This window comes from Mastigoproctus giganteus, chromosome 6, assembly GCF_048544385.1.
Source record: "Mastigoproctus giganteus isolate SK-2022 chromosome 6, ASM4854438v1, whole genome shotgun sequence".
NCBI lineage: Eukaryota > Metazoa > Arthropoda > Arachnida > Uropygi > Thelyphonidae > Mastigoproctus > Mastigoproctus giganteus.
Window position 1 is genome coordinate 66,433,067 of NC_143580.1, and position 498,270 is coordinate 66,931,336.

The following is a 498,270-nucleotide window of genomic DNA, read 5'->3' on the forward strand; positions in this document are numbered from 1 at the left end:
ACCTCTGGCCTTTAGGCAATTTAAGCAATTAGAAAGCGCAAATTAAGGGTTAAAGGGATTACCGTTCCAAAATCTAAGCTGAACGTAAAATGTATGCAGCCACCGATAAAAATTTTATTAGAAGAAATACTGCATTATCTTTGTACGTGCTACTTATGATTCCAGAAATTTTTGTGACTTTGGGAGAGTGAAAAAAAATTATTAATTCGGGATTTATAATCAATTACGGAAAAAAAAATCAGGGAGGAACAGTGTTTTACAAATTTTCGAAAATAACAGAGAAACTCCAGTTTCCAAAAAAAAAAAAAAAATAAAAATAAAGTAACACAGCTCTGTGATTGGCTGATTACGATTGCATAATCATATTTTGGTCAGTTCTTGATTTGTGCGGGTGCATGTTGCTTGCTGCCGTGAAATCTTTGTCACAGGTAGATGACTTTCATCAACCGGTGAAATACCACCACTTTGCTTATTGGAGGCTTGAAGTGGTGAAACCCATGTTTAGTCTCTAGAGCAAAATTTCCGGCATTCCCCTCCCCCCCATACTTCTCCTTCAACCCATGCACGGTACTAAGTACTATAGGTTTTGATACCTTTCGTGTTTGGGGTTTTCATAAAAAAAAAAAAAAAAAAAACAGGGGCAAACACTAACGCGTAGACTAGAATGAAACAATTTTTTAAAATACTGTTTAAACAACAGCATTTTTAAAGATTGTTTCATTCTAGTCTTACATGTCTATAATAAACAATGTTATTTATTTGGCTGTGCAAATTTAATGAAAATAATATTTTTTTAAATTTTATAAGTAAGAATAAGATGACTAAGTGGAGCAAAATTTCGAAAGAAGTTGAGGGCGGAAGAAGCAAAGAAATTGTCAGATAATTTTCAAAATTGGTTTGCACCAGTGGAGATCACTGACCACAATAAAGAAAATCCTGTTAGCTGCAATTCAGTCATTCTTGAAGCTGATACTTCTCCTTTTTAATTGATTGCACACCGATTTATCACATCATGAACAAATGTCCCAAATAACTATATATGTGCAAATTACTGATGGAAAAATAATGCTTTTTTTGTGACGGTACGGCGTACCGGCACCTACATTAACAGTGACGTATGACATTTGGATGCAAGTGCACTTCGAAATTTGTAATATTCCATAAATTTTTTTAACCTGTTTATCTACTATTCAAATAAGCTTAAAATTTAACTAAATTTGCATTTTTCACTGTCTATTGTTAAGATAATTTCTATATAAAACTGTATATTTTTATAATTCTAAATTGCTCAGTCGGACCCGTTTAATTATTTTGAATTCCCCTTGGATTTAAAATAGTTTCCGTTGAGCGAGAAATTTTCATATAGCGAACGGATTAGGAGAGAATTAACTCGGTACGCACTGTTCGCATTTCTGGCCTTCAGGCAATTAGTGCTGTTGAGCGAATTAAAAGAGCTAAAGGGATTACCATTCTATAATTTAGTGGTACCTGGTAAAACCTGTCCGACGTACGCCGGACAGGTGGTCGGATAGCTACAAGTCGCGCTGGTCAACAGTGAGCAGAACAAAGTGTATTCCCAATGGGCTCTGGCCCACTTTCTACTGCAGTGGTGTCCCGTACAGGCGCCATATTCAAAAATATTCAAAGTTAGATTTCTTTAGTGTGTTACATTTTCCATATCTTGTTGCATGTAAAAGTAAAATCGAAAATTTTATTAAGTACAATACACAATTACATTTACTGAACAAAACATTTAATGAGAATTTTTTTCATAATTAACAAAATTTAAAATGCTGTTTTAGTTCACTTTCCTCGCGGACCGTAGGTTGGACACCTTCGTGAATCAACTGTAAGCGCCCCGTTCGAGAATTAGGAGGGAGTAATTTCTTTTACCCCGACAAATAGTTTCGTGGAAGTGCGTTATCCACATTTTTCCGTAAAATTTCCCTATCTCTGTTTACATGGTCACAGTACCTAAATATCCGAATGACACTGACATTTTCAAAAAAAAAAAAAAAGAACTAGTGACAATACCGATGACGAGAGAAGGAAAACGAGGGCAACGAAGGTATTAAACCTTCTAAGCATGAATTGTTGGCATTTGGTGAAAATGAAGTTAGAAAACTGTCAATTAGGTTACAGTTAAATGCAATTCGTGGATACCTAATTGAAAAGATGGTTTCGGAAGAATTTGATGAACGCTCCGAGTATGATACCAATTTCATCGAGTGAATGTGAACGAGGATTTTCACAAATGAATCTGACTGTCAGCCCAACCAGAGCTTCGTTGATGACAAAAACACTTTCTTCACTAAATAAAAATTTGGAATATTCTACAAAAACTTGATTATAAAATTTGTACTTATTTTTATGGGCTATAGTTTAACGAAGGACCATTAAAATTTCACTCGGTTGTTTGCCTGTCTGTCCGTCTGTCACAGCAATGTATCTATGGAACCACTCAACCTATTGCCTAGAAATTTTGCATGGGTTTGCACATCAAGTGGGCCAACATAACGCCATATTGATCATTGTTGACAAAAATTTGTCTGAGAAATTGAGGGGGGGTGAATATTGGGGGATACAAATGTTGTTGACAACCTATAGCTACACCGTTGGAAAGAGCTCAACGAGTATGTTTAAAATATAATTTTAAAATTAAAAATGGTGGCATCAGACAGGAAAATGTAATTTTCATGTCCCTCCCCTCTATTTCCGTAGCTAACGGAGCTAAAAATTTAAAAATCACATTAACTATGCGTTATTAGATGCTTATCAAGGGAAACTATTCTGATTGAAATCTATCATTTATTTTTGTGTTAAAATTAGTTCAAAATCTTTTTTGTTGCACTTCAATAGTGTGCTTCTTTTTACTAAGTAACTTTCCTTTTAGTGACAGAAAGGTTGCTAAATAGTTAGTTAATAATTGTATAAAGGTCATTTATAAATTTTGCGACAAGAATTTTTTAAAAATTTTCAAAGCTGGGGTTGTCCAGCCAAGGAGGTACTCAAAGAGCCAGTGTTGAGGAGGCGCCTGCATGGAGTCTTGCAGGGCCCTCACCTGCCAGTCGCTTCTCCCCCAAGACTTTAATTGCTTCTGCAGGATGAAGTCGGAGTCACTTCTCCCACCCTTGGTATTCACAACTGGAAAAATTCAAATAGACATTTTCGTTATTCCCCAATTTTAGGCCAAGCCTAAAATTTCCTAATTTTAGGAAATTAGGTACTAGAAACGTTTTTCGGTTACCATAAAGCTCTATTTGATATACAACAATAATGACAATTCGTGTCATCCTGAGTGCCCGGCACTCAGTAGTTAACCGATTTATTTACTTATTTTTCTATATATACTTGAATAATAAATTTATACTTAATAAACTGTGTTAATATACTAAATTTGTTGTTCTTATTCCAAAAACATTACTACGAATGTAACTATCAGGAAAAAAAAAAAAAAAAATTTTAGAGTACTTTTCATATACTTTTAATTTTCAATTTTTCCTGATGGCAAAGAATGAGTAACAGCACCTATTTTTTTACAAAAAAAAGCACTGGTTACCTGTTACCTTTTGAACCCCCTCTGTGAATTGGTGATACATTTTCACACCTCCAGCCCATGGTGAACAACCCGAGTCCAAGGCAGCTCTCATAATTATGACTGAGGGTTTGCTTACTTCCTTTGCTGTCTCCTTTAATATAACTGGATAGATTCCGTCCACCCCAGGTGCCTTTTGTAAACTTCAACAATTTCTCCTCCACTTTGCTGTTGTTACAAAATCACTTATATCCCTGTTAGAGTTTGATAAACTGCTGGCACTCCCCTCATTGAATAACTCATGTGTGAATGTTTATTCAAAATACTCTTTCAGTTTACCAGCTACCTGAGCATGATCATCAATAGTAAACCCATCTATATTAAGTGGTCCAATCTGATTCATCCCTCCCCTTCTAGAGTTTACACAAGTAAAGAATTCTTTGTTCTTCTTTGCATCCTTTACAGCAACATCCTTTGCATCCGTTAGGCAGGTCACAACAAGGATTTGTTGTAATCTGCCTAACCTCCTTTGTGACTTGATTACAGACTAGTTTATATCTGCCATAGGCTTCTGTCACCTGATACTTTATATGCAACCGATACGTTTTTCTTCTCTGCCACGAGCCTGCTTAGTTCATCTGACATCCATTTAGGCCTAAACTTTGAACAAAGTATTCAAAGTATTTTATTATTTTCTGCGGGCTCCAGGGTTTCCCCTATCCGCCGCTGAAGAGTAACTGTACATTAATTACAATTTGTGGTTTTACAAAACATCTTGATCCAGCATCTTCACAGGAATGATTACAAACATACTGTATAACCATAACACTTGCAACTAAGTTATTACAATTTGTTGAAGGCACCAATTTCTGTATTAACCTTCACAACTTATACAACTATACAGATAGTTAGGACCTACCAGTTGGGTTACATTGAGGTCTGATATATATCTTACAATTTATACAATTTATGTTTTACAATTTATACAATGTAAGATTTACAATTTATGTACCTTTTTACAAGCCGAAGTCCCAGGACACCATCCACCCAACAGTGATCCTGGCACATCGACTGATATATTCTGAACGCTAATATTGCCTTCCGGCAATAAATACAAATACATTTCCTCATCAGAGGTCTTGTATCAATACGATTAATACCAAGGAGGCAACTATATACAGTGGTAGTACACTTATTACATAATTATTCTCAGCCGGAAAGTCCTTTCCTTCTGCGGAAAGCCTTGTCTGCAAAGTTAGCCAGTGCCTCATAATTTTCTTTACATTCTAAAAACTTGAAGTTATTTACATCGTAAACTTCGGTCAATGCCTGAAGTTCAAATCGAATGTCTACATAATATCGACATTCTAAGATTATATGTTGGACTGTCTCCTCTGAGCCACATTTACAAAGAGGAGACGCAGCCAAACCCAGAGTAAATAACTTTGAGTTTAGGCTGCCATGCCCGGATAGAAGGAATGTTAGGTGAAGACCTGGGTTAAACCAGGGCCAATGTTTTTTGTCAAATTCGGAAACTTGAGGTATAAAAAGGGTTGTAATTCTTCCAGTGTTGGCATTAGTCCATTCGTTTTGCCATTCCTGGAGGAACTGGTTTCTTAATCTAGTGTTGTCTTCTTTCACTGGCACGTCTAGGTTAACAGAAAACTGGTTGAACTGTGCCGCAATACCCTTCCTTCTACAATACTGAAAGTAATTGTACAGCACTTCGTATTTAATTGGTAGTTTGCCGTTGATTACCTGTAATGCCGACGGTGAAATTGTGCGACAAGCTCTTGAAGTTGCAATCAGGAAGAAGCGCTGGGCTTGAGTCAAGATTTTTTCCACCATGACTCTGCGTATACTGGGGCCCCAAGCGCCCGCAGCATAACAGACAATAGGAATAAATATACATTTGTAGTACAGCTTGAGAGTAGAGGGTTTCAGACCCCAAGAACCTTTGGTAATTCTGATTATTTTGCCTGTCAAAGTCTTGATTTTGCTTAGTACGTATTTAGCATGGGTAATGAATTGAAGTTTGTTATCTAACATAATTCCTAGGTATTTGTACAAGTTAACTAATTTTATTGATTGTTCTTTAATCTTAATACATGGAGGTCTATTTTGGTCTAATTTTCCTTTGAGAAGAATTTGTTTTGTTTTGGGAACAGAAATAGTTAATTTATGTGTACTACACCACTCATCTAGGTCTGATAGGACTTCATTAGCACGGATTTCAAGTTGTAGTCTGGAGTTTCCAGAAACAAGGATAATTAAATCGTCTGCGTAAGCCATCTTAGTAGTGCAATTATGTTCGGTAGCCAGCCACCCATCAAGGACCACGTTCCAGCATACTGGTCCAAGAACTGATCCCTGAGGGCAACCGCGAGTCACAGGTCTCGCAACAGAGCAGGATCCACTGGAGACCACAAGTGAGCGATTCTGGAAATAATCCGTGATGAGACGATAAATAGGCACGGAGACCTCGGCTTCTCGGAACCTCTCCAGGACACTTTGCCACCAAACAGTGTCAAAGGCCCCTTTGAAGTCCACAAGGAGGCCGAGGACATACTTTTCATTGGAGGCTGAGACGTTATTAATAACTAGGTTAATGGCATCCACTGCAGACATCCCAGCAGTGAAGCCAAACTGATATTTGTAGTTTAGGTTTCTTTCTCTGTAGTGCTTTTGGAATCTCGCTACAATCTTCTCTAGTATTTTTCGGAAGACCGGAAGTAGAGCAATTGGGCGGTATGAATTTGCCAGATTTGCTGTTTTGTTGGGATTCTTAATGAGTAATTTAAGATTTGCTTTTTTCCAAGGAGAGGGGAAGGATCCATATTGTAGGCAGGCATTAAAGAGGTTCATCATCAGTTGGGGACAGGTGCTCCAGATTCTTTTAATTATGGTAACTTCTAATAGGTCCAGTCCAGGGCATTTGCCATCACGCAAAGTTGCAACAGCAAGACCTACTTCGTGTCTGTCAAAATCATCTTCGTGGCTTTGGCCTACGTAGGAAAGATGTTCTAAACGAACGCCTGTTTGTACCGGACTTTCCGGTACAGTTTCATCCTGCATAACCAATTTATCCAAAATTGTTTCCATAGTCTCAGCCCATGTCAGAGTTTCGGAGTTATCAGGTCTAAGTACAGAGGAGAATATTTCCCCCGGATGAATTTTGTCTAGTCAGCTTGTAGATCAAGCCCCAGGGCTCCTGTTCCATAGTTTGTTTAACTAAGCGTTCCCAAGCGGAGCGTTTTTCTTTGTAAATATTGTTGAAATATGTCCTTCTCGCGTTTTTGTATATTTCATTCAAGCGATTTATCTCGTCTTCAGGTCTACCATCTCTCCTAGCTCTCTGAACATCTCGTCTTGCGCTCTTTATATGATTCCTTAGAGTAGAAAGGTTCTGGGACCACCAAGGAACCGAATTTTGCCTTCTCTGTTTCTTCTTAATCGTCTCGTCGCATATTTCGGTGATAATTGCCATCAATTCTTTTAGATGCTGGTCCAAAGTAAGGTCTGTCAGATTTGTCAGTTTTTCCTCCGTAAATTTTTCCTTAAGTAGTTTTTCAAAAGGATTCCAATTGATTTGTCGAGTTTTGTATCTGGGGAAGTCATGAGTTCCCCTCAAAGCTGCTGCGTTTTCATTAGATATTATGTCAAAGGTTATTACATTGTGGTCGCTTACCGACCAAGAGGAGTGAACAGTCCAGTTTTCTATGCATCTCCCGAATGTTGCATTCGACAGAGTGACATCTATGTAAGACTGACCAGAAGGGGATGAATAAGTGGGCAAATGCCCAGGGGTGTTCCAGACAATCAATCCGTTAGTTATTAATTCTTCCAGTAATTCACCTTTATTATTCGTTATGGGGCTGTTCCACATGGTGGAAGAAGAATTTGCGTCGGTCATTATAACTATCTTTTTGCCTGATAACCTAATTAAAGCTGCCTCAAGGAAGTTTAGATAAGGCTCAATTTGAGAATGCTGTGAGCACTGCATGTAGATTGAGATGAAGAATATTTGTCCAAAACTGCCTTCCAAGCATGCACATGCCGCGTGCTCGGAGCAGAGACCATTTACCCTCGTGATCGTGATCTCCTTGTCCGCTATAACGAGAGCTGCCCACACCCTTTACACAGCATTTGCACCGTCCTGTAACAGATACATTAGATTGAACCACCCTACAGCCGTTTGGTAATCCTTTAACTTTGCCTTTGTAGGAGAATAATTCCTGAAGTCCTGGAATTTCAATTTTGTGATCCGTAATTAGTTTGGAGATATCACTCATTGCAGATGCAGAACGTTGGCAGTTTAGCTGTAATATTTTTAATCTCTCACCATGCTGTACATTTTTTATCTTACTGAATGTAATTTGTGCGAGATTTGGTAACCTCCTGAGCTCGCAAGAACTCGGGACACTTCGAGTCATGATATGTGATCTGATTTCCTCTTTTTTATTTTGCAGTTTGGGCATGTAACGGGTGATTCAGGAGTGGGACACGATTGCGACTGGTGACCTTGCACTCCACAGTGCCCACACGTGTAGTCCTGCTGTCTGCAATATCTAGCCGAATGCCCATAGGCCAAACACTTAAAACACTAAACTTTGAACAGTATTTCTTAGAATGAAACGACTAGTAGCCTCCCAAATTAAGTCCCCGAAGGCTTGGCTTCCCATTTAGAATTCAACGTTGCTAACATCAGCCGTTGATCCCACTGTACAGAATTTAAAAACTGTCTGATACCTCTGTAGTCACCTTTACAAAAGCCCCTCCCTTTAGTCTTGATGGTAGTTACATCTTTAAGTAAATCCCACATCAGTACATTGTGATCACTGCCATCTAGTGGTTCCTTTATCTGCAGATTATTGACACGTGAACAATCACTGCTGATAATCAGATCAAGAATATTACTCCCTCTGGATGCCTCTCGAACATGTTGCTGTAGAAAACAGTCATCCAATAAATCCACAAAAGTCTTGATAGTGTGTGAGTGACCAAACCACAAGTTCCAGTCAATATGTGTAAAGTTAAAATTCCCCATTATGAGACATTCTGATTTACTGGCAGACTCTTATTTCTCTGTACAATTGCTCATTATACTCATCAGATTAATTAGGCCTATAAGACACACCTACTCTCATTTTTTCTTTCCCAGTGCTTATGTCACACCAAACAGACTCAACAGTGCATTGTTCACCATCAATTGGATGCACTTCCTTAGATCTTAGGTGTTTCTTATCATAACCTCTCCTACCTCCTTGTCCTATCTAACCTTGCTGTACACCTTGTACTCCCAGTAGCAGTCTACATGAAAGACTGCTGTAAAAACTGGACCGGTATGGCATCAAGGGTAAGTTACTGCAATGGATAAAGGGATGGTTGAGTGGGAGAGGGCAGAGAGTGGTAACAAATGGACACTGCTCTATGTGGACTAATTTTATTAGCGGAGTACCACAGGATTCGGTGCTGGGCCCATTGTTGTTTTGTGTAATTATCAATGATATCGATGAAGGTATATCAGGCTTAACGTCCAAATTTGCAGATGATACAAAAGTTGGAAGAGTTGTTAATGACACTAAAGACAGAATGCTACTGCAATAGTATCTAGACAAGTTAGGCAGATGGGCTGAGAAGTGGCAACTGAGGTTTAACATTGACAAATGCAAAGTAATGTATATGGGTAGCAGTAACCCAAGAGAAACGTACCAACTCTGTGGTAATACACTTAGGGAGGTAGCGGTTGAAAAAGACCTGGGGGTAATTGTGTAGTCAGATATGAAGTTCTATGAGCAGTCCAGACGGGCTGCCAGAGCAGGTCAAGGAGGTGATTATACATTTTTATAAGGCAATGGTCAGGCCACACATACTGTACTGTACTGTATACAGGTCTGGAGGAATCATTTTAGGAAGGATATAGTTACTTCAACGAGTACAGAGAAGGGCAACAAGTTTGGTAAGAGGAACAAAGAGGTGCGCTTACGAAGAAAGGCCTAAGTTCTGCAAGTTGCAGCATCTGGAGACTAGGCACCTGCAAGGTGATCTGACTGAGGTGTATAAAGCCTTGAATGGTTTGTGCAGGCTCAATGCTGACGGGATACTTCTGCTTGCTCAGACTAAGAACCTGAGGGGACATAGATTCAAATTGAGGAAAGACAGTTGTAGGATAGATGTGCAGAAGTTTGCCTTTAGCCAGCAGGTGGTTGATTGCTGGAACAAACTTCCATCTGTCGTAGAAGTTGATAGCTTAAACAGATTCAAGGCAGAACTGGACAAGCACTCGGAGCAAGTGAATGGGTGAAATCAGAAGGGGGGGGGGGTGTTTTTTTGACTGATGCTATATAAGCTTGCTTTCTTGCATCATGTGCCCTTGCTAATGCTAATATAAATCCATCAACGGATGAAATGGGTTAAATCAGGAGTTTTTAAACTTTGCAATACTGCAACCCACTAAAATGCTAAATGAATTTGTGTTACCCCCAGTGCTTCTTCCATGAGCAAAACTAATGATTACATTGAGGTAAAAAATTTAACAATAAGTAAATATTCCAACAATTTTGACAGCTAATATATTAATGAAAATAAACAAAAAATATCAAATTTGGAACCCTGTAGTAAGAAATATAAATGCGGTTAACTAATCAAATAAAATTTCATTACCCTTAGATTGCAATGAAATTTTATCTGATGTCTGGTCATTAGTGAGCATTAACAACATGAGATTTAATCCTCATTTTTACTATGAATGAAGATGATTTTTTACACATTACACATTTAGCTGAAACCTCAAGATGCTTGCAACCGGCAGGTGTATGTGTGTGTGTGTGTGGGGGGGGGGGGGATATCTGCACTGCACAGTTTGAGATGTGCTGGGTTAAATGTTATTTTTTTTAAAAAAATTATTCCATACTTTAAAATAAAAATATTAAAAAGCAATACTTAGTATATTAAAAAAAACAAAAAAAAAAAAAAAAAAAAAAAAATCAAAATTTAAATTTCTTATAATGATCCGAAGCTTCCAAGTAAGACATGTTTACAGGGAATCCAATTTATAGTATTGTGCATAAATAGAAAATAAAAAACAAATCAGCCACACAGTTACATAGCCCCTGTAACTGAGGATTTACAGCCATCTCTAACAGGAACTCCCATTAAAATAACAGCTCAAATGTTTTCACAACAGTTTCAGCTGTGGACTAATAGCACTATCACACAAAGTGCAACAGTGACATCAGCTTGACTATGAAATCTGTAAAGTTTCTACTGCATTAACACCCTTAATACTAGAATCGCTTAGTTTTTTTTATTTATTTTTTTGTTTATTTTATTCCCAGTTAGCTATATAAACAGTATGGGTATTGTTATTTTGAAATTTATGAACATTTGTGTCTGACAATGTATTTTGTCAGAGTGGATACCATTGGTCATTGCCTGTACATGACACTTGAATACTGAAATTGGAGCAATTTCATTTTTACACCATTGTGAATTATCAATGCTCTTGCAAGTTTCAGTACCCAGGCCATAACAGAAACGTAGCAGCAATGCAAAAATGCATTAAAACATTACAAAGATACTGGCGTCCACCATGGCAGTAAGCATCTTAAATATGAAGGTTTTCGATGAAGAATTATCATAATTTTTCATGAACTGTACTGCTTGTTATTTCTAACTGAGCTGCAGAATTTAAGACCAAACCAAGCTACATCACATAGCAACTGTGCAGTTGACTCATGCACATGGTGTGACCTTGGTGGTCTGTCAAGTTTATGCCTGTTCAGTTTTGCCTACATAACAATGGCCATGACATGTGAGGAACAATATGCTGCTCTCAAATTCTGTTTCAACCTTAAAAAAATATCAGCTGAAGCATATGAAATGATAAAAAAGAATCATGCTTCCAAAACTTCCACCTGCACACTTTGCAGATGGTTTAGAATGTTTGTCACCACATAAACTGCTTCTGTAATTGTGAGAGAAAATTGTGGCAAAACAGTAAGGCAACTGGCAGAGATGTTTAGAATATCAGTAGGAAGCATGCACGGTATTCTCCATGACCATTTGCATATAACATGTGTTTGTGCATGCTGGTTTCCAAAACTACTCACACCCAAGCAACAGCAAGTTCACACAGAGGCTTCTCGGGAGCTGCAACAAATGGTTTCTGAAGATGGTGAGATTCTGGCAAAAATTGTGGCAAAACAGTAAGGCAACTGGCAGAGATGTTGAGAATATCAGTAGGAAGCATGCACGGTATTCTCCATGACCATTTGCATATAACATGTGTTTGTGCATGCTGGTTTCCAAAACTACTCACACCCAAGCAACAGCAAGTTCACACAGAGGCTTCTCGGGAGCTGCAACAAATGGTTTCTGAAGATGGTGAGATTCTGCACAAGGTGATAATGGCAGATGAGAAACAGCCTCATCATTTCAGCCCAGAACATAAGCAACAAAGCTCTGTTTGGAAATCCACATCATTGCTAACACTGAAAAAATATTGCTTGTACTTAACCAACATTAAATCAAATTCATTCCTCATATGAAGGGGCTGAAAGGAAAATGTTTCCAGTCGTCGGAGGTAGAAAGACATTGGATGTGATTTGCAAACACGTCAAAAAATGGCTTCCACCATGTCTTAGAAGAATGGCAGAAATATTGGAGTAAGTGCATTTCATCAAATGGGGACTACTTTGAAAGGACCATCAAAATATGGATGATCAATAAAGGTGTGTTGCGGGGGGAAAAATTCTGATCATTCTTTACTAACAGCCATTGTAATTTTATCCATTCACTGACGAAAACTCAAAGACAGAGTGGCAACGTTTGGTCTACTCATTATCGGAAATATCTAAATTCTACATTAATTGCATTCTTTCTATAAACTGAAGTATACAGTTTATCCAAATTATAAATACAAAAATCACCTCATGAATATTATGGGCAATTTAATGAAGTTTACACAGGAAAATAATGCATTTTATTTCTGTACTTTGACATAACGTGTATTCATAATTATATTAATAAAATGAGGACCTCTTCTTTTTTTTTCTTTTTTTTCTATTTAAACTTTTATTGAGTTACTACTAACAGTAAATGATTAGACATGAAGACAACAAGCTATTATAATGCTTAAGGGCAGTACAGCCAGCTCCAATGGTGGCCTAACACTGGAGTTGCAAAGATAAATTCATTTGTTACAAAAAGTTACAACTTACAGGAATATGTAACAATAGTCTTTCAGCAAAATATCTTGATTCAACCTAAAATGAATTAAAACTTGCAACCTGACAATAAGTTACACATAAATGAAGTCTACAGGTTAACCGGCTTAGCTAGATAATCTATTTTTGTGATTAAAAAAAAAATAGTGATAAAATGGTATTATGTAAATGGCAATACAAAAACACAGCAAACTAAAATTAGGAATAAATATACCATTAGATTTAAACATTCATAATGATATATTTTTACAAACATAAAATAGCAGTTAAAATTTTTAAACAGCCTAAACAAATCTGCTTTTATATGCTAAAAAAAAAGTGATAATATTTCATTTCATGCAATGTCTGTAATTATTTATTTTCAGTGAATTTCAAATTTACTAGATAGACAGGCATGCAAATTAACTATAAACATCTAATTAATTCCTTTTTTTATTTGGTATTCCAGTGTCAATGGATTAAGAGATCCAGATTTCCCAGAATTTTTACATGTATTAAATAGAAAATTGATACACTTGAAAGTAACATTAAATTTCCATCCAAGTTCAGCATTATTACAATTACAAAATATAGCAGCCATTCTGGGGAAAATACCCATTTCTTGAATAATGGCTATATCCATCAAAATACTTTACACCTTTTAAGCAAGATAGATACTTAATCATTGAAAATGCAACCTCCAGTGTCTAGGTATGGTATTTCATTCTTTATGAGGAAGATATCCAAAGGTGCTTTGCAATTTATCAAGAAAACTTGGTTTCAACCTAAATGTAGGTGGATGAAGGTAGCTCAAAAGGGAGAAAATACAATAAGCAAACTGCACATACACATGCACACTCACTGGCATACATCTTAAGAACTAGTATTGACATTTATCAAAGTTGAATCAAGATGAAGTACTGACTGATGATATGAAAATGACTGCTGAAAATGTATTAACTCATGTTCCATATAACACTTCCTCAAATACTGGGATGTCATCTGATACTCAATGATTGCTCAAGGATGAACAGATTTCTGAACAAAATGATGCATGATTGATGGTAATGCTTTATATAATTGCACAACATTGTTCCACGTGGAAGCAATATGAGAAAAACTATTCTGAAATCTCTTCCAACTTTTGTCTGAAAATTGACTAAATGCTTATAAAGAAGAATATATTTGGTGTTCATATGTATATATAAACATCAAATACTACATATACAATGTACAAAATAAGAAAAAGAGCAACCTGGTAACAATGGCTGCATCATTCTTTAATGAAGAATCATACAAAAAGAAAAAAGGATACAAAAAATATATGTATATGTATATATATATAAATAATTCCTAACAAGAACTCCGTCTAAAACAGCTTAATATTAAACTATACTGTACCACCAAAATTACATTATTTATATATATATATAAAAAGGCATTACATATCCCTATATAATCCTTTAAAATGCTTAAAGAAAAAAAAAAAAACTAATTTTTTGCAAAAAGACGTGTGACTATTTAGAGGCAAAAATTAATGATCTGCAGTAACAGGCATTAAAGTTTTATGCATTATGTTTATGAAAAAAATATATGGGAAATGCAAGTTATTTGCAACAGAGAATCAACACTCTTCAAAAATCATCTTATCCTTTTCAATTACTAAAGTAGCTTAATTTCTGCTATTTTATACCCAGAAAGAGGAAAACAATACATATTAGATAAATAATTTTCTGCATAAGTCTGCAATATCAGTTATTCTTTGAAAGATTATTTTAAGAGCAGTAGAGCTTAAACTACACATTTTTGTGATAATCAAGTATAGCCTCAAGATGGCATTGTTGTCTTCATATGTGATCATAAAATTGGTTTGTAAAATTAAACCGAGCCCGGCAGTGGCGGCCATCTATCAGTCTAGCCGATCCACTCCTGAGCCAGGATATTCTTAAACCTCAGTGTGTGTCCTTGGCAGTAATGGGGACATTTGACCCAGGTTTTGGGTTACTGCCAAGGTCAGGACTTGGAGAGTTAGCGAGCTTGGGTGCAGTACTTTGTCCTGTCATATAAAGTCTGCAAAAAAAAAAAAAAAAAAACATAAAATAAAAATAAAGTAAGTGTAGTACAATAAGTGATATGTAGGGTATTTTCCCCCAAAATATAATCTAAATTATATGGAAGAGTCAATATACTACAGAAAAACAACTTGAAAACTTCTCACAAGAGGCTGACTTGGCGCATTATGGCCTTAGCTACCAATGCGCCATTAAAAATCAAATCAAATCAAAATCTCACATGAGGTTATATTCCTGAAGATGTTCGTGAAAGTGATGGGGCAGATTACTGGGTTGCAAGACATTTTTGTGTAAAATTTATTTTAGTATACAATGAAAACCTAAATAAAAATATAGGGCATCCAACTGTAGAGCATATCCAAATATTTAAAACAATTTATTTTTTAACAACATTATTAGTTGAAGCTTTGTAAGATTCCACCTTTTTAATGTATATTTTTAAATATTATATTTTATATATTATGACATGAAATTTTGATATGATTAAACTAATTAAGCTGATCAGCATTATTTTAAATTTTCATTTATTACTGAGCATGTGCATCCAATTAAAAGACTAGGAATTATCATTAAAAATCAATAAATAATACATTAAGACATTATGTTTACTGCTGTATAAATAAATTTCAGAATAAAATGCAATTCAAAATACACAGAAAATGCATTTTTTTTGCACTGATTTCTGGGTCCATTTAGAGTGCACATTCAGCATTTATGTGTATAGAACGGCTAACATATAAGTGCAAAAAGCATCATTTTAACGTAGCCATCTACCAAAGTAGTTAAATTAATTAATTAAATTGGCATCGTTTTAGTTATATCTCATATTGTGAATGCCTTCACAATGAGTTTGGCATTAGCAGAGGCATATGATGCAAGAAAGCAAACTTATGCAGCATCAGCCAAAAAAAAAAAAAAAAAAAAAAAAAAAAAAAGACACTCTCATTTCACCCCTCCGTTCATTCAAATACCTGTCCAGCTCAGCCTTAAATTTATTTAGGTTATCAACTTCCACAACAAAGGACGGAAGTCTGTTCCACCAACCAACTACCCGCTGGCTCAAGGCAAACTTCCACACATCTATCCTACATCTGTCTTTTCTTGAATTGAATTTATGCCCTCTCAGGTGATTATTCTGAGCAAGAGGAAGAACCCCATCAGCACTGAGCATGCTCAAACCATTCAAGGCTTTATACACCTCAATCAGATCACCTCGCAGGCGCCTAGTCTCCAGACACTGTAATTTGCAAAACTTAAGCCTTTCTTCGTAAGAGCAACCCTTTGTTCCATTCACTAATCTTGTTGCCCTTCTCTGTACTCGTTCCAACAGCTTTACATCGTTCTTAAAATGAGGCCTCCAAACCTGTATACAGTACTCAAGGTGTGGCCTGACCATTGCCTTATACAAGGGGATAATCACCTCCTTATCCCTGCTAGAAAAATTCCAGAGTTGCCATAGTATTGTACTACCTCGAATAAGTAACACTTCAATGGAGAAGACTGCTCTTACTTATTCTCAGCGGATACCACCACCCAGACGGCACCGTTTCAAAGCTTGCTGGCTTCTCCTTGGTGGGTGGGAATTATTAGTGTTGTAATTATAACGATGCCAATTTAATTAATTTAACTACTTTGGTAGACGGCTACGTTAAAATGATGCTTTTGCACTTACCTATATATTAGTCATTCTACCTCGTAGCATGAGACCTTTGCCCTTAAATATTTTATAGTCTATATCACTGCACACCATCAAGCATCTCTCATATTGTGAAGCTATACTTCATAACTGAGTTTTCACTATTGCAACACCAGGGTACCTGCCCACCCACCAAGGAGAAGCCAACAAGCTTTGAAACAGTGCTGTCTGGGTGGTGGTATCTGCTTAGAATAAGTAACAGAAGTCTTCTCCATTGGTGAAGACTGCTGTTACTCGAGATAGTACAATATCATGGAAACTCATTATGAAGGCATTCACAATATGAGATATAAATAAAACAATGCCAATTTAATTACTTTGGTAGATAGCTACGTTAAAATGATGCTTTTGCACTTACCTATATGTTATTCATTCTAGCTCATAGTATGAGGCCTTTGCCCTTAAATATTTTATAGTGTACAGAATGGTTAATCGTGTAGGAAAAGCAGGTTTACATATAGCGAACAAGAAAATTCTACCGAAGCATATCTCAATTTTTCTGAGAATGACTAAGCATAAATGCCAAAGATGTAAAAGGAGACGTTTTGGGTATGTATTTTATAAGATTTTCTTATAAATTCTGTTCATTTGGCGAATTTTTAGAAACCAACTGGTTTTGAATTTTGGCTAAGAATACTAAAAATTACTTGCTGGTAACCATTTGCATTTGCTGAACAGCAAATGCAAATCACAACATTGCTACTTGCAACATACCACGGAATGCATTTCTCATTGCACTTGCACCCATATTTTTCCCAATCAAAGTTTATTATTCCACCCCCCCCTCCAGGAACCTAACCCTGACGTAAATCAAGAGCTACCTGTACTGTTAATCAAATACAGCAGGCCCCCGTTATAACGCGGTTCGCTTTACGCTGATTCGCTATAACGCTGTTCTTATATTATAACCCGTATCTGACTATAACGCTGTCACAGATCACTATAACGCTCTTTTACAGATTGCATTTTTGGCATATTTAACGAAATCGTTTCATTTGATGGAGTCATAGCTTGAAAATGAATAGCAAAACAGCATTAAAACGTTTCCCACGCTGACTTGAGAAATTTTCCCACACTCAGTGAAATTTTCTCGCACGATAATTTAGTTTCAGTACAGTGACTTGTTACGTAGTTCCGAGATCAACATTTTAAAAAATGATCAAGTATATTGCTTGTAATATTTGCGTTATATGCATTTATCCAAAGTCTAGTCATCACTCAGTAGAGTATTAGACATCGTGCGTAACGGAAAGTTTACTTGAACATTGTATCGTAATTAATTCAACCAACGCAGTTACATTTTCGAAGAGCTAATAATGACTGATAGGAATGAAAATGCAACAACGTGTGGGTGCAGTACGAAGACTATAAATGTAAGAAAAAGACTGAATTTGAAAATTAAATTAGACGTTTTGAAGCGAATCGATTCCGGTCAACGACAAACGGATGTGTGCCATAATTTAGGACTTGCAACTTTAACTGTAAGAACAATTATAAAAAAATAAAGAATTAATTTTTGCAGCGGGAAAGATAGCTGTTCCACTGCAAGCAACTAGGACTAGGCCGGCTATTAGGATTGAAATGGAAAGACTTTAATTTTATTGAAGATAATATTCCAATTCAGAATTCAGTTAAGTTAAATATTAAAAAAAGAGAGAGAGAGAAAGAGATTAGCCAATATGATGATCTGAAGAAAACTCGCCTAAAAAAAAAAAAAAAAAAAAAAATGTGGAACCATTTAAAACTGGTAAGGGCTGGTTGAATAGATTTAAAATCCAGGGAGAAGCCACAAGTGCAGATCAAGGAGCCGAAACTTTCAAAAAAGAACTTGTTAAAATTGTTGAAGAGGGGTATTATGTGTTATACTTCTCAACAAGTTTTTAACATAGCTGAAGCAGGACTTTTGTGGAAACGAATGCCTAAAAGAAGTTTCATATTGAAAGAAGAAAAAAACATGCCAGGTTTCAAAGCGGCGAAGGATCGGTTGACTTTATTGTTGGTTGTAACGCTGCGGGGGATTTAAAATTAATACCCCTTCTACTTTATTTGGAAGAGGGCCAAAGTTCAACTCAAAATCCACACATTTGTCATGATTAAATTCATCAATTAAATTAAATTCATTATTTTAAATGGAATTTTAAATTTACTTTTGATACGCAAGTAGTTACCACATAATTATACGTATGCAATGCAGAATATTTTATATGTGCAAATATTTGAATATTAAATATTTTGACTGACATTTGTGCATCTTTTCATTACTGTTTATTATTTATTAGGAAATATCCTATGGCACCGACCGCAGCTCATAAATACATATGTTACCTTATGGGAAAGCGGCGCTCGCTTAGCGCGGATTCACTTAGCGCTCTGTTTTTCCGGAACAAATGATCAGCGTTAAGCGGGGGTCACCTGTACATTAAAAATCCAGATGTCAGTATGATAACTTTCTACCATTAATTAACCCAAGTCAAAATTAATCAAAATTAATTATGAAATAGTCAATCAAAAATTGCATTAACACTGCACTATTATATGTTCATCCAGTTTTGTGGTATTACTCTATATGTAAACATAGCAGCCAGCTCTTAACCTTCAAATCTAGAGATCAAGCTGTAACCATGATGGAAACATTTGGAAAAGCAGGAGGTTTTCATAAAGACAACACTGCACTAGAAATTAAATTTTACTAAAAACATACACATTTTATATTAAATACAAGTACAGTCGTCCTCGTATAGCACGATAGTTGTGTTCCTAGAAACTCTCATGCAATGCAAAATTGTGCAATATAAACAACAGGCCCTATGGGGAAAAACAGGGTTAGGTGCCGACCTCCAAAGATTGAACACACATTTGCAACCAAAACATTACCAAACACAATAAATAATCGTATTATGACTATTACGTAATAAAATATTGCTAATGCTTTTGCTTCTATCGTAAGCAAATTTGTTTTTTTGTTTGATTTTCTATCCAAATAGATGACGGCCCATTCCATCTCTTCCACTTCTTTGTGTCTTAATCTAATGGATTTTAATTACTTTGAGTTGTTCCTACTATGAAAGTTGTTTTTATTTTCTCTGCATTCTTTGTAATTCTCGGCGTTGCCTCATTTAGGCCTGTAGCATGTGCAATATCACATGGTCTTTCATTTCGCTCAAAGCGTTTCACAATTTCATATTTTTTTTCTCTATCGACAGAGGCGGACTGGCCATAAGCCTTACTGGGGAAACCCCAGTGGGCCGGAGGGCGGTGTGATTTTGGCCATAAACCATAGTATGAGGCCACTAGAAATTTTCCCGGGTAAGAATTTTTGACCCAGTCCGCTTCTGTTTATTGATATTGCTTTCCTTTTTCTCTCTGAATCTGTAGTGTCTTCACCAGGATGCTTCCTTTTCACACCTTTTAAGTATTTCACTCATTTTTAGGGAATAAAGCACAATTACAAAATGAGGAGGCATGCTTGATACACATAAACAAAGCTGCGCACTTATGTGCAAACCCCTCTGGGGTTTGCACATAAGCTTGCGTATAAAAAGGTAATTTAAACCTGACTCAATCACGTTGTTATTCTTTAAACTCGTTCTTCTTCCTTTGGTGGAAAAAACAGAATATTTTTCCCACACAACGAAACAGTTTCATCTTTTACCTCAAGATCACCTGTTCACAATACCTTTGAACTGCTCCATACCGACACCCTTTCCCAAAATGCACTAAGTGTCGCATCCTCAAGTAGTAGTGTAATAGAGGGATTAAACTATTGTTCAGAAGCTTTTAATTTTAACCTTTCCACACCTGCCATACCATTATTCACCATATTCCTTAATTGCACTACCAGGCCTACTGCCACTAATGGAAATATTTCCGTAATGATGTTTTTGTTATTCCTTAAGCGCTTTACTTCCACACACACTATACTTACTAAGAGAAATATATTTGTAAGATTTTATGTCTTACAGTTTCATGATGTTTTCAGGTTTCCGTTGCATTTGTACTGTGCATAACAATCCCTCATTTGCAAATTCAGCAGTATTAATGATTTATTGGTGTAGATTTTATAACCTTTATGTGAATAAATCATGGATAATTATTTTATAAATTAGTACCGAAAAACCAGAATTGTTGTATCGATACCAGAAAAAAAATGACCAGCATCCCAGAATCTCAGTATTGTAAGCCCTATTTTTGACAAATGGGATTTCCTAGAGTAGTTTGGGATTTACAGTAATTTTTATGATTATGTTAATGTAGACAATGTTAATGCATGTGAATTGCAGAGTCTTGAAGATATTTGCAATGAAGATCAAAATATGACTGATAGCGAGTCTAAACAAGAAGATGAGCCTGCTGAACGAACATTCGATGTTGTTGTTATTTGGTTTTTAGGAGCATTAGCAACTAAGGCCATATTGCTCCGGGAATATGCGGTGGTCATTCCCTGACCTTTGCGCATCCTCCGTATTTGGTGGTGACGGGCTCGAACCCCGGTGTAATCAAGAAGAGTGTGCTATGCACTGCTGCTCCTTCCCACATTGAAGATACATTTCTTGCACTCACACCTGGATTTCTTCCCGCCAAACTGCGGTTGTTGTTTGTTTGTTTTTTTTTTTTTTTTAGGAGCATTAGCAACCAAGGCCATATTGCTCCGGGGATATGCGGTGGTCATGGGCTCGAACCCCGGTCTAATCAAGAAGCGTGTGCTGCGCACTGCTGCTCCTGCCCACCTGGCTATGGAAGCGCCCCAAAATGCAATGCCATCGCAATGAATACAGTGAGCACTTCCATCAACATATTGCATTGATGGAACAAAGATACAAAAGCAAATGGAGAGCCGCTGTGTTACCCAATTATTATTGGATGGTGAAGAGGGATGCTCCTGATGCTGAATACAAGCGAAAGGCAAAAATGCCCCGTGTATGATACAGGTATGCTTGTAGCTACATCTTAATGACATATAAATAAAAAATACATGGTATAAATATAAAAAACTACTTTTTTCAAAAACAAGTGCCAATCTGCCATTTTAAGCACTATTTTTCTGTGTTTAGCACCCCAAAATCTGTAAAGATAACTTTTCATGCCCATAACAAGATATGCCCCAAAATTTGTTGTTCAGTGTTATTAGTCTTCACCTCTGAGTATGTGACTGTCTGCGCTTTATATTTCTGGATTCCCCCCCCCCTGCTTCCATAGTTCATCACATGCTTTGGAGAATGCTAGGTGGTTACTGTTACAATGAGGACAATGAGTGGTAATGGTGCAATCAGATTGATTGTGCTCCTTTGATCCACAATTAGGAGATACTGCCTCACTCCAATATTCAGTTTGAGTAGCCATATTTTTGACACTTGTAGCACCTGATATTGTTTGGGATGTAAGGCAATGGAGATAGCTCGCTTTGACAGATGTTAGTAAGCTGGGAGAGCTAAAAGTGAGGATAATGTTCCTTGCTAGAACAAGACTACCGTCTCCTTGAGTCATGATTCTCCTTGCTTGGATGACTCTTTGTTTACATACTTCTTGGACAATTTCCTCCTGTGATATAGATAATGAGTCCATCCTGTTATTAGTCCCTTTGAGGAGGTTAGGGTGGCATAGGGACTAACTTTTATTGGGTTGGGATTTAGTAGTTTCTACAAGATTGCCAGACTGGAGTCACCTTACTGATTTCGGTGAACCTGCAGCACTCTATGCTTTTCTGCATAAGGGAGATAATTTATACTCAGAGGCTGTTCTGATAAGAGTGCAAAATGAGAAAGAATGCTGCTATCTGCTTGAGGGGTTGTTTTCAACCTCTTGGATTGAGAAAAGTAATTTTTGGTATTACAGGTGACCCCCACTTAACGCTGATAATTCGTTCCGGAAAAACAGAGCACTAAATGAATCCGCGCTAAGCGAGTGCCGCATCCCCATAAGGTAACATATGTATTTGTGAGTTGTGGTCGGTTCCATAGGATCCGACCACATCAACAATCGGTCGGTTCCTAATCAATAATAAACAGTAGTGAAAAGATGCACAAATGTTGGTCAAAATATTTAATATTCAAATATTTTTAAATATAAAATATTCTGCATTATATACTTATATAATTATGTGGTAAATTCTTACCACATAATTATCAAAATTAAATATCAAATGTATTAAATATCATAAGTATCAAAATTAAACTTAAAATTCCAATTAAAATCAAGAATTTAATTGATCTAAATTGATTTTAATTTAATCATGAATTTCATCATGACAAATGTGAAGAATTTCACGAAGAATTTAATCATGAAAAATGTGACGATTTTGGGTTGTACTTTGGCCCTCTTCCTGGTAAACTGAAAGGGGTTTTAATTTTAAACTCCCCCTACAGCGTTACCATCAACAATAAAGCCAACCGATCCTTTGCTGCTTTGAAACCCGGCATGTTTTTTTCTTCTTTCAATATGAAACTTCTTTTACGCATTCATTTCCAAAAAAGTCCTGCTTCATCTATGTTAAAAACTTGTTGAGAAGTATAACACATAATACTCCTCTTCAATAATTTTAACAAGTTCTTTTTTGAAAGTTTCAGCTCCTTAATCTGCACTTGCAGCTTCTCCCTGGATTTTAAATCTATTCAACCAGCCCTTACTAGTTTTAAATGATTCCACATTTTTTTTTTAGGTGAGTTTTCTTCAGATCATCATACACTAATATCTCTCTCTCTCTATAATATTTAACTTAACTGAATTCTGCAATGGATATTATATTCAATAAAATTAGTTAAAGTCTCTCCATTTCAATCCTAATAGCCAGCCTAGCCCTAGTTGCTTGCAGTGGAACAGCTGTCTTTCCCACTGCTAAATTAATTCTTTACTTTTTATAATTGCTCTTCCAGTTAAACTTGCCAGCCATAAATTATGGCACACATCTGCTTATCGTTGACAGGAATTGGTTTGCTTCAAAACATCTAATTTAATTTTCAAATTCAGTCTTTTTCTTACATTTGTAGTTTTCATACTGCATCCAGACGTTGCTTTTTAATTCTCATCCGCCATTATTAACTCTTCGAAAATGTAACTGTGTTGGTTGCATTAATTATGATACAATCTTCGAGTAAGCTGTCTGTTAAACACAATGTCTAATACTGTACTGAGTGATGGCTAGACTTCAGATAAATGCATATAACGCAAATATTACAAGCAATATACTTGATCATTTTTTAAAATATTGATCTCAGAATACGTAACAAGTCACTGTACTGCAATTAAATTAGCGTGTGAGAAAACTTCACTGAGCATGGGAAAATTTCTCAAGTCGGCATGGGAAACGTTTTAATGCTGTTTTGCTATTCATTTTCAAGCTATCGACCATCAAATGAAACGATTTCATTAAATATGCCAAAAATGCAATCTGAAAAAGAGCATTATAGTGATTTGTGACAGCGTTATAGTCAGATACGGGTTATAATACAGAGTGTCTCAAAAGTATTGGTACAAACATTTAGGGGAGGTAGGTAACATCTAAAGGAATGTGAATTGCATAGTAACCCATAACTGGAAATGTCACCGTAAGTCGGTACACGGCGCTGTTCATCAGTTCAAGAGAGGGAAAATTTCTGGTTTACTCATTCAAGCATTAGTCGCTGCACAAAGAGCATGCATCGATATACGAACTGTGAGCTGGCAGACATGCACTTAGTGTATGGATTAGCAGAGGGCCCACACGGTGTGCGCCCCCATGCGGCACAACATTGCTTCGCAATAAATGTGTGGGCAGATATGGTTGGTGACCTTAGTCGGCCCATACCTGTTACCATCCCGCATGAACTCTGCTAAATATCGGATCTTTCTTGAACAAGTTCTACCAGGGTTACTTGACGATGTTCCAGCAAATGTGAGACGCAGCATTTGGTTTCAACATGACGGGACGCCTGCCCATTATAGAAGGTGTGTTTGTGACCATTCGAACAAGCGTTTTGGGCGTTGATGGATTGGCCCCGTTGTCTGGCCCCCCACACGCTCACCTGATTTATCCAGCCTTGATTTCTTTCTGTGGGGGTCCCTCAAATCTATCGTGTATGAATCGCCTGTGGAGACGGAAATGGATCTCGTGGCGAGACTCGTATGCGCTGCTGCTACTGTCAAAAAAACTCCAGGTGTGTTCGACCATGTCCGCCAATCCATGCTGCAGTGTCACGCATGCATCGCATCTCATGATGGAACCTTCGAGCATCTGTTGTAACATCAAGAAATGCGTCCATCTCATACTCCATTGTTAATATTATGTCAAATAAATGTTTGCCACTAATTACTGTCTTGTGTCATTTCTGCTTCTTGTGTTTCTGTTACTACTTTCCTGTGACATTTCCGGTTATGGGTTCCTATGCGATTTACATTCCTTTAGATGTTACCTACCTCCCCTAAATGTTTGTACCAATATTTTTGAGACACCCTGTATAAGAACAGCGTTATAGCGAATCAGCGTAAAGCGAACCGCATTATAACGAGGGCCTGCGGTATTTGTCTCAGATCTTGAGCTCGATGGCTCCAAAGGTGGTTTTCCTTTCTGAAACTTATAATTTTTAAGACTAAATTTTATATTAATTAATGAAAACATAAGAAAAACTTTTAAAAGAACAGGACCTGTAGATTTGAGAAAACACTATAAATTGCTCAGAGAATAGCTTGATCACTATAATGCCTGGCAGCCAGGGCCTTTTCAAAATGAAACATTTTTTGTGTTTGTGCGTTTCAGCCTTATCATTCATTTTAATTGTAATGTCTTTCCTCATTCTCTTGAGAATTATACTTCTGTTTATTTTCAAAACTTTTTGTTTTTAACTGTTTATTTTTTATATTGCAATTATCAATATAATAGGTCACTACCTTGCGTATTCAGAAGTCTGCAGATAACTGTTTCGAGACTCTGCCAAATAAAAGATGAGTAATAAAGAAGACTATGACAAACTATTTAAAATTCAATAACAGTAAAATTTATCATAAACAACATCCTAGAAGTATACAGACAACCCCTGTATAACACACACATGGTACTTCTACAACACCGTTTTGCTCTAACACGATTGATAAATTGCGACAATCCTCACACAGCACAGTACTTATATAACACGGAGAGAGAATTTCAGTAAACCTCACATAACGATATTTTTGTGCTTTTGTGAAGGGAAAACCATGCTATTACTTTGGACGTAATTTTTCAACATTTCCACTCTTTTTGAATCCCCACTGTTGACTTGCAGGTAAAAAAAAATTATTGAGAAATTCCTGTATTTATTTTGTTGGGAAATCCCTGTGTTACGTTATATGCTATTGAACTTGTGGAAAAATCTAGATTTCAAAGTTTTATTACTATTGGATAGCACACCAGGCCATCCAAAAGATTTAAGTCATCCAAACATTAAAGTTATGTTCCTACCACCACAGTTGTACTAGGTTAATACAACTTATTTCATTCAGCCATTAGATATTATATCCACCTTTAAAACTCATTACATCAGATTGTGGAAAAAATTGATTCTGAATCTACTGAAGTAATGGAGGCATGGGAACATTTTTCAATTGTAGACTGTATCAGAATCAGCTTTATCACTGAAAGAAGTAAAACCGTCAATGTTAAATGCATGTGGAAAAATGTTATTGTTATTTGGTTTTTAGGAGCATTAGCAACTAAGGCCATATTGCTCCGGGAATATGCGTTGGTCATTCCCTGACCTTTCCGCATCCTCTGTATTTGGTGGTGACAGGCTCGAACCCCGGTCTATATCAAGAAGCGTGTGCTATGCACTGCTGCTCCTTCCCACCTGGCTGCGGAGGCGCCTTGGAAAAATGTATGGTCAGAGTCAGTTCATTCAGGAAATACGGTCGAACTGGCAGAAAACGGAATCGGTGCAATTGTAAAACTTGCTGCTTCTGTAGGAGGTGAAGGTTTTGATGATATGGCTACTGAAGCCGTCGTGGGTAGCACAGTTGATAGAACTGCCCTCCTCCCCACACCGGGTGGAAAAGATCTGAGTTCAAATCCCATCAATGACGGGAGGAATTTTTATGGATCTTTTTCACAACGTGGCTGAGTTAGTCAGTCTCAGACGAGGGTAGCATGGTTTTTCTCCCGGAAACTCTGATTTTTTGTCCATCAAAACAGAAAACCTCAGGACACACGCAATTTATAGACAATATACACAGAGTAACGTGGCCTTAGTCACTTATGCTTCTAAAAAATAAAAAAAAGATATTATTACTGAAGACACTCAAGAATTACTGGTAGAAAAAGAGGCTGGAGAAGTAAATTTGGCGGAAATAACATCAGGGGTAAAACCAATTCAATTCAAAGGATGATAGTGAATATGAAAATTCTAAACTTCAAAATTTTAGACTAAAAAGCATAAAGTTAGCCGAGCAATTAGAATCTTATTTTTTAAACGCAGATTCTTGAATGAAAGGAGCCCAAAGTTCAAAAGTGAGCTTAAAAATTGCTTAGTTCCATACAATGAAATGCACAAAGATTTATCAAGCAAAAGCAAACAAACCCAGATTAGATTTTTTAAAGAGTAGAATATACACAAAATCTAGAACGGTGTATTTTTGTTAGCTTTTGGAATGTAACCCCCTTTTTGTACTTTTTCTTGGTCTCATATAACACGATTTTGCACAACACATTTTACAGGAACATAACTACTGTGATACACAAGGATTACCTGTATTTACATTTTTTTTGGTACTACTTCTGAAAAGTAGTAAAAACTGCTAGTGCCACAGTTTTTAAACACTTTTCACCACACCTGACATACTAGCAGCTGTAGTATGGTAAAAATAATGATTAAATTCTGTTTTACAAGCAATTTATACCTGTGGTGAGCCACCTTTCTTTGCAAGTGTTTTCATTCTTTCACTAATCACAAACTAGCAATACTTATGTGATATCCCATTATTAGAATTATCTGATCTATAATGAATTATCAGAGAAACTGTTTTCCAGTGGCAATATATATATATAAAAAGGTATGGTTTATGTAGTGCATACAATCGATAAATGAAAGTCAACTATCATATAATTATCGTGCAAATTTATTGATAATTTCAAGTCACGGATTTTTTTAAGTTTATGCTAAATAAACAACTTTTCTCTTGCAAATGAGATTTATTAGTAATAGAAAACGTTTTGTTTTGGACTCTACGGGCCCTCTAGCTGTCAGTTACTCACATTACTTATGCCCTATGAGGTGGTCGGTTTATTATCATTTATCTAATTGATTTCAATTCAATGATTTTGTTTAAATTTCTGCCATTTATCTAATCGATTTCAGTTCTGCACTATAAGTGCACGCCAGGAATGCTGCAGCCCTTCAATATTACTTAGAAATTCTTGTAGAGGCATGTTCTCAGTTTACTGATTCTGTAAAAATTAGTCTAATTAGTAATTAATCAAAGTGCAAAGGTGTAAGATTTGGCTGAAGTGCCAAGAATTTAATTATTCATAATGTGGAAACATGTGAAGTGTGGCTAGGGTGCATGTTATTTTTCACTCAAAATGTTTTCTTCACACAATATATAATTAAATTACTTTTTTTTTTTTTTTTGTATAGGCCTAATAATGCCAAGAAAATCAAAATGTTTGGAACTATTTTGCCAAATCTAGTAGTGTTGAAGCTAAGTGTAACATAGGCAATAAAACATTAAAATGTGCTGGAACTACAACACAGGATTAGCCTTTCACATAGAGAATGTTCACCATATTGATTTGAGTGATGATACAGAAATGGCAACAAAGACAGAAAACTGTTGACTTCTACAAAACTAAATTTTCAATGAAAGAAGTCTCCAAAATGGCTAGTGCTGATGGCTTCAGTTTTAAATGTATTGTAAAAAGTGACTTTATACAAAATAGTTTAAAAAAACGAAGGGATGAATAGGATAATCCTCCACAAACTTGTCTCAATACAGTCAAAAATATGGTTATTCCATTTAATGAGGAAAAGAAAAACAAAATAACTGACTTTTTCAAAGAGAAAGTTAAAAATAGTCAATGAGTTTCCCTCGCTCTAGATGAATATACGTCTCTTCAAAATAAAAGCTTTATGAAGATAAATGTCCATGACAAAAATGAGCATTGGTCTTTGGGAATGATATTAATCACAGGAACACTAAATAGCACTAAATGAAGGAGTTGGTCAATATCAGATTAAAAGAATTCGGACTCAACATGAATGAGCACATCACAGCTTCTACAACTGAGGGTGCATCTGTCATGGTCAAATTGGTCCAAGATTTTTTTTTTTTTTTTTTTTGATTTGGTAGTTGTTGGCGCATCGGCTTCTGTGGCCATATTGCACCTCCCAAGGTTTTTGCAGTACTTTGATCCAAGCCCGAGGCGGGAATCGAACCCGCGACCTTTGGGTTGCCGGGCAGGTACTTTACCCACTCGGCTAGCCCGGTCGGCTATTGGTCCAAGAAATACTCCCAGAACACCAAGAATGTTTGGTGCACAGCATTCATCTTGCCGTATTGGACGTTCTTTATAAGGAAGATGTCATTGATGAAGAAGATCAAGAGACTTACGAATGTGATGCTCATGAAGACAGCAAAGAAGACAATATTCAGTCGTTGGCACTTAAATACGATTATTTTGGTTTGATCAGGAAATTGCAGAAAGTCTGCAAAACGTTTAGAAATTACCCTTTAAAGAATGAAATTCTCCAAGGATTTGTGAAATCAGAACATGGAAATAAGCTACAATTAATCCTTGATGTCAGAACTCGCTGGAACAGTTTACTTGAAATGTGTGCGAAAGGTTTTATACACTAAAATCCTGCATCACACAAACTTCAGAAAATTGAAGAATTTTCTGAAAAAGTTTGGACCACAGTCAAGAGTCTATGTGACACTTTAAAGCCAGTTGAAACAGTATTAACTTCTTTGTGCTCTGAAGATGCAAACTTATTGAAAGTAGACAAATCTATGATGCTTCTTCTTCTTAAAAAGTTGGCAAAGAAAAATAGTGGAATAACTTGTCAAATGCATCTTTCTCTCAAGCAATGGTATGAATTAAGAAGAGTTCAAAATACGATTTCCCTTTTGCGATATCTTCATGATCCTAAAGCTATAAATGAACAAATTTCTGACACTAACAAGATGTCTTCTCCAGTTTCCTGAACCTCTTACGGATATAAGTGATGCAGAAGAAACTCCAGATGAGGGCAATGTAAATGAAAACGACAAAGAGGAGGATCACAAAAAATGCCTGTATCATGAGATGAGCAAATTGGAATCAAAAACTTCCGAGTCCTTAAGTAAGTCCTCTATGTTCAATGCAGGCAGTGAATTCACACAATGTAAGAAGTAAAGAAAAAGAGAAGCAAAAATCTAGATCAACTGTACGATACATTAAGGACCATCAAGCTGTGAAGCAGCAGAGCATACATTTTCTTCAGCGAGAATTTTCATAACGAAGATTCAATGCAGTCTCTCTCCAGCCACTATTAATGCCTTATGCTTTTTGAAATGTTACTTCCTTAATAAGGATAAAAAACTAAAATCTGTTTAAATAATGTTGAAATAACTATGGCTGTCACAATGTGGAATGAGCTCATTAAAATCTGTTCTTATAATTTTGTGTTTTTCTTCTATTAATGAGAAAGCTAATTTAATTAGAAAATTCATCGATTATCGATAATCCAAATTTTTTTCAATCATTTATCGATAAATGGACTTTCGTTAATTTTCATCCTATAGGTATATGTCACAGCTTGCAATTATAAAAACCTTCAAGGGTATATTAAATATTTTTACACTATAGCAGGTTAGGTACAAACAATAGTATAGTGGTGCTCAAAAAATTTGCATCACTTGGAAAATTCACTGAATTTCTGTGAAATTTGTCAACATTCTATATATTTTGTAACAGCATTAACCTATTTCATCATCCATCTCTGGCAAGCTCTCTTGGATGATGTCACGGGCCATACATCACTGCAGCACCCCAGCTGCAGTATAAATATAGTGCATAAGCCATGAGCCGAGTATTCTGTGCTATTGCAATGGCTAAGTTTTCACAATTAACAACATGTAGAAAAAGTGCTGCTGCTGCATTGAATGCAGAGCAACACCCTACACATGAAATCACTAAAAGGATTCACTGTAATCAGTGACAGTAGAATGTTTATTACAAAAATGATCGAAACTGGCAGTATAAACAGAAAGAAAAGAAGCGGACATCCACAAATATCTTCTGCAGCACAGGACAGATTTCTTATCCATTTGTGTATGAAACAGAAGATCCTCATTGACAGATCACGAAACAGCATGGTAAGAGGATACAGGAGTAAAGGCAAGTACTACTACAGTATGTAGATACCTTTTCTCATCAGAATTAGTAGCATATCACCCAAGGGAAAAAAAAAAAAAACTTTTGAGGGAAAATATTAAAATCCAACATCCAAAGTGAGCAAAAGAGCGTGCTAGTTGGCCGAGGATCATTAGAAATGTATTTTCTCTGATGAGTCAAAATTAGACTTGCACGGTTCAGACAGCCAGCAGACTGCTAGACAAAGAAGAGAAGAATTTCATCCTAACTGTATCATCTCCACAGTGAAACACTCTGCATCTCACATGATATGGGGCTGTATTTCACATAGAGAACTGGGCAGAACTGGAATTTGGGGAGTACAATGTCTACAGAAAGGATAGACAGGATAGGAAGGGAGGAGGGGTTATGCTATTAGTTAAAAAACACATAAAATCCAAGGAAGTGAAGCCAGTCGACATCGCTGGACAGTGCAGTGTCGAGTCAGTTTGGTGTGACATAAGCATTGGGAGATCAAAATTGAGAGTAGGAGTGTGCTATAGGCCTAATGACTCTGATGAGTATAATAAGAAACTGTTCGGAGAAATAGAGTGGGCCAGTAAATCAGAGAGTCTTATAATGGGGGATTTTAATTTCCCAGATATTGACTGGAATTTGGGGGCTGGTCACTCACACAGTAGCAAGGCTTTTGTGGATTTATTGGATGATTGTTTTCTACATCAGCATGTTCGGGAGGCAACTAGAGGGAGTAATACTCTTGATTTGATTATCAGTAGTGATTCTTCATGCATTAAGAATCTGCAGATAAATGAACCACTTGGTGGCAGTGATCACAGTGTGCTGAAGTGGGAGTTACTCAAAGAGGTAACTACCATTAGGGGTAAAGGGAAGGGGTATTGCTTTCGTAAAGGCGACTACAATGGACTGAGACAGTATTTAAATTCTATACAGTGGCATCAACTGATGATATTGCCAACAGCAAATTCAAAATGGGAAGCATTCAAAGAACTTATCGTGGAAGCTACTAGGCTTTACATACCAACTAAGAAATATTGTTCAAGGTTTAGGCCTAAATGGTTGTCAGATGAACTAATGAGGCATATGGCAGAGAAGAAAAATGCATGGGATACATACAAATTAACACGTGACACGGACGCCTATGATAGATACAAGTTGATCTGTAACCAAGTTACAAAGGAGGTTAGGCAGGCGAAGGCAGATTACGAGAGATCCTTGGCAAGGGATGCGAAGAAAAACAGCAAAGAGTTCTTTACTTATGTAAACTCTAGAAGGAAGGGGATGAATCAGATTGGTCCACTTGAGATCGATGGGTCAACTGTTGATGACCCTGCTCGGGTAGCTAACAAACTAAATGAATATTTTGCATCGACATTCACACATGAGGAGTTATTCAGCGAGGGGAATGCCAGAGGTGTATTCAACTCTAGCAGTAAGCTAGAGAATCTTGTAATAACTGAGAGCAAAGTGGAGGAGAAATTGTTGAAGATAAACACAAGAAAGGCACCTGGGGTGGATGGGATCTATCCAGTTATATTAAAGGAGGCAGCAAAGGAGGTAAGCAAACCCTTAGCCATAATTATGAGAGCTTCCTTGGACTCAGGGGAGGTACCCATTGACTGGAGATGTGCAAATGTGACCCCAATTCACAAAGGGGGATCAAAGGCTGACACAAGTAATTATAGACCTGTGAGTTTAACTTCTGTTCCCGGAAAATTAATGGAGGCACTGGTGAAAGAAGCACTGCAGGATCATCTAGACAAGACTTCAGTTATAGCTAGGACACAGCATGGTTTTGTTAAGGGGAAGTCTTGCCTGACCAATTTGATTGGATACTATGATGCAGTCACAAAAGAACTGGATGCAGGGAATAACTTTGATATTATATACTTGGATCTTAGAAAGGCTTTTGATACTGTTGCACATGGAAGACTGCTGCACAAATTGGAGCAGTGTGGCATTGGAGGCAAGTTGCTGCTATGGATAAAGGGGTGGTTGAGGGGGAGAAGACAGAGAGTGGTAATCAATGGACACTGCTCATCGTGGACTAATGTTATTAGTGGAGTCCCTCAGGGTTCAGTATTGGGGCCTTTATTGTTTTCTGTATTTATAAATGATATTGATGATGGTATATCAGGCTTAATGTCCAAGTTTGCAGACGATACGAAGGTTGGCAGGGTTGTCAAGGACACTACTGACACTATGCTGCTGCAACAGGATTTGGTGGCAAATGAAGTTTAACATTGACAAATGTAAAGTACTACATATGGGAAACAGCAACCCCAGAGCAACGTATCAACTCTGTGGTACTACACTGACAGTGGTAGAGAATGAAAGGGACCTGGGGGTGGTGGTGCAGGCAGATATGAAGTTCTCTGAGCAGTGCAGACGAGCTGCAAGAGTAGCTCATGGTGTATTGTCAATGATATATAGGAATTTTTCTAGCAGGGATAAGGAGGTGATTATTCCCTTGTATAAGGCAATGGTCAGGCCACACCTAGAGTACTGTATACAGGCCTGGAGGCCTCATTTCAGGAAGGATGTAGAGCTGCTGGAACGAGTACAGAGAAGGGCAAGTAGATTGGTGAATGGGACAAAGGGGTTCTCTTACGAAGAAAGGCTTAAGTTTTGCAAATTACAGTGTCTGGAAACTAGGCACCAGCGGGGTGATCTGATAGAGGTGTACAAAGCCTTGAATGGTTTGAGCATGCTCAATGCTGATGGGATTCTTCCTCTAGCTCAGAAAAATCACCTGAGAGGGCATAAATTCAAATTGAGGAAAGACAGATGTAGGATAGATGTGCGGAAATTTGCCTTTAGCCAGCGGGTGGTTGGTGGGTGGAACAGACTTCCATCCCTTGTCGTGGAAGTTGATAGCCTAAATAAGTTTAAGGCTCAGCTGGACAGGTATTTCGAACGAACAGAGGGGTGAAGTGGAAGTGGTTATTTTTATTTATTTATGTTACTTTTTTTTTTTTTTTTTTTTTTTTTTTTGGCTGATGCTGCATAAGCTTGCTTTCTTGCATCAAATGCCTCTACTAATGCTAATGCTAATGCTAGAGTTGGTAGTCTTCAATTTTTGAAAGGTACAGTGAATGCTGAGGTGTACAAGGCTATTCTTAAGACAAAATTACTTCACATAATTAGAGATCACTATGGGGATGTTGCTAATTACATTTTTCAAGACAACTCTGCTCCATGCCATAGAGAAAACCTGTAAGTACTACTTCATAAAATTAGTAAATGTTTTAAATTTATGAAATGTTGCACTCTTGCTTAAATAAATATAATTTATTTCATTGTATTTACTGTTCACAGATGAAAAAATGGTTGAAGGATAAATCAATTTGCACAATAACATGACCTGGGATTAGTCCAGACCTCAATCCAATTGAAAATTGTTGGAACAAAATAGTTGTTTAGTAATGCAAAAGAAACCAAAAGCACTTAGACAGCTGCAGGAGACAGTAATCCATGTTTGGTATTATGAGATTTCCCAGGAATACAGGCATACCTCGATTAACGAATAGGATGCGTTCCACGAAATTACTTCGTTAAGCGAAACTTCGTTTTCAGAGGTAAAAATACTATGGCCAGAATAGGGATACGTTCCTACGTAAAGAAAATGAAAAGCTTTTTTTCGAACAAAGAAAAGTTTTATTAAATAAACAGTCAACTTACATACAAAGTGAAATCACATTTTAAAATATGAGGTTAAAGTTGATTGTTTATGCTTTTTTTCTCTTTCATTTAACAATTGCCTATACGGAGTTATTGCATTTAACACTGATCGCTTAACTATAACACTTCTTCCTAAATCGGGATCATTTTCACTAAAAAAATTTAAAACGTTTTCAATGTCATTTAAGCACCTTTTTAAATCTTTGGTTGTTAACACTTTTTCGGCAGGAACTTCTTTAACTTCGCCTTCATTATCTTTGTCTTCGTTGCTAACAAGGTTTTCTAAATCTTCCGCTGAAAAACCATCATCTTCTGCATTCAATAAATTTCTAACATCCTCTTCATCGACATTTTCGAAACCTATTGATTGAGCCATCTGGATAACTTCATTTCTAATTTCTTGGATGTTATTTTCTTCTTCTAGTACAACTTCTGGCCATATTTTGCGCCAAACTCCATTTAAGCATTTCTTAGTGACTTCTTTCCAAGAACTATCAATGTTTTCAATTGCGTTTTTAATGGTGTAGTTTTTCCAAAAAGTTTTAACTGTCATTTCCACTTTATCCTCTAGTTCAGTTAAATTGCTTAAAGTTCGATGCAGATAATAAGCTTTAAATGATGCTATTACTCCCTGATCCAATGGTTGAATCAGGGAAGTTGTGTTTGCTGGAAGAAACACAACTTTGACAGGAATGCATGTGTCCAACGTGTTAAGATCAGTAGGATGTCCCGGAGCATTGTCTAACAACAAAAGAGCTTTTTCTTCAAAGTTGTTTTTTTGACAATACCGTTTTACTCCAGGACAAAAGTGGTTAACAAACCAATCAGTAAATAACTCCTTGGTAACCCACGCTTTTCTATTTGCTTTCCATATTACAGGTAAATTCATTTTTATGTTACCTTTTAACGCCCTCGGATTTTCTGAATGGTAAACTAATAGCAATTTTAATTTATAATCACCAGAGGCATTTGATCCAAAGAGTAACGTTAAACGGTCTTTGGCTGCTTTAAATCCAGCAGCTGAGTTTTCTTCAATAGAAATGAAGCTTTTTGTTGGTAGCCGTTTCCAGAACAAACCGCTTTCGTCAACATTGAACACCAAATTTGGTGGAAAATTTTCACGTTCAATTATTTCCTTTAGTTTTTCTGGAAACTTATTTGCAGCTTCAACATCTGCACTTGCAGCTTCTCCTGTTAATTTTACACTATGAATCCTGGCCCGTTTTTTAAATTTCTCGAACCAACCACGAGAAGCCCCAAAGGTTTCCGTAATTTCTTCAGTTTGTTTAGATTTCAGGTGATTAAACAAAAATAATGCTTTTTCTTGAATCACCATTTGACTTAAAGGCATATGACGTTGTGACATATCATCTATCCACAAACTTAACATTTTCTCCATTTTTTCTAAAATTGGATTCCTTAAGCGAGTTAATTTTGCCGCTGTAACATCTGTACAATTCTGAGCAGACTGTTTTATTTTTTCTGATTGACTTAGTATGGTTGTTAAAGTTGATTGCGCTAATCCTAAAGAATGTGCCACATCGGATTTTCTTTCGCCGCTTTTAACACGTCGTACGATATTTAGTTTAGTTTCCAAAGAAATTGCTTTTCTTTTCTTTGATTCTGACATTTTAATTAACTAAAACAAAAATATTTCTATTAAAATTTACAAAATCTACGTTATGTAATGCTATTAAGAACCTACGTCGATTATTGCAATGCGCCACACTGAAACAACGTCAATCATGTAAACAACAACTAAATTACGCGATTGACACGCAAAACTGTTATAACAGACATGCCCGCAGCTCGGGAGCACTCGGGAATACGTAACGAGTCGCCGTCAGTCACCAATCGGATGATTGTCGGGCGTTGGCCTTAAATTGGAATTTTTTTTATGTTAAATGGGGCTTGAAATTGCGGACTTCGTTATATCGAGGCTTCGTTATCAGAGGTAACGTTAACCGAGGTATGCCTGTATATTCAGAGCCTTATCCAGTGGTTGCCAATGAAATGTTAGTGTGCAATTTGTTGTGTTTTTTGGTTATATAGCAAAATAATGAAATCATCTTAGTATGAGTAAAGTAATGAAGGGAATAACGTACGATCACTCATCGGTGAAGACAGGATATTAGAGCTGGAAAAAGAATTAGAAAATGTGAATTGGAATATCATCAGTTTGGCTGAAACAAGAAGAAGAAATGAATCACTTATAAGTTTATCAAGTGGAAATTTGCTGTACACCAAGTGGAAATTTAGTTTATCAAGTGGAAATCTGTGTACAAACAGTGAAAGGAGTGAAGGTGGAGTTGGGTTTCTGGTCCATAAAGATTTTAAAAACAACATTTTGGAATTCAAAAGTACATCACCAAGGGTGTCAAGGCTAATACTCAAGATTTCTAAGAGGTACAAGCTAAAGGTTATAATGATTTATGCACCAACATCGAGCCATGATGATGAAGAGGTTGAAGAAATGTACACCGAAATTGAGAGTCTTCTAGATGAGTAGAAAACCCACTACACTATTATTATGGGGGACTTCAATGCTAAGGTCGGAAAAAGGCAAAACAGCTCAGAAAGAGGAACTACAGGAAATTTTGGAATTTGTGAAAGAAATAAAAGAGGTGAAAGACTTGTAGAATTTGCAGAATCTCAAGGACTGTCAGTAATGAACACTTTTTTCAAGAAAAGGGTGAACAGAAAGTGGACATGGAAGAGTCCAAATGGATTAACAACTAATGAAATCGACTTCATCCTCACTAACAGAAGATATATTGTGAATGATGTTACCGTCCTGAATAAGATAAATGTTGGAAGTGATCACAGAATGGTAAGATGTACACTTGATATAGATGTAGGACAGGAAAGGAAAAAACTGACTTGAGTAAATAATACAAAGGTCTTTGAGATAACAGAGGAGGAGAAAAAGCAGTATGTACTGGAACTTAAAAACAAGTTTGAGCTTCTGCAGACTGCTCAGGACCAAGATATCGACGAGGAATATTACAACTTTCTGAAAGTGATAAAGCCCAAGAAACCTATAGGGAAACAGAAATCCAAAGAAGAAAAAATTAGTCAAGAAACACTTGTCATGATGAACCGAAGACGACAAATGAAGAGCAAGAAAAACACTGACAGGGAGAAAATTGAGTATACTGAGTTATGCAAAGCCATTAGAAAGAGACTCAGAGAGGACATAAGAAGATTTAACACAAGAAAAGTAGAACAAGCATTAAGGGAAAACAAAGGATTTAAATCAGCAGCCATGAGCAGTAATACAGAAAGACAAATGATACTGAAACTGAAGAATAGCGATGGTGTACTTATAAACAGCAGAGAAGGCATAATTCAAATAGCAGAAGACTACTATAGAGAATTATACAAGGAGCAAGGGAATGATATCAGCAGTGGGGAAGATGGATTGCAAAGTAGTAACACATACGACATACCCGATATTCTTCCTGATGAGGTAGAACATGCATTGAAGAAAATGAAGAATCAGAAAGCCCCGGGGGAAGATGAAGTTACTGTAGAGTTGTTAAAATTGGGAGGAAGAGACATAACACAAAAACTGGCAAGGCTCTTCACAAAGTGCATTAGAAAAGGTGTGACGCCTACGCAGTGGAATAATGCAATCATAGTTTTGCTGCATAAGAAAGGAGATAAATCAGAAATTGGAAATTATAGACCAATTAGCTTGTTATCCCATGTCTACAAGTTGTTCACAAGGGTCATTACTAACAGATTAGAAAGAATACTTGATGAGAATCAACCGAAAGAGCAAGCTGGCTTTAGGACAGGATTCTCAACTATGGATCACCTTCACGTAATATCACAGCTAATGGAGAAAGCAAATGAATATAAAACACCATTATGCCTGGCATTTGTGGATTATGAAAAGGCATTTGACTCCATACAGCATAAGGCAATGTTTCGGGCACTGGAAAGACAAGGCATAGATACCCCATATATTAAGATTTTGAAGAAAATATATGAGAGTGCTACCTCCTTTATTAGACTAGACAAAGACAGTAGCAAATTTAAAATCGAGAAAGGAGTTCGACAAGGAGACACAATATCTCCGAAGCTGTTTACTGCTGCCCTTGAGGAAGCTTTCAGAAGATTAGACTGGTTGCAGAAAGAAGTCAATGTGAACGGAGAGTACCTAAACCATTTACGATTTGCAGATGACATTGTGGTTATAAGCCACGATCCCAAAGAATTAGAGGAAAATCTTAATCAGTTATGCACAGTTAGTAAGGATTTTGGACTAAAGATGAATATGGCTAAAACAAAAGTAATGATGAACATGTATACCACAGAAAGGGATATTAATGATTGAAGGAGCAGTAATGGGAAAGGTGGAGTCATATACTTATCTGGGACAAGTCATTAGCTATAATAATGATAAATGGCTGGAAGTCAAGAGAAGAATAAATTTTGGATGGATAGCATTCAGGAAATATAGTCACATACTGAGGAGCAATATCCCAATTTGTCTGAAATGTAAAATAATGAACCAATGTATACTCCCCATCATGACTTATGGAAGTAAAACGTGAAGAGAAGTTGAAAACTACACAGCGAAGAATGGAACGAATTATATTGGGAATCAGACTGTTAGATAAGAAGAGAAACACATGGATTAGGCAGCAAACTCAAGTAAAGGACATTCTTATCAAAACTAAAGAACTAAAATGGTCTTGGGCAGGACACATAGCTCGAAGACATGATGACAGATGGACTAAGAAAATAACAGAATGGTACCCAAGAGGAGCTAGAAGAAAACCTGGAAGACAAAGGCGGAGATGGATAGATGAAATTCATGAGTTTTTGGGTAGTAAATGGATGGCCAGTGCTCAAAACAGAAGGAACTGGAAAGTTGCTGGAGAGGCCTTCATCCTGCAGTGGATTGAAAATGGCTGATGATGATGAATGAAGGGGGGGGAAAAAAAAAATCACTGCTTTCACAGAATTTTTGTCATTATATGAAACCTAAGTAGCATGCAGTTATTTTAGAGAAAAGTAGTTATTTCATTGTATTAACATTAGTAGATACATATGATGCAAGAAAGCAAGCTTATATAACACCAGCAAAAAAAAAAAAAAAAAACCTTCCAATTTCACCTATCCATTAATTCCAAATGTTTGTCTACTTCTGCCTTGAATTTATTTAAGCTGTCAACTTCTACAACGACAGATGGAAGTTTGTTCCAGCAACCTAAAGGCAAATTTCTGCACATCTATTACAACTGTCTTTCCTCAATTTGAATTTATGTCCCCTCAGGTGACTAATCTGGGCAAGAGGAAGAGATTTCCCAGGCATATATTCAGAACCTTATCCAGTGGTTGCCACACCAACAGTCATCCATAAGTAATATTCAGCTATTTTAGAGAAAAGCACTTATTTCATTGTATATTTATATTAAGTAGATTTTTCTGCAATTAATTGTTTCATATGTGTACTGTTATTACTTATGTACTTTCAGTATTTCTTAAAAGATCAGTATAAGGACAAACAACCTAAAAAATGCAATTTTTGGTGATGCAATTTTTTTGGGCCACTGTATTTCCACATTTTTACAGGCAATGATAACGTGTCTCAAGTATAGTTAATTAGGTTTCAAAAAATGTTAGTTTTGTGCAATAACCTGGCAAAATGATTCACTAGTAAAGGATTTAGTCATCTCTCAATTTCTGATTCATGCTTTAAAATTCTATAGTAAAGAAAAAATCAACTTATAAAAGGTCAGAATCAGCTCTATGATAAAGACCTATGTGACTGATTATATCACTCATATTACTAAGCTGTACATAAAAATTCACTGTAAAAATTCAATACAAAATTCAGAGAAAAATCTTAAGCCTATAAATCACTATTTAATTTTAAACATAAAATGTAATAGCCAATAAAACTGTATGTATAAATATTTACAATTAATTACAGAGCACATGAGCTGCCTCAAAACGTATACCAAAAAAATTAAAATATCAGCATACCTTTTAAATTATCCTGATGTATAATCTGCCTTACCGTGTCAGAATTGGTGAACGAAACATGGCCATGAAAGAATTCAGATCTCTCTCTCTCCCCTTTGGCTGTATAAAATATAATGCACACCCACTCACATAAAATTTTTCATTTCTGCAGATTTATTATTAAAACAGTTTTTTAAAAATACTATTAAGTAAACTGTAACATTACCAAGTGCACAAATGCTTTCATTTCAAAGATATACTGAATAATACACCAAAGTAAGCCATATGCTTGTTTATGTAATTTTTTTTTTCCAGCTGTGATTTTTTTTTTTTTTTTTTTTTTTTTTTTTGTGACTGCTACAATTAAAAACATACATTATATATAGTTCTGCTGATTACAATGTTAAAACTAATGAATGTTACTGCAAAGAGCATACTTGTAAAGTATTTATTGATCGGAAAAATTGAGTGGCATACAAAATAAAGGATGTCATGCACCAATCACAAGTTTTTTGAAGCACCCACTGGAGGATTAGAAAGAGATAAAATATGATGAATAAAAGTGATAATAATATAAAAGTTTCACATTTATTTATTTTATTTGTTGTTAAATATGTTTACTTTTATTGGCCATTACATTTTATTTTGAAATTAAATAGTGATGTATGTTATCTTATGTTTTTCACTTAATTTCTGACTGAATACAGCCTAATGTTACAAAGTCCATCTTACTGAATTTCAGTGCTGATACTATTCACAGAATAAATATAATCAAAATATTCAGCGAAATGAAAACTTTCAACATTAACAAAGACTCTTTCTGATCAATGACATTCCTTGCTGAAAGCCACACATTAACCAGAAAATCATTTTACTATAATAGCAAATAAAAATTAATTCAACCCTAGTAGTATTATGCTACTAAGTGTTGATAATAGAACAGATGTTAAGAAAAGCAAACAAATATAGGAACAACAGTGAAACTCAACTACATACTGGCAATAACATACCCATCACCTGCAGCCATGGTTGAAGTGTCTTTCTTCGTTCCTTCAGTCACGGCTTCTAGACCACGTTCAGCTAGAGCTCGGAGAGCCATCAAAGCTGCCTGATCGTGAGAGGCATCAATTGTAGGGCCTGCTCCATGCTTTACCTGAGGCGGAGTTGTAGAGAGAGAAACCAGAGAGAGGTACTCTGGTTTATTTCCCTGAAAAATATAAACTTTCAAATTGCAAGTATATTTCTAATTAAACGGCTTTTTCTTTATCATAAAAATCTTGTAGTCAGTTTAAGTTATATCACGATAACCTGAAAGGCTAAAAAGTTTGTGTCCTAATATATATTTAACCCAATTTTAGATAAATATTTATGTATAACTAGATGGCAAAAACAGTCTTCAGCTATAACGAACCAGTGAATGATAAATAATGAAGTAAATGGAACCTGCATGCAGACTGCAGTAATGGCAACAATGGATGTCATGCAGTGTCCTGGGTACTACTCTTTTCAGTTTCTCATGCCACTTCCCCCCCCCCCCCCCAATCTCACAGCTGATTCAGGAGATTGGAATAATAATATATTCTGTTAATATATTCTTCAAAAGTTTGGTCCTTTTGAAGTATATCAACCAGCTACACCCCATCAGAATCCAAAGACCAATGCCAAGATATTCCAAACTGAAGGAACAGACCTGGCCCTTTTTGGTATTAGTATTAGTATTAGTATTAGTAACGGCCGCATGGTGCAAGAAAGCCTATGGCTTATGCTGCACCAGCCAAAAAAAATAAAAATGGTGAGTGGCTGGGAGGATGTTTTCACTGTTTAAACTGCTGCTTAGTCTCAGGCTGTAAGCAGAATACCCATGTTTTGTTCACTGTTATTAAACAACACAGCTGGTCACAATATTACATGTGACCAGCTTTTCAGTTCACACCTCAAAAGTATTGGAACCCAGTGTGCAGAAAAGTTTCACATTCCTGCATCATTTTGTGATATAATATGATCAACTGTTTTTCGGAGCTCAGGCTTAGCAATGTGTCATATTATCAATCAGTAGTCAGACCATAAAAATCACTTGAGGAAAGATAATCAAATTTTTTTCCAAAAGAGATAACTGATGAAGAAAAAATTTACTTATGTTTTTAAGAATTTTTCACTTTATGTTTTAAAGAATTTACTTAGAATTTTTCACTGAAATCAATAAACTGCTTTCATAAAATCAAATTAATGTATGTAATTAATTTGATAGTGTTGTTTACAGATATAAATATGAAATGATTTCTGGAAGAACTTATTCAAGTTTTTGTAGTGAATCAGTCAATGGTACAATCCATTCTTATTCCATACAGATTCACATATGCTTTGTTGAGGAAATTAGAAAAATTTATATTTGCATTCTGTCAACTGGAGACAAATTTGGTCTGAAAATTATCAAGGCAACCAAAAAGAATATGCCATCAAATGTCTTCCAGATGTAAGTTTCTCTGGTAAAAATCTCATGGCAAAAAGTGGACACATTTATTGTTTAGATTTGAATGAAAACACAATTCTCTGTTAGTTAATTCTTGGTCAGGTTAGAAAGATGAACATTTGACTAAAGAAGCATCACCAAGCAAAAATATTCATAAAAGTTTCACTTTGCCAAAACAAACAAACAAATACATTCAACTGTTGGATGTGAACTACTTCAGACAGGACAAAATTATAATTAGAAGAACAAAATGAGATAAGATTCAAAAGTATTAATGAAAAAGAAGCAGCAACTATATTAACTAATCAAGTCTTCATTGATGTTATATGAGATAATCATATAACATCAAAGAAGATGATTTGATAGAAGCCTGCGAAGATTTTTTTTTTAAAACTTAAACTGTTGTTGTTCCATTTCTAGAAAGAAATTACTCATCTCAATCAAATCACCACACAGAGTTGTGGTCAAACTATTTTTGTACAGAACATCTCAACAGTCAGTAACCAATTTTTAAATGTGTATAAATATGAGGACTAGTATGATGCCTCCTAATTTTTTTCTTTCAAATGTGCATAGATCATTTCGCATGTCACTAAGTGGTCACTAGTTTCACTATACTGAGTGGTGCTGTGAGTGCAGCACACAGAGTTCAAAATGGTGGATGTCACAGATATACGTTTTAAGCAAAGTTGGTGACTGAATTTCTTACCAAGGAAGAAGTGAAGCCTATCAAAATCCATATGCATCACAAAAATGTTTGTGGCAACAATACTGTAGATGTGAGTACAGTTAGAAGTTGGGCAAGACACTTTAAGAGTGGGGAAAGTGACATTGTAAAGTGTGTTTAGGGTCTCACGGCACCAGGGGTTTCCCCATCTCCACGTAGTTTTCATTGTTAGTGTGAGACAGTACTCTGTCAAGGCCAGAGGTTTAAAAGTGTGTGGGCTGTGTATATGTGTAGTGTTGTTTACAGTTGTTCTTCTGGCCATTTAACCATTCGGCCTCTATTGGGACCGACCGTTTCCACCCTCTGCCACGTGGAGGCAGGCCCTGCCACCTAGTTTCCTGAGATTTCAGTGGCCAGAGCCTACAGAAAGAAAAGAAAAGAAAAGAAAAAAAAAAAAAAAAGAGGAGGGGGGGGGGGTAAGTGCTGAGAATAAGAAAGGCTGAAAGAGGTTTATGCAAGCACGATTTAGATTTGAACGTTATTAGATTGACAGCTTGCACGGGCATACACTGGTGTGTTACGCAGGGTAGGGGGGAGACTGAAGGCTCGGAGGAAAGACAAGTAAGGGGATGTTAGAAAAGACAACCACAGATAGTCAGTGACGCAGGTCCATACCCCACCAGGAACTGTCTCCTCCTCCCCTCCCAGGGAAGAAAGGGATGATAGAGCCATGCAAGGGAGCATGCTTTGGAGGGTCAATATGGCCAATAGCAGGGCTGTGTTAAGTCTTTGTCGTTGTGATCTACTTAGATTCAGGTGTATTTCCATCATTTGGACTGGAGTCCATCCACATCTAGGTGGGTTTTCGTTCCTGGGACTGGGTCCCATCAAAGACTGATGATCTCTCGTCATCTCTTCTGGTGTTTCTCAATATGACGAAGTAGTGCCAGTCCAGTGTGTTGTCATTTTCCCTGGTCCACGTGTACTGTCACATGTGTGGTTGAGTCCTGTCCGGAAGTCGTGGTCACTTACGTGGGAAGTTAGTGATGATGTAGTGCCAGTCCAGTGTCAGGTGGTTTTCAGTTCCGATGACTCCCCGGGATAGAGCCAGTCCGGATGCGTTGTTGGTGGCTGTTAGGGCTAAACTGGTTTTTTGTTTTCCGAGCAGCGTTTATGATCTATTGTTCATAAACCCCAAAGCAACTGGACAGTAACATCGGTGGCAGCAAGAGCCAGATCAATGTGCTGATCAAAGAGGACAGCTGCATCACAACACACGAATTGTGCAATGCAGTATGTATAGGGAAACCTGCTGCTGTGATTAGCATCATTAGGAACTGGGCTGCAACAAGGTTTGCACTGGGTGGGTCCTGAAAATGCTGACATATGATCACAAAGAAGCCCGGAAAGTCATCTGTATGGAACTTTTCCAGCGCTACAAGAATGAACAGGAGGTTTTTCTTTCACTCATAGTCACAGGTGACGAAACCTAGGTCCACCATTATGACCCTGAAACAAAGAGACAGATGATGGAGTGGTGCCATCAAAATTCACCGTGCAAGAAGCTCAAAAGACAGCCTTCTGTTGGTAAAGTCATGGCAACAGTGTTTTGGGACAAAGATGGGGTCTTGCTTGTGGACTTCTTGGAGTGTGGCACCACAATCAACTCAGATCGATATGTCGAAAAAGTTGAAAGACTGCATCCGTAGAGTTCAACCAGAACTCTACCGTAATGAGGTTCTTCTTCTCTATGACAACTGGGCTCACTATTCTTCCTCACCCCTCTCATAGCCCAGATCTTACACCTTCCGACTATCATCTCTTCAACCTGCTGAAGGATGTACTCCATGGAAACCATTTTGCGGACGACAACCAGCTCAAGTACAGTGTTAATGAAGCCCTCCGGAAAAAGAGTAAGGACTTTTACAGGACTGAAATACAGCATCTGACTCAAGAGATGGCAGAAGTGCATAGAAAATGGTAACATTGTAGAAAAATAACAGTGTGTTTATCAATGACTGGGGATTAATTGATGTAAAAGGCTTAGTTGTAGGAATTAAATTTTCAGAGGAAAAAAAATAGGGGGCATTACTTTCGTACAGCTCCTTGTATTCTACTACTCAACTTGATTTAGAATTTGATGAATAGGGTTATGAAATATAAGTACCTTGAGAAATTAATTTTATTTAATAAGAGTGAACCAGACTACAATCAAATTCAACTGTTAAACAACCAGATCAATTATAGAAAACACATTTTATCTGTATTCCTTACAATGAACAGTGGTTTTCACGTTTTGTACAATTATTTAAAAATACAGAATACAAGATGGTGATGGAATTCATCTATAAATTATAATCCACATTCAAATCTCAGTATTTCCACAGTGAATTCCACTTCTCTTCAGAAACGTAACCTTATTTATATTTCTTGTGCTGTTTGCAATTCTTTGTATCAGGGTTCAAATAGTTGTACCTCGGAACGAAGATTCAGTCAGCATGTTGCTTCAGTTGCAGCATACCATTATTTCTAAACATAAGTCATGAAGTTATACTCAAATTCCATACATGTAAGATGATACTATGATTTTTAGTGTTTTTTTTTGTTTTTTAGTGTTTTTTTTAGATAGTAAATAGGGTCATGTAAGATGACCCTATTTACTATCTGACTACTGGTTGTACAAAAAGCCTTCTGATAGCACAAGGATTGTTCACTTAGTACAGTGTTTCTCAACAAGGGTTCTGGAAAACGTCATAAAGGGTTCCGCAAGAAATCAAGAAATAAATCAATAAAACAAAATACCACAAAAAATTCCACACACACACACAGAGACAGAGACAGAGAGAGAGAGAGAGAGAGAGAGAGAGAGAGAGAGAGAGAGAGCGAGAGAGCAGCTTTTCACAAATAAAACTTCTTGACAATTTAGCAGTAACTGAATTGCACTCTCATTATAAACTTTTACTGGCATGTAAATGTTTCCATAGAAAAAAGGTTTAGTATCAAAGCCTTGTATGGCTTAGGGGCTTAGCTATTTTATCTTTTTAACAGAGTTGTCTTTGGCAACTTGTTAACTGAGTGCTAAAATCCACAAGTGTAATTAATTTCACCACGTGTACTGTCTATAAGAAATACCTTGAAAAAGCTAAGTGCCTTCTCACAGCTGAGTATGAAAAATCACTGATAAAGAGAGTTGAGTGAAGAAAGAAGCAATATTCATACATGAATGCAAAAAAAAGTAGACAGTAAATTCATTAGGCCCTTTTCAAGATCATAATGGTGGTGCAATAAACAAGCCAACTGAAAGCTGAGCCAATTTCAATTTAAGCAGCTGAGCTGAAAAAGTATTTTGAAATTTTATTTTCTACTGAAATCACATTAGTGCTAATGAGGGATAGTGAAGTTGAGATGAACCATTGCAAAATAAGTGACAATGATATCAGAGAAGCACTTATCTGAAAAGCTACAGAGGCTTTTGTTTGTTTGGTTTTTTTTAGGAGCATTAGAAACTAAGGCCATATTGCTCCGGGAAATGCTGTGGTCATTCCCTGACCTTTCCGCATCTTCCGTATTTGGTGGTGACGGGCTCGAATCCCGGTCTAATCAAGAAGCGTGTGCTACGCACTGCTGCTCCTTCCCACCTGGCTATGGAGGCGCCAAACTACAGAGGCTAAGAAGAGTGCAGAGCTCCAGGGCTGGAGGGTGTACATACAATTAAACAGGAAAGAAGTGACAATTGAGTGCACCTAACCTGGTATTGTGAATGAGATAATCATTATAGTTAGGGATTATTCCCCTGGACTCGAGCAGTTTCTAATCTATAAAGGCAGGGCTAAAGAAGTGAAAAGTAATTAAAAACCAGTACGTTTGACCTGTATTTTTTAAGAACTGGAATGTATGGTTAAGATGCAATACAGGTTCATCTCGACAAGAATGCTATCTTAAATGGATTGGAGAATGGTTTTGTGAAGGGGGATATCTCATCTGACAAATCTGGCGAATCATTATGATGAGGTTATAAAGCAGATTGCAAGAAACAACTCTTAAATTATATAAGGCTTTTGATATAGTTCTTCATAAAGGATTATCATATAAATCAGAGCAAGTCAGGATAACAGGAAGAGACATCAATGGATTGCAGGATGACTGAAGGAAAGAAGACAGAGGTTGGTCATAAATGGGTATTCTTCAGAATGGACTGGAATAAGTAAGCAGGGTCCCCTCAGAGATCAGTGCTTGGATCTCCCATTTCTCATCTTCCTAAATAATACTGATGAAGGAATACAGAGGAAGCTGTTAAAGTTTGCTGAACAATCAGAGCCAGGCTATGCTACTTCAAAAGGGTCTGGACTAATTGCAAGTACGGTCTGAAAAATGGCAGCTGAAGTTAAATGCTGCTAATTACAAAGTAATGTAGAGGGAGAACAGAAACCCTGGAATAGTTTATAGATTAGATAGAGAGGAATTACAGGATGCTCAGGATGAGAAAGATTTGGAGATTACATATATTACACAGAAAGACATGAAGTTTGATATATATACCGTAAGCAAAGAAGTCAATAAGAAGATATATGGTGTTCAATTTATTACTAGGTCTCCTGTCTACTTTCAAAGTTCTGCAATTTGCAGAACTTTGAAAGTACACAGGAGACCATTATGCGACTCTATAAGAAATTATGTGCAACCACATTTGCAATACTGTATCCAGGTCTGGATGCAACATTTAAAGAAAGACTTCTGTTTGTTGTTATTTGGTTTTTAGGAGCATTAGCAACTAAAGCCATATTGCTCTGGGATATGCGGTGGTCATTCCCTGACCTTTCCGTATCCTCCGCATTTGGTGGTCACGGGCTCGAACCCCGGTCTAATCAAGAAGTGTGTGCTATGCACTGCTGCTCCTGCCCACCCGGCTACGGAGGCACCAAGACCAACTTCTAGAGAAGGTGCAAAGAAGAATGACCAGATAGGTGAAGAGCACCTATCTGGTTATCTTTATCTGACTAATCATTATCCTTATGAAGTGCAGTTTAGATGTGGTCTGCAGAGCTAAGCAACTAGATATCTTAGAAGAATTTGACTGAAGTGTATAAGGCCCTGAGAGGATTAATAAAATGAATGAAGGAGGAATATTCTCACTGGTGTGTGAAACAAATATTAAATCTTTTTGGAAGTAACAGTAGACTAGATCTTAGAAGTTTACCTTCAGGGAGCATGTTGTGGAACATCAGCATAAGTTGCTTATAAGGTAGGCAGTTTAGCACAATTCAAGGATGAAATGGACAGGCACTTTTTGAAGAAGTGAATAATAAGAGGTTTATTATTTTACATATACATATATATATATAATTTTATCTATTTTTTTTTTTTTTTTTTTGGCAGAAGCAGAATAAGTTTGCTTTCATGCATCATTATACCATTTTAATAGTGATAATACAACAGCTGTTTAAAAGGTAAAAATCTAAACTTGCTATTAATTATTATTGGCAAGTGATGGCAAGGAAATACAGCTTCAAGAAAAGAAAAAAAAAAAAAAAAAAAAACGCTACCACACATCATCATCTGTAAGAGAATTCTATAATTTTCTGGTAAAAAAGGGCCACAAGGAACACTCCACTCCCAAAAAGAGAAATGTGCATGATGTATTTAAGTGGATGACACAGATGAACATGCTTTGTTGGTTAAATGCTGAAGTGAATTCTAACTTGAAAATAAGTGAGTAGGTGTATTTGAAGGTTGTTCAAAGAGGACCTGAATCAGGTGGCTACACAAGATTCATGATAGGAACTGAGACAGTCTAAAACAGCCAGCTGTTAACACTTAGGGTGGGAGAAAATGAAAAAGACCTGGGGTAATTGCACAGTTGGATATGAAGTTATCTGAGCAATACAGACAGGATGTCAGGACAGCTCATGGGGTTTTGACAACGATATACAGGAATTTTGCTAGCAGGGAATGGGCAGGCCACATCTTGAGTACTGCATACAAGTCTGGAGACTTCATTTTATGAAGGATGTAGAGCTGCTGGAATAATGGAAAATGTCTTCTCTGCTTTTTAGTAGCAGAGAAAGGCAACAAGACTGGTGAGGGGAACAAAGGGATGCTTTTAACAAAAAAAGGCTTCAGTTCTGCAAATTGTAGCATCTGGAGACTAGGAAACTGCAAAGTGATCTGATTGAGCTGCTTAAGGCTTTGAATGGATTGAACAAGCTCAATGCTCATGGGATTCTTCCACTTACTAGGATTACATGAAGGGCACAAATTCAAATTGAGGAAAGATGGTTGCAGAATAGATGTGCAGAAGTTTGCCTTTGGCCAGTGGTTGGTTGACTGCTAGAACAAACTTCCTTCTGTTGTTGTGGAAGTTGATAGCTTAAATAAATTCAAGGAAGAACTAGACAAACTATTGGAGGGAATGAATAGGTGAAATAGGAAGTGCTGGTTTTTCTTTTCTTTTTTTGGCTGATACTGTATAAGCTTTCTTTCTTGCATCATTTGCTAATACTAATGCTAATGTTAAATTATACAGCAAAATAATAAACATAATGGCATGTCAGAGAAACATTTATAACAACATAATTTCACAACTATGGGAGGTAACTGAATTAATATAAATGTTCTTGTTTATATTCTAGCACAGTGATATTCAAATTGGGTTCCACAGAGACATTTTATAGGGTTCCAGGAGACATTTTATGAAGTTTTGCAAAAATTATAATTTGGTTTTTTTCCATAATTATATTATTTGAAGAATTTATTAAAACAGCACTTACACTTGAGAATAAAAATTGAACATATCATAACAACAAAAATTTTCGCAACATAATTTTAAAGAGTTATTTGTTTTCTATATAAATTACGTATTACCGGGACCCTTAATCAGAATTAACAAGGGTTTCGTAGATGTTGAAAGTTTGAAGACCACTGATCTAGCACAATCATTAGGTCAGAGGAGTTTACAATTAATTATTTTGACAACGAATACAATCACTAATTGCATTTGTCTTCACATGTTGAAAACGTGCAAAATTCAATATGTGAAGACAAATGCTTCATTATTACATTTTGGTTATTTGTCTTCAGGACGTAAACACTTTAACACCAAATGAGAAACATGGAAAATTTGCATAATGAAATATTACTGTATTAACATGTTCACTGCCTTTTATATTTGCAAGGGTCCTTCATGTGTGCCTTGGGGCACTGGAACATGTAGGCACTACTTTTTAGTAAATGAATTTCATCTGTGAAGAATCATCACTCCAAATAAGCTGGGATTTGTTGTTTGCAGAACTCTAAAATCAACAGATGCATTTGAATGAGATTCACAATCCGCATCACTTAAATGGAATTCTATTTCAGTATCAGGTGACTTATTATAAAGAGCTGATTCAATGCCAGCTTTCATATCCTTTTCGATCCTGATTTCCCGGGCTGTGGTTCCATTATAACAACACTTTAAGGTAAACTTTTATAGCAAAAAACACTTTTTACACAAAATTTTATCAGTAGACACACACAAAAATGTTTTGTTTATCGCAAACTAAAGCATTAAAGTTCAGCAAGCATAATCTTCAAAAATTTTACCTTTTCTTCTTGTAGAAAATACTAAACTAGATAAAATAATTTCACCATAGGCAAAGAACATATGAAACTGTGAACCAAGTACTCAGCTTTTATAGTGCTCTCTACACAGTGCAACTGATGCTAAGCAAAATCCAAGCCACAATGCAATAGCCCACGATTCAATCAGTTTGTCAATATTGCTCGGTTGTTCATTTCATGTGCTGTTCCTTGTACAACACCCAATTATTGACCACAATTGAATAGATGTATATGTACATTAAGCAAGCAAACATATTAAAGAGTGTTACAACACTATAGCATATTTTACAATTTCAATGATTTTTTCAGAATTACCGAAGGTTATGCAAAACAACTTTTCCATACCATTAGAAAACAATTGCAAGAAAAATTTCACAACCCACTGCTCACTGACAAAATGAGTTTCACAACGACACTAGAAGGGAAATTATTTTATGTGATGCAATCATTTCATCAATTTTGCCATCTCTCCCCCTGAAAACAACAATAAAGCATGGTATGTTACTTGAGGATGTATTGAAAGGCAAGGGCTGCTGAACATATACTTGCCTATTTCTTTCTGGGTAATCCATATACCTAATTTATTTCCTTTATTATGATATGCAGCAATATAATAGACACTTAGATACACAGTCTCAATGTCAATCGAAGAAATGTGAAGTGGGTAGATAATTATTCTGCAAAAAAGTTTCCCGGCAATTTATATGGCTAACAATCTTTTGGTCAAGACACAGATTCAAAAATACTGTCCAAGAATGATAAACTAAGTTTAAATATAACCAGAGTGAGGTTATAGGCAGAAAAGGAAGGAGAGGATGATGCTTCTGGCAACTCAAGGGTCCTATTGTAGGAAAATCATTACAAAATGTAAAAAAATTAGGAAGCTATTAAGGGAATTATTCATTATGGGAAAAATAGATTTACCAAGATCACTGGCAAAATGTTGTTGTTGTTGTTGTTGTTGTGCTTGGATTTTTCTGGTGCAAAGGCTACTTACGCCATATTGCACCTATCATAGTAGTTGTACTAATTTTATTGGCTTCTATGGAAGCAGTTAGAAACGGTTATATAAACCGATTCGTTTCAGAAAGAAAAAGAATTCTGTAATGTTTGAACTTTCGCCTATGATATGGCTAAGTGACAATTCCTGTAAGTTTGAGAGAGATGTGAATGAAATTAGACGGGAGTTGTTATACAAGATGCATTCCAGGAGTATGTGTTTTATTGTGAGTGGCTTGTGGCAATGTGAACGCTGTGGAGGGTCATTACCTGATAACAGGAATAGATGGGTCAAATGGGTGTGGCCTATTCAGGCTCTGGCCAGGACAACCTCTTCTTGTCTGTTTGTGCGAAAATTGGAGGCCCATAATTGCGGTATAGGTTTAATTTCAAGGAGTTTGTTGTGAATGTGCGTTTGCCACTGTAGTTTCCATCGTTCCTTACATATATTTCGTATATGTATTTTGTAATCACTGAACGGGACCAGAAAATTCATTGGGGATGTGCTGGATGGATGCTTGGCAGCATCATCTGCAATTTCGTTTCCCGGTATTCCAGTATGGCCTGGGATCCAGCAGAAGACAACATTTTGCCGATGATCTCGGAGACGAATCAATTCTGATCTGATTAGCTGTAGTAGCGGATGAGTAGATGGGGAAATCTTTTGCATTGCTAATAGGGCACTTTGCGAGTCTGTGTAGATTATACTCTTTTTGATTGAGAGATGGGAAATGTTTTCCAGAGCAAGTTTTATGGCATATAATTCAGTGGTGTAACTGCTGCATTCTGTCGGAAGTGACACAGAAGTGATAGTGTCATGGAATACCACTGCTGCACCTGATCCATTCTCAGACTTTGAGCCGTCAGTATATATTTTCGCAAAGTCGGGATAACTTTGTAAATGTGCAGTGTGGAGCTGCTGGATGTTAATACCCGTTAAAGAGTGTTTCCCCCATTGGTGGAAATAATAGTCACAACACGGCATGATGACAGACCATGGAGGAACGTGATCTGTAGGTTCTTGGTGGACTTTATTGAGTTGTATATTCCAGTTTTCTGCTAGTTCCATTAACCTAATACCTGCAGGCCTAGTTGCTTGTGGTTTGTTTTTATAAAACATCGTGAGTGGCGGATCATTAAATATTGACCAATTAGGATGGGTCGACTGACTTTGGATCTTGGTTGCGTAGTTCAATAATAACATCTTTCTTCTGATGTTTAGAGGAGCTTCGTAGGCTTCTACATAGAGACTTTGCACTGGAGATGTTCTGAACGCACCTAGAGCTATTCTTAGAGCTGAATGTTGAATAGGGTTGAGACGAGATAAGACACTTTCCCTAGCAGAATCAAAGACAGGTGTGCCATAGTCCAGACGAGATCTAATTATGGATCTATATAAGTGAAGCAAGGTGTAGCGATCTGCTCCCCAGGTTGTTGCTGATAAGGCTCTGAGTATGTTCATTTTTTACTGAGTATGTTCTGAGTATGTTTAATTTTTAACTTACAGTCAAAAATTAAGCCAAGTAGACGAATACTATTTGCTATTGGAATAAGATGGTTATCTAAATGGAGTTCAGGATCAGGATGCATTTTACGTATGGTACAGAAGTGAATGGCAGTAGATTTCTGGCTGGATAGTCTGTAACCGTTTTGTGTCATCCAAATCTGGATCTGATTTATTGATATCTGCAATTGTCTCTCAATGTAGTTCATGTTTTGAGAGTGGCAGGAGATTGTGAGATCATCGGCATAAAGATACGAGTCCACTGTTTTCGGAATAAGTTCAGTTAAGTGATTAATTCTAATTGCGAATAGAGTGGCGCTCAGAACGGACCCTTGAGGGACTCCTTCTTCCTGAACAAAGTTTTTAGAGAGAATTCCTTGGTAACAAACTTGAAAGGATCTTTGTTCTAAGAAATTTTTGATGAAATATGGCAAATTTCCTCTCAGGCCAAGAGAATGTAGATCCTTTAAAATGCCGAAACGGCATGTGGTGTCAAAGGCTTTCTCAATATCCAGACAGACCATAACGAGATGCTCCTTTTTGATGAATGCATTTCTGATGTTTGCTTCGGCTTTAATCATAAGGTCCAATGATGATCGATTTTTTCTGAAACCAAATTGATTGTTATTTATTAAGTTTTGGAACTCAAGATACCAAGTCAGACGGTGGTGAATCATTTTTTCGAGGGTTTTGCTCAGACAGCTGGTAAGTGAAATTGGTCTGTAGTTTTGAGGAACAGAATAGTCTTTACCAGGTTTTGGGATAGCCAGAACGTAGGAATGACGCCAGGAGCTTGGGTATGTATGTTCAGTGAATATTCGATTGAGGAAGAACAGCAGTGATGACTGTGACTTTGTATTTAAATTTTTGAGCATTATATAAAATATCCCATCAGGGCCAGCAGCGCTATTCCTTGTGTTGGTAAGAGCATGCTGAAGTTCAACCATGGTAAATGGTTGATTATATTTTAGTGCACATCTGTCAGTGAAATTCAGTTCGGATTTTTCAGTTACACCTTTAATTTTTTGAAACGATTGGTCATAAGAAGTTGAGGAGGACAACTGGGAAAATACAGATCCTAGTGCATTTGCGATTTCTGCAGGAGTAGAGAGTTCCTGTCCATTCCAGTTAATTAGTGGAGTAGATGTTGGAGGAATTTTGCCATTTAACAATTTTATCTTATTCCAGATCAGTCTGATGTCTGTATTTTTATTAACTGAGGAAGCGAATTTAATCCAAGATTCTTTTTTTGCTTTCCGTCTGATATAACGGGCTCTTGCTCTAAGTCGCTTATAATTAATAAGATTGGAAGTGGTTGGATGTTTGTGGAATTGATTCCAAGCTTTGTTTTTCTCTTTTTTTGCATTGTTGCACTCTTCGTTCCACCAATAATTTAATTTTCGCCTTTTCCTGACTTGGTATTGTGTAATTGCAGCGGTTGCAGCTGTTAGAATTTGGTTTGTTATATGTTCAGTAACATGGTTGATAGAAGAGCACTGTATGATATGGTTATTGAACGAGACAAGCGTGCTATATTTTATCCAGTCAGCCTTTGGAAATTTCCATTTTACTGGATTGTCTGTTGGTAATGAACAGGAAGTTTGAACTTTGCATATTATTGGGAAATGATCGCTGTTGTGAGGGTCGTTAAGAGTTACCCACTGGATACTTGGATAGAGCACTGGAGAGCAAATGGAAAGGTCTATTGCAGAGGTTGATCCGGTAGGAAAATGAACATAGGTAGGAGAGCCAGTATTTAACAACGTTAGATCCTGTCTATCTATTAACGTTTCAACAAGTTTTCCACGCCTGTCTAAGCTGGAAGAACCCCATAATGGGTGGTGAGCATTAAAGTCACCTAGTAGACAGAAGGGAACTGGTAGTTGCAACACAAGACCTTCGATTTCCTGAATAGAATATGGACGATTAGGTGGAAGATAAATTGAGACCAATGTAACGGTGATTCCAATTACTATGCGTGCGGCAACAGCTTCTAAAGAGGTTTGCAATGGAATGCATCTGGAAGGAACTCTGAGTCCAACAGGATGGCTACTCCTCCATGAGCACTATTAGTGTCAGATCTATCTTGTCTGTAGATAGTGTAATTTTTGACTGTAGTGGAAACTTGGGGTGTCAAGTTGGTTTCCTGTAGGCATATAGCTACAGGATTGAAGCACTGAATTAGTTCATTGATATCATCGATGTTGCTGCGAAAACCTCTACAATTCCACTGAATGATTTGTTCCATTATTTGGTTTTGTTCGTGGAAGATGTATCTGACTGCTTTTTGTAAGTTGATTGTTTATGACGGTCCGGTTTTGGTTTTTCTTTTCGGGGAAAGGTGGGACGTCCCGATTCATTGCTATCGTCTATATCATCTTCTGCGTGTATTTCAAGCAGTTCTTCTTGACCGATAGAATCATTTGTATCCATGCTTGTTAGACCTGTTACTTTCGACTCAGCAGAATAAGATCTTTGCAAATTTTCTGCTGCCTGACGATGCAGAAGTCTCTGGGTTGGAATTGTGAGTGGCGTGTTATTGCTTTGGTCTATTGAATTTGGTTTAGATGGATGCTGGATCAAGAGTACTGATCGTGCCCAGTCTGATATTGATATTTTTGGAGAGATGGATACTTCCGTCTGACATGCCACTGATTCTTGTCTGAGAGTCGTAGAAGCATAAGTGCGTTTTGGCATACTTAAGTTGATCTGTTTTTTCGCTTCTTGGTAAGAGACTTTATTTTCAATTTTATATTTTTGTATTTTTTTTCCTATTTTCCATAGTTCACATTCTTTGGAGTAGGCTGGATGTTTGCCACTACAATTAGGACACTGTGGTGTTGGAGCTTTGCATTCTGCTTGCGTGTGATTCTTGCAGCTGCAGTTTGGACATATAGCATCTCCACGGCATGCTGTCTGAGAATGGCCGAACTTTTGACATTTAAAGCATCTGAGCGGATTTGGGATATATGGCCTAATGCGGCAATTCAAGTAACCTGCTTTGACAGAACACGGTAGATTTGGAGTACTGAAAGTCAAGATTATGTTTCGCGTGGGAGTTAAGTTGCCGTCTTTTCTGATCATGATACGTTTTGCATGAGACACATTTTGATCTTTTAGCTCCTGGACAATTTCTTCCTCAGAAACATATAATAGATCCCATTCGGAGATCACTCCTTTGGAAGAATTTAGTGTGTTGTGTGGGGTAACCTGAATTGGTATTCCGCTTAAAGAAGTAAGTTGCAGTAGTAATTCAGAATGTCTTAAGTACGATGTCTCTACTAGTAGATCTCCTGATTGGAGACGTTTAACCATTTTTGGTGAACCTGCAGCGTTTTCTAGGCATCTCTGGATGATGAAAGGTGAAAGCTTGCTCACAGGTTGGGATGACAAAGAGTGTATTATGAGGAAAGCTGGAGATTCCTGTTTCCTAGTGTCCTTTTTTTGTCTCTTGAAAGAGTGAAGTCATTGTCGGTGTCATTGTCGTGTTCATGTTGAGAGCACTTTGGCTCTAAACGTGGAAATTCACTTATTTCCATCTTTGCTCCTTTTCGCCCCGAGGGTTGGTTTTTTCCCCAGGTTACCGGCCCCGCCACGTGGAGGCAGGAGCGGTGCCACCAGTGACCAAGCGGTTGTTTAAGTTAGTAGATTTGGTTAGTGATATATATAAAGAATAAGAAAAGAAAGGTGGATTGCCTTTCTGGGTTCTTACTTTTGACTTTTAAAGCACAGAACCACTTCAAGTAAATAAAATAACAGCCGCACTGGAAAATAAAGAAACTATATCACTTTGGAGATCACTCTATAATCACTGGAAGAAAATCGCTTGTCACTATCGCTTGGCACTCGGGGCCTCACTGGTAAGAGACATAAGAAAATAAGATTACAACATTTGCAACAAATCAATCTATATATTTCTTTTTGTCATTCAACTCAACTTCCATGGGCTGTAGAGACTACAGAAAAATAATACATAAACTTGAAACAGATATAAGGTAATTTACAAAACTCACAAAACTGTGCAGTTACATTCTGATATTAGGAGGTAACTATAAACAGTCTATTTTCCCCATTTTACTGAAGAATCTTCAATACGGGTATAGGACATATAATTTATTAATATTTTTCAATTAGATCATAAAAAATTATTGATATTATTACTTTAACTGCATCAGACACAGTCCGGTGCAGTTAAAATAATTGTACAGGTACAGCTGCCAAAGATATGAAGGCACTGGAGACCTCACAAAATTGTGAAGTCATTCATGTTAAAAAAGAAACCTGTTATAGATAACCTAACATTCAAACACAGGGTGGAAACTAACAAGCTATGTTCAGGAAAAATATTCAAGTAGCAGAGTGACTGAATTGCTTATGGATGGTTGCAGCCAATCCATAATGAGCAGTTTGATTATCATGATATAACACCTTAAGGTGAATTTAAGGTTTTAGGGACCATACACATAACTATGAAAAATAATGGGAGATGTCAGCAAAGGAGGAGTCAACTAGAAAAGCACGACTACAGGTTTTAAGAAGACTAATAAGGGCAAGTAGCATTAACAAATATGAATCTATATAGCTCCCTACAGTTACTTATTTACTCTGCTTTAGTCGCGGATTCTAAAACTTCCTGAAAAATGAAATTGGGGTGATTCGCGCATGACAATCAAATGCTTATTATGATCAACCGCATGTATTGGAATCTGTTTATTATCTACTCTGAATATTTGACTCAGAAAGTTAGTTTGTACCCTGTGCAATGGAAAGATCATTAGCTGTAGAATAATAAAAAATAATAAAACAAATACCTTTGGGAAATCTGTAAAATTCACCTGAAACCCCAATACATCTGCAAGATACATCAGTTGTTGTTTTGGTCGTACCGGTGCTTGAGAACCAATAAGCTTGTGGCCAGATTTGCGGATAGCTTCAGCTGTTGGAGATACTCCTATGAAATGTATATATATGTATATACACATAAATAATATGTGCTCTTAGATTTTCTATACGGACAGATCACCCACACACACATATATACGTGTCTACTAACAACTGAAAGATCAACAGTTACAGAATAAGAAACTCGAATTCCTTAATTTGTATTTTAAAGTACAATAATCCCTCAACAACCATGAGATTGATAACTGTAGATTTTGTATTATACCAAAATTTTACATTCTGTGCATTTTTTTTATTAGGTATACATAATTCAATACAGTCTTTTTAAACAAAACTGTTTAAATTATTGTTCATGCCTCCCGCAGATCATGGGGGAAGATCTAATCAGTAGTGCAGAGGAAGGGAATTTTTTTTTAAAAAAAATCTACCCAAGTGGTTTCCAAACTTTGTCACTCAAGTCACATTTGAATTAAAAGTTGCTATTTCATGGCATACCTAAGCAGGGGTTGCCACAGAACTTAATAGAATTTCTCCTAATTTCACAGAACAGCAAGGTGCAGGGATATACATACAGTTCATGAACCACTGCAGTATAACCTCTCAGTGATGCACTTATCAGCACCATGTATACAGTGGGTTGAGCACATGTTGCTGCCTCTATGTAGATTTTTTGTGTTTTTTAAAATTTGTGTTTTACTTGGATGTAAATGTTACACTTTGAAGTACCAGTGCTTCACCATATCAAATGAAGATGCAACCTAGAAGGATAGTTGCCACTTTGTGTATATAACTTGTTCCATCACCTTGTCCTTAAATTTATATTTTATAAATGAAAAATGAAGTTAGCTGTGATTGTTTATTATATATATTTTACTGGCATATTTATTGTTTTTCTGCGAACCCATATTTTCCTATGAAATCTTAGTATCTCCAACTACGGTAATTTTGAGGAATGCACCCCCCACACAGTTAGCAAGGGATTACTGTATACTTTGTTTTCTTTTTTTAAGTATGTTTCCTTTAAGCTTTAAATATCTGTTATACATTATCATTTTTGAATATATGTTTGTTTAAGATAATAGACTCAAGTTTTGCATCTACAAAGATAGTATGACTCAGAGCTGTAATACTCAATATGTTCTACGTTGATATTAATATTTGTAAATTAATAAGAGGAGTTTACCTCAATATAGTACATAGAACACTTCCGTATGATACTCTCCAGAAATTAAAACGGAAAAATCGACAACTTACCGGTACATTACAGTAAAATATAAATAATTAAAAACCAATTTAACACAATTTAAAACAATTAAACATCAATTTAACGCAATTAAAAAGAATCTAACGAAAGTATTCAAAATGATCTTCCTTCCTGAAGCTGACAACGCTTTTCGACCATATGTCGTGATCACAGGAATGAAAATTACCTTGTTAAATCATCATCAGTGTCTTCACCTTTTCACACCTTTTAAGTATTTTACTCATTTTTAGGGAATAAAGCACAATTACAAAACGAGAAGGCACGCTTTGATACACATAAACAAAGCTGCGCACGTATAGCAACTGAATAAACAACACTGTAAAGGCAGAGATACACTATTAACACCTCACATTTTACTAAAGCAAATTTCTAGGGGTTACTACCAAAAAACAATAAAAACAATTTCCAGTTGCGTTTCTGCTAGTGGAATCTGTTATAAACTGGTAGTAAACTCGATCTAATTGCATTTGCGATTATACCGATAGCTGGAATTGTGTTGGTTTTTACATTATAATGGTGAAATGTGTTTCCCCTTCACTGATATAAAAAACATAAATACATTTTCAGAATCTTCTCTTCATTCCTATCGTGTTGCATTCGGTTGGGGTGATTTTGCGTTCAACTGCCATTTCTTGTAAACACAAAGGCGAATCGTGCATAAGCGAATTCGGTTCGTGTTATATACAATATCGTTCCCCTATTTATAAATCGTGTACGATCGAATTCGTGTAGTGTGAACACGTGTTATACGAGGAGTGACTATTATGTTTCAAGGTTTTAAATATCGAACATGTGTTAAAAAAAAAAAAAAGTCTCCAAAATTATAAATTTTATTCGAGTAAGTGGATTTAACATCGACAATTTGTTTCATTTCTGGATATACAGAAAGTGAACAAAACAGATCTACCCTATTATACATAAGTTCGATGGATTTCGAGTCAAAGTCTTAAAATGATTCTTCGAGCTGCTAGATGAAATCGTAATGTTCTTGGAAACAAAGAATTATGAATGTACTGAATTAAAAGATGTACAATGGACAAAGGATCTGGCCTTCTCAGTTGAAATTACAAGTCATCTTAACCAACTTAATCTTAAACTTCAAGGAAAACATTACATTGTTGTTGTTATTTAGTTTTTAGGAGCATTAGCAACTAAGGCCATATTGCTCCGGGGATATGCGGTGGCCATTCCCTGACTTTTCCACATCCTCCGTATTTGGTGGTCACGCACACAACCCCGGTCTAATCAAGAAGCGTGTGCTACACACTGCTGCTCCTACCCACCTGGCTACGGAAGCACCACACCACATTGTTACAATGTTATTTGTTAATGTTAATGTTTTCAAAGAAAAATTATTTTTTCAAAGAAAAAATAATTGGAGCAAACAAATAGAAAAAAAAACTTATCTCATTTTAAAAGTTGCCAATCTCTGTTGTTAAAATCACCTAACTTAAAATTTACAGAATATACACACCAAATTAAGTTGTTAGAAATGGAGTTCGATACAAGATTTTCTGATTTCAAAAACTGTGAATTACAGTTTCGTCTTTTTACTTTGCCTGTATCTATTGATATTGAAATTGTTGATGAGAGCTTACAAATGGAATTAATTGAAATCCAATGTGACTCTTTGCTAAAGCAAAAACATACGGAAGTTGGAATTCCAGACTTTTAAACTTATTTACCCGCAGATCGATTTCCAAAAATGTTATCTTTCGCTACGAATATATTGGCTATGTTCGGGAGCACATATTTATGCAAGCAACTAAATAACAAAACTCCAGAAAGGTCAAAATTAACCAATCACCATCTATCATCAATCTTAAAGATTACATCAGCTCAAGACATTCAACCAAATTTTGATGATCTGCTTTGTGGAAAACAATGCCAAGTGTCTTCTAAAAAATGATATAATAATAAATTGTGGTTTTATTGTTTTATTATTTTTATTAAATACTGTAAAGTATTTTTAATTTAAAAATTAACGTAGGATACAAAACAGGTTATCTATATACTAAATACAGTAATTATAAAAATCGTATTTTGTTTATTTTTTGGGTATTGAAGGCACGTGGCCCTCAACCTAATGCAAAATAGCTTATATGGCTCGTGGTGCAAAACGAGTTTGACATGCCTGGGTTATACAAATGTCAACATTTTGTTGCAGCTCTGTATATCAGACATTAGTTGTATTCTTTTCCATAAAGGGGAACAAAAACAAGTGGCCACAATTCCTTAATATAATATAAATCAGTGGGTAAAACATCCCCCCCACCCCATTACAAAGTATTGTTTTCTAATTCCCTATTTTTTTTAGTTAAAAAAATATTTGCTATTAAACAAAGTTACAAGTAGTGCATCCATGAATTTCTATGTTTTTTCTGGCAAGACAAAATGAAACATAATTAAGTAAATCTAAGACTATTCGACGTGCTATTTAAAATATTTCGCTGAAACACTCACGAAATTCACTGATATTACCAATTTAAATCAATAAATTTAATCAATATGCTTATATCACAATTACGGAAGAATCATTGGTAAATAAGGAAATATAGTTTTTATTTATAACATAATAGGTATTTACAATATACACATATATAAGTGAAATATATTTTATATAATATAATCAGAGGAAACTGTAAAATCAAGCAGTTTACAATCCAGAAACTGCTAGATTTTACACCAGCTGTATCCAGCACCTCTGTCTACATTTGTCAAGGATCTATGCAAAAAAGGGTTTACAATTATCTCATTTATTGTTTAACTTATTCATTAAAAACTATAAAGTTTACTGTATACTGCTTCTGCAAATTACAGCTATGTGGCTGGTCATATAGTACTTCCATGAGCCAATGACCAGGTTAAAGTTATTTCCAAACAACTGAAATAGTTGAAAATACATGTGGCTTATTAAATTTACGGTTAATCTACTCCATGAACAGCAACTTACTGATGTGCATAAACAGACTTAATAAAGTTAAAAAAAAAAAAAAAAAAAAGAAGAAAAAGAGGAGGATTCATTAAAGCACTCAGCTGCCCAGCAGAATGCTTGAGCCCATTCATGAGCAACAGACAACAAAAGGACATTCTCAACGGCAGAGATCTGTAGTTCCACAAGACATAGCAATCATTGGTTCTCTACTGTCAGGGAAACAGGAACCATACTGCATAAAAAGGATAGGTGAAATAGCACCAGGGTATGTTTGCCAGTAGCTAAAATTGATGATGTTGTAGAGCAGCTATCATATATTAAGGGCTGTTGTTGTTGCTGCTTGGGTTTTATTGGCGCATTAGCGACTAAGGCTATAATGCGCCACAACCAGGTGATATATAAAAATTTTTGTTTCACTGACCTAATTACTTAGGTCACCATGTCAAAATATAAAGCGGAGATGGGAGAAATCCCAGGGGCCGTCCGACACGAACATACCTTATGTCAAAATATAAAATAACAAAGGTATAAAATGCAAAAAGATAAATCAATAAAGAAATAACAATAACAAGTAAATATTAAATACAAGTAAAAACCTTTATTGATTTATAAAAGCTAAAAATAGCAGACACATGGTCATTGTCAGATAAAATCTGACTGAGTGTATACGGCTCAGTCAGATGATTAAAAGCGGTAAAACGGATATTACTAAAATCTGGACAATCAATTAAAATGTGTCTGATAGTTAAAATTGTGCCACAGGACTCACACATAGGAGGGTCATCAGCCCTCAGCAAAAACGAATGAGTCAAATGACTATGTCCTATGCAGGTCAGGGCAAGAACAATTTCCTCCTTACGATTCCTGCGCAGACTAGACTGCCACGGTTCAATTACAGGCTTTATACGATATAATTTATTCGCAGTCTGTCTATTCCACGAATCCTGCCATTGGGAGTGTATCTTCATGTGTATTACTTTCCTGTAGTCTGTATATGGGACTGACAGGCAGCGATTATTACTGGGAATTGCTGATTTGGCTGCGGTGTCAGCCAAATCATTTCCCCTAATCCCAATGTGGCTGGGAATCCAGCAGAAGCGGATATCATATTCACGTTCATGGAGAAAGTGAATCTTCTGCTGAATACAAGACAGAACTGGATGAGGATTATATCTCACAGATATTAAACCCTGTAACACACTGAGGGAGTCGGAATATAAAATGAACCGTTTGTATTGGCATTTACTAATTTGATCAAAGGCTAACTCTATAGCGTGCAGCTCTGCAGTAAATATGCTGCATTCAGAGGGAATCTGCTCCGATGTAGTGGTGTCTGTAAAGACAGCAGCAGATCCCACATATGATTCCGACTTCGAACCGTCTGTGTAAACTGGCGCGAAGTCAGAATGTTGAGCACGGTGTGCTGAATAAAGCTGCAGGTAGATATATGATGGAGTGTCCGACTTTCCCCAATTTCTAAGGGACAAGTCACATGCCAGGGTGGAAGGGGTTGCTTCGGTGTTTGGGCAACCTTGTCTACCTTGATATTAAGTTCTATGAGTAGCTCTTGGAGACGAATACCAAAAGGATGATTGGCAGTCTTACGGGCGATGTACAAATTTTCCCATCGTGGCTCAAAAACGAATGGCCACGTAGGATGGTCTGGCAGGGATTTCAGTTTTAGAGCGTACTTTAGAGACAACTGCTTACGTCGAAGCGATAACGGTGGTTCGTTTGCTTCGACGTATAAACTCTGGACAGGAGATGTTCTATATGCTCCAGTAGCGATACGGAGAGCCTGATATATATTAAGGGCACAAAAGATGATACTATACATGTTGGTAATAATGATATTAAGATTAGGAGATCTGGGGAATTACTTAACACGTAGAGGGTAATGCTGAGAAAAAGCTGCAAGATATGAATAAATTTGAAAGTGTATACAATTCTGTCCATATATGATGAGAGCCTTGTCAATCAATCCAGCAATGGAGGGACTGCAAGGCTCACAGGATAGAATTTTTCTCTGCATGGTCTGTGCTTCTTTACACTGTTTTTACATGAACGAGATACACTTAAATAGAAGGGATGCAAGAATATTTGCTGATGCTACTGAAGCTGTGTTAGGTTGATTGGAAAACTGCTAACTTCGGAAGATACACAGACTAATAATAAATTAACAGCAGCTGCAGGCAGAGGTGAAAGCAATTCTTGCACTCCCTCCTTGGACACACAGCAACCTGAAAGGCAAGATGTTGGAGATAAGGCCTGCTGGTGGTCATTCTGAATAAGCAAATTAGATTTACTAGAAGCAAAAACAAGTGCATGTATACTTGCTTTTACACTAATGCTAGGAGCATAGTAAATAAATTTGATGAATTTGAAGTACTGGTTAAGTCAACAAATGCAGACATTATAAGAATATTGGAGACATGGTGCCACTCAAGATATAAGTGATGCAGAATTGGAATATACTGAGTACAATGCATATAAAAAGGACACACTGGACAGAAGAGAGGGAGGGTAGTGAGGAGGTGATGAATTATGCTCTTAGTTAAGAAGCACAAACTCTAATGCAGTGCATCCAGCTAACATGGGTGGCCAGTGCAATGTTGAGTTAGTGTGGTGTGACACTAGCACAGGGAAAACAAAAATCAATGCAACTATGTTATAGGCCAAATGACTGAGGAGCATGACAAAACTATATAGACAAAGTGGGCCAGTAAATCAGAATGTCTTATAATGAGGGGTTTTAACTTTCCAGATATTGACAGGAACTTGTAGATAGTTCACTCAAACTGCAGCAGAAATTTTCTGGATTTATTGGTTGACTGTTCCTACAAAAGAATTCCAGAGAGGCTACAAGAGAAAGCAACACTCTTAATCTGATTGTCAGCTGTGAGTCATCATGCATTAAGAATATCCAGATAAAGGTGCTACTAGGGTGGCAGTAATGATAATATATTGATGTGGATATACTTAAAGATATAACTAATGTTGGGGGGAATGGAAAGGGATTTTGTTTTCATAAAGGCATCTACAATGGTCTTAAACAGTTCTAATTTCTTTCAGTAAGACCAACTGATGATATTACCAACTGCAAATTCTAAATGCAAGACATTCGGGAAAGTAATTAATCATAAAACCTACCAAGCTTTTTGTGCCAACTAAGAGATATAGTTCAAGGTTTAGGCCTAAATGATTGCTAGATGAACTGCTCAGACTAGTGGCAGAAAATAAAAATGTAAGGGATAATTATAAAGTAGCAGGGAACATGGAATCCTAGAGCAAGTACAAACTAGTCTTCAATCAGGTACACTAAGGGAGTTAGGCAAGCTAAGCCATATTATGAGAAGTTCTTGGCTAAGAATGCAATGAAAAGCAGCACAGACTTCTTTATTTATGCTAACACTAGAATGAAAGGGATGAACAACATTGGCACACTAGATATGAATGGGATAACAATTGACAATCTGGTCAGGTTGCTGGCAGACTGAATAAATATTTCACATCTAAATTCACACCCACACACACACACATGTTTTTAGGGTTGAGAACACCAAAAGTAATCATTTTGTTCCCAGTTATACCTTGGGATACCTAGCACCCCAAGGTATAACTGGGAGCTAAATTATTTTGTTATAACTAAAAAAGAAAGTGGAAGAGGAATTGTTTAAGCTATATGTCAACAGGGCACCTGTATCCCTGTTGAAAACCACTGGTACAGAAGAAGGCTAGATTTCAAATCCATTTCTTTTAATGTGTATAAATCTCACTGGTGAATGAAAGACCATGTAGTGCCTTCCATTTCTATTCCACAGATGGGCACACACTGGTTATGTGAAAGGATGTGAAGAAACCAATGTATGATACGCAAGAAAATAAAAAGTTTAAAAGGTTCATATAGTAATGTCAGAAGTAATTACTGTTAATAAAATGGATGAATATGAACTGCTAATTAGATTTGCAGATGAACAATATAATAGGGCTAACTGAGATTTGGTGTCACTCTGATACATGATATGGTGAGCTTCATTTTGGAATATATAGCATGTATAAGAAAGATGGGCAGGAACAGAAAGGGGGAGTATGATTCTCATCAAATGCCACCTCAATGTAATGTGATTAAGAACAAATTCCAAAAACCTCTGACTCCGTGTGATGTGAGATGACTAGAGACAAAGAAAGCTGACAGCTGGGTGTGCTATACAGGCCACATGATAGCAATGAATGTGAAAAGAATCTCTATACAGTCAGTTCTGCTATAATGTGGTACATGTTCCTAAAAACAGAGAGAGAGAGAGAGAATCTTTATTGCAACTAAATTAATACAATGTACATATATAGATTTAAGTAAAGTTGCAATTGTCCCATCACGTGTTATGGTGTTTCAGGTATTAAAAACAACAATGTACATATATAGATTTAAGTAAAGTTGCAATTGTCCCATCACGTGTTATGGTGTTTCGGGTGTTAAAAACAACAGGGCTTATATCACCATAACGTGAAAACCCACAGAATTCCAGCTATTATTGCAAATGCAGTAAAATCGAATTTACTACCCGTTTACTCAAAAAAAAAAAAAGTTCAGTTTGGTAAGTAAAACACTAAAAAAAAGTTAGAAACCCAATAAAATTGCTAACACAGGTTTAAACATCTTAAATTTCTAATAAATAAAATATTACAGTAAATATAGCACTTTACCTTGACAAGATATGAAGTTTCCTTGTTTGAAGTGGGTGTGGTGAAGGGCTGTCGCTGGTGAGTTACAGCAAAGAGGTAGAAGGAGGGTTATCATTCTTAGGGCGAAATGTTGTTATACCCGATGTGGAAGGGTGTGATTTAATGTCCTGCTTTTCTTTCTTCTGCACTGGTTTAAAATAGCTATCTAGCTTTTGTTGTTTTTCCTGCCTCCTTATACAGGAGCTGCCCATATGGTTCCAAATGGGTCCGAATGCCACCAAGCACTATCCTACTACATTGAGCATTATAATCATTACCTTGAAATCCACTGCAAGTGCTTTTCAATTCCACTTAAAGCAGCTGATAACTCTGCTGTTTTAAGTTCTGGTGGGGCAGCCTGCTGGACTTCGTCGTCATCTTCATCTTGACTGGCTGCAACAAGTTGTTGCAGGTCTTCAGTAGATAGATCCTCATTGTGAGGCTCTAGAAGCTCTTCTACATCTTCATTTTCTACTTCCTCGAACGAAACTTCTTTTGCAAGAGCAACACAGCCTGCTTTGATTTGTTTTAGTTGCTCTGAAGTTTCAAAGCCTTCAAAATCGTGAATTAAATGAGGGATAAGTTTCTGCCACACATGATTCAAGCAGTCTTTTGTTACATCATTCCAAGCTTCTACAATCATATCAATGGCAACTTTGATGCTAAATCTCTTCAAAAATTCTATAACAGATTGTGCCTTGTCGCCTTCAGTAGCAGCATTTAACATCTTGAATGTTCGCCTTAAATAGTAAGCCTTAAATGCTGCTGTAACACCCTGGTCAAGGGGCTGTAGTAGAGAGGTTGTGTAATGAGAGGTAAAAAGATTTGTGGCTTTTCCAGACAGCTTAACATTGTGAAAAGAATAGCAGTGCTTGAAGCCACTAAACCAGCCACTACTAGCATTAAAAGGAGCCACTTTTGCAGGGTTTGGCGATTTCTTTTTAAGGCAAAAACATGCTATTATCACCTCATACATTGAGCCCACATGTAAACATGTCAAACTTCAAATGTGCGAAAGCTATATTTCCCATTTAGCTGTATTGGTCGGAGACTATGCATGCTTATGTATATAGCTTAATTATTACCATAATATATACATACTAATTGATATTTCTGTCCACAGACTTTTTTTTTTTTTGGATTGTAAAATTTAAAACAGTAAAAAAATAAGCAATCAATAACGACAAACACAGCATGCACAAAAGAGAAGATTCTGAAAATTTATTTGTTTTTTATATGATTGAAGAGGAAGGTGAAACACATCTCACCATAACATGAAAACCCACAGAATTCCAGCTATTATTGCAAATACAGTACGATCAAGTTTACTACCCGTTTATAATTAGACTGCGCTAACAGAAAAGCCCAATAAACCGGGAACTGCAAACTGTTTTTGTTTTATGGTAGTGTCCTCTACAAATGTGCTCCTCCACTCACGCTATCCCATCTCACGAAATTTCTGTTCGAACAAAAAAATCTTGTGAATACAGTAAATAACAGTTTTTCCCAACCAATACAACTACAGTAAATGGGAAATATAGCTCTCACACATTTGACGTTTGACATATTTTAAGCCTCGCAAACTTGTATGTATTGCTGTGCAGGTCACTACGTTCAGCTCGGTAGCAGGTTTTAGGGTCACCTGGTGTTACGTGTAGACGAAACCACGAATGAGCCAATGCAAAAATCACATTATAGTCGCATTGTTCCCTAATATATCAATAGCACTGGAGCAAATTCGTGTTAGAGCAGAACTGACTGTACACCACATAAATGGAAACAAGCAAGTCTGAATGCATTGTTATGAGAGATTAACTTTCTATATGCCCGAAAGTGTGAACCAGTAACTCAACCCTATTATATAGTTTTGAATCAACTTTTTAAATGGCTGTAATCAGTGGTGTCCAACCTACAGCCCAAGCGGAAAGTAAACTAAAACAGCATTTTAGACAGTCTTGCCACCGTGTGTGCATGCAACCATCAAACTGGACTGTATCAAACGTGTACATGTACAGTAGTCCACTGCAGTCATATATACACTAAATACAGTTATGCACGTATCATCAATCTTTTCATATTGTGAAATTCTACTATTTTGATATAACTTGTTCATTGTATTGAATTATTATTAATTTGCAACTCTAAGGGTTGGTGGGGTCATGCTTCTTATCAAAAGTAGCCCTAGTGTGATGAAAGCTTTCATGGATTCAGACGTTTCACATGCTATTATAGAATCTGTATGGTGTGAGATAGTTGGAAGCAAAGGTATAATGAGAGTGGGAGTAATCTACAGGCCAGGTGATTGTGAAGATTATGATGAGAGCCTCTACATGCAAATGGAATGCGCAAGTAAGCGTCAATGTCTTATTATGGGCGATTTTAATTTGCCCCTAATTGATTGGAGCAAATGGGAAGGAAACTCCACATGGGGGACAAAATTTTAAAATCAACTAGATGATTGCTATTTGTATCAACAAGTCAGGGAAAGTACTAGGGAAAAGAATACTCTAGACCTCATCAACACCCATGAACCAGATGACATAATAGGGCTCACAGTACAGGAACCAGTAGCAGGAAGTGATCACGGAATTCAATTGTGGATGATGGTTATAACTTCAAGAAAGGAAATTACGACGGCTTAAGGTTCTACATAGCCTCTATTAACTGGGTAGATATCTCACAGAGAGAAAATACAACTGAACTATGGTATACCTTTAAAACATTAATCACAGAAGCCTTGAATGCATATATACCATTAAAAAAATACTCCACGAGGAGGATTCCAAATTGGATGAATAATGAAGTTACCAGATTACTTAGCAGAAAAAGACAGCATGGAAAAGTTACAGAACAATAAAAAGTACAGAAGCCTATAACATCTTCATATTGATCAGTAATAGTGCCACAGAAAATGTTAGGTTGGCAAAAAGAGCAAAGAGGGGAGATAAGGAATTCTTCACATATATAAATGCAAAGAAGAGAAGAACAAACCAGATTTGACCCTTATGTAATGAACGTGGGATAGTATTAGATACCCAGCTGAAGTTGCAGATGAACTCAACAGTTACTTTGCATCGATATTTACAAAAGAATTTATGTTTATGATATTTACTTGTTTATTTAATGAAAAAACTTTCGAGCCTACAGTAAGGCTCCTGGGGTTGATGGCATATACCCTATAATCTTAAGGGAGGCAGCAAGCGAGTGCATTGAACCATTGAGGCTAATTATGCAAGCATCACTGAACTCAGGAGTGAATCAGTTAGATTGGAAAAGTGTCAATGTGTCTCCAATACATAAGGGCGGTTCTAAGAGGGAAGTGGGAAATCACTGGCCGGTTAGTCTAACTTCAGTAGTAAGGAAAATCATGAAGATAATGATGAAGGGTGGAACTCAAGATCACTTAGATAGAAATGGAATTCTGAAGGATACTCAGCATGATTTTGTAAAGGGAAAATCATGTTTAACTAATCTGGTTAGCTATTTTGACAGGGTCACTCAAGAGCTGGACTTAGGGAATAATTTCAACATTGTTTATTTGGATTTCAGCAAAGCATCTGACTCAGTCTCACATGAGCGGTTACTTTATAAGTTGGAACAGGTTGGAATCACGGGGAAAATCCTTAGATGGATAGCTGGATGGCTTCAAAGCAGGAGGCAGAGGGTTGTGATAAATGGTTATTCCTTTATTCCTCAGATTGGGTTGATGTAAGAAGTGGGATTCCCCAAGGATCCGGTATTAGGACCACTGTTGTTTTTGATTTTTATAAATGACATCGATGAAGGGATAAAGGGCGTGATATCTAATATTTACAGATGATGTAAAGATTGGTAGAATAGTTAATGATCGCCGCCAACCAGAGCTTCTTCAGAATGACCTAGACAGACTTCGGGGATGGTCAGAAAAATGACAGCTATGCTTTAATCCAGCAAAGTGTAAGGTATTACACCTGGGGAACAGTAACCCAGAATAAATTATACACTTGGTGGAGTTGAACTAAAGCAGGTAGTGGAGGAAAGGGACTTGGGTATTACGATACAGTCAGACATGAAGTTCTCCGAGCATTGTAGACTGGTTGCAAGGAAGGCACATGGAGCCCTGTCGATGATTTATCGAACAATTGCTAGTAGAGATAAGGATGTCATAATCCAATTATATAAGGCTACTGTTAGACCACACTTGGAATACTGTGTTCGGGTATGGAGACTACCTAAAGAAAGACATTGGGCTTCTTGAAAGGGTCCAAAGATGGTTAACTCGCCTGGTGAGATCGGCAAAAGGGGAAAGACTTCAAATATGTGGGTTGCAGAGCTTGGAAACTAGGCACCTTAGAGGAGACTTGATCAAGGTGTTTAAGGCTCTGAGAGGCACAAGCAAAATAAATGAGGACGAAATTTTCACAGTTATAAATTATTCTAGAACTAGGGGCCATAATTTCAAGTTACAGGGGAGAGATGTTTGGACTGGATTGCAGGAAGTTTTATTTTAGCCAGTGAGTATAAATTACTGGAATAAGTTGCCTACATGGGTGGTAGAGGCTGACAGTTTGGGGAAATTCAAAGGTCAGCCAGATAATTAACCATGGGAAGAGGGAAACGCTTAGGTTGTCCATTTCCTTTTCTCTTATTTATTAATTATTATTATTTTTTTAAAATTTTCTTCTTCTTCTTCTTCTTCTTATTATTATTATTATTTTATTGTTTTCATTTTATGTTATTTATTTTTCTGTTATTTTATTATTATTGTTATTTATTATTATTATTATTATTATTATTTTATTTTTATTTATTTATTATTATTATTTTTTTTTTTTGGCTGGTGCAGCATAAGCCATAGGCTTCCTTGCACCATGTGGTCTTTGCTAATACTAATTTGTACTGAATTAAAAAACCATTCTTAAAAATATAGGAGCATCGATTTGGAGTGCCGTGTTTTTAATAAAAGGTGAAATGAAGATTATTTCTTCATTGAGTACAAAGAAAAAGCAGTGTTTTCAGTGTGTAAGGAGACTGTGTCAGTTTTTAAAGAATATAATTTAAAACGACACTAAGATTCCAAACACAAATCTTATGATCAATATAAAGGAGTGCTAAAAAAGAAAAGAGTTCAAAGTTACAAAATCAAAATAAGAAAACAATAAAAAAACACTGAAAATGTATATGGCACAGCCCAATTTCTTACCTTCATACATGGTATTAATGATAATTTTGTACCAGTTGAAGATTTAACTGATCTACAGAGTATGCATGGAACAACTACGGGTGAAAATCTTTTTGAAAATTTTTTTCATCTATTGAAAAGTATGGATTAAATATTAAAAACCAGGTAGGAGTCATAACTAATGGTGAAAAAAATATTATCAGTAAAAACGTTGAGCTTATGGGTAGGGTAACCAAGAAAATATTGGAGCTGAACCTATGAGTGGAATTCACTGCTTTGTGCATCAAAAAGCTCTGTGTGGGAAAGTATCTGCAACACGTTATGTATGTGGATATTTTAACTGTAACTGTAAATTTTATAAGATCATATGGCCTTAATCACCCTATCTTTGAACAGTTTCTTTCAGAAATTGAAGCTGAATATGAAGATGTAATTTTACACAGTGCAGTGGCTTAGTCGTGGCAAAGTGCTATACTGTTTCTTTAAACTGCATCATGAAATTCATATTTTTATGACAGAAAAAGGGAAACAAATAAAACTGTAAAATATGGAGTGGCTGTTTGATCCTGAAATTCTTATTGACATTTCTAGTAATTTAAATGATCTTAATTTAAAACTACAAGGGAAAGGAAATTGGTCTCTGATTTGTATGGTGACAACAACTCATTCCAAAATAAGTTATTATTTAAGTCTCATATTGAGCAAGATAATTTAGTTCGCTTTGAATGTTGCTAATAGAGAAACATTTCCAAAGAATTGCTGCCTCTCATTATTACAATTAGTTTTTGAAGAGTTTCAAAGTCGACTTGCTGATATAAGATGCCACAAAAAAGACATAAGCCTGTTTGAGAATCCATTTACTTCTATGGCTGAAAACTATAATCCCAGCTTGCAACTTGAAATTATTGATCTTAAAACCAAAAAAATGGTTCAAAAATAAGTACATGGACTGAGAAAATAAAATACAGTCAGTCCTCGTATAACACGTGTTTACACTACACGAATTCGATCATACATGATTTATAAATAGGGGAACGATACCACATATAACACGAACCAAATTCACCTTTGTGTTGTCAAGAAATGGCAGTCGAACGCGGAATCACCCCAACTGAACGCAACACAATAGGAATGAAGAGAAGATTCTGAAAATGTATTTATGTTTTTTATATTAGTGAAGGGGAAACACATTTCACAATAATAAAGTAAAAACCCACACAATTCCAGCTATCGGTATTATAGCAAATGCCATTAGATCGAGTTTACTACCAGTTTATAACAGATTCCACTAGCAGAAACACAACTGGAAATTGTTTTTATTGTTTTATGGTAGTAACCCCCAGAAATGTGCTTTAGTAAAATGTGAGGTGTTAATAGTGTCTCTGCCTTTACGGTGTTGTTTATTCAGTTGCTACACGTGCGCAGCTTTGTTTATGTGTATCAAGCGTGCCTCCTCATTTTGTAATTGTGCTTTATTCCCTAAAAATTAGTGAAATACTTAAAAGGTGTGGAAAGGAAGCATTAAAGGTGAAGACACTACAGATTCAGAGAGAAAAAGAAAAGCAATATCGATAAACAGAGACAGACTGGGTCAAAAATTCTTGCCCGGGAAAATTTGTAGTGGCCTCATACTATGGTTTATGTCCCAAATCACACAAGCCTCCGGTGCACTGGGGTTTCCACAGTAAGGTTTATGGCCAGCCCACCACTGTCAATAGAGAAAAAATATGAAATTGTGAAACGCTTTGAGTGAAATGAAAGACCATGTGATATTGCACGTGCTACAGGCCTAAATGAGGCAACGCCGAGAATTAGAAAGAATGCAGAGAAAATAAAAACTTTCATAGTAGGAACAACTCAAAGTGTAATTAAAATCCATTAGATCAAGACACAAAGAGCTGGAAGGGATGGAATGGCTATCATCTGTTTGGATAGAAAATCAAACAAAAAACAAGTTTGTTTAAGAAAGAAGCAAAAGCATTAGCAATATTTTATTAAGTAATAGTCGTAATAATAAAATACTTGCGTATTTTATTACGATTATTTATTGTGTTTGGTAATGTTTTAGTTACAAATGTGTGTTCAATCTTGGGTGGTCGGCACCTAACCCTACTTTTCCCATAGGGCCTGTTGTTTATATTGCACAATTTTGCATTTCACGAGGGGTTTCTAGGAACACAACTATCGTGCTATACGAGAACTGACTGTACTTGAATTCTACTTAAAAGAAATTGCCATGAAAATGGCTACTTTGTTTGGATCAATGTATGTTTACATGCAAACTTTTTCATGCACAAAATCAAATAAATATTTAAAAAGAAACAATAACAGATAGGAATCTTCATTCCATATTGAAAATTGGCCACACAAATGTTCAACCAAATTTTGAACAATTATCTAAAAACACCCAGCCTCAATCATTATATTATATTTATTTATTCACCTTAATACTGAAAAGCAGTGATCCTTTTCAGGTTGTAAAATGTTCTAAAGTGAGCATTTAAAAGCAAAATTAAGGTTTTTTTTTTATTTAAAGGCAATTTTTTAAAAAAACAAAAGCAAATCACATTTTTATGATTTTAATAAAATCAAAAAAATAAATCAGCGACATAGATTCGTTGCACATAAAGGTGTTGGGAATTTCCATTTGTTATATATAGCCTGAAAATAAAAAATGGTAACATGAAAATAGAAATTTCCTTTTACAGGTAACAAAATACAGTCAGTCCTTGTATAGCACGATAGTTGTGTTCCTATAAACCCTCGTGCAATATAAATAACAGGCCCTATGGGAAAAATATGGTTAGGTGCCGACCACCCATGATTAAACACACATTTGTAACCAAAACGTTACCAAATACAATAAATAATCGCAAATTACATATTCTATTACGACTATTACGTAATAAAATATTGCTAATGCTTTTGCTTCTATCGTAAGCAAACTTGTTCTTTGTTTGATTTTCTATCCAAACAGATGACAGCCGTTCCATCTCTTCCAATCCTTTGTCTTGATCTAATGGATTTTATTTGTTGTTTTTATTTTCTCTGCATTCTCTCTAATTCTCGGCGTTGCCCCATTTAAGCCCGTAGCACATGCAACATCACATGTTCTTTCATTTTGCTCAAAGTGTTTCAGAATTTCATATTTTTTTTCTCTATGGACAGAGGCAGACTGGCCATACGCCTTACCGGGGAAACCCCAGTGGACCAGAGGCCAGAAGACAATGGAGGCCGGTGTGATTTTGGCCATAAACGCTAGTATGAGGCCGGTACAAATTTTCCTGATAAGAATTTTTGACCCAGTCCACCTCTGTCTATCCATATTGCTTTTCTTTTTCTCTCTGAATCTGTAGCATCTTCACCAGGACGCTTCCTTTTCACACCTTTTAAGCATTTTACTCATTTTTAGGGAATAAAGCACAATTACAAAATGAGGAACGCTTGATACACATAAACAAATCTGGTGCACGTAGCAACTGAATAAACAACACCGTAAAGGCAGAGACACGCTATTAACACCTCACTAGCTCACATTTTACTAAAGCACATTTCTGGAGGTCACTACCATAAAACAATAAAAACAATTTCCAGTTGTGTTTCTGCTAGTGGAATCTGTTATAAACGGATAGTAAACTCAATCTAATTGCATTTGCAATAATACTGATAGCTGGAATTGTGTGGGTTTTTATGTTATTATGGTGAAATGTGTTTCCCCTTCACTGATATAAAAAACAAAAATACATTTTCAGAATCTTCTCTTCATCCTATCGTGCTGCATTCAGTTGGGGTGATTCCGCGTTCGAATGCTATTTCTTGACAACACAAAGGCGAATCATGCATAAGCGAATTCGGTTTGTGTTATATACGATATCGTTCCCCTATTTATAAATCGTGTATGATCGAATTCGTGTAGTGCAAACACATGTTATACGAGGACTGACTGTATTTTATTTTCTCAGTCCATATACTTATTTTTGAACCATTTTTTGGTTTTAAGATCAATAATTTCAAGTTGCAAGCTGGGATTATAGTTTACAGCTATAGAGGTAAATGGATTCTCAAACAGGCTTATGTCTTTTTTGTGGAATCTTATATCAGCAAATCGACTTTCAAAATCTTCAAAAACTATTATACATGTTATACGAGGACTGACTGTATGGAAAATGTAACATACATTTTTCTCTAATCACTCAGTGTGGCCCGCGAAACAAATCTAACTTTGAATATGGTCTCAGTATAGGAAAAGGTTGGACATTACTGGCTGTTATCTGTATCAGTGTGCATGAGAGAGAGAGAGAGAGAGAGAGAGAGAGAGAGAGAGAGAGAGAGAGAGAGAGAGCACAAGGAACACCAACAATATTCCTGAATGGAACATCACCAGTGATCCAGGTAATATCAAAAATATGACAGTATGAGAACTGTTAGTGGCAAGTGACCAGTGTCCAAAAGTGGAAGATAACAAATAAGATTTCAATAATTAAGTGTAATTTTGAAAAATTACAATTAAAATTTCAAGAAAAGTGATTGTTGTGCACTAAAGAGCTTTTTGGACACTATGAACTGGAATGAAATAGAAAAGATACAAAGTACACTGAGTTATGGGAACTTTCAGTGCATTCATTCCATTTAGAAAGTACTACACTAGGTAGATAACAAGATGGATTAATAGAGATTTAGTGAGTTCCAGAGACAAGAAGGCAACGTGGGACAGTTACGGAGTGACAGGAGACTTGTATTCATATTATAATAATAAGCTGTTCTGTAGCCACAGATGGGGTTAAGCAAAAAAATCAGAGTATAGGAGACTTGTATTCATATTATAATAAAAAGCCGTTCTGTAGCCACAGATGGAGTTAAGCAAAAAAATCAGAGTATTAGAAATCACTGAACAAGAGGTCAAAAATGGAAGCAATGAGTTTATATGTACAGGCAGTTCTCACTTTACGAGTTCCTGGTTTTTTTTGGTTTTTTTTTCAAGTATCAAGTATCAACAAAATCGAAAATACGAACATTAATTGTAAAAATTGAATGTTAAACATTCATAAATACTGCATTTAAAACCACACAAACAGCTATGTGATACAGTTCACCCCACTTTACGATATTAATCCATTCCAGAGACCATCGTATTGTGAAAATATCGTAATGTGAACCCAATAACACATTGTTTTTTAGCTATTCATTTCAAGACCTCGGAAGTTAAAATTTTCACTGTATAACTAAGCTATTTATCTCTCTAAAAGGTCATTTTTATAATGTAAATTTTATTAGTTACTGATTCAAATCATTAAAACACACTACACTTTCATCACTATCAAATGTTCTGTTATAAGAATCAATTTTGAATGCCTTTGTGATATTTTTCTAAAGCACATTTCTGGAATTCACAACCATAAAACAATAAAAATAATTTGCAGTTTCTGGTTTATTGGGCTTTTCTGTTAGTGCAATGAATTATAAACGGGTAGTAAACTCGATGTTATTGCATTTGAGAAAATACTGATAGCTGGAATTGTGCGGGTGTTTACGTTATTATGGTCAAATGTGTTCCCTTCACTGCAACCTTCATCATATAAAAAACAAAAAAATTTTTGGCATCTTCTCTTCATTCCTTTTTTTCTAAGCTTCGTAAACTTGTTATGCCGCGCAAATTGTGTTAGTTGCAATTTGTGCGTGCCGTTAAAAAATGCTTACGCATACTATCGTGAAATTTATAAAGAAAAGAAAAGAGATTATCTTGGAAATAAACGCCTCTTGAAGCATTTCTGAAGAAGACCACTCCTTGTGCACCAAACTAACAACGAGTGCCGAGCCAACAATGAGTGATCAACAAGTGTGCATTTAGTCGATGATGAAGAATAACCATTCTTTAACATTTGTAAATCATAAATAATTTCTTTAAATTATAATTTGCTTGATTTTACAGGCTATGTTTTCATTTCTTTGGATAAATCAATCATCGTTTAAACAAACTAATTAGCTAACTAATTTCATTGTTGAGAACGTAACCCCTGTTTCTAACAGCGTGTCTATAGGAAATAAATTCTCACTTTATGAGTTTGCTTTACAGCCGCGCGCTAGGAACGAATTAACTCGTAAAGTCGGGAACTACCTGTAAATATGAAGAGGAAAAGAGTAAACCAGAAATGACCTTTATACAATGTAAATGGTACTGTCACAACTAACCTGGCTGATAACCTGAACATATATGATGGGCAAGCCAAAAGTTTTCAGACTGGCCACATGACGTGCTGACCTCATGTATTATACCAGTGCACTGTTAGATACCGCTGAACTAATTCATTCTGAGTTAATTTAACGAGTTTTGCACCACCAATATGACATTGTGCTTTTGAGCAGTTGGCGTTTAAGACTTTCTGTTCAGTGTCATGTGATTTTTGTAGCTGAGTATGGTGTTTGTCAAGGAACAGCAAATTTGCATCAAATTTCATCATAAACTTGGGTAAACAGCTTCAGATAATTATGAAATGCTTAAACAAGCATTTGGTGACAATATTGGTAGAACACGAACTTTTCAAATGGTATTTGCATTGCCAAGGTGGCCATTGAGGATTCTGGGTGCTCATGTCATCCATAGTTATGTTGTTTTTGTTTTAGTTAGTTGTTGCCGCATCGGCTTCTGTGGCCATAATGCACCCCCAAGGTTTTTGCAGTACTCTGATCCAAGACCGAGGCGGGATTCGAACCAGCGACCTTTGGGTTGCCAGGCAGGCACTTTACCCACCCAGCCATCCCAGTCGGCATAGTTATGTTGAACCGATGAAAATGTTCAAAGTGTATCAAGTCATCCACGAGGACACATTTTCAGCAATTTTTAGCCACAAACAAAGCCCCGAACAAGTATCCAAAATGAAAATCCACTTAAAAGGGCAAAGATTCAAAGACATTGGGGAGATTCAAGGTGAATCGCAGAAAGTCTTAGACAGCATCACGAAACAGGAATTTCAAAGATGGTTCACAACAGTGAGAGAACTGGGATTGATGTATAAACTCTGAAGGGGACAATGTCAATATGTAACATAAATCTAAATTAATTTTACTGCTCCAGTCCAGAAACTTTTGGATCACACTTCATACACTGTGTTATTTGCAGTAAAAAGTTCCTTTTTGGGCCAAGCAATAATTTGCTTTTGTACCTATGCATTTTAGGATAAATGATACTGTTACTACTGAGAAGAGATTAGGCTTGGGATACCAATGGTATTTACTGAGTCATACTGAAGAAGGCGAGGGTATAAAGGTGTGTATCAAACTATTAGTGTTAATCATTAGGTCATGACTGAACTCAATAGAAATCTAACCAGTCTACAAAGAAGAGAGTTATGGATGAGATGTGTAACTAGAGATCAGTCAAGTTTCATGTCAATAAGTCATAGACTGCATGGTCAAGGAGAACATTATAGGGTCATCCTAAAGATGTAATACCCCAAATGGATCACAAACACAGCTTTGGAAAGGTCAAATGTAAAATGTCATCCAGTCAAATGTAAAGTTCTAGAAAATCTGGAAAATAATAATCTAAGAATAATTTTTATAATACTGGGGGAGGGGATGTAAATAAAAAAGGAAACCCAAGTATTATGATACATTCGGACATGAAAGTTACCATGCAGTGTAAACAGGTGATGGGGAAAATGCAGCGTCTTATCACGATTTACTTTACCATTTATTTGTGAGTGTTCAAAACCATTTAAGTTTAACATATAACGTTACATACCAAAAATTTTAAAAAAGTTTAATGAATTTGCATTGCATCTAACAAAAAGTTATTAACAAGATGTCATGTGAAGTCAGTTTAAAAAGTATGCGTGATATTTAAGCAAGCACTGTTCATGAAGTATTTTCAACAAGATTAAATGACTTTTATCTAAAGAGGAAAGTCTTAACACATATTTTGAGAAATGAAAGAATCCTCTTGTGGGCCAAATATCAACTTGAGGGATGCATTACCATCCCTCAAGTTGGTGTTTAATGCACAAGAGTATGGTATGACTACATTTTGATACCGTGTTAACGTCTGGAGGCTGCACCTAAAGAACAATGAACTTCTTGAAAGAAAGCATCCAAATATGGGCAACTCATCTGTTGAAAACAGCAAAGAATATGTGGCGATACTACAAAGATATAGATTACAGAGTTTGGAAACTAGGCATCTCCGTGAAAATTTGACATGGGTGCATAAGCACTGAGGAGTGTAGAAAAATGAATTACAGTGGAATCTTCACAATGAAATGGGACCCAAAAAACAAAGACATAATACAAGCCATATGGGGAAACTAACAGACTGCAACTCAGGAAGTTTACTCAGTACCTTCTGGCATGGAAAGACCAAGCAAAGAGTGAATACAGGTTGTATAGACAATTTTGAACTGATTCAGTGCAAGCCTGCTCTCTCTTACATCTTTTGGCCTTTACTAATACTATTCACAAAAATGTATCCCACAAGAATATGAAGAGAGGAATGTTCTTATGAAAATATTCTCATTTCACTGCAGTATATTATGTAATGCAATTTAATTTGAAACATAATATAAATAAATTGCTACTATTATTGTGAATGTAATATTTTTTATTTTTTCCTTTTCTTATATAGTACTACATTTAAATTTAGAAAAAACCAAATTCCCGCATACTTTTCACATTGCATAAGGCATATATGGGTTAAGGTCTCCAATTCTAAAACCCCATCAAAAATCACAATGGAGTTTAGAATCACTACATATTTGTGCAAAACCACCAACACAGGGTGGCAATGATTTTGCACAAATATGTAGCAATCAGCACAAATTAAGCTAACAAGCACCACCATACTGATGGAAAAACAGTGAGAAAAGAAGTGAAAGTTGGCCAAGAAATAAAAAGTTTCACACCCCATTCCTCTTTTAAATTACTTTCACATAACAAATGAAATTAATTTTTTTATTTAACATGAAAGATTGAATATGGAATAGCAAATTTCTGATTTCATATCCAAGAAAAACAGATAACCACTTCAAAATACCATACCGTGAGCTACTAATAATAATAAAAATAAGAGAAATACTTCAGAACATATTATCAAATAATAACCACATACACCTACCTGTATCAAGTAATTCTTTGGCAATTGTCTGCAAAGTAATCTTGTTCATGTCTGGTTTCTGAATTGGACCACCAGGAGCTCTGTTTAAACCTGAAAGTTTTAAATTTTAATTTAAAAAATATCAAATAATTAGGACTGATGACAGTTAGTAACCTATAGTATAGAAAATTAATCAATTTAAAATTAAAGGTAAACCCTAGTTCTTCTACGATACTCACCTTCAATTCCATCAATGCTAATGCCAACAGCTACCATTACCAGTCAGCAGGAACAGATCAGCATTGAGAAGTTAGTTTTATTTTGGTCTGATGGTTGAGTCCCAAAGTAGATTCAGAAGGCAGCAATAGGGTTGAATTTCCCAAATCAAGAACTGTCCACTCTGCATCTACTTTTAAGAAAATGGACAAATCCAACAAACTTGCTGAAAATTGGCAAATTAATTCTTATATAGTTTGTTTTGCCCAAGCAGTAGATCAAAAATGATTATTGTGCAGGGTGGAGATTTAACCTCATAGTCAGAAAGAACTTCACTGAACCCCAACTCTCAGAAAATTTGTTAGAAGGTTATAGGATTAACTGTGTATACTGATATTTGTAAACAAGATTTTCAACTCACCTAATAATTACATATGAATTAACATGAGAATATCTTAGTGTCACAATTTGCATTAGGCATGTAATGCACTCACTAAACAACTTCTGGATTTTACTTTAATTTTGGAATTGTCATTTTATAAACAACACTGATTTAGCAAGTTTGAATTGCTAGAGAAATCTGACATTGGGACTATGATGAAACTATTGTTGAAACTTCTGGCACCAGTTCATCACCTATACATCGTGATGAACCAATGCTTTACTTTTCTCACAATTCAGGACACACTTGTACAATAAGCTGCAATACAGAAATAGGATATACTTAATTTTTTTTTTATATTTATAATATGACCCCAAAAATTCTGAAAAATTCCAATATCTGAAAAGATCACTTCCCAAAGTTACCAAGTGTGGGAGGTTCAACAGTATTCAGTTTAATAAACTGCTTAGTGCTGCAGTATAGAGTATTTCAATTATTCAATTCACAATAAACTTCAGTTATACCATTCATATACAGTGCAATGTCCATGCAGAGAATATCTTGCTGCCTTTTATTGGCTCTTAGCCAAAGACTTCCCACAATCTACTTAAGCCAGATTGATCCCCAGAGTAACTGGATTATACACTACACTGTAGGTATTACAAGACTGTGTCCCCTGACAATTTATAATCATTCCATGCATTTTTCTTCTCTTTCACTAAGCTAACCAATTCATCTGAAATCAATTTTGATCAATACTTTCAAAAGTGAATCCAGATAACGTGGGAGTGGCCGGTGCAATGTTGAGTCATTTGGTGTAACATAAACACCGGGAAAACAAAAAATGAGGTGTGTTATAGGCATAATGGCTGTGATTAGTATAACGAACAACTGTACATATAAACAGTGGCCAGTAAATCAGATTGTCTTATAATGAGGAATCGAAATTCCCAGATACTGACTGAACTTGTGGGTTAGTCACTCACACAGTAACAAGGATTTTAAGGATTCATTGGTTGACTGATAATTACATAGCATATTAGAGGGGCAAAATGAAGATTCAATACTCTTGATCTGATTATCATCACTGACTCTTCATTCTTTAAAAATCTGCAGATAAATGACCCACTAAATGGCAATGATCACAGTGTATTGATGCAGAATTTACTTAAAGATGTAACTACTGCCGAGGACTTTTGCTTTCATGAAGGTGGTTACAGTGGTTTAGGACAGTTTTTAAATTATGTGCAATGGGACCAAATGATGATGCTAACAACAGCAAATTCTAAATGGAAAGCATTAAGGGAAGCAATTGTAGAAACTATTAGGATTTTTATACCAACTAAGAGATAATGTTCAAGGCTACAGCCCAAATGGATGTCAGATACACTGACAAGATTTGTGGCAAAGAAAAATGCATGGGATACACATAAATTATCAGGTGATACTGAAGACTACAAGCCCTTACAAGGTCTCTGGAAAAGAATGCAAAAAAAAAAAAAAAAAAAAAAAAAAATTTTTTTCATTTATATATACAGTAATACCCCGAAGTTACGCGATAGGTGGGTCCGACGAAAATCGCGTAAGTCGAATTCGCGTAAGTCGGGGTACAACTTTGCATATAAATACATATAAATTTTGCTTAATTGGGACCAAGGACTAACAAAAACACTAGTTTAGAAGAAAAATATTAATAAAATTGCAGTTCTTTATACATATTAATACAAAATATGTATTAAAAAAACAAATGACTTACGTAAAAAAGTTATTTCGATGTCGATGGCTTCATAAAATCTAACAAATTCGTCTGACGACACAGCGCGTTCTTTTTTTCACGCAGAATTTCTTCGTAGCAAGCTAATAATTTTTTTTATTCCTTGCTTTGTAGCTATAACGCGTTCTTCGTTGGAGTCTATGTTTTCTAAAATTTTTAAGCCCTTTACAATTGAGCCCTTTTCAATTTTCAACCTGTCAAGTTTGCAATTGTCATGTGCTTTTCGCCGTTGCTTCATTTAGGCCTGTAGCACGTGCAATATTACATGGTCTTTCATTTCGCTCAAAGCGTTTCACAATTTCATATTTTTTCTCTATCGACAGAGGTGGACTGGCCATGAGCCTTACCGGGGAAACCCCGGTGGGCCAGTGTGATTTTGGCCATAAACCATAGTATGAGGCCACTATAAATTTTCCTGGGTAAGAATTTTTGACCCAGTCCGCCTCTGTTTATCGTTAATTGCTTTTCTTTTTCTCTCTGAATCTGCAGTGTCTTCACCAGGACGCTTCCTTTTCACACCTTTTAATTAAGTATTTTACTCATTTTTAGGGAATAAAGCACAATTACAAAACGAGGAGGCACGCTTGATACGCATAAACACAGCTGCGCGCATGTAGCAACTGAATAAACAACACCATAAAGGCAGAGATACACTATTAACACCTCACATTTCTAGGGGTTACTACCATAAAACAATAAAAATCCAGTTGCGTTTCTGCTAGTTAAATCTGTTATAAACTGGTAGTAAACTCGATCTAATTGCATTTGCGATTATACCGATAGCTGGAATTGTGTTGGTTTTTACGTTATTATGGTGAAATGTGTTTCCCCTTCACTGATATAAAAAACATAAAAGCAACAAAGTTGAATTTTGTTCATCTTTCGCTCTCATTCTCCGCCGTCGCACCGTATATCGATAACATATGAAAAACGACCTTGAAAATAGTGGGCGGCAGCGTTGCCAAACGAAAAAAATCAAGAACCGCGTAACTCCGAGTTCGCGTAAGTCGGGGTAGCGTAAGTCGGGGTATTACTGTATATACACTAGAAGGAAGGGAATAAATCACATTGGTCCACTAGATTTGAATAGTTTATTGATAAATTTACTCAGATTGCTGATAAACCAAAAAACAGATATTTTGCATCTACATTAACTTACAGATAAAGAATAATTTAGGGATGAGGGTGTCAGAGGTTTATCAAATTTTAACAGAGAGCTAAATGATTTTGTGATAACTGAGAAGAAAGTGGAAGAGAAATTGTTGAAGCTAAATGCAAAAAAAAAAAAAAAAACACCTGGGGTTGATGGATCTATCCGATTATATTAAGAGAGTCAAAAAAAGGAGGTAAGCAGACTTTAGCCATAATTAATTATGAATGCATCCTTGGATTCAAGGAAGAACCCCATGGACTGGAGATGTGCAAATACATACCAGTTAGCTTACTTCTATTCAAGGGAAAACAATGGAGTCACTGATTAAAGAAGTAACGCAGTACCATCGAGACAGGAAAGCATTTATACTGCAGTTGCAGCTGGATTTGTTAGCAATCTTGTCTGACCAACATAATTGGATACTATGACACAGTAAAAAATAAACTGGGTGCAAAAAATAATTTTTACATCATATACTTAAATTTCAGAAAAGTTTTGATACCATTCCACATAAAAGGCTACTATACAAATTGGAGCAGTATGGCATTAAGGGAAGTTGCTGCTCAGGATAAAGGGATGATTGAGTAGGAGAAGACTGAGTTATTATTAATAGGCACTGCTCTTCTTGGACAAATGTTATTAGTGGAGTTCTCTAGGGTTCAGTGCATGGCCCATTGGTGTTTTCTATATTTATTAATGATACTGATGAAAGAATATCAGACAATGTCTACATTTGCAGATGATACAAAGGCTATCAGGATGGTTAATGACAATAATCAGGGTGGTTACTGCAACAAGATCCAGAAAAATCACAGTTGGATAAGAGGTGAAAAATAAAGTTTAACACTGAAAAATGCAGGGTACTGCACATGGGTAGCAGTAATCCCAGATTAATGTACCAACTATGTGGTATCACACTCAGGAAAGTGGAGAAAGAGACCTGGAGGTAATTGTGTAGTCGTATACAAAGTTCTCTGAGAGTGCACACAGGCTGACTGGGCAGCTCATGGGGTTCTGTCAATGATATACAAGAATCTTGCCTGCAGGGACAAGGAGATGATTATCCAATTATATAATATATAATGCTACATTATATAATATATAATGCTACATTATATAATTATATAATGCTACATGTGAAGAACTGCACACAGGTCTGGAAGCCTCATCTTAGGAAACATGTGGATCTGTTGGAACAAGTGCAGGGAAGAGCAAAAGGATTAGTAAATGGAACAAAAGTGTGCTCTTACAAGAAAAAACTACAGTTCTACAAATTTCAGCATGTGCATTACAGCAAGAGATGTGGCTAAAGTGTTTAAGGATGTAAATGGAGTGAATAGGCTCAATGCTGATGGAATAGTTTCCTTTGGTCAGACCACAAATTACAATTGAGGAAGGATGGTTGCAGGATGAATGTATGGAGATTCGCCTTCAGCCAGTAGATAACTGCATGCTGGAACAAGTTCCATGTGGTGTCATGGAAGTCAATAGTCTGAATAAATCCAATGAAGAATTAGAAAAACTATTAGAAGAGGATGGACAAGATTAAATGAAAAGAGAGGGGTTTTTTTGGGATGATTTGGTATATGCTTGCTTTCTTGCTTCGTTTGGCACCTACTAATACCTCTAGTTGGTGTAAAACACTTAATGGCCCTCTGATTACCTCCCTGAACATTTCATTTGGTATTTATATTTTTTTAACATCAATTGGTACCACTGAAATAAGTTAAAAAATTGTTTGAGCCTGTTGTAATTAACCTCTGCAAAACCAAAATCTTTTTCCCCCTTTTTTTTAAAATTAAAACCCCCAAACATGAAAGGTATTAGAACCTATAGTATTTAGTACCCTGCATGGCTGAAGGCTGAACAGATGAAAGAAGACATTTGTTGACATTACACCTGAATTTCTGTAGGTTGCAATTTTCAGCAAATACATGTGAAGGCAGGTTGTTCCAGAAAGCTGAAGTTGAAGCAATAAATGAGGAAGAAGAAAAGTTGGTTCTGTGAGTTTGAACTTAGACAGTAAATGGATGCAACTAGTTGCAGAATGTGTTTGGAAGTATCTATAGAAAAAGACATCCAGCAGAAACAAAATGTCTAAGAGACAGTGAGTGGAGAGAAGTTTTGGGAACACCACCCCAGTTGGGGAGTGTGGGGAACATTACTTCCATGGAAGGGCAGATTAGAGATTTCTACAAAGTGAGTAGTTGTTTCAAAGAAAAATAATACCAAGAGTGAAAGAGAACATCCAGTTTTATAATGTAGAGGAAGCAATATCTGTGATATGTTTATGCCAGGATATTAGAAGTGAGAGTAATCCCTAATAAAGATTTGTGATTTTGTTTAGAAATCTGAGTCATCAAAAATAGTATAGGAGCATTAGACTATTTTTTTGCGATATATAAGACAGAACTGAGTTACAGAAGGATTGAAATTAGTTAAGTTATTTTTGCCCTATAATTTGAAGTGCTAGTCAAGACATCAAGGGCAGATATTGTTGGATATCAGAGATGTGGTGTTGCACAGATATAAGGCCGACAGGGCTAGCCGGGTGGGTATAGTGCCTGTCTGGCAACCCAAAGGTCGCGAGTTCGAATCCAGCCTCGGGCTTGGATATTACAATGGTGCCATACTCTCCGGTTGGACCTCGTGGCCACGATACACGAAGGAAGCAGGAAAAAACTGGTTCCTTTGTGTATTGCTCACATCATACAATAAAAAAAAAACACAGATATAAGAAATGTAGAATTGGAATTTTGGGAGTGCAATGTGTACAGAAAGGATAGACAGGATAAGAGACAAGATAATTATGCATAGACAAGGAGAAGGGAGGAGGAATTATGCTGTTAGTTAATAAACGCACAAAATCTAAGGAAGTGCATCCAGTTGACATAGATGGACAGTGCAATGTTGAGCCAGTTTGGTGTGACATAAGCACTGGGAAAGCAAAATTGAGGGTAGGAGTTTGTCATAGGCCTAATGACTCTGATGAGTACAATGAACAACTGTACAGAGAAATAGAGGGGCCAGTAAATCAAAATGTCTTATAATGGGGGATTTTAACCTCCCAGATATTGAGTGGAACTTCTGGATTGGTCTCTCACATACTAGCAAGACTCTTGTGGATTTATTGGATGATTGTTTTCTACAGCAGCATCTTTGAGAGGCAACCAGGGGAAGTAATACTCTTGATCTGATTATCGGCAGTGATTAATTATTCATGCATTAAGAATCTCCAGATAAAGGTGCAACTAAGTGGCAGTGATCAGGGTGCACTGATGTGGAATTTACTCAAAGGTATAACTGCCATCAAGGGTAAAGGGAAAGGTTTTTTAGAAAACAGGCCTTGAGCATCGGCCTACGTTGCTATATAATTTTTAGTAACCGACAAACTGGTTAAAGTTAAATTTATTAAAAAAAAAAAAAAAAACAGATATATATATATACATAAATAAAATAAAAGTGTTAAAAATATATATATATATATATATATATATATAAAAATCAATAAAATAGAAGCTTTCAGGGCGAAAGATCCCTTCATCAGCTGCTCTGTGTATGGTGTACTGAGTATATACACCGATGAGCCAAAACATTATGACCGCCTGCCTAATATGATGTTGATCCTCCACGTGTAGCCAAAACAGCTCGTACCCGGCAAGGCATGAACGCTACAAGATTTCTAAATGTGTCTTGTGGTATCTGGTACCAACACGTAACCCAGCAGATCCTTTAACTCGTGTAAGGTCCATGGTTGAGATGCTGCAGATTGGAGTTGCTGTTCCAACACAAACCACAGATGCTCGATGTGATTGATGTCTGGGGAATTTGAAGGCCGGGGAAATACCTGGAAGTCTTCCGCAAACCAGTCTCGAACAGTCCAGACGGTGTGGCATGGAGCATTATCCTGCTGAAAGATTGCACTGCCAGAGGAAATGACCATTGCCACAAAAGGGTGTACCTGGTCAGCAATGATGTTTAGGTAGGTGGTAGATGTCAGTGCCCGGCACATGGATGACTGGACCCAAGGTATCTCAGCAGAACATTGCTCAAAGCATGATACCACCACCACTGGCTTGTTTTCATCCCACGGTGCATTCAGGTGCCATCACTTCCCCAGGTAAATGATGCACACGTACCTAACAGTCCACATGGTGCAACAAGAAATGTGATTCATCAGACCAGGCAACCTTCTTCCAATCACTAAGGTCCAGTTTCGATGTTTGCGTGCCCATTGTAGGCACTGTCACCAGTGAACTGTGGTTAGCATGGGCACTCGGAGCAGCCCCATTTTCAGCAGGGTTCGATGTACTGTGTGTTGTGACACATTACTCCCGTCAGCAGCATTCCAATTACCTGCTAGTTGTGCCACAGTCGTCACATACCACCCGGGAGAGCCTTCGCTCACCTCGAGCATCGATGAGCCGTGGTCGTCCAACACCTCGCCGGCGCTTCGTGGGTTCCCCCTCCTCGGACTACTTTCGTTAGGTACTAACCACGGCTGACCGTGAGCATCCCACCAGCCGTTCCATTTCGGATATGCTCTGACCCAGTTGTCTATCCATTACAATTTGGCCTTTGTCAAACTTGCTTAAGTTCGCTGCCTTTCCCATCTGAAGAACAAGAGTAACACTGATTAACGAAGCTCAGTTATCAGGTATTTTTTATAGTGTCCTGACCCGAACACACACTGTAGTGCAACTGCAGTTGCTTTTATTTGCATAACAACTCGCTGGTCATAATGTTTTGGCTCATCGGTGTATACGCGTAGGGTAAAAGAAAACGATGACCTGGGCATGATTGCAAATCACTACTCAGGTGCCAGTAATGCAGTATTACACATGTGTAAGGAACACCAGTGCTCACTGCACTGTAATACTGCAGACTCCATAATGGTGTGCATATTCACTCCCCTATTATGATTCACAGTACTATTACAGCTGACTGTTTAGTGTCTCAAACCATGAGTGCTGGTGGTAATGACGTGAATAGTCAATGGTTCCAATGTAGCATTGGGGATTAAGTTTATGCTGCTTGATACAATAATGTTCAGCAACAGCAGAGCAGTCAAAGTTAGCAGTGCGGAGAGCCACCTCATGTTCTGAAACATGATCTTTTAACCTCCTGGCGGTCTCACCAACATAACACATCTTGCAATCCAGACATGCAATACAGTAAATGGAACCGCTCTGTAAAAAGAGGAATAGGTGTTTTCACTCTGAAGATAATGGAATGCAATTTCCTACCAGGAAATTGCACACACTATGTGGTAAGAGTGTAAAATTCTAGCAAGACGTTCCAATGTACCCAGATAATAAGGGATGTAAGCAGTAGAGATAAACTCATTATCGTGGGGAGGATTTGATTGAGCGACAAAATCGCGAGCTTGCAACTCACACCTATCCAGAACACTAGGGGGAAAGCTGCAATTAGAAAGCTCTCCAATGCTTTTTCATGTTGTCTCTCCAATATGTGGTGTTTCAAGATGGCAGTTTTACATCACTTCCCTCCAACTCAGAGTACACTAATATCCATTTGACTGACATATAAGAATTGGGCAAAGTGAATACAAACCTATAGTATGAACTTTCCATTGTCCCTCCCAACTGCATTTCATATGATCATAGTGGTTTCCATAACTCTTGGCCCTTTTGACCTTTGACTCTTTCCCACAATGGTCCAACAAGAAAAATTTCATTGTTGTTAATCAAAGCATCACACAGTACCAGAAAGGTACACAACATGTCAATGTGATTGGACTGTTTTTTTTTTTTTTTTCTTTTGCATTCCCACTTGGCATAAAGAAGTGGGCTCATCTGTAATTATGCTACTGCTTAAGTTAAAGTTACATTCTGTGAGAAAACATGTAAGGTATGCTTTAAAATACTGGAGGAGAAGAGAAACAGAAGCTTACTAGAAACAGAAAATAAACTGAAATGGGTGTTTAATATTTTGCAAAATTCTCATGCAAGATACCACACCATATTAAATTTATTTTATTATTCAGTTTTTTTTACTGAAACAAAGATTATTATATAATGGACAGAGATTACAATGAATAAATCAACAGATTTTCTCAACTTCCTGTTTTCTTCTACATTTATGTACCTTCTAACCTTGTAATATGATATAAATATTTGGCATATCTGATCTCCTCAATACTCATTATAGCAAACTTTAGCGCACGCACACACACACACACACACACACACACACACACACACACACACACACACACACACACACACACACACACACACCACCATATATGAGGGTGGACTGAAAAGTATTGCCTCTTACTGAATAATTTTTGAAGGAATAAAGATAAATCAAAATGAGAAAAAAATGTAGATAAAAGAAGTTGTTTTTAATTTGATGTATCATTTTTCTTTATGCATTATGCCTAACTTGACACATTCTGTCCAGTGCTTGAAATTTTTGCATATTGTTCAAATGAAATTCTTTTGGCTGAGAAAACTCAACCAGTTCTTTCACTTCATCTGAGTCATAGCTGCTGCCTCAGAGATGTTCTTTAAGCTTTGGGAACAAATAAACAAAACAAAAAAAAAAAAAAAAAAAACACTTGCATTTCCAAAAACCAAATCTGATTTTAGAAATCAAAAGTACAACTTCAAATTCTAGCAATTAAATTCTTGCCAATGTTGTAAAGCTGTAGTGATGTTGAAACCACACAGCTGTATCGCCAGTCAAACTCAATAACTGCATGTTGTTTGACCAACATGCTCAAAGATGCTTCCATTTAAAACAGTGTAACTTGAAAATGAATACACACACACGAGACTATTAACTACATAAGCAACTAGGATGGAACCACCACAGACCACTGAGGTCATAAACTAAGAGACATTATTTAGTTCATGTCCATCCTCATATAAGAATGTGTAAGCTCAATAAGTAACCATACCTGTACCTTGAATTGGAGGAAATGTTTGTAAGGAATTTTGTTCAGTTGTAAGCCCTGCTGCATCAGGCATCAGTAACAATCCAGGTACAAGTTGTCTACCCAGTTTACCTTCGTTATCCAATTTTTCACCTATGTGGATCAAAATATATAACTTATTAATTTATTTATTTATATATTATTAATAATATTTAAATAAATAAATAAAAACATACATAACAGGGCCAGCAAACCCGAAAAATGCATGCGTGCAGTATTTACATAAAGAGATGGGATATTAAAATTTAACAATGAAAATATCTCCCCCTGAAATCAATTAATCATCTATCCGAGAGAGAAACACGAAAGTCAAAAAATATTTTATTTCAAACATTAGTATTAGCCAGTGCTTTTTTGGGCCGGTATGCAACAGTACGCATACGGCACCTTTATTAACAGTGATGTGTGACATTTGGATGCAATGCACTTTGAAATTTGTAATATTTGTAATTGAAATTTGTTATACAGTTTTATATAGTAAATATCTTAACAATAGATAGTAAAAAATTCAAATTTAGTTAAATAATTTTAAGCTTATTTTAATAAGTGGACTTTTTTTAATAAGTTGTGTAGACTTTCCCAAGCAGCTGGTAGGGAATACTGATCTACAGTTGCATGGATTCGTTTGATCTTTTACAGGTTTAGGAAAAGATAGCACTGTTGAATGACACCATGAGCAGGGATAGTAACTTTGGGAGATTCAAAAACAGCAACAGGGAATTTAATGCCTTTTTGTCTAGGTTTTGCAAGAGGAGGTAATAAATCCGATCAGGACCAGATGCCCCATTTGTTGATTTGTTTAGATCCTGCAGCTACAAAATTGTAAAGGACTGATTATATGGGAGTGATAGTTCTGTGCTGAAATTTAATTTGCATTGCTCAGCCCTTGTTTTATGTTGCTGAAAAGATGGTTCGTATGCAGATATAGCTGAGATTTGTGCAAAATTTTCTGCCAGAGCACTTGCTAGCACCATCTCAGTATTGTAGAGAATGCTAGTAGAAATCTACCATTCAGTTTTTTTATTTTATTCCAGATTATTCTGCTATTGCTATTTTTCATTATAGCAGAGGCAAACTGGATCCAAGAATCTTTTTTAGCCTTTTTCCTTACAAATCGTGCTTTTGCTTTAAGTTTTTTGAAATTAATAAGGTTTGTTTGATTGTTTTATGTGGTTTGATTGAGTCTACTTTTCAGGTCCAGTCTGTTTTTGACTCTAATTTTATTCTTTCTTTTTTTTGAGAAGATAGGATGTCCTGTGTCCTGTGTCCATTCTGTCTTCTGTGCACAGATCTAAGATTGGCCCATCCAAGTTGACGTTTTCATTTATATCCATATTTGTTAAATTTGGCTGAGTTCTCTGCATTGGGACTACTGTTTTAGTTTTTATGGTTTTTGATGAAGGCTACGATGCAGTTGGTGGTAATGTAATTGACATGATCTATCGCATGCTGTTCCTTAGTAAATTGTTATGAGGGTAAGAGTATTTCTCGGGCCCAATCCGCAATACACATGGTTGGGGGAACTAACAAGTCAGTTCGAATGGCTACTAACTGGTATTGCTTTGCTGCTGCAACATAGGTATATTTTGGTGTAGCAACCATAATTTGCTTATTTACTTTCTGGTAAGTCACTTTCCGTTCTACTTTGTATTTTTGAATCTTTTTTTTATTGTTTTCCATAGTTCAAAGGATCTCGAATAAGCAGGGTGATGGCCTTGACTGTTCGGACAATGTGCTGTTTCAGCATCATATTCCATTTGTGTGTGGGATTTTGACCTACAGTTTGGGCACACTACATCTCCTCAACAGACAGTCTGAGAGTGCCCAAATTTTTGACACTTGTAACACCTGATGGAATTAGAAATGTAGGCTCTTACACAGCAACTGAGATAGCCAGCTTTAACTCTCGATAGTAAATTTGGTGTGCCAAACGTAAGGATGATGTTCCGTATGGGAACAAGCTGACCATCTTTTCTGATCATAATCCGCTTAGCTTGCATGAATTTTTGTTCTTTTAACTCTTGGACCAGCTCGTCGTCTGTGACACTGATCAAATCCCACTCAGCAATTACCGCTTTGGAGATATTTAGTGTTGCCTTTAGGGTAACTTGCATGGGAATACCACCAAAAATTAAGAGGTGCAGCATTCTTCGATTGCTTACAACTCGCACTTTCTATTAGTATCTCCAGATATAAGTCTGTTCACCATTTTAGGTGAACCTGCTGATCTTTCCAAGAATTTTTGTATCAGAAATTAGGAGAGCATAGTCATGTATTTGTTTGACAAGGATCAGAAGATAAGGAAAGATGGGAACTATTGTTACTCTCTGTCAGTTCGCAGTCTTTTCGATTGTGATGTGTCATCATCGGTGTCATTTACTTTTGAACATGAGCATCGGGGCTCAGTTGGAGGGAAATTATCAAATTCCATGTTTGTTCCTTTTAGCCCTGGGAGAGGGACTTTCTTTTAGCAGGTTACTGGCACGGCCACAACCAGGCAGGAGCGGTGCCACCAGTGACCAAACAGTTGTAGAAGTTAGTAATTAAGATATATAACACTGAATAAAGAAAGGTATTTTTCCTTCTGGGTTCTTACTTTACACTAAGCACAGAACCTCTTGAGGTAAACAAAAGAGAAAAAGATACTAGAAAGGAAATTAAACCTTGTCACTTAGAAAGAGCACTGTATATCTCAGAGAAAATCGCTTGTCACTATCGCTAAAATAACTTGGCACTCGGGGGCTCCAAAGTTTGTAAATAAAAGTATCATACATCTATTGTGATGCAAATCAAGTTACCTTACACTTAACTTTTAAATAGATAGCCCTTTCCTATAAAGAGAAGTATAGTATATTGTTATTTATCTCAGTGAGTGCCATTATCCATGTGGCCCATTTCGGGAATTACTGTCCCTTAATTGGTGGATATTAGGATTGCTGTCCTCATATCAGTGAGACATTAATTCCTGAAATGAATCCCTGATAACGGCATGCACTAAAAATAAATAGTAATATACGCTTCTTTATGGGGGAAGGGTTTCTTTATTCAGAGATTAAAGAATGAGATAACTCATGATTTGCTTCACAATTTTACACTATATCCACAATAGTTATATACTTTCTGTTGCTTGAAGCTTTACAACTTTAAACTTATACAGATAATGGAATTAACTGATCTAACATTTATATCCCAATAAGATTACATTACCTTCATGATCAAGAAAAGTGACTTTCCTGTTTTTGTCGGGATCCTGTCCCTGGAATATATGTGAATTCTATGGAAAAAAGAATATGTATCAAAAATTGGGAAATACTGGATCCAGAAAAAAATATCACAATAGATAAGCTATTTTCATAAAATAAAATATTCACCATAAAATATTTTTGTTTTCAACACAATTACTTCCTTAACTGAATGCATTTATTCCACTTTGTTTTAAAGGTGGATCAATCCTGTCGGTTTAAAATAAAATGCCAAATTAGTTGTATCATGATGTGCATCAGTATCACAACTCCATAGGTATTTCATCAAATTTTAAAATAACTTGAAACCACCATGAACTAAGACAATTCTACAGGGCAGATGATTCGACTCCTTGAGGCTGCCTTCTTCAACAGCCGAAACTTGTGAATTAGATCACCAGTACAGCAAATTCCTGTCTGTTAGTTTTCAGTGTTGACTGGTGATCTCAATTAAAGACCACACTGTCATAAGATTGTATAGTGATTTGATTTCACAAAGTAGACTGATTTCATGAGCCATGAAGTAGACTGTTGCTCATGAAATAAAATAAATAAATAAATAAATGACTAGCTGCAATATGTCCAGTGCACTGGTGATGTTGACTTCTCTGAAGAAGAATAAGCATTTTTTTTCCAATGGTGGACCTCTATTTTATCTGCTGCCATAACTCTTGAAAGCAATATTTCAAAGTTTTCTTCATACACATTTCAATTTTTCCAAGGAATTTTCAGGTTCCTTACTTGTGAGCTAGTGTCATTAATTAACACATCCATAAAAATTGTTTTGCCTATAAACTTGCGTGAACAACTTTTCAGGCAAAATAACAAAACATTAGTTCCATATCACATTCTCTAGATAGGATGAGCAATTTCAATTTTCTATATAAAAAAAAAACAATACAATTAACTGCCTGGTAGAATGTCCAGAATTGTTTGCATGCATAGATTGCTCATCTCAAAATATTAAAAGAACCAACTCTCCATAAACATTCTGATTCTACTTTTAAACAGTCTTAGGAGTATTCCTTTCTTCTGTTGAAACCATCTAACACAAGTATAATTTAATTCAACAGTTAAGTTGTTGTTGGGTTTTAGATATATCAGCAACTTAGGCCATACTGCACCATCATATATATGTCTGTACAAATGAACATTCCCTCCCTCCCCCCAACTAGGAAGGTTTTTTTTTTTTTTGGTAGTTGTTGGCGCATAGGCTTCTGTGGCCATAATGCACCTCCCAAGGTTTTTGTAGTACTTTGATCCAAGCCTGAGGCAGGAATCGAACCCGCGACCTTTGGGTTGCCAGGCAGGCACTTTACCCACCCAGCTAGCCTAGTCGGCTCCAACTAGGAAGTAGACTACGACCTAGATCAGTCATGGGCAACCTGTGGTCAATGGGATACATGCAGCATTCTGTGACTTCTTCTATGGCCCAAATTCTATCATGATCCTTATATGTATTTATGTCAAAAGAAATTTACAATAAGACCATATGTCCAGTGAAAATAATTCATAAGGTTTCAGCTATAAATTTTAATATTAGTTATCCTAGCCACAATTTCTTTAAAAATTAATAGACTTGGCAATATATGTGGTACTGCCAATTGTAAATGGCAAATTTAATTATTTCTTCAATGTTGAAATTGATTCTTCATTAATTAGGTCTATTCTAAACTAATATTTAGGAATATCTTGAAGTAAAAAATGATGCGGTTTCAGATTTCAAATTATATTACATAAAGCAATGCTAGAAATCAGAAAACAGTTCCTTCTTGAAATCCAACTTTTCTGTTTATATTCCATGAATGATTTTCTATATTTTTTTGTAAATTTTTAAAACTTAAGATTATTTCTAATGCATTCATTAAAGCATTAGAAATAATTATTAAATGAAATTCATTCATTTAATGAATGAATTTTGAAATTCATTCATTAAATGCAAATTGAATTTAAGAAAGACATCTATCTTTTATTACTGCAATGTTCAACTGTACCAGTCAGTTATCGGTTTTTCACCCAAGTACACTTGGGTGAAAAAAAGCAGTTGATTCATCTTAAGAGGTTTTTTTGCAAAATCCGTGTTAAAACTTTTACAACCTCGAAAGGCTACTTTGAAAGCCCATCATAGTATGTGCACTGAATATGTATATATTTATATTATTTGGTAATAAATTTTTAAAAATTTAGCATTTATATGCCAGTCACACTTGGCAAACCTGCATCAGGGCTGACAACAAGGAGAACTGCGACACTGTCAGCTGAGCAGTTGGTCATTTCCTTTCTCTTGTGGTGAGTGTTATTTCAGTGCTGCAAAATTTAAGTTAATTAATTGGTTTTCAATAATTCCCCATAATGTCTTCATTCAAAAAAAAAGAAAGCTAACAGATGAAATGAGAACATTTCAGAAATGGTGGACACATCAGTACTGTTGAGATGAAAAACAAATCACTGTGTCTTATATATTCAGAATCTATCTCCGCAAGTAAAGAATATAATGTTGAGTGCCATTATACTACCAAGCATTCGGCATAAATTTCAAGGAGAGATTTGAAATCTCAATGTAGAGAAACTAATGCAACAGATTGGAAAGCTAGATACACTTATTTTTAATAGACAAAAAGTTTCCAATAAAATTGTGCATGCTAACTATACTGCTAGTGGAAAGGTTGCCATGCATTGGAAAAACTACACAGATGGCGAATTTACAAAAGAATGCTTTCTAGCCATTGCTGAAATTTTATGCCTAGAAAAGGTGAAATATTTTGAGAACATCAGCTTGTCTTGCAGAACTATAATGAGATGCATTGAAGAAATTGTGACTGATTTAAAGGATAGCTTAGCAAAACAATCTTCAGAACTTCATTCATTTTGGCTAGTTGTTAACAAACGTATTGGTGTATCAGATTCAGATCAACTTGCAATTTTTATACATGGAGTTGATGAAGCTACAGAAGAAATGCTTTGCCTTCAAACACTAAGAGATACTGTTACAGGAAATGACATATTTGAAGTAAAGGCAGCAATGAAAAAGATTAACCTCTCTTTTGATAAGCATAAGTGTGACAACAGACAGAGCAACTGCAATGGCTGGGCAGAAGGTTGGCTTAGTTTCCAGAATAAAATCCAAATTAGTTTCCCTCACAACTTAACGTAGAAAGAATTTACCACATTTCACTGCATAATTTCACCAGGAGAATTTATGAGCAAGGTCAGTTACATTTGAAAATATTTTGTGTATAGTTGTTTCAATTATAAGTTTTATAAAATTACAAGCACTCAACCATCATCAATTTAAATGATTTCTTGAAGAGCTTGAGGCTGAATATGGAAGTCTTGTATACTACCGTGAGGTTCATTGGTTGAGTAAGTGGAAAATGCTACGATTTTATAGCCTTAGAGAAGAAATTTGTACCTTAATGGAAATGAAAGGCAGAATTGCCCAATAACTTAAAAGTAGTGACTGAACTCGTGACATTACATGCCATTTAAATAATCTGAATTTGAAACTGCAACAGGAAAATTAGTTAATTCATGAACTATACGTCCACATCAAAGCCTTTCAGATTAAAATTAAGATTTGGGAAAGACAGCTTAGGAGTGGTGACACTTAGCATTTTCCTACATTAGCCAATCACAAGATGTTTGAATATGTTTTCTATGCTGATGAGCTAATGGCCATTGATAAAGAATTTAGTTCAAGATTTAATGACTTCAGAATGAAAGAAGCAAATTTAAACCTTTTTTCAAAACCATTTATGTATTTGAAATGGCAAGAAAGGAACTTCTGATGAAATTAATCGAAGTTAAGAGCAATGAACTTCTAAGATAAAAATTTCATTCGTGTTCTTTATTAAAATTTATGCAAATTTTCCAGTAGAAGACTTTCCGAAAATTGTAGTATTTACTAAGAGGTATGCTTCAATGTTTGGGAGTATCTATAACCGCGAACAACTATTTTCTTGAGTATAGTAATTTTTAATGAAAGTTATTAAGTCAAAAACAAGATCAAGATTGATTGGCATACATGTTGAAAATAATTTGCGAGTTGCAACATCAAAGATTCCCCCAAATATTTAAAATCTGGTAAAAAAAAAAAAAAAATTGCCACCCAAAAATTCTCACTAAAATTTGGTCAGTACGAATATTTTTTCCTAAATTTTTCGTCTACAATTTTAAATGAATAAAAATTATATCATTTTATTGCTTACATTGCAATCTTATGTACTGGAGGACCTTTTTTTTCTGTTTTTCTTTAAGGTCTGCCAGGCTCCCAGAAGTTTACTGACAGGCAAAAGTGAAATAGGAAAATAATAATTTATTACCCTATACAAGTCTACAATTTAATAAAGAATGTATTGTATTTTATTTATTTACAGATATATTTGATCTTAAATTATGGAATTCAGTAGAAAATTAGTTCGGGCTACGGCCCACAAAAGGTTTCCCGTGCCTCACCTAGGTCATTCCCTATCAACCACCCTAGAATCAGAATATCTTTACTGGTAGAGTTTTCCAACAATATTATTTAACTTTTATCACATATCCTTAAATGAGTATCAACATTCCCCATTACGCATTAAGCCAACACTTGCAGTAATGATACCCTCAGAGCACAAACCCTGGGATCGAGATTATAAAGATAATCCCTTAGACTCCTGTCCACTAAACCACCTGGTAATGAGATAAGTAAACCACATTATATATATGCTTCACCCATAAAAAAACAAGTTCTTGTGACTGAAGTGATCTTTTGTGATGGTGATAGTGCAAAGACAGCTGGTAATTGTTTACTTATTATTGTTATTTACTATATAAAATTAACCTTAAAAGAAAATTCTTTGAATTAGATCTAAGTTTGTATTACTAAAACTTTTAATTCTACTATTTCTTTCTATTAGAAAAAATTTCAAAGAATTCCACAATAATAACCCTTAGTTACTGTCTTTGAAGTTACAGAAGTGGTAAGAAAATACCACAAAAAATTTGACTCCTTTACGAACATATTTCCAATTTGGAAATAATAATACCAATGTAGGCTTTGAGTGCTTTATTATCTTCAAACAACACAGTTTACCCATGCATACTAGTATGAATGAACTAGATATTAATTACTATATTTAATAACCACTCTTATACCATGTGAGTTATTTTTTTGGGTTTTTTTAAGAGCATTAACAACAAAGGCCATACTGCTCCGGGAATATGCGGTGGTCATTCCCTGACCTTTCCGCATCCTCCGTATTTATACCATGTGAAATCAATAATATAGTTTATTAAGAATTTTATTAAGTTTATAAGTTTATTAAGAATTTGTAAAGAAGAAAACTCCACCAAGAACTACAAACAATAACCAGGATTGCCTTGAAGAATGGATTTCCTCTAAATGTTATTAACAGAGCAATAGAAGACATCTCCAAGACCTTCACACAGCCCCCCCACCAACACAGCAGGGACAGCAGAACCACCATATGCATACCTTACATACCAACAATCAGTACAAAAATAGCAAAAGAATAGCAAATGTACAATATGGAACAATCCTAAAATCCGACACAGCCTTACGTGCATTCCAATGTGGTGACACATAGGATTTCAACAATACTAGAATCCTAGGATAAACATGGGACTTCAACAATACTAGAATCCTCTCTACAGACAACCAGTACAATAGAAAAAAATTTAAAGAAGCCTTCTTCATAAAAATCTTTAGAACCTCAACAATTAAAAGAAAACAAGGAATCGAATTCAACCCTCAATATTTCCAGCTATTCAACAAGAAATGGAAAAACAGGAAAAGGAAACAGTCCAAATATCCAGAAGAGCAGCCAAAATACAACACCCCTCCAGATCCCCAGAACCAGCCTGCACAACGACCACAGATGATCGGAGTATGAGAGCAAAGTCCACCCCAAGGCTTCCGCTCCAACAAGAACTACTGGATCCAAGATAGTAAAATTGGCATCTTTCTATTGTTTAATAGATTTACATATTCACATCATGTTCTGGTAGCAATGGCAAGCAGGAGGCTGACACCAAGCAAGAAATTAATTTTTATGTATGTTTATCCATATGTATTTACTTATTTTTAATCTGTTTCTATTGTAATCAAAATGGAAATTTAACCTAAAATACTTTAGACTTACAATTCACAATTAATAATTACTGGAATATAATTCAAATTGTAACCCTTTCTATTTTTCTACTCCTAATGGCATGGTCTGATGATGGGTATTGGTAAGGTGCCTGAAACGTCATCTTAAATGTATAGTGGTTTGGGCTATAAGCTTAATAAACTACATTATTAATTTCATGTGATATAAGACTGATTAATAAATACAGTAATTAATCTTCACGGAAAACAACCACATAACGTCCTTCCCTAACTATATTGAACTAGGTATTATTTACTAGATATGTGTCTGCTTATTCTTATTAGTTATTTATAACTTCTCTCTATATATAAAATCCATCTGAGACTACTGTGGGCAGTTAAATGCTTGTTTGTTATTTGGTTTTTAGGAGCATTAGCAACTAAGGCCATATTGCTCCAGGATATGCGGTGGTCATTCCCTGACCTTTCCGCATCCTCCATATTTGGTGGTGACAGGCTCGAACCCCGGTCTAATCAAGAAGCGCAGTTAAATGCAGTCACTGTTTAGTATATAGAGAGTGTGAGAGGGAAAACCAGTTCTGCAGTATTATGGGTACATGGGGAAGTCATGACTTTGTTGCAAGCATTATCAAACGGTTTCTAGCATCTTATTATCTCTTAAAATCAATTCCAAAGTCCAAGTACATTATATGGAGTTTGCATACACAACTTGGTCATGGGCTAATCTAACATAAATCAGTAGGTTCTTAATGCACGGTGTATAAATGCAGGCTAGTGGCAATAATTATTATCTTGTTTCATTAGAAATCCTGACACGTCTGAAATAACATATAAAAGGTTGCTGTGCATCGCTAAATATAGTGTCCAGCAATGTATATCCATTACTGCTTTTGCTCCTCAATGATGGCATTTTGTAGCAGAAGAGGGCACTCTTCTGCTACAAAATGCCTCTGCCGAGTCAGAAACAGATATTTTATTTTTATTTTTATTTATTGTACCAGACATTCCCTGCCAAAATATTGACATCCCACTCTATATTAACAATACCATACATATAATATTACAAATACAATTTACACTATCGTGCAGAAAATGAGGTATAATCATTTAAAAGTATGCAGCAATGTCTGAAGTTCATCCAGCTCACTCTCCCAAAAATAAAAATTGCAGTCCATCCACACATTTTGGCAGTCCAGAACTGAACAGCACAAGGAGCAGCCCACTCTGGCAAGAACTGCACCCAGCACCACAAGGAGATATTGAGATGAACAGCACAAGGCGCTGCCCAGTCCAGATGATAACAACACCTGGCACCACAAGGGGACGCTTAGATGAAAACTTTCCTTCATCTTCCAGATGTCAAGAATAATGTTATTTAAGACTCCCATTCTGATAGCTAGAGGGCAACTAATATGCATTCTGCCACCGATCTCCAATGTTGTTCTTAATATAATCAGACCTATATCAGTCATTCCTCTGTAGCCTAATCATCCTGGGTGCTCCAATTGCAAAAGTACCAGTCTTCTTTGAAAAACTTTTAAGGCAAAGGATTGAAATGCCAAAAAAATTGTCTGTCGTTACAAGAAGGCATGCCTCACATTCTGGCATCAACAACTGAAGAATAGGCACATAACCCACTAATCCTTCTTTCAGGTCTTGATACTCGTGGCAATTACATAAGGCATGTTCCCAGTCCTCTCGTATCCCATAAATGCACATTGAACACTCACTGGCTTCCAAGGCATTCAGTTTAGCAAAATACAAGCCATGTCTGGTAATGAAGAATGTGGATTGTAGATTTGGACTGAACCAAGCAGACATACTTCTGCCAGCCTTTTCAACATATGGAAGAAACTTTTTTTGTTAAAGTCCTTTGACACTGTTATCCCACCATCCCTGCCATAACTGATCAGGCAAACCAATGTCTGCTTCTTTTCCTACTTATAGCTACGGTCACACTGCACTGCAATCAACATTCTCCCATGCATTTGTCTTTTCAATGGTGAAAGCACACTGACCTAAAAAGTATACTCAAATCAAGAGGCATTATTCCTGTTAATACCTGCAGTGCATCATTACACACTGTCCGGCATGCCATACTACAGTATAATATTGGTCTCTGAATTGCGAATATTTTTCGCACATTTGCCCTTTGCAATGCATAGGCTATCCAAACTTGAGCACCATAACTGACAGCCGGTAAAAAGACAGTCATGGAATAGCCCTAGTGCTTTGCCTTTGACTCCCCACTCTGATCTGGTTATTTTTGCTATCATAGTGACAAAATGACGGATCTTCTGTGCAATATGATTGACGTGTGACACAAATTTTAGACCTTTCAAATTTCCAATACATAGTAAAATGAATGAAGGTGGAATTCTCCCTGTTCTAAAGAATTCCAGAACTAGGGGTCATAAATTCAAATTACAGGGCTTGAGATTTAGATTAGATTGTAGGAAGTTTTTTTCAGCTGGCAAGTCACTGACAGCTGGAACAAGTTGCCCTCGCAGGTAGTTGAGGTGACAGTTTGAATAAATTCAAAGCTCAAACTGGATACTTACCTGTGTGAGGAGGAAAGCGTATAATTTTTGTTTTCTTATCTACTTGGTTTTTTTTTTTTTCTTGCACTATGTGACAAATAATATTAGTATTTTTTCCAGCAGTTTTCAGTTGCTGCTGAGCTTACTTTCTCTCATGCTAATTGAATATTGTATGCAACTTCATTCAGTGTTAATGTTTACAGACATTCTAGAACTTGAATTTCTGTGTTTACAACACCAAAAAGTCATTCACCATGACAAAAAACTCTATGGACTAAATTAGTGAAGTCGCATTCCATGGCAGAAACGTGACTCTGTGGTCTTGCCATCTTTCAGTTTCAGGACATCTGCCGAAGGATGAGCTGGGCAGTGGGCCACAGTAACAGAGTCTTTACTACAGGTTTTTTTGGAAGGTAAGTGGCATCTCATCAATGGTATAAACTCACTTTCAAACCAAGAAGCAAAAATATCACTCATCATCCAAGCATTGGAGCTATTTTTGTAAATCACAGGCAGAGATTACATGTTGCTGTGCTTAAAACACTGGGGACTTTGACTTTTATCAATGCACAATTCTGCTTAAGATTTCCAATTTTGTTTGTGCATAGTAACACAGTAATTCTCTCTGTTAGTTTTTATGCCTGCTTTGTTGGGTGCCTTTTTAATATCCAGTGACCTGTTGGAGAGAAATTTACAGTACAGACTGTTTCGTAAGTTGTGCAACTGTTCATCTGTGGATTCAACACCTTGAATCACATGCAGAAATTCAAGAAACACTTCTGCTGTTGTATGTCACCAAATGCAGATTTACCTACAAGACCAATCTGGGATATCCCATGATAAGCCATCCATCAGAAGCTTTAAATGTTGCCTTCATCTCCATCAAGTAGTTTATGAAATTTAAGTGCCTCTGCTTCCAAAATTACCCCATTTATCAGTACTCATTCACTATACTTCTGTAGAAACCACTTGTATAAGCACTGGTCTGGTTTTCGTTCTACGCAAGCCCACTTCATCTTTTATGGAGTCTACAAATGAATGCAATTTTTCTTCCTCTTTAATCCAACCACAGATAATCAACTTTTCTTCAACTGTATAATTTTTTCATTTTTGTGGCCATTACTTTAATCCTACTGATTTACTAATTTTGCCATGTATTCATTTCTGATGCTCTAGAATTTACTGTGTTTTGAGAAAACTAAATCAAAACCAAACTGTCAAAGCCTATCATATTGCTGAAGTGAAGTCATGTGATGTAAATCACTTCTTACTTCATGTATACATTTGTCTAATTTAGCCATCTGCAGTTTTTGCTATCCTAAGCGTAACTTCTAGTCGAAGAAAGGATGCCATGTGCTGCTACTCACAAAAATTTACTTTGTAACTAATGTAACACACTTAATGAACAGAGCCATATTCCCCTCCAGGGTTAGCTGTTTGTAATTAGCATTTTGCTGATATACTCCTTTATTGCATCTCTAGCTGAGGGGGGGGGGGGAACTAGGTGTCTACAGTAATTAGTCTCTGATGAGTCCTGTTGCTTAAAAAAATGCTCTACAACTGAATATTGAATATATTGAAGAGAACATACAGCCAATTTAGCTAATTTTCCCTCTTGAAAATATAGTAAAGTACGTACAGTAGGTACGAATACATTTACCCCAGGGTCCTGAGCTGGATATCATCATTCTTCTCTTTCTTGGTGATTCCCTTCTACTTCTGATTCTCTCTCTCAGGGTAATTCAGATTTTTTTTTTTTTTGGCTGGTGCAGCACCATATGGCTAATAATAATAATAATAATAATAATAATAATTTATTATTATTATTATTCACTTTTTCCAGTTTCCAATATAAAACTACTAGTTCTTTTAACACGTTTTTTTCATAATTTTTTTCATAATTTTGAACACGTTTTTTTCATAATAATTTGTGGGGGGGGGGGACACACGATTATATCTGCGGTATGAAGAGGTGCTTTATATCGAGATTGCACTGTATGTACAGGGTGTAGACAAGGAACAGGCAATTATATAAAAACTAAGAGTTATTTAAATTTTTATTTAAGAAATTATAAAAATATTAATTTAAGGTAGAGAAAAAATTTATTTGTTTGAAAAATATCTATCAAGGTAATCATCTCAGCACATGAACTCTTCCCATCTGCAGAGCATATTTCTCATTACATGGCACAGAATTTCCACTGGGATTCTGACTCAGATTGGCATTAGTATGGAAGCAATCAGTGTAGATCTCTCTTTTCAAAAACTCACAAAAAAAAAAAAAAAACCATCAAATCAGGCAATCTTGCTGGCCAAGGAATATCCACATTCCTCCTCATAACATAATTGGGAAACAGCTTCCTTACAACGTTCATCAATACCACAGCAATATGAGAATAATGAAAATAATGAATCAATGTATACTCCCCACCATGACTTATGGAAGTGAAACTTGGGCACTCACCAAAAGAATGGAAGAGAAGCTAAGAACTACACAGCGAAGAATGGAACGAATTATATTGGGAATCAGACTGTTAGATAAGAAGAGAAACACATGGATTAGGCAGCAAACTCAAGTAAAGGACATTCTTATCAAAACTAAAGAACTAAAATGGTCTTGGGCAGGACACATAGCTCAAAGACATGATGACAGATGGACTAAGAAAATAACAGAATGGTACCCAAGAGGAGCTAGAAGAAAACCTGGAAGACAAAGGCGGAGATGGATAGATGAAATTCATGAGTTTTTGAGTAGTAAACGGATGGCCAGTGCTCAAAACAGAAGGAACTGGAAAGTTGCTGGAGAGGTCTTCATCCTGCAGTGGATTGAAAATGGCTGATGATGATGATGAGAAATCCAATTTTGCTGAAACCATGTCTTCATTAACTCAAGGAAATTGCATCAGAAACATCTTGGCCACATGGACATAGGGGACAGATGACAGAGTTGTCGCAACAACCTTCATTTACATCCAGATAAGTCAGGAGACAAGTTGACAATGAAAATTTGAGTGATTAATGTAATCATGATTTTTCAATGTATGCACTTTGTGGATTTCGTACAGGTGGAAATTTAAGTTTATGCAAAATACACCATCAACTCCTGAAATGTTAACAAAAGTGAATGAGAAAACATCACTACTCAGGACTGCTCTTGAACAGAGTTGAAGAGCAGTCCTGGGTAGTGATGTTTTCATGTATGTACACTTTCTCTTTAATGCAGAGGCATCTTCTTTAGTGCAAAAGATATATACTCTATGAGTACATCCAAGTCTTAATGACATGAACAGATGGTATTGGAATGTTACAACTGATGAGACAGTAGCAAAAATATATTGCGTGGCCACAATACCATTGTCATTTTTATAATACACTTTACTGATGAATAAAAATTGCATATCAGTTCTACCTCTACATAGTTACTAAATCCTATTATACTGACAACCAACACAACTATCCAAATATCCCTATCCCCAGTGGTGCACAACAAAACCAGCTATTAGAATCACCCATTTCTTTGCTGTGCCCTGCATACATTTTACACGAAGAACTGAATAATCAAGTGAACAAACCTCAAGTCCAGTAGTTTTCAATGGTGGTTTTCCTGACTGTGCTGTAGGTTTGGAGTAACCCATTAACTGCAACATTGCTTCAGCCGCATTTCTTTTTGCAGTCTTTTTATTAGGGCCAGTACCAGTGGTATTCAAGTCTCCTAAGGAACACTACAATTAAAAACAACCAAGGAATTGTAAAATCATGTTATTACTTACTATAAAGAAATAATTAATTTCTACCAAGACACTACTAAATTAGAGGAGTCAAACTGCCAGCCCAAGGGCTGCAACCAGCCCTAAAATATTTGCCTTGCAATCCAAACTCTGTCAATTTTTATAGGTTTGTAGTATGAAATGTAAAAATGATATACAACATTTATTAAGATGAACACCATCTGCACTTCTCTAAATTTTTAAAAATTCATAAAGTGTACAAATCTAGTGTAGTGTGTCAGATCATGTATAATGCCACACTAGTGTGAGTGGGCTGTTTACATACTAGTGCAGTCTTCAAACTCCTGAGAGCCACTATTACAGCCCGTGGGCAGCTTTGAGTTTGATACCCCTGGTCTAAATGGTTTTAATTATTCTAATTCAGCAAATACAATGTTCTCTGAAGTACTCTCTCAAGACTTTGTAAAAAGTTTATGAAATTGAGCAGTGAAAATTCAAGTTCCTAAAAAAATCAAAATTCACAACATTTCACTTAACCACCACTATATTTCAAATGAGAACATCACATGCATTTTCATGACCACCAACCAGGCTATGAAAGAGATACTGCACCACACAATTTTGTGATTGACGTACTATAAAAAATGATCTTACCTTCAGACAAAAGTCATTAATTATTTCATACAGTAAAAGCTACATTAAATGACATATACATAAGACCCCCATATATCCGCGGGGGATACGTTCCAAGACCTACTGTGGATGACTGAAACCGCGAATATAAGCGAACACCTGCGGACCCCCATACATAATGTGATTTTCTTGTACATACATACGTATAATAAAGTTTAACTGATAAATTAAACACACAGTAAGACATTACCAACATTAAATGCGGTAATAATAAAGTACAGCAGACTCGATTTACAGAGACACTTCAAGACTCCAAATTAAAAAAAAAAAAAAAAAAATCAACCAGAAATCATAAAATTCAAGTAATAACTAGCATAAGTATAAACAGATATGTTGCAAGTCGTAAATAAGTGACAAGAACCCGCGTTATAAGTCATCATTGGGAGATTGGTGTACCTATTATCTTGAAACCCCCGCTGTCTTCACACCTACCGCTCAAAACAAAAGAGAGAGAGACCAAATGTTTAGTTTGATTTAATGTGTTGCGTTGATTGTTGTGTTCTGTCGCACAACAAAAGGACAAATTTTGTTTCGTTATTTATTTCAAGGGTGTCGGAATTATTATTTTATTTATTTATTTTTTTGTTTACAAATCACGAAAATGATGGGCAAACGCAAGAGTTGTGCTTTCAAATTAAACAAAAACTTGAAATTATTCAAGTCTGAAAACAGTGCATCCCTTAAACCTCTAATGAATCATTATAATGTTGGTGACATTGTAAAAAATAAAGGAAAGCGATTCGATTTAAAATCGACATCGTAAAAAATAAAGGGAAGCATCGTATTGGACACGCGAGTAGTACGTGTTAAGTTTTTTCGTTCCCCCCCACCCCGTGGTTAACTGCGGGTAACTGTATCAGAGGATACCGAATCAGCAGATACGAGGGTACAACTGTACAATAAATTAGTACATTGAGAGCTATCTTGTCCTATGTTTTAGCAGCTAATATAATTTTAAGTAGCATAACATCATTATGCTCAAAACAGAATAAATTTCCTATCTGTGAGCTGCCATGATAAGCACTACTTTTAAACAAATAATTTCACCAAAAGCCACTGTTCAAATCAGAGGTGTCAAACTAGCAGGTCAGGGCTGTCTCTAGTCCTCAAATATTTGGGTGCTCTCGTGTAGACTTACATTGTTCTCACGTAGAACACAGGGACCAGCAGCCACAGGTAGCCTAAATGAACAATGTAAGTCAATGAGAGTACATACAATAAGAGCGTGTGGACAGCGGCATCACTTCTTGTGTTAATCCCCCAGCTTACCTCAACAAATTAAGTTTACTGATTCCCAGGAAAGTACAGATGTCACTCAACCGGGTACGTGTTGTTCGCACCTCTGGCCTTTAGGCAATTTTTAGAACTGCTGTTGCTGTAGAAAGCACGAATTCACAGAGATGTAGAGAAAACTCGTAATCCAAAAGTTTTACGCACTGATACTGAAATTTTGATTTCAGACTTTTATGGATTTATGTAAAACGCTCAATGTGGGTCAAAAGTGTCAAACTGAATTCAAACAGGAATACCATGGAGAAATGTTGGCAAAAAAAAATAAAAAAAAAAAAAATACCATTATATATTTTTTATTTTCTCAAAGTAACAACAGTTCTTTTTTTCTTATATTTATCTGTAAAATGCTAATAAATACTGTAAGTAGAAATAGTCGGTCAGTCAGTGTTTTCATTATTCGAATTTGAAACATAGCATTTCTCAATTTGTTCTGATATATTTAAAAATTTCCCCTTATAAACTTCCAATTTGTTACATAAATTATGATATTCAAAATTCTGCCTACTGTAATGTACAGGGATTGGGTATGCCCATCAGTTCCTTATTGTTTTCAAATCTTGAAAAAAAAAAATTAATCACTATGACAACAAAGAAATAAAGTTTTGGAATATCTAAAATTAACTTATCATTACTTGTTTTTAGATTTATACTTATTCTGTTTCTAAAAACATTACACTGAATTTTATTATCATTGATTTTTTGTAAATAAATTCCTTTTTTAAGAAGTTTTCTTATTGTTTTGCTTTGTACAAAAAATTGCAGCCTGCACGGTGTGTAAAATATGCATTATATTTTAAATCACGACCTTAAAAAAGACAGTAATTGCTAACACCCATCGGTTTCATATTTCCTACCTTCTAATTAATCTAGGTTTTCCATCTGCAGTTAACATTAAATGAAACTTAATTAATTTTAAAAATACATATTGTATTTAGCAATAGAAATCATACATTGTATGATTTCTATTACTATGCTATACCTAAAAATCAGTGACAATCACCCAAAATTAATCCATTAACGGAAAAAGTGATTCATTCCCCTCTCCACCAAGTCACACGTAGACAGTGATATCCACAAAAACGTGTCAGAATTGGTTAGTGCTGGTTGTGCTAATCCCCCTGCTTGTCAACGCCACACATTCATTGCAACACGGACATAGAAGCTTTGATTTCAAAGGTGTATATTTGACGACCAATATGGGACAAAACAACAAAATTACATTTGAACAGGAATGCTGTGGAGAAATGTTGGAAAGAAATAAGTCAAGAAATTAATGTAGAAGGTAAATATTTATTATTTTATTATCATAATTTACATAAGTTTTTGTTACACAAATAGATTAGTTATGGCAACCGTGTACTATTATTGTGTCACGGTAAAACATTGTTTAATGAATGCGTTTCGATTTAAATTTTGTTTTTAAAGTTAAATTGTGTAGAAATGTAACCCGGAAAATTTATAATTTAATAACTTCCATTTCAGTAATCAGTGGATGATGAATTTATGTATTATATGTACGTTATATCTTGATATATGTGATATATCTGCTTTGTATCGTATACTAATTTAAGTGTTATGGATAATGCATAAATTCATTGTCCACCGATAACTGAAGTACTGAATCGAAATGTATCATATTCTAGATGTTTTTGAGCTCACTTTCTACATTATTTAACTCTTACAATAAAATTTAAATCGAAACAATCATTAAAAAATGTTTTAAAGTGACACAATAAGAGAGTACACAATTTACCTTACAATTCATAAAAAACAAAAAAAAAAAAAAAATCAAATGCTATTATATTCAATGGGATTATTAACAATAAACGTAGTGAAAATATCTCTTATAGTTTTCGATGTGTTGGGGAATCTTCCCCAATCTCCTATTTTTTAATTTTTTTCATAAACTCCACTAGAAAGGCAGTTGCCTTTCTGGTCCCTCTTTATCAATTATAGTGTTATGCAAAATGCACACACACTTGATAATGTTGTCCACTATATTTATATCTGTTTCAATATTTTTGGTCAAAATTTGCCATTTTGAACACAATATGCCAAAAGCACATTCCACTGTTTTTCTCACTCGTTCAATAAACGGTTAAGTTTCTCCTGCTGTATGGTTTTAATAAGCAATATGTAAGAGATATGCCTCATCCCCTATAAACACATATGGATACATAACACATATTTATATATAGCTTCTGAACACTTTGCAACTTTAAAGTTTTTTTTTTTTTTTTCCCTTTGATAAATTTTAAATTCTTCGCCTGCAAAAATATTATTTCTTCCACTCACTTTCAATTATTTCAGTACTCATTCCAACGAAATTTTATGGAAATGTCCTGCGATGGGCATTAGTAAACCACCCGCTCCCTCTCTTTTCCCCATAATTATCTTCTGATAAGTTTTCACCTGAAAATTACGGGACACCCGCTGAATTGCAAGAGGGGTTGACTGGCAATTTTATTGTACCGGTTTACCCAAGAGCTAAAGGGATTAACATTCCGCAATACAGTGGCGCCCGCAAAACCTACCCCAGTGAGAAGTTGCACTGGCCACTGCTTTCTATGTGTTCATACCCAGTGAGAAGTTTCAGCTGCATGTCGCTGTTGGTTCCAAGTAAGCAGTCACCTGAGTTCTACATTAGCATTAGTAGAAACATACGATGTACGAAAGCAAGCTTTTCAGCATTAAAAAAAAAAAAAAAAAAACACTCCGATTTCACCCCTTCATTCGTTCCAAATACCTGTCCAGCTCAACGTTAAATTTATTTAGGCTATCAGCTTCCACAACAAAAGATGGAAGTCTGTTCCACCAATCAACTACCCGCTTGCTAAAGGCAAATTTCTGCACACACATCCTACAGCCATCTTTCCTCAATTTGAATTTATGCCCTCTCAGGTGATTATTCTGAGCAAGAGGAAGAATCCCATCAGCATTGAGCATGCTCAAACCATTCAAGGCTATATACACCTCAATCAGATCACCTCGCAGGTGCCTAGTCTCTAAAAAACATTGTAATCTGCAAAACTTAAGCCTTTCTTCGTAAGAGCAACCCCTTTGTTCCATTCACTAAACTTGTTGCCCTTCTCTGAACTCATTCCAACAGATCTATATCCTTCTTAAAATGAGGCCTCCAGACTTGTATACAGTACTCAAGGTGCGACCTGACCATTGAATTATACAAGGGGATAATCACCTCCTTATCCCTCAGGAAACTTCATATCTGCCTGCACAATTACCCCCAGGTCCTTTTCATTCTCTACCACTGTCAGTGTAGAAAGGATGACTAGCATGAGGGAAAGAGAGAGAGAGTGAATGGGAATGAGTGGAAGAGCAAATGTAATTGGCCGAAAGAATACAAAGTTAAAAATAACTTACATTACTTTATATATACTGTACTAACAAACATTTACGAACCACATAAACAATATCACTGCATTCTCCCCTGGCCTGCAAAAAAAAAAAAAAAAAACTTGCAGCTAGGCCTGCACCACAACTGAAGAATAACAGTAAGTTGAGGTGGCCAGAGAGTCAGTGCAGTGCAGAAAGAGTCGAATAAATGAGATGAGAGCTAGAAGAATGAATAAAAGTGTAAGCGTGTGAGAAAAAGAACACAAACCATAAATGCTACAGTTCAGTAGCATTTACTACTGAACTGTAGTAAATTTAGTAAATTTAAATACTAATACTAAATTAGTATTTAAATTTACACTACACATCATTGCATCCCCTCCTGGTGTGTGAGAAAAAGATGAATGAGTTGAGTGAAAAAAAAAAAAAAAATATATATATATATAAAACTTGGAAAAAAAATTATAAAATAACAAAAAAGTATTAAAAATAAAATAAATAAATAAATAATAAAAAAAGAATAAAAAAAAAAAGAATGCAAGTAGAGTGAGAATGCAGATTATGAATGAAGTAAATGTGTCTCTCTCCCACCCCCTCACCTGGTGGGTTCCCCACTGCCAGCTAACATATCCCACCCCCTGAGCAGAATGGGCAGCTTGACCTTCATACCGGATTCGACACTGCTTGGACATGACACCGACGAAGACATTCTGCGGCTTTGCTGCCAACACGCCATTGGTGATCTGAACTGAGTACTCTAACCTGGTTCCCTTTAAAACTCCATTCCCAGGCAGGGGAGGGAGGAGGCGGATCTCTGTCTCCTCTCCTCCTTGCCTGCCTACCCCTTATACTTCACCTGGTGGAGCTCGTCTCCACTGACCTCTTTGGGGATGCCTACTCTATCATCCGTATTCTTCTATCTGTTTTCCCCCAGTCTTCAGTCTCCCCCCCTCACTAAATCGACCAAGTACACCTTTAACAATGCCGCCAAATTCTAATCAACGTCTAAATTCTACCGGTTTCGTGTAAATCTCTAAGACAACTAACACTATTAGCTTTTATCTAGCGTATAGCCTCACATGTCTAAATTTAATAACATCAAAATTTTGCCCGACCTATTAGGCCTTTAACACATCTCTTTAGCATAAAACCCCAACGGGCGATTTCCTAACAGCAATCCCATTTTTTTTTTATTTAGGTCCTAGCCACTGAAATCCCAGGAAACTAGGTGGGGCAGGACCTGCCAGAGCAATTTGTTGTGATACTGGATACACCCGGCTAGCCTCCACGTGACAAGGTATGGGCAACGTTGGGCCCCACTAGGGGGCTGGCAGCCAATAAGCCGGACAAACAATGAGCACAACATATCACACTGCACAGACACGGCCCACACACTTTCAAGTCTCTGGCTTGACAGTGTACTCTCCTCGATACAGCGAAACACACGCGGAGATGGAAGAAATTCCAGGTGCCGTCTGACACAAACATACCTTATACATTGTCAGTGTAGTACCATACAGTTGATATATTACTCTATGGTTACTGCTTCCCATATGTAGTACTTTACATTTATCAATGTTAAACTTCATTTGCCACCTCTCAGCCTATCTGCTCAACTTTTCTAGTTGCAGCAGCGTACTGTCATTAGTGTCATTAACAACCCTGCCAACCTTCGTATCATCTGATATACCATCATCAATATCATTTATAAATACAGAAAACAACAATGGACCCAAAACTGAATCCCGGACTCCACTAATAACAGTATACATTGATTACCACTCTCTGTCTTCTCTCACTCAACCATCCCTTTATCCATAGCAGAAATTTGCCTCCAATGCCACACTGCTCCAATTTGTGCAGCAGTCTTCCATGTGCAACAGTATCAAAAGCCTTTCTAAGATCTAAATATATGATATCAAAGTTATTCCCTGCATTCCGTTGCTTTGTGACCACATCATAGTATCATGTCAGACAAGACTTCCCCTTAACAAAACCATGCTGTGTCTGAGCTATAACTGAAGTCTTGTCTAGATGATCCTGCAGTGCATCCTTAACCAGTGCCTCCATTAATTTCCCTGGAACAGAAGTAAGAAAGCACCCTTAGTTATGTGACCCAAATGTTAACTCTTATAGTGTTAAAGTTACATGAAAATAATGGTAAATGATGACACTCAAAGGAAGCACACCAAAATTTTAAAAATTCATGAATTATAAACTGAAAGACTATTCTATTAGTTAAACCATGGGACACCAGTATAATGGCCGGTTTCATGACTTACTGGTCTCTCATCAGGTACCTTGGCTTGCTTAAAAAATCTCTGATGATGCTAAAGTTTTTTATGAGCTGCCTTGCAGTATACAATTAACCATTGAGAGCACTAAAACAGCAAAACTTTCATAGCATTATGAAATAAATTAGTAATTTTAAAACCAGCCTGTCTTGTCATGTAATTAGTGGCATGCAGAGTTTCAACTGCTAAAAGATGCAACTTGTGGGTACCAAAGTGTTCTATCCCATGTACTAAGACTGCAGTGTTTTTCGTATAACTGCCAAACCATTAAATTCACAATAAGACATGGTGATTCAAAAATTACTAATTTATTTTATGTTATATAATTTTTATTAAGTACTCCAAATTTTAGCTCTTTAAACTGGATGGCAGCTCATAAACAACTGCTTCACCATTTAGTGACATCAGAAATTTTTTAAATCCCAGATAGCCCTAAATAATATATATTAAAAAAAAAAAAAAAAAAAAAAACAGGGGGTGGACAAAATATAACAATTCCGTGTCTCTGCTAATATGGTGTTGGGCCACACTTCGCTTTTAAAACAGCAAGTATTCTACATGAACTGTTTTAAGAGGAATACCAAACCATTCTCCATGGAAGAACGTTTTAAGCTCCTTAAGTGATGGAGGAAATCTGCTTCTCACTCTCCTATTCAAATATGCCGCCTAGTGGCTCAATAACATGCAAGTCTGGTGACTGTGCAGACTATGGGAGATGCTTAGCCTCAGTTTCACTCTCCTCAAACCAAGATTTGACACATCTGGCTGTGTGTATTGGATCATTATCACCTTAAACATGGCATCGTTTATGGAAAACAATGTTTGCACCATGGGATGAACCTGGTTACTCAGAATATCAAGGTAATTAGTGGCAGTAATCTGCCCATTCAGGATGAAGAAGGACCTAAAGAATACCAAAATATTGCACTCTTTAAGCCATTGTTGATCCTCCTTCATGTTTGACAGTTGGCACAAGACAGTCAGGATTCATGCTTCCTTCAGCATTTGCCAAATGTAAACTCTTCCTGAGTTAGAAAAGTGTGAATGATGATTTGTCTGAAAATATGACATTTCCAATCATCAAGTTTCCAGTTTTTGCTTGTTACACCACTGCATCCTCGTTCTATGATTACAATCAGTAATGAGTGGTTTGGCAATAGTGGTTTTGCCATAAATTTCAGCTTTATGAATTTCTCACCAAACTGTTTTTCTAGAAACCGGACTGCTGAGACTCACATTTAAGTTTTCCAGTTTATTTTTGAGGCGATAGTTTCGTGTTTCTGGGCTACAATCCTTTTTAGTGTTCGGCAGCTTCTTTCAGTGTAAGTTTCAATTTTCTGCCTGAATTCATCCTATGAAATTTTGTTTTACCATACTTGGTAAATGCAGACATCACTTTTAATACAGCTGCTCTGGATACATTAAACAAATCAGCAGTTTTAGTCACCAATGTCCCTGCTAAACATGAACCAACAATTTGGCCTCTGGAATTCAAGCATTTTGGTCATTTTCTTCATGTACCTTTTTAAATCACCTCTAAATAAACATCACCTTTTATCATCTTTCCTTCACAGTGCTACCTTCTAGGCGCCTCCGTAGCCAGGTGGGAAGGAGCAGCAGTGCATAGCATACGCTTCTTGATTAGACCGGGGTTCGAGACCGTCACCACCAAATACGGAAGATGTGGAAAGGTCAGGAATGACCACCGCATATCCCCGAGCAATATGGCCTTAGTTGCTAATGCTCCAAATAACAAACAGTGCTACCTTCAAGAAACAAAAAAAAAAAAAAAAAAATTATTACTACATATTTATAAATATGTCATTCAGCCATTACAAAAGCTATGCTTTCATATATCAGGTGTTTTCATTATTTTGTCCACATCTGTACATTTAGCTACTAAATACAGAGTTCTTCATTTGCTAATTCATTTTACCGGTCATATGGTTTTTCTGTAATAAGTACTTGATGATCTAGCATTTAAATTTATACTGCACTGCAAGTCACATAGATTCACTTATTTATACAGAGCTTTGATAACTGAAATCACTGCCAATCTGGGAGTTCAGCAAGTCACAAAACAAAGCTGTCATACTGATTTCATATTTTTTCAAATACAAAACAGCCTCTTTTTTTTTATGGTGTTATTTAAGGGCCCACAGCATTACTACAAGTTAAATTTTGCTGGCTGCTAAATACAGAACCAAAAAAAAAAAAAAAAAAACACTCTGCACTGAAAGTATGATGTATTCCATAAAAAAACCTTTTTCTCATCTGTTTTTGGCATCACAGTTGATCCCATATTCTCATAGTATGGATTTTATTACTATCCTTATTCACTACTACATGCATTATTGTTGTTCAGAATAAATCAAGGATCTTGCCTAGGTCTATAAGCTACTTAAAGAAAATAATTTAATATAACAATTAGTCAATAAAGTGACTAACTATAGCTAAAAAACTTCTGGTTCGCTGGCTCTGCAAAATTTGTAAAACATGTGGATTGGATACCCACAAAATGTCATCATTTCATACTCCTTTCCACAGTCTCATTAGGCAAGGGCAAGATACTTTTTTTTTTTCCTGAATGCAGTGTTTTTCTCCACTTGGTGGTCTCTCTTCCAACATAATACTCAGATATTGAATAATCAGAAACTCTCATAAACAGGAAACCCATATTTGCCTAGATTAAAAATAAATCATTCAATAATAATGAACCAAATTATAGTTGCAGCCTTGTGCAGGCGAAGTTTTTACGGCTGAGGAACATAGAGAAGTTTTTTCTGTTTTATTAACTTAAATTGGCTTGAACTGACATATTAACTTATTTTCTAGAGTAGCTCTATATTCCTAGTTACAATACTTAGTTTAGATAGAGATTTTGTAGGTTATTACTTAGTATCGGTAAGGGTATCCAATCCACGTTTTACAAATTTTGCAGAGCCAGCGAACCAGAAGTTTTTTAGCTATAGTTAGTCACTTTATTGACTAATTGTTATATTAAATTATTTTCTGTAAGTAGCTTATAGACCTAGGCAATATCCTTGATTTATTCTAAATTGAGACAGCGAGATTTTGGAAGTTAATTAATATTTAAGTGTCCGTAGATTTACAGTTCATAACTTGCCGCCGTTGTTATACGATACGTTATATCCCGAACTAGATAGCGTTAGCTTAGTATAGTATAGTATATGATATTATCAATTAATCAGTACTAAATACTATAGGTTTTGATACCTTTCGTGTTTGGGGTTTTCATAAAAAAAATAAATAAATAAAAAATTTATTAATCTTGTTGAACTTCATTGTCAATTAAATTGTACCTTTAATTAAATACATATAACGACTTGGATTTTACGAACGTAACATAATTAATTAATACATAACTTGATACAGAACTTATATAAAGAAACTCGAAGATAATACTTGACACTTTATATAGTGTTACAACTGCGTTGGGATACAAGTTTAGGGTTATAATTTTGTACTGAAATTGAAATTTTATTGAAATTGAATAGGAATCATGACTCAGACCAGAGCAGCAAAGCAAAAGGCTCAAGCTAAATGGAGTGCTGTGGCTCAGGGGAGAACTGAGGGGGCCAGTTGCCCTCTGAATCACAGCCTTTTAAAATGCGCTGCTTGCTTGATGTTTGTGGAGAGATCAGGTATGGGACATTACATTGCCAAGGGGGATGTCTTTGTGTGCGCGCAATGTAAGGAGTGTGAGGAAATGAGGCGACAACTCAGCGTTGTTATGGGCCTATATGAGAGCTTGAAGGACAGGGTGGATGCCTTCGAAGGATCTAAATTGAGGGGCCCATCAAGCTCTCAGCTGCCCACATCAACGCCAGAGCGTGCACTTGATCATCACGCAACACAGTGGCAACTCCCAAGGCAGAATGCACTAGTGCCACAGGAATTAGCAGTTGTTGGTGACTCTATTGTCAGGGGAAATGGGGAACATGCTATGTAAAAAGGATAGGTAGAACAGGACCAGGGTATGTCTGCCAGGGGCAAAGGTTGATGATGTTGTAGAGCAGATATCATTCTTTTAAGGGCACAAAGGGTGATATTGTTGTACAAGTTGGCACTAAAGATATTAAGAGTAGAAGACCAGCAGAATTACTTAACAAGTACAGGTCACTATTGAAAAAAAGCCGTGAATTAGGGTTGAATTTTAAAGTGTCTGCAATTCTGCCCAGACACAATAGGAGGGAGTATATGATGAGAGCCTTGTCAATCAATTCAGCCCTAGAAAGATTGTGCAAGGCTCAAGGGGTAGAATTTTTTTCAGCCTGGTCTGTACTTGTTAACAGGAGAGACTGCTTCTACAGGGATGGGATACACTTAAATAGAAAGGGTGCAAGAATATTTGCTGATGCTATCGAGGCAGTGTTGGGTGGGTTGGAAAACTGCTAGTTTGGGGAAATACAAGGACTAATAGATCAACAGTAGCCACTGGCAGAGGTGAAAGTAATTCTTGCACTGCTTCTATTGGAATGAGCAACAGCCTGGAAAACAAGATGCAGGGTATTTCAGAGCCTGCTGGGAGTCACTGCAATACAAGTAAACACGGTTGTGTTAGGGTAGCTAAGAATAGGAACATGTGCATGTATACTTGCATGTACACCAATGCTAGGAGTTTGGTAAATAAATTTGATTAATTGGAGGTATTGCTCAAAACATCAAAGGCAGATATTGTTGGAATATCAGAGACGTGGTGTCACACAGATATAAGGAATGCAGAACTGGAATTTCGGGAGTACAATGTGTACAAGGAAGGATAGACAACACAGGAAGGGAGGAGGGGTTATACTATTAGTTAAGAAACAAAATCCAAGGAAGTGAAGCCAGTCGACATCACCGGACAGTGCAGTGTCAAGTCAGTTTGGTGTGACATAAGCACTGGGAGATCAAAATTGAGAGTAGGAGTGTGTTATAGGCCTAATGACTCTGATGAGTAGAATAAGGAACTGTACAGGGAAATAGAGTGGGCCAGTAAATCAGAGTCTTATAATGGGGGATTTTAATTTCCCAGATATTGACAGGAATTTGTGGGTTGGTCACTCACACACTAGCAAGGCTTTTGTGGATTTATTGGATGATTGTTTTCTACATCAGCATGTTCAGGAGGCAACTAGAGGGAGTAATACTCTTGATGTGATTATCAGTAGTGATTCTTCATGCATTAAGAATCTGCAGATAAATGAACCACTAGGTGGCAATGACCACAGTGTGCTGAAGTGGGATTTACTCAAAGAGGTAATTACCATCATGGGTTAAGGGAAGGGTTTTTGCTTTCGTAAAGGTGACTACGGTGGTCTGAGACAGTATTTAAATTCTATACGGTGGGACAAACTGATGATGTTACCAACAGCAAATTCAAAATGGGAAGCATTCAAAGAATTTATCTTGGAAGCTACTAGGCTTCACATACCAACTAAGAAATATTGTTCAAGGTTTAGGCCTAAATGGATGTCAGATGAACTAAAGAGACATGTGGCAGAGAAGAAAAATGCATGGGATACATATAAATTAATGGGTGACATGGAAGCCTGTGATAGATATAAGCTGGTCTGTAACCAAGTCACAAAGGAGATTAGGCAGGCAAAGGCAGATTATGAGAAATCCTTGGCAAAAGATGCAAAGAAAAACAGAAAAGAGTTCTTTACCTATGTAAACTCTAGAAGGAAAGGGATGAATCAGATTGGTCCACTGGATATTGATGGTTCAACTGTTGATGATCCTGCTCAGGTGGCTAGCAAACTAAATGAGTATTTTGCATCTGCATTCACCCAAGAGCAGTTATTCAGGGAGGGGAATGCCAGAGGTGAGTTAAACTCTGGCAGTGAGCTGGATGATTTTATAATAACTGAGGTTTTGTAATAAATGGAGGAGAAATTGTTGAAGATAAACAAAAAAAAGGCACCGGGGTGGACGGGATCTATCCAGTTATATTAAAGGAGGCAGCAAAGGAAGTAAGCAAACCCTTAGTCATAATTATGAGAGCTGCTTTGAACTCATGGGAGATACCCATTGACTGGAGATGTGCAAATGTGACCCCAATTCACAAAGGAGGATGAAAGGGTAACACAAGTAACTATAGACCTGTTAGTTTAACTTCTGTTCCAGGAAAATTAATGGATGCACTGGTTAAAGAAGCACTGCAGGATCATCTAGACGAGACTTCAGTTATAGCTCAGACACAGCATGGTTTTGTTAAGGGAAAGTCTTGCCTGATCAATTTGATTGGATACTATGATGTGGTCACAAAGGAACTGGATGCAGGGAATAACTTTGATATTATATACTTGGATCTTAGAAAGGCCTTTAATACTGTTGCACATGGAAGATTGCTGCACAAATTGGAACAGTGTGGCATTGGAGGGAAATTGCTGCTATAGATAAAGGGATGGTTGAGTGGGAGAAGACAGAGAGTGGTAATCAATGGACACTGCTCATCCTGGACTAATGTTATTAGTGGAGTCCCTCAGGGTTCAGTATTGGGTCCATTTTTGTTTTCTGTATTTATAAATGATATTGATGATGGTATATTAAGCTTAATGTCCAAGTTTTCAGACGATATGAAGGTTGGTAGGGTTGTTACGGACACTAATGACAGTATGCTGCTGCAACAGGATCTAGAAAAGTTGAGCAGATGGGCTGAGAGTTGGCAAATGAAGCTTAACATTGACAAATGTAAAGTACTACGTATGGGAAGCAGCAACCCCAGAGTGACGTATGAACTCTGTGGTACTACACTGACAGTGGTAAAGAACGAAAAGGATCTGGGGGTAATTGTGCAGGCAGTTATGAAGTTTTCTGAGCAGTGCAGACGGTCTGCAAGATTAGCTCAGTGTTTTGTCAATGATATACAGGAATTTTTCTACCAGGGATAAGGTGATTATCCCCTTATATAAGGCAATGGTCAAGCCACACCTTGAGTACTGTATACAGGTCTGGAGGCCTCATTTTAAGAAGGATGTAGAGCTGTTGGAACGAGTACAGAGAAGGGCAACAAGATTAGTGAATGGAACAAAGGGTTGCTCTTACGAAGAAAGGCATAAGTTTTGCAGATTACAATGTTTGGAGACTAGGCACCTGCGAGGTAATCTGATTGAGGTGTATAAAGCCTTGAATGGTTTGAGCATGCTCAATGCTGATGGAATTCTTCCTCTTGCTCAGAATAATCATTTGAGAGGGCATAAATTCAAATTGAGAAAAGACAGATGTAGGATAGATGTGCGGAAGTTGCCTTTAGCCAGCAGGTGGTTGGTTGGTGGAACAGACTTCCATTCTTTGCTGTGGAAGTTGATAGCCTAAATAAATTTAAGGCAGAGCTGGACAGGTACTTGGAACGAACAGAGGGAAATGGGAGCGTGTTTTTTTTTTTTTTTTGACTGATTCTGCATAAGGTTGCTTTCTTGCATCATATGCCTCTACGAATTCTAATACTTATAGCCAGTACTTCAAGCAGTATGAAATGTCAACTTACTTCTTTTCAGGAGGCTTCAAAAAACTATCCCACTACTTTTTTGTGGTCAACCATCCCAGTGCTTTTCCAGTTGCCCAGAATTATATCAAAATATGGAATGCAAAGCCATAATAAAACTAATGAAATGCATTCTTCCCACTCCATATTTCTGTAACAAGTAGTCAATGTGCGCAGCACGTTATATTTTAGCCGAGTTCCCCCCTGAAATGAATTGATTTTACTGTGATTAACAGAATATAAAAGTAAATATAGTTATCTTCAAATACATCAAATAATTAAGAAGGCTAACTTTATAGAACATTTAAATCTTTATGTTCCCTGAATTTAGCTGTTCAGTTTAATTAGAACTGTAAAATATTTATTACTCACCCCACAGTATTTTTTAAGTGTCTTTTCTCTATAAATACATATAAGTCTTCATAAGTGACACCACATGTATGAGTCTTACATAGCAATACATGCAAATTGTGTACAAGCTGTCTAAAGTTAAGAATACTGCATTAAAACTACGCTTAATCTATGAATTTCTTTTTTACATACAAATTGTATGGAAAAAGAAATATTGCCAGATTTCTACTAGTCCAATTTTAATGAAATTTGGAATGGCTTCACAAATACTTGTAAAGGGCCCAAATATGAAATTTCATGAAAATCTGTCCACTGGAAGTCAAGTTGTTACTTGTAGATGGACATGGTGAACACAATAGGCACATATATGTCAATGTGCCTGAAAAAAGAACTCAATTCTGATGGGTGCTTTGAATTAAATTTTAGAATATCCCTTTACAGCACGAAATTGTGCTAGTCAACCTGAGAACTGTAAAATCAACAATATGGCAATTGTAGAAGGGGAGATGAGGAGTGGAGCTAATAGGGTTTGATGGGCCTGGGGTATAGTGAATACACTTATTTTAAAGAGCTTTGTTTGTTATTTAGGAGCATTAGCAACTAAGGCCATATTGCTCCGGGATATGCGGTGGTCATTCCCTGATCTTTCCGCATCCTCCGTATTTGGTGGTGATGGGCTCGAACCCCGGTCTAATCAAGAAGCGTGTGCTGCGCACTGCTGCTCCTTCCCACCTGGCTACGGAGGCGCCTCATTTTAAAGAGCAGCGAGGAATGTATCAAAGTCAGTTATAATGGCTTCGTCACACAGGAGCAATTCCCTTGGATCAGAGAATCACTAACATTCTGCCAATCCATAAAAGTGGTAAAACAGATAAAGTGAGCAACAACATACCAGTCAGTCTAATTTCAATAGTGGAGAAAATCATAATGCAGGGTCAACTAAACAGGTACGATTTCCATAATAAGAGCATAGTTTAGTACACAGAAAATCTTGTTTAACCAACCAGATAAATTATTGAGTGTCATTCAAATTGGACACAAGAAATAACTCTGACACTGTTTATTTGGACTTGAACAAAGCATTTGACTTGGTTCCACATGACAGACTGCTACAAAATTAGGACATAAGGGGATCACAGGTAAAACCCTTAGAAAGATTATGGGATGGCTATACAGCAGAGTTATAATTAATGGCTATGCTTCAGAATGGACAAGGGTCAGAAGTGGGGGCCCCTCAGGAATTGGTGCTTGAAATTTTATTGAGCATTATCTTTAATGATATGTTCATAATCAACACCTTTCTTGTTTTCTAACAAGATTTTGAAGCCAATCCATGCTTCTTTATTGACTGTAATCATCATCATTCTTTCACACTGCTCATCTTCTGAACTAAAATTTCTTATCTGCAGCCCAAAGAAAATACCTTCTGTAAGTTTCCGATTTATAAACTTAAAAATTGACTGTAAAGATATAGGAAAGCAATTATCATCCTTGTTGAAAGCCTTGACAAATTTCTCTTTTAGTCCTAATTTGATATGAAGTAGAGGGAATAGGACTTTATGTGCATCACACACTCAGATACAAAATGTATTTTTTATTTTTAGTGTTATAGCATTGCACTTTAGATAAACAAAAATAGCAATCATCTTGAAGGCTTAACACTGGACCACAAAAACAGTAAAAGACAGAGACTTTCTTAACTTGACTCTATTTACATCACATATTCAATGGAAGTGTGCCCAATTCTGTGTGGTCCAAAGTTTCTTGATTGTTAAGTTCCCAAAATTTACACAATACACCTTTTTACAAAACGCTACTACAGATGTAGCAAAATGTATCAGATTTATTTATGTAGATTCTTGTTGCCATACCGCACTAAAAAGAAATAACACAATTTTACTTGGATTTTTCTGTACAAACTAAAGCAGTACAGAGAATGACATTCCATAATCATTTGCTGTTCATTTATATATTAACATTACCTTACACTGTACACTCTCAACACCTCTGGAAGGTTCTAGTTCCACAAACTTGTAATAATAAAATAAGCAATATCATTTTTACCTATTTTTATTCAAAAACACAAGAAAAGCATAAAAATTTAACAAAAAAACTGTAAATGATGGAGGAAATTAGATATCACATTTGGATTCAGTGTACCAGAATTATTAAAGGCACATATAATTAGCCAGACTCCCAAAATCATTGTAGACCTGTATTATCAGCGAGTCACTAATCTTGTTCAAAAATATCAGCAGATAATCCCACGACCTTCTAACAAACTTACCCATGTCTTAATTCCAAACTGACTATTTTGTATGTAGTTGGATTGTGGTAAAAACGTAGGGCTCTAAGGTGAAATATCCATTGCACAATATGCAAAACATGATACTTGGGTGAATGGCCATCCTGAGAATTAAATTTGACAATTCCCTGATGGTTTTGCAAGATTCACTGAGTTTTCTTAAAAACAGATTACTAAAATCGAAGAGAGTCAATACTAGCTGAAAGAAAGGGTGATTAAAATAATAATAAAAGGTTTCATTTTACAAATGCATCTTGTTCAACTAACTTTTGCACTTTATTTTAAAGATACTAACAGACAGGGCAATCTAGCCACAACCACTATGAAGGTGTACATGTATGAGTATGGTATTGGGAGGTATTAAAGATATTGTAAAATAATTCCATTAGATATATTCATACTTGAATACACCCACATACAAATGCAATTTTTCCCCCTTCTCAAAAGGAAATGGTAAAGCAGCTAGAAACTTAAACCCAAGAAGCTTTATGGGAAGAAAGGTTCATGGCAACAGTGTTATAGCTAGGCAACATGTTAGGAATAGTGCCCAGAGTTCACCAATGAAACACTGAATATTTATCACAGTGGTAAGACCAAACACAACAAAAACACAGTTGAACAATGCATGTGCTAAGAAAATGATTGTGAAAAACCAAAGTCATTAAGGATTACTGCTTCTGCATTAAACACTTCATAAGGAACAATGCACAACATGTTTGATGAATTGGGAGACTGTAAAGTTTGTGCTCACTAGCTCCCAAGAAATGATAATCACTGATCTCAGTGCTTGTCTCTCAATCTTCAGTAGTACATATTGAAAGGAAACACTTGTGAAATGCACAGTGACAGGTGACAAAACATAGTTCACCACTTTATTCCTAATAAAACATGCAACAACAGAATCGAGATGCATGCTTAACAAAATCCAAAATATATTCAGTTCATGGACCAGCCACAATGGTCATTAGCATTACTAGAGGCATATGATGCAAGAAAGCAAGCTTATACAGTATAGGGGATCCTCGTTATCTGAGGATAATTGGTTCCAGAAAATTCCACTTAAAACAAAAACACTTAAAACGGGGACCAATTTTCGTAATGCTTATTATTTAAATAAAGCTAAATGCAACTAGGTATGATATTTTAAGAGTTTATGATTTTATATCTATATATCAAGTGTAGATACACCATAGACAACTCTTAAAGAAAAATTATGATAGTAGTGTGAAAAGCATCATTTCATCTGTGGAGCACAAGACTAAAAGGACATGTGGAGCACAAGACTAAAATACCTTAAAACTGAAATTGAGGATTTGTAGAGGCAAAAGGCTGCCCTTGCAATTCTACAAAAATGGACGGCGATAGATGAGCTGAAAAAAAAGCAAGACCAAACTGTGTTCGATGCACGGATGTGTAGCTTACCGGACACGTTTATACATTTGAAAATACTTGCATTTGGACTCCTCTCAGTTTTTGGTTCGACAAATTTCTGTGGGAAAATATTTTCGAACATTAACCATATTAAAAATAAATCAAGGAACCATCTGAACAATGCGAGTCTCCCAGAAAGTTTAAAGATGAAGATTACAGCATACTCGCCTGATGTTGAGGACTCTCTCAAGAAATTCAGCAGCAAAAGTCACATTAATTCGCACCTAATTGGATGTTTGTTATGTTTTTTCAGTATTAATAAATAATATTTCAAAAAATATATTTTTTAATAAAACACCTTCCCACTATTTCATTTCTTAAACCCCCCCTCCCAGGTTGAGCTGAAGTGCAGCCCTTCATATATACACATATATTTTTTAATTAGATCAAAAATGGCTCTTCACTCAAAAAAAAGTTGCTGACCCCTGCCTTAACACATTCCACACATTTACTTGTTCCATAATGACTCTGATATTCTTGAATTCCTCAGAACCTTGCTTTCCAGGCTGCTGCAGAAACAGTGCAAGAATTGCTTTCACCTCTACCTGCTACTGTTAATCTATTATTCTGTGAATACCCCCAAGCTAACAGTTTTCCAAGCTAACAGTTTTCCAACCTACCTAACACTGCCTTGATAGCATCAGCAAATATTCTTGCACCCTTTCTATTTAAGTGTATCCCATCCTTGTAGAAGCAATCTTTTTTGTTAACAAGCACAGACAATGCTGAGAAAAATTCTACCCCATGAGCCTTGAACAACCTCTCCAGGGCCAAATTGATTGACAAGGCTCTCATCACATACATCCTCCTATCGTGTTTGCACACAATTGCAGACACTTCCAAATTTAACCCTAACTTGCAACTTTTTTTCAAAATTGTCACATATTTCTGTCTTGGGAAGTGATTCTTAAGCACAACACTGCATGTCAAACTCAGATTGTTACAGTCATTTTGCTGAGAAGGTCTCAGCACAGTGCGCAGCACTGTAGAGTTACATGGGAGGTCAAAGATTTCAATCAAATACTGAGATGGAAAACGCAGTTTATTTATAGCCTGATCAATAATAAGAGCAAAATTTTTACAAACATGGAATATATAAACTATCACATTGGGGCAATTGCCTTAACTTCTTGTGTGGAATAGTACTCAAAATTAATATAGTTCCAAAAATGAATATAGTTATATATAGTTCCAAAATGTAAATACATGCTTGCAGAAAACTGTATGGCCTAGAGAACACTACTTTTTTGATTACTCCTTGTAGGAGTTGTTTGTTATTAACTAATTAGTAAATAACTTTTTGTTATTAACTAATTTTTAATAACCCATCTCTGAATTTTGCTATTTCCTGGTTCCTGAAACCAGTGAATATCAATCAGTTTTTTCTCTAAATCAATACAGGAACTTGGCAATTAACAGATTTGAAGAACATGTATTCACCACAAATGGAGCTTCGAAAGGGATAAACTATGACAGTGATTTCCAGCAAAAAATTGGTATTCTTGTAGTACATAAAACCTAGAACTTTTACAAATGATAAATTTCTTTTCGCAATTCCTTCATTTATCTTTTTCTTTACTTTGCTAATGAAACAAATACAAGCATCAAAAAATACAAAGGTCACTATACAAGAATATTTTACTTCTTAATTTGAAATAAGTGTAGCACTATACATTAAACCTCTCTCTTTTTCTCTCTACACACATATTTCAAACAGAAATCTCAGGTCTGAAACTGAGCTGGAAAGGGAAGAATCATATATTACAGTGACGATCATTCGATGTTTATATAAATAAATTTACACTTATTCTTCCAATGGCTGAGATCAGGAGTTGCATTTCTGTTTCTAAGAAATTAGCAAATGATGCCGGAGGCATGAAGTAATGAAAATGTTGGAAAACAGATACTCTAGTGATGTCATTGTATCAAAAAAGAACGTGATGAAATCTAAGATGATAGCAGCCAATTCATTGCTTAAGTTAGAATAATACTTATGTTAGGTTTTTTATAAAATAAAACATGAATTAGATAGTACGAATCAGAGCTGTAATGCTCAATACATTCTAAGTTGATTTTAATATTTGTAAAATAATTTACAGATAAAATAAAACAATGCCAATCAAAATTGACAAGAATGTCATGTCAACAGTGTGGCAAACCATGGCAAACTATCACATAGGACTCTTAACACATGCATACATACAGTCAACTGCAACAACATGACTGAAATGTACAGTGAATGGCTCTAATCATGCCTAACGGTTGCATTACTACATATGGCATTGCTATCATGGTAAATACCAATATTAGTACTATTGAGAACATCTCTTTCCACCTGAAATTTCATTCGTTCGAAATGAGGTAAGTGACCACATTCACAGGGTATCTTCAAAGGCAGGTGGAAAAGGTGTAGTTTTCTGAAGCAGACTGTAGCATGTAAGAAGACATGGGTATATCATTATGATCCAAAAGTGAAGTATGGTGTGGTATGTAGCAGCACTATTTGCAGTCTCCACCATAGAAGAAATTCAGAGTGCAATCATCTGTAGAAGGGAGATGGCAATAATCTTTTGCAGCTAGCAGAGTTCAATTTGTGTAGCAATCCTGGAAGTAGAACAGCCACAGTCAATGCCCAATAATATACTATAACCATATATGCTGGTGACTGAGAATGCTGTGAAAAAAGAAGAGATGTAGATCTATATGAATATGGATATGCATACTGCAAGATAAGGTGGTGACAAAAAAGGAAAGAAAAAAAAAAAAAAATGTACAGTCAGTGGTTAACTGTAACACTGGTAAATCAACTACGATAACACAATCGTGATTAAGTTGTAAACACCTCTGGATGCAGTGACTACATCAAGTATAAATGAAAACTTAAAAGATTCAAGATTCCTTACGGCACAACAAAATATCCTCATTTCACCAATGTGGACACCAGGACTCTCATAAATAGAAGTGGAGAGCTTAAATCCTCCTCACTCCCAGATTTTGTCTCCCTGTGTACAGGTGACCCCCGCTTAACGCTGATCATTCGTTCCCGAAAAACAGAGCGCTAAGTGAATCCGCGCTAAGCGAGCGCCGCTTTCCCATAAGGTAACATGTATTTATGAGCTGCGGTCAGTGCCATAGGATATTTCCTAATGAATAATAAACAGTAATGAAAAGATGCACAAATGTTGGTCAAAATATTTAATATTCAAATATTTGCACATATAAAATATTCTGCATTGCATACGTATAATTATGTGGTAACTACTTGCGTATCAAAAGTAAATTTAAAATTCCAATTAAAATAATGAATTTAATTTAATTGATGAATTTAATCATGAAAAATGTGTGCATTTTGAGTTGAACTTTGGCCCTTTTCCAAATAAACTAAAAGGGGTATTAATTTTAAATCCCCCGCAGCGTTAAAACCAACAATAAAGTTAACCGATCCTTCACCGCTTTGAAACCTGGCATGTTTTTTTCTTCTTTCAATATGAAACTTCTTTTAGGCATTCGTTTCCACAAAAGTCCTGCTTCATCTATGTTAAAAACTTGTTGAGAAGTATAACACATAATACCCCTCTTCAATAATTTTAACAAAAGTTCTTTTTTGAAAGTTTCGGCTCCTTGATCTGCACTTGCGGCTTCTCCCTGGATTTTAAATCTATTCAACCAGCCCTTACCAGTTTTAAATGGTTCCACTTTTTTTTTTTTTTTTTTTTAGGCGAGTTTTCTTCAGATCATCATATTGGCTAATCTCTTTCTTTTTAATATTTAACTTAACTGAATTCTGCATTGGAATATTATCTTCAATAAAATTAGTCTTTCCATTTCAATCCTAATAGCCGGCCTAGTCCTAGTTGCTTGCAGTGGAACAGCTATCTTTCCCGCTGCAAAAATTAATTCTTTATTTTTTTATAATTGTTCTTACAGTTAAAGTTGCAAGTCCTAAATTATGGCACACATCCGTTTGTCGTTGACCGGAATCGATTTGCTTCAAAACGTCTAATTTACTTTTCAAATTCAGACTTTTTCTGACATTTATAGTCTTCGTACTGCGCCCAGACGTTGTTGCTTTTTCATTCCTATCAGTCATTATTAGCTCTTCGAATATGTAACTGCGTTGGTTGAATTAATTACGATACAATGTTCAAGTAAACTTTCCGTTACGCACGATGTCTAATACTCTACTGAGTGATGACTAGACTTCGGATAAATGCATATAACGCAAATATTACAAGCAATATATTTGATCATTTTTTAAAATGTTGATCGCGGAACTACGTGACAAGTCACTGTACTGAAACTAAATTAGCGTGCGAGAAAATTTTACTGAGTGTGGGAAAATTTCTCAAGTCGGCGTGGGAAACGTTTTAATGCTGTTTTGCTATTCATTTTCAAGCTATCGACTCCATCAAATGAAACGATTTCGTTAATATGTCAAAAATGTAATCTGTAAAAGAGCGTTATAGTGATCTGTGACAGCGTTATAGTCAGATACGGGTTATAATATAAGAACAGCGTTATAGCGAATCAGCGTAAAGCGAACCGCGTTATAACGGGGGCCTGCTGTACTATCTGTTTGGACCAATTAAGGATCACATTGGAGGTGCAAGGTCCAAAGTGATGAAGTCAAGGCCAATGTCCTTGAGTGATTATATACCCATCCCAAAGAATTCCATGTAACATGGAATGAAGCACTTCTCCAATGGAACAAGTGTCTCCAAGCAATAGAAGTACATATCAAGTAACTGCAGTGGCAGACTGCGCCATCTGCTGTAATTTTTTAGAAATAAATGTGGACACAAACTTCGAACAACCCTTATATAAATAAACTGCATTATAATAATTATAATATACCTGAATAATGAATTCCCTTTGCCTTGGTTCTCCTCGTTCATCAATAACAGTATAGACAGGTTCTCTTTCTTTCTTTGCTTGCTGAATCTGAATTAGTCGACTAATTGGATTAATACCCTGTCCGTACTGAGGATCTGCTTTCTGTTCCTTGCAAAAAACAAAAAAAAAACAAAAAAAAAAAAAAAAAAAAAGAGAGAAACACATACACTAAATTTGTATCTATAGAAAGTTCAGTCATGAAATGTTAATATGCTTACAACACAGGGCTTGTAAGCATTATCTACAAGTCTCAAGAACCAAATCAGAATCAAATAATATACATTTCTATAACAGAGAAAACTTTTCAACAATTTTACTTTCTATTATCTCTGTAGTAACCCAGCAGTAGCATCCTGCCCCCAGACAGGGCCACAGGACCAGTGAAAAAATAATTAATCCTGGTGAATCACAGGTTGGGGATTAGTAGCTGATTCTTTTTGTACCTTCCTAATAGTGGCTAGTGTTTTTTGTTTTTTTTTATCCTTTTATAGTTTTTCACTTCATGAAAGCCGAGTGGTCCTAAGAGAGCAGACAATGTCATTTATGTTACTCCACTGCGTCTGACAAAGTACAGTTTACAGGGTACCAAATCACTGCTTTTAATCAAAATGCATGCTTTTCACTATCCAAAAGCTTCTCAAAGAATTATTGCACAAAATAAGAGAAATTCTTGTAGAGTTTGTGGCTAGAAATAAATCAGCTAACCCCAGTGCATGCATTTGCATTCTAAGGTGTTACAAAAGTATCTTACATTACCAAAAAAAAGGCCATATCATTATTCTGACCATGTAGTGCACATCACTGCAGTAAAACTGATGCTATAACAGGAGAAGGGGGGGGCACACAGTCACATTACAATTCTATGAAAGGGGAGGGGTCTAACAGTTGCACGAGTTGTGAGTTATTTATGTTATCAGCCAGAATACTATACGCTGGTCACAATGACTTTTATCTTCTCTAACAAATTTAGAAGGCACCAGTTTGCAAGTGACATTCAAAGAAGGCTGTGCATTCATGAGAAAAATAAAACTGACGGCAATAAAACATGGAAACATGACATTATATATTGCAATTATTTTTTATTTTTTTTTATTGAAATACATTAACTTTGAAGATTTTTTTTTTTTTTTTTTTGAAAATATTAGCTTAATTTGTTGTGTTGGGGTAATGTTGAAGTTTTCTGCAATTAATATTTTCACAAACTTAAATATGGCAGAAATTAAACAGTTCATGTTCCTATTTTACATTATCAACATTTTCTGAAAATTTAAGTAGAATTAACAAACTTTTTCTTACATTAAAACTAATGAATATTTTTAAGTATCAAATAATGTTTGCAAAATTTTAAATTATTATAAAAAATAAGGTAAAACTCAAATTAATAAGAAGTGCAAGCTACTGGTAAAAAGTCAAGCATTAGTACACTAAAAGCACAATTCCAAAAACCATATACTACCCCCCCCCCTAAATATTAAAAGTTAAACCCTGGGCCTATCAGGGGTTGGGGTATCACTTATGTTACAAAAAAGGGAGGCTACTACTACTGCTGCTGCTGGGTTAAATGAAACAGCTAAGAATTTAAATCATTGATCAAATACAGAAAAATCTTTTCAATATATTATACAGGGTATTAACTTTTAAAGTAAATCCAAATATGATCGGAGGGAAATACAATTCATTATCAGAATAATATACAAATTATAGTGTATAAACAATGCTGGAAGTGTGTCCTCTATTGTTAGCAATGCAAAAAGTCACCCACTGACTCATGCTGCGAGCAACATGACAAAGAGTTTGTTTTTATACACTCCTGACCGTACTTTCACTGCTCACTTTGTGGATTGCTGTTGTAAACTCTCTGCCTTAATAACCTGCATAAAAAGACATATGGAGATGTTAAACCAGACCTAGGTGGCCAAAGTCCTTGTGATATGATTCAATCCCCCAAAATAACTCAACATTTCAGTGGTAGAGCATGCAGTATGTCAGGTTCCCCATCCCAGCGGAGTCAGATTCTCTTTCATTTTCCTTAGAATTGCAATAAAATGCATTATAATGAATTGGCAAACAGAGGTGACAGTTTGTTCAAAAAATGTGCCCAACTATCCATCATAATATGCCACATCAAACATCGATTTATTTGGGCACGTAAGGGGGTTTCACAAAAAATGTGTGGATTTTCAGTACTCCACATTCTCCAATTTTGATTGCTGACATAGTCACATAGGCAAAGCCATGCTTCATCAGCTAATAAAAATTTTACCTAAAATTTCAATACCTTCACAGCAAAGTAAATTTTTAAGCCAGTGACAGCAACAAAATCATTTAACATTATTCCGAAATTGAAGCGCATGCATTCTGTGGATCCAATATGAAAAATTTAAGTATTTTCTTACAGCAAAATGAGCTGAACAAAGTGATATCCCTTTTTGAATGCTGTTTCCACAGAGATTTGTTCACAGATTGCTATATTGTCTGCCTAATGCCTAAGGTGTCACACATAAGAGCACTCCTCCTTTCAAGTTCCTTATTCCAAAATGATCTGCACCCGGCAAACTTCATTAACTTTAAAATTGCAGCTCTGCATGGATGGTTAGCGCCAGTGACTTTTTCAACAAATGTTTGTTGCCATTCACTGTAAGACTTCATTTCAGAATAAGATTTTACTATAAAAACACATTGTTCAAAAGTATATGGCATGACGTTTATTCATAGTAATGATGCACACGACTTCAAACTTGGACTGTGATAAACTGAACATTTTAAATGTAAAACTGTCACTGCAATAATGCCCTCACACAATTACACCAACAATCATTAATAGGTGCACTGAACTTAATACAAATAACATTAGTTTACTTTTAAAATGAACACCATGCATTTTAATAACTCACAAAATGGACTTGGAAAAGCTTATTGTCCAATCTGTAAAATCAGTTAAATCCAGTGTGTGCATCAATTTTTTTTTCACTTTGTATTTAAAAAAAAAAAAAACAACACAAAACCTATAGTTTTTAGTTTTATTTCAATTATTACTATTAATATAATAATAACAAAGATAACAATAAGTTTTTTCTATTATTATTATTATAAACATAATTATAATAGAGATTACAATAAAAGTTGAAGTGCCCTCCTTCATAAAAGTAAGTGCCCAAACCCTGCTGAATATGTTTGATGAGACTTGATGCAACATAGTGCTTGTTATCATTAAAATTTATGATTCAATACCAAACACTTCATTCTTCCAATAAAAGTGAAGGCTCTTAGTGTATACTAAGAGAGACTATCCTTGTGATCAGGCACAAGGGTACAAAATACATGCATGTTGAGTGACTGCAGTTGAAGCCTGTAGGGTTTTAATGGTGCAAAAGCTGCATTGGGGTTGAAGTCTGCATGACTATCAAATACAATACTCACATACCTCACAAGAAATTATGTAAAGTTGAAGGCAACTTTCAGCACTGCCTCAACCATTACACAAACACATACAAGGTGTGGCTATTAAATAACGAGATTGTTGCAATTAAATAAATATGATGAAATATTTCATACCTTACAAGTTATCTCTTCCAAAATAATTATCTCAGACTTGCACACACACTGTTCCATATGTGTGAGAGAGAGAGAGAGAGAGAGAGAGAGAGAGAGAGAGAGAGAGAGAGAGAGAGAGAGAGAGAGAGAGAGAGAGAGAGAGAGAGAGCATGTGGTGTGCCAGAGCATTGTCTTGGAGTATCCAACCATCCTACCACAATTCAGGTCTCTTCCTTTGATTTTTTCATGCAGCTTTCTCAGAACTTCAATGTAGTATGTTTGATTGACAGTCTGATTTGGTGAGACATATTCAGGAGATAATTCCTTTAATAATGAAGAAAATAAGATGTATGGTTTTCATTTTTGATTTTAACATTCTTGCTTTTTTTGATCAGGAAAATTGTTTTGTCTTCCTCTGCACTGACCCTTTCAGTTTCTGCATCGTACTGGAACAGCCAACTTGCATCACAAGTACTTAAAGTACTCAGAAAGTCTGAATTTTCTTCTCTTTTTTTTCCAAAAAATCTCCATAAATTTGGAGTCTTTACATTCTTTGATCTTTATTCAAAAATTCTGGCACCATCTTGGCACATACTTTTCTCATGCCTAAATTTTCAGTTAAAATTTGTCTAACTGTTTCTTTGTCCATACAGAATTCCAATGCAACCATTCTAAAGCTTAAACGACAATCACTTCTAATCAATGTCCTTACCCAGTCCACATTTTCATTAGTTTTCATGGATACTGGATGGCTTGGTCATTCATAGTTTTCCACATTCTCTCTTCCTCCTAAAAATTTTTTGTCATTCAAACATGCAAGCTCTTGACATAGCACTGTCCACATGAATTTGATATAACTCAACTTTCAGTTGATGTTTTCTTTAGTTTTGTTAAAAATTTGGGGTTGATTCATTGTTCAATTCTTTTGTCTGCAATTTTTTCCAGAAAAGTGCGCCTCCAAAGCCAGGTGAGCAGGAGCAGCAGTGCATAGCACACGCTTCTTGATTAGACCATGGTTCAAGCCAGTGACCACCAAATATGGAGAATGCGGAAAGGTCAGGGAATGACCACCGCATATCCCCGGAGCAATATGGCCTTAGTTGCTAATGCTCCTAAAAAAAAAAAAAAAAACCGAACATCCAGAAAACTGCAAAATCACAAAGTAATAAAAACTTGTCTCCCTGCAAAGCAAATGAACGTGACTTGTCAGACAACCAGGGAAAGGTTCAAAGCCAACTGCTGTGCCTTTGTTTTACAGGTAATATTTCATGTGTAGTGACTGTGCATGCAGTCTCGTTATTTAATAGTCACACTTCATATGCCTTAGGTACGTTTAGGTACGATGTGACATTCAGACGTGAATCTATGGGTATCAATAGACCCAACGTGTGCCAAGAAAACATTCCTCATACCATAAACTACCCCCACCACCTTTGCACAGTAGTCGTCAGACATGACGGGTCCAGGGATTCATGCTGTTTTCGCCAAATTCTGAGCCTTCCATCAACTCGTCAGACCAAGCAACTGTTTTCCAATCCTCGATAGTCCAGTGCTGGTGTTGCTGTGCCCACAGGAGATGTACTCTCTTGTTCTTCATTGATAACAAAGGTACGCGATGTAGCCGTTGGCTGTTGTAGCCCATTCACGACAAAGTGCGACTAGTGGTCTGTTGCAATATTTTGTTCTGCACACCAAGGTTGTATTCTGACGTGATGTGCAACATTGTGGCCCATCTGTTTGCTTGCACAATTCTAGCCATCCTCCTATGACCTCTCTCATCAACAAGCGATTTTCTTCCATAGGAGTGCCGTTGAGAGGATGTTTTCTGTTCGTTGCACTATTCTCGATACACCCTTGAAACTGTAGTGCGTGAAAAGTTCAGAACTGTCGTTTCAGAGATGCTTCATACAGCATATCTTACACCTACTACCATGCCACGTTCGAAGTCCATTAGATCACTCCTTTTTCCCATTCTTGCTACGGTTTGTACGCTTAAATGATACTAGAAAGGTTGTTCTGCTGCATTTATATCCACAACTGTGGTCGTGTGACTTGCAACGTTGTAGGACAAACCATTTGTGTGCACAGCAGGGGTGCACCTAATAAAGTGGCAGACAGTGTACTTAGTGTCGTGTATGAGTTGTTGGCAGAGAAGACAGAAGATACTTCTGTCTTCTCGGGTTGTTCCAAACAACAGAAATAAAAAATATAACTGAAGAGGAGTAAAAGTTCGTTCTGTAAAATAATTAGACAGACAATTTTAGAATAATTAGACAGTGAATGGATGTCTGCACAGGTTTGGAAGACAGTAGTGGTTACAAATGTCAATTCAGATGAACGGTATCCAAGGAAATAACTATAGAAAAAATACATTGGGCAGAATCTAAGTGACAGTCAGTGAAGATAGTTAGTAAGAGAAGGGTCATTAACTTCACCTCATGATCTTTGATGGTCTAGGAAGTTGTAAGAGGATTTAAGGTACCATCTCAAATGTGAGAATAATATTCTATGGCTGAGCAAATTGGAGATTTGTACAGTCAGTAACTGTTCAGATGAAAACAGCAACTAGCTGTTCAAATCAAGTGCAGAGACCTACATTAAAATGGCATATCCATGCATTATAAATATAGTTCGGTTTTAAATTTAAAAACAATACGTATAATAACAATTATAAGTAAAAAATTGAAACTAGAAAGTTTCGAAAATCAAAACAAAAGTTGCGACCACCACTTTCTTATACCATAAACCATCACTGTTTTCAAAATAATTCTTAGCAGTATTTGTTAGAATAAAATTTTACTATATAATAAATAAACCTCTTCTCTCTGTTAACAGAAGTTTACACACATTTGTTGTTTAAGTTATAGAAAGGGAACTAAAACAGCTAATCCCTTCACTGCACGTTAACAGAATATTAAACAATATCTAATGAATAAATTCAATATTTATTAAAAGTAAAGGCACTGATTTTGTGACAACTAAGTAATAGAAGCAGTGTAAGTCTGGTTAGACAAGTAGAGTAATGAGTTCTTGCAAGGAACAAATATGTTGCAATGTTCAAACAACCCACATATCAAAAAGAATAGGTTTACTTGGAAATTAATTTTTAGAAATACCGACCTTAATATGTAATGTATGGTTATGATCAGAAATTTGGGGATAAAATAATATTTAGGAAATAATGAATCTTACCAGCTATTTGGGTGGTTCATTTTCAAAGCAGACTCCTTGGCACTGTAGAGTGATTCCAACGCATCTACAAACTGGAAGTAGAACTGATAGGCTTCTTTAGGGACTGCTAATAATTCCTGTTTCACATTCTGAATAATTTCCTCAATCATTGTAAAATCCAACCTTAAAAAAAGGCTTTAGGCTTGGGGGAGGGGAGGAATTACAGAGAACTAAATCTGATGAGTATAAAGGATGGAGGACCACAGTGGCATGCTTTTCAAAAAAAATTCTCAAATGGAAAATGACGAGTGTCCAGAAGCACTGTCATGATGCAAGTGATCAAGATTGTCTTGCATTTTTTGGACACTGGAGAAGAGACCAAGAGACAGCCTTTGTTTTTAGTTCATAGCCATGAACCCACAACCTGTCACCAGTAATTATGGAAGAAACAAATAGTGAGTCGGTAGTGAGAACGTATTGCTATTTGTGATCATGAGCGAGGATGCAAGGCAGAAATGAATCGCATTGGCAAATCTTGTGTTAAAATTGATTAAGTCCCTTAAAAAACAAATTTTTCTAGCAACTTTGCAGGAAGTTAAACATTGATCACTGCATGAACACAAGTGACTGAATTGGTTTTTGAAAATGAAGTAGCTAGAGCGAAGGTCATCTTTGACAAACAAGAACACATTTTAAACTTTGCAAAACGCTGAAAAGTCATTGAATGGCACGTTAAATCTTCTCTGAAAGCATTTTTTAACATTTAACAAACTTGTGTTGCATTTTTCCCCAATTCAAAACAAAATTTGATGCAAATATGCTGCTCAATAAAATCACTCATTTTAACATGGAACAAAACACAAAAAACCTTCTATTCAATGCAAACAATTCAGACTGAGTGCAGATAAATGGATGATTCACATGTTACAAAGCATAGATGACAAATCAAAACTTGTTAAGAACATGCAATTTCAAGAAATAAAGTCAATCCCTGAACTTTTTGATCACATCTTGTTCATATTTTTTTTGAGTGAAAGTGCCATTACTTTTAAATTATCATCGTAAAACCAGTTAAAAAGGTAAAAATAACTAACAATTAAATAGATTTTCCCCACCAGTATGATGGTACACAAGTTTTGATTCCTTGCAAAACTGCTATATTACATAAAGAAAATTGATCCACATTTTTTTTATACACCTTAGTGCTAAGATCAATGCATTCAGGGAATTAGTCTAATACAATTAAAGTTCTGATAAAATCATAGCTTACTTTGATAAGATTTCGGTTCTTTTTTTTAATAATTGGCTTCTTTTTTACTTTTTGTTGAGCAGGGGGAAGTGGATCTAACTTCTTAAGTTCGTCTAACATTTTCTCTGCAGCTCTCTTCTTTGATACTTTTTTCCCATTACCTTCCCCCTCAGTCACCAAGTTACCTACTGTGCATCGCGTAACAAATGTTCGCATATGAGGTGGACCACTTTCTCGTATCACTTCAAAATTAACCGGGAGCTCACGTTTCAGTGCAATTTCATGAACCAAACTAATAGGAGATTTGAGATCATCATCAGAATCCAAGTCAATAATGTCCCCATTGGTTTTAACAGTATCGTTGCGCTTCTTCACATGATCTGGTAATGGTAAGTTTCGAAGAACCGTCAGTGCTTCCTCTGCGGCAGCATGTCTTGCTGCCTGTGCCGTGCGCCCCTCGCCAAAGAACTGGCGGTTCCCCACTTTCAAGGAGACACAGTATGTAGGAATTTTTGGGTAATGGTACCTTTGATGGTACATCCCTCGAAAGTTAAGATTGGGGATGTATGGGGGTCTCGATGGCTCAACTAACTGATAAATTGCAGGTTCCCCTCGTTTCATTGCCACAGCATTTAATTCTACAGTTGGGGTGATTGGATCTAATGCCTTTCTTTGGCTTTTTGGTGGGGGATGTTTAAGGTTTGTTTGCTCCAGGGCAAGTGCAGCAGCAGCATGTTGTGCCTTCTTAATGCTAGGACCTGGAGCTGTATATTCTTCATTGTCCAACTTCAGTACCACAGTGAAGGTCTTCTTGTGAGGAGGGCCTGATTCATCCACTAGACGGTACTGATGCTGGACCTGGAATTAGAAAAATTAGTTCAGTATGGATCAAGCAAAGTTTTTATTTTACCTAGTGCTACATAATTTGCTTTTCTAATAATTTAAAACACCAGTATATTACAGTAAAACCAAATGTGTGTGTATGCAAGGCCTGACGTAGCCCAGTGGTCAGGAGCGAGAGGGCATAGCACGCGTTCCTTGAGTGGACCGGGGTTCAACCCCGTGACAACTAAATACGATAAATATTTGTACTGACGATTTATTGTAAACTCTACTGACTTGGTTGTCGTGCCGGAGTATAAACAGAAAAAAATATAAATATAAACAAACACCTGTAACAACACATTACTTCAATGCTGAAGAATACACAAAAGGGCAAATGTAGGTTTAAAAGGAATAAGAAAGGACTTCTTTTATAAAGGATTACTGATTTAGTAGTGTGTTTCTTGTTTCGTATTCAATACTGATATGAAGAAATAAAAGTGAAGTGAGTGCTTAAATGAAAAAGTGAAAACAAATTACAAATTAAGCTGAAAATTTCATTATAATTTTTATTATACTACAGAATGAAAATTTTTATTATATTTTCAATCCATCAAAACATCATATGTTTTGATGGATTGAAATTAAAATTTGAGTACAATGTGAAGTGATACAGACATATATAGCTGCCAAACTAAACGAGTATTTTACATCTACATTCACACATGAGGAGTGTGCCAGATGTTTATCAAACTCTAACAGGGAGGTAAATGATTTTGTAAAAACTGAGAGCAAAGTGGAGGAGAAATTGTTCAAGTTAAACATAAGAAAGGCACTTGGGGTGGATGGGATCTATCCAGTTATATTAAAGAAGGCAGCAAAGGAAGTAAGCAAACCCTTAGCCATAATTATGAGAGCATCCTTGGACTCGGGGGAAGTCCCCAGGGACTGGAGATGTGCAAATGTATCTCCAATTCACAAAGGGGAATCAAAGGGTAACACGAGTAATTACAGACCTGTTAGTTTGACTTCTGTTCCAGGGAAAATAATGGAGTCACTGGTTAAAGAAGTAATGGGATCATCTAGACATGACAACAGTAATAATACAGACACAGGATGGGTTTGTCAAGGGAAAGTCTTGTCTGACTAATTTGATTGGATACTATGATGTGGTCACAAAGGAACTGGATGCAAAAAATAATTTTGATATTATATACTTGGATTTCAGGAAAACGTTTGATACTGTTGCACATGGAAGACTACTGTACAAATTGGAGCAGTATGGCATTAAGGGCAAGTTGCTACAATCGATAAAAGGATGGATGAGTGGGAAAAGACAGAGTGGTGATCAATGGGTACTGCTCTACATGGACTAATGTTATTAGTGGTGTCCCTCAGGGTTCGCTGTTAGGCCCATTGTTGTTTTGTAGTATATCCTTGATATACCTTCATCAATGATATTGATGAAGGTATATCAAGCTTAATGTCAAAGTTTGTAGATGATACAAAGGTCGGCAGGGTTGTTAATAACAGTAATGATAGTATGCTGCTGCAACAGGATCGGGAAAAGTTGGGTAGATGGGCTGAGAAGTGGCAACTGAAATTTAGCATTGACAAATGCAAAGTACTACAAATGGGTAGCAGTAACCCCAGAGAAATGTACCAACTGTGGTGTTACACTCAGGTATGTGTGTGTGTGTGTGTGTGGTATGGTTGTTTATTGGCACATTAGCTGCTATGGCTATAATGCGCCTATTCGTAGTTATATCAGAAAATAATTAAGAATGTAGCAGTTCAAATTCATTTCAGTTCTGAAACCTATTCATAAAAGATTATACACTCCAATTTGTTTCAAAAAGCAAAAAAGTTCCTTAATATTTTCCTCCTCTCCTATGATATGATGTAGTGTCAACGGTTCTTGAAGATTAGCCAGATTTTGAAGTACGATGTGGTTGATGGTGTGGACAGTCAATCAAAATATGTTTGAAGTTTTCTGAGCAGTGCAGACAGGCTTCTAGAGTGGGCCATGGGGTCTTGTCAATGATATACAGAAATTTTGCAGGCAGGGATAAGGAGGTGATTATCCCATTGCATAAGGCAATGGTCAGGCCATACCTTGAGTACTGTGTACAGGTCTGGAAGCATCATTTTAGTTACGATATAGAGTTACTAGAATGAGTACAGAGAAGGGCAACATGACTGGTGAAGGGAACAAAGGGGTGCTCTTATGAAGAAAGGCTAAGTTCTGCAGATTGCAGCTTCTGGAGACTAAGCACCTGCGAGGCAATCTGATTGAGTGTATAAGGCCTTGAATGGATCGAGCGGGCTCAATGCTGATGGGATTCTTCCTCTTGCTCAGATTACACACCCGAGGGGACATAGATTCAAGCTGAGGAAAGACAGTTGCAGAATAGATGTGCAGAAGTTTGTCTTTAGACAGCAGGTAGTTGATTGCTGGAACAAACTTCCATCTGTTGTTGTGGAAGTTGATAGCTTAAATAGATTCAAGGCAGAACTAGACAAACATTTGGAATGAATGAATTAGTGAAATGCGAATGTGTTTTTTTTTTTTTTTTTTTTTGGCTGATGCTGTATAAGCTTACTTTCTTGCATCATGTGCCTCTGCTAATGTTAATATACACATACAGAAGAGCCAATTCAAATTTTTTTAAGCAGGAAAACATGCTAAGAGAACTGAGCTAATTTTTCCAAGTTTAACTCGGAGACTCTAAAATAATTTTCATTACATTAATTAACTGTGTGTTTTATTGTAGGTTTTAACATCAACCATGCTGAAGAAGTATACTCTGTATAATTATACTACAGAAGTATCCAACTCAAATAAATGTGTGCACATCATTAATTACTGAAAAACAAACAAATTTACAAAATTCTAAGTCTACCTGTACTGACCATACAACAAACTTGAAAATAGCAATACCCCAATAGCCTCCCCCTACCTCAAAAGCATTGCAGTCTCTCAAGCCTTGAGTCAAGTCTTTCCAAGTTTCCCCGAGCATTTGTGTACTAGGTAGTGAATTTCCAACATGCCAACCACAGCCCATGCGGAAGGAAGTTTTTTTTTTTTTTTTTAAATTCTAATGTGTAAAAATGAAAACTGCATAGAAATGCTTTTAAATATTAATGTTTTATTATTTTGACTTGAATGAACATTAAAATGAGTCTTGTAAAAAATTGAATATTTTTTTAAATTATAAAAAAAAAAAAAAAATTACAAAAAATTTCACTACTGTTTTTTTGATGCATTTGTGATGCAGTAATTCCCTCTACAATTATTTATATATCAGCTGATTCTATTCTATCAGTTTCTAGATCTGAACTCTAGAGAATTTCTTCAATATCTGATGTGAGAACTGAAGACATAACAGAGCATACAAGTTCACTGAACAGAATAATACAGCCACATGGGGTTGTCTTTGAGTGTGCATTTGGTGCAGTGTGTGTGAGTGAAGAAATTAGGCACCAACTCAGCATCCTGATGGACGTTTATGAGAAATTCAAGAATAGGATGCCCTTGAAAGAAATTAAAATGGGAGCCCATCAAACTGTCAGCTGCCAAGCTCAATGGCAGAACTCACATTTGAGCATCAGGCAACACAGTGGCAACCCCAAAGGCAGAATGTGCTGGTCCCACAGGAAATATATAAGGCAAGGAGAGGTGGAATAGAACCAGGTTATGTCTGCAGAGACAAAAGTAGTTAACGTAGAGCAGGTAACATCTTTTAGGAGCACAAAAGGCAAAATTCTTGTACACATTGGTACTAATAACATTATGAGTAGCAGATCTACAGACTTACTTAACAAGAACAAGGAAATGTTACGAAAAAGTCACAAGTGAGGATTAAAATTGAAAGTGTCTGCAATTCTATTCAGATATGACATAAGTAAGCACACGATGACAGCTGCTTTGTTAATCAATTTGGCCCTGGAGAAATTGTGCAAGGCTCATGGGGTAGAATTTTTCTCAGCATGGTTGGTCTGTGGTTTTTAACAAGAGTGGCTGCTTCTACAGGAAGGAGATACACTTAAACAGAAAGAGTGCAATAATATTTGCTGATGCTATTGAGGCAGGGTTAGGTGGTTCGGAAAACTGCTAGATTGGGGAGATCATCATCATCATCAGCCATTTTCAATCCACTACAGGATGAAAGCTTCTCCAGCAACTTTCCGGTTCCTTCTGTTTTGTACAATGGCCATCTATTTACTAACCATGAACTCGTGAATTTCACCTGTCCATCTCCATTGTTGTCTTCCAGGTATTCTTTTCGCACCTCTTGGGTACCATTCTGCTATTTTCTTAGTCCATCTGTCATCAAGTCTCCGAACTATGTGTCCCGTCCAAATCCATTTCAACTCTTTAGTTTTGATAAGAATGTCCTTTATTTGTGTTTGCTGCCTAATCCATGTGCTTCTCCTCATATATCTAAGAGTCTCATTCCTAATATAATTTGCTCCATTCTTCGCTATATAGTAATCAGCTTCTCTTCCATTCTTTTGGTGAGCGCCCAGAGTGGGGACTATACGTTGGTTCATTATTTTACGTTTCAGACAAATTGGAATATTGCTCCTCAGTATGCGACTATATTTCCTGAATGCTATCCATCCAAAATTTATTCTTATCTTGAGTTCCAGCCATTTATTATTATTACAGCTAATGACTTGTGCCAGATAAGTATATGGATCCAAGTTTCTGAATCACTTTCTGCTGATTTTAAAAATGACTTCCATTTGTTTCCATCACATCAGATTTCTTCAAAAATCACAAAAGAAAATTTGATTAATTTGGCAAAATTTGTGCACTGAAATTATTAAAAAATTTTTACATTTACCAGACTTTTATATAAACACATACTAAAAACACTATTACAAAGGGCAGTGTGGTAAAAAGTTCACTAGAGAAATGTTCTTGTTTATACTCCAGCACAACTACCAAGTCAGTGGAGTTTACAATATATCATTGATACAAACGTTAAACATATTTAGCAGTCACGGGCTTGAACCCTGGTCCACTCAAATAGCTCGTGCTACTGCACTCTCCCTCCTGACTTGGCTACGTCAAGCCTTAACACGGCTACATCAAGCCTAACACTTACCGCTCATTTTAAAAACTGATCTATGGTCAAATTTTAATTTCTTCGATTTTCTTGCAGATTCTTCTACTTTACAGTCCCTCTTCAGTAACCAAAAATAGTCGTCCATCATGTTGACATTCCGCCTCCCCTGGTACCTAACTTCCATGCCTGTAATGTCATGGTGAAACCTCTCACCCTGTTCTTCACTAACACTTCCTAGAATTTCTGGGAAGTAGTTGATGTGGAAGTGTAAAAAATGTACCTTTATACTCATATTGCAGCCCAGCTCTTTGAAGTTTGCCAACATATTTTCAATTCTATTCTTGTAGTCTGGATCCTTGCTGTTCCCTAAAGGCACCTCCTTAGCCAGGTGGGCAGGAGCAGCAGTGTGTAGCACACGCTTCTTGATTAGACAGGGGTTCGAGCCCGTGACCACCAAATAGGGAGGATGCAGAAAGGTCAGGGAATGACCACCGCATATCCCCGGAGCAAATGTTCTGAACAAGAGACTGACCTGAAGCATATGTATGTCTGCTTTTCTCTTTTATTCATATTTCCTCAAAATCTTGGTCCCCCATCAGTTTGCAAATTTGAGGTCCAACAAAAATATCCTGTCTTAGCTTCTCTTGAGTGATCAATGGGAATTTAGTACAAAGGTAGTTGAAGCAAGGGATTTTCTAGAGATAACACTTTCACAGACTGTTTCATCAAACCCGGTTTGATGTGCACGGGCGAAAGGAGGACTTGAGGTCTACCAGTGGTTTATGAATTATGTTCTTTGACCCAACCAACAAACTGCCCCTCTTGGTGCCCGACCCTGACATCCCTGCCTAACTGTCCCATTCCCACAAAAAGCATGGTGTTTTTGTGTAGCCAGATTGCTGTCCAAATGACATGCCTATCAACTCTATAGTCAGCATAGACCAACCAACCATGTTTTTAATAATTAATATTTGTCAACAAGTTCTCATATGTTTCTTTCAAATGCACAGAGTGAAATTTCTTTCACTTTTTCACTTTTCTTTCAAATACACAAAACTGCTATATTACATAAAGAAAATTGATCCACATTTTTTTTATATACCTTAGTGCTAAGGTCAATGCATTCAAGGAATTAGTCTAATACAATTAAAGGTAACCTAAAGTTCTGCTAAAATCATAGCTCACTTTAATAAGATTTCGGGTTTTTTTTTAATAATTGGCTTCTTTTTTACTTTTTGTTGAGCAGGGGGAAGTGGATCTAACTTCTTAAGTTCGTCTAATATTTTCTCTGCAGCTCTCTTCTTTGATACTTTTTCTCCATTACCTTCCCCCTCAGTCACCAAGTTACCTACTGTGCATCGCGTAACAAATGTTCGCATATGAGGTGGACCACTTTCTCGTATCACTTCAAAATTAACCGGGATCTCATGTTTCAGTGCAATTTCATGAACCAAACTAATAGATTTGAGATCATCAGAATCCAAGTAAATAATGTCCTCATTATTTCCATTGTGGGGCAACACACCTTTGAGACTCCTCTTTCATGAGTCAAAAATTCTCCATTGTTTCCACTGTGTAGGATTGCAATTAATTCATAAATAGTTCATTTAAAAGTCATTTATATTACTGCAAAAAACCATAGAATCATCCTCAAAAAAGTAGGGGAATAGTTCTCATTCTCTATGTCTGTATCATGAGAAAAACATCCCATGCCCTAGGCATTTAGACTTAACTCTAGAACCAAGGAGTTCTGAGGATTCCTTTGGTATATTTAAATCTCTTACCAGATCATTGAGTTCTTGCTGTGAAAACAGGTGAGGGATGGACTCAATGTCTCCGTGTATTGACTTCAGTTTCATCCTCAGAAGCTTCACTTTCAGAATTCTGCTGCTACATTTCATGCCCTCCAATATAAGTGGAGGGCATGAAATTGGCAGGTTACCCCCACATGGGACTGGGCTAATGGCAGATGGAATATTAGGATATACAATGCCCTCTTTATATTATATCCTTCTACATTAACTACCGTTTTTTACACAATCTCAATGCTTCAACACAGGTTCAGCAAACTTTATGTGGAGCCCACTGTTTATCTTGGTCACTAAGTTTCACTCCAAAATAAGCACCAATACACTTGCATGACGACATTTTACTCTTCAGCACAAATCTAACACAATAACCACAAAAATAAACTGAGCTCACATTAATAAACACTGCTGCATGGAGCTCTCAAGGTCAAGAAACAAATGATTGAAGGCAGTGTGGCCAACACATGAAGATTTAGTTTACAAATTCCCAGCATTTACTCCTAACTTAATACATTCAATAATACAACTCTTGACAGCAAATTAAGTGATTTGTGAAAAAACAGTATGTGATAGAAAAAAAAACGAATAACATCCAAAATTAGCATAAAAGACTGATTTAAAAACAGCTGTTAATTTACAAACGTCGAAAACCATGCAGTGGTGCTATCCCATTGTATAAGGCAGTGGTTTTCAACCTTTTTTTTTTTTTTAATAATGGCACCCCTAAGTCATTTATTTTATTTTGGGGCACCCCTACTCAATTTACTGCCTGTTAGATCCGATTCTCTCTCTCTCTCTCTCTCTGTGTGTGTGTAAAATATTAAAAAATAAATGTTATATACGATAGTTATTACAATAATATAATTATAAAAATTACATTTAATAATACAAATTTATATATATAATAATTTTATTCTTTATATAGAGGTACTAAGTAAGCATTAATTATAGATTACCACAAAATCAAAAAGATACTGTACATCTTTTTATAACGAAATAAACATAAATTAAAAAAAAATAATAAGTTTAAGTAAATTAAACGCAAATAACATGCACCCCTGGAATGTTGTTGTTGCGGCACCCCGGTTGAAAACCACTGGCATAAGGTAATGGTTATGCGGCATCTTAAGTACTGCATACAGGTCTGAAGCCTCAATTTTTGGAAGGACATGATTCTGTTGCAACATGTGCATAGAAGAGCAACAAGATTGGCGAGAGGAGAAAAAGGGATTTTCTTTGAAAGGCTTCAGAACTGCAGCATGTCTGGATGCTGACCCTACAATTTGCACCTGCGAGGAGATCTGATTGAGATGTTTAAGTGCTTGAGTAAGCCCAGTGCTAATGGAATTCTTTCTCTTGCTCAGACTACTCACATTAGGGAACCATAAAATCAAACTGAGGAAGGATTGTTGCAGGTCAGATGTGTGGAAATTTGCATTCAGCCAGAGAATGATTGAAGGGTTCTGTTGATAAAGGAGGCGGTCACCTCTGAAAGCTACGGTTGCTTTGATCGTTGGAACAAAGTCCTATTTGGTGTTGTAGAGGTGGGCAGTTTAAATAAATTCAAGGAAGAACTAGATAAACCATTAAAGAGGATGGGCAGAAAAGTTTGGAAGTGTTGGCATTTTTCCTTTTTGGTTGAAGCTGTATAAGCTTGCCTTCTTGCATCATTTGCCAGTACTACTACTATTACTAACAATAATATACATATAACTGAGAGCAGGCTGTATTTCTAACAAAAATACTTAAAAAAACAAAACAGTAAGCAAAGAAATTAACCTTGTTATAGCGGGCCAGTTCATTAATTAAACACATTGGTGTCTTCTCTTTTATGTTTGCCAGAGTTACGGTGGGCTGAGTACTGCCACCACCAGCAGAGGGGGCGGGTGCTGTGCTGTTGGGGACAGTACCTCCTGAAGCTGTCATACGTGGCTGACCCTGAGGTGGAACAGGAGTTGCTGAGAGGGCAGAAGTTGTAACACCACTTAGAGGTGTACCCTGTAATGCTAATGGGTGGTCACCCATTGGTCCTAAGGAGTGACCAGGAGGGGGAATGGTGGGAGGAGTAGGCCCAGTGGCACCTCCTGCCTGGGTTAAGTTCACTCCAACCATCATGCTTCCACCTAAAAAAATATAAAATAAAATAATAATAATAAATTATATATATTATAAAATAAATATGAAAATATATAGTAATATAACAAATATATGTAACTGACAGGATGAACAAAAATTGATGGTATACAATTATACCTTCAAGCACAAAGCAACTTAAGAAGAATGTGATTAAAGATAAATAAGAGAGAACAGTAGGTGTGTGTGTGTGTGTGGAAAAGGAAGCACAAAAATGAGGTGAACAAAGATTTACAATAATTAAAATTCTAAATATATTATAATAAACATCCACTATAACTCCAGACAATTTTTGAAAAAGACCAAAAGATAAGTATACAACCCTCAGGTTGTATACTTATCTTTTGTATACTCATATACTAGCAAAACAGGAGATATAAATTTTGTATCAGCAGCAGCATGGAAAGTAGTTCCAATACCATATATGGATGATTATTAATTAAATAAATAAATTAAAGTATATATAGTATTTTTAATATATTTATAATATTGCAGTGTAGTATGTAACGTTGAGTGACATGGGAGAAATACAGAAGACCATGTTGTGGACAAGTTTTGCTCAATAAAATCACTTGTTTTTAAATGCAACGATACACATAATATGCCTTCTACTCAACACACATGCTAATTCGGACCGACAGCATATAAATGGGTCAGCCATGCATTACTGTACCTAAATGAGTAGCCTACATTTAAAAAGTCATAACTGTCTACATTGCCACAATTTCAAAATACAGAGTCAGTCCCCAAAATTTTTGATCACATCTTGTATATCCCAAGGACATAAAGCTTAATAAAGAAAACCATGGAATAAAAAATGCCATATTTCTGGACCTTAATATCAATTATCACAGATAATTCCCAACTCATTATTATTGATCTGCATGATAAAAAAAATTTACTGGTAACACAAACAGTCAGAATTTCCAAAATATGTAATGGTGAAATTTAATAAAGCACTTATTAAATTGCATGTTAATAAACTATATCAATTTATCCTCAATGTATTTTAATTCAAAGTTTTGGAAAAGTATCGCATGTTTGAGACGATTTTTGTCTTGTTTGTTACTATTCTATTTTGTTTTAATTTAATCTTCTAAGTTACAGTTAATACACTTTCTTTCTAAAATTCTATAACTAATATCTGTTTGGAAATTATTTTATTTTCTGTTATACTACTTCTATATTAAGGGATATTAATTGTTTTTATTTATATTTGTAAAATAAATCTCTCCATTTTGTCTAGCTTGTTTAAAATGTAGCCTGCTGCTGATATATAATGTTTTTTCATATTACTACAGTTATATAAGGAAAGAAAGTTGTGAACTACAGTGCATAGTTCACAACTTCATTTTCCTTCTTTATTTTTTGGGTTTTCACTCATTTTCTAGGTAAGGCTTTCATTCTCATTTTTCCTGGATAATTTAATAAACATTACACTGGTCTAAACGTAAAATTTTACAAAAACGAAAATACCCAATCTTGACTAATTTTATGCTGCTGAACATGAAAACTGCATTAAAATGTGTCGATTACCTCTTGTTTTCGAATTACAGTTGGGGTCTCATATGAGCGAGTTATCCAACATCATCAACTACGGCTCTCGGCAAAGCACATGGCAACACTGCAGTTTCAGTACCAACATGCTCTTATCACGTGATCGACAACTGTCCCTTTGCTCTGCATCAAGTGATAAGCTGTTGTCACCTCAAATGCGTCTTCAACTCTGTTGCAGTAATTCTCGAATACGGCTAGGTACTGGATGATTTGTTCTCAGTTAACAGTTGTTCTCTGTGAGATTCCTACTTTTTGTGCAGTATTTGTGTTGTGTAAGATTAATATGCCCCATAATTGTGTGAATAGTCTGGTTGACTTCTGTTACGTATGTGGAGAAGTCACATTAGCTTCAAGAAAGCGTCCCTTAACTCAAGCCACAAAAAAGGCATACTTCTTGTACTTTGGGTATAAAATAGGCGACCAGGACAATAACTAGGCTCCACACATATACTGCACTATCTGTTCATCAAATCTCAAAGCATGGGTGAATCGAATGGACGTTTTATGCCTTTTGCAGTACCCATGATATGGAGGGAGCCAACAAATCACGTCACAGACTGTTACTTCTGAATGGCGCCTCCTATTAAAAAAGGAAATACAACAAAGAAAAAGAGGACAGTGGCATACCCAAATATACCATCTGCAATTTGTCCTGCGCCTCATGGTGAAGTACTACCTATTCCTGAACCACTCGAACATTTTTCTGTACATTCTGATAAAGATGAAGACACGGATGAACATCAACTTGATATACATGAAGAAGTACAGCAAACCTTTATCCTTCTGAATCACATAAGATCACAGAAAGTGAGCTTAATGACTTCATCATGGATCTCAAAATGATGACAATATTTTGTACTCCAAATAAAGACTATGATAAATTATATCAAACAGATAGTGAACCACTGTTTGTAAGGATGCTGATGGTCTATGCCTTTCACAGTCAGCAGCAAAGAACATGAGGCATGTTTCCAAAGAATGGCAACTATTTATAGATGCTTCTAAGGTTAGCCTTAAGGATGTGTTATTACACAATGGAAATATGCTGCCTTCAATATCTCTTGCATATGCTGTACACAAAAAAGAAACAACCAAACATGGAGAACATCCTCTTAGGTGTACACTATCAGCAGTATAAGTGGCAGATATGTGGTGATTTAAAGGTAATTGCCATTTTATTAGGACTACAAAAGGGTTACACTAAGTATCGTTGCTTTCTCTGCGAGTGGGATATGCACTATGAGAAGAGGAATTGGCCTCAACAAAAATCATTAACACCTGGAATGAAGAACACAGCATTTTAACCGCTGGTAGATTCAAATAAAGTTTGGCTTCCACCACTCCTCATCAAACTGGAGCTCATGAAAAATTTTGTGAAGGTTTTGGAAGCGAATGGTCCTGCATTCACATACTTGCAAGAGAAATTCCAAGGCTTAAATATATATATATATGTATAATCTTGTCATCAGTGGGACCCAGGCACAAAAAAAAAAAAAAAAAAAAAAGAGAGAAAATCATCACATATATCGGCCTGTAAGTGTGTGTGTGTTAACAGGCCTCACTACTACCAGGGAAGTCATCAAATGGATAAACGTAACCAAGCACCCATCCCCGGTATGAGGAGTGGGCCTAGGTTCACTATCTCAGTCTGTGCAGTTAAATACAATCTTCCCACACCCATCAGTGAAGTGCAAGACTGGTGGGTGCCAGCAATCCCGCTCCCAGGGTGCCCAAACACAGGAGCCCTTTAAAAAAATAAATAAATAACCAATGCCAACCACCCCCCCAAAAAAACCCATAGACATACACTTACAAACGTAACATAAAATATATATATATATATTTTACCCTATCAACAAAACTACAGCGAGAAACAGTAACCTTTAGTAGTAACCTCCTTAATGTGTAATTGCAAGGCTAATCAAATCAACATGGCAACACAATATTGTTGCAATGCTTCAAATCTAAATTTACTAGACAAACTATTTTCATTACTATGGTTAAAATCCTCAATTTGAGACATCAAACTTTCTCTTTGCACAGTACATAGATTACAGTCAAAGAATATGTCTCCAAGTTTTAGGCAATCGACAATTACACAATGGAGAACTTACCAAATTAAAATAATACAACTTAAAGTTTAGTACCCGTGGCCAGTAACGATATATGATGTTTCCATTGCCAGAAAAAAAAAAAAAAAAAAAAAAAACATTTATTAATATTATTATAAAAAGTAAAAGTGACATGGAGACAAATAACCTAGTTACATCCCCAGTGTCACTAAAATCACATCTTTCTTGCCATTTACATATCAATTGCTGTAATATATCCTTCATGGCCCTGGCCAAATCACTAGTTAGATCACAAGTAATGTTCATGAATGAAACAGTTGCACCTTTCTTGATAAAATAACAATATGCCTAATAAACTATATAGAAATCAAATGGTAAATTGGCCGCATAGCATTGGTTGAAAGGTTCTACATACATTCATTATAGCATAACCCTCTGAACTGACAACAATTTCTGTTTAATCTTTACAATAATTACTCTATGATACCAAAAAGATGCTCCATATGCTACAATTGGTAAAAAAACAGCTTTGTAATATAAATTGAATACCCTTCTTTTCAAGCCCCATTCTGAGCTTGTTATTCTGATTATAGTAGAGGTAAACCTTTTAACTTTACCTTGTAAGTAGTTTAAGTGTGGTAAAAATGAAAGCCTGTCATCTATTCTTAAACCCAAGTATTTAACTTCTGCTACCAAGAGAATCTTTAACCCATTAATTAATGCCTTAGAGGGAATGCTGATAATTTAACTTCCCTTTAAGAAGTATTACTGCTTTAGTTCTGGAAATTACTAGTTTATGAAAATTAGCTCAATTGGCTAAACTATCTAACCCTTGAGATAACCTGTTCTCCAACATTAACCTAGAATTACCCTTAACACACAACACCAAATCATCAGCATATGCAATTTTATGTATGTTTGGAACCTGTAACTGTAACCATAGGTTAAGCACCAGCACCAGGTTCCAAAATAGTGGTCCTAATACAGATCCATGTGAGAAGCCTCTCCCAAGAGTTCTCTCATATTTTAAATGCTTTGCCTTAAGTATAATTTTCCTTCCAGTTAAATAACTCTGAACAGTCTGATTAGGCTGACCATACGTCCCGTTTCAATGGGACAGTGCAGTTTTTTTTTTTTTTTTTTTTTTTGCTATGTCCCAGCCGCCCAGTCGTTTTAGTAAAAATATCATTTTTGTCCTGTTTTTTTTTTTTTTTTTTTTAAAAACACTTAAATATTGAACGTTTGATGGTAAAAAGTTAGGTATACAGATATACAGAAGAATACTTAGCACAATCAAGTTTGCTGATAATTAGGTAATCCTTGCAGGTAGCCCAGGAATGTTATCCAATATGCTAAAGCAGTTAACTAAGAAAGTGAAGAAATATGGAATGAATATTAACACTAATAAAACAAAGATTATGATGATAAGTAAAAAGCCAAAACAATTTCACACTGAAACTGATGGAGAAAAAATAGAACAGGTAACAAAATTCAAATATCTAGGACAGATTATAACACAAGATTCATCTTGCCACAGTGAAATCGGTTCAAGGATTGCAATGGCAAAACAAGCATTTAGAGGTAAAATCTCTTTACTAAGCCAAAGAAATATGTCACTAGACCTAAGAAAAAGAATTATGAAAACATACATTTGGTCAATTGCTTTGTATTCAGCAGAGACATGGGCATTAAACAAAACCAACTTCAAAAAACTAGAGGCTTTTGAGATGTGGTGCTGGTGAAGAATGGAAAAGATTAGCTGTACAGAAAAAATGAGTAATAACATGGTTTTACAATGTGTAGGAGAGGAAAAAGAATTGCTAAGAAGAATCAGAAGACAACGGCTACAATGGATCGGACACACCACGAGGCATAGAGGAATGTTACTGGATGTGCTGGAAGGCAAAAAGGAAAAGAAAACAAGGAAGACCAAGAAACACCATCATAAATACAATTCTGAAGGAAACTGGGCTTCGAAGCTATGCAGAAGTGAAACACCTAGCACAAGACCAAGAGAAATAGAGACAACTCATCGAGGGGGCAAACCAGTCGACAGACTGATACAATGAAGAAGAAGAAAATATTGACACAACATAACCTATAATCGTGATTATATCATAGGATGGCTGCCATTGTAGGCAGTTGTCATTCGTGTAACCATCAAATGGTGAGAACTCCATCTGCCAGTTACCACCACGACTAAAAGAGACTGACAATTTTTGTCATAGGCCTTTGACATCAGTTCAACGATGTGTGCAATTCAGTAGTTTAATAGTCTGTAGTTGGCATTTGTTCTGTGTAAGAGAGACAATTTTTGTCATAGGCCTTTAACATCAGTTCAACAATGTGTGCATGTCAGTAGCAATATGGCCTTAGTTGCTAATGCTCCTAAAAACTAAATAACAAACAAACAGCATGTCAGTAGTTTAGCAGTCTGTAGTTGGCATTTGTTCTGTATGCTTGTCGGTTGCACATACACACACTTGAAAGTTTTTATTTTATAATTTTAAGTTTTAAGCCTCAAATTTCAATTGTCTAAAAAAAGTAATTGCACATTTAACGAAGGCTTTCAAAAAGAATTCAAATTTATTAAAAAAAACAAAATAAAACAAAAGTTGGTTTGTCAACATTATAATGTTCATTTTTCAGTTGCTCATGGAAGTAGGAGTGATATTAACCAACAGCTACATAGCCAGAAACAAGGATGCTGAGAAAACTTTGAATTAATTTCAAAGCATCAGCTCGTTCATCGTAAGATGTGATGATGGAGAAAGTGATAAAATCACAGCATGCAAAGCTCTTGTTGCCTATCATGCCATGCATCACAATCAGTTTTGTACAAATGATGCTTGTCAAAATTGATAAAAAAAGATTTATCAACAAATTTTCTTCCACACCCAAAATCAGAAGCAATAATTACTAAGGTTTTATCACCATATATACTGGATGAAACAATAATGGATCTGAATGAAACTGAAAGCATTACAATAAGTTTGGATGTGTAAAACAAAAGACATGAAACTGTTTCTGATTGTTGTGCAGTACTTTTTGCCAAACTGTGGTGTTCGAGTTAAAAAAAAGAGTTGGAAAAAATAATGTATGGAGAAATTGAAAAGGAGCTGGAGCGAGAGATGTTATTGGTTGTGGTGCACATATTATTCACAATTGAATAATTGTGAATATTTGCATAATTATCTCCTGCAAATTGTGCATTTGCAGGAGACAATCATGCAAAATTATTAGAACGGGAAATTCAAGATTTTTGTCCTTAGGCCCATCATTACAGAATTTTAAGCATACTCAATGGACTTTGTTCATATTTTCTTTCTCTAGAGAAATTCCCTGAAGATCCCTGTTTGAAATTATGGTTGTCATTCGCAAGAGATCAATGTTTCAACTTTCCAAACATATTAGTTTTATTGAAAAAGATAATACAGTGGATTATTTGGGCCACCGGTTAATCAGGGCAGCCAATCGAGAAAATAGCCAGGGTTTACTTCGCTTAATTGGGACAGCATGCCGTTTAATTGGGGCAGGAGACCGCAGCACTGGAGATTACCCTACGATTATCTCCGACAGTACCACGTGGTTCGGTCGAAATTCTGGAGGTCACAGCCATAAAACAATAAAAACAATTAGCAGTCACCTGTTTATTGGGCTTTTCTGTTAGTGCAATCTATCATAAACGGACAGTAAACTCGATCTTACTGAATTTGCGATAATACCGACAGCAGGAATTCTGTGGGTTATTATGATGAAATGTGTTTACACTTCCATGAAATCTTCAATCATATAAAAAAAATTAATTTTCAGATCTTCTCTTCATTCCTATTTTTAAAGCTTTGTAACTCGTTACTCCGTTCTCACTTGCGCATATTGTGTTACTTGCAATTTGTGTGCCGTGTTCTTTGTTATTGATTGCTTATCTTTTTACGGTTTTAAATTTTAACCCCTTCCCGGCCACAAATGTCAGTGAACAGAAATGTCAACTAGTTTGTATGTACATATTACAGTACGTATTAATTATTCCGATTATCACGTATATTCTTCCGATTTTCAGGTATCATTTAATTTTTTAATTGGTAAGGTAATAAAGGGTAAATTTGTGCTTAATATATCTTTGCTTTTATAGCCTGTGGATAATATTCCTCCTATTTTTGCTAATTAGAATTGCTGTTTAATAGAATTAAAATTCAATTCACAAACGTGATCACATCACAATGACCGGCGCTTACTGCACATCATATAGTGAACGGTACTTTACTATGTTGAGTTCGTCGTAACGTGATTTGATTGTACAATGAACCAATTGTAAAGGGGGGGTACATTGTATTTTTAACTATTTACGTGAAACTTCGGATAATTGAGGCAGCCGCTTAATTGGGCCAAAATGCACTAGTCCCGATGTGTCCCAAATAACCGGAATGGACTGTATTCCAGCTACAGAAGTAGCTATGAATATTGAAAATCTCACAAACTTATTAGAAGCCAGAAAAAACAAAACTTCTTATAACAACAGATGTTAAAAATAAACTAAAAATGTTAATAGACAGAGGCGTCCTGTAACTTAACCATAGGTTAAGTAAGAGCATGGTCAAGAGCATAGGTTAAGCTTGGTCAAGTTTTTTGAAGTAGTTAAGAACTTTTATATAACCAGCTTAGAATATGTAAACAAGTGGAAATACAGCTTGGGAAATACTGAAAAATTTAAATGGGTATTACTGAGAAAGGTACCTGAATGTGGCGCTGGTGGCACCAGCTGTATGCTAGCTAAATTAGTGCGCTATTAAAATTAATTAATAAAGAAGGTTTTTGGGAGTGTTGCTCAAAAAGAAGTTATATTTCAGATAAAATAAATGTGGGTGAGTGATAGGTTAAGATTTGGGACCTAAAGGTGGTTTTATTTTTCGGACTGTGAACTTTTTTAAAATGGATATCATTATTATGTTCGGACATAGGAAATTTCAAGGTCATTAAATTTTTAAGGAACTGTAATCAGTCACTGGGAATTCTTAGTAGAATAGTTGTGCTGCCTGATAGCTTTGATGTAGAAGTTTTCAGGATACCAAATTGTATTTAAAAATACTCACGTGTTGCTGAGTTATGCATTATTGGTATTTTCAAGGTCACAGTAATTCTACCGAGTCAGCCATTTGGATGTTTCCAGGAGATAAAAGAACTACAGCAGTGCCACCGTCTTGAGGCAGCCTTCAGTGGTGACTAGAAATTCGGCATAAATTGCGCAAAATTACTAAATTGTGTCATCACGAGGAAGCTTCATCACTGAATAAGAGCTACTCCATTTATATGGCTGCGGCAGGTTTAGTAGATCGGCAGCTTAAATCCCAAGCCCGGATAAATGGTGAGGGTTGACGTCAGAAAGGGCATCCAGTCATAAAAACTAAGCCAAAACCAATAGATGTGTTCTGGTTAAGAAGTTAATCCAACTAGAGGAGAAGAAGAGGATGAAAAGTGTGAATTGGGAACATTGAATGTCGACCCCATATAACGTGGGAAAAGGCAAAGACAAAGAAGAAGAAGACTGAGAAAGGTACCTGAATGGAAAGAAATACAGGACAGTTTCAATGAGGAGCTTATTACACGAACAGGAGCAGATGAAACTCACATATTTGATCAGTGGGCACTTATAAAAGCAATAGTTGTCAGCAGTTGAACACATGGAATAAATAAAACATTTCTGTATCTGATAAATGGGTTCAAATATTTTCTGAAATGAGTGAAAAATGTCTAGCTTTCCAGGATTTTAGTAATGTTGTGGAACTTGTTCTTTGCCTCCCGGGAAGCATAACTTCTGTGGAGAGAATATTTTGCATAATGAATAGCATGTGGTCGAAGAAGAAATCCAGATCAAGTGTTGAAACCTTGAAAGGTACGTTAATTATAAAGCATAATTGTAAAATGGAATGTGATAAGTTTTAAGAAATGCTCTTAAAAAACCAAAATTTGTTATCCAAAACACATTTATCTGAAAAATATTCTTAGTATGAACTTGATGATGTGCAGTCCCACTCCATGTTGACCTAAAACCATTTTGTTGAATATTTTTTCTGCTCCTTCTGAACGTTTCTTCTCCCTGTCCCATTTTGGTCTCAAGGAATTACGGTCAGCCTAAGTTTGATACAATAGTTTTGGACTTTGCATTTCCCTACATCCCATTAGAACACTGCATGCCAGAATGTCAAAGGCACCAGTAAAATCTATAAATACATATTTTTCCATAGCCTACCTAAAACGGTAAATTGCAGCCATTATCAATCCACTGCAGTATGGAAGCCTCCTCAACAAAGGAAATGGACCATAATCTGCCACCCTGGTCCGGTGTGGGTTGGCAGTTCGACCGATTTAGCAGTCAGGGACTTGAACCCCAGTCCACTCAAAGAGTGTGTGTGCTACTGCACTCCCACCCTTACTGCTCGGTTACGGAGGCTGTAGCCTCCCTAGTAAAAGAAATTAAATTATTAATAGCATCCTCAGCAGAGTGTGCTTTCTTAAAACCATACTGACAGAGTAAACTTAACTCCCTTGCATCCATTACCTGATTAATCCTTAAAAACAGAAATCTTTCAAATACCTTCACAAGATTAGGCAAAAGAGAAATAGGCCTATAGCCCCTTGGATCGTTCAGTGCCTTGCCTGGTTACTGCAAAAGCTTTACCAGTCCCACCTTCCAGATTCCAGGAAATATACCCTGGAGCAAGCATTTATTATAGAAGAAGAACTCTTTATTGCATACAAAAGGCACACACCGTACACAATACCCTTCAGGCTACAAGCCAGGGGTTTACAGTAATTAACTAAGACATCATAGTTAATTATATAAATTAACTAAGACATCAGGGTAAACCTTTGCCATTTTAAGAATAGCAACATGCTCCACTAGATCTACCACTGTGACTTGTGTTATGTTTACCTTTTTAAGCACATTTTGTAATTCATGTTGGGTAAACAAATCAATTTCTAACTCTCCACTATACGATGCATTATGTATTATGATATTATACTGCTCAACATTCCCTCCCTGTTTCCTCACTTGGATACAACTGAGAAGTAATAGCCTGAAGTTTCCCTCCCATTAACAATCACTGTTAAATATATCACCCAATTTAATTTATTTTGCATTAACTTATAAATCAATGCCCAGGGATCTATACTGCCCACTGTAGTAACCCAAATTCCTCCATGTCTGTATTTTTCTCTCCTTAAAATAAGCTTTCCTTTTACTTCGATATAATTCTAGTTAATGAATTGCCTCATCTGGCCCCCACTGCCTAAACCTGTGATACAACTTCCTACTTGCAAAAACTTGCTCCCTCAGCCTGGTCAGTTCTGGTGACCACCAATTTTCAACACACCTCTTAAATTGCTTCCTTTTTGTAGCACAACACAAAGCCCTAAGGATAGCATTTTGAACATAAAAAGCATATTCACTAGCATTTAGATCATTCAGAGACATCAGTCTCGTATGAAAAATCTAAATCAAGTGACCTTAGAAAACTTATCCATTTAACCTTCCTATATGGAAACCTAGTTAAATGTGTATTTTCACTGTTTATAAAATTAATCAAATCCTCTAAATTTATATTAAAGACTAATGATCTACAATCACTGTTTGTATAGTCAGTTTGTATACTCCAATGACAGATTCTTCTATATAACCCATGAGTCACCAATGTCAAGTCTATGTCTCTCCTGTTACTTGTTAACAGGAGAGATTGCTTCTACAGGGATGGGATACACTTAAATAGAAAGGGTGCAAGAATATTTGCTGATGCTATCGAGGCAGTGTTAGGTGGGTCGGAAAACTGCTAGCTTGGGGGGAGACAAAGACCAATAGATTGACAGTAGCCACTGGCAGAGGTGAAAGAGATTCTTGCACTGCTTCTATTAGAATGAGCAGAAGCTTGAAAAACAAGATGCATGATATTTCAGAGACTGCTGGGAGCCATTGCGGTACAAGTAAACACATGGGTTGTGTTAGGGTAGCTAAGAATAGAAACAGGTGCAGGTATACTTGCGTGTACACCAATGCTAGGAGTTTGGTAAATAAATTTGATGAATTTGAGGTATTGCTCAAAACATCAAAGGCAGATATTGTTGGGATATCAGAGACGTGGTGTCACACAGATATAAGGGATGCAGAACTGGAATTTGGGGAGTACAATGTCTACAGAAACGATAGACGGGATAGGAAGGGGGAGGGGTTATGCTATTAGTTAAGAAACACATAAAAACCAAGGAAGTGAAGCCAGTCAACATCGCTGGACAGTGCAGTGTTGAGTCAGTTTGGTGTGACATAAGCATTGGGAGATCAAAATTGAGAGTAGGAGTGTGCTATAGGCCTAATGACTCTGATGAGTATAATAAGAAACTGTACAGGGAAATAGAGTGGGCCAGTAAATCAGAGAGTCTTATAATGGGAGATTTTAATTTCCCAGATATTGACTGGAATTTGGGGGCTGGTCAATCACACACTAGCAGGGCTTTTGTGGATTTATTGGATGATTGCTTTCTACAAGAGCATGTTCGGGAGGCAACTAGAGGGAGTAATACTCTTGATTTGATTATCAGCAGTGATTCTTCATGCATTAAGAATCTGCAGATAAATGAACCACTAGGTGGCAGTGATCACAGTGTGCTGAAGTGGGATTTACTCAAAGAGGTAACTACCATTAGGGGTAAAGGGAAGGGTTATTGCTTCCGTAAAGGCGACTACGATGGACTGAGGCAGTATTTAAATTCTATACAGTGGGACCAACTGATGATGTTACCAACAGCAAATTCAAAATGGGAAGCATTCAAAGAATTAATCTTGGAAGCTACTAGGCTTTACATACCAACTAAGAAATATTGTTCAAGGTTTAGGCCAAAATGGATGTCAGATGAACTAATGAGGCATATGGCAGAGAAGAAAAATGCATGGGATACTTACAAATTAACACATGACACAGAAGCCTATGATAGATACAAGTTGATATGCAACCAAGTTACAAAGGAGGTTAGGCAGGCGAAGGCAGATTAAGAGAAATCCTTGGCAAGGGATGCAAAGAAAAACAGCAAAGAGTTCTTTACTTATGTAAACTCTAGAAGGAAGGGGATGAATCAGATTGGTCCACTTGATATTGATGGGTCAACTGTTGATGATCCTGCTCAGGTAGCTAACAAACTAAATGAATATTTTGCATCGACATTCACACATGAGGAGTTATTCAGCGAGGGGAATGCCAGAGGTGTATTGAACTCTAGCAGTAAGCTACAGAATCTTGAAATAACTGGGAGTAAAGTGGAGGAGAAACCGTTGAAGATAAACACAAGAAAGGCACCCAGGGTGGATGGGATCTATCCAGTTATATTAAAGGAGGCAGCAAAGGAAGTAAGCAAACCCTTAGCCATAATTATGAGAGCGTCCTTGGACTCAGGGGAGGTACCCATAGACTGGAAATGTGCAAATGTGACCCCAATTCACAAAGGAGGATCAAAGGCTGACACAAGTAATTATAGACCTGTGAGCTTAACTTCTGTTCCAGGAAAATTAATGGAGGCACTGGTTAAAGAAGCACTGCAGGATCATTTAGACAAGACTTCAGTTATAGCTCGGACACAGCATGGTTTTGTTAAGGGGAAGTCTTGCCTGACCAATTTGATTGGATATTATGATGCAGTCACAAAAGAACTGGATGCAGGGAATAGCTTTGATATTATATACTTGGATCTTAGAAAGGCTTTTGATACTGTTGCACATGGAAGACTGCTACACAAATTGGAGCAGTGTGACATTGGAGGCAAATTGCTGCTATGGATAAAGGGGTGGTTGAGGGGGAGAAGACAGAGAGTAGTAATCAATGGACACTGCTCATCGTGGACTAATGTTATTAGTGGAGTCCCTCAGGGCTCAGTGTTGGGCCCATTATTGTTTTCTGTATTTATAAATGATATTGATGATGGTATATCAAGCTTAATGTCCAAGTTTGCAGACGATACAAAGGTTGGCAGGGTTGTCAAGGACACTACTGACACTATGCTGCTGCAACAGGATCTGGAAAGGTTGAGCAGATGGGCTGAGAGGTGGCAAATGAAGTTTAACATTGACAAATGTAAAGTACTACACATGGGAAACAGCAACCCCAGAGCAACGTATCAACTCTGTGGTACTACACTGACAGTGGTAGAGAATGAAAGGGACTTGGGTGTGGTTGTGCAGGCAGATATGAAGTTCTCTGAGCAGTGCAGACGGGCTGCAAGAGTAGCTCATGGAGTATTGTCAATGATATACAGGAATTTTTCCAGCAGGGATAAGGAGGTGATTATTCCCTTGTATAAGGCAATGGGCAGGCCACACCTAGAGTACTGTATACAGGTCTGGAGGCCTCATTTCAAGAAGGATGTAGAGCTGCTGGAACGAGTACAGAGAAGGGCAACAAGATTAGTGAATGGAACAAAGGGGTGCTCTTACGAAGTAAGGCTTAAGTTTTGCAAATTACAGTGTCTGGAGACTAGGCACCAGCGAGGTGATCTGATAGAGGTGTATAAAGCCTTGAATGGTTTGAGCATGCTCAATGCTGATGGGATTCTTCCTCTAGCTCAGAATTATCACCTGAGAGGGCATAAATTCAAATTGAGGAAAGACAGATGTAGGATAGACGTGCGGAAATTTGCCTTTAGCCAGCGGGTGGTTGTTTGGTGGAACAGACTTCCATCCCTTGTAGTGGAGGTTGTTTGTTTGTTTGTTTGTTATTTGGTTTTTAGGAGCATTAGCAACTAAGGCCATATTGCTCCGGGATATGCGGTGGTCATTCCCTGACCTTTCCGCATCCTCCGTATTTGGTGGTGAGGGGCTCGAACCCCGATCTAATCAAGAAGCCTGTGCTACGCACTGCTGCTCCTTCCCACCTGGCTATGGAGGCGCCTAGTGGAGGTTGATAGCCTAAATAAGTTTAAGGCTCAGCTGGACAGGTATTTTGAACGAACAGAGGGGTGAAGTGGGTTTTTTTTTTTTTTTTTTTTTTTTTTTTGGCTGATGCTGCATAAGCTTGCTTTCTTGCATCAAATGCCTTTACTAATGCTAATGTTGGACTTACCACTGTAAATTTTAGAAAGTATACGGCTGATCTGGTATATTCGCTGCACATAAATTATTCTGTAATATGAAATCCTCTAATATACATCCTCTTTGATCATGAAATCCACTGTGCCATTTGAGTCCATAGCAATCACTACATTACTATTACCTATTACATTAAACAATGATTCTAAACATTGAATGGAAAAAGATATATCTTGATTAGGGGCCCAATAAAGAGAGACTAAATAAAAGGATGGAATTGGAGTACTCAAATTAGCACATGTTGAATACCGATTACAAAGACCCAAAATTACTGAGCCCTGCATAAACTTATTAAAAAGAACAATGGCTGTTTTTGGCTTCTCCTTCAAATCACAAATTACATGGGCCTCTACAGGAAAGCTCATAATCTTATTCTGTTTTGCAAAAGAGCTGACATAGGGCTCTTGCATGCACAAGATATCAATACCTTGATCCTCAACCACCTTTCTTATCTCATCAGTAACTGATCGACACCTTTGGGCATTGAGCTGCCCCACAAGGGGTACAAACCAACTGAATCTGATTTTCACTTCTATTGCATGTTACGCTCGAGACTCCTCAAAATGGTCTATGTTCTATTATGCTCGAGACTCCTCAAAATGGTTACTTTAACTCTGACCATGACCCAATCCTAATACAACTAGGACCACCAAGATGCATTAAAGCAGCATCTCTCATCCCATGGCATGTCCTTAAATCCTGTGATACCCAACTAGCAGTCGACCTGTCAACTCAATGAATTATTACGATAGCTCAATACACTGCCTCAAAGACAGTCGCTATCACTCCTCACTCTAGAGCATGGTGGTCCCCACATCTAAACTCAAGCTTTCAACTAAAGCAGCAACTCCATAAGCAATGGAAGCAGTCTGGGGAAATTAATGACAGAATAGCCTTTTCAAGAGCAAGAGCCATTTTCAACTGCTAAAAATCCCAGGCCATCAAGAGCTATTTTGATCGTTTGCTAGCAATAGGTAAGATACCATACACCGAACAAATCACCAATTTCCCAGAGCAACTCAATCCCCAGAGATGGATTGATTTCATAACCAGATTTTAAGACGTAGCGGGATCCAGCAGTAACCTTGACCACATATTCAATCATGACAAACAGAACTCTCTGGCAACTATCACCATATCAAAGCACCAATTCTTGACAGCCCTGAATTCAACCCTGTCCTCTACAACAGTGGGTGCTGATGGAACACCGCACAGTTCATGTTGAAATGACTGGGACCATATATCATCCAGCTCCTTGTTAGCATCTTCAACGCAGTGCTGACCAGATGCATCTTCCCCATCAATGGAATGTATATCTGATAAGGCCACACCCAAAAATAAGAACGCCATTGTTGGAAAAGCACTTCAGACCCATCTCCAAATCCTCATGTCTCCTGAAACTACTAGAAACAGCCCTCCTTCCAACTCATAACTCACATACTTCCAGATACTCCACCACAAATTCATTCTTCATTACCAAATAGGTCCACCATTACCAATCTCCTTGCCACTACCCACAGCATCCTTACAGCATTTGAGAGAAAAGAGGAACTCCTCATAACATACCTCGACATTGAAGTAGCTTTTGATGCCATTCAGGTACTTGCCCTCCTACAACTGCTTGAAGACCACTACTCTATAGGCAGGGATGCATTGCACTTCCTCACATCACTCCTTCTCAACAGTACTATCATACTACACCATTCAAAAAAAAAAAACCTATACCAAGCAAATAGCTACAAGAGTACCATAAGGGGTAGTCCTCTCTGGTCTCCTCTTTACTGCAATTATCTCCCCTTTCATAAGCCAGAGACCAGATGTACAGTCAATCCCCGTATAGCACGATAGTTGTGTTCCTAGAAACCCTAGTGCAATGAAAAATCGTGCAATATAAATAACAGGTTCTATGGGAAAAATAGGGTTAGGTGCCAATCACCCAAGATTGAATACACATTTGTAACCAAAACATTACCAAACACAATAAATAATCACAATAAAATTCTTACATATTTTAACACAATATTACAATATTTTATTAAATAATAGTCGTAATAAAATACGTATTTTGTTACGACTATTACGTAATAAAATATTGCTAATGCTTTTGCTTCTACCATAAGCAAACTTGTTCTTTGTTTGATCTTCTATCCAAACAGATGACAGCCGTTCCACCTCTTCCAATTCTTTGTGTCTTGATCTAATGGATTTTGTTACATTTGTTTGTTCCTGCTATGAAAGTTGTTTTTATTTTCTCTCCATTCTTTCTAATTCTCGGCATTGCCTCCTTTAGGCCTGTAGCACATGCAATATCACTTGGTCTTTCATTTCGCTCAAAGTGTTTCACAAGTTCACATTTTTTTCTATTGACAGAGGCAGACTGGCCATAAGTCTTACCGGGGAAACCTCGGGGGACTGGAGGCCGGTGTGAATTTGGCTATAAACCTAGTATGAGGCCGCTACAAATTTTCCCGGGTAAGAATTTTTGATCCAGTCCGCCTCTGTCTATCGATATTGCTTCTATTTTTCTTTCTAAATCTATAGCATCTTTACCAGGACACTTCCTTTACATACTTAAGTATTTTACTCATTTTTAGTGAATAAAGCACAATTACAAAATGAGGAGGCACACTTGATACACATAAACAAAGCTGAGTGCGTGTAGCAACTGAATAAACAACACCATAAAGGCAGAGATACACTAACACCTCACTAGCTCACATTTTACTAAAGTACATTTCTGGAGGTCACTACCATAAAACAATAAAAACAATTTCCTGTTGCGCTTCTGCTAGTGGAATCTGTTATAAACGGATAGTAAACTCAATCTAATTGTATTTGCGATAATACTGATAGCTGGAATTTTGTGGGTTTTTATGTTATTATGGTGAAATGCGTTTTCCTCTTCACTGATATAAAAAATAAAAATACATTTTCAGAATCTTCTCTTCATTCCTATCGCGTTGCATTCAGTTGGGGCAATTCTGCATTCGACTGACATTTCTTGTAAACACAAAGGCGATTCGTGCATAAGTGAATTCAGTTCGTGTTATATACGATATCGTTACCCTATTTATAAATCTTGTATGATCGAATTTATGTAGTGTAAACATGTGTTATACGAAGACTGACTGTATTGTATTATGCAGATGATTTAAAAATACTGACCACCATCCAAGCAAACACAGACCCTTCTAGGATCACAGAGGAAATTAACAGTGTCCTCCTCGCACTAGTGGGCTACCTTAAACAATTTGGCCTTAACATTAACCCAGCTTCAGAGGAGTGCATGCTCTACTCCCTGAAGAAAGAAACAACTATCATTTCTGCCAACATCAGTGGAATTTCCATATCATTTAGATTTAGGGGTTGTCTTTGACACAAAACTCAGATTCAACAAGCACATTGACAAACTTATCAGTCATGCGGCGCACCTGAAATGGAGAGCAAAACAACGTCCGCATTACGTCTCAGACAGGGTTACAGCAACAAAATATATCAGGACCATTATATACTCCCCACTACTTTATGCAGCTGAAATCTGGCCATCAGCAGCACCTATGATCAAAAAATCCATTTGGGCAGTGGAATATTGGTTCCTAAAATGGATAACCTACAAGAACAAGTTACCACCCCTTGTTCATACAACTGAGTCCCAGCCCCTGGGAATCCCCAGGCTGTCCTCTCTCATTGATGAAAAAAGACTGGTAATCAGAGTAAAGATGCTGACCGGTCTGATCACATCTCTTTCAGTCTGGGATCTCTGTGGCTGGAGGATTCCACCTGCCCAGCTCAGAGCCACTCCAACTATTTGCCCTCTTCATTCACAACTCCACCTATCAGATCGTTTCCTACCATACCAGATGCTCGGACGAATCCAGGACATCGACGCTGACCTTAACAAATTTACCTTCAACTTATGATATAGACATGGAATACTCGGTCCAACACACTCTGTAGACCGCAAACTGTCAGCTGCATCTGACAATTGCCAAACCCCTTAACTAATGCAGGGAATGGCAACCACAGGGGACGTAGCGCCACCATCTCTTGACAAAGCCTTGCAACCCATCGCAACCATTTAGACAGAAGTGAAACTGCACCAGTTGAAGACCCCTGTGAATTAATTAGTGAGCATAACAAGAAATGAGCCTGACAGTGCTCTTACTGTTTTCTCTCCCATGAACTGTGAGGACAATAGTCACTACTGTAAATCGTATATGTATTTGTCATTTCGTTTTATCCCTATATCATTTAATGTCATCTTGTTTTTGTTCTTTAATGTCTTATGGTATTTAACGTTTTTGTAACACCTCTTATCTGTAAACCCCTAGCCTTTTGGCCACGAAAGGAAAGTTGCAACACTCTCTCTCAATTTAATTAAATTATAACCCCCATTTTGGTTAACACTCGTGTTAGAATTAATCATTCTACAAAGATCTATCTTGTGTACTTGTACTGCTATTTCTGATGCCTTTTTATACTCAAGGCAGATAGAATTTCTCACTGAGTGATCACGTGGTCTACCCCTACGCTTACAGTTCACACAACTTAAGTTTAGCTTTGTTTGGACAATCTACGAATATATGACCACCCTGTGCACAGTAACCGCATGACACAGTATTGTGTGTGCAATACTGTGCAGAGTGGCCATACCCCAGACACCTGAAATATTTAGAGACTACCGTAAATCTTCTGTACTTGTGAGAGGCATACCCTATGCACAATTTGTCATTCCACATCAAATCCTTTAACAACTTTGGGGCAACCCCCATTACCCAGTTATTATATTTAGCCTTGGTGGCAGTACTGAATCTAAACATAATCCCTTCTCTAATTTCTTTCTCCTCATACCCATCATCTAACTTTTTCTTATAAAGGTTACTGATTATATCCTCATAGGTCAAGTCTTTAGCCACATCAAACACCAGGATGGTAGAATTCAGCATCTTGACGTTGTCCTGTTTTAAGCCCTTGTGAGAAAAGCCTCAGACTAAATCAACTTGTTCAATTCTTTGTCATTGCAGGTTTCCACTAATAGTAGTAGTAGTGGCATGTGATGCAAGAAAGCAAGTGTATAAGCTTATGCAGCATCAGCTAAAAAAAAAAAAAAAAAAAAATCACACCATTCCCTCCAAATGCCTGTCCAGTTCCTCCTTAAATTTATTTACCTGTCAACTTCCACAACGACAGATGGAAGTTTGTTCCAGCAATTCACCACCCGCTGGCTAAAGGCAAATTTCCGCACATCTATTCTACATCTGTCTTTTCTTAATTTGAATTTATGCCCCCTTAGGTTCGTAATCTGAACAAGTGGAAGGATCCCATCAGAATTCAGCATGCTCAACCCATTCAAGGCCTTATACACATCAATCAGATCACTGCGCAGGTGCCTAGTCTCCAGCCACTGCAATTTGCAGAACTTAAGCCTCTCTTGGTAACAGGATCCCTTCATTCCCCTCACCAATCTTGTTGCCCTTCTCTGTACACGCTCAAGTAAATCTACATCCTTCCTAAAATGAGGCCTCCAGACCTGTACGCAGTACTCAAGGCGTGGCCTGACCATTGCCTTATACAGAGGGATAATCACTTCCTTTTCCCTGCTAGCAAAATTCCTATATATCATTGACAAAACCCCATGACCTGCCCTGGCAGCCTGTCTGCATTGCTCAGAAAACTTCATATCTGACTGCACAATTACCCCCAGGTCTTTTTCATTTTCTACCACCTTAAGTGTAGTACCACACGGTACGTTTCTCTGGGGTTACTTCTACCCATATGCAGTACTTTGCATTTGTCAAGGTTAAACTTCAGTTGCCACTTCTTAGCCCATCTGCCCAAATTATCTAGATCCCGTTGCAGTAGCACACAACCATTACTGTCATTAACAACCCTGCCAACCTTTGTATCATCTGCAAACTTCGACATTAAGCCTGATATACCTTCATCAATATCATTGATAAATATACAAAACAACAGTGGACCTAACACCGAACCCTGTGGGACTCCACTAATAACATTAGTCCAAGAAGAGCAGCACCCATTGATTACCACCCTCTGTCTTCTCCCACTTAACCATCCTTTTATCCATTGTAGCAACTTACCCTTAATACCATTCCGCTCCAATTTGTACAATAGTCTTCCATGAGCAACAGTGTCAAAAGCTTTCCTAAATCCAAATATATGATATCAAAATAATTTTTTGCATCCAGTTCTTTGTAACCACATCATAATATCCTATCAAATTTGTCAGACAAGACTTTCCCTTAACAAACCCATGCTGTGTCTGAATTATTGCTGCAGTCTTGTCTAGATGATCCTGCAATGCATCTTTAACAAATGACTCCATTATTTTACCCGGAACAGAAGTTAAACTAACTGGTCTGTAATTACTTGTGTCACCCTTCGATCCCCCTTTGTGAATTGGGGATACATTTGCACATCTCCAGTCCGTGGGAACCTCCCCTGAGTCCAAGGATGCTCTCATAATTATGGCTAAGGGTTTGCTTAATTGGCGTTGCCGCTTCCTTTAATATAACTGGATAGATCTCATCCACCTGAGGTGCTTTTCTTATGTTTAACTTCAACAATTTCTCCTCCACTTTGCTTTCAGTTATTACAAAATCATTAAGTACCCTGCTACAATTTGATAACCTTCTGCCATTTTCAAACCTTAATAATTCCTCATGTGTGAATGTAGATGCAAAATACTCATTCAGTTTGTTTGCTATCTGAGCAGGATCATCAACAGTCGAACCATCGATGTCAAGTGGACCAATCAGATTCATCCCCTTCCTTTTAGAGTTTATATAAGTAAAGAAATCCTTGCTGTTTTTCTTAGCATATTTTGCCAAGGATTTCTCGTAACCAGATCAAGAGTATTACTTTCTCTGGTTGCCTCTCGAACATGCTGCTGCAGAAAACAATCATCCAATAAATCTAATACACCCTTGTTCTCAAATTTCTAATTTTAATTTCCTGAAAATCTTTTAATGTATTAACAAATCACATCCCTAAAATTCTGACTAGTTTTATACTGCTCACTAGTTTCCTCTGCTCTGAATAATACTTGTTGTTCTTCTTTTCAGCACCTTTCCTTTGCCTGTTACTCTCAACTCTTAAATTATCATTCATTACCTCTTGCTCATCATAATGATACTGACTTGCTCTACCCCCTGGCCTTATCTGCGTAAGTTCTCTGCTGCTCTGCCGTATTAGATATAACAGGTTTCCCTCTAACAATGTCATCAAAAAGTGTAAAGTGTACTTCCATTTCTTACTCCTTTGTTTTTAATCTTTCATTAGCAATAACCAGTGCAATTGATATTGTCTCTGCTCATGTATGCTTGCCACGATAATCTCGTTCTCTCGCACATTAGTGCCTGTGCTTCTTCTCTCTGATTCTAAGTAGAAACTGTCAATATCAGCTATGTTATCTTCTGACCGAATATCCAGAAAATCTGTAATCCTAACATTTGATAAGACACTTGACAGATCAGAAACCACGTCCACGCCCTCTTCATCAAACTGCACCCCTTGTTCAGTAGTGCAAATTACATTAACTACATTTTCAACACTACCACCACCTGCCTGTGTAAGAGAGCCAGTATTTTCAGTAACTGCTGAATGCGTATTATCACTAGAAGCACTTGTTCCACCTCCACTACTTGCTGTATTACTGGTCTTGATATTTTTACCCTTGACTGTTTTATCGATAACCTTCTTTACAGGCTCAGTGTTATACATCCTAGCAATTCTTGAAGGAGGGGAAAGCACCAATCTCCTCTTCCTTCCCCCACCTCTACTAACTTTCTTACTGTAAGATCTACCTTCCATGTCTTTTAACAAGCAGTACAAAAGAACACAGAAATAAATTACTCATTAATAAACTATAATTCAGAAAGAAACCAACCTTGCATTCAACAATCTTCGTTCCACTCAATAGACCTTAAACACTTCCAACAAATCACCATTACCATCAATAATCTGTAGAATAATCTGTTAAAAACCAAATTATCTACACAAAACAGCTATTTCTAGCTGTAAACCTCGCTATAACAATAACAAAACTTTTCATAAACTTTCAAAACACAGTTTGGCACTATTCCTCTCAAGATCGATAAACCAGTTCAACATAGCCGATAATATACTGTTTAGTGAACAAGAATACAATTAAAATATTAATAGCTTATTAAACACTGTTAGCAGAATTAGAACTCACAATAAAGAAAAGAAAAAACTTAAATTCTTCAGAAAACATTACCGGGAAAACTACACCCAATTAAATGATAATACAATCACTAATTCGAGGAGCATAAATACACACGTCTGCACTCTTCGAAGTCAACACAGTATGTAGTTGACCCCAAGACAGCACAGAGAAGATTAAGGCAGGCATTTTCATTGGTTCACAAATAAGGCAACTTTTCAAAGACAAACAGTTCAAATGTATCCTTGGTGATAGCGAGAAATCAGTGTAGAAAGACAGCAAATACAGGCAGCTTGTGGAAGATCTCATTACTTCTCATGAAAAACTGGAGTGCGAGATGTCATTGAAGATGCATTTCTTGCACTCACACCTGGATTTCTTCCCACTAAAGTGAGTGTTTCCATCAAGACATTGCAGTGATAGAACAAAGATACAAAAGCAAATGGAATGCTGTCTTGTTAGCCGATTATTGTTGAATGGTGAAAAGAGATGCTCCCGCAACTGAATAAAAGCGAAAGGTGAAAAGGTCCCATGTTTGATACAATGTTCGTAGCTACAGATCTTAATGCCATATAAATAAAACATATCTTATATAAATATAAAAACCTACTTTTTCCAAAAACAAAGCCAATTTGCCATTTTAAGCATTATTTCCATGTTTAGGACACAAAATCTATAAAATAACCTTACAGAGAACAAGATATGACCCAAAATTTGTTGCTCAGTGTTATATGCCTTGTTCACATTTCAAACCTACCTAAATACTTTCTTTTGTTCTATGTCAATATTAGTTCTCTCTAAACATTACCTATCAACAATATTATTCGATCTATTAACACTGGCTTACTATAGGTAAATTGAATTGGTTCAATCACTATACACTCTGCAAATCAATGTTCCTGCAATGATTTCATTATTTTTTTCATAATTAAACTTATTCTAAAATTGTTTCTCTAACACAAAACTGTTATTCCAAAACTGTTTTTTAAGCATGTAATGTCTTATTCTAAAACTGGCATTCTTAGTCACCTTATCTACCAACATTTTATAACCCAAATTATTTTCTTTGTTGTTAAATCATGAAAAAAAATCAGGCATATGGTATTAGCTTTCCCTTTCCCTAATTTCTAACTGTTCACTGTGCCTGGCCCCCCACCAAGAGGTTGGACAATTCTTCCCAGCTTTCCAGGGTATCTTTCAACTCTACTTTTTATTTCTGCTGTCTTATCTTCTCTTTCCACATACCAATTTATTAAAGTACTCTAGGAATTGCTATACTGTCCATCTCTTATTTTCATCTTATATTATCAATATTATTATTATTTATCAGTAGTGGTGCGAAGTGATGCAAGGAAGCAAGCTTATTACAAAAAAAAAAAAAAAAAAACCTCTCTCATATGTCCATTAGTTTGTTCCAACAATCAATTTCTGGTTGAAAGCAAATTTGCATAAATATGTCTTGAGGCCTTTCTTTTTCAATTTAAGTTTGTCTCCTTGTGCATACTATCTGAGAAAGGATCAGAATACGAACATCCAGCATCGTTAAGCTCACTCCATCAAAAGCCTTAAACACTTCAATCAGATCTCTCTACAAGTGACTAGTTCCCAAGTCCTGCAATTTGTAGAACCAAAGTCTTTTGTGTTAAGAATACCCCTTTGTGTCTTTGGCATAAAATCATTTTATGTCAGGGTATACCAAATTTTAGGCTAATAGGAGAAATTATTTCAATTGCAATACTTGTTTCTGGAGAAAACTTAGTGATGCATTTATGTGGCTGCCATTGTGCATGTAAAAAATGTAATGTTAGATAATTTTATTTCTAATTTTGATAGCATGCCATATTCACACACCCTCATTTCATTATAACCTCAGAAGAGGGGAGCAAACCAGTCCACAAAACATCAGGCAACCCCCCCCACCCATTCCTCACAATTCTTTGTAACATTCCCCAATAAAACTGTTCTAATGAATTCCAACACAGTCTTGTTTTGTTTTAGGATATTCCCTCTCTTACATAACAAATATCACAACCTTCATATATTATATTCAAATGGTTCCCTTTTACATTAATATGGATGGCAGCAATAAAATGAAACCATATATGATTAACAATTCTATACAAACAATGCAAACATCACTGTGTTAAAGGAATACATGACTGGACTTCCCATTATAAATTGCAATAACAAACAGTCATGGATAAAACAACACATATTTAGTGAATTTCCAGAAGAATTTCAATGCAAAATGAAAGTTGGACTAATTCTTGATAACCACATAGCACACTGTATTCTCTCCATGTTAATTGCATTTTCAATAGGGTTGTCTCTTGTTTCCAACTCCATCTATCTATACCCATCTCCCTTCTTATTCCTTAACTTGCTCCCTTTCCTTTTGAAAAAATTTTCATGGGCTAGCCTCCTGCACCTAGATACAAGCAGTCCACCCAGTGAAAGACTCAACCTATGCATCGTACTATACTTCAACCTATGTACCAAGTACTATAGGTTCTAATACCTTTCATATAAAAAAAAAAAAATTTAACTAGTAAATTTTCCATCTCCGTTGCAGCAGGGATGGGTGCCAAAAAGTTTTGCAGATCATTGCTCCTTCCTGGCAGCCAGGGGGCCAAATGACAACAAAACATTAAACATACATAAAAGCAACACTAATCACACGACAAGTTCAGCTAATGGGCACATCACAAGAAGCTACAGTGGATATGGGGGAACCTCATCAGTTGCAACCATATTAAAAACATTAACACTACCTTAACTGCAGTGAAATGTTTTCTCCCTTACCAAATACTACATCAGAGATTCAGCCACTAGCCCAAGGGTTAAAAAAAAGTTTAAATGTTATTACCAAAAACACATAATAGAGTGAATGTATGTGTGTACGTAATTCAAGGAGAATATGGGCTAACGGTGTGACATATGATTTTAGGCACAGTATATTTAGTACTAAACACGATGCCATACTTGGATTGCTCCTGCAGAATAGTGTCTGAAGCAGTGTTTCTCAAACTTTAGTAGCTGGCAAAGTACCACAAAGTATTACCTAATTTAGGCAGACCACCAGGACAAATACGTACGTGCGTGTGTGTGCATTCACACAAGCACACATTTGTAATATTCTGCATTACACAACTTTACTTGCCCTTCATATCTTGAACTAGTTAGGTTCAATTTTAATTTTATGATATACAGGGTCAAAAGTCACGTGCCATGGAGTAAATTATTTTTATTGTTATAAAATATTCAAAATGACCACCTCCAACTTGTGAACACTTGAATTCTTTGTGAATGATGCCTCGACATATATCAATGTCTCTTTTTTAATTTAAAAGCATTCCGATGATACTGCTCTCTTAAGTTTGTCATGTTTCTTGAGTGGTTCTGGTAAACAGCAGATTTCAAATGACCCCAAAAGAAAAAAGAAAAAAATCAAGGGGTGTGAGATCTGGTCCAGTTGAATGGCCACCAAGGTGGCATTTAACTGGGCCTCATTGTCCTGTCCACCTGTTGGAGAACTGTTCATTGGTGTAGTTTCACACAACCAACGAATAATGCAGTGGTGCTTCATCTTGTTGGAAGAACATGCTGATCCTTCATTGTAAAGGAACATATCCAGAAAATCCATAAAGTAATTCTGTACGTAAGTATGTTTCGCCAGAAACAGTGTAAAATACTGCCTCATCACTGAAGAAGATTGATACGTCTGTTTTGCAACATCCACTCATAAAACCCTCGTCATCAATCTGTGTTGTCCACCATGCAAATCTTGAATGTGTTGCACCTTTATACAGGTGGAAATGATCTTTTCGAAGAATGCGCACTACTGACTTTGGCTAATCCGTTTCTGACAACTCCCTCAGATTTTTTTGGGCTTTTTGCAAACTGCACCAACACCATCACTGATGTTTTTTCATCAGTTAAACTTTTTGGTCTCTCACTTCAAGTTTGATCAATAGCACTTTCGGTTTCATAAAATGGTTTATTTTTTGTCCAACAGTTGATTAATCAATTGGAGGCTGGTGTGGATTCTGTCTGTTAAATTCTTCAGCAACTGAATACTATGCAGCACCTGGTACCCCTTACATAAACACTAAGCTTACTCTGTCATCCTTAGATAATTTTCCAGCCAATTTTTAGCTTTGAAACAAAAAATAAATATTAATTTGGCATTTTACCATAAAAACTATCAAGAAAATGAAATATACAAGATCTCACTTAAGACAATACTTGACCTTAGGGATTCTTCCGGTCTTTCACAAGAACTGACCCCAGACCTCTCCAAACAAGTGGCAGATGATGTATCATGCTAACTAAGCTGCCTTGTGGCAGCTCAGTCAGCATGATCACTGGCTGCCTAACCTTTACAGACCCAACTTTAGGAGACACGGTGGACAGGGGAATATCAAGGTTGAACATTTTAGGAGTGAAAAAGGTTGACTGGAATCTTAGTTCCAGCCATTCCAAACCAATGAAAAGACCATGGTATGATCATAGCGAAATGAATCAACATGCCATGCGTCAACACTACAAAATGGTGTGAAATGTGTTTTCATGGCACATTAGGTCCCTGATGCCAGTGGATCAACGTTGAATGTGACAGCTTACTTGGACATTGTTGCCAACCAGCTCGTGAAGGCTGCAAGGCTAATTGTTGCCAATTAGCCTTGTAGCTCGTGAAGCCATTCTCAAAATGGCTTCGCGAGATACAAGGCAATTTCTTGATTCACTACCTGCTTGGTTGCTGAATCTCAAACTCGACTGAGCACTTGTGACATGAGGTAGAAAAATATCTATGTCATGGATCAGCTGTCACCCAATGTGAAGCAATTACAGGATGTAATTGAGTATTCAGGGACCAGCATCTCCATGGAATACTTTTAGTATCTCGCAGGATCCCAATGATCTGAAGCTGTTCTTAGGACCTAAGGCTGATCAGTGTAATTAATAAACTGGCCAATAAGTATATGTTATATTGAAACCATAAAAAATAAAAATTTCGATTTTCCCTTATACACGTTTGCCTTTCTATCCATTAAGATGGGTTAATCAAAAGTCAGTATTTCTAAAAATTGATGCAGTGCAGTTCAGAATATCCAATGTAACCACTAGACATTCTGTAAGTTAGTAATAAAATACAATTTATATACAGTATTTAATTGCATTTAACATCTATAATAATTAATTTACCAGAAAATCATGTAACATACCTGTAGGTTTACTGATGCCCTGAGGAGATAGAAGAGTAGCTGCCAAGTTATTTGGGTTCATTTTTTCTGTTTAAAAAATCAAATAACCTTATATATACCAAAAATATGTATACAGTACTTAAAAATATTAATTCAATGACCAAAATTAAAATTGTTTGATTTAATGATAAGACTCATTTTATTTCATTTATTTTTAGAAACTTTACACAGAACAGAAAAATTTTCCAGCATACGGAAAATTTCATCAGAAGTTTATTACATCATAATTACTAGGAATTTAAAAAAGAAATCAAAATGAACCTTTCTATTCTTCGAAATATAAAGAAAATAAACAAAACAAGACTAAAAAGAATACTAATAGTTTAAATGCAGATGGGATGCAATGGACCTCACACTACCAACATGAGCAAAGTAAACACTTCAACAATGCAAAGCACACTGACTGTTCAAGCTTCAGTACTAAAAGGAGTATCTATATACAACACCATCTGGTTAACAATTGCCAAAAGCACAAGCAAAGAAGGTCAAGTGTGAGAGAGTGCACTAGAATGGACCAAATGCATTTGAGTGGACCATGGTTCAAGCCCATGTGATTCCTAAACATGGTTAACAATTGTATTCACTCTAAATAATTAAATTCTCCTCTAACTTAGTAGTCATGACAGAGTGTAAACAGAAAATATAAAATGTATAATGTCACCCTTTGATCCAACTTTGTGAATTGGGATACATTTGCACATCTCCAGTCTGTGGAGACCTTCCCTGAGTCCAAGGATGCCCTCAATCATGGCTAAGGGCCTGCTTACTTCCTTTGCTGCCTCCTTTAATATAATAGATTCCATCCACCACAGGTGCCTTTCTTATGTTTAACTTCAACAATTTCTCCTACACTTTGCTGTTATAACAAAATCATTTAATTCCCTGTTAAGAGTTTGATAAGCTTCTTCTAAATAATTAAATTTTCCTCTAACTTAGTGGTCATGAAAGAGTGTACTGGCCTCTACTTCTCTACAGAATTCCTCATGTGTGAATGCAGATGCAAAATACTCAATCAGGTTGTCAGCTACCTGAGTAGAATCATCAACAATCAAACCATCGATCCAAGTAAACCAACCTGATTCATCCCTTTCTTTCTAGAATTTACATAAGTAATGACTTTACTGTTTTTCTCTGCATCCTTTGCCAAAGATTTCTCGTAATCTGCCTTTGTTTGCCTAACCTCCTTTGTGACTTTATTACAGACTTTCTTATATCTACCATAGGCATCTGCGTGTCCTGATAATTTATATGCATCCAATGCATTTTTTCTCTCTCCACAAGTCTCATTAGTTCATCTGGCATCCATTTAGGCCTAAACTTGAACAGTATCTCTTAGTTGGTATGGAAAGCCTAGTAGCTTCCAAGATTAATTCCTTGAATGCTTCCCATTTAGAATTTGCTGTTGGAAACATCATCAACAGTTGATCCCACTATATAGAATTTAAAAACAGTCTGAGACATGATTTCCCTTTAACAAATAACCATACTGTTATTGCCTTACGGCTCCACTCCTATCAAGATAACTTGCATTACTTCTTTAACTATTCATTCCATTATTTTCTCTGGTAGAGGTTAAATTTAGAAATTTGTTCTCTGAACAAACTTTGTAAATAGGGGATACATCTGCATACCTCCAATCTTTATTGAGGTTTAGGTAGAGTAATTTATCTTCCACTTTCCTTTGTTTTTATAAAATCATTTAACTCCTAATGGCTATTAGACAGACTTCTGCTAACCCACTCCTAAAGACTTCATGTACGAATGTAGATGAAAAAATGTTTTTTTCATTTTTTTTCTTTTTGTTTATTGGCAATCTATACAAAATCATCAACAGTTATATTCATATCCAGTGGTCCAAAATTTACTTTTGGTTGTTAGCATATGAAAAACACTCCTTTCTACATTTCTCTGTACTGTTAGCAAAGACTTCTCATAACCACTAGCAGGAAATTATCACGGAGTTCAACGGTGGACGATAAGAGAGAGGTAGCAGTAGTTAAAGGCAAAGGAATGGGTTATAATTTCAGGAAAGGAAATTACCATGGCTTAGATGCTACATGGCCTCTATTAACTAGGTAGATATCTCATAGAGAGCGAATACAATTGAACTATAGTATACCTTTAAAACATTAATCACAGAAGCTTTGAATGTTTATATACCATTACAAAAAAAATACTCCACGAGGAATATTCCAAGTTGGATTAATAATAAAGTTCCCATATTACTTGAGCAAAAAAAAAAAAGATGGCATGGAAAAGTTAGAGCAGTAAAAAGTACTGAAGCCTTATAATAGCTACAAATTGGTCAGTAATAGTGCCACAGAAAAGGTTAGCAAAGGCAGATCATGAGAAATAGATGGCAAAGAGGGGGGGGGGGGGATAAGGAATTCTTCACAATATATTAATGCAAAGAAAAGGCCAAACCACATCAGACCATGATGTAATGGACGTCGGATAGTATTAGATATCCCAGCTGAAGTTGCAGATGAACTCAACAGTTACTTTGCATCGATATTTACAGAAGAAAAACCCTTTGTGTTAATGAGATATTATGGGAGTGAAGTTGAAAAAAATGTAATTAATGATGTTGAAATTTCAACGTTTATTTAATGAAAAAACTTTGGATCCTACAGGCTGGTAAGGCTCCTGGGGTTGATGGCATATACCCTATAATCTTAAGGGAGGTGGCAAATAAGTACACTGAACCACTGAGGCTAATTATGAGAGCATCACTGGACTAGGGAGTGATTCCGTTGGATTGGAAACGTGCCAATGTATCTCCAATACTAAAGGTGGTTCTAAGAGTTAAAGTGGGAAATTACCAGTCAGTTCGCCTAACTTGAGTAGTAGGGAAAATCATGGAGACAATGATCAAGGGTGGAATTCAGGATCATTTAGATAGAAATGAAATTCTGAAAGATACTCAGCATGGTTTTGTAAAGGGAAAATCATGCTTAACTAATCTGGTCAGCTATTTTGACTGGGCCACTCAAGAGCTGGACTTAAGGAATAATTTCTACATTGTTTATTTGGATTTCAGCAAAGCATTTGACTCAGTCCCACATGAGTGGTTACTTTATAAGCTGGAACAGGTTGGAATCATGGGGAAAATCCTTAGATGGATAGCTGGATGGCTTCAGGGCAGGAGGCAGAGGGTTGTGATAAATGGTTATTCCTCAGATTGGGTTGATGTAAGAAGTGGGATTCCCCAAGGATCAGTATTAGGACCACTGTTGTTTTTGATTTTCATAAATGACATCGATGGACTTCTGGGGAACAGTAACCCAGAATAAATTATACACTTGGTGGAGTTGAACTAAAGCAGGTAGTGGAGGAAAGGGACTTGGGTATTACGATAGTCAGACATGAAGTTCTCCGAGCATTGTAGACTGGTTGCAAGGAAGGCACATGGAGCCCTGTCGATGATTTATCAAACAATTGCTAGTAGAGATCAGGACGTCATAATCCCATTATATAAGGCTATTGTTAGACCACACTTGGAATACTGTGTTCGGGTATGAAGACCACCTAAAGAAAGACAATGTACTTCTTGAAAGGGCATCCATATGAGGACAGACTTCGAATATGTGGGTTGCAGAGCTTGGAAACTAGGCACCTTAGAGGAGACTTGATTGAGGTGTTTAAGGCTCTGAGAGGCATAAGTAAAATGAACAAGGATGAAATTTTCACGGATATAAATGATTCTAAAACTAGGGTCCATAATTTTAAATTGTGGGGGGAGATATTTGGACTGGTTTGCAGCAAGTTTTATTTTAGCCAGCGAGTTATAAATTACTGGCATAAGTTACCTACATGGGTGGTAGAGGCTGACAGTTTTGGGGAAATTCAAAGGTCAGCTGGATAATTATTACCAATGGGAGGAGGGAAATGCATAGGTTTTCTATTTCCTTTTCTCTTATTAATTATTATTATTTTTAATTTTCTCCTTTTTATTATTTATTTATTTATTATTATTTTGTCTGGTGCAGCATAAGCCACAGGGGCTTCCTTGCACCATGTGGCCATTTCTAATACTAATACACCGTATACCCTCTGGATTTTTTTTAGGTGAATAGCGTATATCTTCTCGTGTTTGGAAACCTATATATATATATAAAAAAATAAATTAGAATGATTTAAAAAAAAAAATCAAAATAATGCCAGCAGCATGGCAAGACAGAAGAGTGAAAACGGTCAAAATTAAACATAATGATCAAACCAACAGGGAGGGAAGAGAAGGGTAACAAGAGTAAAAATAATGCTGGCATTATTTTTTTAATCATTCTAATTTATTTTTTATATTTCAAGCACGTAGAAGAATATGCTTTTTGCTGCCTGTGATGTTTGCTTTACCTTTTTATTTTTTATTATGAAAGATTCAGTTTTCAACTATCTCAAACATTATTCAAATATATGTATAAGTATACATATTAGGACTTACAATACCAGGATCCCGAATACTGGTCATTTTTCTCAAGTATTCAAATACCGGCATTGATACAAAAATACCGGTTTTTTGGTACTAATTTTTAAAAAAAATAGTTTATAATCTAATCACATAAGGGTTATAAAATCACCTTTGTGATAATGATGTCCTTATCTCTACTAGCAAATGTTCGATAAATCATCGATAGGACCCCATGCAACATTGCAACCTGCCCACAATTCTTGGACAACTTCATGTCTGACTGTATCGTAGCTCCCAAGTCCCGTTCCTCCACTACTGACTTTAGTTCAACTCCACCAAGTGTATAAGTTATTTTGGGGTTGCTGTTCCCCAGGTGTAAGACCTTGCATCTTGCTGCCACTTTTCTGACCATCCCGGAAATCTATCTAGGTCACTCTGAAGAAGCTCTGCTTGGCAGTGATCATTAACTACTCTACTGATCTTTACATCATCTACAAGTTTAGACATCACACCCTATATCCTTCATAGATGTCATTTAAGATAATCAAAAACAACAGTGGTCCCAATACTGATCGTTGCGGAACCCCGCTTCTTATATTAACCCAATCTGAGAAATAACCATTTATCACAACCCCCTGCCCGGTGCCCTCAAGCCATCGTGCTATCCATCTAAGGATTTTCCCTATGATTCCACCCTGCTCCAACTTACAAAGTAACCATTCATGTGGGACTGAGTCAAATGCTTTGCTGAAATCCAAATAAACAATGTCGAAATTATTCCCTAAATCCAGCTCACGAGTGACCTGTCAAAATGGCTAATCAGATTTGTTAAACATTATTTTCCTTTTACAAAACCATGCTGTGTATCCTGCAGAATTCCATTTCCATCTAAATGATCCTGAATTCCACCCTTGATCATTGCCTCCATGATTTTACCTACTACTGAAGTTAGACTGGCCAATTGGTAATTTCCTGTTACACTCCTAGAAACGCCTTTATATTCCAATTTACACCAATCCAACGAAATCTCTCCTGAGTCCGGTGATGCTCTCATAACTAGCCTTAATGGTTTAATGCACTCACTTGCCGCCTTCTTTAAGATTATATAGGGTATATACCATCAACCACAGGAACCTTACTCGCCTGTGGGCACGAAACTTTTCTCATTAAATCAACATGTGAAATTTCAACATCATTAATTACATTTTTTTCAACTTCACTCCGATAATTTTTAATTGACGTGAAGGGTTTTTCTTCTGTAAATATCGATATTTAAAATAAATAAATGCACAAGGCATAATACTTTAAGAGTTTGGTATCTATATAATATCGGTGTTTAGATACACCATAGATAACTCTTAATAAACTACAAAGTAGTTGTTGTAGGCATCATTTGCTGTTTCTCATATTGTGCTCTGCCTTCACGACGAGTTGCCATGATATTGCACTACTTCGAATAAGTAACTCTTCACTAATAGAGAAGACTATTGTTACTTATTCTCAGTTGAGTACCACCACCCAGACAGCACTGTTTCACGGCTATTGGCCGATCATCAGTGGGTGGGCAGGTACCCTGGTAATGCAGACATGACGACCCAGTTGTGAAGTTAATCACACAATATGAGATGCCAAGAGGTGTAGATGTCAATATTTAAAATAAATAAATGCACAAGGCATAATACTTTAAGAGTTTGGTATCTATATAATATCGGTGTTTAGATACACCATAGATAACTCTTAATAAACTACAAAGTAGTTGTTGTAGGCATCATTTGCTGTTTCTCATATTGTGCTCTGCCTTCACGACGAGTTGCCATGATATTGCACTACTTAAAGTACCAAACAATACCAAACTCTTAAAGTATTATGCCTTGTGCATTTATTTATTTTAAATATTGACATCTACACCTCTTGGCATCTCTCATATTGTGTGATTAACTTCACAACTGGGTCGTCATGTCTGCATTACCAGGGTACCTGCCCACCCACTGATGATCGGCCAATAGCCGTGAAACAGTGCTGTCTGGGTGGTGGTACTCAACTGAGAATAAGTAACAATAGTCTTCTCTATTAGTGAAGAGTTACTTATTCGAAGTAGTGCAATATCATGGCAACTCGTCGTGAAGGCAGAGCACAATATGAGAAACAGCAAATGATGCCTACAACAACTACTTTGTAGTTTATTAAGAGTTATCTATGGTGTATCTAAACACCGATATTATATAGATACCAAACTCTTAAAGTATTATGCCTTGTGCATTTATTTATTTTAAATATTGACATCTACACCTCTTGGCATCTCTCATATTGTGTGATTAACTTCTCAACTGGGTCGTCATGTCTGCATTACCAGGGTACCTGCCCACCCACTGATGATCGGCCAATAGCCGTGAAACAGTGCTGTCTGGGTGGTGGTACTCAACTGAGAATAAGTAACAATAGTCTTCTCTATTAGTGAAGAGTTACTTATTCGAAGTAGTGCAATATCATGGCAACTCGTCGTGAAGGCAGAGCACAATATGAGAAACAGCAAATGATGCCTACAACAACTACTTTGTAGTTTATTAAGAGTTATCTATGGTGTATCTAAACACCGATATTATATAGATACCAAACTCTTAAAGTATTATGCCTTGTGCATTTATTTATTTTAAATATTGACATCTACACCTCTTGGCATCTCTCATATTGTGGGATTAACTTCACAACTGGGTCGTCATGTCTGCATTACCAGGGTACCTGCCCACCCACTGATGATCGGCCAATAGCCGTGAAACAGTGCTGTCTGGGTGGTGGTACTCAACTGAGAATAAGTAACAATAGTCTTCTCTATTAGTGAAGAGTTACTTATTTGAAGTAGTGCAATATCATGGCAACTCGTCGTGAAGGCAGAGCACAATATGAGAAACAGCAAATGATGCCTACAACAACTACTTTGTAGTTTATTAAGAGTTATCTATGGTGTATCTAAACACCGATATTATGTAAATATCGATGCAAAGTAACTGTCAAGTTCATCTGCAACATCAGTTGGGGTATTTACTACTATCCCATGCAATTACATATGTATCCAATCTGATTTGTCCTTCTCTTCTTTGCATTTATATATGTGAAGAATTCCTCTTTGCTCTCTTTATTCCTTATCCCCACTCTTTGCTCTTTCCCAGACTTAGGAAAGATACTATAGTGAAAATTATACTTCACTTAATAAAACGTCTTTCTCCTTCAGAAAGTGATGAACATAATTCAACCATGGAACAGAACATCAGTGTTCTGCAAATTCTTTCCAAAATAAGAAACTGCCTGACTCCAATGAGATTTTAAAAGATGAACTTGAATCGGAAATTAAAAAAATACTTTTAACTATTTCTGCTAAAAAAGTTCAAAGCCTAGAAAATATGGACTGAGATCGTCTACAATTATCTCGGTACCAGAATAGAATCCCAAAGGGTGTTTTCTGCCACTAATAAAATATGTACCAAAATTAGGTCCATTTTAAACGATCATACTATTGATTGCTTGTGTTTCTTAAGAGCTCACCTTATTCAGACAGGTAGTGTGGTGCTTAAACATAATTAAACTTTGCAGTAACAATTTATTATTTTTTTTGTTTTTAGAATAACTGTATTTTTAATGTTTTTTTTTTTTTTTTCAGAATATTTATTTAAAACTTGAATTCAAGTAAATACAGTACAGTACTTGTTTTTTCCTTACTTTATTAACTGTCATCAAAATTTATTAAGAAAATAGTTTGTTTTTGGAATACCGGTATCATAAGATTTCGACCGGTATTGTAAGCCCTAATACATATACGTATATACAAACACACAAATATACCCTCTGGAATTCGATTAATAAGTCTGATATGCACAGTATACTCTGCTTTTCGTAACATTCATAGAGTATTGCTAAGAATGTTACGAAATGCTAATTTTACGACTACAGCACTGCTTTTACGTATTTATCACTTGCTAATATAATGAACCGGTCCACTGCCAAGCAACTGGCGATTAGGTCAAAAGTATTCTCACGAGGAGACAACACAGTCGATTCACCGTAAATTCTCTAACCCAGCAGTTCTACGCGAAACCCTGGGAGTCCCCGTGGTAAAAACTATTTTCATGTACTAGGACGTTAAACCAAGACTTCGTGGACCTCAATAATTTTTAATTGTGTAAAGGGGTCCTCAGACCAAAAAGTTTGAGAACCGCTGCTCTAACCACCTTATTTTTTTATGGAAGGGGTGAAATTTCTTTCATATACAGGCAGCCTGTCAGATGCCGATTAAATGCTCTATTCACTACACTATTTCATAAAATATATTATAATGTTTATAATATATTTTATGAAATATAATATATAATATATTACTGATTATAATTTGGCTACCGGTCGTGAAGGATACGTAGCCTGCTTGGCCTCTATTCACTACACTATTTCATAAAATATATTATAATGTTTATAATATATTTTATGAAATATAATATAATATAATATATTACTGATTATATTTAATTTGGCTACCGGTCGTGAAGGATACGTAGCCTGCTTGGCCTCTAAAGGCTGAGTATCAAGTACTGTATAAGTAATGTTGAGCAACTTGTACACACGATATCGAAACTTCCATTTCAGCACTACTTACCGAATATATAATGAAATGTAAGAACGACAGCCACCAGTGTTACCGATACACACATAAAAATAAATATAAAACGTTTCACTAATTTCCATCTTTTGATTTTCTTTGAGTTACTTCCAAACGTAACCAAAGAACAATTTTGACTTGAAGAATAAATTAAAGGGGAATACACTTGTATCGCCATGTTGTCTGAAACCCAAATCAAAACTACCGGAGATGCGCAGAAATACGCGCAGAAGTATTTTTTGCGCATCTCCCATAAAACCAATCACAGAGTACTACTCTGGGAAACCAACAAAAAATATGTGAACACAATGAGAGCAATGGCTGCGTGTGGTAACCTCTCGCTGTGCAAACTTTTATCTTTTCCCTAACATCGCATTATCTAGTGTATCTTGAACTGTCTTACGTGAATGAAATAAAATTCTGTGAACGTATGTTTCATTAGTATCCAGCAAAACATGTAGGTTAGTGCAAATGCATCATTTTATAGACTTTATCCAACAAAATTTAATACGGAAGGGCCATGACGTTACTAGGGATCTTCACTATTGGCAATCAAAGGCTTCTAGTGAAAGTACGAGCAGGTAAAAATATCACGCGAGTAGGTAACCTGTTCGCGTGAAAATTTTACATAAATAGATATTTAGGCATTAATGTATTATATAAATAAATTAATGGTAATCGACTTTGCCTGGTACAGGATGAGTATAATTATGTGTTACCTGACTGTCGAGCCTGGATATTCGTAAGCGTAATTCTTATTTTTTTAATTTGCTATTATTCTTTCCTTTAATATTGGTTCCTAAGCTGGCGTGTTTTTTTTTTTTTTTTATCTAACTTGAACCAGTGAAATCCATTTACAATCTAGTTCATGCCAAACTCTATAATGCAGGTATCTCTATTTTATTATTATTATTTTTTTTTATTAGGCAGTCCCCAAACAGCCTTTGGTTATCAAGAGTACCATACATAAAAAAAAAAAATGCTAGCCGGGTGGGTAGTGTGCTTGCCTGGCAACCCAAAGGTCGCGGGTTCGATTCCCGCCTCGGGCTTGGATCAAAGTACTGAAAAAGCCTATGCGCCAACAACTACCAAAAAAAAAAAAAAAAATTCGAGTATCATGCAGAGAATGAGGTACATAACAAGCAATAATGCACAACTAGACTGGCGAAGAGAACAAAAATTTACTACCAAGGAAGGCTTCAGTTCTGACACGCTAGCCGCATGTTCAAAATCCGCTATTTATTATTATTATTATTAGCTATATGGTGCAAGGAAGCCTGAGGCTTATGCTGCACTAGACAAAAAAATTCCCGAGTTACCCTGAGAGAGAGAGAAGTAAAAAGGAATCACCAAGAAAGAGAAGAATGATGATATCCAACTCAGGACCCTGGGTGTGCCAAGCCCATACTCACCAGATGTGAGCCCCTGGGGTTAATGTGCATCAAACACATACGAAAACTTCACCTTACTCTTAATCTACGATCTAAAATAGTGTTATTCAGCTTCAGGAAAAAATATATGCTTCAACAATTTTTCTAATTCTTTAAAGAATTAGAAGAAAAATAGTTTGAGAGTTGGTAATGGTGAGAATTACTAATGTAAAAAGTAATAAATTTAATAAGAGTATTGAGACATCATTTGTCTTCGTGTAATTTAACTTTTTCTTCACTTCGGCTACAGATGTTTCATCTTCTAGCCTCATTCTTACTCCACCCAAATTAACATATTCTCTTCGGAACTGTTGAGCAACATATTTTGACATTCTTTATCTTTGATTTAATCTAATATTTATGAACATCGCCTTTATTTAAGCTGTTTTCCTGCACGTACTGCCATATTCTGCTTTGCTTCATTCTAAATTGCATCTCAACTGTAAATAGCACAATTTATACCATAACTTCTAATATTGGTCACTATCTTTTTTTTTTCTCTTACCAGAATTGTCAATAATGATAATACTAATAATAACTCACCATTTGTTTCCTTCGATATAAATGTTTACAGCTCAGTTTGACAGCTTGATTAGTAGATTGTCTGAGGACTATAGTACTGAGAAAAGAAAAGGCACTAAATATCCTCTCTTGTATAAAATTTCATTGGAAGGATGTGTAGGAAAAGTGACTTTTGCAGGGACATTATCTAACAATAAAAATGTCTTCATGTTTTCATTTGCATGCATTTTATTTCCCCCATTGAATGATTTTACTTCGTTTACAAAGTGATTGTGAAACCATTTTGAAAAAAGGGTAGTAGTAGTAGTAGTAGTGCCATGTGATGCAAGAAAGCAAATGTATGAGCTTATGCAGCATCAGCCAAAAAAAAAAAAAAAAAAATCACACCATTCCCTCCAAATGCCTGTCTAGTTCCTCCTTAAATTTATTCAACCTATCAACTTCCACAACGACAGATGGAAGTTTGTTCCAGCAATTAACCACCCGCTGGCTAAAGGCAAATTTCCGCACATCCAATCTACATCTGTCTTTTCTTAATTTGAATTTATGCCCCCTTAGGTTCGTAATCTGAACAAGTGGAAGGATCCCATCAGAATTCAGCGTGCTGAACCCATTCAAGGCCTTATACACCTCAATCAGATCACCGCGCAGGTGCCTAGTCTCCAGCCACTGTAATTTGCAGAACTTAAGCCTCTCTTGGTAACAGGATCCCTTCATTCCCCTCACTAATCTTGTTGCCCTTCTCTGTACATGCTCAAGTAAATCTACATCCTTCCTAAAATGAGGCCTCCAGACCTGTACGCAGTACTCAAGGCGTGGCCTGACCATTGCCTTATACAGAGGGATAATCACCTCCTTTTCCCTGCTAGCAAAATTCCTATATATCATTGACAAAACCCCATGACCTGCCCTGGCAGCCTGTCTGCATTGCTCAGAAAACTTCATATCTGCCTGCACAATTACTCCCAGGTCTTTTTCATTTTCTACCACCTTAAGTGTAGTACCACACAGTTGGTACATTTCTCTGGGGTTACTTCTACCCATATGCAGTACTTTGCATTTGTCAAGGTTAAACTTCAGTTGCCACTTCTTAGCCCATCTGCCCAAATTATCTAGATCCTGTTGCAGTAGCACACTGCCACTGCAACAGGAATTTTTAACACTTAGTCTGCCAACTTTTTAAATTTTCATTTGGGTTAAATCCTATTAATGGGTGCCATAAAAATTTTTAAAACCCCTACATTATGTCCAAAGAAAAACTTCCAAATTGCATATTAAATGCAGTTTATTCTGAGGAAGAAGTCAAAAATAACAACTAGTTGATGAATTTATGCGGTGGCATTACTGATCATTTCATTTCAGGATTGGCGAAAAATCACATGTTGCAAAATACAGCTTTTTGTGAAGTTTGCAATCTTGAAATGCGGCTTACAAAAAGGAAATTTAAAACTAATATGTTTAGATGGGGTTGTAAGAAACCTTGTTTGTCGTAAAACAGAGTATTAGACATAAATCATTTTTTTTTTGATGAAAGTAGATTATTGTTATTTCAAAATTTATTATTTCTACACTTCTGGTCCCAAGATTGGTGTCAAGATCGCATTGCTCGTGATTTAAATATCAATAAAAACGCTGTTATTGAAAAATGCAAAGATCTGAGGGAAATTTACATGATATCAATAATTGATTCGGATAGTTAACTAAGGGGGGGGGGGTGTTCAGAAAATGGAATACCTATCGAAGTTTAAATTGATGAACCAGCATTTTTTTAAATATAATAGAGGACGATTATTATTATCAGCTATATGGTGAAAGGAAGCCTGAGGCTTATGCTGCACTAGCAAAAAAAAAAAAAATTCCCTCGGAGAGAGAGAGAGAGAGAGAGAGAAAAGTAGAAGGGAATCACCAAGAAAGAAGAATGATGATATCCAGCTCAGGACCCTATGTGTGCCAAGCCCATACTCACCAGATATGATTTGATTCAACAATTTAAAGCTATGACCCAATGGTCATGTCGTTTGACCGCGAGTGTAACTCCGTATTGAAATTGTGAATAATATAAAACCGATTCTTCGCTTTATATATATATAAAAAAACTATGAAATAAGATATTCCTACTATGTTACAATGTATATCAATAAAACATTTCAATTAGGAAATATTTATATTGTTAAATAAATATTTCTTCATTTAAATGTTACATTGCCAAAATAAATAAAACGCTAAACATATTTTAAATTTTTGCATTTATACTCTATTTATTTTATCACATATTTTAATCCACCAAACCTGAAGCAATTCCGCTAAAACTAGCGGGAAAACCGCTAAATTGGCAACACCGCCAATTTAGCAGTTAGGAGACTAGACACCTAAGGAGAGATCTGATTGAGGCCTTGAATGGATTCAGTAAACTAAATGTTGAAAGCATTCTTCCTCTTGTTGAGACTACACACGTGAGGCATGAATTTAAGTTGAGGAAAGATGTTGTAAGATAGATGTGCGGAAGTTTGCCTTCAGCCAGCAGGTAGTTGATTGTTGGAATAAATTCAAGGAAGAACTAGGACAAATTCTTGCTGGGTATGGATGGGTGAAATGTGTAGTCCCCCCCTCTTTGGCTGATGCTTTTTAAGCTTGCTTTCTTGTATCATTTCTAGTCCTCTTCAAAGAATGGAAACCCTGACAGGCATCGAACACTCACAACTAACCCACAATCTCTCCAAAAAAATTCATCCAAAACACTTTCACACAGTATCAAAAATATGTTATTTCTTTCTCTTCCAAGAAACTTTGAACTTGTGCTTATTGCTGTGAACCCTTATTGATGGAAACTGCCATGAAAGTCAATTAGGATTAAACCCTCCCTAATTCCTATAAAAACAGATTTCAAACAGCAGAATGCCACTTTCCTTTAAAAATTATCCGAGATGTAAGCACTCTCAACATTGATGTAGCCGGTCCATTTTTAATTAAAAAAAAAATCCTCCTGCCTGAGTGTAACAACAAAATTGCAGCATCTAAAAACTAAGCAGCTGCAAGATGATCTGATTGCAGTGGTTAAAGCTTTGAATGTGCTGAACAAGCTAAATGCTAATGACATCCTTCCTCCTACTCAAACAATGCACAAGTGAGCAGAAATTTAAATTGAGGAAAGTTGATTGTAGGATAGATATGCAGAAATTTGCATTCAGTTGGCATGTCATTGATTGTTGGAACTAACTTTTGTCTGGTGTTCTGAAAGTGGCTAATTTGAATACATTTAAGAAAGAACGAGACATTGTTTAGAGGGGTTAGGCAATGTGGGAAAGGATTTTTTTTTTTTTTGCTGATGCTGTATAAGCTTGCTTGCTTTCTTGCATCATTTGCCAATACTAATACTAAATCTTTTTAGAGGCATAAATAGCTATCAGATAGACTAGCATAACTTCCATTCCACTCTCTCTACATTTTATCATGTTATATGTTCCTAGTTAAATGCAGTATATATTTAGTAGTTAGTAAATTTTGTTTAATACTTATGATATTTGCCCCTCTTGTCATTTTCTGTGGCCTGTAACTGGATTTATTAGTCTTTTTGGGAGTTTTTGCTCATAGCTTTTGTAATATTTTCAGAGTTACTAATTATACACTTGAATAAGATTTTTCTTGCACAGCCTGAGTTTATGTAATCTTCACTGTAGTCTGTCAGCTTAAGTTTCCTGCATCAACCTCATGCAATAAATGGACATTAATTGATTGATTAGAGGAAGGATTTGTTTAATTCCCATATTTTAAATTGTGCAGGATATTGTTAGTATGGACATTAACTTGCTGTGCATTGTTTCGGAAAAGGTTTTAATGAACTAATAAACTCCACATAACATAAGTCATGTGAATTCCAACTTAAAAACAGTTAAATAATCAAAAACAATTACATTTTGTCTTCAGCTTCATCTGAGCCGAAAACTATAAATGGCTTGAAAACACACTAGTCAGATATATTTAGGGTTTCCATCTCTGGATTTATAGCTTATCCCATTCTATTGGTTTAAACAATAATTCTCTCAGTTTCAATCATAAAGAAAGAGAACTAATGAAAACTATGCTGGCACCAGCCGAAGGGCTTTAGGGCTCCCCCAGGGAGGGGGTTAGAGAACTGAATCTTCATGTTGAATTAAAGTTGTAGGTGGTACAATGTGCTCTTTTAATGTACATGGCAACACTAGGACAAAGAGTAATAACTAAGAATAGGGTTATCTGGACAGCCTCTTTCTTGCAGCTAGCCCCTGTCTCTATTATGTTTTCCTGTTTTTGACTGAAATGTTCTTTTCTTATTATTGAATTCTTCAAGATAGATATCAACTAAATTTGTTAACAATGACCATTTTGATATTGGCAGCATACTACACTATATGGTATTTAAGTGATATTTTTAGCACTGCTGTAATTGCAATGTTAAATGAAATGTTTTTTTTTTTTTTTTTTTTTACAAAGAGCTCAAAAACTAATACTTTTGCCTCTTCCTGAATCAGTGGAGTAGTCCACTAATTAAAAATACTGAACTCAAAGTATTAATACTTCTAAAAAAATTTCAAAATCAACAATATAACTTTCTCTAAAGACTTATTCTTTTCTTTTTTTTTTTAGGAAATAAAATCTAATTCATAGCAGTATTGATCAACACAGTCCCAAGATCTTGTGTGGCCCTTAGAGGCAAAGGTTAATAAAACCAAGTAGTTTAAAAGAAGGCATGTCAGAAGCAAAAATGGATGAAAAAGGAGGCCATAAGAAGACAGATTTATTAAAGTAAAGGTCAAAATAACTGAAAATAATACAAAGTTCACTGTGTATAAGTTTTTTTATGTCAAATAATATTTTTAATTAAATTTAACAAGAAAAAAGTTTAAAGATGACACTTATCAGTCTTCATATTTTTAATATTAATAATGGCAAATGATGAAGAAAGCATGGTTACGCAGCATCAGCACAAAAAAAAAAAAAAAACTTCCCATATCATCTGTTTATCCATTCCCTCTAATAGTTTGTCTAGTTTTTTTCTTGAATTTATTCAAACTACCCATTTCTACAACACCAGACAGAAGTTTGTTCCTGCAATCATTTTCCAACATACAGTCAGTTCTGCTATAACGTGGTATATGTATTCCTAAAAATCTCCGTGTTATGGTATTTTGCGCATTAAAAACAAGAGCTTATGGGAAAAATAGAGATGGGGCGGAGCACTCAAAAAACTTTTCAGTCTGGTAAGTAAAACACTAAAACAAATTACAACCCTAATAAAATTGCAAACACATGTTTAAACATCTTAAGTTTCTAATATATAAATAAATATTATAGTAAATATAGCACTTTACCATGACAGGATATGAAGTTTGCTTGATTGATATTTCTGTTCACTTTTTTTTTTTTTTTTTGATTGTAAATTTTAAAACAGTAAAAAAAGATGAGCAATCAATAATTACAAACACAGGACGCACAAATTGCACAACTGAGACATATTTACGAAGCTTAAAAAATAGGAATGAAGAGAAGATTCGAAAATTTATGTTTTTTGATTTCGTGGAAGGGGAAACACATTTCACCATAATAACATAAATACCCACAGAATTCCAGCTATCGGTATTATTGCAAATGCAGTAAGATTGAGTTTACTGCCCATTTATAATTAGATTGCACTAACTGAAAAGCCCAGTAAACCGGGAACTACTAATCGTTTTTATTGTTTTATGGTAGTGACCTCCAGAAATGTGCTCCTCTGCTCACACTGTCATGCCTCACAAAATTTCTGTTCGAACAGCAAAATGTGAGCTCCTGAAAACATGCATCAGCCTACAATATGACGTGTTATCTTGTGAATACAGAGAATGACAACAGTATGTCTCCAACTAATACAACTACAGTAAATGGGAAATATAGCTCTCACACATTTGACGTTTGACATTTTTTAAGCTTTGTAAACTTGTATGTGTTGCTGCACAGGTTGCTATGTTCAGCTTGGTGCCGGATTTTGCATTCACCTGGTGTTACTCGCAGATGAAATTGCGCACAAGCCAACATGAAAATCGTGTTATATTCACATTGTTCCCTAATATATCAGTCGCATTGCAAAAATGCACGTTATAGCAGAACTGACTGTACTTTTTAATAAACCTTCACTCTAAATATATGTGCAAAATACATCATGCCTTTCATGTTATTCTGAGTTAGGATCACAAGTGATCACAGACATTCTGCTACCTGAGGCAAGAAACATAAGGGAATGTCATATTTATATCTTGAACAATGTGATATAGTCTGAAAAATACGAAGCCCTTGTATACTGTAGAACCTTGCCATTACAGATGTTACTTTTCCAATCTTCACAAACTGCATATCTGAGAATTGCAAGGTAAAAAAGGCCTATAGAAAAGGAAGTTTGGTTCGCAAGATATTTTTATCTATAGAATTTGTGGTATAAATTAACTTTTGCACTCAAAAACCTAACAAAGAATGTTACACTGAGCTACCTTGGCAGAAAAAAAAGTTTGTCACCATGCTCCAAATTCTGACCACCAGCCCAAAATTCTTTGCATATAGAAACTTTTATTTTAATATTCTTGTTTGTCTGAAGGGTAGATTAAAATTAGTGCATGCATTTTTATGTTATCCAGGAATGAAGAATAACTTTTTTTTAACTATAGTTTGTTAATAAATAGGGATGTTAAAATAATATATATTTTCCTGCCTCCTATATAAATTTAAATTATCAAAAGTATACAGACATGTTTCAAAAAACCTTTTATTGACACGATATTTATTAATGTGTCAGCCCATCTTGGCCTTAATTATACACCGTATCCTTGTCCATAGACTCAGGAACCAATTTTTGATAATAGGAAGGCAACATTTTGGTCCATGCTTCCTTCAACAAAGCAGTCAATTTGCACAACATATCTGCAATTATCAATTGCAGATATGTTGTGGCCTAGCCCAAAACTGACATTCCAGTTTCCCTTAAAGGTATTCAGTGGGGTCAGGGCAAGCCAGTGGCTGTGCAGTATAACACTGTGCACTGCCATGCTTAAACAGAAAAGGGTCCTACCCATGCCAATACTATAGTGCAGGAAGAGCAAAATGAAAACATCCCAAAATGTCCACATGGCATTCAGTGTCCAGGAACAACGACCAATCATCCAAACCACAAGAAACAGCACCTTGGCAAAACTTCACAGTTGGGACTATGCACTGGTATATAACTTTCTCCAGGCATTGGCCAGATCCAAACGCAGGTATCAGATTGGAAAACTGTGTACTGTGATTCATCACTCCACAATGCAGCTTTCCAGTGTTCTACAGACAAATTGCAATGTGTTTTGTGACAAGTAAATCAAGGCTGTGTTCTGTTTGTTGTGATATTTGGCTTGCATACTACAGCTGTTCCTTATAATTTAATGCTGTGCAGCTCCCTACATCTACCTTGCTAATATCAGTTCCTGTGGTCTCCCCAAACTTCTGGTTGGCAGTATTCAAAGAGGGCTAACGGATTCTACATTATATATGGTTACCAGATATCCCAGAACTGAATACCTGTTCCCTAAATGTCTTCAATTTTACAAATGTATCCCTTGGGAAGGTGACTCACAAGAATGGTAAATCACCACATAGCTGAACTATTCTTTTTCCAAGTCAATATTCTGCACATTACACCCCAAGCTCTCTCTCTCTCTCTCTTGCAAAATCTTCAGCAATGACCTATTTGCTTATCGCTACTGTTTGACACATCACTGACAGAAGTAGGGAATGACTAGTGTGGCCTTGGCCATAAGCCAAATGTAGTTAAAGACTCAAGATAACTGAATTGATGATTTATTTAGTAATTATGACTACAATTTTAACAAAAACAACACACTGTATTTTTGCCAGCCATTCATGTTTAGCCAGTGAAACCAAAGCTTTACAAAAAGATTAGACACTTGTTGATGGCATCTCACAGAAAAGCCACAGAGGAATGGAAACTCCCCAGAAGAAAGACACATGATATGATTTTGCTCACCTGGCATCTGTTAAATACTAAACAAAAAAACTGTCTCATAATTATAGTAAAATCAATACAAATTATGATATTCGTAATATATACAGTATATATTAGATAGTATGAAACAGAGCTGTACTACTCAATATGTTCTACGTTGATAATAATATTAGTAAAATAATAAGAGGAGTTTACCTCAATATAGTGTGTAGAACACTTCTGTATGATACCCTCCAGAAATTAAAACGGAAAAAACGAAAAAATCGACAACTTACCGGTACATTAGAGTAAAATATAAATAATTAAATAAACAATTTAACACAATTCAAATCAATATAAGACAATTAAAATTAAAAATCAAATTAACACAATTAAAAGAATCAAACGAAAATATTCAAAACGATTTTCCTTCCTGAAGCTGACAATGCTTTTCGACCATATGACGTGATCACAGGAATGAAAATCAATATTCAATATTGATTTGAATTGTGTTAAATTGTTTATTTAATTATTTATATTTTACTCTAATGTACCGGTAAGTTGTTGATTTTTTCGTTTTTTCCGTTTTAATTTCTGGAGGGTATCATACGGAAGTGTTCTACGCACTATATTGAGGTAAACTCCTCTTATTATTTTACTAATACAGTATATATATATATAAAAAGATAAAGATGCGATGAAATTACGAAAGTCTTATAAAACCGGAAAGAGCTATAAGAGTTTGTGATAATAACTGTAAGAACCAAAAGCTGTGACTCCTAGGAGCCACAGCTTTTGGTTCTTACAATTATTAATTGCATTTTATTTTTATTTCAGGTAAATTGATATTTTGCTTACAGGTTCTTCCATGGTTACTACACCTTATAGCCCAACTCCCCTACCATATACACAAATATACTGATTTTTACTTTTTTGTCTATATATATATATATATATATATATAACTAATATTAAATTAAAATTAATGACAGTAGCATGGCAAAACTGTTGAGCGAAAAATAATAAATTAATCCCTCGATCGGTTTGCCTTTGTGGTGATTTGTCTAGCGATTGAAATGCAGCGATTCCCTGACCATTATTGGCCTTGTGGTCCTCCGTTGATATGGGGCATAATGGTCAGTCTATTTTTGTTATTTTGTTTTAATTTTATTGTAGTTAGTTTAGTCTTTATTTGTGATATTTCACGTAATTCGGAACTGGCACCTTACGAGGGGGGCGCCGCTAAATTCTTATGTATTTGGCTCTAAATTTTAAAATTGATTATTATTTTGAATTAGATTTTCTAAATTATTTGGAAATTTTCTGCTACAATTTTTAGTCTCACCTTTTCTTCTTCCTCTCTGTTGATTAATCATAATGTTTAATTTATTATTTTTCGCTCAACAGTTTTGCCATGCTACTGGTATTAATTTTGATTTAATATTTAATATCAGTTATACATTGGGCATCATGTGGAGGAATGTGTGTTTTGCTGCCTCTAATGATGGCTTTATATTTATTTTCTTAATTTTCATATTATATTTTGTACCATTTATTTATTTTTTTAACTACTCAGTTATGCTAATATATGTAAATAAAATGGTAGTAGTGGGTTTGATATGCTAATGCTGCACCCATACTGCCATCTATAGTATTTTATTTATTTGTCTATATACGCTGGTTAAGCTTATTGTTGTTATTTGGTTTTTAGGAGCATTAGCAACTAAGGCCATATTGCTCCAGGGATATGTGGTGGTCATTTCCTGACCTTTCCGCATCTGGTGGTCACGGGCTCGAACCCCGGTCTGATCAAGAAGCATGCTCCTGCCCACCTGGCTACGGAGGCACCAGTTAAGCTCATATTGTCAGTGGTGTGGCTCTGCGCTGGAGTGCTAGTCTCTCTGTTCTATATTTTTATATTTCGCTGCATAAGGACCACCGCTATTCAAATCCTCTGCATTGGCGGTTTGATCGGGTGGCGGACTGGTCCTTCGATCGGTTCGCCTTTGCAACGGTCTAGCGATTCCCTGACCATTATTGGCCTTGTGGTCCTCTGTTGATATGGGGCATAATGGTCAGTCAATTTTGGTTATTTTGGTTTTATTTTATTATAGTTAGTTTAGACTCTATTTGTGATATTTCACATAATTCAGAACTGCCACCTTACAAGGGGGGCACCACTAAATTCTTATTTATTTGGCTCTAAATTTTAAAATTGATTTATTATTTTGAATTAGATTTTCTAAATTATTTGGAGATTTTCTGCTACACCTTTTCTTCTCCTTCCCTGTTGATTAATCATTATGTTTAATTTATTATTTTTCGCTCAACAGTTTTGCCATGCTACTGGCATTAATTTTAATTTTGATTTAATATCAGTTATACATTGGGCATCATGTGGAGGAATGTACATTTTGCTGCCTCTAATGATAGCTTTATTTATTTTCTTAATTTTCGTATTATATTTTGTACTTTTTTAATCTTTAACTACTTCATTATGCTAATATATATATAACAGTTAAAAAGGAAAATAAAAGTTATAGTATGTCTAATGCCCCAAAACATGCAGTGTGGTTTGTAGAATAAATAAAGTGTCTGTGAAAATGGAAATGAAAAGTACACATGGTGCCTGAACTAAGAGAAGTTAAAGGTATAGTAGAAAGTGAAGTAGTGGTTTCTATTATCCCTGTAACTTCTCTTAGTTCAGGCACCATGTATACTTTTCATTTCCATTTTCACAGACACTTTATTTATTCTACAAACCACACATTTTATATATATATATATATATATATATATATATATATATATATATATATATATATAGCATGTATAATGTTAAACATGTTGGATATTTTCATAGTATTAATTATATTTAATGCTAATCTAGTTAGATTTTAACTTTTTTTTCTTTTAAAGAGATCATTAGTGCATCGTTAACACCATTGTATATAAGCCAATTAGACATAATACGAGCCTGTATTTATAATTATCTAATTGTACAATTAATTGTGGAATGTTTTAGGTAAATGGTGTTTGCCTATAGGTATTAGGGTGCTTACGGTTCAGGTGATCAGTCCATAATGGCTATCTTAATTCTGTAGGGCCTATAAACATATTATATTTTATTTTTGTAGCTTTTAACCTAATGGTAACGAAAATTTCATTTCAATTGGCTGATGATTTTTCATTACCTGCAGCTAACATCTAATCAAAATTAATGATTATGTTTATAACTATTCTTATTCTAAATTACAATACAATTTAAACACAATTTTAATATTATTATGCAATTTAATTTAATACATTCCATCATTAAACATTAATCAAAATTAATCATTAATTTTGATTAGATGTTAGCTACAGGTAATGAAAAATCATCAGCCAATTGAAATGAAATTTTCCTTACCATTAGGTTAAAAGCTACAAAAATAAAATATAATATGTTTATAGGCCTTACAGAATTAAGATAGCCATTATGGACTAACCTGATCACCTGAACTGTAAGCACCCTATAGGCAAACACCATTTACCTAAAAGCCATTTATCTAAAACATTCCACAATTAATTGTACAATTAGATAATTATATATATATATATATATATATATATATATATATATATACAGGGTGTCTCAAAAGTATTGGTACAAACATTTAGGGGAGGTAGGTAACATCTAAAGGAATGTGAATCGCATAGGAACCCATAACCGGAAATGTCACGGGAAAGTAGTAGCAGAGGCACAAATGACACAAGACAGTAATTAGTGGCAAACATTTATTTGACATAATATTAACAATGGAGTACGAGATGGATGCATTTCATGATGTTACAACAAGTGCTCGAAGGTTCCACTATAAGACGCGATGCATGCTTGACACTGACGCAGCATGGATTGGCGGACACGGTCGAACACACCTGGAGTTTCTTTGACAGTAGCAGCAGCGCATACGAGTCTCGCCACGAGATCCATTTCCGTATCCACAGGTGATTCATACATGATAGATTTGAGGGCCCCCCACAGAAAGAAATCAAGGCTCAATAAATCAGGTGAGCGTGGGGGCCAGGCAAATGTGTCCACCACGGCCAATCCATTGACGCCCAAAACGTCTGTTCAAATGGTCACGAACACACCTTCCATAATGGGCAGGCACCCCGTCATGTTGAAACCAAATGTTGCGTCTCACATTTGCTGGAACATCGTCAAGTAACCCTGGTAGAACTTGTTCAAGAAAGATCCGTTATTTAGCAGAGATCATGCAGGATGGTAACAGGTATGGGCCGACTAAGCAGTCACCGACCATACCTGCCCACACATTTATTGCGAAGCGATGTTGTTCTGCATGGGGGCGCACACCGTGTGTGGGTTGTCGTGAGCCCACACATGAGCATTGTGCTGATTGAATAAGCCTCATCTGTGACCAAAACATAGGCTGGAAAATTCAAGTCTTGAACACTTTCTTGGAGAAACCACTACGCAAAAGCTACACGTGCAGGATGATCTTGGGGGAGCAGTAACTGAACCCTTTGGAGATGAAAGGGATGTAAGGAATCGTCGTGCCAGACACGCTGTACACTGCAATGAGACACCCCTAAGGCAGAGGCAACGGCACGTGTGTCAGTAGTAGAATTATTCTGGACGGCATTCAACACACTTTTTTCCATGGCGGGAGTTCGCGTCGAACTTGGTCTGCCCACACTACTCCTGTTACCTCTAAATGACCCATAATCGCACAAATTTTGATGCACACACGCAAACAAATGGTGGTCCAGTACATGTCTGTCTGGGAAGCGTTCTCCATAAATTCGTTGAGCGGCTCGTCCATTGCTCTCTGATAATCCATACATTAGGTTCATGTCTGCCAGCTCACAGTTCGTATATCGATGCATGCTCTTCGTGCTGCAACTACTGCTTGAATGAGTAAACCAGAAATTTTCCCTCTCGCGAACTGATGAACAGCACCATCGACCGACTTACAGTGACGTTTCCAGTTATGGGTTCCTATGCGATTCACATTCCTTTAGACGTTACCTATCTCCCCTAAAAGTTTGTAGCAATATTTTTGAGACACCCTGTATATATATATATATACAGTGAAACTTCTCCTAACTGACACCTCTCGTTAACGGACATCTCTCTACAACGGACATTTTCAAATTCCCCAACTCACCTCCATTGGTTTTAACGTGTTTGCAGCTTCTGTCTAGCGGACATTCTCTGTAACGGACGTGGACAGGCAATCTGCACTGTTTCGTTTAGATTAGCACTTAATCTGATCTCCCCATAATGGACAGCGGGCGAGCTCACGGCCCTTTTTCTAGGAACATTTCTTCCACATATTGCCTCAATCGTGTGTTTATTTTCTATTTCCAATTCTCTGAATTTTATCAAGGTTTACGTCGCGGTTCTAAACCCTTTTTCAAGAATTTTTAAGGCACGTGTAAAACTTCTGATAAATTCGGTGTGTGCAGGAGGGGGAATATGGTCGGCCTTTCGTCTTTTCAGTTTTCAGTTTTGTTCAGTGTCGTGTGAAGTGCACAATGTCTTCTCGTAAACATTTAACTTTAAAAGATAGTCGAACTCATTAATGCGTATGATCGGCAAAAAAATAGTGTTCGCAATCTCGCTGCAAAATTCAAAATCGGGAAGACGCAGGTAAGCAACATCCTAAAGGAAAAAAAATGAACTGCTCAAACAATTTTGGCAACACGGAAATGATCAGGTTCAAAAATCATTCCCGAAAACTGTTGGACTTCAAATTTGTCGCGCACGTGCTAAAAAAATTCCCATTAATGGGCCTATTATTAGGGAAAAGGCTTTGGAGGTTGCGAAATCTATGGGAGTAAATGAGTCCAAAGCTTCTGTGGGATGGCTAGACAAGTTCAAAACTCGGCATAAAATTTCTTGGAAAACCGTAAGTGGTGAAGGTGGATCTGTTGATACTGGGGTTGTAACAGAGTGGACCGTCAAATTGGAAGATTTATGTCGTGATTTTGAAGCTAAGGATATTTACAACTGTGACGAAACAGGGTTGTTTTTTAAAGCTCTTCCTGAAAAAACAATGAGTCTAAAAAACGAAAAGTGCCAGGGCGGAAAAATTTCTAAGGAACGCTTGACTGAACTATTGTGTACAAATATGCTGGGAGACTTTGAACAACCTCTTGTTATAGGAAACCCACAAAATCCTCGTTGTTTCAAGGGCATAAAGTTGAATCTTTTGGATGTTGACTGGAAGTCAAATAAAAAAGCATGGATGACACGAGTTATCATGAGCGAATGGATAAGTCACTTTAACCAAAACATGATTCGTCAAAACAAAAAAAATTATTCTTTTCATGGATAATGCTGCATCTCACCCGCACATTGAATTGTCCAACATTCAAATCGTTTTTCTGCCACCAAACACATCTGCAGAGTGTCAGCCCTTGGATCAAGGGATAATAAAAAATTTTAAACTTCACTACAGAAAACGTGTTTTAAGACATCTCATTGCAAACATGAACGATGTAACATGTGCGAGTGACCTTGCAAAGAAACTCAGCATCCTAGATGCTATTCAATGGATTTCCTCTTCAGTAAACGCAATTAGAAAACAAACTGTCGTGAACTGTTTTGTAAAGTCTGGCTTCTCAAACGCAAAAATTGAAGTTGTGAACAGCAATGTGGAGCCCCAAGAAGAACAAGAACTTCAACATCTATTGATAATGTATGATACTTCCGCTACAAGTGACCCTGGCTACAAAGATATAGACTCAAACCTCACTACAGAAGATGGTGCTCTAGATATCAACGACATTATCATCGATATTTTTCAAGAAGTTCCTCATGAGGATGAAGAAATGGAAGGAGGTCATTCTGTCGAAGAACATTAACGACGAACCACCGATGAAAATAGAAGAAGCGCTCATACAAATCAATCGTTTAAAAATCTTTTTCGCCGCTGAAGAAGATACTGAAGGACTTTCGATGGTTTCTTCACTCCAAACAAATGTTGAAAACAAAATTATCAGCCGGAAGAAGGTGCAGAAGAAAATAAGTGATTACTGTATGCATTTTTCTTAAGATAAAGTCATAATATGCATACCACAATTGTATGTATATTATTTACAAAAATATTGTGCAAAATCTGTATATAATTTAATTTAATTTTACATTAAACGTTTAACGATTTTTCTTTATCTCTTGTGTATGTAATTGTATATTATTTACAAAAATATTGTTCAAAATCTGTATATATTTTAATTTAATTTCACATTAAACGTTTAACGATTTTTCTTTCTTTCATTTTTTTTTTTTTCTCCCTCAGACTTCTTGTTAGTGGACACCTCTCTAACGGACACATTTTCGTTCCCCATGGCTGTCCGTTAAAGGGAAGTTTCACTGTATATATAAGTTAGTAGTCGTGAAGGGTAATGTGCTAACATTAGTTGACTGGTAATGCTGGTTATGGAGAACAAAGGGCAAACAGAACTGTGATCGCAATCATATTTTAAACTGTTGCTACCGTTAAAATAAATATATATATACACATACATACTGTACACACACACACACAGTGTATTCATTTTGTGATTACAGCGGCGACCATTGAAGCTTTTCGCTACAATGGCAACAAACAGATTGCTAATATAAAATCTTACAATGACACCCCAGTGGAAGTATTTCATTATTTTACTTTCTTCTATACCTATTCCAGTGCCTGTTTAAACAGGTGCTCTCCACTTCTGTTGTTTCTCTCTTCTATCTCTTTTTGTCTTCCCAAGTATAATTGCCTTCTTCAAACTACTGTGCGCATGCATTACATGTCCAAAGCAGGATATCTCTTGCTTAACTATCACGGCCTCAAGGGAACAAGAAAGCTTAATTGGGTACGGGAATGAGCAATTAAATTAAAATTAAATTTTCTGTTTATACTCCGGCACGACAACCAAGTCAGTAGAGTTTACAATAAATCGTCAATACAAATATTTATCGTATTTAGTAGTCACGGGCTTGAACCCCGGTCCACTCAAGGAGCGCATGCTATGCACTCTCGCTCCTCACCACTGGGCTACGTCAGGCCTTGGTTTTCCTCACCATCAATGGTAATGAGAGCAGCCTTCTCCAGATCCACAACATGAAGGAATCAACCTCCTTCTTCCAAGCCCCCCCCCCACTCTATAACACCCATACATTATCAAAGAAAAAAACAGCAGCACTCAATCTATTCTGATCTTAGTTGATAATGAAACGTCCAACAATTTCAAATATGTCACGCCCTTCATCTACTCCATCCACATAGCTGAAACTTCCAATACCTTTCCACAAGGTTTCTTCATTTCTTCACTGAAAATTTCTAATAATCTATATTAGTTATCATGCAAACAGGAAAAATACAGGTTCAAGTTATGCCTATTCTTGATAATTATATGCACACATTGAAAAAAAACAAGAATTTAAAATTAGCACACACCTAACAACTATTGAAGTGCCCTCGTTGGCTTTACATTTTATGGCAGCACCTCCAACTGTTACATTTTCTGGGTTCATATCACAGGGGATATAATCATGGGTTGCATACAATCATCAAAGCATGTGGATTTTTTGACTGACAGCAAAATAGGATTTTTGATTTACATTTTGCTTGCCAAAATAAGGGAGATGGTAAAAAAAAAAGTCTACAAAGTGCTTGTCTAAGGTGATGCAGAGAGGATTTTATTTCAAAAATATAATTAAAAATGGTTTAATATAAAAAATAAATTTTTCATTGCTATATTTATAATAAATTAAAAATAAAGTATCAAAAAGTGAATAATTTAATTATTTTGCATTGAATTTCAAGCTTAAAATGAGATAATTCTTTCTGAATATGCATGTGATCAAAAACACTGATGCACCCAGTTAAGGGTTAAACAAATCACAAAAAGGGTGGATGCTCATGTGTGCAAGCAGCTGTTGCAGATTTCTGAAGTTATAAAGTAAAAGGTGTTCTCTATTATTTTAGGTTCAAGTTAAAATGCATCAATGGTTTCACATTTCCCAGTGGGTACTGCAAAATGTTGAAAACCCATTATGGGCAGATGAGGCTCATTTTACACTGAATGCACAAGCATAACTCTCACAAATTGCTTTGAAGACAATCCACATCAGTTTGAAGACAATCCACATCAGTTAGTATTAGTAACTTTGCTGTATATAAGCTTTGCTTCCTTGCATAATGCACGGAAGCAAAGCTTATATGCAGCAAAAGCCAGAAAAACAAGTTAGCCAATGTATGCAGTATGTTACATTTCAGATGCATTAGCAAATAATAATTTAAAAATTATTAGAAAAAAAAAAAATTAGCAAAAAAGCAATGTCTTTTATGCACAAGCCAAGAAAATTTTGTTTCTACACATCCACCACATTGCTTTTTCATCTCCAACCATGGCAACAAACGATAATATCCAATGCTTTGGCTGCAATATATGGTACATGGATAAGCCTATATATGTATGTAGGAAAAAAAGTAAATAATCACTAGATTTCCATTGGTCTGATTTTAATGAAATTTGGGATGGGCTGAAAAATTATTCTAAAAGAATTAAATATAAAATTTCATGAAACTCCACCCACTGGAGTCAAGTTATTACATATAAATGGATGGACAAAAATTTTTATTGGTCTGACTTTATAATGAAATTTAGGATGGCTCAACAAATCTTTCTAAAAGACCTAAATAATAAAATTTCATACAAATCCCACTGGGAGTTGAGCTATTATAAGCAAATGGATGAGAAAAAATGTTTTCTACTGGCCTGATTTTAATAAAATTAAGAAGACTATAAATCATTCTAAAAGGTCCAAATATGATATTTCATGAAAATCCATCCATTCGGAGTAGTAATTACATCCAGATGGACAAAGAAATAATAATTATCGGATTTTTGTCGGTCCAATTTTAAAATGCCCAAATATAAAATTTCATAAAAATCTGTCCATTGGGGGTCAAGTTGTTACGTGCATTGTCCTTCCTAAGTTTCCAAACCTGTATGCAGTATTTCAGATGTCACGTAATCAATTCCTTATATAACGTGATAACAGAAGGACGTGGAGAAGACAGATATATTATACTAACATGCCTAAAAAATTTCTATTGGTCCAATTTAATGAAATTTGGGATGGGTTATAAAATTGTTCTAAAGGAACGAAATATAAAATCTCACAAAAATTCATCCGCTGGAGTCCAGTTATTACAGATGGACAAAGAAATAATTTCTGGATTTCTATTGGTCAGACTTTAATGAAAGATTAAAAAATAGTAAGTGCAAAATTATTCTTTGCAAAATTTCCATTCCTTCCAGTAATTTGTCCAAACCTTCCTTAAACTTGTTCAAACTATCCACCTCCACAATATTATGTGGACATTCCAACAACTAATTACTCTGGCTAAATGCGAATGCTATATCTGTACATATCTATTCCGTAACCACAGTCTTCCAATTTAAATTTACAGCACCTTGCGTGTTTCATCTCAGAAAGAATAAACATGCCAACAGAATTTTGTTAACCCTTTTAAAGCCTCATACACTCAATCAGGTCACTATGCAAATGCCTACTTTCTAGAGACTGCAATTTACAGAATCATAATTTTTCTTCTTAAGAATATCCTTTTGGCCCAAATCAATTCTTTTTTTTCTCTTCTCTGCACCCATTCCAACAGATCTATTGTCCTTCTTCCTAAGTTTCCAAACCTGTATGCAGTATTTCAGATGTCATGTAATCAATTCCTTATATAACGTGATAATCACCTTTTTGACACTGCTGATAAAGTTCCTGTATGTCACTGACAGAACCCTATGGGCTTAAGCTTCATTGCACTGCTCAGAGAATTTCATGTTGGTGCCCCTAAATCTTTTCATATTCCATTACCTTCAGTTTGGTGCCCCCCAAATGGATGTTATTCTGATATTACTGCCATCCAAATGCAGTATTTTGCAATTATCACTGTTAAACCTCGTTGCCATTTTCCAGCCCATGTGCTGAGTTTATTTAGATCCTCTTGAAGTACCACAACCTGATTATTGTCATTAACCACTAGCCCAAACTTTGACATCAAACTTAAATTCCCACATGAATGTTACTAACAGATATTAAAAACAATAAGGGACCCAACACTAATCCCTGTGGAAATCATAATCACATTAGTCCATGAAGACCAGTGATCATTTATGACCACTGTCTTCTACCACTTAATCATTCCTTTACCTGTAGTAGTAACTTACTCCTAATGTTACATTGCTCAAATTTACACAACTGCATGTGTAGTACAGTATCAAAGACTTTACTGAAATGTAAGTATATGATGTCAAAATTATTCTTTGCATCCAGTTCCTTTGTAGCTAATCAGATTGGTGAAGCATAACCTCCCTTTAACAAATCCATGCTGTGATTGCCTTATGGCTCCACTCCTATCAATATAATCTTGCACTACCTTTCTTTATACATTGATTCCATTATTTTCCCTGGCATCGAGGTCTGTAGTTACCCAATTCACCCTTGTGGATATCAGATACATTTATACATCTCCAATCCACAGGTACTTCCCCCTGAATCTGTGAATTCTGTCATTATGATGCCTAAAAGTCATTGTACAAGTATAAGGCATAGCTTCTTTCTGTACATTTCTTTGAGCAAATTGGGCCTGTTACATAGTGTATCAATCTCATATTGTTGAGATACTTTGCCACAAGCTGCCTTGGTATTGCACTACTTTAAATAAAAAGAACTTCTGTAGCAGAGAAGCATATTGTATTTTATTTAAAGTGTATTCCATTACCTTGGCCCAGATGTTGATCTTTTTTGGGATCTCATTGGTGGGCAGGAAAGCACTGTACATTACGAAGAGCAAAACAACCACATTAGCTATATCCACAATATGTTAGAGACAAGATGGGGCAGTAAGTGAAGTAGACAACTAATTTTAGGGCAAAAGCTTCAAGATATGATAGCTATAAAGAATTGTACATATCAGGCTTATCCTCTTTCTGTACATAGCTTTGAGCAAACTGGGTTTGCTACTTACTATTACACTTAACATTGCAATTTTTATTTATAAACAGCACTGCTTATTGTGTTTTATTTAAAGTGTATGCCACTAGCTGGACCAGGATTTCAATTCATTTTGGGATCTCATCATTGGGCAGGCATTGCATATTGTGAAGATCTCAACAATCAAGTGGCAAGAAATATCCATAAGGCCGTGATATATGTTGTACATCAGTGGTTTTCAACAGGGGTGCCACAACATTCCAGGGATGCCATGTAATTTGGGTTTAAGTTACTTAAACTTATTTTTTTTTTTAATTTTATGGTGATCTATAATTGATGTTTATTTAATACCTCTATATAAAGAATAAAATTATTATATAAGTATCCATAATTTGTATTATGAATTGAAATTTTGCTTACAGTAATATTATTATAATTACTATCATATAACATTTTTTTTTTAATATTAGATATACAGGGCATGTCAAAATTATGTTAATACTTATATGGAATGAACATCTGAATTTTATTTTATTTATTTATTTTTTCCCCCCAGATATAATGGCAGATAGGTTAACGCTAGAAGAAAGAAGAGTGGTTGCAAGCTCGATGGAAGTGTTTCGTTCTCCAACCATAGTCCGCAACAAGTTCCAAGAACTCACCAAGGAGACCGACCGAGACCCACCAAGCCATTTAACAATTTATCATATATACGAAAAGTTTGTTCGAACTGGCTTGGTTGCAGACAACTACAAAGGTAATGCCGGACGTCCCAGAACAGGTAGAAGTGAAATGAATATCGCTGTTGTTCAGCATTCTGAATAGTCCAGGAAAGTCTACCAAATGATGCCGTTTGCAAACAGAGATTTCACAGAAAACTGTGTGGAGAATTTTAACGCAGGACCTCGGAATGTGCCCTTACCATATCCAACTCATCCAAGCATTGACAGAAGGTCAAAAACGTGTTCGTGTGGAATGCTGCCAGATTTTAGCAGAAATGGCAAACATCCAATCGGACATTGTGTCAGATGGCAAAATTGATGAAGCCACTTTTCACATTAGCGGTCATGTGAACCGACACAACACAATCTTTTGGGGTACTGAAATTCCACGAGTACTTGTTGAGCACAAACGTGCCTCCCCAAAGGTGAATGTCTGGTGTGCTGTTACCGCTGGTAGTGTAATTGGACCTTACTTTTTTGACACCCCAACATTGAATTCTGAATCCTACTTACATATGTTGCAGTCCTACGATGAACTTTCACTGATAATATGCTCAGCGGGGTATTTTTAACAGGACGGTGCACCTGTGCATTTTGGTCATATTGTTTGTGATTTCCTAGATAACACATTTCCACAAAGATGGATAGGCCTTTGCAATGGTCTCCCCACTCCTCTGATCTGACGCCCTGCGACTTCTGGTTGTGGGATATTGTACAGCACGAAAGTTCGGAATATCGATGAACTGAAGAAAAGAATTACGAATGTGGTAACATGTATTCCCAGAGAATTATGTGTCAGGGCATTAAATGCTACTTTCAATCGTTTCCTATTGTGTGTTGATAACAATGGACAACAGGTTGAGATCTTACATACATAATATTCCACATATACAATACAATAAATGTTGATTTCAGTTAATGTTGATTACAATAAATGTTTTTTCCATATAAATGTTAAAATAATTTTGACATACCCTGTATGTACAGAGAGAGAAAATCAGATCTAATAGGCATAAAATCGAGTAGGGGTGGCACAAAATAAAATAAATTACTTAGGGGTGCCGTTATTAAAAAAAAGGTCTAAAACCACCGTGGTACATGCTGGGCATAGCCTCTGTACCTAGCTTTAAGCAAACTGATTTTACTACTTAATGCAAAGACCTCATATTGTGGAAGTACTGTAGCATAAGTACAGTACTTCCACAGCATTTAAGGCACTACTGCCTTAGATGCCGATGTACCATAAACCCCTTAAACCAACCAATCAATTTTGCCACGAGTTGCCTTGAAATTGCACTATTCCACATAAAAAGCGCTGCTTCAATGGAGAAGTATATTGCTTTTTATTTAAAGTTTCCTTTTGTTGGATCAATAAATGGATAGGTAGGCATTGATTATGCCTACCTACCCTGATGAGATTTCAAAAAAGAGTAGGATATACAGCAGAGACTCGATTTACCGGGACAGTTCAAGAATCCAAATTAAAAAGGAAAATGTTTAGTTTGTTTTAGTGCATCGCGTCGATTGTTGTGTTCTGTCGCACCGCAAAAAGACAAATTTTGTTTCGTTATTTATGTCAGAGATGTCAGAATTTTTTTTATAGTAAATATATATATATATATATATATATATATATATATATATACACACAGGGTGATTCACTACCAGTGCGGCAAACCGGAATCACATAGCATTGCAGGGTCCGAAATGCCTTCGTCATGCGGTAGAGGACGTTGAACGGGAGGTCGCGTGAACAGCAATCCCGCTGGAAGTCAGCATTTGCGAACCGGTTCCCGAGGCAGTAGGATGGATGAGTATTCAAACATTGAACTGGCCGACGTGCACCTCGCGTATGGAGCTGCGGACTGTAACGGGCGTGCTGCTCTGCGCTTGTACCAGGAACGTTTCCCGCACAGGCATACTCCTCTCCATACGATTTTCGCACGTGTGCACAGAAGGTTACGTGAGACTGGTTGTTTCACGAGAGGTACCATGAATCGAGAGCGAACGACGAGGACGCCAGACATTAAGGAGAATGTCATACGTCTTGCAGAAGGCAATCCGAGTACGAGTACTCGAGCGATAGGCCAACGATTGGGTATTTCCCAATCCACTGTATGGAGGATACCGTCAACAAACCAAATGAGTTCATACCATCCGCAACGTGTCCAATCACTGGAGCCTGCGGATTATCCACTCCGGAGGACTTTTGCTACTTCGTTTCTTCAACAGAGTGCGGCAGACAGCGCATTTGCTGCGTCCATATTGTTCACGGATGAGGCAAGTTTCACAAGAGAGGGAACCTTCAATCAACATAACGCCCATTTGTGGGCTCTGGAGAACCCCCATGGTACGTGAACACGTGCAACTCAACGCTGTTTCTCTGTCAATGTTTGGACCGGCATTGTTGGAGACCACCTCATTGGACCGTACCTTCTGCCCCCTCTTCTGGACAGTAGGGCATACTTGATCTTTCTACAGCAAGTCCTGCCCGAACTTATTGAAGAAGCACATGTTCCTCAGTCGTTGCACCGCTCAATGTGGTTCCAGCATGATGGGGCTCCCCCACATTACACCAATGACGTCCGCCAACACCTAAACGTTACATTCGGACAGCATTGGCTAGGTCGTGGTGGTCCGGTTCATTGGCCTGCTGGATCGCCGGACCTATCATGCCTGGACTTCTTCTGCTGGGGTCAAATGAAGACATTAGTATTCGAGACCCCCATTGATTCAGTTGAAGACCTCGTCGCTAGCATCTCTGTAGCTGCCGGGAAGATTTGAGACATGCCAGGAATCTTCCAGAACGTTAGGGATTCCATGCGGCGGCGCTGTGAAGCCTGTGTGACTGCTTCTGGTCGAACTTTCGAACACCTTCTGTAGCATGGCTTTTTGCCAATGTAAAACTTGTCATTAAAATGATTTCTGTTACACTAACGAGTTGCTGTTTCTGTTCTTTTTCTTTGCTTCTTTGTTCACGCGACCTCCCACATGACGAAAGCATTTCGGACCCTGCAATGCTATGTGATTCCGATTCGTCTTTGTGCCCCCTACACGTCCTGCAAGTTTTTCGCACTGGTAGTGAATCACCCTGTATGTATATATATATATATATATATATTTTTTTTTTTTTTTGTTTAGAAATCGCGAAAATGATGAAAACGCAAGAGTTGCGCTTTCAGTTAAACAAAGACTTGAAATGATTCAAAAGTTTGAAAACAGTGCATCCGTTAAATCTGTAAAGAACCATTATAATGTTGGTGACCAAACCACACGCAACATTGTAAAAAATAAAGAGAAGCTATTATATTCAAAATCGACATCGCAAAAAATAAAGGGAAGCATCATATTGGACACACGAGTAGTACGTGGTAAGTTTTTTTTTTTTTTATCGCCATATTTTTTACATAGGTTGCTGAACATTTTTCGATACAGTAAGTCCCCGACTTACGCAACTTCGGATTTACGTAAATTTTTTTTCACAATTTTTTTTTTTTTTTTAGGATTGTAAAATTTAAAAAAAAAACAACATAAAATAAGCAATCAATAACAACGATCACAGCACGCACAAGTGAGATCGGAGTAACAAGCAAAAAAATAGGGAGAATTTTTTTATTATTTTATTACAATTATTTATTTTTTTTTATATGACTGAAGATTTCAGTAAAGGGGACACACACACTTCACCATAATAACATAAAAAACCACAGAATTCCAGCTATTGGTATTATCGCAAATGAAAAATTGAGTTTACTACCCATTTATAATAAATTACACTAACAGAAAAGCCCAGTAACCCAGAGAGTGCAAATTGTTTTTTGTTGATCTCCAGAAATGTGCTTTAGTAAAATGTGGGCTCGCGCAGGATGATACTGACTTTTCGCCTTAACCCTGTGAAGTTCTTTTCAGAAAATTTCATTTTGTCCATTATCATAGTGCCGACTAAGAGAATAAGTGACAGCGGTACTAGTAAATCTACCAAGAAAAGGAAAGCGATCGATTTGGATCAGGAAATTAAACTAATAAGAATGTATGAAAATGGTCGAACATTAACGAGTATTGTGCTGAATGCAGATTTGTCAATATAATATAGTAGCAGTATGTTACTAGTCATTCCCGAGTTACGTAAAACTCGACGAAGTAAGAAGTCCTGGAACGTATCTCTCACAGATGTTGGGGACTTCTGTATTTTTGGATTAACCGGGAAATCAATTATCCGGGATTTGTTTTTTATCATCTATCCCAGAAAATCGTGAGTCTACTGTATACATAATATTCTTGTAGTCACTGACAAAATTGGGTGGGGACTTAAAATTTTAATGACTTTTAAGGAGATAAAGTCTGCCCTTACATAAAGTGAATGAAGTGATTGGAAAAAGAAGGAAAACAACAAAATGTCAATGAGATGGCAAGTCTCCTTTAAATCATATCATGGCAAGTCTCTTTTAAATCTTAACTACAGGCAGTCATGATTTACACTGGGCTGCATTCTCAGAATGCATGATGTGTAAACAAAGATCTTTACAAATTAAGACCCATAGAAATACATTAAAATTCGGAGGATGCATTCTCTGAACGAATCCCCCAAATTTTAATGTATCTCTCATTAACACACTATATGTTCCATGAACATATAGCTTGTTAATGAGATTTATAATAAGATTTATTTGTTATTACTTATATACATCATTTCAAAATCATGAAAATAAGATGGCATAAATCATGACCAAACTGTATAACATTTAGGATAAATTTATGTGTGAAAGGAGATGTAATGTCTTGCTGACATTTTATAGTTTCCTTCTTTTTCCAATCAATTTATTTGCTAAGGACAGACCATTTATATCCTTAAATTTTCTTTTAAATTTTTCAGGTTTCATCCCATCAGTAACTACAAGAATATTGAGTCCCAAAACTTTGTCAAAACCTTGGAATTTATTCAAAGTACCCACTTCTGCAACACTGGTGAAATTTATTTCTCTGGCTGAATGCAAAGTTTTACACTAATATATAAGGATATTTTTCAAAAAATAAAATTGCAAATTTAAGGGGCCTATTAACTTTCTGTCACTAAAGGAAAAAAAACACATTCACCTGGTGTCTGTGAGACTCCTTTTTTTCTTTTAACTAAAAAAAAATTTTTTTAGCTTTTTTCCTGATTTAAAGTGTTTTCCATTAATTATGATTTACTAAACTCAATCACAAAATATCAAACAAAAATAAACAAGAAAAACCAATAATAATGAAAAAAATAAAATAAATTTTTTCAGAAATTTCAAGGTCACTCAAATCCCTAAATTAAAATGCAGACACTGAAGTGTCATCTGCCAGATGAACAGTCTGCATTTTGTCAGATGTTTGCATTTCATTTCTGTAAAGCCTGCAAAACCAAGGACCTATGGCAAGACTAAACAGCTCTCATTGGCAGCTCACAGATACCACACAAGTGTAGGATTTGAGTAAAAGAAACAGATGCCATTGCTCGCTTAGCATGTATTAAACTCCAAACTGAAAACTCATTTCTCATAATTCATAGTACAGGTAACCCCCGTATAACACGGTAGTTAGGTTCCCATAAAATCTCGTGAAGTGCGAAACAGTGTTATACGGGACTAAGAACCAGTACAAAAAGGGGGGTTACATTCCAAAAGCTAACAAGAATACATCATTTTATAACTATCAGAAACTTAATTTTTACGTAAAACTCGACCTTACGTAAAACTAAGAACTTTGTATAACTTGTTCATAGTAATAACTGAACAAACGTCTTGCAAACTGTGATACATATGTGTTACATAATATACATTCATTTAATTTTCTGCCTCTTCACTACTGCTAAGCATAATCAAATCGTTCTCTGTTGCAGAATATCTTCACCTTCTGAACTTTCTTGTGCAGCATCTAGATTTGTGTATCTGCTGCTCTCTTTAAAAAGTCAATAATCTGGGTTTGTTTGCTTTTGCTTGATAGATCTTTCTAAATTGCATGGTATGGAGCTAAGCATTTTTGAAGCTCCCTTTTGAAATTTGTGTTCCTCTCGTTCGAAGGATCTGCATTCAGAAAATAAGATTCTAATTGCTCGGCTACGTTTATGCCTTCCCATATGTTTTTTTAGTATAAAATTTGGAACTTCAGAATTTTAATCTGCACTATCATGCTCTGAATTGATTTGGTTTACTTCTGATGCCATTTCCACCAAATCCGCTTTGCCAGCCTCTTTTCTACCAGTAATTCTTGAACGTTTTCAGTTGTCATATCATGAAACCTTCCCCCTCTTAGCGATACCTACTATCGCAACAATTCTATTTTCTGCCGGTTCGACCATATTTCCTGAATGAACTGACTTTGGCCATACATTTTCCCAACACTGTTTTAATGTTAACAGTTTTATTTCTTTGAGCGATAAAGTTATGATTCCGATAGTCCACAGTTGAGAAATGTTTCCATGCCTCCATTACTTCAATAGATTCAGAATCATTTTTTCCAAAATCCATTGTAAATTTTCTGATGTAATGAGTTTTAACAGTAGATATAATGCCTTGATCTAATGGCTGAATTAAAGAAGTTGTATTTTGTGGTAGGAACAGTACTTCAACATTTTTGATGACTTACGGTAAATCTTTTGGATGGCCTGGAGCATCATCCAATAGTAATAAAACTTTTACTAGATTTTTCTGCTTTAAATATTTTTCCACAGGTGGCACAAAACAATTTAGAAACAATTCTTTTAATAAATCAGCAGGTACCCAAATTATGCCTAATTTTGTTTTTGGTAACTCTAAATGGATATTTAGAGTTACGAGTTATGATATCGAGGCAGAGAAGAAAAATGCATGGGATGCATATAAATTAACAGGTGACACAGAAGCCTACATCAGATATAAGCTAGTCTGTAATCAAGTCACAAAGGAGGTTAGGCAGGCAAAGGCAGATTATGAAAAATCTGTGGCAAAGGATGCAAAGAAAAACAGCAGAGTTCTTTACTTATGTAAACTCTAGAAAGAAGGGGATGAATCAGATTGGTCAACTTAAGATAGATGGTTCAACTATTGACAATCCTGCTCAAGTAGCTGATAAACTGAATGAGTATTTTGCATCTACATTCATACACGAGGAGTTTAGTATGTACATATTACAGTATGTATTAATTAAGCTTTTTATGTAAGCACAAATTTATTTTTATTTTGCTACATAAGTTTTCAGGTGATAGAAAGGTTGGCAGAGTTGTTAATGATACTAAAGACAGTATGCTAGGGGAATACCAGAAGTTAACCAAAACTCTAACACGGAGCTAAGTGATTTTGTAATAACTGAGAGCAAAGTGGAGGAGAAATTGTTGAAGTTAAACATAAAAAAGGCACCCAGAGTGGATGGAATCTATCCAGTTATATTGAAGGAGGCAGCGAGAGAAGTTAGCAAACCCTTAGCCATAATTATGAGAGCATCCTAAGATTCAGGGGAGAGGTCCCCATGGACTGGAGATGAGCAAATGTATTCCCAATTCACAAAGCAAATGTATTCCCAATTCATCAAAAGGTGACAAATAATTATAGACTTGTTAGTTTAACTTCTGTTCCAGGGAAAATAATGAAGTCACTGGTTAAAGAGGTAATGCAGGATCACCCAGACAACACTGCAGTAATAGTTCAGACACAGCATGGGTTTGTTAAGGGGAAGTCTTGTCTGACCAATTTGATTGGATACTACAATATGGTCACAAAGCAACTGGATGCAAAAAATTATTTTGATATCATATACTTGGATTTCAGGAAAGCTTTTGATACTGTTGCACATGTTGCTTTACAAATTGGAGTGGTATGCATTAAGAGCAAGTTGCTGCAATGGATTAAGGGATGGTTGAGTGGGAGACAGCAGAGAGTGGTAATAAATGGACACTGCTCTACGTGGACTAATGTTATTAGTGGAGTCCCCCAGGGTTCAGTGCTGGGCCCGTTGTTGTTTTGTGTATTTATCAATGATATTGATGAAGATATATCAGGCTTAATGTCCAAGTTTGCAGATGATACAAAGGTTGTCAGGGTTGTTAATGACAGTAATGGCAGTGCACTACTGCAACAGGATACAGAAGTGTTAGGCAGATAGCCTGAGAAGTGGCAACTGAAGTTTAACATTGATAAATGCAAAGTATTGCATATGGGTAGGATAACCCAAGAGAAGCGTACCAACCGTGTGGTACTACACTCAGGGAGGTGGAGAATGAAAAAGACCTGGGGGTAATTGTGCAGTCAGATATGAAGTTCTCTGAGCAATTCAGATGGGCTGCCAGAGCATTTACATTGCATTTATCAATGTTAAACCTCAGTTGCCACTTCTCAGGCTATCTGCCTAACATTTCTGTATGTAGTCATGAAGTTTTGTCAACAATATATAGGAATTTTACTAGTAGAGACAAGGTGATTATCCCTTTGTATAATGCAATGATCAGGCCACACCTTGAGTACTGCATACAGGTCTGAAGGCCTCATTTTAGGAAGGATATAGAGTTGCTAGAATGAGTACAGAGAAGGACAACAAGATTGGTGAGAGGAACAACGGGGTGCGCTTACAAATAAAGGCTTAAGTTCTGCAAGTTGCAGCATCTGGAGACTAGGCAGCTGTGAGGTGATCTGATTGTGGTGTATAAGACCTTAAATGGTTTGAGCAGGCTCAATGCTGACAGGATACTTCCACTTGTTCAGACTAAGAACTTGAGGGTGCATAGATTCAAACTGAGGAAAGACAGTTGTAGAATAGATGTGTAGAAGTTCGTCTTTAGCCAGTGGGTAGTTGATTGCTGGAAGAGACTTTCATCTGTTGTTGTGGAAGTTGATAGCTTAAATAAATTTAAGGCTAAACTAGACAAACAGTTGGAGTGACTGGATGGGCGAAATGGGAAGGGTTTTTTTTTTTTTTTTGGCTGATGCTGTTTAAGCTTTCTTTCTTATGCCTCAACTAATGCTAATGCATAATTTAGGGTTGAAATTTAATTCACATTAAAGAAATTATTCCAATATGGTTCTTATGAACAAAGTTTAGTAATACTTGGAAGTCACACAAATTTTTTTTTTTTTTGTGGTCTCAAACAAGCAAAGTTCAATAGCACAGAACCTAACACGGGGATTTCCAAACAAAATAAAATACGGGTTTTCCCAATAATTTTTTTTGCATAACGACTAGAGAGTCAACAGCGGGGATTCACGGGGGAAAAAAAAAAAAAAAAAAAAAAAAATGGAAATTTTGAAAAATTTCATCCAACATAACAATAGTAGGGTTTTCTCTGCACAAATGCTCAAAAATACCATGTTATGTGAGGTTTGCCAAAATTCTCTAACCATGTTAGAGCAAAACCGTGCTGTGCAAGGATTGCCGCAATTTATCAATCGTGTTAGAGCGGAACAGTATTGTAAAAGTACCATGTTATATGGGGATTGCCTGTATATCAAAATGAAAACAGAAAATACTGTATAATCATTTACAAAATATCACTGGAAAAAGGAACAAAAGAGGATTTAATTTTCAAATTTAAAAAATAACAGGAAAATTTTAAAATGTGGCATTTATCAAATGCTATGTATAAGCACAGCAAAGGGCTAAATCTAAGAAATAATAATGAGTCAAATAGCCTATATAGTTAAAAGTATAATTTTAACTGAAAGTAGTCATGCCTATGATTGTTATGCTATAGTCTGCCTGGGTTTTAAAAGGGCCCAAAAAAAGAGAAAAGGGGATACTTGAAAGTATGCCGGCATTTATGGAAATTTCTTAACATTTTGTTTTCCTCCTGGTTAGTAATACAATGTAGTTTGCAAACCAAAATTTTTTAATAATAACAGTAATTATTTTTTTTAAATTTGGCCCAACTTTTGAAAGTTTATAAAAAGTTCCCTGAAATTTTATCGTCAAATATGTATAAAAGAATGATTTTGTAAATAGTTACAAAATTTTTTACAAGTTACAATAAACAATTTTAATTTTAAACAGTTACAAGATTTTACAAATTTCAAAAAAAAAAAAAAAAAAAAAAGGCCATTATGAATAGCACTTTTACTTTTCCTTCTTTTGTATACCAGATTTGTTCGATATTACTTTTTGAAAGTTTATCGTACAGCATATGGTACATTGAAATTGTGTTTGTAAATGCAAGGTACACATTGAAGAAAGAATATGCATTTTTTTTTTTTTTTTTTTTTTTTTATATATATATATATATATATAACTATGAAAAGCTGCCTACTTTGGTTTTCTTTGCATGCAAAGCAAGTCAGGCTACTCCTTATCGTTGTAAATCCCTCCCCTTCCCCCATTTGAATGTTTTATATTTGCTATACCTATTGGACAATCACTGAGTGCTACAATAATTTTCTTTCATCAAAAGAAAATTTTGAAAGAGATTTAACTCAATGATTATTCAAAAGAAAAAAAGATATCTTTTGTTTGTATCCTCAACACATGTGTAAATTAGATATTCCAAATTAATGATTTACGGAAATAGAGCTTTCACCAGACATCACAACCTTTTTTTTTTTTTTTTTCCTCTTTTCTCAATGTTTTGTTTTTGATTCAAAGCAACTACAAAAAAGAAACTTCACTTGCACAGGAAGAATAACAGTTTACCAAATGAAGTTAAAAACGGCCTGAACAGTGTGATATTAAGAAAGATCTCATAAGGCCTCACTAAATCACTCGGTAACAGATCCAAACAAGAAATATTTACTTTTTTCATTGGGGAAGGAGGCAATCTGTTATTTCAGTCCAATCCTGGAGTAAAGGAATATTATTATTATTAGCCAGATGGTGCGAGGAAGCCTGAGGCTTATGTTGCACCAGCCAAAAAAAAAAAAAATCTCCAAGTTACCCTGAGAGAGAGAGAGAGAGAGAGAGAGAGAGAGAGAGAGAGAGAGAAAGGAATCACCAAGAAAGAGAAGAATTATGATATTCAGCTCAGGTTTCCAGATTTGTATATACAATTTATTCTTGTCCTGTGATAAATGAATTGCAGTACTGCATGAGGAAGTTTTATTAATTCATCTGCAGAATGGCTGTCAAAGAATTTTTTCTTTAAAATTTTGTGATTATGTTGTGCAATCAAATATATTTCAACCTTGAATTTCTTTTCCCTCCATGCAAAATCTTATATTTAGAAAGAATAAACTTCAGTCAGCATCTTTTTATTAGTATTCGTGGTATATGACTCAAGAAAGCAAGATTATAAAGCATCAGAAGAAAAAAAAAAAAAACTTCACACATCACTTGTCCATATCCTCCTATTATTAGCATTAGTTGAGGCATATGATGCAAAAAAGCAAGCTCATATAGCATCAGCCAAAAAAAAAAAATCTTCCCATTTCACACATCCAGTCACTCCAAATGTTTGTCTAGTTCAGCCTTAAATTTAAACTATCAACTTCCACAACAACAGATGGAAGTCTGTTCCAGCAATCAACTACCTGCTGGCTAAAGGCACACTTCTGCACATATATTCTACAACTGTCTTTCCTCAATTTCAATCTATGCTCCCTCAAGTTCTTAATCTGAGCAAGCGGAAGTATCCCATCAACATTGAGCCTGCTCAAACCATTCAAAGCCTTATACAACACAATCAGATAACCTCGCAGGAACCTAGTCTCCAGGATGCTGCAGCTTGCAGAACTTAAACTTCTCATGGTAAGAGCACCCCTTTGTTCCTCTCAATTCCTATATATTCCTATATATCATTGACAAAACTCCATGACCTGCTCAGGCAACTTGTCTGTACTCCTCAGAGAACTTCATATCTGACTACATGATTACCCGCAGGTCTTTATCATTCTCAAGAGGTGGAGAATGATAAAGGTACGTTTCTCTTGGGTTACTGCTACCCGTATGCAGTACTTTGCATTTGTAAATGTTAAACTTCAGTTGCCACTTCTCAGCCCATCTGCCTAACTTTTCTAGATCTTGTTGCAGTAGCATACTATTCTTACTGTCATTAACAACCCTGCCAACCTCTGTATCATCTGCAAACTTGAACATTAAGCCTGATATACCTTCATCGATATCATTGATAAATACGCAAAACAAAACTGGCCCATCACCGAACCCTGGAGGACTCCACTAATAACATTAGTCCATGTAGAGCAGTGTCCATTTATTACCACTCTCCCTCATCTCCCACTGTACAACCATCCCTTTATCCATTGCAGCAACTTGCCTTTAATGCCATATTGCTCCAATTTGCAAAGCAGTCTTCCATATGCAACAGTATGAAAAGCTTTCCTGCAATCCAAGTATATGATATCAAAATAATTTTTTGCATCCAGTTGCTTTGTGGCCACATCATAGTATCCAATCAAATTGGTCAGACAAGACTTCCCCGTAACTAACACATGCTGTGTCTGAACTATTACTGCAGTCTTGTCTAGGTGATCCTGCATCACTTCTTTAAGCAGTGACTCCATTATTTCCCCTGGAACAGAAGTTAAACTAACAGGTCTATAATTATTTGTGTCACCCTTTGTGAACTGGGGATATATTTGCACATCTCCAGTCCACGAGGACCTCCACTGAATCTAAGGATGCTCTCATAATTATGACTAAGGGTTTGCTAACTTCTCTTGCTGCCTCCTTCAATATAACTGGATGGATTCCATACACTCCAGGTGCCTTTTTTATGTTTAACTTCAACAATTTCTTCCCCACTTGACTCTCCGTTATTACAAAATCATTTAGCTCCCTGTTAGAGTTTAGTAAACTTCTGTCCTCCCCTTCCTTACAGAATTCCTCATGTGTGAATGTAGATGCAAAATACTCATTCAGTTTGGCAGCTATCTGAGCAGAATCATCAACAGTCGAACCATCAACATCAAGTGGACCAATCTGATTCATCCCCTTCCTTCTTCAGTTTACATAAGTAAAGTCTTTGTTGTTTTCTTTGCATCCTTTGCCAAGGATTTTTCATAATCAACCTTCGCTTGCCTAACCTCCTTTGTAACTTGATTACAGACTAGTTTATATCTGCCATAGGCTTCTGTGTACCTGATAATTTATATGCATCCCGTGCATTTTTCTTCTCTGCCATGAGCCTCATTAGTTCATCTGACATCCATTTAGATCTAAATCATCAACGGTATTTCTTAGGTGGTATGAAAAGCCTAATAGCTTCCAAGATTAATTCCTTGAAAGCTTCCCATTTAGAATTCACTGTTTTAAACATCATCAGTTGATTCCACTGTATAGAATTTAAAACTGAGACCACTGTAGTCACCTTTACGAAAACAAAAACCCTTCCCTTTACCTTTGATGGTAGCTACATCTTTAAGTAAATCCCACATCAGTACACTGTGATCACTGTCACCTAGTGATTCCTTTATCTGCAAATTCTTAATGCATGAATAATCACTGCTGATAGTCAGATCAAGAGTATTATTTCCTCTAGTTACTCCTCGAACATGTTGCTGCAGAAAACAGTCCATCAATAAATCCCCAAAAGTCTTGCTAGCGTGTGAGAGACCAACAAGTTCCAGTCAATATCTGGAAATTTAAAATCCCCCATTACAAGACATTCTGATTTACTGGCCCACTATTTCTCTGCACAATTGTTCGTTGTACTCGTCAGAGTCATTAGACCTATAACACACTCCTACTCTCATTTTCCCTTTCCCAGTGCTTATGTCACACCAAACTGACTGAACATTGCACTGTCCACTCATATCAACTGGATGCACATCCTTAGATTTTAAATGTCTAAACCATAGGTTCCCAAACTTTTTCGGGCCACCGCCCACTTTGCAAGACATAAATTTTGTAGCGCCCCCCCATTATAAGAGTTTTCCACGTTCAAGCCGTTTGATATTTTCGACATAAATAGCAACTAATAATACATTACTGCTTATGCCATTAAATTATTGAAAAAGTAGTGGCCAATATGTGCTTCATCTTGAACACAGTTATTGCTATTCCGATTTTGATGAAACATAGCCCATATGTAAAGATTGTAAAGTGTATGCTCGAATAACATTATGCACAGTTTCATACAATTCTTTAAATGTGAAAATTCGGAATACATATTAAGAGATTGCAAATGCATTAGTAAGAATCTTATTGTAATAATTAAAACACCATCAAATATATTACAAAATTGTTTATTTTGAACTTATAAAGTAAAAATACAAAGCAAAAATAACAAATTAATGTGAAGTTTCATACAATGGTTTAAATATGAAAATTCGGAATACATATTAGGAGACTGTATTACATTAGTAAGAATAAAAAAATAAATTTTCTGTTTATACTCCGGCACGACAACCAAGTCAGTAGAGTTTACAATAAATCGTCAATACAAATATTTATCGTATTTAGTAGTCACGGGCTTGAACTCTGGTCCACTCAAGGAATGCGTGCTATGCACTCTCGCTCCTGACCACTCATCTACGTCAGGCCTAATCTTATTGTAATAATTAAAACACCATCAAATGTATTATAAAATTGTTTATTTCGAACTTACAAAGTGAAAATACAAAGAAAAAATAACAAATTAATGTGAAGGATAAGCCTGATGCATTTTTAAAAGTTTGTTAATATCGGGTTCAACTTTCGTTAAAAATAGTCATAAATCGCCACGCTCAGTTATATGCAATCGGTTCCTTTTCTTAGATAGTAAATTCGCTACAGCACTAAACCCATGCTCAGCCAAATAAGAAGATGGAAATGCAATTAAAAATTTCTGCACTATTTCCCATAATCCAGAGTACAGTGTCGGTATTGATTTCTGAAGCCAGAACTCTTGGTATCCACTTTTGAATTTTATTTTTAGTTCTTCATTTGTTGTGAGTTCTATGAGTTCCTCTTCTAAATTTGATGATCCTGCTGTGTTTACATGTGAGAAAGGATCTAGAACCCAATTTGGTTTATTCATGTTTAGAATATCCTTGAATCGCTCATTAAAATCAGCATGGAGAACCTCCAAGTGTTGGCAGTATGTAAGTAAATCTTCCTTTTTGAGAGACACTGCTAATAAATTTGAAAAGTGGCTATATTCCCCTCTGCCTAGATTCCACTTGAACAGAAGAAGTTTCACCACAAAAGCGGCAATAACGTTTTTTGTTTTAATTAAATTCCATTCATCACCTTGTAATTGTAGATTGACTTCATTAAATATTTTATAGAGGTCTGTCAAATAAACAATGTCATTTTTGGTTGTAATCAGGTTGGCCCGCAATCCGTCGTCTCTGTTTTCTAGGAACTCTAGTACTGAATCAAACAAATTGTAAAATCGATTCAGACAAATACCTTTTGAAAGCTAACGAACTTCTGTGTGAAGCAGCAAACGATTGAAATCTTCATCGTTTTCGCTACAAAGTTGGTTAAACAATCTGTCGCTCAATGAATTGCTTCTAATCTTGTTGACTGCTCTAATAACGTAATGGAATGACGTATGCAAGCGTTCACTTCAATTCATCGCAACGAAATGGTGACGATGAAGAACACAATGCATATTAGGTATGTTCGGGGTCTGATGGCACCTGGGATTTCTCCCATCTCCGCGTATGTTCTCTGTATCGGACAAGCCAGAGATTTAAAAGTGTGTGGGATATGCACTATGTAGTTTGTTGTGCCCATTGTACTCACTATACACAATGTATAGTGAGTACATTTGGTACTACTTGTTTCAAATGCGCTATGAAACCCTTGTGGCACCCTGTCATTGCTGGAGCACCATCAGTAGCAGCAGACAAAATATTACGAATAGGAATGTCTTTCTCTTGAAAAAACTTATTCATGGTATTAAATATAGATTCTCCTTTTGTATCCGCTTCCAAATTTTCAGCAAATAATAATTCTTGACAAACTTTTTCTTCTTTTATGAATCGTACGTATGTAAGAGTAGTGCTTCATTATTTGGGAGAGTTGATTCATTGAGTTGAATGGAAAATTGGCATGTCTTCAAATAATCGCACAATGATTTTTCAAAGTCTTCAGCCATTTCATCGATTCTTCTTTGTACTGAATTATTGCTCAAAGGAATTTTCCTGATGATATCTGATGCTGGCTTATGAAGCACAGTGTTTATTACTTCTTTTACTGGCGGCAAGATTAATTCCTCACTAATTGTGTGTGGTTTTCCCACTTTTGCGATTAATAATGAAATATTATAAGAAGCTTGTAATCCGTCATTATCTTGTTTAGTGGACGATGCAAAAAGTTTTGATATAGCTGGACGTTTAAAATATTTTTCTTCTAGTACTTGAAAATAGGACAAATCTTTATATTTTTCGTCAGCATGCGTTTTAGTCAAATGCTCTTGTAGCCTAGAAGGCTTCACTGCTTCATTTGAAAATACTTTTTGGCAAATTAAACACATAGGTAATAATTGGTTCATAGGATATTGAATAAAGCCGTATTTCAAATACTCAATACTGTACTGTCGACATTTCTTCTTCGATTCAGACATAATGAAGTAATAAAATTTGCAACAATATTCACAAAATAAAAGATTTAATTTACACTTTGTATAACTCCACTTATCTATCACACTTTTGACTGATGATTGTAATGAAACTTATTCCTAAACAGCAAAAAATTTCAAAAACATTTGTTGCTACTGTTTCGCTTTATTGCTTCTTATGTCAACTCACAGTAGTTCGCATTGTTGCGTTTCAAAGGCCCTAGGCTAATTAGGGTGGGTGTAGAAAAATAACAGAAAAAGGCCTAAAAAAATACACACGATGTCACATTTTTGTCATTTGCGTGAAATTCAATAGAAGGTTTTGAAAATTGAAGTGGGAAAATCGAAGAAAACAGTTCTGGCTTCACCTATAGTGAATTTCAGCTGTGTCCATAGAGTAAAAATTATAAAATTTATTAGTTGACCTTTGAACAGGATCTACTGGACCCTGAGGAGATAAAAATACGGATAAGGAGCCACCGACCCCTAGACCGCCTGAACGCCCCCCAATTGCTTCTGAATCCACTATTGCCCCCCTAGAAGGCTTCAGTGCCCACTGGGGGGGGGCAGTACTGCCCACTTTGGGAACCTATGGTCTAAACTAACAGCATAACCCCTCCTCTCTTCCTACTCTGTCTATCCTTTTTGTACACACTGTACCACCCAAATTCCAACTCTGCACTACTTATATCCAAGGGTATTTGTCACCTGGGTGCGAGAAATTATTTGCCGCCCTTTAGGCCTTTTACATCAACTGTTTTCTCGTCAGTCACTGAAAAGTTAATAAAGACGAGTTCGATTTGTATGTACATGTCTTATTTTGAAGACTAAATGCACAAGGCATAATATGTTATGGGTTGAAATTAACTATATAATATTGGCGTAAATACACCATAGTTTACAACAACATGAAATAGTTCGCAACAAAGGGAGAATACAGAATTTTTTGACTTTGAATATAATAACCAGCTTCTAAGAATTTTTCCCATTACTTAATTGTTTATAATAATATTCTATAGAAAATGACCTATTCTTATCATCTAAAGGAAAGTTATAATGTTGAACTTGTTCTAGATCGAGTTCTACTAAAAAAAATTCTAATACTGTCCGTTAACAATTTTGGCTATATCTCTGGATCGTGAATATTATTTTCGAAACATTCACTGGTCAAATCTGGAGTATCACTGGTAGAGGTTCCTGTTGTACATTCAACTTTTGATGAAATTTCTTCAATAGGCAGTTGATTTTCCAAAAAGCAATCTTCTATGGAATTTTGAGTGATGTTTTGTTCCTCGCTGATTTTGTCATCATAGAAAGTATCTAACTGTGATTGCGATGATTCTCCAGTTTTTTGACTTTTTGCAGATGTTGGTTCAAAAAATTGTTAGATTGAAGTAGTAACTTTTTTATAATTTTCTTTTTCGGTAGGCTGCGTCGGAAAGTTTATTTTTTCTGTCAGCCTTCTAAAGAAATCTTCTAAAAGCCTCCTCAAGGGCAGCAGTAAACAGCTTCGGAGATATTGTGTCTCCTTGTCGAACTCCTTTCTCGAATTTAAATTTCCTACTGTCTTTGTCTAGTCTAATAAAGGAGGTAGCACTCTCATATATTTTCTTCAAAATCATAATATATGGACTATCTATGCCTTGTCTTTCCAGTGCCCGAAACAATGCCTCATGCTGTATGGAGTAAAATACCTTTTCATAATCCACAAATGCCAGGCATAACGGTGTTTTATATTCATTTGCTTTCCGTATTAGCTGTGATATTACGTGAAGGTGATCCATAGTTGAGAATCCTGTCCTAAAGCCAGCTTGCTCTTTCGGTTGATTCTCATCAAGTATTCTTTCTAATCTGTTAATTTTTATTTTGAAGACTTGTAAATTGAATTTTCTGACAGAATGTCAGTTATTAGTTGATTCAATCACTGCTCATCTCAGTTGTCTGAATTATTAAGTGTATGATTGCTTTCGCTTCAAAGGTGGTACTTGTGCATATATCCATTCGGATATTTCCAGTCAGAGACGTAGCAATTTGGAATCTCCTCCTTTCGATTTTCTCTGGCTTAATATCTCTCTACCACATTCTGTCAAATTCATCTGTTTCCTCTATCATTCTCCCAACTCAACTAATCACTTGGAACTCTTCGACTTCCTCTCTTTCAAACTTGACTTTCTCCAGTCCAACTTTCCTAACAGTGAGGTAATTTTCCTAAGTGATTTTAATGTTCACAACTCCAGCTGGCTTCTGTGTTCTAGTCATGCGGACCCAGCTGGTCTAGATGCTGAGATGCTCATGGCAATTCTCCACCTAGTGTTCTTTGGCATTACAAAAATGCAAAATGGGATGATCTGCGAGTTTTCTTCTTTTTCTTGGTCGGATTACTGTTTCAAACCTTCTGATGTCAACGTTTGCTCAGATCGTGTCAGTGAAATTATTCTTGTTGGGATGGAATCCTATATTCCACACTCCACCTTAAGAAAGAATGTTACATATTGTAATTGGCTTGTTTCCAAATCTTCAAGTTCATTTTCTGCCTACAACAAAGCTCACAACAATTGTAAAGTAGTTATTAATCAGTCAAAACTAGATTTCGAACAGGCTAAGAGTAGAAAACTTGCTTCTTGTCCAAATGGCAGCTGAGCATTCTGGTCTCTTGCCAAAGCTATTGGCCAGAACTTTTGTCCATCTCTGTTCCCACCTCTGTCAAAACCAGATGGTTCTGTTGTCACATCAGCCAAAGATAAAGCTGACCTGCTAGCATCCCATTTTTCTTCCAACTCATGTATTAATGATCTCGGTAAAACACCTCCCACCATTCCCAACACACTCCATTCAATGCCTCCTGTGGTCTTCCATCAAAAGGATTTTGACGAATCTTGATGCTAAGAAAGCTCCAGGTCCCGATGGTATTTCTCCACTTGTTTCAAAACCTGTGCTCCTGAACTTACTCCTATTCTTTGCTGCCTTTTTTCACTTTCTTATTCCAAAGGTGTTTTTCCTTCTGCTTTGAAATTTGCTCATATCCAGCCAGTTCCTAAAAAGGGTGACAAATCCCTCCCATCCAATTATCGTCCCATTGCAATTACTTCTACTCTTTCTAAAGTAATGGAGAAATCAATTAACCGCCAACTCTTAAACTACCTAGAAACCTTCCATCTGATCAACGATCACCAGTATGGATTCCGTCAGTGTCGATCCACTGGTGATATTCTGGCTTATGTTACCCATTTATGGACTAATTCAATGGAAAAGTTCGGTGAAACACAAACAGTTGCTCTTGACATCTCAGAGGCTTTCGATCTTGTTTGGCATAAAGGTCTTCTAAACAAGCTTCCATCTTATGGTTTGCTAACTGTTTTTTGTAATTGATTATCCAGTTTCTCTGTGATCGCTCACTGAGGGTGATGGTAGATGGCTCTCTGTCTTCTAACTTCTCCACTAATGCTGGTGTCTCCCAAGGCTCAGTTCTTTCCCCCACTCTTTTCCTCTTGTATATTAATGACCTTCTTCCATTGACTGGAAATCCTATCCATAGTTTTGCCGATGACAGCACATTGCATTCCACTTTCCATTTTGAGAAACCTTGCCCTGCTCAAACAGCTTCAACTTCTCAAATATACTACAGGTTATAATAACTCTTGTGCTTGAGGTTTTCATTAAAAAAAAAAGTCTCAGTTAGCTGTACAATATCAGCTTTAGAAGACTTGTTTAGTAGCTCAAATTTACCCAATTTGTTAAGACACTTTCTGTTACTATATAAACAAGGTTAATTTTTTTTACTTTTTACCCTTCCACATCTATAACTTAAGTAAATTTTGTTGTTTGATTTGTCTCTTTCCATGCATGTGTTTATATTGAGATAACTCACAAATGTTCTTGAGGAGGATGTGGAACCTTGATGGATATCAATGGTTTTAAGTTTCTAATGAATCCCCTAACACTCTCCTAATTAGCATTCCCCCTGTATCCTTATGCTTCCTCTATAACTTCACCAGTGACCCTTGCACCTTTCTGTTCAAACAACATCATCTCTATTAAATAAATTTTGTTTCCAATTAGGACTGACCAAGCTGAGAAAATCCACTAAGCCTTATAGAGTCTCTCAAGTCTGGAATTAATCGACAAACTCTCATTATAAGGTCCTCTTTGACAATATAGTGGTGGTTTGCCTTTTCCCACTCATTTGAAGGTATGAGTTTGAGTACTGTTATGGACTGGAGGTATTAGGCTTCTTCAATCAAGGCAGTAGTTAACCAATCTAAATCAGGAAGAGAGGTTTTCTCCATTAATTATTCTGGGTTTTTCATCCTGCACAACGTGCAAATCAGCCCATAAACACAACTTTGTACAGGCAATATGCAATATCTAAGAAGTTGCTAATATGCCTAAAACTCAACAACAACAGCTCATCATAAGATCCCCCTTATCATGTCTGGGAAAAATTATAGACACAAGAACATCTGGAGCTGACTTGGAACATCTTTGCAGCATTACCTTACACTTCTGAACTAGATCCTCTTGTTCATTTATTCCTTAAATTATTATTACCCATATATATAAGCATAGCCCCACATGTATAATCATGGTAGTGGCACATGATGCTTTCTTGCATTACCTGCCACTACTAATAATAATTGACTGCATGTGTCTTCATTATTCCCTCTAAAAGCAAACTTTAAATTTAGTTTGCAAGCTCACTAGCAGTAGAAGAGGCATATGATGCAAGAAAGCAAGCTTATACAGCATCAGCCAAAAAAAAAAAAAAAAATCCCATTTCACACAACCATCTGCTCTAAAAGTTTGTCCAGTTTTTCCTTGAATTTAAGCTATCAACTTCTACAACAGATGGAAGTTAGTTCCATCAATCAACCACCCACTGGCTAAAGGCAAATTTCCAAACAACTATTCTTCCTCAATTTGAATTTATGCCCCCTCAGGTTCATAATCTGCACAAGCAGAATCTCATCAGCATTCAAATTAGTGTGAACAATAATGGAGTTCATCTTCCAGTCAACAAATTGAGCTTAATGCTGTTATGGACAGAAAGAACTATGCAAAGCACACCTATATCATTACTCAATTTTAAAAGAAGTGCATTAGGTACATTTCTGGTACTGTATACTGCTCAATACATCATTATTCAATTTTAAACAAATTGTATTAAGTACATCACTGTATATTAAGTACATAAACTAAGTTCTTGTTTTACAAATGTTGACCTAACCAATTTTCAAGGTAACACATTTGCAAAAATTAGTACCAATTTTTTTTTTTTTTTTTTTTTTTTTGGTTTACCAGTGAATTTGCAGTAAAAACGTGCCAAGCAGTGTATGTGTTGTCAGCTTTGCATATAGCCTGTATAACCTAAATCACTGGATATGCAAAAGACTGTCAGAATCAGGGATATTGAGGTTAATACGATCAGTCATTGCCAACACATGAAAGTATTATTATTCTCATTGAAAAATGCACTTAAACTGATGATCAAAAATCTTTGTTTCAAATGCCTGCTTTCACTTACAAGACTCCCCCCCCCCCTTTTGAATTAGGTTTCAAAGAAGATTACTTGAGTGTAGAATGCAGCTTGGATTTAAATTAAAAAGATGAGGGTTTTCTTCACTGCTATGAGTAGCTCTAAAAAATGAAAAAGCAACAAGCTAAGCAGATGTTGCTCAATGCTCTCTTTCAAGCTTAAGGATACAGCGACTCCTCATTTTAACTTCAGAAAACCTCAGCCATCAATTTCACTAATCAAATTATCATTTTGTTTCTTTATATTATGTGTTTGTTTTTATTTATTACTGCATATTTAAAATTATTATTATTATTAATTATAATAAATACACATATACTGAGTTGACTTTGTATTATCAACAGCTCGTTGTGTAGGAGTGGACTGGTCAGTGACACCAGTGATGACTCAAAGTTGAGAACAGCTCATATAAGACTGTAGTTCACACATGCGGCAACCACTTTTTGGGTGTCTGTAAAGAAAGAGTCTGCATCAAGATCTTTCTGACTTTGAATGATGCAAGGAATGCAGGTGCCAGCACCTAGACAACAGCCAATGTGGCGAAGTGCTCCCATTCTGTGGTGCCACGAGTCTCCCATAGCTTGCCCAACAGAATCAAACAAATCGGCAAAGGTCACACAAGAGACAGCCACAAGTGGCCAACACCTGTGAGTGCCATGTGTCTCATCTTGTAATTAGCATTAGCATTAGTAGAGGCATTTGATGCAAGAAAGCAAGCTTATGCAGCATCAGAAAAAAAAAAAAAAAAAACCCACTTCCACTTTACCCCTCTGTTCGTTCAAAATACCTGTCCAGCTGAGCCTTAAACTTATTTAGGCTATCAACCTCCACTACAAGGGATGGAAGTCTGTTCCATCAACCAACCACCCGCTGGCTAAAGGCAAATTTCCGCACGTCTATCCTACATCTGTCTTTCCTCAATTTGAATTTATGCCCTCTCAGGTGATTATTCTGAGCTAGAGGAAGAATCCCATCAGCATTCAGCATGCTCAAACCATTCAAGGCTTTATACACCTCTATCAGATCACCTCGCTGGTGCCTAGTCTCCAGACACTGTAATTTGCAAAACTTAAGCCTTTCTTCGTAAGAGCACCCCTTTGTTCCATTCACTAATCTTGTTGCCCTTCTCTGTACTCGTTCCAGCAGCTCTACATCCTTCTTGAAATGAGGCCTCCAGACCTGTATACAGTACTCTAGGTGTGGCCTGCCCATTGCCTTATACAAGGGAATAATCACCTCCTTATCCCTGCTGGAAAAATTCCTGTATATCATTGACAATACTTCCATGAGCTACTCTTGCAGCCCGTCTGCACTACTCAGAGAACTTCATATCTGCCTGCACAACCACCCCCAAGTCCCTTTCATTCTCTACCACTGTCAGTGTAGTACCACAGAGTTGATACGTTGCTCTGGGGTTGCTGTTTCCCATGTGTAGTACTTTACATTTGTCAATGTTAAACTTCATTTGCCACCTCTCAGCCCATCTGCTCAACCTTTCCAGATCCTGTTGCAGCAGCATAGTGTCAGTAGTGTCCTTGACAACCCTGCCAACCTTTGTATCATCTGCAAACTTGGACATTAAGCTTGATATACCATCATCAATATCATTTATAAATACAGAAAACAATAATGGACCCAGCCCTGAGGGACTCCACTAATAACATTAGTCCACAATGAGCAGTGTCCATTGATTACCACTCTCTGTCTTCTCCCCCTCAACCACCCCTTTATCCATAGCAGCAATTTGCCTCCAATGTCACACTGCTCCAATTTGTGTAGCAGTCTTCCATGTGCAACAGTATCAAAAGCCTTTCTAAGATCCAAGTATATAATATCAAAGCTATTCCCTGCATCCAGTTCTTTTGTGACTGCATCATAGTATCCAATCAAATTGGTCAGGCAAGACTTCCCCTTAACAAAACCATGCTGTGTCCGAGCTATAACTGAAGTCTTGTCTAAATGATCCTGCAGTGCTTCTTTAACCAGTGCCTCCATTAATTTTCCTGGAACAGAAGTTAAGCTCACAGGTCTATAATTACTTGTGTCAGCCTTTGATCCTCCTTTGTGAATTGGGGTCACATTTGCACATTTCCAGTCTATGGGTACCTCCCCTGAGTCCAAGGAAGCTCTCATAATTATGGCTAAGGGTTTGCTTACTTCCTTTGCTGCCTCCTTTAATATAACTGGATAGATCCCATCCACCCCGGGTGCCTTTCTTGTGTTTATCTTCAACAGTTTCTCCTCCACTTTACTCCCAGTTATTTCAAGATTCTGTAGCTTACTGCTAGAGTTGAATACACCTCTGGCATTCCCCTCGCTGAATAACTCCTCATGTGTGAATGTCGATGCAAAATATTCATTTAGTTTGTTAGCTACCTGAGCAGGATCATCAACAGTTGACCCATCAATATCAAGTGGACCAATCTGATTCATCCCCTTCCTTCTAGAGTTTACATAAGTAAAGAACTCTTTGCTGTTTTTCTTTGCATCCCTTGCCAAGGATTTCTCGTAATCTGCCTTCGCCTGCCTAACCTCCTTTGTAACTTGGTTGCATATCAACTTGTATCTATCATAGGCTTCTGTGTCATGTGTTAATTTGTAAGTATCCCATGCATTTTTCTTCTCTGCCATATGCCTCATTAGTTCATCTGACATCCATTTTGGCCTAAACCTTGAACAATATTTCTTAGTTGGTATGTAAAGCCTAGTAGCTTCCAAGATAAGTTCTTTGAATGCTTCCCATTTTGAATTTGCTGTTGGTAACATCATCAGTTGGTCCCACTGTATAGAATTTAAATACTGTCTCAGTCCATCGTAGTCGCCTTTACGGAAGCAATAACCCTTCCCTTTACCCCTAATGGTAGTTACCTCTTTGAGTAAATCCCACTTCAGCACACTGTGATCACTGCCACCTAGTGGTTCATTTATCTGCAGATTCTTAATGCATGAAGAATCACTGCTGATAATCAAATCAAGAGTATTACTCCCTTCTAGTTGCCTCCCGAACATGCTGATGTAGAAAACAATCATCCAATAAATCCACAAAAGCCCTGCTAGTGTGTGAGTGACCAGCCCCCAAATTCCAGTCAATATCTGGGAAATTAAAATCTCCCATTATAAGACTCTCTGATTTACTGGCCCACTCTATTTCCCTGTACAGGTTCTTATTATACTCATCAGAGTCATTAGGCCTATAGCACACTCCTACTCTCAATTTTGATCTCCCAATGCTTATGTCACACCAAACTGACTCAACACTGCACTGTCCAGCGATGTCGACTGGCTTCACTTCCTTGGTTTTTATGTGTTTCTTAACTAATAGCATAACCCCTCCCCCCTTCCTATCCTGTCTATCCTTTCTGTAGACGTTGTACTCCCCAAATTCCAGTTCTGCATCCCTTATATCTGTGTGACACCACGTCTCTGATATCCCAACAATATCTGCCTTTGATGTTTTGAGCAATACCTCAAATTCATTAAATTTATTTACTAAACTCCTAGCATTGGTGTACACGCAAGTATACCTGCACCTGTTTCTATTCTTAGCTACCCTAACACAACCCATGTGTTTACTTGTACCGCAATGGCTCCCAGCAGTCTCTGAAATATCATGCATCTTGTTTTTCAGGCTTCTGCTCATTCTAATAGAAGCAGTGCAGAATCTCTTTCACCTCTGCCAGTGGCTACTGTCAATCTATTGGTCTTTGTCTCCCCACAAGCTAGCAGTTTTCCGACCCACCTAACACTGCCTCGATAGCATCAGCAAATATTCTTGCACCCTTTCTATTTAAGTGTATCCCATCCCTGTAGGAGCAATCTCTCCTGTTAACAAGTACAGTCCAGGCTGAAAAAAATTCTACCCCTTGAGCCTTGCACAATCTTTCCAGGGCCGAATTGATTGACAAGGCTCTCATCATATACTCCCTCCTATCGTGTCTGGGCAGAATTGCAGACACTTTCAATTTCAACCCTAATTCTCGGCTTTTGTTCAACAGTGACCTGTACTTGTTAAGTAATTCTGCCGGTCTCCTACTCTTAATATCATTAGTGCCAACGTGTACAACTATATCACCTTTTGTGCCCTTAAAAGATGATATTCGCTCTACAACGTCATCAACCTTTGCCCCTGGCAGACATACCCTGGTCCTGTTCCACCTATCCTTTTTACAAAGCATGTTCCCCGTTTCCCTGACAATAGAGTCACCAACAACTACTAGTTCCTTCGGGACCAGCGCATTCTGCCTTGGGGGTCGCCTCTGTGTCACGTGATGCCCAAGTGCAAGCTCTGGCGTTGGATGTGGGCAGCTGAGAGCTTGATGGGCCCCTCAATTTAGTTTCTTCGAGGGCATCCATCCTGTCCTTCAAGCTTTCATATAGGCCCACAAGAACGCTGAGTTGTTGCCTGATATCGATACACTCCTTGCATCGCACACACACAAAGACATCCCCCATGGCAGTATCATGTCCCGTACCCGATTGCTCTGCAAACATCCAGCAAACAGTGCATTTTATAAGGCTGTGAGTCAGAGGACAACTGCCCCCCTCAGTTCTGCTCTAAGCCACAGCACTTCCATTAGCTTGAGCCTTTTGCTTTGCTGCTCTGGTCTGAGTCATGATTCTATTAATTTATTAATTAATTATAATTAATTATGTTATGTTATTAATTATGTTAAATATAATTAATTATATTACGTTTGTAATCTAAGTCGTTATATGTATTTATTTAAAAGTACAATTTAACTGCTAACGAAGTTCAACTAACGCTATCTAGTACGGTATATAACTATCGTATCACAAAGGCGGGAAAGTTACGAACGGTAAGTCTACGGACACTTAAGTATTAATTAACTTTCAAATCTCGCTGTCTCAATTCAGAATAAACTAACGATCCTTACTAGGTCTATAAGCTACTTACAGAAATAATTCGATGTAAAAAATATTCAATCAAGCGGCTAAATATGGCTAAAGAACTTCTCGTTCAGCGGAGTTGCAAACACGTGGCTACCCTTACCGACACGTTTATGCAATTACAAGGCCGAGTAAAGAATAACTACACCAAATTAATCAGAAAATCACAAATAATGTTATACTACTAAATTTAAATCAAAAGTTTTAGAAAAACAATAATTTCAAATCAATAAATAAGAAAAATCCACTTAGCGGCTTTGAACATGACCGTAATGCAGCAGTGATGCAGCACTGTGGTCCAACTAACCACTAATACAATGTAGGAATAGCAAGACCAACATCCACATAGACTGTGTGGTAGATATTAGCTCATGTAAGCTATGGTAGTTTGTGGTGTCCATGGGTACCCATGCTCAGTGTGAGACAAGAAACTGCACCTTGCATAAGCATATCAAACTAACACTGGACCACCAACATGTGGAACTCTGTCACCTGGTCTGATGAATCCCATTTCCAACTTCATCATGCTAATCTAAGCATCCGCATTTCATGAACAGCAAATTCTAAATGGGATGCATTTAAGGAATTAATCTTGGAAGCTACTAGGCGTTTCTTACCAACTAAGAAATGCTGTTTAAGTTTTAGGCCTAAATGGATGTCAGATGAACTAATCAGACTCGTGGCAGAGAAGAAAAATGCATGGGATGCATATAAATTATCAGGAGACACAGCCTATGGTAGATATAAGATAGTCTGTAAACAAGTCACAAAGGAGGTTAGGCAAGCAAAGACAGATTACAAGAAATCTTTGGCAAAGGACACAAAGAAAAACAGTAAAGACTTCTTTACTTATGTAAACTCTAGAAGGAAGGTGATGAATCATATTGGTCCACTTGATATTAATGGTTTGATTGTTGATGATCCTGCTGAGGTAGCTGACAAACTGAATGAGTATTTTGCATCTACATTCACAAATGAGGAGTTATTAAGGGAGGAAAATGTAAGAAGTTTATCAAACTGTAACAGGGAGCTAAAGGATTTTGTAAAAATCCTTCAGCTCTGACCAATATGATTGGTCAGAAGTATACGATATAAAAAAATAACTTTGTCATATACTTCGATTTTAGGAAAGCTTTTGATACAATTGCACATCGAAGACTACTGTACAAAGTGGAGTGGTTTGGCATTAAGGGCTAGTTGCTGCTACGAATAAAGGGATGGTTAAGTGAGAGAAGACAGAGTAATAAACAATGGACACTGCTCTTCATGGACTAATGTTATTCATGGTGTCCCCCAGAGGTCAGCGTGGGATCCATTGCTATTTTATGTATTTATTAATGATACTGATAAAAGGTATATCAGGCTTAATGACCTATTTTGCACACGATGCAAAGGTTGGTACGGTTGTTAATGACATTAAGGATAGTATACTACTGCAACAGGATCTGGAAAAGTTGAGCAGATGGGCTGAGAGATGGCAACTCTAATAGATGTGAAGTTTGACATTGACAAGTGCTGCATATGGGTAGCAGTAACCTCAGAGTAACATACCAACTGTGTGGTTCTACACTCAGGGTAGTGGAGAATGAAAAAGAATTGGTGGTAATTCTGCAGTCAGATATGAAACTTTCTGAGTAACATAAAAATGCTGCAAGAGTAGCTCATGGGGACTTGTCAATGATATATAGGAATTCTGCTAGCAGGGATAAGAGGCGATTTTCCCCTTGTATAACAGTGGTCAGGCCACACCTTGAGTACTGCATACAGGTCTGGAGACCTCATTTTAGGAAAGATGTAGAGCTGCTGAAACAAGTACAGAGAAGGGCAACGAGATTAGTGAGTGGAACAAAGGGTTGCTGTTAACTAGAAAAGCTTAAGTTCTGCAAATTGCAGAGTCTGGAGATGAGGCACCTGTGAGGTGATCTGATTGAGGCGTATAAGGCTTTGAATGGTTTGAGCAAGCTCAACACTGATCGGATTCTTCCTCTTGCTCAGATTCCACACCTATGGGGACATAAATTCAAATTGAGGAAAGACAGTTGTAGAATAGATGTGCAGAAATTTGCCTTTAAGCAGCAGGATTGCTGGAACAAACTTTTATCAGTTGTTGTGGAGGTTGATAGCTTAAATAAATTCAACGCTGAACTAGACACACTTTTGGAGTGAATGAATGGGTGAAACGGGGAGGGTTTTTTTTTCCCCTTTTTGGGATGATGCTATATAAGCTTGCTTTCTTTCATCATATGCCTCTACTAAGGATAATGCAACATGAGGCCATGGTATATGGATGCGCTATTGGTGTTCGGCACGCTGAAGGTGGTGGTGGTGTTATGGTTTGGGGACTCTTTTCATGGCATACCCTGGTTCTTCTGATATCACAACCGATGAATTACACCCATTCGTGGTGACAGTGTATCCAGAAAACTCTACCATCGATCAACATGCCATGCAATAAGGCCTGGCAGGTTGCTAGCTGGTTTCAGGAACATAATGAATTCTGTCCTCCTATGGCCACCCACCTCACTTCTCAACCCAATTGAGAATGTTTGTGACCCTACTGGAAAAGGGCATTTATGCTATGACCATCAAACTGACAACTTGCATGCATTACTGGAGACAACCGTGCAACACATGGGTAACACTACCAAACACCCTGAAACATCTTGCCATGCCAAGACATTTACAGGCTGTATTATGGCCAAAAGGTGGCTCCACAAGATAAAAGGTAGATGCTGTTACTGAAAAGCCAACACAGTGTACATACATATGTACTAGGTATTTTCCTTCCTTTACTATTATTTATATATGTATGCACTATCTCAGGTCACCATATCTGTAACTACTATAATTAAACTAATAGCAAATTCATTTTCTTTTTAAAAAATTTTCAATTAACATCCCTTTTGTAAATTGAGGAATTAGTGTACTGGACCTGTTTCTGTTCTGTGCAGGACTAAATTTTATAGTTTCTCATATCTGCAATAATTCAGACACAGCATGGGTTTGTTAAGGAAAAGTTTTATCTGACAAATCTGATTGAATATTATGTGATTACAAAGGAACTGGATGCAAAAAATAATTTTGATATCATTTACTGGATTTCAGGAAAGCTTTTGACACTGTTGTGCATGGAAGACTACTGTACAAATTGGAGCAGAATGGTATTAAGGGTAAGTTGCTACAATGGATAAAAGGATGGTTGAGTGTGAGAAGACAGAGGGTGGTAATCAACGGGTGCTGTTCTTTGTGGACTAATTGGATTATTAGTGGGTTATTAGTGGAGTCCCACAGGGTTCGGTGTTGGGTCCACTGTTGTTTTGTATATTTATCAATGATATTGATGAAAGTATATCAGGCTTAGTATTGAAGTTTGCAGATAATACAAAGGTTGGCAGGGTTGTTAATGACAGTAATGGTAGTGTGCTACTGCAATAGGATCTAGAAAATTTGGGAAGATGGGCTGAGAAGTGGCAACTGAAGTTTAACATTGACAAATGCAAAGTACTGCATATGGGCAGAAGTAACCCCAGAGGGACGTACCAACTGTGTGGTACTACACTTAGGGTGGTAGAAAATGAAAAAGACCTGGGAGTAATTGTGCAGTCAGATATGAAGCTTTCTGAGCAATGCAGACAGGCTGCCAGAGCAGGTCATGGGGTTTTGTCAATGATACTCAGGAATTTTGCTAGCAGGGAAAAGGAGGTGATTGTCCCTCTGTATAAGGCAATGGTCAGGCCACGCCTTGAGTACTGCATACAGGTCTGGAGGCTGCATTTTAGGAAGGATGTAAATTTGCTTGAGCACGTACAGAGAAGGGCAACAAGATTGGTGAGGGGAATGAAGGGATCCTGTTACCAAGAGAGGCTCAAGTTCTGCAAATTGCAGCGGCTGGAGACTAGGCACCTGCGAGGTGATCTGATTGAGGTGCATATGGCCTTGAATGGGTTGAGCACGCTGAATTCTAATGGGATTCTTCCACTTGTTCAGATTACGAACCTAAGAGGGCATAAATTCAAATCGAGGAAAGACAGCTGTAGAATAGATGTGCGGAAATTTGCCTTTAGCCAGCGGGTGGTTAATTGCTGGAATAAACTTCCATCTTTCGCTGTAGAAGTTGATAGGTTAAATAAATTTAAGGAGGAACTGAACAAACATTTAGAGGGAATGGTTGTGCGAATTTTTTTTTTTTTTTTTGGCTGATGCTACATAAGCTCATACACTTGCTTTCTTGCATCACATGCCACTATTACTATAAATAGTTTTTGTGATTGCCCTTGAGACTACTGGTTGGATATACCTAATAAATATATTGGTTAAACTGATACTGAGGATTCAGTGTACAGACCTTCTAATAGTTTTACAAATTAATCATAAGATGACCACACATGTGAATTGCAGCTATCTATTCTTAACTCATATATAGTGCATATGATTGAGGAAACATTGAACCATCAAAAAAATAAATAAATATCAAGGCAAGAAAATCATAATGGTGATTATAAGTTTGATTTCTTATTTACTGGAGTTAAAATGCTTCCTCAACTGTAATGTGTTATCTATGAAGAACTATATGCAAACACAAGCATGAAACCTATTCTACCTTATCCTTTGAGGGATCTTAACAAGTTACAAGAGATTAGTCTAAACATATTGAGATTAGACTAAAAAAAAAAAAGTCTATAGAGATTATGAGACAAAAAGGGATTACAATCTGTTCTGTTATGTTTATAAGATTTGAAGTGATTATAACCTTAGTGCATTTTATAATTAAGTCAGTGTTTTGTATTCCTGTGGAAAAACGTTAAATAAATATTAAATGATCTGTAGAAGTAGTAATTAAATAATTTGTTGATAAATTAATAATGAAGACCTATATAATGTACTGATGAGAAAATTTTAATATTCTAGCATATATAAAACAGGGGTTACTAGTGATCCCATTTCGTACATATTCTTTCCTAAAGTGAAGTGGGTGAAATAAAAATAACTCATCCTAAACAAGAGCATCCATGTGCTAGTCAAAGAAATTTCACCTACAGGAATTGGATAAGTTTCTGAAAAGTTTGCCTTTTATTGACCTAACTGTCATAATAAATCATACTCTACAAGTAGCTTTATAGTGCTATACACTCTCATTGCTTTATTTTTTAATTAAGTTAGAGATTTTGTATGTTACTATTTAGTTTATGTAGAACCTTTGTATCATTTGAATTTTGCCATCACTGTTATAGTTATACAGTGAGTGGTAGGAGAATTATAATTTTTTTAATTGTGGTAAATAGGTTGCTCTAAAGTTCAAATCACTTATGGTGGCATTAGTTGGTTAATTTTATTATGTATTATAATTAACTTAACTTTCAAGTGTTATGGTATAGCCTAATAAATATAACACAAACATGGTAGACCGATAGTATTATTGGAAGGTAAGTGGTGATTTGGAGTAGGATTGTTTTTGCATTTAACGTTTAGAATTAGAATTTAGAATTAGAAGGGTAATTATTACTTTTGATTCTCTGATTATGTTGGCAAATTTGTTTGTTATCGTTTATAATTGCTTAAGGAACTACAATCGATTTCTGCCACCATTTTTTTCTATTGAGAGGAATATTCAAACTTTAATTATATATATAATTAATAATGTAAACTTCATAGCATAACCGGTGCATAGTGTTATTTCTGCATTAGATATATTTATTTAGTGTAGTACTATTAATTCTATTCAATTTGAAACGAAAATAATGCCTCAGAGCAGCGCAGCAGAGCAAATGGCTCAAGCTAGTAGAGGAGTCGTGGCTCTCGGAAGAACTGATGGGGTAGTTGTCCTCCAAATCACAGCCTTATGAAGTGTACAGCTTGTTTAATGTTTACAGAGCTATCAGGAACAGGACATGATATTGCGAAGGGGGGATGTCTGTGTGTACTCAATGTAAGGAGTGCGAGGGTATTAGGACCAACTCAGCCTCGTTGTGAACCTTTATGAGAGCTTGAAGAACAAGGTGGATGCCCTCAAAGGAATTAAATTGCGAGCCCATCAAGCTCTCAGCTGCCCACATCAACATCAGAGCTTGCAATTCATCATCAGGCAGCACAGTAGCAACCCCCAAAGCAGAAACACTGGCTCCACAAAAGCTAGTTGCTGTCAGTGACTCAACAATGTCAGCAAAATGGGAAATATATTGTGCAAAAAGGATAGGTGGAAAAGGCCCATGATATGTTAGCCAGGGGCAAAAGTTGATGACATTGTAAAGCAGATATAATTTTTTAAGGGCGCAAAAGGTAACATTTTTGTACACATTGGTACTAATGACATTAAGAATAGGAGAAAAGTCAGATTTACTTAACAAGTACAGAGCAACATTGAAAACAAGTTGCAAGTTAGGGTTAAATTTGAAAGTGTCTCCAATTCTGCCCACACATGATAACAGGAGAAAGTATATGATGAGAGCCTTGTCAAATCAATTTGGCACTGAGGCGATTGTGCAAGGCTCAATGGGGTAGAACTGTTCCCAGCATGGTCCGTGTTTATTAACAGGAGAGACTGCGTCTACAGGAATGGGATACACTTAAGTAGAAAGGGTGCAAGAATATTTGCTAATGCTATCGAGGCAGTGTTAGGCATGTCAGAAAACTGCTAGCTTGGAAGAATATACAGATAAATACAGGGTTGTTAAAATAAAGTATCCCTATGTAGAGGGCTCTGGAGTGAGTTCTAAGGCTTGTACTCAAGAGAAATTTGGAAAACAGGTACAATAAAAAATGCGCTCACCATTTATTGGAAAAAAAAAAATTAGTTACAAAATTTGTCACTGTATGGCACTGTGGCAATACAAATTCCTTGAACAACGATACAATTGTTCAATGTGTCCTCCATTTTGATCAACAACAGTTTCCATTTGAAGAACAGCATTTTCTATAGCAGAACATAACATGTCAATTGAAATAGCCAGCACATGATGTCTAATGCTGTCCTTCAGATCTGCCAGAGTTTGACATCCTTCCCGATACACCTGATTCTTCAAAAAACCCCACAACCAGAAGTCGCATGGGATGAGATCTGGTGTTCAGGATGGCCAAGATGTCTGGAAACAACAGCTGATGACCCGTTCATCTGTAAAATGTGTTCCTTTAGCAATCTTTGGACACAACAGTGGATGTGGGTGACGCACCATCTTGCATGAATATGGTATCCTGAAAGCACCCACATTGTTGCAGCTCTGGTATTGCGAAATTTGCCAACATTTCATAATATCACTGTCCAGTGATGGAACAGGTGCGAAGTCCAGTCGGTGTTACCTGTTCAAAAAAATATGGCCCAATCATGAATGTGGCCATAAATCCACACCACATTGTCACTTTTGGAGAATGCAACAAGACCTCTTGGATAACCAGAGGGTTTTCTGTTGCCCAAATACGACAGTTGTGCGTATTCACTTGTCCATTTAAGCAAAAGTGGGCTTCATCACTCCAAAGGATGTTCCATGGCCAAGTGATATACACTGTCATTCGTGCCAGAAACTGAAGTGCATATGTGAAACAAATATCTGAATCACCATGCTTTAGCTGCTGTGGCATGTGCATCTTGTAAGGATAGTACCGCAACACCTGATGCATTACTAGCCTTAAAGTGGAATATGGCATGTCCACTTCACGAGAAACAGCTGGCACACTTGCGCTACAACATGGAGATTAACTTGATAAATCCGTGACAGCCATAGCCACATCTTCAACACGAGAGGAGTCCACCTGGTTGAACACCAAGATGTCCTGTCGCTTCAAATTTCACGATCATTTTGCAGACAGCACAAACAATCATAGGTCCATTCCTTATGTACTTCTGAAGCCGGAATTCTCTGATAGCCACAGCTGCATCGTTGCTGTTCCGATAGTACAACTTCACTAATAGCGCCTTTTCCTGCAATGTTGTTGGTATTGCTGCCGTAGTGAAGGCAAACGTCTACTGATTTTGAAGAGACTGCTTTGCTTTTATACAGTACAGTAGAGCTGAGTAGTGGTGCTGTGACAATAACTTATGATTATGCAAATAACTTGTTATTTGCATAATCGTAACAAAGATAGTTATGCGCCATACAGTGACAAATTTTGTAACTAATTTTTTTTTCCAATAAATGACGAGCGCATTCTTTATTGTACCTGTTGTCCAAATTTCTCTTCAGTATGAGCCTTAGAACTCGCTCCAGAGTCCTCTACATAGGGATATTTTTAATTTTAACAACCCTGTAGATTAACAATAGCTGGAGAGGTATAAGTGATACTTGCACTGCTTCCATTGGAACGAACAACAGCTTTGAAAGCAAGGTGCTGGGAGTCATCGTGAAACAAGTAAATATGTGGGCTGTGTTAGGATATCTAAGAGTAACAAGAGGTGCATGCATACTTGCAGTACACCAATGGTAGGAGCAGCATAGCATAGTAAATAAATTTGATGAATTTCAAGTGCTGGTTAAGATATCAAATGCAGACATTACTGGGATATCAGAGATGTGGTATCACCCAGTGTAAGGATGCAGAATTTGAAAATGGAGAGTACAATGTGTACAGGAAGTATAGAGAATAAGGGGGGTTATGTTCTAGTTAAGAAGCACAAAATCTAAGGCAGTGCTTCCAGCTGACATGGGTGGCCAGTGCAATGTTGAGCCAGTTTAGTGTGACATAAGCACTAGGATAGCAAATATGAGAGTAGGAGTGTGTTATAGGCCTAATGACCCTGATAAGTACAACAAACAGCTGTACAGGGAAATAGTGGTCCAATAAATCAGAATGTCTTGTAATGAAGGATATTAAATTTCAACATATTAACTGGAACTTGTGGGTTAGACACTCACAGACTAGCAGCACTTTTGTGGATTTATCGCATGACTGTTTTCTATAGCAGAATGTCAGAGAGACATCAAGACTAAGTAATAATCTTGATCTCATTATCACCAGCAATTCATGCATTAAGAACCTGCAGATAAAAGAAACACTAGGTGGCAGTAAACAGAGTGTGTTGATTTGGGAATTACTTAAAAAATGTTACTACCATCAAGGTAAAACAGAAAGGTTTTGCTTTCGTAAAAGTGACTACAGCTGTCTCAGACAGTTTTTAAATTCTATACAGTGGGATGAACTAATGATGTTACCATCAGAATTCTAAATGAAAAGTGTTCAAGGAATTAATCACAGAAGCTACTAGACTTTTTATACCAACTAAGAAATACTCTTTAAGGTATAAGCTTGAATAACGAGAGTAGCCTGTGCAGATGTAGCTTATTGCCACTCCTGGAACAGAGAAGTTTTTTCTGATTTATTTTCTGTTTTATTAGCTTAAATTGGCATATTAACTTATTTTCTAGAGTAGCTTTATATTCCTAGTTACGATACTTAGTTTAAAGTTTAACTTAGATAGAGATTTTGTAGGTATTACTTAGTATCTGTAAGGGTATCAAATCCACGTGTTACAAGTTGCAGCTCCGTTGAACGAGAGGTTTTTTTTTTTTTAACCATATTTAGCCGATTTATTAACCAATTGTTATATCAAATTATTTTCTGTAAGTAGCTAGTCAGGATCCTTAGTTTATTCTGAATTGAGACAGCGAGAATTGGAAGTTAATCGATACTTAAGTGTCCATAGATTTACCGTTCGTAAATTGCTGCCATTGTTACGCGATACAAAATATCTCGAACTAGATAGCATAAGCTTAGTATAGTATAGTACATAATATAATATTGTCAATTAATCAGTAAATCTATTAATCTTGTTGAACTTCATAGTCAATTAAATTGTACTTTTAACTATATACATATAACGACTTAGATTACATAACATAAATAATTAACAAAAATAAATAATTAATACTTAACTTGATACGGAAGTTATATAAAGGGATTTCGTAGATAACACTCGATACTGAAACATAAATATAGCGTTATAACTGTGTTAGGATACAAGTTTAGGGTTTTAATTTTGTACTGAAATTGAAATTTTATTGAAATTAAATCGAAATCATGACTCAGACCAGAGCAGCAAAGCAAAAGGCTCAAGCTAATGGAAGTGCTGTGGCTTAGGGGAGAACTGAGGGGGGCAGTTGCCCTCTGAATCACAGCCTTTTAAAATGCATTATTTGCTTGATGTTTGTGGAGCAGTCAGGTACGGGACATGAAACTGCCATGGGGGATGTCTTTGTATGTGCGCGATGCAAGGAGTGTAAGGAAATCAGGCGACAACTCAGCGTTGTTATGGGCCTATATGAGAGCTTGAAGGACAGGGTGGATGCCCTCGAAGGATTAAAAGTGAGGGGCAAATCAAGCTCTCAGCTGCCCACAAAAACGCCAGAGCTTGCACTTGGGCATCACGCAACACAGCGGCAGCCCCTAAGGCAGAATGCGCTGGTCCCAAAGGAACTAGTAGTTGTTGGTGACTATTGTCAGGGAAACATGCTTTGTAAAAAGGATAGGTGGAACAGGACCAGGGTATGTCTGCCAGGGGCAAAGGTTGATGACGTTGTAGAGCGGATATCATCTTTTAAGGGCACAAAAGGTGATATAGTTATACACGTTGGCACTAATGATATTAAGAGTAGGAGACCAGCGGAATTACTTAACAAGTACAGGTCACTGTTAAAAACAAGTCGTGAATTAGGGTTGAATTTGAAAGTGTCTGCAATTCTGACCAGACACGATAGGAGGGAGTATATGATGAGAGCCCTGTCGATCAATTCGGCCCTGGAAAGATTGTGCAAGGCTCAAGGGGTAGACTTTTTTTCAGCCTGGTGTGTACTTGTTAACAGGAGAGACTGCTTCTACAGGAATGGGATACACTTAAATAGAAAGGGTGCAAGAATGTTTGCTGATGCTATCGAGGCGGTGTTAGTTGGGTTGGAAAACTGCTAGATTGGGGGGATACAAGGACTAATAGATTAACAGTAGCCACTGGCAGAGGTGAAAGTGATTCTTGCACTGCTCCTATTGGAATGAGCAGCAGCCTGGAAAATAAGATGCAGGATATTTCAGAGACTGCTGGGAGTCAGTGGGGTACAAGTAAACACATGGGTTGTGTTAGGGTAGCTAAAAAAAAGAACAGGTGCATGTATACTTGCGTGTACACCAATGCTAGGAGTTCGATAAATAAATTTGATGAATTTGAGGTATTGCTCAAAGCATCAAAGGCGGATATTGTTGGGATATCAGAGACGTGGTGTCACACAGATATAACTAATGCAGAACTGGAATTTAGGGAGTACAACGTCTACAGAAAGGATAGACAGGACGGGAAGGGAGGAGGGGTTATGCTATTAGTTAAGAAACACAAAATCCAAAGAAGTGAAGCCAGTCGACATCGCTGGACAGTGCAGTGTCGAGTCAGTTTGGTGTGACATAAGCATTGGGAGATCAAAATTGAGAGTAGGAGTGTGCTATAGGCCTAATCACTCTGATGAGTATAATAAGAAACTGTACAGGGAAATAGTGTGGGCCAGTAAATCAGAGAGTCTTATAATGGGAGATTTTAATTTCCCAGATATTGACTGGAATTTGGGGGCTGGTCACTCACACACTAGCAAGGCTTTTGTGGATTTATTGGATGATTGTTTTCTAAATCAGCATGTTCGGGAGGCAACTAGAGGGAGCAATACTCTTGATTTGATTATCAGTAGTGATTCTTCATGCATTAAGAATCTGCAGATACAGGAACCAATAGGGGGCAGTGATCACAGTGTGCTGAAGTAGGATTTACTCAAGGAGGTAACTACCATCAGGGGTAAAGGGAAGGGTTATTGCTTTCGTAAAGGCGACTACGATGGTCTGAGACAGTATTTAAATTCTATACAGTGGGACCAACTGATGATGTTACCAACAGCAAATTCAAAATGGGAAGCATTCAAAGAACTTATCTTGGAAGCTACTAGGCTTTACATACTGACTAAGAAATACTGTTCAAGGTTCAGGCCTAAATGGATGTCAGATGAACTAATGAGACATATGGCAGAGAAGAATAATGCATGGGATACATATAAATTAACATGTGACACAGAAGCCTATGATAGATATAAGTTGATCTGTAATCAAGTTACAAACGAGGTTAGACAGGCGAAGGCAGATTACGAGAAATCTTTGGCAAGGGATGCAAAGAAAAACAGCAAGGAGTTCTTTACTTATGTAAACTCTAGAAGGAAGGGGATGAATCAGATTGGTCCACTTGATATCGATGGTACAACTGTTCATGATCCTGCTCAGGTAGCTAACAAACTAAATCAATATTTTGCATCTACATTCAGACATGAGGAGTTATTCAGGAAGGGGAATGCCATAGATGAAGTAAACACTGGCAGTGAGCTAGATGATCTTGTAATAACTGAGAGTAAAGTGGAGGAGAAATTGTTGAAGTGGAGGAGAAATTGTTGAAGATAAATACAGTCAGTCCTCATATAGCACGATAGTTGTGTTCCTAGAAACCCATGTGCAATGCAAAATCGTGCAATATAAACAACAGGCCCTATGGGAAAAGTAGGGTTAGGTGCCGACCACCCAAGATTGAACACACATTTGTAACCAAAACATTACCAAACACAATAAATAATCGTAATAAAATACTTACGTATGTTATTACGTAATAAAATATTGCTAATGCTTTTGCTTCTATCGTAAGCAAACTTGTTTTTTTGTTTGATTTTCTATCCAAACAGATGACAGCAGTTTCATCTCTTCCAATTCTTTGTGTCTTAATTTAATGGATTTTAATTACACTTTGAGTTGTTTTTATTTTCTCTGCATTCTTTGTAATTCTCAGCGTTGCCTCATTTAGGTCTGTTCACAATTTCATATTTTTTCTCTATCGACAGAGGCGGACTGGCCATAAGCCTTACCGGGGAAACCCCGGTGGGCCGGGAGCCGGTGTGATTTTGGCCATAAACCGTAGTATGAGGCCACTACAAATTTTCACGGGTAAGAATTTTTGACCCAGTCCGCCTCTGTTTATCGATATTGCTTTTCTTTTTCCCTCTGAATCTGCAGTGTCTTCACCAGGACTCTTCCTTTTCACACCTTTTAAGTATTTTACTCATTTTTAGGGAATAAAGCACAATTACAAAATGAGGAGGCATGCTTGATACACAAAAACAAAGCCGCGCGCGTGTAGCAACTGAATAAACAACATGGTAAAGGCAGAGATACACTATTAACACCTCACATTTTACTAAAGCACATTTCTAGGGGTTACTACCATAAAACAATAAAAATAATTTCCAGTTGCGTTTCTGCCAGTGGAATCTGTTATAAACTGGTAGTAAACTCGATCTAATTGCATTTGCGATTATACCGATAGATGGAATTGTGTTGGTTTTTACTTTATTATGGTGAGATGTGTTTCCCCTTCACTGATATAAAACACAAATACATTTTCAGAATCTTCTCTTCATTCCTATCGTGTTGCGTTCAGTTGGGAGTGATTCTGCGTTCGACTGCCGTTTCTTGTAAACACAAAGGCGAATCGTGCATAAGCGAATTCGGTTTGTGTTATATAAGATTTCGTTCCCCTATTTATAAATCATGTATGATTGAATTCGTGTAGTGTAAACACGTGTTATACGAGGACTGACTGTACAAGAAAGGCACCGGGGTGGGTGGGATCTATCCAGTTATATTAAAGGAGGCAACAAAGGAAGTAAGCAATCCGTTAGCCATAATTATGAGAGCTTCCTTGGACTTAGGGGAGGTACCTACAGACTGGAGATGTGCAAATGTAACCCCAATTCACAAAGGAGGATCAAAGGCTGACACAAGTAGTAGTAGTAGTAGTGGCATGTGATGCAAGAAAGCAAATGTATGAGCTTATGCAGCATCAGCCAAAAAAAAAAAAAAAAAAAAAATCACACCATTCCCTCCAAATGCCTGTCCAGTTCCTCCTTAAATTTATTCAACCTATCAACTTCCACAACGACAGATGGAAGTTTGTTCCAGCAATTAACCACCCGCTGGCTAAAGGCAAATTTCCGCACAACTATTGTACATCTGTCCTTTCGTAATTTGAATTTATGCCCCCTTAGGTTCGTAATCTGAACAAGTGGAAGGATCCCATCAGAATTCAGCGTGCTGAACCCATTCAAGGCCTTATACACCTCAATCAGATCACCGCGCAGGTGCCTACTCTCCAGCCACTGCAATTTGCAGAACTTAAGCCTCTCTTGATAAGAGGATCCCTTCATTCCCCTCACCAATCTTGTTGCCCTTCTCTGTACATGCTCAAGTAAATCTACATCCTTCCTAAAATGAGGCCTCCAGACCTGTATGCAGTACTCAAGGCGTGGCCTGACCATTGCCTTATACGGAGGGATAATCACCTCCTTTTCCCTGCTAGCAAAATTCCTATATATCATTGACAAAACCCCATGACCTGCCCTGGCAGCCTGTCTGCATTGCTCAGAAAACTTCATATCTGCCTGCACAATTACTCCCAGGTCTTTTTCATTTTCTACCACCTTAAGTGTAGTACCACACAGTTGGTACGTTTCTCCGGGGTTACTTCTACCCATATGCAGTACTTTGCATTTGTAAAGGTTAAACTTCAGTTGCCACTTCTTAGCCCATCTGCCCAAATTATCTAGATCCTGTTGCAGTAGCACACTGCCATTACTGTCATTAACAACCCTGCCAACCTTTGTATCATCTGCAAACTTCGACATTAAGCCTGATATACCTTCATCAATATCATTGATAAATATACAAAACAACAGTGGACCTAACACCGAACCCTGTGGGACTCCACTAATAACATTAATCCAAGAAGAGCAGCACCCATTGATTACCACCCTCTGTCTTCTCGCACTTAACCATCCTTTTATCCATTATAGCAACTTACCCTTAATACCATTCCGCTCCAATTTGTACAATAGTCTTCCATGCGCAACAGTGTCAAAAGCTTTCCTGAAATCCAAATATATGATATCAAAATTATTTTTTGCATCCAGTTCCTTTCTAACCACATCATAATATCCTATCAAATTTGTCAGACAAGACTTTCCCTTAACAAACCCATGCTGTGTCTGAATTATTGCTGCAGTCGTGTCTAGATGATCCTGCAATGCATCTTTAACCAGCGACTCCATTATTTTACCCAGAACAGAAGTTAAACTAACTAGTCTGTAATTACTCGAATAATCACCCTCTCAGGTGATTATTCTGAGCAAGAGGCAGTATCCCATCAGCAATGAGCATGCTCAAACCTGTGAGTTTAACTTCTGTTCCAGGAAAATTAATGGAAGCACTGGTTAAAGAAGCACTGCAGGATCATCTTAACAAGAATTCAGCTATAGCTCAGACACAGCATGGTTTTGCTAAGGGAAGGTCTTGCCTGACCAATTTGATTGGATACTATGATGTAGTCACAAAAGAATTGGATGCAGGGAATAACTTTGATATTATATATTTGGATCTTAGAAAGGCTTTTGATACTGTTGCACATGGAAGACTGCTGCACAAATTGGAGCAGTATGGCATTGGTGACAAACTGTTGCTATGGATAAAGGGATGGTTGAGTGGCAGAAGACAGAGTGGTAATTAATGGACACTGATCATCGTGGACTAATGTTATTAGTGGAGTCCCTCAGGGTTCAGTGTTGGGTCCATTGTCGTTTTCTGTATTTATAAATAATATTGATGATGGTATATCAAGCTTAATGTCCAAGTTTGCAGGCGATACAAAGGTTGGCAGGGTTGTTAAGGACGCTACGCTGCTGCAACAGGATCTGGAAAGGTTGAGCAGATGGGCTGAGAGGTGGCAAATGAAGTTTAACATTGACAAATGTAAAGTACTACATATGGGAAACAGCAACCCCAGAGCAACGTATCAACTCTATGGTACTACACTGACAGTGGTAGAAAATGAAAAGGACCTGGGGGTAATTGTGCAGGCAGATATGAAGTTCTCTGAGCAGTGCAGACAGGCTGCAAGAGTAGCTCATGGTGTCTTGTCAATGATATACAGGAATTTTTCTAGCAGGGATAAGGAGGTGATTATTCCCTTGTATAAGGTAATGGTCAGGCCACACATTGAGTACTGTATACAGATCTTGAGGCCTCATTTCAAGAAGGATGTAGAGCTGCTGGAACAAGTACAGAGAAGGGCAAGAAGGTTAGTGAACGGAACAAAGGGTTGCTCTTACGAAGAAAGGCTTAAGTTCTGCAAATTACAGTGTCTGGAGACTAGGCACCGGCGAGGTGATCTGATAGAGGTGGACAAAGTCTTGAATGGTTTGAGCATGCTCAATGCTGATGGGATACTGCCTCTTGCTCAGAATAATCACCTGAGAGGGCATAAATTCAAATTGAGGAAAGACAGATGTAGGATAGATGTGCGGAAATATGCCTTTAGCCAGCAGGTAGTTGGTTGGTGGAAAAGACTTCCATCCCTTGTTGTGGAAGTTGATAGCCTAAATAAATTTAAGGCTCAGCTGGACAGGTATTTCAAATGAACGGAGGGGTGAAGTGGAAGGGTTTTTTTTTTTTTTTTGGCTGATGTTGCATAAGCTTGCTTTCTTGCATCATATGCCTCTATTAATGCTAATGCTAAAGAGTAAATGGATGTCAGATGAACTGATGAGACTAGTGGCAGGAAAGAAAAATGCATGGATGCATATAAATTATTAGGCGACACAGAAGCATGTTGCAGATGTAAACTAGTCTATAATTAAGTTACAAAGGAGATTAGGCAAGCAAAGGCAGATTATAAGAAATCTTTGGCAAAGGATGCAAAGGAAAACAGCAGAATCCTTCACTTAAATAAACACTAGAAGGAAGGGGATGAATCAAATTAATCCACTTCATATTGATGGTTTGACTGTTGATGATCCTGCTCAGGCTGCTGACAAACTGAATGAGTATTTTGCATCTACATTCACACATGAGAAATTCTGTAAGTAAGTGGAGGCCAGTAGCTTATCAAACTCTAACAAGGAGCTAAATAATTTTGTAATAGCTAAAAGTGGAGGAGAAATTGTTGGAGTTAAACATAAGAAAGGCACCTGGGGTGGATAAGATCTATACAGTTATATTACAGGAGGCAGCAAACGAAATAAGCAAACTCTTAGCCATAATTATGAGGGCATCCTTGGAATCAGGAGAGATCCCCACAGACTGAAGATGTACAAACGTATCCCAACTGAAAGTTGAATCAAAGGGTGACACAAGTAATTACAGATCTGTTAGTTTAACTTCTGCTGTGGGGAAAATAATGGAGTCACTGGTTGAAGAAGAACTGCAGGATCATCTTGAGAAGGCTATAGTTGTAGTTGACATAGCATGGGTTTGTTAAGAGGAAACCTTATCTGACCAATTTGATTGGATAATATGTGGTCACAAAGGAACTGGATGCAAAAAATAATTTTGATATCATATATTTGGACTTCAGGAAAGCTTTTGATACTGTGGCACCTAGAAGACTACTGTACAAATTGGAGCATTATGGTATTAAGGGCAAGTTGCTGCTAAAGATAGAGAAATGGTTGAGTGTGAGAAGATAGAGTGGTAATCAATGGACACTGCTCTTCACAAACTCATGTTATTAGTGGAATCCCCCATGGTTCGGCATTGGGCTCATTTCTGTTTTCTCTATTTATCAATGATAGAGATCAGGGATAGGCAACTTTTATAAATAGCAAGACAAAATGTCTGTGAAGTACACGCAGGCCAATTTTTTTTTAGCATTCCATGATTTTTAGGATTATTAAAATGGTGTATAATGAAAAAATTGCCACAAACAGTTTTATGTTATTTATTGTAATATTTATACATACATGTATATATAATTAATTTTATTAATAAGAAAAACAAAATACAAATTCAAGCTAAAAAAAATTACAAAAATACAATCATAGTAACAAAATACAAATACTATTCCAGTAACAAAAATTGCAATATTTTAATATTTAATAAGAGAATTGATACTGTTTATTTTTATCAGTGAATCGATATCTGGATCAATATTTGTCATAGAAATGTGCAGAGTATTTTCTAAATTTACATCAGAAAATTCACTAATCCAAAAATATATATAATAGACTGCAGGCCATTTATTATATATAATTTGAGAATGACGGCAGGATTACGCACATTCAAGGGCAGGAGTAGGCCTGCAGGCCAAGGGTTGCCCACCCCTGATATAGATGAAGGTGTATCAGGTTTAATGTCCAAGTCTGCAGATGATATGAAGATTGGCAGGGTTGTTAATGATAGTAATGACAGTATGCTACTGCAACAGGATCTAGAAAAGTTGGGCAGATGGGCTGAGAGGTGGCAACTGAAGTTTAACATTGGCAAATGCAAAGTACTGCACATGGGTAGCAGTAACCCCAGAGTAACATATCAACTGTGTAGTACTACACTCAGGGTGGTAGAAAATGAAAAGCACCTTGGGGATGTGTGTGCAGTCAGATATGAAGTTTCTGGGAAGTGCAGACAGGATGCCAGAGCAGCTCAGAGTCTTGTCAATGATATACAGAAATTTTGCTAGCAGGATAAGGAAGTGATTATCCCTTTGTATAAGGCAATGGTCAGGCCACACCTAGAGTACTGCATACAAGTCTGGAGGCCTCATTTTAAGGATGTAGAGCTGCTGGAATGAGTACAGAGAAGGGCAACATGATTGGTGAGAGAAACAAAGGATTGCTCTTACGAAGAAAGGCTTAAGTTCTGCAAATTGCAGCATCAAGACTAGTCACCAGCAAGGTGATCTGATTGAGGTGTTTAAAGGCTTGAATGGTTTGAGCAAGCTCAATGCGGATGGAATTCTTCCTATTGCTCAGATTACACACCTGAGGGAGCATAAATTCAAATTGAGAAAAGACAGTTGTAGAATAGATGTGCAGAAATTTGCCTTTAGCCAGCAGGTGGTTGATTACTGAAACAAACTTCCATCTGTCATTGTGGAAGTTGACAGCTTAAATAAATTTAAGCAGTGTTCTCCCCAGAAAAGTTTTCCAGCTGGGTGGCATTATGAAGTAGCCAAGTAGGAAAGTGTAATACTTTGCATAGTACATTTGATTTAATATTGATCGAGATCAGTGAGCAGTACCATATGGTAGCGCAAGAATCGCTTAAATTTTAGTCGGGCGGTGAGTTAAATTCACTGGGCAGTGTGCCCATTTGATAGGCAGTGTGCCCATTTGATAGGCAGTGTCAAGGGAATACTGTCAGGAAGAACTGGAAAAACATTTAGAGTGAATGGATGGGTGAAATAGGAAGGTTTTTTTTTTTTGGCTGATGTATAAGCTTGCTTTCTTGCATAATATGCCCCTATTAATGCTAATAAAACTCCATTTGCACTCCACAAAAAATTAAATACTGAACCCAAGGAGTGCCAACTACAATGTTACTGATCACATGATATTTATATGATAGTAGCCAGTGAGGATGGTGGGAGAGAGACAGGGTAATTTTTGACATGAGCCACCCTGGCAGCTGAGATGACAAAACAGCAATGGATGTTTTTTCTGTTAAATATTCTAGGTGCAGTGCAGTAAACCAACTTGATATCATTGCATACTATTAAATACCCCGATCAGCAAGTCACAAATGAAAATTTCCTATTAACACAGTGTCTATGTATGTATTATATGTACCTTCATAATATGACTATGTACATAGACAGTACATAGTTAAATGCAAGCATATGGCATCGAAATGAAAATAAGAAACAATTTAATATTAAATGTAATATTTATTAGAAATTTCAAACCAGCGCCTTTGCTAGCAAAAAAACTTATCCCGCCAGTGCTATCACCAGTTTCGCTAAAGTGTTGATAAAGGAGTTTTGCCTTTTCACGAATGAGTGAACTTAACGGAATTTTATTCTGAGTTCGGTCTTCTATCCACAGATTTAAAGCTTTTTCCATTTTTTCTAATTTAACATCACTAGTTACAGAGAAAATTTTTGAAGCAATTAGCGCGTTTTCACAGACACTACGGCAGATTTTTTCTTCCGATTTTTTGATTGATCGTACCGTTGACTCCTTGATTTTATATTTTTCCACTGAGGAGACACTTTCATCATTAGAAATTTTGTCTAATAACTCAATTTTATTCGCTAATGTCATCACCTTCTTTGATATTTTCACATTTCTCTTGTTATTCGTAACCATATTTTTGTACGTAGAAAGAACTTGTCCACAATAAAGTCACTTTCTTCCGTTAACACACTTGAAAAAGTCAGTTTTACACTGCAAAACGGTAGATTTATCACTTTTGTAAGCATATCAATTTATAAATTGATAAATTTATTCAATTTATTAAGCATATAAATTAAAAGCAAACGACGAAACCTTCCATGACAAGCATGTAACACATACTGAACAAGGATTAGCGAGAAACATCCACGCTCCCGATTTTGTCACCCCTCTCTCCCCACCCACTGAGCGCTGTTTTGACCGGGAAAGATAATTTTAGCCACGACCATGTTTTTTTATGGGTAAAAATATTCACGGCGCTTTAAAATTCAAATTTTTTTAGGTTTCATTTTATATTAAATCAGTGATCGCGAATACACGAATACAGATACCGCGAATAGCGGGGGTTTACTGTATTATATTAGTAGAATTACATTAAAAATTCAAGCTTTTACTTGTTGCTGATTTTATGAACAATCAATTTAACATCCTTCTGACATAACAACCGCTTTTCTCATTCCCCTGGAGAGTTATTATACAGAGCTTCGACTGTATATGATATTAAAATTATTTTTTGCATCCAGTTCCTTTGTTACTGCATCATAGTATCCAACTATGTTGTTCAGACAAGATCATCCCTTAACAAATCTATGCTGTGACTGCAGTATAATCGCATTCTTGTCTAGATAGTTCAGCATTATTCCTTCAACCAGTGACTCCATTATTTTTCCTGGAACAAAAGTTAAGCTTACAGATCTGTAATTACTCATGTCATATTTTGATCCCCCCTTTATGAATGGCAGAATGCATTCACACATCTCCAGAATCCTAAAATACACCCATAATTGCAGCTAAGAATTTGCTTACTTCTTTGGCAATATAATTGGATAGATCTCATCTACCCAGATGTTTAACTTCAACAATTTCTCTTCCACGTTCCTGTGTTATTACAAAATCATTTAGCTCTCTATTAGAGTTTGATAAACTTCTGGCATACACTTCCCTAAAGAATTATGGAAGACTGCTGCACAAATTGGAGCAGTGTGGCATTGGAGGCAAATTGCTGCTATGGATAAAGGGGTGGTTGAGGGGGAGAAGACAGAGAGTGGTAATCAGTGGACACTGCTCATCGTGGACTAATGTTATTATTGGAGTCCCTCAGGGTTCAGTATTGGGTCCATTGTTTTCTGTATTTATAAATGATATTGATGATGGTATATCAAGCTTAATGTCCAAGTTTGCAGACGATACGAAGGTTGGTAGGGTTGTCAAGGACACTACTGACACTATGCTGCTGCAACAGGATCTGGAAAGGTTGAGCAGATGGGCTGAGAGGTGGCAAATGAAGTGTAACATTGACAAATGTAAAGTACTACATATGGGAAACAGCAACCCCAGAGCAACGTATCAACTCTGTGGTACTATACTGACAGTGGTAGAGAATGTAAAGGACCTGGGGTGGTTGTGCAGGCAGATATGAAGTTCTCTGAGTAGTGCAGATGGTCTGCAAGAGTATCTCATGGTGTCTGTCTTGTCAATGATATATAGGAATTTTTCTAGCAGGGATAAGGAGGTGATTATTCCCTTGTATAAGGCAATGGTCAGACCACACCTTGAGTACTGTATACAGGTCTGGAGGCCTCATTTCAAGAAGGATGTAGAGCTGCTGAAACGAGTACAGAGAAGGGCAACAAGATTAGTGAATGGAACAAAGGGGTGCTCTTACGAAGAAAGGCTTAAGTTTTGCGAATTACAGTGTCTGGAGACTAGGCACCAGCGAGGTGATCTGATAGAGGTGTACAAAGCCTTGAATGGTTTGAGCATGCTCAATGCTGATGGGATTCTTCCTCTTGCTCAGAAAAATCACCTGAGAGGGCATAAATTCAAATTGAGGAAAGACAGATGTAGATTAGACGTGCGGAAATTTGCCTTTAGCCAGCGGGTGGTTGGTAGGTGGAACAGACTTCCATCCCTTGTCGTGGAAGTTGATAGCCTAAATAAGTTTAAGGCTCGGCTGGACAGGTATTTCGAACGAACAGAGGGGTGAAGTGGAAGTGGTTATTTATTTTTTTTTTAATTTATTTATTTTATTTTTTTTTTTTTTGGCTGATGCTGCATAAGCTTGCTTTCTTGCATCAAATGGCTCTACTAATGCTAATGCTAATTCCTGATGTGTGAATGTAGATGCAAAATACCTATTCAGTTTTTCAGCAACCTGAGGATTATCAACAATTAAACCATCACTATCAAGTGGACCAATGTGATTCATCCCCTTCCATTTGGTGTCGACATCTATCTGAGAAGCAGTCTGAGATCATCACCAAAGATTTCTCATAATCTGCCTTGGCTTGCCTAACCTCTTTTGTCACTTGATTTCAGACTAATTTATATCTACCACAGGCACCTGTATTGCCTGATCCACTTCCTATTCAGTTTCTGAAAAATACCTATTCAGTTTTTCAGCAACCTGAGGATTATAAACAGTTAAACCATTAATATCAAGTGGATTTATATACATCCCATGCACTTTTCCTCTCTTCCACGAGTCTCAGCGGTTCATCTGACATTCATCCATTCAGGTTAACCTTGAACAGTATTTCTTAATTGCCACAAAAAGCCTAGCAGCTCCTATGATTATTGCCCTGAATGCTTTCCATTTAGAATTTGTTGTTGGTCACATAATTAGTTAATCCCTCTACAGAGGCTAAAAACTGTGATATCGCTGTAGTCTCTTTACAAAAGGGAAAACCTCTCCCTTAGCCTTGATGGTATTTGTACCTTTAAGTAAATCCAACATCAATACACTGATCATTGCCATCTAGTGGTTATCTGCAAATTCTTAATACTTGAAGAATCACTGCTGATAATCAGATAAAGAGTACTGCTCTCTCTCTCTCTCTCTCTCTCTCTCTCTCATTACCTCTCTAACGTGCTGCTGTAGAAAACAGTCATCCAATAAATCCATAAAGTCTTGCTAGTGTGTAAGTGACCAACCCACAAGTTCCAGTTTATATCTAGAAAGTTAAAATCCTCCATTATAATAAGACATTTTGATTTACTGGCCCACTATTTCTCTGTATAGTTGTTTATTTTACTCCTCATAGTCATTAGGTCTATAACACACTCCTACTCTCATTTTTTTCTCCTCCGTGCTTATGTAACAAGAAACTGACTTGTCATTGCAATGGTTGCCCATGGCAACCAGATGCACTGCATTAGATTTTGTGTGCTTCTTAAATAAGAGCATAACTCCTTCCCCTCTCCTGTCCTTTCTATACACATACTCACAATATTCAAATTCTGCATCCCTTACAACTGAGTGATACCACATCTCTGATATCCACACAATGTTAGCATTTGATAACTTGACCAGCACTTCAAATTCATCAAATATTTTTACTATACCCCTAGAATTGGTGTACAGGCAAGTATACAGGCACCTGTTCTTACTCTTAGTTACCCTAGCACTTTCTTGTTCCATGATGACCCACAGCAGGATTTGAAATCCCCAGTACCTTGCTTTCTGGACTGCTGCATGTTCCACTAGAAGCAGTGCAAGAATCGCTTTCACCTCTGCCTGTGACTATTATTGAGCTATTAGCCTGGGTATCCCCCACCCCAAAGCTAGCAGTTTTCTGACCCATCTAGCAACGTCTTGATAGCATCGGTAAATATTCTTGCACCCCTTTCTATTTAAGTTTATCTCGCCCCTGTAGAAACAGTCTCTCATGTTAATGTTATTATTAGTATTATTAGTAGTGGCAAATGATGCAAGAAAGCAAGCTTATAACAACATTAGTAAATTCTGTTTTGTTTATTTTGCGTTTAAGGTAACTACAACTACATGTCATCTCCTTGAAGATCTAAGTTGTTTTTTGTAAAGTAGTTATACTCTTCTTTTCACTGCTTCCTTCTGTAGAATATCAATAAAAGAAAGTAGTTTTCATTTCACTGATTTCTTAACACCTTAACATGAATGGAATTATACAGAAATCATAGTATGGGTTTGTTAAGGGAGGTTCCTGTATGACCAATATAATTAGACACTGTGACACAATAATAAAGGAACTGGATACAAAAAATAATTTGGACACTGCATATTTAGATTTCAGTAAAACTTCTGACACTTCCACATGAAAGATTACTGTTCAAATTGGAGCAGTGAGGCATTAGAGGCAAGTTATTGCTATGGATAAACAGATGGTTGAGTGGCAGAAGACAGAGGGTGGTTATAAATGAGCACTGCTCTTCTTGGACTAATGCTATTTGTGGAGTACCTTAGGGTTCAGTGTTGGACCCTTACTATTTACAATATTTATTAATAATACTGATGAAGGCATGTCTGTCTAAGTTTGCAAATGATACAAAGGTTGGTAGGATGGTTAATGACAGAAATCAAGGCATACTACTGAGAAAGACCTAGGTAAATTAAGCAGGTTGACTGAGAAGTGACAAGTGCAGTTTAACACTGGTAAATGTAAGGTACTGTATATATGGGCAACAGTAATCCCAGAAGAACATACCAATTAGTTTGTACCACACTCAAGGTCACGGAGAATGAAAGAGACTTAGAGGTAATTGTACAGTCTGACATGACGTTCTCTCAACAGTGCAAACATGCTTCTAAAATAGCTCATGAGTTGTCAATATACAATAATTATTCCAGGGACAAAGAGGTGATTACCCCATTGTATAAGGCAATGTTTAGGCTGCATCTTGAGTATTACATACAATCTATAAGTTTCATTTTAAGAAAGATGGATATCCCTTTGAACAGGTGCAGAGATGAGCAACCAGATTATCAAGAACACAAAGGGATACTCTTACCACAAAAAACCAGTTCTGAAAATTGCAGTGCTTGGAAACTAACACCTGAGAGGAGACCTGATTGAAGTGTTTAAGGCTTTAAATGGATTGAGTAAACTTGATGATACCATTCTAGCTCTTTCTCATTCAATGCACATAAGGGAACATAAAGTTACACTGAAAAAGGATGGTTGCAGATGCGAAAATTTGCCATCAACCAGACAGTAACTGATTGTTGGAATAAACTACCATCTGGTGTTGTGGAAGTGAGTAGCTTGAATAAATTTAAGGAAGAATTTGACATATTATTAGAAAGAAGGACAGATGAGGTGGGTAGCATTCTTTTTTCTTTTGCTGTATAAATTTGCTTTCTTGCATCATTTGCTAGTATTATTAATATTAATATTTGTACAGACCTCAGAGATCCCCTTTGAATATATCAGTTGCTCATTAATCATTAAGTATCATAATTTCCATAATTTTTTACACTATAATCATTAAGTAATGATTAAAAAGCTGAATTTTTTTTTCTTTCCTAAATACAGTCAAACTTTTATTTGGGATGATTTTAATGTGAAAATTTATTATTTACTATGAATTAAAATTGCAAAGAAACTGTTAAGTCAGGCAAGAATATTTTATATTTTTGCTTTCAGTATCTCCTAAACAACACATTGCTTCCACATGGTTTGAAATTGGTGCATCCGCTAACAAGTGATAGAGGCATCTGCAACACAAAGTAGTTCCTCCTTGTTGTTTTATGTTTAATTGTTGTACAAAATGTGTTTTTTTCTTGATTATTAATTATTGATTTAAAATGGTTTCTTGCTTCAATTATATATATATGTTTATTGACTATATTTATTTGTTTATGTCATAGAAATATTCTTTGTTCAACAAAACACATATGTGAAAAAATGCAATGTTTTAAAATTTTGCACTTAACAATTCTCTGAACTCGAAGATAAAAGTGACTATTAGTTTCACGTTTACATTTTATGACTGTAACTTTGTATTTTCACTTTTGTGCAGTATTAATTTTTTTTTTGTTTACTAAAAAAAAAAAAAAAAAAAAAAAAAGCACAGCATTTTTAAAATATTTACATTTTTTATTAAAAATTAAAAAATGTACAATAATTACTGCAATCCATTAAAAGAAATACTGGTACACCACAAGTAAAATTAAAAAAAAAAAAGCTTTTTCCAGGAAAAAATTTGGGCACCCGTCAGGTTCTGCAAGTCTATGTTGGTAACAAGTCAGGATGCATTCACCAAGTTAACACCAAACAAAAAAAATTGATTTCTCATAATTCAGATCAATTAGACAATAATGTGGGGGTAAGCTACACAGGAACAAAATAAACAGGAGATAGCAATAATACTGAATTTTTTTATTGTATTTCTTATAATTTTCAGGGTCATTTATTTTCCCAAATTGAAACACAGGCAGCACTCGTGGTATCTGGCAGATGTCACGTTTTTGTTGTTTGCATTTCTCCTAAGCCTGCGAAACCTCTATGGCAAGATTAGACTGCTCTCACTGACATCTTACACATGCCGCATGAAAGTGGAAAAAACACAGCCACTATCACTTGCTGGCATCTGTAAATTGCCAAACATAAAACTGATTTTGCATAATCACAGTCTGCTGTAAGTAGTCACTGAGAATGGATATTTTTAAATTGGCTCCAGTGGAACTGAAAGGGGATTAAGATCAGGTGCTTAGTAAACAAACTGTTTTTCTTAATTTGTTTAAATACCTTGTAAATTTAATTGCTGCAATTTTATTTCAGTAATTTTGTGAAATTAATTTCTAGATTTTTTTTTGTAAATTTAATTCATACCTTTTCTAAAGTTATTTCTGCTAAGTTACATTCTTTTCAGGAACTTTCCTAGCTTAATTTTTAACTTCAGTATTAGATTAAGTTTTGGTAAGCGTTTTAATTGCTATAATACCTTGTTAATATAAATTTTGTAATATTTATTCTTAAGTTCATATCTTACCTAAATAATGGTTGCTACAAAATTCACTTTCAATACTTCATCCAAGAATATCGTAACTCAGATGGAAATGGCTACAGGCATTTCTGGTGTGAGTCATGAGTTTGTCGGTTGTATAGCATGTAGCATGCTAGTTAAACTTGGTTTGTCTAATAGACAAACCAGGCTTAACTGATAATTCTTTTCTTTATTTCCAATGAAAGGAGTGTACCAATCTCAAATTAAAATAGTAAATTTACTGGATGAAGTTGAGTCACTGAAGAAAGGAATGCTTGCCCTAGAGACAAATGTAACATGCTGAGAGCTCGTCAGGGACTTCAATGTCCGGTGACCTGCCAAGTAATGCACCCCTGATTTGAGTACCAGAACAGAAGAGTCAAGTGCATACTACTCTAGTTCAAGAAGATTTAGTTTTATTGGGGGACTCAAATGTCAGGGAAATGGGTAAAATTTTTGCAATAAAGATAGGTAGACTAGAACGAGAGTTTGTCTGCCAGGAACAACAATTGATAAGGTTACCAACAAGCTGTCAGATTTTAAAGGGTACAAAGAGAACATTATTATTCACATGGGGACTAATGATATTAAAAAAACACCCTGATGAGCCATTGAAAAAATACAGGACCATGCTGAAAAAAATGTCACAAGATAGAGCAGAATATGTATGTGTCTGCAGTTCTGCCCAGACACAACAGGCAGAAACTATATGCGACAAGCCCTGTGAATTATCTCAAGACTTAAGACTCAAAGGTTTTTGTGGGGTAAATTTTTATCAGCATGGCCCCTGCATGCTGATAAAAATTATATTCCTTCTAGGTAGAAGGAACATAATTTTTAGATGCAGGATTCATTTGAATAAAGATGGTACAAGTTTTTTGCCAGTCATTAAGAGGATACCTTAAGATTTCAGGTAAATGAACTCATCTCAATAGTCCTTGTTCGTTGCCACAACAGCCAATCTTGGCAAGAGATCCCAAAGTTAATGAAGTTTCAAAAGAAACGGAACTTTGTGCTAGAAAAACAAACTTAACCCTGTACTGATCTCAAGAAAATGTGAAATTCCTCCATGCCTGCAAAAATTTGAAAAACCAGCAAAAAATAATTCAAAACTGATCATTTTTTTTTATGCCACCAGTAATTTCAACCTTTTAAAAACAATTGTGAAAAATCCATGTTATATATTAAAAACATATATTTTTAATTAATTTCTGAAAATTAAAATTCATTTTAGACCTATTAGAGAGTGAATGCAAATTTAAAATCTGAGGCCTGCAACTACGCTTTGATTTGAGGAGCACACACGCCACTAACAGCAGCACTCGCTGCAAGAAACATGAAGTGTGCACATAAAGTTTGATTTCAGATGATGCATGTGTCATGAAGCCAGAGAGGTGTTACCGATTGAAATAAAGCAAAATTGCTATCAAATATCTCTTCATGACACATATCAATCAACACATTCATATAATTAGCTTTAACTTAATTACAAAATTTAGTAATAATGGTGTGATAATTAACAAACATTACTAGAATTTTGTGACCAATTTAAAGAAACCATTTTCAACAACAGGTATTAGAAGTTTCAGGTGGCATGGAGAGAGCAGATGAAGTAAAAATTTCTGTTATGTGTGTGGGGGTCAAATCTACCCAGAATGACAAATACAAGTTTGATAACTTCAAAGGGCGTATTGGGTAGTAAACTGCAAAATAATACTTAAGTCTTGACCATCTCTACAGTAATGTAAACGGGTTGATAAAATGAGTGAATTCGAACTCCTGGTAAGGATAACTAATGCTGGCATAATAGAGCTAACGGAAGCATGGTGCCATCAGAAAATTGAGGATGATGAGCTTCACTATGGTATGTACAAGGTGAGTCAAAAGTCATGCATCACAGAGTAAATTACTTTTATTTTAACAGATATCCAAAATGACCAGCTCCAACTTGCAAGCACTTTTGAATTCTTTGAGTGAACGATACCTTGACACATATCAATGTCTTTTGTAATTTGAAGGCATTACAATGACACTGTCCTTTAATTCATCAATGTTTCTAAGGTGGTTATGGTAAACAGCAAACTTCAAATTATCCTGAAGGGAAAAAAAGGAGGGTGTGAGGTCTGGTGACCTGGGTGGGCCTCATCATCCTGTCCACCTGTTCGGGAAAAATTTGGAACAACAAATCAATAATGCGGTGGTGCTCAACCTTGTTGGCAGAACATGATGATCCTTTGTTGTAATTGTAAAGGAGAATCATCCAGAAAAGTAAGTACATTTCACCAGTAAAATTGCTGTCAAAGAAATAAGGACCAATTATTTGACCGTCCCATATTCCAGCCCAAACTATAATCTGGGGGTCATTTTGCACACTAATCACTTCAATTAGGCTTACTGTCTGACCAGTAACAAAAATTGCATCAATTGATGTTATCCAATAAAATTTGTCACAGAAGAGTTCCCTTAACAAACCCATGATAGGTCGGAAATAACTGCAGCCTTGTCTAGATGGCAGTGCATTACTTCTTTAACCAGTGATTCCATTATTTTCCCTGGAATAGAATTATTAAGCTAATAGGTCGGTATTTGCTCATGTTGGGTTTCCTTACTTCCTTTGCTGCCTCCCTTAATATAACTGAATAGATTCCATCCACCCCAGAGTTATTACAAAATCATTTATATTTTGTTATAACTCTCATGGTAGAGTTTGATAAACTTCTGGCAACCACTTCTCTAACAAATTCATCACGTGTGAATATAGATTCAAAATACTCATTCAGTTTAGCATTAGTAGAGGCATATGATGCAAGAAAGCAAGCTTCTACAGCAGCATTTCCCAAACTTTTTAGTCACAGGACACTTTTCATCTCACAGTATATTCACAGAACACTTTTCATCTCATGACATATTCACGGAACACTTACAAAACAAGTTTAGTGGGAGCCAAAGAACTATTTGCTAATATTTTATTACATACGATGCACTGTGCATCGGGAGCATCTTTATTTCCAACACACGTAAAGCCGAAATTCAAATAACTGTCATTATACTTTGGTTTTGATCTTTTATTAGTTGGTTCCTGTTTTTTCACTTTGGATTTTTGGGGAACAAAAGACTGCGATTGTTCATCCTCACTCTGAAATGTGACAATATTGTGTTCGTTTTCATCGACCACAGTTGCACTAGTAGAAGTACTTTGCTTCTCATTTTAAACTTCCTTTTTTCAACCACAAATCCACGGTCACATATTTTAATAACAATACTGTATTTCAAAATACTAATAATTATCAAAAAAAAAAATTTATACAAGAAAATGAGTTTAGTTATGATATTGGATCGCTTCCTCCTCACTTCAACCTGTTTACTCCAGGCTAAATCACATACGAATGGCATACCATAATAGATCACCACATCTACTTTTTTTGTAGGTGTCATTATGGCTACGCATACTTCTCTATGCAAAGCCTGCCAAACTAAAGTGTTCCGTGGTCTATTTGATTATTAGTCTATCCCAGGACATTTAATAACCGAAAAAAATATTATGTTAAATATTATAATGATACAAAAGTGGTGTACGCTACAAATATGCAAAATTTATTTATTTTATTCATTATTAATTACGATTTTTTGCGAAACACTTGTTCGCATCTCACGGAACACTGTTTGAGAAACGCTATTCTACAGCATCAGCCAAAAAAAAAAAAAAAAAAAAAACTTTTCCCATTTCACCCATCCATTTGCTCCAAAAGTTTGTCCACTTCTTCCCTGAATTTATTTAAGCTATCAACTTCCACAACAGATAAAAGTTTGTTCCAGCGATCAACTACCCGCTGGCTAAAGGTAAATTTCTGCACATTTATTCAACAACTGCCTTTCCTTAATTTCAGTTTATGCCCCCTTAGGTTTGTAATCTGAGCAAGAGGAAGAATCCCACCAGCACTGATTCTGCTCAATCCATTCAAGGCCTTATACACCTTAATCAGATCACCTCACCGGTGCCTACTCTCCAGAAGCTGCAACTTGCAGAACTTAAGCCCTTCTTTAGCAGCTATCTAGAATAACAATCTACAGTCAACCCATTGATATCAAGTGGACAAATCTGATTCATTCTCTTCCTTTTAGTTTATAAAAGTAAAGAAATCTTTGCTCTTTTTCTTTGTATCCTTTGCCAAAGATTTCTCATAATCTGCCTTCACTTGCCTAGTGTCCTTTGTGACTTGATTATTTTTATATGCATCCCATGCATTTTTCTTCCCTTCCATGAGTCTCATTAGTCCATCTGACATCCATTTCAGCCTAAACCTAGAACAGTATTTCTTAATTGGACAAAAAGCCTAGTAGTTTCCAAGATTACTTCCTTGAATGTTTCCCATTTAGAATTTGCAGTTGGTAACATCATCAGTTGGTCCCACTGTATAGAATTTAAAAAATCTCTGAGACCACTGCAGTCACCTTTAAGAAAGCAAAAACCCTTCCCTTTATCCCTGGTGGTAGTTACATCTTTAAGAAAATTCCCACATCAATAAACTGTGATCACTGCCATCTAGTGTTCCTTTCTCTGCAAATTCTTAATGCATGAATAATCACTGCTGATAATCAGATCAAGAGTCTTTACTCCCTCTGGTTGACTCTCTAACATGCTGCTGCAGAAAACAAAGGTAAAAACAATCATCCAATAAATCCACAAAAGCCTTGCTAGTGTGCAAGTGACCAACCCACAAGTTCCAGTCAATATCTGGAAGTTAAAATTTCCCATTATAACACACTCTGATTAACTGGCCCACTATTTCTCTGTATAACTGTTCATTGTACTCATCAGAGTCATTAGGCCTATAACAAACTCCTACACTCATTTTTGCTTTTCCAGTGCTTATGTTACACCAAATTGACTCAACATTGCACTTTCTATCTATGTCAACCGGATGCACTTCCTTAGATTTTTTTTTTTTTTTTTTTTTTAACTAACAGCGTAACCCCTCCTCCCTTCCTGTCCTGTGTATCTTTTCTGTAAACATTGTACTCCCCAAATTCCAATTCTGCATTCCTTATATCTGTGTGACACCACATCTCTGGTATCCCAACAATATCTGCCTTTTATGCCTTGACCAGCACTTCAAATTCATCAAATTTATTTACTATACTCCTAGCACTGGTGTACACGCAAGTATATGTGCACCTGTCCTTACTCTTAGTTACTCTAACACAGTCCATGTATTTACCCGTTTTATGACTCCCACCAGTTCCTGAAATCCCCTGCAACTTGCTTTCTGGGCTGCTGCTTATTCCAATAGAAGCAGTGCAAGAATCACTTCCACCTCTGCCTGCAGCTACTGTTAATCTATTAATCTGTGAATTCCCCCAAGCTAGCAGTTTTCCGACCCACCTAACATTGCCTCGATAGCATCAGCAAATATTCTTGCACCCTTTCTATTTAAGTGTATCCCACCTCTGTAGAAGCATTCTCTCCTGTTAACAAGCACAGACCATGCTGAGAAAAATTCTACCCCATGAGCCTTGTACAATCTCTCCAGGGCCAAATTGATTGACAAGGCTCTCATCATATACTCCTTTCGTGTCTGGGCTGGATTGCAGACACTTTAAAATTTCACCCTAATTCCCAACTTTTTTTCAACATTCGGAAATGATCGCATCATTTCTAGAGACTTTCTGCAGTTCTGGTCAGCCCGATCAGCAGATCTCAATCCCTGTGATTTCTAGATATGGGGATACTTGAAAGACAGAGTTTACCGTGGCGGAATACAGACGCTTGCTGATTTGAAAGTAAGCATTAAGCAGCATGTAGCCAACATCCCCAATGAGACGCTACGCGAAACAGTCACACGCAGTTCTCCGTTTTCAGAATGCCATCTCAAGTGAATGAAAATACACCGAACAATAACTGTACAGATCTAAGTTCTGATATTAAAATCTAATCCTAAGTTAAGTACTCCATCTCATGTTTACAGTGCCAATTTTCCCCTGGTGGCAGAAATTTGAACTAATTTTTTTCCCTCTACAAATCGCTTCCCCATACACTAAATGATATACCCACTGATTTTCACAGCACTAACTCTTAACTGTTTTGACACTAGGGTCTCCTCAATAGGGAAACTTATTTTATAACCACTATACATGTAAATACCACTAGTTGTAGTTAGTTTTTTCTTCCATAGGTTGGGCATCCTATGGAAGACAGGGCATCCATTGGTATTGCACTACCTCCAATGGATGCATCTGCAGTACTTTTTTTGCACTAGATAGTAGAGCAGCATCCCATATATTTAAATATAAGATGGTGCTAAGATGCTGCAGTATTCAGGACTGGTATTCAACCTGAGTATGGAGTCAAAGTATCCACCGGTTTTGCATTACCCCCAGTGGATGTAATAAAAGACAGTATCAGGCCTCTTTGCCAACAGTTGTTCAGGTGATGGCTGCTCCCTGGTGGCAAAGAGGCCTGATACTCACAACACATACTACAGAACACTGCATATATATTCATTAACCACATGCCAGGCCCTTTTTACAGAGTTTCTGTATTTCATCACACTGTCACTAGGTTGAGATGGATGTTAGTCTGAGAGCCACCATAGACAGGGTATACATACATACAGGGCTGTAGTGGAGGATATACATAGGTATATGCCATATACCCTCTGGATTTTTTAAGGTGAATAGTGTATACCTTCTGGTTTTTGAAAGACTGAAATACGGTGTATATACTGTATACCCTCTGGAATTTGATTAATATGCTCAGTATACTCTGCTTTTTGTAACATTCAGTGTATACCTTCTGCTGATTTTACGACTACAGCACTGCATACATATATGTACACATTCTTTGCGGGAATGCCTCAACTGTATCTCCTCACTCCTCCTTTCTGTAACCCACGCTCCTTTAAGCTCTTTTTTTTTTTTTTTTTGGAAGCCCAGGGGAAGGCTCCTCTCTGGAGGAACCTCTTCCTGGGCATACTGTCAGTGCACTGTGTACACCCTGGTGCACGCACTTGTGGCTATGGACAGGAGGCAGGAGTCAGTGAACAAATTTGTTCGATGCTCCATGCCTGCAAAGAAGCCAGCAGCCGGCAAACAACACTCAACAGAACAAACACGCCACTCCACACCAACATTTACCCTTGCAGGCATTGGCACATGCCTCATACAGATGCTACAGTGGCTAATGGGTGAAACCCCAGAGACCACCATAAAACAAACACATTTTGACATTTTTGTACAAATTGTACCAATCTCTACTTCTAATCTTCTTTAAACAGACTTGTCAAAAGTCTGCCACTGTCTTACCAGTCTAATTACAATTTAAACAGACAGGCACTGTGTACACATAAACCTCAAAATCATTTTTTTTTCAATTGCATGCATCAATTGAATCCATTGAAATCAGCCGACCGGGCTAGCCGAGTGGGTAAAGTACCTGCCTGGCAACCCAAAGGTCGCGGGTTCGATTCCCGCCTCGGGCTTGGATCAAAGTACTGCAAAAACCTTGGGAGGTGCATTATGGCCACAGAAGCCGATGCGCCAACAACTACCAAATCAAAAAAAAAAAAAAAAAAAACCATTGAAATCTCTTTCCTTTTTAGAACCTCTTTCTAGATAGTAGCAAAAGTCTATCAAATATTCATCTGCTTTCACAGGAAGGCATCCATCTCCCCTTTCAGCACATAAATAAGATAAGGAATATTACCCCAAATGCTTAATCTCCTCTTTTAACCTAGCAACAGCCAAAACAGTGCATGGCATGTACAAAATAAAAAAAAAATAAAAAATTAAAACATTATCAAACATTACATTTGGGCCTTTTATAAAGTCTTGTCATGCCATCCCAAATTTCTTGCAAATCAGACCAACAGAAATCTGGCAATATTATTTCTTTTTTTTAAACACATATCGCATAGGCTATCTACATACCATAAATTATAACTGAAGCACTGGATATTATGATTGCTGCCATACACTGGGTTAAGGAATGAATGGGCAAAGTGGTCACAAAAAAAAGAAATTAAATGTTCTCGGTTCACGTATAAAAGTTGTTGCTTTTTGCTTGAAAATCGTGAATTATTACTATTTGTTAACATGCCTGAAATGAAACACTGCATACATTAACTAACTTGTTTGGTGCTAATATTCAGCTAGCTCAGGTTGGTATGCCAAATACAGTGGGTCAAAGGGCTGAGAAATGGCAGTTGAAGTTAAACACTGAAAAATGCAAGGTACTGCACATGGGTAACAGAAAATGAAAAATATCTGGGGTTATTGTGCAGTCAGATATGAAATTCTCTGAGCAGTGCAGACATACTGCCAGGACAGCTCATGGGGTTTTGTCAATGATATACAGAAAATTTGGCAGCAGAAATTAAGGGATTATCCCTTTGTATAAGGCCATGGTTAGGCTGCACCTTGAGTACTGTATACAGGCATGGAGGCCTCACTTTAGGAAGGATGTGGATCTATTGGAACTGGTGCAGTTTAAGGCAACCAGATTGGTGAAGGGAACAAAAGGGTGCTCTCACCTAGAAAAGGCTTCAGTTCTGCAAACTGCAGTGTCTCGAGACCAGGCACTTGCGGAAAGATCTGATTGAGATGTTTAAAGCCTTGACTGGATTGAGTAAGCTAAATGTTAATGGCATTCTTCCACTTGCTTAGACTACACACACATGAGAAGGCATAAATTCAAGTTGAGGAAGGATGTTTGCAGGATAGATGTGCAGAAGTTTGCCTTCAGCCAGTGGGTGGTTAATTGTTGAAACAGGCTTCCATCTGTTGTTGTGGAAGTGGATGGGTCGAATAAATTCAAGGGAGAACTACACAAATTCTTGGAGGATACAGATGGGTGAACTTTTTTTTAGGCTGATGCATTTATATAGCATTCTTGCATCATTTGCCACTACTAATATTAATACATTTTCTATACATGGTGAAACCATCAAACTTTACAGAGAAGGTGATACTGATATTAGCTTTCATATGTACCTGCAAAATATTCCTTATTTCATTGTGAGTTTTTCTTTAATTTTTGTCATTTTACTCATTCTACCTTCCTACTGTACTGGTGAAGCTCCCTAAGCCAATGGCAGATGGGGGGAGTTCTTTCCTTGATAATCGAGCTTCCCAGTAACTACTAAGCAGCCAAATGAACAACACTCGAATGTAAAATTCACATTACACCACACACAACTTCACTCATCTGGCTTCTGCATAGTTTCTATCATCACGATGATACTAAATGTGCTTTTGTGGGTGACCACTGGTGCCACATACAAAACAAAAAAAAAATTATCCTACCTTCCTAATTCATCATAAGGGATTATGTTCTGTATTGCAGTCATATCCACTCCTTGTTATTTTTGTTTCCATATATAATTTATATACAGTAAACTCTTTAAAATCCAGCACTCTCAGAGATTAAAAGGTTGCTGGATTTGAGAGAGGCATGCCTAGTGGTTGAGCAGTCTTAAAGGACCATATTTCAATAAATATTAAGCACAAACAACTGAAATTAATTAGATTTCTAAACATATACGACTATCCTATCCTTTCATCTGTTTTGTGGGCAGCAGGATTTAAACTGCATGGATAATGAAATGGTCTTAATTCTCAAAACAGAACAAGCTTCCCTTTGTAATGAGTAAACTAGTATTGCATTACTTTCAGGAAATAGCAATAAGCTATTAAAACTCTGAAAATTCATTTCATATACCACACAGCAGCTCACATCAAAAACTTCTTTACAACTTCGCTGATACAAGTGGCAGATTGCTTTCTTAATATTTCCACATTGCAAAATGTTGATTTTTTTTTTTTTTTTTGTAAATGTGCTGGAATATAAAGTATTTCAAAGTGTCAGAGTTTACAGTATGTGCTCTCCCATCTGATGGGAGGGAGGGAGGGTATTGTTATTTTACAGACTTCAGGATACAACCAATCGATAGTCAAGTAAGGATCATTTTGAGAATTTTTTTAAGCACTTCTGTACTCTTCAGCCACTCTTTCCTCCCAAATGTAACTCATATCTTTCAAAGAAAAAATTTAAATGGTTTCTCTGCATAATTGGTCAATATTAGCTCCACATGCCTATGAGTTTTGGTGTGTGCCTGCCAACAATTTAATACTAAATAGTCATGAATTCTCCACAATTAACTACTGCAGAAAAAGCAAGAAGCCTTTACCGAAGATAGCATAGTTTGTTGGAAAGTGTGCAAAATAAAGCAAGTGCTTCAGGATTGTTGCATTTCTTTTCAATGGAAAGTTTCCTCATTTTTAATTGAAAAACCAAATGGAAGGAAAAATTTTTAAAAAAACTTACTTGAAAGATACTGGGAGTTAAAGCTTTATGAACAGGGTGGTTTTTGACAGCAAGAACAACCTGATTTGAAATATTTTGTTAATTCTAACTAGTTTGAAAAAAGCTGAGGCCTATGGTTGAAATAATGTCAAAAGTACTTGTTTGTGAATTCCCTCCTTATATACTATTGTACAATAGGAGAGAATTCACAGAATTACTGAAAGTTTTCTTGTGGAAGAGAAACTGGACACATGGACATATGCTGTTTGCACTTAATTTTTTTTTTGAGTGGGAGAAAACACTGTGTTCCTCATACTTCTACAATGAATGTTTCAACACTATAATACAAAACATTCTCAAGAAAAAAATAATAATAAATGGAAGACATTTGTTGCTGCTAGTGTAACATTTTTAACTGCATAACTACATCGTTTTCCGTTGTATTATTCATCATTAAATTTATTACCATTTATTTAGTAGTTCTCAACTAAAAATGTACATAATTCTCTAAGTTAACCTGGTAAGCAAGCAATCTACCATGTTATACGGCATTTTCTTTGGTACTACTGCGATTGATTAAAACCAAGTAATAAACTTCCAATACCTTAACGAATAGTAAACATAATAATCAAATTTAGCATTTCTTTTCAAGTGAAAAAAAAAAAAGCATAGGAGTAGTAACTTCTCAGCAGTCAGGTGTTTATCAATGTACAAACGGCTATTAGATACGAACTTGTGTATTGCAACTGTGAAACTTACGTACCTTGATTTTAGTTCGGGATATTTTAAAGTTGTATATTTACGTAGTTCAAAGTTGAGATATACCTGTGCTCAGCGCGAACCAGAAATTAACACTTAACAGACCACTGAACAATGGCAAACAACAAAGAAAATTATTTCGCTAAAATTCGTCCATGTCCACCTGCACCCAAGATGCCGACTATCCGGGAAGAAGGATGTCACAAATCGTATGATACGAACCGGGAGAAAACGGAAATTTCTTAAGGTACGGAAATTTAAATATATGTACATTCTTTGCATTAACAGGACTGTTTCGAACGCATATATGTAACGTAAAATTACAATATATAACATTATGCTGCGTAGCTTGCAATTAAGTAAACACAACTAAATTTTGTGTAAAATAAATATCGAGAACCATGTATAGTAATCAGAGAGAAATTCCTTAATTAAGAAATAAATAAACGAGTTTATACTGTTATATTTTGATTTACGATATTCTTATATTTGGGACAAAGTATATCAAATAATCAAACGAGCTCCAATGCCGAAACCACACATTCCGTACCCCCACTCCCTCCAAAATTAACGAAGGGCACTGCCCATTCTCTTTAACAATCATGACAAACCAAATGTCCAGGAAGGAGGGGAAGTTCCACAATGGCGAACCTGGTGGAATGGTAGTTTCGGTAAAACCATTATCCACAGTTCAGCCTAAGTTGTAATATATATTTTAAACTCTATAGAAGGACCATCTGCTTCTCCAAGACTTCGCCCAGCGGACTTTCCATCGCAAAAGAGAGCTGCATGCCAATAGGGTAGCCACCCTTTTTCGGGCCCAGAGGCAAAGAACATGTTCGGGCCCCTACTTAATTAATGAAAATTGCAAAAACAGAAGACAGCCAAAGACGCCGGGCCCCTAAAAGGCCCAGAGGCAATTGCCTTGCCTGCCTACATGGTAGCTACGCCACTGCTGCATGCTCTATGTTTGGTTCCTGTTACTGCTCCTGCCCTGGTCTTGGTTCCTGGCTTGATTCCCAACCACTGACGTTAACTCCTGCTGCCACTGTGTTTCACAGTGCACATTCATTAAACTTTAATCGTATATTCTTCTTCATCTTTGTACCTACAGTAAGCGTTGGCACAAGCATTGATGCGGGACTATTGCTGGCACTAGTTTATTATTATTATTATTATTATTATTATTAGCCAATGGTGCAAGAAAGCCTGAGGCTTTTGTTGCACAAGCAAAAAAAAAATATATATATATATATATATATATATATATATATATATATATATATATATATATATATATATATATATATATATATATATATTCCTTGGTTACCCTAAGAGAGAGAGAGAGAGAATCACCAATAAGAGGAAGAATGATTATATCCAGCTCAGAACCCTGGGTGTGCCAAGCCCATACTCACTAGATATGAGCCCCTGGGGTTAAATTATTGCAAAGTGCGCGATTTTCTCTCTTCATTTAATTCCAGGATTTTTTTTTTTTTTTTATTTTTAATTCCAGATTTCCTCGTATTTCTAATTTTCCTATAATGATACTGGGCCCCTGATTTGGGCACACTTATCTGATTATTTGCAAATGCAATTTTTTAGAATCTAGATGAACAGTTCATCACTAATATTGATGACTAAATTTTTATAATTACATTCTATTAGTCCAAAACGTTACGAGTCTTTAAATCTAACTTTTACATGGAAATTTTTAGGATTTCAGGCACTGTGTAATTACTTATATTTATTAAGTACATCAACTTATTTTGAAACATTAGATTGAGTATGGATTGATCTTGTTGACGATTAGGGTATCTGATTTTAAGTTTAAATTTATAAATGTCTTCTATGAGATGAACAAGGTGTTGGATTGGCAATTAAAGGTTTTAACAGTTCTATGCGAAGCTTTGAGCATACGTCTTTAAAACTAAAAGGAAATATTTTTGCCTTTAGTTTTTTATCTATTACCTCGTAATTATTTATATTTATTCTACGGCACGACAGTAGGTCTGAGGAGAGTAAAATTATGACAAAGAATACAATCATTGATCGTATAGATCTTAGGTTTGAGATTCTGTGAGATGCGTACTTATTGTTCTTGCAGTAAGGTTTTAGGAGCATCAGCGACTAAGGCTCTTTATACTGTTTGTAAGTCTATGAGCCTTATACTGTCTATAAGTATATTCAAATCATTATATTAGGGCCACCCGTAATTTCCTACATATATATATATATTCGTATATGTATTGTATCTGTAAATTGCATGTTTTCACTGGTCGATTTGCCTGTTTTGCAGGACGAAGAAATCCCAGTTTGTGGGGGGGGGCATGCTATCTACGCCTGAGACTCACTAATTCAGCCACGAAGTCAAAAAACACCATTAAAGTTCCTCGTGTTATCGACGGGATTCGAACCCGGGCCTTTTCCGCCCAGTGTGTGGAGGACGGTGGTGATACCGCTGTGCTACCGCACAGGCTCTCTAAACTGCATGTGTTCTCTGGTCGATTTTCTATTTGTTGAACAAAGAACGCTCGCCTGCGACCGAATAACTCATCCGCGTTCTGAAAAAGGCCCATAAAAATTCCTCGCATCATCGACGGACTCAATTTCAGGTCTTTTCAACCCGGTGCGGGGAGGACAGCGATTCTACCAACTGTGCTACCCACGAGGGCAGATGCGAAGTTGTGGCCTCTTTCGTGGCAGGGAAAATTACCGGAAGTCCGCTTCCCGGTGACTCTTCTTTCATAGTAGCAAGAACAAGAAACACTATAGAAACATAACACTGTATTCTCTGGATATTTTACAGAACTAGTCGTATTAATCATCACTATATTTCATGGAAGAGTTAAACTAAAATTCAGAATCTACATAAGATGTGAATGTGCTGCGCATTGTGTAGGGCAGTTCATGAACGATGTTCCAACTCTCCTATTATGCCCTACATCAGATCAAACACATGTCTACATGTATATAAATCAGCAGAACAGTGAATCTGCCATACATTTAAAATTAGAGCATTACCAGGATAGCTATTTTGAAAATTATTGGCTTCTTATCAGTGATAGCAGAAAGTCTCTCCATGATCGAAATTAAATAACGCGCCCGTATTTTAATTTGATTTTACTACCATGTTGAAATACCCCTGCAATCTTATAGGACTGTACTCCATGGAATAAAAGCGGTCGAAGAACAAGAAACAATAGGGGGTTAAAAATAAACATAATAGCTGCTATTATTATTATTTTTTTTTTTTAATTGAAGTTTTGCTACTACACCGTATGGCTATTTCACCTAGACAAGATACATTGTACACACTGCGACATGCGTTCCCTAATAAAGACCACCAGCTAATTCATGAGAAGCATTTTTTTTTTTTTTACTATAATGCTCATTTACAATATGTTCGAGATAACGAACATTAAGTAAATCTGACGTATGACAAATATCAGTAGTAGCATGTGATGCAAGAAAGCAAGTGTATGAGTTATGCAGCATCAGCCAAAAAAAAGTAGGATTGTCTTGAATGAAAGAGATGTCCAGCGACGCCACTTCTATTCGGTTTACTTAATCACTGGCGACTGCATTCACACTGAATAGATTAGTTTAATTAAAACATTAATCACTACACTAAGTCCATTGAATGTTGGCGTTTTAATCTTCTGGGAACTTAGCTGTTATCCAAAAGGTTCATCTCCAGGTAATTTCGATGCACTTCTAGTCGCTGTTGGTATTTCTCACTGTAATTGCGTATTTCTTCTTTTACCGTTGGCATGTTCAGGTCTCTATGTATCATTTTATTGGTGACATACCAAGGAGAGTTGGTAATGGTTCTCAGCATCTTTGATTAAAAGCGTTGTAGTATTTCTATGTTTGAGGTGCTGGCAGTACCCCAAAGCTGGATGCCATAGGTCAATACGGGTTTCATATGACTTTGTATATATGTAGCTTGTTTGCCAATGTTAACTTGGAATCCCTTCCAAGCAGCCAATACAACTTGCAAGCCTTTAGCCAAAGTTCTTTCCTCTTTGTCCAAATGTGCTTTCTCCAATTTAAGCGTCTGACTAGATGGATGCCAAGATACTTAGCATCGTCTGCTTACGGTATAGCGTGGCCGTTTAATTTCAATGGTGGGCATGTTTCCTGTCTCATTGTGAATGTAATATGAGTAGATTTCGTCTCATTGTTTTTCATGCCCCATTTTTTTTTTTGCCAAGCTTGTGTCTAGTTAAGCTGCTCTTGTAACCTTTCTGTTGCAATTATTGGATTTTCATTGGTTACAAGTTCTGCTGTGTCATCACCAAATGTTGCTACTAGGGTGTTATCATTAACTAGGAGATCAGCGGTGTACAGGGTATGGCAAATAAGTTTCGAATCACCTCTCCTGCATTGCTGGTTCTGAAGCAGCCGTAGGACATTCACTGGGATTATTCCTTGGAGAGCTCTTTGGTTGAAGTCTCAGGGATTTGTTACTACTAATTAAATCAAAAGTGTAGGATTGTTTCCGACACTACAGTATTGTTCCGGAAATAGACAGTTCGATTTCAAAAATACAGTAGCGACAGGTTTGACCTCTCTAGTATCTATTGCGCAGTTGTAAAGACTTATACCTTTTGTAAATGGAAAATATGAAGCTTTATTTAAACACATAGGCAGGGGACAGACCGTCCCGAAGGTGAAAGGAGTGCACTGCACCCAGACGTCAACGTTCAAGGGGAGCCCTGAAAACCTGAAATTTACATACACATATGAAAAATATTTTAAACGGTTGCCAAATTGCGATTGGCACCCGGGCGCCACAAACCCTAGGAACGCCCCGACATATAGCAACAAGAAATATATATACATGTATATAATCTTTATGGTATACAAAAGTGGTATAAACAATACACCCTTCACAGCAGCAATGCTAGGGATTTTACATTGACTGGTGGATAATAGCCTTGAGGGAAAAGGGCCCACATCGAGATTCGAGCTCATCCCCAAGAGCCAACAACAGAATCAGTGTCAGATTGATTATTTATCCTTTTGACAGTATTTACAATGTATTAAAAAAGATATTCATATTTATATTTATATTCATATATATATTTATATTAATATTTAAGAATATATGAATATTAAAGATATTCATATATTCTTGACTTTATTCTCAACACATTAATAAAGACATCGTACTTTGAACACTATTTACAATATATTGGGCATTATTATGCTGCCCATGTAGACATGCACAGTTTCTTCTGTACAGCTGCTCCAGGAACATAAGTTCATTTCCGCCATATTACTCTGTGATGATACAAAACTGTACAGCTGCCAGAAACGTGTAGTGTTAAGCTTGCGTGTATTATATATTGTGGTGTTTAGCATTAGTAGAGGCATATGATGCAAGAAAGCAAGCTTATGCAGCATCAGCCAAAAAAAAAAAAAAAAAAAACACGCTCCCATTTCACCCCTCCGTTATTTCAAGTATACCTGTCCAGCTCAGCCTTAAATTTATTTAGGCTATCAACTTCCACAACAAAGGATGGAAGTCTGTTCCACGAACAAACCACACCCTGGCTAAAAGCAAACTTCCGCACATCTATCCTACATCTGTCTTTCCTCAATTTGAATTTATGCCCCCTCAAATGATTATTCTGAGCAAGAGGAAGAGTTCCATCAGCATTGAGCTTGCTCAAGCCATTCAAGTCTTTATACACCTCTATCAGATCACCTCGCAGTTGCCTAGTCTCCAGCCACTCTAATTTTGCAAAATTTAAGCCTTTCTTCATAAGAGCAACCCTTTGTTCCATTCGCTAATCCTTCTTAAAATGAGGCCTCCAGACCTGTATAGAGTACTCAAGGTGTGGCCTGACCATTGCCTTATATAAGGGGATAATCACCTCCTTATCCCTGCTAGAAAAATTCCTGTATATTATTGACAAGACACCATGAGCTACTCTTGCAGATCGTATGCACTGCTCAGAAAACTTCATATCTGCCTGCACAATTACACCCAGGTCTTTTTCGTTCTCTACAACTGTCAGTGTAGTACCACAGAGTTGATACGTCACTCTGGGATTGCTGCTTCCCATATCTAGTATTTTACATTTGTCAATGTTAAACTTCATTTGTCACCTCTCTGCCCATCTCCTCAACTTTTCTAGATCCTGTTGCAGCAGCCTACTATCATTAGTGTCCTTTACAACCCTGCCAACCTTCGTATCGTCTGCAAACTTGGACATTAAGCTTGATATACCATCATCAATATCATTTATAAATACAGAAAACAACAATGGACACAATATTGAACCCTGAGGAACTCCACTAATAACATTAGTCCAGGTGGAGCAGTGTCCATTGATTACCACTCTCTGTCTTCTCCCACTCAACCATCCCTTTATCAATAGCACCAATTTGTGCAGCAGTCTTCCATGTGCAACAGTATCAAAAGCCTTTCTAAGATCCAAATATATGATATTAAAATTATTCCCTGCATCCATTTCCTTTGTGACCAGATCATAGTATCCAATCAAATTGGTCAGGCAATACTTTCCCTTAACAAAACCATGCTGTGTCCGAGCTATAACTGAAGTCTCGTCTAGATGATCCTGCAGTGTTTCTTTAACCAGTGCCTCCATTAATTTTCATGGAACAGAAGTTAAACTAACAGGTCTATAATTACTTGTGTTGCCTTCTGATCCTCCTTTGTGAATTGGGGTCACATTTGCACATCTCCCGTCAATGGGTACCTCCCCTGAGTCCAAAAAAGCTCTCATAATTATGGCCAAGGGTTTGCTTACTTCCTTTGCTGCCTCCTTTGATATAACTGGATAGATCCCGTCCACCACGGGTGCCTTCTTTACGTTTATCTTCAACAATTTCTCCTCCACTTTCCTCTCAGTTATTACAAAATCATAGAGCTCACTGCCAGAGTTTAACTCACCTCTGGCATTCCCCTCCCTGAATAACTACTCATGGGTGAATGCAGATGCAAAATACTCATTTAGTTTGTTAGCCACCTGAGCAGGATCATCAACAGTTGAACCATCAATATCCAGTGGACCAATCTGATTCATCCCTTTCCTTCTAGAGTTTACATAGGTAAAGAATCCTTTGTTGTTTTTGTTTGTATCCTTTGCCAAGGATTTCTCATAATCTGCCTTTGCCTGCCTAATCTCCTTTGTGACTTGGTTACAGGCCAGTTTATATCTATCATAGGCTTCACGTAACCCATTAATTTGTATGTATCCCATGCATTTTTCTTCTCTGCCACATGTCTCATTAGTTCATCTGACATCCATTTAGGCCTAAACCTTGAACAATATTTCTTAGTTGGTATGTAGAGCCTAGTAGCTTCCAAGATAAATTCTTTGAATGCTTCCCATTTTGAATTGGCTGTTGGTAATATCATCAGTTGATCCCACCGTACAGAATTTAAATACTGTACGAAAGTACAGTATTTAAAGTATTTTCGTAAAGTCACCTTTACGAAAGTAAAAAAGCTTTCCTTTTACCCTGATGGTAGTTACTTCTTTGAGTAAATCCCACTTCAGCACACTGTGATCACTGCCACCTAATGGTTCCTTTATCTGCAGATTCTTAATGCATTAAGAATCACTACTGATAATCAGATCAAGAGTATCACTCCTTCTAGTTACCTCCCAAACATGCAGATGTAGAAAACAATCATCCAACAAATCCACAAAAGTGCTAGTGTGTGAGTGACCAATCCACAAATTCCAGTCAGTATCTGGGAAATTAAAATCCCCCATTATAAGACTCTCTGATTTACTGGCCCACTCTATTTCCCTGTACAGTTTCTTATTATACTCATTAGAGCCATTAAGTCTATAACACACTCCTACTCCCAATTTTGATTTCCCAATGCTTATGTCACACCAAACTGACTCGTCACTGTACTGTCCAGCGATGTCAACTGGCTGCACTTCCTTGGATTTTATGTGTTAATTAACTAATAGTATAACCCCTTCTCCCTTCCTATCTTGTCTGTCCTTCCTGTACACATTGTACCCCCCAAATTCAAGTTCTGCACTGCTTATATCTGTGTGACACCACATCTCTGGTATCCCAACAATATCTGCCTTTTATGCCTTGACCAGAACTTCAAATTCATCACATTTATTTACCAAACTCCTAGCATTGGTGTACATGCAAGTATACCTGCGCCTGTTCCTATTCATGGCTACCCTAACACAACCCATGTGTTTACTTGTAACGGAATGGCTCCTAGCAGTCTTTGTAGTACCCTACATCTTGTTTTCCAGGCTGCTGCTCATTCCAATAGAAGCAGTGCAAGAATCACTTTCACCTCTGCCAGTGGCTACTGTTAATCTATTAGTCCTTGCATCCCCCCAATCTAGCAGTTTTCCGACCCACCTAACACTGCCTCGATAGCATCAGCAAACATTCTTGCACCCTTTCTATTTAAGTGTATCCCATCCCTGTAGAAGCAGTCTCTCCTGTTAACAAGTACGGACCATGCTGAAAAGAATTCTACCCCTTGCACAATCTTTCCAGGGTCGAATTGATCGAGAAGACTCTCATCATATACTCCCTACTATCGTGTCTGGGCAGAATTGCAGACACTTTCAAATTCAACCCCAATTCATGGCTTTTTTTCAACAGTGACCTGTTGTTTAGTTGTTTCTGGCCTCTTTGCCAACGGGCAGGCGATCTCCTGCAAAGCGTGCCCGTCTACACTACGAGGAGGTGGGCCACAACTAGTTATGTCCTTAGCCAAGTGGAGATAGACCATCACAATCTTTGTCTGCCCTGAAGAGGGCGAAGTCCCGCACCCTCCGGAGATAATGCTATACCCGTGGGTGTCAGCAAATCCCGAACCCACAGCTACCCAAACTTAGGGTACCAGCATTGAGAAAAAATAAATACATAAAATCATAATTTAATAAAATAAATAAGTTAGTTAAAAAAAAAGTAAAATAAAATAAACTAAGATAAAAATTTATAGATAAGAGTAGAAAAAAATAAAAAAGTAAATAAAAATAAAATAAAACAATATTAAAAAAAAAGAAAAAAAGAAGTAAAATAAAATTAAATTAAATAATAAAAAATATATATATAGATACAAAGTAAAGAAAAAGAAATTACTAATAAAATAAAATAATAAAATATATATAGATACAAAGTAAAAAAAAAAGAAATCACTAATAAAAAAAATAAATAAAATGAAGGTGAAGTAAAATTATATAAAATAAAAAATAAATAAAATAACAAAAATAATTATAAATAAAAGTAAGAAGAAAAAAAATAAATAAGTAATGATTGTAAAAATAAAATAAAATAAAATAAAAAGATAAATAAAATAAATTAGATAAAAAAAAAGAAAGAAAACCCACAGTTGCCCAGACTTTCTTCTTTTTTCTCTAAAATAGAAAAAAAAAATAATAATAAAAACTAAAAGCGAATTATCTAAGATTGGACAAATCCCGCACCCACTGGAGGTAGTGCAATTCCAGTGGGTGCCAGCAATCTTCGGGTTACCCAGGCCCGAGGGAATAAAAGTAAAAAAAAACAAACAAAAAACTGGATCTATGTGATATTCTAGGAGCTATTCAAGGTGACAATATTTTATCTTTGCAAGACACCACTCACTGTTGAGGTCGACATTATTGAAGGTGCTGGAGGCACCGTAGGAGGTGAAGCTGAAGCGGGATTGTCCAACAGAAGTTTTCTTCTAGCAAATAAATCAGAAGCAAATTGTTGTAGAATTCCAAGGTGTGAGGGAGATTCTACTAGATGTTTTTCGTTGCCAGGTGAGAAGGTGTTTATACGGTCTTGTAGGGATTTTCGTAGGTCAGCATAAAGAGGGCAGTGATAGAGCAGGTGGTTCCAGTCAGATCTGCCAATTGTACGATATGGCAGATCTGAATGCCATACCCTACCTAAACATGGTTGTGACCAAGTGCATCCTTTCATGTTGACAGTTTGTCCTCAGTCAGATGGTTACTTCCAGCAGGATAATGCTCTGGTGCACAAAGCCCGAATCACTATGGAATTGTTCCAGGAACATGATAATGACTTTCTTTGCTGGTAGCCCGCTCAGTCCCTGGATCTGTATCCTATTGAACATCTTTGGGATGAGCTGGAAGGGGCTGTTTGCTGCAGACCTAAACCTCCATCGAATCTCAAGGAACTGCGTGACACATTCGTGTCTGCATGGTACTCCATTCCTGAACAACGTTTTCAGCATCTTGTTCGTTCCATGCCTAGACGAATTCAGGCTGTTTTGAAGGCTAAAGGAGGCTCAACACGCTCCTAGGTAGGTGCACCTAATAAAGTGGCAGCACACTGTATATACATATTATTATATTAGGGCCACCAGTATTTGATTACATCTACCAATGTCTTTTGTGCCTCTAGTTTTCCCGTTTTGCAGGAAGAAAAAAATCCCCAGTTTCTCGGGAAGAAAAACCTTGCCATCTATGTCTGACATCTAACTCAGCCACGGAGTGAAAAACGCCCAATAAAGTTCCTCGCGTCATCGAGGGGACTCGAACATAGGCCTTTTCCACCTGGTGTGTGGAGCACGGTGACAATACAACTGTGCTACTCGAGCAGGCAGTTGTTGGATATCTTCAGTTTCAATTTAGTCCTCTACCAATTGAGCTTTATTTCCGTGGGGGTTGTTGGGCATGAAAAGAAATCTGGGCCAACCGCATAATTAAAATGTAGGGTTGGAAGATTTACCTCTATCAATATCATTTATCAATGATATTGATGGAGGTACAGGCTTAATGTCTAAGTTTGCAGATGATACAAAGGTTGGCAGGGTTGTTAAAGACAGTATGCTGCTCTAACTGGATCTAGATAAGTTAAGCAAATGGACTGAAAACTGGCAACTGGAGTTTAACATTGACAAATGCAAAATACTGAATATGGGTAGCAATAACCAAAGAGAAACGTACCAATTGTGTGATACTACACTCAGGGAAGTGGAAAGTAAAAATGACCTGGGGATAATTGTGCAGTCAAATATGAAGTTCGCTGAGCAGTGCAGACGGGCGGCCAGGGCAGGTCATGGAGTTTTGTGAATGATATATAGGAATTTTGCAAGCAGGGACAGGGAGGTGAGAAACCGTTATACAAGGCAATGGCCACGCCACACCTAGAATACTGTGTACAGGTCTGGAGGCCTCATATTAGTAAGGATGTAGAGTTGCTAGAACAAGTACAAAGAAGGGCAACAAGATTGGTGAGGAGAACAAAGGGATACTCTTAACAAGAAAGCTTAAGTTCTGCAAATTGCAGTGTACTGGAGAGTAGGCACCTGCGAGGCGATCTGATAGAGGTGTATAAGCCTTGAATGGGATGAGCAAGCTGAGTGCCGATGGATTCTTCCACTTGCTCAGATTAAGAAACTGAGAAGTCATGGATTCAAATTGAGGGAAGACAGTTGTAGAATAGATGTGCGAAAGTTTGCCTTTAGCCAGCGAGTAGTTGATCGCTGGAACAAACTTTTATCTGTTACTGTGGAAGTTGATAGCTTAAATAAATTCAAGGAAGATGTGGACAAACGTTTGGAGCAAATGGGTGGGTGAAATGGAATGGTTTTCTTTTTTTTTTTTTTTTTTGGATGATGCTGTAGGATAGCGTTCTACAGAGGGGAAACTGCATACAAATTACAAAAAAAAAAAAAAAAAAAAAACAGCTGTAAATCCATAAGATGGGAGCTTATTAAAAGACCTTTATGCCGAACACGACCAAAAACCTTGGAAATGTGAACAGCAACTGCTTCAGTTTGAATTGTATTTGTTTGTTTCAGTTGAATTTGTCCATAGATGGGTAACACAAGCCAGTAATATCATCATTTGCACCCTTTTTTCAGGCAGAAAAAAAACCTGGGGATTTAAATGGAAGCCAATTGTGATATTCAACATTCTTTTTTTGAATAGCCTTAGCACATTTTTGGAAAACCCAAGGTTAGGATAAAGGACAAGGTTTTAACGTGGTGTGTGGAATAAAGGATTTCATCTCTACAATAATTTCACTGACATGAGCTGGGCAAACATTGAAATCAGAAGGTGATCCCAGGGGAGAGTCTCCCGGGGGTGCAAGGGGTACACTGCACCCGGACGCCAATGTTCAAAGGGCGCCTGAAAACCTGAAACTTACAAACACATATGAAGAAAATTTTAAAGGCGAGCACCAAAATTCAATTAAGTTCCCAGCGCCGCATACCATAGGAACATCCCTGGGTAATTCAACCCAGGAAAAGAAGAATAGAAGCTCGCAGCTCGTCATGAAAGGGTCCACTGGAGAAAAGACTATCACGAAGTTGTGATCTGAGGTGCCTAGGGGGCCCGCTCACCTCGACAGTGTACTTAGAAGGGTTGTTCATGAGAAAATGATGAGAAATGTTGGCTGTGTAGTTGGGATTATCAGATATTCTAGAAGTTAAAGGAACAATCTGTATCAGATCATTAGTAATTGCAAAATCCTCAGCATCTGAAACAGATTATTCTATATAACTGAAAACGGAAGCCAGCTAGGGTTGTGACCATTAAAATGACCAAGGAAAATTACCTCACTTTTAGGAAAGTCGGCGTCGATAACGCGAGGAACTTTAGTGGGTTTTTTCACTCCGTGGCTGAGTTAGTCGGTCTCAGGCGTAGATAGCAAGGTTTTTTCCCTCAGAAACTGAGGTTTTTTCGTCCAGCAAAACAGGCAAATCGACCAGAGAACACACGCAATTTACAGACACGAATACAGGTTAATGTAATCATTTACGGGTAACCCTAATATAGAAATTTTTTTTTTTTTTTTTAGGAAAGTCGGACTGAAGAAAAATTTGAACGAAATTTCTCAAATTTCAACGAAAGGAAGGCGGAGAGTTTCCAGTGATTAGTGGAGATCGGAGAACAATAGAGTCAACAGATAAATTTCACAGTATGTGGTAACAATAATAGTAACAGAGGCATGTGATGCAAGAAAGCAAGCGTATGAGCTTATGTACATTCAGCCAAAAAAAAAAAAAAAAGTTAGGGAAAATTGAAAAGAAGAGATTAGAAATTTCTAAGTCTCTGTGGGGCATAGCAGAGCACATATATGCACAAGTACTACCTTTGAAACACAAGGAATCATATAGCGAGTAATTATAACAACTGAGATGAAGTGGTTGAAGCAACTGAGAATTGGGACTCTGTTAGAAAAAGTAAGTGGGGCTTGGCAGACTGAAAGTGGAAATGAGTCTGTCCGGTAGCACAGTGGTATTGTCACCGTCCTCTCAACACCGGGTGGAAAAGGCTCGGGTTTGAATCCCGTCAATGACGCAAGGAACTTAAATGGGCTTTTTTCACTTTGTGGAAAGTGCAAGGTTTCCCCCCCCCCCCAGAGACTGGGGTTTTTCGTCCAGCAAAACAGACAAATCGACCATAGAATATACGCAATTAACAGATATAAGACAAATAGCACGGCAGAAGAATTTAATTATTCGGGTGGCCTAAAAATAATAGTTTTTTTTTGTTTTAGTTTTTCAAGTGGAAATGCACATCATTGAGATTGGAACTGAAATCCCACGTATTTGTGAAATGAATGAGGCGTTTAGGAGGTTTGGATATATTTGTTCTATTAGGTTTACTATAGGCACTCCTCTGCTTACATAGAAACGATTTACGTACAACTGGTAGACACGTACAAAACACAAAACTTCTCAAAATTAATAACAATACTGTATATCGAAAATATATCGAGTTTTGAACCACACGCGCGAAGTACCAAGACCAGCTGCCGTGAAGAGTGTACCCCGCTTTACGATATTAATCCGTAACATGAAAATATCGTGTTGTGAACCCAATATCACATTGTTTTTTGGTAATTCGTTCCAAGACCTTGGAAGTTGAAATTTTCGCTATACATGTATAACTAAGCTATTTATCTCTATAAAAGGTCATTTTTATCATGGAAATTGTATTAGTTTTATATAAATTTATGTCAAATAAGCACACACAACTCACTTTTTAACTAAAGGATGCAATAAATCCCAGGGGCTCACATCTGGTGAGTATGGGCTTGGCAAACCCAGGGTCCTCAGCTGGATATCATCATTCTTCTCTTTCTTGGTGATTCCTTTCTACTTTTCTCTCTCTCTCTTTCTCAGGGTAACTCGGGAATTTTTTTTTTTTTTTTTTGGCAGGTGCAGCATAAGCCCCAGGCTTCCTTGCACCATATGGCTATTAATAATAATAATAAAACACGCGAACAACATGCTTACAAATGCTGCTGCTGCTTGGCGCCTTTGTAGCCAGGTGGGAAGGAGCAGCAGTGCGTAGCACACGCTTCTTGATTAGACTGGGGTTCGAGCCCGTCACCACCAAATACGGAGGATGTGGAAAGGTCAGGGAATGATCACCGCATATTCCGGGAGCAATATGGCCTTAGTTGCTAATGCCCCTAAAAACCAAATAACAACAACAACAAATGCTGCTACTAATTAAGAGGAAGGACTAATGTGGTCCGGTCGAAGACAATCGTAAGCCCATCATAAAGTGAAATAAGAAGGCGCCGGTTAACATAATCACTAGAATCAGTGGCTTTATAGAATTTTAAGATTTCAAAAAAAAAAAAAAAAAGAAACCAAATTTCAAAAAACCAACTCAAATCATTAAAATGCACTACACTTTCATTGTTATCATATGTTCGGTTACAACAATAAATTTTGAACGCCTTTGTGATATTTTTCTAGAGCACATTTCTAGTGGTCACAACCATAAAACAATAAAGCAATTTGCAGTTTCCGGTTTATTGGGCTTTTCTGTTAGTGCAATCTATTATAAACGGGTAGTAAACTCATTCTTATTGCATTTATGATAATACCAATAGCTGGAATTCTGTGGGTTTTAACATTATGATGAATTCCTATTTTTTATGCCTCTTAAACTTGTTACTCCATATCTTAATTGCACATATCAAGTTAGTTGCAATTTGTGAATGCCATGGTCTTTGTTATTGATTGTTTATTTTTTTTTACTGTTACAAATCGTAAAATGCTGTAGACAATACTGTACCCTGGTGAAGTTTCTTGGGGATTATAATCTCGGTAAGTTGTACTGTACATGTATTTAGGCCGACTGGGCTAGCCAGGTGGGTAAAGTGCCTGCCTGGTAACCCAAAGGTCACGGGTTCGATTCCTGCCTTGGGCTTGGATCAGAGTAAAATGCAAAAACTTTGGGAGGTGCATTATGGCCATAGAAGCCGATGCGCCAACAACAACAACAAAAAAAAAAAAAAAAACATGTATTTAGTATCTACAAGACTGAAGTTGGACTTTTGTACAAAACAGACGTATGCACATGAAAAAAAAAAAAAATTAAGTACGTGTTATTTTGTTGTTGTTTTTTTTTTTTAGGAGCATAACAACTAAGGCCATATTGCTCCGGGAATATGTGGTAGTCATTCCCTGACCTTTCTGCATCCTCTGTATTTGGTGGTGACGGGCTCGAACCCCGGTCTAATCAAGAAGTGTGTGCTACGCACTGCTGCTCCTTCCCACCTGGCTACGGAGGCGCCGTATTCAGTAGTAAGCTAGGGTCGAGAGGACATGTATGATGTAATTGAAATTTTTGTATATGGCACACATACACACACCAAGAATATAACCAGGTCCTTGACGTAACGTAACCCTGACAATGACACCACCACACACACACTACTTGTACTCCCTACAGTCAATATCTGGCCGAGTAGAGGCAGCAAGATTATAAGTAGTTAATCCGCATACCTTCAAGAGTTACCAATAGGTGCAATTAGCATTAGCATTATTAGAGGCATATGATGCAAGAATGCAAGCTTATGTAGCATCAGCCAAATAAAAAAAATGTTCCCATTTCACCCCAAGTGCTTGTCTAGTTCTGCCTTGAACTTATTTAAGTTGTTGACCTCCACTACAATAGATGGAAATTTGTTCCAACTATCAACCTCCCACTGACTAAAAACAATTCCTCAATTTGAATTTATGTCCCCTCAGGTCTGAGCAAGAGAAAGAATCCCATCAGCATTGAGCTTACTCAAACCATTCAAGGCCTTATACACCTCAATTAGATCACCTCACAGGTGATTAGTCTCCAGCTGCCACAATTTAGAGAACTTAAGCCTTTCTTTGTAACAGCAACCCTTTGTTTCATTCACCAATCTCATTGCCCTTCTCTGTACTCTTTACAGCAGCTCTACATCATCCTAAAATGAGACCTCCAGACCTGTATGCAGTACTCAAGGTGTGGCCTGACCATTGCCTTATACAAGGGGACAATCACCTCCTTATCCCTGCTAGCAAAATCCTTATATATCATTGACAAGACTCCGTGAGCTACTCTTACAGCCTGTTTATACTGCTCAGAAAACTTCATATCTGACTGCACAATTACCCCCAGGTCTTTTTCATTCTCCACTACTCTGAGTGTAGTACCACACAGTTGATATGGTTACTCTGAGGTTACTACTACCAATATTCAGTACTTTACATTTGTCAATGTTAAATTTCAGTTGCTACCTCTCAGCCCATCTGCTCAACTTTTCTAGATCCCGTTGCAATAGCGTACTGTCATTATTGTCATTAACAACCCTGCCAACCTTTGTTGTTAATTCGGTGGACTATCTAGCAGCCAGACTGCGAACACCGTTTTAGAGATGTAGCTTCAAAATTTAAGTAATGTTGAATGAGGCCCACCATAACTTCAAAAGATAGCAATCATACTGCATGATGAAAGAGATGATGGGTTGGTGGAGCTTTTCTCTAAACATAGGATTTACCACTTAGGTGTATTCTATTTATTTGGTATTTTTTTTTTTTTTTTGTAAAAAATATTTTGATTTTATATTCTTCTGAGTTGATTATATTCTATTAAAATTTGTATTTACTACCACTTCTTAAAATAAATGGTAATATAAGATTTTTAATTATTTATTTTGCATGTTTTCTAATTTGTCGTGCTAAGGATTGGAAATCGAAATTTCCAAAATCCAGACAGCATCTGATTCCATACTTTCTGGATAAAGAGTCTGGTAGTGTATTTTTCATTGCAGATATACAATATTTCGGCCATGCCTGGCACATTTAAGGGGAGGCTAGGGAGGACTGCAGCCCCAGGACAGAGCTACAAAATGGAGCTCTTGATTTTCTTATATTACAACTTACGTAATATAATCGTAATGTAGAGGGGGATCTAAAATTTTGCTGAGCCATATATCTTAATGTGCTTAAATGGATCTTGATTATAGCTACATTAGAGATTAAATTGGCATTTTTTATTTTTTGTGAGCTACTCTGAGAAACTAACCATTATAACATTATTTCTAAAGAAAATTGTGTTCAGATCAATCAACTTAATGAGTGGGCTTTTTTTGAGATAGAACCCAATCATAATTTGCATTAAATCAGATATAGGCGCCTCAGTAGCCAGGTGGGAAGGAGCAGTAGTGCGTAGCACACGCTTCTTGATTAGACCGGGGTTCGAGCCTGTCACCACCAAATACAGAGGAAAGGTCAGGGAATGACCACCGCATATCCTGGAGCAATATGGCCTTAGTTGCTAATGCTCCTAAAAACCAAATAACAAATCAGATATGGTACCCAGAGGTAGTGCAATAATTATAATCACCATCCAAAATATGGCTGAGTTATTTAGTCTCGGGCAAAGTTTACCTGGTTTTATGTCACAGACGGTTGGGTTTTTCATCTACAAAAAACAGACAAATCGACCACAATATACATATTTTCCGACAAATACGAGGTAAATTCAAAAGGTTCCTAGAATTTTATTACTTTACTATGAAAATTTGTTGAGTGAATAGTTGGGCTTACAGGCCTAATCACCTTCAAAGCACCTTTCTTCTGCAAACAGACATTTGCTCCTTTGGCCTTCCCATGCTTTGAAACGTTCTTCAAAATCATGTCGTTTTAGCACATTAGGCTGCTTTAGCATTTTCTTTGATGTCATCCACTGTAGCAAAATGATAACCCGCAAAGCTCCATTAAGTTTAGGAAACAGAAGTCATATGGTGCAAGGTCAGGGGAGTAGGGAGACTGCTGCACTGCAATTACTGTGACTAGATACATTGGGTGCAGGATTCAGCCATTCTTCCATTTTTAGGTCATCTTTGCCTCACATTCTCATGCAAATGTGTCAGAGTTTCAATGTAATAAGCAGCAGTAATGCTTCTTCCCCTAGTCACAAATTCGTAGTGCACTATGCCCTCATCGTCGAAAAAATGAGCAGCATGACTTTGATGTTCGTTGGATTTTGATGCATGAGACATCCAGGACCATGACAATTGGTGTGCCATTCAGATGATTCTACGTTGGTCTCTGGGTCATAGGCAAACACCCAACTCTCATCCCCAGTGACGTTTCTCATGAAGCTTGGATCCTGCATAGGTTTCTGAACAAAGCATCTGCAATGGCTTTCCTAAAGTCCACTTGATTGTTCAACAACAAATGTGGAACAAATTTTGCACACATGCAATGCATCCCTAAATATCAGCATCAGGATTGCATGTACTGAGTCTACAAACAGTCCAACATCATGAGAAATCTCAACAACAGTCATTTGCCTATCCTATCATTTCACATGAGTTCCTTTACTTTCGTGACATTTTCATCTTTTTGTGATGTTGAAGGGCATTCACTGCAAGGTTCATCTTCAGTGTTTCGTGTACATTTTTAAAAAGATAAAACCACTCATAAACTGCTGATTTCTTCAAAGAATCATCTCCATAAACTTTCTCTAATGCTTGCAGCTGTTGTAGTAGGGTTTTAGGAGCATCAGTGACTAAGCCCATATTGCTGTGTATATTGTGTGTAAATTGCATGCATTCTGAGGTTGATTTTCTGTTTGCTGGACAAAAAAACCCTAGTTTCTGGGAGAAAAACCATGCTACCCTCTCATGAGACCAACTCAGCCACATTGTGAAATGGCCATACATAAAAATTCCTCATATCATCAACAGGACTCAAACTCGTGTTTTTTCAACCCAGTGTGGGAAGGACGACAATTCTACCAACTATGCTACCTATGAGGTAGCACAGTTGGTAAAATCATAGCACTTTTCTTAAGCTTAAAGAACTTGATGTTAGCATGCTGTTAAAACTGCAGCATTCTGCATCCAATCAGTTGTGACACAAGTGAAGTAGTCAAACCAGTTCCCACTTGACAGGTGCATGCACCAAGGTCAACGTCAACACCCCACAAAACCTTACAGCCGTAGCTAAAACCATTTAAATTCCAGCATATGATTTGGGGAACATTTGGAAAGTAGTACGCACACTGTTGCATCATAGTCTTAGTTTCTTTAGTACTTAACACACAGACACTAAATGTAATAAAATGTATATCTAAGCTAGAATTGAAAATCCATGAATGAAAAGTATTTTTCCCATTTTTTTATGACAAATTGCTGAATACACTACTAGTTGAAGAAATTTCATAGGTTTGGTGTAAACATTTTCAAAGGAGGAGAAAACTGATGGGCACAGGAACAATTGTGAGTAACAAGTTTATTTGGATGTCTGACTTACAAATTATTTAACCACTTCTACAAACATGTTATGATTATTATAACTATTCATCTCACTGCTGTAAATTAATAATTTCACCATAGCGGCCCTTTCTATTTCTAACTCTCATATTTTTGGTTTGCTTCATGTTATTCTTCCCCATGAAGCACAGGCACTAAATCATTGCCATGGCTACCTCACACTAGCTTTGCTATTGAGAAGGGCATTCTCAATAATCCTAAACAATTTTGATACTATGAAGCCCCCAAGTTCTCCAGTTGTTCTTAAAACCTGTGTTCCAGAAATTGCTATATCCAACCAATTCCTAAAAATGTGACGACTTCTCAATTATCATTGCATTGTATATATCTCAACTCTTTCCAAAGAAATGGAGAAATCAGCCAATTACTTCTTATATTATCTTGACACCTGATTAACAGTTGATAACATGGATTCCATCAGTCTTGATGAACTGGTGATACCTCTGCTTATTTTACTCGTCTTTGGACATGTTCAGGAAAACTCAAGCAGATGTTCTTGACATTTTTGAGGCTTTTCACTATATGGTATAGAAGTCTTCTTCACAAGCTTCCATTTTTATGGTTTCTTTCTGACCTTTGCAATTGGATAGCCAGTTTTATCTCTGATCACTAATTTTATGTGACAATAGATGACTCTATTGTCTATATATTCAACTAATGCTGGAGATTCCGTGTTCTGTTCTTTCTGCTACTCTTTGCTTCTTAACACTAACTGGAAAATTCTATCCATAGTTTTGATGATATCACTCTACTCTGAGGGGGAAAATTTTCACAATTATAAATGATTGTAGAACTAGGTCATAAAACTAGGTCACAGAAATAGGTCATAAAGTAAAATTACAGGGGAAGAGGTTCAGGTTGGATTATAAGTTTTTTTTTTTTTTTTTTTTAACCAGAAAGTTAATTACTGGAATAAGTTGCCTGCATAGGTAGCTGAGACTGGAGAAATTCAAAATTCGACAGAATATGCACTTACATGAGGAGGAAATCACATTAGTAGTTTATTATTACTTTTGGCTGGTACAGCAAAAGCCTGAGGCTTTCTTGTGCCATATAGCTAATACTAAAATGCTGCATGCCTTTTCTACAGACACTTCAATGGGCACTGTTCTTCTGAATTGGTTTCTATAATTCCCTGTCTCTTCCAAACATCAGAACACTTGCCACAAACAGTCAACATCCATTTACTGTTCAACTTCAAATTCACAAAACCAACTTTTCTTCTTCCTCACTTATCCCTCCAACTTCTGTTTTCTGGAACAACCTTCCTTCACATGTATTTCCTGAAAATTCACAATCTGCAGAAATTCAAGTCTAATGTCAACAAGTATCTTCTCAACCTTCAACCCATGTATGGTACTAAGTACTACAGGTTCTAATCCTTTCATGTGGGTTTTTATAAAAAAAAATACACCATCTCTTCCAGTTTGAGAGATCCTGCTGTGCACAAGTGACTATAACTTTTTAAATATCCACCACCACCAATTTCTTACATTTTGATCTCCAGGTAATTATCCTGTGGAGCAAAGAAAACTAAACTTAAAACCCTGTAAAACTCAGCTCTGCATTATTTTTTGAAATAAAGTTTGCTGCTCCCAGGGAATCAACACAAGCTTGGGTTTTGGTGCACCATTTCTTTAGGGAAAAGAGAAGAATGACCACCAAGATCATTTTTCTCTTTTCCCTTTTCATTCCTTCCTCAGCTTAGGTCCTGGTGCAGCTGCACCACTTGAACTATGGAATAATATACCAGTGGCTGCTCCTGTGCCTATCACTGATAACACTCATGTTAGGTGTATGTTAGGCAACTTAAACATATATTGTTTTGTAATTGTGTGTGAGTATTCTTCAGATGGGTTTCCTGTTTGCTAGATGAAAAAACTGTATTTCCAGGAAAAAAAAAAAAACACCACAAATCTTTGCCTGAGACTGACTATCTCAGCTACACTGCAAAAAAAGCCCAAAAAATTCCTTGTGTCACCGATGGGATTTGAACTCTGGCCTTTTCTATCTAGTATAAGAGGTTACAAGTGATTAGTGATTACAAGCACTGTGCTACTCAAGAGAGCACAACACTCAGATTTCTATACAATATCACATCTTTATTTGGGATAACGTTGATTTTTAACCACTCTTGGCAGAACATATTACATTGCTTCATCTGCTTGAAAAAAAAAAAAATGTAAACTAGTTTTCTCTTTTTGCACTCGGTGTTACCTTTTTTCTAAGCAGCTATAACTCCATACAAATCTTAAATTCATGAATTCGAATTAATCAAATCTCAAATTGAATTTGAGATCTGATGAATGTTTTCAGGATGCCACATCTGCAGTGGTACCTCCAAACTGCTAGACTGTTCAAAAGAGCCATCAAGCTAACAAGCTAAATTCAAAAATAGCAAAAGCTTAAATTTTGAAATCATTGATTAGCTAACAAGCTAATCAATGATTTCACCTCTTACAAGTTCTCTCTACTTTCTATAACAGAAATATTCAGCTGCATGCCTTTTTCTATATATTTCCATGTACACTGTTCTTCTGAATTAGAATCTGTAATCCCACCTTTCTTCCAAACCAGTCTGAACACTTACTTTGACTAGCCAATGTCTACTTATTGTTATATTGGCATATCCTTATAAGCTCGAGTCCTCATGCAGTGTTCCTTTATAACTCTATAGCATCTTGTAAGGAGATGCAGAATGATACATCACTATTTTATTCCAAACTCACCAAAGTAATTTTTTTCATTTATCCATTCTGCTTGTTGGAATAATTTTCCTTCACACCTATTTTTGCTGGAAATCACAATCACAGAAATTCACCTTGGAATTTCTGAAACACACACACGCATGCATGCACACACACAGTAGTGAGTACTATAGATTTTAACATCTTTCGTGTTTGGGATCACCTTAAAAAAGAGCCTGCTTTTATATTTAAACATTAAAAAATCTGAACTGACAAAAAAAAAAGTGCTTTGTGTCTTGAAAATACTTGAAATTTAAAAAACAAAAATTAATTTATAACATTTTGTTGAAAGGGAATATATTAGCATTAGCATTAGTAGAGGCATTTGATGCAAGAAAGCTAGCTTATGCAGCATCACCCAAAAAAAAAAAATAATAAAAAAAAAAATAATAATAATAAATAAATAAAAATAACCACTTCCACTTCACCCCTCTGTTCGTTCGAAATACCTGTCCAGCTGAGCCTTAAACTTATTTAGGCTATCAACTTACACGACAAGGGATGGAAGTCTGTTCCACCAACCAACCACCCGCTGGCTAAAGGCAAATTTCCTCACGTCTATCCTACATCTGTCTTTCCTCAATTTGAATTTATGCCCTCTCAGGTGATTATTCTGAGCAAGAGGAAGAATCCCATCAGCATTGAGCATGCTCAAACCATTCAAGGCTTTATACACCTCATCAGATCACCTCGCTGATGCCTAGTCTCCAGACACTGTAATTTGCAAAACTTAAGCCTTTCTTCGTAAGAGCACCCCTTTGTTCCATTCACTAATCTTGTTGCCCTTCTCTTGTTGCCTCTCTGTGAATATGGTTATTCACAGTTTGAGAAATTTGAAGAATAATTGCTGTCCTCTTCTTAAGTATCATGTTTCCTCCAATTTCCTGCTAATTATCCTCCAATATTATTAAGCAGTTTTTCAATTACTTTGTTGGTTTTGTGCCTGAGAGGTATTTTCTTTATTTAGTTTTGTAGCAGCAAAACACAAAACACATTGCACTTTCTCTTTAACAGCAGCCATTCTGTTTTATGGCGAACTGTTGATCACTGACAGTTCAGTACATTGCAGTGTCTTGGGCATCTCACATAATAACAGAGGCTCTTGCTATGAAAAAAGGTGCTAACACAATGGGTCTCGAAGTTTTTGACAGCAGATAAAAAAAACACGAGTCATAAAGTTGAGTGAACATCTGCATCCTTTTCAAGCAGATTCAGCAATTTTCTTTGTTTTAAGCAAGAGGTGTCAGAAAAGTTACCACAGGGATAACTGGCTTGTGGCGGCCAAGCGTTCATAGCGACCATGGATGAGACATGGGAGCAGTCTAAACAGCGGAAACAGCTTTTCTCCCCCTCCAAAGAAAGAAAGTCAATTCCTCCTACTGGCAAGGTGATGGTATCAGTTTTTTGGGATAATGATGGAGTGTTAATAGTGAATTACTTTGAAAGAGGCAGACAGTCACAGGGGCATATTTAGCATACCTTGTGAAGTAGTTGTGTGAAAACATTAAAGACAAATACAGAGGAAAACTAAGCAAAGAAGTCTTTGCTTAGTTTTCCTCTGACAACGCACCTGCTCACAAGTCTGCCATGGCTGCACTGCATGACTGTGGCTTTGAAATCTTGGATCACCTCCTATATTGCCCAGATCTAGCACCACCAGACTTTTACCTATTTCAAAAAAATACCTGGTTGGCTTCCATTTTCCCACCAACAGTGACATCACTGCTGTAGTAAATGCTTTCCTGGATGCTCATGATAAAACTATCTTCACAGCTGGAATCAACACATTTCAGCATCAGTGGAAGTGTACTGACTCCAGAGGGGACTATGTTGAAAAGTAATACGCTACCAGCCTCCTCAAATAAACCTTTTGTGCTGAGGCTACAAATTTTCAAACACCTCTCACAGATGACCAAAAAAGTGATTTTCTATATTTAAACTTTGGACAAGATAAATATGAATTATAACTCTCTGATAATTCCAGTATTAATAAACGAGATATTAATGACTCTATCTGTGCACTTTTCATCTACCAAAGTAGCTGCTCCTTAAGTTTATAAGGCCAGACATTCACTTTTGAAAGTATGTTGCATCCTTCTCAGCTTTACTATATACAGTAAGCACCAGTTATAGTGATCACTGGTTATTAGAATCAGCCGCTTTGGAGAATAAAATTTTCAAAGAACCAATTCAAATCAATAAAATGCACTACACTTTTACTGTTTATTAGAATCACATCTTTGGTTATAAGAATCAATTTTGAACACCTTTGTGGTATTTTTCTAAAGCACACTTCTGGAGGTCACATTTCTAGAAGTCACAACCATAAAACAATAAAAACAATTTGCAGGTTTTGGTTTATCGGGTCTTTTTGTTTGTACAGTCTGTTATAAACAAGTAGTTACCGCAACTTTAACAGAAGAAGAAATTGCCCAGTCTGTTACTGATAATTTCGCCAAGGAGGAGGTAAATAGAAATGAACCCAAACAAATTCCAATTACAAAATGGCAAACTCTTGAAGTATAGCCATCCTGAGGAGAGCATTAGAAGAAACTGGTGCAACTGATCATGAATATGGACAGTTAAACAATATTGAAAAAATCTATAAATAGACTTTTTAGTGATAATTTAAAGCAATCTAAAATAAGTGACTATTTAAAATTACAAATCATATTACAAAGTGTTATGTTTAATTAATATGTATATTAATTAAGCTATGTACGTAAGTATAAATTTATTTTTATTTTGCTAGCCTGGGGATAATATTCTTCCAATTTTCATGCGTACTTTAAATGATAGTGTAAATTTGTGCTTTATATCTTTATTTTTATAGCCTGTGGATAATATTCGTCAATTTTTGCTTTTAGAATCGGCATTTATTGGAGTCAAAATTCAATTTGCAAATGTGATCACTGTAACCAGTGCTTACTGTATTTGATTAGCTATCGTGACTGATTTACTGTAATGATGGTTACAATTTATATTGTTAACTAAAAATATCATAGATTATGTAAATAATGTGAAATATGATTTTTTAATGCAACAGATTTTTACAATTTGTATTTATGAGGTTTCATTGTAGTTAAGTTCTTGAAAGCTAGAGTAACAAAATAAAACTTGGGATGATTCTTATAGCAGGTGAAGGATATTTTTAATGCTCTTAAAATGTCATAATCAAAACAAAACACAATGTTTTTGTATATTGTTATGACTACAAAATGTGCCAATAAACATCACAATTACAATAATGATATTGCAATAAGTATATTGCAGATTAGTAATGTGACATTTTTGTTTTGTTAATATGACCTGGAACACATGTTTCTTGATATTGGTACTTAGGAAAAATCCCCTCATTTATCTTCTTATGATATCTATTAATATATTCTTCATGTTCAGGGTTGGCTGGAAGATCTGAAAAAAAAAAAAAAAAAATCACACCTCCAAACACACAAAGTATAAAACAGCAAATAATTTTCAGACGTGACAGAGAACTAAACATAAGACAAGAAAATGCAGCCTAAAGCAGAAGAGGCCAAAGTTTTAAATCTCACAATTTCCATTTGTCTCCTGACTGATAGTAATAGTATTTGCCCTATAGTGCAAGGAAGCCACAGGCTTTTGCTGCATTGACAAAAGAAAAAAAAAAAAAAAAAAAAAAGGGCTTGGGTAAAGAAAGCCTGCACGAGAATGATGAGAAACGTCGGATAACTTACACGGAAAATTAGCTTCCCAATACGGCACTCTAGCGCTGCTCAGTCTGGAGGATATATTGATTGACAGGTAGGCATGCCAAACGATGAAATGATTGGTGGTGGGCGCGACAGGCGACAAGCTACTGTGTAGTCATTGGTTGGCATTATGTGTATTTACCAGTAAAGAAAGGTGCATAATAGTTTTGTAACGAACGGTGAACAGGTAATAGTAGCGACGAATCTTTTAAAGATGGAAGAAATTTCCGCATGAGTGTCTTTAAAAATAAAAGTACAGTAATAAAAAATTAATATTTTATAAATAAACAATCTATGTGCTAGTCCACTCATGATTCTAAAGAAAAAAGGTTAGGTTACCCCCTCCATTTCGGGAGAGGTTCAAGCTCCCATGGGATTCAAGTGGAGGTAACCTGACCTTTTTTCACCATTACAGTAAATGTTAGGGCACGCGCGATTAGGACAAGTTACCATTAGTGCTGCTACAGTGATACTAAACCAATGTTATCGTGTGTTGTGTTCGCACACCAATCAGCACGTCGTTTGCCACGCATACCTGTCAATCAGTATATCGTTCTCGACTTTGCTCCAGACCGATAACACCTACCTTCTGTTTACCGAGTGAGCAGTGCTAGAGTGCCGTATCGGCAAACTAATTTTCTGCGTAAGTTATCCGACGTTTCTCGTCGTTCTCGTGCAGGCTTTCTTTACCTTCGCCAAAAAAAGATAAGAAAATACATATTATATGCTTCCTTCCTCACACAGTAACTATCCCATTGACCTTTGAATTTATTCAAATTGTCAGCCTCAACTACCCACAAAGGCAACTTGTTCCAACAATCAACAATTCGCTGGCACTATAAGGCCAGTTGTTGATTGTTGGAACAAGTTGGCCACTAGTTCTGGAATTCTTTATAATAGTGAAAATTCCACCTTCATTCATTACACTAATCCCTCTCAGAGCCTTATAAACCTTAATCAGGTCACTTCTGAGGTGTTTGGTTGCCAAGCTCTGTAGCCTACATGATCAGTCTCTCCTCACACGGTTGTCCTTCTGCCAATCTCACCATTCAAGTTGCCCGTCTCTGGACCCTCTCAAGCAGCTCAATGTCTTTTTTCAGATGAGGTCTCCATACTTAAACACAGTGTTCTAAAATTGTGGTCTTACAATTGCCTTATATAGTGGGATTATGACCTCCCTATCTCTACAAGATAACTTTAGACAACTCATCAATAGGACACTGTGGGCTTTCCTGACGGCCTGTTTACACTGTCCAGAAAACTTCATCTCTGCCCGTATTGTAATTCCAAGATCCCTTTCCTCCTCTACTGTTTTTAATTCAAACCCACCAAGCATATAATTTATTGTAGGTTGCTATTCCCCAAGTTCAAGACCTTGCATTTAGCAGCATTAAAACATAACCTCCAGGGGCTCATATCTGGTGAGTATGGGCTTGGCAAACCCAGGGTTCTGAGCTGGATATCACCATTCTTCTCTTTCTTGCTGACTCCCTTCTACTTCCTCTCTCTCTATATCTCTCTCTCTCAGGGTAATGTGGGAATGTTTTTTTTTTTTTTTTTTTCCGGCTTGTGCATCATAAGCCTCAGGCTTCCTTGCACCATATGACTAATAATAATAATAACCCGGGGTCTCACATCTGGTGAGTATGGGCTTGGCACACCCAGGATCCTGAGCTGAATATTATCATTCTTCTCTTTCTTGATGATTCCCTTCTACTTTTGACTCTCTCACTCTCTCTTAGGGTAACTCGGGAATTTTTTTTTTTGGCTGATGAAGCATAAGCCTCAGGCTTCCTTGCACCATATAGCTAATAATAATAATAATACTTCTGTGACTATTTTTGAAGCCTGTTCAAGTCATCCTTAATCATGATCATTAATGACTCTGCCAATCTTTACGTCATCTGCAAATTTTGACATCACACCTTCTGTCTCTTCGTCAATGTCATTTATGAAAATGAGAAACAACAGTGATCCAAAAACCAATCCTTCAGAAATCCACTCCTGACATAACACCAATCTGAAGAATATCCATTAATCACAATCCTCTGCCTTCTGCCCTGCAGCCACCCAGCAATCCATCTTATATCTTACCAGTATCCTAACCTGTTCAAGGTTATACAATAACCTTGAACAGGGACAGAAATCAATGCTTTGCTAAAATCTAGCATTAGGCACATGATGCAAGAAAGCAATCTTATATAGCATCAGCCAAACCCACCCCCCCTTATTTCATCCATCCACTCACTCCAAACGTTTGTCAAAGTTCTGCCTTGAATCTATTTAAGCTATAAACTTCTACAACGACAGATGGAAGTTTGTTCCAGCAAATCAACCACCCGCTGGCTAAAGGCAAACTTCCACACATCTATCCTACATCTGTCTTTTCTCAATTTGAATTTATGCCCTCTCAGATGATTATTCTGAGCAAGAGAAAGAATTCCATCTGCACTGAGCATGCTCAAACCATTCAAGGCTTTATACACCTCAATCAGATCACCTCGCAGGTGCCTAGTCTCCAGACATAGTAATTTGCAAAACTTAAGCATTTCTTAGTAAGAGCAACCCTTTGTTCCATTCACTAATCTTGTTGCCCTTCTCCATACTCGTTCCAACAGCTGTACATCCTTCTTAAAATGAGGCCTCCAGACCTGTATACAGTACACAAGGTGTGGCTTGACCACTGCCTTATACAAGGGGATAATCACCTCCTTATCCATTCTAGAAAAACTCTTGTATATCAGGAGTGGCCAACTTAATTTGTGATGCGATCTACTTTTTTCCTTCAAAATGTGCCGCAATCTACCATCACAAAAATTTCATTGCACAGGATGCACAAATCGAGTGATGACTGTATATTTAAAATTCGTCGTGATCGACCGAAATTAAATCCGCGATCAACTCGTTGGCCACCCCTGCTGTATATCATTGACAAGACACTATGAGCTACTCTTGCAGACCATCTGCACTGCTCAGAAAACTTCATATTTGTCTGCACAATTACCCCCAGGTCTTTTTCATTCTCTGCCACTGTCAGTGTGGTACCACAGAGTTGATACGTTACTCTGCGATTACTGCTTCCCATATGTAGTACTTTACATTTGTCAATGTTAAACTTCGTTTGCCACCTGATATACCATCATCAATATCATTTATAAATACAGAAAAACAACAATGGACCCAACACTGAACCCTGAGGGACTCCACTAATAACATTAGTCCACGAAGAGCAGTTTCCATTGATTACCACTCTGTCTTCTCCAACTCAACCACCCCTTTATCCATAGCAGCAATTTGCCTCCAATGCTACACTGCTCCAATTTGTGCAGCAGTCTTCCATGTGCAACAGTATCAAAGGCCTTTCTAACATCCAAATATATGACATCAAAGTTATTCTTTGCATCCAGTTCCTTTGTGGCTACATCATAGTATCCAATCAAATTAGTCAGACAAGACTTCCCCTTAACAAACCCATGCTGTGTCCAAGCTATAACTGAAGTCTTGTCTAGATGATCCTGCAATGCTTCTTTAACCAGTGCCTCCATTAATTTCCCTGCAACAGAAATTAAACTAACAGGTCTGTAATTACCTGTGTCTCCCTTTGATCCTCCTTTGTGGATTGGGTCACATTTGCGCATCTCCAGTCCATAGGTACCTCACCTGAGTCCAGGGAAGCTCTCATAATCATGGCTAAGGGTTTGCTTTCTTCCTTTGCCGCCTCCTTTAATATAACTGGATGGATTCCATCCATCCCAGGTGCCTTTCTTGTGTTTATCTTCAACAATTTCTCCTCCACTTTACTCTCAGTTATTACAAGATTATCTAGCTTACGGCCAGAGTTGAATACACCTCTGGCATTCCCCTCCTTGAATAACTCCTCATGTGTGAATGTCGATGCAATATATTCATTTAGTTTTTTAGCTACCTGAGCAGGATCATCAACAGTTGAACCATTGATATCAAGTGGACCGATCTGATTCATCCCCTTCCTTCTAGAGTTTACATAAGTAAAGAACTCTTTGCTATTTTCTATTTGCCAAAGATTTCTCGTAATCTGCCTTCACCTGCCTAACCTCCTTTGTAACTGGGTTACAGACCAGCTAATATCTATCATAGGCTTCCATGTCACCCGTTAATTTTTATTTATCCCATGCATTTTTCTTCTCTTCCACATGTCTCATTAGTTTATCTGACATCAATTTAAGCCTAAACCTTGAACACTATTTCTTAGTTTGTATGTAAAGACTAGTAATTTCCAAGATTAATTCTTTGAATGCTTCCCTTTTTGAATTTGCTGTTGGTAACATCATCAGTTGGTTCCACCATATAGAATTTAAATACTGTCTCAGACCACAGTAGTCACCTTTACGAAAGAAAAACCCTTCCCTTTACCCCTGATGGTAATTACCTCTTTGAGTAAATCCCACTTCAGCACACTGTGATCACTGCCACCTAGTGGTTCCTTTATCTGCAGATTCTTGATGAATGAAGAATCACTACTGATAATCAGATCAAGAGTATTACTCCCTCTAGTTGCCTCCCGAACATGCTGATGTAGAAAACAATCATCCAATAAATCCACAAAAGCCTTGCTAGTGTGTGAGTAACCAACCCACAAATTCCAGTCAATATCTAGGAAATTAAAATCCCCCCATTATAAGACACTCTAATTTACTGGCCCACTCTATTTCTCTGCACAACTGCTCATTATACTCATCAGATTCATTAGGCCTATAACACACACTCACTCTCATTTTTCCTTTCCCAGTGCTTATGTCACAACAAACAGACTCAACATTGCATTGTCCACCCACATCAATTGGATGCACTTCCTTAGATTTTATGTGTTTCTTAACTAACAGCATAACCCCCTCCTCCCTTCCTGTCCTGTCTATCCTTTCTGTACACACTGTACTCCACAAATTCCAGTTCTGCACTGCTTATGTCTGTGTGACACCATGTCTCTGATATCCCAACAATATCTGCCTTTAATGTCTTGACTAGCACTTCAAGCTAATCAAATTTATTAACTATACTCCTAGCATTGGTGTACATGCAAGTATACATGCACCTGTTTCTACTCTGAGTTACCCTAACACATCCCATGCATTTACTTGTTCCACTGTGACTCCCAGCAATCCTGGAAGTTTCCATTGCCTTACTTTCCAGGCTGCTGCTCAATTGCATTTCAATAGAAGTAGTGCAAGAATCACTTTTACCTCTGCCAGGGGATAATCAGATGTGATTATCCCCTGGCAGAGGTCTGGTCTCAACCCAATAAAATTGGTTAAAGAATTAAATATGAAGACAATGGTACAACAGACACACGAATGTTAAGTATAAAAATTTTCGCATGTACCCTGTATGCACGAAAGGTGTTTTATATGTAAACATCTTTGACAACACTTACTAAATTTTGAACAGCTAGAACCAAAATCATGAACGATGTAATTTATGCTCGAGCCCGCTACTTACTCTACTGAATCAATGTTAGTGATAAATAGGATACACACGCCTGCTGCTTACTCTACTGAATCAACATTTGGAAGAGGTTAGGCCAACAGCCTAATTACCCATTTGATTGTAGCCATTTGTTGAATAGTATGATTGCAACAATACAAGTATTTGCACTGTCACAATTATATTATCATTACTATCGTGTTGAATCATGTTACTCTGTCATGCTTCTATCATGTTGTATCTTGTTACTCTGCCATGCTTTATCACAAATTACACATGCAGCACTAATAATATCTGCAAGAAACAACAGTATCCACGCATAATGCGCTACTGAAACTATGACAGCTCGGGATCTCAATGAGTACAAGCGTGAGATGGTAACGCTACACATTCCATTTTGCAATGAGGAAACAAAGATACTGTCAGAGATGAAATATGTCAAGATCTACAACAACAATAAAGAGCTCATACTAGATTGTAAATTGCATGAATTGGACTTGGACATTCGAAAAACAATTAAAATATGTAATATGATGTGTCAAGACAATGACGACAGTGACCCTGATGAAGCATGCAGTAATGACCTGCATAGCCTTGTAACACGACTGCGAGAAGAAGACCCCTTTCAAAACTTTTACAATCATCCAAATAGTGAGTTGAATGAGGATCTAAAGCTCACCATGCTCAATCGACTCAGCCCAATTGCAAAGAAACGCAAAAACTTGATGACCAACGAGGGCTTCTGCAACTTACTGGGAATGGCCAATGACAAGCAAAAGATTCTACTTGTACGTGTAATTTGGAGTCTGTCATCTTCCAATCGCTAACTGATTTAAATTTTCTTTACCAGCCCAACTGGTTGCGGAAAAACGTTTATGATTCACCTCTAGATGGAAATATACAATCGCTTCAGTAATACAGACGGGTACTGTAATGCTTACATTACATGTGCTTCAACTGGTAAAGCTGAAGCGCTTGTAATGTAATGATCTTGAATGTGCTCAGAGCTAGTTTATGCCAGCTCTGAGCACATCCAAGATCACTGCCCTCAAGATATACATTTCTCTATTTACCAAAAAGGTTTCTGCCATGGGTGGCAATGGTCAGCCCAAAGTCACCTAAGTAGTATGCCCCGAATCATAAATGTTTTTCCGGAACCAGCTGGTTTATGCCAGCTCTGAGCACATCCAAGATCACCTCCCATAATCCTTTGCTTTAAATGCTTTATTTTACTTTAAATTTTGCAAGATATCCATTTCTCTGGTTGCCAAAAGGTTTCTGCAATGAGTGGCAATGGTTAGCCCAAAACCACCTAAGTGGCATGCCCTGAATCATACAAACATTTTTCTGCAACTAGCTAGTTTATGCCAGCTCTGAGCAAGTCCAATATTGGCTCCCATGATCCTTTGCGTGATCCCCTCTCCTGACTCCCATTTTTCTTTGTTATGAAATGGAAATGACGTCATTTCTGCATCACAAAATTGTGACAAATTGATTTTACTACCATCCAAAATTTAATAGGTGCCGCCAAAGATGTTTACACATCAAAACTATTTTGTAAAATAACAAAATATTGTTATACAAGTTAGTTATGAAGGCAGTAAACGTTCATGAGTAATCTGGGAACCATGAGTGGAGATTGAGGATGGATTCAAACCACAGAAATTGGTCCAACCAGCAACTAGCCATGTTCCAAAACTGGATGTGAATGGATCAAATATATCTCTAGAATCATACAAAATATTATTAAAACTTTAAAAGAACTATATGTTATTATTGTGACACTGATATAATTTAAGGACCAATACTTAAACCCATTAATAAGATAAGCAACTTCTTTAAAAATGGTCTTTCTCACCTCAAGACCTGTATTCAACAAAAATGTGTGATTGCAGGGAAATGTATGTTGGGGAGATGAGATGCAGGTTGGACATATGTGAGATATACCAACTGATAAGTATTACATATTTTAAACTGCGAAGGTAAGTAGGTTAAGAGATCTGAGGACAAATCACACTAACCCTCTAATACCGAGGTGGGGGTCCAAGCCACTCCCATTCTATCTTCCCCATCTCCCTCTTTTCTAAAAGTTCACTGTTCTTATTTCTCCCAGATGTAGATAATACTGAGATGCATTTATTCTTTCCTACTCACTTTCCTGATTTGTTTTATTCACATTGTAGAAGCTGATAACCATGTGGTGTTCATCAGACCTGGCCTCATACTTTACATAACAATTTTCAAACAAATGAAGCATGAGTCACATCATCGATATGGCCACCGGCATGGGTACATTAATAGCTTCGCTATTTAGTGTATTTCCCACCTCGAGAAACATTCCTATAACTGGGGCGCCTCCGTAGCCAGGTGGGAAGGAGCAGCAGTGCGTAGCACATGCTTCTTGATTAGACCGGGGTTCGAGCCCGTCACCACCAAATACGGAGTATGCGGAAAGGTCAAGGAATGACCACCGCATATCCCGGAGCAATATGGCCTTAGTTGCTAATGCTCCTAAAAACCAAATAACTAACAAATTCCTATAACTGCTTAAGCAGCAGTTTCCCGAGTATCACATTCTATAGTTACAGATAAAAAAAAATGCCTGCTGACTTTTAAAGTGAGTGGGCATTTTTTGGATAATTTGAATAATAGCAGCTGTCAATCATGGTTAACTGCCCACTTCCACGACAACAGATGGAAGTTTGTTCCAACAATGTTCCACTGGCTGAAGGAAAATCCCCTGCACATCTATCCTCCTTCAACCATCCTTCCTCAGTTTGAATTTATGCCCCCTCAAGTGTGTAGTCTGGACAAAAGGAAGAATTCCATTAGCATTAAACTTACTCAATCCATTCAAAACTTAAACACCTCAATCAGATAACCTTGCAGCTGCCTAATCTCCAGATGCTACAATTTTCAGAAGGGAATGAAAGGGCAGTTTTAGTAAGACTACCCTTCATTCCCTTCACCAATCTCATTACCCTTCTCCATACTCATTCCAGCAGATCTACATCCTTCCTAAAATGAGTCCTCCTGGCCTAACTGCAGTACCCAAGATGCAGCCTAACCATTGCCTTATACAATGGGATGATCACTTCCTTATCCCTGCTAGTAAAGTTCATGTATATCATTGACAACCTACCCCATGAGCTGTTCTGTCTGCATTGTTCAGAGAACTTCATATCTGACTGCACAATTACCCCTAGGTCTTTATCATTTTCTACTTGCAGCTAATTCACTTTCACATTTACACATTGTGTGAAAAAAAAAAATTGAACAGGTTCTAGTCCTTCAACAAAACTTCTTGCTCAACCACAACAGGTTCCTCTTCTTCATAATTACAATTTCAGGTTACACTGTGCCTGCAATGAATTCCTCTTCATTCATGAATATCCTGAAAAACACAATGTCTGCATACACTTCGATGTAGTCTTTGAAACATGTTTCCCCCTCTAACTTTATGTGACAACACACATCTTTTCTTCACTGTTATTGGACTATTCCCTGTGATTAGTAGAAAAAGAAGCATGCAAAGCTTCATTTGTTGCATCATTAAAGGTGACAAATCTGGTGTGTCTGAAAAAGTCAGTGATCACTTTTCGTCAATCTCATCCCACACTGAAACATATAAATACATTGTTGGCAGCACGTCGATTTCACACCACATTTTGCTTCCCAGACCCAACACAATTTTGTTTAATAGCATTCTTTAAACCACTGGATTACACCTTGATCAAGTGGCCGAAGAAGTGATGCGATGTCATATCATGAGGCAGGTACCCAATAGTGATTGCATGTAGGTCATTCACTTGGCAATGAGGGGTGTGGTTATTTACAAACAGCAAAATTTTTCTGTTCTCACCACTCATCTTATAATCTAAGCTTTCTTCATAGATTTTTGAAGATATCTAAGAGCCTTTTGTTTGTTTGCTACATAGCCGACTGCATCTTCGAACCTTTAAAGCATCAGGGCTTCTGGGCTTTCCTGATTAGAGAGGAAGCATCTTTCTGATCAGGATATCTCTGTGCTAGATATGTCTGCTGTAGGAGAAATGGTAATCCATCGTTTTGCCTTTTTTATTTCCTCTCCACTATATTTCCCACCTTTAAGTGTTAGCATTTGATTCAGTAGCAACTTAAAAATAAAAGTTTCATTAGCAATGAAGGTGTTGTTCTGTTCATATGTCAACAAAATAAGAAAACAACAAAACTTTTAAAATTATTCTCTTCCAATTCTTCATAGCTTCAGTGTCGATGATTGCACTTCTGTGCAAAGTGCATACTTCTTTGAAGACAGCCAGCTCATGACAAATCAACAATTTATAGCAACAATTCAAGCCAAGATTTCATAATGAAATCAATTTCTAGTCAAAGTTAATTTCATTATGCCAACAAACAAATTTAACCCCAAGTGTGGTTAAACCCGGGGGCTCACATCTAGTGAGTATGGGCTGGGCTTGGCACACCCAGGGTCCTGAGCTGGATATCATCATTCTTCTCTTTCTTGATGATTCCTTTCTACTTTTGACTCTCTCTCTCTCTCTCTCTCTCTCTCTCTCTCTCTCTCTCTCTCTCTCTCAGGGTAACTCGGGAATTTTTTTTGGCTGGTGCAGCATAAGATTCAGGCTTCCTTGCACCATGTGGCTACTAATAATAATAATAATAAAGTGTGAGAAATGCTAATGCATATAGGAGATTGCCAATGAGTGATTTCTCATGATCAGCCTGCAAGCCTTTTATCTGCTTCAATAAATTAACATTCTTTCATTTTGAAATGTGAATACTGTAATAAAAAAAAATTAAAAAACAAGACAGAGTGGTGAAAATTTTTGGGTCATTGCAGAGAATCTGTTCATCTTTCAAGGTCGTAAAATAACAAATGTAAAATATCATTACGTTTATGCCAGACCTACCACATAGGTTGTTATGACATGCTGGGATTATGAACAAGTTAGTGCAAAGCATCATTTTAGTTCATAGTAAATCACCAAAGTAGGTGAAATGGCATCATTTTTGTTACATCTTATAATGTGAATGCCTTCACAACAAGTTTCCTGTTATTCCACTATCTTTCAGAGGATTTCAAGCCCTGCTATGGATTTTCATGGAAAAAATGAATACATGGACTGTGTTAGGGTAACAAAAAGTAAGAACACATGCATGTATACTTGCAAGTACAGTAATGCGAGGAGCAGGGCCGCTGCAACCCTGTGTGCCACCAGTAAGTGAAATCAAATTTCCCACCCCAAAATATTTCGATTAAAAAAAAAATAAAATAAGGCGTAAATAATTATTATTAATTTATTGAAAAAGAAAACTACTACATATCTTGCATATAATACATATAATGAAACAACAAACAAAAATAACAAAATCATTCTGAAATTCTGGAAACAAACTTTAAATTCTAAATTGCAGTCATACTCTATCAAAACAATAAAATAAAAGGAAAATTATGTTTAAAAAATTAAGCAAATTTATGTTTTCTTGCTTTAAGAGATGCAAATTTATTAATTATTTCATTTATGTTTATTTGTTCCGAAAGATTGTTGTCTATTGAAATTATTGCCAAATTAGAGGGTCGTTGTTGAGACAATGTTGATTGTAAATATTTTTGATTAATTTTAAATTTTGAAAAATGCCATTCAATTATGGCAATGGAAACTGGTAAACTTAGAAGATTTAGCATTAGTAGTGGCATATGATGCAAGAAGGAAAGCTTTTACAGCATCAGCCAAAAAAAAAAAAAAAAAAAAAAGGAAACAACCCACTTCCCATTCACCTCTTCATCTGCTCCAAAAGTTTGTCCAGTTCTTCTTTGAATTTATTTAAGCTATTAACTTCCACAACCACAGATGGAAGTCTGTTCTAGCAATCAGCCACTTGCTGGCTAATGTCAAATTTCCACACATCTGTTCTACAACTGTCTTTCCTCAATTTGAATTTATGCTCTCTTAAATGTGTAATCTGAGCAAGAGGAAGAATCCATCAGCATTCAGCTTGTTCAACCAATTTAAAGCCTTAAACACCTCAATTAGATTGCCCAGCAGAAGCCTAGTCTCCACACGCTGCAATTTAAGAACTTAAGCCTTTTTTTGGGCACCTCTTTGTTCCCTCATTTGCATAAATCCTTAATGAGATTGATACATTTGGAAAAGTACCTGTAAAATCGTTTTTAAGAATATATTGTAACCATTCAAATGGTTACAATATAGTAATATTGTCTTTAATATAAATTTGAAGTACTCTAAATTCTTCAAATAATGCTAAACCATCAACATCAGACTCATTACAATCAATGTCACTTAATTCGATATGTAAATCAATACATAATTCAGAAATATTATAAAATACTGTTAAATATTTCTACATGTTCTTCATATTTCTAAACCTTTCAGTTAACGAGAAAATTGGTGTCCATAATTTGAAAGAAAAAAATAACTTTGAAATTTTGTTGCGGATCCTGAATAGCTTCCTCTCTACTTTCATAATCGAATGACATCTTTTCAATCTTTTCCTTACAGTGCTTACTTCTGAAAAATGAAGTGTCAATGCCAATGATAGTAGCAATATTATTAGCCGAATCAAGAATTTTTTGGAATGGTTCCTCTGTTCTATTTTCTTTAAAATATTCCCTGATTTCCCATCGGTAAGAGTGTAAGGCAAGGATGTTCCACTTTCCCCATATTATTTAATTCATATGCAGAAGCTTTGATGAAAGAGTTCAAAGAAAAGCAGAAAGAAGATGTAAAAGTAAGAGGGGAGAAGATAAAGACAATAAGATTTGATGATGACTAGATATTGATTGCTAATAATTAGGAAGAATTATAGAGCTCCTTGGACATTTTGAACAGCACAATGAGTGATTTCTCATGATCAGCCTGCAAGCCTTTTATCTGCTTCAATAAATTAACTTGGTTATTGCTGTTAATCTTCAATATGAAGATTAACAGCAATAACCAAGGTAATGTTAATTTCAAAGTGGCCAGGAAGAAGAAATCAATATAACATTAGATGGAATAATATTAGAACAGGTGGACAGATACTTGGAAAGCATAATGATAGAAAATGGAAAAAGCATGGAAGAAATGAAAACAAGAATTGCAATGGACAAAGAGGCATTTAGTAATAGAAAAGAACTGTTGAGAAGAAATTTCAAGAATTAAGAAAGCAATTGGTGAAAACATTAATATGCACTATTGTACTATATGGCTCCAAGACATGGACACTGGGAAAGAGGAGATTAGACTGCTTTTGAGGTGTGGGTGTGGAGGAGAACAGAAAAGATGAAATTGGTGGACAGAGTAAGTAATAAGATTTTGAGGAAAGTAGGAGAGAGAATGTTAGTAAAAGAACCAAGAAGAAGACAAAATAACTTTATAGGATATGTTTTGAGAAGAGAAAGCAAGTTGAGGAAAGTGATCGAGGAGTAGACGTGTGGGAAGAGAACTGTTGGGAAAAGGAGAATTGGAATGATGGATTGGATGACAAGAGGAAATTATGCAGGAATTAAAAGTATAGCACAAGATAGAGAACTTGAAGTAAAAGAAGATTTAATCCAGATAATAAGCAAATTAACGTGTCTGCAATTTCACGTACTGTTTTTATTTCAAATGAATTATTTGCCTGCCGTGTTGAATACTAGTAAACAATGGAAGTCGCGCAGGTCATCTGATTGGTAAAACCAATCAGATGACCAGCGCCAATTCTCGGTATGTGAGACAGGCGATTAGATGGGTTTTAAGAGTTGCAGAATGGTAATCCCTATGGCTCTTAATTCGTGCTTAGCAGCAGCACTAATTGGCTCAATTGCCTGAAGGCTAGAGGTGCGAACAATGCGTTCCCAGTAAGGTCACTCGTAATCTGTAGTTATATGGAAATTTTCTTCATTCTAAGCAAACTATTTTAAATGTAATTACCAAAGGAAATTTAAAATTAAAAAAAAATCACTAAATATAAAATTTCTCTATAAAGAAGTTCGTTATACAGAGGTCCGACTTTTATGTCAAAAATATTTTTGGCACCCTCCTGAACTGCCACCCGTAAGCAACACTTACCTCGCCTACCCACTTGCGGCAGCCCTGGAGAGGAGCAGTGTATATAAATTTGATGAATTTGAAGTGCTGATTAAGTCATAAAATGCAGACATTGTAGGAATAGCAAAGATATGGTGTCACTCAGACATAAGTGATGCTGAATTTGAATATGAGGAGTACAATGTATACAGGAAGGACAGACAGGACAGGAGAGGTGAAGGAGTTAAGCTCTTAGTTAAGAATATTAAATCGAAAGCAGTGTATTATAGGCCTAATGACAGTGATGAGTATACCAAACAGCTATACAGGGAAATAGAGTGGGCCAATAAATCAATGTCACATAATAGGGGATTTTAACTTGCCAGATGTTGACTGGAATTTGCAGGATGATCACTCACATGCTGACAAGACTTTTGTGGATTTCTTAGATACTGTTTTCTACAGCAGCAAGTTAGAGAGGCAACAAGAGGAAGCAATACTCTTGATCTGGTTATTAGCAGTGATTCTGCATGCATTAAGAATCTGCAGGTAAAAGACCCACTGGGTTGCAGCAATCAAAGTGTACTAATGTGGAATTTAATTAAAGACAACTACTGTAAAGGGTAAAGCTTTTGCTTTTATAAGGGTGACTACAGAAGTTTCAGACAGTTGTGTGTAGTAGACGTGTGCAGTGGAACCAACTGATGATGTTATCAACAGTTAATTCTAAATGATTCGGGAAAGTAATCAAAGAAGCTACTAGGCATTTCATACCAATAAAAAAAATACTGTTCAAAGCTTAGATGTAAATGGATGTCAGATGAACTATTGAGACAAGTAGTAGAGAAGAAAAGTGCATGGGATGCATTTAAATTATTGGCCGACACAAGCCTATAGTAGATATAAATTAATCTGTAATAAAGTCACAAAGGAGGTTAGGCAAGCTATGGCAGATTATGAGAAGTCTCTGAAAAAAAATGCAAAGAAAAATAGCAAAGACTTCTATATTTATATTCACAGTAGAAGGAAGGGATTGAATCACATTGGGCCACTTGATGTTTATGGGTTAACTATTGATGACCCTGCTCAGGTTGCTGACAAACTGAATAGGGATTTTGCATCTACATTCACATGTGAAGAATTCCTTAGGGAAGGGGGATGCCAGAAGTTTAACAAACCATAACGAGCAGCTAAATGACTTTGTAATAACCGAAAGAAAAGTGGATGAGAAATTGTTGAGGATGGACATAAAATTTTGTTTAGGATGGACATAAAAAGAGCACCCAGGGTAGATGGAATCTATCCAATTATATTAAGGGAGGCAACAAAGGAGATAAGCATACCCTTAGCCATAATTATGAGAGCATTCTTGGATTCAGGGGAAGTTCCTATGGACTAGAGCACTAAGAATATGTCCCACATTCATAAAGGGGGATCAAAAGGTGACATGAGTAATTACAGAACTGTTAGCTTAACATCTGTTCCAGGGAAAATAATGGAATCACTGGTTAAAGAGGTAAGGCAGGACTATTTGGACAGGCAGGTAATTATACTGCAATGTTTTAGGTTTAAAATAGTTATGTCTACCAAAACGAAGAGAACCATGAAATAATGAAAGCTTTTTTTTTTTAAATTCCTGTCTGTGAAGCAAATCCAAGAGAATATGACAGAAACATTAGACACTGCATATCCATCATACAGTAGCATCAAGAACTAGGTTGCTGATTTCTAAATGCGTCATAGTTACTAAAGATTAATCCATATCTGATGACTTGTGAATACGTCAACCAGACAGCGAAATGGGCACCAACTGTAGAAAACATTGATTCTGTTTATGAACTCATTTTGAAAGAATACTGGACTGAGTTATAATATATAGCAAACAGACTAAACATATCCTGCGAACAAATCCATTGTACTGTCCACAAAGAGCTTAGCATGAAAAAAATTTAGTGAAATGGGCGAAATCTCTTCTGAACTGCATTCAAAAGATTTGAATGCAGTTCAGAAGAGAAAATGTTTTGGCTGGCAACTTAGGGGATATGAGTATTAGTTAATAATGTAAAAAAATTAATTTATTTGAAAGCACAGGGAATACCCAGAATTATTAAATCAAGTAAATAACTTTAAAAAAATCTTTAATCACTGTGTTTAGATGTTCCTTACTTAATGAAGTAAAAATCTGCTTTTGCGTCAACTTAATCATATCATCCACCAGAAAAGAGTGATGCTGACTTTCTAATTGTAAATATCTTATTATTTATTCACATACTGTAATGAAATTTGTTACCAATTGCCCAAGGGAATATCGCACACAAAGAAATAAAAGTTAGTCTACTAACTAGTTATCCCAGTGGTTTTCAACTGGGGTGCCGCAACAACATTCCAGGGTTGCCATGTAATTTGGCTTTAAGTTACTTAAACTTATTATTTTTTTAAAAATATATATGTTTATTTCATTATAAAAAGGTGTACAGTATCTTTTTAATTTTGTGGTAATCTAATAATTGATGTTTACTTAGTACCTCTATATATTTTTTAATATTTTATATATATATCTGTGTGTGTGTGTGTGTGTGTGTGTGTGTGTGTGTGTGTGTGTGTGTGTGTGTGTGTGTGTGTGTGTGTGTGTGTATACACACACACACACACACACATATATATATATATACACATACATACACAGAGAGAGAATCAGATCTAACAGGCTGAAAATTGAGTAGGGGTGCCCCAAAATAAAATAAATGACTTAGGTGTGTCGTTATTAAAAAAAAGATTGAAAACCACTGAGTTATCCCTTTGTTTTGGTAAAAATTGAATCTGATGTGGCATTTTGCTGTTACCAGCCACTGCAATGTGTGATTCATAAAATGGATGCTAGTGACAATATTATAAGCAGCCATTAACATGTGCAACCACAGAAATGAAAAGTTCACAATCAAGAAATATAAGCAGAGCATAACAAACATTGACCAACACACCACAGAGGAAAAATGCCTTACATTTATGAATCAAAATGTGATAAACCTTTATTCTCAGCATAGGGGAGGGAATCCCTTTCACCCCTCAGGAGGATGATGAGTTTATGGAGACATTTGAGGAGAAATCTGGCTCCCTTAAAATCCTCCTTATGGATTTTATGTGGATGATGTGTTTTTGACATAGATACATAAAGAAATTGAATCAGACATATTCAATGACTACATAGTAGTAGTAGTAGTAATCAAGGCATGTGATGCAAGAAAGCAAGCTTATGTAGCATCAGCCAAAAAAAAAAAAAAAAAAAAAAAAAAAAAAAGCATTTCACACATCCATCCCCTCTAAAAGTTTGTCCAGTTCCTCCTTGAATTTATTTAAGCTATCAACATCCACAACAACAGATGGAAGTTTGTTCCAGCAATCAACTACCCACTGGCTAAAGGAAAATTTCCACACATTTATTCTATAACTGACTTTCCTTAATTTGAATTTATGTCCCCCCCCCCTCAGGTTCCATGTTAAAATCACAATAACGGACAGACAGACTTATTAAATTCAAATCAATAGTCAAATGATAACTTGCTCCCTTTCATTGAGATCAAAATCACAAAATCAGAAGAAAGGTTAATCACTAAATTTCACAGCAAAAAAAAAAAAAAACTCAAAAAGATTTATTAATTTTTTTTTGACTCACCCAGTGGTGAATTTAACCACTCTAAAACTCTTACACTAATATTTTTAAAGGACCTAAAAATAAGGTTGTGAGGATTCTGGAGTTCCCTCACAAGCTTAGGGCCCTGGAGCAACTGCATGCCAATAAATATGGTTCTGGAACCCACTTTAGTAACATAAAAAAAGGAGATTATCAAAACATTAAATTGTAGAGTAGATAGTGTTTGTGATGAATTTTTAGGAAAGGATTAGAAAAAATATTGAATATGTTTTTGGTAAAAGGTCCTTTTTTTTTTTTTTTTGATTTGGTAGTTGTTGGCGCATCGGCTTCTGTGGCCATATTGCACCTCCCAAGGTTTTTGCAGTACTTTGATCCAAGCTCGAGGCGGGAATCGAACCCGCGACCTTTGGGTTGCCGGGCAGGTACTTTACCCACTCGGCTAGCCCGGTCGGCTGTAAAAGGTCCTCTAAAAGATGGTAATAAAAGCAATTGCACAACATTTGTTGAACAAGAAAAAAAATCTCAAAAACCAAACACGTTCAATCATTAGAAACCAGGGGCATTCCTTTATGTTAACTAATGGGGAAAAAATAAAAAGAATTTGTAAAAACTATGAAGAGGTGTTGTGGAAGTAAGGAGTTTCAATAAATTTAAAGAAAGAATAGATGAATTAGAAGAAGGTGCTTTAGAATATCACCACTGACAAATATTCAACAAAAATATGATTGTGGGAAAATGTATTCAAGTACAGAAATTGGGTATTTCAATGCACATAATGAAATAGTTTGATAAAATAATGCTTCTCTGCATTATTTTTTTCACCCATTACCTGGGGACAATATGTTGTATTTGGGGATGATGTACAGTGTGTTGGTGAGATGGGATGCAGGTCTAACAACAGAACTGAAAAGCACAGCAAACAAAATATCAGAAGTCAACAAGCATGTATTTATGCAAAAATTCATTTGGTAAAAAAAAAAAGTTTTAAGATTATTGGGCACAAATGTGATTTTACAAAATGAAAAAATTAAAGTAGCAATGTACATTAGGAAATTTCAACGTTACTATAAATGGAAACAATAAGACAGATATTAAGGACGTGCGTTCAACCTCTTTGACAATACTGTTACAAAAAACAAACACACTCAAAAGGGGAAAGGAAATCACTGATTAAATGAGCAGACAATCTGTGGTCTTGCATTATGTCACTTCAGTGAACAAGATTGATAAAAAAAAAAAAAAGTCGCTGTTCAGTATTACACCAAAGATCATTACATGAATCATGGCTGTAACACATGGGGAAGGAGAGCAAGCTCTGGCAGCAGATAAAATTCAGTTTTTTTTTCAGTACTTTAACATATTGATAGAATGTCCTGATGCTTTCAGAAAATAAAAAGAAATTATATTTATTGAATGAACATACCAGTTAATAAATTTACATGAAAAAAAGATGTGCATATGTGTGCATAGACATGAAGATTTCATGGGTACTGCCTCCTTCAGTGGCCATTTCAGATCTTAAGGTTGATTAGTTGTTTTTTTTTGGGGAGGGGTTAATACATCATAGTGTGTTAGTTCATATGGTACTTGTATACTAGGGCATGCAGTTTTTATCTTGTGTTATATCTGTATTGTATGTTCATGTTGTGAGGGCTGAAAAACATGGGCTTACTTGGAAGGGAGGCTATTTCTTTTAAGTGCATTCAGCTAACTACAGCCTTAACTGAAGAGGCCCTTAAGAATACCTCCATTTTCAATGGGATCTGACCTCTCAAACAAGTGGAAAGTATAAATCGCTATAATGTCAAAAGAGGACGGCAGTTTCAAAAATTTGACTCTACTAATGCATTTTGAAAATATGAAAGTCAGTGTCCGATTTCTTTCTCCACCTATCATTATAATGTGGGATAAACTAAATCATGCAAATTGTCACAACCCTTATCAATTAAGACTGACAACATCATTTACCTAAATGTCTGGCAAGGAAGGTTAGCATTAACTTATTAGTAAGGTTCATGGCTGTAAAACGATTTAATGAAGACTGTGCTCCACAGATGCTCCTGACTATTGGCCCACAGACAAATGGTATATCAGTCTGGTTCAGATGAACAGTTCCTCTGCAAATACAAAAAAAAAACTGATAAAACAAAAGTAACACTGGGAATAAAATTTACCAGGGGTATTTCTTTGTTATGATATTATTTCAGAAACTAAATAAAATCTCCAAATACTTTTTTTTTTTTTTACCTTACTTGTTTTTTTTTACCTTACTTGTTTTTTTTTAATCTTAACCACTGATGTGTTACTTTCAGGGCATACTTTAAATGTGTAGCATTTATCAGACTGCAAACTGAAATGCTTTGCAAAATTCATTAAGTCTGCTTAATGAATCAGCATTATTTATGAATAGGTAAGCTTATTTACAATTACACTAAGCATTTAAAAACAAGTTTACAAGTATAAAAACAGTTTGATTTGATTACAAACAAGACTTTTAAAAAGCAAAGACAGAGAACTCTTTTACAATATTGTACAATTTCAAATTTTTTTTAAACCAAGTTTACTTTGCTGATCACTTTTACTGATACAGTACCTTTATATTTCACTATTCCTTACCTCTGTTTTATACTGCTCTATTAAAACTCATTTTCAACATCTCTTCTGAAAATAAGAGTATCACACCATTATAGTGTCTACCTGATTTCCAATATGTGCATGAGGATGCCAATACTTTGTTTCTGTGTTTTGATACTTGTCTTCGTGTTAATAGCAATTCCACAAAACAAAAACATTTCCAGAATCAAGTGATGAGATTTCACTGTTATTTCAATCCAATGTCTCAAAATGATTTCACTGTCATTTCAATCCACTGTCTCATAATTATTTCTGTCATTTTAATCCAACATCTAAAAAGTAGGCTAATGATTGCTTTCTATCATGACATAGTCAGTCTTTGTGAATATCACAAATAAGAATTTCATAAAAAAACTTTCAAATTACAAACAAAGAATGTTAGCAAAAGGCCACGTGTGTTGAGAATAAACATACTGAAATAAAACTTTATTAAAATATAGAGAAAAATAAAGTAACATATAATGAAACTTTTAAAGAATAGAAACTAAAAATAAAATTTAGAGCTATCATTTATTATTTGGATTAAACCTATGCAATATATAATAAACTTAAAATTTGATTAAAGAGGCCTGTGCGCTCTGGATTCATTATGAAACTAAAATTACTGTAACACAGAGCGAAAACGGATACAAAAAGAGATTTTGACAAGTTTAATAATGGGAAATATACATATACTGTATTAGATTAGATACATACAAACAAAAAGCTTTCGGTTGTTTTGTCAACCTTCCTCAGTTAAACTGACAGTTAAGAATGGAGCATGCTCCAATACCTCAGTCAACAGGAACAGTGGATGTCAAGTCCACCCTATCATTGAAACAGCAATCCTGACTATTGACAAATGCTAGCAACGTCCGCACGCATTACAGCCACAGGCTTCAACAACCAACAGTTAATCACGCACTTCGCGTACAAGATTGGCAGTACACACCCTCATGCTCCATTCTTAACTGTCAGTTTAACTGAGGAAAGTTGACAAAACAACCGAAAGCTTTTCGTTTGTATGTATCTATCTAATACAAGTATATGTATATTTCCAATTATTAAACTTGTCAAAATCTATTTTTGTATCCATTTTCACTCTGTGTTACAGTAATTTTAGTTTCAAAACTTAAAATTAAAGCTACTTATTGCTAGAATGAAATTGCTGTAGTATACCAAAATTCATAAGGTTGACATACTTTTCACTTCAGCAAACGTTTTTTAAATTCTGTGGACCAAGCACCACAAATTAATAAAAAAATATTCATTTTTATGTGACCAAGTAGAATATTTATCAAAGCATTCCCAAATTTCATTAAAATAAGACCAATAGAAATCTCCTTTCCTTCTTTTTTTTTCTTTTTTTTTTTGTTTCATCCGTTTCTCAGTTTATCTGTATACATAAATGAAAGTACAGTAAACCCCCGCTATTCGCGGGGGTTACGTTCCTGAGAAATGCCGCAAATACTGAAAACGCAAATACTGAGTTATGGCTCCCATAGTAATAAAGGGGTTCCGTTCCAAAGTATGAAATATATAAGAAAAACTAGTCTAAATTTTGTCTATGTATGTATTATATGTACTTTCATAATATGACTATGTACATGGACAGTACATAGTGAAATGCAAGCATATGGCATCGAAATGAAAATAAGAAACAATTTAATATTAAATGTAATATTTATTAGAAATTTCAAACAAATCTTTCAAACCAGCGCCTTTGCTAGCAAAAAAAACTTATCCCGCCAGTGCTATCACCAGTTTCGCTAAAGTGTTCATAAAGGAGTTTTGCCTTTTCACGAATGATGAGTGAACTTAATGGAATTTTATTTTGAGTTCGGTCTTCTATCCACAGATTTAAAGCGTTTTCCATTTTTTCTAATTTAACATCACGAGTTACAGAGCAAATTTTTGAAGCAATTAGCGTATTTTCACGGACACTACGGCGGATTTTTTCATTGATCGTACCGTTGACTCATTGATTTTATAATGTTTTGCCACTGAGGAGACACTTTCAACATTAGAAATTTTGTCTAATAACTCAATTTTATTCGCTAATGTCATCACCTTCTTTGATATTTTCACATTTCTCTTGTTATTCGTAGCCATATTTTTGTATGGGTTAGAAAGAACTTGTCCACAATAAAGTCACTTTCGTCCGTTAACACACTTGAAAAAGTCTGTTTTACACTGCAAAACGGTAGATTTATCACTTTTGTAAGCATATCAATTTATAAATTGATAAATTTATTCAATTTATAAGCATATAAATTAAAAGCAAACGACGAAAACTTCCATTACAAGCGCATAACACATACTGAACAAGGATTAGCGAAAAACATCCATGCTCGTGATTTTGTCACCCCTCTCTCCCCACCCACTGAGCGCCGTTTTGACAGGGAAAGATAATTTTAGCCATGCCCATGTTTTTTTATGGCGGATAATATTCGCATTTTTTTAGGTTTCATTTTATATTAAATTGGCGATCGTGAATATGCGAAACCGCGAATACAGATACCGCGAATAGCGGGGGTTTACTGTACATATGGAGATTAGTGCATTATCTGAAAAAAGAAACAGTCAGATTAAGACCAACTTTTCAAATTTTCGGTCTTTATTTTAGATATAATCCTCATGTGCATGTCCTGAAATATGGCACCTGACATACTGGAGGTAACCACCCAGGTGTGAACCTACATCAGCAGTGTTTGAGGTGGTGTCCACACCATACAAAGGAATACCAACCCCTCTGTGTTACTAGACAATTCTAGTGACTCTCATCAACTGGTACAATACCACCACTTTGCTAATTGGAGGCTTGAAGTGGTGAAACACACATTTAGTCTCCAATGCACAGCTCCGGCAACCCCCTCATCTCTTCCATCACATAGTATAATTGATGTCTTTTGAGGTTATGATAGGTATCATGGCAAGATCCAACCTTCTTAAATTTCGAAGGTTGTTCTCTAAAACTGTGTTTGCAGGCTTGCACCTACTGCTAATTCTATAGGAGGCATTTGGATCAGCTAGTGTATATATAATCTTGTTGCCTTTATTCTGCCAGATAGCAACTGGAGGGAGTCCAAGCAGTGTGAATGTGTGTGGTGGGGGGGGAGGGGTATTGAGTAAGACATTATTTCGAGAAGCTAGTATATTCTTGCTATGTGTATGCCATATCCAAAAATTTCGTCACTTCATACAACATGCCCCTCCCCACTTTTTATTATTACTGTTCATCACGAATGGCCAACCAAACAAAACAAACTTATCTGTGCAAAGATCTAAGCTTCTCAAACATTTATTTGTTAATTTCACAAATGTGTAGAGTATCACTTCCAATTTCAATGATGTCCTTTCCCATTTACAATCTGCCAAGCCCTACTTTTTGACAGAATCTCAATTATCAGTTAATTCAAACACTGCTCATCTCAGTTGTCCTAATTATTTTCAGTACAATTCCTTTCACTTCAAAAGGTAGTACTTGTGCATATGGCTGCTCTGATAGTCTATGTCACAACTTAGTAACTAGGAATCTCCTCCTTTTTCAATTTTCTCTGGTTTAAAATCTCACTAGCCCACTCTGTCAAATTCTATCATTTCTATTAATTCTATGTCTATTAATTCTATTATTAAATTCATCTGCTGACTCTATTGTTTTCAGAACTCAACCAATCACTTACAACTCTCTAATTTCCTTTCTTTGAAACTTGATTTTCTCCAATCCAACTTTTCTAACAGGAAGGTAATTTTTCTTGGTGATTTTAATGTTCACACTCCAGCTGGCTTCTGTTTTTAGTCACACAGACCCAGGTGTTTGAGATGCTGGGGCCTTTTGCAATTTTTTTTATTATTATTATATATTTTTTTAAACGAAAACCCCATGCATTTGAGGTATTAGAATCTACAGTACTTAGTACTGTGCATGGGTTGAAGGTTAAGAAGATGAAAGAAGGTACTTGTTGACATTACAGTTGAATTTTTGCAGATAGAAATTTTCAGGAAATATGTATGAAGTGAGGTTGTTCCAGAAAACAGAAGTTGAAGGAATAAATGAGGAAGAAGAAGAGTTGGTTTTGTGAGTTTGAAGATGGAAGATGAAAGGATGCTGACTGGTTGCAGCACACGTTTGGATGGGTTTGAAAGAGAGAGTGAGAATTATGGAAGCAATTCAGAAGAACAGTGCCCATGGAAGTATCTATTGAAAAGGCATGCAGCAGAAACAAAAAGTCTACAAGACAGAGAGTGAAAAGACTTCATAAGAGATGGGTCATTAATTAATCTAGCTACCCTCATTTGAACAGAATCTAGATGCCTGAGAGAAGTTTTAGGAGCACAACCCCAGGGGCTCACATCTGGTGAGTATGTGCTTGGCACACCCAGGATCCTGAGCTGGATATCATCATTCTTCTCTTTACTGGTGATTCCCTTCTACTTCTGATGTTTTGTTTGTTATTTGGTTTTTAGGAGCATTAGCAACTAAGGCCATATTGCTCCTGGGATATGTGGTGGTCATTCCCTGACCTTTCCGTATCCTCCGTATTTGGTGGTCACGGGCTCGAGCCCCAGTCTAATCAAGAAGCGTGTGCTACGCACTGCTGCTCCTGCCCACTTGGATACGGAGGCACCCCTTCTACTTCTGACTCTTGTTTTCTCTCTAAGGAGGAAACTCAATTTTTTTTTTTTTTTTTGTGGCTAGTGCAGCAAAAGTCTCATGCTTCTTTGCACCATATGGCTAATAATAATAATAACCCCAGATGTGGGAACAATTGGGAAGATGTGGGATTTGTACAGAGTGAGCAGCTATTTGGAAGAAAAGTAACTCTGAAAGCAAAAGAAATAACCCAGTTTTTTAGATGAACAGGAAGCAGTATTTTTGATATGCTTGTGCCAATACAGATACATTAAAAGTCTGGGTAATCCCAAACAGAAATATGTGATCTTGTCTAGAAATCTGAGTGTCACTGAAGATAAGCATAGGAGCAGAAGAATTATTTTTTGCAAGTTACAAGAGAGGAATCAGTTTTAGAAGGATTGAAATTAAATAAGTTATTTGTGCCATATGAGAATTACTTAAAGATCAGCATTTAGGGAATTGGAAGTGGATATCCAAGAAGCTGAAACTGTTTGTACAGGGTAATTTCTCAAAGTGGGAGGAGGTGGAAATGCAACATACTATCATCAGCAAAATTATGGATAGGATTTCCAGTCAATGGGCAAAGGTCATTAATATATAAGAGAAAAACAGTGGGAGACAGAACTGAATCTTGGGGAACACCAGAATTAGTGGAGAGAGACTGTTTCTACAGGGATGGGATACACTTAAATACAAAGGGTGCAAGAAAATTTGCTGATGCTATTGAGGTAGTATTAGATGGGTCAGAAAACTGCTAACTTACGGGATATACAGACTAATAGATGAACAGTAGCAGAGCTGGAAGTGATTCTTGCACTGCTATTGGAATGAGCAGCAGCCTGGAAAGTGAGGTGCCAATACAGATAAGGATTTCAAGGACTGCTGGGAGTCATCATGGAATAAGTAAATACATGGGCTGTGTTAGGGTAACAAAAAGTAAGAATAGTTGCATGTATACTTGCATGTACACCAATACTAGGAGTATAGTAAATAAATTTGGTGAATTTGAAATGCTGGTCAACACATCAAAGGCAGATATTGTTGGGATATCAGAGACGTGGTGTCACACAGATATAAGGAATGCAGAATTGGAATTTGGGGAGTACAATATGTACAGAAAGGATAGACAGGATAGGAAGGGAGGAGAGGTTATGCTATTAGTTAAGAAACACATGAAATTTAAGGAAGTGCATCCAGTTAACATGGGTGGACAGTGCAATGCTGAGTCAGTTTGGTGTGACATAAGCACTGGGAAAGCAAAATTGAGAGTAGCAGTGTGTTATAGGCCTAATGACTCTGATGAGTATAATGAACAACTGTACAAAGAAATAGAGTGGGCCAGTAAATCAGATTGTCTTATAATGGGGGATTTTAACTTCCCAGATATTGATTAGAACTTGTGGATTGGTCACTCACACACACTAGCAAGGCTTTTGTTGATTTATTGGATGATCGTTTTCTACAGCAGCACGTTCAAGAGGCAACCAGAGGAAGTAATACTCTTGATCTGATTATCAGTAGTGATTCTTTGTGCATTAAGAATTTGCAGATAAAGGAACTACTAGGTGGCAGTGATTACAGTGTGCTTATGTGGGATTTACTTAAAGATGTAACTACCATCAGGGGTAAAGGGAATGGTTTTTGATTTCTTATAGTAGTCACAGAGATTTTTTAAATTCTATACAGTGGGACCAACTGATGATGCTACCAACAACAAATTCTAAATGAAAAGCATTCACGGAAGTAATCTTGGAAGTTAATAGAATTTTTGTTCTGAATTAGAAATACTGTTCAAGGTTCAGGCCCAAATGGATATCAGATTAACTATTGAGACTTGTGGAAGAGAAGAAAAAATGCATGGAATATATATAAATTAACAGGCAACGCATAAGACTATGGTAGATATAAACTGGTCTGTAATAAAGTCAAAAAGGACATTAGGCTGGCAAAGGCAGATTACGAGAAATCTTTGGCAAAGGATGCAAAGAAAAACAGGAAAGAGTTCTTTACTTATGTAAGCTCTAGAAGCTTATGTAAACTCTAGAAGGGGATGAATCAGATTGGTCCACTTGATATCTACAGTTCAACTGTTGATGATCCTGCTCAGGTAGCTGACAAATTGAATGAGTATTTTGCATCTACATTTACACATGAAGAGTTATTCAGGGAGGGGAATGCTAGAGGTTTATTAAACTCTGGCAGTGAGCTAAATGATTTTGTAATAACTGAGAGCAAAGTGGAGGAGAAATTGTTGAAGTTAAAAATAAGAAAGGCACCTGGGGTGGATGGGATCTATCCAGTTATATTAATGCAGGTGGCAAAGGAAGTAAGCAAATCCTTAACCATAATTATGAGAACTTCCTTGGACTCAGGGGAGTTCCCCCATAGACCGGAGATGTGCAAATGTGACCCTAATTCACAAAGGAGGATCAAAGGGTGACATAAGTAATTACAGACCTGTTAGTTTAACTTCTGTTCCAAGGAATTTAATGGAGGCACTGGTTAAAGAAGCACTGCAGGATCTTCTAGACTTCAGTTATAACTCAGACACAGCAAGGGTATGTTAAGGGGAAACCTTGCCTTACCAATTTGATTGGATACCATGATGTGGTCACTTGTGATGCAAAAAATAATTTTGAAATCCTATACTTGGATCTTAGGAAAGCTTTTGATACTGTTGCACATGGAAGACTATTGTACAAACTGGAGCAGTATGGCATTATGGGCAAATTTCTGCTATGGATAAAGGGATGGTTGAGTGCGAGAAGACAGAGAATGGTAATCAATAGACACTGCTCTTTGTGGACTAATGTTATTAGTGGAGTTCCCCACGGTTAGGTGTTGGATCCATTGTTGTTTTCTGTATTTTTTAATGATATTGATCAAGGTATATCAGGTTTAATGTCTAAGTTTGCAGACAATACAAAGTTTGGCAGGGTTGTTAATGACACTAATAACAGTATAATACTGCAACACGATCTAGAAAAGTTGAGCAGATGGGCTGAGAGGTGGCAGCTGAAGTTTAATATTGACAAATGTAAAGTACTGCATATGGGTAGCAGTAACCCCAGAGTAATATATCAACTGTGTAGTACTACACTCACGGCGGTAGAGAATGAAAAGGACCTTGGGGGTGTGTTAAGTCAGACATGAAGTTTTCTGAGCAATGCAGAGAGTCTGCAAGAGCAGCTCATGGTGTCTTGTCAATGATATACAGGAATTTTTCTAGCAGGGATAAGAAGGTGATTGTCCCCTTGTATAAGACAATGGTCAGACGACATCTTGAGTACTGTTATACAGGTCTGGAGACCTCATTTTAGGAAGGATGTAGAGCTGCTGGAACAAGTACAGAGAAGGGCAACAAGATTAGTGAATGTAAGAAATGGTTGCTCTTACAAAGAAAGGCTTAAGTTTTGCAAATTGCAGCATCTGTAGATTATGCACCTGCAAGGTGATCTGATTGAGGTGTATAAGGCCTTGAATGGGTTGAGAAAACTCAATGCTGATGAGTTTCTTCCTTTGCAGAGATTAATTGCTGAGGAGACATAAATTAAAACTGAGGAAAGACAGTTGTAGAATAGATGTGCGGAAATTTGCCTTTAAAAGGTGGTTGATTGCTGGAACAAACTTCCATCTATCGTTATAGAAATTGACAGCTGAAATAAATTCAAGGCAGAACTAGACAAACATTTGGAGTGAATGGATGGGTGAAACGGGAAGGGTTTTTTTTTTTTTTTTTTTTGTTGATGCTGTATAAGCTTGTTTTCTTGCCTCATATTCCTCTGCTAATGCTAAATGCTAAATTTATGACATCTGTGACCTATCATGAGGGCTTTAGGCTTTGAAAACAAAAAATCAACAAGGAGCTAAATCCGATGAGTGTGGCAGATACTGACATACAGTGAAGAAGGGCTTCATAAGAAATTCTTAACCCTGGATTGCTTCCAGGGGTACGGATGTACCCTATCAAAAATAAAAGTTTCCATATTTTATCACTTGGAGGAGCTGGCAACCCTACTGACCCTTTCAGTAATTTCATTGTTTTTGTGCTATATCACGTTTAGGGTACACTTGTATCCCACAGAAGCAATTAAAGGTGGTTTTTTTTTTTGGATTACATTTCCTTCAGTAAGTGCACTTTACATTTTGTTCTCTATTTGAAATGTTAATATCCTTTACTTCTCTATACTTATTCATTTTTTTTTTTTTTTTTTTAAATAAGGAATCAGGAGTGTTAAAGGCTTGACTTTTATAACAAAGCCAGAGTTGGGTTGGACACCCTTTACCAGTTGTGTCACAGAACCTTGTGCAGTAGAAAACTATATGCTGAACTTTATGTCTATTCTACAATATGCTCAATATCATTGGGGGTAATTCAATGATTCTTCTGAATGGACCAAATGTGCCTGGTAGAGAAATTGTGGAGAAATTGAAAAACCTGCTCTTGATAATGGGAGAAAAAACATTACTTCTCACATGAAATAATCAAGTCAAAAGGAGTCTATTGGGGGATTTTGAAAATTGACTCACCCTCCCCCATAAAAAGGGAACATTCAGTAGGATGCTGCTTGTTCCGCCCACGACAAATGGCAGAAAATGCAGAACTATTGGAAACTGTGTGAAAATTCATGTTTGAGTCACCAAAAAGTGTCAAAATTGTATTTAATAATTTTGGTTTTCACCTTTTCTATTTTAGCATTAGCATTAGCATTAGTAGAGGCATTTGATGCAAGAAAGCAAGCTTATGTAGCATCAGCCAAAAAAAAAAAAAAAAAAAAAAACCCACTTCCACTTCACCCCTCTGTTCGTTCAAAATACCTGTCCAGCTGAGCCTTAAACTTATTTAGGCTATCAACCTCCACCACAAGGGATGGCAGTCTGTTCCACCAACCAACCACCCGCTGGCTAAAGGCAAATTTCCGCACGTCTATCCTACATCTGTCTTTCCTCAATTTGAATTTATGCCCTCTCAGGTGATTTTTCTGAGCTAGAGGAAGAATCCCATCAGCATTGAGCATGCTTAAACCATTCAAGGCTTTATACACCTCTATCAGATCACCTCGCTGGTGCCTAGTCTCCAGACACTGTAATTTGCAAAACTTAAGCCTTTCTTCGTAAGAGCACCCCTTTGTTCCATTCACTAATCTTGTTGCCCTTCTCTGTACTCGTTCCAGCAGCTCTACATCCTTCTTGAAATGAGGCCTCCAGACCTGTATACAGTACTCTAGGTGTGGCCTGACCATTGCCTTATACAATGGAATAATCACCTCCTTATCCCTGCTGGAAAAATTCCTGTATATCATTGACAATACTCCATGAGCTACTCTTGCAGCCCGTCTGCACTGCTCAGAGAACTTCATATCTGCCTGCACAATCACCCCCAAGTCCCTTTCATTCTCTACCACTGTCAGTGTAGTACCACAGAGTTGATACGTTGCTCTGGGGTTGCTGTTTCCCATGTGTAGTACTTTACATTTGTCAATGTTAAACTTCATTTGCCACCTCTCAGCCCATCTGCTCAACCTTTCCAGATCCTGTTGCAGCAGCATAGTGTCAGTAGTGTCCTTGACAACCCTGCCAACCTTTGTATCATCTGCAAACTTGGACATTAAGCTTGATATACCATCATCAATATCATTTATAAATACAGAAAACAATAATGGACCCAACACTGAGCCCTGAGGGACTCCACTAATAACATTAGTCCACGATGAGCAGTGTCCATTGATTACCACTCTCTGTCTTCTTCCCCTCAACCACCCCTTTATCCATAGCAGCAATTTGCCTCCAATGTCACACTGCTCCAATTTGTGTAGCAGTCTTCCATGTGCAACAGTATCAAAAGCCTTTCTAAGATCCAAGTATATAATATCAAAGTTATTCCCTGCATCCAGTTCTTTTGTGACTGCATCATAGTATCCAATCAAGTTGGTCAGGCAAGACTTCCCCTTAACAAAACCATGCTGTGTCTGAGCTATAACTGAAGTCTTGTCTAAATGATCCTGCAGTGCTTCTTTAACCAGTGCCTCCATTAATTTTCCTGGAACAGAAGTTAAGCTCACAGGTCTATAATTACTTGTGTCAGCCTTTGATCCTCCTTTGTGAATTGGGGTCACATTTGCACATTTCCAGTCTATGGGTACCTCCCCTGAGTCCAAGGAAGCTCTCATAATTATGGCTAAGGGTTTGCTTACTTCCTTTGCTGCCTCCTTTAATATAACTGGATAGATCCCATCCACCCCGGTGCCTTTCTTGTGTTTATCTTCAACAGTTTCTCCTCCACTTTACTCCCAGTTATTTCAAGATTCTGTAGCTGACTGCTAGAGTTGAATACACCTCTGGCATTCCCCTTGCTGAATAACTCCTCATGTGTGAATGTCGATGCAAAATATTCATTTAGTTTGTTAGCTACCTGAGCAGGATCATCAACAGTTGACCCATCAATATCAAGTGGACCAATCTGATTCATCCCCTTCCTTCTAGAGTTTACATAAGTAAAGAACTCTTTGCTGTTTTTCTTTGCATCCCTTGCCAAGGATTTCTCGTAATCTGCCTTCGCCTGCCTAACCTCCTTTGTAACTTGGTTGCATATCAACTTGTATCTATCATAGGCTTCTGTGTCATGTGTTAATTTGTAAGTATCCCATGCATTTTTCTTCTCTGCCATATGCCTCATTAGTTCATCTGACATCCATTTTGGCCTAAACCTTGAACAATATTTCTTAGTCAGTATGTAAAGCCTAGTAGCTTCCAAGATAAGTTCTTTGAATGCTTCCCATTTTGAGTTTGCTGTTGGTAACATCATCAGTTGGTCCCACTGTATAGAATTTAAATACTGTCTCAGTCCATCGTAGTCGCCTTTACGGAAGCAATAACCCTTCCCTTTACCCCTAATGGTAGTTACCTCTTTCAGTAACTCCCACTTCAGCACACTGTGATCACTGCCACCTAGTGGTTCATTTATCTGCAGATTCTTAATGCATGAAGAATCACTGCTGATAATCAAATCAAGAGTATTACTCCCTCTAGTTGCCTCCCGAACATGCTGATGTAGAAAACAATCATCCAATAAATCCACAAAAGCCCTGCTAGTGTGTGAGTAACCAGCCCCCAAATTCCAGTCAATATCTGGGAAATTAAAATCTCCCATTATAAGACTCTCTGATTTACTGGCCCACTCTATTTCCCTGTACAGTTCCTTATTATACTCATCAGAGTCATTAGGCCTATAGCACACTCCTACTCTCAATTTTTATCTCCCAATGCTTATGTCACACCAAACTGACTCAATACTGCACTGTCCAGCGATGTTGACTGGCTTCACTTCCTTGGTTTTTATGTGTTTCTTAACTAATAGCATAACCCCTCCCCCCTTCCTATCCTGTCTATCCTTTCTGTAGACGTTGTACTCCCCAAATTGCAGTTCTGCATCCCTTATATCTGTGTGACACCACGTCTCTGATATCCCAACAATATCTGCCTTTGATGTTTTGAGCAATACCTCAAATTCATCAAATTTATTTACTAAACTCCTAGCATTGGTGTACACGCAAGTATACCTGCACCTGTTTCTATTCTTAGCTACCCTAACACGACCCATGTGTTTACTTGTACCGCAATGGCTCCCAGCAGTCTCTGAAATACCATGCATCTTGTTTTTCAGGCTTCTGCTCATTCTAATAGAAGCAGTGCAAGAATCTCTTTCACCTCTGCCAGTGGCTACTGTCAATCTATTGGTCTTTGTCTCCCCCCATGCTAGCAGTTTTCCGACCCACCTAACACTGCCTCGATAGCATCAGCAAATATTCTTGCACCCTTTCTATTTAAGTGTATCCCATCCCTGTAGAAGCAATATCTCCTGTTAACAAGTACAGTCCAGGCTGAAAAAAATTCTACCCCTTGAGCCTTGCACAATCTTTCCAGGGCCGAATTGATCGACAAGGCTCTCATCATATACTCCCTCCTATCGTGTCTGGGCAGAATTGCAGACACTTTCAAATTCAACCCTAATTCTCGGCTTTTGTTCAACAGTGACCTGTACTTGTTAAGTAATTCTGCCGGTCTCCTACTCTTAATATTATTAGTGCCAACGTGTACAACTATATCACCTTTTGTGCCCTTAAAAGATGATATTCGCTCTACAACGTCATCAACCTTTGCCCCTGGCAGACATACCCTGGTCCTGTTCCACCTATCTTTTTTACAAAGCATGTTCACCGTTTCCCTGACAATAGAGTCACCAACAACTACTAGTTCCTTCGGGACCAGCGCATTCTGCCTTGGGGGTTGTCTCTGTGTCACGCGATTTTGAAAGAGCTGTTTTGCATAAAAAAAAAAAAAAGTTATATTAAACGATTTGTTTCTTTAAATAACATTTTTCTGTATTTTTTTTATTGGGATACACCAGTACCTTGGGAAACAACAATGTTACTTAAAATATGGGAAAGAATGCAGGGTTAAATGGAAAGCACCAAGTGTGCAGAGGTGTTGACATGATGCAGGCACCTATATCTGATAAATAACTACTTTTTTGTGCCTAACAGCATGGCACAATTGCTGCGGAACTATTTTGAAGTATTCTTTTTCACTGTTTGGCCATGCAGACATAATTCATAATGGACAATACCCTGTGAGTCAAAAAAATACAATAAGCATGACCATCACATTAATCAAGGTTGCTTTGCTTTTATCAGCCTTGGAGAAGACACAACCTTCCAATCAGCAGATTGAGCCTTTGTCTCCATGTCACTAAACCGACCAAGTACGCCCCTAACAATGCCACCAAATTCTAATCAACGGCTAAATTCTACTGCTTTCACATAAATCTCTTTTGGCCTTTTCAAATTCTAGTTTTCACCTTTTTTTTTAATATATATATATATATATATATATATATATATATATATATAGGTCTTGCCACTGAAATCGTCGGAAATTAGGTGGCGGAGCCTGCCAGAGTACTTAAATAATCTACTGGATGCCTGACCTGCCTCCTCATGGCAAAGTGTGGGCAACAGGTCCCAACAGGGGGCCCAATGGCTAAATGGTCAGAGAAACAACAGAATATAACACTACACAACAAACCACTCCCCACACACTTTTTAAATCTCTGGCCTCTGCAGAGTTCTGTATGCCACACGTACAAAGAATACAACGCGGAGATAGGGGAAACTCCTGGTGACGTCAGACAACTAACACACATCACACTTTACTTTAAATTAATATTAGTTGACACTCCAACTTAATTTTAATGGTATATACAACACAAACATTATGAAAATATACTTAGTCTAGCAGCAGTGGTACCCTAAATATGAAAATGATGGTGGCACCTCATTTGTCAGAATCAATTTTCAAGCCAAATTCAAAAAAAAGTGAAAACTTTTTTCAGTTTTTTTTTTAATTTGGTCACTGTACAGCAATACGAGACCTTTTACTAATAGGTTTTTTTTTTATTACCATTAATTAATTTTTTACTACGAAGAGATTTTTTTTTTTTGATTACCAAGAATTATTTTAAAAAATCCTCAGTCACATTAATTTATTTCAGTAATATATTCAAGCAATATTACAGCAAGGAAATGACTGCTTACTTTAGTGTGACAAATCTTCTTTCCACACTGGATTTTTCAAACATCTTCAGTGCTTTCAAGTTCCCCCTAGTTTGAAACTTTTCCATGTTTATTGACATCAAAGGTTGATTAAGCAGAGAAAACAATCTAGGTACCTCTTTTAGTGGAAGCATCCAAGGATCGAGTGCTACTCCAACCCTGGAAGAAAATACAAGCATTTTAAACCTGATATTCTGAGGTCATTTCATACTCATGCAACAGACAAGAGGAATAGAAATATATCCAAGATACTGGGGATGGACAAAATAATGGAAACACCTGATATGAGATTAGCAGTTTTTGCAATGGCTAAATGACATATCTATGAACATGCAGTGATGATTTTTTTTTTTTTTTTTTTTTGCAAGTAGCATTGTGAAGGAAAGATGATAAAAACTGATATTTAGGTGATTTAATAAAGTACAAGAAGAAAATAACTGACATGTCTGAATTCCAAAGAGGTCAAATTGTTGGTGCATGTTTAGCAGGAGTATTGATAACTAAAGTTGCTGATTTGTTTACTGTATCCAGAGCAACTGTATCAAAAGTAATCTCTGCATTTACCAAGTATGGAAAAACAAAATGTGATAGGATGAACTGTGGCAGAAAATCAAAGTTGACTGAAAGAGCCTGCTGGATACTGAAAAGGATTGTAGCCATGGGTGCCAGCAGGATATTTTGCAAGGTGGTGCAAAAAAAAAAAAAAAACTACAGCAGAATGTTGATTATCCAAACCTTCAATTATCTGAACCACCGCCTCCCCCAAAAAATTACAGTATCTACTTTTAGTGTACTGGTTGTTATGCTGAAATAGTCTTAATTTGTCATTACAGAAGTTAAAAATCAAATGGTGGCTTTAGCTACTGTGTGGACCCAGGACAGTCTCCCATGACCTTGATACATCATTGTCTGTTGTACTGTTGTCAGCATGGAAGTACGGTGGGAATGGCAGTTAGTTTTCACCCAGTCTGCTGCGAGCCACTGCAGTGTGAGGTTATTGCAGGTGTTTTGCTTCTAATCGCTCAATGTTCAAGTTTTTGTTCATGGCTATTTCGAAGTGAAATACTGTGTCATTTTGCTTTTTAATTTTAATACTGCTGCCCCTTTGTGTTAATAATGGCATCTACAGGCAAAATAAACTGCAGTGTGTTGTCAATAGAAGACAAGGTAGCAATTATTAATAGACTGGAAAAGGGAGAAACCGGTGTATCTCTTACTAAGATTTTTAATGTTGGTAAAGCAACCATATCTGACATAAAGAGCATAAAAAATTAAATTTTGAATTCTGCTACAAAATTAGCCAATGAAGATGGCTCTAAAAAAAAGGAAAACTATGAAAAAAGCTAGTAACGAGAAATCAGAAGATGCTGTTTATTTACAATTTCTACAAAAGAGAAGTCAAGGCAAACCTATTTCTGGACCTCCGTTATGCGAAAAAGTGTTACGATTGAATCAAAAATTTAAAAGGCAGTACAGGATGGCCAAAAAATTTCAAATCTCGCCAAGGTATAAGGGAGCTTGAAATTCAGGGAGAAGCTTTATCAGGTGATGTCCTGGAAGTAGATGCTTTTAAAGAGTCTTTTCTGAAAATGGCAGAGGAAGGTGTTTCCAATGATGAAATTTACAATGCAGATGAAACAGGTCTTAATTGGAAGTAACTCCCTCGTAAATCACTTGCATCACAACACAAAATGGCTACTCCTGGTTTCAAAGCTAACAAACAATGTGTTACAGTTATGTGTGGAAATGCAAGTGGACAGCATGTTTTACCATTGTTGGTGATTGGGAAATCCAAGATGCTTTAAAGGTGTAAAGTGCCTACCAGTACGATATAAAGGACCGAAAAATGCTTGGATGAATTTCAACATTTTTTTGGATTGGTTTAGCCAAGATTTTATTCTAAGTGTGAAGAGGCATCGAAAAAATGAGCATAAAGTCGGTAAAGTTTTGCTTATTATTGATAATGCGCCATCCCACCCTCCTCTTGAAAAACTGAATTCAATTGACAAGAACTTCATTGTCAGGTTTTTACCACCAAATGTTACAGGCCTGCTGCAGCCACTGTATCAAGGTGTTATAGAAAAACTAAAAAAGATGTACCAAAAACAAGTCTTGCGTCACTTGCTGCTACCACAGGGAGATGAAGAGAGCGTGGTTGAGTTTTCAAAGAAGCTCAACAATAACGATTGTTGCTACATGTTAGCAGGTGCCTAGAGCCAGTAGCGTAGCTACCCTTTTTTGGGTCTGGAGGCAAAGAACATGTTCGGGCCCCTACTTAATTAATGAAAATTGCAAAAAAGAGGAGAGAGCCAAAGACACCAGGCACCTAAAGGGCCCGGGCCCGGAGGCAGTTGCCTTGCCTGCCTACGTGGTAGATATGCCACTGCCTAGAATATGTTGTCAGAGAGAAATTGCCTGGAACCTGTTGTCGGATAGAAATCTGAAAAAGGCATGCAGAAACTTTGGGGTGCTGCCGAAGAGACGTGCAAGATTTGAATGAAGACATAAGTGAAATAAAGGGACCCAGCATCCCTTTATTTCAAGGTTAGACAGTGAACTGAAGAAGAAATTGTTGCATTAGTCCAGGATGAAGAATGTACTAACTTTAACCAAGGTGATTCTGATGACGAAGAAGACAAAGCAGACCCAGGAGGCCTTCACTGGCTATAAACTGCAATGGCATGGTGTGAGCAACAGTCTAAATGCAGTTCTACAGAGATACTGCTATTAAAGAGGATGAGAGAGCCTGCCACGAAAAAAATACAATCTCGCATGGTCGAAAGAAAAATTCAAGATTACATTTTTAAAAAATAAACCTTCCCAAGATTTATTATACTCTTATTTGTGTGCAGTTACATGTGTTTGTTTATGTAAAAAAAAGTGTGATTTATAGTTGAAACAGTTTTGTTATTTGGTTTTTTTTAGGAGCATTAGCAACTAAGGCCATATTGCTCCTGGATATGCGGTGGTCATTCCCTGACCTTTCCGCATTCTCCGTATTTGGTGGTGACGGGCTCGAACCCCGGTCTAATCAAGAAGTGTGTGCTATGCACTGCTGCTCCTTCCCACCTGGCTATGGAGGCGCAGTTGAAATAGTGTAAAAAATTAGGTAACTTCAAAATAAATGTAATATATAATATACATTGTTTCTTCAAAACGTTTTGGCTATTATTTACAAACCATTTCCTAAATCAATACTTCATATTTCAAAATACAATAGTAATAACCTTGTGTACAATAATTTAATTGTAGGTCTAATTACACTTTGTTTCATATAAACTGGGCATTCCCATGTATGTTTGATTATCCGAAACAACCTTGGTCCCAATTAGTTCGGATAATCAATGTTCTACTGTATTACATTGGGGTCACCCAGTAAGTTATTATGTATATCCATTTGTATTGTGTCTGTAAATTGCATGTGCTCTCTGGTCAATTTGCCTGTTTCTTGGACGAAAAAACCTGTTTCTTGGGGAAAAAACCTTGCCAACTATGCCTGAGACCGACTAACTCTGCCAGGGAGTGAAAAATGCCAATAAAAGTTCTTCATGTCATTATTATTATTATTATTATTATTATTATTATTATTATTATTAGCCATATGGTGCAAGGAAACCTGAGGCTTATGCTGCACCAGCAAAAAAAAAATTTCCAAGTTACCCTGAGAGAGAGAGAGAAATCACCAAGAATGAGAAGAATGGTGATATCCAGCTCAGGACCCTGTCATTGACAGGATTCGAACCCAGGCCTTTTCCACTTGGTGTGGGGAGGATGTTGATGATACCACTGTGCTACCAGTGCAGACTGAAGGTGGTGCATGTGGGAATAAATTTTGTGTTCACTAAATTTTTGAATATATGCAATATCTTAATTAAGTCAAGTTTGATTGATTTATGTATACAGCCAAGCCAACGTTTCATGATCGGTGAGAGAAAGTACTGCACAGACTGTGAGTGCACTTGGGCAGAGTGAAAAAGAAAAGGGTGCCAAATTTCGTCATTGGCAATGAAGACTTTATAAATGCAACTATATCAAACTATATTTGCAGAGAAGCTGAGAAGAATGCAATTTTGTACAGCAGATTTATTTGGATTTGTATCATCAATATCTTATTTAAAGATATTGATGAAAATTAACGGTGTCTAATTCTGTTTTGCAAGAGTTATTTTAATTTGTTTTTTTTTTTGTAGAATTTGTATTGTTTTAATGTTTCAATAAATTAATGAAAATATTAAAAATTGTATATTACTTAAACATCCAAAGGTGGTCGAAGGTGGTCACGACTTTGCACCATGCTGCCAGTGCCCATGATTGTAGCCCAAAAACATAAAATTCCTGCCTGAAAAATTAACTGCTCAATTTAATGTGAGTCTCAGCAATCCAGTTTCTAGCAATTCATAAAGCTGAAATTTATAGCAAAGCCACTTGTTACTGATTGTAATGCTATAAAGAAGATGCAATAGTGGAAGGTTTCTGGTTTTTGTTGGAAACATCAAGTTTCCAACAAAAACTGGAAACTTGATGTTTGAAAACATGTCATATTTTCCTATGAATCATGATTCACACTTTTACCAACATCAGGAAGAGTTTATATTTGGCAAATGCTAAAGGAAGTGCATCATCCTAACTGTCTTGTGCCAACCATCAAACATGGAGGAGAATCAACAATGGTTTGGGCAGCAATATCTTGGCATTCTTTAGGTCTTATCATCACCCTGAATTGGAGAATTACTACCACTGATTACCTTGATTTTCTAAGTGGCTACATTCATCTCATGTTCCAAACATTGTTTCTCACAAGCGATGCCATGTTTCAAGATGATAATGCTCCAATATACACAGCCAGATGAGTCCAACCTTGGTTTGAAGAGCATAAAACTGCGGCTAAGCATCTCCCAAGGCCTGCATAATCACCAGAATTACACATTATTGGTCCTCTGTGAGCATATTTGGATAGGAGAGTGAGAAGCAGATTTCCTCCACTTAAGGAGTTTAAAACATACCGACATGAAAAATGGTCCTCTTAAAACAGTTTCTAGGGCAAGTGCCCATTTCTCAGTGACTCAAATTCTTCTCGTAATGCATCAAGTTCAAATCTCAGATCAATACACTTATTACATTGAGTGCAAAGAAAAGAATTGCAAGCTGAACTTGGTTTATCTACTAGACCGCCCCTAGAATACATGCCACAGGCTATACAATTAACAAACTCGTGACTCACACCAGATGTGCCTGCAGGTATTTCCATCTGGGTCATGATGGAAATGCCTGCAGGCTTGGACTTTGTATTGTAAGTTGATCTTGTACAACCATTGTTTAGATAAAATTCGAACTTAAGAAAATTACAAAATTTAAATTTACAATATATTACAGAATTTAAATTAACAAAGTATTACAAAAATTAAATTGTACACCAAAACTTTAACCACTAGTGAAGTTAAAATTAAGTTACTGAAATTACCAGAAGGGATTTAAATTTGCAGAAATACTTTAGAAAAGTTAGGGATTAATTTCTATAATAATATGTAAATTTAATTTCGCAAAATTACTGAAATAAGATTTACAAAATTATTGAAATAAGATTTAAAAAATTACAGAAATAAGATTTAAATAAATTTTAAACAAATTTTTTTACCAGACATCTGATATTAATCCCCTTCAATTATTACACCAGAGCCATAAAACATGTCTACTCTCTTTTACTGCCTACAATAGAATCCTCATTGAAATTTCTAAGCACAACAATACTATTTAGATCTAAGTGCCCCAAAGTTATCAATACGTTTAACATGTTTAACTGCATCATGGAGTTTTTAAACTGCTTGGAAAGGCACCTGACTTTAGGACAACTTTCTTCCAATTTGACGGAAGAAAGATTGTATATTTCTGTCAAGTAACCTTCGTTCATAGCTGACCAATTCAGCCACAGTGAGAAGAAAGCCGAAAAATGTCTCTACTCTACCCAATCCAGATTGACTAACTCAGTCCTATAGTTTTCAATCTCAGGTCAAAAAAAAGGTTGTGAGAAAAGCACACAGCAAAAATGTTAAAATTTAAATTTTGGATTTAAAAATTCTTAAACTTTCGGTAGCAAACCTAATAGAATCACTGATATGTAGAAAATAAGGCTATTCTCACCAATATAATAATGTTCCATAGCTCTTACAGCATGAGGCTTTGCTCTATATTTTTTTGAGGTTTTTAATCCCTGTACCATCTCACAGTCATATATTATGGATATATCTCAACTCAGTAACTAAGTTGGATTTGCATTAGCAACACCTCTAATACCTCATAGGGCTACCATTTGTCCATAATACAGCCTGTACATGTTTTGGCATAGACTTCAGAGGGTGTTGCAGAGTGTTTTGTGGTAATGCTACCCATGCATTGCACAATGTCTCCAGATGCCTGCATATTGTCAGATGAATGGTCATAGCACCCACGTTCTTTTCCAGTAGATCCAAAATATTTTCAACTGGGTTAAGATCAGGGAAGTTGGGCAGTCATGAGCAGATAGAAAACTTATTGTCAAGCTCCTGAAACTACTCAGAAACCTGCCAGACCTTGTAGCATGGCATGCTGTGTTGTTGATAGATGCCAGAGTTGTCTGGATACACTGTCAGGCACAAAAGCAAGCCCCAAACAATAAAATCACCACCTCTAGCCTGCTGAACACCAATAGCACATCTAAATGCAGATATGCCCATTAGCATTGTAGAGTTGGAAATAGGATTCATCAGGCCAGGCAATAGATTTCCACATGCAAGTGGTGCTTACATGCCAGTGGCTGTCAACTGTTATAGCCTAAACAAGCTAATGTCGGTTCATAGTCCATGTGGACACAGCCATAAAAATGGCAACCAAACTGAAATATCTAGAGGTAATTTCTGACAATAAACCATCATTCTATCCCATCTCAATTACTTGGCAAAAAAGATACACAATTATGCAGGAATGGTAATTTGCATCAGTCATTCAGACTGGGACCTCAAAAAGAAAACACTATCTCTCATGTACATAGCAGTCTTTCTGCCTGTGATAATCTATGGTGCTGGTATCTGGTTCCCCAGAACAGCCATAGTTAGGAACAAACTAAAAATAGATAGTATCCAAAGAATTTTACTCCTAATTATCACCAGAGCACCCTTGCCCTACAAGCAATGGCTGACACCCTGCTGCTGGATCTAGATTTTCAAATGCAGATTGTATTACCGATTGTAAAGGCATATAACCACAGGCTTTATGGGTAACACCTTCAATTTTGAGAACCCTGTTAAGCAGGAAAGAAAGCAAACAGCCACGCAGTTACATCAAAAGTGCTAAGACGATAGGGACCAGATAACTACGGGGGGAACAATCAAACGGTTTAACCCCAGGTTGGGCTGGTATGCTCTAAACTTCTGACCTAGTATGCTCTGGGAATGTACACAACATTTTTCCTGACTGGTCAAGGCTCTTCCAGGTCTAAACCGTTTGGTCTTGGAATAGCTGATAACCCCTACTGCACATGCAGTGCCAATGAGAACTGGAGTTGTGTATTTTATGACTGCCCTCTCTATAATACCTATAGAAAAATATTTATCAGCAGGATTGCATGTCCCTTACCAAGATATTATGAGCACCTTTTCATAACAGAAGAACCATTTTACAAAGCAGTGTTTGAAGCATGCAGGGCTGCATCAGGTACTAAACAGATATGAGACAATAGCGATATCTACAGCAGCAAGTTAAACTCTAGATGTGATTCTATTGAAATAGACACATCAACATCTAAACTGACTTACAGAGTGCTATCTACATGAATGGAATATGCTTGCCCTAAGTGAGTTAAGATGAATGACTATGTATGTATTTGAGTTCTGGGTGCATGTGTGGGTGTGTGAATATATGTGAGTTCTGGGTGTATGATGGAGCTGGGCAAATGTATGCATGTGTGCACAAGTGTTTGAATGGATGAATACCACAGTTGTGAAAAATGAGCCAATGAAAGAAATGTACACAAGGAAGTATGTAAGATGAATGTATATTAGTATGGGTGAATGTGTATGTCAGTGATAATTTCTGTAGGTTTGACATGCTTGATGTTGAATGTATTTGTGTATCAGTATGCTGGTGATATGAATGGATGGATGTAAATGTGCCAAACCTTGCCATGACCAGGACAACTAAATTTAAGTCTAAAAATTCCCAACAAGAAATTAAGCCAGCATAATAGGTAGAACAAGTTTAAAATCCAAAGGCAGCTTGTACTGACCCTAGGGAGGTGATTACCCCTCCCCCATTGGAGGCCCTTTCAGAAGTTGGAGCCAAAAATAACTCCTCCTGACAGTCTTGAATCTGGCTGGGAGGAGGAAAAAACATTTTTGGTAGGAAAATTGGAAATTTCTAAACATAAGAAGCAAAATTAGTTCTACAAAGGGTAACAGGCTATGAGGAACCTAATGGTGCCCCTCAAAGGCCTGTAGGTTTAATATTTGAAAAAGTATTCAAAAGTAACTTGCTAATTCCACCCATAGACTTAACGTGGAGGGGCAGATTCCCCCTTTTAGCTTAAAACATGATGAGAAGACCATGGGAACCTGCTGAAAATTACTGCAAAGGGTTAACTTCACCAACCAATTAAGATGGAATCGTGAAAATTAAAGTAAAACCTTCCACTCTTCCACTTCTTGTTCCATATTAACCTATGGTAACTTGTGAGGGTTACACCGCTGGTCAAGTTTGTAATGAGAAGAGTATCAGAACAGAGTGAAAATTATAGGAGAGGGACAAATTTGGTCATAGATTAACCCGACACTGTCAAAATTAGGGGCTCTATCTCCCACTCTCCCAATTCATAGTAAGACCATAGTAATCTATAAAACTCTCCAGAAAAAACCATAGATTACTATGGTTTTTCTAGAGGAATGTCCTTGTCTAGTTTGGGATGAGGGGAACCGGGGAATAGGTTGAAAATTATATGGTTGTTCTTATCATATATCAACTTTCACCCCCGACAGCATGCCATATTCAAATTAAGGTCCGATCTTTCTCTCCTCCACTTCTGGGTACCTACTTCCAGTTCTCATACAAACTTGTTGCACCTGTGGCAGATAAAGAGCGACAATCTTCATTAGGGCAAGCATGTATATGTGTGTGAATTAAGTGTGAGAAGGGGACTTCACACAGGATGAAACATCTGCCTCACCCATGGGAATCCCCATGTATGGCTGACCGATTTGGCTGGGGATGAACATAACCTGCATACAAAAAAAAAGTGTTTGGAGCGCTGTTACAAGTGAAATTGACTGTGTGAGCGAACGAGAATGTCCAAACTAATTATTATGAAGGTGCACTCCTAAATATGGGTTGATAATAAAAAACATCTGAAAACATTATGACTGCAAGTTAAGATTTGTAATTGTAGAATGAATGGGTCATGTGTGTTAACTGTGCGATGACCAAATAGATACTATGTGATCTGTTTAATAATAAAAAAAAACATTTGTGTGTGCTGTTCACATTCAGGGTGCTGTGATCCCATCTGAGTGCAGGTTTGAGTGAAACTGGGCAAATGAGGAGTGAATGTTAACTTTTCTGTCCTTTCATTCTATGTACCCTGCATATACACATCAGAAAGAAAAAAAGTCTTGTGTACTTATAAGTGTGATAAGGTGTGTATGCCTTGTTTTGCTGATAGGCACCACCCCCAAACACGACTGCAATTGAGGGATGCAATCAACCTGGAAGAGTGCCCCACTGCCTGTGCTGACAACCATGCTGATTTCTCTTCTGAGGCACCTCTGTAGCCAGGTGGGAAGGAGCAGCAGTGCATAGCACACGCTTCTTGATTAGACCGGGGATCGAGCCCATCACCACCAAATACGGAGAATGCGGAAAGGTCAGGGAATGACCACCGCATATCCTGGAACAATATGGCCTTAGTTGCTAATGCTCCTAAAAAAAAAACCAAATAACAAATAAATAACATTTCTTCTGAGGCAGCATGGTGTGGGATGCTGCCAATGGTTGTAAATGGTCTGACCAGTGTGGGAATGTCAGATTCTTCTGACTTTCACTCAGCCTGATGGCGACACAATAAATAAACTTTCTGTTTATATAAATTTTCTGTTTACACAGTCAGAGCAGTTCACAAGACAGAGAAAGAATACAAGAAACAGCACTGTATTTAGCAGTCCACCATCTTAGCCCTCACCTATCCCCCAAACCTGAACTGTTACCCACACTCCTTTCCAATTAAAACTTAAGGTTTTATTTTATTTTATTTATGTCTTCTTTTTTTTTTTTTTTTTTTTTTTTTTTTGGGCCTTTCTAGTAAATTCAGGTGATGTAAGAGATTGCCCTGCCAGTGCTCCTACCTACTGCCCCCCCCCCACACACAATTCTAGATGTCAACTGCTTAATGGGCCCCTAGGATTAGTGGCCATGAACACTCCCCAACTCACAACATCTATAGTTTGTATTGTGTCACCAAGTCACAATACAAACTACAGATGGTGTATTGTGTCACAAAGTCACAATGTGGAGTTGGGGAGAACCCCTGGTGGTGCCACATGACCTATAACACTATAGTCCATATAGACACTGGTCTTTCTATTCCTATGGTGTACTGGGTGGTTACCTGGGCCACTATGCTACATTGCTTCTGTGTTATGTGATGTGACACATGACAGTTACCAGGGTAGACTTGTGATAGTACAGAATGGGAGCAATTAACCATGTTGGCTGTTTTTGAGATACTGGCACCTAAATGTTTTGTTCCCACAATCATTCCACGTTAAAAGTCAAAATGATCTCACTGTTCACAAACTACAATACTATATCAGCCATTCATGACTTTGGGCATTCACCAGCACCACAGCCGACCGGGCTAGCCGGGTGGGTAAAGTGCCTGCCTGGCAACCCAAAGGTCGCGGGTTCGATTCCCGCCTCGGGCTTGGATCAAAGTACTGCAAAAACCTTGGGAGGTGCATTATGGCCACAGAAGCCTATGCGCCAACAACTACCAAAAAAAAAAAAAAAAAACCAGCACCACAGACCAGTCCATTCCTACACAAGGGGTGTGTTGCTAATGCAAAACCAATTCAGTGTATGTGTGTAATTAAGTGTGAGAATGTCTAAGGCAAAAGACTTAGGTGATTTTCAGTATAACATATATATGACAAGGTAGTTGGCCTTTATGTATGACCATCTTGGAAGTATTAAGATTGATCTAATAACCAAACAGCATTCGGTGATGGTAATCCTGTAGTCGGAAACTGCTTGTTGATGTGAGAGGAAAATGGAGGCTGACAAGACTTGTACAACAGAAGGGCTGCAGTCAAATAACAACCCAGTAAAACAGTAGTGATCAAAGAGCCATTTCAGAATGCATAACTCACTGTACCTTGTCACACATGGGTATCACAGCCAATGACCAAACCAGGTGTCACTCCTGTCAGCAAAAAAAAAAAAGAAATTAATGTACCAGTGGCTCTGAAAAATCTGTTCCTGCTGTTTCCCTCTGATGGAAAGATCAGAATATGGAAAAAACAGCATGAGTCTGTAGACCTATTCTGTGAGGTGTTGACAATGCAAGATAGTGGTAGCAATATAATGGTGTGGAGGAGTTTTTTTGTATTGCAAATTGTGCCCCCCTTGATACCAGTGAAACATTTGGTTGCTACAGGTTATCTGGAAATTGTTTCAGACCAGGTGTATTCCTTCATGGCTACAGCATGTCCATCTGCAAATGGGTTCTTTCTAACAATATAATGTGCCATGTCACAAGGTCAGAAATGTACAAAACTACTACTTCCAGGAATACAAGAGCAAATTCAGCCTACCAAAGTGGCCTCTGCAGTCGCCAGGTCTCATTCCAATTAAACACTTATGGGATGATGTGGAACAGGCTCTTTGGAGTTGAGATCTGCAACTATCTCAACTATCTTGGGCATAAATTCAAATTAAGAAAGGACAGATGTAGAATAGATGTGCGGAAATTTGCCTTTAGCCAGCGGGTGGTTAATTGCTGGGACAAACTTCCGTCTGTCGTTGTGGAAGTTGATAGGTTGAATAAATTTAAGAAGGAACTGGACAGACATTTGGAGGGAATGGTGTGATTTTTTTTTTTTTTTTTGGCTGATGCTGCATAAGCTCATACATTTGCTTTCTTGCATCACATGCCACTACTACTACTACAACTGTGGGACACAACTGAGTCAATGTGTACTGGCATTCCCCATGACATGCTTTCTACACTTTGTTAAATCTACAATGTAATGAAACCAGGGACTATTTGAAAGACTAAAGAGGACTTTACTATAACATAGGTGCACCAATAAAGTGACCATTTAGTGTATATTAGTGTAATATACTTAGTGCTGGCACACAACAGACAATATGTATTATTTTTTTGTTACTCTTAAATAGTTTTTTTTTTGTTACTCTTAAATAGTTTTTTTTTGTTGTTCTTTATGCTTCATAATGACTAATAAGCCATTTCTCAATTATGTGGCCTTTGTGTTCCCATGTCTCCATTAGCAACCATATTTAATATCAGGCAGAAGCTGTTTAAAAAGTTATTTTCTAATTTTCCTGTTTGGAGTTGGTTAGGCATAAGATTCACTTAGAAACGAATATTAAAAAAAGATGTGGATTAAAATATAAATTATGGATATCCCAAATGAATCGTGATCCTTAATATCTTTTCATAATTTAAAATGTTAGCCAACTTGGTTCAAAAATACCTGAATCTCTGTTCTATACAAAGAGAGAAGATAGTAGTGGCACCACCAAATGAATGACCTATGATTGCAGCCTTCTGAAGATCCATCATTCCCTTGAATTGTAAAGGAAGAAAAAAAGGGTCTAGGACATTTTTAATGTTGCAGCCTTTATTGAGGAAGTCAAGCATATCCAGAGCACAAACACACTCTTTAGCTCGAAAACGGACCTAAATAAAGATATCATAAAGTTCATTATTTTATGTTCAAAACATTAAATGTATCATTATAAAATTTAATTCTATTTTAAAATGAACTTGTCAATATACAGAGCATTTATAACCAGAACCACTTTTTTAAATTTATAATTGTCCTCTATTCTGAATTTACAATTGACCTCTATTCTGAATTTACACTTGACCTTTATTCTGAAATTTATTTTTATCAAATGTACTATTATCATCTCCTTTGTATGCCTCCGTGGTATGGTTCAGCTTTTTTTTTAACATTATTAGCCACGTGGTAGATGACTTTCATCAACCGGTGAAATACCACCACTTTGCTTATTGGAGGCTTGAAGTGGTGAAACCTACGTTTAGTCTCTAGAGCAAAGTTTCCGGCATCCCCCCCCACCCCCAATACTTCTCCTTCAACCCATGCACAGTACTAAGTACTATAGGTTTTGATACCTTTCGTGTTTGGGGGTTCATAAAAAAAAAAAAAAAAAACATCTCTCTCAAATCATCCATTTTCTGCAACAGTAATTGTGATCTCAACCTTTATTTTCTAATTTTTTAAATAATAATGAATACATCAAGGCTCTATTCTATCACTTATTCTTATGATCACACCTGTTTACCACAGAATTACTGGCACTCATCACAGTACCATAAGAAATGCATGCCAGTGGGGAAGCTAGGTTTTTAGTAAAAATTCTCTTCAGTCTCATTAAGAACCTAATACATTACTTTTCACTCAACATATGGTTTTTGAACTTCGAGTAATCACTAGTAATATTATTTCTAAGAAGATACATCATTTATATGTTGCATCTTCCTAGTAACTATTGTATTCATTACTTTAATTTTCAAGTAACCTAAGGTATAACCTACCCTAATAGTCAGATTACTTCAGATTATATATTTACTTTTAAATTCATGCAAGAAAAATCTTTTGTATTTTAAGAGACATTTATGTTTCTTTACTTGTTACAAATGCAACTAGGTGCCTCTGTAGCCAGGTGGGAAGGAGCAGCAGTGTGTAGCACACGCTGCTCCTTCCCACGGGCTCGAACCCATTAGACCAGGGTTCGAGCCCGTCACCACCAAATACGGAGGATGCGGAAAGGTCAGGGAATGACCACCGCATATTCCCGGAGCAATATGGCCTTAGTTGCTAATGCTCCTAAAAACCAAATAATAACAACAACAACAAATGCAACTCACTTCTTTAACTTGTTTAGGATCAAAAATTACCCATATGTATTATACCTTTCTGGCACAACTCCCTTCCTGTTTCAGCTCACTATGATTTTCCATACCCTGCAAGGATATTTTGAAATCTGCATCATCAGCAATGAAATAATTTTTTCTGTGGTCAGTGAAAAATGTCCCAAGTTGCCAGTGGAGAAAAATGAAGTCAAATGTTATAATGATATAATTTACAGCTTTTCCCAACAAAATCATTACTTCACTTTAACAGCAGCCAATCGGGCAAGAAACCTTTGAAAAAAAAAACAGTCAATTATCTATTTATAACCATAGTTCTACCGTAAGGAAAGTGTTCTCCAGATAGCAGTAACTGTGTTTGTGATATAATTTGGCTACTTGTGCTAATGTTTACATGAACTTGATCTACATGTTGTCACGAAAAAAGTCAGCAGTAAAAGAAATCACCTATATCTGCAATAAGGCCTCTGAGGTTGGGATTATTCATACTACCAATTTTAAACACACACACCAACCGTTTATGACTGGTTGAATAATGAAATAAAATAAAATGATAGAAAAGACTGTAAAATAATATTTACAAAAAACTTTTAATCATTTACAAAAAACTAAACTATAACAAAAGTAAAATAAGTAAATAAGTTAAAATGCATTAAAATATAAATATAAAAGCGATAAAAAGACGATAAAAAACACTAGAGCTTTCGGAGGTGTCTTCCTCCTTCCTCAGTAATAGTGAGACTTAAATGACACATCCTTAAATACCAGGTTCACGGCACACGTGGATGACCAGGCGCATACTCAGCATTCCTTTCACTTGTACCGGAACCGGAAGTGGACTGGACACGTGGAAAATTAAAACGTTTGTCTCTTGTCAAAACCACCGCCTCAAAAAGGGGGTGAAGCCTAACTCCCCTGTCTCTGTTTATACTATTGTTACCAGAGGATCCAATCCACAGACTTTCCAGCCACTTGCGGTCCCAGAATCTATGCGCCCGGTCAAGGATGACAGCATTGTAGGGGGAGATCTGGTGTTGTTTTTCCCAATAGTGCTCGGCAGTGGCGGATTTATTGAGCTCTGCGGTCCGTATCGCTCGTGAATGTTCTCCCAGACGGTCCTTGAGACGCCGTCCTGTCTTCCCCACGTAACATTCCCCACAATCCGGGCATGTGATCTCATACACGACCCCACTACTAGAATCCCTAGTAATGGGGTCTTTGACCTGTGACACTACTGTGTGCAACCTCCGGCCCGGAAGCTGCACACAGCGTGTCTGAAAGTCGCGAAGCATCCTCGCAATGCGATCTGACAGGCCCGGATAGTAGGGAACATACACTGTGGTAAGCGGTACAGGCGGAACTACCCGATTGGGCTCTTCCTCTCTGTTGTATTCATCAATGACCCTCTGGGGGTAACCGCACCTCATAAGATCCGTCGTGATTTGCCTAATTTCCTTCTCCCCCTCCTCAGGGGTACTGCAATGCGTTCTCACCCTACCCAAAAGTGCTCTGGCCACACTATTTTTATGTTGGACAGTCTGTGCCATCCTATAATGTGTGTACTGGTCCCTACACATTGGTTTCCTATAAACCTTAGTTCTAAGTCTGGGGCCTTCCCTATATACCATTATGTCCAGAAATGGGAGGGTACCATCTATTTCTACCTCCGAGGTGAATTTTATGAAGGGGGAGAAACCATTGAAAAACGAGACCACATCTTCCTCTCTCCCCTTCCTTACAATAGTAAGCGTGTCATCAACATATCGTTTCCACTTACGCATAGGGAACTCCAATCTTGCGAAAACCCTATTCTCAAATTCCTCCATAGCCAGATTTGCAACAATGGCGCTGATTGGAGAACCCATGGCTGTACCGTGAACCTGTTTATACATCACTCCTTGGAAAACCAAGGTTGTACTAGAAAGACATAATTCAACAGCACCACATATATCTTCATGTTTAGGTGGGATCTAGCACTTAAAGTATTATCATTTTGTAAAGCCAACCTTACACATTCTACCCCATGTACTATGGGGATACAAGTGGTATGGGGATGAAGATGTAGAAGTAGTGCAGGCAGACCACGTTCGACGCGAACTACCGCCATGGAAGAAAGTGTGTTGAATGCCGTCCAGAATAATCCTACTACCAGCACACGTGCCGTTACCTCTGCCTTAGGAGTGTCTCGTTGCAGTGTACAGCATGTCTGGCACGACGATTCCTTTCACCCCTTTCATCTCCAAAGGGTTCAGTTACTGCTCCCCCAAGATCATCCTGCACGTGTGGCTTTTGCGCAGTGGTTTCTCCAAGAAAGTGTTCAAGACTTGAATTTTCCAGCCTATGTTTTGTTCACAGATGAGGCTTATTTCACTCAGGAAGGCTTATTCAATCAGCACAATGCTCATGTGTGGGCTCACGACAACCCACATGGTGTGCACCCCCCATGCAGCTCAACATCGCTTTGCAATAAATGTGTGGGCAGGTATGGTCGGTGACTGCTTAGTCGGCCCATACCTGTTACCATCCCGCATGAACTCCGCTAAATATCGGATCTTTCTTGAACAAGTTCTACCAGGGTTACTCGACGATGTTCCAGCAAATGTGAGACGCAACATTTGGTTTCAACATGACGGGGCGCCTGCCCATTATGGAAGGCGTGTTCGTGACCATTTGAACAGGCGTTTTGGGTGTCGATGGATTGGCCGTGGTGGACCCGTTGACTGGCCCCCCCCATGCTCACCTGATTTATCGAGCCTTGATTTCTTTCTGTGGGGGACCCTCAAATCTATCGTGTATGAATCGCCTGTGGAGACGGAAATGGATCTCATGACGAGACTCGTCTGCGCTGCTGCTACTGTCAAAGGAACTCCAGGTGTGTTCGACTGTGTCCACCAATCCATGCTGCGTCGGTGTCGCGCATGCATCTTGTCTCATGGTGGAACCTTCGAGCATCTGTTGTAACATCATAAAATGCATCCATCTCGTACTCCATTGTTAATATTGTGTCAAATAAATGTTTGCCACTAATTATTGTCTTGTGTCATTTCTGATTCTTGTCCCTCTGCTACTACTTTCCTGTGACGTTTCCAGTTATGGGTTCTTACGCGATTCGCATTCCTCTAGATCAGGGGTGGGCAACAGCCGGCCCGCGGGCCGGATGTGGCCCGCGACGATGTTGAATCCGGCCCCCTCGGTAAATGCATAAATATAGAAAATCCATACCTGACTACACTCGCCGTAAACGTTCGGCTTAATTCGGTTCAATCGGGAATCGCGGCCAGTACAACAGTAACCAAGTGATTCTACACAGCGTCAAAGAGTTATTTCCTAATTATTATTGTAGCATCGATCGAACAAAGTTCCTTTGGGTTTGACTTCTTATTGAAAAAAATAATATTGGTGCGAGATATTTTATGTTTTATGCCTTTTCTAATTATTACAATTTTTAATTTAATACAATTTATAGCCCATAAAATGAGCCAATTAAAAAAAAAAGAAAAATTGATGCCGAATGCCGCATTTTCAATGATAATTGGACATTCAGATATTTTTTTTAAAAATACAGGCATACCTCGAATAACGAATAGGATGCATTCCACGAAATTACTTCGTTAAGCGAAACTTCGTTTTCAGAGGTAAAAATACTATGGCCAGAATAGGGATACGTTCCTACGTAAAGAAAATGAAAAGCTTTTTTTTGGAACAAAGAAAAGTTTTATTAAATAAACAGTCAACTTACATACAAAGTGAAATCACATTTTAAAATATGAGTCTAAAGTTGATTGCTTATGCTTTTTTTCTCTTTCATTTAACAATTGCCTATACGGAGTTATTGCATTTAACACTGATCGCTTAACAATAACTCTTCTTCCTAAATCAGGATCATTTTCACTAAAAAAATTTAAAACATTTTCAATGTCATTTAAGCACCTTTTTAAATCTTTGGTTGTTAACACTTTTTCGGCAGGAACTTCTTTAACTTCGTCTTCATTATCTTCGTCTTCGTTGTTAACAAGGTTTTCTAAATCTTCCACTGAAAAACCATCATCTTCTGCATTCAATAAATTTCTAACATCCTCTTCATCGACATTTTCGAAACCTATTGATTGAGTCATCTGGATAACTTCATTTCTAATTTCTTGGATGTTATTTTCTTCTTCTAGTACAACTTCTGGCCATATTTTGCGCCAAACTCCATTTAAGCATTTCTTAGTGACTTCTTTCCAAGAACTATCAATGTTTTTAATGGTGCAAACTGCACCATTCCAAAAAGTTTTAACTGTCATTTCCTCTTTATCCTCTAGTTCAGTTAAATTGCTTAAAGTTCGACGCAGATAATAAGCTTTAAATGATGCTATTACTCCCTGATCCAATGGTTGAATCAGGGAAGTTGTGTTTGCTGGAAGAAACAACTTTGACAGGAATGCATGTGTCCAACATGTTAAGATCAGTAGGATGTCCCGGAGCATTGTCTAACAACAAAAGAGCTTTTTCTTCAAAGTTGTTTTTTTGACAATACCGTTTTACTTCAGGACAAAAGTGGTTAACAAACCAATCAGTAAATAACTCCTTGGCAACCCACGGTTTTCTATTTACTTTCCATATTACAGGTAAATTCATTTTTATGTTACCTTTTAACGCCCTCGGATTTTCTGAATGGTAAACTAATAACAATTTTAATTTATAATCGCCAGAGGCATTTGATCCAAAGAGTAACGTTAAATGGTCTTTGGCTGCTTTGAACCCAGCAGCTGATTTTTCTTCAATAGAAATGAAGCTTTTTGTTGGTAGCCGTTTCCAGAACAAACCGCTTTCGTCAACACTGAACACCAAATTTGGTGGAAAATTTTCACGTTCAATTATTTCCTTTAGTTTTTCTGGAAACTTATTTGCAGCTTCTCCTGTTAATTTTACACTATGAATCCTGGCCCGTTTTTTAAATTTCTCGAACCAACCACGAGAAGCCCCAAAGGTTTCCGTAATTTCTTCAGTTTGTTTAGATTTCAGGTGATTAAACTGGAATATTTTTTTTTTATGTTAAATGGGGCTTGAAATTGCGGACTTCGTTATATCGAAGCTTCGTTATCAGAGGTAACGTTAACCGAGGTATGCCTGTACATTAATAATTTGGTAATTCAAGTAATATAACATTTTTTAGGTTCTGATTTTTTTTATTAAATCGTTCAATCTATTCTGGCCCGCATCATGATGCGAAAATTTCATTCGGCCCGCATCATGATACGAAAATTTCATTCGGCCCGCTGACGAAAAAAGTTGCCCACCCCTGCTCTAGATGTTACCTACCTCCCCTAAACGTTTGTACCAATATTTTTGAGACACCCTATATATAACTGTAAAAATAATATATTTAAAGTTGATTTTAAAGAACACATGCTCAAGCACTGCCACCATCACTGGAGAGACCAGTGTATGGTGACAGTTGACTGCAAAGATTAATACGAAGAAACGTTATTTTCAAAGCAATTTCAAATAGTTGAGCTTAGTTATATCTATCCATTCTGATTTAAAATTAATCATCTCACTAATAGTTGACTATTATTCAACTATTAGTGAGATGATTATTTTCAGATTTCACTAATAGTTGACTTTAGTTAATTCTCTCCATTCTAATTTCCTGAAATTTTATAAAAAATATATCCTTATATTCCTAACATTTGTGATTAATTTACATGTATTGCTATATTTTATACCCACTTTTAGGTCTGATGACAAGATTCAATAAAATCTTGAAATGTTAACAACACTAAGTTAACTTTAGGTATTCAAGTGACCAATTATCTAACTGCAGCATTTCTATAAATTAACTTAATTCATATGACAGATGCGGTAACCCCAAGGGCTCACATCTGGTGAGTATGATGGGCCTGACACACTCAGGATCCTGAGCTGATATCATCATTCTTCTCTTTATGGTGATTCCCTTCTACTTCTAACTCTTATTCCCTCTCTCTCTCTCTCTCTCTCTCTCTCTCTCTCTCTCTCTCTCTCTCTCTCTCTCTCTCTCTCTCTCTCTCTCTCTATAATAATAATAATAATAATAATAAGAGTGTCACTCATGAATTTAATCTTTTAAAATGATAAATCACATTCAATTTTCAAATAATTATATTCACTTATCCTAAATTCATTACTTAACTACTTCACAAGGAGCATCTTTATGTAATTTTATAATCAATTATAAAATGATATTCTTTATACTCAGTGCAAAATGTTTTCTTTTAGCCTTCTTATTGGCCTCTTAGATGTATCTTTGATAAGAAATGATCATGATAATCAAAAAAAAACATGTGTACACACGAAAGGGAAGGCTTGAATAGAAATAGGCTAAATGCCATTCAAAAAAGTGACAAGTGAGCAAACTGTTCTGCCACAGCCACCAATACACCATTTTAAAAATATCCAAATTTCAGCACGTCTGGGGAGGAGAGAAATCTGGCCATTTCACTTCTGTCATTAACTGATGCCATCCTTCATAAACTACTGATTATTTGTAAGCTTCTTTCAAGGCAAGAATATTATTAGTTGAGGCCATATTGCACTTCTGTGTATTATGTTTGCAGGCTGATTGGAATGTCATACAGGCATGCTGAAAAAACCCTGCTCCTTCAGCCTAAGAATGGCTAACTAAAGTCCTGATTGAGAAGGCCTTTAGAAATTCCACTGACCATTGGCAAGACTCAAACCCAGACCTCTTCAAATGAGAGACCAGTGGTGAACTCATTATACTGTCATGGTGGACAATCATAAGAGTTCCAATGCTCTAAAAGGTTTCCTTAGACTGAAATCTGGATCACTATAAGTAAAATTTAATAGTGCTTTAGAAAAATCAAAGGAAGTATTTTCAAAGAGCAAGAGGATGTAATACTATTTGAATAGAAAGTCAGATGAAATACCTACAGTCAGATGAATGTGAAATGCAAATCAATGGGGGAAAAGGTGTAAGTGAAGAAGAATGGAAGAGACAACCAGAGGTCTGTACACTTGAACCTGTACACCATTGAAATGATGCATGTTTCTTTGCTATTGATATATCCAGTCTCAAACTTCTAATTCTACCTGACCATTTATAAATAGTAGCTTAAATACTGATGTTAAAAAGATTCAAGCTGGATTTAGCATGTCCTGCAGGACATGGAAAGAACGAAAACAGGATTTATTTTTATTTTACTAGTCCTCTCAGGACAAAAGAAACCACTTATATCATGCAGCAGAAGCAACCAGTAAGGGATGGATAAGGATAGAGAAAACATTCATATTACCAATTTCAAAAATATATCTGATGAAAAACAGAGCAGACAAGGTTATCTTGCTTGGGGTAGAAAAATATCTTCCCAATCCTAAGTCCTCTGGAATAAAAAGTGAATGGGTTCTAAGATTATAATGAAGCCTTGACCTACATTGATTTTGTAGCACCATATTTCAAAAACTGTATATTTTTAGCTCTCTTTCAATCCAAGAATATTATCAAATGACTGTTAAAACTGAATAAAATTCTCTTAATTCCATTTAGCTCCAATTAAAAATTCTAAAGGCATAAATTTCTTTGAATTTTTATCTTAACTTTAACCAACCTGTTTATTACGGATATGGCTTTTTTCCTCTTCTCTCACTTTCTGGTAAAAAATCCACTGTTTTGTATTGAGTGTAATGGCTTCGCTGTTCTGAAATGTTTCCTGAGTTCTCTGATGATTGTTAATATCAATCCACTCATCCTTATTGTCTAATACAGTATCTGACTGTGAAAAATCTGTTTTAGAGTAATCCTGAAGAAATGATGTTGTCATTTGTTTCATCCGGAAAGTAACAGCAGGTGATTTATCCCTATAACATAAAGTCACTGAAACTTTCATGCTTTTGGCTACTATCATTACTACTATACAATAAAGAATTCAAAACTGTATCCCATTATGTAAAGTTAAATGAAATGTTAGGAATGATTAAGTATAAACTAAATTTTATTCCATTCTTTAAAAAAAAAAATTTAGAAAATTAATGAGAATTTTCAAAGGGTTCAAAGGGAGCAAGTTGTAAAAGACATTAAAAGTGAGCATAACAGATTTTAAAAACATTTTTATCTTGATATTTTTCTATTCAATAAACTGAGGCTCAGGAAAAGAAAATTTGCATTATCTACAAATGTATACATAGATGTATAACTATATATACTTGTACATTATATTTGAGCACCCTAATGAAATTTGTGAAAAACATCACATAGGTTACATTTAATATTAAACTCAGAAAACTCTTAACATAGTGTTTTTCTGAATTTAATACTAGTATCTGGGTGTTATTTTTTCTTCCCCTTCTCCCTCAGTGCAGGATGACCTTTTCCAAAATTATATATAGAAATATTTAAATTTGAACACTGAAAAAAGTGCACATGTCTATGATAAGCAGCAGCTGAGCTAGTATGCTTAAATTAGGGTTTCTCAACCAGGGTTCCATTGTATCCTAGGGTTTCACAGAACACTGGCAAAGTTTCCCTGAGAAATCAAGGAATAAATAAATAAAAATTCCAACCATGCCTCAAAATATCATAGGAATTCTTTAGCAATAAAATTCCCATGTTTCAGACTAAAAAAAAAAAGTTCATATTTAAGGTTATATTTAGTTGTATTGTGTCTGTGTTTTAGTATTGTAACAGAGTCACCCCACCACTGATAACAGAGGAGCCAGCCCTGTGCCACCAAGAGAAATAGAGTAGCAAAGTGAATGCGCTTCTTGGAAGTGGTGTCCATATCTGCAGGTCAAGTTCTGAGAATCTCTTTTGCTTTTCAACTGCTACCCAGAATTATCTGCATTTCTAGTCTTTTTTCAATCAATCTGGTACCAGAATGTTTGAGAAAGTTCTTTTTGTTTTATTCCAACTTAGTGATGATTGGAAAACCAAAAAGTCTATCTTAAATAGACAGTGCAGTTCCACAGATCTTAGCAAGAGTGATAGAATGATTTTTTTCAGGAGTGATTTCATGAGTGGTGTTTAGAGCACATCAGCCTTTTGCTATTTTGTAATTTTCAGTCCTTTCCGATTTTTTCAATTAGCATTTTTACCAAAACCATGGTTGTTTTTGTGTAACTAAAATCCCACCTTCATAACAGTATTCTCAAATGACTACTGAAGATTGAGAAATGTTGAAGTATATGAAAAGAAGATGCATCAGTGAAGGAGAGGATGCTGAAAATGAATCAAAATTATCAGGGCCAAGTATGAGTAAAGCAAGAAGAGAAGTTACTAATATTAAAAAAAATTCTCCTTTACAACGACAGTTACTCAGCCATGGGTTTTACATGGACTGGAGACAAAAACTGTCCCATTCCATTGCATACTGTTTTCAGGGGGGAACTAACAAACACAGCTATAGCTGCAGCCAAGTTAATTGATGCCACTACTAATCATGGCTGCTTGTAAAATAAAACAAGACACTGAAAGTTGATTAATTTCAATGACTTTTTGATTTGTAGGGCAAACAGCACAAAGGTTTTCAGAAGAAAGTAACTATCAGTGAAAATGTTTAAGAAACAAACCATTTAGTAGCTGGGCTACTTGCAGAAAAAATTAAAAGTCGTACTATTGCTGAAAGCCTAGTAATGTCTACTTGTAAAATAAGAGTGAAAACAATGAGGCAAAGATGCCGAAAGTGAAATCGATAAAGTTTTTATTTCTAATGATGCTTAATGTAGGTGAGGGGATGATATGTCACATGACATTGAAGAAGTCTTATCTGAAATACTAAAGATTACTAACGTAGTTCTCCAAGCTGAGAGACATAACAAGTAAATCTCAGCTATTAACATTCATAAAATTTTAAAACATAGATGAAATAATGGAAAATTTTTGTCTTAAAGGACTATATAATTTCTAATAACAACTGACAGACTGGTTTAAGTTAAACTTTATTAAAATAAATACAAATAAATAAAAAGATATATACATAAAGTACTAAAACAGGTATATATCTTGATTTATTTATTTTAATAGCGTTTAACTTAAATCAGTCTGTTGGTCATTACTAAAAATTACATAGTGATATGCAGCTCGATGTCCAAGGCCTGTTTTCTAATATTGTAAAGAACTACCAGAAACAACCAAAGGGCAAGATATTGTAAACATCTTGTCTTCTTATTTGGAATCCTGTGGTTTGTCATGGAACAGGTGTGTTGGAATTTGCACTGATGGCTCCCTCTCAATAATCATTGAGAGGGAGCCATCAGGATGTGTGCCACAGCCATCTCAATGATGTGTGACACCCTTTCAACTCAATGAAAGGCTGTGTCTGTCACACATGTCAAAACAACAATTGATGTCTTAACCTAATGCTCCCTCCACCAGGAGTTTTTGTTTCAAAAACTTTTGCACAGGATTTAAAACAAGTCCTTGATGTAGCTGTGAACATGGTCAATGTCACAAAGCAGGGGCCTCTTAAGTCATGCATGTTTGAAAAGCTGTGTGAAAATAGAAAAAAGACCATGTGACTTTCCTTTCATACACTGAAGGCTTTGAAAAGGGAACATTTTAACAAGGGTATTTGAGCTGTGAGAGAAAGAACAGCTTTTCTTCAAAGATTAGCATTAGCATTAGTAGAGGCATATGATGCAAGAAAGCAAGCTTATGCAGCATCAGCCAGAAAAAAAAAAAAAAAACTTCCACTTCACCCCCCCCCCCCGTTCGTTCAAAATACCTGTCCAGCTGAGCCTTAAATTTATTTAGGCTATCAACTTCCACAACAAGGGATGGAAGTCTGTTCCACCAACCAACTACCTGCTGGCTAAAGGCAAATTTCCACACATCTATCCTACATCTGTCTTTCCTCAATTTGAATTTATGCCCTCTCAGGTGATTATTCTGAGCAAGAGGAAGAATCCCATCAGCATTGAGTATGCTCAAACCATTCAAGGCTTTATACACCTCTATCAGATCACCTCGCCGGTGTCTAGTCTCCAGACACTGTAATTTGCAGAACTTAAGCCTTTCTTCGTAAGAGCAACCCTTTGTTCCATTCACTAATCTTGTTGCCTTTCTCTGTACTCGTTCCAGCAGCTCTACATCCTTCTTGAAATGAGGCCTCCAGACCTGTATACAGTACTCAAGGTGTGGCCTGACCATTACCTTATACAAGGGAATAATCACCTCCTTATCCCTGCTAGAAAAATTCCTGTATATCATTGACAAGACACCATGAGCTACTCTTGCAGCCCATCTGCACTGCACAGAGAACTTCATATCTGCCTGCACAATTACCCCCAAGTCCTTTTCATTCTCTACCACTGTCAGTGTAGTACCACAGAGTTGATACGTTGCTCTGGAGTTGCTGTTTCCCGTATGTAGTACTTTACATTTCTCAATGTTAAACTTCATTTGCCACCTCTCAGCCCATCTGCTCAACCTTTCCAGATCCTGTTGCAGCAGCATAGCGTCAGTAGTGTCCTTAACAACCCTGCCAACCTTTGTATCGTCTGCAAACTTGGACATTAAGCTTGGTATTCCATCATCAATATTATTTATAAATACAGAAAACAACAATGGACCCAACACTGAACCCCGAGGGACTCCACTAATAACATTAGTCCATGATGATCAGTGTCCATTGATTACCACTCTCTGTCTTCTCCCCCTCAACCACCCCTTTATCCATAGCAGCAATTTGCATCCAATGCCACACTGCTCCAATTTGTGCAGCAGTCTTCCATGTGCAACAGTATCAAAAGCCTTTCTAAGATCCAACTATATAATATCAAAGTTATTCCCTGCATCCAGTTCTTTTGTGACTGCATCATAGTATCCAATCAAATTGGTCAGGCAAGACTTCCCCTTAACAAAACCATGCTGTGTCTGAGCTATAACTGAAGTCTTGTCTAGATGATCCTGCAGTGCTTCTTTAACCAGTTCCTCCATTAATTTTCATGGAACAGAAGTTAAACTCACAGGTCTATAATTACTTGTGTCAGCCTTTGATCCTCCTTTGTGAATTGGGGTCACATTTGCACATCTCCAGTCTATGGGTACCTCCCCTGAGTCCAAGAAAGCTCTCATAATTATGGCTAAGGGTTTGTTTACTTCCTTTGCTGCCTCCTTTAATATAACTGGATAGATCCCATTCACCCCAGGTGCCTTTCTTGTGTTTATCTTCAACAATTTCTCCTCCACTTTACTCTCAGTTATTACAAGATTATCTAGCTTACTGCCAGATAATAATAATGCCAGTTTTTTTGACTTTGTTGAAGACACAAAATGGCTGCTGAAACTAGCCTACTTAGCAGATATTTATCAGCAATTAAACATCTTGAACAACAGCATGCATGACCCAAAAGAAAGCATTTACTCCCACAGACAAACTCAGCAAGATGTTCTGAGGGCAGAAATGTTTCAAATAAGTGGGTGCCAGGGGAACAAGCTTAAATAATTTCTAGGGGTGTGTCAAAGTAGAACACTAAGTCTTAATTGTTTATACAGTAATGTCTGAAGTGTCATCAATAAAATGAGTGAATTCGAACTTCTGGTTAAGACAAGTAACACTGACATAATAAGGCTTACAGAAACATGATGTCACCTGAAAATAGGGGATGGTGAGTTTCAGTCTGGTATGTACAAGGTATTTAGGAAGGATAGAACAGACAGAAGAGAAAGTGGGATCATGCTTCTTATAAAAAGCAGCATGAACGCAACAAAAGCTTTCCCAGATTCAGACTTTTTACATGCTAGTATAGAATCTGTATGGTGTGAGACAGTTGGAAGCAAAGGTATAATGAGAGTGGGAGTAATCTACAGGCCAGGTGATTGTGAACATTATGATGAGAGCCTCTATATGCAAATGGAATGGGCAAGTAAGCATGAATATCTTATTGTGGGTGATTTCAATTTGCCTCTAATTGATTGAAGCAAATGTGAAGGAAACTTCACATGGGGGACAAAATTTTTAAATCAACTAGATGATTGTTATTTGTATCAACATGTCGATGTAAAGTAACTATTGATGTAAAGTAACTGTTGAGTTCATCTGCAACACCAGCTGGGATATCTAGGGAAAGAATACTCTAGACCTCGTCATCACCAACGAGCCAGGTGAGATAATAGGGCTGACAGTACAGCAGCCAGTAGCAGGAAGTGATCCCGGAGCTCTACGGTGGACAATGAAGAGAGAGAGAGAGGTAGCAGTAATTAAAGGCAAAGGAACGGGGTATAATTTCAGGAAAGGAAATTATGATGCCTTAAGGTGCTACATGGCCTCTATTAACTGGGTAGATATCTCACAGTGAGCGAATACAATTAAATTATGGTATACCTTTAAAACATTAATCACAGAAGCCTTGAATGTGTATATACCATTCCAAGTTGGATAAATAATGATGATGCCAGATTACTTGAGCAGGAAATGATGGCATGGGAAAGTGACAGAGCAATAAAAAGTACTGAAGCTTATAACAGCTGCAAATTGATCTGTAATAGTGCCACAGAAAAGTTTAGGCTGGCAAAGGCAGATTATGAGAAATTGCTGGCAAAGAGAGCAAAGTGTGGGGATAAGGAATCCTTCACATATATAAATGCAAAGAAAAGAAGGATAAATCAGAACGGACCTTTATTTAATGGATGTGAGATAGTATTAGATATCTCAGCTGATGTTGCAGACGAACTCAACAGTTACTTTACATTGATATTTACAGAAGAAAAACCCTTTATATTAATGGGAAATTATGGGAGTGAAGTTGAAAAATATGTAATTAATGATAGTGATATTTCACATGATTATTTAATAAAAAACTTTTGCACCTACAAGCAAGTAAGGCTCCTGGGGCTGATGATGGCATATACCCTATAATTTGAAGGGAGGCAGCAAACGAGTGCATTAAACCATTAAGGCTAATTATGAGAGCATTACTGGACTTCAGAGAGATTCCGTTGGATTGGAAAAGTGAAGATGTATCGCCAATACATAAAGGCGGTTCTAAGCATGTGGTGTGAAATTACCGACTGGTTAGTCTAACTTCAGTAATAGGGAAAATCATACAGGTAATGATCAAGAGTGGAATTCAAGATTATTTAGATAGAAGTGGAATTCTGAAGGATACACACACAGCATGGTTTTGTAGAGGGAAAATCATGTTCAACAAATCTGGTTAGCTATTTTGACAGGGTCACTCAAGAACTGGATTTAGGGAATAATTTTGACATTGTTTATTTAGATTTCAGCAAAGCATTTGACTCAGTCCCACATGAGTACTTACTTTATAAGCTGGAAGTGGTTGAAATAACAGGGAAAAATCCTTAAATGGATAGCAGGATGGCTTCAGGGCAAGAGGCAGAGGGTTGTGATAAATGGTTATTCTTCAGATTGGGTAAATGTAAGAAGTGGGGTTCCTCCAAGGATCAGTATTGGGACCACTGTTGTTTTTGATTTTCTTAAATAACATCAATGAAGGGATAGAGGGTGTGATGTCTACATTTGCAGGTGGGATTGCCAAGCAGAGCTTCTTCAGAGTGACCTAGATAGACTTCAGGAATGGTCAGAAAAGTGGCAGCTATGCTTTAATTCAGCAAAATGCAACACCTGGGGAACAGCAACCCCAAAATAACTTATACACTTTGTGGAGTTGAACTAAAGTCAGTAATGGAAGAAAGGGATTTGGGAGTTATGATATGGTCAGACATAAAGTTCTCCAAGCATTGTAGACAGGTTGCAAGGAAGGCCCATGGTGTCTTATCAATGATAATGTCTGTATTTGATGAAATGATCAGCACTTCAAATTTAAATTTATTTACAATGCTCCTAGCATTAGCATACATGCAAGTATACATGTACCTGTTCTTCCTCTTAATTACCCTAGTTCAGCCCTTGTATTTACATGCTCCACGATGGCCACAGAAACAACTGAAAACACCAACACCACATATTTGGAGAACACACTTGAGGTAACATAAGGACGGTTGCAGGAGAGAAATGTGAAAATTTGCTTTCAGATTGTTGAAACAAACATTCATCTGGTGTTATAGAAGTGGGTAGTTTGAATAAAGTTAAGGAAGAACTAGACAAATTCTTAGAGGGGATGACCAGGAGAAGTGGAAAGTGTTTTTTTTTTAAGCTTTTCTTGCATCATTGCCTGTACTAATTCTTATATAAGTTGTACATGTGATATAGAGTTCACTTTTCATTAAAGTACAGCTAAATTTTTTTACTTACTTATGCTCAAGTACAGCAACTACATATCCATGGGAGGCCAACTCAAGGCATATTGTTGCATAAGTTACTCGACAAGCTAGAAGTCCATGGGAAAAAATAATTACAGGAAACTTAATCCCATTATTGAGAGGTTCTGCCTTCCAAATAGCAGGGATGAAAAATTTACCTACAATAAAAATACAATCATAATGAATCATTGTTTAAGAAACACTACGTCAGATAACTAAAAATATACAAAGACATCTGATTTAAAAATAAAAAGAAATTTTTAAAAATGCAGTATGTGCTTTTCGATAGGATGTCATATTTGTGCTAGCTACTGAGTGCAGGCCATTTTCAAAAGAAGAAAGTCAAAGTTCTTGGTGATTTTCAGTGTTTGAAGAAGGATAGAGGTAATAAATCTAAGAGAATATAGTAGAGGTTTTAAGCCAGAGGAGAACAAAAAGTGAAGATTTCCGATAGTCTCTGATGAGGAATATCCGAAAAACATATGCATAAGTAACACCTACAAAGTGAAAGGATCATAAAGTAAATAATTATGACAAATGAGAAGAGTGACAGTTGAAGCAAGCAAAGACTGAGATTATGTTAGAGAATGTTGTGCGCCTTCGTAGCCAGGTGGGCAGGAGCAGCAGTGCGTAGCACACACTTCTTGATTAGACAAGGATTCGAGCCCGTGAGCCAACAAATACGGAGCATGCAGAAAGGTCAGGGAATGACCACCGCATATCCCTGGAGCAATATGGCCTTAGTTGCTAATGCTCCTAAAAACCAAATAACAAACAATAACAGAAAATATTGTTGGGATGGGCAGAGTAGAGACAAAAACAGACATTACTAAAATTACAACCAAGATCGTGTATATTTGTGAAATGAATTTAGGTCCTTGAGGTTGTCACAGACATTCTCTCAGATACGCCAAACAAGCTGTACCTGCTACCTGGGAGTCAAAAATGCTGATGGAACTGATATTTGGGTGACACTCAAGTCAAGTGGACCCAATTTCGGAGAAGTCAGGATGGTCTGTGACAGCCAAATCCTCTGCTTGCACCTTCATGATGGTGGGACTGTTGGTAATCCTGGGTATAACCCCCATGCACAAGCACATTGTGGGTAACCACTCAGGTGTGAACCAACGTAAGCAGGAGTCGAGCTGTGGCACCCACGCCACATGGAGGAATGCCACTCCTCTGTGTTATCAGGCAATACTAGGTGGTAGCTGACTCTCATCAACTGGCGCAATACCACCACTTTGCTTATTGGAGGCTTGAAGTGGTGGAACCCATGTTTAGTCTCCAGAGCTAAGTTCCGGTCAACCCTTCCCCATCTCTTCCATCATGCGGTATGACTGATGACTTTTGAGGTTATGACGGACATCATGGCGAGATCCAATCTTCCTTACATTTCGAGGATAAAGCTTTAAAACGGTGTTCACAGGCTGGCCACTAGTTAGTACACCGGACCGAACCTATTGGTAACTCTTTAGGAAGATTCCGGATCAGCTAGTGTATAATCTTGATACCTCTACTCTGCCAGATAGTGATTGGAGGGAGTACGAGTAGTGTGTATGCAGGGGGCATTGTCGAGGCCACATTATGTCAAGAATCTGGGTATATTTTTACCATGTGTATGCCATATCCAAAAATTTCATTACATCATACAGCATGTCCCCCCCCACTCTTTCTTACTATTGAATACTACTGCTTCAACTACTGCTCATCTCGCTTGCCCAAATTATTCACTGTATGACTTCTTTAGCCTCAAAGGTGGAACTTGTGCATATATCCGTTCCGATATTCCCTGTCAGGGACTTGGTAATTTGGAATCTCCTCTTTTCGATCTTCTCTGGCTTAAAACCTCTCTACCTCATTCTGTCAAATTCATCTGTTGTCTCTACCGTTTTCTCAACTCCACTATTCACTTGAAGCTATTTGACTTCCTCTTTTTGCAACTTGACTTCGTCCAGTCCAACTTTCCTAACAGTGAGGTAATTTTCCTTGGTGATTTCAATGTTCACAACTCCAGCTGGCTTCCGTTTTCTAGTCACACTGACCCAGCTGGTCGAGATGCTGAGGCTTTTGCAATTACTAATGACCTTGCACAGATTGTTCATTTACCTACAAGAATACCGGACAATCCTAACCATACAGCAACACACTTGATATTTTTCTCACAAACAACCCTTCTAAGTATACAGTCGAAGTGAGTGGTCCTTTAGGCCCCTCAGATCAGAACTTGCAATTGTTTCTTCTCCAATGGAGCCTTTATCTCATGGCTGTTCCCAACCTCATATTGTTTGGCATTACATGAATGCAAAATGGGATGACCTGCGAGATTTCTTTTCTTCTTTTCCTTTTTCGGATTACTGTTTAAAAACTTCTGATGTCAATGTTTGCTCAGACCGTGTCAATGAAATTATTCTTGTAGGAATGGAATCCTTTATTCCACATTCCACTTTAAAATATTGTCCTTTATCTAAACCTTGGTTTTCCAAAAAATGTGGTAAATCTGTACAAGAGAAGAACGTTGCATATCGTAATTGGCTTGTTTCCAATTCTTCAGTTTCATTTTCTGCCTACACCAAAGCTCGCAAAAATTGTAAAGCAGTTATTAACCAGTCCAAACTAGATTTTGAACAGGCTAAAAGTAGAAAACTTGCTTGTTGCCCTAATGGTAGCCGAGCATTTTGGTCTCTTGCCAAAGCTATTGGCAGCAACTTTTGCCCATCTCTGCTCCCACCTCTGTCAAAACCAGATGGTTCTGTTGTCACTTCAGCCAAGGATAAAGCTGATCTACTAGCGTCCCACTTTTCTTCCAACTCATGTATTAATGATCTTGGTAAAACACCTCCCACCATTCCCAGTATATTCCATTTAATGCCTCCTGTGGTCTTCCACCAAAAGGATGTCAGAAGGATTTTGACGAATCTTGATGCTAAGAAAGCTCCAGGTCCTGATGGTATTTCTCCACTTGTTCTCAAAACCTGTGCTCCTGAACTTACTCCTGTTCTTTGCCGCCTTTTTTCACTTTTTATTCCAAAGGTGTTTTTCCTTCTTCTTGGAAATTTGCTCATATCCAGCCAGTTCTTAAAAAGGGTGACAAATCCCTCCCATCCAATTATCGTCCCATTGCAATTACTTCTACTCTTTCTAAAGTAATGGAGAAATCAATTAACCGCCAAGTGAACAACTGTTCACTCTGTACAAATTGCAAGGAAGGTTGATTGTTGGAACCAACTTCCATCTATTGTTGTGGAAGTGGGTATTCTGAATAAATTCAAAGTTGAACCAGATCTTAGAGGGGATAGATGGGTAAGGTGTGTAGTTTTTTTTTTTTTTTTTGGTTATTCTGTACATTGTTCGTATGGATTGGCCAGTATCTTACCTAATAACATGGAATGCAGTTTCCGTAGGAATGGAGGCCAGACCCCTAAGTATTTTGCATATCCATCTATATAACATTTGTGAGGAATCCATAGCGGCCACTGAGCATCTCGTTCCTGAAAAGAGAAAAATATAAAAATGTCCTTATATATATACATTTTTTATTGCTGTATACTAAAATGCTTGGAAGGTTTTCATCCATTTCTTTTTCATCTAAAAGCAGTCAGATATATAACAAATAGTTAGTGTTTGATTTGTTTATTTTTGCATTTATATTAACTCATTTAAATACATATACTCTTCTATTCAGAGTAACCTGTGCATTTCAAGACATTAGATGATTTTAGTCTAAAGGTGAAATTAACTTTACAAGCTGCTATACAAATTGGGGAAGTGTGGCGTTAAGAGTTACTGCTTTGAATATATAGGTGGTTGAGTGACAGATGACAGAGAGTGGTTGGTTATTAATGGGCACTGTTCTTCTTGGACTAATGTTATTAGCAGAGCCACCCAAGGTTCGGTGCTGGTCTAGTTGTTGTTTTCTATATTCATTAATGATACTGATGGAGGCATATGAGGCCAAATGTTTAAGCCTGCAGATGATACAAAGGTTGGCAGGGTGATTAATGACAGTAATCAGAGTATACTACTGCAACAAGATCTAGACAAATTAGTAAGATGGACTGAGAACTGGAAACTGAAATTATCAACAAATGAAACAAAAACAAAACAACAAAAAAGGAAACTGAAGTTATCAACAAATGCAAAGTAGACCTGGGGGTAATTGTGTAGTCAGATATGATATTCTATAGGACAAACGTCCTTTCTATTAGAATGTATGGAACATCCATAATAAACTAGATACCCATGAACAGCTATGGCTCTCACAATTTGTTGAAATCTTTTAAAATCTTATGCTTAGTAGAGTCTTGATGAGTTAAAATTAATGTGCCATTTTTCATGGGCCAGCAAATGCAATCATGTCAAACAGATTCCAGTAAGAATCAAGCCAGTATCTTTATCACTAATTGAACAGCACAGCATTTTATGTACAGAAAAACTAGCAATGCTGCTCAAAGTTCTCTTTTTCTGGCATCTACTAAGAATATACATAAAACAATGTGTAGAACATCCATACTAAACTAGATATCCTTGAGTGGCTGCTTCTCTCACAATTTGTTGAAATCTTATGCTTAGCAGACTTGTGGCGTGGAAGAAGTGAAGTCTATTGCCAGTATTAAAATTGCTGGATACAATGCTCTATCAGGAGAAAAATGGACCAAGAAAGATGTGGTAATGTTCATTAAAACACAACTCTGCTGTCAAACTACATTTCCAGCTATCTGCATGATTATAACCAGAATCATATTATTAAGTACACTGGTGTGCAAAATTTAAGGACCAGTCAGATTTTCACCTGTAGCTTCTCATAGGAGTGGCCTGGATATGGGAAAAGCATATCAAAGGAACCTCGTGAGGTACAGAAATGATGAAGGAAACAACACTGACACAACAACGGAAACAAAACGGCACAGAGGGACTTTATTCAAAAATGGCAACATAGCATTGGCTGCCATGATACAGATGCATCACTGCCAAAGATAGAACAAAGGGAAGGAGGTGGTCCTCAGTAGGAGATATGGCCACCCCCTAATGTCGATGCAGGCTTTGCACAGCCTGTCCATACTTAGAACAATGTTGTTGATAAGTTCTTGCAATAACATCGTCCATTCCTCTGTCAGCGCCATCTTCAGCTGGTGAACATTTTCTGGTGGGTGTGGATGTGCCACTAGGCGTCTCCTCAGAGCGTCCCATATGTGTTCGATGGGATTTAGATCGAGGGAACGGGCAGGCCAATCCATACGAACAATGTCCTCACTTTCAAAAGCATATCAACAGCTGCAGTGAGATGGGCGTGGCGTTATCATTCATAAACATGAACTCGGGGCCAATGGCACATCGGAGCAGATGCACATGGGGAAGGATTACCTCAGTACTGTAAAATAAAATAAAATAAATTTTCTGTTTATACTCCGGCACAACAACCAAGTCAGTAGAGTTTACAATAAATCATCAATACAAATATTTATCGTATTTAGTAGTCACAGGCTTGAACCCCGGTCTACTCAAGGAACGCGTGCTATGCACTCTCGCTCCTGACCACTGGGCTATGTCAGGCCTAACCAGTGCACGCTACTGTTCTGGAGTTGTGTACATCCATCCAACATAGCGCCTCCCCAGATGAGAACACCTCGACTGCCATATCGATCCCTTTCAGTGATGTTTGCAGAGTGATACTCTGTGCCGACCTCTCGCCAGATTAGCTGACGTCCAGAATCACTGCTGAGACTGAATCTACTCTGATCAGTAAAGAGTACCTTAAGTAAAGATTTTGTTGTTTTAACTTTTAGAAATAGTGTTGGTCCTTTAGTTTTGCACACCAGTGTAATATTTTTGAGTAGGTGTAAACATGGTATCAGTTCTGTGACTATGAATTTCAACTGAGAGTTGGGGTCATCACAGCCTACTAGAGTACAGATTGTGGTGTGAAATCATGTGGCAAGGTAGCAATAATAGGCACCACTTGAAAGGCTCATATGGGCTAAGGAATATTGAGCCAATACATTTTCAGTGTTTACAACTTACAATTAAAAAAAGGATGCTCTTTTCCAAATTCGGAAAACTTTTCTAGATCTGATAAAGAAAAGAAAATGCTAATACATGAAGCATTTTTTTTTATTTAAATGAAAAAAATTCATTTCAATTTATGAAGTTGCTAATTGGTAAACTTTCACTATCTCATGATATTTCCACTTACATTGTAAACTTTGCAGAGAACGAGAGAGAATATACATTCAGAACTTACAGTGATTTCAGCAAAATAAGATTTATTCAAACCCCGGGGGCTCACATCTGGTGAGTATGGGCTTGGCACACCCAGGGTCCTGGGCTGGATATCATCATTCTTCTCTTTCTTGGTGATTCCCTTCTACTTTTCTCGCTCTCTTTCTCAGGGTAATTCGGGATTTTTTTTTTTTTTTTTTTTGGCTGGTGCAGCATAAGCCTCAAGCTTCCTTGCACCATATAGCTAATAATAATAATAAATATAGCTCATAATTGAAGATATAATGTAAACACGTTATATCTTAAATTATGTTACATAATTTCAAAATTATATAACGTCATTCAGAATAATATAAATAATAACATAAATATTACATAAGGTAATAAGATAATTCTCATTATAAAATTTCCAAAGAAATTTAAAGATAAATATTAAACTAATGATTTTTTTAAATTTTCCCCATGTCCATGAATTTAGAGTTACCTGTATCGACTAATCCAACATAAGTAGATAGATGCTATTCTTTCTGTTCATTCCATGTGACGCTTCTTTTTTCCCAAATTCTGTTATACGTGGTGAAATTTCCTCCATTTATTGTTGGATATGCATTAGCGGTGAGTTTCGACCACTTAACAATTATTAACTTACTTGTATCACAGAGTAGTAAGATCTGTATTCTGTATCACTGAGTAGTAAGATCTTACTACTCTGTGATACAAAATACAGATCTTACTACTTCTTCGGAAACGAAATACACTCACGTAAGGTTTTCTGCAATTAGAATTACATCCAGGTACACAGCACTTATATAAACTCTAAAAGGAAGGGGATGAATATGATTGGTCCACTTCACATCGATGGTTCGACTGTTGATGATCCTGCTCAGATAGCAAACAAACTGAATGAGTATTTTGCATCTACATTCACACGTGAGGAATTATTACAATTTGAAAATGGAAGAAGGTTATCAAATTGTAGCAGTGTGCTTAATGATTTTGTAATAACTGAGAGCAAAGTGGAGGAGAAATTGTTGAAGTTAAACATAAGAAAGGCACCTGGGGTGGATGGGATCTATCCAGTTATTTTAAAGGAGGCGGCAAAGCAACTAAGCAAACCCTTAGCCATAATTATGAGAGCATCCTTGGACTCAGGGGAGGTTCCCACGGACTGGAGATGTGCAAATGTGTCCCCAATTCACAAAGGTGGATCGAAGGGTGACACGAGTAATTACAGACCAGTTAGTTTAACTTCTGTTCCGGGTAAAATAATGGAGTCGCTGGTTAAAGATGCATTGCAGGATCATCTAGACAAGACTGCAGCAATAATTCAAACACAGCATGGGTTTGTTAAGGGAAAGTCTTGTCTGACAAATTTGATTGGTTATTATGATGTGGTCACAAAGGAACTGGATGCAAAAAATAATTTTGATATCATATACTTGGATTTCAGGAAAGCTTTTGACACTGTTGCGCATGGAAGACTACTGTACAAATTGGAGCAGAATGGTATTAAGGGTAAGTTGCTACAATGGATAAAAGGATGGTTAAGTGGGAGAAGACAGAGGGTGGTAATCAATGGGTGCTGCTCTTCGTGGACTAATGTTATTAGTGGAGTCCCACAGGGTTCGGTGTTGGGTCCACTGTTGTTTTGTGTATTTATCAATGATATTGATGAAGGTATATCAGGCTTAATGTCGAAGTTTGCAAATGACACAAAGGTTGGCAGGGTTGTTAATGACAGTAATGGCAGTGTGCTACTGCAACAGGATCTAGATAATTTGGGCAGATGGGCTAAGAAGTGGCAACTGAAATTCAACCTTGACAAATGCAAAGTACTGCATATGGGTAGAAGTAACCCCAGAGAAACGTACCAACTGTGTGGTACTACACTTAAGGTGGTAGAAAATGAAAAAGACCTGGGAGTAATTGTGCAGTCAGATATGAAGTTTTCTGAGCAGTGCAGACAGGCTGCTAGGGCGGGTCATGGGGTTTTGTCAATGATATATAGGAATTTTGCTAGCAGGGAAAAGGAGGTGATTGTCCCTCTGTATAAGGCAATGGTCAGGCCACGCCTTGAGTACTGCGTACAGGTCTGGAGGCCTCATTTTAGGAAGGATGTAGATTTGCTTGAGCGTGTACAGAGAAGAGCAACACGATTGGTGAGGGGAATGAAGGGATTCTCTTACCAAGAGAGGCTTAAGTTCTGCAAATTGCAGTGGCTGGAGACTAGGTACCTGCGCGGTGATCTGATTGAGGTCTATAAGGCCTTGAATGGGTTGAGCACGCTGAATTCTGATGTGACCCTTCCACTTGTTCAGATTACCAACCTACGGGGACATAAGTTCAAATTAAGAAAGGACAGATGTAGAATAGATGTGCGGAAATTTGCCTTTAGCCAGCGGGTGGTTAATTGCTGGAACAAACTTCCATCTGTCGTTGTAGAAGTTCATAGGTTAAATAAATTTAAGGAGGAACTGGACAGGCATTTGGAGGGAATGGTGTGATTTTTTTTTTTTTTTTTTTTTGGCTGATGCTGCATAAGCTCCTACACTTGCTTTCTTGCATCATGTGCCACTACTACTACTACTACTACTACTACTACTACTACTTCAACACTGTGATTTTTTTTATGTGAAAACTTCTTTGGCGGCACATATTAAATTTTTTGGACTGAAGTAAAACCGATTGGTAACGAAAATGCGAGACGGAAAACTTACATCACTCCCTGGTTTAGCTGATTCCGCTAGGCCTCGCTTATACTACCGAGTCACTAACATTGAATCGGTAGAGTAAATAGCAGGCGAGGGCATAAAAGGTTATATCGTTCATAACTTCTGTTCTAGTTATTATTGTTATTATTATCATTAGCCATATGGTGCAAGGAAGCTTGAGGTTTATGCTGCACCAGCCAAAAAAAAATTTCTGAATTACCCCCAGAGAGAGAGAAGTAGAAGGGAATCACCAAGAAAAAGAAGTAGGATGATACTTGTTCGATTTTAAAATTTTAAACGGTTTTGATTTTCTTTCGTCGTCTATCGAATTGTAAAAATACCAAATCTAATTTCAAGTGTTGAAAAAGGGCCATTTAGACTCTTTACAATCTCAAGTGTACCGTTCCTATTTTAGCTATCACAAACTATTGTCAATAATTCACCTATTGAAGATGTACAGTATTGTACATCTTCAGTCAAATTAACATTAGCATTAATTGAGACATATGATGCAAGAAAGCAAGCTTATATAGCATCAACCATAAAAAAAAAACCTTCCCATTCCATCCATCTGTTCCCACCAAATGTTTGTCTAATTTTATTTAAATTTATTTAAGCTATCAACTTAACCACAGGGGCTCACATCTGGTGAGTATGGGCTTGGCAAACCCAGGGTCCTGAGCTGGATATCATCATTCTTCTCTTTCTTGGTGATGCCTTTCTACTTCTCTCTCTCTCTCTCTCTCTCTCTCTCTCACTCACAGGGGGTAACTCGGGATTTTTTTTTTTTTTTTTTGGCTGGTGCAGCATAAGCCTCAGGCTTCCTTGTACCATATGGCTAATAATAATAATAATAATAATAATAATAAAATAACTTCCGCAACAACAGACAGAAGGCTGTTCCAGCAATCAACTACCCGCTGGCTAAAGGCAAACTTCTGCACATCTATTCTACAACTGTCTTCCCTCAATTTGAATCTGTGCCCCCTCAGGTTCTTAATCTTAACAAGCGGAAGTGTCCCATCAGCATTGAGCCTGCTCAAACCATTCAAGGCCTTATACACCTCAATCAAATCATTTTGCAGGTGCCTAAATTCCAGATGCTGCAACTTGCAGAATTTAAGCCTCTCTTGGTCAGAACACCCCTTTGTTCCTCTCACCAATCTTGTTACCATTCTCTCTGTACTTGTTCTAGCAACTATACATCCTTCCTAAAATGAGACCTCCAGACCTATACGCAGTACTCAAGGTGTGACCTGACCATTGCCTTATACAAGTGAATAATCACCTCCTTGTCTCTGTAGAAAAATTTCTATCTATCATTGACAAATTCCATGACCTGCTCTGGCAGACCGTCTGCACTGCTCAGAAAATTTCATATCTGACTGCACAATTACCTCCAGGTCTTTTTGGGCTTAAACTGATGGAATTGTGGGAGAAAAATAAATGTTTTAAAATGTTAAACGTGTTCGGATTCTTTTCATTCCTAAAATCCTTTAACCTCGTTCAAGCCAAGAATGTTTTCACATAAAATAAAACATCTTTCGTGCGTACAGGGTACACGCTGTTTTTTTTTTTTTTTTCTTCTTTTTTTATACTCGCACAAAACAGGTGTTAAACTAGGCTTAACGGCTTAATGCCAAGTATCACGTTCCAATTAAATAAAATCCGGATTCGTATGTACTCTTCCGAATTAAGATGGATTACTGTTAAAACTAACTTAAAGCTTAAATCTCATCGAGAAGCACCATTCAACCATCTACACCAACTTCCTTATCGTTCAATTACGTCAGAAGCGGTGGCACTGTCTTCGCGGCACGGCCTGAACTCTATGGGACTATACGTTCATTCGTTTTACATTTTCATTGTCCATTACAGTGGTCAACTGAGCAGTAACAAGCTTTACTATGATCCGATTTCGTTGCTTTAGTGTGAGCCGTCGAAGTGTCTTACTGTGTAAACAAACGCGGCCCGTCGAGTTATCAAACTGGATGTTTACCAAAAATATATAAATGAAAGCACGGGTACGTTGTAGGGTTTTTTTTAGGAGCATCAGCGATTAAAGCCATATTGCTCCTTGTATATTGTCTGTAAATTGCTTGTTCTGTGAACGATTTTCTGTTTGCTGGACGAAATAAAAAAACCTTTCCGGGATAAAAAAAAAAACAACAACCATGTTACCGTCGCATGAGACCGATTAACTCAGCTACGTTGTGAAACAGGCCCATAAAAGAGGCCTAAAACAGGCCCCGTCATTTCATCGACGAGGCTCGAAGTCAGGTCTTTTTCACACGTGTGGGGGTGGTACGAAATTGACGCCAGTATTGTTCGTTTCACCTTGTCTATACGCATGCATGTACAGCTCTGCATGGTTTATCACAAATACATGGTTTTATTTAAAATAAATAACACAAATAAAAGCAAATGTCACGAAATCACTGAAAATAAGTCTGTTATCGTGTGCGAAGCCCAATCTAAATGTTCTGTGCCACTGACAGTAGGGTTTGGATAGTCCAATAGAAAGACAAAGGAAGAATTTTTTCACCCACATGAAATTTATTTCATGATTATGAAATAACTGTCATAATCGATTGCATCGCATTCACTACCAAATAAATCCAGAAAGCTTCGCAGATAGCTTCATCACGTTTCGCTGGTCAAATGTGAGTTCTAGTATCTTGGTTTGTAGTAGTTATAATCCCAAGTGATGTGCAGTTCGTGCGATCGTCCATACACACAAGTAAATGGATCTGCGAAGATTTCTGGATTTATTTGCCAGTGCCACAACGCAATACGCATTCAATTTTAAAGGGTAGTTATTTCGAGGGTGCAAAAATTCTTCCGAAGAAAACTGCTTATCTTCTACTCAACTCCCACTGTCAGTGATACGCAGGAATATTTAGATTTCACGTCGCACACGATAACACAGGTTGTTGTTATTGTTATTGAAGGTTTTGGCACAAGGGCTACAGCAGCCATATTGTGCCTTTCAATTATGAATGTAATAGTTTCAAGTTTAAGTTCTTAGGGGCGCGTAAACATCCTTATCTTCTTGACAAAAGAGAAAAATTTATCTAGGTTTGCTTCAATTCCAAAGATGTGTTTCACTGTTATAGGCTCCTGTAAACTTCTGTAAGTAGGAATATTTCTAGCCTTTCCTTCTGATAATAGCAGCACTCAAGTAAAATATGTTTTACTGTGAGAACATTATGAAAACGAATACACTATGGAGGGCCTTCGCTGCTGAGAAGGTAAAATTGAGTTGTATGAGAGTGTCCAATGCGTGCTCTTGCAAGAACTACTTCTTTTCTTACTTTCCTGGTGCTGGTGGTCCAGAAGGATGTTGGGGTATTAATTTACATAAGTTTATTGTTGCTGTGTTCTTGCCATATACTTTTCCACTGGGAGTAGTAGGCTTTTTGTATAATGGTTTTGCAGTTAGACAGGAATCGTCGTATCAATTACATTTGAATTTATGGGTTGTTTTCTACCTGATCTGCGTTTTCATTTCCAAGTATTCCACAATGAGCTGGGATCCAGCAGAATACCACTGTATGTTGTTTTCTTGTAACTGAATCGCTTCGGATCTGACTTGTTTTAGAAGGGGACTGTAATTGTGTGTTTCTTTCTGCATTGAGTTGATAGAGTTTAAAGAATCGGTATACATAATATGCTGGGTGCAGGTCTGAGGACCTAGGTGCTTAAAAGAGAGCAATGGCAAAACGTTCTGCAGAGAAATTGATGAACTCTGTTGGTAGAGAAGCAGAAATAGTGAAAGCAGGAAAGACTGCCACAGCACCTATTGTCTTATCTGATTTCAAACCACCAGTGTACTGGGTGGTTACAAAATAAATTTCCCTATTCAGGAGACCCTAGTGTCAAACCGGTTAGAGCTAGCACTGTGAAAATTGGATTTTTTGTCATTTAGGGTATGAGGAAGCGATTTGGAGAAAATTACTTCCAATTTCCGCCACCAGGTGGAAAACAGCGCTGCACATATGTAAAAGTTGTCATTTACTTCAAAACACGCTGCTTACACAAATGACACCCTGTTAGATAAATGCAGAAAGGTCAACGCCACCGTCAATAACCATTATGGCTTTTCCAAAAAAAGAATTAATTTAATTTCCTGTTTATATTCCAGCACGACAACCAAGTCAATAGAGTTTACAATTAATGGTCAATACAAATATTGATCGTATTTAGTAGTCGCGGGCTTGAACCCCGGTCCACTCAAAAAACGCATGCTATGCACTCTCACTCCTGACCACTGGGCTACGTCAGGAGAATGTGCTCTTTTAGTAAAACTGTTCTACCAGAATAATAGTAACGCTAATGCAGCACTACGTGAATATCGGAAACTTAAAATGTCTGCATAAAGGACCTTGGACGTCAGTGGGGCATCGAAAACTAATAAAGAAATTTGAAACGACCGGGGAGTTAGATGTAATTCCAGGCAGGGGACGACCACGTATTAGAATGCAGGTAGTAGAAGTGGTGATTGCAATGGCCTCCAGGTCAGAACGCGAAACACAACCAGTCAGTAGTGGCAGAGGTGTGTCAAGATACATGAACCTTCCTTGGTCTACTGTACGTAAAGTGCTTCGAATAATTTTACGCTGGTTCCCGTACAAGATTCACGTATTGCAAGAACTAAAGCCTTGTGATCAGCAACAACGAATAGATTTGCTCTACGATTTCTGGCTCGTATGGAACTTGACGATACATGGGCTCGAACGATCTTGTGGTCTGATGAAGCACATTTCACTCTTCACGGGGCTGTAAATGCATAAAACTTCCGAATTTGGGGAACTTCTCGTCCATGTGCTGCGCATGAAAGACCACTAAGTGCATACGTTAGAGTATGGTGTGACAGCAGAGTTTATAATCCGACCATTTTTATATGTAGAGTCTACACCTCATGGCCTCGTAAGGTATACGATAACTAGTGCACGGTACTGCGCGTGCTCTTCTAAGAGATCACATTATTCCCGCTCTACAAGAAAGGCAATGTTTGGAGACCGTAGTGTTCATGCAAGATGGTGCCCTTCCCCACGTTGGTTGACAAGTGAAGGAACTGCTCCGTTTAACATTCGGAAATGATCGTATCGTTTCTAGAGACTTTCCGCAGTTCTGGAGAGGCCAGCCCAGCCTGATCTGCAGATCTCAATCCCTGTGATTTCTGGCTATGGGGAACCTGAAAGACAGAGTTTACCGTGGCGGCATACAGACGCTTGTCGATTTGAAAGCAAGCATTAAACAGCATGTAGCCAACTTCCCCAATGAGTTGCTACGCGAAACTGTCGCACGCAGTCCTCTGTTTTCAGAATGTCATCTCAAGTACAAAGAACAATATCTGTAGATTTCTAAGTTCTGATATTAAAATCTAATCCTAAGTTAAGTACAACATTCCATCTCATGTTTACAGTGCCAGTTTCTCCCCTGGTGGCGAACATTTGAATTATTATTATTATTTTTATTTTTTTCCTTCTACAAATCGCTTCACTATACCCTAAATGACATACCCACTGATTTTCACAGAGCTTTCTCTAACCGTTTTGACACTAGGGTCTCCTGAATAGGGAAACTTATTTTATGACCACCCGGTATATCTGATTATACTCAGCTTAACTTTGGATGTGGAAAGCATGAAGTTGTCTTACATTTAAGTTTGCCAAAGAATATTTACCGCACAGATTGAAACAGCTATCACATTTAACCATAATTGTAGCCCATGGAGGATTAGAGAGGAGTATATCTTGAAGATTTTTTCAACCTGTAGATCCCAGTTTGAAGATCTCATGGAGATCTTCATTTATAATGAATCCATTTCATTTTATTCTGTTTATTGAAATGTGGATTATTTTTATAATGAATCCATTTTGGCTGGAAGAGGTACGGCCAAACAGGATGAGTTGGCAGGATTCAAACTTTAAATGCATAGTTTAATAATAAAATTTTCCCTCTGAGATGTAATGGTGGCTTATGAGCGTCTATATATAAACGTCAGAATATGTATAAATGTCGGAGCTGACAGTGAATGCTGTTTTCATAACTCATTCCGGCAATCTTATGCCTTAGTGTCTCCAATTGTTTCTGTATCTTGACACCAGATGCCATCACTCACACTGGCACACATGCTCAGATGCTATAGCATCCATGTATGCCAAATATTTTATGAATGCTTGGGCTGTCAGACTTAAAACTACTAAGGAGTTACATTGTACCTTTGATATTATTATTATTAGCCATATGATAGAAGGAAGCCTGAGGCTTATGCTGCACCAGCCAAAAAAAAAAAAAAAAAATTCCTGAGTTCCCTGAGAGAGAGAGAGAGATCACCAAGAAAGAGAAGAATGATGATATCCAGCTCAGGACCCTGGGTTTGCTAAGCCCATACTCACCAGATGTGAGCCCCTGGGTAAACAAACCCTTAATCATAATTATGAGAGCATCCTTGGACTCAGGAGAAGTCCTCACAGACTGGAGATGTGCAAATGTATCCCCAATTCACAAAGGGGGAATCTAAGGGTGACAAGAGTAATTACAGACCTGTTAGTTTAACTTCTGTTTCAAGAAAAATAATGGAGTCACTGCTTAAAGATGCATTTCAGGATCATCTAGACAAGACTGTAGTAATAATTCAGACACAGCATGGGTTTGTTAAGGGAAAGTCTTGTCTGATAAATTTGATTGGATACTATGATGTGGTTACAAAGGAACTGGATGCAGAAAATAATTTTGATATCATATACTTGGATTTCAGGTAAGCTTTTGACACCGTTGTGCAAAGTTTAGTGTGGGCCCCCTGAAAATATTTGTTTTGGTAAAAATAAAAAATTAACAATACAACGGTAAACGTGTATTTAAAATCTTTATCAATACAATATAAAAGTAAAAATGATATTAGATTTTGTAAATATAAAAATGAAAAATAAATTCTGAAAATTAAACGAAGAAATATATTGATTTACGTAATTTAGAATGGTTTTCATTTAGATTTGACATTGGAAAAATCATTAATTAATTTAAAAACATCCATTTTTTTCAGCTTCTTGCGCTTCTATGCTAAGTAGTACTAGCGCTGATAGATGTTGTCCCATGGTGTTTCTCGAATAATTTTAATTTCTAGAAAGAGCGTTCCGCTGTTGACACACAGCAACCGGAATTGTCAAAAATAATATCAATAAGGAGCATACTTCCGATAAATTAGCACTCATATCGTACTACTGTATTTTACTATGATCAGTTCTGCAAATTCGCGAGTAGTTTTAATTTTTACAATTTCACTTTTTAATGACTTTACGCAGAGTATAATTGCACTGAAAATGATTCTGAAAAGTTACTAAATTTCTTTTGCACCTCTGCGTTTTTTACAATGGAATTTTCTTCCATTTGGATTCATTGAGTTGGAGTAAGAAATGCAAACAAGTCAGAAAATGTATTTAGTCCTTGAAACCTTTTGTGCAGTTCGGTAGTCACTAAGTCAATTACACGATTAAAAAAAATGTTAACTTTAAAGAGCAGTTCTGCATTTTCCAATTGGTAGTCCTCTGCCATTTCATCAAAATGTTTCTTAACAAATTGCCTCCGTTCATTTGCAAATTGACAAGGTATATTCCATTTCTGCGCAATAGATGATGCTTCCTTGACGATATTTTCAAATTAATTTCTTAATTTTCACTTGATTATACGATGTTTCTATGCCCAGTGCCGTGAACATCCATATTCGTTCTTTACAAAATCGTTGATGTTGAATTATTAATTGACAAGATTTTTTCTATCAGTACGGTGGTTAACACAAAATCAAAATTTTCAATATCATCAGTATTTTCAATATTATGAATCAGCTCATATGAAACAGGAACTGCGAAGCAGCCAGGAACGTTTTCGTCATATAAACTGCGGGAGAGAGAGTGCCCGCAGGCCCAACCGCATGGTCCCTCCCGTAATAATCAGAAATATAATAGGTGCGATAGTAATGCTATACTCAATAATAATGACTCCCAATAACTGGACCCCTATCCCCAATAAGTGGCCCCGCTATTTGACTTTGAACCGCACAGTCACAAATCCTTAAAAATTGTCGTGGAAGCAGCAGCTATGTTAATGCCATTTCGCCCCTATTCACTGCAGTTTCGCTTGTGCTGTGCAGCTAGCTAACTTTAACATGCCGTCGTGTGAAAAAAATTATTGTTCATAGACAGTAAATTTTATCATAAACATACCTAAAAAACCTTACATTTTTACTCGATTAAATTTTTTTCTGTTTCGGGCAGAGGGCCCCCTTTCGGTTGTGGGCCCCAATGCAACGCATTGGCATAGTTACGCCACTGGTATTAAGGGCAAGTTGCTATAATGTATAAAAGGATGGTTCAGTGAGAAAAGTCAGAGAGTGGTAATCAATGGACGCTGCTCTTTGTGAAATAATGTTATTAGTGGAGTCCACCAGGGTTTGGTGTCGAAGGCGCCTTCGACATTCTTAATTAAAAGACTTAATGTCGAAGTTTGCAGATGATACAAAGGTTAGCAGAGTTGTTAATGACAGTAATGGCAGTGCGCTACTGCAACAGGATCTAGAAAATTTGGGGTGAGAAGTGGCAACTGAAGTTTAACGTTGACAAATGCAATTGTTGTTGTTATTTTGATTTTTAGGAGCATTAGCAACTAAGGCCATATTTCTCCGGGAATGTGCGGTGATCATTCCCTGACCTTTTCCGCATCCTCCGTATTTGGTGGTGACGGGCTCGAACCCCGGTCTAATCAAGAAGCATGTGCTACGCACTGCTGCTCCTTCCCATCTGGCTACGGAGGCGCGCGACAAATGCAAAGTACTGCATGTGGGTAGAAGTAAAGCCAGAGAAACGTATCAACTGTGTGGTACTACACTAAGGGTGGTAGAAAATGAAAAAAATCTGTGAATAATTGTCCAGTCAGATATGAAATTTTCTGAGCAATGCAGACAGGCTGCCAGAGCGGGTCATGGAGTATTGTCAATGATATACAGGAATTTTGCTAGTAGGAAAAAGGAGGTGATTATCCCTTTGTATAAGGCAATGGTCAGGCTACCCCTTGAGTACTGCGTACAGGTCTGGAAGCCTCATTTTAGGAAGGAAGTAGAGTTGCTTGAGCGAATGCAGAGAATTGCAACAAGATTGGTGAGGGGAACGACAGGGTGGTCTTACCAAGAAAGGCTTAAATTCTGCAAATTGCAGCGTCTGGAGACTAGGCACCTGCGAGGTAATCTGATTGAGGCGTATAAGGCCTTGAGGGGTTGAGGAGGCTCAATTCTGACGGGATTTTTCCTCCTGCTCACTTTACGAACCTGAGGGGGGCATAAATTGAAATAGAGGAACGACAGTTAAAGAATAGATGTGCGGAAATTTGCCTTTAGCCAGTGGGTAGGTGATTGCTAGAACAAACTTCCATCTGTTGTTGTGGAAGTTGATAGCTTAAATAAATTCAAGGAAGAACTGGACAAACGTTTAGAGGGAATGGATGTATGAAATGTTTTTTTTTTTTTTTTTTGCTGACACTACATAAGCTTTTTTTCTTGCACCACATGCCTCGAATACTACTACTATATGGTGTCGAAACTGCCATATCGTCAGGTCCACCACCGCGTAGAGGAAGTTCGGACCGTTAGTATAGATTGGTCGTTAAAGAGCACGGGAGACCCGTTCGTAAATATCGCAGTGAGGATCCTACTATATTTCTTGTTTGTCTGCGCGAGTAGCACAGTGGTATCGTCACCGTCCGCCCCACAACGGGTGGAAAAGGCTCAAATTCGAATCCCGTCGATGACGCGAGGAACTTTAATGGGCTTTTTTTCACTCCGTGGCTGAGTTAGTCGGTCTCAGGCATAGATAGCAAGGTTTTTCCCCCCAGAAAACTGGGGATTTTCGTCCAGCAAAACAGGCAAATCAACCATAGAACATACGCAATTAACAAACATAAGGCACAGCACGGCAGATGAATTTAATTATTCGGGTGGCCTAAATATAATAGTTTTTTATTTTTATTTTTCTTGTTTCACTGTTCCTTTTTCTTGTTTCACTATTCCTCGCAGACTGCATTATACAATTTAAAAAAAAAAAAAAAAAAAAAAAAAATGGTATTTTCTTCTACCAGGGATCGAACGGGAAGCCTTTACGAAACGGAATGCTCGTTTCGTAACAAAATAATTTTAGAATTTTATTAAAGAGTGTTTGTTATTAAATAAATTACCTAATTTATTTGATATTTTATCCCATGAGTGAGACAAACCCAAACGATATACCACAGAGCACCAGTCTGTTCCGAGTCCTGTTCCATATACCAATACAATCCATGATTAAATCTATGAAGTACAGGCACACTAATAAGAATTAGACTAAAACCATTTACGGGTACAGTATGAAATTTCAAATACAGTACAGTATATCGTAATGGTACACTCCAAAATATAATGCATTTGCTTCTGACAAAAAGTTATTTACTTAACGTTCTGAAATCAATCTAAAAATTACATGAAATATTTTGTAAGCACTTATCGCAGGTTGTTTTCGACAAGTTTTGAGATTAATTTTAAATAAGAAAAAAAGCGTTAACACATATTTTGGAAAATTAAAGAATGATCTCTCGGGTAAGACCGGATTTCTTTAGGAGCAGCAGTGTATTTCTTCAGGAATCCAAAGACAACAATTAAGTTGGTTAAGGGTCCTTGCGATCTCTTTTTTAAAAATGTGCTCCCGGGGTCCCGGACTGCCTAAATCCAGCATTGCTCGCGACTGTACAAAAGAACCGGAGAGCAACGTGCAGTCTTCAGTCCGCCAGTTGGGCAGCCTGATATATTGTATGTCATACTTATACAAACCTAACCGTAGAGTTTGGCGAGTCGATGGCAAGATATATAAATCAGCAAATAACATAGTTCTATATAATTTAGCTTCATACAAGGCTCCGAATTGATCAGAGCACTATAATAGCGCCAGATGGGGGAAACCCCTGGTCCAGTCAGACAGCTAACACACTTTACATTTATAATAGCGCCATTCCGGTTTCATACGCATTGGTAATATTATGATTGGTAATGACATTTGATTTAAAAAATAAGATATTTTATAAGCGAGCTTTGCGTTTCGAAAAATTTTCCCATTCGAGACCTGAATTCTTATTGATTTAAGATTCCCTTTTTGACATTGGCTTTTACCAAGAGTTAATAAAATACGATGCAATTAACAGCTCTTTTATTCATATACAGAAACGATCCTAGCAACCATTTGTCATCCAAAGTTACAGATGGTTAGGTGTGTGTTAAGCGCCATAGCAACTAAGGTTATGAGGCGTCACTATGTAAAGTCAGTAAACCGTTTATTCTATGGTCGATGTGCTTATTTTCTGGATGAAAACTCCCTAGTTTCCGTGAATAAAAACTCATGAAAACCTCGCCTGAGACTGACTAACTCAGCCACGTTGTAAAAAAAGTCCATAAAATTTTTCTTGCGTCATTGAAGAGATTCGAACCCAGGCGTTTTCCACGAGGTGTGGGAAGGATGGCTATATCCACTTTGCTACCTGCGAGGGTCTTAGACCAACTATTAGTAACGATGCAAACCATGTAATCTCCATCTCCCCTCCAAATTCCCCCCCATCTTGTCCTTTCTGTACACATTGTACTTTTCTTGTTCAAACTATGTATCCGTTATCACTGAGTGACACCATGTCTTCAATATCCTATATCTGAATTTGATAATTTGATCAGTACTTCAAATTCACCAAATTGGTTTATAATTATTTATTTATTTACAATTTCTTTCAAATTTATTTAGTGTGCATGCACTAAATAAATATTCATTTATATTGTGCATTGCATGCACAATGAATATAACTTTATTCATTGTGCATGCACACTAAATAAATTTATATTAAATGTACATGCACCTTTACTTACTCTTAGTTACCCTGTAAGACACAAAGTCTTACAAGTTAACTTAAATATCAATATATTAAAGAAAGAATGCTAGGTAGAGTGATATTGTAAACCTTACAAGAAAACACTTAAAGTCACAAATATTTAAGATAGTGAGTCTCATGTTAATGGAATCAAATTAAGTGGAGGCTATAGTTAATGTAAGAGTGAATATACCGTGAAAATAAACATTAGAAAGAGATAAAGAATCAGCGCCCACTACCTGAAAGAGCAGTGGGTGGTCAATTGATAGAATGGCAAGGGACGGAATGCTCCAGAGGTTACAATAGGGGTACCAGGTGTAAGAGTTTTTGGTTACTGCACACAGAGACGGGGTGGTCATTTTATAATAAGGCAAGACGAATCAGAGAAGGGCAACAAGATTAGTGAATGGAACAAAGGGTTGCTCTTACGAAGAAAGGCTTATGTTTTGCAAATTACAGAGCCTGGAGACTAGGCATCGGCGAGGTGATCTGATAGAGGTGTATAAGGCTTTGAATGGCTTGAGCATGCTCAATGCCGATGGGATTCTTCCTCTTGCTCAGAATAATCACCTGAGAGGGCATAAATTCAAATTGAGGAAGGACGGATGTCGGATAGATGTGCGGAAATTTGCCTTTAGCCAGCGGGCAGTTGGTTTGTGGAATAGACTCCCATCGCTTGTTGTTGAAGTTGATAGCCTAAAGAAATTTAAGGCTCAGCTGGACAGGTATTTCGAACGAACGGAGGGGTGAAATGGGAGTAGTGGTTTTTTTTTTTTTTTTTTTTTGGCTGATGCTGAATAAGCTTGCTTTCTTGCATCATATGCCTCTGCTAATGCTAATGCTAATGCTAAGTAAATGGACGCAGATGTTTTCTGGATGGTTCTGGAAAGATTCTGAGCTTCTGCAATTTCCGGTCACCTTACTAGAAAGTTCGAGAAATTTCTGGAAACCGGAAGTCTTCTCTACACTGGAAGGAGCTCGACCTTTTTCCTATTGCACGTCATGTGCAATAGGCAAATGAGAATGGAGATAATGATGGGAAGATAGAAAAGATTGGTTGAGGAAGGGAGGGGTATTACAAAATTTTGAGAAATAAAAAGGGAAGAGTGCGCAAAAATAGGAGTGAGGAAAGTGTGATGGATGGGGTAGGCTCGGGAAACAGTCCCCGAGAGTGATTCACCGGTGTGATGAAAAGTTTTTTTTGGAGAGGTAGGCTCGGGAAGCAGTCCCCAGAAGTGATCCACTAGTAGAACCAGTTATGGTGAGTTGGCTAAACTCTGATAGTTTAAGTAAAGTATAGATAGGTTACAGTAAAGGGAACTTTCTCGAGATGGAACATAGAAGTCCGAGAGCGTCCACCGAGAGATATATTTAGAAGGAGGACGGCGAGAGAAAATGCTCACGGAAGAACACCGGACAGCCCTGCAGCCAACAGAGAGAAATAAAGTAAAGGGAAGCGACTCCTACTGAATGATCTGGCACAACGAAGAAAGATATGATACCAGGAATGATCGGCGAAGTGGATAGTATCCCTGGCAGATGTTAGCAGTTTCGAAGCTGAAGGAGAGCAATCTCAGACTGATGGTGGACCCCAATGCAGAGCGGAAAGTCACAGGCCAAACATTTTATTAGCGGGAGGATTCAAATCCCAGAAGTAAGTGTTCAAATAGCTTATGTACCTATATATATTTGCAAAGGACTGTAGGAAAGATTAGGAAATTTTAACTGAGATTGCGAGAGCACTTTCAGTAAACTCAGTGCATGTTCTATAGTTGAGTAAGGAAATAATCTTGAACTAGTCTAACAAAACATTGTTTATAGTTATGCTATATTTACTGATTAATTAATGGAGGGAAAGTAATAATTTTGGACGGGATAACTTATAGTGTAGGTAGAGTTGTATGTTAACATGAGTAACGTCCCAGTAATAGGGGAGTGGCGATGCTAGCCGCAGATAGCCGAGAATTATCTATCAATTTATTATGCTTGAAAATCCTAAGGTGAACAAAAACCATTAAAATTTAAATGGTAGCTTTATTACTGTTAAGGTGAGATTTGTCCAGAGAAACTTATCATTCGGACAGTTGGCTTAAGAAGTAGAGAACTGTATTAGAGAAGGATTAATAGAAAGAAATGTGTAATAACAGTAGAAATAAATGTGATTGTTTTAATGAACTTTAATTGAAAAATAATATATATATATATATATATATATATATATATATATATATATATATATATATATATATATATATATATATATATATATATATAAACGCAAGAGAGTGTTACTAGCCCAACGGCAAGAAGAAGATGATCTATAGAAGAGCCCAATGTCCAGAATCGTAGTCCATGCCATGTATTAATGTCGAGTGAATAATGTGTAATGATTTGCTAAATAATCTATATTTGCATAAATGTTAATAAACAAATTGTATATAATGCATATGAGTTGTGTCAGTCATTTCGAACACAGAGCCTAGAGTCCGGGTGAGGAATATAACATTACTGAACCCTCCCCCCCCCCCGAAATCTAGAATCTTCTGGGAGTTAACAAGTCATGTGCTATGTGGGAGGGAACAAAAAGGGGGGCATAGTAGAGTTTAGTGAAGAATCGATTAACTAGACAGAGAATACGGGAGGAAAGGAATAAAATATAAAATTAAGAAAGCAAGTAATAATAAACAAACAACAAATGTTCATCAATCCCCACAACCCTAACACAGCCCATGTAATTACTTGTTTCCTAATGACCCATGGCAGTGCTTGAAATCCCCGCCACCTTTCTTTTCAGGCTGCTACATGTTCCAATAGAAGCAATGCAAGAATCACTTTCACGTATCCCTGCAGTCTTGATGATTTCGGGGATAAAGAATTCTACAGGGAGAAAATAATTGAAGACATACTCTGTCATCCCTCTCTAGAGGTCCTTGGTGAATAATAGTCACTTCTGGTCTTGGAGTTTTGTGTTTGCCATTCACGGTTTTTGTGCAAAGGATTTGCCAAATACTCACCAGTATGTACCAAATACTATTATGAGTTAAACATGAAATTGTATATTTTACTAAATAAATGTGTCAACATGGTTATTTGTCATTCAGCAATACAATACATTAGTTGTTTAAATTGATTAGAATATTCAAGTGTAAACTCAGTAATGTATCTGTGAATTCTACTATGTATATTATATGTTACCCAATTTTTCTGTCTTCAGGAGATTGTTTTATATGTATATTATGTAATTATTATTTGATCTCTCTCTTTCTCTCTCTCTCTCTCTCTCTCTCTCTCTATATATATATATATATATATATATATATATACGTATATATATATTCACTGATAAAATATTGGATAGCACAAATAAGTAATATTTTATAAAGATTGTTAAAATTGATGTACGCCCTTCTAGCATGTAAACTATTCAGGGATAAACTCTTCTGATGGAATTACACTGGCCAAGATGATTTTTTTACTTCCATTAATATATGCACTGTTTGCAGTCAATTTTTATGCTTAGATTTCAAAAAGTAATTCCCATAATACCCATCGTGGATACGAACGACACTGATCTCTTGTATTCAGTCGTTAAAAAGCAATTTCTAGGAGTCATAACGCTAAGCAATTTGCTAGGACCCATAACGATAAAACAGTACAGTGTATTGTATTTCACCATGCCGTGTGAAGAATTTTAAGTACTTGGATGTAAACAAGAAATTGTTGCATTCCCTTCTTTCCAAACATGCCGGGTTAGTGTTCATTTTAAAACCACAGGCGATATGAGGTGGCACCTGCATGGAGTCACTTCCATGTTAAGACGGTCCTGATATTTGTAGACAACATTGTTATATGCGGTGATATAGCCAAGGAGTTATGGGGCAGGGCCACTTGACCTGATACGTTATATTATCTCCTGTGCCCAAGTAAAATTTTCTGCTCAAGCGAATGTTTATATTCGTTCCTTACATCTCTTTATCTAATCTGAATCACCTGTTCTCTGCTAAATATGGCAACGATAAAGAAGCCATATAGGTCAGCATTCATTTTCTACAGAGGTCTAGTAATAAATTAAAATTAAACAAAAGCTGAATATACTCTAACAAATCCAAAACATTTACAAGAAACATTATAAAAGCAATGACATAATAGATACATGCTTATCCATTTTAGACGGGGTTAATAACTTTACAAATAGTTACTACAACAGAACTCATTACCTTCCATTTCTACTGAGGACACGATCAGTCACGCAAAAATACACACGTTAATTTGATGTTTTCTAGCTCGATGGAGTGGAGTGCAGGTTTTTTGCCTACACTGTATATTGATTGGATCAGAGGTCGAGCGAAGGTGTCGCAACAAAGGCACCTGCCCGGGCATAATGTTAGAAAGGAGCAAGATTTAAAGGATTTAATCAGGGTAAAAAGAAAAAAAAGAAAAAAAAGCAAGTGTAGTGTGAAATGAAACTTTCGTAGTAGAAGTCTGCACTGTTTCTGGTTTGGTTCGAATGTTTCTAGTTTTCCCGGCCCGTGAACAGGGCAGGACAGCTAGAAACTAAACTGATAACCTTAACTTATCAGTTTAGTTGAGTTATCAGCTTGGGTAAGATTATATTAATCAAATGTTTTCAGAAAATTACAAACAACTGTATTTTTATGTACCAATTGACATATACCTTATATTTCGCAGTTGTTGCCCCAAAAGAACATCCAAGATGAAATCTGAGAATCGACTTTTGATTTGAAAACATCTATGGCCGCACTGGAGTAAAACTGATTGGTAACGAAATTTTCTTACAACAATGACGCAATTGATTGTTAACGAAATTTTCTTACAACAATGACGCAATTGATTGTTAACGAAATTTTTTACGGAAATGATGCAATTGATTGTTAACGTTTTAGGAAATGACGCAACTGTCGTCACTTCCTAAATGAGACTAACGATGCTAAGTAAGCTCATATTAAGATATGGAAATGACGTCACTTCCTAAGTGACGCCAACTCGGTCACTAAAGTTGATTCGGTAGAGTAAGCAGCAGCAGGTAGTAATATTATAAAAGCTTCAAAGCCACCGAAGAAGCCACTCTTGTCCAAAAGGAACGAATTCAAAAACATAGAGAACGAAAAACAGACTAATAAAATCTGCTTCTCGAGATTTTGATCAACATCAACCTTCTAAGTAGCGTAAGAAGTAAGTTTCGATCAAACCGTTCAAAATTTAAACGGTTTTACTCTAGTGCCACCATAGATGTTTTCACATAAACATTATGTCAGAAATATCTTTAAAATATGTAAACAGTTAAAAGAACTTACAGCATAGAAACAATTTTATTAAGTTTAGAGGTAGTAGCAGTAATCGAGGCATGTGATGCAAGAAAGCAAGCTTATGTACCATCAGCCCAAAAAGGAAAAAAAAAAAAAAAACGCTTCACACATCCATTCCCTCTAAACGTTTGTCAAGTTCTTCCTTGAATTTATTTAAGCTATCAGCTTTCAAAACGACAGATGGAAGTTTGTTTCAGCAATTAACTACCCGCTGGCTAAAGGCAAATTTCCGCACATCTATTCTACATCTATCTTTTCTTAATTTGAATATATGCCCCCTTAGGTTCGTAATATGAGCAAGAGGAAGAATCTCATCAGAATTGAGCCTGCTGAACCCATTCAACTCCTTATACACCTCAATCAGATCACCTTGCAGGTGCCTACTCTCCAGAAGCTGCAATTTGTAGAATTTAAGCTTTCTTGGTAAATGGTAAGACCATCCTTTCCCTCACCAATCAAATTGCCCTTCTCTGTACTCTCTCAAGCACTATAATCTTTCTTAAAATGACGCCTCCAGACCTGTACGCAATACTCAAGACGTGGCCTGACCATTGCCTTATACAAAGGAATAATCACCTCCTTTTCCCTACTAGCAAAATTCCTGTATATCATTGACAACACCCCATGACTTGCTCTGGCAGCCTGTCTGCACTGTCAGAAAATTTCATATCTGACTGCACAATTACTCCCAGGTCTCTTTCATTTTCTACCACCCTAAGTATAGTACCACACAGGTGGTATGGTTTCTCTGGGGTTACTTTTACCCATACGCAGTACTTTACATTTAGTTGCCACTTCATAAACTTAGTTGCCACTTCTTAGCACATCTGCCCAAATTTTCTAGATCCTGTTGCAGTAGCGTACTATCATTACTGTCATTAACAATCTTGCCAACCTTTTTTTCTTTTGCAAACTTCGACATTAAGCCGGATATACCTTCATCGGTATCATTGATAAATATAAAAAACAACACTGGGCCCAACACCGAACCCTTGGGGTTCCACTAATAACGCTAGTCCACGAAGAGCAGCGTCCATTGATTACCACTCTCTGTCTTCTCCAACTCAACTACCCTTTTAACCATTGTAGCAACTTACCCTTAATACCATACTTCTCCAATTTGTATAGTAGTCTTCCATGCACAATAGTGTCAAAAGCTTTTCTGAAATCCAAGTGGCCAAGTATATGATGTCAAAATTATTTTTTGCATCTATTTCCTTTGTGCACACATCATACTATCCAATCAAATTGGTCAGACAAGACTTCCCATTAACAAACCAATGCTGTGTCTGAACTATAAACTGCAGTCTTGTCTAGATGATCCTGCAATGTAACTCTAGATCCCCCTTTATGAATTGGGGATACGTTTGCACAACTCCAGTGCATGGAGACTTCCCCTAAGTCCAAGGCAGTGATAATGGCCAGTTGTGCAGATAAGTGGGCCAAAAAGAGAAAGAAAGCCTGGTCCGGCATCGGAAGGCAGTGAAGGCGGTGGTTAAGTTTAAGGTTAATGTAAACATGCAAGAAAGAAAGCCTTGTCCGGCATCGGAGGGCAGTGATAGGCAGTGAAGGCGGTGGTTAGTTTAAAGATAAGTGAGCTAAGAAGAGAAAGAAAGCCTGGTCCGGCATCGGAAGGCAGTGATGATTGCCAGTTGTGCAGCTATGTGAGCCAAGAAAAGAAAGAAAGCTCGTCCGCCACTAAGGAAAGCAGAGCGCCCAAGAAATGGAAGAGAGCCTGTCTGCCACGAAGGAAGCCTGAACGCAAGGAAATTGGAAGTAGCGGTCATTCCGGAACGTAAGTCTACTCCTTTCTCGATCCTGAACTCTAGGACTCATAACCTAGCTCTATAAGGAATTGAGTGATAATCCTTTTAAAAAAGAAACATTCCTGTTGTATTAGGCAAGTTAGTTACTAAGGTTGAGATAATTTGTTATGAATGGTAATGAGTGTGAAATAATGTAAGGGTGGTACAGAGATAATAAAAAGAAAGTAATAGTATAAAGGAATTAGTAAAGAAATTATATTTATAGCGGTAGTACTGTAAGGATGTGTTAACCTATATCATTAAATTAGGCCAGGTGCCAACACAAAATAACAGACCAGATGAGGTGTAAAGAGAAAGAAATTTTATTAATAGAGAAACCTCACGAGTAAAGAGGGATGACTAAGATGGTAACTATAGAGTAACTAAGGTAGAATGAGTGATTTATAGTGAACATTATTGAGGTAAGAGGATACCAGTTGTGATACACTTCATGTGTTAAAGGCTATAAACAAATATACAAAATTAGTAATAAGAGCTGAAATGAGTTTACTGATGTAAGTGATAAAAATTGGAAATGTAAGAGAATGATTGAGTAATCATCGAGGATTCATATTTAGTAAGATACAACTGATGTTAATAATTTGTAAATTGAGAATAGTTGATGAGAGAGAGATAGTGTAGTGTACTGTAGTATGGTTCAACTATATGGAAAGTGGTATGTTTGTATGTAATTATTTGTTTCTTTTATGTAAATACTGTATATGATGTCCATTAAAGGCTTGTAAATTTTTTGTAAATAAATGTCTTTAATGTTCTGCTAACACCCACTTTACCCACCATAGAATCTAGAATTTTCTGTGAATTGCAGTCAGATTTGCGTTTGTGGGGTGGGATTGTGACTTCAATATGGTGGAAGTGAATTGCAGTTTACATTATTTTATATATTAATTATATCCCTCCACAGTTGTACTCATCAGAGTCTAATGACTCTGATGAGTACAACGAAGCCATAGGCTTCTGTGTCGTCTGATAATTTATATGCATCCTGCATCCCATGCATTTTGTTTCTCTGCCACGAGTCTCATTAGTTCATTTAACAACCATTTAGGGCTTGATAAGAGCAATCCTTTTTTCCCCCTCACTAGTCTCTTTGCCCTTCTCTGTACTCGTTCCAGCAGCTTCACATTTTTCCTAAAATATGGCCTCCAGACCTATATGCATTACTCAAGGTGTGGCCTAACCATTAAGGGGATAATCACATCCTTATTTCCGTTAGCAGAATTTCTGTATATCATTGATAAGACCTCTTGAACTGCTCTAGCAGCCTGTCTGCACTGCTCAGAAAACTTCATATCTGACTGCACAATTACCCTCAAGTCGTACGATGTACTGTATGTATTTATCTATATGTGTTCACATATGCATTTATGCATGCGCGTGCGAAAGTGCATTTACGTATGCGCGTGGGCATGTGCGTATTTACGTATGCGCGTGTGCATGTGCATATATGTGTGCGCGTGTGCATTATGTATGCGTGTCTTATGTGTATTATTTATGTTGATACAAAAAATAATACACATATTAGGGCCCCTAGATTGGGGTCGTTGCATCCAATGTTTATGCACCCCCATTTGGACGGCCCTACTTCCTACAATCCATGGCTCGAGATGGTCATGTGTTGGGAAGACTGAAATATGAACTGGCAGGACGATGGTTTTACGCGAACAATCAAGTGAAGGATGACGTCAAATAACGATGCCAAAAGCAACCAAAAGCGTATGAAAACTGGTGTACTGATGCGATAAGTGTGTAAACTATAATATATATATTTTTTTTAATAAAGGACCCGTTACTAGTAAGACATATTTGTTTTTGGTTGACTCATATGATAGTTCTGGTAACACCATTCGCATTTTGCACTTACATTTCGGAAACTATACAGCATTCAAGCAGCGCATATTTAATGGTCACTATATATGATTTCTATATAAGCCTTATTGTATTATTGTATATGAAGCTGGAAGCCGAGGATTCTTGTATATGGCGCCCCATTCATGTTTCGATTGGTTCTAACTCTTGCTGTTATTTTTGTGCTGTGTGTAATCTGTTGTAATATATTTTTGTGGCTGTTGAGATAATTATAATCATCCCCTACATTGATGTAAGTTATAATTTCACTTTAATTTTGACTAATATGACCAAATCGTCCGAATTGATATAAATGTGAACATCTAAGGGCCGCCGTAGCCTAGTGGTCAGGCGCGCGGGTGCATAAGTACACGTGCCTTGAGTGACCGGGGTTCAAGCTCGTGACTACTGAATACGGTGCTGTTTCTTGTATTCTGTCTATCTTGTGAACTCCTCTGACCGTTTGGTCGTCCCGGAGTATAAACAGAAAATTTATTTATTTATTACATATAAAAGACATTTTAAGCTGCCCGACTACGTCTGAGCAGGACGAAAAATTGTTATTATTTACTTATTTTTATTTATTTATGTGAAATAAATCTGTTGAAAGATTTATGAAATTGTACTATATTTTTTGTATTATTATTATTATTTTGATATGCCGATAATAAATTTTATTCCATTATTAATTATGCAATTATGTTTATAAATTACGTTAGGCGTCATATCAAATATTAACGCTGCACTTTGTTTGTTCGTTTGCTTGTTGTGTATCGTTGCTCGTTTGTTGATATTAGAGGTTATCAAGTTATAACCAAAAATGAATTTATGTTTAATTATCTGATTAGTTTTTTTTTTTTTTTTTGTATTTCAAATACAGTAGTTTTAATAAAATACTATGTTCGATTAAATTACCTTCTACATTTTCTGGAAACAAGATTAACCTCAACCAAAGGTATGCGTTTTCTTATCTGTTGTCGCAAGTGTTAATTAACGAAAGAAGTTTACTCTGTTTTAAAAAAGTAAAACCTTCTTCTTCTAATTATTATTATTATTTATGAAGGTAAGATGCAGTTCTTTTCAGGTGTTGCTCGCAGATACAAAAAAAAAAAAAAAAAAGCACGTGAGACAACAACTATACTTACAGTAATTTTATGCTATCGCTGCATTGCGTAGCATTAACATTAGCAGAGGCATACGATGCAAGAAAGCAGTACAGTATATATATTTCCTAAAATGTATAAAATTACAGTTAAGATGCATTACTTTCAATAGTTTTAATGAACATAATTTATTCATTAAATAATCTCCAAGTTGATAATTATTTACGTATTTGTTGATGTTAAATTATTATTCTATAAAATCTAAAAAAATTATTATTATATTCTATTATTTCATAAAATCTGCAAAGGTTTTCTGATTATTTTCCTTTCATTACAACTGATTTTGTCTGCGTGTTAGCACCAGACTGTCTACTATATGATGAGGTATGCATTAGGAAGGTCGAACTTCGTTTTCGGCCTTGTGCCAAAAATAAGCTGAAACAAAAGTATAACAAGCTTCACCTGCAATTAAACAAAAAAAAAAAAAAAAAAAAATGATTAAAATTGGTAAATAGTTTTTATTGATCTGTATTATAAAATTGTAACAGTACTTGCAAGGCCGACCGGGCTAGCCGGGTGGGTAAAGTGCCTGCCTGGCAAAAGGTCGCGGGTTCGATTCCCGCCTCGGGCTTTGATCAAAGTACTGCAAAAACCTTTGGAGGTGCATTATGGCCACAGAAGCCTATGCGCCAACAACTACCAAAAAAAAAAAAAAAAAAGTACTTGCAAGTTTCTAATGAAAATTTAGTTTCTGAATAATTTTGCGTTACAGTTAGATTGGTGGTTTTCACTGGTAGCTGTGGCTTATAGACCATAAATTTGTCTTAAATAAAAGATAGTCTTTTTTTTTATAATATAAATTACAGTATTTATGAGTGGCCGCGTGCTGCCATATATATCATTACGAGCCCATCGCGGCATTGGTTCGCCATTGCTAGTACAGAGCAATTATAGAAATACATTATAATTCTGCAGCTGAATTAATTAAGTACTAGTTGTTTCTGAACAGAGATTGCGGGGGTATGAAACAAAAATATCAAGGTTGAGGAATCGGGATTCAGGATGAATGGTCGGGTCTAGGTCTATATATATATATATAATAAACTCTTTAAAATCCGACCTTGGGATTGAAAAGTGCCGGATAGTGGTTAAAATATAAATAATTCAATATGAACAAACGACAATAAACACAACAAATATCAAAACATTAATGAATGTGCTTTAGCGAAAAAATACTTTTCGAATAAGAAAATATAATTATTATAACAAGTCTGTTTTTTTACAAGACACTTTGCTTTTAATAATGTACTGCGTAGAAATTCAGTTTCTCGCGCGTAATAGTAAGATCGCTAAGTTTCTTTTGTGCCGACATTACAACTATAGCAGAGGGAAAAAAATTACGGGCGGCCCAAGGACACGCATTAGGTCTTTTCCATACCATTAGTACACCGAGTGGAAAACGAAGCGAGTGACCTTGAGCCACCTGTTTTTCGCCATGCTTTAGCCGTTTGACTATAGTCGAGAGAATTTCTATAGGAAGATCGATGTCATTCAGTAGCCATTCCGTGACACATTCCCGTTATATTTCGGTCCCTTCTTAGTACGTTTCTTAGACCAACAAACTGTTGGTCGAAGAAACACACTATGTACTTACTCAAGCAGTTGGTACCATGAATCATGTGCGAAAGGGATACGGAATGAGAGAGAAGACGGCAACTACCGTATGACCTTTACCCGCCTATAAAAATTTTCTCGACTATAGCTATAATGGCAGAAAAAACCCTTTGTTGTCGGGAATTAAATCTATTGTTTGTGCGCGTCACTAAGCCTCTGTTTATGTAAGAGGTCAACTTAGTGAAGCATAGATTTTTTCCAGCTGTACCCACACTGGAAATTTTGATTCTCTCTAATATTGTATCTTCTCTCTTTCTCTCTGCTCTCAGCTGACATAAATTGACGTCAGTTACCATCCAGCACACTCCAGTCTCGGGAAGGAGCTTAGCGCTCGTGAGACATGTGTTCGAAGACATCTTATCTATGTATTCTTGATGTAGGTCATTGTAGTGTCTGCCATGGAGTGCCTTCTTCGTCCATCTTTCTGTCTTTATTTTTTCTGTATGTGCGAGTGGGTCTCCTTGTTGAGGTTGAGCGCGTGTGCCGTTTGTCTATCTTCATTATGGCTTGGTAGATTGGCGCTGTGTTTTCCTAGAAGTAATTCCTCAGGTTATTAATGGTCTTCTTTTGTTCGATAAAGTCTCTCAACTCCCCCCCCTCCTTTCCGGACTATAGTCACTCTCGTCACTACCAACATCGGTTGGTGTTGGCGGCTCTTAGTCATCACTATCGTGGTCGATCTCATAATCTCCTCCAGCTCGGCGTTGGTCCAATATATGATCCTGAAGGAGTACGTTAGTACTGGGTTGCCTCAGCGGGGGTCCAGCGGCTAAGTGGCCAGATGAAAAACGGTACACGACACTGGGATTGCATAAGTGTTTATGGCCGTGGCCATAAACACCTATGCAGTCCCAGCACTAACGTACTCCTTCAGGATGATAGATTGGACCAACGCTGAGCTGGAAGAAATTATGAGATCGACCACGATAATGATGACCAAGAGCCGCCAACACCAACCGATGTTGGCAGTCACGAGACTGACTATAGTCCAGAAAGGAGGGAGGGGTTTGAGAGACTTTATCGAACAGAAGAAGACGATTAAGAACCTGAGGAATTACCTCTAGGAAAACACAGCGTCAATCTACCAAGCCATAAGGAAGATAGACAAACGGCGCACACCGCTCAACCTCAACAAGGAGACCCACTCGCACATACAGAAAAAAATATGTAGGTAGGATAGTCAGAGGGTTCCCCGACCAACAGTAACACCAGACATAACAACAACAACCACTCTGTGTATTTGGTAACAATACCCGTCGCGAGGTGGAACGCCCAATCAGGGAGAAATAATGTAAGAGCAAAAGATAATAATAATAATTATTATTATATCAGTTAAGATCATCATCGTTAGAATTGATTACACTTAGTCTGTAATTTATATAGCGTTGCGCAATCAGCGTTTTCTTTCTTATTTCATAGCGTCAATGAATTCTATATACTTCAATATGAAAAGCAGGTTTTTCCTGTAGCCATTTCTCCTGCTTTCGTAATAAACGTGCAAACCGTTCTATTTATGGTTGATATGTTTTCGGAAAATTAATGTGTTGAAGGACTCTGAAGGAATTTCCCTTCTTTATTTCTTGAAAATTCAAGGTTAAATTTGGAAGAAAAAAAAAAAGGTCATGCCTCCACTTTATCAGTATTCTTCTGGGTATCGGTTTTAACCTGTTTATCTTTTTAGCTCATAGTACTTCCTTGTGTTTTCATCCCTCCACTATATCACCTTATGATAAGTACTGGGTTTTCCAATTTATTCCGCGTCTATACAGAGAATTCTCAGTTCTCCGAAATGATAAACCTTTTATAAATTATAGAAGAAAATCTTTATTGTACAGTAAAGATACAATAATGTGCCCGCCACAGCCAGGAGGCCAGGGGCTTGACAATGATATAGAAATATAAAATATGTACAGTATAAAAATTTGTGCAGTATAAAATATTACATAACAATTAAAAACGTAGCATTAGCCATTCAATAGATATGAGTATGTACATAGTTGTGAGGCAGACAGTACACCAAGGTATGTACACGTTCATATGTACAAAGCACATATTTAAGCATATTCACACAAGTCAGAAAATTTCACAGTGCCACATTATTGTTCGGTATTGCATTTTCTTGTGAAGACAGTTCGTCGATTTGCCTGCGACGTGCCGTTATGCACCTCATAGGAGATAGCAGATTGAGATATCAGTATTAGTCGACATCAGGGGCCAAACAAAAGGGGAACAAGTTCGGCCAACGAGCGCCTGTAATTGCGATCAGAAGCGAATTTCTGCAGGTCAACTCCGATCATTAGCAGGGCTTGTACTGTAGGAAGTACTTGTCCAGGTAGGAATCTGTCACTGATCTTCAGCCTGTTCCGTTGTAGCTGAAGTAGAGGGGTGGCTCGTAAGGAAGGAAGTGGAACATGCCACTGGCATATATCCCAGAAGTCAGGGGAGTTGATTTTGCCAACCAGCATTTTGACTGTGGTCACAGTTCTCCTTTGTTACACATTATGTTTTGTTACACTTCTTTTGAAGTACAGTAATCTTCAAAAGAAATGTAATAAACAAAATTCCCTATTTTGAGATACATCGTTCTAGTGGTATTAAAATAAATTTTCTGTTTATACTCCGGCACGACAACCAAGTCAGTAGAGTTTACAATAAATTGTCAATACAAATATTTATCGTATTTAGTAGTCACGGGCTTGAACCCCGGTCCACTCAAGGAACGCGTGCTATGCACTCTCGCTCCTGACCACTGGGCTACGTCAATACCTCGTTCCCTAGGGTGATCATTTTCTGGAAGCCGCCCTTACATTTTCCAACATGTCAATGCTCCATATTACAAAGCAAGAATTGCGAACATTTGGTTTGAAGAGAACAACATCGGAACTTTTCAGCGGCCGGCAAAGAGTTGAACATCTTTGGGATGTTCAACTGAGTTTAAGAAATGAAGTTCAATTGAAATGAAGAATCAGAGCAAAGCCATGATGGTTCTCGTCATTATCGTAGCTCACAAATAATTTACAGAAGGAGGAGGATCACAATAGTACCAGCTTTCTACTAGAAATTAGTAGAAATCCTTCCTTGGTGTACTGAAATAGTCATTACAACGGTGGGCTGAGCCGTTAATTCTTTGAATAAATACATGTTCTGTTCATAAATAAAAGCCTCACGTGATTTTTTTCTCTCGGTTTCTCGACTTGCATCGGTTTTACGTTTTAAATAACTGTTCAAAAATTTCATAAGTTTTCATATTGCTTGCTAATACTTATAAAAGGAAGCTTCGTCTGATAATTCCATTATACATTCGAAAATTTAATAACCAGATTAGCGTAGGAAGTGGTGGGCTATAGTGGGCTATAGTGGGCTCGCGAGAGCCCTTAGTTATTTTTTATTTACTTTTTTTATTATTTTTTTAAATTTGCGAATCCATTGTTGAAACGATCATTTATTTTACATATTAATATGTAATATGTAAAATAAAGCAAAATGAATGAGGACGAAATTTTCACGGTTATAAATGATTCCAGTACTAGGGGCCATAAATTGTTTAGACTGGATTGCAGGAAGTTTTATTTTACCCAGCGAGTTATAAATTACTGGAATAAGCTACATGGGTGGCAGAGGCTGACAGTTTGGGGAAATTCAAAGGTCAGCTGGATAGTTACCAATGGCGGGAGGAAAACGCATAGGTTGTCAATTTCCTTTTATTTTATTAATTTTTTTTAAAAAAATTCTTATTATCATTTTATTATTATTATTTTTTGGCTGGTGCAGCATAAGCCATAATCTTCCATGCAACCATGTAGCCATTGCTAATACTAATACAGTACTAATTTGTCACCATTATATTGCCACTACTATTACTAATACTAAAACTAATATTAATGAAATTAGCATTAGTAGAGGCATTTGATGCAAGAAAGCTAGCTTATGCAGCATCAGCCAAAAAAAAAAAAAAAAAAAAAACCACTTCCACTTCACCCCTCTGTTCGTTCAAAATACCTGTCCAGCTGAGCCTTAAACTTATTTAGGCTATCAACTTCCACGACAAGGGATGGAAGTCTGTTCCACCAACCAACCACCCGCTGGCTAAAGGCAAACTTCCACACATCTATCCTACAACTGTCTTTCCTCAATTTGAATTTATGCCCTCTCAGGTGATTATTCTGTGCAAGAGGAAGAATCCCATCAGCATTGAGCATGCTCAAACCATTCAAGGCTTTATACACCTCTATCAGATTACCTCGCTGATGCCTAGTCTCCAGACACTGTAATTTGCAAAACTTAAGCCTTTCTTCGTAAGAGCACCCCTTTGTTCCATTCACTAATCTTGTTGCCCTTCTCTGTACTCGTTCCAGCAGCTCTACATCCTTCTTGAAATGAGGCCTCCAGACCTGTATACAGTACTCTAGGTGTGGCCTGACCATTGCCTTATACAAGGGAATAATCACCTCCTTATCCCTGCTAGAAAAATTCCTATATATCTTTGACAATACACCATGAGCTACTCTTGCAGCCCGTCTGCACTGCTCAGAGAACTTCATATCTGCCTGCACAACAACCCCCAGGTCCCTTTCATTCTCTACCACTGTCAGTGTAGTACCCCAGAGTTGATACGTTGCTCTGGGGTTGCTGTTTCCCATGTGTAGTACTTTACATTTGTCAATGTTAAACTTCATTTTCCACCTCTCAGCCCATCTGCTCAACCTTTCCAGATCCTGTTGCAGCAGCATAGTGTCAGTAGTGTCCTTGACAACCCTGCCTACCTTTGTATTGTCTGCAAACTTCGACATTAAGCTTGATATACCATCATCAATATCATTTATGAATACAGAAAACAATAATGGACCCAACACTGAGCCCTGAGGGACTCCACTAATAACATTAGTCCACGACGAGCAGTGTCCATTGATTACCACTCTCTGTCTTCTCCCCCTCAGCCACCCCTTTATCCACAGCAGCAATTTGCCTCCAATGTCACACTGCTCCAATTTGTGCAGCAGTCTTCCATGTGCAACAGTATCAAAAGCCTTTCTAAGATCCAAGTATATAATATCAAAGTTATTCCCTGCATCCAGTTCCTTTGTGACTGCATCATAGTATCCAATCAAATTGGTCAGGCAAGACTTCCCCTTAACAAAACCATGCTGTGTCCGAGCTATAACTGAAGTCTTGTCTAAATGATCCTGCAGTGCTTCTTTAACTAGTGCCTCCATTAATTTTCCTGGAACAGAAGTTAAACTCACAGGTCTATAATTACTCGTGTCAGCCTTTGATCCTCCTTTGTGAATTGGGGTCACATTTGCACATCTCCAGTCTGTGGGTACCTCCCCTGAGTCCAAGGAAGTTCTCATAATTATGGCTAAGGGTTTGCTTGCTTCCTCTGCTGCCTCCTTTAATATAACTGGATAGATCCCATCCACCCCGGGTGCCTTTCTTGTGTTTATCTTCAGCAATTTCTCCTCCACTTTACTCTCAGTTATTACAAGATTCTCTAGCTAACTGCTAGAGTTGAACACACCTTTGGCTTTCCCCTCGCTAAATAACTCCTCATGTGTGAATGTCGATGCAAAATATTCATTTAGTTTGTTAGCTACCTGAGCAGGATCATCAACAGTTGACCCATCGATATCAAGTGGACCAATCTGATTCATCCCCTTCCTTCTAGAGTTTACATAAGTAAAGAACTCTTTGCTGTTTTTCTTTGCATCCCTTGCCAAAGATTTCTCGTAATCTGCCTTCGCCTGCCTAACCTCCTTTGTAACTTGGTTACAGATCAACTTGTATCTATCATAGGCTTCTGTGTCATGTGTTAATTTGTATGTATCCCATGCATGTTTCTTCTCTGCCATATGCCTCATCAGTTCATCTGACATCCGTTTAGGCCTAAACCTTGAACAATATTTCTTAGTTGGTATGTAAAGCCTAGTAGCTTCCAAGATAAGTTCTTTGAATGCTTCCCATTTTGCATTTGCTGTTGGTAACATCATCAGTTGGTCCCACTGTATAGAATTTAAATACTGTCCCAGTCCCTCGTAGTCGCCTTTACGAAAGCAATAACCCTTCCCTTTACCCCTAATGGTAGTTACCTCTTTGAGTAAATCCCACTTCAGCACACTGTGATCACTGCCACCTAGTGGTTCATTTATCTGCAGATTCTTAATGCATGAAGAATCACTGCTGATAATCAAATCAAGAGTATTCCTCCCTCTAGTTGCCTCCCGAACATGCTGATGTAGAAAACAATCATCCAATAAATCCACAAAAGCCTTGCTAGTGTGTGAGTGACCAGCCCCCAAATTCCAGTCAATATCTGGGAAATTAAAATCTCCCATTATAAGACTCTCTGATTTACTGGCCCACTCTATTTCCCTGTACAGTTTCTTATTGTACTCATCAGAGTCATTAGGCCTATAGCACACTCCTAGTCTCAATTTTGATCTCCCAATGTTTATGTCACACCAAACTGACTCGACACTGCAGTGTTCAGCGATGTCCACTGGCTTCACTTCCTTGGATTTTATGTATTTCTTAACTAATAGCATAACCCCTCCTCCCTTCCTATCCAGTCTATCCTTTCTGTAGACGTTGTACTCCCCAAATTCCAGTTCTGCATTCCTTATATCTGGCCGACCGGGCTAGCCGGGTGGGTAAAGTGCCTGCTTGGCAACCCAAAGGTCGCGGGTTCGAATCCCGCCTCGGGCTTGGATAAAAGTACTGCAGAAACCTTGGGAGGTGCATTATGGCCACAGAAGCCGATGCGCCAACAACTACCCACCCTTATATCTGTGTGACACCACGTCTCTGATATCCCAACAATATCTGCCTTTGATGTTTTGAGCAATACCTCAAATTCATCAAATAATTGAATTTGTAATTTTTTATTAAAAATATGGTAATTGTTTTTATATAAAACAATCATTTTAATAAAGCCTCTTTTAAGCGCGTTTGCATATGTACACTGCCCTGCCATTAATATTCGGACACCTGCCTTTAGACAAAAAAGAGCTTTTATTGTTTCATTTAATATTTTGTGCTGAAACCTTTTGCTTTTATGGCGGCCTTCAATCTTCGCGGGATACTCTCAACCAGCTTTTTATAAATGTCAGGTGATATGTTCCACCACTCGACCTTCAACGCAACCACCAGTTCGGTCTAGGTTTGATCTTAGACAAAAACCTTTCCTTCACCCCTCATCTAGACCAACTCAGGATTAAGATCAGGAAGTATGCTGCCCAAGTCTCAAGAGTTGCCCGGAAGGACTGGGGCTTAAAGAAGAGAACGCTGTCCTCTTCTATAAGGCAGTTTTCTATAAGGCAGTTTTCATTCCGGTTATCACCTATGCCTCTGGAGTCTGGTACAAGAAGGCCAATACAGTTTTAAACAGATCGCGCCTAGGAACTATCCAGCGCTCTGTTCTCCTTCTGTCCTCTCGTGCCTGTCGCACTGTCAGCACCCATGCGCTCCAGGTCCTCACTGGATCTCTTCCACTGGACTTGGAGATTGTTCGTCATGGGTTGCTCTACCAAATAGCCAAAGGAAGAGCAGTTACATGCGCCGGTTTCACCACTGACCCAGCAAATAATAGAAACGCTGAAAAGAAGAGACTAAATGAACATGTAACAGGCACCTGGCAAGAAAGATGGCAGACCTCAACTAAAGGCGCTGTCACCAAAAGATTCCTCCCGGATGTCAGGGCCTCCTATCCCCTCACACCTGGCTGGTTTTCACCGGGACTCTATGCTACCTACCTCCTCACTGGACATGGCTCCTTCCAGAAAAAACTACATGATTTCAGACTCACCCCGCTGCCACTGTGGAGAGGATCAGAAGGGGGAGCACCTTGCCCACAGCTGTGAAATCTACGAGGGCTCCAGGAAGATCCTAATAATGAAACTACGCTTCAACTACCAAAATCAAGAACACCTCACCCTACAGAATGAAGAAACTTACCGAGCCCTGACTCAATTTGCAATGGACCTATTTACCAGGCAGAAAGCGCTACCACCACCACCATTGTATCCGAATCAATAGGTCAAAACAACCATGACTGCCAATTGTTGCTGTGCATCACTGAGCCATGGATGCTAACGCCTTGGACCAACTTACACAAGACTTGGCCAACAAACCATCCTGAGTACAGAACCCAACTTGATCCCTCACATCTCAAGCAATCAACTGGTCTCCCCACTTGGTTGGGACAATACTAGCAATGCAATCAAAGACAGGGTCCACACATACCTTGACAAATTCCTCATCATTGATTCCTGGACCCACATGACACATCTCATCAAGAAGAGACCTACCATCGATCCCTGGACTTGACAATCATATCTTGGACTCCCGGTTTTGACTACCCCACTATTCGTTATCATGGACTACTGAACCAGCCTTCAGTCTGGATGCGACACAGACTCACCAAATGGAGTCCCAATGATGACACCTGGACTAGACCTTCCCGAACATGACCCATCCACCATAGCAGCACTCACACTGCTGGATTTCCACCAAGTTGTCGGCTCCAACTAACTGGCCGTGCTGGCTGTACCTACCCTGCACTGGCGGGGTATCTCTCTCTCTCTTTTTTTTTTTTTCTCGGCTTCTTTCTTCTGTTTCCTACCATCCGTCCTTTTACCCCCCCCCCCATATTTTTCTCTTACACAATGATTTTTTTTTTGTGTGTGTGTGGGGGGGGTTTGTCCACCAGCCACCCCACTCTTCTCTCTGGTGAGGCACTGGGCATGCCAAACTGTCATTAGGGGCCATCTTTCCTGTCGGCCCCTTTCTTCTGTTTCCTACTCTCCAGTCTTCTGCCTTCCTTCCTTACATTTCTCTTACGCAACGGGGGTTTTATATATATATATATATATATAAAAACCTGTGGGGCATATATATATATGTATACATACCGTATATGCCCCACAGGTCTAAATCTAAATACATCAAAATTATTGTCCGACCTATTTGGCCCTAGAACAAGTTATCAGCGAACAACCCTACGCTCTGTTAAAATTACAACCGTTGCTCAAGAAACAGCGATCATCTCATTCTCAAATCTGGTCCTAGCCACTGAAATCCCAGGAAAGTAGGTGGCAGGACCCGCCAGAGTACTCTAGCATCAGTGATACACCTGGTCAGCCTCCCCGTGGCACGGTGTGGTAACGTCGGTCCCACTAGGGGCTCGGCAGCTAATAGACCGGAGGAACAAATGGCACAACACAATATACAGCACATGACTCCCACACTCTTCAAATCTCTGGCCCCGATACAATGTACACCCGCGGAGATGGGGGAAATCCCAGGAGTCGTTAGACACTAACATACCTTACACCAGTTCGGCCTTATTCTTTGGGCGATCTCGACATACACGTAACCGACGATCCAATACATCCCAAAGATGCTCGATAGGGTTCAGATCAGGACTCTAAGCTAGCCTATCCAACTTTTCCACATCTATGTCCTCAAACCACTCTGTTACGACCCAAGCAGTATGGCATGGCGCATTGTCTTGCTGATACAGGTATAGGCCTTACCCGAAGTATTGCCATAATGTTAGAAGTGCATAATTGTCCAGGATGTCCTGATATTGCACAGCATTCATGGTTTTGTCGATAACGACTAATGAGCCCAAGCCAAACCATGAAAAGCAGTCCCATATCATGACACTGCCTCCACCAAATTTCAGTGTTGGGAGGATACAACCAGGAAGGAACTGTTCCCCTGTCATTCGCCACACCCAGGAACAGCCAATCAGACTGGTAGAATGCGAGCCCCGCCTCGTCCGTCCACAGGACTGTTTTCCACTGCTCTACAGTCCAGAATTCTCTCTCCTTACTCCATGTTAATCGGCGTCTAGCATTTGTTAAGGTGATCAATTCTGTTGAACTGTTGAGGTAATTCTGTTGAATGTATCATCTTGCATGTCTACTTTTGCAATTGTCTGTTCGAAGCCCAGTGTGCATATTTATAGCAGGTTCTGTGACGTGTTGCATGCATAGGACCTGTTTCCCCATCCTTGGAGGGGTGTCCGGATATTAGTGGTAGGGCATCGTATATGCGAAGCGCCTATTATCTGCATCATGTCCGCATGTAACAGATGGACTCTCAGTAGTCGGATTTTCATGAAATTTTATATATTTGAGCTTGTTAAAAATAGTTGTCGAGCTAGACCAAATTTTATTGAAATTAGACAAATAGAAATCCTGCAGTTAATATTTCTCTTTCCACACAATTTGTAATTAAAAAAAGAAATTCATAGATTAAATGTAGTTTTAATGCAGTATTGTGAACTTTATACAGTCTGCCCATACTTCGCGTGCATTGTCATGTAAGACTCGTGAATGTGGTATCGCTTTTGAAGAGATATAAGAGAGAAAAAAAAGATTTTGAAAAAAAGCGTATGCAGGAAGAGGGTAACAAATGTTATACAATTGTAATTAATCTGAATTGCTAAGTTTAGAGAACGCAAAACTAGAGTTTTATTATGGGTTCTATGAAGTTATAATCTCAGTATTTAATTGATAAGAGATAACAATATTTACTTTTCATTGCTATAAATCACAGAAAATGAAAAAAATATATATATTTAATTTAAGAAAAAATATCGAACGCGCCTGATCGAACTCACTGCGTACATTAACTAGCTTGTTTTTATCTCATGGATAATAATTTAATAATAATTTTTCTAACTTAATATTATAATTATATCAGAAATCTTAATTAATATTAAAATATAACTATAATTTTAATTTAATTATTTGCATGAAAACAAAGGCTCATTTCTGATATTTGGTCACAGGTATCAAAATGTTCAGTTACCTTTTCGAATGGTGCATAAATTATCCTTACCGGATATTAGGTTCAAGAGTTATGAACGTCTTTAAATCCGCAAATTCACATGTAAATTAAACAAGAGTTTTTTACCGATTTTTTTTTATACTGAAACAAGATACTTTTTTCATTTTTTTAATATATTGCTGTGTGAGTTGTAATTTAGTGTTAAAAGTAGAATGCAAGAATAAGTGCTTAATTTCCTTTGACAGTTACAATTTGGGTGGGAAACCCCTAAAGGAGCTGTGCGTTGGGGCTCATGACTCTTAATCCAGCCCCTGGGTGGTTACGCTGTTGATCTTGTCGTAGCATTTGGTAATCAAAAGAAAGTCGTTTTACAAATGAGCCGGTGAGAATCAAAGTGGTGTATATCAAATTTATATTCTTCGCGGTATTATATTGTTTTTAGTACTTTATGAGAGTAAATCAAGAAATGGTGAAGTCTTTGTATCTGTCATTGTGATAGTAAAAGGGCTAACATATCATACAAGATTACTTATAGAAATATCATAGAAAACATTGAAAGCCAGTTTAGGGGCAAAAATGACCTAGACCACCATCATATGTAAGATTTTAATAGCTTTCAATATGTTAATGGTATAAGTTATTTTTCTGTTAGGAAAGCACTTTTTTTTCAATGGTTTTAATTTTAGTAACTTTTATGATATAATAGTGAGAGTTACCAAGGGATTTCATCACGTTTTTCTGTGATTAGGTACCATCCTTTTCTAAAAGAAAAGATAGTACCTCATCACGGAAAAATTAAGAAACATGATAAAATTTCTTAGTAACTGTCATTCTTATAGTAAAAGTTGAAATATCGTAGAATATTATTTAAATTATAAACATCTGAAAAGTGTTGGGTGGTCATGTGCGCGATGAAAGGCGGTGTGCTGTTAATGGGGGAAGGATGATCGTTGGCTGTAGGTGATGTTTAGGAGTGATACATCTTTCAATCCCTTGGTATTGAAAGATGTATCACCTTAAAATTGTGGTTAAAGGACCTTCTACCTAAAGAAGTGCTCTGAATGTCTTCGGAAGTTGCATAGTCGATAGTGAACGTATCTCTGCATAGGCAGTTCAAGGCCCATCCTCTGCGGATAATATCTTGTGAATTCATATTGCTGAAAATAAACTGTCCGTGTAGGAAAATTAATATGTAATGAGAAAGGGAGAGAGAGAAAAATTATTGACCACAAGCCATTTGATAAAAATAACAAGAAGAGCTTTAATATATGTACATAGGTAATGACAACATACATGGCTGAGAAGGCAAAGCACATCACTGCCTCTTAATGACAACACTATAAGGGAAATATAATGATATGCCTACAAAGATACTTATCGGCTATATAAGCTCGGCTATCCTTAGAACAGCGATTACCTAATATCAAATGCTCACATATTGACATTTGATGCTAAATAATCAATAATCATTTAACCAAGTATATTAATTATCCATCATCGACTTCTAGTAAAAGGTACCTAACAAGCACATAGACTAACCCCTCCATATAACTCTGTCTTAACAAGAGAATACATGATTTAAAACATTTGAGATATTGCAGTATATCCTAAAGTTAAGTTATCTAACTTCATATTTAAACAGGCTCATAATAGCAAAGAGATTCTTATATCTGCCTTCAGAAACGCACATAGTGACTATAAGTTAGCATAACGGCTACCAAAAAAAAAAAAAAAAAAAGAAAGAAAAAAAAAAAAAAAAGAACGAAGTTCAAATAGAAAACAGGAAAGGTTATGTTTACCATCCAAGGCAGAAGTCTGGCTGGCAAGGCTCCCAATCTTGTCGATGTGGACTCTGGATGGGCCCTGACGATCTGATTTCTTTTTGTTCCTCCTTATATTAGGGTTTGGCATTATACAGTGCTGTGAGTCTTCCTCAGGGTTCAGCACTTTCAGTCAAAGATCGAGCCCGAATTTCTGAGAAACTGTGGTTTGGTATATGAATGTCAACAGCTGTCCTATTTTATGGGCAAAACGTGCCTTAGAGTGGGGGAAACTAGCCGTAAGAGTGGTGCTGGGTTCGTAGAACTTTCGAAACTGAATGTGGATGTCGGCTAGCGATCACAGTGGCAGTGGCAGTGGTAGTATGGTGGATTTCTAAGAGTGAATATAGCGAAGTATCCTCGTAGGGAGTATAAGATAGCCGTCATTTTGGAACAGGAAGGACAGTTTTGCTTGAGAGACAGAGCTCTGATATTAGTTATTCTAGGAATTCACAGCTTAATGATATTCTTTAAAATGCTTGTTGTACTTGACTTGTGTAGATGTCTTTCAGTAGTGCTGTTTGGTGCCCAAGCTGTCTTATTTAATAAAATCTTCTTTGTTGCATACTTACAGAGAAATCTAAATGCAGCAAAATAATAGGTGTAATAAAGCACAACAGCTATTGGCAAACATTACCTTCTCAGGGTAAGCGAAACATTTCTTATATTTCATTCCTCTGCGCCTCCGTAGCCAGGTGGGCAGGAGTGGCAGTGCGTAGCACACGCTTCTTGATTAGACCGGGGTTCAAGCCCATGATCACCAAATACGGAGGATGCGGAAAGGTCAGGGAATGACCACCGCATATCCTCGGAGCAATATGGCCTTAGTTGCTAATGCTCCTAAAAAAAAAACAAAAAAAAAAAAAAAACAAATAACAATAATTTCATTCCTCTAAACTTGAAGATGAAATAGTTCACCATTAATTTAATTTATTTTAGTATGATGCACGAGGATTTGCTTATGTTGTTCGTTCCTTAAGATAGAGGTGATTTCTAGCGCACCACAACAAAAGTGCTTTTTTCAGAATGGCAAAAATTACTTAGTCACTATCATGTTTGAGGTCAATAAAAATGAATGAATAAAATACAACACTTTATCTTAATTTTCAAGTGAATAAGAAGATAAGCAAACAAGTTAGAAAATACTGCAATTTTAATAGTGAAAAATCTTTTTGAATAAAATAGAAACAAAAACCCAACATAATTGTGAATTCTGCCTGTTGACTTTTAAACTTATTCTTCTCATGTAAGTCTAAAGCCTCCTAATAGAATAATATTACAATAATTTCAGGTTACAGTAAATAATGACTAATAACAAGATGATAATGACAACTTATTGTCATTATTATCTTGGTGGTAAAGATTGTGTTATATGTGAAATGCTTCCAAATAGTTATTCACCCATGGCATAAAAATTCTCCGGGTTTTAACCCATTAAATTCAACATGCAATTTTCGAGAAATTATTCAAGTATGACTAAGTAATCCACAGGTTTTTATGCCAAGTTGAATGTGCTTTTTATCTCGCTACTGTACATGTTAAACCATTATTCCTTATAAAACTGAACTGACCTAGAATTATTTAAATATTTTTAATGTGAAAAAGAGTCAGGCAGAGAGTTTACTTCTGTATATAATTATAACTCTTCACTGCTAATTGCATATTAAGTTGTGACAAATTTAGTAGCATACTAAATTTGTCATAACTTACTGACCCGAAAGGCGGCATGAGTAATTACAGAGCTTTTAGCTTAACGTCTGTTCCACAGAAAATAATGCATTCACTGGTTAAAGAAGTAATGCAGGACCATCTGGACGCGCATGCAATTAAACTGCAATCACAGCATGGAATTATTAAGGAGAGGTCTAGTCTAACCATTCTGATAGGTTACTACGATGCAGTGACCAAAGAACTGGATGAAAAAATAATTTTTACATCATATACTTGGATTTCAGGAAGGTTTTGGATATTGTTGCACATAAAAGACTGCTATATGAACTGGAGCATTGTGGCATTAAGGGCAAGTTACTGCTATGGATAAAGGAACAGTTAAGTGGAAGAAGACAGAGTGATTATCAATGGGCACTGCTTTTCATGATTAATGTTATCAGTGGAGTTCCCCAGGGTTCAGTGCTGGGTGCATTGTTGTTTTCAATATTTATCAATGATATTGATGAAGGTATATCACGCTTAATGTCTAAGTTTGCAAATGATACAAAGGTTTGCAGGGTGGTTAACGGCAGTCATCAGGGTAAGCTACTGCAACAAGGTCTAAGAAATTGGGTCGATGGGCTGAAAAATGGCAGTTGAAATTTAATATTAAAAAAAAAATTATTTTTTCTGCTTATACTTCAGCAGTCACGGGCTTGAACCCCGGTCACTCAAGACACGTGTACTTGTGCACCCGCAAGCCTGATCACTAGGCTACGGCGACCTTAATATTGACAAATGCAAGGTACTGCATATGGGTAGCAGCAATCCCAGAACAACTTATCAACTGTGCGACACTACATTCAGTGTAGTGGAGAATGAAAAAGACCTGGGGGTAATTGTGCAGTCAGACATGAAATTCTCTGACCAGTGTAGACATGCTGCCAGGGCAGCTCATGGTGTTTTTTCAATGATATACAGAAACTTGGATAGCAGGGTTAGAAGGTGATTATCTCTTTGTATAAGGCCATGGTTAGGCAGCATCTTGAGTACCGTATACAGGTATGGAAGCCTCATTTTAGGAAGAATGTAGATCTGCTGGAACAGATGCAGAGAAGGGCAACCAGATTGATGAAGGGAACAAAAGGGGTGCTCTTACCTAGAAAGCGTTCAGTTCTGCAAATTGCAGCGTCTCAAGACTAAGCACCTACTGGGAGAACTGACTGAGGGGTTTAAAGCCCTGAATGGATTGAGTAAGCTGAATGTTAATGGTATTCTTCCACTTGCAGAGACTACGCACATGAGTGGGCATAAATTAAGTTGAGGAAGGATGGTTGCAGGATAGATGTGCGGAAGTTTGCCTTCAGCCAGCGGGTGGTTGATTGTTGGAACAGGCTTCCATCTGTTGTTGTGGAAGTGGATGTGTTGAATAAATTCAAGAGAGAACTAGACAAATTCTTGGAGGGTACGGATGTGTGCACTGTGTAGGTTTTTTTTTTTTTTTTTTTTTTTGCTGATGCTGTGTAAGCTTGCTTTCTTGCACGTTTGCCGTTACTGCTGCTACTACCACGACTACTGCTACTACTTACTATCTTGCTTACTGAGATCTCTTTATTGTTGCAGATTTCTTTATGCACCTTTCCATATGCAGACTACTAACAGTGGATTAGTTAGGCGGTACAATAGAAAAAGTTTCATTATTGGCTGCTTTCCCATCGCATTAATATTACAGATATCACTAGGCACGGCCGGTCCTGGAGTTTAAGAGGCCTCGAGTGAGAGAATTACTGTTGGGGTAAAGGACAGCAAGGAGGATTCCTTGGCTGGATCGAGGGGGGAGGGCAGTGCGGGACCAGGGTATTTTCGCGCCCCGAGCAGAAAAGTTTTTCGGCTCCCCCTTTACTAAGGATATATATATATATATATGTGTTTTTTTTTTTCATGATTTGTAAACTTTGGCGCCCCGGGCAAGGGACTTGCTAGCCCGTGCCTTAATCCGGCACTGCGAGGAGGGGTTCATTTTGTAGGTTTCCCTCTGCTTACAGTCCTGTGACCGGGTGCACTGCACACGCTATACCCCCCCTTCCCCACCCTCCCTCAAGGACCTGTCTCTAGAGTTAGGTGATTAATGCGTTCCTAGAAATCATTACTTAAGGCGCAAACATCTTAAATAATCTTGCCATAGAAAATAATGTAATATGGTTGGTTATTTATTTAATTATTTATTTTTACTTGCATAAAACAGAAACGATTGAATATGTCAGAAGATGAGCACAGAAAAACGTGTACATCTTAATATGAGTATAGTAAGAGGGCAGGCTCTGTATAACAATAAGGTAAGTTTTTCCCTGTAATAATTTCCCCTGTAGCCGAATGGTCAAACACGAGAGAGAGTACAGTAGTGCACCCGTTCGAGTTGACCGCTGTTTTAGCCCACGTAATTGCTAAATGCGGTGATGTTCTTGTATTCTGTCTCTGTTTTATAAACTCTTGATTCTGTGTAGCCGTTCCGGAGTATAAACAGAAAATTAATTAATTTCGTTATAATAACATTCAATAATTATTGATACTCAAGTCACTACTGATTTCAGTTACCCTATTGGCATAATAGGGCAACAGGGCTATCAGTAGTGGTTGTCGCATCGATGCCATCTGTACATTGAAACCGCCGATCAGTTACAGAGATCCATAAAGTTAAAGCTTCTGAAAAGCTTAACGCATAGCACAGCGTTATTTCACGGCAGCGCGAAATCTTGTACACTTCTTGGCATCCAGGCTCATCTGTATGGATACAGGTGGGAGGTCAACTGGCCAGCTTCCAGTCCTGACCTCTCACCTTGCAGTTAATACATCAACCTTCAAAAAAGGCGCTCAAAGCTCGTCACTTCATTCTGGCAACGAGATATCTTACACCTTATTGCCTGAATGAAGACAGTTAGTTTCACACATTAGTTTCACCAGCCGCAGCTAGGAGTTACATTGAGGATATGTCACGTTTCAGGATGCTGTGGAACAATGTCAGTTCCCACTGGCTCTTACTTTCAGGGCCGAATTTGTGCCTAGGCAAATAACACAATTATCTAGGAGATCCGTAATTTGGCAGATTTCATAAATTATGTTTCGGAATTGTTTGAAAGTTGGTACACATAGTAAACCTGTTAAAAATCAGTTTTTTTTTCATATCTTAATATAACATGATATGTACCGTAATATAACAAATAGATCAGATTCGGTGGTTGGGAAGGATAACAAAAAATAAATGAAAGATAATGTAACAAAACTAAAACCAGTTTCGCTGTATATTACTATGTATAATAATGTATACATAGTAATGTAGCATTCATAGTAATGACTGAGTTCGTTTGTATTCACTCCTTTTAGAAGTAAAATACGGGAAAGCACTTTTTAGTGGCACTCATAACCTCTTTTCACGAGGCTTAAATTTAACACTAAAGCACCTTAACTCTAAAAATAGTTGACAGTGCATTAACATGATTAGTAATGTTTGACTAACTATGACGGGCACCAAACATTTATTAGCAAAAGGCTCAAGGCTTTTCTGAAATAATCACAAAATGATTGTGTTAACCCTGTAGACTTAGTTTCTGTTCAACTGTTTCGTTAGGACAGCTGCCATTGCAGACATCACTACCTCAGGGCTTGACGGTTCTTGAAATAATTAAACCTTTTCGGCACGTACACGCTGTTTTTTTTTTTTTTTTTTTGCTGATAGGATTATACCTATTTCTGAAAGAAAAATACGAAAGTGGCGAGAGTCATTTCTACTTTATCTCGCGGTCCCTACATAATATTTAAGACTTGGAAATTAATGCGGATCATCGTAATTCGTAAAGACGTATAAAGCCATAAAATCTATTGTGAGACTTCAAAGGATAACTTATACTTCCCTTCGGAAATCGACAAAATCAAAGCATAACATTATCAGTCTAAACAAACTACTATTAGCTGGAGTTTTGTTATACTGTTAATGCTATACTTTTTTCCATGTTATTTCCGAATCTAAACGTGTATTACGAAATATTAAAATTAAATCCTTCAAAATACTGTAAATACAATTTAGCGTCTTGTAAAACAAAAATGGCCCATTTCTGCGACATACCTGGTACACTCCCGTTTGGAATCATTTTAACCTCCAGTGTTTACTCCTCCCCCGCCTTTTTCTCTCTTTTTTTTTAACTCTTTCCTGCTACGAAGTCACTCTATTCAGTCCCAGCTATAACACAACACACAACAGTAAAATTTAAGAATTTTTTGTTAATTTTCGAGTATTCAGGCGAAAGTATGAAAATGTTAGGCTAAATAGTCACCTTTTCTAGTTAAATGTTTTTATTTTAAGGGATAAAAAAAATCAATCTTAGTCGGGGGTATACTTTCCCATAACTGCTCTTAAATATAAATATGGATTTTAAAATGAAATTTAAATGTGATTAACATGCGGTAGTGAAAATTTTCACCTCATCCTTTATGTTATTCTTGTAAAAGATTAAACAAATGAGGCGAGTAAAAGATTATATTTGAGGAAGCACTCTTGTTATGAATTAAGTTAATTTTTATTAAAATTCTACAATTAGACAATTTTTCATCTCTTTATATAAAATTAACACAGTATTGTACCGTATCAAGATTTTACTAAATTTTCTTCAGGTGAGATTTGACAAATGTTTCCTTGCAATGTTGTTATTGCGTTTTAGGTGCATCACCTACTAAGATCACATTCGTAATTTTGTATCATGGCTGTACCAATGTGTGTGTGTGTGTGTGTGTGTGTTCATGCGCCGATTTTCATGTGCGGGCTGTAAAACCCGGAATAACTCATCGGTAGGAAACGGTTAATCGCAGTATGATTGAAGAGCATGTTATATAACCTGCCAGTCATAAACGGGAATAAAACCGCCAAACGAGTATCAAGTGGCAAAACCATTATCACGGAGGACACTTGCCTTGTATAAATAAAGTTCGACTTGTTTTAAAACTACACTTAGCTACTAGTAATATATGACTTGTAAGTACTACACTCAGCTAGTAAATTAGAAACTTATGCATACCTAGCTATTAGAACGTTTCAACATAATAATTTTCAGTTTCCTTAACGCTGGCATTTCCACTGAAATTTCTGGCGTTTGACGTCTTAACATTGTGAAATTCCTCCTTGTAAACTGACACACGACCTCTCATAAACGTCAGCTCATATGTATTGCATAATTCATTATTCCTTCTCTTCACGATGACTGAAGAGATTAAACTAGAATATGAGAGTCCTTCTCGAAAACTTGTAGCCACAGTTCCCAATGTATCGTCTAATTTTTGTCTTATCAACAAACCAAGGCCATGTGCATATTCCTTTTGGGGATTTATTTCATTGATCTCACTCCTTTTAAAATTTTTTAAAGTCTTAAATTATTCGTTCTTTACACTTAAAGGATAGAGGTGAATATTATACATAAAGTAGATTATGCCTTCAAGCATATAGTTGAATTTTCACAATACTAAAAGTTTCCGCACACCAACAGTCTTAGTTGTCATTATAATCACATTTATTGATCATAAATGTGATTAACGTGCCACGATCACGAATTTATCTCTCACGAGAACAATAAATGTGTTGTATCAAATAAATCATCAATCAGTTTAATCAGATTAAATTATCGGGCCGTATTCCTTATGCTAGCATTTTCGCAACACCTTTATTTTAAAACAGTAACGACAAAAGTTCTAGTGCCTGACTCGCTTTCTGGCACTGCTCATGAACCCCCTCGTATATAGCACAGAGATTATAATCACGATGCTTCCATACCGTGTGGAAGAGGACTGCTTTCGAATTCCTTCTCGATTGAAGAATGGATGGTTTTTTTTTTTCCTCTCCTTTTTCTTTACACTGTGGATGAGGACTTCCATTGTTTTTACTCCTCGCAAATTCAGGTTTCTCATCTAACAAAACAGTCAAACCCAACACTTACTTCATAAACATGAGATATCAATGCTTCACGAACTTAGTCGCCTCGGTGCAAATCCAAAATAAAGCAGACCAACCTAACTACAGCATTTTTTTTTCAAATCAGCATTATGCATACTGCTGTTTCGCTGGTCTCTGCCACCATATTTAATACAAACAAAATGCTTACAAACAATGTCAAAACTCTCAGTCAAAGTGTGCGAACTGTAAGGCGGCACGCCTATCCCACCTCATTCTATTAGGGATCCAAACTGCCCTATTTAAAACAACTCAAAGTAAAAATAAACTATGAATAGAATTCTAAGAAAGTCTACGCGTGTAGCACAGTGGTATCGTCACCATCCTCCCCACACCAGGTGGAACAAACCCGGGTTCGAATCCCGTCGATGACGCGAGAAACTTTAATGGGATTTTTGTCACTCCGTGACTGAGTTAGTCGGTCTCAGGCGTAAATAGCAAGGTTTATCCCCCAGAAACTAGGGTTTTTCGTCCAGCAAAACATACAAATCGACCATAAAACATACGCAATTAACAGACATAAGACACAGCACGGCAGATGAATTTAGTTATTCGGGTGGCCTAAAAATAATAGTTTAGTTTTTTTTTTTTTTTTAAGTGCTCAGAGAGCGCGCGCCGTAGTGGACAAGGTGAAACTGATTATGGAAGAACAGTACATTGATATACTAACCGTCCAGGAACCATATGGTCTGGAGCTGTCCTCGGAGCTGTGTACTAGTTTTGCCGCATGTGCTCATGCATGTCGTCTTGGTTCTCTCCACCTCATCTTGGTCTACTGGAGTGGATATAGCTCCCTATATTCACTACCTTCAAACTGCCCTATCATCACTACCAGGTCAGAGATTATTGGTAGTAAGGGATGCCATTGCCGATCCAGACTCTGGCGTAGCCTGACTGAGGACCGTGCTGGAGGCATACTCAAAAAAATGGAAGACTTCCTTGATACTACATCATTTACAGTCCTAAACCGGCCACACAACTTTCCAACTTTTAGTTCGACCATGTGGGAGAGCAATATTAATGTAACCCTAGCCATCGCTGCCATAGCTCCAAAGATTGCAAACTGGCATGTCCACGAGGCGTGGACGACTTCCGATCACCAAGCAATAACCTACAACCTTGTACGTCAACTGGGGTTTCCCCACTCTACAAGTTATTCCTTGTATGACATACAAGGAATAACATTAAAAAAGCAAATTGGGATACCTTCCACGAAACCCTAAGATCATCACTCTTCTAAATCAAAATCAACTCTAAATCAGCTGATCGCCGAGGTCTCCATTACATTTTTCATTTTCATTTTATTCATATGTTAAAATTAGCGGACCACAGCGTTTTCCCCATTAACCGCTCGTAAACGTCTTGTGGTGATCTCCATTACATACAGAAAAGAGGCATACTCACAGAACATCAGAGTATTATTTTAGATCTTGCAAATGTGCCAAAACAACATAAATATAAAATAGTCGCTGAGCTTAAAAACAGATGGCAAACAAGCTGAGATCTGTCCACCAAGGGTGAGGTGATGACGAGATTGTGGCTAAATGTGGTTCTGTTTTCTCTGGCCGCCTCCCTGGTTTACCCCAGACTTGTATGTCACTTTATTATTTACTGGACACGGCTTTTTCAGAGGCAAACTACATGCTCTAAGGCTCTAAGGATGACCCTAACTGCCCCTGTGTTGCACTTGAAAATCGTTATAGGAGTTACTCTTATTGTTAAATTGTTACACTTATTACACGAGTGTCTAATTTATGACTACCCAATAAATTTGATAATATCCAGGATCAGACTCCTCCCAGGAATGGAATGAGGAGCACATCCTCATTACTGAGGCAGGATACAATAAGGAATTTGTTAAATATGCACAAACGGTTTTTGAAATTAGAATACAAACTGTCAGATAGAATCAGCAAAACACCCAACAAACAGTTTGAGCCAGCAATGTCAAAACAGTATAAACACACCAAACTTAATAAACAGTTAGGCTGATCCGACCTGGTATTCTGGTGAATATGGGATTGGCACACCCAGGGTCCTGAGCTGGATGTCATCGTTCATCTCTTCTCTTTTTTTGGTGATTCTCTCTCTCTCAGGTAACTCAGAATTTATTTATTTATTTATTATTATTATATATATATTTTTTGGCTGGTGTAGCAAAAGCCAGGCTTCCTTGCACCATACGGCTAATAATAATAATAACAACAATAATTTGGCTGATTGGAACATATGGGAATTATTACTTAATTTTACCCTTGTGGCACAGTTACGTATCCCCCTACCCTGCTCATACTGGTGTTAAGGATATTATTACATGTGATTTTAGTGTTGTGTCTGTGTGCATGTCTAATTGTATATGTGTCCGAGGCGGTGGGTGTTCAAAAAAGATTTGTATTCATCCAGAAATAGTTGTGGTGGAAAGTTGGAATAATCACCACGTATCGCACTTTTTCAATATGGTCACCAGACAAATTGGCACATTTTTTGCTATCTTTCACTACACTTCGGCGAGCCAGTTTTGTAGAAGTCTTGATTGTCCTCGAAACCACAACTTGGCAGCAGAAATTACCTCATCATCAGCAGCGAAGTATTTTCTACGAAGAAAGGACTTCGGGGAAGCAGCGAGGAAAAAATCGGAGGGTACAAGGTCAAGGGAATAAGCAGGATGGAGCAATATTTCGAACCCACATTGGTGGGCACACATCACTGCAGCATACGAGAAATGCTCAGGGGCATTATCGTGGACCAGGTACACATCTTTTAATAACTTAACCCGTCTTTTTTCTTTTATAGCAGCACGTGTTTACTAGGAGGTTGGAATAATATTTCGCCACCACAGTACAGTCCTTTTTAAGGTAATCTGCTAGTATTACACCATCCTTATCTGAATTACTGACAGCATCACCTTGATAGCACTTGGTTCACCGTTGCCTTTTTTGTGGGGTGTAAAGTGTTTATTGTCTAACGGCCCCAGGGGTTTCCCCCATCTCCGCGTTATGTACTCTGTTTGTGTAGCACAGAACTCTGTGAAGGCCAGAGATTTTCAAAAGTGTAATGATAAGTGTCGTGTATTATGTTGTTCCTCTGACCTTTTAGCTGTTGGGCCCAAGTGGAACCCCTGTTGCCCACATTTTTCCCCGAGGAAGCATGTCAGGCATACAGGAATCGCATTAGTACTCTGGCAGGCCCTGCCGCCTAGTTTCCGAAGATTTCAGTGGCAAGGGCCTAAAAAAAAACGCGATACGTTAGAGTTGGGATAAAGACTGAAGAAGGGGACAAACAGATAGAAATATGGGAATGATAGGGAAGCCAACCTTAAAAGGTCGGTGGGGACAAGCCCTGCCAAATGTAAAGAGGGAGGAAGGGAGGGGTGGTGTGGGGACAGAAGAACGTAATGAGTTTATTTCTGGTGACGATAGAAGGCTGGCTCTTGATGTTTTGCATCCTCCAGATTTGTTGTCGTCGAGCTAAAGTCCAGTTGTGAGTCAAGACCGCTAAATTGTCATTCCGGGGATGTATATCCCGTCCAAGAAAGTTAAGTCACAGTTGGTTGTGAGGTGTAACCTTGATGGTTGTTTAGATAGGTCGCCGCAAAGAAGGAGTTGTAGGGCACTATTCCCGCGGTGGTTTACGGTTAAGCTAAAGTTCATTTCCTGGCAAAAAGGTCTTGGGCAAACTTTGAAAAGGCGTGGTAGTGTTGCTCGTTTTCCAGAATATATATATATATATATATATATATACACACATACATACATTTGTATATATACGATGTAAACTCTACCGACTTGGTTGCCGGAGTATAAACAGAAAAATTATTTATTTTTTTTTTAAACCAAAATTTGTGTGGTTGCTATGGAGATTTCAAGGTTTCAAACAAAAGTAATTTCATCTTTCTGTCACAACTACTTCTGGGTGAATGCAAATCTCTTTTTGAACCCCATCGTGTATTCTTCATCATCATCATCATCATCATCATCAGCCATTTTCAATCCACTGCAGGATGAAGGCCTCTCCAGCAACTTTCCAGTTCCTTCTGTTTTGAGCACTGGCCATCCATTTACTACCCAAAAACTCATGAATTTCATCTATCCATCTCCGACTTTGTCTTCCAGGTTTTCTTCTATCTCCTCTTGGATACCATTCTGTTATTTTCTTAGTCCATCTGTCATCATGTCTTCGAGCTATGTGTCCTGCCCAAGACCATTTTAGTTCTTTAGTTTTGATAAGAATGTCCTTTACTTGAGTTTGCTGCTTCGCTGTGTAGTTCTTAGCTTCTTCGCTGTGTAGTTCTTAGCTTCTTCGCTGTGTAGTTCTTAGCTTCTCTTCCATTCTTTTGGCGAGTGCCCAAGTTTCACTTCCATAAGTCATGGTGGGGAGTATACATTGATTCATTATTTTACGTTTCAGACAAACTGGGATATTGCTCTTCAGTATGTGACTATAATTCCTGAATGCTATCCATCCAAAATGTATTCTTCTCTTGACTTCCAGCCATTTATCATTATTACAGTTAATAACTTGTTCCAGATAAGTATATGACTCCACCTTTTCAATTGCTGCTCCTTCAATCATTATTTCCCTTTCCGTGGCATACTTGTTCATCATTACTTTTGTTTTAGCCATATTCATCTTTAGTCCAAAATCCTTACTAACTGTGCATAACTGATTAAGATTTTCCTCTAATTCTTTGGGATCATGGCTTATAACCACAATGTCATCTGCAAATCGTAAATGGTTTAGGTACTCTCCGTTCACATTGACTCCTTTCTGTGACCAGTCTAATCCTCTGAAAGTTTCCTCAAGGGCAGCAGTAAACAGCTTCGGAGATATTGTGTCTCCTTGTCGAACTCCTTTCTCGATTTTAAATTTCCTACTGTCTTTGTCTAGTCTAATAAAGGAGGTAGCACTCTCATATATTTTCTTCAAAATCATAATATATGGGGTATCTATGCCTTGTCTTTCCAGTGCCCGAAACATTGCCTTATGCTGTATGGAGTCAAATGCCTTTTCATAATCCACAAATGCCAGGCATAATGGTGTTTTATATTCATTTGCTTTCTCCATTAGCTGTGATATTACGTGAAGGTGATCCATTGTTGAGAATCCTGTCCTAAAGCCAGCTTGCTCTTTCAGTTGATTCTCATCAAGTATTCTTTCTAATCTGTTAGTAATGACCCTTGTGAACAACTTGTAGATGTGGGATAACAAGCTAATTGGTCTATAATTTCCAATTTCTGATTTATCTCCTTTCTTATGCAGCAAACTATGATTGCATTATTCCACTGCTTAGGCGTCACACCTTTTCTAATTCACTTTGTGAAGAGCCTTGCCAGTTTTTGTGTTATGTCTCTTCCTCCCAATTTTAACAACTCTACAGTAACTTCTTCATCATGTATTAGGGATGTATAAATTTGTGAGCAAGTGAATTTATATACACCATACATAAACCAAGTTATTAAGAACTTGGTTTATGTATGGTTTATATAAATATGCATGTGTATAGTGTTTCCAGGCGGGAATTCCTTCCTGGCATATCTCTGGAAATTTGTGTTTTTCTGAATCCCGAGAAAAATCAGTCGAGAAATCGGGAAAAAGTATTATAATTCTCCTTCGAGAATTAAAGCTTAACAGTCAACATGGAGACCTTACTGGTTCGAAGGAATCCACCGACGTCAAGTCGAAAGCAAGAGCAAGAAACGCTGATACGCGGAGTGGAAAGTTAACTTAACCTTCCACTTCCGGAAGGAACCGGAGTGGAAAGTTAACTTAGCCTTCCATTTCCGGAAGGAACCGGAGTGGAAAGTTAACTTAGCCTTCCATTTCCGGTCGACATTTCCGGGAATCGGATAGGTGTGCGTAGGAGAGAAGCGGTCGCGATCTAATCAGTCAGCCATCCTTGTAACTGTTGCCTTGTTATAAAAGTGTGTTCGTAGCCCTGTCTGCTGCTAATTGAGTCATCCTTGCAAATAAAATAAATATAAGTTTATACGCTGAGTATACTTTATACAAATCCTAAGAGTGGTGTTCCAAGAAATAACAAGTTTTGGAAACAATAAAAGTCCTTAAATTGGCAATTTCGACACGTGATTCTGTGTGGTGCTGTTAACCTTGCTAGGAGATCTGAATAAATAAATAAATAAATAAATCTTTATTGTGAAGTAGAGTTACAGCACAATATCCCATCACGGCGACGAGCGCCAGGGGTTCACATCTAGATGAGATAAGTACGGCGTACAAATACAAAAGGCTACAAAATACAGCGAACATACAAAAAGACTACAAAATACCGATCACAAATGCAACAGAAAATACAAATACAGCATAAAAACTCAGAGCTAGACACAAATACAGAAATAAATACATAAGAAATACAAATAAATAAATATCAAGGTTCAAGGGCTTTGATAAAGTTGTGTCTGTCCTTCTTGTTCCTTATTATGCTGTCGATGTCGGCGTCCACACGGTTGAGTACGGGGAGCATCTGCTTGGGAAGAAATCTGTCAGTGAGTACAAGCCAGTAGGAGTGGGGTCACTTTGAACCAAACTGACCAGGGGGGGCGGTCTGTCAAGCCTCCCTTCCCCACCCCGCCAACCCTCCCCTCTCCGAGCTCGCGGTCTGCCTCCCCCCTCCCTCCCCTACCCCCGAAACACTTTGAACAGAATTGCACAGCGGGTGGTCTGGCGTCTCCCCCCTCCCTCCCCCACCCCGAAACACTTTGAACAGATTTTGTCAGCGGGTGGTCCGTCTACCCAACCCCGCCACTAGGTGGCGCTGCCATCGAAACACTTTGAACAGAATTTCACAGCGGATGGTCTGGCGACCTTCCCCCCTCCCCTACCCCCGAAACATTTTGAACCGATTTTGGTTGCGACGGTCGCCGCTAGGTGGCACTGCCATAGAAACACTTTTAAGCTAGCTGACCAAGGGCAGTATTCCACCCTCCCCACACAGATGTTGAATCTTTGATTGTGATGACATCACCAATCACGTGAATCCTTCCCATGATAATGTTATTTTTAGGCAATAAATTAATTAGTGCTATTTTGAATTGTTTTTACTTTAAAGTATTCATGAACAAATCAATGGTATTTTTAAAGTATTCATGAACAAATCAATGGTATTTTTAAAGTATTCATGAGCAAATCAAAGGTATTTTTTAAAGTATTCATGAAGAAATCAATGGTATTATTTGAACATAATTAAAGTATTCATGAAGAAATCAATGGTATTATTTGAACATAATTAAAGTATTCATGAAGAAATCAATGGTATTTTGTGATGATTTTCAATATAATTTTTAATGAAGACAGATTTTAACGGATGACCTTTTTTGTTTGGAATACTGAACTACAGTTGCTTTCGAATAGATTTGAATAAATTTGTACATGAACATCCTCGTGAATATTGTTGTTTGCCGTATAACGAACAGTCAAACTCATTCATGGCAAGATTTCACTGGTTCTCTTTATTTCGAACACAGTTATAATTTGATTAGTGTTATTACTTGAATGCAATTAATGTGTTTTTTCATAATTATAAAGTTCGAAATTAATGTAAAATGGTTGAAGTTTAAGGGGAAATTTAAAAGGTTAAAATAAATTTAAAAAGTTAAAATAAATTTACCACAGGTTGTGTGAAAATTACAAGGTAAATAACATTCTTACTATTCTGGTTAAAATTCTAAAATCTTCATTGCAGACACGGGTTAAACGAGCTTTTATCGGAATTCTAAAGAGACCGCACAGGTCTTTACTAATAATAAAATCTCAATTCAGATTGCATACTGTTATGAGAACAATCCATTATTAAATAAAATAAAATAGCTCGTCGCAAACGAGCTATTTTATTTTATTTAATAAAAAAGCTATTTTGTGGGACCACAAGTTTGTCGCAAAGGAGCATTGCATTGTTAGTGGGTGTATTTTTCCCGTTTTAAGTTTGTTCCTTATGCACCCCATCTTTGACTTAGGTTGGTGTTGTTCGGTCTTAGCGTGTGTAAAATCGCCAGTGATCTTCAGCTGTTTTTTTATTTTTCAGGTTTATTTTGGTTCAACGTGAATGTGAAAATAGCATACACAGCGTGTGTTAGCCTAATTGCCTTCGGCAGAAATCGGCTAATTTCAGTCGAAATAATGAAATTAAATGTGTGACGATTCAAATGTATACGCTTCCAGTTAAAATTATCTTAAATTTTCATATGTTTGCTTCGAATTTTTCCTTTTTCAAATATAAAGTAAGGCGTTACATTGGTAAATGACGAATTATATAATAAACACGGTATCTGCTGATACATGAATAAGGATGATTGTAACGGGGGTGATTATTACTGCTGTTACCATGGTTTCAGAACTCTTGTTTGCTTTGAGATTCAAAATTACTTATGTGTCTGGAAAATTGTGGTGAGTTTTCCTATTGTAACACACTGCTGGTTTTTCTTATTATAACATGCACTTTAAATATGGTAGTTTAGAATTGTATGAACACATGTATGGTGTTTTCTCCTCATCTAGTATGTTGTTTTTTGTCTAGCTTTGTTAAATCAAGATTTTTGTCTCAAATTACTTTTGCTCATCTTTTGTATGAGTGTGTGCATATGAAAATTCATCAGTTGTTATACCGATAGATTCATAAAAGTATAGTTTCTGTTGTCATTGTTAATTTTACAGTGTGGTGTGTGTATATTCATGTTTCTGCTGCAACAACAGATCCAAAAATTGTTAACATTTCAACTGTTCAGAGTACTTTGAAAAGTCTTTTTTATTATTAAAAATATCATCTTTTTACTGTTTTGCTAGGTAAAAACCAGCAAAGTTATTGTCTGTATGTCGCACACATGCAAATTTTCAACTTTTGATTGTCAATAAGACAAAAAACGCTTTTTTATTTGAAAAAACCCTATTATTTTTCACTAATTCTAATATGTTCCCTTGATTCCAAATGTGTAATTTCTGAAATTTTGAGTGATGATGGAATTCCTGGAAACACAAAAGATCTAAAATGTGATTATTTCAATGATAACGGTTAATATTTTTTTAACCTTAGGCGTGTCTTAACACCATAATCGTTTTGAGGAGGGTTTTTTAAGAACCTGTGAAGTTGTGGCTGGGATCTGAGGATTGAATAAATGTTGAAGCTGTATTTTTAAGATATTTTTATTTAATTTTCTTATATTTCTGTCTCTTGACAGTGTTTTGCGTGTTTCCACCCTGATTTTTACTGTGATGAATGAATTTCATGTTTTGATAGAACAAAAATGTTGTAATGTGTAAGCAAATTTTTAATTAAAAATCTCACAAACACATCTCTTGGGTACATGGGAAAAAGCCGATTATTTTCTCTCTTTCTGACCATTTTCTCTAATTTTAAAGGGTCCATTAATTACTTGTACACAGTTTCCTTTGTTTTTTCATGTTCATGTGTAAGTTTATTGGAATTCTGAGAAAAAAACCCAAGAACGTTATAATCATTATTAATCCCCTTGAGTTGTTGATGACGCTCTATATATTTTTGAATCATGAGGCTTTAATCTGCTGGGACACCGTAATCCTCTTGTGTGGGGGTAGTGGGGGTCTCAATCTTAAATAAATGTTGAAAAACATTATATTAAGATTTTTTACATAATTTTTCTTAGATTTTCCGAGTTTGGGTGTATTTGTTGGAGTTTTACGCTATTTGGGGATGTTTTTTATGATTTTAATGAGCTGTTCAGGTTTAAATTTATCTTATAGTACACGGAAAATGCTTAAAATTAAGAATTTTAAGTTGATTTTTTCACGTTTGTTTTGAAAAGGTTACAAAGTGTTGATGGATAACTGAAAATTTATTAATAATCTCAGCTTTTAACTGTTTTGGATCCATTCGCAGTTGCTGAGATTGAATGTTAATTTTTCCCCTCCATCAGCTTGTCAACAAGTGTTGATTTTAAACTACCAGTCAAGGTATCTTTACGATATTTATTTTTCATAATTTCAATAATTCCAACGCGTCTGTTGCGGACCGTTTTGCAGTCGTTTTGCGTAATTTTTTGAGTTGGGATGCATAAAAAAACCTGAGGGTTGGATTGAAAGGTGGGCGAAATCGTTTAAGGACAATTTCTCTATCTCGAAAGAGAAACTGCCACAAAAAGTTCGATTTCGTACAAATTCTAGCAATTGAAAATAATATAACGGGACAAATTTTCCGGTTGGACACGCAAAATATCTAAAGGTGACATGTGATTTTCTCAAACTTCCCCATTTTCAGTGAAGATCTTATGGACAAACAAAGGCTATCTTTCGTAAACCTTGTGAAGTTCCAAGCTGAGCTATCCCCTAACGGCTAAAATATACATTTGACACCTACAAATAGGTTGTGAAAATTAGAAAATACACGCACGCACGCGCGCACACACACGTTCATGAACGCATCTCATTAGTTAAATTTTCAGTTTTCCCTACCAGTCTGATTGGTTGTATTGGGTTAACATTTGAATCTGTTTGAGTTTAAATGAGCTAGTTTTGTGGTGGTTTCTTCATGCTACTCGCACGTTTTTCCATCCTTACAACGTTGTGTAGCTACAGTTTGTACATGTGTTCAGGGTCAGGTGCCAGTTATGATAAAAGTTCAGAGTGTTGTAACCCGTGGATTCCTGCGACGACATAGACCTTTCGGACGTTGCTGGTCGTTATTGAGGTCTTTGACTGGAATGCCTCGACATATTTTCCAAAAACACGGAGCTCAACTCCCATTTGAGATGAATTCCACCAATTCATCTCTATCGCTGGATGATAGCCGCTGTTCATGGGAAGTGTCTATGAAATTTTCAACCTCTGCAAGTTTGCATCTTTCATACGATGGTGATATATTCACATCCACCTCCTCCCGATCGGCACCGGAAGTGTCAATATGATCGGTATACGTTGATCGTGAGGTTCACTCACCGGACATCATTATTGACAGGGAGTATGAAGAAGAAGACGATGTAAATGTTAGTGGTCCTTGGAATCGCTATGCCGTTGACGAGAGCGGTTTTTCCACCGTGCCCATCATCTGGCACGATCGGAGTAACGATGCTTTAACAACAGATGGTGGTTACAGTAGCTTAACTTATTTAGATTAGTGAATCTTTAGTTGTAAGTATTTTGTATGTATCTTTAGTTTTTAAGAACAAAATACAATATTCTTTTGTAACTTTTATCTGTGTCTTTGTGGTTCCTTAACATTATTATTGATAGAGAAATAAGTTTTTATTCTTTTGCGAATTTTATCTGTGTCTTAGTACTATTATTGAGAGAGAAAATAAGTTTTAATTGTTAAACTGTTGCTAATAGATACTAACGTCTTAGTGTTTTGGGAAAAACACAATCGCAGGATCACAATAAATATTATTGAGTTCATATAGACATGCAATTATTTTTTATTGGCTAAAGAGACATGTTAGAATTATGTAAAAATATGTTGTTTAATTGGGAATTGTATTCTTTGAATTAAACCAAAGGATTATGATGTCATAAGACTTGTTACACCATTTATGGAGAATAAAACCCTCTCTTTGAATTCCAAAAATTACACCAAAAGGATTATGACGTAAACGGAGGTTTATAGTTCTGCTGTTTTTGGGGGTTTTTCTCAAAGTTCTACCTATTTTGCGTTTTCCAGGCTTATACAGATTACGTTTCGCACAAATATTGGAAACATTTTTGAAAAAATATTGTGGATGTCACTTAATTTTTTGCTTGTTATCGTGCAAAGCTGGTTTATGATTGGTTAAACTCCCACGTGATAATTATAGCATTTCAGTTGCCTTTAGCCGTGGGGTTGGTGTCATTACAATTTCTGTATCTTCAAATGGATTGCTCGTGTTGGTTTTGTGAATTTTCAACCCTCCATTCAGATTCTTGTGTTGTTGTTATTAAAGTGGAGAAGAAACGTCCTGAATTGATAAAATATTCGCAGCAAAAGGAAGACAACGTGTCAACGATTGTGGCACTGGGTAACATACAATTTCTAATGCAAACCATTCTCGTTCAGCTATGTGTGGGTAAAAATTTCGCTCACTGGAAAGACAAAATGTGAACTCTAATAAAACTAGATGAGCTTTTGGAAAACTATGTAAATAAGTTAAATTTAATTGCTAAGTACTTAAACTTAGCATCACCGGTCTATTTTTGTGGAGCTCAAAATTTTTTCCATACTGTAAATGCTGAACCATTTCTGGAACTATGCTTGAAAACTTCATACGGGAAAACAAAAAATGGATTGTTCTCATAACAGTATGCAATCTGAATTGAGATTTTATTATTAGTAAAGACCTGTGCGGTCTCTTTAGAATTCCGATAAAAGCTCGTTTAACCCGTGTCTGCAATGAAGATTTTAGAATTTTAACCAGAATAGTAAGAATGTTATTTACCTTGTAATTTTCACACAACCTGTGGTAAATTTATTTTAACTTTTTAAATTTATTTTAACCTTTTAAATTTCCCCTTAAACTTCAACCATTTTACATTAATTTCGAACTTTATAATTATGAAAAAACACATTAATTGCATTCAAGTAATAACACTAATCAAATTATAACTGTGTTCGAAATAAAGAGAACCAGTGAAATCTTGCCATGAATGAGTTTGACTGTTCGTTATACGGCAAACAACAATATTCACGAGGATGTTCATGTACAAATTTATTCAAATCTATTCGAAAGCAACTGTAGTTCAGTATTCCAAACAAAAAAGGTCATCCGTTAAAATCTGTCTTCATTAAAAATTATATTGAAAATCATCACAAAATACCATTGATTTCTTCATGAATACTTTAATTATGTTCAAATAATACCATTGATTTCTTCATGAATACTTTAATTATGTTCAAATAATACCATTGATTTCTTCATGAATACTTTAAAAAATACCTTTGATTTGCTCATGAATACTTTAAAAATACCATTGATTTGTTCATGAATACTTTAAAAATACCATTGATTTGTTCATGAATACTTTAAAGTAAAAACAATTCAAAATAGCACTAATTAATTTATTGCCTAAAAATAACTTTATCATGGGAAGGATTCACGTGATTGGTGATGTCATCACAATCAAAGATTCAACATCTGTGTGGGGAGGGTGGAATACTGCCCTTGGTCAGCTAGCTTAAAAGTGTTTCTATGGCAGTGCCACCTAGCGGCGACCGTCGCAACCAAAATCGGTTCAAAATGTTTCGGGGGTAGGGGAGGGGGGAAGGTCGCCAGACCATCCGCTGTGAAATTCTGTTCAAAGTGTTTCGATGGCAGCGCCACCTAGTGGCGGGGTTGGGTAGACGGACCACCCGCTGACAAAATCTGTTCAAAGTGTTTCGGGGTGGGGGAGGGAGGGGGGAGACGCCAGACCACCCGCTGTGCAATTCTGTTCAAAGTGTTTCGGGGGTAGGGGAGGGAGGGGGGAGGCAGACCGCGAGCTCGGAGAGGGGAGGGTTGGCGGGGTGGGGAAGGGAGGCTTGACAGACCGCCCCCCCTGGTCAGTTTGGTTCAAAGTGACCCCACTCCTACTCAAGCCTGTTGTGGTGAGCCACGAGTGCTGGTGCCGACCTTAGGCTTGGCTGTGGAATCCTCCAAGAGCAAGCGTTCCAAATATTTGGAGATGATATCTGGCCTGTGATGAGTTTGGCTGTGAAGACCAGCCTCTTTTCCACGATCAGGAACTTCAACCTCGGGATATCGAGTGCTTGTGCCATCATAGTGGTTGTGGTAGTGGGAGGTAGCCGAAGCTTGTTATTGGCCCATTTCAGTAGCCAGTACTCAGCGGTGTACACCCGCTTGAGGTTTGTAGGTGCAGCAGAGGCCCATATTTCTGCACCATACAGAATGGCGGGGTAGACGGTGGAGGTGATGAATCTTTTTACAGTGACAGGATGCCGGACATGTAGCAGCTGCTGCTTTGAGATCCACCGTAGACGAGAAAATCTGGTACTGATTTTGTCAATCTGGTTGACAAAGGACATCTTTTGGTCAAACAGAACGCCAAGGTCTTTGTGTGAGGGTACGTTTGGTATTCGTACCCCTGCGAGTGAAACGTTGAGTACTGTCGGCATGGATTTAAGGGAGAATATAACCTGAGCAGACTTCAGTGGGTTGATTTTTAGATTGAAGTTTGCCAGGTACAATTCTAGATCCTTAAGTTGGGAATTGATCCTGTTGCTGAGCTGGACGGGGTTGTCACCAGGGTTAATTTGATTCAGTAGTTTGAGGTCATCGGCATAGCATAGGAGACCATTCGTTGAGGCAATAATAGGCACGATGATAGCTGTGAACAGGACACCGGATAGGACACCCCCCTGCGGTACACCAGCAGTAATGTCGCAGGATAGGGTGTGTTGTTGCCGATGGAGAATAAGTACCCTGTGACAGAGAAGAGATTCCAAAAAGCACAGCATATCACCTCGAATGTGAAATTTCTCCTTAAGTAGGAGGAGCAAGGCCGGGATCGACACGGCATCAAAGGCTGCGCTTATGTCTAGATACGTGGTTGCTAGCTCAGCTCTTTGTTCGAATGCAGAGAGGATGCGTTCTGTGGTGGCTGCCAAGTTAGTGATTGATGATTTTCCTGCGATGGCATAGTGAATTTCAGGTGGTTTATTCTGGAGGATTTGTTGAGTGATTGTGGGTAGCAAAGCCTTTTCAAGCGTTTTTAACAGACAAGAGGCAACTGATATGGGTCTGAACTGGCTGACGTTTGTGGAAAATTGGTTTTTAGGGACGGGGTACACTCTGTACTTATTCCACTCAGGTGGGAAATAATGCTCAGCGAGGCATCTGTTGTAGATCGAGAGAAGAGGGTCTATGATGAATGTGCTCAAGCATTTGATCATAAATTGCGGAATTCCATCCTCCCCAACAGTGGCTGTTGTGGGAAGGGAATTGATGACACGTATGAGCTCCTGTTTCGTGATCTGGATAGTCCCTAGGACATCTGAAGGGTTTTCATAGTCAGGCTGGACAACTGTAGATGGGACTGTTGTTGTATTTGAAAACCTGGCGATGTATTTGAGCCATTCTTGAGGGTCAGGCATATGACTGAATCCACCATGTGGGGCAGCATAGAATGGCTTTCCTTTCCTCAGAGTGCGGTTTAGATTTACTTGAATTGCAACAGCTTTCTTTCGATTAAAATGGGCCCTGTCGCGGGAAAAGGCGATTCTGTCTTGACTGCCATTTGTAAGTTTCCATTTCTTATGTAGGACTTGTTTCATTTTGAAGCTGTTGTTGAGGTCAGCAGTCCACCACGATCTGGAACGGGGAGTTACTGTTACTCGTTTGGTGGCAGCATAGTCGGTGACGGATTTAATCCAGTTGGACAAGAGTGTCACTGCGAGGCTGAGGTCGCAGTCAATGAGGACATCCCAAGGAATGCAGGATGCTGCTTCTACACAGAGTTGAGGATTAAGGTATTTAGGTGCTGAAACGTATTTGACTATTTTGTTGTCAGGGATGTTGAAGTTTGGCACCTGCAATGACCATGTCAAAACTATGGGATGGTGATCGGACAGGAAGAATGCGACGGGATCATCCTCAGCTGTGCATGGTGTTGAAGCAAAAGCGAGATCCAGTAGGTTCAATCCCCTGGTGGGGTTCTTATTGACCCGTGTCATGTTGATGGATTTGAAGAACTCGCAGAGCCTGATAAAGAGGTGATGTCGGTTTGGAGGCAGGTTAAAATCACCACAAACAAGGCGTTGTGCGGATGGACGAAGATGGTTTAAGAGCCAGTTCCCTAGATCTTCAATAATTTCAATTGTAGGCCCTGGGGGAATATACACAGATGCGATATCAATATGGCTGGAGTGGAAGCGTAGCGAGACTATAATCGCTTCGAAAGCTTGAGTTGTAGTTGAGGTCGAATTGTCATATGAGAATAGGGAGGTGTTGTACAGTATGGCTACTCCACCGCCTCTTGATTGCTCTCTGGAGGCAGACAGCATGTGGTAGCCAGCAATAGCTGAGCAGAAGAGTGTGTCTTGATTAGGTTGAAGCCACGTTTCTGCGAGGCAGACCACGTCAGCGACCTGGGAGAGGAAGATCTGTTCTGCTGAGTCTAGTTTGTTCCTGATGGACCTGATATTTTGGAAGTATGCCCTGATGACAGGTGTTCGACGAACTTCCGTCCTAATTGGAGGTGGTCTGAGTTGGCATGTTCTCGAGCGAACGGCGCAACTTCCTGACGAAATATGGACTGGTATTTTATGGGGACCGTCGTATAGAGGACTCTGGATACTCTTATCACGGCGGGGTGGTGCTTTAACTGTGGGGCTTGGCAGAGCAGTGGTATGAAAGGAGGGCTGCTGAGATCTTTGGATGTTGTCCGGGAGTGAGTCCAGTCAGCTGTGGGTGGTGACGTTGCAGACTTTGTTTTGGTGCAGAGGTGGAGGGTGGAGAAGGTGACTGGTTCTCCTATTATAGAAGGGTCGAATAATGGTGCCAATAGGCCAGATAGATTCGGTTCCAATTAAATTGAACAGGTCCTGTGGGCAGTCAACCTTGAACGATGCGCAGCGGGGGTTCCTGGTGTGAAGTTGCTGCACCTTTAGTCGAAGGTTTAGTTGATCGCGTAGAACCTCAGCGACCTGATTTGCTGTGGTATTTGGGGCTAAGCGAGATATGAAAAGTCCACTAGAGGGTCTGGACTTCTGCCGTCTGGGAGGTGTGTGGGAAGGCTGCAGTTTGGAGTTAGTCGATGTGCCAATTCGAAGCCAGTCACGTGAAGCTGCACTTGTTCGTTGGCTCACTCTGAGGTTCATACGTGTACTTTCCTCTGGTCGCGTGGGATAGGATGGATTTGCAGTGGGGTGAACTGGGAGTGGAAATTGTAGTGTAGAAGAATCCGCTGGTTCGTATATTGAATTCGCTCCGACACTGAGTCCCAGGCCTTGTGAAGATGAGAAGTGCGAGTGAGGTATGACAGGACAGGCATTGCGAGAAGTTGGGTGTGAAGGTGGAAGTGATGACTTTTGCCTCATTGGCATAGAGGTAGAGAATTCGATATTGCAAGTAAGAGAGTTTCTACATGTGGTGCCATTGACCGTTGGTGGAGCCTGCTTCTGTAATTGTGGAAACCTCTCTTTCGTTGAGTGGCGATTAACATCAGTTGCCCTTTTCAGGTTCTTCTTGAGCGTACGTGAATGATGGGCTTTTGTGGGTGATTTTTGCCCTTTCCCATCTGTTTTTAGAAGCTGGTTGGAGCGAGGAGCTGGCGCTCGACGATGTCCAGTGTTTGGCCGTTTTCCAGATTCATTTCTACCTGGAGCTTCTGATGGAGGACTGGATATTGATTTTTTGCTACATTCGGGGCAGACTGATACTGTAATGGCCTTTGGGTAATTTTTATATAATCTACGAAGATCGTCTGAGTTCAGAAGGTTAGTGAGTTTGCTCGGATCTGCTAGCTTACTCAGTTCAATCTTATTATAGATATCAAGGAGTATAAATTTCATCTCCTTGTTTTCTTTGTGTAGCACTGTGATGTCGTCTTGTAGCTCTGCCAGTTGTGCTTTTGAGATTTCGTTTCCATGATCTATTTTCGCAATTGCTTCTGATGAGGGTGTCCTGAAGTTTAATAGTTCATTTTCGAGCTGATTAAATCTGGAGATCAACCGCTCGGTACTCTCAACAACTGCGTCCGTGGTTCCTGAACATGACACACCGGGTTCAGGTATCCTCAGTTCTAGAAGTTCATCAGGTTTAGCACCTGTGATGTCGGTTCTCTGTTGCCCTGAGTCCTTTAACTGTGTAAACTCAGCAGAAAGTTGAGAGATTGCGGTCTGAATTTCGTTTACAGAATTCCTTAGTTGAATAAAATCACGGCGGGATACGCACTCCGGATCAGTTTGTAAATTGGATGAAGTGTCATCGATATTCCTCGAGTCATTTTCCGCTTGTTTGCAAAGTTGACATTTCCAACAATTTTTAATTTTCTTTGCGAGTCTTTTCAGATCAGCGTATGGGCTACATGGCCCACAGAGGCGAACGGCTTTGCACGAAGTGCATCCGAGAACATAGTCAACTTGATAACCACACCCTGTGCAGGTAGTAGGTTCGCTCATGGCTGCAGAATCCGTAGGTATTTGCGATTTAAAGGATTATCAGCGTCCTTGAAGACAGCGAAAAACTGAACGACGAATACAGAATACGTGTAAAGTCGCTGAAGGCACCGTGAGTGAGTGAGGAGTGGTCAATGAGCCCTGAGGCGAAAATTCCAGAGATGTTTCGGACAAGATTAGTGTCGGCAGCTCGATTTGCAGGCTAGGAGTTCTGTATGTCGTCATACAATCCGGAAAAACAACGGACAGTTGCCTTTATCACAGAGAACAAAGTAATATTCAAAATTAACCCGAATCGAATTTAGAGCTGCTTGTCGTTACAGGTATAAGTGCACTTTACTGTCACAGAAAGTTAGGGCTGTATTTCAGCCTGGGTTTAGCATTGATGGGGGTAACCTCCCCAGTCAAGTGCAGGGTATTTACGTGGCAATCGCGAGATAGCGGCGCCTCTCTATATCCTTGCTGCCAGCCACATGGTGACCACTGCGGTCTGGCAAACAAAGGACACAGATATTAACGCAAATAACCTGCTAATTTCCCAACAGAAATTTCAAATTTTCTTACCGGGGGAATCCAGTACTTGACATCTTTGAGTGAGAACACATTTTGAGACAAGAACTGAAGTTAAAACACATTTTTTTAACAAATTTCTACGGAGCGTTAAACTGCACGTCTTCACTATGCGGCGTCCAAACATGAATGTTACATTATTCGAATACTTCCCAATAATGTTCGCTGGCGTTTTCCAGTGTTTGAATATTCGATATAGGCTACAGTTCTTTGTAAATACTACTAAACTTAATATTTCTTATTTATCAATTTTTTTTATATATATCCATAATAATGAGTAAAGAGTATGAAGAATGTTGGAAATATTTTAAGAAAGATAAAGGAAACCAGTCAGCTTGTTACCAGATATGTTTTAAATCATTGCAATGTAAAGCATCATCGACTAGTGGACTTCATATGCATCTCGAACATATTCATGGCATGAAAAGGACAAAAAAACCTCTCAAAATAATGTTGATGAGCCAATGTCTACTATTTCTAAGAAACAATGCGTAATTTTACAATACGTCAAAGGACACGAGTCACAAGATTTAGAAATAAATCGGTCAACTACTGAATGCCGGGCACTCAGGATGAAGGGTCCGTAGTCACGAATGGTCGTTAGTGTAGCATCTCAAATAGAGAGCTTTATGGTAACTGAAAAAAGTTTATAGTACCCCGGCTTGGCCTAAAACTGAGGAACTACGAAAACGTTGTCTATTTGAGTTTTTCCAGTTGTTGTGAATGACAAGGGTGGGAGAAGCGACTCCGACTTATTTCTGGAGAAGCGATTAAAGTCTTTGGGGAGAAGCGACTGGCAGGTGAGGGCCATGCAAGACTCCGTTCAGGCTCCTCCCCACCACCGCCGCCTCAACACTGGCTCTCTGAGTACCTCCTTGCCGGGACTACTCCAGCTTTGAAAATTGTTAAAAAATACTTCTCGTCGCAAAATTTATAAATGACCTTTACAGAATTAACTAACTATTTAGCAACGTTTTTGGCAACAAAAGGAGTGTTACTTAGTACAAAGAAGCTATCGAAGTGCAATAAAAAATAGTTTTTTTTTAATTTTAACACAAAAATTAAATGATAGATTCAATCGGAATAGTTTTCCCTTGATAAGCATCGAATTACGCATAGGTAATTGTTTTTTAAATTTTTGGCTCCATTAGCGACGGAAATAGAGGGGGGACACGAAAATTACTCACATTTTCGTGTCTGGGGCCGCCATTTTTAATTTTAAAAATATATTTTAAACCTACTCGTTGAGATCTTTCCAGCGGTGTATAATAAGCTACAGGTTGCCAACACCATTTTTTTCTCACCCCCATTTCTCAGAGAAATTTTTGTCAACAACGATCAATATAGCGTTATATTGGCATAATTATATTATCACATAATATACAACCCCATGCAGAATTTCAAGCAAATACCTTAAGCGGTTCCAGAGATACAGTGCTGTGACAGACGGACGGACAGACAGACAACCGAGTGACATTATAAGGATCCTTCGTTAGACTATGGACCCTAAAATCGGTAAGCAATAGATGCAGCAGTAGATGGATTATCTATCTATCAATATAATCTCAAAGAGTGGATTTATTAGAGCAAGTTTCTTAAGCAAAGGACTGCAGTTGCCACAAAGTCCATAATCAGTTATGGCACTAATACACAACTATTACAGTAAAGTAGAACAACTGTACATCTAGAAATTTGGTGCTTTCAAATGTGAAAATAAGAAAATGAGCATTTGCATAGACTTGTGCGGACCAGTTGTAGGAATCGAAGATACATGAAAGTTCACATATACTACAGTGAAACTTCACTGAATCTTGGTTTAATAAGAGTTCATGGGAACTGTCCTGCAAAAAAAGTGTTATCAGGAAAAAGAAAAAGGAAAAAAAAGTGTCTTCAGGAAAGATTAGAAACCTTTGAATTAAAACTTGAAGCAGATGTGGTTGCAACAACTAGTGATGGTGCAGCAGTTATGGAAAAATTCGGAAAGTTATCACCGACTATTCAGCAGTTATGTTACAATCATTCACTTCACTTTGCTGTAACGAAAGTTTTACGTCAAAAAGTTGAAAGATGAAGCATCAAAAGCAAGCAGCAGCAGAAGAAAATACGATGCAGATTCTGAATACGAGAAAGATGAAAGAAATAACTCTAATTCAAATAATGTAGCGGAGCCAATCAGTATGATCTGCAATATGATGTTTCTCCAGCAATTTTTAGTTAGTATAAGAAAATTGTAAAACTGTTTAAATATTCTCCAGCCAGAAATTCCCTTTTTAGCATTAGCATTAGTAGAAGCATACGATGTAAGAAAGCAAGCTTATGCAGCATCAGTCAAAAAAAAAAAAAAAAAAACTCTCCCATTTCACTCCTACATTCGTTCCAAATGCCTGTCCAGCTCAGCCTTAAATTTATTTAGGCTATCAACTTCCACAACAAAAGATGTAAGTCTGTTCCACCAATCAACCCCCGCTGGCTAAAGGCAAATTTCCGCACATCTATTCAACAACTGTCTTTCCTCAATTTGAATCTATGCCCCCGAGAGATTTAATCTGAGCAAGAGGACGATCTCATCAGCATTCAACTTGCTCAACTCATTCAAGGCTTTATACACCTCAATCAGATCACCTCGCAGGTGCCACCTCTCCAGGCGCTGCAATTTGCAGAACTTAAACCTTTCTTAGTAAGAGCATCCCTTTATTCCCCTCACCAATCTTGTTGCCCTTTTTTGTATATATATATATAATCTTTATATACAATAGACCCTTCACAGCAGCAATGCCAGGGGTTTTACATTGGATGGTGGACAATAATAGCCTTGGGGAGACGGGCCCCACATCGAAGTTCGGGCTCATCCCCCAGAGCCAACAATAAAATAGAATCAGTGTCAGATTATTTACAGGATATTATGCTTTTCACAATATTTACAATGAAATAATAAAGATATTCAGATTTACATTATTTTATATTGATATTTATATTCATAAAGATATTCTTGACTTTATTTACAAAATATTCATAAAGACATCGTGCTTTGAACATTATTTACAATACATTGGGCATTATTATGCTGCCCTTATCAATGTGCACTTTGCCTGGCCAAGGTCAGGCTCTTAAGGATCTGTTTTCGGTACCTCCGATCCTTCACAAACCTACAGAGGTCGTCGTCAATTGAAAGGATTGTGGGGAGCATCTCCCTGGGGAGAAAGCGGTCACTGAGTGCTAGTCTGTTATAGTGAGCTGTGAGCGTGGGAGCTGACCTCAGTCCGGGTAGAGGGATCCTCCAGCCACACAGTTCCCAGATGCTTGGCTCCGAGACCATTCCGGTTGTCATCTTGACAGTGAGAACAAGGCGTTTTCCAAATACAAGATCTGGAAGTCGGGCAAAGCGAAGTGACGTCGCCATCGCAGTTGTCCTTTGCTGGGGTGGACGACGATGTTTTTGTGTGATCCAACGAAGGAGCCAGTATTCGGCGGAGTACACGCGCTTGATGTTGGTAGGGGCCGCGGACCCCCAAATTTCCGAGGCATACAGTACGACGGAGTATACTGAGGTGTATATGTACCGACGAGTCACATCCAGATCCCTAACGTGGAGCAGTTGTTGTTTTGTGGTCCAGCGCATTTGACAGAATTTTGCTATGAGCTTGTCAATGTGGGGGTTGAAGCTCAGTTTATAGTCGAAGACGACTCCCAAGTCTGTATGCATCTTGACCACTGGGAAGGGAATGCCGTCTAGAGAAGCTTGGATTTCAGTGGGTTGGCGCTTCAGAGAAAAGACAATTTGGGCTGATTTGGCAGGGTTAATGAGGAGGCCAAATTGATGGAGATAGGATCCTAAGTCGTGTAACTTTTCACAGATCTTTTTATTGATGTTTGAGAGATGTTCGCCGGGGTTAATCTGAGTATATATTTTAATATCATCGGCATAGCAGAGTATGTCTTCTCTCTGTTGCACAAACGGAATAATAACTGCGGTGATTAATGCTCCGGAGAGAACTCCGCCTTGGGGAACTCCCGCAGTGATCTTTCTCCGGATTGTGTGTTGATCCGCTTTAAGAAGAATGGTTCTGTCAGAGAGCAGGGCTGTGATAAACAACAACATGTCACCTTTTATGTAGAAGTAGTTTTCTAGGAGGTGAACAAGTGAGGGGATACTGATAAATACTCGTTCTAGCAACTCTACATCCTTCCTAAAATGAGGCACCCAGACCCGTACACAGTACTCTAAGTGTGGCCTGACCATTGCCTTATACAACGGGATAATCACCTCCCTGTCCCTGCTAGCTAAATTTCTATATATCATTGACAAGACTTCATGATCTGCCCTGGCAGCCCGTCTGCACTGCTCGCAAACTTCATATTCGACTGCAAAATTACCCCCAGGTCCTTTTCACTTTCCACTTCCCTGAGTGTAGTCCCACACAGTTGGTACGTTTCTATTGGGTTATTGCTACCCACATGCACTACTTTGCATTTGTCAATGTTAAACTTTAATTGCCATTTCTCAGCCCATTTGCCCAACTTATCTAGATCCGGTTGGAGCAGCATACTGTCTTTATTGCCGTTAACAACCTTGCCAACCTTTGTATCAACTGCAAACTTGGACATTAATCCTGATATACCTTTATCAGTGATAAATCAATGATATTTATCAATGATAAATACACAAAACAACAATGGGCCCAGCACCGAACTCTGGGGAACTCCACTAATAACATTTATCCATGAAGAGCAGTGTTCATTAATTACCACTCTCTCCGTCGTCTCCCACTCGCCCATCCCTTTATCCATTGTATCAACTTACCCTTAATGTCATACCTCTCAAATTTGTACAGCAGTCTTCCATGTGCAACAGTATTAAAAAACATTCCTAAAATCCAAGTATATGATATGAAAATTATTTTTTACATTCAGTTCCTTTGCGACCACATCATACTACCAATCAAATTGGTCAGACAAGACCTCCCTTTAACGAACCTATGCAGTGTCTTAACTATTACTGCAGTCTTGTCTAGATGACCTTGCAGTGCGTCTTTAACTAGTGATTCTATTATTTTCCCCAGAACACATGTTAAACTAACAGGTCTATAGTTACTTGTGTCACCTTTTGAACCACATTTGTGAATTGGTGATACATTTACACAACTCCAGTCCATGGGGACCTCCCCTGGATGCAGCAAGCTCTCATAATAATGGCTAAGGGTTTGCTTACTTCCTTTCTATAACTGGATAGATCCCGTCCACTCCAGGTGCCTTCCTTATGTTTAACTTCAACAATTTCTCCTCCACTTTGCTCTCAGTTATTACAAAATTACTTAGCTCCCTGTTGGAGTTTGATAAACAACCTGCATTCCCTTCATTGAGTAACTCCTCATGTGTGAATGTAAATGCAAAATACTCATTCAGTTTATCAGCTACCTGAGCATGATCATCAATAGTCAATCTATCTATGTTAAGTGATCCAATCTGATTCATCCATTTCCTTCTAGAGTTTACATCATAAGTAAAGAATTCTTTGCATACTTTGCCAAATATTTCTCGTAATCTGCTTTTGCCTGCCTAACCTGCTTTGTGACTTGATTATAGACAAGCTTATATCTGCCATAGGCTTCTGTGTCACATGATAATTTATATGCATCCCATGCATTTTTCTTCTTTGCCGCGAGCCTCATTAATTCATCTGACATCCATTTAGGCCTGAACCTTGAACAGTATTTCTTAGTTGGAATGAAAAGCCTAGTAGCTTCCATAAATTTATTTATTTATTATTTATTAAATTCCCGAAGGCCTCCCATTTAGAATTCAACGTTGGTAACATCTTCAGTTGATCCTACTGTACAGAATTTAAAAACTGTCTGAGACCCCTGTTGTCACCTTTACGAAAGTAAAAGCCTTTCCCTTTAGCCTTGATGGTAGTTACCTCTTTGAGTAAATGCCACTTCAGCACACTGTGACCACTGCCACCTAGTGGTTCCTTTATCTGCAGATTCTTAATGCATGAAGAATCACTACTGATAATCAGATCAAGAGTATTAATCTCTCTGGTTGCCTCTCGAACATATTGCTATAGAAAACAGTCATCCAATAAATCCACAAAAATTTGCTAGTGTGCGAGTGACCAACTTACAAGTTCCAGTCAATATCTGGAAAGTTGGAATTCCCCATTATAAGACAATCTGATTTTACTGGCCCACTCTATTTCTTTGTACAGTTGTTCATTATACTCATCAGGTTCAATGTCACACCAAACAGACTCAACATTGCATTGTCCACCAACATCAATTGGATGCACTTCCTTAGATTTTATGTGTTTCTTAACTAACAGCATAACCCCTCCTCCCTTCCTATCCTATCCTTTCTGTACACATTGTACTCCCCAAATTCCAACTCTGCTCTGCTTATGTCTGTGGGACACCACATCTCTGATATCCCAACAACATCTGCCTTTGATGTCTTGACTAGCACTTCAAGCTCATCAAATGTATTAACTGTACTCCTAGCATTGGTGTACATGTAAGTATACATGCACCTGTTTCTACTCTTAGTTACCCTAATGCAGCCCATATATTTATTTGTTCCATTGTGACTCCCAACAGTACTGGAAATCTCCACTGCCTTGCTTTCCATGCTGCTGCTCATTCCAGTAGAAGCAGTGTAACAATCACTTTTGGCTCTGCCTGCAGCCACTGTTAACCTTTTAGTCTGTGTATCCCCCCCCCCCAGGCTAGCAGTTTTCCGACCCACCTAACACTGCCTAAGCACAGAATAACATAGCATCATAGCATAGCACAGCATAGCATCAGCAAATATTTTTGCACCCTTTCTATTTAAGCGTACCCCATCCAGTGCATTCGAGCCGAGCCGGAACGATGTTCCGGTACTTTTTTCTAAATGTCATAATAGAAAATCATTAAATTTATACACCTAATATTATGAAACAATGGCATAATCAAAGGGGATGGAGAAATATCTATTTTACCTATTGCTACTAAAAATATATATTAATAGTAATCTTTAAAATTAATAGATTTCTTTTAAAATTTATTTAAAAACAAAAAATATAAATTTCCCAATGAAACTTGAACGTTTCTTACTAAAGTACAATGTGTTGGATAAAGGGATCCAACGAATGAGATATACTGTGATGCGTGCGGACGCTGCATTTTGATTCGCCATGAGCTGAACGCTAGAACTGGTTGTTCTATGAACCGTGAGTCTGAAGTCTGATTCAGTTACTATACAGTCGATGTAGCATTATGATATAGTCTTCTAGAGAACGAGTGTTCCGGTACTATTTTTGTTAGCAATACACCTCTGACCCCATCCCTGTAGAAGCAGTCTCTCTCTCTTGTCAACAAGCACAGACCAGGCATAGACCAAAAAGACAAGCACAGACCAAAAAAAAATTCTACCCTTTGAGCCTTGCACAATCTCCCCAGGGCCGAATTGATCGACGAGGCTTTCATCATATACTCCCTCCTATCGTGTCTGGGCAGATTTGCAGATGCTTTCACATTTAAAATAATTAATGGAAAGACTTTTTAAAAGAAAATGTGATTTAACAGAAGAAATACAGAGAGAAGATGTGAATGTTGTTGAAATCAGAAATTGATCTAAAATCTGAATTAGCAAAAGCAATATCAATTATATATTATCAAATATTTGATCTTGTCACAATATATTGGTTCATAATAATAATAATAAACAACGCACTTATTATATAGGTCACCGTAGATGAGTGGGCAGGCGCGCGCTGGTGTACAAGTAAGCGTGATTTGAGTGACCGTGGTTCAAGACTGCTGAATATAGTACTACAGTGCTGTATTTTTGTCTATCTTGTGAACTCCTCTAACCGTTTGGGTCGTCCCGAAGTACAAAACAGAAAAAAAAAAATGTTTATTTTTTGCAGAACACCTCTGAAAATTTTAGTATAAACATATCACAAAACAAAAAAAAAAAGATTCACCTTTTAATAATAATAATATTATTATCTGTTTATTTCTCTTTCGAGACACCCATTATGGTCACTTCATTATTATTTAAAAACACGTAAATAAAATGGTATAAAAAAATACAGAATAACTTATGATTTCGGGGAATTCCAATTTGGAAGCACTACATGTATGAATTTGAATGTGTTTGTGCGCATGTGCTAGTACACTTCCTGTACTGGGTGTAGACATTTAAATCTGTATCTGAGTTGTCAATGAGTAGAGTGAATCTTATGTGAGTTACGTAAACTATACGTATGTTTGCGTCTGTGTGGTTTACCTCTATGTCATGTGGGTATATGGCTGAGGGTCAAGGTATGAACTTAACCAGCAAAAAAAGAGAAGTGTATCTTATATATTCAGAGGGCTGTAACTAACAAATTATGCAAACATACGAGCAAATGAAAGTATGAATGAGACCCATCCACCTAAATTGTTTGAGAATGCGCACTCTGAATATGTATATAAATATATTAAAAAAATAATAATAAAATAAAAGATATATATTTCTCCTGTAAGTATATATATTATAAGTAAAACATATTTCCTGTAAGTAAAATCTCGCAATAGTATAAGTTTCCTGTAATGCAACAGTGAGATTCCAGGAAGTGGAGGTGGGTTGGATGGGATGGCTGTCCTGTTATATGTAGCTTTGATGTCCAGGAAATAGAATCAATATTTTACTTATAATCTGGCTTTTACTGTTCAGAGGGCGGTTTAGATCCTGCAACTTGTTTCTAGAAAGTTAGTAATATAGTTGACCTGTTTTCAATGACTGAGTGAAGATAGGATGGACGATGGCTAAAACATTGATTATTTATTTGTTTTGATTATGGATTTCTCAAAAAGTTTTAATAGGTTCATCCTATGGAGATAGTCTGTAGTCTTTCCAGGTTTTAGGCCTACTGATTTTGTGTGTAGTACGTTTTCCAGTCATTAGGGAAAGCAGCTGTTTCAATGATTTCCATTGAAAGTATGCGATAGTAAGTCCATCAGGTAAGGGCTGCATATCTTAATAACGAAAAGTGGTAATTTGTTTGGGCCTGTGGTCCACTTGTTTGGTAGCCCCTGATGACCCGCTGCTATTTCTCTACTAGAGATGGATAGCTTCTCCGGGAGGGGGGGGTTCCGATTGGCTAGAGCAAGGTGGTATATTACCATAATCTCTAAAGATGTGATCTGCCCATCTTTTGAAAAGCCTCCCAAGTCATGTGAAAAGCGTTTATTATTTATTATTATTATTATTATACTATCCATATAGCACAAAGAAGCCTGAGGCTTATGCTGCTGCACCAGCTAAAAAAAAAAAAAAAAAAATTCCTAGTTACCCTAAGAGAGAGAGAGAGAGAGAGAGAGAGATGAGAAGAGAGAGAGAGAGAGAGAGAGAGAGAGAGAGAGAGAGAGAGAGAGAGAGTAAGAAGTAGAAGGGAATCACCAAGAAAGAGAAGAATTATGATATCCAGCTCAGGACCCTGGGTGTGCCAAGCCCATACTCACCAGATGTGAGCCCCTGGGGTTATTATTTCGAGTTGTTAGAGATTCTCTTTTCTACTGAAACTTTCTCATAGATTATTTTATAATGGGCTTGTCTTCTTATTCTGTTGAATATGGCTCTTTTCATTTTGAAAAAAAAAGTATAGGATTTTGGCCCTTCTGATGCCCAGATGTCCTTCTCCAGAAAGCATAAAATACATAACATCACCATTCTCTTAAATAGTCAACCCATTCAAAAAGTCGATCATCATTACAAGGATCTGGGAATTACCTGGGACAACAAGTTACCATTCACTGAGCATTTCACTACCACCAGGAAGAAAACACTAGCCGCCATCTGGCGCTCAAGACAAGAATTAGCTAGGGTTCAAAATGCTCAACTGGTGAAGGAATACATTGTTAGGTGCGTTGCCCCGGTAGCCTTATACGCTTCGGTCATCTGGTCCTCAGCTCCTGAAACGGACGTTAAAACCCTCCTAAACATAGAATATTGGATATCCAGGTAGCTAAACAAGATTTTCCAATTCCTCTTCACTGTCTCTAGAGGCATTTTGTATGCAAATATGGAGTTGACACTGTGAATGAATGTTTATTGTCATTTGGACAAATATTCATATACTGGCCAAGCTATTGACAGGAAGATATGATGCGCCAATACTTACAGGCATCATCTCGCACCCACGAAGTCAGAGGCAATTGTGCGGCCTGCGATTAAGCCACTTCACTCTAATCTAAACTCCTTGAAAAGTTTAAACAGGATGTTCCCACTAAATACCACAGAAACCCTAAACCGGTTTCAAGTTAACTGTGAAAAACTGTGCTCCAATAAGGCCTACGGAAAGACTATCTACCAACAAACAACTGAGTTGTAACTACTAGCTGGAACCCATCGTCTTTAATTACTCTGAGTTATGCTGTCATCACGACTTTCGAGTACGAAATTAATAAATTTTAGTTTTGCGAATGCTGCTCTACGAAGACATCCAGAAATGAAGAACAAAATTTTTATATTAATATACAAACAGTATTTCCTTTATTGCTAAACTGTAAATATTTTTGTAAATTTATCCTCTGCATTGTAAATATACCCCTCTGGCTTGCACGCCTTAAAAGGGGCGATTATATCTTACAATCAACTGAAAAATAAATAAATATATATGTGTATTTTTATAATTTGTGTACACGTTGTGTACACATTTTTGTGCTGTGATTATAGGCAGGTTTAGCTGTTTAGCTAACAGGAGGCGAAATGTGTTGAAAAATTTTAGTTAGTAACGGTCCTGGACATAATTATATGTGTCCAGGGCCGTTTCTGACACGAACGAGAATTCGTGCTCCCGGATAACGCGAGTACAAGCTTTATATTATTCGATCATATACTGTTTACTTTCCTACAACTAAATTTTTTTCTTTTTTTTCTTTTGTAAATGTTACGATAGGATTTAGGAGTTCCACAGAACGGCTCAAAACATTGTAAGTTGACATCTTACAACACACCATAGGGATAAATCACTGGGCAATTCATCTGTTTCGTCATTCACTCGCAACTCTTCTAAAAAGTTCTTAAATTGACGATGTGTTTTGGCATTTGTTCTAATTAAATTCACAATCTGCAAAACAATCTTCCACACATTTTCATATTTGAAGTACTTCGCTATGAGATGCTCGCGGTGAATGATGCAGTGAAAAGGTAAGAAACGTGGAATGTTAGGATCGTTATAAGACCAATGAGATCTTGGTTTTTCCCTATCATTGCATGATAGGGTTTTCCCCTATCATGTTGCGACTGACGGAGCGCCGTCAGTCGCAACACTTACAAGTTTATCACGAGGCAATTCAAATCTGTTCATTACTTCATCAAGCGCATTTCTAACATCGATACCGCGAATTGTTTCGACAAGAGCTACTAGGTCTAACATTTCTTTCTTCACATTTACGTCTGTAGATACATTGCGGACAAAAACGGCCAATTGTGGAACATCCTGAATGTCTGTAGACTCGTCGAGAGCTAAACTAAATGCTGTACAATTTTTCAAATCACACATCAAACTATTTTCAACATTTTTACTAATTGCACCAATACGACGCTCAGTTGTACGGTGACACAGGAACCTGTGCGATCAGTTTATGCAGTTTTGTATTATCTGGATCCAAAACTTTAACCACTTCTTCCAAGTTTCTTTTAATAAATTCTTCTTCTCCATATGGACGTTTGGCACGAGCAATATTCCAAGCTATCAAAAAACTAGCTTCGTTTGCTCTGTCATCTTCGTGACTAAAAGAAGACAAGAGTCCTTGTTGCTTATGAAGACCAGATTACAAGGACTTAAGTTTCTCTGTTCGCAATTTTGAATTGAGTGGATATTGAGTTGAAAAGTGGGGATGACTTACTTCGTAATGTCGACGTAAATTGCTTACTTTGTAGTTTGCAATTGTAAGTTTACAAATAAGACACAACGACTTTCCATTATTGTCAATAAAAGCAAAATTGTCTACCCATTCTTCTTGAAAGATTCTATTTTCAAGAAGATTCTTGTTCGTATTTTCGTTTCTTGATATTTTCTGAGGTCATGTTATCAAAAAATTTAAATAAATTTAATTCCAAAGTCTGAAATTGAAACAAAATAATTAAATTACCGCTGATGGCGCCAGCAGTGTAAATGCGCGCGGATTTATTTATAATCAAAATAAAAATAGCAAAATATCTAGACATAAAAAAAAAAATAAACACAACATAAAATCCGTATAACAAAATATTAGTTACTTAGTTAATTTAACAAGATTCAGTGAAAAAAGTTCTGAAATAATAAAAAAAAAAAACAGGATTTAAATTTTCAATGGGAGTCGCACTTAACGAAGAGCCGCATTTGCCCACCGTTGGTATATATCCGTGGTGGCGAACTTATGACACGTGGGTCAGATACTGACCCACGAAGGCTTTGTAAGTAACCCACGTGCATGCGTTTATTGTAATATTGGCCTACATTTTTTAATTATAACAGAAAGAAAAGATAATCGAAAATATTAAACAATTATAAAATATAAATATGTAATGTCCGATTTATAAAAAACTAAATAAATAAAAAAAATCCAAGTGGAATGTGGACGTCGGCAAACAGTGTTCTATTGTTTCTTAGGAGCATTAGCAACTAAGGCCATATTGCTCCGGGATATGCGGTGGTCATTCCCTGACCTTTCCGCATCCTCCGTATTTGGTGGTGACGGGTTCGAACCCCGGTCTAATCAATAAGCGTGTGTTACGCACGGCTGCTCCTTCCCACCTGGCTACGGAGGCACCTCAGTGTTCTATTGTATTAAACTATGCGTGTGGGTGACGCATTACACTGTGACATAAACTTGGCGTGTTTTGTCATTGCATTGAAGAACGGAGATGTATCGAGCTAGTAGAAAGTTACCAGCTCGCACCCTCGCAGTATTGGACTAAGAGGCAGACTTGACATACGCATCTAGAAGCGTTAATAATGAATTGATTATAACTTAATTTTTTTTTGTCAAATTTTCTCATCTACATAACCAATGTAAGTATATTAAGTAGGCCTATGCTTATAAAAGTTCATCTAAAATTATTGCATCCTACATATATAATATATATGTAGGTTATAAAAATATATATATTATACAGGGTGTTTCAGTTAAACGTTTTAGAACTTCTAAGAGGGGTAGGGTACATCCTGACAACTCGAAATCATATAGCAATGTGGGGTCGGAAATGCTTTCCTGAAGCGGTGTTGTACACAGAAGCACCATAAAGAAAAGAGACCGTAAGTGAGAAATCGTTTTAATAATACATGAAAAGAAGCAAAAGGTACATGGATTAAAGTAAGTGTTCGAAGTTTCTTCCACGGGCTACAATGCACGCCTCACATCTCCGACGCATGGACATCCGAACATTCTGGAATACTCCAGGCGAATTTCGAATTTCTTCGGCAGCTACTGCGATTCTTGCAACCAGCTCCTCAGCATTGTCAACAGGGGTGTCATAAACTAGCGATTTCATATGACCCCAGAAATAAAAATCAAGACATGATATGTCGGGTGACCGAGCAGGCCAACGCACGGGACCACCACGTCCGATCCACTGTTGACCAAATGTGACATCCAGGTAGTTACGAACATCTCCGCTATAATGGGCAGGGGCTCCATCGTGTTGGAACCACATTGTCTGTTGCGTCGATGCAGAAATCTGTTCATCTCTCAAAATTTGTGGCAATACTTGCTGCAGAAAGATCAAGTAGATAGGTCCGGTTAGACGACACGGTAACAGGTAAGGTCCGATGAGGTGATCTCCCATAATACCGGCCCATACATTGACCGAAAATCGAATCTGTGCCGCACGACGTCGTATTGCATGCGGGTTCTCGACCGCCCAGATATGGTCGTTATGCGTGTTGAAAATTCCTTCCCTTGTGAAGGATGCCTCATCGGAAAACAACACTTCAGCAGGAAAAAGGGGATTTGTAGCACATTTTCCAAGGTACCACTGTGCGAAAGCAATACGAGGTGCATAATCCTCCGGTTGCTGTGTCTGGACACGCTGCCTGGAGTATTCCAGAATGTTCGGATGTCCATGCGTCGGAGATGTGAGGCGTGCATTGTAGCCCGTGGAAGAAACTTCGAACACTTACTTTAATCCATGTACCTTTTGCTTCTTTTCATGTATTATTAAAACGATTTCTCACTTACGGTCTCTTTTCTTTATGGTGCTTCTGTGTACAACACCGCTCCAGGAAAGCATTTCCGACCCCACATTGCTATATGATTTCGAGTTGTCAGGATGTACCCTACCCCTCTTAGAAGTTCTGAAACGTTTAACTGAAACACCCTGTATATATTTTTTGCAAGCGTAGCCCTGAACTATGTCAGTGGTTAAAAAAATGAAAACTAACGGTACAAGCTCCAGACCATATCAAACAGAATGGTTAGATAAATATGGTGTGATTGAAAAGAATAAAACACCCGTGTGTGTTATTTGTAACGAAAAAGTCACCTCTCGTACATTCAATGTAAAAAGACATTTTGAAAAGTTGCATTCAAATCTCGGCTTCTCAACAGATGAAGAAAGAAGAGAATATTTTTTACAAAAGCAAAAACAGAATGATTCACAAACAAGTGTTTTAAAAACTTTTTTGACTCTGAAAAATAACATTACAGCTGCTAGTTTTCAAGTAGCCCATTGCATTGCTCGCCATGGAAAACCTCTTTCAGAAGGAGAGTTTGTAAAACAAGCATTTTTAGAATGAAGTGCTACTCTGAAAACAGAGTAGCACTTCATTCTAAAAATGATACTCTGTTTTCAGATTTTAAAGAAAAAGACTTGATTATAAAGCGTATAAATGAGTTACCAATAAATCGCAATACTATTAAAGATTGAGTAATACAATTAGAAAGAAATATTTCTTCTCAAATACATAACGACTTAAAGTCTGTAGAAATGTATTCGATTGCTTTAGATGAGAGTACTGATGTAAATGGTTATGCACAACTAGCAGTTTTTGCTCGATATAATGCAGGCAATATAATGAAAGAAGAGTTAATAAAACTAATAACACTGAAAGGAAGGTGTACCGGCCTTGATATTTTTAATGTATTTGATAATGCATTTAAAAAAATTGTTTCTATAACAACAGACGGTGCTCCCAATTTGGAGGAAAAAAACATTGGTTTTATTCAGCAGCTTAAGAAAAATATTAGACATTCTCTGATAGAATTTCATTGTATAATACACCAGCAAGTTCTATGTGCGAAGCAAGGTTTAAAAACATTTTCTAATGTAATACCAGTTGTAATTAAAGTTATTAACTTTATAAACGCAAGAGGTCTTAATAAGCGAGATTTTTTGCACAATTATTAGAGGAAATTGAGTGCCAATATTCTGGGATTTTGACATACAACAATGTTCGATGGCTCAGTTGCGGCCACGTTCTTAATCGGTTTGTCATTTTATTAGATGAAATAAAGCTCTTTTTCAATGAAGAAAAACAATAGTTATGATGAATTTTCAAATATACATTACCTAAATGATTTAATGTTCTTATGTGATATCACTCATCTTTTCAATGAACTGAATGAAAAAACTTCAGGGACATGGACAAATTGCATTAATGATGTTTGAAAATATCAAAATATTTATGAAAAAACTAGACAACTTTACTAAAGATTTAGAAATGAGCACCATGAAATATTTTCCTCAATTACAAAAACATTTTCAAAACACTAAACATTTTGAAAATATTCTTGACATTCAAGAAAATGCAATTAAAATATATTTGACCATTTTGCAAAAAATAAAACAAGCTTTCCATGAGAGATATAATCAATTTAAAAGTTTGGAAAATACATTTCGCTTTATTTTATGCCGACAAAAAGCAGAGTATGATACAATGCAACTAAACGATTTTATGTGGCTAGGTATCACTAACTTAGAAATGGAATTAATTGAATTCCAAAGCAGCATAGTGTGGAAAAATAAATTTGAAAACTTGATTTTCAAAGTAGAAGGAAAAATTTCAGAAAGTAATGCAGATAGGCCTAATGAGGATCCCACAATAAAAGTTGAAAATATTATATTAAACGCATGGTATTCTTTACCAAACAATTTTACATGTATGAGGAAACTGGCTAACGCTCTTCTCACAATGTTCATGTGAAAAATTGTTTTCCTCAATGAATTTTGTTAAACCTTCCAACAGGAATAAACTTGGAAATGAATTGACTGCAAAATGTATTAAAGTAATGAACACGAAGTATGTACTTAATATTAAGAAACTGTCTGAAAGTAAGCAACAGCAAATTTCGCATTAAATATACTTTTATCAACTTTATTACACATACTGTATCTGTAATTATGTTAATTATTAATGAAGAATATGTAAATAAAAGCGTTTTCTTTTATTCCTTGCTCATTCAAATACTTTGTGCAGAGGCAATAGTGGTCATGATGTCACCTGGTGCGGTACAAGGTATCAAATCAAGCTTTGATATTTCATTTTTTTTCTTTAGCTCTTCACTTGCAAAAGTTAGTTATAAATCAAAAAGGAAAGTAAAACCTTTTTTGGATTATTTCAAAAGTGAGAACCAAAAAGATTCAAATGTCAACTTTATCTCTTAACAAAATGTTTGATGTTTCCAAATAATTGGCACCCTTTTTACCACCCCCCCCTTTCTAATTGAGGCCTCTAACTTATGACTCACAGGCTAGTATTTAAAAAAGAAATAAAAATAATTGACACACTCTTCAAAAAGGTTCGCCATCACTGGTATATATCATGGCTGACTCGGCAGAGGCGGAGAAATAATAGATAATAAGATATATATGTCGTAAAAAATTACTAAAAGTAATTGAAGGTTGAAATCACGAGATGGAGCAGACGGTCAGGAATCGTACTTATTTATTTCGCAAGCCGGAGAAGGGGGGACGGTCGTCCGTTATACTGCGGGGAGAGATTGAAATCATCTGAAGTACAGCACTAAAAATGCTTATAATATTTTTGACTTTTTGTGTTGCAGGTTCGAATCTTGTTATTTTATGACTGCCTTTCCATGTTATCTAACCCGTTGGTTGATTACACTACCTGCTGTTCTCTCTCCCCACTAAAAGCATAACCGCCTATATTTTATTTATCTTTTATTTATTTATAGTCGTTGGGTGCCTTCTACGCTACATAGTAGTAACCTTATTACAACTCCCATACCTATTACTTCTATATATACAGTATGTATTTCTATTAAATTTGCAGTGTATATATACATATATAGTATGTATTTCATTAAATTTGCAGGTTAAGATTGTTTACACGTGATGTGAATGATTTAGCCATATGTGTAAACTTTGCTGTGAGCAAATGGGAGAGTAGAAGTTGATAGATATCCTTGTGTTAATTGTTGCATCCCAAGTACATATGTGAAAAAAAGTGCATGTGGCATGAATGGCATATAACTGATTGGAATGAATGTGTTGTGCCTTGATTACAGTGGGGTAACCTAGCCAGGAACCCCCCACCCCTGTCCTTATGCTTTTTTCCCTTCTGGTGGCATGGCTTGGGATGTGGACACTGGTTTCAGGTCTGACCGGTGTGGGAGTTCACCTTTACCAAAAACCCTACTTAGGGTACCATGGCCCTAAGACAATAATCCCCTTAACAACAAACCCAGGGCATGGCCCACTTCTTCTCCCCTATTCCCAAAATTTCGCTTTGTGGACCCTACCACCCTAATACTTTTTCTGCTCTTAACAGTACCCCCCACTGTGGAGGGTGGGTTTCCTCTACAGGGGTGCCGCTCTGTCTCTTATCTTCCAATTTCTTGGTGGAAGCCCATCTCCTCGTATTTGTGGACCGCAACGGAGGGACCTTGGTTTTCAAGAAGCCATATTAACAACACACCAACATAACCTTACACAATGTGACGCAAACCACACAATTACGCACATTTTCTGGCCTTCAGAGAATTTACCCCTGCGATCTCTTTCAACAAAAAATTCTACGTATAATATACACTGAGTGATCATTGAATTATGACTACTCCTATGAAAACTGAATGCGACCCGTTGACCACGTGAGGTACGAGAGTGCGGAATTAATCCGCCTACGTAGCATAGATAAGGTATCAGTGGTTCAGTAGGTAGTAAAATTCCGAGTGTGATGGGTAAAAGGAAGGATTTATCAGACTTTGATAAAGGACAGATTGTGGGTGCTCGACGAGCTGGTGCCTCGATTTCCCAAAAGGCTGAACTGGTGAGGTGTTCGAGAGCCGCCGTAATTAAAGTGTACCAGGACATGGTGTCAAAATGGTCAAACAACGACCTGACGGCAAAACTGCAAAGGTCAGCGAAAGGTTGATGTTAGAGGTGAGCGCCGGGTCCGACGACTCGTCCAGGTGCAGCACTATTGAAGAGTTGACTACCCAATACATGGGTCAACGCAGGACAATATATGGCATGGCAGTATAGCCCTTATGGGCTATACTGGCAGACGACCCATACGGCATCCTCTCCTAACCAAGGTTCATCGGCGTAAAAGACTCGCCTGGTGCAAAGAGCATGCCAGTTGGACGTTAGAAGACTGGAAGGTGTATTGGTCGGATGAGTCACGTTATTCCACACCGTGGACGGTCGTGTACGGATTTGGCGTCAACAACATTAGGCTCTTCATCCAACATGCATGGTATCAAAAGTGCAAGTTCGGTGGAGGCAGTTGTATGGTGTGGGGCATGTTTCACTGGCAGGAACTTGGACCCCTGGTGCATGTGGAACAACGTATCAGTGGTCTCCACTATTGTCAACTGCTTGCTGACTGTGTACACCCCACTGTGTTACAATTTTTCCCGAACGGCGATGGTGTCCTCCAAGATGATAATGCGCCGAACCATCGGGCAGTGGTTGTGCAGGAATGATTTAAGGAACACAGTTCTGACTTCCAGCATATCGATTGGCCTCGGAACTCCCCTGATATCAATCCCATAGAGCACTTGTGGGACACTATGGAAAGGCATATCAGGCGCCTGGATACACCAACCACCTCCATACCTGCATTGCTGACCGCATTACACACAGCTTGATTGGCCATACCTTCCGAACGCTTTCGACAGCTTGTTGAATCAATGCCACCTCGGACAGCTGTTGTACTGAGGACAAAAGGAGGACCTACGAAGTATTAGGTAGGTGGTCATAATTCAGTGATCACTCAGTGTATATATATATATATATATATTTTTTTTTTTTTTTTTACAGGGCCCCTTCTTGCAAGCTCGGGCAACGCCATGTTTCACCCCAGCCACAGCAGTGATACCATATACTTGGCCCATCTCCTCGTATTTGTGGACCGCAAAGGTCCACAAATAAATAAATAAATAATCTTTATTGTGTACAAAGGATGTATACAATTTTACCCTTCACGGCAGGAATGCCAGGGGCTTCACATTGGCTGGTGTACAAAGGCCTTGAGGACGGGGCCCACATCGAAGTTCGGGTTCATCCCCCAGGGCCAACAATATAATACGTTTCAGTTAACTTATTCACAATATTCATAAAAATGTTATACAGTATTTTTGACATTATGTACAATATTATACAGACATCATTTTTACATTTATTATACTGCCACATTACTGTGCAGTTTGCCTGATTGGGTGTAGGTCATCAAGGATCTCCCTCCGGTATTTGCGGTCCTTGACATTTGTAGAGGTCGCCTTTGATTGCTTGTACTGTGATAAGCATCTGCTTGGGGAGGAAGCGGTCGCTGAGGGCTAGTCTGTTATGGTTGGCTATAAGGGTCGGAGCTGATCTCAGTCCGGGTTGAGGGATCCTCCAGCTGCACAGTTCCTATATGTTTGGCTCCGAGATTATTCCAGTGGTCATTTTGACAGTTAGGGCGAGGCGTCTTTCCATTATAAGATTTGGCAGTCGGGCAAAATTCAGTGCGGTTGCCATCGCAGTTGTTCTTTGCTGGGGTGGACGATGATGTTTATGTGTGACCCAACGAAGGAGCCAGTATTCGGAGGAGTACACACGCTTGATATTCGTGGGGGCTGCAGATGCCCATATTTCTGAGGCGTATAACACGACGGAGTATACAGAGGTGTATATGTACCGCCGAGTCACATCCAGATCCTTAACGTGAAGTAGTTGTTGTTTGGTAGTCCACCGCATTTTGCAGAATTTTGTTATGAGCTTGTCGATGTGGAGCTTGAAGGTCAGTTTGCAATCGAAAACTACTCCCAAGTCTGTTTGTGTATTTACCACTGGAAGGAGAATGCCATTTAGAGAAACTTGGACGTCAGTGGGTTGGTGCTTCAACGAAAAGACAATTTGGGCTGATTTTGCCGGATTAATAAGTAGTCCAAATTGATGGAGATAGGATTCTAAGTCGTGTAGCTTTCGATTGATCTTTTCATTAATTTTTGAGATATGTTCCTCCGGGTTGATCTGGGTGTGTAGCTTAATATCATCAGCATAGCAGATTATGTCTTCTCTCTCTTGAACAAACGGAATAATGACTGCAGTAAATAATGCTCCGGAGAGGACTCCGCCTTGGGGAACTCCTGCAGTGATTTTTCTTGAGATTATATTTTGATCCGCTGTAAGGACAATGATTCTGTCTGATAGCAGGGTTGTGATAAACCACAACAAGTCGCCTGTTATATGGAAGTAATTTTCTAGGAGGTGAACGAGTGAGGGAATGCTGATTGAGTCGAAGGCAGCTTCCAGGTCGACATACGTAACGGCAAGTTCTGCTTTAGCTTCTAGTGCACTGAGAATGGTGCTGGTTATAGAAGTTAAATTGGTGACTGTGGATCTTCCGGGAATGGCATAGTGAATTTGTGGGGGTTTGTGAGGCATGATTTGATTGGTGATGGTTGAGAGTAATGCCTTCTCCATAAGTTTCAAGAGGCTGGAAGAGCGAGAGATTGGCCTGAACTGTTTAATGAGGGATGCAGATTGGCATTTAGGATGTGGCCTCACAGCATATCTGTTCCAGAGAGGGGGAAAGTAGTGCTGCATTAAGATACGGTTAAAAATTGAGAGTAGTGGATCGATGATAAACGTGCTGAGACACTTGATCATGAATTGTGGCACAAGGTCAGGGCCTGCAGTTGCGGTGGGTGGCAATCTATTCATAGCAGTTATAAGCTGCTTCCTGGTGATGCTAACTGTGGCGAGCATATCCGTTGGGATGTTGTTGACAGGTAAGTTGCCTGGATATGTTGGGGCCACATTGTTCGAGAACCGTGCAATGTAGTCCATCCATAGTTCAAGATCCAGTGTTTTAGGGATTCCTGTATGCCGAGAGTCGTAAAATGGTTTGCCTTTTTGTAGGGTTGCTTTTAGATGTTTTTTGATTGCAGATGATTTCTGGCGGTTGAACACTGCCCTTGCTCTGGAGAAGGCAATCCGATCTTGTGCAGTGCCTGACTCTTTCCATCTCTTATGCAGATTTTGTTTTTCTTGGAAGGTTTTGTTCAGTGGAGGCGTCCACCAAGCTCTTGAACGGGGAGTGATGCAGACAGTCCTTGTCGCTCCGTAGTTGGCAATGGTCCGGATCCACCTGGTCATGAGGTCCACAGCCAACTGGAGATCGCAATTGTTGAGAACTTCCCAAGGGATGGAGGATGCGGCTTCGAGACATCGTGGTGGATCAATGAATTTGGGAGATGTTATTATTTTTTTCTTTTTTGGGCCTTGAATATTGAAGTTAGGTGCGGCTAAGTGCAGGAGTATGGCAATGGGTTCGTGATCGGATTGAAAGAGATCGTGAGGGTTGTCTAAGAGGTCGCATGGTGCTGAGGAGAATACCAAATCTAAGAGATTGAGTCCTCTCGTGGGGTGGCAGTTGAGAAGGCTGATACCCAGTGAATCCATACTGCTAACGAGCATCCTACTAAGATGTGCGAGAGTAGGAGGAAGATTGAAATCTCCACAGACAATGTGCTTAGCAGAGGCGTGGAGGTGATTCACTAGCCAATGGATTACATCTTCAATGATATCACTGTTTGGACCTGGTGGAATATATACTGTTGCTATGTCTATCAAGTAGGTGTTAAGATTGAGGGACACCATGGCGGCTTCAAATGCAGGGGATTGGCTTACCACAGAATGTACCAATGAAAAGAGGGTGGTATTGTAGAGTATTGCGACTCCCCCTCCTCTACGATCTACTCTAGAGGAGCAGAGCATCTGGTAACCAGCCTGAGGTGCACAGGCAATGGAGTCCTGGCCATTCCCAAGCCACGTTTCAGCGATACAGAGGACATCCAGGGTTTTCGAGAGTAGAAGCTGTTCGACAGTGTCTAGCTTGTTACAGATACTTCTTGCATTTTGAAAGACAATTCGAATGGTGGTAGCCTTAGCAATCGGAGTTCGTACAGGTGGTAGGTTTCTTTTTTGGGGCCGCACTGGTCTATTGTGCGTTGTGATATGTACAGGGATATTAGAGACAGGTTTGCAGCCTTGGGAATTGACATCATAAACGGCTGGTAGTTGGATTGATTGATATGTGGACATATTGTTTCCCATAGTAGTTTTGTTCTCAATAGAATCATTTGAATTCTTCTGTGTTTCTATGGCTTAGCAGCTTGATAGTTTTAATTGCTATTGTATTTGTTGATGATTTTGGTGATTTATTGCGGTTCTTGGCGTCTGATCTAGGAAGGGTTTGACGAGAGTTCCAGGGGGCCATAGCCTTGGATCCAACACGAAGCTCATCATCTCTGGGTGGCAGGTAAGGATGAAAGATGCGTAAGTTGGGTACCTAGTTCTTCTCTGTCTCACATCAATATTTATACTGTGACGTTCTGCAAACATGGCCTTAATGCTGCCTGGTTTAGTAGTTGGTTCCAGTCGAGAAACAAAGATTTGCCCACGGGTCTGGACCGCTGTGATATTGTACGAATATGAGTGATTCCCCTTAATGGAGTGTTGTGTGCCACCTGTTTTTCCCTTTTGTCTTCCACGTTCCATATTTTGATGGGTTGAATATATGATCCCGGTTTCTTTTGAGGGAACCTGTTGATCGGAGAAAAGAGACTTGGGCAGGGAGTGCATGCAGTTTGTAAGCCTTGCTGTTGGCATCTTTTGGATTTTATGATCGTCTTTTTGGCTGGTGACTACTTCTGCAAATGCGGGTATTAATGGACTCTTTCCAGTTTGAATTGTCTGCTCTAACATTTTAGGTTTGGTATTATTTAGGGTCGATACTGTAGAGCGGGCCACCTGAGAGATCTTCGAGTGGCTATCTCCGGTGATGTTAAATGCAGGTTTGGTAGAGTTATCTTCACTGAAATCTGCATCTTTCCTGTTGAGCTGATTAGTGGATAGTTCTCTTTTGCTATTTTGAAGGTTGGGTTCTGTGGTAGAAGGCTGGTTCACTACAGTGAATTTATTTGCAGCTACTTGTGCCTTGAGTTGTTGTACTTCTTCAAGTAGGCTTGAGTTTTGGGCTTTGATTTGCTTAATCTCATTAATAAGCATATTCAGCTGCGTGTTTATGAGCATTACATAATCATCACTTATCTGCAGGCAGTTTTCCCTGTGCATCAAAGTTGTTACCGTTTGGCAGCACTTTGTGGCCGAGGTAGCTACATCATATATTACTCCTCCAGGGAGTCGTGGAACGGCTGTGCTTTGCAACAGAGACGTGGAGGTAGCGCTGTCATCTGTGGGGGAATGATTGTCGCCATCGGCGATTTGTATCTGCTGATCGGAAGTTTCCGGTGTGGTGCTTATGCTGGGGTGTGGTAGGATGGCTTTATTTTTCTGTGCGGATGATGTAGTTTCGGTTGATGTGCAGGGTATCTCAGTACGTTGGGGAGGTGCCCTTGATGCACCGTTGAGGGAGTCACTGTCAGGTATTTCCTTGCAAGAAAGACATGAAAAATTGCGTCTCCGTTGCTTGTTCATCTTTTTTAAATCAATTTTGAGGCATGATCCACAAAACGAAGCGTGGCACATAACACAAATAATGCATAGGTCAGTGTTTAATTTGCATAATTTACATTCAGCTGTGGTGAAGACTTCATTTAACTCTGTCATATTTGGATATCTGATGGGAAATGCTCGTGTTTGAAGGTTTAACCGGCTGAATTAGTGGTACAGTATTTAGTTCAGAAAGCTTGTCACCGACTTTAGGAATGCAGTTAATCTGTTTCCGGGGGAGGGGGTGAATTTCCAGGAATTAGTAATTGACGCGTATCGCCAGGGCAACTGATCGCAAGTACTGTACTAACTTACAGCAGTGGAGTCTGACCTTGATCTGTAGCCGGCAGCGGTAAGTGGTGCTGGTCAATTTTCCGAGCGTTAATACAGCTTGATCATGTCCGATTATGAGATTCTGTAATATGAAAAGGAACTGCAAATAATAAATACCTGGGTGTCTTGGTCGCCTTGAAGTTGGTGTCTTCTTCTTCAGAGTCACTTGAGGAGTATAACGATACTAAAATCACCTTATAAACTAAGGCATAACTTCATTAATTTTAATGATTATTGAGAGCAACACACATACGTGACTGTACGGTCCGGCGCCACCTATATCACAAATACGAGGAGATGGGCCAAGGTCCATACCAAGGTTCGATAGCAAGGTCCATCCGCAACGGATGGACCTTGGTTTTCCAAGAGGCCAGATGAACAACACCCCAACATAACCTTAATGTGACGCAAACCACACAATTTCGCACATTTTCTGGCCTTCAGAGAATTTATATTGCGGAGTTGGGGAAACTCCCGGTGCCGCAAGACATGGAATGCTATATATAAAACCGCCATATTCTATTTAAAAAGTACAGAAAATAGCTCCACGAAACCGAAATGCAATCGAAAGTAGATAAATAAAACACCTAATTATGTTGCAAGTTACAAGCTGTTAGGAAGAAGTCAGCCTTGAATTTTGCCGTCAACAAAAACGAGGAAAGTATTGCATTTAATTTCGATAGCAGATGATAATTATCGGCAAGGGTTCACCAATAAAAGGTCACAAAAATAGGAAAATAGGAAAATCACCAGGCATATAGTATTTGCCTTAACCACCATGTCGTAATACTTAATTATAGTATACAAGGACCGATTTGTAACGACTGTTCACATTAACTCTGAAGACTACACGCAAAACTAGCTGCTGGCATTTTTTAATAGACTTCAAAGAAATTGCGATACTCGGAGAAAAGACCTCATTCTGCTGTGGCTCAGCCTTTTAAAAGCTTTCTTTTCAGAGGAGTTAAGTCATTTGGAGGTCACATTTAAATTTAAGGTACTTAGCTATTTAATAATCCTGGTTACTTGCCTGCCTGTAATCATTCAAACTACATTTATAAACTTCCTTAAATTAGTTCTGCATTTATTTCCATTAATTCTTATAGTCCGTCACGAAATTATGCACGTGAACGTCCAAAGTCTCTGACGAATTCTTAAGGACACTAATTTCCTTTCGGATACCAAGAGATATAGATTTTTAGTGAATTTTAGTCATACTGATCTGCTATTTACAGTGAGTGATAAGTTGCGTTATATAATTTTCTCCCGTTTTAAAGGTTTTAAAAATTATTTGAAATTTACACTTGGTGCAGAGTTAAATATTTCTACTGATAATGTCTTTCACCAAAGCTTGTGCAGTATGATCAAAAGTTCGGTTTTTACTCTCTCTCATTCATTGTTATCAGCGTTTGGCCCCAACTTCTGCTCTTATACAGGGTGATCCAGGAGGAACATTAATATTTTGAGAGGTTATAGTATCGATTATTCTGAATAAAAAAGTTCATATAAATATGTGTCCAATTCTCAATGGATACGGAGATACAGCTCCCTGAATCAGATGTGACCAAGAAGCAGTTATAACCTGACGCTGTTTGGTGTTAGAAGTGTTGAAACATCTTCATACATGCTCAATATGCCGATATGGTGTTTGTCTACGGCAGGGGTTCTCAACGAGGGCGAAAATTGTTTTTTTTTTTTTTAGGGGGGGGGGGCGAAAAAATCATGGATATTACAATGGTCTGTGGCCCTCCAAAGATTCAATTCCACCCTATGATATCTTATTCCTTTATATTTAATTTTTCTCATTAGGTTTTCTTTTCTCCTGAGACAACTGATTTTCAACACATAGGTATATTATATTAGGAGTGAGTGAGAAATTTTAATAAAAGGAAGATAATAGGCGTGATTTAATTCAACCATCTTTGCTTTTCATAGGCATTAAATGCCTAAGTGCTTTTAGAGGTAATATATCCGCAATCCTTGACGTTTGCCCCTTTCCAACGCCACTGCCAAGGGCTGCGATCTTGGCGGTGGCGTGGTGGGCATGGTTTATTTATTTATTCTTTTGTTTCTTTGGTCAATATATGAGGCATGGATGGGATGACGAAGTGTTTCAGTCTATTGTTTCTACTTTTTAAGCAGCAATTAGTATTGATTTATCGTTTCCTTGTAGAAGTTGTTTATTTTTAATCCACAGTGTGCTTTTGTGAGTGACTGGGCTATGAGATTTAAATAAAAATAGTTTATATTTTATTATTTAATTCTTTAGTTATTCAACCCAACATCAATCGTGTCAAGTGCCAAAGAGAAAGTGTCGACGGTATCTGGATGAATATCTAGCTTATGGTTTTATTGAAAGCCCATTCGACTCAAGACAGCCCATGTGTCTATGGGGAGGGGGGATTTTTAATCTGTATGTATGCCTATATTCTTATTTGAACCTTTACTTTATTCTCTTTTCCTCATCTCACCTTTCGCATCCGACTCGTATATCTCACAGAAGAAATCGGGTTCTTGGGAATTGCTATATTTAAGTATATTCCTCCTTCGAATTGAGCTGTGTGTTCAAAATGACTAATCACAACTTCATTAAGGCTATATGCAAATCATTATTACACATATATACAGGACAAGAAATTAAGAATAATTATGCACATATTATAACATGATAAAACCACTCATATGACACATTGTATGAACTAATTGGTTTGTGAATTTATATTCATGTACATCACTTATCTAGCACAAGGATTTTGACACTTTCATGAATTTCCATTATGATAAATACTCAACCTCTTTTTCGAACATTCTTATTTTGTTCTCACCAGCAGCATGACCCTTTGATGTCCACCGGCAACCTCCACAAACACTCATTTTATTATCGCACTAATACTTTCTGATACTTTCTAAAAGTATCAGAAAACTCGAAATCAGTCAGCCTGACGCCGGTCTTAATTTTAAAGGAACACTGGATGTGCACTCACTTCCTGTTTTGGTCTGACTGTGTTACAGATCAAAGGAGGCGCTTCGTCTAATCCCATCTCCCGTCCTATTGTTAGTTCTCAAGCAACCCTTTTCATGCCTATTCTCAAATTGCACTCCTTTACCCAGTCCTGCTGTCCCTGTTTGCTCTTTTGTATTATGGGAATTGATAGTTTACCCCTTTGCTACCATTGCTAATTCTCACGCTTAGATTATCCCATCTCTAAATCTAAAGTTCTTCTATTTTAATCTTACTTTGAGAAAAAAACCAAATATCTTTATTTTAATTAATTTGTAAGATTTTACATCTTACATGTCTCATGTGTAATGGTTCTTTTTCAAATGAGGCTATGAAACCATCAAGACTTTTAGATCACTTAAAAAGGAAACATGCTGATAAAGTTAGTAAGCATATAATGATGTAATTAATTATGTTGAAATTTCACGTTTATTTAATGAAAAATCTTTCGAGCCTACAGGCCAGTAAAGCTCCTGGGGTTGATGGCATATAACCTTAAGAGAGAGAGAGAGAGAGAGGCGGCAAGTGAATGCATTGAACCATTGAGGCTAATTATGCGAGCATCACTGGACTCGGGAGTCATTCCGTTGGATTAGAAAAGTGGCAATGTACCTCCAATACATAAGAGCGGTTCTAAGAGTGAAGTGGGAAATTACCGGCCGGTTAGTCTAACTTCAGTAGTAGGGAAAATCATGGAGACGATCAAAATTGGAATTAGGATCATTTAGATAGAAATGGAATTCTGAAGGATACTCAGCATGGTTTTGTAAGGGAAAATCATGTTTAACTAATCTGGTTAGCTATTTTGATAGGGTTACACAAGAGCTGGACTTTGGGAATAATTTCGACATTGTTTATTTGGATTTCAGCAAAGCATTTGACTCAATCCCACATGAGTGGTTACTTTATAAGCTGGAACAGGTTGGAATCACAGGGAAAATCCTTAGATGGATAGCTGGATGGCTTCAGGGTAGGAGGCACAGGGTTGTGATAAATGGTTATTCCTCAGATTGGGTTGATGTAAGAAGTGGGGTTCCCCAAGGATCAGTATTAGACCACTGTTGTTTTTTAATTTCGTAAATGACATCGATGAAGGGATAGAGGGCGTGATGTCTAAATTTGCAGATGATGTAAAGATTAGTAGAGTAGTTAATGATCACTGCCAAGCAGAACTACTTCAGAATTGCCTAGATAGACTTCAGGGATGGTCTGAAAAATGACAGCTATGTTTTAATCCAGCAAAGTGTAAGGTATTGCACCTTGGGAACAGTAACCCCAAAATAACTTATACACTTGGCAGAGTTGAACTAAAGCCGGTAGTGGAGGAAACTTTAAGTTCTCTGAGTATTGTAGACAGGTTGCAAGGAAGGCCCATAGTGTCCTATTGATGATGTATCAAACAATTGCTAGTAGAGATAAGGACGTCGTAATCCCATTGTATAAGGCTATTGTTAGACCATACTTGGAATACTGTGTTCAGGTATGGGGTCCGCACCCAAAGAAAGACATTGTGCTTTTTGAAAGGTCCAGAGACGGGTAACTCGCCTGGTGAGATCGGTAAAAGGGCGTCAATATGAGGAAAGACTTCGAATATGTGGGTTGTAGAGCTTTGAAAATAGGCACCTTAGCGGAAACTTGATTGAGGTGTTTAAGGCTCTGAGAGGCATCAGTAAAATGAATGAGGACGAAATTTTCACGGTTATAAATGATTCTAGAACTAGAAGCCATAATTTCAAATTACGGGGGGGAGATGTTTAGACTGGATTGAAAGAAGTTTTATTTTAGCCAGCGAGTTATAAATTACTGGAATAAGTTATCTACGTGGGTGGTAGACGCTGACAGTTTGGGGAAATTCAAAGGTCAGCTGGATAATTACCTATGGGAGGAGGGAAACGTTTAGGTTCTACATTTCCTTTTCTCTCATTTATTAATTATTATTATTTATTAATTATAAAACCCCAAACCCAAACCCCAAAGAGAGAGAGAGAGAGAGGAGCAGGATTATAGAAGCCAATTCAGAAGAATAGTGCCCATCTGTAGAAAAGGCATGCAGCTGAAACAGTACGTCAATGAGACAGCGAGTGGAGAGACTCTGTTAGAGATGAGTCATTAATTAACCTAACTGCCCTCTTCTGAATGGAATCTAGAAGCCTGAAAGAGGTTTTGGGGGCACCGCCCCAGATGTGGGAACAATATTCCATGGTAGGGGGGCTTTGCGATTTGTACAGAGTGAACAGCTGTTTGGAAGAAAAGTAACGCCAAGAGCGATAGAAAAAAACAAAGTTTTTAGATGCAGAGGAAGCAATATCTGTAATGTGTTTGTGCCAAGAGAGATTAGAAGTCAGGGTAATCCCCAAAAGAGATACAGTACATCATCTTGCCTAGAAATTGGAGTGTCACCAACGATAAGCATAATAGCAGAAGAATCCTTTTTGCGAGATATAAGACAAGACTGAGTTTTAGAAGGATTGAAATCAACTAAGTTGTCTTTGCCCCACTGGAGAATTACCTGGAAATCGGCATTTAAGAAATAGGTAGCAGATATTCGAAAAGTTGAAGCTGATTGAGCAGGGCAATGTTTCTAAAAATAGAAAGTGGAATGCAATGTGCTCTCATCAGCAAAACTATGGATAGGATTTCCAGTCAATGGAAGAAGGTCATTAATATACAATAGGAAAAGAGTGGGAAAAAGAACTGAACCATGGGGGACACCACATTAGTGGAGAAGTTAGAAGACAGAGAGCCATCCACCATCCTTTTTTTTTTTTTTTTTTTTATTAGATAGTTGTTGGCACATAGGCTTCTGTGGCCATAATGCACCTCCCAAGGTTTTTTTGCAGTACTTTGATCCAAGCCCGAGGCGGGAATCGAACTCGCGACCTTTGGGTTGCCAGGAAGGCACTTTTACCCACCCGGCTAGCCCGGTCGGCTTCATCTACCATCATCCTCAGTGAGCGATCAGAGAGAAAACTGGATAACCAATTACAAAAAAAAAAAAAAAAACAGTTGGCAAACCATAAGATGGTAGCTTGTTTTGAAGACCTTTATGTCAAACACGATCGAAAGCCTTTGAGATGTCAAGAGCAACTGCTTGTGTTTCACCGAACTTTTCCATTAAATTTGTCCATAAATGGGTAAACTAAGCCAGAATATCACCGGTGGATCGACACTGACGGAATCCATACTGGCGATGGTTGATCAGACGGAAGGTTTCTAGGTAGTTTAAGAGTTGTCGGTTAATTGATTTCTCCATAACTTTAGAAAGAGTAGAAGTAATTGCAATGGGACGATAATTGGACAGAAGGGATTTGTCACCCTTTTTGGGAACTGGCTGGATATGAGCAAATTTCCAAGCAGAAGGAAAAACACCTTTGGAATAAAAAAGTGAAAAAGGGGGCAAAGAATAGGAGTAAATTCAGGAGCACAGGTTTTGAGAACAAGTGGAGAAATACTACAGGACCTGGAGCTTTCTTAGCATCAAGATTCGTCAAAATCTTTCTGACATCCTTTTGATGGAAGACCAAAGGCGGCATTGAGTGGAGCATGCTAGGAATGGTGGGAAGTGTTTTACCAAGATCATTAATACATGAGTTGGGAGGAAAATGGGATGCTAGCAGGTCAGCTTTATCCTTGGATGAACTGACATCAGAACCATCTGGTTTTGACAGAGGTGGGAGCAAAGATGGGCAAAAGTTGCGGCGAATAGCTTTGGCAACAGAGTGCTCGGCTACCATTAGGACAAGAAGCAAGTTTTCTACCCTTAGTCTATTGAAACTCTAGTTTGGACTGATTAATAACTGCTTTACAGTTGCTGCGAGCAACTGTAAAGCAGTTTGGTGTAGGCATAAAATAAAACTGAAGAATTGGAAACAAGCCAATTATGATATGCAACGTCCTTCTCTTGAACAGCCTGGCATATTTATTGGAAAACCAGTGTTTAGATAAAGGACGAGATTTTATAGTGGAGTGTGGAATAAAGGATTCCATTCCTACAAGAATAATTTCACTGACACGATCTGAGCAAACGTTGAATCCAGAAGCTTTGAAACAGTAATCTGACCAAGGAAAAAAAGAAAAGAAATCTCGCAGGTCATCCCATTTTGTATTCTTGTAATGCCAAACAACACGAGGTTGAGGATAGCTATGAGATAAAGGCTCCATTGGAGAAGAGACAATCACTAAGTTGTGATCTGAGGTGCCTAAAGGACCACTCACATCGACCGTATACTTAGAAGGGTTGTTTGTGAGAAAAAGGTCAAGCGTGTTGGCTGTATGGTAAGGATTGTCCGGTATTCTTGTAGGTAAATGAACAATCTGTGCAAGGTCATTAGTAATTGCAAAAGCTTCAGCATCTCGACCAGCTGGGTCACTGTGACTAGAAAACGGAAGCCAGCTGGAGTTGTGAACATTAAAATCACCAAGGAAAATTACCTAACTGTTAGGAAAGTTGGACTGGAGAAAGTAAAGTTGCAAAGAGAGGAAGTCAAAGAGATCCAAGTGATTAGTGGGGTTGGGAGAACGGTAGAGACAACAGATGAATTTGACAAAATGAAGTAGAGAGGTTTTAAGCCGGAGAAGATCGAAAAGAGGAGATTCCAAATTACCAAGTCTTTGACAGGGAATGTCGGAACTGATACATTTGTATCCACAAGTAGCACCTTTGAGGCGAAAGGAATCATACAGCGAATAATTTGGGCAACTGAGATAAGCAGTAGTTGAATCAACCGAAAACTGAGATTCTGTCAGAAATTTGCCATTGCTAATATTAATAAATTAATAATCAATTATTAATATTATTAATAATTTTAATAATAATTATTATTTTTTTTGCCATTATTGCCATTATTAATATTAATTATTAGTATTAATTTTATTAATACTAATAAAAAATATTCTTGTGGCCACTGTACCCTACACTGAGATCAATATAGATCCCAATGTAGTTACTGCATAAAAACATTCCCCACATCGTTACACTTCCTCCATCAGCCTACACTATCAGTACAAACTAGGAAGTTTCTAGTGCTTCGTGTAGTTTTCAGTATGTAGTGACTCTTCGACGTGCGCAGAAAAACGGAAATCAGCTAATTGCACCACATTACTTGCTTACAGTCCTCCTGCTTCCATCTTATGTGTTCCGACACAAATTTGCCGTATTTTTCGGTTGGTGTCAGAGATCAGTAGCTTCTGTGGGGAGGGGTCCTACTCCTGCACTTCTGTGAGGGAGTAGGACACTAGTGCATTCTTTGTAGGATTCTTCGCATAGTGCGGATACTGATGACTTTTGGTGTTCTGTCATTAAATACAAAGGCTAAAAAAATGTCATATTAGGACCACCAGAGCGAACTCATCTGCCGATATGTAATATGTCCATAAATTGCTTGTGTTCTCTGATCGATTTGCCTGTTCTGCTGGAAGAGAAACCCGAGTTTTCGGGGTAAAATGACCCATGAGTACTGATATATAATTCTATGTAATGAGCACTTAGAATGAGCACACGGTCTGCTGGCTAGAGTAGTGTACGATAAAATCAGTTTTATTAGCCAAAATGGTTAATAAAAAAATTATTTAATAATGAAAGTTTGGTTTGTATTGGGGTTTAGTGGCGCATGGACTACGTGGGTCAATATTGAAAGTAACACCACCATGAATGCCATCATTGTTTAGTGCAGTTGTTGATTTCCCTTAACCTTTGTTTTGTATTTCCGAAAGTAGCGTGTTCAACCGGTTGTCGTGTCGAACAGGGCCCCGCGCTCAAATGGGCTAAATAATAATATCATCTACGTCTTTTCCGCTTTTCTATCAACGAGTCTACCGCCGTCCTAATATCTAGTTACCCACATTATCGTCACTCCCGAGTGACGTGTAAATGTGTGTGATTATTGGTTCCTATTATTCATGTTCCTATTTTTATGAGATGACCGCAATTTTTAAACAATATTGAATATTAACTTTTAATTTAATTTTAAATTTTAAATACGAATAAATATTTATTCGTATTTAAAATATTTGTTCAGTATAATATAAAATTATTTAATTATTTCTTAGTTACTGTAAATTTTAAAAAATAAAAAATTAAAAAATCACTATTACAAAAACATACCGTATAAGTTTTGCACAGGACTTCAGGCCCCGTAAGTACTTGAACAGTGTTCCATAAATTTTGGGGCCGGCCCCACCTCCTCTCATTTCCAACCTATCTATATGCTTAGAATAAGAGAACCACTTTAAAATACACGAGATAGATTTTTAAAAATTTGTCTATTGATAATAACGACAGAAACTATCTGTAAAGTGTCTCTTGCTAAAAAATAGAAACTGTAATTGCGTGTGCAATACATACTATAAACTTTTATGAAACTTATTATAGCTGGGGAAAAATCGCCTGCAGTAGTGACATGAGAACTTTACTAGGTCACCGAGATCCTTCTTGTTAAATTTCACTATACACTATTTGGTTTATGAGTATTGGAGTGTGTGTTAAGCGCAAAGCAACTAAGGCTATCAGGCTGCAGAATATGTCTGTAATTGCGTGTTTCCTTCGGTCGATTTGCTCGACGAAAAACCTGAGTTTTCGGAAGAAAAAACCTTCCTACCTCGCCTAAGACCCACTAATTCGGCCACGTTTTATGAAGCAGAATAACTAAACATAAATATTGTAAACTCTGCGATACTCAGCACATTATATATATATATACTGTATATATATATATATATATATATATATATATATATATGCAAGCAAGCCAGAACTTTCAGCCACTAGATTTATCAATGGCAATATCAACTTCACATTTATCTTTAAGAATCCGTGCAAAAAAGTAACATTTCTTTCTTTATAAGATGCTCGAAGGATTATCTTGTCTTTTAACCCAGTTTTGCAGCTAACAAGATTTTTAAACTGCATCGATAATGCAGTGGTAAGTACAAACTTGCCTTTGCAACGAGTTGCCCTGCTACTGTACTGCAATACTTTCAAACATATAGTTTAACCGAAAGGTTAACCGACTATTTTTTTTAAAGATGAGACTACTATGAGAACCTGTTTTAGGGCTAACTGGTCCCTCATCAAATAACAAGTGGACTCTAGTAACAACACACACACAGACAAAACAGTTGTAAGGTTGTTCAATGTGAGCTGCCATGCGGTATATGAAATTAGTTTTCAAAGTTGCAAAGTTCAGTAGCTAAAGCTATCTGTTGAAAGTAGTACAATACCGACGCAACTCGTTGCGAAGGCAAGTTTATTGTAGCGTGTGAATTAAGACCATTGCTTTATTTGAAATAAATGACCATTTGAAATAAGTTCAGTTGTTAATATTTAATGAAATATGGTCTTCTAAAACTGATCAACCACTCGGTATACTTCTTGAAAGTCCGGCATCCTCAGGAATTCGGAGGTCCTGGATTTTAAAGAGTTTATTGTATTTGTAGTGGTCAGTTAGCGACTCATGACACTTATTAACCAACAGGTATTTTAATTTAATTTATTTATTTTCTACACATAACAGGACATAGTCCCGATTACAATGATGTGAAATGTGTTAGTACAATGAATATAATTAGTACATTCTACACAGTAAGTCAATATGTTAAATGTACTTTAAGTTGATAAATTAATGCTTTAATTTGATAAATTAAAACTTTTACACTTTAAATAAATAAAAGTCGATGATACGAAAGTGATAGAAGTGTTAAAACTATAAAAATTGGTATAAATGTTGAAAATACGATTACAAAGATATGTATGTATCTAGACGGTCAGAAGTCACGAGTGAGAGCCAAAAATTTCTTTCATACAATTTTCGTTTGATTTAAAAGGGGGAAAAAGAGGGGGGAGTAGTATTACTCAAACATACGTAGGAGAAAAGATAAAAATATAAAAATTTATATTTATTATTTCTAACTTGCAACTCACTCATATATGATAATAATAAAATATTTATGAAACTTATTCTGTAATCAATACTTGTTTTCTTTTTAAATCACTTTTGTGTGAACAGATAATAAATATAAGGATGTAAATAAACTTACCAAACATCCACTCTGTGCCGCAGGATAATACAATCGCACCAAAATGCTTTGTTTGGTATCAGAAGTCATAATATCTCTACACCCTACGGTGTATGGACCAGTAGGTAACGGTATGTGTTTTTTTCCATGATGCCGGAGAAGGCTGGATGTTTTTGCTCTCTTTGCTCCCATCACTCCTTCTGTCGTTACAGACCCACTGCACGAGAGCTTACTGCGCTCTAATGATTCTCCACCTCTTCCTACATTGTCGGATCGCCGTTAGCATTTATATGAGAAGTCAAGTTCATTGTCTTTTAGAGCCGTCTAGCGGTATGAGAGTGTTATTCTTTTTAACTGGTTATAGTCTTTATCACGTGGATAGTATTGCGTTATATATAAGAACTTGCATCTACATTACACGGGAAATTTCAAGCATGAATTATTAGAAAGGGCGAACATGCCGCTTCCTCGGGTGACTTTGATTTCTTCATACCAGGATGATTTAAAAAGTAATAGAATGTTCTTACATCTTGATGCCAATCTCGCAGGTCATTTGTTGCTGCTCTGTTTTTGTTGAGGCAAATTGTACAGTTTTTAAATTATATTAGGCAGTTCTGCCCAACTTGGGAATTCCGCCATGTATTCGTAACATCACACAGATAAAAGCCATTAAAAAATGAAGATGGTTTCTGATATGCCCGAGTCCAGATCAGAAGTGTATTACTCAGAGATATTATTATTATTAGCTATATGGTGCAAGGAAGCCTGAGGCTTATGCTGCACCAGCCAAAAAAAATTCCCGAGTTACCCTGTGTGTGTGTGTGTGTGTGTGTGTGTGTGTGTGTGTGTGTGTGTGTGTGTGTGTGTGTGTGTGTGTGTGTGTGTGTGTGTGTGTGTGTGAGAAAGAGAGAGAGAGAGAGAGAGAGAGAGAGAGAGAGAGAGAGAGAGAGAGAGAGTTAAAAAGTAGAAGAAAATCACCAAGAAAGAGAAGAATGATGATATCCAGCTCAGACCCTGGGTGTGCCAAGCCCATACTCACCAGATGAGAGGTTGCAAGGTAATAGGCACATTAATCTCCCAATGACGACTTATGTCGCTTATTTACGACTCGCAAAATATCTGTTTATACATATTCTAGTTATTACTTGAATTTTATAATTTCTGGTTGACTTTTTTTTTTTTTTTTTTTTAATTTAAAGTCTTGAAGTGGCCCGGTTAATCCGATCCCGGTAAATCGAGAGTCTGCTGTATTTCCAACAAGAGAATACAATACACACATTTCGATACACTTAATAAAACTATCAATTATTATCGATCTCATAATATAGATGAACATGAAATTTTAATACAACACAATTTAAATGTGTGTATCTTTCTGTGTGTGTATAGTCTTTCCATTAATTAATGCTTTAATCAACTGAAATCAATATCATTTCTCAGTGTATCTTCTTCCTAGATTTCATGTCACCAAAGTTATTATTTCTGACAAATCCAATTTTGCTACTGTCATTTTCGATAGACAGAATTGCCAGCAAACTGAACCTTGTCTGTCGTGTACGATTGCAGGTGTGTTTTAATTAACTTTCGTTTACTGAAACGTCTCTCCCCACTTGACGTAGTTATAGGAATGGTTAGCATAATTTTTAAAATAAGTAATCGTTAGTATTCCATTGCACAACAGTGCAATGGAATACTGGAAAATTAACTGATAAACAAACAGCTCACGTTGCGCACGCGAACTCCTACACTCATTGCCATTCGTTATGTTCGTACGTTCAGAAGTCAACCTCGAGTTTATTTGTATTGGTGAGTAATAATAATTTGTCACAGTCAGGAAGACGTGTCATGTTGAACGCTGCAACCCCTACGTGCCGCCAGTAAGCGAAATCAAATTTGCCGCCCCAAAATATTTAGATTAAAAAATAAAATAAGGCGTAAATAATTATTATTCATTTATTTAAAAAGAAAAGAATTACAACATATCTCACATATAATATAATGAAACAACAAACAAAAATAAAAAAATTATTCTGAAATTCTGGAAATAAACTTGAAATTCTAAATCGTAGTAATCGTACTCTATCACAATAATAAAATAAAAGGAAAATTATAACATTAAAAAAAAATTATAGAAATTTATGTTTTCTTGCTTTAAGAAATGCGAATTAATTATTTCATTTGTTCCAAAAGATCGTTTTCTATTGAAATTATTGCCAAATTAGAGATGTGTTGTTGAAACATTGTCGATCGTAAATAATTTTTGATCAATTTTAATTTTTAAAAACACCGTTCACCTGAGGCAACTGAAACTGGTAAAGTTAGAAAAATTCTTAATGCAACTGCTACATATGAAAAAGTATCTGTACAATTGTTTTTAAAAATATATTGTAATTCTTCAATTGGAGTATTATAATTAATTTATTATAAATATAAATCTGATTATTCAAATAATGCTAAATCATCCATATCAGACTCATTACAGTCAGTGTCACTTAATTTAATATGTAAATAATTCTACATGTTTTTTCATATTTGTAAACCTTTCAGTTGATGAGAAAATTGTGTCCATAATTTGAAAGAAAAAATTAACGTTGCAATTTTGTTTGGCAATAATGCCAATGATAGTAGCCATATTATTAGCCGAATCGAGAATTTTTTATAATGCTTCCTCTGTTCTATTTTCTTTAAAATATTCCGTAATATTTTGTAGACATTCAAAAGCTTCTGTATATCAAAATTCCTTTTTTGGAGCATTTTACTTACCTGATTAATTTAATTTCAAATATCATGCCAAATTATAATTGAATAAAGAAACATAAGATGTTATTTTTAAAGCTATTGATTTATCTATTTTCGTATTCAGTGATTTCAAGTAAAGCATCGTAAATCTTCTATTTGGTTTCTCAGCGGTTTTGGCCTCTATTTTACTTTCCCATCGGGTGTCAGACAAAGGTTTAAGTGTTAAATTAGTTATATATTTTTGAAGTACATACATTCCTACGATGGGTTGATGATGAGAAAAAAAAAAAAAAAAAAATATATATATATATATATATACTGTATATATATGGGGGGCGCCGCTAAATTTCTTTTAATTGGCTTAAATTTCTAAATTATTTTAGGAACGTTGCTTCAGCACTACCTCTTCTTCTTTCCCCCCCCATATATATTTTACTGTTAACTTATTTTATTTGGTTAAGTTCTTTTTCACTCTACTAGTTTGCCATGCTACTGGCAAATATCCTATTTTAATTTAGCTTATTAAACAACATGTAGTGAATTGTGCTTTTCTGCTGCCACTGATGTTAGCTTTTCTGCTATTTTTCTTATTTATTTTTAATATATACTGTACTTTTATTAATTTCTGTCTATTTAATTCTTGGATTAATTGGATTATATATATAATACTTGAACAATTCCGAAAAAAAAATCAACTACAGTGAAACTTCCCTTTAACGGACAGCCATGGGGAACGAAAATGTGTCCGTTAGAGAGAAGTGTCCGCTAACAAGAAGTCTGAGGGAGACAAAAAAAAATAAAAAAAAATCGTTAAACGTTTAATGTAAAATTAAATTAAAATATATACAGATTTTGAACAATATTTTTGTAAATTATATACAATGACGAATGTCGTGGCGAGATCCAATATTCCTTACATTTCGAGGGTACAGCTCTAAAACGGTGTTCGCAAGCCGGCCGCTAGTTAGTACACCGGACTGAACCTGTTGGTAACTCTCTAGGAAGCTTCCGGATCAGCTAGTGTATAATCTTGCTACCTCTACTCTGCCAGATAGTGACTGGAGGGAGTCCGAGTAGTGTGTATGCGGGGAGCATTGTCGAGGCCACGTTATGTCAAGGATCTGGGTATATTCTTACCACATGTACGCCATATCCAAAAATTTCATTACTTCATACAGCATGACCCACCCACTTTTTCTTACTATTGAATACACCATGAATTGTCAAAATAATAGAGCAAGCTTATCTGCGAAAAGATCTAAACCTCCCAAGGACTTCCTAATTCATTTCACAAATATACGTGGTCTCAATTCTAATCTCAACGATGTCCATTTCCACTTGCAGTCTTCCAAACCCCATGTACTTTTTCTGACTGAATCTCAGTTATCAGTTGATTCAACTACTGCTCATCTCAGAAGTCCAAATTATTTGCTGTATGATTCCTTTCGCCTCAAAGGTGGTACTTGTGCATATGTCCGTTCTGATATTCCCTGTCAGAGACTTGGCAATTTGGAATCTCCTCTCTTTGATCTTCTCTGGATTAAAATCTCTCTACCTCATTGTGTAAAATTCATCTGTTGTCTCTACCGTTCTCCCAACTCCACTAATCACTTGGAGCTCTTTGACTTCCACTCTTTGCAACTTGACTTTCTCCAGGCCAACTTTCCTAACAGTGAGGTAATTTTCCTTGGTGATTTTAACGTTCACAACTCCAGCTGGCTTCCGTTTTCTAGTCACACCGACCCAGCAGGTCGAGATGCTGAGGCTTTTGCAATTACTAATGACCTAGCACAGATTGTTCATTTACCTACAAGAATACCGGACAATCCTAATCATACAGCCAATACGCTTGATCTTTTTCTCACAAACAACCCTTCTAAGTACAAGGTTGAAGTGAGAGGTCCTTTAGGCACTTCAGAACACAACTTGGTGATTGCCTCTTCTCCAATGGAACCTTTATCTCATGGCTATTCCCAACCTCGTATTGTTTGGCATTACAAGAATGCAAAATGGGATGACCTGCGAGACTTCTTTTCTTCTTTTCCTTGGTCTGATTACTGTTTCAAAACTTCTGATGTCAACGTTTGCTCAGATCGTGTCAGTGAAATTATTCTTGCAGGAATGGAATCCTTTATCCCACACTCCACTTTAAAATCTCGTCCTTTATCTAAGGACGTCTCGTCCTTTATCCGTCCTTGGTTTTCCAATAAATGTGCTAAGGCTGTCCAGGAGAAGAACGTTGCATATCGTAATTGGCTTGTTTCTAATTCTTCAGTTTCATTTTCTGCCTACACCAAAGCTCGCAACAATTGTAAAGCAGTTATTAATCAGTCCAAAATAGAGTTTGAACAGGCTAAGAGTAGAAAACTTGCTTCTTGCCCTAATGGTAGCCGAGCATTCTGGTCTCTTGCCAAAGCTATTGGCCGCAACTTTTGCCCATCTCTGCTCCCACCTCTGTCCAAACCAGATGGTTCTGTTGTCACTTCAGCCAAGGATAAAGCTGACCTGCTAGCATCCCATTTTTCTTTCAGCTCATGTATTAATGATCTTGGTAAAACACCTCCCACCATTCCTAACACGCTCCATTCAATGCCTCCTGTGGTCTTCCGTCAAAAGGATATCAGAAGGATTTTGATGAATCTTGATGCTAAGAAAGCTCCAGGTCCTGATGGTATTTCTTCACTTGTTCTCAAAACCTGTGCTCCTGAACTTACTCCTATTCTTTGCCGCCTTTTTTCACTTTCTTATTCCAAAGGTGTTTTTCCTTCTGCTTGGAAATTTGCTCATATCCAGCCAGTTCCTAAAAAGGGTGACAAATCCCTCCCATCCAATTATCGTCCCATTGCAATTACTTCTACTCTTTCTAAAGTAAGGGAGAAATCAATTAACCGCCAACTCTTAAACTACCTAGAAACCTTCCATCTGATCAACGATCACCAGTATGGATTCCATCAGTGTCCATCCACTGGTGATATTCTGGCTTATGTTACTCATTTATGGACTAATTCAATGGAAAAGTTCGGTGAAACACAAACAGTTGCTCTTGACATCTCAGAGGCTCTCGATCTTGTTTGGCATAAAGGTCTTCTAAACAAGCTTCCATCTTATGGTTTGCTAACTGTTTTTTGTAATTGGTTATCCAGTTTTCTCTCTGATCGCTCACTGAGGGTGATGGTAGATGGCTCTCTGTCTTCTAACTTCTCCACTAATGCCGGTGTCTCCCAAGGTTCAGTTCTTTCCCCCACTCTTTTCCTCTTGTATATCAATGACCTTCTTCCATTGACTGGAAATCCTATCCATAGTTTTGCCGATGATAGCACATTGCATTCAACTTTCCATTTTGAGAAACCTTGTCCAGCTCAATCAGCTTCAAGTTCTCGAAAATCTGCTGCCAATTCCTTAAATGCCGATCTTCAGGTAATTCTCCAGTGGGGCAAAGACAACTTAGTTGATTTCAACCCTTCTAAGACTCAATCTTGTCTTATATCTCGCAAAAAGGATTCTTCTGCTCCTATGCTTATCTTTAGTGACACTCCGATTTCTAGGCAAAATGATATATCTCTTTTGCGGATTACCCTGACTTCTAATCTCTCTTGGCACAAGCACATTACAAATATTGCTTCCTCTGCATCTAAAAAACTTGGTTTTCTCTTTCGCTCTCGGCGTTACTTTTCTCCCAAACAGCTGCTCACTCTGTATAAATCGCAAATCCGCCCTGCCATGGAATATTGTTCCCACATCTGGGGTGGTGCCCCCAAAACCTCTCTCAGGCTTCTTGATTCCATTCAGAAGAGGGCAGTTAGGTTAATTAATGATTCATCTCTAACAGAGTCTCTCCACTCGCTGTCTCATAGACGCACTGTTTCTGCTGCATGCCTCTTCTACAGATACTTCCATGGGCACTGTTCTTCTGAATTGGCTTCTATAATTCTCGCTCTCTCTTTCAAAACAGTGCGAACACGTGCCGCCACCAGCCAACATCCATTTACTGTCCAACTTCAAATCCACAGAACCAACTTTTCATCTTCCTCATTTATTCATTCAACTGCCGTTTTCGGGAACAACCTTCCTTCATACGTATTTCCTGAAAATTACAATCTACAGAAGTTCAAGTCCAATATCAACAAATATCTTCTTTCGTCTTCTCAACCTCCAACCCAAGCACGGTACTAAGTACTATAGGTTATAATACCTCTCGTGTTTGGGGTTCTCATAAAAAAAAAAAACAAAAAAAAAAAAAAAACATACAATTGTGCTATGCATATTATGACTTTATCTTAAGAAGAATACATACAGTAATCACTTATTTTCTTCTGCACCTTCTTCCGGCTGATAATTTTGTTTTCAACATTTGTTTGGAGTGAAGAAACCATCGAAAGTCCTTCAGTATCTTCTTCAGCGGCGAAAAACATTTTTAAACGATTGATTTGTATGAGCACTTCTATTTTCATCGGTGGTTCGTCGTTAATATGTTCTTCGACAGAATGACCTCCTTCCATTTCTTCATCCTCATGGGGAACTTCTTGAAAAATATAGATGATAATGTCGTTGATATCTAGAACACCATCTTCTGTAGTGAGGTTCGAGTCTATATCTTTGTAGCCAGGGTCACTTGTAGCGGAAGTATCGTACATTATCAATAGATGTTGAAGTTCTTGTTCTTCTTGGTGCTCCACATTGCTGTTCACAACTTCAATTTTTGCGTTTGAGAAGCCAGACTTTACAAAACAGTTCACGACAGCTTGTTTTCTAATTGGTTTACTGAAGAGGAAATCCATTGAATCGCATCTAGGATACTGATTTTCTTTGCAAGGTCACTCGCACATGTTACATCGTTCATGTTTGCAATGAGATGTCTTAAAACACGTTTTCTGTAGTGAAGTTTAAAATTTTTTATTATCCCTTGATTCAAGGGCTGACACTCTGCAGATGTGTTTGGTGGCAGAAAAACGATTTGAATGTTGGACAATTCAATGTGCGGGTGGGATGCAGCATTATCCATGAAAAGGATAATTTTTCTGTTTTGACGAATCATGTTTTGGTTAAAGTGACTTATCCATTCGCTCATGATATCTCGTGTCATCCGCGCTTTTTTATTAGACTTCCAGTCAACATCCAAAAGATTCAACTTTATGCCCTTGAAACAACGAGGATTTTGTGCGTTTCCTATAACAAGAGGTTGCTCAAAGTCTCCCAGCATATTTGTACACAATAGTACAGTCAAGCGTTCCTTAGAAATTTTTCCGCCCTGGCACTTTTCGTTTTTTAGACTCATTGTTTTTTCAGGAAGAGCTTTAAAAAACAACCCTGTTTCGTCACAGTTGTAAATATCATTAGCTTCAAAATCACGAAAATAACTCTTCCAATTTGACGGTCCACTCTGTTACAACCCCAGTATCAACAGATCCACCTTCACCACTTACGGTTTTCCAAGAAATTTTATGCGGAGTTTTGAACTTGTCTAGCCATCCCACAGAAGCTTTGAACTCATTTATTCCCATAGATTTCGCAACCTCCAAAGCCTTTTCCCTAATAATAGGCCCATTAATGGGAATTTTTTTAGCACGTTCGCGACAAAACCACTCATACGTAACATTGTGAATTTGAAGTCCAACAGTTTACGGGAATGATTTTGAAACTGATCAATTTCCGCGTTGCCAAAATTGTTTGAGTAGTTCATGTTTTTTCCTTTAGGATGTCGCTTACCTGCGTCTTTCCGATTTTGAATTTTGCAGCGAGATTGCGAACGCTATTTTTTTGCCGATCATACGCATTAATGAGTTCGACTTGATCTTTCAAAGTTAAATGTTTACGAGAAGACATTGTGCACTTCACACGACACTGAACAAAACTGAAAACTGAAAAGACGAAAGGCCGACCATATTTCCCCCCCCCCTGCACACACCGAATTCATCAGAAGTTTTACACGTGCCTTAAAATTCTTGAAAAAGGGTTTAGAACCGCGACGTAAACCTTGATAAAATTCAGAGAATCGGAAATAGAAAATAAACACACAATTGAGGCAATGCGTGGAAGAAAAGTTCCTAGAAAAGGGCCGTGAGTTGGCCCGCTGTCCATTATGGGGAGATCAAATTAAGTGCTAATCTAAACGAAACAGTGCAGATTGCCTGTCCACGTCCGTTACAGAGAATGTCTGCTAGACAGAAGCTGCAAACACGTTAAAACCAATAGAGGTGAGTTGGGGAATTTGAAAATGTCCGTTGTAGAGAGATGTCCGTTAACGAGAGGTGTCCGTTAGGAGAAGTTTCACTGTATTTCAAAGGAAGTCTCAGTGGCGTCATTTACAACAAGATTTAGGGTGTGAGCAGCACATGGAATGAAAAATGCTCTAGGATTAACTTCAAGAATTTTTTTTTTTTTTTTTTTTTTTTTTGTAAACCTTTGCATTTTTTGCGCACATCGAACCACATAAATTCTGAATATTTAGATTTACTCAATAAGTAGAGATTTGGTATTTATCCAAACAATCACTGTCTGGTAGAATCACGCGCAGGACAAAATCCAAGAAAATGTTCGCTTATTTCAACTTTCATAGTGCTTATTTTTCTAAATACAAATCTTTTCATCACAGTCATTTGTTGAACATGACTTACATCGGACGTTGTATCCAAAACCATAGCAAAATATCTAATAATTTCTAGTATTTTATCTATATTTTGTGAAATTATTTCAATAATTTCATTTTGTATTTGATCATCCAAATTATGCTGATATTTTTCTATTCAGATTTCTGAATACGGTGAATATGTCCATAACTGAATCAAATTCAGCAATTGTTTCAGTAAGTTTTAAAAAGTTATCGTTCTCATTTTCATATTAATCTTTTGAAGATATCCCGAACGCTATACGCTGCTTGCTAAAAATAGTATCATATACACTGGTGTTCAAAGAAAGTGCATCACCTAGGAATTTCACATTTCCAACCAACCCTTATGACAAATATAAATATAAACAAAAGATATTAATAGTTAAGGCAAAGCTAAGTAATCTTTGACAGGTGCTCTCAAAATATTCCAAAATGAGCATTTGCAACCTTTATACAACAGTTTTGGTAAACACGACAATTATGGCTGAAATGTTATCAGAAGCCCTCAGTTTATCATTTTAAATGGAAAAACAAAATGAAAAGTTCATCTGGTGCAAGCTAATATTCAGTAGAACCACTACTGGCCCTGATGACAGCAGCACACCATCCAGGCATTGACAAGATATTTCTGAAGATAGTCAACTGATAGTTCCAAACACGAATTATGGCTTCCTGAAGTTTAAGGGGTCTTTGGCGCTTCTGTAGTCAGGTGGGAAGGAACAGCAGTGCGTAGCACACGCTTCTTGATTAGACCGGGGTTCGAGCCCGTCACCACCAAATACGGAGGATGTGGAAAGGTCAGGGAATGACCACCGCATATTCCGGAGCAATATGGCTTTAGTTGCTAATGCTCCTAAAAACCAAACCAGAGAAGGGGTCTTTGGTTTCTTTCTGGCAACTGCAGATACCACATGATGCCAACAGTTCTCTATAGGATTCAGGTCCGGGCTGTTTCCTGGACAGCTAACAGTTGTAATGGACCGTCCTTCCAAGATTTTTTTCACCTGTAACAAATGTAAACACTGTATACACCATACAGTCTGGATGGTATTCTTCACCACATCTATGGCAAACCGTTTGTCTCCCATTAGAGCCATGCAGGTTGAATTTCTTCTCATCAGAGAAAATAGCTGAATTCCACTGCTCGGGGATCCATTTGACATGCTCCTTACACCAAATTAATCCGGCCTTTTTCATTTTTTGTGTGAGGAGGGCTTCTTAGGATGGAAAGTCCATTTTGAAGAGGTGTCTTCTGACTGTTACTGCACTTGCTACCACTCCTGTATGTTCTTCCCATTCTCTTTTCAGCTCAGACGAAGAAGCTTTACGGTTTTTAAGGTACAAGCGCTTCAAAACGCGGTCCTGTTTTGGCGTAGAGACTCGTTTGTGTCTGGTTCCTTTTTGCCTATCAGCAGAACCGGTATTCTTGAGTTTGGAAAGAAATCTACTCATTGTCGACTGATTACAAGACACTCTATAAGCAATATGACGGGAAGAACATCCTTGCTCACGTAAAGCAACAATAGCACTCTTTCGTAGTGGCGTCAACCGCACGTAACTCGCCATCCTGACACAAGCAAGGAATGACTGCAACTCTTGCAGAGCGTGCTTATATAGCTGAAAGTAACAGCTGATGCAATATTATGTCATCACACGATCACTGATTTGCTTACCACATTGATTTTAAATAAAAGATTATTCCCCATGCAAAGGGTAATCAAAAAACTAAAATCTTCAATTTTTATTATTATAGTGTCAGCTTCAGATGCATAAATGGATTCAGTGCTTGAGTTTTCGGCCTACTCAGTTAAGGCATCCCTTCTTTCTAAAATTTAATTTTTAATATAGCTTTAATGCTTTCAACTCTACATTCCAGCTCGTGGATTGATTTTTAGACGACGAATCAAACAGACATATGGCGCCCCCCAAAATTCGGTGCTCGGGCGGTGCCCAGTGCTCGGGCCGGCTATGGATGTAGCCTTAGGGTGACCTTGACCAGCTGTTCTTGTAATGGTTCCCATCTTCGGAAACTGCTTCCGTTGTGCCGAGATGACACTGCGTGACACATTATGCCAAAGTGCTACCTCTGCCCGGCTTCCAATTGCCCTCCATATCAAAGAATCGTCTAAACTCTAAATGACGATGACTGGGCATCCTGAGTACTGGAGATGTGGTTATCCGACTGAGCCAGCTAAAAAAAATGGGAATTAAGTAATGTGGTTCTAAACTCGCGTTTTTTTATAGGCATGAATATTTTGCATAATGTGCTGCTCCCTAAGATGGTAGATCAATTTATATTGGACAGACGGAATTTGCAACCTAGGATGTGTATTATATCAAATATTTGCCTTTGACGGCACTTCACAATAAAATATTAATGAAAAACATTTTTCTTTTAATTTTGTCGAGCAGCGTAGATGGATTTCATAATTCAATAGCACACACTTTCTGCGAAACACTTCCATTGCAATTTTTTCTAATGCTAGAAAGCCTCCTGCATTTTATCCAATAGTAAACAAAACAAAAAAAAAAACCTTGTGTATTGTCTCATCTGTAGTATACATGGATGCAACCCTGTACTAGTTTTTTTTTTTTTTTTTCTCCTGTTTACTTTCTGCAGGTAGTCAGGAACACAGATTAGTACAGATTAAACTCCAAGACGCCCATGAACTCAGCACCGCTACCAGTTACCTATGTAAATTGCCTGTTTTTGGAAATCTTTCGGCTTAAGTACTGTAGACGACGGTTTGCCGTAGCTACATGGTGAATGCATTGTAGTTAGATATACACGTATTTAGTCAACATCAGTTTATTTTCATTTCATACTTTGGCCAATTTTCGTAACCTAACTATAGACCAGTGTTACTATATCAAGGTTAAGTTACCGATATTTGCATAAGGAGGCCCGAAATTCACTGTGCAGCCACCCGCAGCGTGCTACAGACAATTCCGCAGCTCGGTTTGCGGTGGTTATCAGTGTTGCCATTTTAGCGGTTTTCCCGCTAGATTTAGCGGAATTGCTTCAGGTTTAGCGGATAAAAATATGAAATAGCGGATAGCGGATTTTTTAGCGGGAAGAGTATAAATGTTTAGCATTTTATGTATTTTGGCAATGTAACATTTATATTAAGAAATATTAAATTAATTGTTTAATTAATTATTTAATTAACAATAAAAATAATTCATAATTGAAATAGTAGGGATATCATATTTCATAGTTTTTTTTTTATAAAGCGAAGAATCGGTTTTATATTATTCTGGATTTCCCTGAGGAGAACCCCAACAATTTTACGTAGTTACGCTCGCGGTCAAACGACCTGATCATTGGGTCATGGCTTTAAATTGTTGAATCAAATCTAAAATTGTGGAAAAAATTCTAATGACGCCTTTTTTTGAAACAGCGAAGGAATGGCATTCGATAATTTTTCTTCGTCGTATTTGTTTGGCTTCCAAGAAATGCGATCCGAATTACCGACATCTCTTTCAACGTTTCTAATAACCACAGAGCAATAAGTAATAAGAGTAATAAGTAATAATTATTTCTAATAACCACAGTGTAATAATATCTTAGTATAGTCAGTCCTCGTTTAGCACGATAGTTGTATTCCTAGAAACCCTCGTGCAATGCAAAATCGTGCGTTTAGTAAATCCACCAGCCGACGAAATCAATTCAAATATTTATACAGGGCCATAAACGATGGTGCAGATCTGAAAAAGATAGTGCATTCGTGTCAAACAAGGTGGTTATCCATTGAAGTTGCTATAACAAGAATTTTAGAACAGTATATTGAATTAAAAGCCCATTTTGAAATAACTCGTTTGACTGACAAATGTTATACTGCAGAACTTCTTTATTCAATGTTCAAAGATGAAAGTAATTTAGCATATCTTTTATTTTAAAACCTATCTTATCTGAAGTACAAAGAGTAAACAAATCTTTTGAATCAAATACTGCCGATCCTACATTATTACTACATGATTTAAACATGCTATTGTCGATGATTGCCAATAAAATGGTTTTACCAAATACATATATTGAAAGGATAGAAGAGGACATTAATAATTATTTAGACCCTAAGCCATATTTAGGTTACCAATTTGAAAGAAAAATAAATTAATTAATAATGAATAAACTTATCACAACAACAACAGATGAAATGGCAATAAGAGAGAGAGAGAGAGAGATGCCGTAATTTCTTGATTGATTTGTGTCAACAATTAAAACAACGCCTTCCGGACAACATAAAAGAATTAGAAAAAATGTCATTAATCTCAATTAACAATATATTAAAGCAACAAAAAGAACCACTGATAAATTTATTACAAAATTTAAAATTGTCTGAAGTAGAAATTGAAAAAATTGAGCAACAGTATATAAACATTACTCTCGTTAAATGGGAAAACATCAACAATACAATGAAGTTTTGGTCAGAAGTTTCGAAATATCGAGATGCAAGCGGTAAAAATCCATTTAAAGAAATTAGCGAATTTGCATTGGGTATTTTAATTTTGCCATTATCCAATGCAGATGTGGAAAGAATATTCAGCAACTTAAATCTAGTAAAAAACAAAACACGCAACAGAATGAGTGTTGGCAATCTTATCAGTACGAACTTATCAGTACGATACGGGCTCAAAAGAGTTGAAAAGTGTTGTAAAAATTATGTTTTACCTGAAGAAGTGCTTCGCAAAATAGGTACACAAGAAGCATATGATGAGGCTGTTTGAATTTCGAAATTTAGATTTTTAGATATTGATTTTATATTAAAAACCGAAAAATAAATAACTATTTATATGCACTATTTGTTTGTTTTTATTCACTACAAAGTACAAACAAATGAAAATTTAAAAAATTTGGCGGGTCAAGTGCTAAAAATAGCGGATTTTGAGTATGCGGCTAGCGGGAAATATTATTAAGAGTTGGCAACACTGGTTTGCGGTGGTTACACGTAGAATGCATCGGTAGCGAGCTACCGACTGCCCGCGGCGCAGTTTGTTTTTCCTCTTCTTTTTAGTCTATATTTCACTCACTCCCACCACATCAATAGGCGAGCTGTTCTGGAAATATCACTCCATTCTTTCGAAAATACTCGATGTAATTTATTCATATTTTCAAAAGATACGATCGTCCCTTAACTACACAGAAAATAAACAATCATTTCTCCAAGTTGTCAAGCGAAACCACTTAGTGGAAGTTGACTATCTGTACAGTACTTATTAATCTGAGTATCCGCAAGAATAGTACTGATTTCCTTGGTCTCCGCTGCCCAGTTTCTATTGATGGTATCACCAATTAAATCAAAGGAAAAAACGTCATGATGAGGAACAAAGGAACAGAAGTAAACGGGCCTTAATCAGCAAGAAATTAATAAATAAAAGGTACCAGCAATATAATAAAATAAAAGATAATAATCCTGCACGACGAGACACCGCAAAGTAGTAGGGAAAACATAAAAAAAAAAAAAAAAACGCGTATGAAAGAAATAGAAGATATAAGGAATAGAGATAAAAAAAAAAAAAAAAAACCGCGTATGAAAGAAATAGAAGATATAAGGAATAAAGATAAAAAAAAAAACCAAATACTATTATATTAGGGTCACCTCGAAAGTCATTTTAAATTCCCATATGTATTGTGTCCAGAAATTGCTTGCATTCTCTGTTCGGTTTGTCTGCTTTGCTGGATGAAAAAGCCTTTCTAGGTAAGGACACCCATTTTGTTCCCTTCACCAATCTGATTGTCATTCTCTGCACCTGTTCGTTCCAGCAGATCTACACCTTTCCTGAAGTCAAGCATCCAGACCTGTATACAGTTCAAGATGTGGCCTAACCATGTCCTTATACAGGGGCAGGCTGTCCCGAGGGTGCAAGGGGTACACTGCACCCGTGCACTGATGTTCAAGGGCATCTGAATACCTAAAACTTACATACACATACGAAGAAAATATTAAAGGGGGTGCCAAATTTCAATTGGCACCAATTAACCCATCCACTTGCTCCAAATGTTTGTCTAGTTCTGCCTTGAATCTATTTAAGCTATCAACTTCTACAAAGACATGGAAGTTAGTTCCAGCAATCAACCACCTGCTGGCTAAAAGCAAACTTCCGCACATCTATTCTACAACTGTCTTTCCTCAATTTGAATTTATGCCTTCTCAAGCAGTTATTTTGAGCAGGAGGAAGAATCCCATCAGCATTGTGCATGCTCAAACCAGTCAGGGCTTTATACAACTCAATTAGATCACCTCGCAGGTGCCTAATCTCCAGACACTGCAATTTGCAAAACTTAAGCCTTTTTTTTGTAAGAGCTTTTTCTGCATGGGAAAAAAATGTATATAAAAAAATGGAGAAGTATGCACTTCATGTAGGTAATTATCCAGCTGACTTTTCAATTTTATTAATTGTCAGCCTTAACTTTCTGCAGATGCAACTTGCTAGCTAAAAGAAAAATTCCTACTATCTAGTCCAAATCTCTTTCCCTGTAATTTGAATTTATGGCTCCTAGTTCTGCAATTATTTGCAACATTAAAAATTTCTCCTTCATTCATTTTACAAACACCTCTCAAAGCATAAACCTGAATCAAGTACCACCTTAAAGGTGCCTGGTAGCCAAGCTTTGTAGCCCATATAATAAATCTTTCCTCACACAGTTGGCCTTTTTAAGGTCTCCATACTTGGACACTGTAGTCCAAATGCAGTTCTACAATTGCCTTATACAGTGGGATTATGACCTCCCATCCCTACAACTAATGTTGAATAAATTGACAGAACACCATAGGCTTTCCTGGCTACCTGTTTACACTGCTCAGGGAAATTCATATCTACCTGTATAACTCTCAGATCCTTTTCTTTCTCTACTGTTTTTAATTCAACTGCACCATGATTTATTTTGGGACTGCTATTCCAGAAGTGTAAGATCATGCATTTTGCTGCACTAAAACACAGCTGCCACTTTACTGAACCTCCCCAATCTTTTCATAATCTGCAAGTTTTGACATAGTCTATCCTTTTGTTTACAAAATTTGGAAACTGTGGTCCAAGAACTGATCATTATGGGACTGCTACTTCTGACATTACATTAATCTGAAGAATAATATCCATTAATCACATGCTCCAGCTTATACAGTAACCTCTAATGAGAGTTCAAGTCAAATGGCTTGCTAAAATTCAAATAAATTAATGTTGAAATTGTTCCTTACATCCAGCTCATAGATAATTGCATTATAATAGCTAACCAGGTTAGTTAAACATGATTTTCCCTTAAAAAAAAAAAATACAATGTCCTTCAGAATGCCATTTATACTTAAATGTCCCTGAATTGCACTCTTAATCATTACCTCCAAAGTTTTGCCTACTGCTGAAAACAGAAGTGGTCGGTAGTTACCAACTTCATTCTTGGAACCACTTATGTATCAGTAATACTATTATTATTAGCCATATGGTGCAAGGAAGCACGAGGCTTATGCTGAACCAGCCAAAAAAAAAAAAAAAAAAATTTCCCAAGTTACCCTGAGAGAGAGAGAGAGAGATGTAGAAAGGAATCACCAAGGAAGAGAAGAATGATGATATCCAGCTCAGGATCCTGAGTTTGCCAAGCCCATACTCACCAGATCTGAGAGCCCCTGGGGTTAAATATATATTGGCACATCTCTAATTTAAAGACATTTCTCCTTAATCCAATGATGCCCTCATAATTAACCTCACTGGTTTAAAAAGCACTGCCTGGCTGCCTCCCTCAATATTACTGGGTATATGCCATTAACTCCAGAAGCCCTACTTGCCTTTAGGCTCAAAAGTTTCTAACAAATAATCTTCTGAAATTTCAAGTGTCAATTTCAGGCTTTCAGCTTCTCTCTCCTCATTATGAAGAGTTTTGTGTTAATAAGTAAAGCTTGATGCAAAGTACTTATTCAGTTCATTAGCATATTTCTGTAGGGCAAATAATATTTGGTATTACCCTTTTAGTAGCAGTTATTCCCTTTTGTCTACTCAGGTCACTACACTGCATGGGCAAAGGTATGTATTCAGATAACTAAGTACTGTTGAACATTACAAGGAATGGTATAAGTTTTTTGGTTTCCCTCTCCTGAAAGATAGAAGAAATGTTTGATTCCAGGCTATTTTATTATCTAATATACCATGTTCCGATACTTTTACTCTGTATTAATTTTAAATGGCCACTCAAGCCAATAAAGGATCAAAATCCATTCAGTATTATAAAATTCAAAACAGAACCATCTTAGATTCAAATATTTTGACAGAACTGCTACACTTCTTAATGAAACTTACCTTGACATTTTTTTTATAACTAAACTAATATTAAACATGAATTTCATAACCTGTGTTATAATTTGTGATCATTAACAAGTCTTAATATATTATTTAAATAATAAGAACTTAATTTATCTAAGGATGATAGAGCAGTTATTTTCTTTTGTATATTAAATGTTTTTATTTGTCCTTTATTATATTGTCCTATTATTATACTATTTTACTTTTAATTTATTGCATTTTTGCATTTTGAATTTATTGATGTTTGCATTTCTTTTAAATATTTATTGTTTATATATTTTTAATCTTCATATATTTAACATAGTTAATGTGTAATATTTTGTTTTAATTTATAAAATTAATATGTGCGTATATATTTTAATCTACATTGTGAAATCACAAATGTAAGGATTTTTGCTGTTGTTGTGATTATTTAATAATAATAACCAGCAGAAGAGGAATCTTCTGGGGAGATGCTCTGAGCTCACTGTGGGTCTGTCTAGCTGCTATCTACCATGCTCAATAACAGATATACTCTAAAAGAAGGGAGAAAGAACCTGTACACCCTCTCTCACGTGATGTACATGGATGACATCAAACTCTATGTAGCAACCAAGAACCAACTCCAGCAGTTACTCTGGATCACCGATGATTTCTGCACTAACATCAGGATGTAATTTGGCCTAGACAAATGCAGGACCTATGGATTGCATCAGGAAAATCCAGTTGGCCGAAAGTACTAGCTGAAGACCGGTGAAGTGATGACAGCCATTACAGAGGGAGAGATCTACAAATATCTGGGGATGATGCAGGCTCAAGAGCTAGAACACAAAGAGAATGAGGCCTACCTCACTGAAAAATACCATCAGAGACTGAAATTCTTGCTAAAATCAAAGCTGAATGGCAGGAACATGGTCAGAGACATAAACACCTATGCACTCCTAGTACTAATAAACTCATTCGGGATCACAGATTGGACCAACACTGGAGATGATTATAAGATTGACCAGGATAATGATGATTAAGCGCCACCAACACTACTTGAAGTCGGATATTGGAGACTGGCCATAACCCAGGAAGGAGGATGGGAGGGGTTTGACAGACCTCATTGAATAATAGAAATGATTAAGAACCTGGGGATTACATCCAGGAAAACAGTGTCAATCTGCAAAGTTATAAGAAAGATAGACAAATGGCACACATTATCAACCTCAACAGGGAGACCCTACTCACACAGACAGAAGAATCAGACCAAGATGGGTGAAGATGGCACTCCATGGCAGACACTATAATGATCTCCATCAAGGCTACAGAGATCAGATGGCTTCGAATACATGGCTCATGAGTGGGGGGGGGGGGCTCTTCCCCGAGCCTGAAGGATTCGTGCTTGCCATCCAAGATCAGGTATCAACATCAGAAACTACAAGAATTACATCGCCAAGGTCCCCGAAGTGATGGATGACACATGTTGATGATGCCCCCGGGCCCTAGAAACAATCCAGCACATCACTTCAGGATGCAGGATTATCACCCAGATGGAGTACACTCAAAATAATACATTGGAAGCTAGAGGAAAAACACCAGTTGATAAAATAAAGTGTTACATATTACAAGTATGAACCGTAGGCTGTACTAGAGATCCCTATTCACCAACTATACTGGGACCACACCATAATAACATATAAGATGACTTTGAACATCAGCCAGACCTAACTCGCATCAACAAGGAGATGGCTATCTACACCTTCTCTTACAGTGAACACTTACATGGAACTCCAGAAAGCCATGATCCTGAATGCCAGGATAGTCCGAGTTCCTCAACCAGTAATAGTAACTGGGCATAACAACCATCCCACGCACCTGGTAATAGTACTTGCCACAGGATTTGTGGGGGAGAACATTAGGGGAAGAAAGAGATAATAATAAAAAAATAAATAAAAAAAAACCCTGAGGTAAAAAAAAAGGTATGCAGATGATGAACTCTCAACCACGGTCATCATCGAGCAACAAACTTGCATTAGATTAATATTAAAATAAGATTGAGTATATCAAGAATTCACAACCTTTTAAAAGCTGTGTACTGAACTTGTATGCCACATTCTCTTTAAAGTCTTCTGAGCAACAAATTTTAAAACTCAAAAGGTCTTGAGAGATGATTATTATTTAAATGTAATTATCATAATGGTATGTGTTAAAAGCTAGAGAAATTGGCAGGTAAATTATGAAGAAAAATGACATGTTCCAATGCATAAAACAATATATCAAAATATTTGTAAGAATATTTTTACAAAATCGGAGTTACTGCATATTGTGGTCCTATTTTTGAATCTGTTACACACTGTATAACTTGGAAAAAGTGAACCAATTAAGGTAAGGATACAAATTGTAATATGATAACATAATAAAATACAGGTACGACTTACTAAAGATGGGTAATGTAACTCATGATTTTCTACAAGTAAATAGCTGTAAACAAAAATATTCCCTTTTGGAACACAGACTGAAATGCCAAAAGAGTCATTTGCTCCCATTGCACAATCTGTTGTGGTCATAAGCAAGGACAAAAAAACCTAGTTAGTTGCCACTCTTTTTGATACTTCCTAATGTACCGCATCAATCAAAAGGGAAAGGAAAGCGTGTAAAACAGAGCCATTATCTCAAGAAAAAATAGCTATAAAAGTGGACAAGAGGTCAGTGTTCATATTTTCCAAAAAAGAAAAGCCCAAGACTAAGAAAAGCAAGCCATCATCGCTTCAGATGTTGAATGACTGATTCACCAACCTCAAATATGGCTAAATTCGTACAGTGGAATTGCCATGGATTCTGATGGAATATTTATGATATCAAGTATCTTCGTAGACACAAGCCAGTATGTCTTAGTTTTCAGGAAACATAAAGGAAAACGAGAACCCTGCTTTGCATAATGTCAGCCTGATATGCAAAGACAAAGCAGGGGGTGGACCTGCTCATTATGGAATAATTATCCTTGTGGGCAACCATATCCCTTTCTAAATAATACCTCTTACTACCAACATAGAGGTAGTTGCCATTTGCCTCTCTGTAGGGGTTTCTCTTAACATCCTTTTTGCATATTTGCAACCTGGGATTTGAAATAATACTTTTTTTTTCACGTCTACTTGTACATTTTCTACCATTGAACATTCTATCAGTTCTCTATGGTAGTAATCTCTTCCCTGTGGCAACCCTTGACAAGTCTATCTAAATAAGGGGTTAGAAGTGGTGAGAAAGGCCATGTGAGCACTTTTCTGAGGTTGTAAATTGAAAAGTACAACAAGCAGTCACTGGTGAATGCCAACGACTCATGTTCAGATCTAGTTAATAATCCAGAAGTTTTGGAAGAAGACAAATTGAACTCAAGAAAAAGACATTTTTTGAATTGCAAACATTTGATGAAAGTAATCCTAATAAATCTAGACATGTTATCCTCACTCACACAGAAAATCTGTTCATGTTCCTCTCTTTTAGCTTGAGTAAAGCAAATTACTTGTTTCTTTTAAGTATTATGTCATTCTTTGGAAATCCAAACATAGCTCTTCAAGTCCATTGTATCTCACATCCATTTAATTTACTGAGATCATTACTCCCAGATCTATTGAAGAATGTTATGTGTAAATTTGTTATACCAACAGTTTTTAAACCTTCCACTTCCATTTTGAAAGTTAGTTACCATAGACAACTAAACCAGAAGGATGATTCTGATTTAGCCATAGACATTTTTTCTGCCAAAGTCATGGAGAGTCTAAAACAAGAGAAGAATCTTATCTTTTGTTTACTGAGGAATTTATTTCTGCATATATTACTACATGCAGTAAATAAAGAACTTACAGGCTGAACAAATCTTTTAAATGTTTTTTGTCAGCTTTCCAAATATGGTTCTTCAATCCAACATACCTGACATCCATTTACTGAGGTCATTACTCCTAGATATGTTGAAGAATGTTATGTATCTGCAAATTTATTGTAACAACTGCTTTTAAATCATCTGCTTTCACTTAGGAAGCAGAAGTTAAATTTAAAGGACTAGTTTCCATTTTTTGTGAACAAGTGTGTAATACTTCTTGGCATTGTTGAAGGTAAAGAAATAGATGTTTTGCAGCATCAGTTCCATCCCTTTCAGTGCAAACCTACTGACACTATTACGAAAGAAGACAATTGATGTACAGTGTTCTTCAGTTGGGGAACTGGCTGTTGCAGAAGGAAGCGTGAAATAAAAAAATAAAAAAATTATCCAAAGTCATTCTTGGCATTTTAATAATTTCTCATAGCAGTGCTAAGTGACCACAGAAATGGTCCTGGCTGCCAAGTCTAGACAGCATTGTTATAAACAAAACTTTGACTCAATATTTCTGAAGAAGGCAAAGCCTACAGACATAGCTGTATGGTAAAACATGGGTGCAGTAGCATGCACTCTTTGAGTGGACCAGGATTCAAGCCCGTGACTGCTAAATACAATTAACATTTGTATTGATGATTTATTGTAAACTCCATTGATATGGTGATCATGCCAGAGTATAAGCAAAAACAATACCTTTCTTGAAGCAAACAAAATCATTCACCTAACAGAAAATTCAAACAAGAATCCACAAACAGAAAAATTCTAGGTGAGCTAATGTTTGAAAGCATGTTATACTGGAAAACAATGCTATGGCTGTATTTTATATAAAATGAATGTTGTCAGGTGAAACTTTTAATAGTGGATTTGTGTGGATTTAAAAAAAAGCCTCCTCTTTCTGAAAAAGCTGTTTTCATCATGTTATTTTGCAACGAACTCTAAAATTTGGATTTTTTTTTTTTTTTTGTTTTTTGCCTGTTTTTAACCCAAAACTCTCCTGTTTATCTCCTGCTTGCAGTTGCCTGCTTTTTGAAAATCAAAAATTTGCATCTATCCATTAATATAAACATATGGGAGATTGCCTTTTTACATTCTTTGTATCCCTAATACGTCTTATTTAGCTGTCTTCAGTTTTATAATTATTTCTAGGAGAGAAAAAAAAATGTGAAGGCCAAAATATGAGAACATCGAGCGTGATTCCATCAAAAATAATTCCTCTTTATGGCATTAAAAAACCTGTTTTAATTTTTGACAATTTAAAAATTTTATGAATATTAAAAAATGAAAGTATTGTACATTTATAAATAATAAGATTGTTTCCTTCTAACCAAGTAATTGAATTGACTGTTCACAGCCTCCTTAGTGCATGAATTTCATTATACAACTTCATTTCACCTGCCTGTATAGGCAAATAAAATGAAGTTGAATGAATATATAAGTGAAAAGAGAAACATCAAGATCAGCGATTGGTTAAGATAAAATATATCATCGAGGAAAATACTAAAATGGGAACCAAGAGCAAAATCTAGGAGAAAATCTAATAGGGTAATTCTGATATCTCCCTTCTCAACCAAATGGGCAACTCTTTGAAAGAAAAAATGCTACACAATACAAATTGCTTCTAGTTCTTCTAAGTTACACAAAACTGAAGGACAGATGTGCGGAAATTTGCCTTTAGCCAGCGGGTGCTTGGTTGGTGGAATAGACTTCCATTCCTTGTCGTGGAAGTTGATAGCCTAAATAAGTTTAAGGCTCAGCTGGACAGGTATTTCGAACGAACAGAGGGGTGAAGTGGAAGTGGTTATTTCATTTATTTTATTTATTTTTTTTTATTTATTTATTTATTTTATTTTATTTTTTATTTTTTTTTTGGCTGATGCTGCATAAGCTTGCTTTCTTGCATCAAATGCCTCTACTAATGCTAATGCTAACACCAGCTGGGCTATCCAAGACTTTTCCCACACTCTGCACAAGGATCCAATCTGATTTTTTTTCTTTTTTGTATTCACATAAATGAAAAACTCCTTGTTCCCATTCCTTGCTTTTAGCCAGTGCTTTCTCATACTCAGCTGCCTTAACCTTTTCTGTGATACTACTGTGGATCATATTTCTGTCAGTGCCTTATTATTCCAGCATTAGTTGCTAACCAGAAGTTTGAATTTGCCCATTTTATTCCTAACACTCCTGACATTACTGTTATTGAGACTTTTCTTAGCTTTATCTTCATGCTCATTTGAAATGTTGCCCTCCTCAGAACATCTTGCCAACATCGGGCTGTTATAGCAACAAACAAGAATTTGAGATGTGTGCACAGATTCCTTTAACATATCATCAGATAAACATGTATCTAAATTACCCTTCCCACCTTCCCCAACTAATAGTTTCACCTGAACCCTTAAGGTATCCTCAATGATACTAACAAAAACTATTGCACCACCTTTGTTGAAATGAATACTATCTCTACAAAACAGATTCCTTATAAGTGTGGGCCATGCTGATAACCCCCCCCCCCAAATCCTTGCAGAGTCCCTCAATTGTTGATTTAATCCACCCATTTCACAGCTTAATTCTTCCTATTGTGTTTGGACAGAATTGCAGACAAATACACATTCCGACATAAATTGTAGTATTTTTTCAGCATGGTACTATATTTATTGAACAAATTGTGAGTTAGTGTTCATTTAACATTTAGTTCCCAAATGAATGGTCTCTTAACGATCCTCAAAATCTGATAATCTGTTGGTAGCATCATCAATTATTGTTCCCAGCAACACACACACTGATTCGGCTCTACCTATCTTTATTGCACAAAATGTTATCCATTTCCCTGACAAACAAGTCTCTTAACAAAGCAATCTTCTTGAACCAGAGCAGTATGTACTTGACTACTCTGTTCAGGGAACTGAATCATCAGTGCACCACTTGGCAGGTCATGAGATACTCAAGTCCCTGATGAGTTCCAAGTTACATTTGTTTCTAGGTAGGGTAAGCACCCATTTCTTTAGAGATTAATTCTTCTAGTAATGCACCAACTTTAATTTGAGATCGGTACACTCCTTACATCAACTGCAAAGAAAAGAACAGTCACATAAGCTTGGTTTGTCTACTAGACCAACCTTAGAAATATATGCGACAGGCTATACAACTCATGACTCACCAGAAATGCCCCTCAGGAATATCTGTTCAAGTCATGATATACTCAGCCAGTACACTGAAAGTGGATGTAACAACCATTAGTTAGGTAAAATTTGAACTTAATGTTTGTTATTTTGGAGCATTAGCAACTAAGGCCATATTGCTGCGGGATATGCGGTGGTCATTCTGACCTTTCCGCATCCTCCATATTTAGTGGTGACGGGCTCGAAGCCCGGTCTAATCAAGAAGCATGTGATATGCACTGCTGCTCCTTCCCACCTGGCTACGGAGGCGCCTATTTGAACTTAAGGATTTTAAAATTTAAATTCACAGTATACTAGAGAATTTAAATTAAAGTATTATAGAAATTAAACTGTTACCAAAACTTTATCTACTAGTGAAGTTTAAATTAAGCTACCAAAGTTACTGGAAAGAATGTAACTTGGGCAGAAATCAGCTGGTTCCAACTTAAAGCACATCTGCCCTTTTTGACTGCCTTACAGTGGAATGTAATGCCCAAGCACAGATAATAACATTAAAATTTAAAAGAAATCCCTGAGAAATGCTTTTTTTCTTTTTTTTTTTTTTTTTTGGCAGACTATAAATTAAAGTTTTACATATAAAATTTCTTTAGACTGAAAAAGGTAACTGGTCATTTAACTTCTTTGAGTTTTGTCTGATTGTATGTATAAAACATTTAAAATTTTACAGTATAAGCTCTGCCTGTTGAAAAATATTCTGCCAATTTATTGAATTCCAGCATTTACAATATACATAGCTAATAAAAATCTAGTAACAGGAAACAACAAGAGAATCTTAACAAAAACCATTCCTGTGAGTTCATTTTCATGATGAGATATTCCATTAGAAATGCTAAGGACTTGGCATTGCTCTGATGGAATATCTTGTCATTTTTAAATTACCCTTTACTTTGGAAAATAAAGAGTAGTTTTAACAGATACAATAAAGAAAATTCCTAACATCAATATTTGAACAGCTGAACTTGGTAGGTAAGCTAGATACTCTTTTAAAGGTACCGAAATTAAAACACCGAAGCTATATGGAATGCAGAGTACAAATGTAACTGATGACAAAATGTCCTACTCTGTTAATTGAAAACTGCTCAGCCTATTCCTGTATATGACACAGATTTTTATTATTATTATTATTATTTTTTTAATACTATGTCAAAAGAATTTACATACTGAAGCATATTACACAAATTCTAGGAATATACAATTAGATTAAAACAGAATAATAGTGAAACGTTGACAACAGGATAACTGACAAACAGAATGACACACTAATTGACAACAATAACAAAATATTAGCTTAATATTACACACATTGTTAATATATAACATACAATAATTTTTATGTAGTGTAACTAGGGTAGTCCAAGAAATAACATTTCAGCACAGTGCTTTGCTGTACATGAAAGCTCCAATTTCAAAATACCATCTGAATTTTAGGACAATCTTTTCAAAACTTAGAGATATAGCATGAATTAATGAAATTATAAAACTGCTTATATAGGTAATCTGTATTTGAAAATATATCTGACAAATTTTGAGTAACAGGAAATTTTTATACAATAAAATGTCACATTCTGTAGAGACTGACAGACAAGTAATTAATTTAAAATGAGTTTAAATTATCATCTAAGAAAAATATTAAATATGATGAAATGTAACTGGCATTTTTAATCATTATTTAATCATGATAACCATTTACAGAAACTTAACTTCTCATAAATTCAGGTTCTTTAGATTAGTCATATTAAAAAAAAAATTCCAAAATAAATTTATTATAAGAGGTTTCTCCTCTATACATTTAGAATCAATCATGGTGCCAGCACGTGATATCTGCACAAAAGTTCTGTATTCTGATCATGTAGGTTGTCACAAAAGGATGTAAGCTGAGCTTAGTCTACAGAGATAAGACTATTCTCTATTTTTTTTTATGTTCAGTAGCTTGCCACTGTACCTAAACATGACAAAGTGCAGCATATAAACTCATTGCACCATCCCTGTCATAATAAGAGCACCAAGTAAATAACAAACTGAGCATCCAAAAGGTGTCAAAAAGGGGCGATTCAAAAAGTATCCAAACCCTTTGTTATCAAGCTTTTTTTTTTTATCACACCCTTTGTAAATATTAATATGAAAAGAAATTTAAGAAGCTGAGGCTCCTTAACAGATTGATGAAAAGTCACCAGACACAGACCACCAGTCTATTATGAATAAAATACAAAATCTTAGAATCAGTCTGCTTAAATGTTTCCTACTCTACACTGTTGATGGTAACCCCAGAAGTTTTCTACCATAAGATCTTATCTTATTTGATAAGATCTTATGGTAGAAAACTTTTAATAGAATTATCTAAACAATAACATTATCTAAACAATAACATTAAACAATGTAATATTAACCAAAACTTAAAAAAAAAAAAAAGGTCATTATGAAGACATACATAACATTAACACAAAGATGTGTTAATGAGAACAAAAATTATGTACATCAATTTTTACACAAGAAACCATACACAGGTAGTGCATAACGTGGAACTATTTCACTGAATGGAAACAATTCATTTTTCCCCTCTTTGTACAAAAAATACTAATAATAATTTCTTTAGAATTATTGATAGTTTTGGTATCAATTCTTCTAAGAGCCAAATATGCTTCCAAATAAGACCAGGACAAATTTTATCAATTGAAATCTGGAAATTAATGTCACTGTTGGCTTAAATAAATGTATTTGACTATTATTATGCTTAATTGCACTGACTGATATCAGGTATGCTACTTTTTCTTTTTTAAGGGAAAACATACATAAAATACACGTATTGTGACAAAATAAATATCCTGAACCCATTGAAGTAA

The 498,270-nt window shown here is 37.2% G+C and overlaps 2 protein-coding genes across 10 annotated transcripts; both read right to left on the bottom strand.

Annotated features, from left to right (window-relative positions):
* Nucleotides 1–14,174: 14,174 nt before the first annotated feature.
* stau (double-stranded RNA-binding protein Staufen) lies at nt 14,175–274,797 on the bottom strand. 9 transcript variants are annotated; one of them, XR_016547104.1, is made up of 13 exons: nt 187,066–187,178; nt 177,977–178,042; nt 149,441–149,784; nt 139,978–140,814; nt 131,964–132,110; nt 107,741–107,890; nt 95,482–95,548; nt 92,239–92,367; nt 81,810–81,899; nt 58,531–58,670; nt 41,491–41,687; nt 40,502–40,600; nt 14,685–14,811 (listed from the first exon to the last, which is right to left on the bottom strand). XR_016547104.1 is itself a non-coding variant. In XM_090376022.1 (12 exons), exons 1-12 carry the CDS (start codon nt 187,118–187,120, stop codon nt 14,801–14,803), a joined length of 2,247 nt encoding a protein of 748 aa, XP_090232148.1. In that variant the 5' UTR covers nt 187,121–187,178; the 3' UTR covers nt 14,175–14,800. The 9 variants fall into 9 exon arrangements, 8 of the variants coding, with proteins under 8 accessions (XP_090232148.1, XP_090232146.1, XP_090232147.1 ...); XM_090376022.1 differs by lacking the exon at nt 40,502–40,600 and having other exon boundaries at nt 14,175–14,811; nt 41,477–41,687; XM_090376020.1 differs by lacking the exon at nt 40,502–40,600 and having other exon boundaries at nt 14,180–14,811; nt 58,531–58,655.
* Nucleotides 274,798–300,057: 25,260 nt separating this feature from the next.
* Nucleotides 300,058–471,089, bottom strand: LOC150084389 (platelet-activating factor acetylhydrolase-like). Its single transcript, XM_090376026.1, has 8 exons — nt 470,806–471,089; nt 367,372–367,486; nt 363,988–364,153; nt 356,383–356,632; nt 347,367–347,572; nt 334,618–334,794; nt 319,744–319,892; nt 300,058–300,331 (listed from the first exon to the last, which is right to left on the bottom strand). The coding sequence occupies exons 1-8, from the start codon at nt 470,974–470,976 to the stop codon at nt 300,192–300,194; spliced, it is 1,374 nt and encodes a 457-aa protein (XP_090232152.1). The 5' UTR covers nt 470,977–471,089; the 3' UTR covers nt 300,058–300,191.
* Nucleotides 471,090–498,270: the final 27,181 nt, after the last annotated feature.

Bases quoted from the DNA above. Each gene is read 5' to 3' on its own strand.
- stau (XM_090376017.1), bottom strand. From the start codon at position 187,120: ATGTGTGTATCGGTAACACTGGTGGCTGTCGTTCTTACATTTCATTAT. The intron at 95,549-107,740 runs GTTTGTTCACTT...TTTTTTCCATAG, and splicing joins TGAAAACTACTGGACTTGAG to AATTCACATATATTCCAGGG. The intron at 92,368-95,481 runs GTAATGTAATCT...TGATCCACATAG, and splicing joins CACTTTTCTTGATCATGAAG to GTGAAAAATTGGATAACGAA.
- LOC150084389 (XM_090376026.1), bottom strand. From the start codon at position 470,976: ATGGGAGCAAAGAGAGCAAAAACATCCAGCCTTCTCCGGCATCATGGA. The intron at 364,154-367,371 runs GTAAGATACTGG...TTTTTATTGTAG, and splicing joins ACTGCATTCCATGTTATTAG to GTAAATTTTTCATCCCTGCT. The intron at 334,795-347,366 runs GTATTTTTGAAC...ATTTTCTTCCAG, and splicing joins TGTATAGAACAGAGATTCAG to GGTTGGAGTAGCACTCGATC.